Source organism: Aphelocoma coerulescens, assembly GCF_041296385.1.
Source record: "Aphelocoma coerulescens isolate FSJ_1873_10779 chromosome W unlocalized genomic scaffold, UR_Acoe_1.0 ChrW_unloc_scaf_1, whole genome shotgun sequence".
NCBI classification, from domain to species: domain Eukaryota; kingdom Metazoa; phylum Chordata; class Aves; order Passeriformes; family Corvidae; genus Aphelocoma; species Aphelocoma coerulescens.
The window spans coordinates 18,929,985-19,506,700 of record NW_027184080.1 but is presented as its reverse complement, the minus strand read 5'-3'; the positions used below and the strand labels follow the sequence as shown (position 1 = coordinate 19,506,700).

General features: G+C 46.3%; 1 protein-coding gene and 2 long non-coding RNA genes across 6 annotated transcripts; 1 reads left to right on the top strand and 2 right to left on the bottom strand.

Moving 5' to 3' along the window:
* The first annotated feature begins 208,024 nt into the window (after nucleotides 1–208,024).
* On the top strand, nucleotides 208,025–468,407 carry LOC138102783 (protein patched homolog 1-like). Of its 4 annotated transcripts, XM_069000532.1 has the most exons (23): nucleotides 208,025–209,132; nucleotides 210,731–210,923; nucleotides 273,113–273,302; nucleotides 274,097–274,166; nucleotides 274,281–274,372; nucleotides 278,752–278,950; nucleotides 279,542–279,663; nucleotides 281,330–281,477; nucleotides 282,046–282,177; nucleotides 282,458–282,613; nucleotides 283,255–283,353; nucleotides 284,626–284,751; nucleotides 359,436–359,554; nucleotides 361,456–361,855; nucleotides 362,324–362,639; nucleotides 376,064–376,206; nucleotides 378,336–378,519; nucleotides 379,465–379,745; nucleotides 381,308–381,445; nucleotides 433,251–433,393; nucleotides 439,239–439,338; nucleotides 466,642–466,890; nucleotides 467,797–468,407. In XM_069000532.1, the coding sequence occupies exons 1-23, from the start codon at nucleotides 208,932–208,934 to the stop codon at nucleotides 468,322–468,324; spliced, it is 4,329 nt and encodes a 1,442-aa protein (XP_068856633.1). In that variant the 5' UTR covers nucleotides 208,025–208,931; the 3' UTR covers nucleotides 468,325–468,407. The 4 variants fall into 4 exon arrangements, with proteins under 4 accessions (XP_068856633.1, XP_068856635.1, XP_068856634.1 ...); XM_069000534.1 differs by lacking the exons at nucleotides 466,642–466,890; nucleotides 467,797–468,407 and adding an exon at nucleotides 439,878–440,001; XM_069000533.1 differs by lacking the exons at nucleotides 466,642–466,890; nucleotides 467,797–468,407 and adding an exon at nucleotides 439,747–440,001.
* On the bottom strand, nucleotides 259,885–265,103 carry LOC138102784 (uncharacterized). Its single transcript, XR_011147541.1, has 2 exons — nucleotides 264,455–265,103; nucleotides 259,885–263,010 (listed from the first exon to the last, which is right to left on the bottom strand). It is a non-coding gene; the product is annotated as an uncharacterized lncRNA (long non-coding RNA).
* Nucleotides 468,408–499,525: 31,118 nt separating the features above from the next.
* Nucleotides 499,526–502,694, bottom strand: LOC138102738 (uncharacterized). The gene is made up of 3 exons (XR_011147503.1): nucleotides 502,529–502,694; nucleotides 501,303–501,583; nucleotides 499,526–499,740 (listed from the first exon to the last, which is right to left on the bottom strand). It is a non-coding gene; the product is annotated as an uncharacterized lncRNA (long non-coding RNA).
* Between the last annotated feature and the right edge of the window lie 74,022 nt (nucleotides 502,695–576,716).

Below are 576,716 nucleotides of genomic sequence, written 5' to 3'. Positions count from 1 at the left end.
CTGGTAAATACCAGCGGCCTTGAGAATCCTCATTGGCACCAATTAAAACTAATTTCTGTTTTTCCTGATCAGTAAAAATGGGCGTGGGTAAAATGTTAGTTTGTGGAATAGTGTCAGATGTGGTGGTGTTATTTGGAGGTTGGTTTACTTCCACCACTTTTACCTCTTCTTCCACTGCTGCTTCTTTTGCTGCCAAGTCTGCTAGGTTGTTCCCTCGAGCTTCTTTTGTGGTTCCCGATTGATGACCTGGAATATGCACCACTGAGATCACCTGAGGCAGTTGCAGTGCTTTTAGAATTTTTAGGATCAATTCCTTATGTAGGATATCTTTCCCTTTGGTGTTTAGGAACCCCCTTTCGGACCAGATTTTTCCAAAGGTGTGGACTACGCCATAAGCGTATCTGGAGTCAGTGTAAATGGTCCCGATGCTTCCTGCTAGTCGGTGGAGTGCTTTTTCTAGGGCACAGAGCTCACAGACCTGAGCTGACCAGGTTGGTGGCAATCTGCCCTTTTCTAGCACACACATTTGGTGTCCATCGACCACTGAATAGCCAGAGCATCGTTTTCCATCCACCACTCGAGATGACCTGTCAATGAAGAGGATTTCCCCTTCATTGAGGGGACAGTCCACCAGGTCCTCTCTGACTTTTGTTTGGATGTCAATTATCTCAATGCAATTGTGTTCAATTTCTTTTTCTGACGGGGTCCCATAAAGAAATTGAGCTGGATTTTGGTGTGTACACACAACTAACCTCAGGTGGTCTGAGTGCATGAGAATGGCTTCATATTTGACTATTCTTGGGTCAGTTAACCACTCTGCAGCCCTGTGAGCTAAAATGGTTTTGATTGAGTGTGGTGTATGCACTGTCAAGTCTCCACCAAAAATGAGTTTTTGACTCTCCGAGACCAGAACAGCTGCTGCGGCGATGGACTGGATGCAGACGGGCCATCCTCTGGACACTGGATCTAGTAATTTGGAAAGAAAAGCAACCGGCTTCCTGACTCCTCCCCACTCCTGGGCCAAGACGCCATAGGCAACTCCTTTCTCCACATTAACAAATAGATCGAAGGGTTTTTCTAGTGAAGGAAGGCTTAAAACAGGTGCTTTTGTTAATTTCTCTTTCAGATTTTGTAATTTTTGTGTGTCTGAATTAGTCCAATTAAAAGGTTCTTCTTCTATTAGTTTTTCATATAAAAATTTGGCAGATTGTGAATACTGATCAATCCACAGTCTGCAGTATCCAAATAGGCCTAATAATTGCCGGATTTCTCGTTTTGAAGTTGGAGGTGGTAGATTTAGGATTCCTTCTACTCTTTCAGCACTGAGTTTTTTTGTGCCATGGCCAATTAGATGTCCCAAATACTTCACCTCTTGTAGCACAAATTGTAATTTAGGTTTTGACACCCTCAGCCCGTTCCTCCCTAGAAAATTCAGTAACTGAATTGTAGCAGTTCTTACCGTAGACTCCTGTTCCCCAGAGAGGAGCAGGTCGTCTACGTACTGAATTACCTGAATCCCTTCGGGTGGAGAAAAGGAACTTAGCAAATCTTCTAGCGCTTAGCCAAAGAGTGTGGGTGCCTCGGTGTAACCTTGAGGCAGGCGAGTCCAGCGCAGCTGCTGCCTCCGTCCAGTGTCTGGATCCTCCCAGGTAAATGCAAAGATGTCTCTGCAATGAGAATCTAGAGGACATGACCAGAAAGCATCTTTAAGGTCAATAACAGAGAACCAGGCATGTGCTGGGGGTACCCGACTCAGGAGTGTATAGGGGTCCTGCACCAGTGGGTACCTGGTTTGGACTCTCTTATTGACCTCACGCAGATCTTGTACAAGCCGGAATGACTTATCTGGTTTCTGGACAGCCAAAATTGGAGTGTTGTAACTGGATTTGCAGGTCTCAAGAATTCCATCTTGTAATAAGTCCATGATAACAGGCTTCAGGCCCTTTCTTTTGTCCTTGGAGAGGGGATATTGTGGTACACGTACTGGCTGGCTATTTGGGAGCAACTCAATTGTTAGAGGTGTGATGTCCATTTTTCCCTGGTTGCCAGGTTTGGCCCACACTACCGGGTCAATGTGTTGCTCATCTACTAAAGATAAAACAAACAATTTAGTGGTCATTTTTCCACCCTGCGGTACCACCCCAACCCTCAGAGGTATTTGGAAGTCACGTCCTAAAAGATTGATCCCAGCTTGAGGTAGGTATAGCACATCCCCTGTATGGGTACGTCCTTGTATGGAAAGGGTTACATTTTTAATTACAGGAACAGCAAAGCTTTCACCATTAGCACCATATATATCTAATGTATCTTGAGAAATAAAACATCCTGGAGGTGTTTCAGTGACACAGGTTCTTTCAGCACCTGTGTCCACTAAAAACTCCACTTGTTGTCTCTGGGGTCCAGCTTCTAATTTTATCAAGGGCTCTTTAAGATGTTTTTGCCCCAGAGAATAAAGCCCCTGACCCCTTCAGTTGTTCAAAATTTGTCCCTCCATTTGAAGGACTCCTTGATCTCTCTGCTTTTTAAAACAGTACCACTGCCCGTGGCCTGGTTTATTACAGTATGTGCAAATTAACCTCTCAGGTCTTTGAACAATTGAGGTAGATTTTATATTGCAAGCACAAACTTGTGGCTGTTGCTGAGGGCAGATTTGGGTTTGCTGTTGTGGGATGCCCCTTTGGGAAGTTCTTTGTGTAGGAGGGTTGTGGATTGGAGCATTAGTACTGTTATTCATTATTCGGCTTTTAGCCTTCATCCTCTCTTCATCCCTCCTAACAAAGACTTTTTGGGCTTCCTCCAGTAATTCATCTAGTTCCCTCTCTGGCCATTTTTCCAATTTTTCCAATTTTTTCCTGATGTCAGGCCAGGAGTGAAGCACAAAATGTACTTTTAGCATAGTTTTGCCTCCCTCACTGTCTAAGTCAATGACAGAATAAAGTTGAATGTTATTCCTTAACCGAGCCATCCAAGCTGTTGGGGACTCATCCTTTTCCTGTTCCCCACAAAATGCTTTTTTCCTATTATTAACTCGAGGAACAGCTTCTCTAATCCCTTTTATAATTAAATTTCTGTAGTCTTTCATGTTCCTCCTGCCCTCTTCTGAATTTGGGTTCCATTCAGGGTCTGTCAGTGGTAATTTTTGTTCTCCAATTGGGCCCTGATTAGAATTATTTTCTCTGTCCCAGACTGTCACTCCTGCAGCTCTAATCAATTTCCTTTCCTCAATGGTGAATAAGGAGTGAAGGATGGATTGTATCTCTCCCCAATTATAAATATTAGGGCCGAGGAATTGATCAAATTGGTCAGCTAGACCAATGGGGTCAGCCATCAGACTTTTCATTTCTTTTTTAAATTCCCGTACCTCAGATGAAGCTAGAGGTACAACTACATAACCAATTCCTCCTTGAGCATTTCCCATGGGTACCTCCCTAAGAGGTAAAATTTTAGACTCATGGGGAGTGCTAAGGCAGGTGGGACAGTCAGGTGTTTTAAATGATTTCTTTCTAGTGCAAGATGCTGGGCCATCCTGGCTAGAAGAAATCCTTTGTCCGGTTGTCTTTTTGTGAGAGCAGGAAGGAACAGAATTTTCTTTTTCACTTTCATTCTCATTTTCTGAGTCCCTTTCGATTGGGTGGCTTGATGAAGGAAGGACCCTTTCTTGTTCAATTTGGACCCTCCTTTCTGGAGGAGTTACTGGAGGAAGGTAGTCTAGGGGGTCCCACTTTGGTTTATTTAATTTAGGTTTTTGCTTTTCCTTCTGTTTGTGTTCTTCTGCAATGGAAAAAATTTGGTTTGAATTTTTATTAAGTCCAATTGAATTAGATTTAGTTTCCTCTTCCAATTCTATTTTTTTGCTTTGGTCTTCATTTTGTTTTTGCCAATAATTTAACCAAATTTTAGCATAGTCTAATTCATCAGAATGTTTTGGAGTTTTGTAATGTACATAAGAATGCAAAGCCTCACAAAGCCATTTTTCAGAAGACCCATACTTGGGCCATCTGAGTCCATCTTTGTTAATTTTATGTTTTGGCCACTTAAAAACACAGTACCTAATCATTTGGCACTGGTCTTTTTCTTTAGTTAAAAGATTTTCTTCCCACTTTAGGAGCATTTGTCCTAACGGGCTCTCTGGGAAAATTTTGTATTTCTTCATTAGGTCTTTCTTTTTGCTATTCGCTTGTCCCATTTTGTTACTGGGAAGCAAACAAGTAGCTAGTGCAGAAGAAAAAAATTTTTTTTTTTTTTTTCTAATTAAATAAACCAAAGTATTGTATTATATAAAACAATTAAAATATTGCATAATGAAATAATGTTACAAAATAACCTAAATTCAATACACTATCACAATAAAAAATGATAATAAAGTTATAAGCATAAAATACAATACAACTAATGTAGAGAAGAGCAAGCAGGGTTAGTAGATATATAAGGGAATGAATGATGGCGAATCTGTGGGAAAAAAATTAAATATGGCAGGCTGGTGAGAAACAAATATGGTGCAAGAAATATTAATTTTAATTATAAAAAGAATAATTAGTGAATATTTAAATTGGTTAAAGTATAACTGAAATTTAGATAGTTTTATACATATATACTTAAAATTTAAGAAGCAAGAGTTGTCTTTATTAGCAAAGGAGAGATAAATTTAAAATATTTATAATCGAATTAAAGGAAAAAGATTATAATGAATAACACAAACAGTAATTCAAAATATCAAAGTAGTGTCTTATGATTAAAGCAGATAAAGCAAATTACAACTACAATCCAATAACCCAAACACTCCAAACTAACAGGAAGTATAAAGGTGCTAGATAGCACTGACCACAAGAGTGCAGCTAAAACAAGTTCACACATGCACTTAGGACAGCAAAGGGGTGCAGTTCAAATTAAAAGGACACAAAATGGCGGCTGCCCACGTGGCGACCCGAAATTTCAAAATGGCGGCCGACCACGTGGAAACCCGAAATTTCAAAATGGTGGCCGACCACGCGGCGGCCCGAAATTTCAAAATGGCCGCCGACCACGCGGCGAAAAGAAAAAGAGAGGGGTTTAAAATGAGGTTTCTCCTCAGTTCTAGACCCGAGGAGACTGAGACACTAATAAAAATGAATTTGGGGCTGCGCACACCCCTAAAACGTGGAAACCTCCCCCCAGAAAGGCTGATCACCACACTCGATCTTCCCCTCTGTGTCTCTAAAGGGGTGATCCCTCGTGGTGCCCTTAAAAATGAACCCTTTCAAGCACACTCACACACACACTGAGGGCGGCCAACCCCCCCACACACTCTCTCACAAAAGGAATTCCACTCGGAGGTTCCCCAAAAACTAATAGCCCTTAAAAAGGGTAAGTCCCTAACTAAGTTCCCTTTAAGAAGGGTTCAAGCCTTACCACAAGTCTTTCTCCACCGGAGGTGTCCTTTCTCTGCTGCAGTAATCCTTGTTGGAGCCCAGAAAATCCAAGGGGAAAAACCAAAAAAATCGCAAAAATTCAAAAATAGTAAAATTAACCAAAATACCTGGATTTTAGGGCAAAAATAGGATCCCGGAGAGCCCCGAAAAGAGTTGTGAGGAATGAGACAACTCTTTGTAGAAATTAAAACAATTTATTAAAACAGAAAAATTGAAAAATTGCAAAAAAAACCCTAACAAAATATAAAAATTTGGGATCCAAGTGGCTCAAGAGGTATGCCCCAGGAGCGCAGGGATTCAGGAACTTTAGGCTTAAGACAGCTCTGAACCTCAGGTAGAGAAAAAAAAAAACAAACTTGCAGTTTAGGCTGGTCAAAAAGAAATCTATTTCTAAAAGCCCCTAGAAAGGGGTAGGTTTCTCCAGCACTGCCTTAGCAAGCTGGAGAGGAAGGGAGACTGAGAGTGGGCGTGTCTTTTGGCTCCCTTTTATAGCTTTTGCTCCGCCCACAGTCCGCCCACAGCCCACCCCCCTGGTTCAAGGCGATTGGTGTTTTCCCCTTGACAGACCATCTCTGTCCACCAATGGCTCTTCCTGGTCAGAGGGGTGATATTAGTTGAGATAAGGGTCAGGTGCTTATGGGGGCTGGGCTGTTTGTTGCAACTGGGGTTTTTAAAAATCTGCCTTGAAACCAAGATACAAGTAAAACATAAAAAAATACATCCAACACATCTTAAAACACTTGTAAAAGTATACAGTAAACACAGGAAGACCATAAAAACTTGATTAGTGTACCTGGACTGATGGATTGATTTAACATTCAATTTAAAAATATTAAGCTCAAATTAATTAAAGCACTTAATATGCAAAGACCAAGCACAAATAGGGATTTCATGTATGACAGTGGCATGGCCACAGACAATGGGCAACCTGGAAAAATGTATTAAAATAAAATCAGTGTTATCCATTATTAAGCTCTATTGAAATTGATCCCATAATGAATGCCAGTGCAGATGCCATAGGAGCGCAGCAAATCAAGATTAAGAGCATCTCACAATATGCCATACAGAATAGACTTGCATTAGATTTGCTGTATGCCAAGGAAGGAGGAGTATGTAGTTATAAATACAAGCTGTTGTATCTATGTTGATTTAGACAAATGAATAGAAATAGATTTGCAGACAATTCTGGAAAAAACACGCACACTATGATGCCATGAAGATTTTTTGCCTTTTCTTTTATACCCCTGTTATACCTTTTTACAACTTCTGTATTCCTAGTGTTTTTTCCCTACATTCTTGGACTTGTTTGTCAAGCTAAGAGACTAAACATTTTAGAAGCTTCGTAGCTAGGGATCAGTGTGCCCCAGACCCCAAGGTCCTCTCCAGAACACATTCTGTAAACTAAGATAGAACCATCCAGGGGAAGGCTCCTTGGGGAGGGGGGCTCACTTGAGCCTCTCATTGGGGAATCTTTGATAGATATGCTAATTAGTAAAACCTATAATATTATACCCGATCTTTTGGGGCATATTCGGTGGGGTGCATCTCGATGCATATGACCTAGACATGTGCACCTAAGGATCCTTAAAATAAATACCAAGGTAAAATCCCTTTTCCCCTTCTAACTGTGTATGACTCTTGATTTTAAGACCAGGAAAAGGCATCAGTTGCTGGCGACCACGAAGGGACCCTGAAGACCTTGAAACTCACAGTCTTGGGTTGGAACACATCTTGCTTTGCCCCTCTCTTTACCGGCAAATTACAGAGGGGCTGGAGCCACAATCTAAGACTGTGACCAGGACTTTAGGACCCAGCCCGGAAAGGCAGAAGTGCGGAAAGGGAGGTGAGTGAAAAGGGGATCACAATTACCAAGATTGTGCTAGCACTAGGGAAGGAGATCTCCGAGGGGGTTGGAAAGGCTGGGGGCAGAGAAGCCCACAAAAGGGGAAAGCTTAAACTTTTCCCCTGCAAACTGTGTAAAGGAGGGGACGCCCTCCGTAGAGTTCACAACAGCCCAGAGGCTGCACCCTACACAGCCGCAGGAATGGCTCAGAGGTTGGTTGGTTGGGACGTCAGGAGGTTGTGGGTTCGAATCCTTTTGAGACCAGATTTTTGCGCGCGCGCATTTACTGCTTGCTAAAACTAGTTGCTTTTTAGTATTTTAAAGTGCTGTTTTGAAGTGTTTGTGTAGTAACCTAGATAAACTGCCTGGGAAGTTGGAATTCCGAGGCTGGATTGCAGGTTGAATTCCGGAGTTAAAAGCTTTTCTCTGGCAGAGTTTTTCTGTCTGTGAGCAAACATGGGTGGTGATTTTTCAGATGAAAATGAAAAAATCGCTCCTAACAGCCCATTAGAGCTGATAATAAAAAACTGGAGATGGCTGACAGGGTGAAAAACTACTTTGGACACCCGAGAATTGACCAGACTCTCCACACGGGTTTGGCAAACTTTAAAATTAAGTCAAGGAAATTGGCCTCGCTATGGGAGTTTGGAAAGTAACGTCATTAATGACCTGATGGTAGAATTGAGATCATTACGTAGGTTTGATGAATTAAGATATGCAGAACTTTTTACTATGTATCTGAACAGGGAAGAAGCATATGTAGTAGACATAAGTAATATGGAAATGACTTTGAGGAGGAGAAAGGGAAAGAAAAAGCCACAACAAGCTAGCTCGTATACTAATACGGACAGAGAAATTGATATGACAGATCTAGATATGGTGGGCCCAGCTTTGCGTGATGGGGGGGTCTCCCCACCCTGTTCAACCGCCGGGGAAGCTCGCACAGGTGGGGGCGGGGGGTGGGGGAGCGGCGGCTCCGCCGCCACCGCCGACTTCGCCGGCAGGGTAGCCCGCACAGGTGGGGGCGGGGGCAGAGGGGGGGGGGGGGGTGTGGCTCTGCTGCCTCTGCCGCCACATCCGCTGTCTCCGCCGCTGTACAAGCTGGGGCAGGGGAGGGAGCTAGCGGCCAGCTCCAAGCCAGAGGAGAGGCTCGGAGCCTCCCCGCCCCCAGCCTCGTCAGGGGCGGAGAGTGGGCATGGAGGTGGGAGAGATGCGGGTATGCCACCACCCACTGTCCGCCCCAGAGGCGAAGAAGGGGCAGGTATGCCACCGCCCCCTGACTTTTCCAGAGGCAGAGAAGGGGTGGACTGGCCACCGCCCCCGACCACCCCAGAGGTAGAGAAAGTGCAGACTGGCTGCCGCCCCCTGACTTTTTCAGAGGCAGAGATGGGGAAGGGGGAGGGGAAGGGGCGGGCTGGCCACCTTTCCCCGAGCACCCCGAACACGGAAGTGAAGGCAGAAATGGACACGGGCAATTGTGGTGGCATTCTCCAATACAGAGAACTGCAAGTTTCCGAGCCAGAGACAGGAGGAGCCGCTCGCTCTCCCCACCCTGCAGCATAGGCAGCGTTAAAGCTGAGGGCAGACGGGATGGCCCTGACCCAGGCGGCTCTTGTAGAGCTAGGGATAGGAGAAGCTGCTTGCAGCCCCTGCCTCCCTACCCCTCCACTGCCGCAAAAAGCGAGACAGCTCCTGATCAACATTCGTCTGGAACAATCTTTAAAACCAATGAAGCAATTTCAATTAAAAGCGAATGGGATGATTCCAATAAAGATGGTTCTCACGGGGAGGGTGGTAGAAGAAGGGGCAGGATAGCCCGAGAAGCTATGAGAGCAGTCAGTCCCATCGCTAAACACACAAGGTACAAAGCAGGTAAAGGGGGAGAAGAAGAACTTGCATTAGAAGCACCTCTGAGACAAGCTGTGGGAAATCAAGGAGTGATTTATATAAAGACACTGTTTTCCCTCGGAGAATTATAGCAGTGGAAAAACTCAATTGGGAAGTACAGGGACAACCCAGAGACAGTAGCTATGCATGTAGAAATGGCCATAAAATCCCAAAACCCAGATTGGGGTGATCTAAATGTTATGCTAGATGAATTATTGGATAAAACAGAGAGAGAAATAGTCAAAAAAGCTGCTATATCTGCTATAGAAACTCAAATTGCAACTGGGAGTCTCTAAGGGTCAGTTAATGACATTTATCCCCTAGCAAACCCTAGCTGGGATCCCAATGTCCCAGAACAGATGGAAAAGCTGAAGCGATACCAGAAATGGGTGGTTGTTGAGTTAATAACATATTCTGTGTTAAATACTTTAAAAGGTAAACTGAGTCAAGACACTGGATGTGATTTGAGCTACAGGGGTAAGTGAAACAAAGCCTTTTTTCCCAACCTTTAAAATTTAAATTGGGAAAACACTGGGTCACTCACCAGTTCCTGTATATGCCAAATTCCCCAATGCCATTATTGGGCAGAGATTTATTGGAAAAATTGGAAGCAGAAATTAAGTTTTCAAAGGAAGGGGGAGGGAAAGTTATAATCCCAGAATCTAAAATTATCAAAGCAGCTGCTATACTTGTACCGGAATGCCATGGAAAAATTCCCAAAGAAGTTGAAGAGGCTGTCATTCAAATAGTGTGGGCCAATGATTTTCCTGGGAGATCCAAAAAAGCTGAACCTGTGAGTATCACACTCACAGCAGGGGCTACACCAGTAAGACAAAGACAATATCCTCTGAAATCAGAAGCTCGCAAGGGATTAGTACCTGTTGCGGGTAATTCAGGATAGAGGGGGGGGAAATGTAGGTGACTAGGGACAGGCGTTCGGAAGATATCGCGTTGTACGGGACAGGTAAAACCCCTCCCCTCTACAGGTGATAGGTGAGCAGAAGGAAGTGACGTGGCAAACCCAGGTTATTTAACCCTATGTAATCCACGAATAAACGCCATTTTGCCGTCCACCACATTGGTGTCTGTGAGCTGATGGTCCGAACGACCTGAGGTGGTCGTCGTGCCGTTCCTGAACCAGGTCGCTACGCCTCCGAGAGGCAACAAGTGGTGCCGAAACCCGGGAACCAGAATCAGAATCGGGATCGGGAATTCGCCTGGACGGGTGAACGGCGGCCGGTGCGGCAGGACCAGCCCGGCGGGGAGGACGCTCCCGGACCAGCGAGGAGGATGGAAGCTCTCGCGAAGGTCGTATCTCAGATTCATAAGCAATGGGGTATTGATTGCAAACCGAAAGATTTTACACTCGCTGTTGCGAGGCTATTGGAAATTGGGGTCATAGACCGACCGGTGGATATCCTCCACCCAGAAGTATGGGACAGATGTACTAAGGCTCTAGCCGATGAAACAATGTCCTCGGGTTCGGGGAAATACCTTAAATTATGGGGAAAAGTCGTGCAGGCTTTGCGTAAGGCCCTGCAAGAGCAGGAGACCTGGAAAGCCGCACGGAACTGTTTGCTGGCCACACCGCGGTTGGGAGTTGGTGCGGCCACGCAAACTACGGATGAAAGCTGCCCTGCCGAGCGCACAGACTCGCAGGAGCAAGCACCCTCTCCACGGCCCCCCAGCCCAACCCTACCTGCAGAGGGAAAGGAGCGGGTGCAGTCATTCTGGGGAGGGCTGGTGGAGGAAGCCAGGGAGGCTGCCATTAAAGCGGAGTCCGAAACGGCGTGGGCGAGACCCCCGCCCTATGCCCCGCAGAATGGCGCCGACCCCGGAGGGGACGGGGGGGGCGCACACGTGGCCGGCGGGAGCGGCGGAGGTCCGCCGGGGTGTGCGCACGTGGCCGGCGGGAGCGGCGGAGGTCCGCCGGGGTGCGCGCACGTGGCCGGCGGGAGCGGCGGAGGTTCGCCGGGGTACGCGCACGTGGCCGGCGGGAGCGGCGGTGGTCCGCCGGGGTGCGCACACGTGGCCGGCGGGAGCGGCGGAGGTCCGCCGGGGTGCGCACATGTGGCCGGCGGGAGCGGCGGAGGTTCGCCGGGGGGCACACACGCGGCCGGCGGGAGCGGCGGAGGTCCGCCGGGGTGCACACACGCGGCCGGCGGGAGCGGGGGAGGTCCGCTGGATGCCGCAGACGCGCGTGAACGGAAAAGGGGAGGGAATCCCGGAGGGGGAGCCAAGGCCAACCAGAGCGCCCGCCCGGAAACGTGCCCTTATATAGCAAGAGCCTCCCTCAGCAGGAGGCGGGGCGAGCCCAGGGGGAAGGAGCGGCCCAATCCTAAGAGAAGGGGGCGGGGTAGAAGCCCGGGGAAAAAGCTCCGGAGCCCGGAAGTATCCAGTCAGTCGACTTCCGGCTCCGAGTCGGACTATAGCTGGAGCGAGTGGCTTGACGAACGGTCCGTAACCGACTCCGACTCTGACAAAGATGATTTCAGAATAGATAAAAGCTATAACTACGGCGCTCCTACCCGGGCCAAGGGGAAATTTGAAAAAGAACGTACTCCGCTTACAGACTGGAGAAAGATAAAAACAGCCTGTGCTGAATGGGCTCCTTCAGCCTCGCTAGCTTTCCCGGTCCGAGTAGGAGGGCAAGCCGGAAACCAGAGGATTTACTCACCGATAAATCCTAAAGATATACAAGCAATTGTTAAAGCAATTGCAGACAAAGGGATCAATTCGGCTATGGTTTCCACCCTCATTGACAGCGTTTTTGGAGGGGATGACCTGCTCCCATTTGACATTAAACAAACCTGCAGATTAATTTTTGATGGGGCAGGGATGATTGTTTTCAAACAAGAATGGGAGGACAATTGCGCAAAGCAACTAGCCCTAGTAACTGGGGCAGACCACCCCCTCCACGGGTCCAGCCTACAGCGGCTAATGGGCACGGACCCAACCATGATCACCCCTCAGGCGCAGGCCGAGGGCCTACGGGCCCACGAAGTCATGGTAACTACCCGCGCCGCTAGAGAAGCTATCCGCTCTGCTTCCAGAGTTATTGCTAGACCATCGCCATGGTCCACAATAAAGCAGAGCGAGAGTGAAAGTTTCACACAGTTTGTGGACCGCCTCCAGGCAGCGGTTGATTCCTCTAACTTGCCCTCAGAAGCGAAGGGCCCTGTGGTGGCAGAATGCTTGCGCCAACAATGCAACTCTACCACTAAGGACATTTTACGGTCATTACCAGCCGGGTCCAGTATTGCAGATATGATTAAGCATGTCGCAAAAGAAGAACATCTGGCCCCAATCCAGGCAGCTGTCCGCACTGCGATAACGAGTGTAATGGCATGCTTTAAGTGTGGCCAGGCAGGCCACGCTGTAACAAATTGCCCCCAATTGGAGCCTCCATCAACAGCAGTTCCCCCATACCAGACGCGACCTAGAGGGCCATGCTGGGCATGTGGGTAAAAGGGGCATTTTGCCAGAGAGTGCAGATCCAAGCTCCAGGGAAACGGGAGGGGGAGGGGGCATCCGGGCCGCACACAGCTCCCTCCCACTCGGGACATGAAGCGGCCCAGCTATGTCAATCCCCAATGGGCCGTGGAGCTCCCGCACCCACTGCCCCCCCGGGAAATGACCAATTCCACAGCTCAACCGATGGCTCAGTTAAACCTGTCTGCGCTCCAGGCACAGCAGGAACAACCCCCTGGGAGCGAGATCCCTGGGTGGCTTTGGCCATGAAAGTGGGCAGCCACCCGCCGATAGTGTGGGGAGTTACTCTGAGTCAGATCACAGGCCGAGGCAAGTGCTTTGGCAATGCGGCCTTAGCAAAACGAATAGGCAATGTCTGTACTGAATTTGTCAAACTTAACAAAACGATCAATAAGTGGGTGGTCCCATTCGCATCAGGGATGTTTGTTTGCCAGCGATCCGGAATAAGCCCCTGTGTGCTTCTTGATAAGTTCGATAACTCTGCTGACTTTTGTGTCCAAGTTTTAATTGTTCCTAGAGTCCTGTATCACCAAGAAGAAGAAATGTACCACCTTCTTGAAGAACCTAGCCGGCTCCACAAGAGAGAAATAATAACAGGCATAACCATCGCAATGCTGCTCGGCCTTGGAGCCACCGGCGCGGCCACAGGTGTTTCAGCCCTCGTGACCCAACACCAGGGACTTTCTCAGCTGCAGATGACTATTGATGAGGACTTACAAAGAATCAAAAAATCCATCTCCTTTCTAGAGAAATCTGTCTCCTCTCTCTCAGAAGTCGTCCTGCAGAACAGGCGAGGACTGGACCTCCTGCTCATGCAACAAGGAGGCCTGTGTGCCGCCTTGAAAGAAGAATGCTGCTTTTATGCAGACCACACCGGAGTCGTACGGGACTCAATGACTGAACTAAGGGAAAGGCTAGCCCAGAGGAAAAGAGAAAGAGAAGCCCAACAAGGATGGTTCGAGTCATGGTTTAACCAGTCTCCATGGCTGACCACCCTTATTTCCACTCTAATAGGCCCCCTCACTATGTTACTCCTAACGTTGATTTTTGGGCCTTGCATACTAAACAAATTGGTGTCATTTGTTAAAAGCCGGTTAGAAAAGGTTAACATTCTATTTGTTGACCGCCAACAATTGCTCTAGAGCGCATCTATTTTGTGAATGTTATACCACTTTTTGTAACTTGTTATGTAGGTTTTACTAGTTCTTGAAGTTTTATAGCATTTATACTTTGTATGTTTCTTAATAAATCATGGTGGGGGGGGAAATGCGGGTAATTCAGGATGGGGGGGGGAAATGTAGGTGACTAGGGACAGGCGTTCGGAAGATATCGCGTTGTACGGGACAGGTAAAACCCCTCCCCTCTACAGGTGATAGGTGAGCAGAAAGAAGTGACGTGGCAAACCCAGGTTATTTAACCCTATGTAATCCACGAATAAACGCCATTTTGCCGTCCACCACATTGGTGTCTGTGAGCTGATGGTCCGAACGACCTGAGGTGGTCGTCGTGCCGTTCCTGAACCAGGTCGCTACGCCTCCGAGAGGCAACAACCTGTGATTGAAAAGTTTCTCAAATTTGGGTTGTTAGCGGAATGTGAATCCAGGTACAACACACCAATCTTGCCAGTAAAGAAAGCTGATGGTAAAAGCTACAGGTTGGTACAGGATTTGAGGGAAATCAGCCAGATAACAGAGGACATACACCTAGTGGTAGTGAATCCTTACACACTTTTGACAACATTAACAAATGAATTAGGGTGGTTCACTGTTTTAGATCTCAAGGATGCCTTTTTCTGCATTCATGTGCATAAGAATAGCCAAGAACTTTTTGCTTTTGAGTGGGAGAATCCTGAAACAGGGAGAAAGACCCAGCTCACCTGGACAGTTTTACTACAAGGATTCAAAAACAGCCCGACTATATTCGGAAGCCAGCTGGCAAAGGAGCTTGAGGACTGGAGGAAACAAGAACCAGGAGGAGCGGTTCTCCAGTATGTTGATGACATCTTGATAGCGGCCAAGACACGAAATGACTGCATAAAGCTCACTGTAAGTCTGTTGAACTTTTTGGGCCAAAGTGGGTATTGGGTCTCGAAAGAGAAGGCACAGGTTGCCAGGGAAACAGTGGTATACCTGGGCCTGGAAATTTTCCGTGGACATCGACAACTCAGCAGAGAACGGAAGGAAGCCATCTGTCGACTTCCAGAGCCCCATACCGTAAGGGAGATGCAGGCCTTCCTGGGAATGGTAGGTTGGCGCCGCCTGTGGATATAAAAATACAATATACTGATGAGACCTTTATATGAGGTCCTTAAAGCAGCTGAAAAGGGGACAATTATGTGGACAGAGAATGCCAGGGCTGCATTTAAACAGCTGAAACATTCCTTCATGTCAGCCCCAGCTCTGGGGCTGCCGGACTTGACTAAACCTTTTGAACTCTTTACATGTGTCTCAGTTTTGAAAGACAGGTGTCTGCTAAGGAAGGCAGAAGCCTCCCTTGAAGAGGCAGATATAACCCCTTTCCCTCTGAGTTATTATAATTTTGAAATCAAGGGCCTTTCGGCAAAGATGTGGGAAAATAGGAATAACAGTTCTTTACTATATATAGAGATATAGCTATATAACCAGTCAAACAAAACAGCAACAACTATGACAGTAACAGCAAACACAAACCCAGCCCCAGCCTTCTTGGCTGTCAGGCTATTTCCCCTCGGGTGCAGTTCCGCTCGCAGCCGGCAGGGATCGCTGGCGGCTCCCGGTGAGCAGGGCAGGTGCGATGGTTCCCCCGCGGCTGCAGGGGGTGCTCCGGAGTGAGCTCGGGGAGCACGCGGCACTGGTGCCCTGGGATCCCGGGGAAGGATGGAACAAAAGCTTCACAAATCCCTGGGCAGCCGATCCCGGACTCTCGGGAACAGCGGGCTGGAACGGCAGGCTGGAGCGGCAGGCACAAACACAAATCCCAGGTGGCAGACGAGATGTATCCAAAAGGGGAACCCCCTGGAGGTCCAGGCAGGCAGGGCGAGCACGGCTACAACGCAGCGAAGGCTCGAAGCAGCAGCGGGGCAGGGTGGCCACAGCCCAGCCTCCAGCAGGGCAGGGAAAGCAGCCCTGGGATCCCGGCATTGTTTCCAGCAGAAAGAAAGACGCTGAAAACGGGAACCAGCAGCCTTCTCTGCAGCTTCTCTCTCCAGACGCTGAGAGCGAACTGAACTCACACCCAAGTGAAAACAAAAGCCTGGCCAGGCCCTTTTGTCTTCTCTTAAGTATGGCCATTTATCTCCTAGCAACATGCATATGGGAAAAAAAATTCCTTTAACGGAAAAAAACTAGGACTAAACTAAAACCCCAACAACACGTGTGACTGAATGTTGCCCTGGGGGTACCGGCACAGCACCTTGGAGACCAGCGAAGAGCTGTGGCCTATTTTTCAAAACAACTAGACAGTGTAGCCCAGGGTTGGCCAAGATGCTTGAAAGCTGTGGCAGCAACAGTCCTTCTGATACAGGAGGCCCGTAAATTCACCCTGGGGCAGCACATTGTCGTGTATGTATCCCATTGTCTTGGTTTGAAAGACAGGTGTCTGCTAAGGAAGGCAGAAGCCTCCCTTGGAATGGCAGATGCAACCCCCTTCCCTCCGAGTTATTATAATTTTGAAATCAAGGGGGCTTTTAGGCAAAGATGTGGGAAATAGGAATAACAATTCTTTACTATTATATATATAACCAGTCAAACAAAACAACAATAACTATGGCAGTAACAGCAAGCAATCACAAACCCAGTCCCAGCCTTCTCGGCTGTCAGGCCCTTTCCCTTTGGGTGCAGTTCCACTCGCAGCTGGCAGGGGTGCTGGCGGCTCCCGGTGAGCAGGGCAGGTGCGATGGTTCCCCGCTGTTGCAGGGGGCGCTCTGGAGCGAGCTCGCAGAGCACGCGGCACTGGTGCCCTAGGGTCCCGGGAAAAGGGATGGGACAAAGAAGCTTCACAAACCACTGAGCAGCTGATCCCAGTGTCCGGCCGGACCCTCGGGAACAGCAGGCTGGAACGGCAGGCTGGAACGGCAGGCTGGAGCGGCAGGGACAAGCACAAATCCCAGGTGGCCGACGAGGTATATCCAAACTGAGAACCCTCCCCCCCCGGAGATCTGGGCAGGCAGGGCAAGCATGTCTACAACGTAGCAAAGGCTCGAAGTAGCAGCGGGGCAGGGTGGCCAGGGCCCGGCTCCGAGCAGGGCAGGGAAGGAGGGCTTGGGATCTTGGAGCTTCTCCAGTAGTGATGAAAAGCAGCCAAAGTAGCAGGCTCCTTCTCTCTCTCAAACGAGGAGAGCGACTGCCTCCACACCAAGGTGAAACAAAAGAGTAGCCAGGCGCACCCCACCCCTAGTGGGTAGCTCTTTGTTTTCCTTAAGTATCAAGCAATTTGTTGTCTTAGTGACAGTATGGGGGAAAATTCCTTTCACAGAAAAAAACCTAGAATTCTTAAAACCCTAACACCCATGGAGTGATAAATGTGCTGGAGCAAAAGGGGGGACACTGGCTCTCCCCTAGCAGAATGCTCAAATACCAATCTGTGTTGTTAGAACAAGATGATGTTACCCTAAAGACAACTTCTGTGGTAAACCCTGCAATGTTTTTATCATTCACGTTACTTAATAGTGTGCCTGAGCATGATTGTTTGCAGACAATAGAGGAAACTTATTCCAGCAGACCAGACCTGAAAGATGTTCGTTTGAAAGATCCAGACTGGGAATTGTACACTGATGGGAGCAGCTTCATGAAAAACGGTAGGAGGATGACCAGTTACACCGTAACCACATCAGATAAAATCATTGAGGCAAAAGCCTTGCCTCCAGATGTATCATCACAGAAAGCTGAACTCATTGCACTAACGAGAGCTCTAGAACTGAGCGAGCGGAAGAAGGTGAACATATGGACTGATTCCAAATATGCCTTCAGTGTTGTGCATGCCCACCTAGCTATTTGGAAGGAACGTGGCCTGCTGACTGCTCAAGGTAATGAAGTTAAGCATGCTAAAGAGATTCTTGCACTTTTACAGAGCATTTGGAAACCTACAAAAGTGGCCATCATGCATTGCAAGGGTCATCAAAAAGGGAAAACAGCCCCTGAACTGGGAAATCGTTTTGCTGACAAAACATCCAGGGGGATTGCAGAAAAAGGCATTTTTGTCATAGGTTAGCAAGCATAGTCCCGGAAAGGGTGTCCTTGCTAAGGGGTGCTTACAGCTTCCTCTGGGACCTGATAGAACCTATCAGCTGGCCAGTTTGAATATGGACAATTCTTTAAGCCACTTAAAGTTGTGACTGCCTCTGTGATACACACTTAAGAATAGACAAACTCCCCCCCCCCAAGCTCTCTCTCGTTTCCGGCACTGGGACAGGTGGCTGCAGGCCCCGTGCAGGGGCCAGCGGGCCCGGCCAGGCCCTGCTTGGGCCAGGCCGGGCCGGGCCACGGCCAGCCTTGAGCCATCGGCCTGTTCCAGCCGTGGACCCCCCCCCCCGCACTGCCTTGCCGTGGGCAGCCGGAGCAGCTTGGCTTCCCCCCACTCTCCACTGCAGGAAAGATTTCAGCAAAGCGGCACCTCTGTCCGGCAGAGGTCAGGTGACCAACAGCGATAAGCCACATTCCAGCTGCAAGGCTGAGGTGAGATTAACCCTTTTATTGCTATGAAGAGCTGAAAACCTGAGGGAAGAGAGAGAGGAGATGCTTAAAGCTGAAAGTCTGTTGTGAAGCTATGATATATCAGAGTATCCTGTTGTAATTTCATGAAGATATGGGGGGTGGAGTGTTCAACTCGTAAGCAGAAGCACCTGCGCTGAGATAGGCAGATGCTGACGCAGCTGTAATTTCATGAGAAGTTTGGACAGAGAGAGATGAACCAGATGAACCAGATGAGGACTTTTGCTCCAAATGGGAAAGGAGAAAAACCTCAATTCCTAGAGATGCTCCCAGAGATAGTCTTTCTTAATGATGAAGATGAGGAAGACCCTTTGCTCCCAGGGAAGGAGAAGGGCCTGTGGTTTTTTTTGTTTCTGAACGGCTCAACCTTAAAATTGTACCCCAAAAAAAACTTCAAGAGTGGACCCTTGAAAGCAGTTGCGGGAAAAGCTGCAAGTCGGGGGAAGGCACTCACATTGCGAGCAGAGAGACTCCTCTTCCTAAATGGACTAAACAATATTTGGAAGTGGGCGGCTGTCTCGTTGTGATACTGCTTTCATAGCACGAGCAAGAAGAGACTTCTCTTTCTAAATGGACTGAACAAGGTTATCATGGAAGTGGTAAACAGACTGAACATCTTAAGGGTTGTCTTTACATTGTCAGTTGGAGAAGGGAGGAAGGTGGGGGGAGGAGGAGAGTTCTGAAGGTGGTATAATTTTTTTTTTTTTTTCCTTTTTCCTTTTCTTCTTTTAGGTCTGTTAATAAACTTCTTTATATTCTTTCAAGTTTGGTGCCTGCTTTGTGTTTCTCCTAATTCTTATCTCACAGAAGATAAACAGTAATGAGTATTTTAGCCCAAACCACTACATAGTACCACAGAAAGAGATAGATTTGTCATCATTTACCCCAAAATACGATCAGAGGGATCACAAATTGTTGCAGCGGGGATACTGCAACACGCATATATCAAACCAGGAGTCCCGTGAAAAAGAAATAAATATATACGGACGGATTCTTGCTAGATGTTTCAGAGATGTTTATTTCCCCAGCCGCATGGCCGGGCTCTGCTGAGGGACTCTTACAGTCGGGGCCCGAGCTGCTTTGCCCGCGCAGGGGAACACAAACCAACCAATGGGGAACGAGGCTGAGCAGGGACAGGGAAACCCCGTGCCTCCCTCAGGGCTACATGGCGTGGGGGAGGGACCCCAACATCTCACCCGTTTTATTTTAATAAAAGGAGAATGAAGACAATTGGATAAACATAACAAGAACAGTTTCAAAACAAAACAAGCCACCCTCCTGAGTCTTTAAATGTCCAAACAAATTCTGTGGAACATCTCAGGGCTGACAGAAGGGAGACAGAACTCTCTGGACATGCCTGTGGGGAAACTGAGGCAGGAGAGGGTTTAATTTCTTTCCTCCCCCTTTTCATCCCCCCATCGGCATCGGAAAGGGATTTTTGGGGAAACAATTGGCAAAGGCAGGGGTTTGTGAGGGAAACCATGGATGAAAAAACGGATTGGGAATAAACTGGGGATAGGGTAAACTTAGGAAAGGGTTCATATTGGGTATAGGGTAAAAGGGGAAATTAGGCTGTGGGTAGGGAAATTGCTGGAATGGATATTGTTTATAATTTTGTGCATAACGGCTGCCTTTGACGGGAATACCTCCAGGCCCAGTAACATTCGCTGCTTGTAAACCCTTCTTTCCTTGCACTATATCAAATTGAACAACTTCCCCATCTCCTACACTTTGCAGGTAATTTTTAGGGTTATTCCTTTTAATGGCAGTTCTATGGATGAATAAATCTTCCCCTGTATCATCTCGTGTTATAAATCCATAGTTGTTTTTCACATTGTACCATTTCACAGTTCCTGTGACTTTCGTTGCTAGAACGTCTCCTATCACGTGCTTGCGTGTCTGTCGTGGCTGCTGGTCCCGCGTGGCCGCCGCCTCGCCGACTCCGACGTCTCGGTCAGGCCCCCGCGCCGCGGCCGCTCTGCGCTCTCTGCACGGCCCCGCTCCAGCGCCTGTCTGGGCTCTGCACGGCTCCGCTCCGCAAACTCCACGCTGCTTTGAGAGCGGCCCCGTTTCGGCTCGGCGCTGCACTGCACAGCTTCTCGTGTCGCTGTGGAAACCGCCGCTTCTCCCTGCATAGGGCTCTCTGAGCCGTATGCACAGAGCGGGCTTCCACGCTGACCTCCGCTTCCTGGCTGCTCGTGGCCCACGGCACCCATGGCGCCTGCGGCGTCGCTCCCTCACTCGCGGCCGCGTAGCCGGGGACCCCGAGACAGGGATGGGGTCCGCGGTAAGGTGCGCGCTCCCGAGGGGGCCGGGCGCATCCAGCGCAGGCACCTCCGCTGGCACAGCTGCAGTCATACACTCCTGGGGTGGCCGCCACGCGGTCTCGGCCACGGGAGAAGTATGATCTTCTGCTTTAGGGGTAATGGGATCATACAGATGCTCCTGAAGAGCGTCACTGATTATAAAGGATCCACGGAGAGCTTCTATCGCTAGTCCATCCCTTAGCTTATCACAGATCTCGTTCCAGAAACACTCCTGAGAATATCCAGGAGGTTTGATATCAAAAAGTAAGTCTCGAGAAATATAGGGGAACTCTTTGAAAAGCCAGATAAAAAAGTGTTCAAGATCTCCCGGTTCCAATACTTTTTTGTTTTGTTGTTCAAGGATCCCTTTTACTTCTAGATACATTTTTTTCTGTGGCTCAGAGAGCCCCATTTCCCACGATTCTTCCATAGTCCAGATATGCAATAGCAAAACAAAACCAAGAAGAGGAATCCAAAGTTTCCAGGGTTTACTCACACAAATCAGTCACGGGGATCGTTCTGCTCGCAATCTTCCACCATATGTTGCAGCGGGGATACTGCAACACGCATATATCAAACCAGGAGTCCCGTGAAAAAGAAATAAATATATACGGACGGATTCTTGCTAGATGTTTCAGAGATGTTTATTTCCCCAGCCGCATGGCCGGGCTCTGCTGAGGGACTCTTACAGTCGGGGCCCGAGCTGCTTTGCCCGCGCAGGGGAACACAAACCAACCAATGGGGAACGAGGCTGAGCAGGGACAGGGAAACCCCGTGCCTCCCTCAGGGCTACATGGCGTGGGGGAGGGACCCCAACAACAAATTAATTAAGTTCTATAAGGCTGAAATCAAAGAAGGTAGGTGGGCTGTTACCCCGGTAAGACAAGTCGTAGTTCCAGCCTTGATCCTTCGGGAAATAGTCCAATGAGAGCATGAAAGTACCCACTGGGGAACAGAAAGTCTTTTAAAACATTTGAGGAAAGTAGTGATAGGGAGAGGGATGACTGATATTGTACAATCTGTAACAAGCAAGTGTGAAACCTGCTGTAAAAACAACCCTGACACAAGCAAGAGAGTTGTGTTAGGAGTGACAAAGACAGGAGATCTCCGGGGAGATTATTGGCAAATAGATTTTGCTGAGATGCCATGCAAAGAGGGATGCAGGTATATACTGGTACTAGTTGACACCTTCCGTGGATGGCCTGAGGCTTTCCCCTGTCCCACCAACACAGCAAAAGAAGTAGTGAGAGCTTTGCTCAATCATATAATACCAAGATTTGGGGTTCCTTTGGGAATGTCATCAGGTAGGGGACCACATTTTGTTGCAACAGTGGTTGGGGAAGTTAGCAGGATTTTGGGATTTACCTGGGACCTGCACACACCATACAGGCCCCAGGCAAGTGGCAAAGTTGAACGCATGAACGGGACCCTCAAAACCCAGATTTGCAAGATTTGTCAAGAGACATCCATGACATGGGTTCAAGCCCTGCCTATAGCCTTGCTGAGAGTCCGCATACAGCCAAGGTGAAGGGACAACATCAGTCCCTATGAAATATTATATGGCAGGCCATACCAGGTTCCACATATCCCAGGGGAAATTCATATGAGAGGTAAAAATGATTTGCAAAAGTATTTAATGGCTCTGAGTTCCACTTTGCAGAAGCTCCAGAGATTTGTTGCGTTATCCGAACCAATAGGATTGGACACACCTGCTCATCCATTCCAGCCTGGAGACTGGGTCTACATCAAGTGGTGGGACAGCAACCCCTTGCAAACCAAGTGGAAGGGACCATTCCAAGTTTTGCTGACCACTTTTACTGCGGTCAAGGTTGCTGGCAAGGGACTGTGGATTCATTACTCCAGGGTGAAGAAACCTTCTGCTCCCGAAATCACCAAGAAGACAGAGACTGATACAAATCAGAAAGATGCAGTTTAAACTGTTTTTTACATGTTTGCTGTTTGCCCAACTGGTAACCATGGTTCAGGGTTCACCCCATGATTTGCATAAGTCTGTGGTCCAAAATGTGTCCAAAATTCTCAATAAGAGCGATTGCTGGATCTGTACTCAGTTACCACCCCTAGATGGGAGGGGTCACTGGCCATTGATTGTCATTTTAATGGAAGAATTAAGAATGATTTAGATGAAATTTGGAAAAGAACTCAAATTCTACATAAAGTAGCTTCTAGAAATAACACCTTAAAACTTGGTCATATTTTTGATACCCTCACCTCATGGTTACCAAACTGGGTCTGGGTAAAAGAAATATTCATAATAGCTGTAATTGTAGTTATTATGGGTGTAATTGTCTGTGGAGCAGCCAGTTGTGTAAACCAGTTGTGCAGGTAAAGAATAGAGTAGAGTAGAAACCAGACAAGGTAGAGTTTTGTTAGTCTCTAAAAGGGGGAAATGATGCCATGAAGATTTTTGCCTTTTCTTTTATACCCCTGTTATACCTTTTTACAACTTCTGTATTCTTCGTGTTTTTTCCCTACATTCTTGGACTTGTTTCTCAAGCTAAGAGACTAAACATTTGTTCTGGTTTGGCCAAATTTAGAAATATATCCTCTGAGAGAAGGCACAACCACCCTCCCCCACCAGGTTCAGGAAAATAAATTTTCCTCAAAGGAAAGTGAAAGAGATCAAAGCTATTTATTTAACAAACACATGGGAAAAGGATAATAATGCTAAATAATAAAATCTCTCGCTGTGGAGAAAAAACCTGGGAAAGTGTTAGAGTCCTCTTTTTGGTCTCCTCAGAGCTGGGGCTTGGCCCAGGGCCAGGCCCTCTGTGCCTGGTGGAAAGTCCTCCCGATGTGCTCTGATGTTGCAGCAATCAAGCAGTCCAGTAGAAAAGGGAGGAAATCTGAAATTCCAGGGAAGGAAAAAGTTCAACTCTCCGTCTCTCTCCGGAGAAAAAAACAGCTGAACCACTGGCCAAAAAACTGTCCTCGGGAAACAGCAAGCCGGGTGCTTCCTCCCTCCCCTGCCAGAGCTGGGAAACAAATTGCTATCTGTGTGTGACCTTGAACAAGCTGCGAACTGCTTTGAAAAAGTTTTGCTCAGTTTTTCCTTCCCCCTCTCAGGCTCAGTGTAGAGGCATAGAAAGGCACAAAAATTAATTTCTGGGCATAGGCAGCGATATGGGATATACATCATAACGTCACCCCAAGACAACATTTTAGAAGCTTTGTAGCTAGGGATCAGTGTGCCCCAGACCCCAAGGTCCTCTCCAGAACACATTCTGTAAACTAAGATAGAACCATCCAGGGGAAGGCTCCTTGGGGAGGGGGGCTCACTTGAGCCTCTCATTGGGGAATCCTTGATAGATACTCTAATTAGTAAAACCTATAATGTTATACCCAATCTTTTGGGGCATATTCGGTGGGGTGCATTTTGATGCATATGACCTGGACGTGTGCACCTAGGGATCCTTAAAATAAATACCAAGGTAAAATCCCTTTTCCCCTTCTAACCATGTATGACTCTTGATTTTAAGACCGGGAAAAGGCATCAACTACATCAGATCACCTTGGATGACACTTCTTGGGGGTTTAAAGAGGTATGGGACAAACTTACATCATGGTTACCCATCTTATCCTGGCTTAAACAATTGTTTGTCATAGCTATTTGTGTTACTGCATTGTTATTTACTGTTTGTATTAGTAGTTACTGTTTTATGATATTATGTACTTGGAATCGCAATGCTTATGCTCAAAGGCACAAGCAAAAACTTAGAAATAAGATAGAGTAGTGTACTTACTTTAAAGACGTGAGATTTGTAACGAATTACAAATAACCAAAGAAAAGGGGGGATTGAGGAAGGGGCAGTCAATAACTAACTCATGTAAGCACAAGTTAACTATTGGGAGGCAGCAAATGTTGGTTCAGACAGCAGATGTTAATTACAAAACCTAAGAAACCGAATTTGCCCTGATCTTGTCAAGATAGAGGGGACAAGGATCATCTCAGAGACTGCTGAATCATTCCTCAAAGTACTACGCATGCCCAGGGAGAAAGGTGAAAAGTGCACTGTGAGGAAGACTACTGGTCTTCATCAGAAAGACCCCCGAGGAAGAGGAGAGGCCTTCCTCAGCGCGACCACCAGGACACACAGCGCATGTGTGACCCGTATGCTAATGATATTAATGACTTCCGAGAAATAATTTGTATAACCACACCTGTCTCAAGGAATGTGATGAATATTCATAATTTAACCCTTAATACTGTGTTGTAGGGAGCACCAGTGTGTGTGTTTGGAGGAGTGATCCCCACACACCTGGCGCGCCGAATAAAGCAAATACCCACTTCTCTGACTCTGTCTCTGAAGTGTCTCCTGGCCCAGTTTCATCGCGATTCATTATCTGATTGGAGAAAGTATGAAGCTCTGCAGTATTAGCAGTTATAATGCAGTACTTTTGAGAACAAAGGGGACCCAAGGAAGACACAGAACCTTACAAAATGGAGCTATTTGTATATGACCAAATCCATGAGATTTTTGTATGTCAGTTCTGGCTGTCCAAGCATTGGGAGGATCAGGTATAGAGGATTTCATATTGCACTCTAACCTAGGACACACTTTCACAGGCTTTTACCCACAGGGCAAGTCTGACATACAAAATCTGTGGGATCCTTTTGAGTTGTTGAAGCTAGAAAAATAAACCCTTTTATGTGGAAAAGCAGGTCTGGGTACACAGCCAGTAGTGCTTACAAATGTAAATAAGGGCAAATTGATTAGGAAAAATGTTATTGCTAGGAATGTAGCACCCAGGTATCAGCTATGAGACAAATGAGGCAGCGACAGCTCTGACTACCCAAGTGGAGACTTTTAAACTGACACTTCTTCCTTAAGGAAAAAAAGCAAAGCAACAAAAACAAGGTGTGGTGAGTTGACCCACCCCCTTGCAACCTACACCAAATAAACAAGGCAAATTAAATCCCTGCAGTAATTCATCTCTTGCATTTGCTAAAAAAAAATAAATTGAAAAATCCCTCCAGATTACAGGGAAAGAGGGGAGATTAAGATAGCACTTGTTAAATTGAGTCTTGAGATCGAGTTTTGGAAACAAGAGCCAGAATGTGTGTACTGGTTTATTCTGTGAAGCCCTGAGAAGTCAGCCTAGTGTGCAGGAGACAGGCAGAGCAGGTCTGAAGCTTCATGGTACTTGAAGAGACAGTCTTCTACTTGTGATGAATGAGTGAATGATAAATGCTGTCTGTCGCATATATGATTTTAAGATTTATAAGTGATGATGTACTATGTAAAAATAGCGTTAAGGTAAAATGTAGTTAAGTAGAAATGATATTAAGGTAAATTGTAACTTCGAAATTGTTGTAATGTGTTAAGAAATGTATTAATAAACACATGGTAATAAATGTCTTTTGAGCTGAGAAACTACAGAGCCAGGAACCAAGATATCTTAGAGAAAAAAAGAAGATAAACCGCATGCATCCCAGGAAGACTGTTATCTCATCAAAACTCACACCTCCCAAGGAAACTGTCAGCGAAAAATTAGGTTGGAGACTGGGAAGGCACCGGAGAGAGGGTGCCTGTTTTCAGTTCTGAAGCTATCCAGAGGACCTAACCAGGAACCAGGCGTTGTGCTGGCGGAAGGGGGCAGAGACCAGAGAGGGGGGGCAAGTTGAGTGAAGTGTAAATTACTTTCTGGGCTTAATGAATATGTAACAGCTTAAGAGAGTACTTAAGTCCACAGTAAAATGAATGGAGGTGCACCTCTGGCAATATTGCTAATTCTTGGGGAAGATGAAACAGGAAAGCCTTATAAATATGATTGCCTGATGTTGGAGAATAGAATTATTGGGATCTATAAAAGAACTGTGCAAGCTATTGAGCTGGAGGTTTTTGGGCCTGTGTGTGTGAGACACTTTCCGTGGGAAAGTCTCTGTATAGAGCTAAACAGTTTCAGCCTGAGAAATTTCAGGGAGTAACGAACTTGCAGGTGCTGTCCGGGACTGCGCCGAGGGAGGCAAGGACAAAATTCTTTTGATCATAACAAGACTGTGGAAAACTGCCAATGTAGTCCAATTGTGTAGAAATAGAAATGTGTCCTGATAAGCGTTAAGCCACTTAGGAGCTAACAAGCTGGTATACTATATAAGTGTCTTTAGACTGCTAATAAATCGGAGTGTATTTTTCAACCATATTGGTTTGGCTTCTGTTCTTCTCCCCCCACCGGGGATCCGGGCTCCCCGTCCCGCCGCAGCTTCCGACAGCCTGACAAAAGATTTTGGGAATATGAAAACTATAAGCGACATCGAAATGAAGGCCACCTTTGAGATACCAAGTCTTAGTTACTGAACAACTGGAAAACAATGGTATGGCCGACTGAAGGTAATCCCCTCTTGATTGAAAAATACCCTCTGCTTGCAGACAGGTCCAAGGGTCAGAGCAGACCCTACTAGCTCAGCAGAAGGGGTCCAAAGAGTAGTTTTTAGGAGTTAAAATGTAGCACTCTATGGTAATGTAATAACTCTTAAAGGCTGTATGTAAATGCTATAGAATTTGTATCTTGTACTAGATTGGCTAGTGAGAATTAGAATATTTAGTACAGAAGAGGATTTATTGTATTGTAACAAGGACTTGTCTCTCTTGCTCTTGCTCTTTTTACGCTCTCTCCCTCTTTTTACTTACTCTCGCCCCCTCTCTCGCCCTGTCTCTGACTCTCTCTTACTTACTCTGCTCTTACCTTGGGCCTGCTCCGAGCTGTGGCTGGCAGCTCTAAGCAGTGCCCCTGTACGCACGCCCTTTGCAATAAACCGCGTGTTCCAAGATCTGACTTCAGATATCTCTCGTCCCGACGGTCCAACCCACCCAAGCTCTTACAGCTAATTGCCCCAGCACTGTGATATGCTTTGTTCTGCTAATAAACGTTCAAGATTATATTGCTAAAAATTTAGCTCCTGAATTCATTTTTCTCATACTGTTTCGAAGGCTTAGCCAAATTCCCTGTCCACCAGCCCATTCCCCATCTCTCAGCCCCATCAGACCTGATTAGACTGAATAAAAGCAGGAGCAATGGCCCATTGGTTCCTAATGAGAAGTACAGTTATTTTCCCAAGCTGAAACGTGAATAGAGGTGCTTGACTGAATCTTAGGTGTGGATTTCATCCTGAAGAAAATGAATGCAAAAGCTAAATTTTTAGCAATATAGTTTTAAACATTTATTAGTAGAACAAAGGCATATCATAGCGCTGGGGCGTTTAGCAATATTGCCAGAGGTACACCTCCATTCATTTTACTGTGGACTTAAGTACTCTCTTAAGCTGTTACATATTCATTAAGCCCAGAAAGTAATTTACACTTCCCTCAACTTTCCCCCCCTCCGGTTTCTGCCCCCTTCTGCCAGCACAACGCCTGGTTCCTCGTTAGGTCCTCTGGATAGCTTCAGAATTGAAGACAGGCACCCTCTCTCCGGTGCCTTCCCAGTCTCCAACCTAATTTTTCGCTTACAGTTTCCTTGAGAGGTGTGAGTTTTAATGAGATAACAGTCTTCCTGGGATGCATGCGGTTTATCTTCTTTTTTTCTCTAAGATATCTTGGTTCCTGGCTCTGTAGTTTCCCAGCTCAAAAGACATTTATTACCATGTGTTTATTAATACATTTCTTAACACATTACAACAATTTCGAAGTTACAATTTACCTTAATATCATTTCTACTTAACTACATTTTACCTTAACGCTATTTCTACATAGTACATCATCACTTATAAATGTTAAAATCATATATGCGACAGACAGCATTTATCATTCACTCATTTATCACAATCCTCCAACTGACCAGCTTTTGGCTCCTTTTAGGTTTCTTTTTCTCATGTTTGTGTATATACACGAGTGTGCTGCTCCCAGCAGTTTTCCTGGACACAGCTCAGTAAGGAGCACAAGGCCTGGCCTTCAAAGGTACAGATTTCCCTCGCAATCGAAAGACTACAGGGAAGTGCAGGAAAAAATGGGGGAAAGGAAAGGGAATTGCCCACTGATGACAGCGACCCTGAAAACCCCCTGTCAATGGGTGCCACTTTGTAATTTTGCAAAACTACAATCTGCACTGGTGGTGAGGTGCATACGCAGCTCCTAGCGCTGGGGCTTTGTGGGTCACAGCCCTGCCAAGGGGGAGTCCTGCTGCCAGTGTGGTTCTGCAAAAGAGTCCGCCCAAGAGAGGATGGTGCTGGCAGTGCCCCGGGGCTTGGGAGTGTACGGAAAATCATGCTATGGAAAGCCAGTGTCCATAAAGGAGACGGAAGAGTGCTGCAACTTTATTCGAATGAAGGGAGAGAGTCCACTGGGGCACGTGCCCGCAGGGTTTTCTCTATAGGAGAAGTTTCACGAAGGATGTCTGAACTTCAGGCAGCTCTCTTGAAAGCTGTTTATTGCATAGGCAAAGTTACAGCAGTCCAGGGAGTGGGTATCCAGAGCCAGCTCTACAGCTGTCAGCTACAGCTTGTGGGCACACCTGAAGTTGCTTTCTGTTCAAGTTAAAAAGCATTATATACTTCTCTTTCCTGACTATCTTAATACGTAACAACCAATAAGCACCATACACAACACCTTTACATCTGCCTATAGCCTACCATAACTATTACCGCAGGCCTGGGCCCTAGGGTATATCACCGTGTCCCGCAGCCATAGGGAGGAGGAGGAGAGAAGATCCAACAGGCAGGAATTGTGCAGCAAGACTGATTTATTGAATTATTTTACAAACTCTTTTATAGACTTTTTTCTTCATAGTCTAATTGGACAAAGGATCAGCCACCCCTTGGGGGTGATTGGATAAAATCCAAAAACAATCAATTAAATCAATTATCAGGATGTCCCACCCCATAGGAATCATGGTGGGAGAGGGCATGCCAGGCTGCAATGCCCCCATACCTTCCATTACTGCATTAACTTTCCAGAGGTCCTGCAATAATCTCCATTTCCCTGATTTCTTCTTAATTATGAAAACAGGAGTGTTCCAGGGGCTAGTAGAAGGTTCAAGGTGCCCCTGTTGTAACTGTTCCTGAACCAGCTAAAGAAGGCAGTATAACTTCTCTTTTGGTAGGGGCCACTGCGGCGCAAAGATTGGTGTGTTAATCAACCACTTCAAAGGCAGTGGAGGATCCTGTGCGCCCTTACGCACGGTGACCCCTGCTAAAAATTTGTCCCAATCCATACGCCCCAAGCTGCTAACACATCCCGTCCCCAAAGGTTAAGGGAAGTGGTAGCAACATAAGGCCTAATTGTAGCTGGGTGCCCCTCTGAGTCCTTCACCACCACAGGCCGTTCGCTTAAATAGCTCTGTGTGGTTCCTCCTAATCCTGCGATGGCCGATCCCACAGGGGCTAAAGGCCATGAGGGAGGCCATGCAGAGAAGGAGATGATAGTTACATCAGCACCCGTATCAATCAAACCTCGAAGCTGAATCTGGGGTGGACAGGTGTTCGGCAGGATCAAGGTACGTCATCTGTGGCCTTTGGTCAGAGATGTCTGCAGTCCAGAAGGCCTGCGGAAGTCCCGTAGATCCACTGCCGTTATCTTCATGAGTTGTTTGTTCTATCCTGGGGACACAAGACTTAAAAGGCACTAAATAAGCAAGGCAGGTCTTTTCAGGAATAGTTACAGGGGGTTTTTGCAAATCTGACCTTTAAAGTCAGCATCAATAACTCCTGAGTGCACTAAGATTCCTTGATGGGCAACATCAGGTTTTCCCACCAGCATCACACTGGATCCCTTTGCTAAGGGTCCATATGCATCCAAGGGAACCTTATAAATACTGCTAGAGTCTAAGACGACTGCGGCTGCAGTGTGGACATCAAAACCGTCTGATCCGTGGGTGCTGTCTCTAGGGTGGCTGGGTAGGCCTGTGCCTGTACCTGTGCCACTCTCTGGGGGAGAGACTGCATCAGAGAGCAATTTCCCCTCCTTGCACCCCGGCGGAAGTTTCCCGACAACGGCCTACCATTGGCATGAGTCTGGGGTCTACAACAGTCCGAGCAATGCCCTGGCCTGCCACACCTCTTGCACTGGGGGATCGGTGTGTTCTCTTTTTGGCTCGGCTTAGGCCGCTTCCGTTTTTTCTCCTGTTTTGGTGGCTTTGGTTCATGACCAGAAGATGCGTGGACAGGCTGCAGGAACGCAGCCAAAGCAGACCTTTTCTGGTTCCCAGATCCCACCTTAGCACAGGCTTCGACCATGTCTGTCACCTCAGGATCCCCTGGTAAGGCATCTATGGTTTTTCTGCACTCCTCATTTGCATTATCTCTCACTAACTGCCTTAAGAACATCTGCCTTAACCCGTCATCCTCAACCTGCTTCTCAAGAGAAGCAGCAACTTTTTCTACAAAGGAGAGGAATGACTCTGATTTCCCTTGAACTATTTCAGTATATCACTTTCTGGGCACAGACAGCTCTATGGTTTTCAACAGGGCAGCCATGCCGACCTGTTCAGCTTGCAGCAGGACGCTAGAGGACAAAGTACCCTGTAGACTGGGATCAGAGAAGGGACCAGTCCTCATCAAAGCATCCATTCCTGCTGTCTGTCTAGGATCAGCAGCAGGGAGCTGCAAATTTGCTAATGCAGTCTTGCCGGCCAGCTTTCTCCAGGTTTTCTCAAAAACTGTAAATTGTACAGGTTGAAATAGAATTTGACCTAAGTGTCTGATATCAAATGGATCAAGCAAATCTGTATTTATCACTCTTATTATCTGCATAACCTCAGCAGAACCTAGTCCATATTGTGCCACCTTGGATTGGAGGTCCTGGGCAACTTTCCAAGCAATTACCTCATGCTTATCATGCTCGCCTGAATCCAGGAGAGCCTTATACACTGGGAAAGCTTGGATCTCTTTTGGGGAAGCACTACCATCCCGAACTTCTGGCACAGCCTGCAGATGGAGTGTAACAGCTCCCCGGTTACCCCCAGAATCCTCAGATCCATTTGGCATTCCAAGGATTTCTAATGACCTCCAGTCACCCTCCTCCAGTGCTTGCATCGTAATTGACTCTAAGAAGCGATTATAATGAGTTGGACGTACTGTTACCGTGCAGTCCTGAAAGGTCCAGGGGCGAGACCGGCGCAGCCTTTTTCTTTGCTGCGCGGCTTCATCCGCCTGATGACCTGGGGCCCAAACCTCATCTGCCTCACTGCCTGACGAGGAATCATCAGGCAAAGGCAACTCAGAGACGCTGGGATTGAACAGAAATGGGCGGGGAGGAGGGGCACTTTGGCTAAGTTCGCTAGAGCCAGAACAGACAGCACAGACGGCAGTTGGCTGTGCGGCAGTTTTTACCGCAGTTTCTTTATGGGAGGCCGTCTCGGCCAGTCCCGACCGAGCTGGTACTGAAAATGCAGCTGACTCTGGGGCTATGGCTGTCCTCCGTGCCGCGCTCAGCGCCGCGACCGTCTCTCGTACAGCAGCCGCGTTCGGCACGGTCGCCGCTTCCGCAGCTGGTTCGCGCTCCCCGGGCACGCTCGGCGCTGCGGTCTCTGGCCCGCCCTCAGCGGACGCACCTGGTGCCGCCACCCCTGCCCGCTGCTCCGCAGCCGCCGCTGCTTCCGTGTTTTCCCGAGACAGCGCTGCTTCTGGTTTCGCCGCCGGCCACGCCATTTCTTAGCTCGGAGCCACGTCTCCCGCGGCTGGCGCGGGCTGTGCTGGCGGGGGGGCGCGGGCTGGGGCATTCGCCGCTCTAACAGGCTGAGCAGGTCCTCCATCCTTCGGGATAGGCTAGGTAGCTCTGTCAGCAAAGGCAGATGCTGCATTAAAAGGTTGATGGCTCGGTTCTGCGACTGCGCAGAACGGTCCAGCGCCAAGGAGGGCAGCGGACCACAGCCAGGCAGTCCCGGGGCAGGCACGCCCGGCGCTACGCTCCCTAAAAGGTTAGATCCAGGTTCATACGGAACTGAGCTAGGAGCCGCTCTGGGCATCCAAGTGGCCAAACCGCTGATTTGCGGCCCTGGATGAGCCGTGGCCGCCGCCCAGCCGAATGGCAAGGCAGGCTGTGCACCCTGCTGCTGCCCTGACCCCCCACCTCTGGCGGCGCAGGGTTCCTGGGGGCTGCGGAGTCCTGCGATTGTGCAGGGTGAGCCAGTGCAGGCTCTGCCTGTGGAGCCGGGGGGGTTTTTCTGAATCCATTATCATCTGCCCCGGAAGCCCAGTCAACGGGGCCCCCCTCGGACATTCCTCCGTCACTCATCACCGAGATAGGTGATCCAGCCCTGCTATCACAGTCAAGGTCTGTCAGCAGGATAAATAACGAGCACCAGGTTTTGTATAATTCTAACGCTGCCGGCTCCCCAGTTGGGAGCTCGTGTCGGACAGCACATCCGAGTTCCTGCCATAAGGCAAAGTCCAGGGCAGTATCTCTGTCCATGGAAATCCCTTTTAAAGTAGCCCAGTCTAATAATTCCCAAACTGAGTTTTCAGGAATGGAGGCGTGCAATATGCTAAACCCACCTTTCCAGGCCAGTACCACCATGTCGGTTTGTGAGCCGCTGTTCGCCATTTCTCAGTTCTGTCAGACCTCCCGGTCCTGGGGGGGGAAGCAGAACAGCGTACCTCTACAGGAATTCGGCTTGGCTCGCAGCAGCAGGACACGTCAGAGAGTGCACATCACCTCGGGCAGCACCAAATATTACCGCAGGCCTGGTTCCTACGGTATACCACCGTGTCCCGCAGCCATAGGGAGGAGGAGGAGGAAGAGGAGAAGATCCAGCAGGCAGGAATTGTGCAGCAAGATTGATTTATTTAATTATTTTACAAACTCTTTTATAGACTTTTTTCTTCTTAGTCTAATTGGACAAAGGGCCAGCCACCCCTTGGGGGTGATTGGCTAAAATCCTAAAACATCCATTGTCAAAATATTTTTCTACTATACCATAAACAAGACTTTTCATGGTTGCAGGTCGCTTGGTTGTTTACATTCCCTGCTACCTCTTTTGTGAGAGAGAAAAGTCTCTCACGGACTTAGAAAATAACAAGAAAATCCTTGCTAGCAGCATTTTTGTATCTACAGTGGCCTACTTTTCCAAGCAGCTAGACAATGTTAGCCAAGGGTGCCCTGAGTGTTTGAAGACCGTGGTGGCTACTGTCATCCTGATTTAAGCGGCCCGGAAACTCACCCTTGGACAACACATTGTAGTGTATGTGCCACATGCAGTAGCACCAGGACTGGAACAGAAAGGCGGACATTGGCTGTCCAGCAATCAGATGCTTAGATATCAGTCACTGCTGTTAGAACAGGATGATGTTACCCTGAAAACAACTGTTGTTAACCCTGCCATGTTTATGTCCTCTACCTTAACTGACCATGTGCCCGAGCATGATTGTTTACAGACAATCGAGGAGGTCTATTCCAGCAGACCAGACCTGAAGAACGTGCCCGTAGAAAATCCAGATTGGGAGCTGTTTACAGATGGGAGCAGCTTCATGAGAAATGGTAAACGAATGACAGGTTATGCAGTAAAAACCCAAGGTGATCGAGGTGAAGGCCCTGCCAGCAGATGTATCATCGCAGAAAGCTGAACTGATTGCACTGAAAAGGGCCCTAGACCTGAGCGAAGGAAAGAAGCTAAATATATGGGCTGACTCTAAATATGCATTTAGTGTTGTCCACGCCCATGGAGCCATCTGGAAGGAGAGAGGACTGTTGAACGCTCAAGTTGACCAGATCAAACACGCTGAACAAATCCTTGACCTCTTAGAGAGCATCAAAAGACCCACAAAAGTAGCCATCATGCATTGTAGGGGTCACCAGAAAGGGAAAACCACTCCAGAATTGGGAAATCGCTTTGCTGATGAAACAGCAAAATGGACTGCAGAAAAAGGTATTGTTGCAGTAATTCCACAAAAAAAGATTGACTTGTCAGGTTTCACTCTAAAGTATGATCAGGCAGACCACAAGTTAATTAAGTTTCTTAAGGCTGAGATCACAGAAAATGGATGGGCTGTTACACCTGCAAATCAGGTTGTAGTCCCACCTCTAATCCTTCAAGAGCGAGCTCGAAGAGAACACGAAAGTACACATTTCAGGGTTGAAAATCTTCTGAAACATCTAAAGAAGGTAGTAATAGGAAAGGGAATGGCAGATATTGCACAATCAGTAGTGAGCAGGTGTGAAATCTGCTGCAAAGACAATCCTGATGCAAGGAAAATAGTTGTATTAGGAGTAACAAAGGCAGGGGATCTTCATGGAGATTACTGGCAAATAAACTTTGCTGAGTTACCATGCAAAGAAGGATAGAGGTACATACTGGTACTGGTTGACACCTTCAGTGGATGGCCTGAAGCTTACCCCTGTTGCACTAACACAGCCAAGGAGGTGGTGAAAGCTTTGCTTAATCATATAATACCAAGGTTTGGGGTTCCTTTAGGCATGTCCTTGGATAGGGGGCCACATTTTGTTGCAAATGTGATTCAAGAAGTTAGCCACATTTTGGGAATTGCTTGGGATCTGCACACACCATACAGACCCCAAGCAAGCGGTAAAGTGGAACTCATGAATGGGACCCTTAAGGCACAAATTAGCAAAATTTGTCAAGAGACATCCATGACATGGGTTCAGGCCTTGCCTATAGCTTTGCTGAGGATCCGTATACAACCAAGGCGGAGGGATAACATCAGTCCCTATGAAATATTGTATGGCAGGCCATATCAAATTCCACATGTTCCAGGTGAAATTCACATGAGGGAAAAACTTGATTTGCAAAGATATCTAATGGCTTTAGGTCCTACTTTGCAGAAGCTCCAGAATTACGTCATGTTATCCAGACAGATAGGACTGGACACCCCTGCACATCCCTTCCAGCCTGGAGACTGGGTCTATGTCAAGTGGTGGGACAGTGATCCTCTAAAGGCCAAGTGGAGGGGACCATTCCAGATTTTACTAACCACCCTCACGGCAGTAAAAGTTGCTGACAAAGGACCCTGGCATGCCAGTTTGGTCAAATTTAGAAATATATCCTCTGAGAGAAGACACAACCACCCCACCCCACCAGGTTCGGGAAAAATAAATTTTCCTCAAAGGAAAGTGAAAGAGATAAAAAACTATTTATTTAACAAACACACAGGAAAAGGATAATAATGCCAAATAATAAAACCCCTTGCCCTGCTGAGAGAAACCTGGGAAAATTTCAGAGTCCTTCCGTAGATCTCTCTCTCCCCCCCTCCTTGGAGCTGGGATGGGGTGGTGGGCCCACCTCCAGGGCCAAGGCCTCAGTAGAAAGTCCTCCCAATGTATTCTGATGTTGAAACTGTCCAGCAGAGAGAAAAGGGAAAAAAACCAAAGTCCCAGGAAAACAAAAGTTCAACTCTCCAAAGGAAAAAAAGAGCTGAGGGGAAAAAAAAACTGCTGAAAAGCTGGCTGGAAAGAAAAGCAAGCCGGGTGCTTCCCTTCCCTCCCGCTCTCCTACCGCAGCTGAAAAAATGTCTCTATCTCTATGTGACCTTGAACAAGTTGCAAACTGCTTTGAAAAAGTTTAGCTCAGTTTTTCCTTCCCCCTCTCAGGCTCAGTTTAAAGGCATAGAAAGGTACAACAATTATTTTCTGGGCATAGGGCAGCAATATGGGATACACATAATAAAGTCACCCCAAGACACCGGGATTCACTACTTCAGAGTTAAGAAGGCTTCTGCTCCTGAAATAACTGAGAAAACAGAGACTGATACAAATGAAGATTATGTAGTTTAAATGTTTTTTTCCTGTGCTTATTATTTACGCAGTTGGTAACCCTGACTCAGGTTTGGAACCAAATTTTGTGTATGGTTCTAGTCCAGAGTATATCCAAAGACATTCATTTGGATACAATCAACAGAATTTGTTTACAATTTGAGAATTAACTTAGATTCTGCATTGGATAACATTCAAAGCTGATTGTATCTTCCACGCCCTGGTTTCATGGTTACCAAACTGACCCTAGATCACAGATTGTTTATAATGATTGTAATTATAATTCTTGTTTATAGATATATACTGCTGTTAGGCACATATTATTGGTACATATTAGAATATTTAAAATAGAGTCCAGACAAGGTAGAGGCCTTGTCAAGCCTCTAAAGGGGGGAAATGATGCCTAGGTTTTAACTTTTATATTTTCCTGATTCTGTACTGCTTAGAGTGTAACTCTGAGGTTTCTTGTAGCTTGCTAATTTCTGCTCACTTGTGCTAGGTAGACATAACAAAGCCTCTCTGGGCCTGCTCTCCAAGGTCACCCAGACCATCCTGGGTCCAAAAAGTATAATCCAAAGAGCTTCTAAGGGGGGCCAGCAGAGGGGAAATTACATCATGGAACGGAAGCTTTAATTGGAGAATTAACCCTGATATACAAATGAACCAAACCTATAAAGGTGTGAAGAACTTGTGACCTGTCGTCCATCTTGGGGTCCATTTTTGGCAATAACCTGTGGCTCCCAGGGTGTACCTTTGAAGGCCTTTCAAATAAATACCGATTTTATTCTTTTACTCCTGTCAAGCCTCTGTGTCTAGGAGGCCTCTTAAGGCATCAATGAGAAAAACAACTTCAGGAGGTCATGAGTTAGCTCTGCAACCATTTCAAAGTATCCAAGTGGACTTTACTGAACTCCCCCAAGTGCAGAGGTGGAAATTCTTGTTAGTAATAATAGACCATCTTACCCATTGGGTGGAAGCTGTTCCCACTGTCAGAGCCACAGCCAATGTACTATGTAAAACCCTCTTAGAACAAATTATTCCCAGGTATAGAATGATTAATAGGATAGACTCAGATAGAGGGACACACTTTACATCAAAAGTTCTTGTCTTGGGGTGACGTTATGATATGTATCCCATATCGCTGCCTATGCCCAGAAATTAATTTTTGTGCCTTTCTATGCCTCTAAACTGAGCCTGAGAGGGAGAAGAAAAAACTGAGCAAAACTTTCTCAAAGCAGTTTGCAGCTTGTTCAAGGTCACATAAAGATAGGAGGTTTTTTTTCTTCCCAGCCACGGCAGGGGAGCGAGGAAGCACCCGGCTTGCTGTGTTCCAGTCAGTTTTTGGCCAGTTGTTTTCAGTTTCTGGTTCTCCTGAGAGAGACGGAGAGGTGGACTTTGCTTTTTTCTTCTCTAGAATTCCGGATTTTCTCCCTTTGCTACTGGACTGCTTTCACCCTCAGAGCACATCGGGAGGACTTTTGATCGGGCACAGAGGGCCTGGCCCTGGGCCAAGCCCCAGCTCCGAGGAGACCAAAGGGAGGACTCTAACGCTTTCCCAGGTTTTTCCTCCACAGCAAAAGATTTTACCATTTCACCTCATTTTCCTTTCCCGTGTGTTTGTTAAATAAATAGTTTTATCTTCTTCACTTTCCTTCGAGGAAAATTTATTTTTTTTCCCGAACCTGGTCGGGGAGGGGTGGTTGTGCCTTCTCTCAGAGTATATATTTCTAAATTTGGCCAAACCGGTACAGTTCTGCAGCAACTAACTCAAGCTGTGGTGTATGCCCAGCGCCTGCCCTGGAGGGATCTCTGCTGAGATAAGAGATTTCACAATTGCCCAGCAGGACTCCCTGGAAAGGCAACCACTTTGGTCACTGCGAAAAAAGACAGACCCACAATCCTTTAGGAGACCCCATGCAGATCCTCTGTAACCAATTGGCCTTTACCGATCCCCTGTATCCCTATAAAAGGAAGCCCTCTGGCCCCTGTGGGACTGAGAGAGAAGTTCTCATCCCTGGCTTTCCCCTTCGCTGGAGGGGACCAACAATAAAGCTACCTTCGTGCGGAACCAGCCACACGAGCCTCTCGTCTCTCTCTTTCTGGTCTGGCTTGGCCTGGAGGCTGCCCTGCAGAGCTGAGCTGAAATCACGAGCTGATAATCACTAAAGAGCTGACAGCCTTTGCACAGGCCCTCCTTGCCAGCAGCTGAGGGAAGACACCGGGCCTCGGGAAGGCGATTCCTTTCGGGACCATCTCCCCGGACCGGTCACCTCTTCCTGGGTCAGAGCCGCTGAGCCCATCACCAGCTGTAACTAACTCAAGCCTTGGGTATAAAGTGGGAACTACATACCCCATGGCACCCACAGAGTTCAGGACGGGTAGAGAGGATAAACCAAACTTTAAAGAGAACCTTAACTAAATTAATAATTGAAACTCAAATGTCATGGGTAAAATGCCTACCTCTGGCTTTATTGAGGGTTTGGACGCAACCCAGGTCAGACCTGGGAGTGTCACAAAATGATGTTTGGGTTACCCTTTCTGACCACCCAACATGAAACTGCTGCCTATGAAGTAGGGAAAATGAGTGTTAAAGGGTATGTCAACACAATTGCAAGGATTCTTGAAGATTTGCAGTTGAAAGGGATAATCCCTCAAACCACACCTTTAGACTTTAAAATCCATAATATACATCCAGGGGAGTTGGTACTAGTAAAAACATGGAAAGAGCAGTCTTTAACTCCACAATGGGAAGGGCCTTTTCAGGTACTACTGACGACTGAGGCAGCGATCCAGACGAAGGAGCGAGGGTGGATCCACACCAGCAGAAACAAAGGACTTGTGGAAGAACCTAAGGAGTGGACTATAACATCTAAGTCTGGTGATACCAAGTTGACTCTTAAGCAGGAACTGGGTGGTAATGCACTGGGAAGACCCAAATGATCCAAGGGATGCACCAAGAATCACACCTGATTGGGAAATAAGGCCAAGCTTATATCAGTGGTTTCAAGTGTTGCCTGGACAAGTCCTGAGACACCTCCGATACCCTCCTTGGGGAGGAATACTTCCACTCCAAACAGGAGGATCAGGGCTATTTAGGTCAGAGAGTCCTCATATTCTGGCCTTAGCCTGTGACTTATTTAAAAAGGAGGAATTGTCACTTCCAATAGTGTCCTACCATATACCCTGTCTGATTCATCCCAATACTGGACATGCTAGCTGGGTTAAATGCAAATGTCTAGACTGTAAAAATTATTGATATTGTAGTTCACTAAAACGACACTCTCACTGCATGAAGTGTCGAACACCAAATCTATTCCCCATCCAGGTAGAGCAAAGAACAGCTGAAATAGTAACCTTGTTTTGTGGATGGGAATTACTAGTGCCTGTTGAATGGGAGATACCTGAGGAATGGTGGGAAGCTATAATTAAGAAGTGTCAAAAGCAATTTACCTGGAAATTAGCAAAAAGGAAGTGACTAGGAAATAGAGGGCAAGACCGAATTGACCACTGTACTTGCCACCAAGAAGATCATATACCCCTGCTATGGGTAGCAACCCCATAGGCATGGGAGGTGGAGGTATAAGCCATATCGGACCTCTGTTATTCCTTTATCTGTCACTCCTTTTTTGTCTCTTCCCTCTGGGGATACCGACACAGCCACGCCATAGGTGTTACCAAAAGCTGTATATGGAAAAACACCGAGGTTCCTTTTTCGTTGTGCATACCCATGTCAACAGTCACTGTTACAACCCATCCAAATTAGGAAACTGTATACAGAATGGGAAAAAGTACTGGATTGTAGAAAACTTAGGAACAAGTGGTAGCATGTCGGGAAGTAAATGTCCAAAAGGGGAAAGATGGATTTGTTTCAGATATATTGTTGGGAGTGAAGTCTAAGGCTTAGTAAAAGAACAACTGGTAAACAAGAAGGCAAAGCTAGCACAGTGTACCGGTTTGGCCAAATTTAGAAATATATCCTCTGAGAGAAGGCACAACCACCCCTCCCCGACCAGGTTTGGGAAAAAAAAAACAACTTTTCCTCGAAGGAAAGTGAAGAAGATAAAACTATTTATTTAACAAACACACGGGAAAGGAAAATGAGGTGAAATGGTAAAATCTTTCGCTGTGGAGGAAAAACCTGGGAAAGCGTTAGAGTCCTCCCTTTGGTCTCCTCGGAGCTGGGGCTTGGCCCAGGGCCAGGCCCTCTGTGCCCGATCAAAAGTCCTCCCGATGTGCTCTGAGGGTGAAAGCAGTCCAGTAGCAAAGGGAGAAAATCCGGAATTCTAGAGAAGAAAAAAGCAAGGTCCAACTCTCAGTCTCTCTCCGGAGAACCAGAAACTGAAAACAACTGGCCAAAAGCTGACTGGAACACAGCAAGCCGGGTGCTTCCTCCCTCCCCTGCCGCAGCTGGGGAAAAAAAACCTGCTATCTATTACCGCAGGCCTGGTTCCTACGGTATAGCACCGTGTCCCGCAGCCATAGGGAGGAGGAGGAGGAGAAGATCCAGCAGGCAGGAGTTGTGCAGCAAGATTGATTTATTTAATTATTTTACAAACTCTTTTATAGACTTTTTTCTTCATAGCCTAATTGGACAAAGGGCCAGCCACCCCCTGGGGGTGATTGGCTAAAATCCTAAAACATCCATTGTCAAAATATTTTTCTACTATACCATAAACAAGACTTTTCAAGGTTGCAGGTGTCTGGGTTGTTTACATTCCCTGCCACCTCTTCTGTGAGAGAGAAAAGTCTCTCACGGACTTAGAAAATAGCAAGAAAATCCTCGCTAGCAGCATTTTTGTATCTACAGCTATCTTTATGTGACCATGAACAAGCTGCAAACTGCTTTGAGAAATTTTTGTTCAGTTTTTTTCTTCTCCCTCTCAGGCTCAGTTTAGAGGCATAGAAAGGCACAAAAATTAATTTCTGGGCATAGGCAGCGATATGGGATACACATCATAACGTCACCCCAAGACACACAGCAATCTAACTCTATATCGACCCCAATTCAAGACATGTATGTGAAACTCAAACAACAATTAGAAAATGAAAAAGATATCTCAAAATTTGGAAAAAACCTGCTTGTGGAATTAGGGGAAAGGATATGTCTTGGGGTGGCCTTATGATGTGTATCCCATATCGCTGCCTATGCCCAGAAATTAATTTTTGTGCCTTTCTATGCCTCTAAACTGAGCCTGAGAGGGAGAAGAAAAAAAAAAAACTGAGCAAAACTTTCTCAAAGCAGTTTTCAGCTTGTTCAAGGTCACATAAAGATAGCAGGTTTTTTTTCCCCAGCTGTGGCAGGCGAGTGAGGAAGCACCCAGCTTGCGGCTTTCCAGCCAGCTTTTGGCCAGTTTTTCCAGTTGTCTTGTTCTCCGGAGAGAGACTGAGAGTTGAACTTTTCCTTCTCTGGAATTTTGGATTTTCTCCCTTTTCTACTGGACTTCTTGATTGCTGTAACATCAGAGCACATCGGGAGGACTTTCCACCGGGCACAGAGGGCCTGGCCCCGGCCCAAACCCCAGCCCTGAGGAGACCAAAGGGAGGACTCTAACGCTTTCCCAGGTTTTTCCTCTACAGCGAAAGATTTTACCATTTAACATTATTTTCCTTTCCCGTGTGTTTGTCAAAAAAATAGTTTTATCTTCTTCACTTTCCTTTGAGGAAAATTTTTTTTTTTCCTGAACCTGGTGGGGGAGGGTGGTTGTGCCTTCTCTCAGAGGATATATTTCTAAATTTGTCCAAACCGGAACAGATAGGTAAGGCGCTTAATGTAACCAGCTGTTGGGTCTGTGGAGGGCCTCTGATGACAGAGGAATGGCCATGGAAAGGCAGTTACTTAAGCCCAATAGAACTCCTTAAGTGGAATTGGACAAGGATAAGGGGAGAAAACAGACCAGAAGGGTGGGTACTGAGTTCAACAGTGATAGGAGAGGAGTATCTCTGGCGTACCGGGAACAATTTCCTTAACGAAGTAGGAAATACTCCATGTAAGAGATATAAAGTCAGTAATGGAGCTTTTACATTGTGGGTTCCCGAGAAACCAACTCTGTATTGGACTCAGAGAAAAACAAAGGAAGAGAATTGTAAGTACAGTAATAAGATCACACTCTTTCAATGCAATGATACAAAGAAAAATCCTTATTTTGAGATCCCAGAAATATCAAAATTTTGGGAAAATATAAATCAACAAAAATTTGATTACTGGAAGGCACCAGATGGCCTATTCTGGATATGTGGAAAAAGGGCATGTGCAAAGCTCCCCTCTCAGTAGAAAGGGAGTTGTACCCTGGGAATCATACACCCAGGATTCTTTCTTTTACCAGAGCTGGATGGAGATCAACTAGGAATACCAGTGTATGAGGATCTAAAAAGAAATAAAAGAGAATTGATTGGAGGATCTCAAAAATGGGGAGACAAGGAATGGCCTGCTGAGCGCATAATTGAAACGTATGGGCCAGCCACCTGGGCACAAGAAGGGAGCTGGGTGTTAGGGTTCCTCCCCCCTGCCATGTGGTCCTGGGAGAGGGGCCCCGGGGTAGAGGCAGGGCCTACGGAGTTTCCCTACTCCCTGATCAACCTCATTCCCCATTGGTTGTTTTGTGTTCCCCTGCCTGGGAAGGACCCTCTGGTCCAGTGATTGTTCAGTTCTTGGCCAAGTCTCCAACCAGGTGGCTGGAAAAATAAACATCTCTGAAAATATCTACCAGAATCAGTCCATATATTCTTTTCCACGGGCCTCGTTGTCTGATACACGTGTTGCAAGAATCCCCACTGCAACAGTTGGGGATATCGAACCCCAATTTACATGCTGAATCGGATTATAAGACTACAAGCAGTTGTAGAACTGGTCAGGCATTGAAATTACTAGCTAGCCAACAAAGCCAAACAAGAGCTGCGGTGTATCAGAATAGGTAGGCTTTAGACTATCTATTGACTGAAGAAGGAGGTGTTTGTGGAAAATTTAATACATCAGATTGTTGTTTGAAGATAGATGACCATGGGGATGCCATACTAGATATAGCCAAAAATATCAGAAAAATAGCCCATGTACCAGTCCAAAAGTGGGAATCCGCACTAAAACTTAGCTGGTTGGATAATGTATTGGGAATAGAATGGTGGAAGAAGCTAGGTTTCTTCCCTTTATGTGCCACCACAGGCTTGATATTTCTCCCTTGGCTGATCCCCTGTTTTATTTAATTAATATCTACTGTAGTCCAAGGCATGCAAACAGTACCAATGCCTGTGGAACCAAAATTGGCTACATCTGGAACGGCACAAAAGATCATGGTGTTGAAGAAGCAAAATGATATCAAAAACCCCTTTGAAGAAGCAAGATTGATTTGTGAGAAAAATGAGCAAATAATAAAGGCTAGAAAACAAGGGATACTGCTCAAGCCAAATGATCTGTAAAAAAAGGAAAAGTGAGGTATTGTTATGAATGTATTGTGATGTTGGCTTTTCACATGTTGCATAATGTTAGAAAAACTTTACCTAGGTTCTGTAATGTAATACATTATATAGAATGTCTGTTGCAGTGGGGATTACTGCAACATGTATAAGAAAGCGAGGCCCATGGAAAAGAAATATGGACCAATTCTTGGTAGATGTTTTAGAGATGTTTATTTTTCAGCCGCATGGCCTGCGACTGCCGAGGAACTGTCGTAATCACGGGACCACCAGGGTCCTCTCCACCCAGGGGAACACAAAACAACCAATGGGGAACAAGATTGGCCAGGGAGCAGGGAAACCCCATGCCTCTACCCCAGGGCCCCTCCCTCAGGACCCCATGGCAGGGGGGAGGAACCCCAACAAATGTCTATTGTTTATGTAGTCAATTTAAAAAAGATAGGCAGAAAGTCTTCACATTCCTGGAGTATCTTATCAGAGAAGAAGAAAACCAGAAACCAGAGAGAAGAATTTATGGAGGGAGCAGAGACAGAATGGAGCCAAGGAAGAAGATAAGGCTGATGGGATGATACACAGAAACTCCAAAGAATTTATGAATCATGCATGATTGTGATGAATATGCAATAAGAGATGTACTTTTAAAGACGATCTTTTGGATGTAGAGGTGTGCCTTTGGCTCTCTGCCAAAACACCTGGCCATAATACCCTTTTTTGCTATTGTCTCCTAATTGTCCCTTTTATTAAACTTTTTTTAAATTTTACAAAAGTGAACCTCATTTTTCGCACCCACCACCTTTAATTATCTCAAACTTCTCTGATGAAAAAGACAGCACCACTTCCCCCTTCCCCCCCCCCCCCCCCCTCATCCCCCCCTCCTCCCTGGCAATGGCCTAGCCACAGGGAGCAAAGGGAGGATCCAGGCAACCTCTGGCAAAAGTACTGCTTTCTGAACATCTCCATTGACCTGTTGTCTCTTCTGAGTACCCTGCCTGATGTCCCATAACATGTATTATTTCTACCTCTTTGGTAAATTCACCACCTCCAACAGGCGAGTAATTGAGCTCTCATGAGCAAACGTTTTTCCCTGCAGGTTAACAAACCTCTCTTCCCAGTTTTCCAAGTGATCGCACCACCCCATATGCATACCTCAAATCTGTAAATATATTCACCACCTTTCCTTGATCCAGTTTATAGGCTTTTATTAATGCATACAATCCTGTGGTCTGTGCTGACCATGTGCATGGTAGTTTCCCCTCTTCTTGCAATTCCCCTCCTTTTACTATATTCAGTGACTCGTCTTCCTCCTGTTGTTGGAGATTGAAAGGAATGAGGGACTTGTCTTTACAAACAAGCTGTGGGCCTGCTGGAAGATAAAACTAGTAATGAGAGATAAAAGGAACAATGGGAAGGATTCCACTGATTGATGAATGGAAAGGAAGATATTTGTCTTTACAAATAAGCTATCGGTCTGATAGTAAATGAAATTGGACATTGAGAAATGAAAGAAACAATGGGAAGAACCATAAATTCCATAAGAATTAACATAAAGGGGGGGGGGGGTTATACATTAGAAGGGAATCCTAGGTATTAGGCATTTTGGGAAGTCTGTACCTCTCAAGTACCTCAGCCAATGGGGAGAGAGAGGGAAATGCGGTCGGGAAATTAGGATAAATAGGAGGCTGCGCCCTCCAAAAATGTGAGAGACCCCAGGGGAAATGCCCCATGGCCTCTCCCTTTATTCAAATAAAGTAACAGGACTCCTCTGTCTCCTTTTTGGACATAAACGTCTGGTGCTTGTGGATTAATTTTCCTGACAACTTGGGGGCTTTCGTCCAGGATATTTCCACTGTCCGGGGCCAGTGGGCAGCGAGCGGAGCTGAAGGCGCACCTCACCCAGTTTTGGTGATCAGCTCCTCTTGGTGGCAGCTGGCACCAGGTGATTGATAGGGTTTCTGAGACTGTGCAGGAGGCAGACAAGTGGCAAACCAGGGTGGTCCGTGAAGAGTCCACAGGGAAGGACCACTGAAAATCTCACCGGTGAGTATAATGGGATCTTCGGGGAGAACACCTGGGAGGGCACCCATGGAGGGTAGCACAGGTAAACCGGAGAGGGCACCCATGGAGGGTAGCAAAGGTAAAGCTAGGAAGGGGCCCTGGCAAAAAAGATGATGATCCCAAAATATTTCTGCAGAATCCCTTGGAAGAATGTGGAGTTGCTTTACACATTCTCCCAGAGGTAATTAAGGACATAGATGCCCAGAAGGGGCAATAAGGGGAGTTGAGTAGGGGTCCGGACAATCCATGCCCCGGGGGGGGGCCAATAAGGGAAAGTCGAGAAGGAGTCTGTCGTGGGGTGACTTTATGATGTGTATCCCATATCGCTGCCCTATGCCCAGAAATTAATTCTTGTGCCTTTCGAAGCCTTTAAACTGAGCCTGAGAGAAGGAAGGAAAAACTGAGCAAAACTTTTTCAAAGCAGTTTGCAACTTGTTCAAGGTCACACATAGTGACTTTTTTTTCCAGCAGCGGCGGGAGAGCAAGGAAGCACCTGGCTTGTAGTTTTTTTTCCAGTCAGCTCTTGGCCAGTTTTTCAGTTTCTTTTTCTCTGGAGAGAGACGGAGAGTTGAACTTTTTTTCCCTTCCCTTGAATTCCAGATATTCTCCCTTTTCTGCTGGACTGCTTCAACCTCAGAGCACATCAGGAGGACTTTCCACTGAGCACAGAGGGCCGGGCCCTGGGCCAAGTCCCAGCTCCGAGGAGACCAAAGGGAGGACTCCAACACTTTCCCAGTTTTTTTCTCCACAGAGATTTTTGTTATTTAGCATTATTATCCTTTTCCCGTGTGTTTGTTAAATAAATAGTTTTTATCTCTTTCACTTTCTTTTGAGGAAAATTTATTTTTCCCATACCTGGTGGGGGGAGGGGTGCTGACCTGCCTTCTCTCAGAGGATATATTTCTAAATTTGACCAAATAGGAACAAATTAAGTAGAGCCCAATGTGAGACTCAAAGGAAAGTGAAAAGTCTCTGCTAATTACAGTTTGGTTTGAATTCACTTATTCTGTGTTGGGGTAAAATACTCATCATGTTGGTTGAGTTCATAACGGTTCTCCGGCTTGTCTTTCTGGTCCGTAGGCTTGTTTAAGGTACTATTGCCTTTCTGGTCCCTACGCCTATTTCCCTATCCACAACTTGGTCTGATCTTATCCTTGATAAGGAATTTTTGCAGAGCAGGGACACAAATCAGGTTTTCTATTTTGCTGTGCTCGGTGATAATGATTCATAGGAAGTTGACAGAGGTAGCGGCAGCTGTTCAAAGTGTGTATGATAAGTGGTTTCTCCGTCCTAACTGCAGTCCTAGCTTCAGTAGCCTGTTTTGGGAATTTATCTTTAATTGCACCTGTGCAGATACAAAAATGCTGCTAGCAAGGATTTTCTTTCTATTTTCTAAGTCTGTGAGAGACTTTTCTCTCTCACAGAAGAGGTAGCAGGGAATGTAAACAACCCAGACACCTGCAACCTTGAAAAGTCTTGTTTATGGTATAGTAGAAAAATATTTTGACAATGGATGTTTTAGGATTTTGGCCAATCACCCCCAGGGGGTGGCTGGTCCTTTGTCCAATTAGACTATGAAGAAAAAAAGTCTATAAAAGAGTTTGTAAAATAATTAAATAAATCAATCTTGCTGCACAATTCCTGCCTGCTGGATCTTCTCTGCTCCTCATCCCTATGGCTGCGGGACACGGTGATATACCCTAGGAACCAGGCCGACGGTAATATTTGGTGCTGCCCGACGTGATCTGCACTTTCTGACGTCTCCTGCACGCTGTGAACCAAGCTGAATTCCTCTAGAGGTACGCTGTTCCCCTTCCCCCCTGGGACCGGGAGGTCTGACGGGACTGAGAAATGGCGAACAGCGGCTCACAAACCGACGTGGTGGTACTGGTCTGGAAAGGTGTGTTTAGCATATTGCACACCTCCATTCCTGAAAACTCAGTTCGGGAATTATTAGACAGGGCTACCATAAAAGGGATTTCCATGGACAGAGAGAGTGCCCTGGACTTTACCTTATGGCAGGAATTCGGCTGTGCTGTCAGACATGACCTCCCAACTGGGCATCCAGCAGCGTTAGAATTATACAAAACCTGGTGCTCAATATTTATGCTGCTCACAGACCTTGACTGTGATAGCAGGGCTGGCTCGCCTATCTCAGTGATGAGTGACGGAGGAATGTCTGAGGGGGGCCCCGTTGACTGGGCTTCCGGGGCAAATGATGGTGGATTCGGAAAAACCCCCCTGGCTCCAGAGGCAGAGCCTGCGCCGCCTCACCCTGCACAGTCGCAGTATTCTGCGGCCCCCAGGGACCCCGCGCTGGCAGAGGAGGGGGGTCAGGGCAGCGAGAGGGCGCACAGCCTGCCTTGCCGTTCAGCTCAGAGCCAGCCACGGCTTATCCAGGGCTGCAAATCAGCGGCTTAGCAACTTGGACGCCCAGAGCGGCTCCTAGCTCTGTTGCGTATGCACCTGGATCTAACTTCTTATCCGGCATAGGGCTGGGCGTGCCTGCCCCAAGACTCCTTGGGTGTGGTCCGCTGCCCTCCTTGACGCTGGACTGTTCTGCACAGTCGCAGAACCGACCCATCGACCTTTTAATACAGCATCTGCCCTTGCTGACAGAGTTACCAAACCTATCCCGAAGGATGGAGGACCTGCTCAGCTTGCTACTGCAGCGGATGCTCGAGGCACCCTGCCTTGCAGGGCACGCCGAGCCAGCACCTCCCGCACCGCCAGCACCGCCTGCGCTGCCCGCTCCAGCCGTGGGAGACGCGGCTCCAAACCAGGAAACAGCTGGGCCAGCGGCAAACCTTGAAGCAGCGCTGCCGCAGGAAAACCCAGAAGAGGCGGCGGCTGCAGGGCGGTGGCGCCGGCCACGGCTGCAGAGAACGGGCTGGCAGCGGCACCGGGCGTGGCCGCAGACCACGGGCCACCAGCGACGGCGCCAAGCGCGGCCGGGGAGCGAGAAACAGCACCGGAAGCGGCTGCTCTGCAAGAGACAAACGCGGCGACAGGAGCAGCCATAGCCCCAGAGTCGGCGGCAGCAGCTTCAGTACCGGCTCAGTAGGGACTGGCCGAGACGGCCTCCCGTAAAGAAACTGCTGTTCTAACTGCAGAGCAGGCAACTGCAGTTTGTACTGTCTGTTCTGGCTCTAGCGAACTTAGCCAAAGTGCTCCTCCCCGCCCATTTCTGTTCAATCCCAGCGTCTCTGAGTTGCCTTTGCCTGGTGACTCATCGTCAGGCAGTGAGGCAGATGAGGTTCTGGCCCCAAGAAGTCAGGCGGCTGTAGCAGCGCAGCGAAGAAAAAGGCTGCGCCGGTCTCGCCCCTGGACCTTTCAGGACGGCATGGTAACAGTATGTCCGACCCATTTCAGTCGCTTCTTAGAGTCAGTCCAGATGCGAGCATTGGAGGAGGGTGACTGGAAGTTACTAGAAACCGTTGGAATGCCAAATAGATCTGAGGATTCTGGGGGTAACCGGGGAGCTGTTACACTCCATCCACAGGCGGTGCCAGAAGTTCAGGATGGTAGTACTTCCCCTAAAGGGGAGATCCAAGCTTTCCCAGTGTATAAGGCTCTCCCAGATTCAGGGGAGCATGACAAGCATGAGGTAATTGCTTGGAAAGTTGCCCAGGACCTCCAATCCAAGGTGGCACAATATGGGCTAGGTTCTGCTGAGGTTATGCAGATAATAAGAGTGATAAATACAGATTTGCTTGATCCATTTGATATCAGACACTTAGGTCAAATTCTATTTCAACCTGTACAATTTACAGTTTTTGAGAAAACCTGGAGAAAGATGGCCGGCAAGGCAGCATTAGGGTATATGCAGCTCCCTGCTGCCGATCCAAGACGGACAGCAGGAATGGATGCTTTGATGGGGACTGGTCCCTTCTCTGATCCCAGTCTACAGGGTAACTTGTCCTCTAGTGTCCTGCAGCAAGCTCAACAGGTCGGCATGGCTGCCCTGTTGAAAACCATAGAATTGTCTGCGCCCAGAAAGTGATATACTGAAATAGTTCAAGGGAAATCAGAGTCATTCCTCTCTTTTGTAGAGAAAGTAGCTGCTTCTCTCGAGAAGCAGGTTGAGGATGACGGGTTAAGACAGATGTTGTTAAGGCAGTTAGTGAGAGATAACGCAAACGAGGAGTGCAGAAAAATCATAGATGCCTTACCAGGGGATCCTGAGGTCGAAGCCAGCGCTAAGGTGGGATCTGGGAACCAGAAAAGGTCTGCCTTGGCTGCGTTCCTGCAGCCTGTTCACGCATCTTCTGGTTGTGAACCAAAGCCACCAAAACAGGCGAAGAAATGGAAGCGGCCTAAGACGAGACAAAAAGAGAACATACCGATCCCCCAGTGCAAGAGGTGTGGCAGGCCAGGGCATTGCCCAGACTGTTGTAGACCCCAGACTCATGCCAATGGTCGACCGCTGCCAGGAAACTTCTGCCGGGATGCAAGGAGGGGGAATTGCTCTCTGATGCAGTCTCTCCCCCAGAGAGTGGCACAGGTACAGGCACAGGCCTACCCAGCCACCCTAGAGACAGCACCCAGGAATCAGACGGCACCCATGGATCAGACGGTTTTGACATCCACACCGCAGCCGCAGTCATCTTAGACTCTAGCAGTATTTATAAGGTTCCCTTGGACGCATATGGACCCTTAGCTCAGGGATCCAGTGCGATGCTGGTGGGAAAACCTGATGTTGCCCATCAAGGAATCTTAGTGCACTCAGGAGTTATTGACGCTGACTTTAAAGGTCAGATTTGCGCTATGGTCTCCACGCAAAAACCCCCTGTAACTATTCCTGAAAAGACCTGCCTTGCTTATTTAGTGCCTTTTAAGTCTTGTGTCCCCAGGATAGAACAACAACCTCACAAAGTAAACGGCAGTGGATCTACGGGACTTCCGCAGGCCTTCTGGACTGCAGACATCTCTGACCAAAGGCCACAGATGACACGTACCCTGATCATGCCGAAAGCCCATCCAGCCGGGATTCAGCTTCGAGGTTTGATTGATACGGGTGCTGATGTAACTGTCATCTCCTTCTCTGCATGGCCTCCCTCATGGCCTTTAGCCCCGGTGGGATCGGCCATCGCAGGATTAGGAGGAACCACACAGAGATATTTAAGCGAATGGCCTGTGATGGTGAAGGACTCAGAGGGACACACAGCTATGATTAGGCCTTATGTTGCTACCACTTCCTGTAACCTTTGGGGACGGGATGTGTTGGCAGCTTGGGGCGTACGGATTGGGACAAATTTTTAGCAGGGGTCACTGTGCGTAAGGGCGCACAGGATCCTACACTGCCTTTGAAGTGGTTGATTAACACACCAATCCGAGTCAGACTCTGCTCAGTTAGTTGAATTAAGGGCTGTTATCATGGCTTTTCAATGATTCTCACAGGAACCTTTGAATTTGGTTACTGAGGTTGACTAGCAAAAGCTTTGTATACAATTAATCACCTTACAGTACCACAAAATTCAAATAATCCTGTTATTATGAATCATTTTCTCTCATTGCAGTCTGCAGGCGACAGACAACTGCCCCGGGCAAAAGTCTGGGTGTGGAATTTACTCACTAACCAGTGGGAAGGCCTGCATGAGCTTATCGTTTGGGGTCGTGGGTATGCTTGCGTTTCCACAGATACTGGGGTACGGTGGCTACCTGCAAAATGCGTTCGCCCTGACCTGCGGCACCAGAGGCAGACCAGGCAACCTCCAAATGATGACCAGAATGCCAACCATCCAAATGGCGACCAGAATGTAGATCATCAGCCTAATGACTCTTCTGATGATGACCAGGATGTCAACCATCAGGCAGATGGTCCTTCTACAAGCAGAGACTGGGATGGTCCTTCCACAAGCAGAGGCTGAACTTTAAATTTCTTGTTCTGGAGTCAGATAGTTAAGGCCTTAAGGACATATTTTGAATTAATAACTGATGTAAATTTCTATTTGGCATTAATAGTAGAGTTGTTATCTTATAAAACAAAAAGGGGGAATTGTAGATACAAAAATGCTGCTAGCGAGGATTTTCTTGCTAGTTTCTAAGTCCATTAGAGACTTTTCTCTCTCACAGAAGAGGTAGTGTCATACATAAAATCCCTTTTAGTGCTAGGTCTTTGCATATTAAGTGCTTTAATTAATTTTGAGTTAAATATTTTTAAATTGAATATTAAAATTAACCCATCAGCCCAGGTACACAAATCAAGTTTTATTACTTTGGTTTTCACTCGTTCCAAGCTGTTCATTTGTGCCCTTCCCAGTAAAAATCCCCAGTTAAAAGTTCCCCAGTTAAAATCCCTTTTCAAACATTTATCACTTGTACACCATAAGAGCTATCTTTCCTATGTTTACTGTATACTTTTACAAGTGTTTTAAGATGTGTTGGATGTATTTTTTTATGTTTTACTTGTACCTTGGTTTCAAGGCAGATTTTAAAAACCCCAGTTGCAACAAACAGCCCAGCCCCCATAGCCATACCCCCGTAAGCTCCATGACTCTTATCTCAACTAATACCACCCCTCTGACAAGGAGGAGCCATTGGTGGACAGAGGTAATCTGTCAAAGGGAAAACACCAATCACCTTAAACTGTGGGCGGACTGGGGGCGGAGCAAAAGCTATAAAGGTGCAAGAGAAAGACACGCCCACTCTCATTTCCCCTTCCTCTCCAGCTCGCTAAGTTCAGTGCTGGAGAAACCTACTCCTTTTCAGGGGCCTTTAGAAATATATATTTCTTTTTGACCAGCCTAGCACTGCAAGTTTTTTTTTCTCTACCTGAGGTTCAGAGCTGCCTAAGCCTGAAGCTCCTGAATCCCTGCGCTCCTGGGGCATACCTCCTGAGCCACTAGGATCCCAAATTTTTATATTTTGTTAATTTTTGCAATTTTTCAATTTTTCTGTTTTAATAAATTGTTTTAATTTCTACAAAGAGTTGTCTCATTCCTCACAGGTAGCAGGGAATGTAAACAACCAAGACACCTGCAACCTTGAAAAGTCTTGTTTATGGTATAGTAGAAAAATATTTTGACAATGGATGTTTTAGGATTTTAGCCAATCACCCCCAAGGGGTGGCTGGCCCTTTGTCCAATTAGGCTATGAAGAAAAAAGTCTATAAAAGAGTTTGTAAAATAATTAAATCAATCAATCTTGCTGCACAACTCCTGCCTGCTGGATCTTCTCCTCCTCCTCCTCCCTATGGCTGCGGGACACGGTGATATACTGTAGGAACCAGGCCTGCGGTAATATACCTGGATTGTTTGAGGAGGAGGAGATGGGGTTTCCCTTCCCCTTAAATTTTTTAGGTTATCTTTTGAGAATGTTCAGTTTCCCCTGGATGTTAATGTGGCCACCTTCCTGGTATTTTATCTGGTAAGCTTCCTCTATATGTCTCGCAGCTCTTCTAGAATGAGAGCTCAGATTTCCAGGGTGACTGCCGAGACACCTGACCCAGAGGTGGAAAATCCTTCGTGATGTGGGGAATGGGAAGATATGGGCCAAATCCTGAAGAAATTCTCTGACCTGATAGATTGGGATTTCCTGTCTGAAGAAATTCAGAAACCAGCTGAGGTGGCAAAATATCTGAAAGAGAAATACAATGACAATTCTAATGGGGACAAGCTCCTTGCAATATGTTGGGCTTTGGCATATGCCTATGGCACACTGCAGCAGGTAAAGGTAGAGGGGCAGGAAGATAAATCAGCAAAGCCTGCAGACACCCCAGTCATTCAGACTGCAGCCAAACCAGACAGCAAGCCCAAACCAGATGGAGAGTCTAAGCCACTGACAGTGGGTCCTGTTACAAGGAAAAAACACACAACCAAAACTGATCGCCCAGTGAAAGATGATGATGATGCAGGGGAAGGGACCTCAAAAGATGCAGGGGAAGGAACCTCAAAACCACCACCCGACTCAGGCACAGAAACCATTACTGAGTCCATGTCCATAAAAGACCTTCACAGCCTAAGAAAGGATTACACCCGACGGTCCGATGAATCCATAATAAGTTGGTTGGTCTGTATTTGGGATGCTGCAGGTGATGATGTGATGCTGGACGGTGCTGAAGCGAGGCATTTGGGATCCCTGTCAAATGGTCCAGTGATCGACCAAGTGATGATAATGGGGGCTGACTCTGCCAGTCTCTGGAGACGAGTTTTGACAGGCATGATATAAAGATATATGTGCGGAGATGATCTCTACATGCAGCAAACCCAGTGGAAGACCATAGAACAAGGGATCCAGCGCCTGAGAGAGCTTGGGGTGGTAGAGATTGTCTTCACAGATGACCCAGGATTGAGGAGTCCAAACTGAAAACTCATACGACTTGGGCCACAAGAATACGCTTCTGCTTTAGCAATAATGAAACTGAACTACAGTGCCAATGAGACGGTGCAGGATATGGCAGTGAAGCTCCGAGCATATGCAGATTCTGTGCATGGCCCAACACATGCAAGAATCGCAACTGTGGAAACACGTATGCAGAGAATGGAAGATAAGATGGAGAAGAATCACCAGGAACTCAAGCAAGAACTCAAGAAGATCAAAGAGGGCCTTCTCCAAATCTCAACAGTACAGATCAGAGATTCTAATACCAAATGCGGACGTTCCCAGGAGAGAAAGTACATCCCATGAAGTGAGGCGTGGGATTTTCTGTGTGACAGTGGGGAAAACATGAAGAAGTGGGGTGGACAGTCTACTTCTGCTCTGGCAGCACGAGTGCATGAATTGAAGAAGCTCAAGTCTCAGTGTGGGAGACAGAGGAGTAGAAACTCCTGCAATTAAAGGAGGCTTTGATTTACAACCCTGGAAGAGACGAGGTCTTGCTTAATTGACAGAGATTTATAGACTTTAAGCAAAAGGATTGCAAACTTGTATTCCTCTAGTTATAAGTAAAGTTGTACACTGGGTGTTTTGGTGAAGGGTTTTAAAATATAATAGTGTGATTTTATATAGTTTAAGTTAAGAATGTAGATGGTATAAGAGAGACATCTGTGTGTACGTGACATGAGAAGTTATTGGTCAAGACATAGCTGCATTGCAGTGAGAAGTGCCACAGGTGATAGGTCATTATTCTAAAACAAAGTGTCGTTTTAAGTATCTATTGGATTAGAAAGTTATAAATTACGATGTAACCCTAAATCTTGTGACTAGTCGCCATTACTCGGAGGTGTTGTAAAATCTCACGCTTGGACTGATGCATTTGTTATTTTAAAAAATAAATTCGTGTAGTTGCATAGTCCCATCCCTTAAAGTTATTTTCCTCCAACACGTGAAAGCGTGAGAAAGTGACAAGTGGTGCCCGGTGTGCAGTGGCTTTACGGCGCAGAGGTCGGAGTAGGATGAAGAGGATTCCCCCGGTCGACGTGAGTTAGCCGAACCCTGAAACAAAGGGTCATCTGGCGGGAGCTGAAGCTGAAAGGAAGCTTAACGGAGGGTCGTGGGCCGATTTCTCCCAAGCACGCAGGTAGGAGAACTGTCTTCAACGTTGAGTGAAGGCAGGGGCCGGGGAGGTTAAGAGATGGGTGAGAATACTTCAAAAGAACAGAGGGATATTTATAATAAGTTAGATGCCTTGCTGAAGTTACATTCTGAGCCTCTTCCCAGCAAAGAAGTGAAAGATTTATTGCTTTGGGTTTTCCATAATTGCCCTGACATTGATTTTGACCTTCTTCTTCCTAAATCAGTTTGGGATGATATTGCGACTAGACTTTATGATCTCGCTTCGAAATGCGATAAGGCAGCGGCTGTGTTAATCCCTGCTTGCCGGGTGGTGATAGAATTGTTGAACAGCTCAGTGATTAATGGAGGCTCCAAAATTTTAACTGCGCCACGGGCTCCCTGGCAGTTACCCCCTCCGGTTGCTTCTGATATTGCACCCGAAAGGGGGGGGCCGTGAAGAAAAGAGGGGGGAGCCCTCAGAAGTGATGTATGGTGCCGGAGGGCTGGAGGCCCCGGAAATTACATCTCAGGAAATGACATCTTCGGAAGTGATGAGAGCAAAGATGGATGCCCCCATGACAGCTCGGACGGTTGCCGGTAGCACAGCAGATGTGCAAACTCAGGATGAGTGTTTACCATCAGTGGATGAATTTGATTTAAGCCTTCAAGATATGAATAGGCTTTCCTCTGCCGATAAACAGAGAAATAAATCTTCGAGAAAAGCCTTGTCTCCAGCCAGGAGAAAACATCTTAAAGCAAAGATTCTACATTACATGGATGATCTGTTAATCTCAGGACCAACACAGAAGGAGATGGAGGAAGCTCGTGACAGTGTTGTAACAGAGATTAAAAGGGCTGAATTTGAGATTTCTATGTCAAAAATACAGGAAACTCCACCGTAGAAATATTTGGGATGGAAAATGACAGAACAGTCAATAAGGCCACAGAAAATACAGCTTCGAATTAAAGTTCATACTTTGCAAAATTTGCAGCAGCTTTTGGGAGAGATAAATTGGATTAGAGTTACTTTAGGGATTACTAATGATGAACTTGCTTCAGTTTTTGATTTGTTAAAGGGAGATTGTGACATTACATCCCCAAGAACCCTCACACCTGGAGCTCTAAAGGCACTTGACAGAGTAACAGAGGCTTTACAGAAAAGACAAGCACATCGTTGTGTAGATTCGCAACCATTCTTCCTTGCAGTACTGGGGGGAAAATGCAATTGTATGGTCTTATATTTCAATGGGATGCTTCTGCCAAAGATCTCTTATTAATAATAGAATGGGTTTTTATTGCCTTACAGATCTCCAAAAACAATCTTCACAATGATGGAAATGTTAGCTCAGATTATAATCAGAGGCAGGTCAAGGTTGTTAACTATGGCAGGCAAGGAGTTTGCGATAATTTATTTGCCTCTGAAGAAGCAATATTTTGATTGGGCATTACTAAACTCAGAAGAACTTCAGATTGCATTACTGAATTATCCAGGTACCTGTTCTATTCATTTCCATAGTCATAAATTATTTCAGGCAAAATTAAGCTTTAGAGAAAGACCACTGTTAAGTGAAGTGCTTTTGGATGCTGTGACAATTTTTAGTGAGGATCAGGAAAGACACATTGATCGGTGGTAACGCGGCAAGACCCAGAAACTAAAACATGGAAACAGAATATTCAAATAGTAGAGGGTTCGACCCAGGTAGTAGAACTTGCAGCAGCAGTTAGAACATTTCAGCTTTTCCCGGAGCCTTTTAATTTGATTACAGATTCTGCTTATGTTGCTAATATAGTTAAGAGAATAGAAGGATCAGTTTTGAAGGATGTTAGCAATAATGCTCTGTATCATTATCTTAAATGTCTCTGTACACTTGTGCAAAATAGAACTAATCAATATTTTGTCTCCCATATTAGGGCTCATTCTTCACTCCCAGGATTCCTGTTGGAAGGCAACTCCAGGGCTGATAAGTTAACAGTTGCTATAGTGAACACCTTGCCAAATATTTTTGAACAAGCAAAGTTGAGTCATGCCTTTTTTCATCAGAATGCACAAGCTCTTATGAGAACGTTTCGTCTTTCCAAAGATCAGGCTAGAGCAATTGTAAATACCTGCCCAGATTGCCAACTGGTGCAGCCTCCTGTTTCCATGGGAGAAGTAAATCCTCAAGGGCTACAGAGTTTGCAATTGTGGCAAACGGATATTACTAAATATCCATCCTTTTGATGCCATGAAGATTTTTTCCTTTTCTTTTATACCCCTGTTACACCTTTTTACAACTTCTGTATTCCTAGTCCTTTTTCCCTACATTCTTGGACTTGTTTGTCAAGCTAAGAGACTAAACATTTTAGAAGCTTCGTAGCTAGAGATCAGTGTGCCCCAGACCCCAAGGTCCTCTCCAGAACACATTCTGTAAACCAAGATAGAACCATCCAGGGGAAGGTTCCTTGGGGAGGGGGGCTCACTTGAGCCTCTCATTGGGGAATCTTTGATAGATATGCTAATTAGTAAAACCTATAATGTTATACCCGATCTTTGGGGAGAGACTCGGCAGGGTGCATTTCAATGCATATGACCTGGACGTGTACACCTAAGGATCCTTAAAAATAAATACCAAGGTAAAATCCCTTTTCCCCTTCTAATCGTGTATGACTCTTGATTTTAAGACCAGGAAAAGGCATCACTTTGAAAAATATAAAAATATACATCTGTCAGTGGATACATTTTCCAATGCAGTTTTTGCTTCTGTACACACAGGAGAGACAGCAAATCATGTGTGTCAGCATTTTTTGCAAGCTTTCGCTTCCTTGGGGGTGCCTCAAGAAATAAAAACAGATAATGGTCCTGCCTATATATACAGCCCAGAAAGTAGCCACATTTTAGATGAATTGGGGTGTTCACCATACTTTTGGCATTCCTTATTTGCCCACGAGTCAGGAAATTGTAGAAAGGACACATCATTCCTTGAAACGTATTTTAGATCAGCAAAAGGGAGATCTAGCACAAGCAACACCACAGATGCGATTAAGTAAAGCCTTGTATGTTTATAACTTTTTGAATAGTTCTTCTGCAGAGCCTGATCCTCCAATATTTAGGCATTTCTCTAACAGCACACACGGAAGATTAAGAGAAAATCCTTTGGTTCTGATTAGAAATCCAGAAACAGGACAAATAGAAGGTCCATTCCCATTAATAACCTGGGGCAAAGGGTTTGCTTGTATTTCTACAGGTACGGGACCTAGGTGGCTTCCTGCGAAGAATGCGAAACCATATCACGTGGAGAAAGAAGCTGACAGCTCTACGAGTAGACAAGAGAGTACGCAGACGTGAACTTTGCAGAGACTACAGCCCATACCTGCAATCTTTTGTTTTATTGTTAAAGCTGTAAATTTTAGGTTTTAGATTGATGTAAGAGTGCATAAGCAAATGTGTTGTAAGGATCTTTTGGCAAATAATCCTCACTTTTTTATTTAAGGAAGGTATAAAATATTTTTGTGCCTCATCATTAGATGAACTGAAAGTAAAATTGAGAAATACAAAAATATTCTAACAAATTAGTTTAGAGATTGAGATTTGAGAAGGAGTCTTTTGCCAAAAGAACTTTCAAGAAACATGAAATCTAATCCTATGTTAAGTTTGTTTATTGCTTTGTTTGTCTTGTTTGTTTTCGGTGGAGTAGCTTTGCTGGTTGATCAACCTAAGACCAATGTTTGGGTGACTTTAGCTAATGCTACAGGGTTGGATACTCTACGTCTGTCTACCACAGCTCCAGAAAATACATTTTCAACTTGTCTAGTCAATGTTCCAATAGAGAATTGGCCAATCCCAGAGAAGATTGACAGGGCCTTACGAGGTACCTTTGCGAGATCAAAAGTTTGGGAACACTATACTCCAGTAAATACATGGGAATGGTGGACTCCCTATCTTACTAAAATCTCTGATGAACCTGAAGAATTGGAAATCCTTGGTTCTGTAAAAGTGAAATTCTGTGTTGAGTTCCATTCTCCAAACATGAATCAATCACTGATGAGAGATGTTTCTCCATATCACCCTGTGTATAAGAACCTCTCCTTTTGGTGTAATAGTACTTTTGTAGTCTCATCTGCACCTAGCTCTATTCCTCTGCAATTACCAAGAGGAATGTTTTTTGTATGTGGAGACAGAGCATGGCCAGCTATCCCTTCAAACATTAAGGGTGGTCCGTGTACTTTGGGAGAGCTTACATTATTTACTCCTAATATGAAGACAATTGCCAATGTGAGACATGGACAGAAAAGATCTGCTCCTCATCAATACGGACCAGAGGGCAAAGATGATTTTACCCCATGGGGCTATGGAAAAAGGCTTGTAACATCTCTTCTTATGCCACCAGTTGCCTCAGTAGTTGCGTTAAAGCAGTTGGATCGGTTGGGATGTTGGCTGAGTAAACAATCTAATACCATGTCCCTTGCACTAAGTGGCCTTTTAGAAGATGTCAAAGATGTGAGGCATGCCACTTTGCAAAATAGAGCAGCCATTGATTTTCTTTTGCTAGCCCATGAACATGGATGCAAAGACTTTGAGGGGATGTGCTGTATGAATCTGTCTGACCACTCAGAATCTATTCATAAGAGCATAAAACAATGTAAAGAGGGTGTGTCGAAAATAAGAATTGATGATGGAACTTGGATGGATAATTTGTTTAGTGGATGGGGTTTAGCATCGTGGGTAAAGAAGTGTCTTACAACAGGCCTATACATTTTGGCAGTCATAGTAATAGTTCTCATAATGGTGCCTTGTCTGTTTTAATGTGTACAGCAAAAGATTGATAAATCCATCAGAGGAGTTTTTTTGGTGCAGAAAGGAGGGGGAGATGTGGGAGACAGAGGAGTAGAAACTCCTGCAATTAAAGGAGGCTTTGATTTACAACCCTGGAAGAGACGAGGTCTTGCTTAATTGACAGAGATTTATAGACTTTAAGCAAAAGGATTGCAAACTTGTATTCCTCTAGTTATAAGTAAAGTTGTACACTGGGTGTTTTGGTGAAGGGTTTTAAAATATAATAGTGTGATTTTATATAGTTTAAGTTAAGAATTTAGATGGTATAAGAGAGACATCTGTGTGTACGTGACATGAGAAGTTATTGGTCAAGACATAGCTGCATTGCAGTGAGAAGTACCACAGGTGATAGGTCATTATTCTAAAACAAAGTGTCGTTTTAAGTATCTATTGGATTAGAAAGTTATAAATTACGATGTAACCCTAAATCTTGTGACTAGTCGCCATTACTCGGAGGTGTTGTAAAATCTCACGCCTGGACTGATGCATTTGTTATTTTAAAAAATAAATTCGTGTAATTGCATAGTCCCATCCCTTAAAGTTATTTTCCTCCGACATGTGAAAGCGCGAGAAACTGTCATCTAGAAAAGGAAGTTCTACCAAAAAGGAAGTAGCTCCAGTTGCCTGTAGCCAAACTGCTGGAAATGATGGAAAAGACATGTCCGATTCCCATGAAGGAACCCCTAAGATGCAGGCCCAGGGAAAGAAGGATAACCAGGCATAGAGGGGCCCTGCCTCTAGCCAGGTAGAGGCCAGGGAAAACCATGTTTTTTTTGGACTGTGTGGATTCGTTGGCCTGGTACATCAGAACCACAAAAATATGATGCCTTGGTTGACACTGGTGCACAGTGTACAATAATCCCATCACAACATGCGCGGGTAGAATCTGTTTCTATTGCTGGTGCAACAGGTGGATCACAAGATTTGACCTTGGTGGAAGCTGAGGTGAGCCTGACTGGAAATGAGTGGAAGAAGCATCTCATTGTGACTGGTCCAGAGGCCCTGTGAATTTTCGGCATAGACTTCCTCTGAAGTGGGTATTTCAGAGACCCAAAGGGACTCAAGTGGGCTTTTGGAACAGCTGCTGTGGAGACAGAGGGCATTAAGCAATTGAACACTTTGCCTGGGCTATCAGAGAACCAGTCTGCAGTCGGCCTTCTGAAGGTGGAAGAACAAAGAGTACCAATTGCCACCTCGACAGTGCATCGCCGACAGTACCGGACAACTGGAGATGCTGTGATTCCTATCCACAAGATGATCCGTGAGCTGGAGAGCCAAGGGGTGGTCAGCAAGACCCACTCACCCTTCAGTAGTCCCATTTGGCCTGTGCGCAAATCTGAAGGAGAATGGAGATTGACTGTGGACTATCGTGCCTTGAATGAAGTGACTCCACCATTGAGCGCTGCTGTGCCGGACATGTTGGAGCTCCAGTACGAGCTGGAGTCCAAAGCAGCAAAGTGGCACACCACTATTGATATTACTAAGGCGTTTTTCTCCATTCCTCTGGCACCCGAGTGCAGGCCCCAGTTTGTCTTCACCTGGAGGTGCATGCAGTACACCTGGAATCGACTGCCCCAGGGGTGGAAGCACAGTCCCACCATCTGCCATGGACTGATCCAGACTGCACTAGAAAAGGGTGAGGCTCCAGAACATCAGCAGTACATCAATGACATCATTGTGTGGGGGAACACTGCAACACAAGTGTTTGAGAAAGGAGAGAAAATCTCTGATCTCTTTTGATGAGTTGATATGTTTGTTTGTCTCCAGTTATGTAACAATGTGATATTTGGGGTAGGGGTAGAACCCTTGCCAAGGCTACAGGGGCCTCCTTGGAGGCGTGAGGGTATCCCGGCCCATGCTCTGTCACCACAGACAAGAAACACTCCTCAGGGTAACACTTTTGGGTGGAGAGTGGACACAGAGAGTACGTGAGTGGGGTAATTGCACCAATCCTGACTATTATAGGCTTTGTTAATTGGTGATATGTCTTTTCTGTATGTGTTTTTTGCCTGGTCAATTCCAGGCCAGCGTTGGCTTTGCTGTCTAAAATAAAATTTGACACAATATGTTGCTTTGGAGGACCCCAGCAGGTTTAATTCTTGGGGTTCATCTTGAGCGTTAGGCAGAATCTTTGTCCACTCATCCCAAGTGTCTACCGGATTGGGCCTCTTACCTGTAGTGCAGAGGAGCTCTGGATTAGTGATGGGCCAATCATGTGCTACTAAAGGAATTCCTACCAGACACGTGGAGAGTGGGTTGTCTAAGCTGCCTATGGACAGGCAGATTGTCTTGTTTGAGTGTCTTTGCTAGGGTCACCCAAATATTATGGCTAGGCTGTGGGACAAGCCAGCTGAAGGCATGTGGTACGGCGAAGAGCATCTAGGCAGCGATGAGGACAGCATCGACGTAGATAAATTTCATCTTTGGACAGGGATGGGGCTTCTGAGAGGGAATATCAGCAAGATTTGTTAGCTTTGTGGTGAGAGGGGATGTTTTAGTGTTTAAGGAGGTTTGACAAGGGAAGGGGATATTTTGGGGTAAAAAGGCGGTGGTGACATATAAACTAAGAATCAGTTTTTTCAGGCTGTGTCTGGCCTACAGCTTGACTTTTGCCATAGCATCTTCTTCAGCTTTCTGTTTTGTCTGCTGCCTGTGGTGGGACGATCTTTTCTCTGGATGGTGGGCATTCGGCGACATCTTCGTCTCCATGCAGAGCTGGTCTGGTTTTGGGGAGGTCCTGTATTTGATTCAGGAGAGTTCTTGTTGGTGTTTGTGGAAGTGGTGTTTGTAGGGCCTAGGTATGGTTTTATATTTTTCCCTGGGAACCACTTCGGGCCAGATGGTAGCTGGACACAGGCATAGCCTCTCCCCCAGGTAATCAATTGGAAAAGCCCAGACACCTGGTGTGATTCTGGGTCCTTCACCAGCACTGGTGGTTTCTCTATGAGCTTAGCTTGGGTTGAATTTGAGAAGTGGCAGAGTATTGGGGGGTCAGGCTCTGATGAGGTACCATTTAGGAAGTTAATGATGTAGAGAGCCTTACAGAGTCTTTCGACAGGCAAAATTTCTGTTTCTCTCTGTTGCCGCTTGAGGACTCTTTTTAGGGTTTGGTGGGTCCTTTCCACAATGGATTGTCCTGTGGGATTGCTAGGTATGCCTGTCTTGTGTTTTATCCCCCACTGGTAGAAGAAATCTTCTAACTCATGGGAGGTGTAGGAGGGCCCATTATCTGTTTTGATTTCTTCAGGGACACCCAGGGTGGGAAAGGCAAGGAGAAAATGCTTGATGACGTGGACGCATTTTCCCCTGCGTGGGCTGATGTAAACACTGCCCCAGAAAACGTGTTGACTGACACGTCCACATATTTGGACCTCCCAAAGGATGGGAAGTGGGTTGCATCAGTTTGCCACAATTGGCAGCTGTTCAGACCACGGGGGTTGACTCCAGTACTCATAGATGGTATTTGGTAGTTCTGGCAGTTCGGGCACGTTGCAATGATAGCTTTTGCTTGATCTTTTGAAAGCTTGAACATTCTGATGAGGGAAGGAATGTTTTGGTGAAAAAATGCATGTGACAACTTTGCCTGGGCAAAGATGTCAGGGACGTTTGCAGTCTCTGCTGGCATGGCCAGTGCATCTGCTCTCCTGTTCCCTTCGGCAATGGGACCAGGGAGGTCGGTGTGTGACCTCACATGCATAATGTAGTAAGGTTGTTTTCTGTGGGAGATTAAATGAATTAATGTAGAAACCAATTGGTATAATTTCTGATTTGAGACCTCTTTGAGAAAAGCATGTTCAGCCCTCATAGCTATGCCAGCAACATAAGCAGAATCTGTGACTAAATTAAAAGGTTTGTCTTTGAATTTCTCAAAGGCTCTGACAAGGGCTGCTAACTTGGCAATCTGTGGTGATCCGTCTACTATTTGAATATCAGATACCCATTTTTGAGTACTGGGTTACCTCCAAGTCATGACAGACTGATGGGATGAACCAGACCCATTTGTAAAGACGGTCAGAGCTTTGGGAGGCTTTCTAATTTGGATTAATTTTGAAATCAATTTAAAGGCTGCACCACAATAGAAAAGTCTATGTTTTGGCATGTGAATGGAAATTTGGCCTGTGAAGCTATCTTGGGCTAACTGGAGACTCTCATTGGTCTGGAGCAAATGCTTCAGATCTCCAGTGGTCAATGGCAAGTATATGCATGTGAACTCACACCCTGCAAGAGAGCGGAGACAAGTTCTGGCCTTTTTTATTAAATGTGCCATTACTTCTTGGAAGGTGGTTATTGTTTTTGTAGGTTGATTGCTTGTAAAGACCTATTCAAGTATCAGCAAAGGGTCTCTGATTTGAGGGTGTCCTTGGAAGATCAGTCCGTAGAAATGGGGAGCCTTACCCAGGACTGCAAACTGGAGAGGCAGGCTGGGTTTGACATGATGGGCTTGGCGTGAAGACAGGGCTTCCTGGACTTTGGTGATGGTACCTCAGGCTTCAGGCATGAGGGCGCATGGAGACTCCAAGTCTCTGCTGAAGCGAAGGAGGTTGAAGAGGGGGACGACGTCTTCTGTTGTGACTCCTAGTAAGGGGCGTATCCAATTTAAGGATCCGCACAAGCTGTGCAAGTCTCTTAGAGTCTTTGGATCATTTTTGATGGTGAGTTGCTGGGGTACGATGGTTCTCTCACGGATCTGGAGGCCGAGGTAAGTTCATGGGCTGGAGTGTTACACTTTGTCTTCACGAATATCAAACCCAGCTTCTTCTATGGCTTCAATTGTCTTTTTAAGAGTTCTGTCCAAGTGAGTTTTTTCTGATGCACAGATTAGGATGTCATCCATATAATGGTAGATGATTGCTTCTGGGAAAAGGCTTCTGATGGGGGACAGAATGTGGGCGAGATACCACTGGCAGATGGTTGGGATGTTCTTCATGCCTTGTGGGAGGACGAGCCAGTGGTATCTTCTGCGGGGGGCTTGTTCGTTAAGAGAGGGGACGGAGAAGGCGAACCGTGATGCGTCCTGGGGATGGAGCGGGATGTTAAAGAAACAGTCTTTTATATCTATGATGGCAAGCATCCAGTCTTGAGGCAACATCGATGGTGATGGCAGGCCGGGTTGGAGGGGGCCCATGTCTTCAATGACCTCATTGATTTTCCATAGGTCATGGAGTAGTCTCCATTTGTCTCTGCCGGGCTTTTTCAGTACAAAGACAGGGGAATTCCAGGGGCTCGTGGTCTCGGTGATATGACCTTTGGCGAGTTGCTTTTCTACCAGGGTTTCCAAGATGTGAAGTTTTTCTTCTTCAAGGGGCCACTGTCTCACCCATTTTGGGTTGTCAGTCTTCCAGGTGAGCGGGGAAGTAGATGGAAGCGCGCGTTTCTCAGTGGCTCCAGTCAGAAATCCTGGCTGGGAATGGCGAGGGTGGCACTCCACTGGGATAGAAGGTCTCTGCCCTATACTGTGATGGGGGCCCTTACCACAAATGGTTGGGTGGTTGCTATCTTGCTCTCGGGTCTTTTGATGACAACATTTCGTTTGCTTCTCATGGATACTGCAACTCCACCAATCCTGGAGATCATAACTGCCACTGGCTAGAGTTCCCAATTCCCTGGCCACTCAGAGTGGGCGATGATGGTCACGTCTGCTCCGGTATCCAGCATCCCTGTACCGTAGATCCTCTCTCCTTTACAGAACAAGCTGCACTCAATGGTTGGTTTGTTTGAGCTCACAATCTCTATCCACATTGCTGTTGGATTGAGAGGAATCTGTTCTGGGAGGTTCCATGGAACTAAAAAGGCTTGTGCAATCAGTGTTCCCTGTGGGAGAGAGAAAGGTGTGTCCGTGCAGCAAAGCTGGACAAGAATCTCTTGTCCAGGGTGCACAGTTTGAATCTCTGGTAATACAAAGAGTTGTTCTGGACCATGGATAGTATCGCTTAGGATAATAATGTCCCACGGGCCGTTCTGAGGTCCCTACTTTCCTGTGGGGATACGATAAAAACGCTTGTCAACAAAGTTAAGTGACAGTGACCTTATCAGTTGATGCCTGGTTCCCATCGTTAGTGCTCTGTGTGTTGGATCCTTCTCATGTGTTCTGGGATCGCCTGGGATGATGGTGCTGGGTGAGGTTTAGTTGTCTGCTCTCGGTGATCCGATATGGAGTTCTCAGGTGGGGTGGGGTAGTATGGCCTTTGATTTATTATCTGAGCATGGGGCCTTGATACCACTCTCCGCTAGAAGTTTTTTTAATGTTGCTGGTGCTGTTGCTGTCTCTGGTGCTTTTGGTAGGTGGCATGACAGTCCTGGGTGGGTGACCTTTGTGGGCAGTCCTTTATAAAGTGTCTAAGTTCGTCACAGTAGAAACAACGGACATTCTCCTTAGAGACTGCTGCAGCAAATGCACCAGAAACTCCCTCTGTGATGCCCTTTACAACTGCTTGGGTCATTGTGTTTTCTGTGAATGTGTGTCTGGTACAGGTCTCTATCATTTGTTCTATTGTGGGTTCTGTATCCATACGTAGGACCCTCAAGATATTCTTACATTGTTCATTAGCATTTGCCATGGCAAGTTTACCCAACAGTTCTTTACATCCATCTGAAAGCTCTATTTGTTTCTCTAAGCTCGTTTTTAAATGATCAACAAACTTAATGAAATTTTCATTTGCTGACTGTTTGATGTTAGAGAAATATTGTGTAGGAACAGAATCATCAGGAGTAAGGAGCAGCGACATCTTAGCTGCAATAGCTATGTCTTGTAATGCTACTTCAGATAAGGTTGTAGCTTGAACTGAGGGTTTCTGGAGGTCACCTTCTCCAGCCAGTTGTTCTATTGTCCAATCTGTCTGATTTGCATCTTTAGCATAAGTATCAGACAAGGTTTTTAAATGTCTCTTCCAATGCCTTTCCCATAGCATATATTCGGCAGGGGAAAGGATGCAATTAATAATTTTTTTAATATCATGTGGTACTAATGTATAGGCGGAGAAGGTGGCTTCCAATAAGTTTCTAAAGAAATGTGGCCCTCTCCCATGTTCTTTTACTGCCTTGCAAAGCTCTTTGACTTCTTTGTATGGGATAGGTTCCCATGTTTCTGTAGTTGATGGTCCACCCCTCCTCCCTTTCCCTGTAATGACTGGGAAGGCTAAGATTTTCTGGGCTAGCTCCCAATCTCCCTCCTGGTTAGCCTCCCTGTGTGTGTATGCCCAGCGGTCCTCAGATTCAGAATCAGAGATGCTGCTACTGTCATTTGAAAATGAGGAGTTGGCTGTTTCAGGGCAGGGCTGGGCTACAGGGGATGTAGTGCAGCATTTTTGAAATGCTGGCTTTGCTTTAGCCAGGGCGGGACTGGCGGGGGGTCGGAGGTGTTTTAAGGGATGGGAAGGGGGTATACTGTGGCAGGATGGGGGTGGAGAGGCTGTGCAGCAGCAGGTCGTTTTGGGGGGGGTCGGGTTTCCACTGTTGACGGCTTCGCAACTGTGTGCGGAGTCGGCATGGGCTGTAAGAGGGTGTGGTGGGGTGGTGGGCTTTAGGGCAGGAGCGGAGGAGATGGGGATTGGGCAGGAACCCATGGTTGGGGAGGGGCGGGTCTGCCAGCGTTTGTCAGGGTGGTGGGGCTATTGGTGGTGGGGGGAGGGGGTGTTGGGGTTTTAGGAGCTCTCCTGGGTTTTTTTTCTGTTAAAGGAATTTTCCCCATACGTGTTGCTACGGGGACAAATTGCTGGGTACTTAAGAAAAACAAAATACCTACCCACTGAGGCTAAGGTGCATATGGCTACGCTTTTGTTTCACCTTGGTGGCGGACAGTCGGTCCCCGACGTTTAGATGGATAGGGAGGCTGTTTTGTCGGCTGCTACTTCCTTCCTTCTGCCAGAGAAACCCCAGGATCCCAAGCCCACCTTCCCTGCCCCGCTGGGAGCTGGGCTGTGGCCGCCCGGCCCCTGCTGTTGCTTCGAGCCTTCGCTACATTGTAGCCGTGCTCACCCTGCCTTCTCAGACCTTTGGGTGGTTCTCCATTTGGATACATCTCGTCTGCCACCCAGGATTTGGGCTCGTCCCTGCCATTCCAGCCTGCCGTTCCATCCTGCTGTTCCTGAGGGTCCAGCTGGACACCGGCATCGGCTGCCCAGGCATTTGTGAAGCCTTTGTCCCATCTCTCCCCTGTATCCCAGGCCACCGGTGCCGCGTACTCCCCGAGCTCTCTTCGGAGCGCCCCCTGCAGCAGTGGGGGGACCATCGCACCTGCCCTGCTCACCGGGAGCCGTCAGCGCCCCTGCCGGCTGCGACTGGAGCTACACCAAAGGGGAAAGGACCAGACAGCCAAGAAGGCTGGGACTGGGTTTGTGATTGTTTGCTGTTACTGCCATAGTTATTGTTGTTTGTTTGTCTTTTTATATGCATATAGATATATAATAGTAAAGAACTATTATTCCTATTTCCCATACCTTTGCCTAAAAGCCCCTTGATTTCAAAATTATAATAACTCAGAGGGAAGGGGGGTTGCATCTGCCATTCCAAGGGAGGCTCCTGCCTTCCTTAGCAGACACCTGTCTTTCAAACCAAGACGGGGGGGGGGGGGGGGCTGGGGGGGGGGGGGAGGAGATTCTGCTCAATGCACGGCAGCCTGGGGCAGCAGAACAGATACTTTTTTGCACAGTAGCTGCGTCCCACCAGGGGCAAGAAGGGCAGACGCATGCGTGGGATCGCGCGGGGCTGGTGGAGTGTTGTGCGATGCCTGCTCCTCGAGTGCGGGGCAGGGCAGGAGCAGCGGAGTGGCTTTCTGGGAGGGGCCCGAAGCAGAGAGCAAGGACACTGCCGCGCCTGGCTGGAGCAGGGACACAGTGGGGGCGGGGAGCAGGGGTGGAATCAGAGGCACCGCGAGCCAGTGCGAGGTCGGGGGGAGGTGTCACGCACGAAGGATTGCGAAATACCAAGGGCACAGGGAGATTGGGCTGGGGGGGCTCAGAGACGTCTGTCCCGGGGAGGGGGCATGGGTTTTGGGTGGGTCTCTTGTGTGCTGCCTGGGGGGGGACAGCGGGACCAAGGGGGCTAGCGGGGACGGCTGGGTATGGGAGAACTGCAGGAAATAGGGGATCTGGGTAGGGTAGTGGGATGGCCGACGCCCCAGCCTGGCTACGACTGAGGGGGCAGGTGGGCTCCGCACTCTGACTGGCCATTGCCGGAGGCGGAGAGGGGGAAAGGGAGAGAGGAAGGACAGAGGACGGGTTTGGCTGAGGGGTTTTTGCTGCACGACACGTATTAACCATTAAATGAAATAACGGAATGAATATGGAAACAGAGAGGTTTCCCGTTGCCTGAAGGGAATAGAGTTTCTTCTCCACTTTGTCCCAGAACGGATCTGAGAGGACAGAGTCTGTGGTGGCATCAGGAAAATTTTGAGATATCCAATTAACAAAATATTTAAAGTTTTTCTTAGAAGAAACACCTTTAGAGAATTTAAAGTCGGATTTTAAGAGAAAGGTTAGAAGAAAGGGATATAGGTCTCTGTCAGATTGGAAAAGGCTGAGTTAAGCTTGCCTACTTCCCATTTAAGTTCCTCCCTCAGTAGAAAAAAGAGAAAAAAAAAAACAAAACAAAACCAAAAAGGATTTAAAAAATGTTGTGCTCAAGAAAGAGAGTAGAGCCCCGATTTTAAACTTACAAATCCCATCTTCTGGTGAGGCTGGCTCCTGTTGAAGTCCAAGAAAAAGTCTGCTGGGGGGGGGTTCTGGCAGTTCGATCCTCAGGGACTTCTGTCCCAGATGAGAGAGGAGGGTCTCGAACTGTCCCCTTCTAAAAGGCCCTGCTACAACATAGGTCCTTTTTTCAGAGGATCAGCACACGAACGGCTGGTTCTGTCTTGGCGTGGTCAAGAGGCAGCTCAAGCCAGGAGTCCATTGGAAGTCCGGGGTCCAATGGTTGTTCGGGCGCCGGTTATAGCAGCTGGTGTGGGGTCAGTAGCTCTGACCGAGGAATCTGTGACCGGTCTGGAGAGATGGTCCCGAAAGAGATCGTCTTCCCAAGGACCGGGGCCTTCCCTCAGCTGCTAGCTGGAGGGCCCGTGCAGAGGCTGTCAGCTCTTTAGTGATTGTCAGCTCGTGATTTCAGCTCAGCTCTGCAGGGCAGCCTCCAAGCCAGACCAGGGAGAGAGAGACAAGATGCCCGTATAGCTGTTCCGCACGAGGTAGCTTTATTAGTCCAGCGAAGGGGAGGCCAGGGACGAGCTCGCTCTGCCCTCGCAGGGGTAGGGGGCTAGCTCTTATAGGGATACAGGGATGGGTGTCCAAGGGTAAGGGCCAATGGGTTACAAAGGATCTGCATAGGGTCTCCCAGAGAATTCTGGGTTTGTCTTCTTCTTGCCGTAACTGAAAAGTGGCTCCCTTTCCAGGGGAGTTCGGCTGGGAGGTTAAGCACTCTCCTTATCTCAGCAGACGTCCCTCCAGGGCAGGGGCTAGATATACCCCACAGCAAAATAGTGACAGACAGAACAAAAATAGCAGTACGATAGTGCATGACAGCGGGGTCCAAACCCTGGGGCCTCTAACCCATTAAAGGCACCTTTCCTTTTGCCCAGGACTAATTCTGGGAGACCCAGTCTCCTCTGGACTTTCAACCCACCCTCAGGGACTCGAACCCCGGACCAGCGGGAATTTTTACTTTAACAAAAAAATAGCAAATACTTTAATTTGGTGCAGATGGTCCTTGTCTATCCCCACAATGAGCCAAAAGGACAGCTGAGCTCCCCCTGAAAATTCAGGGTCACAACTGGGTGGCCTGCTTACCCCTGGATCCAGCAGCCTGGCAGAGAGGGTCCCATCTCGGGGTGCCCGTTGAATCGCCCCAAACCGGGCCAAGAGACACTTCAGAGACAGAGTCAGAGAAGTGGATATTTGCTTTATTCGGTGTTCTGGGTGTGGGGGATCTCTCCTCCAAACACACACACCGGCACGTCCTACAACACAAAATTATGGTTTAAATTCATGAATATTCATCACATTCTTTGGGATAGGAGTGGTTATACAAATTACTTTTGGAAGTCATTAATATCATTAGCATATGTGCCATGCATGCATGGTGTATCCTGGTGGTCACACTGAGGAAGGCTCCTCTTCTTCCTCGGGGGTATTTTCTGATGAAGGCTAGTAGTCATCATGATGCACTTTTCACCTTTCTTTCTGGGGCATGCATAGCCCTCTGTAGAATGATTCAGGGGTGTCTGTGTTGGTTCAAAACAAACTTGTTCTTCTTATCTTGACAAGATTAACGTGAATCCTGCTTCTTAGGTTCTGTAACATTTGCTGTCTCTTAATAGTTAACTGTGTTTACATGAGTTAACTATTGATCAACCCCTTTTCGCATCATTCAGATGAGGAATGCAGTATTTCCACATTGGATGGTATTAGATTACCTATTAGCAGAAGAAGGGGGAGTGTGTAGAAAATTAAATGACTCAAACTGCTGTTTGCAAATAGATGACAATGGAAAAGTGGTGAAACAAATAACAAAAGGAATAAGAAAATTAACACATGTGCTGGTCCAAACGTGGAAAGGATGGGAATGGGACATGTTTTCATAGTTACCTGATGGACTATGGGTTAAATGAATGGTTTTTTTCCTCTTATGTGCTGTAGCAACTCTAATCTTTTTACCATGCATGATTCCTTCCTTAGTGCAACTTATTCAACATGTGATCAAGGGGATGCAGGTAGTAGCCATGCCTGTTGATCCAGAGATGGCTACAAAAGGACAGAAAATGAAGTCACTGCAAATAATTGCAAAACCAAAAAAGACCCAGGAACAGATAATTAAGTCAATGACAACTAAAGTTTGTAAAGACAATTACTGAGAAAATAAAAGAGGACAGACTGAAAGGAATGAGAGGGATGTGTCTTTACAAACAAACTGTGGGTCTGCTAGTAGATAAAGCTAGATACTGAGAGATGAAAGAAGCAGTGGGGGGAACCATAAATTCCATAGGAATTCCACTGATTGACACAAACTGCCACTCACCCAAGGCTGTGCTAAATCCCTGGATTTAGAGAAAAAGAACAGAGAAACAAGGAAAAGAAAAGGGAGGATGGGGCATACATTAGAAGGGAGTCTTAGGTATTAGGCATTTTGGGAAGTCTGTACATCTCAAGTACCTCAGCCAATGGGGAAAGAGAAAGGGAAATGCGACCAGGAAATTAGGATAAAAAGGAGGCTGCATCCTCTAACAATTTGAGAGACCCCATGGGAAATGCCCATTGTTGGGGTCTCCTCCCCCGCCATGTAGCCCTGAGGGAGGCACGGGGTTTCCCTGCCCCTGCTCAGCCTCGTTCCCCATTGGTTGGTTTGTGTTCCCCTGCGCAGGCAAAGCAGCTCGGGTGCTGACTGTAAGAGTCTCTCGGCAGAGCCCGGCCATGCGGCTGGGGAAATAAACATCTCTGAAACATCTAGCAAGAATCCGTCCGTATATATTTCTTTTCCACGGGACTCCTGGTTTGATATAGGCGTGTTGCAGTATCCCCACTGCAACAGCCCATGATCTCTCCCTTTATTAGAATAAAGTAACAGGACTCCTCTGTGTCATTTTGGACATAAATCTCTGGTGTTTGTGGATTAATTTTCCTGACAAGATGATACAAAATTTAGGGTTTTTTTAATGTAACTTTAGTCAGTTTTCACAGAATCACAGTGTCAGGAAACTGCAGGAAACTGCTTAACATAATGAAAACAATGACAGAGAGGATTAGCCCCCCAGTGACTGGAGATTCTAAAGGAGGGATGCCCATACAGACTATTTCAACATTCTGTGGGTAGGCACACGAGGCTTCCCCCAATGTCGACACACTGGCTACTGCTCCTACTCCGGTCCACTCCTGCGGAGTGTTAGTCGTGGCCTCCTGTCCTTTTCCTCCAGCTGAGATGTCCAAATCTTCAGGGCCTCAGAGACCTTGACCCGTGTGTGATGGGTCCACCTGTGTTCAGCTGTCTTGATGGCTGTTTCTGTGGTCAGTAACACTTGGAATGGGCCACGCCACTTTGCCACCAGTGGTGCTTCTGTTCACTCCTTAACTAGGACCCAATCTCTTAGCTGGATGTTGTGAACAGCAAAGTCCAAAGGCAGGGTCTGTGCCAGCTGAGCTTCCTGCTGAAGAGATTTCACAAGAAACAGTATCTGGGCCACATATTGTTTTAAATAAACATCACTTATTTCTACCCTCCCACTAGGCTGAGAATTACCAGGGTAAGGAATTCCAAACATCAATTCAAAGGGAGATAATTGAATGTCTCCCCTGGGTCTGGCCCTTATTCTTGCTAAAGCCAGTGGCAAGAGCTGCACCCATGGCATCTTAGTTTCTAGCACCATCTTCAGGAGGTGTTTATTTATTTTTCCATTCACCTTTTCAACCCGGCCCGAGCTCTGGGGGTGCCAGGGGTATGGAGGTTCCATTGTATTCCTAAAGCAGTGTCTTTGGGTGACCTTATGATGTGCATCCCATATCACTGCCTATGCCCAGAAATTAATTTCTGTGCCTTTCTATGCCTCTAAACTGAGCCTGAGAGGGGGAAGGAAAAAACTGAGCAAAACTTTCTCAAAGCAGTTTGCAGCTTGTTCAAGGTCACATAAAGATAGCAGGGTTTTTTTTCCCCAGCTGCGGCAGGGGAGCGAGGAAGCACCCGGTTTGCGGCTTTCCAGTCAGCTTTTGGCCAGTTGTTTTTCCAGTTTTCCTGTTCTCCGGAGAGAGACTGAGAGTTGAACTTTTCCTTCTCTGGAATTTTGGATTTTCTCCCTTTTCTACTGGACTGCTTGATTGCTGTAACATCAGAGCACATCGGGAGGACTTTCCACCAGGCACAGAGAACCTGGCCCAGGCCCAAACCCCATCCCCGAGGAGACCAAAGAGAGGACTCTAACGCTTTCCCAGGTTTTTCCTCCACAGTGAAAGATTTTACCATTTAACATTATTTTCCTTTCCCGTGTGTTTGTTAAATAAATAGTTTTATCTTCTTCACTTTCCTTCGAGGAAACCTGGTGGGGGAGGGGTGGTTGTGCCTTCTTTCAGAGGATATATTTCTAAATTTGTCCAAACCGGAACAAGCAGTCATAACCCCTTGAAGAATTTTTCCTGTTAAATGAGTTCCTCTATCTGAGTCTATTGCTTCCACAATCCCATATCTTGGAATTATTTGTTCCAAAAATACTTTAATAACCGATCCTGTAGTTGCTGAAACAGCTGGAACTGCTCCTGGCCAATTTGTTAGCTGACATACCATTACCAGAAGATATTGAAACTTTCCCACGTGGGGCATTTTGGTAAAATCCACCTGGCATCTCTGGAAGGGATGTACAGCCCAAGGCCTCCCTCCCCTGACAATTTTCTTTATAAACTTGTTATTGGTTTTAGTACAAACCAAGTAAACTTCAATAGCTTGCTTTGACAGAGTAAAAAGACCCACAGCAGCATCCATTTTGAGGAAGGCTTCTGCCAGTCCTCTGCGGAGCCCCGGTGGCTCCCTTCATGAAGTTGTTTTAATAACTGTAAGGCCAGAGCTTTTGGTATCCACTGTTTACCATCCCTTGTAAACCAATTATCCCCTCTTTCCTCTGCCCCACTCTTTTTAATTATCTCAAGCTCCTCTAGTGGAAAAGACAGTTTCTCTGGCAGCAGTGCAGTTACTGGGAGCAAGGGGAGGATCTTAGAGATTTCTGGCAACAATGCAGCTTTCTGAGCTTCTTCATCAGCCAGTCAGTTACCTATTGCGTCCTCTGAGCACCCTGCCTGATGTCCCCTGACATGTATAATTGCCACCCTTTTTGGTAAATTCACCACCACCAATAGGCTCTCATGAGCTAACGTTTTTCCCCTGCAGGTTAATAAACCTCTTTCTTCCCATAGTTTCCCAAATGCATATATCACCCAATATGCATATTGAGAATCAGTAAAAACATTCACTATCTTGTCCGGGTATAATTCACAGGCTCTCACAAGCGCACATAGCTCCGCTGTCTGAGCTGACCAGATGGGCGGTAACCTCCCCCCTTCCTTTAATTCCCTTCCATTAATGATAGAGTATGTATCCTGTAACTCGATTCTCTTCTATCACCCTTGAAAACCCATCAATAAACACATTTTCTCCCCCAGGCCAGAGACCGTCTCATGAATCTTCCCTAGCCCGGGTCTGGAGATCTATCACCTGAATGCAGTCATGGATTTCTTCCTGGCCCCCCTCTTAAGGGTCATCCAGACAAGAGGCTGGGTTAAACCCTTCCCCACTTTTCAATTCTAAATCTTCTGTTCTGTTAAACAAGATTCATACTGTAATAACTGAGTGCTGGTGATCCACTTAGAGTCTCTTTCAGTTAACAAAGCTTTAACCTGATGTGAAACTTTAACAATCAGATATCCTACCATTGTCAGCTTTCGGGCCTCTGTTACCATCAGTGCTGTGGCTGCACAGTTCCGCAGACAATGAGGCCAGCCTCTGGCCACTGGGTCTAACAGCTTAGAAAAATAAGCAACAGGCCACCATGTTCCCCCATGCTCTTATACCAAAATTCCTTAAGCATGGCCCTGTTTAACATCCACATATAGCTCAAGTTCCTTTTCTGAGTCTGGAAGAGCTAAGTCTGGGGCATTAACTAATTTGTCTATTAATTTTCTAAAGCTTTGCTCTCCTTCTCATGTCCATACCACATTAGGACTGTCTTGGGTTAAAAAGTCATATAAAGGTCTGGCTAAAACAGAAAAATCCTTAATCCATGCTCTGCAGTACCCCACCAATCCTAAAAACTGCCTTAGCTCCTTTTTTGTCTGGGGTTATGGTACTTGTAAAATTCCTTGTATTCTTTCTGGATCAATACACCCTAACCCTCCAGTCAAAATGTGTCCCAAATATTTAACCTTTTTCTCTATCAACTCACTCTCCTCACTACACACCATACACCAGAGATGGACCCTGTCCTACTCCAGTGTCCAAACGGCTCCTCCCCCCGCCGTGGCTCTCTGCAGGCACAGCCAGCAGCACTATAGCTGGCCGGGGTGTCCCGCAGCCTCATGGGGGCCGGCGGCCACTGCCACCCCTGCCTGGGGATGGTGGGGTCAGGCAGCGCATGGCTGTGAGCCCTGGCTGCCCCACAGACCCCACAGATACCCAGCCCGTGCTCCCGGTCCTGCACGTCCGTGCCCCATCCTGGCCCTCCTTGCTTCAAACATATTTCTCTGCATTCCCCTTCAACTGATTTTTTTTCTCAACATATCAACACTATTTGTCCATCTCCTGTTGTCAAGACTCCTTCTCAACTTTCCATTATTGCCCCCTCTCAGCATGGATTGTCGAGAGCCTTTCTTGACTTTCCCTTATTGCCCCATCTGGGCATCCATGCCCTTAATTACTTCTGGGAGAATGTGTAAACTAACTCAACATTTTTCCAAGGGATTCTTCAGAGATATTTTGGGATGGTCATCCTTTTTGCTGGGGCCTCTTCCTGGCTTTACCTTTGCTACCCTCCATGGGTGCCCTCTCAGGTTTGCTCCCCGAAGATCCCATTGTACTCACCGGTGAGATTTTCAGTGGTCCTTCCCTGTGGACTCTTCACGGACCCCCCTGGTCTGCCACTTGTCTGTCTCCTGCACAGTCTCGGGAACCCAAACAATCACCCGGTGCCAGCTGCCACCAAGAGGAGTTGATCACCAAAACTGGGTGAGGTGCGCCTTCAGCTCCGCTCGCTGCCCACCGGCCCCGGATGGTGGAAATATCCTGGATGAGAGCCCCCAAATTGTCAGGAAAATTAATCCACAAACACCAGAGATTTATGTCCCAAAAAGGACACAGAGGAGTCCTGTTACTTTATTCGAATAAAGGGAGAGATCATGGGCATTTCCCATGGGGTCTCTCAAATTGTTAGAGGATGCAGCCTCCTTTTTATCCTAATTTCCCGGCCGCATTTCCCTCTCTCTTTCTCCATTGGCTGAGGTACTTGAAAGGTACAGACTTACCGAATCGCCTAATACAGACTGCTTTCTAATGTATACCCCATCCCCCTGCTCTTTTCCTTGTTTCTCTGTTCTTGTTCTCTAAATCCAGGGATTTAGCACAGCCTTGGGTGAGTAACAGTCTGTGTCAATCAGTGGAATTCCTATGGAATTTATGGTTCCTCCCATTGCTGCTTTCACCTCTTGGTATCTAGCTTTATCTACCAGCAGACCAACAGTTTGTTTGTAAAGACATTCTCTCAATCCTTTCAACAGAATGAACTGGGTTGGAAAAGACCTTTGATATCATTAAGTCCAACCTGTGTTCACCTTTGCCCTGGGGGAAGGGAATTGAAGTTTCTTTCCAGGGCATTGTTCCACCAGGTGAGGCCTGATGATCTTAATAGACTGGGAGTAGCACAGAAGATACACAAGAGGTAACAACTATCAATGGCCATTAATGGACCATCAACTCCAAACATCACCCCTGGCATGGTCAGAGACACCTGGTCTGGGAAAGGAGAGATAAGAATGAGGACCTAATTAGCATTGGAGGTGAAGAAATTCATACCCAATAGGAAACCAAATACTAAGAACTGCGCAACTTGGGACCAATGAACATTGAACCAATGCATTTCTATGTTTTTTGACTGTATAAAGTTTGGGAAAAATCTAGTAAAATTCATGTGTCATGAAATGATTTTCTCTGCAAACCCAGGTGTAGCAGGTTGGGTTTGAAACCAGGCAGAAACACCAATTTAGTGTAGTGGTTTGTGTCCTGGGTTGAGGTGTATTCTATTACCATCCTCATGAGCTGTTGAAATCAGGTGGGGCAGTGTTTTCCTTGCCTCCTCCCCCCAGACTATCTTTCTGTTAATGGCCCATCATTGTCCTGCTGCATGACTCAGAGATAACTCCCTCCGGACTATCTTCTGTTAACGAGCCTAATCAACACCTGGCCTCATGACTCATTACCTCATTGTGAGATGCTCCACCCAGAGGGAGGAACCAAGCATCCCATCATGGATATAACTGGGACTCTGAGCATCAAAGGGACGGGCTCCACTGGATTTCCAGAGGACAGGAGCTACACAGCCACCGCTGGACTTTCTGAGGAAGAGCAGACCCCTTCTACTACAGGATCACCACTTCAGAGGATTGCAGCCACCATTCCACCAGACTGCTACCACTACCCTGCCTAATAGGGATTCAGGTTGTATCTTGGCTCTGTCAGTGTTTTCTTTTACTTTCTTTTCCTTTTCTTTAATTTCCATTAAATTGTTATTCTGACTTGGTGCCTCTCACTGGTTTATTTTCAAACTAGTACATAATTTGGCGCCCAACGTGGGGCCTGCTCTGAGAGAAAGTCAGAATTACAATTTTGTATTCACCATGGTGCTCAGCTTGTCTGCATGGGTACTGTATCTTGCTCTCTATATCTTTCCTCACATGGGGAACTACCTGCCTGTAGTATTACTCCTGTTAAAACCAGGGAATGGTATGAGAATTGCTTTAATGGTTTATTATGTCTATAGCATAATAACCTGCGAGGCGATGAATGCCATTCGGAAAATATACTCCATTTTGTTTGGCTGTCCTAGTCTGGGCTCCTATTTCTGGGATCTCCTCAACAATCGCACCCAGCCCCTGGTGGGAGGAGTAGAGAGTGGTTTCTTCCAGCCTTTCAGGCCAGGCACAGCAGTTTTTGAAAATATTGAACTCCCTCTGGATGTCAAAGATAGCATAAACTTGCTGTCAGTTCTGCTTTGTCTTCTCTGTACAGCCTGCACCATGTACACCATGCTCAGAATCAGAGCTATGGCACAGCATCCTCAGGATGAGGGAGGGAAGAAGAGCAGAGCAACAAACACCATGTCTGCACAGACTGTCGCAGAGAAGAAAGAAACCAAATGCAAAACAACAGCATCCATGTCTACGCAGACTGACACAAAGGAAAAAGGAACCAAACGCAAAGCAACAGTGTCCATCTCTACGCAGACTGACACAGAGGAGAAAGAAACCAAATGCAAAACGACAGCATCCATGTCTACGCAGACTGACACAGAGGAGAAAGAAGCCAGACGCAAGACAACAGCGCCCATGTCTACGCAGACTGACACAGAGGAGAAAGGAACCAAAAGCACTGTCAGCATCCCCACGCAAACCATCACTGAACCAGAACAGCCTAAACCGATTGCAGTTGCCCCCGTGCAGAAGAAGAAATCAAAAAGCAAGTCAGTCCGCATAGTGACTGACGAGGATGCAGCAGGACCTTCGCACCCAGCAGAAGAGGCAGAGCCAGAGATCATCACTCGGTCACTATCCCTGGGTGAGCTGCGTGACCTGCGGAGGGAATTCACCCGCCAGACGAATGAGTCCATCCTGACCTGGCTGCTCCGCATCTGGGACGCTGCAGCCAATGACACTATTCTAGACGGAAGTGAGGCCAGGCAACTGGGATCTCTGTCCCGGGATGTGGTCATTGACCAGGGGATCGGGAGAACCCAAGAAACCCTCAGCCTCTGGCGGCGACTGCTTACAAGTGTCAGGGACAGGTACCTTTGTAAAGAAGACCTCCAGGTACACCAAGGAAAATGGAGCACAATGGAACAAGGTATCCGGTGCCTGAGGGAATTGGCTGTGCTGGAGATCATTTTCTCAGAAGATGAGAGGTTTCCTAAGAGCCCAGATGGTGTCCAGTGCACATCACAGATGTGGTTGAGGTTCGCACGCCTTGGACCAGAGATATACTCCCGTTACCTGGCAACGCTGCAATGGAGGGAAGGCGAGGACAGGGTGGGCGTCTTGGTGAACAAGCTGAGGATTTACGAGGACACTGTCACAGCCCCATTTCGCACCCATGTCTCATCTGTGGAAACAAGTCTTTTGGCTGAGCAAGTCCGGAGCTTGGTTGAAGAAGGCCATCAGAAATTGAAAAAGGAGCTTAAGGAAGAGATTTATCACATCTCGCCAGAACCAACAAGAGTCTCTGCCATTAGGAGCCGGCGTCCCCCAACCAGGGAGACAGGATACACCCCACGAGGTAATCTCTGGTTTTTCCTTCAGGAACATGGAGAAGACATGAGTAAGTGGCATGGAAAACCCACCTCCTCCTTAGCAGCCAGGGTACGTGAACTAAAAAGAGGGACAACTACCACAAGAAGCGCATCTAGAGTCAACATTGCTCCGGTCTCTCACACACAGAACTCCAGACGATACCAGAATGATAGTATGACTGATCCTCTTGAAGGGACCTCAGGAACATACTCACCGGAAGGGAGCAACATGCACCAGAACCAGGAATAGAGGGGCCCTGCCTCTAGCCAGGTAGAGGAAAGGGATAATCGGGTCTTTTGGACTGTGTGGGTCCGATGGCCTGGCACAGCTGACCCACAAAAATACACGGCTTTGGTTGACACAGGCGCTCAATGTACTCTGATGCCATCAAGGTATGTGGGAGCAGAACCCATTTCTATTTGTGGGGTGACAGGAGGATCCCAGCAGCTGACTGTACTGGAAGCTGAAGTGAGTTTAACTGGGAACGAGTGGCAGAAACACCCCATCGTGACTGGCCCGGAGGCCCCGTGCATTCTCGGCATAGACTATCTCAGAAATGGATATTTCAAGGACCCAAAAGGACATCGTTGGGCTTTTGGGATAGCTGCTGTGGAGACAGAAGATATCAGACAACTGAGTACATTGCCTGGCCTCTCAGATGACCCGTCTGCCGTGGGACTGCTAAGAGTTGAAGAACAACAGGTACCAATCGCCACAGCAACAGTACACCGTCGGCAATACCGCACCGACAGAGACTCTGTGGTTCCCGTCCATGAGATGATTCGTAAACTGGAGAGCCAAGGGGTGGTCAGCAAGGCCCATTCACCTTTCAACAGCCCTATATGGCCAGTGCGTAAGTCCAACGGGGAATGGAGACTGACGGTGGATTACCGTGGCCTGAATGAAGTCACACCACCATTGAGCGCTGCTGTGCCGGACATGTTGGAACTTCAGTACGAGCTGGAGTCCAAAGCAGCGAAGTGGTACTCCACTATTGACATTGCCAACGCCTTCTTCTCCATTCCTTTGGCAGCAGAATGCAGGCCCCAGTTTGCTTTCACTTGGAGGGGTGTGCAATACACCTGGAACCGACTGCCCCAGGGGTGGAAGCACAGTCCCACCATTTGCCATGGACTGATCCAAACTGCACTGGAAAAGGGTGAGGCCCCAGAACATCTGCAATACATCGACGACATCATCGTGTGGGGAAACACAGCAAAGGAAGTATTTGAGAAAGGAGAGAAAATCATCCAGATTCTCCTGGAAGCTGGCTTTGCCATCAAAAGGAGCAAAGTCAAGGGACCTGCCCAAGAGATCCAGTTCCTGGGAGTAAAGTGGCAAGATGGACGACGTCAGATTCCCACCGAGGTCGTCAACAAGATCACTGCGATGTCTCCACCGACCAGTAAGAAGGAAACACAAGCTTTCCTAGGCGCCATAGGTTTTTGGAGAATGCACATTCCTGAGTACAGCCAGATTGTGAGCCCTCTCTACCTGGTTACCCGCAAGAAGAACGATTTCCACTGGGGCCCTGAACAGCAGCAAGCCTTCGCCCAGATCAAACAGGAAATCGCTCATGCGGTAGCCCTTGGCCCAGTCAGGACAGGACCAGAGGTGAAGAATGTGCTCTACTCTGCAGCCGGGAGCCATGGTCTGTCCTGGAGCCTCTGGCAGAAGGTGCCTGGTGAGACTCGTGGCCGACCACTGGGATTCTGGAGCCGAAGCTACAGAGGATCTGAAGCTAACTACACTCCCACAGAGAAGGAAATCTTGGCTGCCTATGAAGGAGTCCAAGCTGCCTCAGAGGTAATCGGCACAGAGGCACAACTCCTCCTGGCACCCCGACTACCAGTGCTGGGGTGGATGTTCAAGGGAAAGGTTCCTGCCATGCATCACGCCACCGACACCACATGGAGCAAATGGATTGCTCTCATCACACAGCGTGCCCGTATTGGAAACCCGAATCGCCCTGGGATTCTGGAAATTATAACAAACTGGCCTGAAGGTGAGACTTTTGGATTATCTTCTGAAGAAGAGGAAGAGCAAGTGACTCGTGCTGAGGAAGCCCCACCATATAATGAGCTACCGGAGACTGAAAGACGTTATGCCCTCTTCACTGATGGTTCCTGCCGAATTGTAGGCACTAACAGGAAGTGGAAAGCTGCAGTATGGAGCCCCACACGGCAAGTTGCACAAGCTACCGAGGGACAAGGTGGATCGAGTCAGGTTGCAGAGCTTAAAGCCGTCCAGCTGGCTTTGGATATTGCTGAACGAGAGAAGTGGCCGAGGCTTTATCTCTACACCGACTCGTGGATGGTAGCTAACGCTCTGTGGGGATGGCTGGTTCGCTGGAGAAAAGCCAACTGGCAGCGCAGAGGGAAACCCATCTGGGCCGCTGAGATTTGGCAGGACATCGCCGCCCGAGTAGAGAAGCTGACCGTGAAGGTTCGACACGTGGATGCGCACGTACCCAAGAGTCGGGCTAATGAAGAACATCGCAACAACGAGCAGGTGGACCGAGCTGCCAAGGTGAAAGTATCACAGGTGGATCTGGACTGGCAGCACAAGGGAGAATTATTCCTAGCTCGTTGGGCCCATGATGCCTCTGGTCATCAGGGGAGAGATGCAACATACCAATGGGCCCGTGACCGAGGGGTGGACCTTACCATGGACAGCATCTCACAGGTCATCCACAGTTGTGAGACCTGTGCTGCAATCAAACAGGCCAAGCGGGTGAAGCCTCTGTGGTACGGTGGACGATGGTCAAAGTACAGGTATGGGGAAGCCTGGCAAGTTGATTACATCACCCTTCCCCAAACTCGCCAAGGCAAGCGCTACGTGTTGACCATGGTTGAAGCAACCACTGGATGGCTGGAGACCTACCCTGTGCCTCATGCTACAGCCCGGAACACCATCTTGGGCCTGGAAAAGCAAGTCCTGTGGAGACATGGCACCCCGGACAGGATCGAGTCAGACAACGGGACTCATTTTAAGAACAGCCTCATCAACACCTGGGCCAGAGAACACGGTATCGAATGGATATATCACATTCCTTATCATGCACCAGCTGCCGGAAAAGTTGAACGCTGCAATGGACTACTTAAAACCACCCTAAAGGCACTTGGTGGGGGAACCTTCAAAAATTGGGAAGTGAACTTAGCGAAGGCCACCTGGATGGTCAATACCCGAGGGTCCATCAATCGAGCTGGTCCTGCCGAGTCTGAACCCTTGCACACAGTGGATGGAGATGGACTCCCTGGGGTACACCTGAGAGGTATTTTAGGAAAGACTGTTTGGATTAATCCTACCTCAGGCAAAGGCAAACCCATCCGTGGGATTGTCTTTGCTCAAGGACCTGGTTGCACTTGGTGGGTAATGCAAAAAGATGGGGAAACCCGTTGTGTACCACAGGGAGACCTAATCTTAGGTGAGAACGGTGTGTAGGGTTTCATTGTGTATATATATATATATATATATATGTATGTGTGTTTAGAGTTTAAGAAGGTATTGATTTGGGATGATGTAGATGGTAATAGAATAAGGGGTGGATAATGTCCTGGGTTGAGGTGTATTCTATTACCATCCTCATGAGCTGTTGAAATCAGGTGGGGCAGTGTTTTCCTTGCCTCCTCCCCCCAGACTATCTTTCTGTTAATGGCCCATCATTGTCCTGCTGCATGACTCAGAGATAACTCCCTCCGGACTATCTTCTGTTAACGAGCCTAATCAACACCTGGCCTCATGACTCATTACCTCATTGTGAGATGCTCCACCCAGAGGGAGGAACCAAGCATCCCATCATGGATATAACTGGGACTCTGAGCATCAAAGGGACGGGCTCCACTGGATTTCCAGAGGACAGGAGCTACACAGCCACCGCTGGACTTTCTGAGGAAGAGCAGACCCCTTCTACTACAGGATCACCACTTCAGAGGATTGCAGCCACCATTCCACCAGACTGCTACCACTACCCTGCCTAATAGGGATTCAGGTTGTATCTTGGCTCTGTCAGTGTTTTCTTTTACTTTCTTTTCCTTTTCTTTAATTTCCATTAAATTGTTATTCTGACTTGGTGCCTCTCACTGGTTTATTTTCAAACTAGTACAGTTTGGCCCAAAATACTCATTACTGTTTATCTTCTGTGAGATAAGAATTAGGAGAAAAGCAAAGCAGGCACCAAACTTGAAAGAATATAAAGAAGTTTATTAACAGACCTAAAAGAAGAAAGAAAGAAAAAAAAATCATACCACACCTTCAGAACTCTTCTCCTCCCCCCACCTTCCTCCCTTCTCCCACTGACAATGTAAAAAGACAACCCTTAAGATGTTCAGTCTGTTTACCACTTCCATAATAACCTTGTTCAGTCCATTTAGGAAGAGGAGTCTCTCTGCTCGCATGTGACTCCCTTCCCCCAACTTGCAGCTTTCCCACCACTGCTTTTGAGGGTCCACTCTTGAAGGTTTTTGGGGTAGAATTTTAAGGTTGAGCCGTTCAGAAACAAAAGTTCTCTTCACCCATCTCTGGGAGCATTTCATCTCTAAGAACAGAGGCCCTTCTCCTTCCCTGGGAGCAAAGGGTCTGGGTCTTCCTCATCTTCATCTTTAGGACTATCTCTGGGAGCATCTCTCAGAACAGAGGTTTTCTCCTTTCCCATTTGGAGCAAAAGTCCTCATCGCTTCTATCTCTCCCTGTCCAAACTTCTCATGAAATTACAGCTGCATCAGCATCTGCCTATCTCAGCGTGGAGGGGGGGGGAAGCCGAGCTGCTCCGGCTGCCCACAGCCCTGCTGTGAGGGGGTTCTGCAGGTGGAACAGGGCCCATCATCTCCAGGATGGCCATGGCCCGGCCCGGCCCAGCCTGAGCAGGGACTGGGCTGGGCCCGCTGGCCCCCGCATGAGGCTCGCAGCCACCTGTCCCAGCACCGGAAATGAGAAAGTCTGCCTCAGGGTTTCTATTCTTAAGTGTGTATCACAGAGGCGGTCACAATTTTAAGTGGCTTAAAGAATTGTCCATATTCAAACTGGCCAGCTGATAGGTTCTATCAGGTCTCAGAGGCAGCTGTAAGCACCCCCTTGGCAAGGACATCACTTCCGGGACTATGCTTGACAACCTATGACACCGGGCTATGGGTGGATGAAATGTTTTCTGTTGCACATCCTAGACAGAGCAACATCCTGGCCAGAATAAAGGAATACCTTGATTCTCTAACACTAGAAATGGTTTTGGAGGGATTTGTTTTTCCCGCAGTTTCAGTGACACTATTACTCTTGAAGATCCATCAATAAATGCCTTTCCCCCATTTGGCTTGGGGGTATCCTGTAAATCTTCCCCTGCTCGAGTCTGGAGATCTGTTACCTGGATACAATCACGAGCCTCCTTTAAGGCTCCTTCCTCAGGATCAGTTAAACAGGAGGCTGGGTTCTCAATTCTAAATCCTCCTGTTCCATTTAACAGGTTTCATCCATTTAGAACTTGATGCCAGACTTTAACAATCCTGCTATCAGTTACCATCAAAGCCGTGGCTGCACAATTCTGCAGACAAGAGAGCCTCAGTTACCCTAAGAGCAAACAGTGGGCTATCCCCTTACCGATGGGTCCTTTGGCACAGCCCTGTTTAACATCCACATACAATTCCAATTCCTTTTCCGAGTCTGGCTAAAGTTTTGCTGTCTTTCTGGTGTCCATACCACAACATTGAGGCTATCTGGATTTTAAAAGTCACAGAATAAAAAGTCCTTATTCCAGGTCCTGCACTACCCTATTAATCCTAAAACTTGTCACAGCTTCCCTTCAGTCCTGGGCAATGGCACCTCCAAGATTCCCTAGACACCCTCTGTGCAAACACACCCCAAGCCTTCAGTCAAAATATGCCCCAAACATTCAACCTTTCTCTCCATCACGGATGCTTTCCCTTCAGACACTCCAAGCCCCCCTCCAGCCAGAAAACTGAACAATTTAACAGTGGCTTCCCTTACCACCTCCTCCCATTCTCCCAATAGGAGCAAGTCCTTTGTAGCAGTGTAAGGAGGGAACCTGGTTCAAGATGGTATAAGGATTTGGGACCATGGAGTGCTTGGATTTAGTAGTCCCACCTACTATTCTCAGTTCCTGCACTATAACAGGCAGGATAGGGAGATGTGAAAAACGAGGTTCACTCTCCTGTTAGAATTTAAAGGTTTAATAAAGGACAATAGAGGACAAAGACAATAAAGCAAAATCACAGCGCTGGGAGCCTTGGCACTCAGCCAAGAGCACACCTGTTATTGCGGAGACACCCTTTACATACCTGTGGGATATGCCCAGCCCTTGCCCTGGAGGGATCTCTGCTGAGACAAGAGATTTCGCAATTGCCCAGCAGGACTCCCTGAAAGGGGCAGCCGCTTCTTGGGTCATGGCGAGGAAAAGTGGACCCACAATCCTTTGAGAGACACTATGCAGATCTTTCTGTAACCCATTGGTCCGTCCCAGACCCTCTGTAACCCATTGGTCCGTCCCAGACCCTCTGTAACCCATTGGTCTGTCCCAGACCCTCTGTAACCCATTGGTCCCCTGCTGATCCCCTGTATCCCTATAAAAGGGAGCCACCTAGCTCTGTGAGAGAGAGCTCGTCCCTGGCTTTCCCCTTCGCCGGAGGGAACCAACAATAAAGCTACCTCTGTGCGGAACCAGCCACACGGGCCTTCTCGTCTCTCTCTGGTCTGGTTTGGCCTGGAGGATGCCCTGCAGAGCTGAGCTGGAATCACAAGCTGAATCACTAAAGAGCTGATAGCCTCTGCAAGGGCCCTCCTTTGCCAGCAGCTGAGAGGAAGACACTGGGCCTCGGGAAGGCGATCCCTTCCGGGACCATCTCTCCGGACCAGTCACCTCTTCCTGGGTCAGAGCCACGGACCCCCCCACCAGCTGAAATAACTGGCGCCCGAACAGCCTTGGATCCCGGATCCCGGACCTGGCCTGAGCTGCGTCTTGATCACCAAGACAGAACCAGCCGTTCGTGTGCTGACCCTCTGAAGATAGGCCTACGTTTTAGCAGGACTTTTGGACGAGGACAGTTCGAGACCCTCACCTCCCACCAAGGACTGAAGTCCCTGAGGATCGAACTGCCAGACCACCCCCCCAGCAGACCTTTCCAGGAGCCAGCCCCACCAAAAAACAGGATTTGTAAGTTTAAGTTTGGGGCTCTCCTTCTTTTGCGCGCATTTTACTTTTGGTTTGGTTTTTTTTTTTTTTTTCTCTTTTTCTGCTGAGGGACGGACCAAGATGAGACAAAGGCAAGCTAAACCCAGCCTTTCCCATCCTGAGAGAGACCTATACCCCTTTCTTCTGAATCTTCTCTTAAAATCTGACTTTAAATTCTCTAAAGGTATTCTTTCTAAGAAAAAGCTTAAATCTTTCAGTAATTGGATAGCTCTAAATTTCCCTGATGCTACTACAGATTCTGTTCTTTCTGATTCATTCTGGGACAGTGTGGGAAACAAACTGTATTCTTCTCAAGCCTCGGGAAACCTCTCCGTTTCCAAATTCATTCCTTTATTTCATTTACTGGTTAAAACGTGTCGTGCGAAACCCCCCCCTCAGCCAAACCCCTTCTCTGCCCTTCCCCCCTCCCACCCCCCCTCTCCGCCTCTGGGAACGGCCAGCCAGAGCGCGGACTCGGCCGGCCGCCCCGACCCTGGCCCGGCCGGGGCGCCGGCCCCCCGGCTTCCCTTCCCCGACCCCCTGTTCCCGGCGGTCCTCCCGTGCCCGCCCCCCCCCGCTCGCCCCCTCGGTTCCGCTGCCACCCCCCAGGCAGCGCGCGCGGGATCCATCCCAGACCCATCCCCGCTCCCCGGGATGGATGCCCCTGAGCCGCCCCCAGCCCCGTCTCCCTGGGCCCCTGGTATCTCGCAGCCCTCCCCGCACGGCACCACCCTTCCCCCTCTCGCACCGGCCCGCGGTGCCTCCGACCCCCCCCACCCCACCGCGTCCCAGCCTCCTGCCGTATCCCTGCCACACGCGGCCCTGTTCTCCCCCCACCCCAGCACGGCGGCCCCGTCCCAGCGAGCCGCCCCGCCGCCGCTGCCCCCCCCGCACCCACGGAGCAGCCATGGTACAACACGGGGCCCGTCCCGCAGAGCCCCGCGCATGCACTGTGGGGCCCGGAACAGGCGTCACGCCCCCCGCCAGCATCAGCCCCTCTCGCCGCTGGCGGGACCCAGCTATCCGCGGCACCGCCCCAGGCTATCGCCCATAGACCCTGGCAGGCGCCGGCACATCCGCTCCCCCCCTCCCCAGCTGCATCTTGCGCAATCCCTGCTGATGTTCCCCCTCTCCCTGCACCCCCCCCTCCCCCTACCACGGGTTCTTGCGCAATTCCCATTCCCCCCGCTGCTGCGCTAGAGCCCACCACCCCCCCCCACCCTCCTTTCGCCCATCCCGACTCCACATGGAATTGCGAAACCGGCACTACCTGTAACCCGACCTCTCCCCAAACGACCTGCTGCTGTACAACCTCTCCACCCCCATGCTGCCATAACGGGACCCCTTCCCACCCCTCAAACCACCCCCGACCCCCCGCTATTCCCGACCTAGGTAAAGGAAAGTCGGCATTTCAAAAACGCCGCGCTACGCCCCCTGTATCCCAGCCCCGCCCTGCCACAGCTTATTCCTCCTGTTCAGATGACAGTAGCAGTGGCTCTGACTCTGAATCGGAGGACCGGTGGGCACAGACACGCAGGGAAGCGAACCGGGAGGGAGATTGGGAATTGGCTCAGAAAATTTCAGCCTTTCCAGTCATTATAGGGAGAGGGAGGAGGGGTGGTCCAACTACAAAAATATGGGAACCTATCCCATACAAAGAAATCAAAGAGCTTTGCAAGGCAGCAAAAGAACATGGGAGAGGGTCACATTTCTTTAGAAACCTCTTGGAAGCCACTTTCTCTGCCTATACATTAGTACCACATGATATTAAAAACCTTATTAATTGCATCCTTTCCCCTGCTGAATATATGTTATGGGAAAGACATGGAAAAGACATTTAAAAACACTGTCTGACACTTATGCTAAAGATGCAAATCAGACAGATTGGACAATAGAACAACTGGCTGGAGAAGGTGACCTCCAAAAACCCCTAGATCAAGCTACAACCTTACCTGAAGTAGCATTACAAGACATAGCTACTGCAGCTAAGACATCACTGTTTCTTACCCCTGATGATTCTGTTCCTACACAATATTTCTCTAACATCAAACAGTCAGCAAATGAAAGCTTCATTCAGTTTGTTGATCGTTTAAAAGCTAGCTTAGAAAAACAGATAGAAAGTCCAGATGGACGAAAGGAACTTTTGGGCAAACTTGCCATGGTAAATGCTAATGAACAATGTAAGAATATCTTGAGGGCCCTACCCATGGACACAGAACCTACAATAGAACAAATGATAGAGAGCTGTACTAGACACACATCCACAGAGAACACAATGACCCAAGCAGTTGTAAAGGGCATCAAAGAGGGAGTTTCTGGTGCATTTGCTGCAGCAGTCTCTAAGGAGAACACCCGCTGTTTCTATTGTGGTGAACTTGGACACTTTATAAAGGACTGCCCACAAAGGTCACCCACCCAGGACCGTCGTGCCGCCTACCAAAGGCACCAGAGACAGCAACAGCACCAGCAGCGTCCAAAAAACTTCTATCGGAGCGCGGTGTCAAGGCCCCGCGCCCAGACAACAAATCAAAGGCCATACTACCCCGCCCCGGCTGTGAACTCCACATCGGACCACCGAGAGCAGACAACTGGACCCCACCCGGCACCATCATCCCAGGCGATCCCAGAACACATGAGAAGGATCCAACACACGGAGCTCTACCGATCGGGACCAGACGCCAACTGGTAACATCACTGCCATTTAACTTTGTTGACAAGCGTTTTTATCGTATTCCCACAGGAAAGTATGGACCGCATGACGGCCCATGGGACATTCTTATCCTAAGCGATACCATCCATGGTCCAGAACAACTCTTTGTATTACCTGAGATACAAACAGTGCAACCTGGACAAGAGATTCTTGTCCAGCTTTGCTGCACGGACATACCTTTCTTTCTCCAACAGGGAACACCAATTGCTCAAGCCTTTTTACTTCCACAGAACCGCCCAGAACAGCTCCCTCTCAATCCTACATCAATGTGGATAGAGATTGTGAGCTCAAATAAACCAACCATCGAGTGCAGCTTGTTCTGTAAAGGAGAGAGGGTCTACCGCCCAGGGATGCTGGACACCGGAGCAGACGTGACCATCATTGCCCGCTCCGAGTGGCCAGGGAATTGGGAACTAGAGCCACTGGCAAGTATGATCTCCGGAATTGGTGGAGTTGCAGTGTCCATGAGAAGCAAACGAAATGTTGTCATTGAAGGACCTGAGGGCAAGATAGCGACCACCCGACCATTCGTGGTAAGAGCCCCCATCACCCTATGGGGCAGAGACCTTCTATCCCAATGGGGTGCCACTCTTACCATTCCCAGCCAGGATTTCTGACTAGGGCCACTGAGAAACGCGCGCTGCCATCTACTCCCCCGCTCACCTGGAAGACTGACAACCCAAAATGGACAAGGCAGTGGCCCCTTGAAAAAGAAAAACTCAGCGCGCTGGAAGCCCTAGTGGAAGAGCAACTTGCCAAAGGTCATATCACCGAGACCACCAGCCCTTGGAATTCCCCTGTCTTTGTGCTGAAAAAGCCCGGCACAAACAAATGGAGACTACTCCATGACCTACGAAAGATCAATGAGGTCATTGAAGACATGGGCCCCCTCCAACCCGGCCTGCCATCACCAGCGATGCTGCCCCGAGACTGGCTGCTTGCCATCATAGACATTAAAGACTGTTTCTTTAACATCCCGCTCCATCCCAAGGATGCACCACGGTTCGCCTTCTCCATCCCCTCTCTTAACGATGAAGCCCCACTCAGAAGATACCATTGGCTCGTCCTCCCACAAGGCATGAAAAACAGCCCGACCATCTGCCAGTGGTACGTCGCCCACATTCTGTCCCCCATCAGGAGCCTGTTCCCAGAGGCAATCATTTACCACTACATGGATGACATACTAATCTGTGCATCAGAAAAGACTTACTTGGACAGAACTCTTAAAAAGACAATTGCGGCCATAGAAAAAGCAGGATTTGAGATTCGTGAGGACAAAGTGCAGTACTCCAGCCCATAGACTTACCTCGGCCTCCAGATCCGGGAGAGAACCATCGTACCCCAGCAACTCGCCATCAAAAAGGACCCTAAAACCCTAAGGGACTTACACAGCCTGTGCGGATCCATAAATTGGATACGCCCCCTACTGGGAGTCACAACAGAAGACCTTGCTCCTCTCTTCAACCTCCTCCATGGCAGCAAAGATTTGGACTCTCCATGCGCCCTCACACCTGAAGCCCGAGGTACCATCGCCAAAGTCCAGGAAGCCCTGTCTTCACGCCAAGCCCATCGCGTTGAACCCAGCCTGCCTCTTCAGTTTGCAGTTTTGGGTAAAGCTCCCCGTTTCCATGGACTGATCTTCCAATGGGACCCTAAACTCAGAGACCCTTTGCTGATACTTGAATGGGTCTTCACAAGCCATCAACCTACAAAGACATTAACCACCTTCCAAGAAGTAATGGCACATTTAATAAAAAAGGCCAGAACTCGTCTCCGCTCTCTTGCAGGGTGTGAGTTCACATGCATATATTTGCCATTGACCACTGGAGATCTGAAGCTGTTGCTCCAGACCAATGAGAGCCTCCAGTTATCCCTAGATAGCTACACAGGCCAAATTTCCATTCACATGCCAAAACATAGACTTTTCTACCGTGATGCAGCTTTTAATTTGATTCCAAAATTAATCCAAAGTAGAAAACCTCTTAAAGCTCTGACCGTCTTTACCGATGGGTCAGGTTCGTCACATCGGTCTGTCCTGACATGGAGACAACCCAATACCCAAAAATGGGAATCTGATATCCAAATAGTAGAGGGATCTCCACAGATTGCTGAGTTAGCAGCTGTCGTCAAAGCCTTTGAGAAGTTTAAAGATGAACCTTTTAATTTGGTCACTGATTCGGCTTATGTCGCTGGTATAGCTATGAGGGCTGAACATGCTTTTCTAAAGGAGGTCTCCAACAAAAAATTATATCAATTGGTCTCTACATTAATCCATTTAATCTCACACAGAAAACAGCCTTACTACATTATGCATGTGAGGTCACACACCGACCTCCCTGGTCCCATTGCCGAAGGGAACAGGAGAGCAGATGCACTGGCCATGCCAGCAGAGACTGCAAACGTCCCTGTCATCTTTGCCCAGGCAAAGTTGTCACATGCATTTTTTCACCAAAGCATTCCTGCCCTCGTCAGAATGTTCAAGCTTTCAAAAGATCAAGCAAAAGCGATCATTGCAACGTGCCCGAACTGCCAGAACTACCAAATACCATCTATGGGTACCGGAGTCAACCCCCGTGGTCTGAACAGCTGCCAATTGTGGCAAACTGATGTAACACACTTCCCATCCTTTGGGAGATCCAAATATGTGCACGTGTCAGTTGACACATTTTCTGGGGCAGTGTTTGCATCAGCCCATGCAGGGGAAAGTGCCGTCCACGTCATCAAGCATTTCCTCCTTGCCTTCGCCACCCTGGGAGTCCCTGAAGAAGTCAAAACAGATAATGGGCCTGCCTACACCTCTCATAAGCTAAAAGATTTCTTCAACCAATGGGGAATAAAACACAAGACAGGCATACCCAGCAATCCCACAGGACAATCCATTGTAGAAAGGACCCACCAAACCCTAAAAAGAGTCCTCAACCAGCAACGGAGAGAAACAGAAATCTTGTCTCCTGTTGAAAGACTCTGTAAGGCTCTCTATGTCATTAACTTTCTAAATGGTACATCGTCAGAGCCTGACCCCCCAGTACTCCGCCACTTCTCAAACTCAACCCAAGCTAAGCTCACGGAGAAGCCTCCAGTGCTAGTAAAGGACCCTGAATCACACCAGGTCTCTGGGCCTTTCCAATTGATTACCTGGGGGAGAGGCTACGCCTGTGTCCAACTACCATCCGGCCCGAAGTGGTTCCCAGGAAAAAGTATAAAACCATACTTAGGCCCTACAAACACTGCTACCACAAACACAAAGAACTCTCCAGAGACAAATACAGGACCTCCCCAAAACCAGACCAGCTCGGCATGGAGACGAAAACGTCGCCAGATGCCCACCAACCAGGAAAAAGATCGTCCCACCACACGGCAGCAGACGAAACAGAAAGCTGAACAAGAAGCTACAGCAAAAAGTCAGGCCGTAGGCCAGACACAGCCTGAAAAAACTGATCCTTAGTTTATATGTTATCACCCCTTGTTACCCCAAAATACCCCCTTCCCTCAACCTTTGTCAAACCTCCCTAAACCCCAAAACCTCCCCTCCCTCCACAGAGCTAACAAATCTTGCTTATATTCCCTCTCAGAAGCCCCATCCCCGCCCAAAGATGAAATTTATCTACGTTGATGCTGTCCTCACCGCTGCCTCGATGTTCTTCGCCGTGCCACACGCCTTCAGCTGGCTTGTCCCACAGCCTAGCCATAATGTTTGGGTGACCTTAGCAAAGACACTCAATCAAGACAATCTGTGCCTGTCCATGGGAAGCGTAGACAACCCACTCTCTACGTGCCTAGTAGGAATTCCCTTAGTAGCAGATGATTGGCCCATCACTAACTCAGAACTCCTCCGCACCACAGGTAAGAGGCCCAACCCGGTAGATACTTGGGATGAGTGGACAAAGATTCTGCCAAATGCTCGAGATGAACCCCAAGAATTAAACCTGCTGGGGTCCTCCAAAGCAACATATTGTGTCAAATTTTACTTTAGACTACAAAGCCAACGCTGGCCAGGGATTGACCAAGCAAAAAATACATACAGAAAAGACATATCGCCATCTAACAAAGCCTATAATAGTCAAGATTGGTGCAATTACACCAGCCACGTACTCTCTGTGTCCACTCTCCACCCAAAAGTGTTGCCCCAGGGAGTCTTTCTTATCTGTGGTGACAGAGTATGGGCCGGGATCCCCTCACGCCTCCAAGGAGGCCCCTGTAGCCTTGGCAAGCTTTCTACTCTCACCCCAAATATTACATTGTTACATAATTGGAGACAAACAGACACATCAACACGTCAAAAGAGATCCTTTTCTGAGTTTGACGAAAGTTGTGACAGCCACATTTACAACTGGAATAAGGCAGGACAAGTTGCAGCTTCCGTATTCACCCCTTGGTTAGCTGCACTCAAGGCCCTTAGGGATATCAATCACCTAGGGTGTTGGCTAAGCAAACAAGCTAATGCGACATCTGCCGCCTTGAGCGATCTTTTAAGAGATGAGGAGACTACCAGACACGCAACCCTACAGAATCGAGCAGCGATAGACTACCTACTGCTTGCCCACGGACATGGCTGCCAAGACTTTGAAAGGATGTGCTGCTTCAATCTTTCTTCACACTCAACATCCATCCAGGCAAACATCCAGAAACTACAAGAACTAGTAAAGGACCTAAAAGTAGATAAGAGCCTAGACTGGGTCAAAGACCTTTTTGGACGATGGGGAATAACGGGATGGATTGCATCTTTGATTAAGGGAGTTTTGTGGGTATTCATTGTAATTATTATTGTGTTACTTATGTTCTCTTGCCTCCTACGTTGCTGCAGAAAGGCAGCTGGGAATGCCTTTTTAAATACAGAAGGGGGAGTTGTGGGATATGCTCAGCCCTTGCCCTGGAGGGATCTCTGCTGAGACAAGAGATTTCGCAATTGCCCAGCAGGACTCCCTGAAAGGGGCAGCCGCTTCTTGGGTCATGGCGAGGAAAAGTGGACCCACAATCCTTTGAGAGACACTATGCAGATCTTTCTGTAACCCATTGGTCCGTCCCAGACCCTCTGTAACCCATTGGTCCGTCCCAGACCCTCTGTAACCCATTGGTCTGTCCCAGACCCTCTGTAACCCATTGGTCCCCTGCTGATCCCCTGTATCCCTATAAAAGGGAGCCACCTAGCTCTGTGAGAGAGAGCTCGTCCCTGGCTTTCCCCTTCGCCGGAGGGAACCAACAATAAAGCTACCTCTGTGCGGAACCAGCCACACGGGCCTTCTCGTCTCTCTCTGGTCTGGTTTGGCCTGGAGGATGCCCTGCAGAGCTGAGCTGGAATCACAAGCTGAATCACTAAAGAGCTGATAGCCTCTGCAAGGGCCCTCCTTTGCCAGCAGCTGAGAGGAAGACACTGGGCCTCGGGAAGGCGATCCCTTCCGGGACCATCTCTCCGGACCAGTCACCTCTTCCTGGGTCAGAGCCACGGACCCCCCCACCAGCTGAAATAATACCTGTCCTATTGCATCAGCCTAGTGCATATTCATAATCAATTATGCATATTCAAACTTTTCCCTAAACTAGTTTACATGTTCCAGGAACTGTTTAGCATGGCTCCTCCTTGGGTCCGCCTTTTTAGAGCATGCGCATTTCTTGGCTGTGGTTTTAGTCAGTTTTTATTATCATCCTCAGAGTGGGCTTTGGTCGATGGTTTCTGCAGACTCTAGTTGCTGATAGTTGGCATGTCAGCAGCAGGGGTCTTCAACACACGTTGGTTGGATGTTATCCAACCAAGCAGACATTTCAATTACCACAAGCATAACTATATTAGCTATTTCACTATTATGTCTAAGTTTAGTTAATGACAGATATAAAGGCATTAGTTATTGTTACAAAACTACATCTTTATAACAAAGCTACTTTAACATTATACATAGAGCATCTATTTTAACATTTATAGAAAGCCAATATTATAATATGTATCTATCACAGGAGACATACGTGGCTTCAAAAGATATGCCTTTAACAGGGACTCAGCAACAAGCTGCAACCCATGCCTTCTTTCTCTTGAAAGACAGTGTTGCTTTTTAGACACCTATTACTGCAGGCCTGGGCCCTAGGGTATATCACCATGTCCCGCAGCCATAGGGAGGAGGAGGAGAGAAGATCCAGCAGGCAGGAATTGTGCCGCAAGATTGATTTTTTTAATTATTTTACAAACTCTTTTATAGACTTTTTTCTTCATAGTCTAATTGGACAAAGGATCAGCCACCCCTTGGGGGTGATTGGCTAAAATCCTAAAACATCCATTGTCAAAATATTTTTCTACTATACCATAAACAAGACTTTTCAAGGTTGCAGGTGTCTTGGTTGTTTACATTCCCTGCTACCTCTTCTGTGAGAGAGAAAAGTCTCTCACGGACTTAGAAAATAGCAAGAAAATCCTCGATAGCAACATTTTTGTATCTACAATTCCCCCCTTTTTTTTTTTATAAGATAACAACTCTACTATTAATCCTAAATAGAAATTTACATCAGTTATTAATTCTAAATATGTCCTTAAGGCTTTAACTATCTGACTCCGTAACAAGAAATTTAAAGTTCAGTCTCTGCTTGTGGAAGGACCATCCCAGTCTCTGCTTGTAGAAGTGATGCCTTTTCCTGGTCTTAAAATCAAGAGTCACACGCGGTTAGAAGGGGAAAAGGGATTTTACCTTGGTATTTATTTTAAGGATCCTTAGGTGTACACGTCCAGGTCATATGCATCGAGATGCACCCTGCCGAGTCTCTCTCTCTGTCTTCTGTCTCCACCTCTGACCCCCTCCCCAACATTGGGTATAACATTATAGGTTTTGCTAATTAGCATATCTATCAAAGATTCCCCAATGAGAGGCTCAAGTGAGCCCCCCTCCCCAAGGAACCTTCCCCTGGATGGTTCTATCTTGGTTTACAGAATGTGTTCTGGAGAGGACCTTGGGGTCTGGGGCACACTGATCTCTGGCTACGAAGCTTCTAAAATGTTTTGTCTCTTAGCTTAACAAACAAGTCCAAGAATGCAGGCAAAAAGCACTAGGAATACAGAAGTTGTAAAAAGGTATAACAGGGGTATAAAGGAAAGGGCAAAAATCTTCATGGCATCATTTCCCCCCTTTTAGAGACTAACAAAACTCTATCTTGTCTAGTCTCTACTCTACTCTACTCTACTTTACTTTACTCTATTTTTACCTGCAGAACTGGTTTGCACAACTGGCTGCCTCACAGGAAATTACAGAGATAATAACTACAATTACAACTATTATGAATATTTCTTTTACTGAGGCCCAGTTTGGTAACCATGAGGTGAGGGTATCAAAAATATGATCAAATTTTAAGGTGTTATTTCTAGAAGCCACTTCATGTAGAATTTGAGTTCTCTTTCAAATTTCATCTAAATCTTTCTTAATTTTTCTATTAAAATGCTAATTAATGGCCAGTGACCCTTCCCATCTAGGGGTGGTAACTGAGTACAGATCTAGCAATCGCTCTTATTAAGAATTTTGGACACATTTTGGACTATAGTCTTATGTAAATCATGGGGTGAACCTTGAATCATAGTTACCAGTTGGGCAAACAGCAAACATGTAAAAAACAGTTTAGACTGCATCTTTCTGATTTGCATCAGTCTCTGTCTTCTTGGTGATTTCGGGAGCAGAAGCTTTCTTCACCCTGGAGTAGTGAATCCACGGTCCCTTGCCTGCAACCTTGACCGCAGTAAAAGTGGTCAGCAAAACTTGGAATGGTCCCTTCCACTTGGCTTGCAAGGGGTCGCTGTCCTACCACTTGATGTAGACCCAGTCTCCAGGCTGGAATGGATGAGCAGGTGTGTCCAATCCTATTGGTTCAGATAACACGACGAATCTCTGGAGCTTCTGCAAAGCGGAACTTAGAGCCATTAAATACTTTTGCAAATCATTTTTACCTCTCATATGAATTTCTCCTGGGATATGTGGAGCCTGGTATGGCCTGCCATATAATATTTCATAGGGACTGATGTTGTCCCTTTGCCTTGGCTGTATGCGGACCCTCAGCAAGGCTATAGGCAGGGCTTGAACCCGTGTCATGGATGTCTCTTGACAAATCTTGCAAATCTGGGTTTTGAGGGTCCCATTCATGCATCCAACTTTGCCACTTGCCTGGGGCCTGTATGGTGTGTGCAGGTCCCAGGTAAGTCCCAAAATCCTGCTAACTTCCCCAACCACTGTTGCAACAAAATGTGGTCCCCTATCTGATGACATTACCAAAGGAACCTAAAATCTTGGTATTATATGATTGAGCAACGCTCTCACTACTTCTTTTGCTGTGTTGGTGCGACAGGGGAAAGCCTCAGGCCATCCACTGAAGGTGTCAACCAGTACTAGTATATACCTGCATCTCTCTTTGCGTGGCATCTCAGCAAAATTTATTTGCCAATAATCTCCTGGGAGATCTCCTGTCTTTGTCACTCCTAACACAACTCTCTTGCTTGTGTCAGGGTTGTTTTTACAGCAGGTTTCACACTTGCTTGTTACAGATTGTACAATATCAGTCATTCCTCTCCCTATCACTACTTTCCTCAAATGTTTTAAAAGATTTTCTGTTCCCCAGTGGGTACTTTCATGCTCTCGTTGGGCTATTTCCCGAAGGATCAGGGGAGGAACTACGACTTGTCTTACCGGGGTAACAGCCCACCCACCTTCTTTGATTTCAGCTTTAAGGAACTTAATTAATTTGTGATCCCTCTGATCGTATTTTGGGGTAAATGATGACAAATCTATCTCTTTCTGTGGTACCACTGCAAAAATGCCTTTTTCTGCAATCCCCCTGGCTGTTTCATCAGCAAAATGATTTCCCAGTTCGGGGGCTGTTTTCCCTTTTTGATGACCTTTGCAGTGCATGATAGCCACTTCCATAGGCTTCCAAATGCTCTGTAAAAGTGCAAGAATTTGTTTAGCATGCTTAACTTCATTACCTTGAGCAGTCAGCAGGCCACGTTCCTTCCAAATAGCTCCATGGGCATGAACAACACTGAAGGCATATTTGGAATCAGTCCATATGTTCACCTTCTTCTCCTCGCTCAGTTCTAGAGCTCTTGTTAGTGCAATGAGGTCAGCTTTTTGTGATGACACATCTGGAGGCAAGGCTTTTGCCTCAATGATTTTATCTGAGGTGGTTACAGCATAACCAGTCATCCTCCTACCGTTTCTCATGAAGCTGCTCCCATCAGTGTACAATTCCCAGTCTGGATCTTTCAAAGGAACATCCTTCAGATCTGGTCTGCTGGAATAAGTTTCCTCTATTGTCTGCAAACAATCATGCTCAGGCACACTGTTGAGTAACGTGGATGATAAAAACATTACAGGGTTTACCACAGAAGTTGTCTTTAGAGTAACATCGTCCTGTTCTAACAACACAGATTGGTATTTGAGCATCCTGCTAGGGGAGAGCCAGTGTCCCCCCTTTTGCTCCAGCACATTTATCACTGCATGGGGTACATACACGACAATGTGCTGCCCAAGGGTGAATTTACGGGCCTCCTGTATCAGAAGGACTGTTGCTGCCACAGCTTTCAAGCATCCTGGCCAACCCTGGGCTACATTGTCTAGTTGTTTTGAGAAATAAGCCACAGCTCTTCGCTGGTCTCCAAGGTGCTGTGCCAGTACCCCCAGAGCAACATTCAGTCGCTCATGTGTAAAGAGTTCAAAAGGTTTAGTCAAGTCTGGCAGCCCCAAAGCTGGGGCTGACATCAAGGAATGTTTCAGCTGTTTAAATGCAGCCCTGGCATTCTCTGTCCACATAATTGTCCCCTTTTCAGCTGCTTTAAGGACCTCATATAAAGGTCTCACCAGTATACTGTAGTTTGATATCCACAGGTGACACCAACCTACCATTCCCAGGAAGGCCTGCATCTCCCTTATGGTATGGGGCTCTGGAAGTCGACAGATGGCTTCCTTCCGTTCTCTGCTGAGTTGTCGATGTCCATGGAAAATTTCCAGGCCCAGGTATACTCCTGTTTCCCTGGCAACCTGTGCCTTCTCTTTCGAGACCCGATACCCACTTTGGCCCAAAAAGCTCAACAGACTTACAGTGAGCTTGATGCAGTCATCTCCTGTCTTGGCTGCTATCGAGATGTCATCAACATACTGGAGAACCGCTCCTCCTGGTTCTTGTTTCCTCCAGTCCTCAAGCTCCTTTGCCAGCTGGTTTCTGAATATGGTCGGGCTGTTTTTGAATCCTTGTAGTAAAACTGTCCAGGTGAGCTGGGTCTTTCTCCCTGTTTCAGGATTCTCCCACTCAAAAGCAAAAAGTTCTTGGCTCTTCTTATGCACAGGAATGCAGAAAAAGGCATCCTTGAGATCTAAAACAGTGAACCACCCTAATTCATTTGTTAGTGTTGTCAAAAGTGTGTAAGGATTCACTACCACTGGATGTATGTCCTCTGTTATCTGGCTGATTTCCCTCAAATCCAGTACCAACCTGTAGCTTTTACCATCAGCTTTCTTTACTGGCAAGATTGGTGTGTTGTACTTGGATTCACACTCCACTAACAACCCAAATTTGAGAAACTTTTCAATCACAGGTACTAATCCCTTACGAGCTTCTAATTTCAGAGGATACTGTCTTTGTCTTACTGGTGTAGCCCCTGCTTTGAGTGTGATACTCACAGGTTCAGCTTTTTTGGATCTCCCAGGAAAATCATTGTCCCACACTATTTGAATGCCAGCCTCTTCAACTTCTTTGGGAATTTTTCCATGGCATTCTTGTACAAATATAGCAGTTGCTTCGATAATTTTAGGTTCTGGGATTATAACTTTCACTCCCCCTTTCTTTGAAAACTTAATTTCTGCTTCTAATTTTTCCAATAAATCTCTGCCTAACAATGGCATTGGGGAATTTGGCATATACAGGAACTGGTGAGTGACCCAGTGTTTTCCCAATTTAAATTGGAAAGGTTGGGAAAAAGGCCTTGTTTCACTTACCCCTGTAGCTCCAATCACATCCACAGTGTCTTGACTCAGTTTACCTTTTAAAGTATTTAACACAGAATATGTTGCCCCTGTATCAACCAAAAATTCAACATCATCATTCCCCAGCTTAGCTACAACCGAAGGCTCTGCTGGGGTAGTTACCTTCGGTCCCCGTCAGTCCGTATTTACAGTTAGTTCTGAAACTGGGGGCTTCTTCTCTGCTCGTGATGGACACTCATTTTTCCAGTGCCCCCGTTTTTTGCAAATTGCCCATTGGTCCTCAGATAGGGGAAAAGGGGGACCCCTTTTTGATGTCTCAGATGACTTTTCTTTATCATACTTCTTCTTGTAGTGGGGTTTATGATGTTTATCTTTGTCTGCTAAGTCTCTGTTCTGGTGTACCTTCCAGGCTACATTCAACAATTTACTTATATCCGGTGGCCCATCTATCTTTTGCAGCTTTTTCTTTATGTCATTAGCAGATTGACCTATAAACAGGTAAGCCAGGTGGATCTGCTGCTCAGGTGAGTCAGGGTCTAAGGTAGTGTATTTTTGTGCAGCCTCTTTAAGCCTATTTAGAAACTCTGTGGGGGTCTCATTTGGATTTTGTTTGATCTCATACAACCTAGCCCAATTCACTGCTTTAGGAACGGCACATTTTAATGCAACAACCACCCATTTTTGGTATCGCTTCAGCTTTTCCATCTGTTCTGGGACATTAGGATCCCAGATAGGGTTCGCTAGGGGATAGATATCATTAACTGACCCTTGAAGACTCTCAGTTGCAATTTGAGTTTCTATAGCAGATATAGCAGCTTTGTTGACTATTTCTCTCTCTGTTTTATCTAATAATTCATCTAGCATAACATTTAGATCACCCTAATCTGGGTTTTGAGTTTTTATGGCTATTTCTACACGCATAGCTACTCTCTCTGGGTTGTCCCTGTACTTCCCAATTGAGTTTTTCTACTGCTGTAATTCTCCGAGAGAAAATGGTGCTTTTATATAAATAACTCCTTGATTTCCCACAGCCTGTCTCAGAGGTGCTTCTAATGCAAGTTCTTCTTCTCCCCCTTTATCTGTTTTGGACCTTGTGTGTTTAGCCACGGGACTGACTGCTCTCATAGCTTCTCGGGCTATCCTGCCCCTTCTTCTACCACCCTCCCCGTGAGAACCATCTTTATTGGAATCATCCCATTCGCTTTTAATTGAAATTGCTTCATTGGTTTTAAAGATTGTTCCAGACGAATGTTGATCAGGAGCTGTCTCGCTTTTTGCGGCAGTGGAGGGGTAGGGAGGCAGGGGCTGCAAGCAGCTTCTCCTATCCCTAGCTCTGCAAGAGCCGCCTGGGTCAGGGCCATCCCATCTGCCCTCAGCTTTAACGCTGCCTATGCTGCAGGGTGGGGAGAGCGAGCGGCTCCTCCTGTCTCTGGCTCGGAAACTTGCGGTTCTCTGTATTGGGGAATGCCGCCGCAATTGCCCGTGTCCATTTCTACCTTCACTTCTGTGTTCAGGGTACTCGGGGAAAGGCGGCCAGCTTGCCCCTTCCCCTCCCTCTTCCCCGGCTCTGCCGCTGGAAAGGTCAGGGGGCGGCGGCCAATCCACCCCTTCCCTGCCTCTGAAAAGGTCAGGGGGCGGTGGAATACCTGCCTCTTCTCTGCCTCTGGGGAGGTCAGGGGGCAGTGGCCAGTCTGCTCTTTCTCCGCCCCTGGAAAAGTCACGGGGCAGCGGCTAATCCACCCCTTCCCTGCCTCTGGAAAAGTCAGGGGGCGGTGGCATACCTGCTTCTTCTCTGCCTCTGGGGCGGTCAGGGGGCGGCGGCCAATCCGCATCTCTCCTACCTCTGCACTCGCCCTCCGCCCCTGACGATTCTGGGGGTGGGGGGGCCCCGCGCCGCTCCTCCTGCTTGGAGCCGGCCGCCTGCTCCCTCCCCTGCCCCCGCCTGGACAGGGGCGGGGACAGGGGAGGCGGCGGCGGCGGCAGTGGGGGAGCCACTGCTCCCCCATCCCCCGCCCCCACTTGTGCGGACTGCCCCGGCGGTGGAGTCGGTGGCGGCGGCAGCGGTGGTGGCGGCGGTGGTGGGGGAGCCACTGCTCCCCCATCCCCCGCATCCACTTGTGCGGGCTGCCCCGGCGGTGGAGTCGGTGGCGGCGGCAGCGGTAGTGGCGGCGGTGGTGGGGGAGCCACTGCTCCCCCATCCCCCGCCCCACCCTGTGCGGGCTGCCCTGCCGGCGGAGGCGGAGGCGGCGGCGGCGGCGGAGCCACCGCTCCCCCACCGCCCCCCCCGTGCGGGCTGCCCCGGCGGTGGAGTCGGTGGCGGCGGCGGTGGGGGAGCCACCGCTCCCCCATCCCCCGCCCCCACCTGTGCGGGCTGCCCCGGCGGTTGAACAGGGGGGGGAGACCCCCCCCCCCCCCCCCCCCCGGTGCGCAAAGCTAGTGCTACCATATCTGTATCTGTCATATCAATTTCTCTGTCCGTATTAGTATACGAGTCAGCTTGCTGCGGCTTTTTCTTTCCCTTTCTCTTCCTCAACGTCATTTCTACATTACTTTTGTCTACCACATATGCTTCTTCTCTGTTCAAATACATAGTAAAAAGTTCTGCATATCTTAGTTTATCAAACCTACGTAATGATCTCAATTCTACCATCAGGTCATTAATGATGTTATTTTCCAAACTCCCATAGCGAGGCCAATTTCCTTGACTTAGTTTTAAAGTTGGCCAAACCCGTATGGACAGTCTGATCAATTCTCGGGTATCCAAAGTAGTTTTTCGCCCTGTCAGCCATGTCCAGTGTTTTATTATCAGCTCTAATGGGCTGTTAGGAGGAATTTTTTCATTCACACCACCCATGTTTTCTCACAGACAGGAAATCTCTTCCAGAGGAAAGCTCTTAACTCTGGAATTCAGCCTGCAACCTGGCCTTGGAATTCCGATTTCCCAGGCAGTTTATCTCGGTTACTACACAAACACTTCAAAACAGCACTTTAAAACACTAAAAGCAACTAGTTTTAGCAAGCAGTAAATGCGCGCGCGCGAAAATCTGGTCTCAAAAGGATTCGAGCCCTCAACTTCCTGACGTCTCAACCAACCAACCAACCAACCTCTGAGCCACTCCTGCAGCTGCCTCGGGTGCAGCCTCTGGGCTCCTGTGGATTCAACGGAGGGCGTCCCCTCCTTTCCACAGTTCGCAAGGGAAAAGTTTAAGCTTTCCCCTTTTGTGGGCTTTTATGCCCCCAACCTTTCCAACCCCCTTGGACATCTCCTTCCCTAGGGCTAGCACCGTCTCAGTAGTACTGGTCCCCTTTTCACTCACCTCTTTCCGTGCTTCTGCCTTTCCGTGCTGGGTCCTAAAGTCCTGGTCACGGTCTTAGATTGTTGCTCCGGCCCCTCTGTAATTTGCCGGCAAAGAAAGGGGCAAAGCAAGATGTGTTCCAATCCAAGACTGCGAGTTTCAAGGTCTTCAGGGTCCCTTCGTGGTCGCCAGCAACTGATGCCTTTTCCTGGTCTTAAAATCAAGAGTCACACACGGTTAGAAGGGGAAAAGGGATTTTACCTTGGTATTTATTTTAAGGATCCTTAGGTGTACACGTCCAGGTCATATGCATCGAGATGTACCCTGCCGAGTCTCTCTCTCTTTGTCTTCTGTCTCCACCTCTGACCCCCTCCCCAACATTGGGTATAACATTATAGGTTTTACTAATTAGCATATCTATCAAAGATTCCCCAATGAGAGGCTCAAGTGAGCCCCCCTCCCCAAGGAACCTTCCCCTGGATGGTTCTATCTTGGTTTACAGAATGTGTTCTGGAGAGGACCTTGGGGTCTGGGGCACACTGATCTCTGGCTACGAAGCTTCTAAAACGTTTTGTCTCTTAGCTTAACAAACAAGTCCAAGAATGTAGGCAAAAAGCACTAGGAATACAGAAGTTGTAAAAAGGTATAACAGGGGTATAAAGGAAAGGGCAAAAATCTTCATGGCATCAGAAGGACCATCTGCCTGATGGTCGACATCCTGGTCATCATCATCAAAGTCATTAGGCTGATGATCTACATTCTGGTTGCCATTTGGATGGTCGGCGTTCTGGCCATCATTTGGAGGTTGCCTGTTCTGCTTCTGGTGCCATAGGTCAGGGCGACACATTTTGAAGGTAGACACCGTACCCCAATATCTGTGTACCGGTTTGGCCAAATTTAGAAATATATACTCTGAGAGAAGGCCCAACCACCCCTCCCCCACCAGGTTCGGGAAAAAAAAAAAAATTTTCCCCGAGGGAAAATGAAGAAGATAAAACTATTTATTTAACAAACACACGGGAAAGGAAAATGAGGTGAAATGGTAAAATCTTTCACTGTGGAGGAAAAACCTGGGAAAGCGTTAGAGTCCTCCCTTTGGTCTCCTCGGAGCTGGGGCTTGGCCCAGGGCCAGGCCCTCTGTGCCCGATGAAAAGTCCTCCCGATGTGCTCTGAGGGTGAAAGCAGTCCAGTAGCAAAGGGAGAAAATCCGGAATTCTAGAGAAGAAAAAAAAAGCAAGGTCCAACTCTCAGTGTCTCTCCGGAGAACCAGAAACTGAAAACAACTGGCCAAAAGCTGACTGGAACACAGCAAGCTGGGTGCTTCCTAGCTCCCCTGTCGCGGCTGGGGAGAAAAATAAACCTCCTATCTTTATGTGACCTTGAACAAGCTGCAAACTGCTTTGAGAAAGTTTTGCTCAGTTTCTCCTTCTCCCTCTAAGGCTCAGTTTAGAGGCATAGAAAGGCACAAAAATTACTTTCTGGGCATAAGCAGCGATATGGGATACACATCATAAGGTCACCCCAAGACATTCCACCCCTTATCCCATATTGGTGGCTCAATGCCCAAACTAAGATATTCTAATTCTACACACACACATTAATACATATATATATATATACACAGCTATATACGAACAGTGACAGTGACAATCACCAAGCAGGGGTATACAAGCATTTCACACTACAGGTGGTTTTCACACAACAATCAGATCTCCCTGCGGTACACAACGTGTTGTTCTGTCTTTCTGCATTACCCACCATGTGCAACCAGGTCCCTGAGCAAAGACAACCCCACGGATGGGTTTGTCTGTACTCGAGGCAGAATTTATCCACACAGTCTTTCCTAACACACCTCTGACATGCACTACTGGGACTTTATCTCCATCTACTGTATGCAGGGATTCAGATTGGGCTGGACCAGCTCTATTGGTGGAACCTCGGGTGTTAACTAACCAGGTGGCCTTTGCTAGATGCTGTTCCCAATTTTTGAAAGTTCCCCCACCTAGTGCCTTAAAGGTGGTTTTGAACAATCCATTGCACAGTTCCACTTTGCCTGCAGCTGGTGCATGGTAAGGGATGTGGTACAGCCACTCAATGCCATGTTCTCTAGCCCAGGTGTTAATAAGGCGATTCTTGAAATGAGTCCCATTGTCAGATTCAATTCTCTCAGGGGTACCATGCCTCCAAAGGACTTGCTTTTCAAGGCCCAGGATGGTGTTCTGGGCCGTAGCGTGAGGCACAGGGTAGGTCTCCAGCCATCCAGTGGTGGCTTCTACTATTGTGAGCACATAGCGCTTGCCTTGGCGGGCTTGAGGCAGTGTGATGTAATCAACCTGCCAAGCCTCCCCATACTTGTATTTGGACCACCGCCCACCATACCACAGGGGCTTCACCCACTTGGCCTGCTTGATCGCAGTGCATGCCTCACAGTCATGGATGACCTGGGAGATACTGTCCATGGTTAGATCCATCCCTCGATCTTGTGCCCACCTATAGGTGGCATCTCTGCCCTGATGGCCTGAGGCATCGTGGGCCCATCGAGCTAGGAACAACTGTCCCTTGTGTTTCCAGTCCAAGTGTACCTGTGACACCTCTATCTTTGCAGCCTGATCTACCTGCTTGTTGTTTTGGTGTTCTTCATTAGCCCTACTCTTGGGGACATGGGCATCTACATGGCGGACTTTCACAACCAGCTTTCTTTCTTGGGCAGCAATGTTTTTCCACTCTTCCACAGCCCAGATTGGTTTTCCCCTACGCTGCCAATTAGCTTTTTCCCACTTTTCTAACCATCCCCACAGAGTATTGGCTACCATCCATGAATCAGTGTAGAGGTAGAGCTTTGGCCACTTCTCTCTTTCAGCAATGTCCAGGGCTAGTTGAACAGCTTTGAGTTCAGCGAGTTGGCTTGATCAACCTTCTCCTTCAGTAGCTTCTGCAACCCGTCATGTGGGACTTCATACGGCTGCTTTCAACTTTCATTTCATCCCTACAATGCGACAAGAACCGTCGATGAAAACAGCTTAGCGTGTGTCTTCTGATGGCAGTTGGTTGTACGGTGGAGCTTCTTCAGCACGTGTCACTTGTTCTTCTTCATCAGCGAGACCAAAGTTTTCACCTTCAGAACAGTTTATACTTATTTCCAAAATCTCAGGGCGATTCAGTTTTCCGATACGGGCGCGCTGTGTGATGAGAGCAATCCATTTGCTCCATGTGGCATTGGTGGCGTGGTGGGTAGAGGGAACCTCTGCTTTGAACATCCACCCCAGCACCGGTAGTCGGGGTGCCAGGAGGAGTTGTGCCTCAGTGCCAATTACCTCTGAGGCGGCTTGGATTCCTTCATAGGCTGCCAAGATTTCCTTCTCTGTTGGGGTGTAGTTGGCTTCAGACCCTCTGTAGCTTCGGCTCCAAAACCCCAGTGGTCGACCTCGAGTCTCGCCAGACACCTTCTACCAAAGGCTCCAGGACAGGCCATGGCTCCTGGCTGCAGAGTAGAGCACGTTCTTCACTTTGGGTCCTGTCCTGACTGGGCCAAGGGCTACCGCATGAGCAATTTCCTGTCTGATTTGGGCAAAAGCTTGTTGCTGTTCGGGGCCCCCAATGGAAATCGTTCTTCTTGCAGGTAACCAGGTAAAGAGGACTCACAATCTGGCTGTACTCAGGAATGTGCATCCTCCAAAAGCCTATGGCACCTAGGAAAGCTTGTGTTTCCTTCTTGTTGGTTGGTGGAGACATTGCAGTGATCTTATTGATGACCTCAGCAGGAATCTGACGCCGTCCATCTTGCCACTTCACTCCCAGGAACTGGATCTCTCGGGCAGGTCCCTTGACTTTGCTCTTCTTGATGGCGAAACCAGCTTCCAAGAGAATCCGGATAACTTTCTCTCCTTTCTCAAACACTTCTGCTGCAATGTTCCCCCACACAATGATGTCATCAATGTACTGCAAATGTTCTGGAGCCTCACCCTTTTCTAGTGCAGTCTGGATTAGTCCATGGCAGATGGTGGGACTGTGCTTCCACTCCTGGGGCAGTCGGTTCCAGGTGTACTGCACACCCCTCCAGGTGAAAGCAAACTGAGGCCTGCACTCTGCTGCCAAAGGAATGGAGAAAATGCATTAGCAATATCAATAATAGTGGCATACCACTTCGCTGCTTTGGACTCCAGCTCGTACTGGAGCTCCAACATGTCCGGCACAGCAGCGCTCAGTGGTGGATTCACTTCATTCAAGGCACGATAGTCCACAGTCAATCTCCATTCTCCTTCAGATTTGCGCACAGGCCAAATGGGACTATTGAAGGGTGAGTGGGTCTTGCTGACCACCCCTTGGCTCTCCAGCTCACGGATCATCTTGTGGATGGGAATCACAGCATCTCGAGTTGTCCGGTACTGTCGGCGATGCACTGTCGAGGTAGCGATTGGTACTCTTTGTTCTTCCACCTTCAGAAGGCCGACTGCAGACGGGTTCTCTGATAGCCCAGGCAAAGTGTTCAATTGCTTAATGCCCTCTGTCTCCACAGCAGCTATTCCAAAAGCCCGCTTGAGTCCCTTTGGGTCTCTGAAATACCCGTTCCGGAGGAAGTCTATGCCCAAAATGCACGGGGCCTCTGGGCCAGTCACAACGAGATGTTTCTTCCACTCATTTCCAGTCAGGCTCACCTCAGCTTCCACCAAGGTCAAATTTTGTGATCCACCTGTTACACCAGAAATAGAAACAGATTCTACCCCCACATGCTGCGATGGAATTATTGTACACTGTGCACCAGTGTCAACCAAGGCATCATATTTTTGTGGTTCTGATGTACCAGGCCAACGAATCCACACAGTCCAAAAAACACGGTTTTCCCTAACCTCTAGCTGGCTAGAGGCAGGGCTCCTCTATGCCTGGTTATCCTTCTTTCCCTGGGCCTGTATCTTAGAGGTTCCTTCATGGGAATTGGACATGTCATCGTCTTTTCCATCATTTCCGGCAGTTTGGCTACAGGCAACTGGGGCTACTTCCTTTTTGGTAGATCCTCCTTTCTGAGACTTGCGCTCCTTCAATTCACGCACCCGTGCTGCCAAAGCAGAAGTGGGTTGTCTACCCCAGTTCCTCATGTTTTCCCCACTGTCACACAGGAAATTCCACAGCTCACTTCGTGTGATGTTCCTTCTCTGTGGGGAACGTCCGCGGAGAAGGCACTCTTTAATCTCCGGGAGATTCTTTTTTATTTCATCTTCCATTCTCTGCACATGTGTTTCCACAGCTGCGATTCTTGCATGTGTTGGGTCATGCACAGAGTCTGCATATGCTCGGAGCTTCACTGCCATATCCTTCACAGTCTCATACGCATCATAGTCCGGTTTCATTATTGCTAAAGCAGAAGCGTATTCTGGTATCCCAAGTTGTATGAGTTTTCGCCACATGTATGGAATAACTCTGGCCCGGTCTGGACTCCTCAATCCTGGGTAATTTGCGAAGACAACCTCTGCCACCCCTAGTTCTCTCAGGCGTTGGATCCCTTGCTCTATGGCCTTCCACGGGGTTTGCTGCATGAAGAGATCATCTCCACACATATATCTTTCAATCACGCCTGTCAAAACTCGTCTCCAGACACTGGTAGAGTCAGTCCCCCTTTTCATCGCTTGGTCAATCACTGGATCTGCAGATACAAAAATGCTGCTAGCAAGGATTTTCTTGCTATTTTCTACGTCCGTGAGAGACTTTTCTCTCTCACAGAAGAGGTAGCAGGGAATGTAAACAACCAAGACACCTGCAACCTTGAAAAGTCTTGTTTATGGTATAGTAGAAAAATATTTTGACAATGGATGTTTTAGGATTTTAGCCAATCCCCCCAAGGGGTGGCTGGTCCTTTGTCCAATTAGACTATGAAGAAAAAAGTCTATAAAAGAGTTTGTAAAATAATTAAATAAATCAATCTTGCTGCACAATTCCTGCCTGCTGGATCTTCTCCTCCTCCGCCTCCCTATGGCTGCGGGACACGGTGATATACCGTAGGAACCAGGCCTGCGGTAATACTGGATCATGTGACAGGGATCCCAAATGCCTCGCTTCAGCACCGTCCAGCATCACATCATCACCTGCCGCATCCCAAATACGGACCATCCAACTTATTATGGATTCATCGGACCGTCGGGTGTAATCCTTTCTTAGGCTGTGAAGGTCTTTTATGGACACGGACTCAGTAATGGTTTCTGTGCCTGAGTCAGTTGGTGGTTTTGAAGTTCCTTCCCCTGCATCTTTTGAGGTTCCTTCCCCTGCATTATCTTCCTCTTTCACTGGGCGATCAGTTTTGGTTATGTGCTTTTTCCTTGTAACAGGAGCCACTGTCAGTGGCTTAGACTCTCCATCTGGTTTGGGCTTGCTGTCTGGTTTATCTGCAGCCTGAGTGACTGGGGTATCTGCAGGCTTTGCTGATTGATCTTCCTGCCTCTCTACCCTTACCAGCTGCAGTGTGCGATAGGCATATGCCAAGACCCAACATATTGCAAGAAGCTTGTTCTCATTGGAATTGTCATTGTATTTCTCTTTCAGATTTTTCCCCACCTCAGCTGGTTTCTGAACTTGTTCAGGGGAAAAATTGCAAACCATTGGGTCAGAGAATTTCTTCAGGATTTGGCCCATATCCTCCCATTCCCCACACCACTCAGGATGCTCCACCTCTGGGTCAGGTGTCTCGGCAGTCGCCCGGGAAATCTGAGCTCTCATTCTAGACAAGCTGTGAACCACATAGAGGAAGCTTACCAGATTAAATACCAGGAGGGTGGTCTCTTTAACATCCAGGGGAAACTGAACATTCTCAAAAGAAAACCTATCAAATTTAAAGGGAAGGGAAACCCCGACTCCTCCTCCTCTAACAATCTGGGTGCAGTTACTAATAAATTCCCAAAACAGGCTACTGAAGCTAGGACTGGGGTTAGGACAGAGAAACCATTTATCATACACACTTTGAACAGCTGCCTGTACCTCTGTCAACTTCTTATAAATCATTATCACCGAGCACAGCAAAATAGAAATCCGAATTTGTGTCCCTGCTCCGCAAAAATTCCTTATCAAGGATAAGATCGGACCAAGTTGTGGATAGGCAAATAAGCCTAGGGACCAGAAAGGCACTAGTACCTTAAACAAGCCTACGGACCAGAAATACATGAATTTATCAAGCCAGAGAAATGTTATGAACTCAACCAACATGATGACTATTTTACTCCAGCACAGAATACGTAAATTCAAACCAAAATGTAATTAGCACAGGTTTTTCACTTTCCTTCGAGCCACACGGTTGGGCGCCACTAAATTTGTACCGGTTTGGCCAAATTTAGAAATATATCCTCTGAGAGAAGGCCCAACCACCCCTCCCCCACCAGGTTCGGGAAAAAAAATAAATTTTCCTCGAAGGAAAATGAAGAAGATAAAACTATTTATTTAACAAACACACGGGAAAGGAAAATGAGGTGAAATGGTAAAATCTTTTGCTGTGGAGGAAAAACCTGGGAAAGCGTTAGAGTCCTCCCTTTGGTCTCCTCGGAGCTGGGGCTTGGCCCAGGGCCAGGCCCTCTGTGCCCGATGAAAAGTCCTCCCGATGTGCTCTGAGGGTGAAAGCAGTCCAGTAAAAAAGGGAGAAAATCCGGAATTCTAGAGAAGGAAAAAAAAGCAAGGTCCAACTCTCAGTCTCTCTCCAGAGAACAAGAAACTGAAAACAACTGGCCAAAAGCTGACTGGAACACAGCAAGCCGGGTGCTTCCTCACTCCCCTGCCGCGGCTGGGGAAAAAAATAAACCTCCTATCTTTATGTGACCTTGAACAAGCTGCAAACTGCTTTGAGAAAGTTTTGCTCAATTTTTTCTTCTCCCTCTCAGGCTCAGTTTAGAGGCATAGAAAGGCACAAAAATTAATTTCTGGGCATAGGCAGCGATATGGGATACACATCATAACGTTACCCCAAGACAATCTGTGGAAACACAAGCATACCCACGACCCCAAATGATAAGCTCATGCAGGCCTTCCCACTGGTTAGTGAGTAAATTCCACACCCAGACTTTTGCCCGATGCAGTTGTCTCTCGCCTGCAGACTGCAGTGAGAGAAAATTATTCAGAATAACAGGATTTTTTGAATTTTGTGGTACTGTAAGGTGATTAATTGAATACAAAGCTTTTTTCTACTCGGCTCAGTAACCAAATTCAAAGGTTCCTGTGAGAATCATTGAAAAGCCATGATAACAGCCTTTAATTCTGCTAACTAAGCAGAGTCTGACTCAGATTGGTGCGTTAATCAACCACAGCAAAGGCAGTGTAGGATACTGTGTGCCCTTACGCACGGTGACCCCTGCTAAAAATTTGTCCCAATCCGTACGCCCCAAGCTGCCAACACATCCCGTCCCCAAAGGTTAAGGGAAGTGGTAGCAACATAAGGCCTAATCGTAGCTGGGTGCCCCTCTGAGTCCTTCATCACCACAAGCCGTTCGCTTAAATAGCTCTGTGTGGTTTCTCCTAATCCTGCAATGGCCGATCCCACCGGGGCTAAAGGCCATGAGGGAGGCCATGCAGAGAAGGAGATGACAGTTACATCAGCACCCGTATCAATCAAACCTCGAAGCTGAATCCCGGCTGGATGGGCATTCGGCATGATCAGGGTACATGTCATATGTGGCCTTTGGTCAGAGAGATCTGCAGTCCAGAAGGCCTGCGGAAATCCCGTAGATCCACTGCTGTTATTTTCGTGAGTTGTTTGTTCTATCCTGGGGACACAAGACTTAAAAGGCACTAATTTAGCAAGGCAGGTCTTTTCAGGAATAGTTACAGGGGGTTTTTGCGTGGAGACCATAGCGCAAATCTGACCTTTAAAGTCAGAATCAATAACTCCTGAGTGCACTAAGATTCCTTGATGGGCAACGTCAGGTTTTCCCACCAGCATTCCACTGGATCCCTGGGCTAAGAGTCCATATGCATCCAAGGGAAACTTACAAATACCGCTAGAGTCTAAGACGACTGCAGCTGCGGTGTGGACATCAAAACCGTCTGATCCCTGGGTGCTGTCTGATCCCTGGGTGCTGTCTCTAGGGTGGCTGGGTAGGCCTGTGCCTGTACCTGTGCCACTCTCTGGGGGACAGACTGCACCGGAGAGCAATTCCCCCTCCTTGCACCCCGGCAGAAGTTTCCCGACAATGGCCTACCATCGGCATGAGTGTGGGATCTACAATAGTCCGAGCAATGCACTGGCCTGCCACACCTCTTGCACTGGGGGATCGCTGTGTTCTCTTTATGGCTCGGCTTAGGCCGCTTCCATTTTTTCGCCTGTTTTGGTTGCTTTGGTTCATGACCAGAAGATGTGTGAACAGGCTGCAGGAAAGCAGCCAAAGCAGAGCTTTTCTGGTTCCCAGATCCCACCTTAGCGCAGGCTTCGACCATGTCTGTTACCTCAGGATCCCCTGGTAAGGCATCTATGATTTTTCTGCACTCCTCGTTTGCGTTATCTCTCACTAACTGCCTTAACAACATCTGTCTTAACCCGTCATCCTCAACCTGCTTCTCGAGAGAAGCAGCTACTTTCTCTACAAAAGAGAGGAATGACTCTGATTTCCCTTGAACTATTTCAGTATATCGCTTTCTAGGTGCAGACAATTCTATGGTTTTCAACAGGGCAGCCATGCTGACCTGTTGAGCTTGCTGCAGGACGCTAGAGGACAAGGTACCCTGTAGACTGGGATCAGAGAAGGGACCAGTCCCCATCAAAGCACGCATTCCTGCTGTGTGTCTAGGATCGGCAGCAGGGAGCTGCATATTCCCTAATGCCGCCTTGCCGGCCAGCTTTCTCCAGGTTTTCTCAAAAACTGTAAATTGTACAGGTTGAAATAGAATTTGACCTAAGTGTCTGATATCAAATGGAGCAAGCAAATCTGTATTTATCACTCTTATTATCTGCATAACCTCAGCAGAACCTAGCCCATAGTGTGCTACCTTGGATTGCAGGTCTTGGGTAACTTTCCAGGCATTCACCTCATGCTATTTGGCATTCCAAGTGTTTCCAATAACCTCCAGTCACCCTCCTCCAATGCTCCCATCTTAACTGACTCTAAGATGTGGGAGTGTGTTAGCTTAGTTCAGTCCGGGTCCCCCCCATGTTCTGTAAGTTTGGTGTACCCCAGTTGGCACCCCCCCCCGTTTTATTTAAATCACCCTGTCTGTCATTTTTATCTCCTCCCAGGACCCTGTCTGTCACTCTGCCACCCCTCCCAGGCTTCTGGAAAGTTCTAGCCAGGGGGCCAGGTGATTAGTCCTGGGAAAGGAGTCCCTCCCTTCCCCTGTTATAGTTGGTTCCCTTATGTGTCCCTCGTTCTGCTTGCCGCACCCTTCCCTTCCCTGGTTGGTTGTTCTGTACACACCCCCCCATGCCCCCCCCCCCCCCCCCCCGCCATAAAATGCCCTGGCGCGCGATCTGCAGGTGCTCTGGGTTGGGCACCCCTGGTGGTTGAGGTCCCCCCGTTCGGAGGACCAATAAACTTTCTGGATTTAACCCAACTCTGAGCCTGCCCCCTTTCCTCCGCCGTCTGCCTTTATCGCCGCGGTCCCTTGGAAAAACCCACGAGCCAGACCTCTGATCACTACGATATCAGAGGCTGGCCCCCGTTGCCTGCTGTGTCCCGAGCTGACCGGGCTGAGTGGGAACTGTTCCCAGAGGACACAACGGCACTAAGAAGCGATTGTAGTGGGTCGGACACGCTGTTACCGTGCAGCCCTGAAAGGTCCTGGGGCGAGACCGGCGCAGCCTTTTCCTTCGCCCCGTGGCTACAGCCGCCTGACGACCTGGGGCCAGAACCTCATCTGCCTCACTGCCTGATGATGAGTCATCAGGCAAAGGCAACTCAGAGACGCCGGGAGTGAACAGAGGTGGACGGGGAGGGGCACTTTGGCTAAGTTCGCTGGAGCCAGAACAGACAGCACAGACCGCAGTTGGGTGCGCTGCCGTTTGAACAGCAGCTTCTTTACGGGAAGCCGTCTTGACCGGTACTGGAGCTGCTGCCGCCGTCTCTGGGGCTACGGCCACGCCCGGCGCCGCCGCTGGCCCTTGCTCCGTGGCCGCATTCGGTGCGGCTGCCCCCGCTGCTGTTTCTCGCTTCCCGGCCGCGTTCAGCGCCGCCATACCCGGCTGACGGTCCGCAGCCGCCGCCGCTTCCGGGTTTTCCCGTGGCAGCGCTACTTCCGGGTTCGCCGCTGGCCGTGCCGCTTCCTTGTTTGGAGCCGCTGCTCCCGCGGGCGGCGCGGGCAGTGCCGGCGGCGCGGGCCCGGCGCACCCCGCACGGCAGGGTGGCTCTGGCATCTGCAGCAGTAGCAAGCTGAACAGGTCCTCCACCCTTCGGGATATGTTTGGTAACTCTGTCAGCAAAGGCAGATGCTGTAATAAAAGGTCGATGGCTCGGTTCTGCGACTGCGCAGAACAGTCCAGCGCCAAGGAGGGCAGCGGACCACACCCAGGCAGTCTCGGTGCAGTCACGCCCGGCGCTACGCTGGCTAAGAAGTTAGATCCAGGTGCATACGCAACCGGGCTAGGAGCCGCTCTGGGGGTCCAATTCACTAAGCCGCTTATTCGCAGCCCTGGATAAGCCGTGGCCACCGCCAAGCCGAACAGCAAGGCAGGCTGTGCGCCCTCCCGCTGCCTCGACCCCCCCGCCTCTGCCGGCGTGGGCTCCTGGGGGCCGCAGAGTCCTGCGACTGTGCAGGGTGAGGCGGCGCAGGCTCTGCCTGTGGAGCCGGGGGGGGTTTTCCGAATCCACCATCATTTGCCCCGGAAGCCCAGTCAGCGGGGTCCCCCTCGGACATTCCTCCTTCACTCATCACCGAAATAGGTGAGCCAGCACTGCTGCTACAGTCAAGGTCTGTCAGCAGAATAAATAACGAATGCCAGGTTTTGTATAATTCTAATGGTGTTGGGTCCCCAGACGGGAGCTCGTGTTGGACAGCACAGCCAAGTTCCTGCCATAAGGCAAAGTCCAGGGCAGTATCTCTGTCCATGGAAATCCCTTTTAAAGTAGCCCAGTCTAATAATTCCCAAACTGAGTTTTCAGGAATGGAAGTGTGCATTATACTAAACACACCTTAACAGACCAGTACCACAGTGTCAGTTTGTGAGCCGCTGTTTGCCATTTCTCAGTCACGTTGGACCTCCCGGTCCGGGGGGGGGAAGTGGAACAGCGTACCTCTAGAGGAATTCGGCTTGACTCACAGCAGCAGGACATGTCAGAGAGTTCAGATCACATCGGGCAGCAACAAATATTACTGCAGGCCTGGGCCCTAGGGTATATCACCGTGTCCCGCAGCCATAGGGAGGAGGAGGAGAGAAGATCCAGCAGGCAGGAATTGTGCCGCAATATTGATTTCTTTAGTTATTTTACAAACTCTTTTATAGACTTTTTTCTTCATAGTCTAATTGGACAAAGGATCAGCCACCCCTTGGGGGTGATTGGCTAAAATCCTAAAACATCCATTGTCAAAATATTTTTCCACTATACCATAAACAAGACTTTTCAAGGCTGCAGGTGGCTTGGTTGTTTACATTCTCTGCTACCTCTTCTGTGAGAGAGAAAAGTCTCTAATGGACTTAGAAACTAGCAAGAAAATCCTTGCTAGCAGCATTTTTGTATCTACAGACACCAGTTGTCCAGGTTACCTCAGAGTAATCTGGAGAGGCTCCATATCCAATTTTCCATATTCCCCAGGGACTGCCTACACTTCTGAGTTCAAACTGAAAGGAATGAGAAAGATTTGTCTTTACAAACAAACTGTGGGTCTGCTGCTAGTTAAAAGCTAGATACTGAGAGGTGAAAGAAACAATGGGAGGAATTCCACTGATTGATGAAAGGAGTGAGAGGCATTTGTCTTTAGAAACAAACTGTAGGTTTGCTCATATGTAAAGATAGATACTGAGAGATGAAAGAAGCAATGGAAAAAAAAATTCCATAGGATAAGAAAAAAAAGCGGGGGGTATACATTAGAAGGGGGTCTGTATAAAGCAATTCAGGAAGTCTGTAACTCTCAAGTACTTAGGCCAATGAGGAAAGACAGAGAAATGTGTCTGGGAAATGAGGATAAAAAGGAGGCTGCATGTGGTGGTACAAGTAGCTCCAACCGCTCTATCTCCTGAGGAGAACTCAGACAACCAGCTGTGGTGGTCAGCAACACGAATTTAGCATGTAACTTTACAGTCATGGGGAGAACCCATGATTCCCTTGTTCTGCCTTTTGCATGTTTTCCCCTGATTGGTTAATGTTTTCTCCTCCCTGTTTTATGTATGAAGTTATGTATTTCATTTCCCTTCTTTAATATGTATCAGTTCTAGAAAGTTCCTTGTTCCTCAACGCCCCATTGGATCCTTCCCTAAGTCCCTTTAATGTGTTGTTCCTATTGGTTCCCTTCCTGTCAACCCCACCTGCTTGTGTCCATCCCATTGGCTGAGATCCCTTTCCCCGCCTATTCTGTTACCCAGTATAAAATCCCTGGACCCTCCCACCAATTTGCCTCTTCATCCCTATCATTTCACCGGAATAAATCTGCATGGAACACAAACATAGAGTCCCTTCTCTTTACTTCTTTACCTTCGCCTGAGTGCCTGCATAACAGCTGTAATAAATAAGGGTATTTTGTTCATTGAAAAGAGCTGACACAGGCCACAACGTACATAACAGGAAATGTCTTAACAAATCCATATGTAAAGGTTGTAAGTGCTGTAAGTGTACTATTGTTTAAGCTCCAGGAAGAAAAGCAGGGGATACTAACTGACCAAATATGGAAAGGGTCACCCAGAGGGCACTTGAAGAAGACTACTTGCCTTCAGCCATCGACCACCAGAAGGCAGAAAACGACCCCCTAGCAACAAGTTCACACATGCGCAGAGTACTCCCTTAAAGACAAGTTAACAGGAAATGATCCTGCATAAAAGAAGGACTGAAATTTGCAAACCCCTGCGGCAGTCGGTGGAGCGGGGACTCCCCTGTCGCCCAGCGCTGATTTTGCTTATGCCTTGCTTGCTGTAATTAATAAATTCTCTAATTTGATTAAACCTCTTTGTCTGCCTCCATCAATCACAATTTGGTGCCGTGACTCAGATGGGAATGGTACGGTAAGACAGAGATATCGGGGAGGCGCCCCACCTCTGGTGGCCTCGGTATCCTCAGTCTTTACCTCGCTCCCACCGACGAACCTAAACTCAAGGCATTAAGCAAAGGGAACCGGTCGACCCCATAAACTTTGTGCACAGAGGTCCAGACGAAGACGCTGGAAGCGTGAGTATTTGCGGAAAAGGGATCCGTTCGGTCGGGGTTGGGTATCCTGGAGTGTGGCGAGTGTGGTGTGTGAGAGGGGGGGCCGGCAGCCGGACTCCCCAAGCGAGTGTGGACCCTCAGTAGTGCGGTTCCCATTGCCCGCGAGGGCGTGGGCCATGAACCAGGGGAAGCGAGTGATTCCATACACAGAACGCCTGAAGGCACTCCAGAGGATGGGACAGGGGAAAAGCAAGCCCTCTAGTTCCATGAGGTTTCCCCCAGTACCTGAGGATAGTCCGTTAGGGCTTTTATTGAATAATTGGAGGCATTATTCGAGTACACAGAATAAAGATAAGGCCAAGATGATTTATTATTGCATAGAGGTCTGGGGAGGAAAGCAGATATCACGAAACGTATTTTGGCCTATATTTGGGTCCTATGAGGACTGGGTGAGACAGGATTTGAATTTATGGGTAAATTCCAAAACTCCTTTTAGTCGAGAAGAGAGTGAATATGCAAAAATATGGATAGAGACCCCCGGGGTACTCCTGTTTACTCTAAAGGAAAAATCTGAAGACCCGGGGGTAAGAAGAAAAGATAAGAAAGAGGAAGTTCCGTTGATTCCATTCCCCTATATACCTCCACAGGCCCCGCAGGCACCCCCACTCCCTGAGCAGCCCCTAGAGGAAGAAGAAGGGAATCCTGAACCTGAACGGGAGGGACCAATGACAACGGGCAGAGCTAGACGTCATAACCTCTATCCATTAAGAGAAATGCCTATGGGGGGACCCCAACCAGGAATTGGCTTTATTTCAGTTCCCCTTAGCTCTGGAGATGTACGGGACTTTAAGAAGGAAATGGGGAACCTATTAGAAGACCCCCTGGGAGTTGCAGAGAAGCTAGATCAATTTTTAGGCCCTAATATATACACCTGGGATGAGTTGCAGTCAATTCTAAATATTCTTTTTACTGCAGAAGAAAAGAACATGATTAGGCGAGCGGGAATGCGAATTTGGGATGCCCAACATGCCCAGGGCCCACAGGCAGATATCAAATGGCCTTTACAAAACCCTAATTGGGATCATCAGGATCCAGCACACAGAATTCATATGCAGGACTTAAGGACAATAGTTATACAAGGGGTCCGAGAGGCAGTACCAAGAGGACAAAACATAAATAAGGCCTTTAATGAGAGGCAGAGAAAGGAGGAAACTCCAACAGATTGGCTAGAAAGGGTAAGAAAGAATCTACAGCTGTATTCAGGCCTGGACCCAGATACACAGTTGGGTCAGGCACTTCTGAAAACTCAATTTGTAGCCAAATCATGGGATGACATCAGGAAGAAGCTAGAAAAACTAGAAAATTGGCAGGAGAGAGGATTAGATGAATTGTTGAGGGAAGCGCAGAAAGTATATGTCAGGAGGGATGAAGAGAATCACAAGAGACAAGTCAGAATGATGGTGGCAGCAGTAAGGGAAAGCAGAAAACAAGACTCTCCCCGCCGAATGGGGCAAATGCCCAGAAAGGCCCCTAGGAACACAGAGGGAAATCAGAGAGTGGAAAGGAGGGAAGCAGTCGTATGTTTTTATTGTGGGGAGAAGGGACACATCAGAAGGGATTGTAGAAAGAGGATAAGAGATGAAAAGATGTTTAAAGAAGATTAGAGGGGTCAGGGGCTCTACTTACTGGGGACCAAGAAACATCCAGAGCCCTTGATAAAAATAAAAGTCGGTCCCCAGTGCCAGGAATTTGAATACCTGGTAGATACGGGAGCAGAAAGATCAACTATCCAAGTTTTACCATCTGGATGTAAAGTCTCCCAAGACACCGCCCTTGTAGTGGGCACCAAGGGTGAACCTTTTGAGGTCCTTGTTATTAAAGATGTCCTGATAGAAACTGAATCAAAAATAGGAATAGGAAGCCTTTTGTTGGCACCAGAAGCAGAGTATAACCTCATGGGTAGAGATCTCATAGTAGAATTGGGAATAAACCTAGAGGTAATTAATAAAGAATTGAGAATCAAACTATGTCCCCTTAGAGTAGAGGATGAAAAGGAAATTAACCCTGAGGTATGGTACACGCCTGACAGTGTGGGCCAACTGAACATTCCGCCCTTCTCCGTAACCCTAAAAGATCCAGAAATTCCAATAAGGATCAAGCAGTATCCCATATCCCCAGAAGGGAAACGAGGACTAAAGCCTGAAGAAGTGTGCTAGTTTGAAAACAAACCAGGGGGAGGCACCAAGTCAGAATAACAATTTAATGGAAATTAAAGAAAAGGAACAGAAAGTAAAAGAAAACACTGACAGAGTCAAGATACAACCTGAGTCCCTGTTAGGCAAGGTGGTGGTAGCAGTCCTCTGAAGTGGTGATCCTGTGGTAGAAGGGGTCTGCTCTTCCTCAGAAAGTCCAGTGGTGGCTGTGGGGCTCCTGTCCTCTGGAAATCCAGTGGGAAGAGTGTCTCTGGTGCTCAGAGTCCCAGATTATATCCACGATGGGATGCTTGGTTCCTCCCTCTGGGTGGAGCATCTCACAATAGGGTAATGAGTCATGAGGCCAAGTGTTGATTAGGCTCGTTAACAGAAGATAGTCCAGAGGGAGTTATCTCTGAGTCATGCGGCAGGACAATGATGGGCCATTAACAGCAAGATAGTCTGGGGGGAGGAGGCAAGGAAACACTGCCCCACCTGATTTCCACTGCTCATGAGGATGGTAATAGAATACACTTCAACCCAGGACAAATAGACAGACTAATAAGCAACGGACTCCTAGAGCCCTGTATGTCCCCTTTTAATACACCCATTTTACCAGTAAAGAAATCAGATGGATCCTATCAATTAGTGCATGATTTAAGAGAAATTAATAAGAGGACAGTGGCCCGGTTCCCGGTGGTTGCTAACCCATACACCCTATTAAGTAGACTAGGGCCAGAAAATCACTGGTATAGTGTAATTGATCTAAAAGATGCATTTTGGGCCTGCCCCTTAGACGAAAATTGTAGAGATTATTTTGCCTTTGAATGGGAGGACCCAGATACTCATAGGCGACAACAGTTGCAGTGGACCGTGCTGCCACAAGGGTTCACAGAATCACCAAATTTATTTGGACAAGCATTAGAACAAATCCTCCAAGAATATCAAACAAGAGAAAACATTACTTTGATTCAGTATGTGGATGACCTCCTGATTGCAGGAAGAAAAGAAGAAGAAGTTCGGGAGGAGAGCATTAAACTGTTAAACTTTTTAAGCTTGAAGGGACTAAAAGTATCAAAGGCAAAATTACAGTTTGTAGAAGAAGAAGTAAAATATTTAGGCCATTATTTGAGTAAAGGAGAGAAGAAAATAGACCCCGAAAGAGTGAAAGGAATCCTCTCACTCCCGCCACCAAGGAGCAAGAGACAAGTAAGACAATTGCTAGGATTAGTAGGCTACTGTAGACAATGGATTGATAATTATAGTACCAAGGTCAAATTTCTGTATAACAAGCTCAGTCATGACGGGTTATTGAAATGGAGCAGAGAGGATGAGCAGAGCTTAGAACAACTGCAACAGGATTTAATTAACGCTCCAGTACTAAGTTTACCTGATTTAAAAAGACCATTTTATCTATTTGTAAACATTGAAAATGGGACAGCATATGGAGTATTAACTCAAGATTGGGCTGGGAGAAAGAAACCGGTAGGATACTTGTCAAAGCTATTAGATCCAGTAAGCAAGGGATGGCCTACATGCCTACAGGCAGTGGTAGCCTGTGCTCTCTTGGTAGAAGAAGCACGTAAAATAACTTTTAATGGGGAACTCAAGGTATTATCTCCACATAATATTAGGGGAATATTGCAACAAAAAGCTGAAAAATGGATAACAGATTCGAGACTTTTAAAGTATGAAGGGATCTTATTAGATTCCCCAAAGCTAACACTAGAGGTCACTACACTACAAAATCCGGCCCAGTTCTTATACGGAGAACCAAATGAGAATAAATTAGCCCATGATTGCATGTTAACCATAGAAGAACAAACCAAAATCCGACCGGACTTGGAAGAAGAAGAATTAGAAGAAGGGGAGAGGCTGTTTGTAGACGGATCATCTCGGGTAATAGAGGGAGAGTATCTGGCTATGCAATCATTAAAGAGGAAGGGTCAGAAGTCTTAGAGTCAGGACCTCTAAGTAGATCCTGGTCAGCTCAAGCTTGTGAATTGTATGCAGTCTTACGAGCTCTGAGATTGCTGAAAAATAAAACAGGGACAATATATACAGACTCCAAATATGCATATGGAGTGGTACATACATTTGGAAAAATATGGGAAGAACGAGGGTTAATAAACTCTCAAGGGAAAGACTTAGTCCATCAGGAGCTAATAAGACAGCTACTCCAGGCCTTACGGGAGCCTAGAAGAATTGCTGTAGTACATCTTAGAGGACACCAGAAAGGATTAGATTTTAGGAGTAGAGGTAATAACGCAGCAGACCAAGAAGCAAAAAGGGCAGCACTTTTGGTTATACGACAAGTTCAGGATAAGGACCAACCAAAGGAGAAATTCCTCAATAAAACTAGAATTTATAGTTTTACAGAACAAGAAAAAGAGAAACTATCACAAATGGGGCTAAAAGAAAATTCAGAAGGAGAATGGAAACTCCCAGATGGAAGAGTAGTACTACCTAAATCAATAGCAGTAGAAATTTTACAAAGGATACATAGCCAAACTCATTGGGGAACACAAGCACTAGCAGACCAGTTTGCCGCCAAGTATATGTGTATTGGAATATATAATTTGGCAAAACAAATTGTTAAAGGCTGCATAACTTGCCTTAAAGTGAATAAGGCTTATTTAAGAGAACGCCCATTGGGAGGGAGACCACTAGCACACAGGCCCTTTGCTAACATACAACTAGATTTCACCGAATTGCCCAAAGTAGGAAGAAGTAAATACTTATTAGTTATAGTAGACCATCTAACTCATTTTGTCGAAGCATTTCCCACAGCAAGGGCAACAGCACAGACAGTGGTCAAAGTTCTATTAGAAAATATTATCCCTAGATATGGAATAATTGAGACTATTGACTCTGACCGAGGACCCCACTTTGTATCTAAAATCATCAAAGAAGTAATGGGAATTATGGGAATAAAGTGGGAATATCATACCCCCTGGCATCCCCAAAGTTCAGGACGAGTAGAAAGAATGAATGGGGAAATAAAGAAGCAATTGACAAAGCTTATGCTTGAAACCAAGTTGTCGTGGGTGAAATGTCTACCATTAGCTTTGTTAAACATACGGACTCAACCAAGATCTGACATGGGAATCTCTCCTTTTGAGATGCTGTATGGAATGCCTTATAATATGGGGGAACCTCAAGATCACCCAAATTTAAGAGACCAAAACATGAATCATTACATTATTACCTTAATGAGATATAGAGAAGAATTATGGAAAAAGGGCATGATAACTCAAAGGCCCCCGCTAGAACTTAAACTACATCGAATTCAACCAGGAGATTGGGTATTAATCAAATCATGGAAAGAAACCTCATTAACCCCACAATGGGAGGGACCTTATCTTGTTCTAATCACTACAGAAACAGCAATAAGAACAGCCGAAAGAGGATGGACCCATGCCAGCAGAATTAAAGGACCTGTGGAAAAGCCATCCCCCCAGTGGCAAGTAACCAGTCCTCCTGGAGACTTAAAACTGAAAATTCAAAGAAAAGACTGTAAATGAGCAAATACAAAATCGAGTATTTACCCAATCCACTGCATACAGATGAAGGACTAATTTTTAAAAATGATGTTAGAATAAGGTGTGGGAATTCTAATTGTAGATGTTATCCTTTTGTTTGTTATATATGTATAATATGCAGGGAAAAGTGGTGGAGTTATTGTGAAAGGGGAACTCCCCCCAGAGGAGTTTGCATCCCCTGCTGGAAACTTCAAGGTCAATTTACTAATTGGGCTCTAGCACATGCAGTATCACGAGGAATTCTAAAAAAAGGGTCAAGTGAATGGTGGGAAATAGTATTTAAGGGAATTAATCCCCATTCTTATTGTTACAACTTTAACTTACCGGCCCCCTTTGTAGCTGACATCTGTGACAGCATTTGTCGCAAACGCCTGAGGGGAGTCCAGTGTAACACTCCAGAAGTTAAGAACCGTAATTGGAACTCCTACATTAAGAGGCAAGAAACCCGACAGGCTCAATCCCAAGGATCTCCTGAAGAATACTCCTGCTGCCGAGAAGATGGTACCCCTCGTGGCCCGAAGCAACTGGGTCGACGAGCGAGGCAGAGGAGTAAAAAGCTGTGGAGGAAAGAACCCCTGTATTGGGATACTAGAGCAATGCTTGCGGAACTGCCTCAGGAGTGGGACTAGAAAGCCTCAGTGTGACCCGCGACATGTGAAAGGGGGAAAGACACCACCAAACTATAGTAACCAAATAACTGTTACCACAAATCGACTCCACCATTTAGCCCAGCGTAATATTTTTCTACTAATCATGCTTTGCTTAATTAAATTGAATGGGGTTGAGACTTTAGAAGAGACACACTTTCTGCACGAACCCTTTAAATGGTCATTAGTTAGGTTAAGTGATAATATGATACTACAAACAAATACCACTGTAGGGGCACCAAGTTTTCGAGCGGGATTATGTGATCTAACGGCTATTGAACATTGTGGAAAAGAACTAAACCTAACAGGATTTTATATGTGTCCAACCGCTAATCGAAGGAAATCATACTGTAATTATCCAGGAGAATATTTCTGTGGATATTGGGGGTGCGAGACAATAGCCTCCGACTGGATCCCGGGAAGGGGACCAGACAAATCTCTGAAAGCTGGGTTCGGGCCCGTAGGTTGCACTAAGCCACGAAGAGGACCTTCTGGAGAGACGACATATATGGGGACCTGTTCCTTTATATATATAAATATAATGCAACCCACTAATCCGGATTGGTTACTGGGGAAAATCTGGGGAATCAGACACTGGGAACCCGGGAAAGATAGAGGAAACCTAATAATGATTAAGAAAGAACACGCACCCCCTGATCCAGAACTAGTTGGACCAAACCAGGGTCTAGGGGAATTAGAGGAAATAGGCAATATAAACAAAACTCAGCAGGTTGGTAGTATAACAATCACTCCTCAGAGCGAGAATCCAACTGATGTTAAAACAAGTTTAGAATATAGTGCTCTATGGAAGATCATGCAAGCTAGTTATGGTGTAATAAATAAGACCAATCCAGAGTTAACTAAGGAATGCTGGTTATGTTACAACATCAGGCCACCCTTTTATGAAGGAATAGGTGTGACTGCAAAGGCTAGAAGAATTAACGGCACAAACCCAGCACAATGTCTTTGGAAACAGAGAAAAGAATCAATTCAAGGACTGACTTTGTCTCAAGTAACTGGGAAAGGAAGATGTATAGGAAACATTCCAAAACATAAAGAACATTTGTGTGAGGTAAAGATATCACCTAAAGAAGATGAAAAACCTGCAGATTGGTTGCTCCCAGCCGCAAATACTAAATGGGTGTGTAACAATATAGGAATCACACCCTGCCTTTCGCTCAAACTATTTAATTACACCCACGATTATTGTATTCAAGTGTCCATCATACCCCGAATCACGTATCATCCTAGTGAATACATGTACCAACAACACACCACAGCAGATCATCACCTAGTAAAAAGAGAACCTTTTACTGCATTAACCATAACAACCCTTCTCACTATAGGAGGAGTTGGGGCAGGAACTGGAGTAGCATCCTTAGTCACCCAGCAAAAAGAGTTAAGAGCACTAAGGGTCTCAGTAGATGAAGATCTAAGCCGAATAGAACAAGCAATTGATGGCCTAGTAAAATCAGTAAGATCTCTATCAGAAGTAGTCCTACAAAATAGGAGAGGATTAGACTTATTATTCCTTCAGCAGGGAGGACTGTGTGTAGCACTCAAAGAAGAATGCTCTGTTTACGCAGACCACACTGGGGTAGTGATAGACACCATGACTGAACTAAGAAAACGGCTAGAACAACGGAAAAGAGAAAGAGAGGCACAACAGAGCTGGTATGAATCCTGGTTTAATCATTCACCCTGGTTAACCACTTTGTTATCTACCATTGCAGGGCCTCTAATTCTGTTAGTCCTAGGACTCACATTTGGGCCGTGTATATTCAATAAGTTGATCTCCATAGTAAAAGGGCGCTTAGAAGTAGCACATTTAATGCTCCTTAGGGCTAAATACCAGCAGATACCAGAAAATCATGAAGAAGAAATGTTAGAATTAGCTAAACAAGAGCTAAAAAGATTCAATGAACAAAAATGAACAAGAGAAAAAGGGGGGATTGTAATAAATAAGGGTATTTTGTTCATTGAAAAGAGCTGACACAGGCCACAACGTACATAACAGGAAATGTCTTAACAAATCCATATGTAAAGGTTGTAAGTGCTGTAAGTGTACTATTGTTTAAGCTCCAGGAAGAAAAGCAGGGGATACTAACTGACCAAATATGGAAAGGGTCACCCAGAGGGCACTTGAAGAAGACTACTTGCCTTCAGCCATCGACCACCAGAAGGCAGAAAACGACCCCCTAGCAACAAGTTCACACATGCGCAGAGTACTCCCTTAAAGACAAGTTAACAGGAAATGATCCTGCATAAAAGAAGGACTGAAATTTGCAAACCCCTGCGGCAGTCGGTGGAGCGGGGACTCCCCTGTCGCCCAGCGCTGATTTTGCTTATGCCTTGCTTGCTGTAATTAATAAATTCTCTAATTTGATTAAACCTCTTTGTCTGCCTCCGTCAATCACAACAGCGACAGAAAGATACAGCCCCTTTTGGGTGAGGAGCTCTACCCCTTTTTCATTGTGTGTTGGGCACTGAGTGCCGCCTTCCAGAGGGGTTTCAGCATTGACGTCCGGGCTTCTTTGTGTTGGCATGCGAGGGGTAAACCCCCTTCTGCCAGCTCCCAGTGTCTGCAAAACCCCTCCAGCTGTGTCCTCTAACAATTTGAGAGACCCCATGGGAAATGCCCATGATCTCTCCCTTTATTCGAATAAAGTAACAGGACTCCTCTGTGTCCTTTTTGGACATAAACCTCTGGTGTTTGTTGATAAATTTTCCTGACAAAATTAACACACATTCCTTAAAAAGAATTCAAAGCACTTGAGTAAACCCTGCTACTTGAATAGCCCAGGCGGGTACACCTTGCAGGACTAAAATATGCTATTCCGTAGCTGCGATACTCACAAACGACACAAAAAGGCAATTCCACACATTAAGCAAACTCTCATGGGCATCCCCGTGTTACTTTTATACCAGCAAAGTTCAAATTAATACATACACATTCACAATAAAATGCACCTGCTCATCTTTCCCACTCTGCCACCTCTCCAACCCCTGCTCCCGCTGCCTGTGGGCTCTCACCCTCCCACAGCTGCCAAACTGTCTGCAAAATCACTTGTCTCCCAGGTGATTCAAAATCCCTTCTTATATCAGGCCAGGCTTTGGTGACACATTGTATCTTAAATCAAAGCTGGTCCCTGTATCTTACACCGTATACCAAAGCTGGTCTCCATCCTGCTGCAGTGTCCTAACACATTCCCCCCCACTCCCCCAGCACACCCCTCCAGGCCCCCGGGCCGCTCTCCCAGCACCACAAGCTCTGTAAAGCACCATGTCCTGGTGCAGCTCAGCGAGCAGGCACAGCTGACAGTGCCACAGGGACGTGCAGGCGGACAAGACATCTCGCCGCCTCATGGGGGCCGGGGCCACTGCAACCCCTGCTAGCAGGGGTGGCGGTGTCAGGCACTGCCCGACGCTGAGTCCCGGCTGTCCCACAGCCTTGGTTCGGTCCTGCACCTTCCCCACAGGCCCCCAGACTGTGCCTCTGGTCCTGTGAGTCGCTCCAAAACCAGGCCAGGAGACACTTCAGAGTCAGAGAAGTGGGTATATGCTTTATTCGGTGCACCAGGTGTGTGGGGATCGCTTCTCCAAACACACACACCGGTGCTCCCTACAACACAGTATTATGGGTTAAATTATGAATATTCATCACATTCCTTGGGACAGGTGTGGTTATACAAATTATTTCTTAAATTATTATTAGTCATTAATATCATTAGCATATGGGCCACGCATGTGCTGTGTGTCCTGGTGGTCGCGCTGAGGAAGGCCTCTCCTCTTCCTCGGGGGTCTTTCTGATGAAGGTCAGTAGTCTTCCTCACAGTGCACTTTTCACCTTTCTCCCTGGGCATGCGTAGTCCTTTGAGGGATGATTCAGCAATCTCTGAGATAATCCTTGTCCCTTCTATCTTGACAAGATGAGGGTGAATTCATCTTCTTAGGTTTTGTAATTAACATCTGCTGTCTGAACTAACATTTGCTGTCTCCCAACAGTTAACTTGTGCTTACATGAGTTAGCTATTGACTGCTGCTTCCTCACCTGCACTCTCGCTCCTTGCCTTGGCAAGCCTCACCATAGAGGAACCCCTTTTAAGTCCTGGGTAGTAAGCGGACAAACCCAAATCCTCCACCCTGACTCCATAATGACCCGGGGAGGGGTGGGGGTGTAGGAACAATACGTCCCCGTTTTCCCTATCCTGGAAGCCGGGAATACAAAAGACTTGCAGCCAGCCCTGTATTAGACTGCAGATTTTGAAGATAAGGCAGAGAACATCACAGTCCTCACTTTCTTTTTTTCTTTCCTTATCACAGTCTCCCATTGCTATTTTCCTTAACCATATTCCTTCACACTCTCCTTCAACCAATCCTTTCCCAAACCAACACAATCTGTCCCCTGTTGTCGAGACCCCTTCTCGACTCCCCTTTTTGCCCCCTCTGGACGTCCATGTCCACACTCCCCTTCAACCAATCCTTTCCCAGACTGATTCCCGAAACTGGGCTAGAAAATACAACTCTAGTGAGAGGGCTACAGAGCAGGCATTTATTTATTCAGCGCTGGGAGTGAGGGGGATCTCTGCAAAAAACTCCATCTTCTTCAGCCTTTGTGCAATAATATTGGCTTTCTACAAATGTAAAAATGAATGATGTTAAAGTAGTTTTGTTATTGTAATAGATACACATTATAATAGTGGCTTTCTACAAATAGATGCTATATGTAAAAGTAGCTTTGTTACAAATAGATGCTATATGTATAATGTTAAAATAGTTTTGTTATAAAGACATAATAGTGAAATACCTAATATAGTTATGCTTGTGTGTTGGGAAGGATGAAAGTTTGGTAAGAAAGTTTTATAGGTATGTAGGCTTGGCAGAAAGATCTCTGAATGTAGAAACTGAGGATGAGATAGAAATGAAAGCTATTTTTGACATAGAGTAAAAGATGTTTTGCTGAACCAGGGATCACTGAATAACTGAGAAGGCAAAGGTGGGAGATGAGTTGGAAGGAGATTTTTATGATTAGGGCAAAGGTATGTGACTACAAACAAAGACATGTTTTTCACCAAGTAAATGAGTCTCAAGAAGAGCATAAGTAAATAGAAAACATGTTTTTACCAAAAAGAGAGATATCGCAGGCAAACAAGACATGTCGATGTAGCAAGAAGAAGAGACGTCTGAGAATTTTCCATTATAAGCTTAAATTGTAACATACTTACTCTTGTGATTGGATAATAATGACTATAATATGGTGATGGTAGTAGTTATGTTAGGCTATAGGCAAATGTAAAGGTATTGTGTATGGTGCTTATTGGTTGTTATGTATTAAGATACTCAGCAAAGAAAAGTATATAATGCTTTGTAACTTGAACAGAAAGCGGCTTCAGGTATGCCTACAAGCTCTAGCTGACAGCTGTAGGGCTGGCTCTGAATACCCACTCCCTGAACTGCTGTAACTTCGCCTATGCAATAAACAGCTTTCAAGAGAGCTGCCTGAAGTCCAAACATCCTTCGTAGTCACTTCTCCTATAAATTGGCACCCAGCATTTTAGAGGGGCAAAAAGGGATTTTTCTGCAGATAGAAGACTTCTCAGTGAACGTGCGGTCGCTGAAACTGATATGCGGAAAAGACTCCACTACTGGAATATGTAGTAAAGTAGATATGTTTATTCCAGAGATGGGACGCATGGGGGATAATTCCTCCAAAGTCATGCGTGCCGACAGCTACATTCAGCTTGGTATATATCGGGTTACAAGTTCCATATTCATTAAGTTTTCCAATATGTCTATACATATTCATTACCTTGCCCCACCTAGCCTCGCTTCATATTACAATGACCCCAAAAGTCATTTGCATCGGTGTTGCGCTTGCGCAATGTTGTCTGGTAGTCGTGGGCAGGGGTCTCCAGGATGAAATAAGAGTCTTCGTCAGATGAAGTAAAGGGTCTTACTCATCCTGAACTTTTCACCTTGCTTCCCTGCGCATGCCCTTTATGTCCCTGGCCCAAGTCCAAACTTCAAGACTGGTTTGAGTTAGTTTTAGGTTTGAAAACAGGATCTTTGGTCAAGATTCCTTCCCTTTATAAATAGTGTTATATCTTCTGATCCTGCTTTGGTAGGCAAAATAAGTGTTGAGCAAGCTGTATGCATTGCTTCTAACAAACAACTTCTTAGCAAATCATTTAACCTCTGCTTCCCCATCCCCCCTGATTCAAAACAAAGTGACCTGAGTAGCTGCAAATGAGACGCTTGAAAAAAAGGCATGTGGAGGCCGGACTGACACTGCTACGGGTCAGCGCCTGGACTGGACCTCAACGACAGACACCTGCCGTGATGGGTCGGCAAAGGTCAGCACCGAGTAATTGAGTAATGGGTCAGCATGCATGTCTTGGGGTGACTTTATGATGTGTATCCCATATTACTGCCCTAAGCCCAGAAAATAATTGTTGTACCTTTCTATGCCTTTAAACTGAGCCTGAGAGGGGGAAGGAAAAACTGAGCAAAACTTTTTCAAAGCAGTTTGCAACTTGTTCAAGGTCACACAGAGATAGCGACTTTTTTCCAGCTGCAGCAGGGGAAGGAGGAGGCACCCGGCTTGCGGCTTTCCAGTCAGCTTTTGGCTAGTTGTTCAGTTTCTATTTCTCCGGAAAGAGACTGACAGTTGAACTTTTTTCCTTCCCTGGAATTTCTGATTTTCTCTCTTTTCTACTGGACTGCTTCAATATCAGAGCACATCAGGAGGACTTTCCACCGAGCGCAGAGGGCCTGGCCCTGGGCCAAGTCCCAGCTCTGAGGAGACCAAAGGGAGGACTCTAACACTTTCCCAGGTTTTTTCTCCACAGTGAGAGATTTTATTATTTAGCATTATTTTCCTTTTCCTGTGTGTTTGTTAAATAAATAGTTTTTCTCTCGTTCACTTTCCTTTGAGGAAAATTTTTTTTTTCCAGAACCTGGTGGGGGGAGGGGTGGTGACCTGCCTTCTCTCAGAGGATATATTTCTAAATTTGGCCAAACCGGAACAAATTTAGTGGCGCCCAATATGAGGCTTGAAGGAAAGTGAAAAACCTGTGCTAATTACATTTGGGTTTGAATTCACTTATTCAGTGTTGGGGCAAAATAGTCACCGTGTTTGTTGAGTTCATAACGTTTCTCCGGCTTGATATATTCATGTCTTTCTGGTCCGTAGGCTTGTTTAAGGTACTATTGCCTTTCTGGTCCCTACGCCTATTTGCCTATCCACAACTTGGTCTGATCTTATCCTTGATAAGGAATTTTTGTGGAGCAGGGACACGAATCAGGTTTTCTATTTTTTTGTGCTCAGTGATAATGATTTATAAGAAGTTGACAGAGGTACAGGCAGCTGTTCGAAGTGTGTATGATAAGTGATTTCTCCGTCCTAACCGCAGTCCTAGCTTCAGTAGCCTGTTTTGAGAATTTATTAGTAATTGCACCCGGATTGTTTGAGGAGGAGGAGACGGGGTTTCCCTTCCCTTTAAATTTGATAGGTTTTCTTTGATAATGTTCGGTATCCCCTGGATGTTAAGGACACCATCCTCCTGGTATTTAATCCGGTAAGCTTCCTCCATGTAATTCACAGCTTGTCTAGAATGAGAGCTCAGATTTCCCGGGCGACTGTCAAGACACCTGACCCAGAGGTGGAAAATCCTGAGTGGTGTGGGGAATGGGAGGATATGGGCCAAATCCTGAAGAAATTCTCTGACCCAATAGCGTGGAATTTCCCCACTGAACAAATTCAGAAACCAGCTGAGGTGGGGAAATATCTGAAAGAGAAACACAGTGACAATTCTAATGGGAACAAGCTCCTTGCAATATGTTGGGCTTTGGCATATGCCTATCGCACACTGCAGCAGGTAATGGTAGAGAGTCAGGAAAATAAGTCAGCAAAGCCTGCAGATGCCCCAGTTACTCAGACTGCAGCCACACCAGACAGCAAGCCCAAACCAGATGGAGAGTCTAAGCCACTGACAGTGGCTCCTGTCACGAGGAAAAAACACACAACCAAAACTGATCGCCCAGTGAAAGATGAGGATAATGCAGGGGAAGGAACCTCAAAACCACCCCCTGACTCAGGCACAGAAACCATTACTGAGTCCATGTCCATAAAGGACGCAAATATAGTGGTTTGGCCCAAAATACTCATTACTGTTTATCTTCTGTGAGATAAGAATTAGGAGAAATGCAAAGCAGGCACCAAACTTGAAAGAATATAAAGAAGTTTATTAACAGACCTAAAAGAACAAAGAAAAAATCATACCACACCTTCAGAACACTTCTCCTCCCCCCCCCACCTTTCTCCCTTCACCCACTGACAATGTAAAAAGACAACCCTTGAGATGTTCAGTCTGTTTACCACTTTCATAATACCCTTGCTCAGTCCATTCAGGAAGAGGAGTCTCTCTTGCCCATGCTATGAAAACATTATCACAACCAGACAGCCACCCAGGTTGGTTCTCTGCTCGCATGTGAGTCCCTTCCCACGACTTGCAGCTTTCCCACAACTGCTTCTGAGGGTCCACTCTTGAATTACTGGGGTACAATTTTAAGGTTGAGCCGTTCAGAAACAAAAGTTCTCTTCACCCATCTCTGGGAGCATGTCATCTCTAAGAACAAAGGCCCTTCTCCTTCCATGGGAGCAAAGGGTCCTCCTCATCTTCATCTCTAGGACTTTCTCTGGAGCATCTCTAGGAACTGAGGTCTTTTCCTTTTCCATTTGGAGCAAAAGTCCTCATTGCTTCCATCTCTCCCTGTTCAAACTTCTCATGAAATTACAGCTGCTTCAGCATCTGCCTATCTCAGCGCAGGTGATTCTGCTCACAAGTACAAGTTGAACACTCCACCCCCCATACCTTCATGAAATGACAACAGGATACTCTGATACATCATAGCTTTACAACAGAATTTCAGCTTTAAGCATCTCCTCTTTCTTCTCCCTCAGGTTTTCAGCTCTTCACAGCACTAAAAGGGTTAATCTCACCTCGGCCTTGCAGCTGGAATGTGTCTTATCGCTGCTGGTCACATGATCTTTTGCCGACAGCAGGGCAGTTTCAGCTGAATCTTGCCTGCTCAGCAGAGGGGGAGCCAAGCCTCTCCTGCTGCCCACAGCAGGGAGCTGGGGGGGTCCCATGGGTGGAACATGGCCCATCAGCTCCAGGATGGCCGTGGCCCGGCCCGGCCTGGCCCAAGCAGGGCCTGGGCCGGGCCCGCTGGCCCCCGCACAGGGCCCACAGCTACCTGTCCCAGCACCGGAAACGAGACAGATCTGTGGGGGGGTTTGTCTATTCTTCAGTGTGGATCGCATAGGCAGTCACAATTTTAAGTGGCTCAAAGAATTGTCCATATTCAAACTGGCCATCTGATAGGTTCTGTTAGGTCACAGAGGAAGCTGCAAACACCCCTTTGCAAGAACATCACTTCCGGGACTATGCTTGCTAACCCATGACAAAAGCCTAAGAAAGGACTACACCTGACAGTCTGATGAATCCATAATAAGTTGGATGGTCCGTATTTGGGATGCTGTAGGTGATGATGTAATGCTGGACGGTGCTGAAGCGAGGCATTTGGGATCCCTCTCACGTGATCCAGTTATCGACCAAGCGATGATAAGGAGGGCTGACTCTGCCAGTCTCTGGAGACGGGTTTTGACAGGCATGATTGAAAGATATATGTGCGGAGCTGATCTCTACATGCAGCAAACCTGGTGGAAGACCATAGAACAAGGGATCTATTGCCTGAGAGAACTTGGGGTGGTAGAGGTTGTCTTCAGAGATGACCCAGGATTGAAGAGTCCAGACCAGGCCAGAGTTAATCCATATATGTGGCGAAAAGTCATACGACTTGGGCCACAAGAATATGCTTCTGCTTTAGCAATAATGAAACCAAACTACGGTGCGAATGAGACGGTGCAGGATATGGCAGTGAAGCTCTGAGTATATGCAGACCCCGTACATGGCCCAACACATGCAAGAGTTGCAGCTGTGGAAACACATGTGCAGAAAATTTAAGATAAAATGGAGAAGAGTCTCCTAGAGATTAAAGACTGCCTTCTCCAAATCTCAGCGGTACAGATCAGAGATTCCGATACCAAATGAGTATGTTCCCAAGAGAGAAAGTACATCCCACAAAGTGAGCTGTGGAATTTCCTGTGTGACAGTGGGGAAAACATGAAGAAGTGGGGTGGACAATCTACTTCTGCTCTGACAGCACGAGTGCGTGAATTGAAGGAGCGCAAGTCTCTGAAAGGAAGTTCTACCAAAAAGGAAGGAGCTCCAGTTGCCTGTAGCCAAACTGCCGGAAATGAGGGAAAAGACATGTCCGATTCCCTTAAAGGAGCCCCTAAGATGTATGCCCAGGGAAAGAAGGATAACCAGGCATAGAGGGGCCCTGCCTCTAGCCAGGTAGAGGCCAGGGAAAACCGTGTTTTTTTTGGACTGTGTGGATTCGTTGGCCTGGTACATCAGAACCACAAAAATATGATGCCTTGGTTGACACTGGTGCGCAGTGTACAATAATCCCATCGCAGCATGTGGGGGTAGAATCTGTTTCTATTTCTGGTGTAACAGGTGGATCACAAAATTTGACCTTGGTGGAAGCTGAGGTGAGCCTGACTGGAAATGAGTGGAAGAAACATCTCATTGTGACTGGCCCAGAGGCCCCGTGCATTTCGGGCATAGACATCCTCCGAAGTGGGTATTTTAGACACCCAAAGGGACTCAGGTGGGCTTTTGGAATAGCTGCTGTGGAGACAGAGGGCATTAAGCAATTGAACACTTTGCCTGGGCTATCAGAGAACCAGTCTGCAGTCGGCCTTCTGAAGGCGGAAGAACAAGGAGTATCAATTGCTACCTTGACAGTGCATCGCCGACAGTACCGGACAACTCGAGATGCTGTGATTCCCATCCACAAGATGATCCGTGAGCTGGAGAGCCAAGGGGTGGTCAGCAAGACCCACTCACCCTTCAGTAGTCCCATCTGGCCTGTGCACAAACCGGAAGGAGAATGGAGATTGACTGTGGACTATCGTGGCTTGAATGAAGTGAATCCACCATTGAGTGCTGCTGTGCCGGCCATGCTGGAGCTCCAGTATGAGCTGAAGTCCAAAGCAGCAAAATGGTATGCCACTATTGATATTGCTAATGCATTTTTCTCCATTCCTTTGGCACCAGAATGCAGGCCCCAGTTTGCCTACACCTGGATGAATGTGCAGTATACCTGGAACCGACTGCCCCAGAGGTGGAAACACAGTCCCACCATCTGGCATGGACTAATCCAGATTGCACTAGAAAAGGGTGAGGCTCCAGAACATCAGCAGTACATTGATGACATCATTGTGTGGGGGAAACACTGCAACAGAAGTATTTGAGAAAGGAGAGAAAGTTATCCAGGTTCTCCTGGAAGCTGGTTTCGCCATCAAGAAGAGCAAAGTCAAGGGACCTGCTCAAGAGATCCAGTTCCTGGGAGTGAAATGGCAAGATGGACGGTGTCAGATTCCCGCTGAGGTCATCAATAAGATCACTGCAATGTCTCCACCAACCAACAAGAAGGAAACACAAGCTTTCCTAGGTGCCATAGGTTTTTGGAGGATTCATATTCCTGAGTACAGCCAGATCTTGAGCCCTCTCTACCTGGTTACCTGCAAGAAGAATGATTTCCATTGTGGCCCTGAACAGCAGCAAGCCTTCGCCCAGAGCAAGCAGGAAATCGCTCATGCGGTCGCCCTTGGCCCAGTCAGGACAGGACCTGAAGTGAAGAACGTGCTCTACTCTGCAGCCAGGGGCCGTGGTCTGTCCTGGAGCCTTTGGCAGAAGGTGTCTGGTGAGACTCGAGGTCGACCACTGGGATTTTGGAGATGAAGCTACAGCGGGTCTGAAGCACACTACACCCCAACAGAGAAGGAAATCTTGGCAACCTATGAAGGAATCCAAGCCGCCTCAGAGGTAATGGGCACTGAAGCACAACTCCTCCTGGCACCCCGACTACCAGTGCTGGGGTGGATGTTCAAAGCAGAGGTTCCCTCTACCCACCAAGCCACCAATGCCACATGGAGGAAATGGATTGCTCTCATCACACAGCACGCCTGTATCGGAAAACTGAATCACCCTGGGATTTTGGAAATAAGTACAAACTGTTCTGAAGGTGAAAACTTTGGTCTCGCTGATGAAGAAGAACAAGTGACACGTGCTGAAGAAGCTCCACCGTACAACCAACTGCTATCAGTAGACACACGTTACGCTCTTTTCACCGATGGCTCTTGTCACATCGTAGGGATGAAACGAAAGTTGAAAGCAGCCGTATGGAGTCCCACATGACGGGTTGCAGAAGCTACTGAAGGTTGATCAAGCCAACTCACTGAACTCAAAGCTATTCAACTAGCCCTGGACATTGCTGAAAGAGAGAAGTGGCCAAAGCTCTACCTCTACACTGATTCATGGATGGCTGCCAATGCTCTGTGGGGATGGCTGGAAAAGTGGGAAAAAGCTAATTGGCAGCATAGGGGAAAACCAATCTGGGCTGCTGAAGAGTGGAAAAACATCGCTGCCCGAGTAAGAAAGCTGGTTGTGAAAATCTGCCATGTAGATTCCCATGTCCCCAAGAGTAGGGCTAATGAGGAACACCAAAACAACAAACAGGTAGATCAAGCTGCAAAGATAGAAGTGTCACAGGTAGACTTAGATTGGAAAGAAAAAGGAGAGTTGTTCTTAGCTCGATGGGCCCATGATGCCTCAGGTCATCAGGGCAGAGATGCCACCTATAGGTGGAAATGAGATCCAGCGGTAGATCTAACCATGGACAGTATCTCCCCGGTAATCCATTACTGTGAGATGTGCGCTGCGATCAAGCAGGCCAAACGGGTGAAGCCCCTGTGGTATGGTGGGCGGTGGTCCAAATACAAGTATGGGGAGGCTTGGCAGATTGATTACATCACACTGCCTCAAGCCCGCCAAGGCAAGCGCTATGTGCTCACAATGGTAGAAGCCACCACAGGATGGCTGGAGACCTACCCTGTGCCTCATGCTACAGCCTGGAACACCATCCTGGGCCTTGAAAAGCAAGTCCTTTGGAGGCATGGTACCCCTGAGAGAATTGAATCTGACAGTGGGACTCATTTTAAGAATAGCCTTATTAACACCTGGGCCAGAGAACATGGCATTGAGTGGGTGTACCATATCCCTTACCATGCACCAGCTGCAGGCAAAGGGGAACTGTGCAATGGATTGTTCAAAACCACCTTTAAGGCACTAGGTGGGGGAACTTTCAAAAATTGGGAACAGCATCTAGCAAAGGCCACCTGGTTAGTTAACACCCGAGGTTCCACCAATAGAGCTGGTCCAGCCCAATCTGGACCCCTGCATACAGTAGATGGAGATAAAGTCCCAGTAGTGCATGTCAGAGGTGTGTTAGGAAAGACTGTTTGGATGAATTCTGCCTCGAGTACAGACAAACCCATCCGTGGCGTTGTTTTTGCTTAGGGACCTGGTTGCACACGGTGGGTAATGCAGAAAGATGGAACAACACATTGTGTACCACAGGGAGATCTGATTGTTGTGTGAAAACCATTGGTAATGTGGAATGCCTGTATACCCCTGCTTGCTGAGTGCCACTGTCACTGTTTGTACATAGCTGTTTATATATATGTATTAATGTGTGTGTGTAGAATTAGAATATCTTAGTTTGGGCATTGAGCCAACAATATGGGATAAGGGGTGGCATGTCTTGGGGTGACTTTATGATGTGTATCCCATATAGCTGCCCTATGCCCAGAAATTAACTTTGTGCCTTTCTATGCCTCTAAACTGAGCCTGAGAGGGGGAAGGGAAAACTGAGCAAAACTTTTTCAAAGCAGTTTGCAGCTTGTTCAAGGTCACACAGAGATAGCCACTTTTATTTTTTTTCCAGCTGCAGCAGGGGAGCAAGGAAGCACTTGGCTTGCTGCTCCCGGGTCAGTTTTTGGCCAGTTGTCCAGTTTCTTTTTTTCTGGAGAGGGACTGAGAGTTGAACTTTTTTCCTTCCCTGGAATTTCAGATCTTCTCCCTTTTCTACTGGACTGCTTCAACCTCAGAGCACATCAGGAGGACTTTCCACCGAGCGCAGAGGGCTTGGCCCTGGGCCAAGTCCCAGCTCTGAGGAGACCAAAGGGAGGACTCTAACACTTTCCCAGGCTTTTTCTCCACAGCGAGAGATTTTATTATTTAGCATTATTTTCCTTTTCCTGTGTGTTTGTTAATTAAATAGTTTTTCTCTCTTTCACTTTCCTTTGAGGAAATTTTTTCTTTTCCCGAACCTGTGGGGGCGGGGTGGTTGTGCCTTCTCTCAGAGGATATATTTCTAAATTTGGCCAAACCGGTACAGTCTGCCCAACAGATGGATGTTTATCCGCACCTAAAACCTCTAATTAATTCAGTCCAACTAAATTGCCAAAAAAAAGACCTTAAAGATCTCATAGCATGGACTGTGACCCATGTCCCAATTGCTGACTCTAAGGCAGTCTACATCAGAGATTTTTGGGACTCATTGGGAATCAAATTATTTAATGCCATATCATGCCGGGACAAGAGAACAGCAAAACTCATTCCGGCTTGTACAGTGTTAGTTGAAATAATCGTCCTGCCCCCCTGACCGCCGCGCAGCTCCACCTCCTCCCCTACCGACGACGACTTCTGCCACGCCTCAGGCAAGGTGCCAGTGCCCAGTGGCCCCACCGTAATGCAGTACTTGCGCTCGAGGCATGAGCTCTGGCAAGCCCCTGGTCAGAGAGAGTCCAGCTGCATTACTTCTGTGCATCTCTGGAGCGACTTCGGCATCAAGAAAGGTGCTGCTGGCTGAGATAGCTAGCTGGCTTCTTTGCAGAGGGAACATGGCAGGAGCCGATGGGATCGGCTCACGTTAGCTTGGAGACAAAGGAAGAGAGAGGCTGTTCTGGTCTGACTCCTAACAGATTTATTGTCAAAAGTTTCGCAATCCGAACAATTAGGGATGGAATGCAATGGGATGCTTCCCTGAGTCTTGTCCTCAGTTTTATAGGGAATTTGAAAACCGCGGTGAAAGGGGAAAACAACCAATGAGTTACAAGCCAGGGGGAGGATACAATTTAACAAGAACCACTGGGGGAAGCCGAGAGGCGGGAGTTATAACAAGGAACCAATGAACAACCCAGTAACTGGGAATTTTCCAGAACCGGGGGAGGTGTCTTGGACCAAGGCACTGCCCGGGGGGGGTGCGGCTTAGGCTTCTGAGCCGCCCATCGACCCACCCTCTGAGTCTGCCTCTTTGGGAGACTCGATCCAAGGGATGGGCTGGGATTGATTGGCATCATGCTGCCCCAGCCCCGCAGTGGGCTGGGTCACACCAACATCTCCCCCTTCTTTATTACCTTGAAATGAGGAGGAAGGCTTAAGGGATTTAAAAACTAAACACTTAAAAATGGGAAGGGCTAACAAAATTAACCACACCATAAAGAAACCCCATACAATGTCCTTGATCATGGAAGGAATCCAGCTGCTGGAGCTCCTGGTGTACAGGAGGAGCTGCAGCAGCAGGTGGGACAGCAGCAGGTAGGATATCATCACGCAGTCAAGGGTGGTAACTTTAGTGTAACACAAATATGGTTAACACAAATACAATTAACTTAAATAACAGTGGCTCCCTTAGACTCTTCCTCTTTCAAAACAAAATGAGGGGTTATTTTGAGAAGGGAGACACATTTTAAGGAGACTGGGAAGTGGAGGGTTTGTTTTTCAGGCCTGGAGGAGGAGTCTTTTTTCCAGGTGGCTTGGTTTTTCTTCTTTTCCAGGCTGTGGCAGCTTCTTTCCTTTGCTTGGCATCTGTAGGTGGTCTCAAAAAGGGTTTGATCCACTTCCCAGGGATCCATTTTGGACCTTCTGGGGTGGAAACACACCTGTAGCCTCTACCCTGGGTGACATGGGGGTACGGGCCACGTATTTGTAAAGTATCAGGGTCTTTTATTAGGACCTCAGGTCTCTCAGTTAGTTTATGTTTGGTAGAGTTTGTGAAGTGTCTCATGATGGGAGGGTTGGGTTCCTCATAGGAACAGTTTAAAAAGTTCAAAGTGAACAACGCTTTGGAAAGTCTTATGATGGGGGCAGCCATCTTTTTGTTGTTCTAACAGTCTTTTTAGTGTTTGATGTTTCCACTATAGCTTGGCCTGTGGGTGAGTGAGGGATGCTGTAAGAAGCCAGAGGTCGGAAGCCGCGGCGGGACGGGGAGCTCGGATCCCCGGCAAGGGGAGAAGAACTGACACCAGCCAATATGGTTGAAAACTAAACTCCGGTTTATTAGCAGTCTCGAGGCACTTAATTAGTATACCAGCTTGTTAGCTTCTAAGGGGCTTACTTATCAGGACATTTTTCTATTTCTACACAATCAGACTACATTGGCAGTCTTCCACAATCTTGTTATGTTCAAAGGAATCTTGCCCTTGCCTCCCTTATACTCCTAGATATCACACCTGCAAGTACGTTACTCCCTGAACTTTCTCAGGCTGGAACTGTTTTGCTTTTCACAGAGACTTTCCCACAGAAAGTGTCTCACGCACTCAGGCCCAAAAACCCTTCAGCTTAATAGCTTGCACAGCTCCTTTATTGATCCCAATAAATCCATTCTCCAACAGGATGCCAGTGATGTGATCCACACCCCACTCCCTCTTGAATCTGTTTAACTCTGCAGAGGTGTATGCTGGGCCATTGTCACTTTTATTTGGTGTCCCCAACACAGAGAAGGCCTGTACTAGGTGGTTGATGACATCTTTGGCCCTCTCCCCACGGTGGGCTGACGCAAAGGTTGCACCAGAAAAGGTATCCAAAGAAACATGAATATATTTCTGGCAGCCAAATTGGGGGAAGCTGGTGACATCTGTTTGCCATACTTCCTAGGCCTCAGGGGTTAACCCCCTGACCTAATGATGGAAGCTGATGTTTTTGGCAGTTGGGGCATGTCGCCACAATGGCTTTTGCCTGGTCTCTAGTGAGGTGGAACATTCGAATGAGAGCTGGAGCATTCTGATGGAACATTGCATGGCTCAGCTGGGCTTGCTGGAATCTGTTAGGCAGATTCGCTAACTCGATGAGCACCGCTAGGGCATCTGCTCTTCTGTTCCCTTTGGCAATAAATCCTGGCAGGTCAGTGTGTGATTTCACATGACATAGAATGGTTGCTTTCAGTGGGAGATCAGTTGAATCAGTTTCAAAAGCAAATTGTGAATTTTTGGGTTTGCAACCTCTTTTAGTAAAGGTCTCTCTGCCCTGGAAACTACACCTGCTACACAGGCCGAATCAGTTATAAAATTAAATGGTTCACTCAACCGCTCAAATGCTCTGACCACGGCTGAAAGTTCTGCCACTTGTGGGGATCCTTCAACTACCTGCACATCAGACTCCCACTTCTGAGTGCAAGAATCCCTCCAAGTGATGACAGACTTGCCGAAACTTCTGGAGCCATCTGAAAAGATTGTCAAGGCATTTAATGGTTTTCAGCTTTGAATTTCTTTTGGAATCAGTTTGAAGACTGAAGTAAACAGTCTGTGTTTTGGATGGTGTATAGAAATTGGGCCTGTCTAGCTGTCTAGGGCGTATTGGAGGTGCTCCTTGTTTTGAAGGTTATCAAGTGAATCAGTTATCAATGGTAAGTAGATGCATTTAAAGTCGCAACCTGCAAGGGTGCGGAGGCAGGATCTAGCTTTCACCACCAGCTGAGCCATGAGGTCCTGTGGCATTGTTATACTTTTGGATGGCTGGTGCGAGAGGAAAACCCACTCGATGATTAACAGGGGATCACTCTGCACCTCGTCCCATTGAAACATCAGCCCGTGAGGGTATGGCATTTCCCCTAATACAATAAATTGAAAAGGCAGACCTGGGGCACAGCGGTGTGCCTGCCGGGACGACAGCACTTCCTGTACCTTACAGATGGACTGTCTCGCCTCCTCTGTTAGATGCCTAGGTAATGTGAGGTCATCTTTCCCTCACAGGAGGTTGAACAGAGGAGCAAGATCTTCTGTCGTCAGCCCTAGGAGCGGCCTCACCCAATTTATGGTGGAGTTCCTGCAAGGTCTTAGGGTTATCATTAATTTTGACTTGCTGGGGAACCACAGTCTGTTCATGGATTTTCAGTCCAAGGTATTTAAATGGAGAGATTTTCTGGACCTTTTCAGCCTGGATCTCAAATCCATTTGCCTCTAAGGCCTCAATTACCTTCCCCAATGTCCAGTCTAAATAGGATTGGTTAGGAGCACACACTGAAACATCATCCATATAGGTGAGCACTATTGCCTTTGCTGCTAACTTTCTGATGGGGGACAGAATGCGAGCTACATACCACTGGCAGATGGTGGGTAAGTTTTTCATGCCTTGCGGCAGAACTCGCCACTGGTAGCACTGCATGGGAGCCTTTTGGTTGATGGAAGGTACCGAGAAGGCAAACTAGGGTGCATCATCTGGGTGGAGAGGGATCTGGAAGAAACAGTCCTTAATATCAATGACTGCTACCTTCCACTGCCTAGGGAGCATGGAGGGTGAAAGTGATTTACCAAAATATGAATATTGATCTAATATGGATATCCAACTAAGACAGACAAAAACTCTCTAACAGTTTAAATTTAGAAAGTGCATGTTTTATTTGGCGCCAGGCACTGCATGGGATAGTGTCCGTTTCTTGCGCTTTCTCGTGTCGGAGGAAAATAACTTTCAGGGATGGGACTATGCAACTACACGAATTTATTGTTTAAAATAACAAACGCATCAGTCGAGGCGTGAGATTTTACAACACATACGAGTAATGGCGACTAGTCACAAGATTTAGGGTTACATCGTAATTTATAACTTTCTAATCCAATAGATACTTAAAACGACACTTTGTTTTAGATTAATGACCTATCACCTGTGGCACTTCTCACTGCAATGCAGCTATATTTTGACCAATAACTTCTCATGTCACGTACACACAGATGTCTCTCTTATACCATCTAAATTCTTAACTTAAACGATATAAAATCACACTATTATATTTTAAAACCCTTCACCAAAACACCCAGTGTACAATTTTACTTATAATGATAGGAACACAAGTTTGTAATCCTGTTGCTTAAAGTCCACAAATCTCTGTCAATTAAGCTAGACCTAGTCTCTTCCAGGGTTGTAAATCAAAGCCTCCTTTAATTGCAGGAGTTTCTACTCCTCTGTCTCCCACAGGATAGCTCCCTAAGATGCAGGCCCCGATACGAGCAAACATGATACCTTTTATTTTCAAATATTATGAATATTCAAAATACGAATGCATATTCATGGCGTTAACATCTTCCATTCTCCTCTTCGTATGGAAATGAGCTTAAATGTCATTAAGCATGTGTAGTGTGTGTTCTGAATTGAGTTGGTGGTCTTGAATTGGGTCAGTGGTCCTAAGAAAGATGAAGTAACTCATCTTCCTCACTTTGACCTTTTTGCCTTTCTGAGGTTTAACAATTCTAATTACTTTAGGGACCTCTAAGTTTCTTCTTGCATGACTTTTGGACTGCTTCCCACAAAGGGAGGAAATTGGTAATTGTCCTTGTTCTATACACCAACTTATCAATGTTTCTATTCCTTGTTCTAAGCACAGCTAAGCAAATATGCAAATGACAGATCATCAGTTATTTGGTAATCAGTTACTAACATCTAAAACCCTATTTCAGGTCCAGCTCTCCTAACTATTCTAATTAACTCTCACTGGGCCCAAATTCTTTCCTATTCCACCCATTTCAACACAGCTAGCCCATAACTAAAATCTTTATGTTTCTTCTAAATCTTCTAAATCTATGTTTCAAAGGCATTCCAGGCTGCAGGGGTCCCATGTCCACAATGACTGCATTTATTTTCTGCAAGTCTTGTAGGAGGTGCCACTGGTCTTGCCCTGGCTTTTTGATTACGAATACCGGGGAATTCCAAGCGCTATTAGATGGTTCGATATTTCCTTTTTCCAATTGCTCCTCCACGACTGTGGTGAGCGCCTTTAATTTGTCTTTTTTCAAAGGCCACTGATGCATCCAGACATGATCGTCAGAGATCCAATTTAATTTCTGGAAGGGGCGCTCCGCAGTGGCCTTTACTAAAAATTTTGGGGTTGAGATGGAATTTTGACTCGAGTCCCCCAATGGGACGTGAGATCCCTGCCCCACAATGGAAATCCAGAGTCAATTACAAAAGGACGGACTGATGCTATCTGTCCCTCTGGACCCTCAATTTGGACAACTGCCTTGCTTCTCTGGGCAGATATTGATCCCCCCACACCCGTCACGATACCTTCTGCCAGCTGCAGTTCCCAGTGTGACAGCCACTTGTGGGAAGAAATGACTGTCACGTCTGCTCCCGTGTCCATCATTCCTGCCAGGCTGATGTCCAAGCCTTGGCAAGACAGTTTGCAATTAAGCATGGGTTTGTCCTTCCCAACTACCTCAGCCCAGAAGACAGAGGGGTTGTAGTCCTGTGGTGGACTACTGGGCATGAGAATAGCTTGGGCTACAACTTGGTTAGCAGCAAGAAAATAGGGAGGGTTAACACACTGAATATTGACAGTAAATAACCTTTGTGGCCCCACTTGAACAATTTCTGGTGTAACACAAATATCAGCTGGTGAATGTACAACATCTTTGAACACAAACAATATACAGTGTCTCAGATTCTCGCAACTCACGACGATTCTCTGGGGTGTCCCCGAGTCCATTTGAGTTGCAGTGGTCATGGTGAACCATTTTCCTGGTGGCAGTTTCTTGATTCATTCCCCTGTGTGGCCCTACCATTAAACGCAGTCCTGTCAGTTTTTTGGCTGCATCCCATCGGTGGCAGGCGATGACATTTGCCCTGGGGAGACAGCTCGGGAACCCTGATTAATTGGAGCTGGAGCTCTGCAGTTTCAGGCCAAGTGCACTGGTTTGCCACACCTCTGACAGACCCAATTAGCATTTCTATTGCCCTGAGATGCTGTTGCATCAGCAGCAGCTTCAGTTCCTATTAAATTCTCCCCCATTTATAAATTTGGCTGGTTAATAGGCACCAATGTCGTGCAAGCATGAATCATTTGACTTAGGGTTAGTGGAGGTTCGAATGAAAGACCCAAAATCACTCTTTTGCAAGCATCATCGGCATTAGTCTTTGCAATTTGCATTATAATATGCTCTCTTGTTGTGTTCCAATTTGGCCAAATTTAGAAATATATCCTCTGAGAGAAGGCAGGTCAGCACCCCTCCCCCACCAGGTTCGGGAAAAGAAAAAATTTCCTCAAAGGAAAGTGAAAGAGAGAAAATGTCGGGAGAGGCGCGGGAGACAGCACCATGATATCATGATCAGCTAGTCTCAACTTTATTGTCTTCTCATCTCATACTTATACAGCACTTAAACAGCTCATACATATTGTAAAAGCTGAGCTCATGATTGGTCATCTTCTCTCGTGGGAACAACACGCCTTTCCACATTCCAGTTTGCTCCTTCTGCGGGGCTGGCTGGTTTGTATCCTGTTACATATCCTGCTGATAAGAAACCGCTTTTCCTAAGATAAACTGACCTTGCATTCCGCAAGGCTCTATCTTATCATGTCCTCTACTGAGCAACCATTCCTCAGATAAGCTCTCCACAAGAAAAACTATTTATTTAACAAACACAAGGGAAAAGGAAGATAATGATAAATAATAAAATCTCTCACTGTGGAGAAAAAACCTGGGAAAGTGTTAGAGTCCTCCCTTTGGTCTCCTCAGAGCTGGGGCTTGGCCCAGGGCCAGGCCCTCTGCGCTCGGTGGAAAGTCCTCCTAATGTGCTCTGAGGTTGAAGCAGTCCAGTAGAAAAGGGAGAAGATCTGAAATTCCAGGGAAGGAAAAAAGTTCAACTCTCAGTCCCTCTCCAGAGAAAAAGAAACTGGACAACTGGCCAAAAACTGACCCGGGAGCAGCAAGCCGGATGCTTCCTTGCTCCCCTGCCGCAGCTGGAAAAAAAATAAAAGTGGCTATCTCTGTGTGACCTTGAACAAGCTGCAAACTGCTTTGAAAAAGTTTTGCTCAGTTTTTCCTTCCCCCTCTCAGGCTCAGTTTAGAGGCATAGAAAGGCACAAAGTTAATTTCTGGGCATAGGGCAGCAATATGGGATACACATCATAAAGTCACCCCAAGACACTTGTTTTCAGATCTTCCACTTGTCTTTCCACTACGAGCCTCAGTTTATCCACAAAATCAATAAATGGCTCATTTTGCAGTTGCTGAATGTCATTATAATTCAATTGCGGTGCTAATTTAGGGGGCATCATTAAGAACGCTTGCTGTGATGCTTGCTTTACAGCATTCAGGACTGGCTCTGGTGTATTTTGAGCCTTGTTCTGGGGCTTGGCTAATAACCCCTCACCAGTAAGGTGATCCATAGAAACCCCTGCGTTGTTTGGATCCTGCAGTAAAATTGGGAGGACGTCTCCCAGTTGCTTTCTCTAACTTTCTTCCCACATTTGAAATTCGGATGGGAAAAGCAAGCAGGAGAAAATGCTTTTGAGGTCATGTGGTGCAATAACTGTACCGGAACATCTTAAAAGGTTCTTAAAATACTGACTCTCCCTCCCAAATTCTTTCTGGGCTTTGCAAAGCTCTTTGAGCCCTGCAGGATGTGGGATTATTGCCAGGTCTATCATATGTTACAGGAGCAGCAAAGGGATAGGAGGGGGCTAAGGGGACTGCTGGACACGATTTCAAGATGGCATCAGTTCCCGTTTCTACCCCATAGGAACCAGAAGTGGGGGCGTGGGAACCAGGAAGTCCTCCACAGGGGGCAGGGTTGGAGGACCAGGAGGAGTGGTCACAGGATGGGTGGGGACTCCCGACGCAGGGGGCGGCACCCAACGCATGGGAGGAACCCGAAGCAGTCATGTCCAGGGGCAGAGATAGGAAAGGGTTAGAGGCAGGAGGGCGAAAGGGGCTGTGGGAAGAAGAAGGGGGGGAGGGGTGAACTGTGCCATGCGGTCAGCGCCATTATTCAGACACGTGGAGTGGGGGGGGATAATGGCAAACAGCATTTAGAACAGTTTTCTGGGCTTACAACTGGGGAAGAAGGCAAGGCATACAGGGTTTGGGAAGGGGTTGAGGCATCCTGGCTAGGGCTACCCCGACAGGGTGGCTGAAAAGACTGAGAGGGGTCAGAGAGAAGGTAGCAACTCTGTGCCTCTGGGCATATCACCCCATTCGGTTTTTCCAATGAAGGGGAATTGGGATGAGGAGCAGGAGGAGAGGAAGGAGGGATACAGGAAGAACTGCAAGGGGATTTGTGCTTTTTCTTCTACTTTCTGATCCATTTTATGCAAGTCCCGAAGGACTAGAACTATAGGAAAGAATTTTTCTCCAGAGGAGTCCCCTTTTCGCTTTAAATCAGTAATCTTATCCCCCACAGCCTGCCAGAAGGCAGGAGATTTTAAATTTGTGGGAGATACTTGAGGAAGGTAAAAGAAAAGCCAGTGAACAAACTGTTTTAACAGACCCTTTGAAAATTTAAACCCATTAACTGAAAGGAATTTTGCAACTTGGAGAAAAACCAATTGTGAAAAACGAGGTTCACTCTCCTGTGAGAATTTAAAGAGTTTAATATAAAGACAATAAGAGACACAAAAAATAAAGCAAAGGGGTAACAGCCTGGTGCCTTGGCGCTCTGCCAAGAGCATATCTGATGCTCGGGGATAGTTCTTTTTATACCATTTTTACTGTCTGTTCTTTATGCATATTCAAACTTTTCCAGGAGCTGTTCTGCATGGCCACTCCTTGGTTCCGCCTTTTTAGAGCATGCGTATTCTTCTGCCTTGCCATTTTATTTCTTTTGATTCTTGGGGTTGGGCTCGCTAGGTAAAAGTTGATGGTAGGGTGGATCTCTTAATTCTCCAGACAGTCAGGGCTGATTGTAGCTTTGGCCTCTTTGCCCCCCCCCCCCCCCCCCTCGCAATGGGAGGTTATCTTACTTGCTCACTGTAGTGGTTTGGTCTAAAATACTCATTACTGTTTATCTTCTGTGAGATAAGAATTAGGAGAAATGCAAAGCAGGCACCAACTTGAATGAATATAAAGAAGTTTATTAACAGACCTAAAAGAAGAAAAGAAAAGAAAAACAAAATTATACCACCTTCAGAACTCTCCTCCTCCCCCCACCTTCCTCCCTTCTCCCACTGACAATGTAAAGACAACCCTTAAGATGTTCAGTCTGTTTACCACTTCCATAATAACCTTGTTCAGTCCATTTAGAAAGAGAAGTCTCTTTTTGCTCGTGCTATGAAAACAGTATCACACCGAGACAGCCACCCACTTCCAAATATTGTTCAGTCCATTTAGGAAGAGGAGTCTCTCTGCTTGCGATGTGAGTCCCTTCCCCCGACTTGCAGCTTTTCCCGCAACTGCTTTCGAGGGTCCACTCTTGAAGTTTTTCGGGGTACAATTTTAAGGTTGAGCTGTTCAGAAAAAAAAACAGAGGCCCCTCTCCTTCCCTGGGAGCAAAGGGTCATCTTCATCTTTAAGACTATCTCTGGAAGCATCTCTAGGAATTGAGGTTTTTCTCCTTTCCTCTTTGGAGCAAAAGTCCTCATCTGGTTCATCTGGTTCAACTCTCTCTGTCCAAACTTCTCATGAAATTACAGCTGCGTCAGCATCTGCCTATCTCAGCGCAGGTGCTTCTGCTTATGAGTTGAACACTCCACCCCCCATATCTTCATGAAATTACAACAGGATACTCTGATATATCATAGCTTCACAACAGACTTTCAGCTTTAAGCATCTCCTCTCTCTCTTCCCTCAGGTTTTCAGCTCTTCACAGCAATAAAAGGGTTAATCTCACCTCGGCCTTACAGCTGGAATGTGGCTTATCGCAGTTGGTCACCTGACCTCTGCCGGACAGAGGTGCCGCTTTGCTGAATCTCGGCCGCAGTGGAGGGGGGGGGGTTCCGAGCCTCTCTGGCTGCCCACGGCAAGGCAGTGGGGGAGGTTCCATGGCTGGAACAGGCCCATGGCTCCAGGCTGGCCGTGGCCCGGCCCGGCCTGGCCCAAGCAGGGCCTGGCCGGGCCTGCTGGCCCCTGCACGGGGCCTGCAGCCACCTGTCCCAGCGCCGGAAACGAGAGAGAGCTTGGGGGGGAGTTTGTCTATTCTTAAGTGTGTATCACAGAGGCGGTCACAACTTTAAGTGGCTTAAAGAATTGTCCATATTCAAACTGGCCAGCTGATAGGTTCTATCAGGTCCCAGAGGAAGCTGTAAGCACCCCTTAGCAAGGATATCCCTTCCGGGACTATGCTTGCTAACCTATGACACTCACACTTGCTAACATTCTTGCTAAAAAGAGAGAAAACTACATCCACACAGCAAAAAGCATTTCTAACATTATATAATATCTACCTTTATACTTGCGAGAAGCCAATATTATAATATATGTTTATAACAATCCCCCTTTTTTCTATTTTATTAATCATTTGGCTTGAGCAATAATTCTTTTTTTCTTGGCTTCTAATGTCTGTTCGTTCTTTTCACAGATCAATTTGGCTTCTTCGAGAGGGTCTTTTATATCACTTTGTCTTTTAATACCATAATTTTTTGTGCTGTTCCAGACATAGCCAACTTTGGGTCTGTAGGCATTGCCACAACTTGCATGCCTTGAACTACACTGGTGATTAGCCAAATAAAGCAGGGGATCAAGCAAGGGAGAAATATTAGACCAGCTGTAGCACATAAGAGGAAGAAACCTATCTTCTTCCACTATTCTTTCCCCAATATGCCATCCCACCAGTTAGCAGTCATCACTGATTCCCATTTTTGGACCTGTACATGGGCTATTTTTCTGATATTGTTGGCGATATCTAAAACGGCATCGCCATTGTCATCAATTTTTAAACAACAATCCGATGTATTAAACTTCCCGCATACACTCCCTTCTTCAGCCAGTAAATAGTCTAAAGCCAGCCTATTTTGATATATTGCAGCTCTGGTTTGGCGTTGCTGGCTGACTATTAATTCCATAGCCCCAGCTGTTTCATTGGTTATGATTTCTACTAGAGCTTGGAGTCTGATGATACGATTTAGCATGTAAATTGGGGTTCGATATCCCCAACTTCCATCTTGTGCCCAGGTAGCTGGCCCATATGTTTCTAATATTCGTTCAGGGGGCCATTCCTCATCTTTTCATTTTTGGGATCCTCCAATCCAATCTCTTTTATTTCTTTTGAAGTCTTCATAGACAGGTATTCCTAATTTATCTCCCTCTGGTTCTGGTCAAAGGAAAAACCCTGGTTGAATGATTTCTAGTGTACAACTCCCTTTCCAATGTGAAGGGAGTCTTGGGTATGCCCTTTTCCCACATATCCAAAATAAGCCATCTGGTGCTTTCCAATAATCACCTTCTTGTTGACTTATATTTTCCCAAAATTTGGATATTTCTGGGATTCCAAAATAAGGATTTTTCCCTGTGTCATTACACTGAAAGAGTCCAATTTCATTATCATATACACAGTCTTTTCTTTTTTTCTGAGCCCAATACCAAGTTGGTTTTTCTGGGACCCACCACGTTGAATTTTTGTTACTCACTTTATACCTTTTACAGGGAGTGTTTCCTACTGCATTAAGAAAGTTTTTCCCAGTTCGCCAGAGGCATTCTTTCCCTATAACTGTTGAACTTGAAATCCACCCTTCAGGTCGGTTCCCCCCTCATATTTGTCCGGTTACATTCAAGGAGTTCTACCGGGCCTATGCTGCTACCTTTCCATGGCCATTCTTCTGTCATTAAAGCTCCTCCACAGACCCAACAGTTGGTTATGTTAAGTTCTTTACCTATCCTCTCCCCCAATTCCACAAACAGGTTTTTTCCTAACCTTGGGGTTTTTTCCTCTTTTAACTGTTGTTTGAGCTTTGCATACAGGTCCTGACGTGAGGTGAATATAGGGCGAGGTTGCTGTGCTGGCTTTGTATCTTTACTTACCACTTGTTCTTTTACCAAATCTTGGACTGTTCCCCTGGTGGCAGCTGTGAAGCAAATCCATTTTTCTCCTTTTGGACAATTACTTCCTAGTCTGTTTCCACTTGTTCCTAAATTTTCTGTAATGCAATATTTTTCCCCTTTATGCATGCAAATACCTAATTTGGATGAGTCATAACAGTGACTGTTGATATGGGTATGAGTAATAAGAAAGAAGCCCCAGTGTCTTTCCATGTAGAGCTTTTGATAGCATTTGTAACATGGTCTTGCCGGTGTCCCGAAAGGGACCAGGATAAGTGGCAAAAGAAGGAATAACAGAGGTCCGGCATGGCTTATACTCCCACCTCCCTTGCCTATGAGGTTGCAACCCATGGCAGGTGTATTGGATCTTCTCGGTGGCGAGTACAGTGGCCAACCTGGTCTTGCCCTCTATTTCCTTGTCACTTCCTTTGTAGCTTGTAGGCAAATTTCTTTTGGCACCTTTTTTAACTGTAGTATCTTTATGTATCTTAGGTATTTCCCATTCAACAGGCACTAGTAATTCCCATCTGCAGAGCAAAGTTATTGCTTTTGTTGCTTGTGATTTTGTCTGGATAGAGGGTCGATTTTGTGCTTGACACTGCTTACAACTAGGGCGTCGATGGTGTGAAATGCCAATTTCCCCACAGATTAAATACTTATATTTGACCTGGCTGGCATGCCCCGTTTTAGAATGATTCAAACAGGGTATATGATGTGGCACTGATGGAAGTTGTGATTCTCCCCCTTCTTAATACAAGTCACAGGCTAGAATCAGAACATGAGAGTTCCCTGTTTGATACAGTCCCAACCCTTCTTGTTTGAAGTGAGAATATTCTTCTCCAAGATGTCCCAGAATTTGTCCAGGGGGCACTTGAAACCACTGATATAAATTTGGCTTTTACGTCTCAGTTAGGTGTGATTCTTTGCATATCCCTTGGATTATTTAGATTGTTCCAGTTCATTGCCACCTGGCCTCCATTTAAGAATCAATTTGGTATCACCTGGTTTGGATATTACAGTCCATTCTTCAGGTTCTTTAACAGGTCCTTTGATTCTGCTGGCATGGATCCACCCTCGTTCCTTGGTCCGGATTGCAGCCTCAGTCGTCAGCAGTACCTGAAAAGGACCCTCCCATTGTGGAGTCAAAGATTGTTCTTTCCATGTTTTTACTAGTACCCATTCCCCTGGATGGATATTATGAATTTTGAACTCCAAAGTTGTGGTTTGAGGGATCATTCCTTTCAGCCGCAAATTTTCAAGTGCTCTGGCAATTGTGGTGACATATTTTCTGACACTTACTTCCCCTACTTCATAAGTGGATGTTTCATGTTGAGTGGTAAGGAAGGGTAATCCGAACATCATCTCATAAGGTGATACTCCCAGGTCTGACCTGGGCTGTGTTCGGACTCTCAACAGAGCCAAAGGTAAGCACTTTACCCATGACATTTGAGTTTTAATCATTAATTTTGTCAAAGTTTTTTTCAAAGTCTGGTTCATTCTTTCTACTCGGCCTGAACTTTGTGGGTGCCAGGGGGTATGTAATTCCCATTTTATCCCCAAGGCTTGAGTTATTTGTTGTAAGACTTTGGATGTAAAATGTGTTCCTCTATCTGAGTCTATTTTATTAACCATTCCATATCTGGGAATAATTTGGTCCAGAAGGGTTTTGCATACGATATTAGCTGTAGCTCTAGTAGCAGGAGCTGCTTCTACCCAATGAGTTAGGTGGTCTACTATTACTAATAGGAACTTCCATCTCTGTACTTGAGGAAGTTCAGTGAAATCTACTTGGATACTTTGGAATGGTCGCAGAGCTAACTCACGGCCTCCTAATGTTGTTTTTCTCATTATTTTCCTATTCACTCTTTGGCAAGTTATACAGTTCCCAGTTATTTGTTTTGCTACTCCAAAGATTCCAATACACCCATAATTTCTTAAAAAATGATCACACAAAGCTTGAGTACCCCAATGAGTTTTTTGATGCATATCTTCTAATATTCTCTTAGTGAGTGGCTTATTAAGTAACTATCTCCCATCAGGGAGTTTCCATTTTCCAGATTGATCTTGTTCTCCCCCTATCTTAGATAATTCCTTTTCTTCTTCTTCACTAAATTTAGGGATTTCCAGTTCTCCCCTCTCTGGGGTCAAGATTAACATAATTCGTTTAGTCCCATTTTCTGCTGCATCTTTGGCTTCTTGATCTGCTAGATTATTCATTCTTATTTCTGGGGTCATCCCTTTTTAGTGTCCTTTGATATGCACTATGGCTATTTCTTCAGGCAGTTTTAATGCCTCCAAAACTTCTGAAATCAGGCCTTCATGTATCAGTTCCTTCCCTTTGAATTTAGTAAACCTCTTTCTTCCCAGATCTTTCCAAAGGTATGTATTACCCCAAAGGCATACTTTGAATCAGTATAGATGGTACCCTTTTTGTGTGCTAAATGCTCCAGTGCTCTCTTTAGAGTGTATAATTCACAAGATTGCACCGACCAATTTGAAGGTAGTTTTCCTTTTTCGATGGTCTGCATATTTATCCCATCGACTAAGGCATATCCTGACATTCTTTTTCCTTGCAAGCATCTGGATGAACCATCCACATATATTCTTTCCCCTTCTAAGAGGGCTTGTTCTGCTAGATCTTCCCGAACTTTTGTTTGGTATTGAATAATTTCCAAGCAATCATGTGCCAGGTCATCTTTTGGTTCTCCATACAGGAATTGGGCCGGATTGAGGCTTTTGCTTGTTTCTATAGTTAGATCATTACTGTCAATTAGAATTGCTTCATATTTTAATATCCTGGAGTCTGTTAACCATTTTTCAGCTTTTTGATTTAGCACATTTCAGACCACATGGGGTGTGTATACAATCAGTTTACTTCCAAAGGTGAGCTTACGGCTCTCCTCCACTAAAATAGCAGTAGCTGCTATGGCTTGAATGCATACCGGCCAGCCACAGCTTTCTGGGTCCAATAATTTAGATAAATAAGCTGTTGGTCTTCTCACCCCTCCCCATTCCTGGACTAATACACCATGAGCTACTCCATTTTCTGCATTCACATATAAATGAAAGGACTTTTCTAGTGAGGGTAAGCTTAGGGCTGGTACCGAGGCTAGTTTCAACTTCAGTTTTTCTAATTTATCATCATCATCTTTGGTCCATTGTATATTGTCTCTCCCTGCTAATTTTTCATATAAAAATTTTACTGCTTGTGTATATCCTTCAATCCATAGTCTGCAATATCCCAGTAGCCCCAGCAGTCTTCTAACCTCCTTCTTTGAAGAGGGAGGAGGGAGGGATAAAATCCCTGTAATTCTTTCAGGATTTAGTTTTCAGCTACCTTTGCTTATCAGGTGGCAGAGATATTTTACTTCTGATTCCACAAACTGTCATTTCCCTTTTGATGCCCTTAGTCCCTTTTCCCCAAGAAAATTTAGAAGTTTTATAGTAGCTTCTTTAACTTCAACTTCTCCTGATATTAGAAGATCATCTACATATTGGATAATTTGTATTCCTGGGGGAGTGGGGAAGGTTTGTAATATTTCTCCCAAGGCTTGCCCAAATAAATTTGGGGCCTCACAATACCCCTGTGGCAGTTTAGTCCACCTCAATTGGTTTTTTTTCCCCGTGTTTGGATCTTCCCATTCAAAGGCAAAAATATTCTGGCTTTCCTCTGCCAGTGGGCAGGCCCAAAAAGCATCTTTATGATCCACCACGCTAAACCACTGATGTTGAGGTGGAATTTTGCTTAAAAGAGTGTAGGGATTAGGAACCATAGGGTTGCAGGCCCATGTTCTTTTGTTTACCTCTCTTAAATCTTGCACTAAACTATAATTTCCATCAGATTTCTTTACTGGGAGAATAGGGGTATTATGAGGGGATTTACAAGGTTCTAGTGTCCCATCCTTTATTAATTCTTCTATCATTGGTTTTAAGCCTTTTCTCCCTTCTAAAGATATAGGGTACTGACGTACACGAATGGGACATTCTTCTTTTTCAATTGTGACCCTTATGGGGTCAATATCTAGTCTACTTCTATTCCTTTCCCCAGCCCAAACATCTCTGTTAATTTTTCTTTCATCTTCTTGGCTAAGTTTTAACACTTTGGCCGTCATTTTCCCTTCTTCTGGTATGACTCCAATCCCCAGCTGGATTTGTAAATCCCTTCCCAATAAATTGCTGCCAGCCCCAGGAACTAACAAAACATCCCCTATCCCTATTTTTGTTTCCTCTTCAATGACCACATCTTTAATGACAGGGACCTTAAATCCTTCCCCCTTTGCTCCCGTTACTTTTACCATATCATTACTTACATCACACCCTTTTGGAATATTCATCACACAAGTCCTTTCTGCCTCAGTGTCAACTATAAATTCTAATACTTCCTCTTGGGGGCCTACTTTTAAAGTTATCAAAGGCTCCAGATAGTATTTATCCCCAAAAAATAGAGCCCATGACTTCCCTATTTTCTTCTCTGTGTGTTTCTTGAAATCTTTTCAGATCCCTCCTCAGGTGGGGGCATTCTCTTTTATAATGCCCCTCTTCCTTGCAATAGGAACAGGCTTCCCTGGGTTGTTCTTGGAATCTTGACTGTGCTGAGGTTTTATTTTTCTCCCTTCCCCCATTTCTGAACTCTGAATGTTTAGGAGTGGTACCTGAGGGCTTTTGATTTAGATTTTTTTGGAAGGCACTCTCTCGCATAGTGGCTATCATGATCTTTGCTTCCACTTTGGCTTTTTCTTCATCCCTCCGGACATATATATCTTTTGAGCTTCCCTTACTAGGTCTTGTAATGGTTTCTTGTACCAGTCTTCTATTTTTTCCAGTTTTTTCCTAATATCTGGCCAGGCATGAGTGACAAAGTTAACTCTTAGCAGGGCTTGCCCTGCTAGGGACTCTGGGTCTGTCCCAGAATATTGTTTCATATTCTTTCAGAGCCTCTCCAGCCACTCAGTCGGGGTTTCCTCCTTCCCTTGCTGCCCCTCAAAGGCCTTTCTGACATTTTGTCCTCGGGGTGCCCCCTCTTTTATTCCCTTGATTATCAAATTATGATAATCATTCATATGTCCCCTCCCAGCTTCATCATTTTGGTTCCAGTTAGGAGGTGTAATGGGCATTTTCTGATCCCTGGGTGGAACTTGTTGATTTTCTCTTTCCCAAATTTTTATTCCAGCAATTCTAATCATTTCTCTTTCCTCTTGGGAGAATATTATTTTCATTATTGATTACATTTCTTCCCAAGTGAAAATGTTGGGACCTAAGAACTGGTCCAACTGTTCAGCTGTACCTATGGGGTCTTCTAATAATCCTTTAATTTCCTTTTTGAAATTCCTAACCTCTGTAGATGTTAGAGGGGCATTCACAAAGCCGGTTCCCCCTCCTCCCATAGGCACTTCTCTTAATGGTAATAAATGAATTTCTCGGCTTCCCTCTGTTTGTTTAGCAATGGAGGGATTGTTGGGCTGCCTCTGAGCCTTAATGGCACCTCTTGTATTCTGGTATGGTGCTCCTTCGTTAAGAAGAGGGTTTATTTGGGAAGAAAGCACCGAACTCCCCTGGGGAGGAGGGGCAGATTCAGAGTGGCGCTGAAGCCGAATATTCTGAAGTGCAGAGGGTGGGGGCGGCGTCTGGCACTGAAGCCAAATATTCCGGAGCGCAGGAGGCGGGGTCTGGCGCTGAAGCCGGGTTTCTCAAGGCAGGAGAGGTCGGGGCTGAAGCCGGGACGTGTGACGTTTCCCTTGATTCATTTGAGGGTGCTGGGATTCCTGAGATAAATGGGAAGGGTGGGATCCCCGGCATGGGCGGGGGCAGGGCTCCCCCCCAGCTCCATTGGGGCGGGAGGGCTGCCGGGGGAAAGGCCCCCTGTGCGGGCGGAGGGATGGCTGGCGGAGGAAACCCCGGAGCCGGGGGGGAGGGGGGAGGGCAGCCTCTGGCACTGGAGGCAATACCTCTAAAGGGTCCCACCCTTTTTTCTCTTCTGTTTGCTTCTCCTCTGGGGTTTCTGATATTTTAAAGACTTTGGTTAGGTGTTAGCCTCTACCCCTCGTCACTCTTCCAGAGCTTCCCCATTGGTCCCCGTTCCCTAGTCCCGCCTTTTCCCCACCCCTGGATGAAACCTCTGAGTTCAGCATTGTTCTCGCCTTTGCCTCTAGAACCTTTCACAGTGTGGAAACAATAAACTGCTCCTGTGGAATGCCACGCAAAGACCCTTCCCATCTCTCTTGTCACCGACTTTATACAGAAGCTAGCCGTGCATTTGTGCGTGCATGTATGTGACCCCACAGAGCCGGAAGGAAACAGTAATATAAACTACTTTAAGGAAAAGTTTGAATAGGCATAATTGATTATGAATATGCATTAGGCTGATGCAATAGGACAGGTATGTAAAGGGTGTCTCCGCAATAACAGGTGTTCTCTTGGCTGAGTGCCAAGGCACCCTGCACCGTGAATTTTGCTTTATTATCTTTGTCCCTTATTGTCCTTTTAAAAACCTTTAAATCCTAACAGGAGAGTGAACCTCGTTTTTCACAATTGGGCGCTTCATCCGGGATTAACACCTTGATTCCGAGACCCTGGGAGATCCTGAGCTGGGGAGGAGCGCCCCGCCGAGTTCGGCAGCCTGCTCCGTTTCTTCTGGTGTGAATTGGAGGTTGCAGGTTGACACCCCGTGGACAAGAAAGGGACAAATCAAGCAAAAGAAAGGGAAAAAAAAGAGACTCCCAAACCGCAGCAACTAGCTCCATAATTCTCATGCACGAAGATCTGGACAAGAAAAAAAGGATTGTAAGTATTTCCCGGGGGGCGGATACAGGAGTTGACTGGTGTGTTAATGAGATGTGGGCTGGTTACCCCGCACCTGCAAAGTGAGTGTGAAGTCTCTGAGGGCTGCAGTTCTGTCTTTTTGCGAGAAAAGCGGCCATTGAGGAGACAATGCGAAAGATAAAAGGAGTAAAAGATCCCCCGAGGTAACTGGGACTGGGTCTCAGGGAGGGGTTGGACCCCTAGGAAAAGGGAGCAAAGGGTTTCCTGGCACAATCCACTAGGAAACGGGATGAAAGTGAGGGTCCCCTATCCCGGAAAAGTTGCCGGATTGAGGGTTGGAACACACAGAGGCTAGAAAAATTACTCTAGACAGGAAGTGTGGGATACTATACCCAAGAGAATCTGGGGTTGGCCAACAACATTTGGGATTTTGCCATTTTATTTGAAAATAATACCCATGGGTGAATATTAACAAGTGATTTGAAAATCAAGATACCTTATCATTGTGTTGACTGGTTGTGAGTGAGAATGAGTGAGACATATTAAAGAAATAAAAGTGAGTGAGCAAGAGTGAATGAAAGTATACGTAATATAGATTGTTGATTTAAAGTTTGACTTTAATATCTGGAGGGAGGTGGATTATATTATATTAGTATATTATTAAAGAGGAAAGGTTTTCTGTGCTGTGAGGGGAGGGTGGTGTTTAAGCTGCCAGAGGGGTGGTGCCATGAAGATTTTTTTGCCTTTTCTTTTATACCCCTGTTATACCTTTTTACAACTTCTGTATTCTTAGTGCTTTTTGCCTACATTATTGGACTTGTTTGTTCAGCTAGAAAACTAACCATTTTAGAAGCTTCATAGGTAGAGGATAGTGTGCCCCAGACCCCAAAGTCCTCTCCAGAACACATTCTGTAAACTAAGATAGAACCATCCAGGGGAAGATTCCTTGGGGAAGGGGGCTCATTCAAGCCTCTCATTGGGGAATTTTTGATAGATATGCTAATTAGTAATGAATCAGGGGGATGGGGAGCAAAAGAATTCGTTTGTTAGGAACAATGCATCTAGCTTGGTCAGCATACCAGAGCAGGAAGAAGAAGATAAGAGACTGCTGATAAAACCAGGGGGAGTCTCAGACAGGCATCCTGCTTCATCCCAAAACTAGCTCAAACCAGTGCCAAAGCTTAAACCCAGGCCAAAGGTATAAAAGAGCATGCGCAGGAGAGAAAGGTGAAAAGTTCAGACGAGGAAGACTCCCCTGACTTCGTCACAAGACCCCCGAGAGACCCCTACCACAACCACCAGACAACACTGCGCAAGCGCTATGCGGATGTAAATGACTTTTGAGTTCATTATAATACGAAGCGAGGCTGGGCGGGGCTAGGTGATGAATATGTATGAGTTTGTTAGGAAACTTAATGAATATGGAACTTGTAACCCGATAAATACCGAGCTGAAAACAGCTGTAGGCACGCATGATTTTGGAGGAGCGATCCCCCGTGCGTCCCAGCGCTGGAATAAAGCATACCTACTTTACTATTTATTCTAGTAGTGGAGTCCTTTCCTGCCTTTCATTTGGCGAGCCAGCCAGGAGAAACTCTGTCCGGCTGCAGGATCGACTGAGGAGAGGACATCCTAGGCGCGCCCCAGACCTTTCCTGGCGGATCTCCTCCCCTCGGCTCGCTCACTGCAGCGGACAGACAACGACCTGCTAAAGCTGCGGACAAACGGTATGTTTTGCATTTAAGGTGCCTGTAAGTCGTACGCGTGGCCAGGGCTGCTGGTAAGCCGTGATGAGACGTCCCACGCACAGCGTAGTCCCTGTGAGGGAAAAGGTGGGGCCGGCAAGGGGGAATCGCCGACCGATAGAGCGGCCGCTAGCAATCCTGGGGGCGGATTGGGTGATTCCAAGGGGGGGTCCCGGTGGAACTTATTACTGTGTTGGAAAAATACAAGCGGGACCCTGAAACTATTACAAGCGGGTGTTACGAACATTTTGCTACTAGTAGCTGGTTTGAATGTTGTTTATATGTCTGTGCAGACATTGGTTGTTGTCGGATTGCTTTTTATGGGTGTGGATGTGTATTAGGTCGTCGGATGTGTATTAGGTCGCGCGGATGTGTATTAGGTTGTGCAGATGTGTATTAGGTCGCGGATGTGTATTAGGTCGCGGATGTGTATTAGGTCGTCGGATGTGTATTAGGTCGTGCAGATGTGTATTAGGTCACGCGGATGTGTATTAGGTCGCTCGCGGATGTGTATTAGGTCGCTTATTCGTTTGTAAAACAGGAAGCTTGCATGTTGCCGTGTGATATTTGAGAGTGTGATATTGAGACATTTGTTAGGAAGAGTGCTTGTTCGTTGAATTTGGAATCTTGACTGGAAGAACCTCTGCAGGAATATTAGTGGCTTTTGATTGAGAGCATCCAGCAGCAGAGAATTTAAAGTTTGAAAGAGTACAAGAAATAGCTTGCTCTTGCGGATGTATCAGAACCTTTTTCAACGGGAGGGCAGCAAGTTGCATGGATATTAACGCAGTGTAAAGTTTGTATTTTGGGCCTGAGATTTTAAAGATTGTGTGTGGGAAGTCGCATTTGGTGCCTGAGGTTTGGGAGGTTCGGGAAGAAAATTGGGAAAGAATTGTGAGAAAGTGTGAAGAAAGATTTGGGTGGAAACGAGATAACGCTAGGGGACAAAACTCTCTCCATTCATGTGTCCTATCTGCTCGAGTGATAGAGAGGACTCCCTGCTTGGTGTGTGGGTGTAAGCTCAGTGTAGATTTTGTGGAAGTCGGAGAAAGAAAAAGAAAAGAAAAAAAAAAAAAAAAAAGGAAAAAAAAAGAAAAAAAAAAAAAGGGGAGATTTCAAGCAGCAAAGCAGCCTTGGCAAAAGATATAGGATACAGGTGACCCGAAGGGGGTGGCACAGTATTTGAGTAAGCTCAAATAGGATGGGAACCAGACAAAGTAAGGAAATCTCCAGAGCAAGCCCGCTCGGCTGTATTCTAGCCCATTGGAAGGAGATAGTAGGAGCTGGAGGCACAGAAAATAAAAAAACCCTTATAAAATATTGTACCCAGTGGTGGCCACCGTATAAATTAGAAAATGAAGCCAAATTGCCATCTAACGGAACTTTAGATTATAATACTTTGCTTCAGCTAATGCTGTTTCTGAGGCGGGAAGGTAAATGGGAAGAAGTTTCCTACGCTGATGCATTTTTCTCTCTCCGAAAACACCCTGAATGGCAGAGAGACTGTGGAATCAAACCCCCCAGTGATCCTATGGTGTTAGCTCTGGAAAAAGAAAATAAAAAGGGCCAAAGAAGAATTAAGCGCTGCTGTTCGTCGTGCAGCATAGGCCAGAGATGCACAAGGTCAGACAAAGTCTATCAAACAGCAGCTCAGGGACAAGATGATGACGAATTAACCGATTTGTTTAAGCCTCCCCTTAGGAGACAGGAAGAGGATGCGGACTCGGAAGGAACACCAGCGCCAACCCCCTCTCCCCCGGGCAGTCCTGTCTCGTCCCGAACCAGGAAACAGGTACTGATGGCACCCCTGAGAGAGGCTGTGGCACCTGATGGGGACACAATGTTGATTAGAGTACCTTTCTCTACTGCTGACCTAGATGCATGGTATAATATTGCCAAAAATTACCGAAATGATCCAGCAAGTACTGCTGAGCGCTTGCAACTCATTATTAAACAGCATAATCCAGATTGGTCTGATATACAATTATTATTGGGTGGACTAACAGAGACAGAAAGACAGTTAGTTTTGAAAACAGCTCGAGACTTGGCAGAGGACTATTACAAAACGCAACAATTAGATGTAAAAGATTACTTCCCACTCCAGGAACCACACTGGAATCCGAATAGAACAGCTGAATTAAAGAAATTAAAAAGTTATCAAGAATAGATAGCAAAAGGGGTGGAAAGGGCTATTCCCAAGACCCTAAACTGGTCAGCTTTGTACGCAATAAGACAGGGTCCTTCCGAGTCACCATCCGAATTCCTGGATCGTCTGAGGGATGCAATGCGCCGTAACACATCACTGGATCCTGGGACCGAGGTAGGGGTACAACAGCTGGTATCTTTGTTTATAGGGCAATCCACAGGAGATATCAGACGTAAATTACAGAAACTTCAGGGGCCAGAAGGGAGGAATTTAGAAACTCTATTAGATGCAGCTTGGAGGGTATTCAGTAATCGAGAAGAAAGTTACAAGCAAGGGATGAGGAGATTAGTAGCAGTAGTAGAAGAAGGGAATAGAGGAAAACTTAGACAAGGACCACCCAGACGAGGACCTCCCAGACAGGGCCCACCCCGGCTAGGTAGAGACCAATGCGCGATTTGTGGAAGGTCCGGCCATTGGAAAAATGAGTGCCCAGAAAGAAGACAAGAAGACCGCCAGAACAGAGGAAACCGAGGAAGGGGGAGGGTGGTTGCACATGTGAAAGAAGACTGAAGAGGACCGGGGGATTCCACCCTAGCAGATCCACTGGTTATAATGAAGCTAGGGGACAAGGAAAAAGAAATAGAATTTTTGGTGGATACAGGGGCAGCATATTCAGTTTTAAATAAAGCTTTAATGCCTGTGGAGGATGACTATATTGTGGTACACGGAGCAACTGGCCAATCTGAAAAAGCTTATTTTTGTAAGCCATTGAAATATAAAATTGGGAAACAATGGGGTATTCACAAGTTTCTATATTTACCCAATTCTCCAAAAGCACTCTTGGGAAGAGACTTATTAGAACAATTACAAGCAACCATTATTTTTAGGAATGGGGAAGTTATTCTGGAGGTAAATGACCAACAGTACATAGAGATACTGAGCCTAATATTAACAACCAAAGGCCCTGCGGAGGAAATTAGGGAAGAGATAATAAGCCAGGTGTTCCCAGGAGTCTGGGCCACAGATGTACCTGGGAGAGCCAAAAATGCAACCCCAATACAGATCAAACTCAAAGAAGGGAAACAACCAGTTAGAATTAAACAGTATCCCCTTAAAAGGGAAGACAGGGAAGGAATTGGCCCAATAATTGAAAAATTCTTACAGTTGGGATTGTTAAAAGAGTGCCAATCTGATTTTAATACTCCTATCCTGCCTGTCCGTAAACCTGATGGATCTTACCGGGTGGTCCAGGATTTACGGGCTGTTAATAAGATAACTGAGGATCTCTATCCTGTGGTGGCAAACCCTTACACTCTGTTAACATGCTTAACACCAGAACTAACCTGGTTTACTGTTTTAGATCTAAAGGATGCCTTCTTTTGCCTCCCTCTCCATGAAGCCAGCCAGAAAATTTTTGCATTCGAATGGGAAAGCCCTAAGAGTGGGCGCAAAACCCAGCTCACATGGACGGTGTTGCCTCAGGGATTTAAGAACAGTCCCACCTTGTTTGGAGAACAGCTCGCAAAAGACATAGAGTCCTGGGAAGCCCCACCAGGAGAAGGGAAGCTATTGCAGTACGTGGATGATCTCCTAATAGCTACCCGAACAGAGGAAGCTTGCACAGCCTGGACGGTAAGCCTTTTAAACTTCCTGGGACTCCAAGGGTACAGGGTATCCAAGAAAAAGGCTCAGGTGGTGAAACAGAAAGTGATCTATCTGGGCTATGAAGTCAGTGCTGGGCAACGAACTTTGGGGCAAGATCGCAAAGAAGCGATATGCCAAACCCCCAAACCCCAGACAGCGAAAGAGTTACGGACTTTTCTGGGGATGACGGGGTGGTGCAGACTGTGGATTTACAATTACGGGCTGCTCGTGAAACCATTATATGAACTCATTACAAAGGAAAGCAGAGATCTCCAGTGGACAAAGGAGGCCACGCGGGCCTTCAGCCAGCTAAAGAATGCCCTCATGTCAGCTCCAGCTCTAGGACTCCCAGACGTGAGTAAGCCATTCTTTCTATTTTCCCATGAGAAGCAAGGGATCGCCCTGGGAATACTAGCACAGGACCTGGGCCCATACCGACGGGCAGTTGCTTATTTCTCTAAACAGCTAGATGCAGCAGCCAAAGGATGGCCTGGGTGCCTCAGAGCTGTTGCAGCAGTCGTGCTAAACATCCAAGAAGCACACAAGTTCACCTTGGGTCAGAGAATGACTGTACTGGTATCCCACACGGTGTCTGCGGTGCTGGAAGTGAAAGGTGGGCACTGGCCCTCCCCACAAAGGTTCCTGAAATATCAAGCCATCATGGTAGAACAAGATGATGTAGAAATAGTGGTAACTAACATTGTCAACCCAGCTTCCTTTCTCAGTGGAAATCAGGGAGAACCAGTATGCCATGATTGCCTGGAGACCATCGAAGCCACCTACTCCAGCCGCCTGGATCTGAAGGATACCCCTTTAGACAACGCAGAGACCTGGTTTACTGATGGGAGCAGCTACGTCATCAGTGGAAAGCGACATGCTGGGTATGCAGTTACCACCTGCCGGGAGGTGATAGAATCCGGACCTCTGCCAACAAACACCTCTGCGCAGAAGGCTGAAATAATCGCCCTAACCCGTGCCTTAGAGATGGCAAAAGGAAAGAAAATAAACATCTATACAGACTCAAGGTATGCGTTTGGAGTTGTGCATGCACACGGGGCCATTTGGAAAGAAAGAGGACTATTAAATTCGCATGGAAAGAACATCAAACATGCACAAGAAATAATGCGGCTGCTGGAAGCAGTCCAGCTACCTGAGAAAGTAGCAATCATGCACATAAGGGCACATCAAAAGGTGAGCTCAGAATTGGAAGAAGGAAATGAACTGGCAGACAGAGAGGCAAAAGAAGCAGCAAAAGGTGAAGTAACAACAACTGGGGCCTTGATCCCAGATGGACAACTTTCCCTAGAGGGTAAGCCAACATATAATAAAAAAGACAAGAAATTGATTAAAGATGAAAAGGGAACATTTAACCAAGAGGGATGGGCTATCACTGCAGGAGAAAAAGTAGTTATTCCCTCTCATTTGCTATGGGCCGTAGTTAGAGAGGAACACCAGAAAACACACTGGGGAACAAATGCCTTATATAACTACTTAATTGAGAAAATTATTGCCAGAAACTTATACGAAACTGTTATGCAAGTAACCCGACAGTGCAACCTTTGCCTCCAGACTAATCCCAAAAACACCCCTAAACCAAAATTAGGCCAGACTGGGAGAGGCCATGGGCCGGGACAGCAGTGGCAGATTGATTTCACAGAACTTCCAAGAAAAGGGGGGTATCGATATTTGTTAGTGCTAACAGATACTTTTTCAGGATGGCCAGAAGCTTTTCCTACTAGGACCGCTAAGGCTCGAGAAGTAACCAAGGTGTTACTACAAGAAATAATACCGCGCTTCGGAGTTCCAGCCACAATGTCCTCAGATAGGGGACCACATTTTATTTCAAGGGTGGTACAACAAACTAGCCGACATTTAGGCATAGACTGGGAACTCCACACTCCATACCATCCCCAGTCGAGTGGCCAAGTAGAGAAAATGAACCATTTGATTAAACAGCAAATTGTGAGATTAGGGCAAGAAGCTAACCTACCCTGGCCCCAATCTCTCCCACTTGCATTGTTACAAATTCGGACCAAGCCCAGGATTAAGGAGAAGCTAAGTCCCTTTGAAATACTTTATGGGAGACCATATGGGGTACAGAAAGGAATATCTACCCAAATAGGGGAAGAAACGCTAACCACCTACATGATTGCTTTAGATAAACAGCTTAGAGAAATTGGAAAACATGTGGCTGGAACTCGAAGTCGAGGCCTGGACGGTCCTGTACATGGCATTCAGCCTGGAGATTATGTATATGTTAAGTCTCTTACAGAAAAGACTCTGGAACCACAGTGGGAAGGACCATTCCAGGTGCTCCTCACCACTTACACCGCGATTAAGATCAGAGAACAGAGCGCCTGGATTCACCATACCCGAGTAAAGAAGGCTCCAGAGACCCCTTGGAAAGTGACCCCTGGGGATGAACTGAAATTGAAGTTTACTCGAACAAAATGAAAATGTTAGGGTGGCACGCAAGTATAACCCAGAAAATTGTTTTTCTCACAGTTATAATTGTAACCATCAGCCAGGAAATTATTCCTAGGGGAGAAGACATATGGTCTCAAGCCTTTATGCGGGTTACTGGACTCATGGGGAAATATTTTGATTTAAAAAATTTAAACCTGTTGACTGTAGTCATACACGGAAACCAAGTGTATACAAAGCAAGAATGGGAAAAACAAAGAACTTGGCAGCTCCAGGGGACTGTAGAAGAAAAAATCAAGATTGGATGCCGAATGATTAACGGGACTACTCACAGAAAAGCAACCCAAATCAGTGTCTCAACTACTTCTACAGACAAACACCGTGAAATCTGTAGTTACGCAAGTGAAGCAGACTGTTGGTATAATTTTACATTAGTACAGACTGTTGAAGTGGTTTGTCTTTGGGGCCAAGGCAGTAATGGACTCTCATTCAAATTCCAGATAAATGCCATGGCTAGGTCCACTATGACCTACTCTGGCAATCAGATCCAAACCCAGGACACACCACTTAAATCTGAGCCAAAGGTTTATGAGATTGGCCCTTATGTAGTAAGGAACACAGGCCAACAATTACTGCTGTTTAACCCAGAATGGTCTCTTAAGCGTGTAGAACTACTAATGCAAATTAACATTTCTGAAATCCAACCAGCCTGCTCCCCTTTAATTCAAACATCCCTTGAAGGGTGGACAGCCTGGCTGCAAAAGCAAACCCCCCTCAAGGGCAGAATGCGGAGAGACCTGAGTGGCATGCTAGGAGCAGGACTGGGAGTTATAAATGGAATTGATTCAGAGATACTGATGAATAAACTGGCCACGGCAACCAGTGACCTGACCAAATTAAAACAGCCCCTACAATCTTCCCTATTAGCATTAGGAAACAGCCAGTGGCAAGTCTCAAAAATACTCCCAGACCTTGCAAAAATCAGCAACCTGGATCACGAACTGATATTAAACACACTTGGCACAGCTCAGGACAATGTCTCATTAGCCCTTAGCTGCATACAGGCTCAATTATGGATGCAGTCCACAGCTTCCTTAATCATAAGAGAGGGTAATGAAGGTGTATTTCCTATTGAGATCCGAGAGGCTGTTTGGAACAATGCTACTAAATTAGAAAGAAAGCTCCAATCCTGGTGGACCTTGGTAAATTTCACTTATGACCCAATGACTAACATAGCTACTGCCTTTGTGCTTACGATACGGAATGCCACAGTTTATGTAATTCATCCTATTGTTGCATTGGGACTAAACCATAAAGGGACAGTTTTCTACCCCTCTGAACATAGAGTATGGGCTTGGATGGTAAGAGAAAAATGGCAAACAGTGAATTTAGAATCTTGTATTACACGGGAACAACAAGGATTTATCTGTGAAAGTAATACACTTGATGCCAGAGACATATGTCTTGATACAGAACAAGGCATATGTCACTTTGAGATCCACCCAGACACTTCACCGAAAACTGTACTTGTATATGTTGGGCAAGGCTGTGTGTGCTTAAGAACTACCTGCACTTCAATGATAATAGATGACAATGTTATAAATGTAACTGCCAGGAATCACTCTAATTTTTGTATTTGTAATTTTGCCAAGATTGTTGGGTGTGACTTTTCGTATTTAGCACCAGTCGTATCTCATCAATTAATAAGGTCTAACTATACCGTTTACCATAAATTGCTACCCACACCTATTGGGATGGACCTAACATTAGTAAAGCAATTAGTAAAACATCAGGACCTCATGGAGATTTTGAAAGAAATCCAAAGAAACGGGGGAAAGACCTTAGTCACTGTCCATTATGACACACAAGAAATCAGCAGAATCTTGCAAAGAGTGAGACAAGACGCAAGTCATAACTGGTGGGACTCACTTTTCGGGTGGTCACCTACCGCAACTGGTATCCTAAATACGTTATGTCACCCCATCATTGTCTTATTAACCTTGGTTAGTACCTGTCTCGTGCTGTCTATCGCGTTACTTATTTGGAACTATAGAGTACTAAAAAGACTATCAGTTCTAACTACTTTGTCAAACGCACACGGAAAAACATTAAGAGATGCCTACCAAAAAATTCATTAAGAAAAGAATTTAAGTACTAGTAAAAGAATTTACTAACTCTTTAGAAAAGGGGGGACTGAATCAGGGGGATGGGGAGCAAAAGAATTCGTTTGTCAGGAACAATGCATCTAGCTTGGTCAGCATACCAGAGCAGGAAGAAGAAGATAAGAGACTGCTGATAAAACCAGGGGGAGTCTCAGACAGGCATCCTGCTTCATCCCAAAACTAGCTCAAACCAGTCCCAAAGCTTAAACCCAGGCCAAAGGTATAAAAGAGCATGCGCAGGAGAGAAAGGTGAAAAGTTCAGACGAGGAAGACTCCCCTGACTTCGTCACAAGACCCCCCAGGAGACCCCTACCACAACCACCAGACAACACTGCGCAAGCGCTATGCGGATGTAAATGACTTTTGAGTTCATTATAATACGAAGCGAGGCTGGGCGGGGCTAGGTGATGAATATGTATGAGTTTGTTAGGAAACTTAATGAATATGGAACTTGTAACCCGATAAATACCGAGCTGAAAACAGCTGTAGGCACGCATGATTTTGGAGGAGCTATCCCCCGTGCGTCCCAGCGCTGGAATAAAGCATACCTACTTTACTACTTATTCTAGTAGTGGAGTCCTTTCCTGCCTTTCAGTAAGACCTATAATGTTATACCAGATCTTTTGGTGCAGTGTGCATTTTGGCGCATTCGACCTGGACGTAGTGCACCTGAGGATCCTTAAAATAAATACCAAGGTAAAATCCCTTTTCCTTTCTAACCATGTTTGACTTTTGATTTTAAGACGAGGAAAAGACATCAGGGGTGGATTAGAACAAAAAACGGGGGCCAGGGATCGTTTTAAGATAAAATCTTGGGAAGATGGGACAAAGAAGCAGTAAGTTAGGTTCAAGGAAAAAAGGGAGTAAAAAGGTGCCAGCAGATATACCCCAAGATAGTCCTCTGGGAATTAAGTTAGCCAACTGGGATAGTGACCCTTGGACAAAGGAAAACAATAAAGATGATTCTGTATTGTATGATAGAATGGACAAAAAAAGAAATAAGACCCGATCATGTCTATTGGCCCAGGTACGGGTCCTTTGAAGCTTGGATTTGTCAAACCTTAAATACATTTGTAAATTCAAAGGAGCCGTTTGATTGGGAAGAGAAAGAATATGCCTCTTGTTGGACAGGAGACATAGACCCCTAGGATTAAAAGTTTTTAAGATATCAGAAACCCCAGAGACAGAGCGAGCAGAGGAAAAGAAAGAAAAGGGCCGGGACCCCCTAGAAGCATTGCCACCCCCATACCATACCACGCGGTGCCCCTGCCCTGTGCGCACCAGCTGCACCCACTCCCGCTGCAGCTCCAACCGACCCGGGCACGTCCACCCCAGCCCCTGCTCCGCGCACGCCAACAGCTCCTACCCCTTTGGCGGTTCCGGCCTCACTGCCAACTTCTGCCCTTACCCCTTTGGCAGTTCCAGCTTCACCGCCGACTTCCGTGGTTCTGATGTGTCCCCCTCTCAGCAAAGGGGCACTATACCAAAATACTAGGAAAAACTCAGTTAAAACTCAAAGACAGCTCGATAATTCCTCTCCTGCCACTACTCCAAAACAAAGGAAAAGGGTCTCTTCTAAAGTTATGATGGTTGAGGAACATAAAGGTTGGGATCAAGAAATCAGCTTATTCCCATTACGAGAAGTGCCGATGGGAGGGATTCAAGGGGGGACAGGATTTGTGAATGCTCCTTTGACCTCTTCAGAAGTCAGAAATTTTAAAAAGGAAATTAAAGGGTTGTTAGAAGATCCCATAGGTATAGCTGAACAATTAAACCAATTCTTAGGTCCCAGTATTTTCACTTGGGAAGACATGCAGTCAGTAATGAATATTATATTTTCCCAAGAGGAGAGGCAGATGATTAGAGATGCTGGAACGAGAATTTGGGAAAGAGAGAACCAACAAGGTCCACCTGGGGACCAGAAAATGCCAATAGCACCTCCTAACTAGAACCACAATGAAGAGGCAGGACGAGGACATATGAATGATTATCGTAATCTGATAATCAAAAGAATAAAAGAGGCAGCACCCTGAGGGAAAAATGTCAGCAAGGCTTTTGATGGGCACCAAGGGAAGGAGGAGACTCCAACTGATTGGTTAGAGAAGCTCCAAAAGAATATGAAACAATACTCCGAAATTGACCCTGAGAGCATAGCCGGGCAAGCTCTATTGAGAGTTAACTTTCTCACTCATGCCTGGTCAGATATTAGAAAAAAGCTGGAAAAGATAGAGGATTGGCTCAAGTGGGCATTAAATGAATTATTAAGGGAAGCTCAAAAGGTTTATGTACGGAGAGATGAAGAAAAAGCCAAAGTAAAAGCAAATTATGATAGCCACTATGCGGGAAAGTAACTCCCAGAGGAATCTGAAGCCCCCAAGTACCACCTCCAAAAATTCAGGTTCCAGAGACAGGGAAAAGGGAAAAAACAAAACCCCAGCATGATCGAAATCCCAGGAGCAAACAAAAAATGCTTGTTTTTATTGTGGGGAAGAAGGACACTATAAGAGGGAATGCCCTCATCTAAAAACGAACCTGAAAATATTCCAAGAGATACACCCAGAAGAAGAATAGGGAGGTCATGGGCTCTATTTTCTGGGGGATAAATACCATCTAGAGCTTTTGATAACTTTAAAAGTAGGCCCCCAAGGGGAGGTATTAGAATTTATGGTTGATACAGGGGCAGAGAGAACTTGTGTAGTAAATATTCCAAGAGGGTGTAATGTGAGTAATGACACTGTGAAGGTAACGGGAGCAAAGGGAGAAGGGTTTGAAGTTCCTGTCATTAAAAATGTGGTGATTGAAGGGGGAACCAGAATAGGGATGAGAGATGTCATATTAGTTCCTGCAGCAGGTTGCAACTTATTGGGGAGAGACTTACAGGTACAATTAGGAATAGGGGTTATACCAGAAGAAGGGAAAATGACAGCTAAAGTGTTAAAACTTGGCCAAGAAGATGAGGGAAAGATTAACAAAGAAGTTTGGGCTGGGGAAGGAAATAGGGGAGGATTGAATATTGGCCCCATAAGGGTCACAATTTCAAGAGAAGAATGTCCCATATGTGTGCATCAGTACTCCATCTCCATATCCTTAGAAGGAAGAGAAGACTTAAAGCCAGTAATAGAAGAATTGATAAAGGATGGGACATTGGAACCTTGTATGTCTCCTCATAACACCCCTATTCTCCCAGTTAAAAAGTCTAATGGGATGTATAGATTAGTACAAGACTTAAGGGAAGTTAACAAGAGAACTCGGACCCGTTACCCAGTGGTACCCAACCCCTATACCCTGTTAAGTAAAGTCCCACCTCACCATCAGTGGTTTAGTGTAGTGGATCTTAAAGATGCTTTTTGGGCTTGCCCATTGGCAGAGGATAGTGGAAATATTTTTGCCTTTGAATGGGAGGATCCAAGTACTGGGAGAAAGCAGCAATTAAGATGGACAAAATTGCCATAGGGATTTACTGAGTCTCCAAATCTATTTGGGCAAGCTTTAGAAGAAATATTGCAGACTTTTCCCACTTCTCCTGGAATACAAATTATCCAATATGTTGATGACCTTTTATTATCAGGGGAAGCTGAAGTTGAAGTTAGGGAGGCTACAATAAAACTATTGAATTTTCTTGGGGAAAAAGGATTAAAGGTATCAAAAGGGAAACTACAACTTGCAGAATCAGAAGTAAAATATCTTGGTCACTTAATAAGTAAAGGTAGCCAAAAACTTAATCCTGAGAGGGTTGCAGGGATTTTCTCTCTTCCCCCTCCTTCTTCAAAGAAGGAAGTTAGAAGACTGCTTTGATTGTTGGGATATTGTAGACTATGAATTGAAGGGTATACGCAGGCAGTAAAATTTCTATATGAAAAATTGACAGAGGGGGATAATATAAAGTGGACCAGAGAAGATGATAATAAATTAGAAGAACTGAAGTTGAAATTAGCCTCGGTACCAGCTTTAAGCTTACCCTCATTAGAAAAACCTTTTCATCTGTATGTGAATGTAGAAAATAGAGTGCCTCATAGAGTTTTAGTCCAGGAATGGGGAGGGGTGAAAAGACCAGTAGCTTATTTATGTAAATTGCTATATCCAGTGAGCCATGGCTGGCCAGTATGTATTCAAGCTATAGCAGCTACGGCTATTCTGGTAGAAAAGAGCAGTAAGCTTACTTTTGGGAGTAAACTAATTGTGTGCACACCTCACGCAGTCCGAAATGTGTTAAATCAAAAAGCTGAAAAATGGTTAACAGATTCTAGGATGTTAAAATATGAAGCAATTCTGATAGATAGTGATGACTTAACACTAGAAGTAAACAAAAGTTTGAAACCAGCTCAATTTTTATATGGAAAACCAAAGAGTGACTTAACACATAATTGTTTAGAAATTATACAATACCAAACTAAAATTTGGGAAGATCTAGCAGAACAGGCCCTCCCAGAAGGGGAAAAAATATATGTTGATGGTTCATCTGGATGGTGAATGGAGATTCATCCAGCTGGCGACCAGTCACCAGTGGTGTCCCTCGGGTCTGTCCTGGGGCCAGTTCTGTTCAATATTTTTATTGACAACATGGATGAGGGAATCGAATCCTTCATTAGTAAATTTGCAGACGACACTAAGCTGGGAGCATGTGTCAATCTGATGGAAGGTAGGAGGGCTCTGCAGAGAGACTTGGAATGGTTGGATAGATGGGCAGTGTCCCACAAGATGAAGTTTAATAAGTCCAAGTGCCGGGTACTGCATTTTGGCCACAATAATCCCCTGCAACGTTATAGGCTGGGGACAGTGTGGCTGGACAGTGCCCAGGCAGAAAGGGACCTGGGGGTACTGGTTGATAGCCAGCTGAACATGAGCCAGCAGTGTGCCCTGGTGGCCAAGAAGGCCAATGGCATCCTGGCCTGTATCAGGAATAGTGTGGCCAGCAGAAGCAGGGAGGTCATTCTTCCCCTGTACTCAGCACTGGTGAGGCCACACCTTGAGTACTGTGTCCAGTTCTGGGCCCCTCAGTTTAGGAAGGACGTTGAGGCACTTGATCGCATTCAGAGAAGGGCAAGGAGGCTGGTGAAGGGCTTGGAACACAAGCCCTGTGAGGAATGACTGAGGGAGCTGGGGTTGTTTAGCCTGGAGAAAAGGAGACTCAGAGGTGACCTTATCGCTCTCTACAACTTCCTGAAGGGTAGTTGTAGTCAGGTGGGGGTTGACCTCTTTCACCAGGCAGTATCTGACAGAACGAGAGGGCACAGTCTCAAGCTGCATCAAGGGAAATATAGGTTGGATATTAGGAAAAAGTTTTTTACTGAAGGAGTGATAAAGTGCTGGAATGGACTGCCTGGAGAGGTGGTGGAATCACCATCCCTGGATGTGTTTAAAAAAAGACTGGATATGGCACTTGATGCCATGATCTAGTTGAGGTGCTAGGACATGGGTTGGACTCGATGATCTTGAAGGTTTCTTCCAACCCAGACATTCTGTGAATTCTGTGGATGCTTACAAGGAAAAAGGATGTCAGGATATGCCTTGGTTGATGGGAAAAAAATGCAGACCATAGAAAAAGGGAAATTACCTTCAAATTAGTCAACTCAATCTTGTGAATTCTATGCTCTAAAAAGGGCACTGGAATATTTAGCACAAAAGAAAGGAACCATATATACTGATTCAAAGTATGCCTTTGGGGTAGTACACACCTTTGGAAAAATTTGGGCAGAAAGAGGGTTACTTAATTCAAAAGAAAAGGGACTGGTACATGAGGGACTCATTTTAGAGGTTTTAGAGGCATTAAAAATGCCTAAAGAAATAGCTGTAGTACATGTTAAAGGACACCAAAGGGGAATGACCTCAGAAATAAGAGGGAATAACTTGGCAGATCAAGAGGCTAGAGATGCAGCAGAAAATGGGACCAAAAAGGTTATGTTAATTTTGACCCCAGATAAGGAAGAATTAGAAGTTCCAAAATTTAGTGAAGCAGAAGAAAAAGAATTAAGTAAGATAGAGGGAGAGCAAGATCAGTCTGGGAAATGGAAACTCCATGATGGGAGGCAGTTACTTAATAAGCCACTTACTAGAAAAATATTAGAAGACATGCATCAAAAAACTCATTGGGGTACTCAAGCTTTGTGTGATCACTTTTTAAGGAATTAGGAATGCATTGGGATCTTTGGATTGGCAAAGCAAGTAACTGAGAAATGTATAACTTGCCAAAAGGTAAATAAAAAAGTAATGAGAAAAACAACACTAGGAGGCCACGAGTTAGCTCTGCCACTGTTTCAAAGTATCCAAGTGGACTTTACTGAACTTCCCCAAGAACAGAGGTGGAAGTTTTTATTAGTAATAATAGACCATTTAACTCATTGGGTAGAAGCTGTTCCCACTGTCAAAGCTACAGCTAATGTGGTATGTAAAACACTCTTGGAACAAATTATTCCCAGGTATGGAATGGTAAATAGAATAGACTCAGATAGGGAGACACATTTTATGACAAGAGTTTTACAGCAAATAACTCAAGCCTTGGGAATAAAATGGGAATTACATACCCCATGGCATCCACAAAGTTCAGGCCGGGTAGAGAGGATGAATCAGACTTTAAAGAGAACTTTAACAAAACTAATGATAGAAACACAAATGTCATGGGTAAAATGCTTACCTTTGTCTCTATCAAGGGTCCAAATACAACCCAGGTCAGACCTGGGAGTGTCACCCCATGAGATGATGTTTGGATTACCCTTTCTGACCACCTGTCATGGGTTAGCTAGCCTAGTCTCGGAAGTGATGTTCTCGCAAAGGAGTGCCTACAGCTTTCCCCATGACCTGATAGAACATATCAGCTGGCCAGTTTGAATATGGACAATTCTTTAAGCCACTTAAAATTGTGACCGCCTCTGTGATACACACTTAAGAATAGACAAAGTCCCCCCCAAGCTCTCTCTCGTTTCCAGTGCTGGGACAGGTGGCTGCGGGGCCCAAGCAGGGGCCAGTGGGCCCAGCCCCTGCTCGGGCCAGGCCGGGCCGGGCCACTGCTCCAGGATGAACCCCCCAGCACGGCTGTGGGCAGCCAGAGCGGCTCGGAACTGCCCCCGCCCCCCCTTCCGCCTCCACTGCTGCCAAGATTTCAGTAAAAGTGGCACCGCTGTCCGGCAGAGGTCAGGTGACTAACAGCGATAAGACACATTCCAGCTGCAAGGCCAAGGTGAGATTAATCCTTTTATTGCTGTGAGGAGCTGAAAACCTGAGGGAAGAGAAAGAGGAGATGCTTAAAGCTGAAAGTCTGTTGTGAAGCTATGATATATCAGAGTATCCCATTGTAATTTCATGAAGATATGGGGGGTGGAGTGTTCAACTCGTAAGCAAAAGCACCTGCGCTGAGATAGGCAGATGCTGACACAGCTGTAATTTCACGAGAAGTTTGGACAGGGAGAGATAGACCAGATGAGGACTTTTTCTCCAAATGGGAAAGGAGAAGACCTCAGTTCCTAGAGATGCTCCCAGAGATAGTTCTAAAGATGAAGATGAGGAGGACCCTTTGCTCCCAGGGAAGGAGGAGGGACTCTGTTCTTAGAGATGAAATGCTCCCAGAGATGGGTGAAGAGAACTTTTGTTTCTGAACGGCTCAACCTTAAAATTGTACCCCAAAAAACTTCAAGAGTGGACCCTCGAAAGCAGTTGCAGGAAAATCTGCAAGTCGGGGGAAGGGACTCTCACATGCGAGCAGAGAGACCTCTTCCTAAATGGACTGAACAATATTTGGAAGTGGATGGCTGTCTCGTTGTGATAATGTTTTCATAGCATGAGCAAGAAGAGACTTGTCTTTCTAAATGGACTGAACAAGGTTATTATGGAAGTGGTAAATAGACTGAACATCTTAAGGGTTGTCTTTTTCCACTGTCAGTGGGAGAAGGGAGGAAGGTGGGGGGAGGAGGAGAGTTCTGAAGGTGTGGTATAATTTTTTTTCCCTCTTTTAGGTCTGTTAATAAACTTCTTTATATTCTTTCAAGTTTGGTGCCTGCTTTGCATTTCTCCTAATTCTTATCTCACAGAAGAAAAACAGTAATGAGTATTTTGGACCAAACCACTACACTAAATTGGTGTTTCTGCCCGGTTACAAACCCAACCCGCTACATCATCCAACATGAAACTGCTACTTATGAAGTAGGGGAAATGAGCGTTAGAAAATATGTCACCACAACTGTAAGAACGCTTGAAAATTTGAGGTTTGGAGGGGTTAGCAGCCACTGGGAGCTGGCAGAAGGGGGTTTTGCCCCTTGCATGCAGACACAAAGAAGCCTGGAGGTCAACGCTGAAACCCCTCTGGAAGGTGGCACTCAGTGCCCAACACACAATGGAAAAGGGGTAGAGCTCCTCACCCAAAAGGGGCTGTATCTTTCTGTCGCTGTTATGCAGGCACGCAGGCGAAGGTAAAGAAGTAAAGAGAGGGGACTCTCTGTTTGTGCTCCACGCAGATTTATTCCGGTGAAATGACAGGGATGAAGAGGCAAATTGGTGGGAGGGTCCAGGGATCTTATACTGGGTAACAGAATAGGCGGGGAAAGGGATCTCAGCCAATGGGATAGACACAAGCAGGTGGGGTTGACAGGAAGGGAACCAATAGGAACAACACATAGGAGGGACTTAGGGAAGGATCCAATGGGGCATTGAGGAACAAGGAACTTTCTAGAACTGATACATATTAAAGAAGGGAAATGAAATACATAACTTCATACATAAAACAGGGAGGAGAAAACATTAACCAATCAGGGGAAAACATGCAAAAGGCAGAACAAGGGAATCATGGGTTCTCCCCATGACTGTAAAGTTACATGCTAAACTCGTGTTGCTGACCACCACAGCTGGTTGTCTGAGTTCTCCTCAGGAGATAGAGCGGCTGGAGCCACCTGCACTGCCACATCTCCCCTTTTTTTTGTTTTTAAAAGAGACTGGGTGGTGGCAGCAACAAGAAAGTTTTTGAAGCAATTTAACTCAAAAATTATGATGAAGAAAATTTACACAAACCAAGTGATAATTTTTACAATAGAAGCCCCCCCCACCCCAACAACCCAAAGTTTGCAAGCAAATTGTCCATCCATCCTCCGGTTTCTTGCTGGATCTTGGAAATATGATGTTGCATTTCTTGGAGTGTCATGTGAATGCTGAGGGCTGGCGCAGGCAGCGTCCCTCAGTGGCAAAATGGATCATAGTCCTCGCAGCCGTGTCTGTGGGCCAACAGGAGGAGACACGTGGTACTGGCCAATGGTTCTAGCAAGGGTGGTCCACATGTTGGTTGATGGCTGCGGGACTATCCATGCAACACTCAGGGTGGTTACAATCCATCCCCACAGCAGGAACCGAAGGAGACTATACAGGCTGGACATGTTAGGTATTGGACATTTGGGGTTAGCTTCTCTGTAACATATAAACATAAAGTTACTAAAAGGCATAGCAAAGGAACATTACGAAACTCAATATAAATTAAAATAAACTTGACACATCCCATTCTGATCCCCCCTTTTTGGAAGGAAGATTAACTAAAATAGGATAGAAAACAGGGTAAGGCTTGAGGTACCATGGTGTGCTGGTTTGGCCAAATTTAGAAATATATCCTCTGAGACAAGTCAGGGTACAACCACCCCTCCCCCACCAGGTTCGGGGAAAAAAAAAGAAATTTTCCTTGAAGGAAAGTGAAAGAGATTAAACTATTTATTTAACAAACACATGGGAAAAGGAAGATAATGCTAAATAATAAAATCTCTCACTGTGGAGAAAAAACCTGGGAAAGTGTTAGAGCCCACCCTTTGGTCTCCTTGGAGCTGGGGCTTGGCCCAGGGCCAGGCCCTCTGCACTCAGTGGAAAGTCCTCCTGATGTGCTCTGATATTGAAGCAGTCCAGTAGAAAAGGGAGAAGATCTGAAATTCCAGGGAAGGAAAAAAGTTCAACTCTCAGTCTCTCTCCGGAGAAAAAGAAGCTGAAAAACTGGCCAAAAGCTGACTGGAAAGCAGCAAGCCGGATGCTTTCTCGCTCCTCTGCCACAGCTGAAAAAAGTCACTATCTCTGTGTGACCTTGAACAAGCTGCAAACTGCTTTTGTCATACATGAAATCCCTATTTGTGCTTGGTCTTTGCATATTAAGTGCTTTAATTAATTTTGAGTTAAATATTTTTTAATTGAATGTTAAAATTAACCCATCAGCCCAGGTACACAAATCAAGTTTTATTATTATGGTTTTCGCTTGTTCAAAGCAGTTCATTTGCACCCTTCCCAGTAAAAAAATCCCCAGTTAAAAGTTCCCCAGTTAAAATCCCTTTTCAAACATTAATCACTTGTACACCATAAGAGTTATCCTTCCTGTGTTTACTGTATACTTTTACAAGTGTTTTAAGATGTGTTGGATGTATTTTTTTTTATGTTTTTACTTGTACTTTGGTTCCAAAGAAGATTTCAAAACCCCAGTTCCAACAAACAGCCCAGCCCCCACAGCCATTACCCTGTAAGTAAACTCCATAGCAACCTGAATTTTAATGACCCTTATCTCAACTAATACCACCCCTCTGACAAGGATGAGCCATTGGTGGACAGAGATAATCTGTCAAAGGGAAAACACCAATCACCTTAAACCAAAGGGGCGGACTGTGGGTGGGCTGTGGGCAGACTGTGGGCGGAGCAAAGGCTATAAAACAGGGAGCACGAGAAAGACACGCCCTTTTCTCTCCAGCCTGCTTGAGGAGTTCAGTGCTGGAAAACCCTACTCCTTTTAAGGAGCCTTTAGAAATATATTTCTTTTTGACCAGCCTAGCACTGCAAGCCCTTTTTTTTCTACCTGAGGTCCAGTGCTGTCTAAGCCTGAAGATCTCTACTCCCTGCACTCCTGGGGCATACGTCCTGAGCCACTAGGATCCCAAATTTTTATATTTTTCTAATTTCTGTAATTTTTCAATTTTTCCGTTTTTAATAAATTGTTTTAATTTCTACTAAGAGTTGTCTCATTCCTCACAACTCTGAAGAAGTTTTGCTTAGGATTTCCTCCCTCCTCTCAGGCTCAGTTTAAAGGCATAGAAAGGCACAAAATTAATTCCTGGGCATAGGGCAGCAATATGGGATACACATCATAAAGTAACCCTGTTGCAAAATGATTAGAGGATCAGGGGCATGGGTCATTGATAGAATTAAGGGATCAATAAAAGAACTGTACAAAGCAAAGGCCTGCAAGCAAAAACCTCCATGAGAAAATCCCTGTGTGAGAAACAGGCCTGAGAAACAAAAAGGGAGTTTTGAAGAGGTGCAGCTGCGCAGATAAGATGTACTGACCAGGAGAAGGGAGGGTGAACTCTGAATTCTTTTAATCATAACATAACTAGTAGAAGCTTGCCAATGTAGTCTAATTATGTAGAAGCAGAAATGCACTTGATAGGTTTAAGCCACTTAAGAGTTAACAAGCTGATATACTATATAAGTGCCTCTGGATTGCTAATAAACAGAGCTTGCTTTTATCAACCATATTGGCTGGTCTGCAATTTCTCCCCCCGCCGCAGTCCATTAACTTTTCCAACATAACCCCAAGACACGTGGGAAGAGAGTGTTTTGCTCGTTCACCACCTCGTCTTCAGATGGGTGTCTTTTCCTCTTCCATGAAGCCACTGTGATGTCTTGTGGATTGCTGTCATCGGAAGGGTCTTGATGCTTGCTGGGGCTGGCCTCGACTGCCTTTGGTGGTATGTAGGGCTTGACCCATTTCTTGGGGATCCAGTGTGGTCCGGATGGTGTACTGACACATGCGTGTACTCGTCCCCAAGTAACTAGGTCATAAGGTCCTTGTACCTCTTTGGTTTCTGGGTCCCGGACGAGCACAGGCACCTTCTCCTTTAGTCTCGCTCTCGTCTCATTGGAGAAGTGCCTCAGGACAGGCGGATCGGGCTCCTCAAAGGTGCAGTTCAGAAAGTTTAGGGTGAAGAGGGCTTGGCTCAGACGAACAACAGGTGAATTGATTTCGAAGCCCCCTTTCTGCCCCTCGAGGAGTCCCTTTAATGAATGGTGAGTCCTTTCGATGATGGCCTGTCCTGTTGGCGCGTGTGGAATGCTGATGATGTTCTCGATTCCCCAGGACTGTAGAAACCTCTGTAGCCATGCTGACACATATGCAGGCCCATTGTTGGTTTTTATCTTTTGCAGAACACCAAGTGTGGCAAAAGCCTGGACCAGGTGCCATTCCACATCAGCCACTTTCTCACCAGCATGGGCTGATGAGAACACAGCCCTGGAAAATGTGTCTACTGACACATGGAGATACTTGAGCCGGCCAAAGGCTGGGAAATGGGTGATATCGGTTTGCCACACTTCACAGCTGTTGAGTCCCCTCGGATTTACCCCACTGCCAAGAGATGGAAGTTAGTGTCTCTGGCAGTTGGGGCGAGTCACCACAATGGCTCTCACCTGGTCATGGGTGAGGTGGAACATCCAGACCAAGGCAGGCACATTCTGGTGGAACTTCTCATGGCTCAGCTTAGCCTGATGGAAAGTGTCTGGCAAGTTGACATGCCGGACAGGCATGGCCAAGGCATCTGCTCTGCGGTTGCCCTCTGCTATAGGCCCTGGAAGGCCGGTGTGCAACCTCACATGCATCACATAAAATGTCTGCTCTAGGTGGGAGATGAGACAGATTAACTTCGAGAGCAAGCCAAAGACTTTTCTGTTTGAGACTTCCTTAAGCAAGGCGTTTTCAGCTGGCATAGTTACCCCTGCAACATAGGCTGAATCTGTGTCGCGGGTTGGGTTTGTAACCAGGCAGAAACACCAATTTAATGTAGTTGTTTGGTCTAAAATACTCATTACTGTTTATCTTCTGAGATAAGAATTAGGAGAAATGCAAAGCAGGCACCAAACATGAAAGAATATAAAGAAGTTTATTAACAGACCTAAAAGAAAAGAAAAACAAAATTATACCACCTTCAGAACTCTCCTCCTCCCCCCACCTTCCTCCCTTCTCCCACTGACAATGTAAAGACAACCCTTAAGATGTTCAGTCTGTTTACCACTTCCATAATAACCTTGTTCAGTCCATTTAGAAAGAGAAGTCTCTCCTTGCTCGTGCTATGAAAACAGAATCACAACGAGACAGCCACCCACTTCCAAATATTGTTCAGTCCATTTAGGAAGAGGTCTCTCTGCTTACGATGTGAGTCCCTTCCCCCGACTTGCATCTTTTCCCGCAACTGCTTTCGAGGGTCCACTCTTGAAGTTTTTTGGGGTACAATTTTAAGGTTGAGCCGTTCAGAAACAAAAATAGAGGCCCTTCTTCCCTGGGAGCAAAGGGTATTCCTCATCCTCATTGTTAGGACTATCTTTGGGAGCATCTCTAGGAACTGAGGTTTTGTCCTTTCCCATTTGGAGCAAAAGTCTTCATCTGGGAGCATCTCTAGGGACTGAGGTTTTCTCCTTTCCCGTTTGGAACAGGTCCATCAATTCCAGGATGGCCATGGCCTGGCCCGGCCTGGCCCGAGCAGGGCCTGGCCAGGCCTGCTGGCCCCCGCACAGGACCTGCAGCCACCTGTCCCAGCGCCGGAAACGAGAGAGAGCTTGGGGGGGCAGTTTGTCTATTCTTAAGTGTGTATCACAGAGGCGGTCACAACTTTAAGTGGCTTAAAGAATTGTCCATATTCAAACTGGCCAGCTGATAGGTTCTATCAGGTCCCAGAGGAAACTGTAAGCACCCTTAGCAAGGACATCCCTTCCGGGACTATGCTTGCTAACCTATGACCATCTGTAACCAAATTAAAGGTTTCTTTGAATTTCTTGAATGCTCTGACAACAGCGGCCAATTCTGCAACTTGTGGCGACCCAGATACCACTTCGACATCGGACTCCCACTTCCGTATCTTGGGATTTTGCCAAGTCATGACTGACTTATGCAATCTCCCAGAGCCATCTGTAAGAATGGTAAAAGCATCAAGCAGTTTTCTGCTTTGAATTTCACATGGGATCAGGCTAAAGGTCGAATTGTAAATTTTGTGTTTTGGATAATGCACAGAAACCTGTCCCGGGTAACTATCAAGTATTACCGCAGGCCTGGTTCCTACAGTATATCATCGTGTCCCGCAGCCATAGGGAGGAGGAGGAGGAGAAGATCCAGCAGGCAGGAGTTGTGCAGCAAGATTGATTTATTTAATTATTTTACAAACTCTTTTATAGACTTTTTTTTTCATAGCCTAATTGGACAAAGGATCAGCCACCCCTTGGGGTGATTGGCTAAAATCCTAAAACATCCATTGTCAAAATATTTTTTCTACTATACCATAAACAAGACTTGTCAAGGTTGCAGGTGTCTTGGTTGTTTACATAACTCTGCTACCTCTTCTGTGAGAGAGAAAAGTCTCTCACGGACTTAGAAAATAGAAAGAAAATCCTTGCTAGCTGCATATTTGTATCTACAATCAAGTGCGTACTGTAAATTCACGTTGCTTTGGAGTAGGTACTCCACGGTCTCAGAAGTAATAGGTAAATAGATGCATGAAAGATCGCACCCAATGAGGGTGCGCAGGCGTATTCTGGCCTTCATGATAAGTTGAGCCATGAGCTCCGGTGGTGTGGTGAGAGTCTTAGTGGACTGGTGAGGTAGGAACACCCACTCAATGATAAGGAGGGGGTCCCCCAATTCCGAGTCCCACTGAAAAGGAATGCTATGAAGGTGTGGAACCTTTCCCAAGACTGCAAGTTGGAATGGCAGTCTCGGCTTGTACCTGTGGGCCTTCCATTCCACCAGTGCCTGCTGCACCTTTAGAAGCGATGTCTTGCCTTCTGCTGTGAGGGTCCTCGGTGACTTCAGGACTCGGTGTCCACGTAGCAGGTTGAACGAGGGAGCGAGGTCCTCAGTGGAGATCCCAAGCCAGGTCCTCACCCAGTTGATGGACCCACACAGCTGGTGCAGCTCCTGCAAAGTCTTTGGGTTGTCTATTAGTTTGATGGGCTGGGGAACGATGGTGGTCTCACAGATTCTGAGGCCAAGGTACTTCCAGGAGGAGACACGCTGGATTTTCTCCTCCTGGAGCTTGAACCCATGTACCTTTAGGGCCTCAGTCACCTTTTTGAAGACCCACTCCAGGCTGTTGTCATCAGGGGCACAAATGAGGACATAATCCATTTAGTGAAGGAGGATGGCCCCTGGGGCAGCATGGCATACAGATGTCAGGATGCGGTCGACATACCATTGGCAGATGTGGGCGAGTTCTTCATGCCCTGAGGAAGGACCTTCCAATGCTAGCACCACATGGGATCTTCTCAGTTAATCGATGGAACCAAGAAAGCAAACCAAGGTGTGTCGTCAGGGTGCAAGGGGATCTGAAAAAAGCAGTCTTTGATGTCTGTGGTAATGAGCTTCCAATGCCTTGGAAGCATTTCAGGAGAGGGCATTCCGGGTTGTAGGGGTCCCATGTCGACAATGACGTCATTGATTTTTCTCAGGTTGTGGAGGAGCCGCCATTTGTCTCTACCCGGTTTACGAATAACAAATACCGGGGAGTTCCAAGGGGAGTTGGTAGGTGCTCTGTTTCCCTTGGCCAACTGCTCGTCCACAAGCTGATTGATGAGCACCTTTAATTTTTCCTCAGATAAGGGCCACTGATCAACCCAAACAGGCAAATCAGTTTTCCAATGGAGCGCTTGGGTTGGGCGCACCACAGTGGGCCCCATTAAAAATCCTGCTGTTTTGCAGGTATCTCTACTCTTGTGCCCCATTACAACATGAGGTCCCTACCCCACAATGCAAAACCGGAATCAATAACATATGGGTATAGTTGCCAATAGCCCATCTGGTCCCTCTACTTGCACGACATCTTTGCTGACTTTTGCTGCTGTAGATCCACCTATGTCCTTGACAACTCCACCTGCGGGCTGCACCTCCCAATGTGACGGCCACTGGGTCTTAGAAATGACTGTGACCTCTGCACCTCTGTCGACCATGCCTCTCAAATCGACACTAATGTCCTTGAGATGCATTTTGCACTCCATCATGGGTCTGTCCTCCCTCACCAACTCGACCCATCCCATGGATGGAGAGCGCCCTTGAGGGGACTGTGGTAGGGCAGTGGCTCAGTGTCTTGGGGTGACGTTATGATGTGTATCCCATATCGCTGCCTATGCCCAGAAATTAATTTTTGTGCCTTTCTATGCCTCTAAACTGAGCCTGAGAGGGGGAAGAAAAAAAAAACTGAGCAAAACTTTCTCAAAGCAGTTTGCAGCTTGTTCAAGGTCACATAAAGATAGCAGGTTTATTTTCCCCAGCTGCGGCAGGGGAGCGAGGAAGCACCCGGCTTGCTGCTTTCCAGTCAGCTTTTGGCCAGTTTTTCCAGTTTCTTGTTCTCTGGAGAGAGACTGAGAGTTGAACTTTTCCTTCTCTGGAATTTCGGATTTTCTCCCTTTTCTACTGGACTGCTTGATTGCTGTAACATCAGAGCACATCGGGAGGACTTTCCACTGGGCACAGAGGGCCTGGCTGTGGGTAATTCAGGATAGGGGGGGGGAAATGTGGGTGATTAGGGACAGGCGTTCGGAAGATATCGCGTTGTATGGGACAGGTAAAACCCTTCCCCTCTACAGGTAATAGGTGAGCAGAAGGAAGTGAAGTGGCAAACCCAGGTTATTTAACCCTATGTAATCCATGAATAAACACCATTTGCCATCCACCACATTGGTGTCTGTGAGCTGATGGTCCGAACGACCTGAGGTGGTCGTCGTGCCGTTCCTGAACCAGGTCGCTATGCCTCCGAGAGGCAACACCTGGCCCTGGGCCAAGCCCCAGCTCAGAGGAGACCAAAGGGAGGACTCTAACGCTTTCCCAGGTTTTTCCTCCACAGGGAAAGATTTTACCATATAACATAATTTTCCTTTCCCGTGTGTTTCTTAAATAAATAGTTTTATCTTCTTCACTTTCCTTCCAGGAAAATTTATTTTTTCTTCCCAAACCTGGTGGGGGAGGGGTGGTTGTGCCTTCTCTCAGAGGATATATTTCTAAATTTGGCCAAACCGGTACAAATTTAGTGGCGCCCAACCGTGCGCCTCGGAGGAAAGTGAAAAAAAATCTGTGCTAATTACATTTTGGCTTGAATTTACTTATTCTGTGTTGGGGTAAAGTAGTCACCATGTTGGTTGAGTTCATAATGTCTCTCTGGCTCGATGTACTCATGTCTTTCTGGTCCTTAGGCTTCATTGAGGTACTAGTGCTTTTTTGGTCCCTAGGCTTTTTTGCCCATCCACAACTTGCTCCAATCTTGTCCCTGATATGAAAATTTTACAGAGAAGGAAGACGAATCAGGATTTCTATTTTGCTGTGCTCTGTGATAATGATTTATAAGAAGTTGATAGAGGCACAGGCAGCTGTTCGAGGTGTGTATGATAAGTGGTTTCTCCGTCCTAACCCCAGTCCTAGCTTCAGTAGCCTGTTTTGGGAATTTATTAGTAACTGCACCCAGATTGTTAGAGGAGGAGGAGACGGGGTTTCCCTTCCCTTTAAATTTGATAGGTTATCTTTTGAGAATGTTCAGTTTCCCCTGGATGTTAAAGAGACCACCTTCCTGGTATTTTATCTCGTAAGCTTCCTCCATATGTCTCGCAGCTTGTCTAGAATGAGAGCTCAGATTTCCAGGGTGACTGCCGAGACACCTGACCCACAGGTGGAACATCCTGAGTGGTGTGGGAAATGGGAGGATATGGGCCAAATCTTGAAGAAATTCTCTGACCCAATGGTTTGCAAGTTTCCCCCTGAACAAGTTCAGAAACCAGCTGAGGTGGCAAAATATCTGAAAGAGAAATACAATGACAATTCCAATGAGAACAAGCTCCTTGCAATATGTTGGGCTTTGGCATATGCCTATTGCACACTGCAGCAGGTAAAGGTAGAGAGGCAGGAAGATAAATCAGCAAAGCCTGCAGATACCCCAGTCACTCAGGCTGCAGATAAACCAGACAGCAAGCCCAAACCAGATGGAGAGTCTAAGCCATTGACAGTGGCTCCTGTCACGAGGAAGAAGCACACCACCAAAACTGATCGCCCAGTGAAAGATGAGGATAATGCAGGGGAAGGGACCTCAAAAGATGCAGGGGAAGGAACCTCAAAACCACCAACTGACTCAGGCACAGAAACCATTACTGAGTCCATGTCCATAAAGGACCTTCACAGCCTAAGAAATGATTACACTCGACGATCCGATGAATCCATAATAAGTTGGATGGCCCGTATTTGGGATGCAGCAGGTGATGATGTGATGCTGGACAGTGTTGAAGCGAGGCATTTGGGATCCCTGTCACATGATCCAGTGATCGACCAAGTGATGAAAAGGGAGGCTGACTCTGCCAGTGTCTGGAGACGAGTTTTGACAGGCGTGACTGAAAGATATATGTGTGGAGATGATCTCTACATGCAGCAAACCCCGTGGAAGACCATAGAACAAGGGATCCAACGCCTGAGAGAACTAGGGGTGGTAGAGGTTGTCTTCGCAAATGACCTAGGATTGAGAAGTCCAGACCGTGCCAAAGTTATTCCATACATGTGGCGAAAACTCATACAGCTTGGGCCACCAGAATACGCTTCTGCTTTAGCAATAATGAAACCGGACTACAGTGCGAATGAGACTGTGAAGGATATGGCAGTGAAGCTCCGAGCATATGCAGACTCTGTGCATGGCCCAACACATGCAAGAATCGCAGCTGTAGAAACATGTGTGCAGAAAATGGAAGATAAGATAGAAAGGAATCACCAGGAGATTAAAGAGTGCCTTCTCCGTGGACATTCCCCACAGAGAAGGTACGTCCCACAAAGTGAGCTGTGGAATTTCCTGTGTGACAGTGGGGAAAACATGAGGAAGTGGGGGAGACAACCCACTTCTTCTCTGGCAGCACAAGTGAATGAATTGAAGGAGCGCAAGTCTCAGAAAGGAGGATCTACCAAAAGGAAGTAGCCCCAGTTGCCTGTAGCCAAACTGCCAGAAATGATGGAAAAGACGATGGCATGTCCAATTCCCATGAAGGAACCTCTAAGATACAGGCCCAGGGAAAGAAGGATAACCAGGCATAGAGGGGCCCTGCCTCTAGCCAGGTAGAGGTCAGGGAAAACCGTGTTTTTTGGACTGTGTGGATTCATTGGCCTGGTACATCAGAACCACAAAAATATGATGCCTTGGTTGACACTGGTGCGCAGTGTACAATAATTCCATCACAGCATGTAGGGGTAGAATCTGTTTCTATTTCTGGTGTAACAGGTGGAACACAAAATTTGACCTTGGTGGAAGCTGAGGTGAGCCTGACTGGAAATGAGTGGAAGAAGCATCTCATTGTGACTGGCCCAGAGGCCCTGTGCATTTTGGGCATAGACTTCCTCCGGAACGGGTATTTTAGAGACCCAAAGGGACTCAAGTGGGCTTTTGGAATAGCTGCTGTGGAGACAGAGGGCAGTAAGCAATTGAACACTTTGCCTGGGCTATCAGAGAACCTGTCTGCAGTCGGCCTTCTGAAGGTGGAAGAACAAGGAGTATCAATCGCTACCTCGACAGTGCATCGCCGACAGTACCGGACAACTCGAGATGCTGTGATTCCCATCCACAAGATGATCCGTGAGCTGGAGAGCCAAGGGGTGGTCAGCAAGACCCACTCACCCTTCAATGGTCCCATTTGGCCTGTGCGCAAATCTGAAGGAGAATGGAGATTGACTGTGGACTATCGTGCCTTGAATGAAGTGACTCCACCGCTGAGCGCTGCTGTGCCGGACATATTGGAGCTCCAGTACGAGCTAGAGTCCAAAGCAGCGAAGTGGTATGCCACTATTGACATTGCCAAGGCATTTTTCTCCATTCCTTTGGCAGCAGAGTGCAGGACCCAGTTTGCTTTCACCTGGAGGGGTGTGCAGTACACCTGGAACCGACTGCCCCAGGAGTGGAAGTACAGTCCCACCATCTGCCATGGACTGATCCAGATTGCACTAGAAAAGGGTGAGGCTCCAGAACATTTGCAGTACATTGATGACATCATTATGTGGGGGAACATTGCAACAGAACTGTTTGAGAAAGGAGAGAAAGTTATCCAGATTCTCCTGGAAGCTGGTTTCGCCATCAAGAAGAGCAAAGTCAAGGGACCTGCTCAAGAGATCCAGTTCCTGGGAGTGAAATGGTAAGATGGACGGTGTCAGATTCTCACCGAGGTTGTCAATAAGATCACAGCAATGTCTCCACCAACCAACAAGAAGGAAACACAAGCTTTCCTAGGTGCCATAGGCTTTTGGAGGATGCATATTCCTGAGTATAGCCAGATTGTGAGTCCTCTTTACCTGGTTACCCGCAAGAAGAACGATTTCCACTGGGGCCCTGAACAGCAACAAGCTTTTGCCTAGATCAAGCAGGAAATCGCTCATGCGGTAGCCCTTGGCCAAGTCAGGACAGGACCCGAAGTGAAGAACGTGCTCTACTCTGCAGCCGGGAACAATGGCCTATCCTGGAGCCTTTGGCAGAAGGTGTCTGGTGAGACTCGAGGTCGACCACTGGGGTTTTGGAGATGAAGCTACAGAGGGTCTGAAGCCAACTACACCCCAACAGAGAAGGAAATCTTGGCAACCTATGAAGGAATCCAAGCCGCCTCAGAGGTAATTGGCACTGAGGCACAACTCCTCCTGGCACCCCGACTACCAGTGCTGGGTTGGATGTTCAAAGCAGAGGTTCCCTCTACCCACCACGCCACCAATGCCACATGGAGCAAATGGATTGCTCTCATCACACAGCGCGCCTGTATCGGAAAACTGAATCACCGTGGGATTTTGGAAATAATTACAAATTGGCCTGAAGGTGAAAACTTTGGTCTCACTGATGAAGAAGAACAAGTGACACGTGCTGAAGAAGCTCCCCCATATATCCAACAGCCATCAGAAGACACACTCTACGCTCTTTTCACCGACAGTTCCTGTCGCACCGTAGGGATGAAACGAAAGTGGAAAGCAGCCGTATGGAGTCCCACACGACAGGTTGCCGAAGCTTCTGAAGGAGAAGGTGGATCAAGCCAACTCGCTGAACTCAAAGCTGTTCAACTAGCCCTGGACATTGCTGAAAGAGAGAAGTGGCCAAAGCTCTACCTCGACACTGATTCATGCATGGCAGCCAATGCTCTGTGGGGATGGTTAGAAAAGTGGGAAAAAGCTAATTGGCAGCGTAGGGGAAAACCATTCTGGGCTGCTGAAGAGTGGATAAACATCGCTGCCCAAGTAAGAAAGCTGGTTGTGAAAGTCTGCCATGTAGATGCCCATGTCACCAAGAGTAGGGCTAATGAGGAACACCAAAACAACAAGCAGGTAGATCAGGCTGCAAAGATAGAAGTGTCACAGGTAGACTTGGACTGGAAACACAAGGGAGAGTTGTTCCTAGCTCGATGGGCCCCTGATGCCTCAGGCCATCGGGGCAGAGATGCCACCTATAAGTGGGCACGAGATCGAGGTGTGGATCTGACCATGGACAGTATCTCCCAGGTCATCCATGATTGTGAGACATGCGCTGAGATCAAGCAGGCCAAGCGGGTGAAGCCCCTGTGGTATGGTGGGCGATGGTCCAAATACAAGTATGGAGAGGCCGGACAGGTTGATTACATCACACTGCCTCAAACCCACCAAGGCAAGCGCTATGTGCTCGCAATGGTAGAAGCCAGCACAGGATGGCTGGAGACCTACCCTGTGCCTCACGCTACAGCCCGGAACACCATCCTGGGCCTTGAAAAGCAAGTCCTTTGGAGGCATGGCACCCCTGAGAGAATTGAATCTGACAATGGGACTCATTTTAAGAATAGCCTTATTAACACCTGGGCTAGAGAACATGGCATTGAGTGGGTGTACCATATCCCTTACCATGCACCAGCCGCAGGCAAAGTGGAACGGTGCAATGGATTGTTGAAAACCACTTTGAAGGCACTAGGTGGGGGAACTTTCAAAAATTGGGAACAGCATCTAGCAAAGGCCACCTGGTTAGTTAACACCCGAGGTTCCACCAATAGAGCTGGTCCAGCCCAATCTGAATGCCTGCATACAGCAGATGGAGATAAGGTCCCAGTAGTGCATGTCAGAGCTCTGTTAGGAAAGACTGTGTGGATAAATTCTGCCTCGAGTACAGACAAACCCACCTGTGGGGTTGTCTTTGCTCAGGGACCTGGTTGCACATGGTGGGTAATGCAGAAAGATGGAGCAACACGTTGTGTACCACAGGGAGATCTGATTGTTGTGTGAAAACCATCTGTAGTGTGAAATGCTTGTATACCCCTGCTTGCTGATTGTCACTGTCACTGTTTGTATATAGCTCTGTGTATATATATATGTATTAATGTGTGTGTGTAGAATTAGAATATCTTAGTTTGGGCATTGAGCCAACAATATGGGATAAGGGGTGGAATGTCTTGGGGTGACGTTATGATGTGTATCCCATATCGCTGCCTATGCCCAGAAATTAATTTTTGTGCCTTTCTATGCCTCTAAACTGAGCCTGAGAGGGGGAAGAAAAAAAAACTGAGCAAAACTTTTTCAAAGCAGTTTGCAGCTTGTTCAAGGTCACATAAAGATAGCAGGTTTATTTTCCCCAGCTGCGGCAGGGGAGCGAGGAAGTACCTGGCTTGCGGCTTTCCAGTCAGCTTTTGGCCAGTTTTTCCAGTTTCTTGTTCTCTGGAGAGAGACTGAGAGTTTAACTTTTCCTTCTCTGGAATTTCGGATTTTCTCCCTTTTCTACTGGACTGCTTGATTGCTGTAACATCAGAGCACATCGGGAGGACTTTCCACTGGGCACAGAGGGCCTGGCCCTGGGCCAAGCCCCAGCTCCGAGGAGACCAAAGGGAGGACTCTAACGCTTTCCCAGGCTTTTCCTCTACAGTGAAAGATTTTACCATTTAACATTATTTTCCTTTCCCGTGTGTTTGTTAAATAAATAGTTTTATCTTCTTCACTTTCCTTCGAGGAAAATTTATTTTTTTTCCTGAACCTGGTGGGGGAGGGGTGGTTGTACCCTGCCTTGTCTCAGAGGATATATTTCTAAATTTGGCCAAACCGGAACACTCAGGTAAGGACACAACCCGATGGTATAAAGAATGGAGGTGCAATGCATCTCACCTGGATTTGCAGTGCCCCTGTGGTGTCCGCTTTGCTGACAATGGGCATGATTTCGAGTCTGATTGGTGTGCCAGTGGTGGTCCCATGTATAAAGAGTTGCACGTCCGGTGTGTAACACTTGCAACTTACGGCTACACATGTCCAGTCTAGTAAAAGGAGATACAGGCCTTGGTTGGCAGTCAAAGGAATGTCAAGCCTGGAGATAGTTCCTGATTGGGCCAGCTCTTCGTAGTCTTCGATGGCTCTATTTGTATCGTCATGCAAAGCCATCCCCCACTGACCCTTCATTTTCCCCAAGGCTGCATGGAGTGACAGTCTGCAGAAACAGGCTTGGTGGCTTGGTTAATAGGGGCTGGTGCCCTACATTGCCTCGCTATATGGCCTCTTTTTCCACACCTATGGCAGATTACTTGTGCGCTTTGCCTTGGCACACGACCTGGTTGCACTGGCATCGCTTGGGTTGGCATCACTTCCATGGTTCTCACTGATCCTCCTATTCCCACTTTTTTTCGATGGTCATCAAATGTCACCATCTTCGTGCAGGCCTCTATCATGAGGTCTAGGGTGGGATCAGGGTGGAATGGAAGACTCAAGATGATTCGCTTACAAACCTCATTTGCATTGGTCTTTGCCAATTGGCACCTTTGGATCTCTAATTTGTTTCTCCACCACTAGCCTCAGTCTCTCCATGAAACTTATAAACGATTCAGTGGGGGCCTGTTTAATTGACATGAAGCTGGGACTAGGGGTTTCAGAAGGCATTAAAAGCCATGCCTTCTCTGCGGTTCCTTTCACAGCGGCTAGCACAAGTGCCGGAATCTGCCTAGCCTGATCTTGAGGCTTGGCCATCTCACCTTTGCTGCACAGGTGGTCGAAGGTCACCTCAGCATAATTTTCATTTAGAGCTGGGAGGAGACCTTCAAGCAACCTTTTCCACTCTTTCTCCCACAGTTTAAATTCTGTGGGGAGGAGGAGGGAGGCACAACAAGATAATCTTGATGTCGTGAGGTACTAACATATTCGTAGCAAAGGTTGCCTGAAGGAGGCTTTTAAAATAAGTGCTCTCTCTCCCAGACTCTTTTTGGGCTTTGCACAACTCTTTAATATTTTCATAAGAGAAGGCCTCCCATTGGGGATTAATCCCCGTTCTGCTGAGGTGGACTGGTGCGGCAAAGGGAGCGGCCACTGCTTCCTTGTTCCCGGGGTTATGCAGGCCACATCCAGCATGGGTGTTAAGACTGTATGCAGGCCCGTGGGAACCAGAAGATAGGCTGTGGGAACTGGATGCTAGGCCATGGGAGGAGTCACAGGGAGGAGGGGCATGGGAACCAAGAAGTGAGGCCAGATGGGAGTGGCCACAGGTGGGAGGTGTGGTGTAAGGAGGCAGGCCCGAGGTGTGGGAGGTCCCAATGCAAGGGGAGGAACATGCCCATCGACACGATAGGGGAGGGGCCCAATGCAGGGGAGGGGCCTGAGGCCGCAGGTATATCTGGGAGTGGGAGGAAAGGGTTTGGGGACTGAAAAGGATTGTGGGGAGAAGAAACAGGTGTGTGTGTGGAGGGGGTGCCATATGGCATCCACCATTTTGTGGATGCCCACCATTACATGGAATCAACTTGGGAAACTTAACTGGGAAAGAGGGAGCGGGAAATGGGGAATGGGAAAGATCCATGAGGGCATGGCCAGTGTCCCCACGGCAGGGGAGCTGGGGAGAGCTTGGAGTGCCAGGGAGACAGTGGCAGCCCTGCGCTTGGCAGCTTTCTGCACCTCCAAGCCTCTCCAGCGATGAAGGAAGAGGGTTAGGAGAACAGGTGGAGAAAGAGGGTTGAGGGGAAGGACAAATATTTTGAATTTGGGTCTGGGTCTTGCTTTCATTCCCCTTTTTCTTCTTATAAGCAGTGTAAATTGTAGGAGCTTGGGTGGGTTGGACGGTCAGGACGGACCGAGACGAGAGATCTCTGAAGTCAGATCTTGGAACATGCAGTTTATTGCAAAGGGCGTGGGTACAGGGGCACTGCTTAGAGCTGCCAGCCGCAGCTCGGAGCAGGCCCAAGAGAGCAAGAATGTAAAAGTAAGAGCAAGTAGGTAAGAGCAGAGTAAGAGTGAGCGAAGAGGAAGTAAGAGAGAGAGAGCAAGTAAAAAGGGGCTGAAGTCCTCGTTACAATACAATAAATCCTCTTCTGTACTGAATATTCTAATTCTCACTAGCCAATCTAGTACAAGATACAAATCCTACAGCATTTACATACAGCCTTTAAGAGTTATTACATTACCATAGAGTGTTACATTTTAACTCCTAAAAACTACTCTTTGGACCCATCCTGCTGAGCTAGTAGGGTCTGCTCTGACCCTTGGACCTGTCTGCAAGCAGAGGGTATTGTTCAATCAAAAGGGGATTACCTTCAGTCGGCCACACCATTGTTTTCTAGTTGTTCAGTAACTAAGACTTGATATCTCAAAGGTGGCTTTCATTTCGATGTCGCTTATAGTTTTCATATTCCCAAAATCTTTTGTCAGGCAATCATATTTATAAGGCTTTCCTGTTTCATCTTCCCCAACAGTAAATTAAAACTAACAAAGGAAAAACTGAGCCCAAAAGGCAAGTGTTTGAACTAAATGTGGGGACACCTGGGGGAAATAAAGGAAGACCCACCTAAAAAACTTTTTTAAGAACTCCTTAGAAAACTTCATCCCACCCTCCTTTTGGGAATCCCCAACTTGGACATGAACCTCCCTCTGGTGCAGTGAGAGCTTAGAGCCCATTTTTCAAAAGTGGAGCGCGTGGCTTGGTGGGTGTGAGGAATGAGACAACTCTTAGGAGAAATTAAAACAATTTATTAAAACAGAAAAATTGAAAAATTGCAAAAATTAGCAAAATATAAAAATTTGGGATCCTAGTGGCTCAGGACGTATGCCCCAGGAGCACAGGGATTCGAGATCTTCAGGCTTAGACAGCACTGCACCTCAGGTAGAGAAAAAAAAGCTTGCAGTGCTAGGCTGGTCAAAAAGAAATATATATTTCTAAAGGCCCCTGAAAAGGAGTAGGTTTCTCCAGCACTGAACCTAGCGAGCTGGAGGGGAAGAGGAAAATGAGAAGGGGCGTGTCTTTCTCTTTCACCTTTATAGCTTTTGCTCCGCCCACAGCCCGCCCCTTTGGTTTAAGGTGATTGGTGTTTTCCCTTTGACAGATTATCTCTGTCCACCAATGGCTCACCCTTGTCAGAGGGGTGGTATTAGTTGAGATAAGGGTCATTAAAATTCAGGTTGCTATGGAGCTTACAGGGTAATGGCAGTGGGGGCTGTGCTGTTTGTTGGAACTGGGGTTTTGAAATCTTCTTTGGAACCAAAGTACAAGTAAAAACATAAAAAAATACATCCAACACATCTTAAAACACTTGTAAAAGTATACAGTAAACATAGGAAAGATAACTCTTATGGTGTACAAATGATTAATGTTTGAAAAGGGATTTTAACTGGGGAACTTTTAACTGGGGATTTTTTACTGGGAAGGGCACAAATGAACAGCTTGGAACGAGTGAAAACCAAAATAATAAAACTTGATTTGTGTACCTGGGCTGATGGGTTAATTTTAACATTCAATTTAAAAATATTTAACTCAAAATTAATTAAAGCACTTAATATGCAAAGACCAAGCACTAATAGGGATTTTATGTATGACAGTGGGCGGCAGTGATTTACCAAAATATGAATATCGATCTAATATCGATATCCAACTGAGACGGACAAAAACTCTCTAACAGTTTAGAGTTAGAAAGTGTATGTTTTATTTGGCGCCAGGCACTGCATGGGATAGCTCCCTAAGATGCAGGCCCCGATACGAGCAAACATGATACCTTTTATTTTCAAATATTATGAATATCCAAAATACAAATGCATATTCATGGCGTTAACATCTTCCATTCTCCTCTTCGTATGGAAATGAGCTTAAATGTCATTAAGCATGTGTAGTGTGTGTTCTGAATTGAGTTGGTGGTCTTGAATTGGGTCAGTGGTCCTAAGAAAGATGAAGTAACTCATCTTCCTCACTTTGACCTTTTTGCCTTTCTGAGGTTTAACAATTCTAATTACTTTAGGGACCTCTAAGTTTCTTCTTGCATGACTTTTGGACTGCTTCCCACAAAGGGAGGAAATTGGTAATTGTCCTTGTTCTATACACCAACTTATCAATGTTTCTATTCCTTGTTCTAAGCACAGCTAAGCAAACATGCAAATGACAGATCATCAGTTATTTGGTAATCAGTTACTAACATCTAAAACCCTATTTCAGGTCCAGCTCTCCTAACTATTCTAATTAACTCTCACTGGGCCCAAATTCTTTCCTATTCCACCCATTTCAACACAGCTAGCCTATAACTAAAATCTTTGTGTTTCTTCTAAATCTATGTTTCAGCAGCAGCTATCGAACACGTGGCTGGGAGCACATGGCAGGATTGTGCACAGCATGACAGGGCGTGGCTGGCGAAAGTGGAGCGGCCGGGCACAGCAGAGCCGGTGAAAGCAGCGCCAGGCGGCAAAAAGCAGCACCAGGCGGTGCACGTGTGATGGTCTGCTGGAGTGCACCGGCAGCTCGCAGCGCCGGTGGCTCACGGCGACAAGTTGCTCCACACTGAAACACAAAAACTGCACCAGGCTTCACCTCCAGCAGCAGCAAAATGTAAAACTTAAAAGAAACCACCCTGGGGACCCACAGAAAATTTGCAGAAACTCACCACAAGAAAAGATAGGTCCCGGGAACTAAAAACTGCTGCTGGAGTCCTTCGCCGAATGACTGGTCCTCGAGCTGAGGTTTGGTCTCCTCCCGGAGCACCACTGCTAAAACGCAGCGTGCTGCAGCAGAAGGTGTGGCTGTCCCAAGGCACAAGATCCCTCGATGACTGAGAGCTGCCTTAGGTAGAACAGGGTCTCTCCCCCTTGAGAAGTCTCTGCTCTGCTCGGGCGCCACTTGGGGGGTTAGCAGCCACTGGGAGCTGGCAGAAGGGGGTTTTGCCCCTCGTGTGCCAACACAAAGAAGCCTGGAGGTCAATGCTGAAACCCCACTGGAAGGCGGCACTCAGTGCCCAACACACAATGAGTGTAGAGCTCCTCACCCAAAAGGGGCTGTATCTTTCTGTCGCTGTTACGCAGGCAAAGATAAAGAAGTAAAGAGAGGGGACTCTCTGTGTTCCACGCAGATTTATTCCGGTGAAATGACAGGGATGAAGAGGCAAATTGGTGGGAGGGTCCAGGGATCTTATACTGGGTACAGAATAGGCAGGGAAAGGGATCTCAACCAATGGGATAGAGACAAGCAGGTGGGGTTGACAGGAAGGGAACCAATAGGAACAACACATAGGAGGGACTTAGGGAAGGATCCAATGGGGCATTGAGGAACAAGGAACTTTCTAGAACTGATACATATTAAAGAAGGGAAATGAAATACATAACTTCATACATAAAACAGGGAGGAGAAAACATTAACCAATTGGGAGAAAACATGCAAAAGGCAGAACAAGGGAATCATGGGTTCTCCCCATGACTGTAAAGTTACATGCTAAACTTGGGTTGCTGACCACCACCGCTGGTTGTCTGAGTTCTCAGGAGACAGAGTGGCTGGAGCTACCTGCACCGCCACAGAGGTTGAAAGGGATAATCCCTCGAACCACACCTTTAGAATTTAAAATCCCTAATATCCATCCAGGGGAATGGGTACTAGTGAAAACATGGAAAGAGCAGTCTTTAACTCCACAATGGGAAGGTCCTTTTCAGGTACTACTGACAACTGAGGCAGCGGTCCAAACCAGGGAAAGAGGGTGGATCCACGCTAACAGAATTAAAGCACCTGTGGAAGAACCTAAGGAGTGGACTATAACATCTAAGCCTGGTGATACCAAGTTGACTCTTAAGTGGGAACTGGGTGGTAATGCACTGGGAAGACCCAAATGATCCAGGGAATGTACCAAGAATCACACCTAATTGGGAAATAAGGCCAAGCTTATATCAAGTGCCACCTGAACAAATTTTGAGGAACCTCCAACACCCCCTTGGGAAGGAATACTTCCACTCCAAACTGGAGGATCAGGACTGCTTCTGTCAAAGAGTCCTCATGTTTTAGCCTTAGCCTGTGATTTGTATAAAGAAGAGGGTAGACTGTATCCTAATCTCGAGATATCACAACCTCCATCAGTGCCATACCATATACCCTGTCTGATTCATCCCAATACTGAACATGCTAGCTGAGTTAAATGTAAATGCAAAAGTTGTAAAAAATTGGTACTGCAGTTCAGAAAAACAGCACCCCCATTGTATGGAGTGTCGAATGACAAATTTATTCCCTATCCAAATAGAACTAGTGATGTCTAGGTTTTAACTTTTATATTTTCCTGATTCTGTACAGCTTAGAGTGTAACTCTGAGGTTTCTTGTAGCTTGCTAATTTCTGCTCACTTGTGCTAGGTAGATATAACAAAGCCTTGCCGGGTCTGCTCTCCAAGGTCACCCAGGCTGTCCTAGGCCCAAAAAGTATAATCCAAAGACCTTCTAAGGGGGGCAAGCGGAGGGGAAATGACATCATTGAACTGAAGCTTTAATTGGAGAATTAACCCTGATATGCAAATGAACCAAACCTATAAAGGTGTGAAGAACTCGTGACCTGTCGTCCATCTTGGGGTCCATTTTTGGCAATAGCCTGTGGCTCCCAGGGTGTACCTTTGAAGGCCTTTCAAATAAATACCGATTTTATTCTTTGTGAGGAATGAGACAACTCTTTGTAGAAATTAAAACAATTTATTAAAACAGAAAAATTGAAAAATTGCAAAAAAACTAACGAAATATAAAAACTTGGGATCCTGATGGCTCAAGAGGTATGCCCCAGGAGCGCAGGGATTCAGGAGCTTTGGCTTAAGACAGCTCTGAACCTCAGGTAGAGAAAAAAAAAAACAAACTTGCAGTCTAGGCTGGTCAAAAAGAAATCTATTTCTAAAAGCCCCTAGAAAGGGGTAGGTTTCTCCAGCACTGCCTTAGCAAGCTGGAGAGGAAGGGAGACTGAGACTGGGCGTGTCTTTTGGCTCCCTTTTATAGCTTTTGCTCCGCCCACAGTCCGCCCACAGCCCACCCCCTTGGTTCAAGGTGATTGGTGCTCTCCCTTTGACAGACCATCTCCGTCCACCAATGGCTCCTCCTGGTCAGAGGGGTGATATTAGTTGAGATAAGGGTCATGTGCTTATGGGGGCTGGGCTGTTTGTTGCAACTGGGGTTTTTAAAATCTGCCTTGAAACCAAGATACAAGTAAAACATAAAAAAATACATCCTACACATCTTAAAACACTTGTAAAAGTATACAGTAAACACAGGAAGACCATAAAAACTTGATTAGTGTACCTGGACTGATGGATTGATTTTAACATTCAATTTAAAAATATTAAGCTCAAATTAATTAAGGCACTTAATATGCAAAGACCAAGCACAAATAGGGATTTCATGTATGACATTCTTTTACTCCTGTCCAGCCTCTGTGTCTAGGAGGCCTCTTAAAGCATCACTAGGAATAGCCAAGATAATAACTTCTCCCTGTGGATGGGAATTACTAGTGCCTGTTGAGTGGGAGGTACCTGAAGAATGGTGTGAAAATTACAGAGCCAAAAGCGATTTGCCTGGAAAATAGCAAAAAGAAGTGATGAAGAAACAGAGGGCAAGACTGGCTTGGCCACTATAACTCACCACCAAGAAGATCATATACAGCTGCTGTGGGCAGCAACCCCATAGGCATGGGAGGTGGGGGTATAAGCCATACTGGACCTCTATTATCCCTCCTTCTGTCACTCATTTTTTGTCTCTTCCCTTTCGGGATACCAGCAAAATCATGTCGCAAGTGCTACGAAATGCTTTACATGGAAAGAAACTGAGGTTCCTTTTTTATTACACATACCTGTGGGGTATGCCCAGCCCCTGCCCTGGAGGGATCTCTGCTGAGATAAGAGATTTCATAATCGCCCAGCAGGACTCCCTGGAAAGGCAACCACTTCTTTGGTCACGGCAAGAAAAGACAGACCCACAATCCTTTAGGAGACCCTATGCAAATCCTCTGTAACCCATTGGCCTTCACGCATCCCCTGTATCCCTAAAAAGCTAAGGCCTCTGCCCCTGTGGGAGAAAGTTCTTGTCTCCGGCTTTCCCCTTCGCCAGAGTACAGACCGACAATAAAGCTACCTTCCGTGCGGAACCAGCCACATGAGCCTCTCGTCTCTCTCTCTGGTCTGGCTTGGCCTGGAAACTGCCCTGCAGAGCTGTGCTGAAATCACGAGCTGATAATCACTAAAGAGCTGACAGCCTCTGCACAGGCCCTCCTTGCCAGCAGCTGAGGGAAGACACCGGGCCTCGGGAAGGCGATTCCTTTCGGGACCATCTCCCCGGACTGGTCACCTCTTCCTGGGTCAGAGCTACTGACCCCGTCACCAGATGCAATAACTGGCGCCCACGTCAACAGTCACCGTTGTAACCCATCCAAACTAAGAACTATTACAGTATCCCGCAGTGGTAGGGAGGAGAGGAGAAATCCAACAGGCAGGAATTGTGCAGCAAGACTGATTTATTTATTTATTTTACAAACGCTTTTATGGACTTTTTTCTTCATAGTCTAATTGGTCAAAGGATCAGCCACCCCTTGGGGTGATTGGCTAAAATCCTAAAACATCCATTGTCAAAATATTTTCCTACTGTACCATAAACAAAGCTCTACAAGGTCGCAGGTGTTCATAGTTTACAGAACTCTGCTAATATCTTCCATGAGAGAGAAAATTATCTCACAGGACTGGAAAGAAGCAAGAAAAATTCTTGCTAGCAGCCATATTGTATCCACAATTCCCCCGTTTTGTAAGATAAAAATTCCACTAGGCATTAATCTTAAAAAGAAATTTACATCAGTTATTAATTCTAAATGTTGCCTTAAGGGCTTTAACTAACTGACTGCATAATAAGAAATTTAAAGTTCAGTCTCTGCTTGTGGAAGGACCATCTGCCTGATGGTTGACATCCTGGTCATCATCAGAAGAGTCATTAGGCTGATGATCTACATTCTGGTTGCCATTTGGATGGTGTGCATTCTGGTCATCATTTGGAGGTTGCCTGTTCTGCCTCTGGTGCCGTAGGTCAGAGTGAACACATTTTGACGGTAGCCACCGTACCCCAGTATCTGTGGAAACGCAAGCATACCCACGACCCCAAACGATAAGCTCATGAGGGCCTTGCCACTGGTTAGTGAGTAAATTCCGCACCCAGACTTTTGCCCGGGGCAGTTGTCTGTCACCTGCAGACTGCAATGAGAGAAAATGATTCAGAATAACAGGATTATTTGAATTTTGTGGTACTGTAAGGTGATTGATTGTATACAAAGCTTTTTCTAGTTGGCTCCGTGGGGTTTCTCCATGCATTCCCATTTTCTGTTTTTCCAAAACACGCTTCAAAGTACCATGAGTGCGTTCAACAACGGCTTGGCCAGTAGGAGAATGTGGGATACCAAAGATATGGTCTACACCCCATAGGTGCAAGAACTGCCACGTCTTCTCTGAGGCGTAGGCAGGACCATTATCGGTTTTCACAGAAGCTGGCAAGCCCAGGACTGAGAAAGCCAATTTCCAATGGGCAATGACATCACGGCCCTTCTCTCCAGTGTGAGCAGTAGCCCACATAGCCGAGGAGAAAGTGTCAATAGACACGTGCACATATTTAAACCGGCCAAATTCGGAGATGTGCGTTACATCCGTTTGCCAAATCTGCAAGGCTTTTAGCCCTCTGGGGTTTACCCCCGCTGGCAAAGTCCGTGACAGCACAAGCGCTGACAATTTCACACACTTCGGTTGGCGTTAAATGAAACTGCTTCTGCAGGGTATGTGCACTCTGATGGAACGAAACCATGCGATGCCTTGGCTTGTGCAATTTTGTCAGGCTGAGGCCCTACCCCCGCAGGGTTGGCCAGCATGTCAGCCCTGGCATTGCCTTCTGTTAGAAACCCTGATAAATTGGTGTGGCTTCAAATGTGCAGAATGTAATACGGGTGCACTCAAGCCTGAATTGCAGGCCACAACTTTGGGAGAATATACATCAACAGAGAAATTATAATTAGAAAGCACCAGATGGCTCATTTTGGATATGTGGGAAAAGAGCATACCCAAAACTCCCCTCCTGGTGGAAAGGGAGTTGTACTCTGGGGATCATACAGCCAGGATTTTTCCTTTTACCAGGACCAGATGGGGATCAATTAGGATTACTAGTTTATGAGGACCTAAAAAGAAAAAAAGGGGAATTGATTGGGGGATTTCAAAAATGGGGAGACGAAGAATGGCCCCCTGAACGCATATTGGAAACATATGGGCCAGCCACCTGGGCACAAGATGGGAGTTGGGGATATCGAACCCCGATTTATATGCTGAATCTTATTATAAGACTCCAAGCAGTTGTGGAGATAATAATGAACAAAACTGCCCGGGCATTGGAATTGAAATCAAGTCAACAAAGCCAAACCAGAGCTGCAGTGTATCAGAACAGGTTTGCTTTAGACTATTTACTGGCTGAAAAAGGGTGTGTCTGTGGAAAATTTAATACATCAGATTGTTGTTTGAAAATAGATGACAACGGGGATGCCGTCCTAGATATAGACATGGATATCAGAAAAATAACCCATGTACCAGTGCAAAAATGGGAATCAATGTTAAAAACTATCTGGTGGGATAACGTGTTGGGAACAGAATGGTGGAAGAAGCTAGGCTTCTTCCTTTTATGTGCTACAGCTGGTTTGATATTTCTTCCTTGCTTGATCCCGTTTTATTCAGCTAATCACCAGTGTAGTCCAAGGTATGCAAGTGGTTACAATGCCTATGGACCTCAAATTGGCTACATCTGGAATGGCACAAAAGATAATGGTGTTAAAGAAACAAAATAATATGGAACGCCCCTTTGAAGAAGCAAAATTGATTTGTGAAAAAAATGAGTGAATGATGGAAGTTAGAAAACAAGAATTATTGCTCAAGCCAAATGATTTATAAAAATAAGAGGGGGGATTGTGATAGATAAATGTTATAATATTGGCTTTCTGCAAGTGTTAAAATGAGTGATGTTAAAGTAGCTTTGTTATTGTAATAGATACACATTATAATAGTGGCTTTCTACAAATAGATGCTATATGTAAAAGTAGCTTTGTTACAAATAGATGCTATATGTATAATGCTAAAGTAGCTTTGTTATAAAAACATAATAGTGAAAGAGCTAATATAGTTATGCTTGTGAACTGTCTGCTTGGTTGGATAACATCCAACCAACATGTGTTGAAGACCCCTGCTACTGACTTGCCAACTATCCAGCAACTATTGTCTGCAGAACCCATGGACCAAAGCCCACTCTGAGGATGATAATAAAAACTGACTTAAAACCACAGCCAAGAAATGTGCATGCTCTAAAAAGGCGGACCCAAGGAGGAGCCATGCTAAACAGTTCCTGGAACATGTAAGCTAGTTAAAGGAAAAGTTTGAATATTCATAATTGATTATGAATACGCACTAGGCTTGGTAGGAGCTGAGGGGTGGGTGGGTTGGACGGTCGGGACAGATGGAGACATGAGATCTCTGAAGTCAGATCTTGGAACACTCGGTTTATTGCAAAGGGCGTGGGTACAGGGGCACTGCTTAGAGCTGCCAGCTGCTGCTCGGAGCAGCCCCAAGGTAAGAGCGGAGTAAGAGAGAGAGAGGGAGGGCGAGAGGAAGAGCAAGAGCAAGACAGTAGGTAAGAAGAGAATTAAGAGCGCGACGTCCTTGTTACAATACAATAAATCCTCTTCTGTACTGAATATTCTAATTCTCACTAGCCAATCTAATACAAGGTACAAATCCTATAGCATTTACATACAGCCTTTAAGAGTTATTACATTACCATAGAGTGTTACATTTTAACTCCTAAAAACTACTCTTTGGACCCATCCTGCTGAGCTAGTAGGGTCTGCTCTGACCCTTGGACCTGTCTGCAAGCAGAGGGTATTGTTCAATCAAAAGGGGATTACCTTCAGTCGGCCACACCATTGTTTTCTAGTTGTTCAGTAACTAAGACTTGATATCTCAAAGGTGGCTTTCATTTCGATGTCGCTTATAGTTTTCATATTCCCAAAACCTTTTGTCAGGCAATCATATTTATAAGGCTTTCCTGTTTCATCTTCCCCAACAAGGCTGATGCAATAGGACAGGTATATAAAGGGTGTCTCCGAAATAACAGGTGTGCTCTTGGCTGAGTGCCATGGCACACTGCACCGTGAATTTTGCTTTATTATCTTTGTCCCTTATTGTCCTTTATTAAACTTTTAAATCCTAATTTAGTGTAGTGGTTTGGCCCAAAATACTCATTACTGTTTATCTTCTGTGAGATGAGAATTAGGAGAAATGCAAAGCAGGCACCAAACTTGAAAGAATATAAAGAAGTTTATTAACAGACCTAAAAGAAGGGAAAAAAAAAAATTATACCACCTCCAGAACTCTCCTCCTCCCCCCACCTTCCTCCCTTCTCCCACTGACAATGGAAAAAGACAACCCTTCAGATGTTCAGTCTGTTTACCACTTCCATAATAACCTTGTTCAGTCCATTTAGGAAGAGAAGTCTCTCCTTGCTCATGCTATGAAAACAGTATCACAATGAGACAGCCGCCCACTTCCAAATATTGTTCAGTCCATTTAGGAAGAGGAGTCTCTCTGCTCGCAATGTGAGTCCCTTCCCCCGACTTGCAGCTTTTCCCACAACTGCTTTCGAGGGTCCACTCTTTAAATTTTTTGGGGAACAATTTTAAGGTTGAGCCGTTCAGAAACAAAAAACAGAGGCCCTTCTTCTTCCCTGGGAGCAAAGGGTCTTCCTCATCTTCATCGTTAGGACTATTTCTAGGAGCATCTCTAGGAACTGAGGTTTTCTCCTTTCCCATTTGGAGCAAAAGTCTTCATCTGGGAGCATCTCTAGGGACTGAGGTTTTCTCCTTTCCCGTTTGGAGCAAAAGTCCTCATCTGGTCCATATCTCCCTGTCCAAGCTTCTCATGAAATTGCAGCTGCGCCAGCACCTGCCTATCTCAGCGCAGGGGCTTTTGCTTACAAGTTGAACACTCCACCCCCCCATATCTTCATGAAATTACAACGGGTACTCTGATATATCATAGCTTCACAACAGACTTTCAGCTTTAAGCATCTCCTCTTTCTCTTCCCTCAGGTTTTCAGCTCTTCACAGCAATAAAAGGGTTAATCTCACCTCAGCCTTGCAGCTTTGCAGCTGGAATGTTGAATTTTTCTTATTGCAGTGGAGAGCGGGGAGCCGAGCCGCTCCGGCTGCCCATGGCAAGGCAGTGGGGGGAGGGGGGTTCCACGGCTGGAACAGGTCTATCGGTTCCAGGATGGCCGTTGCTCGGCCTGGCCTGGCCCAAGCAGGGTCTGGCCGGGCCTGCTGGCCCCCACACGGGGCCCGCAGCCACCTGTCCCTGCACCGGAAACGAGAGAGAGCTTGGGGGGGAGTTTGTCTATTCTTAAGTGTGTATCACAGAGGCGGTCACAACTTTAAGTGGCTTAAAGAATTGTCCATATTCAAACTGGCCAGCTGATAGGTTCTATCAGGTCCCAGGGGAAACTGTAAGCACCCCTTAGCAAGGACATCCCTTCCAGGACTATGCTTGCTAACCTATGACAGAGAGTGAACCTCGTTTTTCACAGCCTTCAGTTACATTTTAAAAGTCCTTCCATGCAACATCACAATTACAACATATTAGCATACTCATATTTGCATAAAGCTGTTTCATGGTTTTACAACAGTTTGTTGCTTCCACACATGCATCAGTTCCTTCTGTGGTGGCTGTCAGTCTTCTGGTGGTCTTTTGATGAAGGCTTCTGTAGTCTTCCTCACGTTTGAACTTTTTACCTCTATTTTCAGCAGATGCCTGGTGCTTCTTGTTTTTCAGTCTAACTTGTTTTTAGCTAATTTTGCAGTTTGCAAGTTCCATTAAAACTTGCTATCTTGCTCTTGATGGCACATGTTATCTCACTGGCTTTGCTATCTTGCTTGCTTTACCTGCACATCTTGTTACAATGTTACTTGTCATTAACCTTTTGCTACATACCACTTAGGTTTCAAAACCAACACCATGTTGCCCCCTCTGGGCGTGGATTACTGAGACCTTTTCTTGGCTCATCTTATTGCCCCCTCTGGGCATCCATGTCCTTAACTACCTCTGGAAGAATGTGCAAACCATCTCAACGTTCTTCCAAAGGGCCCTTCAGAGGTATTTTGGAATCACCGGTGAGATTTGCTGAGACCCTTCTCGACTTTCCCTTACTGCCCCCTCTGGGCATTCATGTTTCCACTGGTCCTTTCCTATACACTCTTCATGGACCCTCTTGGTTCGCTTCTCATCTGTCTCCTGGACAGTCTCGGGTACCCAATCAACCACCCGGTGCCGGCCAGCGCCGGAGGGAGCTGGTCACCTAAAAACTGGGTGAGGCGCGCCTCCAGCTCCTCTTGCCATGTGCCAGACCCAGACGATGGAAGTATCACAGATGGCCCCCATTTGTACAGAAAATCACGCTATGAAAAGCCAGTGTCCATAAAGGAGACAGAGGGGTCCTGCAACTTTATTCGAATAAAGGGAGAGTCCACTGGGGCACATGCCTGCAGGGTTTTCTCTATCGAGGTTTTGCCAGGCTCAGCCTCCTTTTATGCTAAACTCCTGGCCGCATGTTGCCCTCTTCCTTTCCCCATTGGCTGAGGTACTAGGAAGGTACAGCCTTTCCAAACCACCTACCACATATCCCCCCTCGAACCTATCATTTTATCCCAAAGTTCAGAAACTCAAGCTTGTGCAGACTCATTTGTCTGTTTCAGGAGTCAAGCTGTCTGGGCTCTGTAACGAACCTGCTGCCTAAAGTTAGTAGAGCCATTTAAGACCCATTTCAAAGACGATAACACCCATACCTTCACCTATCAAATTGTTTGTAAAGACATTAGCACACATCTTGCCTATCAGGGGCTTTGTCCATGGCCTCAACCCGGGGCGTTTGACGGAAAGGTGCCCGGTGCCCGCAGGCTTGACGACCCTGGTATGGCACAGGACAGTACCGGATGAGACCTCCGAGCACGTGCCCCGGCCGCCCTGACAGCTCCTCAATGCTGCCCGCAGTGTGGAAAGATAGGGGGAAGCGCCTGTCTGCGCCGCCCGGCGAGGTTGTCCCAGGCTCTCGCTCACACATTGGGTCCGATCCTGCATCGTCCCGTACGCCCCTCGACTTTATTTTTTCTTTCCTTTATCTTTTTTCTTTTTCTTTTGTTTGGCTTTTTTTTTTTTTTTTTTTTTTTTAAAGAACACACACCGGGCGTGCCTTAAAGCCCAGGCTCATTTGCTGCCGAGCAGCCATTCCCCTGCTCGGAGGCAGCTCTCAATGAGCCTTCCCAGGCCAGACGCGGAGCCGCAGTGGGTGAATTTTTCTCTGTCCTCCGCGGGAGTGCGCTTGCAGGCCTGCCCGAGCCAGAGCCGGGCGCAATGGGGGCGGAGTGGAGCATCCTCTGTTCTGGCACCGCTTCCTGCGACTCCTCCGCGGCAAGCCGCGCTAAGGGCCGGTGCACGCAGCCCCGAGACTAGACAAAAATGCACGCAGCTGTAACGGCAGCAATTAATGGCTGGTTCGCAATGAACAGAGACGGGGAGGAGCAGTGCCAAAAAAGGTAAACACAGAATCACGGAATGGTTAAGGTTGGAAGGGACCACAGTGCAGTCATCTGGTCCAACCTCCCTGCTCAAGCAGGGTCGTCCTAACAATCACGTATAGCTTATGAAGTGTTTAGCGCAGCCAGGCAGGCTGCATTTCATTAATTTTTACACTAAGACATATTAAAATTTGCTATCCTCCTGTTTCAGTTTTAAAGAATGAGCCCTAAATTGAAACAGGCTAGATACTGTTCGGCTTTAAATCCTTCAAGTCATAAGGTTCCACTGTTTTTCTAACTGGACGGTGTTTTTATTGCAAGGAACTAAGTTCCCTCTTTAGTTAAAAAATGAGGTCAGAGAGAAATTTGGCACTTCCTACCGCAGTATTCACCACCCTATCATTATTTGGCCAACCTAGGGAATTTATCTTGGAACTCACAGTATTTGTTGAAGCTTGAGGCCAAGTTACCCCCAATAGGATTGTCTTTTAAGGGCTTTAGAAATGCTATTTTCCTCCCGTCCCGTCCCCCCCCCCCTTTTTTTTTTTTTAAATAAGAAAAATAATTATGGATCGCGAGAAAGTTCTGAGCATGTATTTTTTTTTAAGCATCCTGAACAAAAAAAAAAAAACCATCTTGAAGAGAAAATGAAGAAAGGAAAGGAGGCATTCCTTAATGGAAGTATTGCATGCAAAGAAGGCTGTATCTTTTTAAAGCTCCCCCTGAAACTGCCAATGCACACACAAGGGTTGCCTCTCTGGGTGGTCTCTCTACTTTGGTGAGCTGTTGCTAAGCAGCTAATAATAGACGTGTTTGCTGAGTAATTTCTACCCTCCTCCATCTCGTAGAAACCCAAGCCATCTGGCAGCCCCAGGGGCGGGCTTTCAGCTTTTATTTCCTTCCTCTCTCTCTCTCTTATTGCCCCCTCTTCCACCCCTCCTCTTTATCCAAATGTAGAGTCCTTCTTCACCTCTTCTTTTAAGCTGTGGGGCTCCAGCTCGATCCTGCCAGACATACGCCGAGGAAGAGTGCCAGGCAGCAGCTCGCCCGCCGCCGTAAGGCATAGCGCGGAGTCGCGGATCGCGGGTAGCACCCCGGCGCTGAGACAGCATGGTGCACCGCGGCGAGACAACTCAGCAGCCGCAGCCCACCGTGCCGTTGCCGCGCCGCTGCCGTTGAGCGCCGCCGCGGGTAGTGGCTTCCCAGGGGTAGCGGCGGCCGGAAGAAGCGGTTTTAACGGGAGCGGAGGAAAGCGCGGCGGCTTCTGGGGCGGGGGAGGGGAGTCGTGCTTGCCCACCCACTCTCCCTGGGTGTAGGGAGTAGTTGCCAGTACCCCGGGGACTGCCCGCGATGTGGCAATGGGAGGCGCAGGGTGAGACTCGTCAGGAGCGGCCGCAGTGGCAGCCACCGCCCAACGCCCCGCGTGAAGCAGCCACGCAGCGTCGGCGGCCGCAGCAGCAGTATCTTGCGGTCTGCAGCGCCGCCAGTTCCCCGCGGGCCCCGCTGGCAGCGGCGGCAACATGGCCTCAGCCGTTAACGTATTGGAGTCGGAGACGAGTAGCAGTGCAATGGGCGGCGGCCGCCCCAACCGGGCCGCGAGGAGCGAGAGCGGGAGGCGGCGAAGGACCGGAGGGAACCAGCGCGCCGCGGCGCCCGATCGGGAGTATCTGCAGCGACCAAGCTACTGTGATGCGGCTTTCGCCTTGGAGCAGATCTCAAAGGTGCTTCAGTCTCTCAGGCATTTTTTAGAAATATAGATACATACTAGCACTATTATCAGGGGGAAGGTGTTTTCTCGTGGGGGGTGCAAGGAAGAGATGGAAATAAAACAGCCACCAATAAAATGCTGGGAAAAGGAGAGAGACGTCTGTGACTCTTGAGTGCGGGAGAGAGTGCTCCCCTTCTTGCATATGCTTTGTCTGGGGTGTGTGTGTGTACTGAGGAGCACTCCTCTAGTTAAATTTCCTAGAGGCAGTTTCACCTCCCGTATAGTTTGTGTCCCGCTCTCGCTTTTCTTCTCCCCTTTCCACTTCCTTTGTTTCTCTCTATTGCTTCGTAGCACTCTGCAACTTCATTAACACCCGTCTCTAACCGGAAAAGGGGAGAAAATAAGCGACTGTTTTCTTGGCAAAAAGTTGTGCTTTTGCAAAGTTCTCCACCGAGTGCCGAAAACGCGACTATCCTCAGAGAGGGGTTCTCATAGCAGAGAAAGTTTGTAACGTTTACCCTAGCATTCGAAGGAAAACTAAAAGTTGTAAATAAATTACGACTTTAAACCTTCTGTGCAAGTTGTACTGAGTCTTCCCGGCTTGCTGGCTTTATTGTTAGCGTGGAAACACCGGAGGTGCAGGAGTGCGCTGGAAGCCCGACTCGAGGAGGGGAAGTGGAACCGTCCCAACTGCTAACTTATGCGAAACAAAAAAAGTTCAAAATAAACAACCCCGAGAGACAATGGCTTTCTACAGAGAGCATTTCATTTCGTGGAGCAAATTTCTAGGCTTTGTAAAAAGGGGCAAGGCAAAAAAAAAATCTATATGCCTGCTCTCTTCCGTTCACAAATATTGTTGTAATTTATAGATGGCTGCTCTGTTTCCTAATTAAGATCACACAGTATCTCTAGACTATGGAAATTAATTTCTTATGATCTTACAGCACTGCTCACCATGTGGATAGCGCATTTACTACAAAGTTGCGCTAAAGGCTGGGAATAGGAGAAATGCCAACTAATTCCTACAAAGTAGATTTCTTTCACTATTGACACCTCCCCCCCATCAGCCCTTTAGAGGTCTAATGAGAACAGGAAAGGGGACTTTTTTTTCCTTGACATGCCTGTTGAGATTCATTGACATAGGTTATTTCTCCCCTAGAGCCATGAATCTTGCCAGCATGAATGAGTGTGTTGCAACATGAACTGTAGTGGTGACTTGTGCAAGACAGTAATGGGCATCTTAGGCAGGGATCAGGCACACACACTGTCTCATTTATACAGATTTTCAAGCAGTGATGGAATCCCAAACCTGTGTGGTGGTTTAGCAATAGGAGGATTACCAGCAGGTACTCATCTTGGCCTCCAGGAATACTTAATGGTGATTGCAAGCTGCTCGGCTGAGATACGGGATGAAGGCCCTTCACAAAGGACAGCATTATTGTCATTACTCCAAGGGACACTGTGAAGATATGAGAATTTATGTATAAATAACTGTTCTGCTTCTGTTAGTGGTTGCAGGGGGGCTTTCCCTATATGTCCTCTTGGAATAAATGTGCCTTGCCTGTGTGTCTGCCTCAGCCTCTTAACTATTAACCTTTCCTTGCCTTATAGGGGAAAGCTACTGGAAGAAAAGCACCACTGTGGCTGAGAGCAAAGTTTCAGAGACTATTATTTAAACTGGGCTGTTACATTCAAAAAAACTGTGGAAAGTTTTTGGTTGTTGGCCTTCTCATATTTGGGGCTTTTGCTGTAGGATTAAGGGCAGCAATTCTTGAAACCAACGTGGAGGAGCTCTGGGTGGAAGGTAAGTTTGAGATCCCCTTTTTTCTGATGCCATCTCTCCCCACATTGCCCCTACTACCTCAGGAGCTGGATAAAAAGAGCTTGAATATCAGACTTTAGGAATGCGTGTGTGTGTGTATACATATGAATATAATAGGCCTTCTTCATGCTGAGGGGTGTCGGATGACTGAGGACTGGGCTGGTGGCCAGGGGAAGCCTACAGAGTGCTGCCTGTGCCCAATGCTGTGGTGTTTAGTGGGGCTCTGTTAGTCTGGTGAACAGGAGAGAGTGTGTATAGATTGGGAAGGGGTGGACAGCAGGGCATGTGGCTCTGGGCAGCACATACTACTTCACCACTCAGAGGGCTGCAGGACAGTGGCAAGTCATGAGGAGAATGTCTCTAGACATGGGTGCCTGTGTGGTCCTATTTTTTGGACAGCTTTCAATTGCGGAGGGGAAATGTTTGTCTTGAGGTTAAAAATGTTTTTAAAAGGCTGCTGAAGTGAACCCTGGCCTGGCTGGCCCAGAGGCTGTGGCTGGGCAGCCAAGTGTGGGGTGGATGTGAGCACTGTCCTAGGCCAGAGAGGATGATGTCTTCCAAAACCAGCCAAGAGGCTCACCCATGTTGTCTTTGTGTTGGTAAGCACCAATTTAGGAAGGCTGCTTTGGTAAAGGAGAAGAAATTGTATTGGGAAGCTGGGTGTTTGTGTGCTTTCTTTAGAAATAGCCCTACTCCAGCATGCAGGCCAGGGAATGTGGAGGGGTAGCTTTCCTTGATGCAGTCAGCATCATTACCCTTCTGCCCGAGGGCCTGCTCAGGGTTGCTCTAGTCTGAGAGGCATGACTCCAGGTTGTCACTTTTTCTTTTCAGGGACAAAATACTATTTATTTAGCATCAGATTGCCTCTTTAGCTGTGTTGATGTAAAACCAACTGATGTTGTTGAAAGTGGTAGTGAGTCTGTATTTATGTTCAAGTAGCGTGCAGCAGAATTTTGATTATAAGAGTTAATACAGAAAACTGCATAATTAATCGTTGGCAAATGTCTGTGTGTGTGTGTTGAGGATCCCACCCATAGGCAGAGATGTACGTTCAGAACCTGTGCTGGTCATTGGCTACTGTGCACCTTAATTACTAATGCAAACAGTTGTGAACATTCTTTTTTTCCCCAACATTTTTTCTTAATTCTTTGTGAGATTGTTGTGGCAGTTTCTTTTGTCAATTTTTGCTCTTACTTTTTTGTCTCTGATTTTTTATAAGTCTTTGGTGAATAACGTTTGATTGCAGTCCCATGTAGCACTTGTCTCTTAGGTTTATTATCCTTATATTATTTGGGTTCACTTACTTTGAAGGTGTGCTGCTTTCAGCTGGGGTAGAATTAATTTTCTTCCCAGTGGCTGGTGTGGGGCTGTGTTTTGGGTTTGTGCTGAACACAGGGTTGATAATATAGAGATGTTTTTGTTATTGCTGAGCAGGGCTTACACAGAGCCAAGACCTTTGCTGCTTTTCATACTGCCACGCTGGGGAGGGGGCTGGGGGTGTGTGGGAGGTTGGGAGGAGACAGACAGGATAGGTGACCCAAACTGACCAAAGGGATATTCCAGACTATTACTGCAACCCTAGGGTATTTTACCGTGTCCCGCATCTGTAGGGAGGAGGAAAGAAGATCCAGCAGGCAGGAATTGTGCAGCAAGATTGATTTATTTAATTATTTTACAAACTCTTTTATAGACTTTTTTCTTCATAGTCTAATTGGACAAAGGATCAGCCACCCCTTGGGGTGATTGGCTAAAATCCTAAAACATCCATTATCAAAATATTTTCCTACTGTACCATAAACAAGACTTTTCAAGGCTGCAGGTGTCTTGGTTGTTTACATAACTCTGCTACCTCTTCTGTGAGAGAGAAAAGTCTCTCATGGGCTTAGAAAATAGCAAGAAAATCCTTGCTAGCAGCATTTGAGTATCTACAATTCCCCCTTTTTGTTTTATAAGATAACAACTCTACTATTAATCCTAAATAGAAATTTACATCAGTTATTAATTCTAAATATGTCCTTAAGGCTTTAACTATCTGACTCCAGAACAAGAAATTTGAAGTTAAGTCTCTGCTTGTGGAAGGACCATCCCAGTCTCTGCTTGTAGAAGGACCATCCGCCTGATGGTTGACATCCTGGTCATCATCAGAAGAGTCATTAGGCTGATGATCTACATTCTGGTTGCCATTTGGATGGTGTGCATTCTGGTCATCATTTGGAGGTTGCCTGTTCTGCCTCTGGTGCCGTAGGTCAGAGTGAACACATTTTGACGGTAGCCACCGTACCCCAGTATCTGTGGAAACGCAAGCATACCCACGACCCCAAATGATAAGCTCATGCAGGCCTTCCCACTGGTTAGTGAGTAAATTCCGCACCCAGACTTTTGCCCGGGGCAGTTGTCTGTCGCCTGCAGACTGCAATGAGAGAAAATGATTCAGAATAACAGGATTATTTGAATTTTGTGGTACTGTAAGGTGATTAATTGTATACAAAGCTTTTTCTAGTTGGCTCTGTGGGGTTTCTCCATGCATTCCCATTTTCTGTTTTTCCAAAACACGCTTCAAAGTACCATGAGCGCGTTCAACAATGGCTTGGCCAGTAGGAGAATGTGGGATACCAAAGATATGGTCTACACCCCATAGGTGCAAGAACTGCCACGTCTTCTCTGAGGCGTAGGCAGGACCATTATCGGTTTTCACAGAAGCTGGCAAGCCCAGGACTGAGAAAGCCAATTTCCAATGGGCAATGACATCACGGCCCTTCTCTCCAGTGTGAGCAGTAGCCCACATAGCTGAGGAGAAAGTGTCAATAGACACGTGCACATATTTAAACCGGCCAAATTCGGAGATGTGCGTTACATCCGTTTGCCAAATCTGCAAGGCTTTTAGCCCTCTGGGGTTTACCCCCGCTGGCAAAGGCACAGCGAGTCCATGACAGCACAAGCGCTGGCAACGTCGCGTGTTTCAGTTGGCGTTAAATGAAACTGCTTCTGCAGTGTATGTGCACTTTGATGGAAGAAACCGTGTAATGCCTTGGCTTGTGCAATTTTGTCAGGCTGAGGCCCTACCCCTGCAGGGTTGGCCAGCATGTCAGCCCTGGCATTGCCTTCTGTTAGAAACCCTGATAAATTGGTGTGGCTTCGAATGTGCAGAATGTAATACGGATGCACTCGAGCCTGAATTGCAGACCACAAGGTTTGCAACAGTGAAAACAGAGCCGCATTGTTCACCTCCTTCAGAAGGGAACAATCTAAGTGTTGGGTGATATCTGCTACATAAGCAGAGTCAGTAACCAAATTCAAAGGTTCCTGTGAGAATCGTTGAAAAGCCATGGTAACAGTCCTTAATTCAACTAACTGAGCAGAGCCTGACTCGTGTTCCTTCAGCACCTGCCATTCCGATCCCTCCTTCCAGGTAAAGATGGCTTTCCCAGTTTTCCCAGAACCATCCGTAAAGACAGTGGGTCCTTGCACCGGCACTCGGCTATTTCTCGGCCGCAAGGAAAGTATGCTTGATTTTGCCACCTGCTGTAATTTATGGCTGGGCAAATGATAAGTGATCTGCCCTGAAAAGTTTTGCAGCATGCTTTGCAAAGGAGCACTATGGATAAGGCTCCACTCCAAGTATTCCTTTGAGATCGGAATGACAGTTACTGCAGGGTCTGCAGCCACAAGTTGCAAACACCGTTGACGGTATTTGATTATCAGAGAAGCGACCAATTCAAATACTGTGGTCACAGTCCTTTTCATCTGGTGAGGCAAAAAGACCCATTCTAGGATACGCAAAGGATCAGGCCATTGAGCATTCCACTGGCCAATGATACCTGTAGGATGGAGGTCTAGAATAGTAATGAAAACAGTGATAGCAATGGAGGGATCCACTCGATAAACCTGACGAGCGGAAACAGCCTCTTGGACCTCCTGCAGCGCTCATTGCGCTTCCAGAGTCAACTCCCAAGGTGAATTCAGATCGGGGTCCCCTTTTAATGTATTAAAAAGCGGGGAAAGTTGCTTTGTAGTTAGACCTAAATAAGGTCGTAACCAATTGATGACACCCAGCAGTTTCTGAGCATCATTCAAGGTTTTAATCGAATCTGGGAATCGCACCTCTTGGCGTTGGATAGTTTGGTCCAAAATTTTCACTCCTAAATATTTCCAAAGAGGATGCTGTTGAACTTTCTCCAGAGCTACCTCTAATCCATAGGCATGCAGAGCAGCGAGCATCTGAGGCTGTATTGTCAGCAGCTCGTCCCGGGTGGATGCTGCCACCAGGATATCGTCCATGTAATGGTAGCAGCGTGCATCAGGAAACTGCTTGCGAACTCCAGCTAAAGCTTGGGCGACATACCACTGACAGATAATTGGGCTGTTCCTCATCCCTTGAGGGAGGACCTTCCATTGGTATCTCTTAGCAGGTTCAGCATTGTTAATGGCAGGCACAGTAAAGGCAAATTTTGGTTTGTCATCAGGATGCAATGGAATTGTGAAAAAACAATCCTTCAAATCAATGATCAGGATGTCCCACCCTGTAGGAGTCATGGTGGGAGAGGGCATGCCAGGCTGCAATGCCCCCATACCTTCCATTACTGCATTAACTTTCCAGAGGTCCTGCAATAATCTCCATTTCCCTGATTTCTTCTTAATTACGAAAACAGGAGTGTTCCAGGGGCTAGTAGAAGGTTCAAGGTGCCCCTGTTGTAACTGTTCCTGAACCAGCTGATGAAGGGCGTCTAACTTCTCTTTTGGTAGGGGCCACTGCGGCTCAAAGATTGGTGTGTTAGTCAACCACTGCAAAGGCAGTGTAGGATACTGTGCGCCCTTACGCACAGTGACCCCTGCTAAAAATTTGTCCCAATCCGTATGCCCCAAGCTGCCGACACGTCCCGTGCCGAAAGGTTAAGGGAAGTAGGAGTAACATAAGGCCTAATTGTAGCTGGGTGCCCCTCTGAGTCCTTCACCATCATAGGGCGTTTGCATAAATATCTCTGTGTGGTTCCTCCTAATCCTGCAATGGCCGATCCCACTGGGGCTAAAGGCCATGAGGGAGGCCATGCAGAGAAGGAGATGATAGTTACATCAGCACCCGTATCAATCAAACCTCGAAGCTGAGTCCGGGGTGGACGGGCGTTTGGCAGGATCAGGGTACATGTCATCTGTGGCCTTTGGTCAGAGATGTCTGCAGTCCAGAAGGCCTGTGGAAGTCCCGTAGATCCACTGCCGCTATCTTCGTGAGTTGGTTGTTCTATCCTGGGGACACAAGACTTAAAAGGCACTAATTTAGCATGGCAGGTCTTTTCGGGAATAGTTACAGGGGGTTTTTGCGTGGAGACCATAGCGCAAATCTGACCTTTAAAGTCAGAATCAATAACTCCTGAGTGCACTAAGATTCCTTGATGGGCAACATCAGGTTTTCCCACCAGCATCGCACTGGATCCCTGGGCTAAGGGTCCATATGCATCCAAGGGAACTTTATAAATACCGCTAGAGTCTAAGACGACTGCGGCTGCGGTGTGGACGTCAAAACTGTCTGATATTACAGCTGGTGATGAGGTCAGCGGCTCTGACCCAGGAAGAGGTGACTGGTCCGGGGAGATGGTCCCGAAAGGAATCGCCTTCCTGAGGCCCGGTGTCTTCCCTCAGCTGCTGGCAGGAGGGCCCTTGCAGAGACTGTCTGCTCTTTAGTGATTATCAGCTTGTGATTCCAGCTCAGCTCTGCAGGGCAGCCTCCAGGCCAAGCCAGACCAGAGAGAGAGACGAGAGGCTCGTGTGGCTGGTTCCGCACGAAGGTAGCTTTATTGTTGGTCCCCTCTGGCGAAGGGGAAAGCCAGGGACGAGAACCCTCTCTCTGCACAGGGGCAGAGGGCTTGCTTTTATAGGGATACAGGGGATGCGTGAAGGCCAATGGGTTACGAAGGATCTGCATAGGGTCTCCTAAAGGACTGTGGGTCTGTCTTTTCTCGCTGTGACCAAAGAAGTGGTTGCCTTTCCAGGGAGTCCTGAGGGGCGATTGCGAAATCTCTTATCCCAGCAGAGATCCCTCCATGGCAGGGGCTGGGCATATCCCACAGTCTGATCCCTGGGTGCTGTCTCTACGGTGGCTGGGTAGGCCTGTGCCTGTACCTGTGCCACTCTCTGGGGGAGAGACTGCATCGGAGAGCAATTCCCCCTCCTTGCACCCCGGCGGAAGTTTCCTGGCAACGACCGACCATTGGCATGAGTCTGAAATCTACAATAGTCTGAGCAATGCCATGGCCTGCCACACCTCTTGCACTGGGGGATCGGTGTGTTCTCTTTTTGGTTTGGCTTAGGCTGCTTCAGTTTTTTCGCCTGTTTTGGTTGCTTTGGTTCACGACCAGAAGATACATGAACACGCTGCAGGAACGCCGCCAAAGCAGACCTTTTCTGGTTCCCAGATCCCACCTTAGCGCAGGCTTCAACCATGTCTGTTACCTCAGGTTCCTCTGGTAAGGCATCTATGATTTTTCTGCACTCCTTGTTTGCATTATCTCTCACTAACTGCCTTAACAACATCTGCCTTAACCCGTCATCCTCAACCTGCTTCTCAAGAGAAGCAGCGACTTTCTCTACAAAAGAGAGGAATGACTCTGATTTCCCTTGAACTATTTCAGTATATCGCTTTCTGGGCGCAGACAACTCTATGGTTTTCAACAGGGCAGCCATGCCGACCTGTTGAGCTTGCTGCAGGACGCTAGAGGACAAGTTACCCTGTAGACTGGGATCAGAGAAGGGACCAGTCCCCATCAAAGCATCCACTCCTGCTGTCTGTCTAGGATCATCAGCAGGGAACTGCATATTCCCTAGTGCAGTCCTGTCGGCCAGCTTTCTTCAGGTTTTCTCAAAAACTGTAAATTGTACAGGTTGAAATAGGATTTGACCTAAGTGTCTGATATCAAATGGAGATAGCAAATCTGTATTTATCACCCTTATTATCTGCATAACCTCAGCAGAACCTAGCCCATTGTTCCAGTTTGGCCAAATTTAGAAATATATCCTCTGAAAGAAGGCACAACCACCCCTCCCCCCACCAGGTTCGGGAAAAAAAAAAAAAGAAATTTTCCTCGAAGGAAAGTGAAGGAGATAAAAGTATTTAACAAACACACGGGAAAGGAAAATAATGTTAAATGGTAAAATCTTTCGCTGTAGAGGAAAAACCTGGGAAAGCGTTAGAGTCCTCCCTTTGGTCTCCTTGGAGCTGGGGCTTGGCCCAGGGCCAGGCCCTCTGTGCCCGGTGGAAAGTCCTCCCGATGTGCTCTGATGTTACAGCAATCAAGCAGTCCAGTAGAAAAGGGAGAAAATCCGAAATTCCAGAGAAGGAAAAGTTCAACTCTCAGTCTCTCTCCAGAGAACAAGAAACTGGAAAAACTGGCCAAAAGCTGACTGGAAAGCCGCAAGCCGGGTGCTTCCTCGCTCCCCTGCCACAGCTGGGGAAAAAAAACCCTGCTATCTTTATGTGACCTTGAACAAGCTGCAAACTGCTTTGAGAAAGTTTTGCTCAGTTTTTTTTTTTTCCCCCTCTCAGGCTCAGTTTAGAGGCATAAAAAGGCACAAAAATTAATTTCTGGGCATAGGCAGCGATATGGGATACACATCATAACGTCACCCAAGATACCCATATTGTGCCACCTTGGATTGGAGGTCCTGGGCAACTTTCCAAGCAATTACCTCATGCTTATTACGCTCGCCAGAAGTTGGGAGAGCCTTATACACTGGGAAAGCTTGGATCTCCCCTTTTTGGGAATCCCTACCATCCTGAACTTCTGGCACAGCCTGTGGATGAAGTTTAACAGCTTCCCGGTTACGCCCAGAATTCTCAAAGCTATTTGGCATTCCAAGTGTTTCCAATAACCTCCAGTCACCCTCCTCCAATGCTCGCATCTTAACTGACTCTAAGAAGTGACTGTAATGGGTCGGACGCACTGTTACTGTGCAGTCCTGAAAGGTCTAGTGGTGGGACCGGTGCAGCTTTTTCCTTCACCCCCGGCTACAGTCGCCTGACGACCTGGGGCCAGAACCTCATCTGCCTCACTGCCTGATGATGAATTATCAGGCAAAGGCAACTCAGAGACGCTGGGAGTGAACAGAGGTGGACGGGGAGGGGCACTTTGGCTAAGTTCGCTAGAGCCAGAACAGACAGCACAGACTGCAGTTGGCTGCGCTGCAGTTTGAACAGCAGCTTCTTTACGGGAGGCCGTCTCGGCCGGTCTCGACCAAACCGGTACTGGAGCTGCTGCCACCGTCTCTGGGGCTACGGCCGTGCCCGGCGCCGCCGCTGGCCCTTACTTCGTGGCCGCATTCGGTGCCACTGCCCCCGCTGCTGTTTCTCGCTCCCCGGCCGTGTTTGGCGCCTCCGCCCCCGGCCGCCGCTCCGCAGTCGATGCCGCTTTCGGGTTTTCCCATGGCAGAGCTACTTCCCGGTTCGCCGCTGGCCGTGCCGCTTCCTTGTTTGGAGCCGCGGCTCCCGCGGGCGGTGTGGACGGTGCTGGCAGCGCGGGCCCGGCGCACCCTGCCCGGCAGGGTGGCTCTGGCATCTGCAGCAGCCGCTCTAGCAAGCTGAGCAGATCCTCCAGCCTTCGGGATATGTTCGGTAACTCTGTCAGCAAAGGCAGATGCTGTAATAAAAGGTCGATGGCTCGGTTCTGTGACTGTGCAGAACAGTCCAGCGCCAAGGAGGGCAGCGGACCACACCCAGGCAGTCTTGGTGCACTCTCACCCGGCGCTACGCTGGCTAAGAAGGGACATCCAGGCGATTTTGGCTCTGTCGGTGCATACACAACCGGGCTAGGAGCTGCTCTGGGGGTCCAAGTAGCTAAGCCGCTTATTCGCGGCCCTGGATAAGCCATGGCCGCTGCCGAGCTGAGCGGTACGGCAGGCTGTGCGCCCTCCCGCTGCCCTGACCCCCCCACCTCTGCTGGCGTGGGGTCCCTGGGGGCCGCAGAGTCCTGCGACTGTGCAGGGTGAGGCGGCGCGGGCTCTGCCTGTGGAGCCGGGGGGGGTTTTCCGAATCCACCATCATTTGCCCTGGAAGCCCGGTCCGCGGGGTCCTCCTCGGACATTCCTCCGTCACTCATCACCGAAATAGGCGAGCCAGCTCTGCTGCTACAGTCAAGGTCTGTCAACAGCATAAATAACGAACGCCAGGTTTGATATAATTCTAATGCTGCTGGCTCCCCAGATGGGAGCTCGTGCCTGACAGCACAGCCGTGTTCCTGCCATAAGGCAAAGTCCAGGGCAGTATCTCTGTCCATGGAAATCCCTTTTAAGGTAGCCCAGTCTAATAATTCCCAAACTGAGTTTTCAGGAATGGAGGTGTGCATTATACTAAACACACCTTAACAGACCAGTACCACCACGTCGGTTTGTGAGCTGCTGTTCGCCATTTCTCAGTCACGTTGGACCTCCCGGTCCCGGGGGGGGGGAAGGGGAACAGTGTACCTCTAGAGGAATTCGGCTTGGCTCGCAGCAGCAGGACACGTCAGAGAGTTCAGATCACATCGGGCAGCACCAAATATTACCGCAGGCCTGGGCCTAGAGTATATCACCATGTCCCGCAGCCATAGGGAGGAGGAGGAGGAGAAGATCCAGTAGGCAGGAATTGTGCAGCAGGATTGATTTATTTAATTATTTTACAAACTCTTTTATAGACTTTTTTCTTCATAGTCTAATTGGACAAAGGATCAGCCACCCCTTGGGGGTGATTGGCTAAAATCCTAAAACATCCATTGTCAAAATATTTTTCTACTATACCATAAACAAGACTTTTCAAGGTTGCAGATGGCTTGGTTGTTTACATTCTCTGCTACCTCTTCTGTGAGAGAGAAAAGTCTCTCACGGACTTAGAAAATAGCAAGAAAATCCTTGCTAGCAGCATTTTTGTATCTACAGCCACCCCCTGCCTCTTCTGCCCTGCCTATCCCTTCTGAAGAGCCTGGAACTATCTAGAAGGGCACTCCAGTCACAGGACTCATCCCACCAGGTTTTGCTTATGACAATGATGTCATATCTCTGGGACTGGGTGAAAGCTTTGAGCTACTCTTGTTTGTTTCCCATGCTGCGTGCATTGGTATAGGAACATTTCAAGTGTGGTTCGTTGTAGCCGACACTTTGTGGAGCAGATTGAGGGATCCCACTAGTGCTCAGTTCCTCAAGTTTTGGCATGCCATCTCATTGCTGTTCACCAGCAAGCCTGGTTTTGTCCCTTTCCTCCTTCAAATCTAATTTAAAGCTCTATCAACAAGCCCCACTAGCTCCTGTTCTAGATCCCTTTTTCTCCTCTGAGAAAGGTGCATCCTGTCAGGTGTCAGTAGACCAGGTGTTGAATAGACCATCCTATGGTCAAAAACGCCCAAATTTTTCTGGTGACACCAGCCCTGGAGCCATGTGTTGACCTGATGGGTCTGCCTGTTCCTTTCAATATTCTTCCTTGCTACTGGAAGGCTCTAAGAAAACACTACCTGTGCTTGCGATCCTTCAACCAATCGTCCCAGGGCCCTGAAATCCCTTTTGATTGCCCTCGGACTTCTCTTTGTTATCCTGTCACTTGAAGAACCAATACCAGTTGATAATCAGAGGGCCATACTAGACTGGAGAGTTTTCCAGTAATGTCCCTTACCCAGGCCCTAGGAAGGCAACAGACTGCCCTGTGGGATGGGTCCATTCAGCATATTGGGCCTTACATTCCCCTCAAAAAGGAGTTGCCCACAATGATTACGCTACTTTTTTTTTCCTTGTGAAGCTAGTTGTAATACATGGGATTGGCTGACACACCAGACAAGTCCTCATTTGGTCCTTCTTCTACCTCATTATTTTCCTGGCCCTCAGTTTCAAGGACCTCATACCTGTTCCATAGGGGTACCTGGAAGGGAAAGGAGGCCAGGAGGGGATTCGCCTGCCACCCCAAGCAGGGACCTGCCGCCATTGCCCCTATCCCTTAGGTCCCCTCCTGCCTGTTGGAGAGATGGTATGGGATCTTCCACTCCCTGAGGTGAAGTTGGCTGGTGCACCTGCCTCAGTTGGTAGAGAGTGGCTCCGTCAGTCAATATCCTCAGATGCCCTAATACTTCTTAAGCTTTCTACCTCCTCTTTAAGTTGTACCACCAGGCTGAGCAGATCATTGACCTGCTCACACTTCACACAGGTATCATCTCTGCTACCTTCTGATACCAATGCCAGGCTCTGTGTGTTTCCCTGCACAGATGTGGAGAGAAGGAAGTGTTAGAAATAAATCAGTTTAGAGTGATGTTCTTCACAGGCTGGGGGAGCCTATGTGTGAAGCTGAGGGCTTCCATTGTGTTCTGCCCCATTCGGCCTCAAGTGAAAAGACAATGAAAGGAGGGCTCACTGTATAATGGTGACAGTAGTGCTCAGTGCTGAGAGGTGGTGTCAACTCCACAGAAACTGAGAGAAGGGAGCTGGGGTTAATATCATGCAAAAAGCTGAATGCACTGATAGAGAGCATACATTGCAAGCACTGACACTGTCTTGATGTGGATTTTAGGAGATCTTAACTAATTGTACAAAAATCAGTTTAATGAAAATCTCTGGTATTTTATATATACTTGCTACAGCAGGGGCATTATCCTCCTATTTCTAGAGATTCTAATAATTTTGGGTTTAAAGGGAGAATAGTTAATTTTTGCAATGTGGTAGGATTGGCAGTGAAGTAAAATTATCTGAATGATAAGGCTACCCAAAAGTAGAAAGTAAAGATTTTGTGGGGTTTGTTTATTCATTTGTTTAACTTTTTTTTCCAGTTCTTTGTGTTTTAGAATAAACTTAGACATACAGTCACTCTCTCTATCTGACAGGAATCTCTGATTACATTCATACAAAAGGTCAAGAGAAATGGGCCTTTTGACAGGTGCAACACTATCTTGGGAGCTGGCGGTCAGTAAGAAATATTGAGATGGGGGAAGCCATGACAGGCATCAGGTTCAGTGCTGAGGTGAGCGGTGACCTAACCTGTTTGTGTCCAACAGTGAGAGAAGTTTTGCTTCAGTGCAAAGCCATTTAGAAGGAAGCTGCTTAGGCAACAACAGATGGTACAGCAAGAAGCTGGTAGGGAATACTTGGAAGAAACTATACCCTGTTTCATAACATGTTCCTTCCTTTCATTTTTCTATATGTTTTGCTATAATATTCTATGTTGAGCTTGGATGCGATACCCTTCCTTCTTGGACCAGGGTAAGAGAGCAGAGGAGGCTGCTGTTCTGCTAAGTTCTTTATTTCATAGTCTCATAGCTTTCTTGAAGGTGGAGTTTGAAGGGGGTTACATGATAAAGCCAAGCAGCAACAGCAAACAGCAGGCAGAAAACAGCTGCTTCTTCTAATTCTATATGCTCTATATTTTTTCTTACAGAAGTGTGGATTATATTTGTTAATTGACCAATAAGATTAACACACGATTCTAGTTTTCCTTTTCTTAACTTATCCTGGTCTAATTCTAACAGTCGTAAGTCTTACACAAGTGTTACATAGGTATTACACAGATTTGCATATATAGTTTCTATCAGTTCTTATTGTTTATGTGAACACTATCTAAAAAATGTGAACAGTATAATTCTATCTATATTTTGTCTAAAGTATTCTGTGAAAAGGTAACACTGCTGCAGTAAGAACTGTGTTTAAGGTTTCTGCTGCATCTTTTTAATGTTTAAGGCACTTAGCATATATTTCTACTAAAAGTTAAAAAATCTATATTTCTATTTCACTTTGGTGTGACTTCATGTATGTCAGCTTATCCAAAAGTTTTAATTCAACCCCTGTGCTTTGGCTTCCCTCTGGGCCTGAGTCCAGAGGAGCTTTCACTCCAGCATCTCTAAAACACCATTTAGGAAAGGGTATCCCCTAAAAGGTTCTAGATAAAGAATTTGTCTTGACTGTTTTCTGTTCCTTTAAAAATCTGTATTCACACTTTGTCCTACTCCATATACAGATTAGATTTGTGCCATTACAAGAGTACAGATGAAAAGACTTAAAAATGCTGCTTTTAATCACACAGGAAAGCAATTACATATTTGGGGAAAAAGGACTGAGAAGTTGAAAAGTTAGATCTTGAGGAAAACTGATATCTATGGAACAACACAACATACTGTTTTTAATGTATTACCTAGTAGAAGCTCTTTGTCAAGTTAAAGTAAATTAAAACAATTATATGTAAAGTAAAGTAAATCAAAAGTAAGTTAATTCAGGACAAGAGGAAATGGCCTCAAGTTGCACCAGGGGAGGTTTAGTTTGAGTATTAGGAAAAATTTCTTCAATGAAAGGGTTATCAAACATTGGAACAGACTGCCCAGGGAAGTGAATGAGTCACAATCCCTGGAGGTATTTAAAAGATGTGTAGATGTGGCACTTATGGATATGGTTTAGTGGTGAACTTGATAGCTTTAGGTTAATGGTTAGGCTTGATGGTCTTTTCCAATCCAGATTATTCTATTATTCAATCGCTTTCTGTATCATTGGGGATTTTAGCCTGCTGTTAAAATGCATGAATATTTTCTTAAATTACTGAAAAGTAAAAAATTGGTCTTTGCTCCTCAGCTGGTGTAAGTAGTTATTCAATAGCACCTCACATCATTGCTGGGGGTGGGAGGAAGGGAGTCTCTTCCAAAGATAAGGGGTTCCTTTTGGTTGAGTAAGCATGACAGAGGGAGCAGTGGGGTAACCCTGGTTCTGAGCATTTTGCATGTGAATCAATCATCTCTCTCTTGTATGCTTTTGTTATTAATATTGTTGCTTTTACTGTTAGTTTTCTTCTCTGATTGCTGTTTCCAGCAAATTGTTCTTATCTCAACCTGTGGTCTTTACCTTTTGTGTCTCTAATTCTCCTCCCCAGCCTGCTACAGTGGAGCAAGTGAGAGAGCAAGTGAGCGAGCGAGTGGCAGCATGGTTTGGATAGTCTCAATGGGAGCACTAAATTGGAGAGTACCATTCTTAAACCACAACAGCCTTTTTTGGCATGAAATATGGGGCATGACGGGTTGAGATAACAACATATCTGACCACAGTGGGTTGAAAACAAATTTGATCTAAGCACTTGCTGTATTAGGTACGGACCTCCACTGGTCGCAATGTTGCTTGATCTGTTCATGTGGGTGTGGTACCTAACCCTGTATATATTCCCCTATGTGCTCCTCATGGTGCTCTTTTTTAGAGCTGGGAGAGGGATCAAGATTGCTTTGTTACTGTACTGTGTGATATCAGTTCATGACATGATAACATCAAGGGCAATGAGGGTCATTTGGGATGTGTATTCAGTGTTGGTCTCCTACCTTTACCTTGGATGCTACCTTTGGGAGTCCATTAATAATTGTACCCTGCCTGTGGGGGTTCCCTGTTCCAGGGGATGATGATTTTCCCCAGCCTTTCACCTCCTTTTCCTCCTTCAGGCCTGCTACAGCAGCTTTTGAGAATTTTGAATTCCCTTTGGATGTTAAGGAAAGCATGTTCTTGTTAGGTCTGAGATCTACACCATGTTTAAAGTCAGGACAGAGATTTTTAGGAAGGTCATTCAAAGATCTGCCCCAAGGGTGGATAGTCATGGGTGGCATGGAATGTGGGAGAAAATTAGCCACTTTTTGGAGAAATTCTCTGCTCCAATGGTTTGGAAGTTCATCCCTAAACATCTACAGGACCCTGATAAAGTGACTGAATATTTGCAAGGAGAATGCTGGGGCAACTCCAGAGAGGAACTACTTATTGCAGCATGCTGGGCCCTGGCTGCTCTTTACTGGACACAGTTCAGTACTAGACAGCACCCTCAGGGGGAGGAGGAAAGCAGGGCAACAAGCACCATGGCCACTCAAACTGCAGCTGAGCCAAAGGAACAACTCATGCCAAGAGCAGTCGCCCCTATACAGAAGAAATCCAAGACTAAATCAGTTCGTGTAGTGAGGGATGAAGAGGAAGTAGGGCCCTTACAACAGGAGGAAGAGGCAGGGCCAGAGAAAATCACATAATCCCTATCCCCGGGTGAGATGCAAGATAAGTGAAAAGATTTCAGCCAACAGTCAGGTGAGCCTCTGGTGACCCGGCTGGGACATCGTGGCCCACGATATGAAACTAGATGGGAATGAAGCCAAGCAACTGGTATCCCTGTCCTGGGATGTGTGTGGGCATTGACAAGAGGATTGGGAAGAGGACAGAAATTCTCAGCCTCTGGAGGGGACTCCTGTCAAGTGTGAGGGAAAGGTATTCTTATAAGGATGATCTAGTAGTATGCCCAAGCAGGTGGAATGCCATGGAGGAAGGTATACAGTACCTGAAAGAATTAGCTGTGCTGGAGGTACTCTATAGGGATTTAAATAATGAACTGTTGTGGGTTTGGGTTTTTCAGGGAATTTTCTCCTATCTGTTTCCTGTAAGCAAGATACTGTGAGGGGAGGGAGTTATCCAGGAGATGAATAGGGAGGCAATTAAGAAACAAAAGAAATGGCCAAGCACTCTCACATACTACTGTAATGGCTTGGCCAGGGGAAAGAGAGTTTGGGAGTCATGCCTGGGGGATGGGGGGCTGGTTGCTGCCCCCTTTTATGGCTTGGCGGTCATATGTGTAACAGAAGGTGTTTGGCTGCTTCGGGGATATTGCTACACATTAGCTTTCGGCCTGGAGTGTTACCGAGACCAGCTGCTGCCTGTGAGTTTTGCAAAGGGAGCCATCTCCCGTCCTCCCCCTCGACCGAGCTCCCAACACCACCTCAGGAGGTTCCCGAGCCCTTGTTGGAGTGCCCCTGAGGCCATGGGGGAACCATCGCAGCCTCTCTGGCTCTCCAGGAGCCAACAGTGCCCCCTGCCAGTTGTGGTCATAACTACACCAAAGGGAAAAATTCACTTAACGGGAGGGGGAGGACTTTTGTTGTTGTTTTTTTGTTGTTGTTGTTTGTTCTCTTTTATATATGCATACATATATATATATGTATTTGCGAGTAAAGAGCTGTTATTCCTTTTTCCCATATTTTTTGCCTGGAAGCCCTGTAATTTCAAAATTAAAATAATTTGGAGGGCAGGGGTAATCTTTTCCATTCCAGGAAGGTTCCCACCTTCCTTGGCAGACACCTGTCTTTTAAACCAGGACATGAGCATTCTCCTATAGATCCAAATGAGGTCCAGTGTACACAATCCATGTGGCAGAAGTTTGTCCGGAGCTTGCCATCATTGTACACCAACTCATTGGCAGTGATGCAATGGAAAGGAGAAAAAACAGTGCTTCAGGTGACTACCCGACTCTGGCAATATGAAGATCATCTCTTTCCTCCCTACTGACCTGCACCTCTGAAAAGTGGAAAGAACTCCACTACTAGAATAAGTAGTAAAGTAGGTATGCTTTATTCCAGCGCTGGGACGCACGGGGGGATCGCTCCTCCAAAATCATGCGTGCCGACAGCTGCATTCAGCTCAGTATTTATCGGGTTACAGGTTCCATATTCATTAAGTTTCCTAACAAACTTATACATATTCATCACCTAGCCCCGCCCAGCCTCGCTTTGTATTATAATGAACTCAAAAGTCATTTACATCCGCGTAGCGCTTGCGCAGTGTTGTTTGGTGGTTGTGGTAGGGGTCTTCCGAGGGTCTTGTGATGAAGTCAGGGGGAGTCTTCTTCGTCTGAACTTTTCACCTTTCTCTCCTGCGCATGCTCTTTTATACCTTTGGCCTGGGTTTAAGCTTTGGCACTGGTTTGAGCTAGTTTTGGGATGAGGCAGGATGTCTGTCTGAGACTCCCGCTGGTCTTATCAGCGGTCTCTTATCTTTTCTTCCTGCTCTGGTATGCTGACCAAGCTAGATGCATTGTTCCTGAAAATCGAATTCTTCTGCTCCCCATCCCCCTGATTCACCTCTGCTGTGGAAAGACTGTTCAAGACTGGAGATATTCAAAAGACTCAAGCAAGTTTGAGAGGAAGTGTCTCGTGCCCCACCAGTATGGACCAGAGTCTCTGCTATTGGGAGCTAGCGCCCCTCTGCTCAAGAGGGGACACACCACAAGGTAACCTGTGGTTTTACCTGCATGACCACAGAAAGGACATGAGGAAGTGGGATGGAAAACCCACCTGTGCCCTAGGAGCATGGGTACGTGAGTTAAGACGAAGAACTGATGCCTTTTCCTGGTCTTAAAATCAAGAATCAAACATGGTTAGAAGGGAAAAAGGGGTTTTACCTCAGTATTTATTTTAAGGATCCTTAGGTGCAACACGTCCAAGTGGAATGCACCGAAATGCACACCACAATGCACACACACAATAGATCGGGTATAACATTATGGGTCTTACTAATTAGCATATCTATCAAAGATTCCCCAATGAGAGGCTCGAGTGATCCCCCTTCCCCGAGGAACCTTCCCCCTGGATGGTCCTATCTTAGTTTACAAAATGTGTTCTGGAGAGGACCTTGGTGTCTGGGGGTTCTAAGATGTTTAGTCTCCTAGCTTAACAAAATAAGTCTAAGAATGTAGGCTAAAAAACACTAAGAATACAAAAAGCTATAAAAAGGTATATAAAAGCGGTATAAATGAAAAGGCAAAAAATTATCATGGCATCAGAACAACCCCCATAGGAAATTCTTCAAGGATAAATGCTGCTCCAGTTTCCAGTGGGCAAGTCCTCAGACAAAATAGAAGGGCCGATATTACTTCCAGTTTTCTTTAATGGACCTTCAATTCATATTTTCAAGAAGTGAGTAATGAGTACTATGACCAGAACTAGAGGACCCCTGCCTCCAGCTAGGTGGAAGAACGGGACAATTGGATCTATAGGACTGTGTGGATTCGATGGCCTGGCACATTAGACCCACAAGAGTACAAGGCTTTAGTTGACACCTGCACACAATGTACCCTGATGCTATTGAGATATGTAGGGGCAGAATCCATCTCTATTTCTGGGGTGACAGGGGGATCCCAACACCTGACTGTACTGGAAGCTGAAGTGAGCCTGACTAGGAACAAATGGCAAAACCCACATTGTGACTGGCCCAGAGGCCCTGTGTATCCTTGGCCTAGACTGATGCCTAAAGATTTTTGCTTTCTATACATTTTTCATATATTTGTAGCTTTGTAAACTGTTAATACGTGGTTATATAGCTCCTGGTATTTTTCCTACCCTTTTTCTTAGATTTTAGAACAATAAGATAACCCTTCTAATGTATACTTGGAATTCTGTTTAGTCTTATTCTTAAGAAGAAGCCTGAAAAGGACATTTTGTTTTCCAACAAGAATCTGAGAAGACACAACAAGAAATGGGACAAAGAAGCCCCTGGAACAACTCCAGTGGGGCAGAACCCAGGGAAAATTACCTAAGCAGCTGCTCTTCTAATTGGACAATATTTGTTAGATATGCTAATTTGTTAAACTTATAAAAATTGTAGAAATCTGATGCCAGGTGTGCCCATGACCATTAAGACACCTGGAAGCTTCCAATAAAGGCCTGCTTTTTATCTTAGTATTTTAACACTGTTGCAACAGTTTTCTCTTTTGATATTAGGCAACAAGATGGCCTCAGGAGAGGGTATTTCAAGGACCGAAAAGGGCATTGTTGGGATTTTGGGAGAGTTGCTGTAGAGACAGAGTAAATTAGACAGCTGAATACCTTTCCTGGTCTTTTAGAGGACCCTTCTGCTGTGGGACTGCTGAGGGTCGAAGAACAACAGGTATCACTTACTACCACAACAGTGCATTGTCAACAATACTGCACCAACTGGGACTTTGTGACCCCCATCCATGGGATGAGTCATGAACCGGAGAGCCAGGGAGTGGTCAGGAAGGCTCACTCCCCCTTTAATAGTCCTATATGGCCAGTGCTTAAGTCCAATGGAGAGTGGAGACTGACAGTAGAATCTCATGGTCTGAATAAAGTCACACCAGCACTGAGTGCTGCTGTGCTGGATATGCTGGAACTTCCGTATGAACTGGAGTCCAAGGCAGCAAAGTGGTCTCACCATCAACACTGCTAATGCATTCTTCTCCATTCCTCTAGCAGCAGAGTGCACGCCACAGTTTGCCTTCTGTGGATACAATATTGCTGTTAGCAAGAATTTTTCCTGCTATTTTCTAAGTCCGTGAGAGACTTTTCTCTCTCACAGAAGATATTTGCAGAGTTTTGTAAACCATGAACACCTGCAACCTTGGAAAAGCCTTGTTTATAGTACAGTAGAAAAATATTTTGACAATGGATGTTTTAGGATTTTAGCCAATCACCCCCAGGGGGTGGCTGATCCTTTGTCCAATTAGACTATGAAGAAAAGTCTATAAAAGAGTTTGTAAAATAATTAAATCAATCAATCTTGCTGCACAATTCCTGCCTGCTGGATCTTCTCTCCTCCTCCCTATGGCTGCGGGATACGGTATAATTACTACAGTAATATTTACTGCATTAATATTTGGTGTACGCCGACGTGATCTGCACGCTGAAATGTGTCCTGCACGCTGCAAGCCAAGCTGCATTTCTCCAGAGGTACGCTGTTCCTTTCCCGTCCCCGGGACCGGGATGTCCGACGGGACTGAGAAAATGGCAAACAGCGGCTTACAAACTGACGCTGTGGTAATGGTCTGGAAAGGTGTTTTCAGTATTATGCACACCTCTGTTCCTGAAAACTCACTTTTTGAGTTATTAAACTGGGCTGCCCTGCATGGCATTTTGCCAGACAGAGACACTGCCCTGGACTTGGGACTGTGGCAGGAACTCGGCTGTGCCATACGGCATGAGCTCCCATCTGGGGATCCGGCAGTGTTAGAATTATTCTGAACTTGGCGTTTGTTATTTATTCTGCTGACAGACCTTGACTGTGGCAGCAGAGCTGGCTCGCCTGTCTTGGTGGTGAGCAACAGAGAGATATCCGAAGGGGACCCCACTAACCAGGCTCCAGGGGCGTGTGGTGCTGGATCCAAAAAAACCCCCCCGGCTCCACGGGCGGAGCCTGCCCCAGAGCCTGTGCCGGGTCACTCTGCACAGTCGTAGGGCTCCGTGACCCCCAAGGACCCTGCGCCGGCAGAGGCAGGGGTGTCAGGGCAGCGGGAGGGCGCGCAGCCCACCTTGCCGTTCGTCTTGGTGGCGGCCACAGCTTTTCCAGCACCACAGTACAGCGGTCTCGCATCCTGGACCTCCATGCTGGCTCCCAGCTGGTTTGCGCATGTGCCTGCTGCGCCGAAAATGCCCGGATGGACGCCGCTGGCTGGCGCAGCGCAGGACACCGCTGCGGAAAAGCAGAAGCAAGCAATCGACCTTTTAATGCAGCATCTGCCTTTCCTGACAGAGCTTCCGAATATATCACGGCGGCTGGAGGAGCTGCTCAGCTTGCAAAAGCAGCTGTTGCAGATCCCAGAGGCACCCCACTGCGCGGGGTGCGCTGGGCCCATGCCGCCTGCACTGTCCGCGCCTGCATCGTTCGTGTCGCCTGCGCCCCCTGCGACGGAAGCAGCAAACCAGGAAGTGGCACAGCGAGCGGCTCCAAATGTGTACCCGCGGCAGCAGCTGCGGCCACGGTGTCAGCGACCGGCGCAGCACTGTTGCTCCAGCTGCCAGCGAAGCTGAGACCAGCAACAGAAGCGGTGGACGCGACGGCCACGCCTGGGCCGGTGGCAGCGCCAGGCGCTGCCAGGGCACAGGACACAGGCACAGCGCCGGGCGTGGCTGCAGTCCCAGAGATGGCCGCAGGAGTTCCAGCACCACTTCGGTCAAAACCGGCCGAGATCCCATCCCGAAAAGAGGCTGCAGTCCAAAATACAGCACAGCCGACTGCAACGTCTGCTGTCAGTTTCTCTTCTGGTCGGCTCGTTCCTCCCCGCCCACCTCTGTTTGTTCACGGCACCTCAGAGTTGCCTTTACTCGACGATTCATCGTCGGGCAGTGAGGCATAGGAGGCTTTGGCCCCAGGGCGTAAAGCGGCTATAGCCAGATGGTGAAAGAAAAGGCTGCTCTGGTCTCGCCCTTGGACCTTTTGAGACTGCACGGTGACAGTGCGTCCAACCCACTACAATCGTTTCTTGGAGTCAGTTAAGATGCGGGCTTTGGAGGAGGGTGATGGGAAGTTTTTGGAAACACTTGGCATGCCAAACAGATTTGAGGATTCTGGGAGTAATCAGGAAGCTGTTACACTACATCCTGAGGCTGTGCCAATAGTTCAGAATGGTAGTGCCTCCCCGAAAGGGGAGATCCAAGCTTTCCCAGTGTATAAGGCTCTCCCAAATTCAGCTCAGCTTCATAAGCATGAGGTGATTGCTTGGAAGGTTGCACAGGATCTGCAATCCAAGGTGGCACAACATGGGCTAGGTTCTGCTGAGGTAATGCAAATAATAAGGGTGATAAATACAGATTTACTTGCTCCATTTGATATCAGACACTTAGGTCAAATTCTATTTCAACCTATACAATTTACAGTTTTTGAGAAAACCTGGAGAAAGCTGGCCGACAAGGCTGCATTAGGGAATATGCAGTTCCCTGCTGATGATCCTAGATGTGCAGTGGGAATGGATGCTTTGATGGGGACTGGCCCCTTCTCTGATCCCAGTCTACAGGGTACCTTGTCCTCTAGCATCCTGCAGCAAGCTCAACAGGTCGGCATGGCTGCCCTGTTGAAAACCATAGAATTGTCTGCTCCTAGAAAGCGATATACTGAAATAGTTCAAGGGACATCAGAGTCATTCCTCTCTTTTGTAGAGGAAGTAGCTGCTTCTCTCGAGAAGCAGGTTGAGGATGACGGGTTAAGACAGTTGTTGTTAAGGCAGTTAGTGAGAGACAAGGCAAATGAGGAGTGCAGAAAAATCATAGATGCCTTACAAGGTGTCGCGGGTTGGGTTTGTAACGGGGCGGAAACACCAATTTAGTGTAGTGGTTTGGTCTAAAATACTCATTACTGTTTATCTTCTGTGAGAGAAGAATTAGGAGAAATGGAAAGCAGGCACCAACTTGAATGAATATAAAGAAGTTTATTAACAGACCTAAAAGAAGAAAAGAAAAAAAAAAATTATACCACCTTCAGAACTCTCCTCCTCCCCCCACATTCCTCCCTTCTCCCACTGACAGTGTAAAGACAACCCTTAAGATGTTCAGTCTGTTTACCACTTCCATAATAACCTTGTTCAGTCCATTTAGAAAGAGAAGTCTCTTTTTGCTCGTGCTATGAAAACAGTATCACAATGAGACAGCCACCCACTTCCAAATATTGTTCAGTCCATTCAGGAAGAGGAGTCTCTCTGCTTGCGATGTGAGTCCCTTCCCCCGACTTGCAGCTTTTCCCACAACTGCTTTCGAGGGTCCACTCTTGAAGTTTTTTGGGGTACAGTTTTAAGGTTGAGCCGTTCAGAAAGAAAAAAAAACAGAGGCCCTTCTCCTTCCCTGGGAGCAAAGGGTCTTTCTTATCTTCAAGACTATCTCTGGGAGCATCTCTAGGAATTGAGGTTTTTCTCCTTTCCTCTTTGGAGCAAAAGTCCTCATCTGGTTCATCTGGTTCATCTCTCTCTGTCCAAACTTGTCATGAAATTACAGCTGCGGCAGCATCTGCCTATTGCTTACGAGTTGAACACTCCACCCCCCATATCTTCATGAAATTACAACGGGATACTCTGATATATCATAGCTTCACATCAGACTTTCAGCTTTAAGCATCTCCTCTCTCTCTTCCCTCAGGTTTTCAGCTCTTCACAGCAATAAAAGGGTTAATCTCACCTCGGCCTTGCAGCTGGAATGTGGCTTATTGCTGTTGGTCACCTGACCTCTGCCGGACAGAGGTGCCACTTTGCTGAATCTCGGCCGCAGTGGAGGGGGGGTGGTTCCGAGCCGCTCCGGCTGCCCACGGCAAGGCAGTGGGGGGGGGGGTTCCATGGCTGGAACAGGCCCATGGCTCCAGGCTGGCCGTGGCCCGGCCCGGCCTGGCCCAAGCAGGGCCTGGCCGGGCCTGCTGGCCCCTGCACGGGGCCTGCAGCCACCTGTCCCAGCGCCGGAAACGAGAGAGAGCTTGGGGGGCAGTTTGTCTATTCTTAAGTGTGTATCACAGAGGCGGTCATAACTTTAAGTGGCTTAAAGAATTGTCCATATTCAAACTGGCCAGCTGATAGGTTCTATCAGGTCCCAGAGGAAGCTGTAAGCACCCCTTAGCAAGGATATCCCTTCCGGGACTATGCTTGCTAACCTATGACACAAGGAGAATCTGGTGTTGTGGACATGGTCGAGGCCTGTTCTAAGGTGGGATCTGGGAACCAGAAAAGGTCTGCTTTGGCTGCGCTTCTGCAGCGTGTTCATGCATCTTCTGATCATGAGCCAAAGCAACCCAAACGCGCGAGAAAACATAAATGGCCTAAGCCAAGCCAAAAAGAGAACACAGCGATCCCCCAGTGCATGAGGTGTGGCAGACCAGGGCATTGCTCGGACTATTGTAGATTTCAGACTCATGCCAATGGTCGGCCGTTGCCAGGAAACTTCCGCCGGGGTGCAAGGAGGGGGAATTGCTCTCCGATGCAGTCTCTCCCCCAGAGAGTGGCACAGGTACAGGCACAGGCCTACTCAGCCACCCTAGAGACGGCACCCAGGGATCAGACGGCTTTGACGTCCTCACCACAGTCGCAGTCGTCTTAGACTCTAGCAGTATTTATAAGGTTCCCTTGGATGCATATGGACCCTTAGCCCAGGGATCCAGTGCGATGCTGGTGGGAAAACCTGACGTTGCCCATCAAGGAATCTTAGTGCACTCAGGAGTTATTGACGCTGACTTTAAAGGTCAGATTTGCGCTATGGTCTCCACGCAAAAACGCCCTGTAACTATTCCTGAAAAGACCTGCCATGCTAAATTAGTGCCTTTTAAGTCTTGTGTCCCCAGGATAGAACAACCAACTCATGAAGATAGTGGTAGTGGATCTACGGGACTTCGGCAGGCCTTCTGGACTGCAGACATCTCTGACCAAAGGCCACAGATGACATGTACCCTGATCCTGCCAAACATCCGTCCGCCCTGGACTCGGCTTCGAGTCTTCAGGCGAGACACAACTGCCCCGGGCAAAAGTCTGGGTGTGGAATTTACTTACTAACCAGTGGCAAGGCCTTCATGAGCTTGTCATTTGGGGTCGTGGGTATGCTTGCATTTCTACAGATACTGGGGTATGGTGTCTACCTGCAAAATGTGTTCGCCCTGACCTGCGGCACCAGAGGCCGAACAGGCAACCTCCAAATGATGACCAGAATGTAGATCATCAGCCTAATGATTCTTCTGATAATGACCAGGATGTCAACCGTCAGGCAGATGGTCCTTCCACAAGTAGAGACTGAAATTTAAATTTCTTGTTATGGAGTCAGATAGTTAAAGCCTTAAGGCTATATTTAGAAATAATAACTGATGTAAATTTCTATTTAAGATTAATAGTAGAATTGTTATCTTATAAAACAAAAAGGGGGAATTGTAGATACAATATTGCTGTTAGCAAGAATTTTTCCAGCTATTTTCTAAGTCCGTGAGAGACTTTTCTCTCTCACAGAAGATATTCGCAGAGTTTTGTAAACCGTGAACACCTGCAACCTTGGAAAAGCCTTGTTTATAGTACAGCACAAAAATATTTTGACAATGGATGTTTTAGGATTTTAGCCAATCACCCCCAAGGGGTGGCTGATCCTTTATCCAATTAGACTATGAAGAAAAGTCTATAAAAGAGTTTGTAAAATAATTAAATCAATCAATCTTGCTGCACAATTCCTGCCTGCTGGATCTTCTCTCCTCCTCCCTATGGCTGCGGGATACAGTATAATTACTACGGTAATATTTACTGCATTAATAGCCTTCACCTGGAGGGGCATGTGCAGTACCCTTGGAACTGACTGCCCCAGGGGTGAAAACACAGCCCCACCCTTTGCCATGGTCTTATCTAGACTGCACTGGAAAAGGGTGAGGCTCCAGAACACTCGCCATTCATTGATGACATCATTGTATGGTGCGACACAGCAGAGGAAGTTTCTGCGAAAGGGGAGAAGCTAATCCAGATTCTCCTGAAGGCCTGTTTTGCCATAAAACAAAGTAAGGTCAAGGGACCTGCCCAGGAAATTCAGTTCTTAGGAGTAAAACGGCAAGATGGATGTCATCAGATTCCAATGGACGTGGTCAGCAAAATAGCAACTATGTCCCCTCCGACCACTAGGAAGGACACACAGGCTCTCCTATAACGCAACCGGGGGCTTGTAATCGCAAGCCCCGGCGTGCCCTCGGGCAGATGGGACGCAGCGTTAGCCTCCACAGCGTCCTCGCTGGACGGCTCAGTGGAATCGGCGTGAGATGGGTGCGTGCGCTGGCTCCTCCTCAGAGGAAACACGTCGGGCAGCCGATGATCAGGCTCACATTTGCCCGGAGGCAAAGAAGGCGGGAGGGGCTTCTGGTGTGAGTTCCAACAGGTTTATTTGCAGGAGAGACCAGGGACCAGCAAAAGCCTCGAGGAGACGCGGGCTAGCCCCTTTATGGGGGGGTGGAGTAAGGCAGGGAGAGAGAAAACAACCAATGGGGTACAAGCAGAGGGGAGGATACAATTTTTCAGAACAAATGGGGAAAACAGGGAGGCAGGAGTCATAACAGGGAACCAATTAATAACTAAAAAAGGGAGAACTTTCTGGAACAGGGGGAGGTAATTTAGGATTGGGAGCCACCCAGGGGGAGGTAACCTAGACCTCAGTGATCTCTTCTGGTGACTGACATTTGATGGTTTCAGCCCGAGAGCAGGCTGACCCACCCCAACATCTCCCCCTTCTTTTTTACATTGAAATGAGGGGAAAGGCTTAAGGGATTTCAAAACCAAACACTTAAAAATGGGAAGGGCTAATAAAATTAACAACTCCATAAAGAAACCCCATACAGTGTCCTTGATAATTGAAGGAATCCGGCTACTGGAGCTCCCAGTGTACAGAAGGAGCTGCAGCAGCAGGTGGGACAGCAGCATGTAGGATGTCATCACGCAGTTATGGGAGATAACTTTAGGGACAGTGTAACATAAATAAAATTAATACAAATACAATTAACTTAAATAACAATGGTTCCCTTGGACTCCCCCTCTTTCAAAACAAAGGGCCACTTAGGGGAGGGAAACACAGAGAAGGTGGGAAAGGGAATGTTTGTCTTTGCAGCCTGGGAGGAGAATTTCTTGTTTATTCAGGAGGTCTTGTTTCTCCTCCTTTTCCAGGCTGTGGCAGCTTCTTTCCTTCGCTTGGCAGCTGCAGGTGGTCTCAAAAAGGGTTTGATCCACTTCCCAGGGATCCATCTTGGACCCTCTGGGGTGGAAACACATCCATAGCCTCTACCCTGGGTGACTAGGGGGGACGGGCCACGTATCTGTAAAGTGTCAGGGTCTTTTATTAGGACCTCAGGTCTCTCAGTCAGTTTATGTTTGGCAGAGTTTGTGAAGTGTCTCAGGATGGGAGGATCAGGTTCCTCATAGGAACAGTTTGAAAAGTTCAAAGTGAACAACGCTTTGGACAGTCTTATGATGGGGGCAGCGATCTCATTGCCACCCTTTTGTTGTTCTAGCAGTCTTTTTAGTGTTTGATGTTTCTTCTCCACCATGGCTTGGCCTGTGGGCGAGTGAGGGATGCCAGTGATGTGATCCACACCCCACTCACTCATGAATGTTTTTAACTCTGCAGAGGTGTACGCAGGGCCATTGTCAGTTTTTAATTTATTTGGTGTCCCCAACACAGCAAAGGCCTGTACCAGGTGGTTGATGACATCTTTGGCCCTCTCCCCACGGTGGGCTGAGGCAAAGGTTGCACCAGAAAAGGTATCCACTGAAATGTGAATATATTTCTGGCGGCCAAATTGGGGGAAGCTGGTGACATCTGTTTGCCATACCTCACAACTGCCTAGGCCTCAGGGGTTAACCTCCTGACCTAATGATGGAAGCTGATGTTTTTGGCAGTTGGGGCATGTCGCCACAATGGCTTTCGCCTGGTCTCTAGTGAGGTGGAACATCCGGACGAGAGCTGGAGCATTTTGATGGAACATTGCATGGCTCAGCTGGGCTTGCTGGAATCTGTTAGGCAGATTCGCTAACTCGATGGGCATAGCTAGGGCATCTGCTCTCCTGTTCCCTTTGGCAATAAATCCTGGCAGGTCAGTGTGTGACCTCACATGCATTACGTAAAAGGGTTGCTTTCGGTGGGAGACAATTTGGATTAGCTTTGAAAGCAATTTATAGATTTTTGGATTTGCCACCTCTCTGAGCGATGCTCTTTCTGCTCTGGACACCACTCCTGCTACATATGCGGAATCTGTTACCAAATTAAAAGGTTCGTTGAACCGCTCAAATGCTCTGACCACTGCGGCAAGCTCTGCAACCTGCGGTGATCCTTCGACCACCTGCACATCAGACTCCCACTTCTGAGGGCAAGGATTCCTCCAAGCAATGACAGACTTGTGAGATGCCCCAGAACCATCTGTAAAGATCGTCAGGGCATTGAGGGGTTCACGACTCTGAATTTCTTTTGGAATTAATTTAAAGGCCGAATTGAACAATTTTTGTTTCGGGTTGTGAGCTGATATTTGTCCCGAATAACTATCAAAGGCAAATTGGAGATGATTGTTGTTTTGAAGGAGATGGTCCAGTGCATTGGTTGTTAGTGGCAGGTAAAGACATGTGAAATCACACCCCGCAAGGGTACAGAGGCAAGACCTAGCCTTTATCACCAACTGAGCCATGAGCTCCTGTGGCGTGGTAATACTTTTGGACGGCTGGTGCGAGAGAAAAACCCACTCAATAATCAGACAGGGATCCCTGTGCACCTTGTCCCACTGGAAAACCAGCCCATGGAGGTATGGCATTTTCCCCAACACTGTAAATTGAAAGAGCAGACCTGGGGCATAACGATGGGCTTGGAGAGATGACAGCGCCTCCTGGACTTTGATGAGGGAGTTTCTTGCCTCTTCTGTCAACTGCCTCGGGGATTTGAGATCCTCGTTCCCACAAATCAGGTTGAACAGAGGGGCAAGGTCCTCAGTCTTCAGTCCCAGGAGCTGCCTCACCCAGTTGATGGACCCGCAGAGTTGATGGAGTTCCTGCAGAGTCTTGGGGTGATCATTGATCTTTAACGGTGCGGGCACCACTGTCTGCTCCTCAATTTTGAGCCCTAGATATTTAAAAGGTGAGGTCTTCTGGACCTTTTCGGGATGGATTTCGAGTCCATCTGCCTCTAAAGCCCTGATTACCTCCCCTAAAGTCCAGTCCAGGTACTGCTGCGTGGGCGCACACACCAAAACATCGTCCATGTAGTGTAGGATCACAGCTCTAACTGCCTTTTTCCGGACAGGGGACAGAATGCGAGCCACATACCACTGGCAGATGGTGGGCGAGTTTTCATGCCTTGCAGCAGAACTCGCCAGTGGTAGCGCTGCATGGGAGCCTCTCGGTTGAAGGAAGGCACTGAGAAGGCAAACCGGGGCACGTCGTCCGGATGCAGGGGGATATGGAAGAAGCAGTCCTTGATGTCTATGACTACTAGCTTCCACTGCCTAGGGAGCATAGAGGGTGATGGCATTCCAGGCTGCAGGGGTCCCATGTCCTCAATGACCTCATTAATTTTCCGCAGGTCGTGAAGGAGTCTCCACTTGTCTGTCCCTGGCTTCCGGATCACAAAGACCGGGGAGTTCCAAGCACTCTTGGAAGGCTCAATGTTCCCCTTCCCCAGCTGCTCCTCCACGAGTGCAGTGAGCACTCTCAATTGGTGTCCTTTTAAAGGCCACTGATCCACCCAGACCCTTTTATTGGTGAGCCAATTCAATTTCTGGGTAGGGCGCTCCGCAGTGGCCCCTACTAAAAATCCCGGGGTTGAGATGGGATCTCAACCCAGGCTCCCCACTGGGACATGAGATCCCTGCCCCACAATGTAAACCCAGAGTCAATAACAAATGGACGGACTGTTGCAATCCGCCCCTCTGGACCCTCAATCTGGACAAGCGTCCTGCTTCTCTGGGCAGCCACGGATCCTCCCACACCCGTAACAATACCTTCCGCCGGTTGCAACTCCCAATGTGACAGCCAGTTGTTGGAGGCGATGACTGTCACGTCTGCCCCCGTGTCCATCATCCCTGCTAGGCTGATGTCTGAGCCCTGGCATGAAATCTTGCAGCTTAGCAACGGCTTCTCTTCCCCTACAACCTCAGCCCAGAAGACAGATGGGTTGTAGTTTTCTGGTGAACTTCTGGGCATGAGGATGGCCTGGGTGAGAACCTGGCCAGCTGCAAGGAAGAAAGGTGGATGAATACATTGGATGTTAATTGTAAAGAGTCCTTGTGATCCTACTTGGACGATCTCTGGTGTTATTGAGATCTCTGGTTGTGTATGCGTAGTGTATCCTATAACAAACAAGCAACAGTCTTTCAGTCCTTCGCAGCTCACAAGGACCCCTCGAGGTGTGATGGAGTCCATCGTGGTTGCAGTAGCGTTAGTCCCAGTCTTTCTGGTTGCGGCTTTTTTATTTATGTCGTCACGCGGGGCCATGGATCCGCGCTGGGTCCTCAGTTTCCCGGCTGTACCTTCATGGGAGTGGGCCATGCTACTTGCCCTGGGGAAACAGCTCGGGAACTTTGATTAATCGGGGCTGGAGCTCTGCAGTTCCAGGCCACATGTCCTGGCTTGCCACATCTGTGACAAGTCCAGGTTCTGTTTGTCATCCTCTTGTCCCAAGGTGCCGTTGCCTCAGCGGCACCTGCAGCTCCTACCACATTCCCCCTCATTTTTAAATTTGGTTGTCCGATTGGAACTAAGGTTGTGCAGTGCCGAATCATCTGCTTTAACATTGGTGGAGGATCAAGTGGAAGGGTCATAATCACTCTCTTACAAGGTTCATTTGCATTAGCTTTTGCTATTTGAGTGATTATGCTTTCTCTAATTCTTGTATCTTCCACTTGCTTCTCCACCACTAATTTTAATTTGTCAATAAAATCAATAAATGGTTCATTTGGGAGTTGCCGAATTTCAGTAAAATTTAGTAGAGGCACCAATTTAGGGGACATCATTAAAAATGCTTGCTCCGCCGCAAGTTTAACAGCATTTAAGACCAGCTCTGGGGTGTTTCGGGCCTGGTCTTGTGGCTTGGCAAGCAACCCCTCACCGGTAAGGTGGTCCATGGAAACCCCTGCGTTATTAGGGTCTTGCAACAGGATTGGGAGGACCTCTCTTAGTTGCTTTCTCCACTTGTCATCCCACAACTCGAATTCGGCTGGAGAAAGCAAGCAGGAAAAAATGCTTTGGAGGTCTGCTGGGACCAACACTGTATTAGTGAGGGTGGCCTGCAGGAGATTCCAGAAATAGGGACTCTCCCTCCCAAACTCCTTCTGGGCTTTACAAAGTTCTTTGAGCCCCGCAGGGTCAAAGGGTTTCCAGATGGGGTTGCCGCCAGCTCGGTTATAAGTAACTGGAGCGGCGAAGGGACAGGAGGAGGCTCCCGGTTCCGGGTTCAAGATGGCGTCGGTTCCGGTTCCCACGCTGTGGAAACCGGAAGACGAGGCGTGGGAACCAGAAGGCTCCTCCCGGTAGGCGGGGGCTGAGGACAAAGAGGAGTGGCCACGGGAAAGACGGGGACTCCCGACACAGGGGGCGGGACCTGACGCGAAGGAGGAGCTCACAGACGTCACGTTAGGAGGGGGCGGGGCCAGGACAGGGCAAGGAGGAGGGGGGGCAAGAGGATTTTGGGAAGAAGAAGGAAAAAAGGCGGGCTGAGCCATGCAGTGTCCTCCATTTTGGGGGAGTGCGGGAACAGCAGGGAAAGGGGACAAAACAGTGGACAAAGAAAAGCCTTCACCGTCATTTTCAGGGCAATAAAACTGGGAACCACTTTTTGGGAGAACAACCGGGGAAGAGGGCATAGGAGAGTGGGTTTGGGTAGAAGCCGAAACAGCCTGGCCAGAGCTACTTCGGCAGGGCGGCTGAGAGGATCAAGGAGAGTCAGGGAGACGGTGGCAGCCCTGTGCCTCTGGGCATTTTACAACTCCCGGTCTTCTCAGCAATGGGGGAGTGGGATGAGGAATCCGAGGGGACGAAAGAGGGACTTAAGAAGAACTGGGGAGAATTCGGGGCTTTTCTTTTATTTTCCGATTAGCTTTGTGTATATCTCTCAAAGCCCAGACCATGTAGAGAAACCTCTCTCCAGAGGGATCTCCCCTTTGGTTTAATTCTAATATTTTGTCCCCCACAAATTGCCAAAACGTGGCTGACTTCAAATTAGCAGAGGACATCTGGGGAAAATAAAAGAACAGCCACTTAACAAACCTTTTCAAAAACCCCTTTGATAACTTTAACCCACAATTCTTCAGGGACTCCCCAACTTGGAGATAAACCTCCCGCTGAGGCTGGGAAAGCTTAACCTCAGCCTCAACTTCACCCACCACCGGCAAAAAGGAGAAATTAAAAATAATTTCCCAGGGGCCGGGAATCACAAGAATACTCACAAGAAGACACAGGCATCCGGTCCTGGAAACAAAAAGGCACGGTGGGGTCCTCTGGCACAGGCTGCTCTCCTGGCAGGAGTTGGCAGCCTCTTCTCGGAGCACGGCTTTTAAAACAGAGCGCGCTGCCACGAGAGGCGTCGGCAGCTCTGAATCGCTCACACTCGCAGCCTCCTGGCAGCGAGGACAATGCAGGAGCGCAGGTGTGTGTCGTCCCTGTTTGGGCGCCAACCTAATGCAACCGGGGGCTTGTAATCGCAAGCCCCGGCATGCCCTCGGGCAGAGGGGACGCAGCATTAGCCTCCACAGCGTTCTAGCTGGACGGCTCAGTGGAATCGGCGTGAGATGGGTGCGTGCGCTGGCTGCTCCTCAGAGGAAGCACGTCGGGCAGCCGATGATCAGGCTCACGTTTGCCTGGAGGCAAAGAAGGCGGGAGGGGCTTCTGGTGTGAGTTCCAACAGGTTTATTTGCAGGAGAGACCAGGGACCAGCAAAAGCCTCGAGGAGACGCGGGCTAGCCCCTTTCTGGGGGGGTGGAGCAAGGCAGGGAGAGAGAAAACAACCAATGGGGTACAAGCAGAGGGGAGGATACAATTTTTCAGAACAAATGGGGAAAACAGGGAGGCAGGAGTCATAACAGGGAACCAATTAATAACTAAAAAAGGGAGAACTTTCTGGAACAGGGGGAGGTAATTTAGGATTGGGAGCCACCCAGGGGGAGGTAACCTAGACCTCAGTGATCTCTTCTGGTGACTGACATTTGATGGTTTCAGCCCGAGAGCAGGCTGACCCACCCCAACACTCCTATGCACTGTAGGTTTTTGGAGGATGAATATTCTACAGTACAGTCAGATTGTAAGCCCTCTCTATCATGTGACCTGGAAGAAGAATGATTTCAAGTGGGGTCCTGAACAACAACAAGTGTCTTGGGGTGACTTTATGATCTGTATCCCCTATCGCGGCCCTATGCCCAGAAATTAATTTTGTGCCTTTCTGTGCCTTTAAACTGAGCCTGAGAGGGAGGAGAAAAAAAACCTGAGGAGAACTTTCAAAGCAGTGTTTCAAGGACACACTGAGATAGAGACAGCTCTCTGTGTTCAGCTGCGCCAGCAGAGCGAGAGAGCGGAGAAGCACCCTGCTTGCTTTTTTTCAGCCAGTTTTTTGGTTTTTTTCCTCCGGAGAGTTGGACTTTGTTTTCCTGGGACTTCAATTTTTCCCTTCTTCTCTGCTGGACTGTTTCAACATCAGAATACATCGGGAGGACTTTCCACCGAGGCCCTGGAGGTGGGCCCCCGTCAGAGTTCCGAGGAGGAGGGGAAAGGCTACCTATGGAAGGACTCTGAAATTTTCCCAGGTTTTCTCTCCACAGCGAGAGGTTTTAATATTTAGCGTTATTATCCTTTTCCTGTGTGTTCGTTAAATAAATAGTTTTTATCTCTTTCACTTTCCTTTGAGGAAAATTTTTGTTTTCCCAAACCTGGTGGGGGAGGGCTTGTTGTAACCTGCCTTCTATCAGAGGTTATTTTCCTCTAAATTTGGCCAAACTGGCACTTTTTAACAAGTTGAGCAGGATGTTGTTCATGAAGTAGCCCTTGGGCCAGTCAGGACAGGATGTGGAAAATGTGCTCTATACTGCAGATGGGGAGGATGGTCCTTCCTGGAGTCTCTGGCAGAAAGCACCAGGGGAGACTCAAGAAGGACTCCTGGGGTTCTGGAGTCAAGGATGCAAAGGATCCAAGACCTGTTATACTCCAACTGAAAAAGAGATACTGGCAGCTTATGAAGGGATTCAATCTGCTTCAGAAGTAATTGGCACCAAAGTACAGCTTCTTCTGGCACCCCAACTGCCAGTGCTGGGCTGGATGTTGAAAAGGAAAGTCTGTGCCACAGATCATGCCACTGATGCTACGTGAAGTAAGTGGATCGCTCTGATCACACAAGCTTGAATAGGAAACTCCAATCACCCAGGGATCTTGGAAGTTTTCACAAACTGGCCCAAAGGCGCAAATTTCAGACTAACATCAGAGGAGATGGATGTGATGTGCTGAGGAGGCTCCACCATATAATCAGCTACTAGAAAATGAAAAGCTATACACTCTCTTTACTCTTGGTTCCTGCCATATTGTTGCCATACATCGAAAATGGAAAGCTGCAGTATGGTGTCCTACACAGTAAGTTGCAGAAGCTGTTGAATGACAAGGTGGATCAAGTCAGGTTGCAGAACTGAAAGATGTCCAGCTGGCTTTGGATATTGCTGAACAAGAGAAATGGCCAGCACTCCACCTTTATACTGACTCATGGATGGTGGCAAATGCTCTGTAGGGGTAGCTTGACTAACAGAGAAAGACCAATTGGCAATGCAGAGGGAAACCCATCTGGGCTGCTGAATTGTGGCAAGACATCACTGCCCAGGTAGAGAAGTTGGCTGTGAAAGTCCCTCATGTAGATGCACTCATACCCAAGGGTCAGGCTACTGAAGAGTATCACAACAATGGACATGTGGATCAGGCTGCCAAGATTAAAGTATCTCAGGTGGATCTGGACTGGCAGCATAAGGGTGAATTATTTCTGGCTTGGTGGGCCCATGACACCTCAGGTCATCAGGGAAGAGATGCAACATATAGATGGGCTCATGATCAAGGGGTAGACTTGACCATGGACACCAGCTCCCAGGTTATCCATAACTGTGAAATGTGCTGCAATCAAAGAGGCCAAGTGAGTAAAGCCCCTGTGGTATAGGGGATGATGGTCAAAATATAAATATGGGGAGGCCTGGAAGATTGATTACATCACATTCCTGCAAACTTGCCAAGGCAAGCATTACTTGCTTACAATGGTAGAAACTGGATGGCTGGAGTTGTACCCTGTGCCTCATGCCACTGCCCCGAACACCATCTTGGGCCTTGAAAAGCAAGTCCTGTGGCCACATGGCACCCCAGAAAGAATTGACTTAGTCAATGGGACTCATTTCAAAACCAGCCTCATAGACACCTGGGCCAGAGAGCATAGTATTGCGTGGGTGTATCATATTCCCTATCATGCACCAGCTGCTGGGAAAATGGAATGGTACAATAGACTGTTAAAGACAACATTGAAAGCAATGGGCAGTGGGACTGTCAAACATTGGGATCTACATTTAGCAAAGGCCATCTGGTTAGTTAACACCCAAGGCTCTACCAATGGAGCTGGCCCTGCTGAATCAAAACCTCCACGTACTGTAGAAGGGGATAAAGTCCTCATGGTACATATGAGGAATATGTTAGGGAAGACAGTTTGGATTAGTTGTGCCTCAAGCAAAGGCAAACCCATCTGTGGGATTGTTTTTGCTCAAGGACCTGTGTGCACTGTGGGTTATGCAGGGTGACAGGGAAACATGATTTGTACTGTCGCTGTTGGGGCGGTCACGACACACATGGACAGTGCCTCGGCTAAAGTGCAAAAAGCCATTTATTAAACAAAGCAGCCTCTTTTATACACCTTGTGTATGTTGTCATTTGTGTTACAGATTCATTGGCTGCTAAACTACTACAATATACTTACTGGCTACTATTAACTAAAACATATAGTCATTGGCTACCTATGGCATAAGCGCTCAAGCATTCAAAAAATAACAGGTGCAGATATGTTGCTGTTTTTCTCCTTCTATTGTTTAACTTTCAAGTTTCTGTTGATACTATATTTTCATGGATAAAAACTAACTGCTTTTCTTCTCACGGACTTTTCTCACGAATAGAAGTTAACCATGTCCAAATTAAGGTCTGTGAAGCCTGCAGACCTGCTGTCGGCCTCAACAGTGTACCTCAAGTGGATTTGATTTTGGGTGAGAACAGTCTGTAATGTTGGATTGTATTATATTGGTTGCTGAATGACACTACCACTGTGTGCCATAACTCCCAGGGCCAATGAGGATGGACTGCTCTAGATACACCTGTCATGAGCTCCTGATTCAGCACCCCGCCAACAGCACACCAGCCCTCCTGCCTTGGAAGACATCTAGGATGGATAGAACCCACAGTCATGGACCAAATGAACTCAACAGACATCTTGGAGGGATGGCCATTGACTATGGAAATGATACCTGTGCTTGTGTATAGAGATATATAGAGCTATATAGAGAGAGATATATAGAGATAGTTGGAAAGTGTGGGATCTGGGCATGACAGAGATACATAGATGGCATAGAATAAGTATCTTTGTTTAAATAGTGTCCTGGTTCTGGGCAGGACAGGGTTAATTTCTGCAGAATCCAGGAGGGGGCATGGCCAGGGCTGGAGGTTATTCTATAGCACCTCACAGTCATTGCCAGGGGTGGGGGGGAAGTGAGTCTCTTTCAGGGAGAAGGGGTTCCTTGTGGTCGAGTAAGCATGGCAGAGGGAGCAGTTGGGTAACCCCATTTCTGAGCATTTTGCATGTGAATCACTTGTCTCTCTTGTATACTTTTCTTATAAATATTGTTGCTTTTACTGTTTGCGTTTTTATCTCATTGCTCTTTCCAGTAAATTGGGATCTTTGTGCCTCCACTTCTCCTCTCCATCCCACTGCAGGGGGAGGGGTGGGAGGGAGCAAGCAAGCAACAGCATGGTTTGGATAGTCTCAGTGGGAACACTAAATTGGGGAGTACCATTCCTAAACCATGACAAACGGTCAACAAGGACAGCAATTGTGATGGTGGTTTTCTATTATGTAGACACCTGCCCATTAGGAAATAGATTGAGACTGCCAATTCATTTCACATAAGTTACTAAGTGGCTGTGAGATTGTAAGCTATTTTGCACAATTAAATAAGCAAGTAGAAAAATCAGTGCAGGTAGCAAAAATGTTGTTAGAATATAACCCTCATGGACTTGTGAGATCTCTCCTTAGCATTGTTAGAATGACAACATACGTGATAATGTCTTACAATCAGTAGTTCATAAATTCAGAGACTGACCACATAAACCAAAATCAGTTCTGACTGTACAAGCAAGCAGCATTTAACAAGTTTTAAGATGCATACATACCCATTAGTCCTCCTTCTTGTGCTGAATAACCTTAAATTTCAATGAAAGCATTTTTCAAGTCTTCCAGACTTTTTACTTCTGTATTCTGCCAATCAGACCTAGAGAAAGTATTTTTAAAAATAATTCTAAGGATGCTTCTCTCTTACCTGTTTTTCTGTTAGGAAAAATCAGGTTGCTTACTAGTGCTGCCTGTGTGCAGAAAAACTTTATTCTGTTGCTGACAAAGAACATGATGAGCAGAACACACAAGCTCAGACATTTAAAACCAGAACTCCCTTGAGAGCAGGCAGCTTTAAATCAAAGGTCCATTATTTTTACATGCCCAGTAAGAGGCAGGGTAATCTTTATAATCTGCGAGAGAACTTCAGCTCTTGTAACGATTTCTTTTTAGGAGTTTTCAGTCCTGTGTGATTAATAATTGGCCATTACATTTTATTGTCTTGAAGTATGTGCTATTTTAGCAATACAAATGGAAATTGTCATTATTGTCATTAAATATTGCCTTTTGTTATGTGACAGGTATAAACTTTTTTAATCCTGGGGTACATTTAGGACAGGGACCTGAAGCTGTGTCTGTCTGGTTAATCTGCATACCACTGCAATGGACTGAAACTAGTTTTGTTCTGCTGTTTTTGAGAAACCAGTACACACATGTAATAGAGATGGCATTTAGGAACAGTACAAGGAGAGACTAAGTGAAAAAGAGGAGTAGAAGGAAGCCTTTAATGGCAAATTTGAGAAAGACAGACTATGTATAAGGTCGTGGAGAGAGGTAGAATAAAAGAGACCCTTCGTGGTTACCATCCCAGCATGGAGAAGGTGCTGAATTGAGAGAAGGCAGGGTGTCTGTAGCTTCCCCATGGGCACTTGCCCACTGTGGAGTGCTGGAGGTGGCATGGCATAGGAGAGGTTGTGTAGTCTCCTTGCAAGTACAAATTGGTTTTTCCTTCGTCTGCACATTGCTGCTTTTGGGGTTTGATAGTTGTGTTGAGTTGACCCTGGCTAGATGCCAGGTGCCCACCAAATCTGCTCTATCACTCCCTTCTGCAAGTGGACAGAAGAGAGAAAATATAATGAAGGGCTCATGGGTTGAGATAAGGACCAGGAGAGATCACTCACCAAATACTGTCACAGGCAAAACAGACTCAGCTTGGGGAAATTAACTGAATTTATCACCAATCAAAATCAGAGCAGGAAAATGAGAAGTAAAATGAATCTTAAAAACACCTTCTCCCCACCCCTCCCTCCTCCCCCAGCGGTGCATGGAGACAGGGAATGGGGGTTACGGTCAGTTAATCTGTTGTGGTTTGATGCTGGCCCAATGCCAGACACCCACAAGAGTTGCTCATTCACCCTTCCCTGCCACAGCTGGGCAGAGGAGAGAGAAAAAAAAATTAACGAAGGGTTCATGAGTTAAGGACTGGGAGAAAAACACTTCAAGGGCAAAACAGGCTCAACTTAAAGTTGCAAAGTGAATTTATTACTAACAGAATCAGAGGAGGATAATGAGAAGTAAAATAAGCCCTTAAAACACCTTTTTCCCCCCAGCCCCTCCCTCCTTCTACCCTGACAGCACAGGGAGACAGGGTGTGGGGATTTTGGTCAGTTCATCACCTGAGATTTTCTTCCACTGCTCTGGGAGAGGAGTCCTTCCCCTGTGAGACCATGGGGTCCCTCCCATGGGAGACAGTTCTTCATGAACTTCTCCAGTGTAGGTCCACTCATGAGCAGTAGTCCTACCACACCTGCTGCAACGTGAATTCCCCCCATGGGCAAACAGTCCTCCCAAAACTGCTGCAATGTGGGTCACTCTTTCCACAGGGTGCAATCCTCCAATGACAGGCTGCTCCAGCCTGGAAGCAAAGGCCCTCTCTCTCCACTGGGTCTTCCACTGCATCACAGCCTCCTCCAGGCATCCACCTGCTCTAGCGTGAGCACCTCCCCCACGGGCTGCGGGTGGATCTCTGCATCCCTCGTGGATCCCCATGGGCTGCAGGGGGACAACCTGCTTCACCATGGTCATCACCACAGCCTGCAGAGGCATCTTGGCTCCAGTGCCTGGAGCACCTCCTCCTCTTCATTCTCCACTGACCTTGCTGTTGCCATGTTGTTTTCCCTCACATGTTCTCACCTCCTCCTCTTCTCTGACTAGAAGAAAAACTGTGTGCCCTTTGTTTTGATTTTCTTCTTAAATATGTTATCACAGAGGTGTTACCAACCTTTCTCATTGGCCCAGTTTTGGCCAGCAGCATGTTCATCTTCAGAGCCATCAGGGATTGGCTCTGCCAGACATGGTGGAAGCTTCCAGCAGCTTCTCACAGGAACCCCCTCTGTGGCCCCCCTGCTACCAAAAACCAGGCTGTGCAAAACCAATACATCATCACATGTTGTTTCTGCCACTGCTCAGAGAGAAGAGTCCTTCCCCTACTCCACCGTGAGGTCCCACCCACAGGAGACAGTTCTCCATGTACTTCTCCAGTGTGAGTCCTTCCTAAGGGCTACAGTTCTTCATGAACTGCTTCCAGCATAGATCCCTTTTGACAGGGTGCAGTCCTTCAAGAACAGCCTACTCCAGCACAGGTTTCCCACAGGGTTACAAGTCCTACTAGGAAACCTCCTCCAGCATGGGCTCCTCTGTCTATGGGTCTGCAGGTCCCTGCTAGGACCCCACTCCATCGTGGGCTTCCCACAGGGTCACAGTCTCTTTCAGGCATCCACCTGCTCCAGCATGAGGCTCCTCCACAGGCTGCAAGTGGATCTCTGCATCCCCATGTTCCTCCATGGGCCACAGAGGCACAGCTGCCTCACTATGGTCTTTACCACGGGCTGCAGGGGAATCTTAGCTCTGGTGTCTGAAGCACCTCCTCATCCTCCTTCTCCACTGACTTTTGTGTCTGCAGTTGTTCCTCTCACATATTCTCACTCATCTCTTCTCTGAGTGCAATTACATCTGGGCAATAACTTTTTTTCCTTTTTAAGTATGTTTTCAAAGAGGTGGTACCACCATCTCTGATTGGCTCAGCCTTGGGCAGCAGCAAGTCCATCCTGAAGCCAGCTGGCATTGGTTCTGTGGGACATGGAAGAAGGTTCTAGCAGCTTCTCACAGAAGCCACCCCTGTAGCCCTCCCCACTGCTATCAAATCCTTGCCATGCAAACCCAATACAATAGTAAAGGTTAAGTCTCAAGTGGCTGCATTGGGGTATATTTCTCAGGCTGTGTTTTTATACAGTTACTAAGTCATGAAGGTGATGGTGGGTATTATTTTATTCCTCGCTAGTCCAAATCTAGTGATAACAGGTGTTGCAAATTGCAGATGTTGTCTGCATTGGACATTGTTACCTGCATTGGACATTGCTCAAGTAGTAATGGAAACATTATAAGGAGCACTGATCTACACATGATTTATCAAAAAAGGTCAGTATCCTCTGGAGGTATGAAATTTATTTGAGTTGTCCATTACTATTACTGAGCATCCTGTTCCCATGCTTGACAACATTTTCCACTGAGAAATTTTTCCTAATATCCAATCTAAACCTCCTCTTGTGCAACTTGAGGCCATTTCCTCTTGTCTTATTGCTTGTTACTTGGGAAAAGAGACCAACATCCATCTTGTTACAATCTCCTTTCAGGTAGTTGTAGAGAGTGATAAGGTCTACTCTGAGTTTCCTTTTCTCCAGAATAAACAGCCCCATTTCCCTCAGCTGCTCCTCATAAGACTTGTTCTCTAGATCCTTCATCAGCTTCCTTTCCCTTCTTTGGATGTGCTCCAGCACCTCAACGTCTTCCTTGTAGGGAGAGGCCCAAAAGTGAACAAAGTATTTGAGGTGCAGCCTCACCAGTGCCGAGTACAGAGGGCAATCACTTCCCTGGTCCTGCTGGCCACACTATTTCTGATATAAGCCAGGATGCCATTGGCCTTCTTGGCCATCTGGGCACACACTGGCTCATGTTCAGCTGGCTGCTGATCAACACCCCCACGTGCTTTTCTGCCAGGCAGCTTTCCAACCACTCTGCCCCAAGCCTATAGCATTTCATGCGGTTGTTGTGACCCAAGTGCAGGACCTGGCACTGAGCCTCGTTGATTCCTTGTGAATGACTAGACAGCAAATTATTAAGTAATGACTTTTGTCTGTCACTCATTGGCTCCTTTAGGATCAAGATCTGCTGGTGTAGCAGAGGTCAAACATAATCCTACAACTACTCAGTATGAAATGGACTGAAGTTTCTAGTAGCAGGTTCCAGAATTTTTTATAAGCAGGTTAATGGAATACCAAGTAAATGTTGAACACTAATTGTGAGAAAAGTATGGGTAAGAAAACTACATTTGAGATACAACATGAACTGAAAGACTCAATGTAATGGCTTTACAGTGGGGAAAAGGTTAAGACTGCTTGACCCTCTCCCCCTCCCCTCCCCCATGACAATGGAGGGGAAAAACAAAGAAAAAAACAAACTATGAGAGGTTAAAAATGTTAGTCACAATTTATTAAAAAGATAGCAATAAACAACAAAAAAAAGAAAATTGTACAACAAAGGGAATGGTTTAACCAAAAAAGGCAAGGTGTCACTTGGCCCCCTGGAGCAAAGACAAGATTGCTGCTGTTCCTGGGCAGTCCACATGCCCCCCTGAAACAAAGGCAAGATGTTGGGGGCTTACAGAGTGTTTTTGATGGCAGATGGGGGGTGCTGGCACTGCCTTGAGCAGCCCCAGATCCGCAGTGGTAGTTTCCTGCTCCCTCTATGCAGCCGCAGAGGTGGCAATGGGTGTCTTTCCCTGACAGCAAGTGGCAGTGGCAGTGGCAGTGGGGGATGCTGGGTCTCTCAGTGGAAGCAGCAGCAAAACCATAGGCAACCTGCTGCCGGGTCCCTAGTAGGCTTTGGCTGCACTCAGCTCAACTGTACTGGGGGTTATCCCTGCTGTTCCATTTCTCAGGGCAACCTGCACAGGAGCTGTCTTTTTTTAAGGCTTGGGCTTCATGGGCTGGAGAAAATGAGTAACAGGGAACATGGAGTGACGGTGTGATCTGGGCAGCTCCTACCTCTCCCAAGCACCAGGCCAGAGAAAGACGGTCATCCTTCCATTTCCGACTGCAGATCTTAAAGAGACAGTCCACTAAAGGTGACGTAGAGGGAGTGTAGAATACGCAAGTTGGACTCTGCCTCCTATACCTGTGACTAGTGATGCCTTTTCCTGGTCTTAAAATCAAGAGTCATACACGGTTAGAAGGGGAAAAGGGATTTTACCTTGGTATTTATTTTAAGGATCCTTAGGTGTACACGTCCAGGTCATATGCATCGAGATGCACCCCGCCGAGTATCTCTGTGTCCGCCCCCCCCCAACATTGGGTATAACATTATAGGTTTTGCTAATTAGCATATCTATCAAAGATTCCCCAATGAGAGGCTCAAGTGAGCCCCCCTCCCCAAGGAACCTTCCCCTGGATGGTTCTATCTTGGTTTACAGAATGTGTTCCGGAGAGGACCTTGGGGTCTGGGGCACACTGATCCCTAGCTACAAAGCTTCTAAAATGTTTAGTCTCTTAGCTTGACAAACAAGTCCAAGAATGTAGAGAAAAAGCACTAGGAATACAGAAGTTGTAAAAAGGTGTAACAGGGGTATAAAAGAAAAGGCAAAAATCTTCATGGCATCATTTCCCCCCTTTTAGAGACTAACAAAACTCTGTCTTGTCTAGTCTCTACTCTATTTTTTAACCACAGAACCGGTTTGCACAACCGGCTGCTCCAGAGGCAATTACACAGATAATAACTACAATTACAGCTATTATGAATATTTCTTTTACCCAGGCCCAGTTTGGTAATCATGAGGTGAGGGTATCAAAAATATGATCAAATTTTAAGGTGTTATTTCTAGAAGCCACTTCATGTAGAATTTGAGTTCCCTTCCAAATTTCATCCAAATCTTTCTTAATTCTTCTATTAAAATGCTAATTAATGGCCAGTGACCCTTCCCATCTAGGGGTGGTAACTGAGTACAGATCCAGCAATCGCTCTTATTAAGAATTTTGGACACATTTTAGACCACAATCTTATGCAAATCATGGGGTGAACCCTGAACCATGGTTACCAGTTGGGCAAACAGCAAACATGTAAAAAACAGTTTAGACTGCATCTTTCTGATTTGTATCAGTCTCTGTCTTCTTGGTGATTTCGGGAGCAGAAGCTTCCTTCACCCTGGAGTAGTGAATCTACGGTCCCTTGCCTGCAACCTTGACCGCAGTAAAAGTGGTCAGCAAAACTTGGAATGGTCCCTTCCACTTGGCTTGCAAGGGGTCGCTGTCCTACCACTTGATGTAGACCCAGTCTCCAGGCTGGAACGGATGAGCAGGTGTGTCCAATCCTATTGGTTTGGATAATACGACGAATCTCTGGAGCTTCTGCAAAATGGAACTCAGAGCCATTAAATATTTCTGCAAATCATTTTTACCTCTCATATGAATTTCCCCTGGGATATGTGGAACCTGGTATGGCCTGCCATATAATATTTCATAGGGACTGATGTTGTCCCTTCACCTTGGCTGTATGTGGACTCTCAGCAAGGCTATAGGCAGGGCTTGAACCCGTGTCATGGATGTCTCTTGACAAATCTTGCAAATCTGGGTTTTGAGGGTCCCATTCATGCGTTCTACTTTGCCACTTGCCTGGGGCCTGTATGGTGTGTGCAGGTCCCAGGAAAGTCCCAAAATCCTGCTAACTTCCCCAACCACTGTTGCGACAAAATGTGGTCCCCTATCTGATGACATTCCCAAAGGACCCCCAAATCTTGGTATTATATGATTGAGCAACGCTCTCACTACTTCTTTTGCTGTGTTGGTGCGACAGGGGAAAGCCTCAGGCTATCCACTGAAGATATCAACCAGTACCAGTATATACCTGCATCCCTCTTTGCGTGGCATCTCAGCAAAATCTATTTGCCAATAATCTCCTGGGAGATCTCCTGTCTTTGTCACTCCTAACACAACTCTCTTGCTTGTGTCAGGGTTGTTTTTACAGCAGGTTTCACACCTGCTTGTTACAGATTGTACAATATCAGTCATTCCTCTCCCTATCACTAGTTTCCTCAAATGTTTTAAAAGATTTTCTGTTCCCCAGTGGGTACTTTCATGCTCTCGTTGGGCTATTTCCCGAAAGATCAGGGGTAGAACTACGACTTGTCCTACCGGGGTAACAGCCCACCCACCTTCTTTGATTTCAGCCTTAAGGAACTTAATTAATTTGTGATCCCTCTAATTGTATTTTGGGGTAAATGACGACAAATCTATCTCTTTCTGTGGTACCACTGCAAAAATGCTTTTTTCTGCAATCCCCCTGGATGTTTTGTCAGCAAAATGATTTCCCAGTTCGGGGGCTGTTTTCCCTTTTTGATGACCCTTGCAAGGCATGATAGCTACTTCCGTAGGCTTCCAAATGCTCTGTAAAAGTGCAAGAATCTGTTTAGCATGCCTAACCTCATTACCTTGAGCAGTCAACAGGTCACGTTCCTTCCAAATAGCTCCATGGGCATGCACAACACTGAAGGCATATTTGGAATCAGTCCATATGTTCACCTTCTTCCCCTCGCTCAGTTCTAGAGCTCTCGTTAGTGCAATGAGGTCAGCTTTCTGTGATGATACATCTGAAAGCAAGGCTTTTGCCTCAATGATTTCATCTGAGGTGGTTACGGCGTAACCGGTCATCCTCCTACCGTTTCTCATGAAGCTGCTCCCATCAGTGTACAATTCCCAGTCTGGATCTTTCAAAGGAACATCTTTCAGGTCTGGTCTGCTGGAATAAGTTTCCTCTATTGTCTGCAAATAATCATGTTCAGGCACACTGTCAAGTAACATGGATGATAAAAACATTGCAGGGTTTACCACAGAAGTTGTCTTTAGAGTAACATCATCCTGTTCTAACAACACAGACTGGTATTTGAGCATCCTGCTAGGGGAGAGCCAGTGTCCCCCCTTTTGCTCCAGCACATTTATCACTGCATGGGGTATACACATTACCATGTGCTGCCCAAGGGTGAATTTACGGGCCTCCTGTATCAGAAGGACTGTTGCTGCCACAGCTTTCAAGCATCCTGGCCAACCCTGGGCTACATTGTCTAGTTGTTTTGAGAAATAGGCCACAGCTCTTTGCTGGTCCAAGGTGCTGTGCCAGTACCCCCAGAGCAACATTCAGTCTCTCATGTGTAAAGAGTTCAAAAGGTTTAGTCAAGTCCAGCAGTCCCAGAGCTGGGGCTGACATCAAGGAATGTTTCAGCTGTTTAAATGCAGCCCTGGCATTCTCTGTCCACATAATTGTCCCCTTTTCAGCTGCTTTAAGGACCTCATATAAAGGTCTCACCAGTATATCGTAGTTTAACATCCACAGGTGACACCAACCTACCATTCCCAGGAAGGCCTGCATCTCCCTTACGGTATGGGGCTCTGGAAGTCGACAGATGGCTTCCTTCCGTTCTCTGCTGAGTTGTCGATGTCCACGGAAAATTTCCAGGCCCAGGTATACTACTGTTTCCCTGGCAACCTGTGCCTTCTCTTTCAAGACCCGATACCCACTTTGGCCCAAAAAGTTCAACAGACTTACAGTGAGCTGGATGCAGTCATCTTGTGTCTTGGCCGCTATCGAGATGTCATCAACATACTGGAGAACCGCTCCTCCTGGTTCTTGTTTCCTCCAGTCCTCAAGCTCCTTTGCCAGCTGGTTTCTGAATATGGTCAGGCTGTTTTTGAATCCTTGTGGTAAAACTGTCCAGGTGAGCTGGGTCTTCTTCCCTGTTTCTGGATTCTCACACTCAAAAGCAAAGAGTTCTTGGCTATTCTTATGCACATGAATGCAGAAAAAGGCATCCTTGAGATCTAAAACAGTGAACCACCCTAATTCATTTGTTAGTGTTGTCAAAAGTGTGTAAGGATTCGCTACCACTGGGTGTATGTCCTCTGTTATCTTGTTGATCTCCCTCAAATCCTGTACCAACCTGTAGCTTTTACCATCAGCTTTCTTTACTGGCAAGATTGGTGTGTTGTACCTGGATTCACATTCTACTAACAACCCAAATTTGAGAAACTTTTCAATCACAGGTACCAATCCCTTACGAGCTTCTAATTTCAGAGGATATTGTCTTTGTCTTACTGGTGTAGCCCCTGCTTTGAGTGTGATAGTCACAGGTTCAGCTTTTTTGGATCTCCCAGGAGAATCATTGGCCCACACTATTTGAATGCCAGCCTCTTCAACTTCTTTGGGAATTTTTCCATGGCATTCTTGTACAAGTATAGCAGCTGCTTCAATAATTTTAGATTCTGGGATTATAACTTTCACTTCCCTTTCCTTTGAAAACTTAATTTCTGCTTCCAATTTTTCCAATAAATCTCTGCCTAACAATGGCATTGGGGAATTTGGCATATACAGGAACTGGTGAGTGACCCAGTGTTTTCCCAATTTAAATTGGAAAGGTTGGGAAAAAGGCCTTGTTTCACTTACCCCTGTAGCTCCAATCACATCCACAGTGTCTTGACTCAGTGTACCTTTTAAAGTATTTAACACAGAATATGTTGCCCCTCTATCAACCAGAAATTCAACATCATCATTCCCCAGCTTAGCTACAACCAAAGGCTATGCTGGGGTAGTTACCTTCGGTCCTCGTCAGTCAGTATTTACAGTTAGTTTCGAAACTGGGGGCTTTATTTCTGCTCGTGATGGACACTCATTTTTCCAGTGCCCCCGTTTTTTGCAAATTGCCCATTGGTCCTCAGATAGGGGAAAAGGAGGACCCCTTTTTGATGTCTCAGATGACTTTTCCTTATCATACTTCTTCTTGTAGTGGGGTTTATGATGTTTATCTTTGTCTGCTAAGTCTCTGTTCTGGTGTACCTTCCAGGCTACATTCAACAATTTACTTATATCCGGTGGCCCATCTATCTTTTGCAGCTTTTTCTTTATGTCATTAGCAGATTGACCTATAAACAGGTAAGCCAGGTGGATCTGCTGCTCAGGTGAGTCAGGGTCTAAGGTAGTGTATTTTTGTGCAGCTTCTTTAAGCCTATTCAGAAACTCTGTGGGGGTCTCATTTGGATTTTGTTTGATCTCATATAACCTAGCCCAATTCACTGCTTTAGGAACGGCACATTTTAACCCAACAGCCACCCATTTTTGGTATCGCTTCAGCTTTTCCATCTGTTCTGGGACATTAGGATCCCAGTTAGGGTTCGCTAGGGGATAGATATCATTAACTGACCCTTGAAGACTCCCAGTTGCAATTTGAGTTTCTGTAGCAGATATAACAGCTTTGTTGACCATTTCTCTCTCTGTTTTATCCAATAATTCATCTAGCATAACATTTAGATGACCCCAATCTGGGTTTTGGGATTTTATGGCCATTTCTACACGCATAGCTACTCTCTCTGGGTTGTCTCTGTACTTCCCAATTGAGTTTTTCCACTGCTGTAATTCTCCGAGAGAAAATGGTGCCTTTATATAAATGACTCCTTGATTTCCCACAGCCTGTCTCAGAGGTGCTTCTAATACAAGTTCTTCCTCCCCCCCTTTATCTGTTTTGGACCTTGTGTGTTTAGCGACGGGACTGACTGCTCTCATTGCTTCTCGGTCTATCCTGCCCCTTCTTCTACCTCCCTCCCCGTGAGAACCATCTGTATCAAAATCATCCCGTTCGCTTTTAATTGAAATTGGTTCATTGGTTTTAAAACTTGTTCCAGGCGAATGTTCATCAGGAACTGCCTCGCTCTTTGCGGCAGTGGTGGGGTAGGGAGTCAGGGGCTGCAAGCAGGTTCTCCGGTCCCTAGCTCTGCAAGAGCCGCCTGGGTCGGGGCCATCCCATCTGCCCTCAGCTTTAACGCTGCCTATGCTGCAGGGTGGGGAGAGCGAGCGGCTCCTCCTGTCTCTGGCTCGGAAACTTGCGGTTCTCTGTATTGGGGAATGCCGCCGCAATTGCCCGTGTCCATTTCTACCTTCACTTCTGTGTTCAGGGTACTCGGGGAAAGGCGGCCAGCCTGCTCCTTCCCCTCCCCTTTCCCCGTCTCTACCTCTGGAAAAGTCAGAGGGCCGCGGCCAGTCTGCACTTTCTCTGCCTCTGGGGCGGTCGGGGGGCCGCGGCCAATCCACCCCTTCTCCGCCTCTGGGGCGGTAAGGGGGCGGTGACCAATCCGCATCTCTCCTACCTCCGCGCCCGCCCTCCGCCCCTGACGAGGCTGGGGGCGGGGGGGCTCCGCGCCGCTCCTCCGGCTCGGAGCCGGCCGCCTACCCCCTCCCCTGCCCCCGCTCGGACAGCGGCGGGGATAGCGGAGGCGGAGGCGGCGGAGGGGGTGGCGGCGGCAGCAAAGGGGGAGCCACTGCTCTCCCATCCCCCGCCCCCACCTGTGCGGGCTGCCCCGCCGGCGGAGGCGGCGGTGGAGCCACCGCTCCCCCACCCCCCACCCCCACTTGTGTGGGCTGCCTCGGCGGCGAAGTCGGTGGCGGCGGCGGCGGCGGTGGTGTGGGAGCCGCTGCTCCCCCATCCCCTGCCCCAACTTGTGCAGGCTGCCCTGCTGGCGGAGGCGGAGGCGGAGGCGGCGGCGGCGGCGGAGCCACCACTCCCCCACCCCCCCTCGTGCGGGCTGCCCCGGCGGTTGAACGGGGGGGGAGACCCCACCCCATTACGCAAAGCTGGTGCTACCATATCTGTATCTCTCATATCAATTTCTCTGTCCATATTAGTATACGAGTCAGCTTGCTGCGGCTTTGCCTTCCCTTTCTCCTCCTCAAAGTCATTTCCATATTACTTTTGTCTACCACATATGCTTCTTCCCTGTTCAAATACATAGTAAAAAGTTCTGCATATCTTAGTTCATCAAACCTACGTAATGATCTCAATTCTACCATCAGGTCAGTAATGATGTTACTTTCCAAACTCCCATAGCGAGGCCAATCTCCTTGACTTAATTTTAAAGTCGGCCAAACCCGTGTGGACAGTCTGATCAATTCTCGGGTGTCCAAAGTAGTTTTTCGCCCTGTCAGCCATCTCCAATGTTTTATTATCAGCTCTAATGGGCTGTTAGGAGGGATTTTTTCATTCACACCACCCATGTTTGCTCACAGACAGAAAAACTCTGCCAGGGGGAAGCTCTTAACTCTGGAATTCAGCCTGCAATCTGGCCTCGGAATTCCAATTTCCCAGGCAGTTTATCTAGGTTACTACACAAACACTTCAAAACAGCACTTTAAAACACTAAAAAGCAACTAGTTTTAGCAAGCAGTAAATGCGCGCGCGCGAAAATCTGGTCTCAACAGGATTTGAACCCACAACTTCCCGACATCCCAACCAACCAACCAACCTCCGAGCCACTCCTTCAGCTGTGTAGTGTGCAGCCTCTGGGCTCCTGTGGACTCCACGGAGGGCGTCCCCTCCTTTCCACAGTTTGCAGGGGAAAAGTTTAAGCTTTCCCCTTTTGTAGGCTTCTATGCCCCCAACCTTTCCAACCCCCTCGGAGATCTCCTTCCCTAGTGCTAGCACAGTCTCGATAGTGTCGGGAAAGGCGCGGGAGACGAGCTCATGATTTCATGATCGGCAAGCCTCGATTTTATTGTCCTTTCATCTCTTATTTATACAACACTTAAACAGCTCATACATATTGCAAAACCTGAGCTCATGATTGGTCATCTTCTCTCGTGGGAACAACACGCCCCACGGCGATGGTTTCCTCATTCCAGTCTGCTCTGGCTTGTGTCCTGTTGGACATCCTGTTGATAAGAAACCCCTTTTCCCACGACAGGCTGACTTCTACATCCTGCAAGGCTCTATCTTATCATGTCCTCTACTGCGCAGCCATTCCTCAGATAAGCTCACCACACTTCCCCCGTTTTCTTTATGTGCTATCATGCTCAGAGTTGTTGTTTTTAGCAGTACCCTCTTGATACAAGTTAGAGCGCAGCTGAACAGGACTAATCCTACCAAAACCATGATCAATAAGAGAAACAATGTTTTACCATGCTTCTTACCCAACCACCCAATCCCAGTTCACTGACCAGCCCATCTAGGCCAAAGAACCCTGTATCTTCCTTAATTTTTTGAGAGTGATTTATAAGCTGTTGAATCTCTGCATGAATAGAGCGAGAATGATCATTTAGATCCATGCAGCATAGTCCCTCAAATTCTTCACACCCGTGTCCATGAGCTAACAACAGAAAATCAATAGCAGCCCTATTTTGTAATACAGCATGTTGGACTGTGCTTAAATCATCTGCAAGCGCGGACAGTACTCTACTTGTTCCATTTGCTTGCTTCACTACCCAGCAGCTTAATCTCTCTATATTGCGATGAGCTCGAGCTGCTGCCCTGTTTTTCTTCCGGCGTCTGTGAATGCAGTAATGGCATTGCGGATAGGCTTATCTTCTCGCAAGGGTTTTGAAATCCAGTTCCATGCTCCTATCCACTGTAATGCCTTGGGAAACAGGGGACCGGTCTGAATTTTGGCTCCTGAGGACAACAGCGCTTCCATGAGTGATGAAGAATTTAGCAAGTACCAGTCCAAGGCAGGTTTTTCCATTGGGAGATTGATGCACTCAGGTTCTTGTCCTCCAACTTCCAAAATGCGCAAACGTCCTTTCTTAATTAAATTAGCCAAATTTTCAAGTTTTGTGGTAATAGTTTTTCGTTGCTGCAACTGTGGTGATATCCATTCTAAAACCGCCAGCTCCCCCATTTTCTTTAGCTGCGTAATTGCGCCGAGGAGGTGAGTTTCAGAATTCCAAATAGTAAGAGGGAGGGGGATGTCTGGATTAAGACGCGAAACAAAACCGTCTGTGATACAGGTGGTGATTTGTTGTAGAGCTTCTTGCTGCTGCGGCGTTAGGTGTACCGGTGCGCATGGGTCTGATCCTTTTAGTAAGGGACGGAGCTGGTCTAAAAGAACATTAGGGATTCCTACTATTGGCTTCAACCACTGCAGATCACCTAACAGTTTTTGAGCGTCATTTAAAGTGGTGATTGAGGCTTGGATATGTAGTTTTTGAGGCTTCACTCTTTGATTGGTGATGACCCATCCTAAATACTTCCACGGGGAGGATATTTGAATTTTGTTAGCAGCTATTACTAAAGACCATTCTTGAAGAGAGGAGGTAATAAGCTGAATTTCTGTTTGGTCAAAAGGCTCCTTCTGCACAAACAAAATATCATCCATATAATGATAAATGATGGTCTGAGGTAACTTTTGTCGCAGTGGCTGCAATGCTGCATCGACATACAATTGACATATGGTGGGAGAGTTGCGCATTCCCTGCGGCAATACGGTCCACTCAAAACATTTGTCTGGTTCACCACGATTAAGAGCAGGCAATGAAAAGGCAAATCGCTTTGTATCATCTGGATGTAGTGGAATTGTGAAAAAGCAATCTTTCAAGTCAATAATAAGAAGAGGCCAATCTTGTGGCAACATTGCTGGATTAGGGAGTCCTGGCTGCAGCGCTCCCATAGGCTCCATACGAGCATTGACAGTTCGAAGGTCTTGTAGCAGACGAAACGTGCCATTCTTCTTTTGGATGACAAAAATTGGGGTGTTCCATGGGCTTGTCGAAGGCTTAAGATGTCCTTGTTGAAGCTGCTCATTGACTAGAGCGTGTGCTTGAAGCAGATTTTCCCGTTTTAAAGGCCATTGCTTAACCACCACAGGGTTATTGTCAGTCCATCTTAGTGGCAGCGGGAAATTCCAAGCAACGGCCCTTAGCAGAAATGGCGATCATCGGTAAGCACAAAACTCATTTGGGCCAATACATCTCTTCCGATGAAGCAGTCAACTGTGGGGGGTAGAGGGGCGATAGAAAAAGTTGCGGTAGTTTTCTTGCCCTCAATTTCTACAGTTATCAGTGGAGATTTGTGTGCTAGTTTCATTCCTCCGACACCAGTGATGGCTGTCATTGCTGGCAGAAGAGGCCAATGTGAGGGCCATGTGTTCACATTGACAATGCTGGAGTCTGCCCCTGTGTCTAGGAGGCTCTGTAACGTGATTGTTTCTCCTTTATAGGTTAGGGCACATGGCTTCCGTGGACGGCTATTAAGATCGATGGTGAGCAAGGTTAGTTCCCCAGTTGAGCCGCAGCCTGTATGAGCGTTTGGTTGAGCCTGCAAGGGTTGCATGCCTTGTGTGGCTTGAGGCAAAGGTACAAATTGAGCTAGTCTTTGGCCTTTAGGAATCCTTACAGGTGGATGAACAGTATAAGCCAGTATGAAGATATCACCCTGTGAGTCAGCGTCCACCACGCCTGGTTGAACGAACAGTCCTCGGGCAGTGGCAGATGATCGGCCAAGAATCAAGCCTCCTACTGGTGTACCATTGAGGCAGATGGGTCCTGTTAGTCCTGTAGGAATGTTATGGATTTCAGACGTCAGGAGATCACAGTCTACTGAGGCTGCCAAGTCCAGGCCGATGCTGCCACCTGTTGCTGGCTGGAGGCAGGGCAAGGGTTTGCAGCTGCTACTTGTGTCCCTGCGCGGCTGCTGGACGCGTTGCTCCGGGAGTTTCCCTGCTTCTTGTTACGGCAGGCATTCGAGTTATGCGTGTTGGATTGGCATTTGTTGCACCAAACTCCGGATGCTGAGCACTCCCGACGAATGCGGCCCGACTGGCCACATCGATAGCATCTCATTCTGTTTCCCTCTGGAGGCAACCGGGGGCGCGTGGCTGCTGCTTGGAGGGGAGCAAGGGCTGCCATTACCTGCGTCTGAGCACTAGCTGCTTGTTCCTTCAATCCCTCCCCCAGCTTTTCTAACGCGTGGACTAAAAAGGCTTGAGCACCTGTGGGCAAGGTCGCAGCTTTATCTAGTAATGCCTGAGTGGTCCAATCACCAGGTATAGAGGTAATCAAAGATCTGGTGGTAGGGTTGCTATTTTGCAAAATGCACTGTCTTAAAATGGCATCTTGCATATGGTCGGGTGTCCCTGCCCTAGAGATAGCATCCATAACCTTATCAACAAAGGAGCCTAATGATTCATCACGACCCTGCTTGATGCTCATATATAGGGGGGTCCCCCCCGATGTCCTGACTTTATCTATTGCTCTCTTAGCTACTGCCATTGCCTCCCTAAGTTTATGTGGCCCTAGTCCAGCTTGAGCTTCAACTCTGAGATACGGGCCCTGTCCCATAAGCTCATCTACAGTAAGGTCTGTTAAGGGGTCCCCCTGGGGTCTGGGGAGATTAGCGCTACTTGCCGCTTCCTCTCTCCACCTTGCCTCAAAAAGCAATCTCTGAGAGGGGGTGTAAATGAGTTTCGTGATGGCCAGGATATCGGCAGGCAGAAGAATGTGGGCATTAAAAAGATAATCTAACATCTGCTTAGCTGGTTCACTAGACACCCCAAAGTTACTGACTGTTGCTCTCAGCTGGGACAGGAGTTTCCAGTCGAGATGGGCAAACTGCGCGTTCTGACCCCCTTGCGCATTAGTAGTGAAAACAACAGGGAAAGCCATCGCTTCTTGTGCAGCTGCTAGGAGCTCGGAATCTCCCCTTTCCATGCCGTCTCGGGCAAGCGCCTGCCACAACTCTCTCCTGCTTGCTGCCATAGCCTCCGCCGGGTCAGATTCTGCCCCAGGGACAGGCTTCGTGGCATTAGAGGGGTCGGGCGGCAGCGGCGGGCGTGAGGGGGTTAATGCAGAAGCGGCGATTGAAGCGGAAGGAGGGGGAGCAGGCAGGGGGGTAGGCAGCTCGGGGGATTGACTGTCAGTGGGGGGTGGCTCTGGCGGAATATCAATAGTGGCAAAGGCAGGGGGGTTGGGAGCGTTGGAATAGACTGAGGAGTCATTATCTTGGTTACGGGAATGTGCCGCCTTAATACCTACGACTGCTCGCTTCTCTGCCTGCACTAACAGTAGCTCATTATGAACTGCTTTCCAAAGTTTGCTTATTTTCTTGGCTGACTTATCATCGTCTAAAACAAGGCTAAAAAGTTCATCCCCGTACCTCCGCCATTCTGCTAATTCGTGAATGCTGTGAGGGTCGTTAAAGAAACCATAGGAACGCGCGTGAGTTAGTAGGGAAGGGAGGTCTTTTTCTAAGTTAAAAGCTTTAAAGTAAAGCATAAGAAGAAAGGCTTTAAATAAATCCTGTGCTGCTTGCCTATCCATACTTACGGTACCGTTGCTAGCCCTCCAGGCTTCGGCAGCACGTATCAGCGAACCCACCGGTGTGGTCGTTCGGGCACGGAGACGGGAACAAAGTTGTCCTCCGCTCTTATTGCCGTCCGTCTATCTGCGGGACCTGAACCCAACGCACCTTTCCTTGTGGAAATGGGGGTGGGGGGGGGTCAATGATGTGCCTTCTGTTCGGGCGTCAGATGTCGGGAAAGGCGCGGGAGACGAGCTCATGATTTCATGATCGGCAAGCCTCGATTTTATTGTCTTTTCATCTCTTATTTATACAACACTTAAACAGCTCATACATATTGCAAAACCTGAGCTCATGATTGGTCATCTTCTCTCGTGGGAACAACACGCCCCACGGCGATGGTTTCCTCATTCCAGTCTGCTCTGGCTTGTGTCCTGTTGGACATCCTGTTGATAAGAAACCCCTTTTCCCACGACAGGCTGACTTCTACATCCTGCAAGGCTCTATCTTATCATGTCCTCTACTGCACAGCCATTCCTCAGATAAGCTCACCACACGATAGTATTGGTCCCCTTTTCACTCACCTCTTTCTGTGCTTCTGCCCTTCTGTGTTGGGTCCTAAAGTCCTGGTCACAGTCTTAGATTGTTGCTCTGGCCCCTCTGTAATTTGCCGGCAAAGAGAGGGGAAAAGCAAGATATGTTCCAACCCAAAACTGCGATTTTCAAGGTCTTTAGGGTCCCTTCATGGTCGCCAGCAACTGATGCCTTTTCCTGGTCTTAAAATCAAGAGTCATACACGGTTAGAAGGGGAAAAGGGATTTTACCTTGGTATTTATTTTTAAGGATCCTTAGGTGTATACGTCCAGGTCATATGCGTCGAGATGCACCCCGCCGCGTCTATGTGTGTCCGCCCCCAACATGGGGTATAACATTATTGTTGGAAGCTTAACAGGACGAGGAGCCCGGGCCCCCAGCAGGGGGAGAGAGAAACAGTCCGACCAATATGGTTGATAGAGCAAACTCCGCAAAACTCCATTTATTAGCAGTCCAAAGGCACTTATATAGTATACCAGCTTGTTAACTCCTAAGTGGCTTAAAGCTTATCAAAACACATTTCTATTTCTACATAATTGGACTTACATTGGCAAGCTTCCATGAAGAAGTCAGTGTCTATCTCCCTCGTTCACTCCCAGATAGTTGTCATAGGTTAGCAAGCATAGTCCCGGAAGGGATGTCCTTGCTAAGGGGTGCTTACAGCTTCCTCTGGGACCTGATAGAACCTATCAGCTGGCCAGTTTGAATATGGACAATTCTTTAAGCCACTTAAAGTTGTGACCGCCTCTGTGATACACACTTAAGAATAGACAAACTCCTCCCCCAAGCTCTCTCTCGTTTCCGGCGCTGGGACAGGTGGCTGCGGGCCCCCTGCGGGGGCCAGCAGGCCCGGCCAGGCCCTGCTTGGGCCAGGCCAGGCCGGGCCGGGCCACGGCCATCCTGGAGCCATGGGCCTGTTCCAGCCGTGGAACTCCCCCTCACTGCCTTGAAACCCCCCCCCCCCTCACTGCGGCCAAGATTTCAGCAAAGCAGCACCTCTGTCTGGCAGAGGTCAGGTGACCAACAGCGATAAGCCACACAGCTGCAAGGCCGAGGTGAGATTAACCCTGTTATTGCTGTGAAGAGCTGAAAACCTGAGGGAAGATAGAGGAGATGCTTAAAGCTGAAAGTCTGTTGTGAAGCTATGATATATCAGAGTATCCTGTTGTAATTTCATGAAGATATGGGGGGTGGAGTGTTCAACTCGTAAGCAATAAGCAGATGCTGACGCAGCTGTAATTTCATGAGAAGTTTGGACAGGGAGAGATGAACTAGATGAGGACTTTTTCTCCAAACGGGAAAGGAGAAAACCTCAGTTCCTAGAGATGCTCCCAGAGATATTCTTAAAGATGAAGATGAGGAAGACCCTTTGCTTCCAGGGAAGGAGAAGGGCCTCTGTTTTTTTTTCTTTCTGAACGGCTCAACCTTAAAATTGTACCCCAAAAAACTTCAAGAGTGGACCCCCGAAAGCAGTTGCGAGAAAAGCTGCAAGTCGGGGGAAGGGACTCACATCGCAAGCAGAGAGACTCCTCTTCCTAAATGGACTGAACAATATTTGGAAATGGGTAGCTGTCTCGTTGTGATACTGTTTTCATAGCATGAGCAAGAAGAGACTTCTCTTTCTAAATGGACTGAACAAGGTTATTATGGAAGTGGTAAACAGACTGAACATCTGAAGGGTTGTCTTTTTCCATTGTCAGTGGGAGAAGGGAGGAAGGTGGGGGGAGGAGGAGAGTTCTGAAGGTGGTATAATTTTTTTTTTTTCTTTTCTTCTTTTAGGTCTGTTAATAAACTTCTTTATATTCTTTCAAGTTTGGTGCCTGCTTTGCATTTCTCCTAATTCTCATCTCACAGAAGATAAACAGTAATGAGTATTTTGGGCCAAACCACTACACTAAATTGGTGTTTCTGCCCGGTTCTAAACCCAACCTGCGACAATAGTACAGCTGGACCATCTCAAGACTCCCTCTTTGTTCCCAGCCCTGCTTGTTATCTTTCACACAGGGACTTTCCCATGGAAAGTTTTCTCACACACAAGCCTAAAGCTTCCAGGCCTATTGCTCGCACAGTTCTTTTCTTGATCCCAATAATTCTATTTCTCAACACATTATAGGTTTTGCTAATTAGCATATCTATCAAAGATTCCCCAATGAGAGGCTCAAGTGAGCCCCCCTCCCCAAGGAACTTTCCCCTGGATGGTTCTATCTTGGTTTACAGAATGTGTTCTGGAGAGGACCTTGGGGTCTGGGGCACACTGATCCCTAGCTACAAAGCTTCTAAAATGTTTAGTCTCTTAGCTTGACTAACAAGTCCAAGAATGTAGGCAAAAAGCACTAGGAATACAGAATTTGTAAAAAGGTATAACAGGGGTATAAAAGAATAGGCAAAAATCTTCATGGCATCACTAGGACACTCAATAAATTCAAAATTTTTAGTAAGTCACTGGAAGTTTTTCAGTCAGAAATTGTGCCAATGAAAATTATAAATAAAGTTTCACACTCGTGTCATTGGAAGTTGCATCACTTACTGCCTCAGCAAATTTGTAGATGATGCCAAGCTGAGTGGTGCAGCTGATATGCTTGAGGGAAGGGATGGCATCCAGAAGGACCTTGACAGGCTTGAGGAGTGGGCAAATGTGAACCTCATAAAGTTCAACAAGGCTAAGTGCAAGGTTCTGCCCATGGATCGGGAAAATCCCAAGCGCAAATACTGGTTGGGTGGAGAATGGATTGAGAACAGCCTTAAGGAGAAAGACTTAGCGACTCTAGTTGGCGAGAAGCTCAACATGGCCTGGCAATGTGTGCTTGCAGCCCAGAATGGATTGAGAGCAGCCCTAAGGAGGAAGACTTAGGGATGTGAGTTGATGAGAAGCTCAGCATGACCTGGCAATGTGCACTTGCAGCCCAGAAAGCCAACTGCATCATGGGCTGTATCAAAAGAAGTGTGACCAGCAGGTCAAGGGAGGGGGTTCTGCTCCTGTAATCTGCTCTGGTGAGACCCCACCTTGAGCTCTGCATCCAGCTCTGTGGCCCCCAACACAAGAAGGGTGCAGACCTGTTGGAGTAAGTCCAGATAAGGGCCACAAAGATGATCAGAGGTCTGGAGACTTCCAGTACCTAAAGGGGGCCTACAAAAAAGACAGAGGGACTTTTTACAAGGGCATGTAGTGGTAGGACAAGGTGTAATGGCTTTAAAGTGAAAGAGGGTAGATGTAGATTAAATATTAGGAAGAAATTCTGTGAAGGTGGTGAGGCCCTGACACAGGTTGCTCAGAGAGATGGTACAGGCCCAGTCCTGGAAGTGTTCAAGACCAGATTGGATGGGGCTTTGAGCAACCTGGTCTAGTGGAAGGTGTCCCTGCCCATGGTGGGGGGTTGGAACAAAATATTTAAGGTCCCTTCCAACCCAAACCATTCTATGATTCTATGTTCCCCATGCTGTGTGAATTAGTGTATATGCACTTCAGAGAGGCACCTCAGCATACTGATTTTCCAGAAAGGGTTTTGTGGATTTCTCCATAATGATGACTTGTAAGCACTGCCTTGCTTACATGCAAGATCTTTGGGCATGGTTAATACCGTCCGTGCGGTCCTGCGTGCCCCCACAGAAGCATGGGTGGGTTCAGTATTATAGTCAGTAGCAAAGAGTTGAGAAGGGCATTTGCATGCATTCCGGCAGGAGCATTTATTGCATCTACACTGTCGAAGGTTGCAGGGGCAAATGAGAACATGATCCCCAGGTTCACAGTTTTGTTTGGGGGCGGGGAAAAGGCAGGACTAGGGAACAGGGACCAATGGACAAGCTCTGGGGGAGTGACGAGGGGTAGATGCTAACAGCCAACCGGGGAATTCAAACTGGGATAGATTAACATAACAGAACAAGCATCCCGGAAGAATCCTTTCTGGTCACCCCAACATAAAGTGCTTCCTGTGGTACTAGGGACTTGTCTTACTGAAAACTCTCTCTCCCTTGTAATGTATGTTCACCGGCCACCACACATGGCAGCCTACAGTGATTTTTGGAAACTTTCAGTTGAAAGAAAACATCTAACTGGCAGAAGCCTTATAAGTTTTTTTGTCTTTCTTCTTGTTCTTTATTGCTTCTGATATATTGAAAGTTCACTGATGTATATATTTGCTTTTGGTCCATCTGTATGTTTTCACATAATCTTTTTCCCTTTGCAATCTAAGTTTGCAATCTTTTTGTACGAGTGTTGTATAAAGTATCTGCATTAAGCCTGTGGAGTTATCTTTACTCTTTTTGCAAGAAGAAATGCCCATAATGGACTTATCAAGTAAATAATTAATTGGTGCAATGCCTTATGAAGAATGCACAGCAGTTCTACTGTTGAATTCTGGAACATGTGACTGCTTTCTTGGATGTTTTCGTTCTTCCTGCTCTGAATGTAAGGGGGGAAAACTAGCTTTGCTTCTGATGACAGACTTGTGTGATTGATGCAATTCAGATTAGCTAAATTTGCATTGTTCAGTGAAATTAATGTAGTTTGACAGAATCTTGATTAGGAAGCAATAATTTCTTTTGAAAACCAACAATTGATCACTTTCAGCAGATAGGAATGGTGCCATTTGTCTTGCATAGTTTGATCTTGTTGATTCAAGTCCTAGTTAAATTCAAAAGTGGTGTGAGTGGAATGGGAGAGAGTAGAGTAGCAGGAATAGATGTTTATGGTTGACTCCAAAGTCCTCATCCAATTGGGTCTTTATTTTGGGTGGCATTTAAACAAAAAAAGAAAAAGGAGACATTTTGTCTTCTGAAGTATGGACTGCAAAAGCAAGCTTTTATTCCAAGACATATAGATTATAATCCATGTGCTTCCCTTTCCCCACTGCTTTGTCCCTGTAAAACAAAGCAAAATTTATTAGCATATTATATACTGGCTGCTGGAATAAGACTGCAGTGGACATGAATGTCAGTCTCATAAGTGAAATTGTAGTTTAATAATCATAGAATCATAGAATATCCTGAGTTGGAAGGGACCCATGAGGGTCATCTAGTCCAACTCCTGACTCCACCCAGGGCAACCTAAATGTTGAACCAAATATCTAAGAGCATTGTCCAAGTGCTTCTTGAACACCAACAGGATTGGGGCCATGACCACTTCCTTGGGGAGCTTGTTCCAATGCCTGAGCACCCTCTTTGTGAAGAACTTTTTTGCAATATCCAATCTGAACTTCTCCTCATGCAGCTTTAAGCCATTCCCTGATGTCCTACCACTGGACACCAGAGAGAAGAGATCAGCACCTCCCTCTGCTCCTCCCACAAGGAAGTTGTAGAGAGCAATGTGATCACCCCTCACTCTCTTGTCTAAGCTGAACAAATCTGCTATCCTCAGCCACTCCTCATAAGTCATGCCCTCAAGTTCTTTCACCGTCTTTGTTGCCCTCCAGTGGACATATTCTAATATTTGTATATCCTTCTTATATTGTGGAGCCCAAAACTGCATACAGTACTTGAGGCAAGGCCATACCAATGCTGAACATAGTGGGGCAATCACTTCTTTCAACACAGCAGCAGAACAAAAAATCTGATATATGGGTTTGCAAAGTAACTTTCAATCTAGAATGATAATTTGATATGGAGTATGCTATTTAATTTGAATTTGCATTTAGTTGTGCTTAATGTGTATATACTCAAACACTTGAGGCAAAGTCTAAGTGGTTTTAGGGTTTAATTATTGATAGAAATTCATGGTAGCTTTTTTGTTACCATGCATATTCAACCTTATTTTTTGTATATCCTGTCACTGTAATAAGAGGGATGTTAATAAGTTATAAGGGGAATCTAGGTGTGTAATTTATACTTTGCTTTTTATTTTTTGTAACTGTGGGATTATCATTGTTACTTGATGTGAAGGAGGTAGTGCCACATATGACAGACTGACTAAGAAAATGGTTGGAGTGTGTTGTAGAAATACTTATTTCTTTAAAGAATTCTTGAACTAAAAATTAAGTGTTGCCTTGTGCCAGAATGATTATGATTCTTGAGAGCCTTATTCTGACAGCTTTATCCATGCTGGGGCCTAGCTTCTTGCCTGATGGTCCCATTAGCTTCAGGGGGGTTGTGGGTAGAGTGAGGGTCCAACTCATTGAAAAAGTATGTCCTAGGCTTGTTCAGACTTGAGAATGTCACTGTGAGGAATGAGACAACTCTTTGTAGAAATTAAAACAATTTATTAAAACAGAAAAATTGAAAAATTGCAAAAATTAACAAAATATAAAAATTTGGGATCCTAGTGGCTCAGGAGGTATGCCCCAGGAGCGCAGGGATTCAGGAGCTTCAGGCTTAAGGCAGCTCTGAACCTCAGGTAGAGAAAAAAAAAAACTTGCAGTGCTAGGCTGGTCAAAAAGAAATATATATATTTCTAAAGGCCCCTGAAAAGGAGTAGGTTTCTCCAGCACTGAACTTAGCAAGCTGGAGGGGAAGGGGAAATGAGAGGGGGCGTGTCTTTCTCTTGCACCTTTATAGCTTTTGCTCCGCCCACAGTCCGCCCCTTTGGTTTAAGGTGATTGGTGTTTTCCCTTTGACAGATTATCTCTGTCCACCAATGGCTCCTCCTTGTCAGAGGGGTGGTATTAGTTGAGATAAGAGTCATGGAGCTTACGAGGGTATGGCTATGGGGGCTGGGCTGTTTGTTGCAACTGGGGTTTTTAAAATCTGCCTTGAAACCAAGGTACAAGTAAAACATAAAAAAAATACATCCAACACATCTTAAAACACTTGTAAAAGTATACAGTAAACACAGGAAGACCATAAAAACTTGATCTGTGTACCTGGGCTGATGGGTTAATTTTAACATTCAATTTAAAAATATTAAGCTCAAATTAATTAAAGCACTTAATATGCAAAGACCAAGCACAAATAGGGATTTCATGTATGACAGTCACCTCTCACACTACTGACTGGTTACAGAGCAGTCTTCCATTATGTGGCCTAAGAAGAAAAGGATTTACATGTATGGTTTCTATTCCCACTGTTGCAAAATTGAACTTTGACAGTAATTTAGATCACCAGTGCCAAGGTGACTAGAACTGAAGAAACTGTAACAAATTAGACCAGGTCTGTTGCTTGGACCTAGCAGAGCAATAAAGTTAATAAATTGTAAGGGACGGAAACAATGTATTGGTGGTATTCTTGTCCTCCTCATCTGCATATGGTCTTGATTCAGCTAATGGGCTGAATTTTTTGAAGCCCCTCCCACATTCATTTTCTAGAGACTACAGGGGAGGTTATATAAAGTATATATGTACTCTAGATTAATGCTTTTTTGTAAATGGAAATCATTTTTCATTCTTATGTAATTTTCTCCGTCAAGGCAAGTTGAATATGGCTCCCTCTAGAGCCCGTCTTTGCAGTCTCTCTGCCTTTTTTATTTATTTATTTTTTTAATACATGTTTTAATATGAAGCACACCAGCTCAGCTCATGTGTTGTATATGAGTTATTCCCTGCATCACACCATGTTATGCAGGTACTGAACCACTAGGGCAAATTGTAGATGGTCCTTTCTGCTACACTTTGTTGCACTCAGGACTGCACCTCTTTGTATGAATTTAATATTTTTTTACTTTATATAAGGTTGAAAGAAGTACTCAGGCTCACTTACTCTTTCCCTCTTCCCTTTTTTTAACTGAAGAGAAACATCCCCCTTCTAACTTTGCCAAATTATTTAGAAGACTGTAAATCGAAGACATTTATCTTGAAATGTGCCATTGGAGCAGACTGTTTATACAAGTGAAATAAATGGTAACATAAGAGTATTTGTTCTGGTCTGCAAGGAAAGGATTTTGGGGGTTTTTTTACATATAGAATATTGGTTATAATATAAAAAAAAAAGGTTGTTTAGAGGCTCCAATTTGCACATCAATATTTTAGTGCAGTAGGGACAATGGCATATTTTTAATGGGGAATATGTTCTTTGTTACACTGTTGCTAAAATAAATTTGGTATTAGATTTAGAGCTACGCTGTAATCAGTTTATGGTAGAATATTCCATGCACGTGGTAAAGATTTTCTGACCAGAGAGTGCTCATCATGTGAATCCAGAATAAGCTGTTAATGTTTATCCATCAGTTGGTGGACGAGTGAGTCGGGAATTAAATTATACACGGCAGAAGATTGGAGAAGAAGCCATGTTTAACCCTCAGCTCATGATTCAGACTCCACAGGAAGATGGTGCCAATGTACTTACAATAGAAGCACTCAGACAGCACCTTGATTCTGCACTTCAGGCCAGCAGAGTAGATGTTTATATGTACAACAGGTAAGGAGAAGAGCAAAACTTTTCTTGATCATCTGTAACAGTTAGAAAGTGGACAGATATTTCCTTGCGTATATTTTTAATGGATAGCACTTCAGAACCTTTCCATTAGAACTGTTTTGATTTGAATGTCACTAATTACCAATGCTTCAAATTGTGTCATGATAGCAGTGACCAGATGACTTTTTAACAAATAAAATGGTGTAAGAGGTATTGGATGAGATTCTAAAAATGTACCCTTATGAGCAGTGCTACAGTGTATAGCATTTTTCTTGGTAAAGGAGTGATAACTGTGCTCTTAAAAATGGGACCGTATTGATGGGATTTCTAGCAATGAAAAGCCTTCCAAGACCATAGTAATAGCAACATAATAATAATCTAATAATTTCTTCTCTCCTACATGCATGAGTCAGAGCTAGTCTGAGCTTGAAGCTGACTTCTCTCTTGTGTCACCAAGGGCTATCTTAATTCACAAGTGGGCTCACAGAAAGCCACATTTCTGTCCCTATTAGTTGTGTCAACTAGCTTATTAATCCAAAAGTAGCTCCATTATTTTAATGACTTTTACAGAGACTGTTTGGCATAAATTGAATAAATATTTCTAGTTATAGCTACAAAAAGAAAGACCTTTTGTATTTTGTTAAGTTGTGGTATACCTACATTGACTAAAATTTCTTTCTCAGTGATTCACTACTTGAGGCCACCATGTCTATATAAGTTCCAATTTTAATGTATGTTACATTTTAAAAATAACTTTTCAGTAATTGTTAAAGAAAAAACCTTGTTCTTTATTTCAGAAAATGGAAATTGGAACACTTATGTTATAAATCAGGAGAATTCATCACAGAAGCAGGGTACATGTACCAGGTAGGCATAACAGGCATTTGATTATAAGCACTTTATATTTTCATGATTCAGTTTGTGTTGTTTAGATTATATTGTAGTCTAATTGTGTTTTTTTCCCTTTTCTGACCTTGGCAGATCATAGAATATCTTTATCCTTGTTTAATCATCACTCCTTTGGACTGCTTCTGGGAGGGAGCAAAGCTACAGTCAGGAACTGCCTATCTATTGTAAGCATGCTGGTTTTATAACTTTCCAGTTCATAGTTTTAATAGTAAAATGATGCATGATTTTGAGTTGTATCGCAATGCTTATTCAGATTCTAGTTTAACCAAAAAATAATAATTAAAAACAATTGTATTTGGTTTGTGTGGCCAAGTGTTGGTAGTAGGGGGATTACAGGGGTGGCTTCTGTGAGAAGCTGCCAGAAGCTTCCTCCATGTACAGCAGAGCCAATCCCTGGTGGCTCCAAGACGGATGTGCCGCTGGTCAAGGCTGGGCCAATTAGAAATGGTGGTAATGCCCCTGTGATAACATATTTAAGAAGAAGAAAAATCAGTTCTTGCACAGTGGTAATTGCTGCCAGATAAGAGCGAGGTGAGAATGTGCGAAAGGAACAACCCTGCAGACACAAAAGTCAGTGGAGAAGGAGGGGCAGGAGGTGCTCCAGACACCAGAGCTAAGATTCCCCTGCAGCCCGTGGAAAAGACCATAGTGAGGCAGCTGTGCCCCTGCAGCCCATGAAGGAACACGGGGATGCAGAGATTCATCTTCAGACCCTGGAGGAGCCCACATTGGAGCAGGTTTCCTGGTAGGATTTTTGACCCTGTGGGAGACACACACTGGAACCTGAAGGACTGACCCCATGGAAGAGTGAGTGACCCACATTGCAGCAGTTCGTGGAGGCACTGTTGCCTGTGGGATGGACTCATGCTGGAGACATTCATCGAGAACTGTCTCCCGTGGGAGGGACCCCACGGTGGAGCAGGGGAATAACTCCTCTCTCTGAGCAGTGGCAGCAACGTGTGATGAACTGACCATAACCCCCATTCCCTGTCTCCCTGTGCCACTGGGGGAGGAGGAGGTAGAGCTGGGAAGGAGGGGTGGAGGGAAGGTGGTTTTAAGATCTTATTTTACTTCTCATTGACACTGAACCGTGCCATAAATCAAATCCCTCCTGATGGGAGAGAATTTTCTAAAAGTCCTTGCAAGGAGTTTCAAAGATAAACTGAGACTTTGCCTTGATTTTCAATGCTTCCAGATAGTTGTTTATTAAGTCTTATCAGAGGAACAGAGCCACTAGCGTGACCCAGGTACAGCATAGAGCACAGAAAGCAGGAGTGAAGTCTCTCTTTATCAAGATTTACACAGCCTTTTAAAGATAATTTAACCAATAGTTACTAAAAGATGATATTATTTTCACTTTCCTACCAATTATTCAGTAACACGGCCAGGAACTGCGGAATTTTCCATCCAATCATTCCAAACTACTTTTACTGCAGAATATGGAGTAGTAGAAGAAGGAGAAGAAGGTTTAGAGAACAACAAAAATCCTCCATTTTGATTTTTTTTACTCTTATCTATTTACTACAAAGAGAAACCCAAATCCTCTAAATTTTTCACCCTGTGGCAATCTTACATAGTAGTTGTAGTGGTTTGGGCTAAAATACCCATTACTGTTTACCTTCTGTGAGATAAGAATTAGGAGAAATGCAAAGCAGGCACCAACTTGAATGGATATAAAGAAGTTTATTAACAGACCTAAAAGAAGAAAAGAAAAAAAAATTATACCACCTTCAGAACTCTCCTCCTCCCCCCACCTTCCTCCCTTCTCCCACTGACAATGTAAAGACAACCCTTAAGATGTTCAGTCTGTTTACCACTTCCATAATAACCTTGTTCAGTCCATTTAGAAAGAGAAGTCTCTTTTTGCTCGTGCTATGAAAACAGTATCACACCGAGACAGCCACCCACTTCCAAATATTGTTCAGTCCATTTAGGAAGAGGAGTCTCTCTGCTTGCGATGTGAGTCCCTTCCCCCGACTTGCAGCTTTTCTCGCAACTGCTTTCGAGGGTCCACTCTTGAAGTTTTTTGGGGTACAATTTTAAGGTTGAGCCATTCAGAAACAAAAAAACCAGAGGCCCTTCTCCTTCCCTGGAAGCAAAGGGTCTTGCTTATCTTCAAGACTATCTCTGGGAGCATCTCTAGGAACTGAGGTTTTTCTCCTTTCCTCTTTGGAGCAAAAGTCCTCATCTGGTTCATCTGGTTCATCTCTCTCTGTCCAAACTTCTCATGAAATTACAGCTGCAGCAGCATCTGCCTATTGCTTACTAGTTGAACACTCCACCCCCCATATCTTCATGAAATTACAACGGGATACTCTGATATATCATAGCTTCACAACAGACTTTCAGCTTTAAGCATCTCCTCTCTCTCTTCCCTCAGGTTTTCAGCTCTTCACAGCAATAAAAGGGTTAATCTCACCTCGGCCTTGCAGCTGGAATGTGGCTTATTGCTGTTGGTCACCTGACCTCTGCCGGACAGAGGCGCTGCTTTGCTGAAATCTTGGCCGCACTGGAGGGCGGGGGGGTGGGGGGGGGTGGTTCCGAGCCGCTCTGGCTGCCCATGGCAAGGCAGTGGGGGGGGGGGGGGTTCCACGGCTGGAACAGGCCCATGGCTCCAGGCTGGCCGTGGCCCGGCCCGGCCTGGCCCAAGCAGGGCCAGGCTGGGCCTGCTGGCCCCTGCACGGGGCCTGCAGCCACCTGTCCCAGCACCGGAAACGAGAGAGAGAGCTGGGGGGGAGTTTGTCTATTCTTAAGTGTGTATCACAGAGGCGGTCACAACTTTAAGTGGCTTAAAGAATTGTCCATATTCAAACTGGCCAGCTGATAGGTTCTATCAGGTCCCAGAGGAAGCTGTAAGCACCCCTTAGCAAGGACATCCCTTCCGGGACTATGCTTGCTAACCTATGACAGTAGTCTATCACCTAATTCACACCACTGTATTTTCTAGTTCTTGTCTGATCGTTGGTAGTTTTTTCCAAGGTTGGAGGCTAAAACAGTGTTGTTCAGGGGGGTAAGAACCCTTAAAAACAGGCAGAGAAATATTCTCAGCACTCTGGGTTCCTACACTCATTTTCCTGCTCTGATTTTGTTGTTAATAAATTCAATTCATATTTCTAATTCGAGTCTGTTTTGCCCGTGGCAGTATTTGGTGAGTGATATTTCCCAGTCATCTCAACCCATGAACCCTTCATTATATTTTCTCTCCCCTGTCCAGCTGTGGAGGGGAGTGATAGGCATTGGTGTGTGTCTGGCATTCAGCCAGGGTCAACTCACTACAATAATAAAATAAATTGTAGTGTCTTTGCAGAAAATATGCATGGATTTTTTTAAATTGAACAAATATTTTTCAAAGATGATATGTATGCATCAATTTAAGTCCTGTGTCATTACTTTTCTTTGTTTTGCTGGCATGCAAAAGGAAATATAAATTCTGAATTGAAGTTTTTTTAAATGTATGCTTTTTTGGAAATAACTTTTTTCCTTCTTTTTTTTTCCCTTCCCCCCAAACTACAAAATATTGGTTTGGAATTAATTTTATTTCTAAGAAAATTTAGGCCTCTTGGTTAAATATTCAAGTCTTCCTAAGGAATAAAACTCAAATCCTTTGCTTATGAAATCATTAAAGAAAGCAAATATAAGTGTGATATTGTATTTCCTGGATCATTCAAAGAGTTAACTGTTAATCTGTGCAGGTGTTTTCTGTTATTTATGCAACAGTTAACATTTGAATTATTGTTTCTGTCCTGGTTTGCATGTCTCTGTGAAAGCAATTTGCAATGGCTATCTCCTAATGTTTAGTGTACAGTTTTAGATGGGGAAATAAAGGGGGGGTTGCATTTTCTGGTTGAGAGATTTCAAATAAAGAATTAAGCCTGTTTAAGCAATTACACTGTGGTTTGAATCACAGAATAAGGCAGCCAAAAGCCTTTGTAGTCTGTCAACGTCACAAATTCAAAAGTGGAGGGTTAGAGATGTGGCAGTGATAGTGATGACAGCCATAGTAGCAGGAAAGCTTGATGGTTGATAGTCAAGCAGCCAGGGCATTTGCAGGAGCACAGAATTGTTATAGATAAAAAACAACCAGCTATATTGATTGATTACATTTGGACAATGATTATTAGACTAGCAAAAAGTAATCTGATACTATGTGAAAGGATTTCTTTCCTCAGCCTCCTCCCTTTTTCTCCCTCCAAATTCTTTGAAGCAGCAGTTGGCTGCTTTTTTGTTATTTAGGTGCTTGATGGTTTGTTTTACTTGGTTTGTAAATGAAATTATTTTTAACAGGGGAATATTCCCTTTCATACAGTAAATTGGTATGTAAGTACTATTTTTGTTAAAATCACCACAGAGCTACAAGAAAAGTATGCATAAACAAATATAATTACAACATGCATTTCATTTTATGAAACAACCTTACCAGAAAGAGTTATAACTTGTAACAGAAAACAACTTCAGCATCTGTAAAAATACAAATTAAAAAATTATGTTTCAGTACTTATTTTGTCTCTTTTTTTTGTCATTTTCCCCTGATTTTTTTAAATAGAGGGAAACCTCCTGTGCAGTGGATCAACTTTGACCCCTTAGAATTCTTAGAAGAGTTAAAAAAAATAAATTACCAAGTGGAGACCTGGGAAGAAATGCTGAAAAAAGCAGAGGTTGGTCATGGTTATATGGATCGACCTTGTCTGAATCCTGCTGATCCTGATTGCCCAATCACAGCTCCCAACAAAAATTCCACCAAAGTAAGTTTGCTTACCTTTGTGTAAATCTTTTCAAGGGAGGCTCTGTATGTGTGGTGAGAGAAAAGGGTGCCATTCCCTTCCAAGTAATATATATTTTATGTTCTTCAGTGATTTAATTATTCGGTTTCTATTATATACCATTAGCCCAGGGTAACTAACTTTCCTTCAGACTGTGATGCAATATTAATCACACATATTTAAAGTGAAATTACAGTTCTCAGCTACTGGCTAGGTGTGGCAATGTGGACACATTATTTCAGCAGCCAACATGCCTCAGGCAGACACAGTTACTTCTGGAATACAGCTACTGCTGTACACTGACACTGTGCAGCAAGGTCTTCCTTCAAGTAGGGCCAGTTTTGTTGATCCAGCTTTATATATCCATTTCTCAGTCACTTTGGCTTTGGAGAAGTTGCTATCTGGTGAACAAGTATCAGGATAGTTTGTCTATTTCTGTTTGTTGAACACATTTCTCTTTGTAGACTTCCTAGATGATCTTCAATATCTGTTATTTCAGTGCACTAGGTGTTGATTTAGGATTTGTCTTAAGTTGTGCTACTGATGAATTGCTTCTTTAAAACTTTTTTCTAGCCTCTTGATGTGGCTCTTGTTTTGAGTGGTGGATGCTATGGACTGTCAAGAAAATACATGCATTGGCAGGAGGAATTGATTATAGGTGGTACAGTCAAGAATAGTTCTGGTAAACTTGTCAGGTAAGCAAACAAATGTTTACAGAAAATTTTAATTTTTCTTTGTTAGAGTTTGGGGTTTTTTTGGCAGGAGGACAGATCATGCAAAATCAACTGTCTTTCAAAGTCTGTGAATGATGCATATTATGAACCCTGGTGTAGGAGGACATCCCTGATAAGGACAGAGTTTAAAAGAGTGATTATTAAACAGTTGTTTAAACTTAAGGAGGTGTCATTGGTACGTACTTCAAACCTAAAAATGATAGTGTACATTTCTCAGAAATAATTTTTTTCCTGGCAACTTTGTTGTTTAGAGTGTATGTATAAAGCATTGAACAGTATTTAAAATAATGAACAACTTTGTGTTTTTGAAATATAATCAAAGGAAAAAAGGGGAAATATAACTTTGGTAATGTGTCCACTCATTTGACTTTTATCAGAAAACCAAAATCTCCATTGAACTCTGTTTAAGGTCAATACAGAGAAAAGTATATTCTTTATGTCACTGTATCTTGAATACATTTTTGACCAACAAAATAAAACCCTTTCTTTCAGACTTCTTGAAGAAGTCATGGAACACTGGACTTCGGGGGGAAACTCCTTGAAATAGAACTGTGTTTAAAAAAAGGACATATAAAAGCATTATTTAGATATATACACTGAATCCAAATTTATATTAAACTAAAAGATGTATAATTCTTGCATATTTAATACAGATAATTCTTACTAGAACTTTTTATATGGGTTTTTATGTTTTTTTTAATTGACATTAAATATTGAATATTTATTTAGTGTTTTCTAAAAAATAGCCAAAGTATTTATTCTTTGTGAAAAATGAAATAGTTCCTTAAGCTTCTAAAATTGTTGGATATAGTTACATACTGTGTAAATTTACAATGGATAATTATTGTCTTTTGTGTATTGTTTGCTGCTTGTCAGGTGTCAGGAGTTTAGTCTAGCATTTCTCTCCAAGGTATGAAAAAGACCAAGGTCTTCAAATGACAAATTGTCAACAGCATTTTCAAGATCTTATAGGAATAACTGTTCCTGTGTGTCAGCGTATGGATGCGAGACTCATAAACTGAGAGCAAAATGAATCTATTTATTGCAGAGTTAAGACAGTACTTATACACTTAGTGTGAGAATCTCTGTTCAGTCCATTGCACGCAACCCAGTTGCAGTCCTGTAATGAATCCATCGGCCTGACAGTTAGTTTCCTCAAGGTTTGCAGGCTTCGAAGAAAACAGGATGCCTTTCCTGTTCTCAGATAGTGTGTAATCTTAGTTTCTTCCATGCTTCCCAGGAATTTTCTGTAGTGTCAGGCTTGTTTCTTTCTCACACCTGTGTCCTTCTCATAGCAATCTGTCTGTCAGTAATGATCGTTATAAGTGATTTGTAGGGTTCCATTTTTTGCTCCTGAAACTGATCCTATTGAAAATAATGGCAAAATACTCACTAAATTCAGTGAAATATAGACTTAGCATCAGTACTATATAGACTAGTACAGCTTCACCAGATACATGGTAATTATACTCTGTTCAATTTTAATATCAACATGTGGCCTATAAAATCAAGAATTTGTGCAAGCTCCTATTAGGCTCTCATTTGAGCCTTTATACAGTGAAGAAACATTTCTTGAAAATGCTTATTTTAATCCATCTTTCTCCTCTCTCTTCTCTCCCTGTTACAGTGCCCAGGCTTTGCAAACCATGTTTCAGTTAATGACTCCTAAGCAAATGTATGAGCACTTCAAGGGGCATGAATATGTTTCACAAATCAACTGGAGTGAGGATAAGGCAGCAGCAATTCTGGAAGCCTGGCAGCGGATGTATGTGGAGGTAAAACAGACAATAACCTAGATGTCTTGCTATATAACTTTACTAAGATCCACTGCCTTTAGTTGTAGCTTTTTATAGTATTTTCTCAAGGAAAATCCTTAAACTAAAATTGAGTGTTTTGTCCTGGTTTTAAAGTTATCCTTATGCTGTAACAAACTATTTTAAAAGGCTGATTTCTTTTTTTTTTTTTTTAATTAAGAAGCTGCTTGCTTACTCATATATGAGAAGCTATGAAAGTTTTACTGTTTGCTTGACCTTGGATTAAAGGCAAAACTCATCTCATACAACAGCAAATCAATGACAGAGTTATGGAAAGAAGAATGTTTTGAATGAGCTGTGCATACAGTGGGCTTTAATGAAGATGCAAATTCTTGTTTGATAATCAGTAGCTTGCAGGAAATAATTACCAAAAATATTTATTTCATGTAGCCTCAGTGAAATCTCTGTTATAGAGTGTGTGCTTTAATAGGAACATTAAGACAAATGTAGTTGATTTCAGATATGTGCTGTAGAAGATGATAATGGGCTTTTTTCTTTGCCAAGCTAAGTTTTATTTTTCTTTATGTAGGTTGTTCATCAAAGTGTTGCACAAAACTCTACTCAAAAGGTGCTTTCCTTTACTACAACTACCCTGGATGATATTCTAAAGTCATTTTCTGATGTCAGTGTTATCAGAGTAGCTAGTGGCTACTTACTAATGGTAAGAAATCAAATTCTGTTTATTTAATTGACTCCAGTAGTATACCAGGGCTCAAATGGCTGCCTTCTTGTTACCAGTCAACAGTCCAGAACATTTTCATAATACTTTAAATAAAAATTGCAGTTTGTAAACATTTGCCTTGGAGTTGTCACTTATTCCTCTATGTAACATCTCTGATATGTCTGTTCTGTTTAAAAACACTTATAAGGTATGTATGCTGTTGGGGGAGATAGCCAGTAGAGAAGGATCCATTCTAATCCAATCCTTGCTTTGCTTTCAGCTTGCCTATGCCTGTTTAACAATGCTGCGGTGGGACTGTGCAAAGTCTCAGGGTGCTGTGGGGCTGGCAGGAATCTTCTTGGTTGCTCTCTCAGTGGCTGCAGGACTGGGTCTGTGCTCATTGATTGGAATTTCCTTTAATGCTGCCACAACTCAGGTATTAAGGAGCCAAAAGTCTGCTGCTAAATTACAAGAATTTTGCTAGTAAATAAACACATCTGAATTGATATTTGAAGAAAAACATAAGATGAGAAAGATACAAGTAAAAATAGAAAAATCAAAATACTTTCTCCTATCTAGTAGCTTGCTCTGAGAAATTAAGAGAACGTGCTGCCAAATGATTTTAAGAAAAAGGCAGATATCCTGCAGTTTGTTTAATTATGTAGATTCTAGGATATTTGTTTTTCTGTGTCTCAATATGAGTGCAACATCCAGTTGTACACAAAAAGCTGCAAGTTTTGCCCTTACATCCAAATATATCAGGATGTTCCACTCCCGATAATATTTTGAAAATAACTTGAAATATTATGTTATTCTTTGCCTACCAAAAACTTGAATTTGTTATAGTGAGGTTTTGTACATGTAAATGGTATACTGCAAGTTTCTCATCAATTTTTCAGGATGAAAGTTAATAGCTGTATTGCATCATATTGATTTTAATTTTAGCCTTGGAGTTCTGTTCAGAATGAAGTGTAAAGGCTATTTTGATTAACTGGCTAATGACTAGCTTAATGGTAAATCATAAGAATAATATAAAAACATTCTTGGTTTTTTTGCTTGTTTTGTTTCTTCCCCAAGGTTTTGCCTTTTCTTGCTCTTGGAGTTGGCGCAGATGATATATTCCTTCTGGTACATGCATTTAGTGAAACAGGGCAGAATAAGAGAATTCCATTTGAGGTAATGAAAAAATGGGGTGCTGGGGGACAATAAAAGAATAAAGTAAAAGAAAAAGCCTTGTAGAGGAAAATATACTTAGAATTAGTTAGTAATGATTTTTTAGAAAATCTTTTGTTCTAGAGATCTTTGTCCTAGGGCCTGGTGTTTTTTCCTTTTATTTATAATGAACCATGACATTCACATATTCACATTATGAAATCTAAGATCCTCCTCACTTTTATAATCTTTTCCTTTTATTGACATTTTTATTGTCAGTCCAGAGTTTCATATCCAAAGTACAAATCATTTAAATGCAATATATATTTGTCAGTTTTGTTTTGTACAAGCAATGTCTTCCATGTGCTCTTTCCAGTTGGTTTGGGATGCAGGCGATGAAAACTCATTGTGCTATAACCTTCATATGCTTCAAAATAACCTACTGCATTGGGAAAGGGTCCTGTGTTTAATTCTCTCTGGCTTTTGTGTGGTTCCTGGGATTTCTGTTTGCTGGTTTTTTTTCTTACATGCTTCTTTAAGACATTATGTATCTACATGGTTAATGCATGTTTATTTTCAATGAAAAATGTTAAGAACAGCAAGTGACTGCACTGGTACAAAACACATCCTACTTAATTGATGTATTTGATATAATATCAGTATCCATTTAGCTTTGACTTTTAAAGCCAGTGTCATCTTTGATAATGTTTGCTACCCTCAAAAAATGTAAGCACTTAATACGTCTTGGGGTGACTTCATGATGTGTATCCCCTATTGCTGCTCTATGCCCAGAAATTAATTTTGTGCCTTTCTGTGCCTTTAAAGTGAGCCTGAGAGGGGGGAGAGGAAAAAACCGAGCGAATTTTTCAAAGCAGTTGTTCAAGGACACAGACACACACTCCTCTGCGTCCTGCTGCAGCAGCAAGAGCGGAGGAAGCACCCTTCTTGCTTTTCAGCAAGTTTTCAGCTCCTTTTCTCCAGAGGGAGACAGAGAGTTGAACTTTGTTTTCCTAGGACTTAGTGTTTTTTTTCCCGAACCTGGTGAGGGAGGGGTCGTTGTAACCTGCCTTCTATCAGAGGATATTTTTCCTCCAAATTTGTCCAAACCAGCATAATACATTATCTGCTTTTCTCCTGGACAGTGTACTTAGTATATTTTTTACTCTTAAAAACTCTCAAATGCATACTTTTATTCAGAATTTCCTTGCAAAAGTTTTCACTGTTACCATGTTATATCTGTAGGATGATCCCTTCATTTGCAGGACATCACCTTATTCATTTGACTTTGTTTTGCAGGACAGAACAGGTGAATGCTTGAAGCGAACAGGAGCAAGTGTAGCCCTTACATCTATCAGCAATGTTACTGCTTTTTGTATGGCTGCCTTAATCCCTATTCCTGCTTTACGAGCATTTTCACTCCAAGTAAGTTTTAATGTTGTTTTGTTAGCTCTTGTAGATAGCGTCATTATGGAAATGAATGATAATATTAAAGACCATGTTCAGTGCTTCTGCAGTTCACTCAACCAATATGGGATCACTGTTTACTATAGTTCTTTGTGATAACCAACTGCTTTCTCCTCTTAATTCTACTCCTTCCATTTCTCACGCCTTGAGTCTTTCACATCCTGTTCGTGGGTGAATGAATATCTTGCCCCATCCCAACTGAGTGCAAAAACCAAGAAGTATGCAACTAAGCAGAAACAAGTCTCTGGCAAGATTTGAATTCTTCAGGCAGTCTAGACCAGTACACTGTACTCTAGTTTACACCATCACATTTCTAAGTAGACATTTAATCCTTTCATTGAGGTTTGTCCAATTTTCTGTTCTTACAAACCATAACCTAAGTTCAATGACAGCAGAAAAAATGCATTTGCCACATTAATAATTACTGCAGCAGTTTGTAATGACTTGTTCCCAATGTAATTTTAGCAGAATGTTGGAGAAAAATTCATCAAGAATTTTCTGTTCTGTTTTGAGAGAAAATGTGATTTTTCTGTGCTGAAGCATGTATTTCCTGACACAGCTGGTAAGTGAGCCTACCAGGGGAAGTGCCTCACTGGACCTGCTGTTTATAAACAGAGAAGGGCTGGTGGGAGATGTGGTGGTCAGAGGCTGTCTTGGTGTCTTGGTTTGAAAGACAGGTGTCTGCCAAGGAAGGTGGGCACCTACCTTGGAATAGGAAATGGGACCCCCCCCCCTTCCCTCACAATTATTATAACTCTGAAATGATGGGGCTTTCAGGAAAAGATATGAGGAAATGAATAACAGTTCTTTACTAGTATGTATATATATAACAAGGCAAACAAATAACAATGGCAGCAACAACAACCAAAACCAGAAACCCAGTAACAGCCTTCTCGGCTGTCAAGTACCTTCCCCTTTGGTGTAGTTACAGTCACAGCCAGCAGGGGCGCTGCTGGAGTGGGGCAGATGCGATGATTCCCTCACAGCAGCAGGGGGTGCTGTGGTGCGAGTTCAGTTGCGTCTCCTTCGTGGTGATGGCAGGTGGGCTGGATGGTGAAAAATGGGCTGCAGCAGGAACCTCAGAGCAGTGGCTGGGACGGCAGAGGCAGGCACACCCGCTGGTGTGGCAAACAAAATGTAACAGAAAACTCTGCAGCCTTAGCAGGAGCTGCAGGGGTTGGGTGGACATGGGGTGCTGGGTTAGAGTGTAGTGAAAAAGCCTGAGGCAGCGGCAGAAAGCACCAGGGCAAGGCAGCGACAGAAAGCACCAGGGCTTGGCAGAGGCAGCCGGGCTTCTCCGTAGCAGCTGCCGCATGCAGCCAGAGAGATGCGCCCTCCGGGAAGGGGGAGGGGGTTGGGGTCTCGGGTTTTCCCCTGAGGCACCCGAATAGATGGTGTGAGGAATGAGACAACTCTTAATAAAAATTACAATAATTTATTAAAAACAGAAAAATTGAAAAATTACAAAAATTAGCAAAATATAAAAAATTTGGGATCCTATGGCTCGATAGATGGTATGCCCCAGGAGCGCAGGGATTTTAGATCTTCTGGCTGAAGCAGCACTAGACCTCAGGTAGAGAAAAAGGACTTACAGTGCTAGGCTGGCTTTTGGCTGGTCCAAAAAAAAAAAAATATTTCTAAAGGCTCCTTAATAGGAGTAGGCTTTCCCAGCACTGACCTCCACCTCAGCAAGGCTGGAGAGAAAAGGGGCATGTCTCTTGCTGCCTCGTTGTTTTATAGTGCCTGTGCTCCGCCCACAGCCCACCCACAGCCCGCCCCTTCGGTTTGAAGTGATTGGTGCTTTCCCTTTGACAGATTATCTCTGTCCACCAATGGCTCATCGTTGTCAGAGGGGTGGTATTAGTTGAGCTAAGGGTCATTGAAATTCAGGTTGCCATGGAGCTTGCTTACAGGGTGGTGGCTATGGGGCTAAAAATAGCTGCTGGCTGTTAAGAACTGAGGTTTTTTGGAAATTTGCCTTGGAACCAAAGTACAAGTAAAAACACCAAAAAATACATCCAACACATCTTAAAACACTTGTAAAAGTATACAGTAAACACAGGAAAGATAACTCTTATGGTGTACAAGTGATTAATGTTTGAAAAGGGATTTTAACTGGGGAACTTTTACTGGGAAGGGTGCAAGTAAACTGCTTTGAACAAGTGAAAACCATAATAATAAAACTTGATTTGTGTACCTGGGCTGATGGGTTAATTTTAACATTCAATTTAAAAATATTTAACTCAAAATTAATTAAAGCACTTAATATGCAAAGACCAAGCACAAATAGGGATTTCATGTATGACAATGGTGAGGGTCCTTTCCAGTCAGATCAGACGTTAATAAGATCCTATTTCAGCGGCCGAAAGAGAGAGCGAGAGAGCTAGAAGCTGCACCCGGCCCCTTTCCCCCCAGCCCAAAATCTTGCGGTAACTCTGCTCTTCCCAAGAGAAAACCCTTCGGATAGGAGAGTAGCCAGCTGTACCCTTCCCCCTCCTCCTCCTCCCAGCCACATCTTTTGTTCTTTTAAGTATTGGTAGTTATCATCTCTTAGCAACATATGGGACAAAATTCCATGAGAGAAAGAAAAAGGAAAAATCCTAATCTCCAATACTTGGACATAGCTACCAGGAAATTATAGTTTTCTATTCTTGGTGAAGTAAGGAAGGGGGTCGGCAAAACCACTACTTAAGATTTATGGAGGGCAGACTTTGGCCTGCTCAGGACACTGGTTCAGAGAGTCCCTGGGGAAACAGTCCTTAAAAACTAAGGGATCCAGGAAGGCTGGACATACTTTAAAAAGGAAATCTTAAAGGCATAGGAGCAGCCCCTCCCTATGTGCCAAAAGATGAGCCAGCAGGGAAGAAGAGAGGCCTGGCGGAACAGGGCACTATTGCTGGAAGTCAGGCTAAAAAAGAGTTTATGACCTTTGGAAGAGGAGGCAGGCAACTCAGGAAGAGTACAAGGATGTCATCAGGTCAGGCGTGGAGGGAGTGTTTCCGGGAACAGCGAGGGCAATTTTAACAAGGTAAGACCAAAGCCAACAGTTGGTGAGGCAGCAGCTGCAGCAACTGAGGTAAGTCCGGGGAAGAGGATTAGATCAAGCTGTACAAGGGTGTTCCCGAGCCCAGGGACATACAAGCAGCAGTCTTGAACCCCTTCCAGACCCAAAAACAAAATCTGGTGCGGAGGGGGCATTGTTGGGAAAAGCGAGGGTGATTTAAACATCTCTAAAGGAGCGTGGCAAGGAAGTTTGAAAGGCAGGGTGACCAGGCAGAGCTCCTCTCTGACCATCTGGGAAGAGTCCATAGAGTCAGGTAAACAGACTCAGTGGCAAGTGGAGAAGATCATGAAGACATCCTTTCATTCCCAGCCTTATAAGCATACTAGCATAAGCTTCCTCAGTTATGGTGTTGATGCCTTTTCCTGCTCTTAAAATCAAGAGTCATACACAGTTAGATAGGGAAAAGGAATTTTACCTTGGTATTTATTTTAAGGATCCTTAGGTGTACACGTCCAGGTCATATGCATCGAGATGCACCCCGCCGAGTATCTCTGTGTCCGCCCCCCCCCAACATTGGGTATAACATTATAGGTTTTGCTAATTAGCATATCTATCAAAGATTCCCCAATGAGAGGCTCAAGTGAGCCCCCCTCCCCAAGGAACCTTCCCCTGGATGGTTCTATCTTGGTTTACAGAATGTGTTCTGGAGAGGACCTTGGGGTCTGGGGCACACTGATCCCTAGCTACAAAGCTTCTAAAATGTTTAGTCTCTTAGCTTGACAAACAAGTCCAAGAATGTAGGGAAAAAGCACTAGGAATACAGAAGTTGTAAAAAGGTGTAACAGGGGTATAAAAGAAAAGGCAAAAATCTTCATGGCATCATTTCCCCCCTTTTAGAGACTAACAAAACTCTGTCTTGTCTAGACTCTACTCTATTCTTTACTCGCAGAACCGGTTTACACAACCGGCTGCTCCACAGGCAATTACACAGATAATAACTACAATTACAGCTATTATGAATATTTCTTTTACCCAGGCCCAGTTTGGTAATCATGAGGTGAGGGTATCAAAAATATGATCAAATTTTAAGGTGTTATTTCTAGAAGCTACTTCATGTAGAATTTGAGTTCCCTTCCAAATTTCATCCAAATCTTTCTTAATTCTTCTATTAAAATGCCAATCAGTGGCCAGTGACCCTTCCCATCTAGGGGGGGTAACTGAGTACAGATCCAGCAATTGCCCTTATTAAGAATTTTGGACATATTTTGGACCACAGTCTTATGCAAATCATGGGGTGAATCCTGAACCATGGTTACCAGTTGGGCAAACAGCAAACATGTAAAAAACAGTTTAGACTGCATCTTTCTGATTTGTATCAGTCTCTGTCTTCTTGGTGATTTCGGGAGCAGAAGCTTTCTTCACCCTGGAGTAGTGAATCCACAGTCCCTTGCCAGCAACCTTGACCGCAGTAAAAGTGGTCAGCAAAACTTGGAATGGTCCCTTCCACTTGGCTTGCAAGGGGTTGCTGTCCCACCACTTGATGTAGACCCAGTCTCCAGGCTGGAATGGATGAGCAGGTGTGTCCAATCCTATAGGTTTGGATAACACGACGAATCTCTGGAGCTTCTGCAAAGCGGAACTCAGAGCCATTAAATACTTTTGCAAATCATTTTTACTTCTCATATGAATTTCCCCTGGGATATGTGGAACCTGGTATGGCCTGCCATGTAATATTTCATAGGGACTGATGTTGTCCCTTCACCTTGGCTGTATGTGGACTCTCAGCAAGGCTATAGGCAGGGCTTGAACCCGTGTCATGGATGTCTCTTGACAAATCTTGCAAATCTGGGTTTTGAGGGTCCCATTCATGCATCCAACTTTGCCGCTTGCCTGGGGCTTGTATGGTGTGTGCAGGTCCCAGGTAAATCCCAAAATCCTGCTAACTTCCCCAACCACTGTTGCGACAAAATGTGGTCCCCTATCTGATGACATTCCCAAAGCAACCTCAAATCTTGGTATTATATGATTGAGCAACGCTCTCACTACTTCTTTTGCTGTGTTGGTGGGACAGGGGAAAGCCTCAGGCTATCCACTGAAGATATCAACCAGTTCCACTATATACCTGCATCCCTCTTTGCATGGCATCTCAGCAAAATCTATTTGCCAATAATCTCCTGGGAGATCTCCTGTCTTTGTCACTCCTAACACAACTCTCTTGCTTGTGTCAGGGTTGTTTTTACAGCAGGTTTCACACCTGCTTGTTACAGATTGTACAATATCAGTCATTCCTCTCCCTAGCACTAGTTTCCTCAAATGTTTTAAAAGATTTTCTGTTCCCCAGTGGGTACTTTCATGCCCTCGTTGGGCTATTTCCCGAAAGATCAGGGGTAGAACTACGACTTGTCCTACCTAGGTAACAGCCCACCCACCTTTTTTGATTTCAGCCTTAAGGAACTTAATTAATTTGTGATCCCTCTGATTGTATTTTGGGGTAAATGACGTCAAATCTATCTCTTTCTGTGGTACCACTGCAAAAATGCTTTTTTCTGCAATCCCCCTGGATGTTTTGTCAGCAAAATGATTTCCCAGTTCGGGGGCTGTTTTCCCTTTTTGATGACCCTTGCAAGGCATGATAGCCACTTTTGTAGGCCACCAAATGCTCGGTAAAAGTGCAAGAATCTGTTTAGCATGCTTAACTTCATTACCTTGAGCAGTCAGCAGGCCACGTTCCTTCCAAATAACTCCGTGGGCATGAACAACACTGAAAGCATATTTGGTATCAGTCCATATGTTCACCTTCTTCCCCTCGCTCAGTTCTAGAGCTCTCGTTAGTGCAATGAGTTCAGCTTTCTGTGATGATACATCTGGAGGCAAGGCTTTTGCCTCAATGATTTTATCTGATGTGGTTACGGTGTAACCGGTCATCCTCCTACCGTTTCTCATGAAGCTGCTCCCATCAGTGTACAATTCCCAGTCTGGATCTTTCAAAGGAACATCTTTCAGGTCTGGTCTGCTGGAATAAGTTTCCTCTATTGTCTGCAAACAATCATGTTCAGGCACACTGTCAAGTAACATGGATGATAAAAACATCGCAGGGTTTACCACAGAAGTTGTCTTTAGAGTAACATTGTCCTGTTCTAATAACCCAGACTGGTATTTGAGCATCCTGCTAGGGGAGAGCCAGTGTCTCCCCTTTTGCTCCAGCACATTTATCACTGCATGGGGTATACACATTACCATGTGCTGCCCAAGGGTGAATTTACGGGCCTCCTGTATCAGAAGGACTGTTGCTGCCACAGCTTTCAAGCATCCTGGCCAACCCTGGGCTACATTGTCTAGTTGTTTTGAGAAATAGGCCACAGCTCTTTGCTGGTCCAAGGTGCTGTGCCAGTACCCCCAGAGCAACATTCAGTCTCTCATGTGTAAAGAGTTCAAAAGGTTTAGTCAAGTCCAGCAGTCCCAGAGCTGGGGCTGACATCAAGGAATGTTTCAGCTGTTTAAATGCAGCCCTGGCATTCTCTGTCCACATAATTGTCCCCTTTTCAGCTGCTTTAAGGATCTCATATAAAGGTCTCACCAGTATATCGTAGTTTAATATCCACAGGTGACACCAACCTACCATTCCCAGGAAGGCCTGCATCTCCCTTACGGTATGGGGCTCTGGAAGTCGACAGATGGCTTCCTTCCGTTCTCTGCTGAGTTGTCGATGTCCACGGAAAATTTCCAGGCCCAGGTATACTACTGTTTCCCTGGCAACCTGTGCCTTCTCTTTCAAGACCCGATACCCACTTTGGCCCAAAAAGTTCAACAGACTTACAGTGAGCTGGATGCAGTCATCTTGTGTCTTGGCCGCTATCGAGATGTCATCAACATACTGGAGAACCGCTCCTCCTGGTTCTTGTTTCCTCCAGTCCTCAAGCTCCTTTGCCAGCTGGTTTCTGAATATGGTCAGGCTGTTTTTGAATCCTTGTGGTAAAACTGTCCAGGTGAGCTGGGTCTTCTTCCCTGTTTCTGGATTCTCACACTCAAAAGCAAAGAGTTCTTGGCTATTCTTATGCACATGAATGCAGAAAAAGGCATCCTTGAGATCTAAAACAGTGAACCACCCTAATTCATTTGTTAGTGTTGTCAAAAGTGTGTAAGGATTCGCTACCACTGGGTGTATGTCCTCTGTTATCTTGTTGATCTCCCTCAAATCCTGTACCAACCTGTAGCTTTTACCATCAGCTTTCTTTACTGGCAAGATTGGTGTGTTGTACCTGGATTCACATTCTACTAACAACCCAAATTTGAGAAACTTTTCAATCACAGGTACCAATCCCTTACGAGCTTCTAATTTCAGAGGATATTGTCTTTGTCTTACTGGTGTAGCCCCTGCTTTGAGTGTGATAGTCACAGGTTCAGCTTTTTTGGATCTCCCAGGAGAATCATTGGCCCACACTATTTGAATGCCAGCCTCTTCAACTTCTTTGGGAATTTTTCCATGGCATTCTTGTACAAGTATAGCAGCTGCTTCAATAATTTTAGATTCTGGGATTATAACTTTCACTTCCCTTTCCTTTGAAAACTTAATTTCTGCTTCCAATTTTTCCAATAAATCTCTGCCTAACAATGGCATTGGGGAATTTGGCATATACAGGAACTGGTGAGTGACCCAGTGTTTTCCCAATTTAAATTGGAAAGGTTGGGAAAAAGGCCTTGTTTCACTTACCCCTGTAGCTCCAATCACATCCACAGTGTCTTGACTCAGTGTACATTTTAAAGAATTTAACACAGAATACGTTGCCCCTCTATCAACCAGAAATTCAACATCATCATTCCCCAGCTTAGCTACAACCAAAGGCTATGCTGGGGTAGTTACCTTCGGTCCCCGTCAGTCAGTATTTACAGTTAGTTTCGAAACTGGGGGCTGTGCTAGTTTGAAAACAAACCAGTGAGAGGCACCAAGTCAGAATAACAATTTAATGGAAATTAAAGAAAAGGAAAAGAAAGTAAAAAGAAAACACTGACAGAGTCAAGATACAACCTGAGTCCCTATTAGGGAGGGTAGTGGTAGCAGTCTGGTGGAATGGTGGCTGCAATCCTCTGAAGTGGTGATCCTGTAGTAGAAGGGGTCTGCTCTTCCTCAGAAAGTCCAGCGGTGGCTGTGTAGCTCCTGTCCTCTGGAAATCCAGTGGAGCCCCCGTCTCTTTGGTGCTCAGAGTCCCAGTTATATCCAGGATGGGATGCTTGGTTCCTCCCTCTGGGTGGAGCATCTCACAATGGAGTAATGAGTCATGAGGCCAAGTGTTGATTAGGCTCGTTAACAGAAGATAGTCTGGAGGGAGTTATCTCTGAGTCATGCAGCAGGACAATGATGGGCCATTAACAGAAAGATAGTCTGGGGGGAGGAGGCAAGGAAACACTGCCCCACCTGATTTCAACAGCTCATGAGGATGGTAATAGAATACACCTCAACCCAGGACATTATCCACCCCTTATTCTATTACCATCTACATCATCCCAAATCAATACCTTCTTAAACTCTAAACACACACACATATATATATATATCTATATACAATGAAACCCTACACACCGTTCTCACCTAAGATAAGGTCTCCCTGTGGTACACAACGGGTTTCCCCATCTTTTTGCATTACCCACCAAGTGCAACCAGGTCCTTGAGCAAAGACAATCCCACGGATGGGTTTGCCTTTGCCTGAGGTAGGATTAATCCAAACAGTCTTTCCTAAAATACCTCTCAGATGTACCACAGGGACTCCATCTCCATCCACTGTGTGCAAGGGTTCAGACTCGGCAGGACCAGCCAGATTGATGGACCCTCGGGTATTGACCATCCAGGTAGCCTTCGCTAAGTTCACTTCCCAATTTTTGAAGGTCCCCCCACCCAGTGCCTTTAGGGTGGTTTTAAGTAGTCCAACTTTTCCGGCAGCTGGTGCATGATAAGGAATGTGATATATTCATTCGATACCGTGTTCTCTGGCCCAGGTGTTGATGAGGCTGTTCTTAAAATGAGTCCCGTTGTCCGACTCGATCCTGTCAGGGGTGCCATGTCTCCACAGGACTTGCTTTTCCAGGCCCAAGATGGTGTTCCGGGCTGTAGCATGAGGCACAGGGTAGGTCTCCAGCCATCCAGTGGTCGCTTCAACCATGGTCAACACGTAGCGCTTGCCTTGGCAGGTTTGGGGAAGGGTGATGTAATCAACTTGCCAGGCTTCCCCATACCTGTACTTTGACCATCGTCCACCGTACCACAGAGGCTTCACCCGCTTGGCCTGTTTGCTTGCAGCACAGGTCTCACAACTGTGGATGACCTGTGAGATGCTGTCCATGGTAAGGTCCACCCCTCGGTCACGGGCCCATCGGTATGTTGCATCTCTCCCCTGATGACCAGAGGCATCATGGGCCCAACGAGCTAGGAATAGTTCTCCCTTGTGCTGCCAGTCCAGATCCACCTGTGATACTTTCACCTTGGCAGCTCGGTCCACCTGCTCGTTGTTGCGATGTTCTTCATTAGCCCGACTCTTGGGTACGTGCGCATCCACGTGTCGAACCTTCACGGTCAGCTTCTCTACTCGGGCGGCGATGTCCTGCCAAATCTCAGCGGCCCAGATGGGTTTCCCTCTGCGCTGCCAGTTGGCTTTTCTCCAGCGAACCAGCCATCCCCACAGAGCATTAGCTACCATCCACGAGTCGGTGTAGAGATTGAGCCTCGGCCACTTCTCTCGTTCAGCAATATCCAAAGTGTGAGGAATGAGACAACTCTTTGTAGAAATTAAAACAATTTATTAAAACAGAAAAATTGAAAAATTGCAAAAACTAACAAAATATAAAAATTTGGGATCCTAGTGGCTCAAGAGGTATGCCCCAGGAGCGCAGGGATTCAGGAACTTTAGGCTTAAGGCAGCTCTGAACCTCAGGTAGAGGAAAGAAAAAAACTTGCAGTTTAGGCTCGTCAAAAAGAAATCTATTTCTAAAAGCCCCTAGAAAGGGGTAGGTTTCTCCAGCACTGCCTCAGCAAGCTGGAGAGGAAGGGAGACTGAGAATGGGCGTGTCTTTTCTTACACCTTTATAGCTTTTGCTCCGCCCACAGTCTGCCCACAGCCCACCCCCCTGGTTCAAGGCGATTGGTGTTTTCCCCTTGACAGACCATCTCTGTCCACCAATGGCTCTTCCTGGTCAGAGGGGTGATATTAGTTGAGATAAGCGTCATGGAGCTTACAGGGGTATGGTTATGGGGGCTGGGCTGTTTGTTGCAACTGGGGTTTTTTTTAAAATCTGCCTTGAAACCAAGATACAAGTAAAACATAAAAAAAAATACATCCAACACATCTTAAAACACTTGTAAAGGTATACAGTAAACACAGGAAGACCATAAAAACTTGATTAGTGTACCTGGGCTGATGGGTTAATTTAACATTCCATTTTAAAATGTTAAGCTCAGAATTAATTAAAGCACTTAATATGCAAAGACCAAGCACAAATAGGGATTTCATGTATGACAAGTCCCCCCTTTTTCTCTTATGCTCACATCTTTGGTCTTTGCATTTAAGTGGAGGTGGATAACTCTTCAGGGATAGATTCAAGCTCTTTAAAACTGTCCCACACTTGCTGGGCAATTTTTCTCTCCTTTCTAGTTTTCTTATTGTTACTATTATTGATATGCATAATCTTTTGAGCGAATGGTGGACGCTGCTGTTGTCCTTGAAGATCCTGGATCAGTGGCATGCTTTGGACGACAGTGGTGATTAGACGGATGAAACAAGGGATTAAACAAGGGAGAAAAATAAGTCCTGTAAGGGAAAGTCCAACAATAATTAAAGCTTTCTTCCACCATTGTCCTTGGAAAATATTTTCCCACCATTCAGAAGTGATCAAGGGCTGCCATTTCTGCACTGGAACATGGGCTAGTTTCCTGATGTTTTGGGTAATCTTGGTGATGGCTTCACCGTGATCATTAATATGGATGCAGCAGTCTGAGGTGTTAAACTTGCCGCATACTCCACCTTCTTCAGCTAGTAAATAGTCTAATGCCAGCCTATTTTGGTACACGGCTGCTCGAGTTTGCCCTTGCTGTGTGTTAAGTAGTTCAAGAGCAAGAGAGGTCTCATTAGTGATTACCTCAATTAGTGCTTGCAGTCTGATGATCCGGTTTAGCATGTAGATGGGAGTTCGGTACCCCCAGCTCCCATCCTGTGCCCATGTTGCAGGTCCATAAGTCTCTAGGATCCTCTCGGCTGGCCACTCTTCTTCTCCCCATCTCTGGGTCCCTCCTATTACATGTCTCTTAGTACGGAAAAGTTCATCATAAAGGGAGATTCCAAGGTGGGCTCCAGCGTTTTCAGCAAGTAGGAAGAAGTTTGGTTGAATGGCTCCAAGAGTGCAGCTCCCTTTCCAGCGAGGTGGTAAGTTGGAATAAGCTCGGTTACCACAGATCCAGTAGAGGTCTTGTGGTGCTTCCCAGAAGTGGGGTTGTATACTTGCTGCTGTAATCCAGTACTTGGAAATTTGTGGCAGGACAGAATATGGATTTCCTTGATCCCAGCACTGCCAGAGTTTTTTAACAGGATTCAAAATGCAATTTTTGTTTTTAACCTTTTCTGCAGACCAGAATACATCTGGTTCTTGAGGTATCCACCAATGTTTTTGCCCATCAGTTACCAGGTACCTTTTGCATATTGTCTCACCAACTTCTTCTAAAAATTTTCTTCCTTTCCTCCAGATGCATTCTTCTCCAATAACAGTATTGCTTAGCAGCCAGGTTTCATTGTCATGTCGGGTTGTGGGGGAAAGATTACTCAGTCGGAGTAAATCGGGGGGTCCAAGACTGACTCCCCGCCAAGGCCAACTCTCCGATTCTAAAGTTCCTCCGCACACCCAGCAATTTGTTAAATTTAGCTGTTGTCCAATCCTTTCTGCCAGGTCAATAAACAAGTTTTTCCTTGACATCAAAGGATTGTTTTCTTTTTGTTTTTCCTTTTCTTCTATGACCACCTCTTGGATCAGGTCAGTGTCATAGGTCTTTCTTTTTAACAAATCTTCTGTCTTGGTTATGTATCTAAAATTGAAACAGAGCCAATCGTCTTGGGAGGGGCACTCTCCCTTCTGCTTATGTATTTGGGTGCCAATGTTTTTGCCAATCCAGTACTTGTGACCTTTTTCTGAGCAGATACTCAACCTTGTTATGTTGTAACAAGATGGATTAACATAAGTATGTGCTCGGAAAAAGTGTCGAATTTGAAATGAGCCTCCTTCTGCCTGGTACACAGTCTTGTAACATCTGTTACAGCGGCTGTCGGCTGCTTGTGTAAAGGGAGGCCAGAGGACCCAGAGACAGATGACACTCAGTAGCAGGATGTTGCTCACTTTCCCCTTTAGGCATACCCGAGAGGAGCTGTCAGCATTTGGGTTGCCTCTGCTGGTGGGGGTTGTCATCTTTGCTTCTTTCGTCCTTTCTTTAGGCATCTCACCTTCAGATGGTTCTTCAGTGACCTCAGGCTTCTGGAAACTCATGGTTATTTTAGGGTTGGCCTTGTCAAAGATTAGAGTTATCGTGCCCGTAATTTTGGAGTCTGATTGGACTGTTATTGAAAGAGAATGCTGGCTTCAAATGGAGCCTTACTATACAGTTGATGTGACAATAAGGTTGTGTGAAGGCAGAATCTGTAAAAGGGAATAACAAAGAACAGAATTAACAGCAAAATATTTTCAACTTAGTTTAACAACTTGTAGCTAGCACTTATTACTGAGGTATAACTGGGGAAGAACTGGGAGTACAGGATTTTATTAACTTGGAGTGAGGGATGCTGAGTGGAGCTTTCAAACAGGGTGTTTAGTTTGATGGTTTGTCTGGAGGTTTCTTCTCTTCAGTTGGTGGTGTTACTGGACCCTTCACCCTCTTGACATGCGTCCAGCCCTTTTCAAATGTCCGGACAGCTGTTTCAGTGGTTAGCTGGACCTGAAATGGACCTTCCCAGGATGGGGTTAATGACTTTTCTTTCCAGGATTTTATTAACACCCAGCCACCTGGATTGATGTGATGTAAATTAAAATCAAGTGGGGGAGTTTGTGGTAGAAAACCTCTTTCCCTTAGCAACTCTAGATTTTTGGCAATTATCTGTACATATTGTTGTACATTGGTGTTTCCACACTCTTTCACATTCAACTCTTGTGGTGTAGCAAGGTAGGGTAATCCATACAACATCTCATATGGTGAACAACCCAAATCAGATCTTGGCTGTGTCCTAATTCTAAGAAGAGCAAGTGGAAGGCATTTTACCCAGGTCCATTTTGTTTCCAGCATTAATTTTGTGAGGGTGTTCTTGATTGTCTGGTTCATCCGTTCCACTCTCCCAGAGCTCTGTGGATGCCACGGGGTGTGTAATCTCCAATTTGTTCCTAATTGCTGAGCCAATTGTTGTACAATTTGGGAGGTAAAATGAGTACCTCGATCTGAATCTATGCGGTGGACTATCCCATAACGGGGGATAATTTGCTCGAGGATCACCTTACTCACTGTCTGGGCTGTTGCATTGACAGTTGGAATAGCTTCCACCCAGTGGGTAAGGTGATCAACGATTACCAATAGGTATTTCCACCTCTGGACAGGAGGCATTTCTGTAAAGTCAATTTGAATGTTTTGGAAAGGCCTGATTGCTAATTCAATTCCTCCGCCCGTGTTCTTTTTCATTACCTTTTTGTTAACTTTTTGACAGATTACACAGTCCCGGGTTATTTGGTTGGCTATTTCATAAACACCAGTGCATCCAAAGGTTCTGAGATAGTGATCCGCCAGAGCCTTTGAACCCCAATGATTGCTTTGGTGGATATTTTGTAGAATTTCTCGGGTTAAATTTTTGTTTAAAATTTGGCGTTTATCTGGTAAATACCAGCGGCCTTGAGAATCCTCATTGGCACCAATTAAAACTAATTTCTGTTTTTCCTGATCAGTAAAAATGGGCGTGGGTAAAATGTTAGTTTGTGGAATAGTGTCAGATGTGGTGGTGTTAGTTGGAAGTTGGTTTACTTCCATCACTTTTACCTCTTCTTCCACTGCTGCTTCTTTTGCTGCCAAGTCTGCTAGGTTGTTCCCCCGAGCTTCTTTTGTGGTTCCCGATTGATGACCTGGAATATGCACCACTGAGATCACCTGAGGCAGTTGCAGTGCTTTTAGAATTTTTAGGATCAATTCCTTATGTAGGATATCTTTCCCTTTGGTGTTTAGGAACCCCCTTTCGGACCAGATTTTTCCAAAGGTGTGGACTACGCCATAAGCGTATCTGGAGTCAGTGTAAATGGTCCCGATGCTTCCTGCTAGTCGGTGGAGTGCTTTTTCTAGGGCATAGAGCTCACAGACCTGAGCTGACCAGGTCGGTGGCAATCTGCCCTTTTCTAGCACACACATTTGGTGTCCATCGACCACTGAATAGCCAGAGCATCGCTTTCCATCCACCACTCGAGATGACCCGTCAATGAAGAGGATTTCCCCTTCATTGAGGGGACAGTCCACCAGGTCCTCTCTGACTTTTGTTTGGATGTCAATTATCTCAATGCAATTGTGTTCAATTTCTTTTTCTGATGGGGTCCCATAAAGAAATTGAGCTGGATTTTGGTGTGTACACACAACTAACCTCAGGTGGTCTGAGTGCATGAGAATGGCTTCATATTTGACTATTCTTGGGTCAGTTAACCACTCTGCAGCCCTGTGAGCTAAAATGGTTTTGATTGAGTGTGGTGTATGCACTGTCAAGTCTCCACCAAAAATGAGTTTTTGACTCTCCGAGACCAGAACGGCTGCTGCGGCGATGGACTGGATGCAGACGGGCCATCCTCTGGACACTGGATCTAGTAATTTGGAAAGAAAAGCAACCGGCTTCCTGACTCCTCCCCACTCCTGGGTCAAGACGCCATAGGCAACTCCCTTCTCCACATTAACAAATAGATCGAAGGGTTTTTCTAGTGAAGGAAGGCTTAAAACAGGTGCTTTTGTTAATTTCTCTTTCAGATTTTGTAATTTTTGTGTGTCTGAATTAGTCCAATTAAAAGGTTCTTCTTCTATTAGTTTTTCATATAAAAATTTGGCAGATTGTGAATACTGATCAATCCACAGTCTGCAGTATCCAAATAGGCCTAATAATTGCCGGATTTCTCGTTTTGAAGTTGGAGGTGGTAGATTTAGGATTCCTTCTACTCTTTCAGCACTGCGTTTTTTTGTGCCATGGCCAATTAAATGTCCCAAATACTTCACCTCCTGTAGCACAAATTGTAATTTAGGTTTTGACACCCTCAGCCCGTTCCTCCCTAGAAAATTCAGTAACTGAATTGTAGCAGTTCTTACCGTAGACTCCTGTTCCCCAGAGAGGAGCAGGTCATCTACGTACTGAGTTACCTGAATCCCTTCGGGTGGAGAAAAGGAACTTAGCAAATCTTCTAGCGCTTAGCCAAAGAGTGTGGGTGCCTCGGTGTAACCTTGAGGCAGGCGAGTCCAGCGCAGCTGCTGCTTCCGTCCAGTGTCTGGATCCTCCCAGGTAAATGCAAAGATGTCTCTGCAATGAGAATCTAGAGGACATGACCAGAAAGCATCTTTAAGGTCAATAACAGAGAACCAGGCATGTGCTGGGGGTACCCGACTCAGGAGTGTATAGGGGTCCTGCACCAGTGGGTACCTGGTTTGGACTCTCTTATTGACCTCACGCAGATCTTGTACAAGCCGGAATGACTTATCTGGTTTCTGGACAGCCAAAATTGGAGTGTTGTAACTGGATTTGCAGGTCTCAAGAATTCCATCTTGTAATAAGTCCATGATAACAGGCTTCAGGCCCTTTCTTTTGTCCTTGGAGAGGGGATATTGTGGTACACGTACTGGCTGGCTATTTGGGAGCAACTCAATTGTTAGAGGTGTGATGTCCATTTTTCCCCGGTTGCCAGGTTTGGCCCACACTACCGGGTCAATGTGTTGCTCATCTACTAAAGATAAAACAAACAATTTAGTGGTCATTTTTCCACCCTGCGGTACCACCCCAACCCTCAGAGGTATTTGGAAGTCACGTCCTAAAAGATTGATCCCAGCTTGAGGTAGGTATAGCACATCCCCTGTATGGGTACGTCCTTGTATGGAAAGGGTTACATTTTTAATTACAGGAACAGCAAAGCTTTCACCATTAGCACCATATATATCTAATGTATCTTGAGAAATAAAACATCCTGGAGGTGTTTCAGTGACACAGGTTCTTTCAGCACCTGTGTCCACTAAAAACTCCACTTGTTGTCTCTGGGGTCCAGCTTCTAATTTTATCAAGGGCTCTTTAAGATGTTTTTGCCCCAGAGAATAAAGCCCCTGACCCCTTCAGTTGTTCAAAATTTGTCCCTCCATTTGAAGGACTCCTTGATCTCTCTGCTTTTTAAAACAGTACCACTGCCCTTGGCCTGGTTTATTACAGTATGTGCAAATTAACCTCTCAGGTCTTTGAACAATTGAGGTAGATTTTATATTGCAAGCACAAACTTGTGGCTGTTGCTGAGGGCAGATTTGGGTTTGCTGTTGTGGGATGCCCCTTTGGGAAGTTCTTTGTGTAGGAGGGTTGTGGATTGGAGCATTAGTACTGTTATTCATTATTCGGCTTTTAGCCTTCATCCTCTCTTCATCCCTCCTAACAAAGACTTTTTGGGCTTCCTCCAGTAATTCATCTAGTTCCCTCTCTGGCCATTTTTCCAATTTTTCCAATTTTTTCCTGATGTCAGGCCAGGAGTGAAGCACAAAATGTACTTTTAGCATAGTTTTGCCTCCCTCACTGTCTAAGTCAATGACAGAATAAAGTTGAATGTTATTCCTTAACCGAGCCATCCAAGCTGTTGGGGACTCATCCTTTTCCTGTTCCCCACAAAATGCTTTTTTCATATTATTAACTCGAGGAACAGCTTCTCTAATGCCTTTTATAATTAAATTTCTGTAGTCTTTCATGTTCCTCCTGCCCTCTTCTGAATTTGGGTTCCATTCAGGGTCTGTCAGTGGTAATTTTTGTTCTCCAATTGGGCCCTGATTAGAATTATTTTCTCTGTCCCAGACTGTCACTCCTGCAGCTCTAATCAATTTTCTTTCCTCAATGGTGAATAAGGAGTGAAGGATGGATTGTATCTCTCCCCAATTATAAATATTAGGGCCGAGGAATTGATCAAATTGGTCAGCTAGACCAATGGGGTCAGCCATCAGGCTTTTCATTTCTTTTTTAAATTCCCGTACCTCAGATGAAGCTAGAGGTACAACTACATAACCAATTCCTCCTTGAGCATTTCCCATGGGTACCTCCCTAAGAGGTAAAATTTTAGACTCATGAGGAGTGCTAAGGCAGGTGGGACAGTCAGGTGTTTTAAATGATTTCTTTCTAGTGCAAGATGCTGGGCCATCCTGGCTAGAAGAAATCCTTTGTCCGGTTGTCTTTTTGTGAGAGCAGGAAGGAACAGAATTTTCTTTTTCACTTTCATTCTCATTTTCTGAGTCCCTTTCGATTGGGTGGCTTGATGAAGGAAGGACCCTTTCTTGTTCAATTTGGACCCTCCTTTCTGGAGGAGTTACTGGAGGAAGGTAGTCTAGGGGGTCCCACTTTGGTTTATTTAATTTAGGTTTTTGTTTTTCTTTCTGTTTGTGTTCTTCTGCAATGGAAAAAATTTGGTTTGAATTTTTATTAAGTCCAATTGAATTAGATTTAGTTTCCTCTTCCAATTCTATTTTTTTGCTTTGGTCTTCATTTTGTTTTTGCCAATAATTTAACCAAATTTTAGCATAGTCTAATTCATCAGAATGTTTTGGAGCTTTGTAATGTACATAAGAATGCAAAGCCTCACAAAGCCATTTTTCAGAAGACCCATACTTGGGCCATTTGAGACCATCTTTGTTAATTCTATGTTTTGGCCACTTAAAAACACAGTACCTAATCATTTGGCACTGGTCTTTTTCTTTAGTTAAAAGATTTTCTTCCCACTTTAGGAGCATTTGTCCTAACGGGCTCTCTGGGAAAATTTTGTATTTCTTCATTAGGTCTTTCTTTTTGCTATTTGCTTGTCCCATTTTGTTACTGGGAAGCAAACAAGTAGCTAGTGCAGAAGAAAATTTTTTTTATTTTTTTTTATTATTTTTTTTTCTAATTAAATAAACCAAAGTATTGTATTATATAAAACAATTAAAATATTGCATAAGGAAATAATGTTACAAAATAACCTAAATTCAATACACTATCACAATAAAAAAAATGATAATAAAGTTATAAGCATAAAATACAATACAACTAATGTAGAGAAGAGCAAGCAGGGTTAGTAGATATATAAGGGAATGAATGATGGCGAATCTGTGGGAAAATTAAATATGGTAGGCTGGTGAGAAACAAATATGGTGCAAGAAATATTAATTTTAATTATAAAAAGAATAATTAGTGAATATTTAAATTGGTTAAAGTATAACTGAAATTTAGATAGCTTTATACATATGTACTTAAAATTTAAGAAACAAGAGTTGTCTTTATTAGCAAAGGAGAGATAAATTTAAAATATTTATAACCGAATTAAAGGAAAAATATTATAATGAATAACACAAACAGTAATTCAAAATATCAAAGTAGTGTCTTATGATTAAAGCAGATAAAGCAAATTACAACTACAATCCAATAACCCAAACACTCCAAACTAACAGGAAGTATAAAGGTGCTAGATAGCACTGACCACAAGAGTGCAGCTAAAACAAGTTCACACATGCACTTAGGACAGCAAAGGGGTGCAGTTCAAATTAAAAGGACACAAAATGGCGGCTGCCCCTGCCGAAACCCGAAATTTCAAAATGGCGGCCGACCACGCGGCGGCCCGAAATTTCAAAATGGCGGCCGACCACGTGGCGGCGCGAAATTTCAAAATGGCGGCCGACCACGCGGTGAAAAGAAAAGGAGAGGGGTTTAAAATGAGGTTTCTCCTCAGTTCTAGACCCGAGGAGACTGAGACACTAATAAAAATGAATTTGGGGCTGCGCACACCCCTAAAACGTGGAAACCTCCCCCCAGAAAGGCTGATCACCACACTCGATCTTCCCCTCTGTGTCTCTAAAGGGGTGATCCCTCGTGGTGCCCTTAAAAATGAACCCTTTCAAGCACACTCACACACACACTGGGGGCGGCCAACCCCCCCACACACTCTCTCACAAAAGGAATTCCACTCGGAGGTTCCCCAAAAACTAATAGCCCTTAAAAAGGGTAAGTCCCTAACTAAGTTCCCTTTAAGAAGGGTTCAAGCCTTACCACAAGTCTTTCTCCACCGGAGGTGTCCTTTCTCTGCTGCAGTAATCCTTGTGGGAGCCCAGAAAATCCAAGGAGAAAAACCAAAAAAATCGCAGAAATTCACAAATAAAATTAACCAAAATACCTGGATTTTAGGGCAAAAATAGGATCCCAGCCGAGCCCCCAAAAGAGTTGTGAGGAATGAGACAACTCTTTGTAGAAATTAAAACAATTTATTAAAACAGAAAAATTGAAAAATTGCAAAAACTAACAAAATATAAAAATTTGGGATCCTAGTGGCTCAAGAGGTATGCCCCAGGAGCGCAGGGATTCAGGAACTTTAGGCTTAAGGCAGCTCTGAACCTCAGGTAGAGGAAAGAAAAAAACTTGCAGTTTAGGCTCGTCAAAAAGAAATCTATTTCTAAAAGCCCCTAGAAAGGGGTAGGTTTCTCCAGCACTGCCTCAGCAAGCTGGAGAGGAAGGGAGACTGAGAATGGGCGTGTCTTTTCTTACACCTTTATAGCTTTTGCTCCGCCCACAGTCCGCCCACAGCCCACCCCCCTGGTTCAAGGCGATTGGTGTTTTCCCCTTGACAGACCATCTCTGTCCACCAATGGCTCTTCCTGGTCAGAGGGGTGATATTAGTTGAGATAAGGGTCATGGAGCTTACGGGGGTATGGTTATGGGGGCTGGGCTGTTTGTTGCAACTGGGGTTTTTTTTAAAATCTGCCTTGAAACCAAGATACAAGTAAAACATAAAAAAAAATACATCCAACACATCTTAAAACACTTGTAAAGGTATACAGTAAACACAGGAAGACCATAAAAACTTGATTAGTGTACCTGGGCTGATGGGTTAATTTAACATTCCATTTTAAAATGTTAAGCTCAGAATTAATTAAAGCACTTAATATGCAAAGACCAAGCACAAATAGGGATTTCATGTATGACACAAAGCCAGCTGGACAGCTTTAAGCTCTGCAACCTGACTCGATCCACCTTGTCCCTCAGTAGCTTGTGCAACTTGCCGTGTGGGGCTCCATACTGCCGCTTTCCAATTCCGGTTAGCGCCTACGATTCGGCAGGAACCATCAGTGAAGAGGGCATAACGTCTTTCAGTCTCCGGTAGCTCATTATATGGTGGGGCTTCCTCAGCACGAGTCACTTGCTCTTCCTCTTCTTCAGAAGATAATCCAAAAGTCTCACCTTCAGGCCACTTTGTTAAAATTTCCAGAATCCCAGGGCAATTCGGGTTTCCAATACGGGCACGCTGTGTGATGAGAGCAATCCATTTGCTCCATGTGGTGTCGGTGGCGTGATGCGTGGAAGGAACCTTTCCCTTGAACATCCAACCCAGCACTGGTAGTCGGGGTGCCAGGAGCAGCTGTGCCTCAGTGCCGATTACCTCTGAGGCAGCTTGGACTCCTTCATAGGCAGCCAAGATTTCCTTCTCTGTGGGAGTGTAGTTGGCTTCAGATCCTCTGTAGCTTCGGCTCCAGAATCCCAGTGGTCGACCACGAGTCTCACCAGGCACCTTCTGCCAGAGGCTCCAGGACAGACCATGGCTCCCGGCTGCAGAATAGAGCACGTTCTTCACCTCTGGTCCTGTCCTGACTGGGCCAAGGGCTACGGCGTGAGCGATTTCCTGTTTGATCTGGGCAAAGGCTTGCTGCTGTTCAGGGCCCCAGTGGAAATCGTTCTTCTTGCGGGTAACCAGGTAGAGAGGGCTCACAATCTGGCTGTACTCAGGAATGTGCATTCTCCAGAAACCTATGGCGCCTAGGAAAGCTTGTGTTTCCTTCTTGCTGGTCGGTGGAGACATCGCAGTGATCTTGTTGACGACCTCGGTGGGAATCTGAAGTCGTCCATCTTGCCACTTTACTCCCAGGAACTGGATCTCTTGGGCAGGTCCCTTGACTTTGCTCCTTTTGATGGCAAAGCCAGCTTCCAGGAGAATCTGGATGATTTTCTCTCCTTTCTCAAACACTTCTGTTGCTGTGTTTCCCCACACGATGATGTCGTCGATGTATTGCTGATGTTCTGGGGCCTCACCCTTTTCCAGTGCAGTCTGGATCAGTCCATGACAAATGGTGGGACTGTGCTTCCACCCCTGGGGCAGTCGGTTCCAGGTGTATTGCACACCCCTCCAAGTGAAAGCAAACTGGGACCTGCATTCTGCTGCCAGAGGAATGGAGAAGAAGGTGTTGGCAATGTCAATAGTGGAATACCACTTCACTGCTTTGGACTCCAGCTCGTACTGAAGTTCCAACATGTCCGGCACAGCAGCGCTCAATGGTGGAGTGACCTCATTCAGGCCACGGTAGTCCACTGTCAGTCTCCATTCTCCGCTGGACTTACGCACTGGCCATATAGGGCTGTTGAAAGGTGAATGGGCCTTGCTGACCATCCCTTGGCTCTCCAATTTGAGAATCATCTCATGGATGGGAACCACAGAGTCTCTGTCTGTGCGGTATTGCCGACGGTGCACTGTTGCTCTGGCGATTGGTACCTGTTGTTCTTCAACTCTTAGCAGTCCCACGGCAGAGGGGTCATCTGAGAGGCCAGGCAATGTACTCAGTTGTCTGATATCTTCTGTCTCCACAGCAGCTATCCCAAAAGCCCAACTATGTCCTTTTGGGTCCTTGAAATATCCATTTCTGAGATAGTCTATGCCGAGAATGCACGGGGCCTCCGGGCCAGTCACGATGGGGTGTTTCTGCCACTCGTTCCCAGTTAAACTCACTTCAGCTTCCAGTACAGTCAGCTGCTGGGATCCTCCTGTCACCCCAGAAATAGAAATGGGTCCTGTTCCCACATACCTTGATGGCATCAGAGTACATTGAGCGCCAGTGTCAACCAAAGCCGTGTATTTTTGTGGGTCAGCTGTGCCAGGCCATCGGACCCACACAGTCCAAAAGACCCGATTATCCCTTTCCTCTACCTGGCTAGAGGCAGGGCCCCTCTATTCCTGGTCATGTTGCATGTTGCTCCCATCCGGTGAATATGTTCCTGAGGTCCCTTCAAGAGGATCAGTCATACTATCATTCTGGTACCGTCTGGAGTTCTGTGTGTGAGAGACCGGAGCAATGTTGACTCTAGATGCGCTTCTTGTGGTAGTTGTCCCTCTTTTTAGTTCACGTACCCTGGCTGCTAAGGAGGAGGTGGGTTTTCCATGCCACTTACTCATGTCTTCTCCATGTTCCTGAAGGAAAAACCAGAGATTACCTCGTGGGGTGTATCCTCTCTCCCTGGTTGGGGGACGCCGGCTCCTAATGGCAGAGACTCTTGTTGGTTCTGGTGAGATCTGGTAAATCTCTTCCTTAAGTTCCTTTTTCAGTTTCTGATGGCCTTCTTCAATCAAGCCCCGGACTTGCTCAGCCAAAAAATTTGTTTCCACGGATGAGACATGGGTGCGAAACGGGGCTGTGACGGTGTCCTCGTAAATCCTCAGTTTGTTCACCAAGACTCCCACCCTGTCCTCGCCTTCCCTCCATTGCAGCGTTGCCAGGTAACGGGAGTATATCTCTGGTCCAAGGCGTGCGAACCTCAACCACATCTGTGACGTGCACTGGACACCATCTGGGCTCTTAGGAAATCTCTCGTCTTCTGAGAAAATGATCTCCAGCACAGCCAATTTCCTCAGGCACCGGATACCTTGTTCCATTGGGCTCCATTTCCCTTGGTGCACCTGGAGGTCTTCTTTACAAAGGTACCTGTCCCTTACACTTGTAAGCAGACGCCGCCAGAGGCTGAGAGTTTCTTGAGTTCTCCCGATCCCCTGGTCAATGACCACATCCTGGGACAGAGATCCCAGTTGCCTAGCCTCACTTCCGTCCAGAATGGTGTCATTGGCTGCAGCATCCCAAATGCAGAGCAGCCAGGTCAGGATGGACTCATTTGTCTGGCGTGTGAATTCCCTCCGCAGGTCACGCAGCTCACCCAGGGATAGTGACCGAGTGATGATCTCTGGCTCTGCCTCTTCTGCTGGGTGCGAAGGTCCTGCTGCATCCTCATCAGTCACTATGCGGACTGGTTTGATTTTGATTTCTTCTTCTGGACGGGGGCAACTGCAATCGGTTTAGGCTGTTCTGGTTCAGTGATGGTTTGCATGGGGATGCTGACAGTGCTTTTGGTTCCTTTTTCCTCTTAGTCAGTCTGCGTAGACATGGGTGCTGTTGTTTTGTGTTTGGTTCCTTTCTCCTCTGTGACAGTCTGCGTAGAGATGGACACTATTGCTTTGTGTTTGGTTTCTTTCTCCTCTGTGACAGTCTGCGTAGAGATGGACGCGGCTGCTTTGCTTTTGGTTCCTTTCTGTGTGGCAGTCTGTGTAGACATGTGTCGTGGTTTGGGTTTGTAACCGGGCAGAAACACCAATTTAGTGTAGTGGTTTGGGCTAAAATACTCATTATTGTTTATCTTCTGTGAGATAAGAATTAGGAGAAATGCAAAGCAGGCACCAACTTGAATGGATATAAAGAAGTTTATTAACAGACCTAAAAGAAGAAAAGAAAAAAAAATTATACCACCTTCAGAACTCTCCTCCTCCCCCCACCTTCCTCCCTTCTCCCACTGACAATGTAAAAAGACAACCCTTAAGATGTTCAGTCTGTTTACCACTTCCATAATAACCTTGTTCAGTCCATTTAGAAAGAGAAGTCTCTTTTTGCTCGTGCTATGAAAACAGTATCACACCGAGACAGCCACCCACTTCCAAATATTGTTCAGTCCATTTAGGAAGAGGAGTCTCTCTGCTTGCGATGTGAGTCCCTTCCCCCGACTTGCAGCTTTTCCCGCAACTGCTTTCGAGGGTCCACTCTTGAAGTTTTTTGGGGTACAATTTTAAGGTTGAGCCGTTCAGAAACAAAAAAAACCAGAGGCCCTTCTCCTTCCCTGGGAGCAAAGGGTCTTTCTTATCTTCAAGACTAGAATTATCTCTGGGAGCATCTCTAGGAATTGAGGTTTTTCTCCTTTCCTCTGGAGCAAAAGTCCTCATCTGGTTCATCTGGTTCATCTCTCTCTGTCCAAACTTGTCATGAAATTACAGCTGCGTCAGCATCTGCTTATTGCTTACGAGTTGAACACTCCACCCCCCATATCTTCATGAAATTACAACGGGATACTCTGATATATCATAGCTTCACAACAGACTTTCAGCTTTAAGCATCTCCTCTCTCTCTTCCCTCAGGTTTTCAGATCCTCACAGCAATAAAAGGGTTAATCTCACCTCAGCCTTGCAGCTGGAATGTGGCTTATCGCTGTTGGTCACCTGACCTCTGCCGGACAGAGGCGCTGCTTTGCTGACATCTTGGCTGCACTGGAGGGCGGGGGGGGGGGGGGGGGGTGGGGGGGTGGTTCCGAGCCTCTCTGGCTGCCCACGGCAAGGCAGTGGGGGGGGTTCCATGGCTGGAACAGGCCCATGGCTCCAGGCTGGCCGTGGCCCAGCCCGGCCTGGCCCAAGCAGGGCCTGGCCGGGCCTGCTGGCCCCTGCACGGGGCCTGCAGCCACCTGTCCCAGCGCCGGAAACGAGAGAGATCTTGGGGGAGGAGTTTGTCTATTCTTAAGTGTGTATCACAGAGGCGGTCACAACTTTAAGTGGCTTAAAGAATTGTCCATATTCAAACTGGCTAGCTGATAGGTTCTATCAGGTCCCAGAGGAAGCTGTAAGCACCCCTTAGCAAGGATATCCCTTCCAGGACTATGCTTGCTAACCTATGACAACATGGTATTTGCGGCTTTGCTCCTTTTTACCTCCTCCTCAAGCAGACGTTGCACCACACTAAGTAGCGTTCTGTTTCTAAGCATGGTGTACACAATGCAGGCCATAGAGAAAAAAGAGAATAGAACTGAGAAGAAGATTATACCATCCTTAACATCCAGAGGGAACTCAATATTTTCAAAAACTGCTGTGTCTGGCCCGAAAGGCTGGGAGAAACCACTCTCTACTCCTCCCACCAGGGGCTGGGTGCGATTGTTGAAGAGATCCCAGACATAGGAGCCCAGACTCGGACAGCCAAACAAAATTGAGTATATATTCCGAATGGTATTCATCGCCTCGCAGGTTATTATGCTATAGACATAATAAACGAATAAAGCAATTCTCATACCAGTCCCTGGTTTTAACAGGAGTAACACAACAGGTAGGTAGTTCCCCATGTGAGGAAAAATATAGAGGGCAAGATACAGAACCCATGCAGACAAGCTGAGCACCATGGTGAATAGGTTTCTGTTAATACAAGATTGTAATTCTGACTTTCTCTCAGGGCAGGCCCAACATTGGGCGCCAAATTATGTACTAGTTTGAAAACAAACCAGTGAGAGGCACCAAGTCAGAATAACAATTTAATGGAAATTAAAGAAAAGGAAAAGAAAGTAAAAGAAAACACTGACAGAGTCAAGATACAACCTGAGTCCCTGTTAGGCAGGGTAGTGGTAGCAGTCCTCTGAAGTGGTGATCCGGTGGTAGAAGGGGTCTGCTCTTCCTCAGAAAGTCCAGTGGTGGCTGTGTAGCTCATGTCCTCTGGAAATCCAGTGGAAAGAGTGTCTCTGGTGTTCACAGTCCCAGATTATATCCACGATGGGATGCTTGGTTCCTCCCTTTGGGTGGAGCATCTCACAATGGGGTAATGAGTCATGAGGCCAAGTGTTGATTAGGCTCATTAACAGAAGATAGTCCGGAGGGAGTCATCTCGGTGTCATGCGGCAGGACAATGATGGGCCATTAACAGAAAGATAGTCTGGGGGGAGGAGGCAAGGAAACACTGCCCCACCTGATTTCCACTTCTCCTGAGGGCGGTAATAGAATACACTTCAACCCAGGACACAGAAGCAAGCCTTCGCCCAGATCAAGCAGGAAATCGCTCATGCGGTAGCCCTTAGCCCAGTCAGGACAGGACCAGAGGTGAAGAACGTGCTCTACTCTGCAGCCAGGAACAATGGCCTGTCCTGGAGCCTCTGGCAGAAGGTGCCTGGTGAGACTCGGGGCCAACCACCGGGATTCTGGAGCCAAAGCTACAAAGGGTCTGAAGCCACCTACACTCCCACAGAGAAGGAAATCTTGGCAGCCTATGAAGGAGTCCAAGCCGCCTCAGAGGTAATCAGCACAGAGGCACAACTCCTCCTGGTGCCCCGACTACCGGTGCTGGGGTGGATGTTCAAGGGAAAGGTTCCTTCCATGCATCACGCCACCGACACCACATGGAGCAAATGGATTGCTCTCATCACACAGCGTGCCCGTATTGGAAACCCGAATTGCCCTGGGATTCTGGAAATTTTAACAAAGTGGCCTGAAGGTGAGACTTTTGGATTATCTTCTGAAGAAGAGGAAGAGCAAGTGACTCGTGCTGAGGAAGCCCCACCATATAATGAGCTACCGGAGACTGAAAGACATTATGCCCTCTTCACTGATGGTTCCTGCCGAATTGTAGGCGCTAACCGGAATTGGAAAGCTGCAGTGTGGAGCCCCACACGACGAGTTGCACAAGCTACCGAGGGACAAGGTGGATCGAGTCAGGTTGCAGAGCTTAAAGCTGTCCAGCTGGCTTTGGATATTGCTGAACGAGAGAAGTGGCCGAGGCTCAATCTCTACACCGACTCGTGGATGGTAGCTAATGCTCTGTGGGGATGGCTGGTTTGCTGGAGAAAAGCCAACTGGCAGCGCAGAGGGAAACCCATCTGGGCCGCTGAGATTTGGCAGGACATCGCCGCCCGAGTAGAGAAGCTGACCGTGAAGGTTCGACACGTGGATGCGCACGTACCCAAGAGTCGGGCTAATGAAGAACATCGCAACAACGAGCAGGTGGACCGAGCTGCCAAGGTGAAAGTATCACAGGTGGATCTGGACTGGCAGCACAAGGGAGAACTATTCCTAGCTCGTTGGGCCCATGATGCCTCTGGTCATCAGGGGAGAGATGCAACATACCGATGGGCCCGTGACCGAGGGGTGGACCTTACCATGGACAGCATTTCACACGTCATCCACAGTTGTGAGACCTGTGCTGCAAGCAAACAGGCCAAGCGGGTGAAGCCTCTGTGGTATGGTGGACGATGGTCAAAGTACAGGTATGGGGAAGCCTGGCAAGTTGATTACATCACCCTTCCCCAAACCCGCCAAGGCAAGCGCTACGTGTTGACCATGGTTGAAGCAACCACTGGATGGCTGGAGACCTACCCTGTGCCTCATGCTACAGCCCGGAACACCATCTTAGGCCTGGAAAAGCAAGTCCTATGGAGACATGGCACCCCTGACAGGATCGAGTCAGACCACGGGACTCATTTTAAGAACAGCCTCATCAACACCTGGGCCAGAGAACACGGTATCGAATGGATATATCACTTTCCTTATCATGCACCAGCTGCCGGAAAAGTTGAACGCTGCAATGGACTACTTAAAACTACCCTAAAGGCACTTGGTGGGGGGACCTTCAAAAATTGGGAAGTGAACTTAGCAAAGGCCACCTGGATGGTCAATACCCGAGGGTCCATCAATCGAGCTGGTCCTGCCGAGTCTGAATCCTTGCACACAGTGGATGGAGATAGAGTCCGTGTGGTACACCTGAGAGGTATTTTAGGAAAGACTGTTTGGATTAATCCCACCTCAGGCAAAGGCAAACCCATCCGTGGGATTGTCTTTGCTCAAGGACCTGGTTGCACTTGATGGATAATGCAGAAAGATGGGGAAACCCGTTGTGTACCACAAGGAGACCTAATCTTAGGTGAGAACGGTGTGTAGGGTTTCATTGTATATGTGTGTATATATATATTTGGATGTATTTATGTATGTATTTGTATATATATATATATATGTATGTGTGTTTAGAGTTTAAGAAGTTATTGATTTGGGATGATGTAGATGGTAATAGAATAAGGGGTGGATAATGTCCTGGGTTGAGGTGTATTCTATTAGCATCATCATGAGCTGTGGAAATCAGGTGGGGCAGTGTTTCCTTGCCTCCTCCCCCCAGACTATCTTTCTGTTAATGGCCAGTCATTGTCCTGCTGCATGACTCAGAGATAACTCCCTCCCGGACCATCTTCTGTTAATGAGCCTAATCAACACTTGGCCTCATGACTCATTACACCATTGTAAGATGCTCCACCCAGAGGGAGGAACCAAGCATCCCATCCTGGATATAATCTGGGACTGTGAACACCAGAGACACTCTTTCCACTGGATTTCCAGAGGACAGAAGCTACACAGCCACCACTGGACTTTCTGAGGAAGAGCAGACCCCATCTACCACAGGATCACCGCTTCAGAGGACTGCAGCCACCATTCTACCAGACTGCTACCACCACCCTGCCTAACAGGGACTCAGGTTGTATCTTGACTCTGTCAGTGTTTTCTTTTACTTTCTTTTCCTTTTCTTTAATTTCCATTAAATTGTTATTCTGACTTGGTGCCTCCCACTGGTTTGTTTTCAAACTAGCACAGTTGTCCATCTGGGATCAAGGCTCCAGTTGTTGTTACCTCACCTTTTGCGGCTTCTTTTGCCTTTCTGTCCGCCAGTTCATTCCCTTCTTCCAATTCTGAGCTCACCTTTAGATGTGCCCTTATGTGCATGATTGCTACCTTCTCAGGTAGCTGGACTGCTTCTAACAGGCACATTATTTCTTGTGCATGTTTGATGTTCTTTCCATGCGAATTTAACAGTCCTCTTTCTTTCCAAATGGCCCCGTGTGCATGCACAACTCCAAACGCATGCCTTGAGTCTGTATAGATGTTTATTTTCTTTCCTTTTGCCATCTCTAAGGCACGGGTAAGGGCGATTATTTCAGCCTTTTGTGCAGAGGTGTTTGTTGGCAGGGATCCAGATTCTATCACCTCCCGGCAGGTGGTAACTGCATGCCCAGCATGTCGCTTTCCACTGATGACGTAGCTGCTCCCATCAGTAAACCAGGTCTCTGCATTGTCTAAAGGGGTATCCTTTCGATCCGGGCGGCTGGAGTAGGTGGCTTCCATAGTCTCCAGGCAATCATGGCGTACCGGTTCTCCTTTATTTCCACTGAGAAAGGAAGCTGGGTTGACAATGTTAGTTACCACTATTTCTACATCATCTTTTTCTACCATGATGGCTTGATATTTCAGGAACCTTTGTGGGGAGAGCCAGTGCCCATCTTTCACTTCCAGCACCGCGGACACTGTGTGGGATACCAGCACAGTCATTTTCTGACCCAAGGTGAACTTGCGTGCTTCCTGGATGTTTAGCATGACTGCTGCAACAGCTCTGAGGCACCCAGGCCATCCTGTGGCTGCTGCATCTAGCTGCTTAGAGAAATAAGCAACTGCCCATCGGTATGGGCCCATGTCCTGTGCTAGTATTCCGAGGGCGATCCCTCGCTTCTCATGGGAAAATAGAAAGAATGGCTTACTCACGTCTGGGAGTCCTAGAGCTGGAGCTGACATGAGGGCATTCTTTAGCTGGCTGAAGGCCCGCGTGGCCTCCTTTGTCCACTGGAGATCTCTGCTTTCCTTTGTAATGAGTTCATATAGTGGTTTCACGAGCAGCCCGTAATTGTAAATCCACAGTCTGCACCACCCTGTCATCCCCAGAAAAGTCCGTAACTCTTTCACTGTCTGGGGTTTTGGGGTTTGGCATATCGCTTCTTTGCGATCTTGCCCCAAAGTTTGTTGCCCAGCACTGACTTCATAGCCCAGGTAGATCACTTTCTGTTTCACTACCTGAGCCTTTTTCTTGGATACCCTGTACCCTTGGAGTCCCAGGAAGTTTAAGAGGCTTACCGTCCAGGCTGTGCAAGCTTCCTCTGTTCGGGTAGCTATTAGGAGATCATCCACGTACTGCAATAGCTTCCCTTCTCCTGGTGGGGCTTCCCAGGACTCTATGTCTTTTGCGAGCTGTTCTCCAAACAAGGTGGGACTGTTCTTAAATCCCTGAGGCAACACCATCCATGTGAGCTGGGTTTTGCGCCCACTCTTAGGGCTTTCCCATTCGAATGCAAAAATTTTCTGGCTGGCTTCATGGAGAGGGAGGCAAAAGAAGGCATCTTTTAGATCTAAAACACTAAACCAAGTTAGCTCTGGTGTTAAGCATGTTAGCAGAGTGTAAGGATTTGCTACCACAGGATAGCGGTCCTCAGTTATCTTGTTAACAGCCCATAAATCCTGTACCACCCGGTAAGATCCATCAGGTTTACGGACAGGCAGGATAGTAGTATTGAAATCAGACTGGCACTCTTTTAACAATGCCAACTGTAAGAATTTTTCAATTATTGGGCCGATTCCTTCCCTGTCTTCCCTTTTAAGGGGACACTGTTTAATTCTAACTGGTTGTCTCCCTTCTTTGAGTTTGATCTGTATTGGGGTTGCATTTTTGGCTCTCCCAGGTACATCTGTGGCCCAGACTCCTGGGAACACTTGGCTCATTATCTCTTCCCTAATTTCCTCTGCAGGGTCTTTGGTTGTTAATATTAGGCTCAGTATCTCTATGTACTGTTGGTCATTTACCTCCAGAATAACTTCCCCATTCCTAAAAATAATGGTTCCTTTTAATTGTTCTAATAAATCTCTTCCCAAGAGTGCTTTTGGATAAATGGGTAAATATAAAACTTGTGAATACCCCATTGTTTCCCAATTTTATATTTCAATGGCTTGCAAAAATAAGCTTTTTCAGATTGGCCAGTTGCTCCATGCACCACAATATAGTCATCCTCCACAGGCATTAAAGCTTTATTTAAAACTGAGTATGCTGCCCCCGTATCAACCAAAAGTTCTATTTCTTTTTCCTTTTCCCCTAGCTTCATTATAACCAGTGGATCTGCTAGGGTGGAATCCCCCGGTCCTCTTCAATCTTCTTTCACATGTGCAACCACCCTTCCTCGGTTTCCTCTGTTCTGGCAGTCTTCTTGTCTTCTTTCTGGGCACTCATTTTTCCAATGGCTGGACCTTCCACAAATCGCGCATTGGTCTCTACCTAGCCGGGGTGGGCCTTGTCTGGGACCTTCTCGTCTGGGTGGTCCTTGTCTAAGTTTTTCTCTATTCCCTTCTTTTACTACTGCTACTAATTTTCTCATCCATTGCTTGTAACTTTCTTCTCGATTACTGAATACCCTCCAAGCTGCATCTAATAGAGTTTCCAGGTTCCTCCCTTCTGGCCCCTGAAGTTTCTGCAATTTACGTCTGATATCTCCTGTGGATTGTTCTAGAAACAATGATACCAGCTGTTGTACCCCTACCTCAGTCTCAGGATCCAGTGATGTGTTACGGCGCATTGCATCCCTCAGACGATCCAGGAATTCGGATGGTGACTCAGAAGGACCCTGTCTTATTGCATACAAAGCTGACCAGTTTAGGGTCTTGGGAATAGCCCTTTCCACCCCTTTTGCTATCCATTCTTGATAACCTTTTAATTTCTTTAATTCAGCTGTTCTATTCAGATTCCAGTGTGGTTCCTGGAGTGGGAAGTAATCTTTTACCTCTAATTGTTCTGTTTTGTAATAGTCCTCTGCCAAGTCTCGAGCTGTTTTCAAAACTAACTGTCTTTCTGTCTCTGTTAGTCCACCCAATAATAATTGTATATCAGCCCAATCTGGATTATGCTGTTTAATAATGAGTTGCAAGCGTTCAGCGGTACCCGCTGGATCACTTCGGTAATTTTTGGCAACGTTATACCATGCATCTAGGTCAGCAGTAGAGAAAGGTACTCTAATCAACATTGTATTCCCATCAGGTGCCACTGCCTCTCTCAGAGGTGCCATCAGTCCCTGTTTCCTGGTTCAGGACGAGACAGGACTGCCCAGGGGAGAGGGTGTTGGCATTGGTGTTCCTTCTGAGTCTGCATCCTCTTCCTGTCTCCTAAGGGGAGGCTTAAGCAAATCGGTTGGTTCATCATCATCTTGTCCCTGAGCTGCTGCTTGATAGACTTTGTCTGACCTTGTACATCTCTGGCCTATACACACGATGAACAACACTGCTTAATTCTTCCTCGGCCTTTTTAATTTTCTTTTTCCAGAGGTAACACCATAGGATCACTGTGGGGTTTAATTCCACAATCTCTCTGCCATTCAGGGTGTTTTCGGAGAGAGAAAAATGCATCAGCATAGGAAACTTCTTCCCATTTACCTTCCTGTCTCAGAAACAGCATTAACTGCAGCAAAGTATTATAATCTAAAGTTCCATTAGATGGCAATTTGGCTTCATTTTCTAATTTATACGGTGGCCACCACTGGGTACAGTATTTTATAAGGGTTCTTTTATTTTCTGTGCCTCCAGCTCCTACTATCTCTTTCCAATCTGCTAAAATACAGCCGAGCGGGCTTGCTCTGGGGATTTCCTTACTTTGTCTGGTTCCCATCCTATTCAGAGTTTGAGTTTACTCAAATACTGTACCACCCCCTTCGGGTCACCTGTATAGTGTATAAGTCACTCTTTATAAATTCTTCTATGCCTTCTGCCAAGCCTGCTTTGCTGCCACTTGAAATCTTTTTCAAAAGTCTTTACTATCTCCTCCCAATCTGTTTCTAGCACACTATTTTAGGAATGTGATGCTCCTTGCCACACAAAAGTTTCAACACAAAATGTTCCTTGCTTTCCCAACACTCTGGTCACAGATCTCTGTTTGCCAAATAAATAGAATCGTAATATCTCTGACTTCTACAAAATCCGCACTGAGCTAAAACCCACAGCTGGTGTGGGGCTGGAGTTTTCTTACACACTCACACAAAGCAGGGAGTCCTTTCTATCACTCATGCAGATAGGACACATGAACGGAAAGAGTCGAGGCTATGCTTTTACCATTATAGCTGGGGGGGGGGGGGCGCAACGACCTCCCTCCCCGCTTAGCCACTGTTGTTTCTATCTCCGTCTCCTAGTTTTATCTCGCTTCCACCCAAATGTTTCTTCACACTCTCTCACAGTTCTTTCCCAATTTTCTTCCCGAACCTCCCAAATCTCAGGTACCAAATGCAACTTTCTACACACAATCTTTAAAATCTCAGGCTCAGAATCAACTTCAGAGTACCCCTGATAGCACTGAGAACACAGGCTCTGCCTCCTGGCAGAAGAGCAGTACCACCTCCTCTTACAAACTTTACACTGTATTAATACCCATGCAACATGCCACCCTCCCATTGAATAAAAAGTTCTGATACATCCACAAAAATAAGCTATTCCACGTACTCTTTCAAACTCTAAATTCTCTGCTGCTAGTTGTTCCCAATCAAGAGCTACTAATCTTCCTGCACAGGTTCTGTATATTCCCTCTAAAAGGACTCATTCGCCTCTCCTCTCTATCCAATGTCTTATTGGATTTATAAACTCCCATAAATCCAAACTGAACCACTGAGGGGAAGGGGTTCTCCCAGCCACGATTCCAAATCCAACAGGCAAGCACCACCCCAAACAAATGCTTCAATACCACACACTCAGACAACACACGGCAACAGGCACGCCCCTGATTTACAAACGAATAGGTGAGCTAATACACATCTACATACACATAAAAGCAGTCCAACAACAACCAATATCCATACAGACATATAAGCAACACAACAACATTCAAACCAGCTACTAGTAGCAAAAATGTTTACAACACTAGCTTGTAATAGCTTCAGGGTCCGGCTTATATTTTCCCAACACGGTAACAAGTTCCGGTGGGACCCCCCCTTGGAATCACCCGATCCGCTCTCAGGATTGCTAGCAGCCGCTCTATTGGTCAGCGATTCCCCTTTATTGGCTCTGGTAGCTGGTTGCTTGCAAGCCCCACCTTTACCCTCACAGGGACTGCGCTGTGCGCGGGACATCTCCTCACGGCTTAGCAGCAGCCCTGGCCACACGTACGACTTACAGGCACCCTAAATGCAAAACAGACCGTTTATCCACAGTTTCAGCAGGTCGTTGTCTGTCTGCTGAAGTGAATGAGCCGAGGGGCGGAGATCCTCCAGGAAAGCCCTGGAGCGCGCCTAGGACGTCCGCTCCTCAGTCAATCCTGCAGCTGGACAGAGTTTCTCCTGGCTGCTCGCCAAAATGATGAGCAGAAAATACTCCACTACTAAATAAGTAGTAAAATAGGTATGTTTATTCCAGCGCTGGGACGCACGGGGGATAGCTCCTCCAAAACCATGCGTGCCGACAGCTGTATTCAGCTTGGTATATATCGGGTTACAAGTTCCATATTCATTAAGTTTCTCAATGTGCCGATACATATTCATTACCTAGCCCCGCCCAGCCTCGCTTCGTATTATAATGAACCTGAAAGTCATTTACATCTTCGTAGCGCGTGCGCAGTATTGTCTGTTGGCTTTGGTAAGGGTCTTCCGAGGGTCTTCCTTGATGAAGTCAGGAGTCTTCCTCATCCTGAACTTTTCACCTTTCCTCCCTGCGCATGCTCTTTATACCCTTGACCCGGGTTCAAGCTTTGAGACTGGTTTGAGCTAGTTTTGGGATGAGTGCAGGATGTCTGTCTGAGACCCCCCCCCGCCCTTATCAGTAGTCCCTTATCTTTTCTTCCTGCCTTGGTATGCAAACCAAGTTAGATGCATTGTTCTTAACAAACTAATTCTTCTGCTTCCCATCCCCCTGATTCAGACCTTGTGTGTTTAGCGACGGGACTGACTGCTCTCATAGCTTCTCGGGCTATCCTGCCCCTTCTTCTACCTCCCTCCCCGTGAGAACCATCTGTATCAAAGTCATCACATTCGCTTTTAAATGAAATTGGTTCATTGGTTTTAAAACTTGTTCCAGGCGAATGTTCATCAGGAACTGCCTCGCTCTTTGCGGCAGTGGAGGGGTAGGGAGTCAGGGGCTGCAAGCAGGTTCTCCCGTCCCTAGCTCTGTAAGAGCCGCCTGGGTCGGGGCCATCCTATCTGCCCTCAGCTTTAACACTGGCCGTGCCGCAGGGTGGGGAGAGCGAGCGGCTCCTCCTGTCTCTGGCTCGGAAACTTGCAGTTCTCTGTATTGGGGAATGCCGTCGCAATTGCCCGTGTCCATTTCTACCTTCACTTCTGTGTTCAGGGTACTCGGGGAAAGGCGGCCAGCCTGCCCCTTCCCCTCCCCCTTCCCCGTCTCTGCCACTGGAAAGGTCAGAGGGCGGCGGCCAGTCTGGACCTTCTCTGCCTCTGGACCGGTCAGGGGGTGGTGGCCAATCCACCCCTTCCCCGCCTCTGGAAAAGTCAAGGGGCGGTGGCACACCTGCTTCTTCTCTGCCTCTGGGGCGGTCAAGGGGCAGTGGCCAGTCTGCACTTTCTCTGCCTCTAGGGCGGTCAGGGGGCGGTGGCCAGTCTGCACTTTCTCTGCCTCTGGAGCGGTCAGGGGGAGGTGGCCAATCCGCCCCTTCTCCGCCTCTGGAAAAGTCAGGGGGCGGTGGCATGCCTGCCTCTTCCCTGCCTCTGGGGCGATCAGAGGGCAGTGGCCAATCCACCTCTTCTCTGCCTCTGGGGCGATCAGGGGGCGGCGGCCAATCCGCATCTCTCCTACCTCCGCGCCTGCCCTCCGCCCCCGACGAGCTCCTTCGGCTTCGAGCCGGCCGCCTGCCTCCTCTCCTGCCCCCGCTCGGACAGTGGCGGGGACAGCGGAGGCGGCGGTGGCGGCGGTGGCGGCGGCGGCGGTGGGGAAGCCACTGCTCCCTCATCCCCCGCCCCCACCTGTGCGGGCTGCCTCGGCGGCGAAGTCGGTGGCGGTGACGGCGGCGGCGGCGGGGGAGCCACTGCTCCTCCATCCCCCGCCCCCACTTGTGCTGAAAAGCGGAAAAGACTCCACTACTAGAATAAGTAGTAAAGTAGGTATGCTTTATTCCAGCGCTGGGACGCACGGGGGATCGCTCCTCCAAAATCATGCGTGCCGACAGCTGCATTCAGCTCGGTATTTATCGGGTTACAAGTTCCATATTCATTAAGTTTCCTAGCAAACTCATACATATCATCACCTAGCCCCGCCCAGCCTCGCTTCGTATTATAATGAACTCAAAAGTCATTTACATCCACATAGCGCTTGCGCAGTGTTGTTTGGTGGTTGTGGTAGGGGTCTCCTGGGGGGTCTTGTGATGAAGTCAGGGGAGTCTTCCTCGTCTGAACTTTTCATCTTTCTCTCCTGCGCATGCTCTTTTATACCTTTGGCCTGGGTTTAAGCTTTGGTACTGGTTTGAGCTAGTTTTGGGGAGGGCAGGATGTCTGTCTGAGGCTCCCGCTGGTCTTATCGGCAGTCTCTTATCTTTTTTCTTCCTGCTCTGGTATGCTGACCAAGCTAGATGCATTGTTCCTGACAAACGAATTCTTCTGCTCCCCATCCCCCTGATTCAGTGCGGGCTGCCCCGCCGACGGAGGCGGCGGTGGCAGTGGCGGAGCCACCGCTCCCCCACCCCCCCTCGTGCGAGCTGCCCCGGCGGTTGAACGGGGGGGGAGACTCCACCCCATTACGCAAAGCTGGTGCTACCATATCTGTATCTCTCATATCAATTTCTCTCTCCATATTAGTATACGAGTCAGCTTGCTGCGGCTTTTCCTTCCTTTTCTCCTCCTCAAAGTCATTTCCATATTACTTTTGTCTACCACATATGCTTCTTCCCTGTTCAAATACATAGTAAAAAGTCCTGCATATCTTAGTTCATCAAACCTACATAATGATCTCAATTCTACCATCAGGTCAGTAATGATGTTACTTTCCAAACTCCCATAGCGAGGCCAATTTCCTTGACTTAGTTTTAAAGTCGGCCAAACCCGTGTGGACAGTCTGATCAATTCTCGGGTGTCCAAAGTAGTTTTTCGCCCTGTCAGCCATCTCCAATGTTTTATTATCAGCTCTAATGGGCTGTTAGGAGGGATTTTTTCATTCAGACCACCCATGTTTGCTAACAGACAGGAAAACTGCTAGAGGAAAGCTCTTAACTCTGGAATTCAGCCTGCAATCTGGCCTCGGAATTCCAATTTCCCAGGCAGTTTATCTAGGTTACTACACAAACATTTCAAAACAGCACTTTAAAACACTAAAAAGCAACTAGTTTTAGCAAGCAGTAAATGCGCGCGCGCGAAAATCTGGTCTCAACAGGATTCAAACTCACAACTTCCCAACGTCCCAACACACCAACCAACCAACCAACCAACCAACCTCTGAGCAACTCCTGCGGCTGCGTGGGATGCAGGCTCTGGGCTCCTGGGGACTCTACGGAGGGCGTCCCCTCCTTTCCACAGTTTGCAGGGGAAAAGTTTAAGCTTTCCTCTTTTGTGGGCTTCTGTGCCTCCAACCTTTCCAACCCCCTCGGAGATCTCCTTCCCTAGGGCTAGCACAGTCTCAGTAGTACTGGTCCCCTTTTCACTCACCTCTTTCTGTGCTTCTGCCTTTCTGTGTTGGGTCCTAAAGTCCTGGTCACAGTCTTAGATTGTTGCTTCGGCCCCTCTGTAATTTGCCAGCAAAGAGAGGGGCAAAGCAAGATGTGTTCCAACCCAAGATTGCGATTTTCAAGGTCTTTAGGGTCCCTTCGTGGTCGCCAGCAACTGATGCCTTTTCCTGGTCTTAAAATCAAGAGTCATACACGGTTAGAAGGGGAAAAGGGATTTTACCTTGGTATTTATTTTTAAGGATCCTTAGGTGTATACGTCCAGGTCATATGCGTCGAGATGCACCCCACCGAGTATCTCTGTGTCCGCCCCCCTCCCCCCCAACATTGGGTATAACATTATAGGTTTTACTAATTAGCATATCTATCAAAGATTCCCCAATGAGAGGCTCAAGTGAGCCCCCCTCCCCAAGGAACCTTCCCCTGGATGGTTCTATCTTGGTTTACAGAATGTGTTCTGGAGAGGACCTTGGGGTCTGGGGCACACTGATCTCTAGCTACGAAGCTTCTAAAATGTTTAGTCTCTTAGCTTGACAAACAAGTCCAAGAATGTAGGCAAAAAGCACTAGGAATACAGAAGTTGTGAAAAGGTATAACAGGGGTATAAAAGAAAAGGCAAAAATCTTCATGGCATCAGTGTTGATATGCTGTAAAGCTTAATCCCCTGTAGCTGCTGGAGTCACTGACCCAGCCATGTCAGAGGCCTCCAGACAGACAGACCTGCTGATGGTAAATGCAGCTCTCCAGGTCATAGGTTGCCAGGAGTGCCTGATGCCTCTCTGTGAGGCTGGGGCAGACAAGCAGTTCTTTTGCAGAAGGTATGCTGTGGATGAGGACCTGTGTTGCCAGGTGAAGAAGTTACGGGAAGCAGTGAATAGGTTACGTAGTATTCGAGTGAACGAGCAAGAGATTGACTGGTTATTTTCAGAGATGCTGCAGTCTCAAGACTCTCAGGAGTCTCGAACCCCATTGTAGTGGAGAAGCAGGGGGACTCAGAACCCTGTAAGGTCAAGGGACTGTTAGTCAAGGGTCTGTTGAAGATGAAGGCTGGAAGCAAGTCACTGCATGTACCAGGAGGAAGGTTCCTCCTCCTTCTCAGAATTTGACAAGTAGGACTGGCACCTTCTACAACAGGTATGAGGCTCTGGGACTAGAAGGCCAGACAACTGATGAGGTGGGAAAAAGTCCTTCTGGGATAGAGGGGCCTCCTATAGCAACCCCAACTGTATGCGCATCATGACCTGTCTGTTAAGTGGAGAAGGGTAGTTGTAAAAGGAGATTCCCTTCTAAGGGGAACAGAGGGCCCAATATGCAGACCGGACCCAACTCACATGGAAGCCTGCTGTCTCCCAGGGGCTTGGATAAGGGACATTACTGGAAAACTCTCCAGTCTAGTATGCCCCTCTGATTATCAACTGGTATTGGTTCTTCAAGTGACAAGATAACAAAGAGAAGTCCGAGGGCAATCAAAAAGGATTTCAGGGCCCTGGGACGATTGGTTGAAGGATCGCAAGCACGGGTAGTGTTTTCTTAGAGCCTTCCAGTAGCAAGGAAGAATATTGAAAGGAACAGGCAGACCCATCAAGTCAACACATGGCTCTGGGGCTGGTGTCACCAGAAAAATTTGGGGGTTTTTGACCATGGGATGGTCTATTCAACACCTGGTCTACTGACACCTGACAGGATTCATTTTCTCAGAGGGGAAAAAGGGTTCTAGAACAGGAGCTAGTGGGGCTTGTTGATAGAGCTTTAAATTAGATTTGAAGGGGGAAAGGGACAAAACCAGGCTTGCTGGTGAACAGCAATGGGATGGCATGCCAAAACTTGAGGAACTGAGCACTAGTGGGATCCCTCAATCTGCTCCACGAAGTGTCAGCTACAACGAACCACACTTGAAATGTTCCTATACCAATGCACGCAGCATGAGGAACAAACAAGAGTAGCTCAAAGCTTTCACCCAGTCCCAGAGATATGACATCATTGTCATAAGCAAAACCTGGTGGGATGAGTCCTGTGACTGGAGTGCCCTTCTAGATAGTTCCAGGCTCTTCAGAAGGGATAGGCAGGGCAGAAGAGGCAGGGGGTGGCACTGTATGTAATAGAAGGACTAGAATGTATGGAGCTCACAGTTGGCAATAGTACAGTTGAGAGTCTCTGGGTAAGAATCAAGGGACAGACAAATGTCTTAGGTTACAATGTAAGATGTAACCAAAAGTATGTCTTCTAAGGTAAGACAGAGGGGCAGTGTTCTTTATCTTCTCCATGAGTCAGCCCTGATAACACCCTCTGGGGGGCTATCTCCACTAATGGGCCATCAAGGTCTCACAGAATGACTCATAGAATTACATCATCCCATCGAGAGATTCTCCGCCCAGGGGGAGGAACTAAACATTCCTACCCATATATAATCTGAGGCTTGGAACACCACAGGCAGCACTATCCACTGGATTCCCAGAGGAGGAGAGCTCCATAACTACCACAGGACCTCAAGAGAAAGACCAGACCTTTCTACAGGATCACCGCTTTGACAGAACCACATCCATTACTCCAACAGGACTGCAGCCACCATTTAATTGGACTGCTACCACCACCCTGACTGACAGGGTGTCAGGTCATATTCTGGCTCTGTCAGTTTAAGCCAGTGTTTCTGTACTATTGCCTTTATTTTAATTTTCCTATTAAATTGTATTTCTGACTTGGAATCTCCCACTGGTTTGCTTTCAAACTAGTACAACAAATAACGTGCATGTCATTGTGGGAGTCTACTATAGATCTCCTAGACAGGACGATGATGCCAATGAATTATTTTTTAGGAACTAAGGGATGCTTCCAAGTTGTTATTATATAAATAATGTTATAATCCCATTTCTTAGTTGTATTATTCCAGGTTTCTTTTTCCTCCTTTTATTTTAGTGGGCTAACTGCCCTCATCACATTCCTTTATAATTGCTACTCCAGTGAATTGCACCCACAATTTAGAAACGTGTGGTGCAGAATGTACTATAGTTATCATTGATTAGAATCGATAAAAGAAGTGAGATAAAGTTAAAATTCTTTCTTAGGATACATGGTAGGAAACCAAATAGTATGAGATGTTCAAGTGAGAATACTAGTATTTCCAAAAATGGTTACAGTCCTTGAGAGCTGGTAAAAGACTTTTCTGTATTTTATCCATGTCCCATTGCAGTCCATGGCTGCCCCTCCTTCTGGTTTAGGAAGGGGGACTCAACCATTTTCCATGTAATATTCATGTAATATTTTCTTTTGTTTTGTTAAGATCCTCTAGTTCACTCATTAATATTGCTGAAAAATTTAGCCAGATGATAATAAATTTAAAGCATTCTGAGGCAGAACTAGGGAGGTTAACACATATTTGCATGACTCCAAATATGCATGAATTTTTGTACCAACTCCCAGTTTGGTTGAATTTTCTAATTCTCAATTGGTTGAAACAAAAGTAAACATCCATAAGATAAATGTAAAAGCTTTTCGCTCATTGTTATTTCTTTTTCAGTAAAAAGACAAAATAAACTCAGCAAAAATCAAACTAACAATATATAATTTTTTTTTGTCTTATATAATCCTACTATTTGGTCTCCCAACAAGTTGCTCTCAATGAAAACACAAACAAATCACCAAAATAATTAAACTGATAATACAAGCAATTATGGGGGCAGTTAAAAGTTCCATTGGTTTCTGTTAGCAGGTTCCTATTAAAAGAAAGGTGAAAATTCAGCCTACTATAGACCAGTCATTATTAAAAAATGAAGGAATAATTCATCAAGTGTTAATTCGGTTCCTCTGTATACCACATAATTAACCAAAAGTTAAAAGATCTTAAGAGAAAAGTGATTATCACATCTTCTTGGCTGTGAGCCTTCTCATGTAAATCCACTGGCAGCTGCCCCATTTTGAACTCATTCCTTTCATTTTAGTGGGTGGGGGAGTGCTGGCATTCCCAGAAAAAGAAAACAACACAAATCTTCCCTATTTTTTCAGCGGGGGTCTCGTCTGGTTACCACAGCAGCGGTTAAAGCCAGAGCATTGTTATTCAGTTGCCTGGAATAAACTGGTCAGATAAGAGAATTAGAAGACCATCTCATCACTGCCAACTGCCGCTGTTAGTATTTTGACTGTTAGGTTTGCAATATTTAATACTGCAGTGGTTAGTAAAGCTAAATTAGCTATAACTTCAGAAATTTTATTTTGCGTTGTAGAAAAAATCCAGTATTGTGATATACTATAATTAGGGAATGCAGTCTCTGGGGGTTTTTTTAGGGTTAAGATTAACAAATTTCCTCTTCTCATCTGGGAGCCATGAACGTTATTAGTTTCATAGATAACATTTGCTCCATTTACTCCAGTGATTTTAACTCTTAGCTGTCCACCCAGCTTCTCAGCATCCCACTGCATTAATACTGACTGGATTTCAATCTTGCCTGATTTATGGCCAGACCTTTATATCGTACATGGTACCGTTTTAGTAGCAGTTTGCTGACCTTGACAATCATTTATGGTTTCAATTTTAATTAAGGATCATAATGCTTTCTTATCATCAGATGCCAATGCAAACACTACATCTTGCTCTTTATCAGAACAACAGATTTTCTCACTGTCTTCCATCTTCACTGAACACAACAAAAGGTCTGAGTTACAAGATCGTATGTCTGAGAATGTTACGGGTTCTACATCCTGCAATTCTTCCCATAAGATTCTCTCTTTCATGCACATTCCAAAGCTCTGTTTGAAGCCTCCTAACACAACCATGCTGAGCAACAAGCAGCCTCTCTGCCTGCATTTTTTTCCTTTTCCTCAGCAAGCAGCTTCTCTGCTTCCTGCTTTGTTGAACCTGATTTCCTTCTACAACAGGGTAACCCAACTAGTTGATCAAGGGAAGCCAGTTGATGGAATTTTTTTGGATTTCAGTAAAGCTTTCGATACTGTCTCTCCCAGGATTCTTCTGGACACAGCTGAATAAACACATCATGCGATGGGTGAGGAACTGGCTCACAGGTCAGGCACAAAGGGTTATAGTGAATAGGGTGACATCAGACTGGCAACCTGCCACTAGTGGAGTTCCACAGGGCTCTCCCATCAGCCCTGTGCTCTTCAACATCTTCATTAATGACTTGGACACAGGACTCGAAGGAATGCTACGTAAGTTTGCTGGCGACACTAAATTGGGAGAAGCTATCGACTACCTTGAGGGCAGAGAGGACCTGCAGACACCATGACCAATTAGAGGACCAGGCAATCACGAACCTTATGAAGTTTAACAAGGGCAAGTGCCAGATTCTTCACCTGGGACAGGGCAACCCTGGATGTGTGCATAGACTGGGGAACAAGAGGCTGGAAAGCAATGCTGCGGAAAGGGACTTGGGGGTCCTGGTTGATGGTAAGTTGAATATGAATCAACAGTGTGCCCTGGCAGCGAGGACGGCCAACTGTGTCCTGGTGTGCATCAGGCACAGCATTGCTAGCCAGTCAAGGAAGGTGATTGTCCCACTCTGCTCAGCACTGGTGCAGCCTCACCTCGAGTTCTGGGGTCAGTTTTGGGCACCATAATATGAAAAACACATTAAGCTATAAGAGAGTGTCCAAAGGAGGGCCATGAGGCTGATGAAGGGTCTGGAAATGAAACCTTCTGAGGAGCAGATGAGGTCGCTTGGTCTGCTCAGCCTGGAAGAGACTGAGGGGAGACCTGCTTGTGGTGTTCAGTGTCCTCATGAGGGGAAGTGGAGGGGCAGGTACCAATCTCTTCACTCTCATGACCAGTGACAGGACTTGAGGAAATTGCATGAGGCTAAGTCGGGGGAGGTTTAGGTTGGATATCAGGAAAAGGTTTTTCACCCAGACCGTAGCGGAGCACTGGAACAGGCTTCTCAGGGAAGTGGTCACAGCACCAAGCCTAACAGAGTTCAAGAAGTGTTTGGACAACACTCTCAGGCACATGGTGTGATTCTTGGGGTGTCCTGTGCAGGGCCAGGAGTTCGACTTGATTCTGATGGGTCCCTTTTAACTCAGCATATTCTATATGATTCTATGTAGAGAGAAAATTTGAAAGGAGAAAGGTCTGCTGCAACTCCATTTGGCTACTGTTCTGGAAGACAATAAAAAGTGTTTTTATAAATATATTAACAGGTGTCTTGGTTTTGAAAGACAGGTGTCTGCTAAGGAAGGCAGAAGCCTCCCTTGGAATAGCAGATGTAACCCCTTTCCCTCCGAGTTATTATAATTTTGAAATCAAGGGCCTTTAGGCAAAGATGTGGGAAATAGGAATAACAGTTCTTTACTATTATATATATAACCAGTGAAACAAAACAACAATAACTATGGCAGTAACAGCAAACAATCACAAACCCAGTCCCAGCCTTCTCGGCTGTCAGGCCCTTTCCCCTCGGGTGCAGTTCCGCTCACAGCAGGCAGGGGGGCTGGCGGCTCCCGGTGAGCAGGGCAGGTGCAATGGTTTCCCCGCGGCTGCAGGGGGAGCACGCGGCACCTGTGGTCTGGGGTCCCGGGGAAGGATAGAACAAGGGCTTCACAAACCGCTGGGCAGCTGGCCCCGTTGTCCGGCCGGACTCTCGGGAACAGCAGGCTGGAGCGGCAGGCTGGAAGGGCAGGCTGGAGTGGCAGGGACGAGCACAAATCCTGGAGGCCAGACGAGATGTATCCAAGCGGGGAACCCCCCGGAGGTCGGGCAGGCAGGGCGAGCACGGCTACAGCGTAGCGAAGGCTTGAAGCAGCAGCGGGGCAGGGCGGCCACAGCCTGGCCTCCAGCAGGGCAGGGAAAGCGGCTTTGGGATCCTGGCGTTGTTTCCAGCGGAAAGAAAAACGGCCGAAAAAAGAACCAGCAGAAAAGAAAAACGGACGAAAAAAAAGAACCAGCAGCTCCTTTCTCTGCAGCTTCTCTCTCCGAACGCAGAGAGCGAACTGACCCCACATCCAGGTGAAACAAAGAAGTAGCTAGGCCCACCCCACCCCCAATGGGCAGCTCTTTTGTCTTTCTTAAGTACAGCCATTTGTCCCCTAGCAACATGCATATGGGAAAAAATTCCTTTAACGGGAAAAAATTCCTTTAACAGGAAAAAAACCCTAGGACTAAACTAAAACCCCAACAACAGGAAAAAGAGGGCCAAGGAAAATTTCCATTCTTTATTGAATGCAGAGGGGAACATTGTAACCAAGGATGAGGAAAAGGTTGAGGGACTTAATGCCGCCTTTGCCTCAGTCCTCAACAGTATTATCCTCAGGGTAGCCAGCCACCTGAGCTGGCAGACAGGGATAGGGAGCAGAATAGACCCCCTACAATCCAAGACGAAGTGCTTAGTGAGCTGTTGTGCCACTTAGACACTCAGAAGTCTATGGTATCAGATGGATCCATCCAAGGGTACTGGTGGGAAGAGCTCACCAAACCACTTTCAATCATTTACCAGCAGTCCGGGCTCATTGGTGAGGTCCCAGGTGACTGGAAGTTAGGAAATGTGATACCCATCTATAAAAAGGGTTGAAAGGAACATCCAGGTATCCTGTTTAATATCTTTATCAGTGATCTAGATGAGGGGATCAAGTGTACCCTCAGTAAGTTTGCAGATGACACTAAGTTGGACAGTAGTGTTGATCTGCTGGAAGGTAGGAAGGCTTTGCAGAGGGATCTAGACAGGCTGGATCCATGGGCCAAGGCCAGTGGTATGAGGTTCAATAAAGCAAAGTGCTGAGTCCTGCCCTTGGGTTACAACAAGCCCCTGCTGCACTACAGGCTCGGGGAAGGGCAGCTTGAAAGCTGCCCAGTGGAAGAGGACCTGGGGCTGCTGGTTGACAGCTGACTGAACATGAGCCAGCCTGTGCCCAGGTAGGCAAGAAGGCCAGTGGCATCCTGGCCTGTATCAGGAATAGTGTGGCCAGCAGAATTAGGGAAGTGATTGTCCCCCTGTATTCAGCACTGCTGAGGCTGTGCCTTGAGTGCTGTGTCCAGTTCTGGGCCCCGCACTGCAGGAAAGACATTGAGGTGCTGGAACAAATCCAGAGAATGGTAAGGAAGTTGGTGTAGGGTCTAGAGAGTAAGTTATGAGGAGCAGCTGAGGGAGCTGGGGTTGTTTAGCATGGAGAAATGGAGGCTCAGGGGAGACCTTATTGGTCTCTACAACTCCCTGACAGGAGGTTGTAGCAAGATGGGGATCAGCCTCTTCTCCTAGGCAATCAGTGATAGGATGAGAGGACAGACTCAGGCTGGGCCAGGGAAGGTTCAGGTTGGACATGAGGAAGAATTGTTTCATTGAAACGCTGGTTAAGCATTTGAATGGACTGCCCATGGAGGTTGTGTAGTCACCATCCCTGGAAGTGTTCAGGAAACAACTGGACATGGCACTTAGTGCTCTGGTTTAGTTTGCATAGTGGTGTTCAGTCAAAGATTGGACTCAATGATCTTGGAAGTCTTTTCCAACCTTAATGGTTCCATGATTCTATGTATCACTTTTTCTCCCTTTCTCTTTTTGTCTTCTCATATGTTTTTTATGATATTATACCTTTAGGAAGATGAAATATTAAGGATGCTGAAGAGAGTTTCTTTTGAAAGCAAGGGCTCTTTGAAGAAAGCTCTGGGAAGTTCTCTTCTGACACATTTTTAACACATAAGGAATTTATAGCATTAGCTGACCTTAGTGCAGAGCAAACTTTTTCTGGTAGTCATTTTTTCTGTTATACCCTGGTTCTCCAAGCATTTTTAATTCTCCTTGAGCCTCTGACTTACCCAAAGGAAGTAAGAGCTGCATTTTTTCTTAATAACTGAGGTAATTATTGCTGTTTTCAGCAATTTAAGCAAGCCTGCATCAAGCCATTAAATGGTAAAGTGTTCATGATTGCAGCAACATGACCAATTGTCTTGGAGTTGTTGCCCACCGACCACAAACACAAACCAACAGAGAGTCAGTTTATGCGGTGCTTTATTCAGGGCCCGGGGACCTGGGGACTAGTGTCCCAAATCAGGCTTCCCAAAGGCCTATCGTTTCACTCAGCTCTTTATACAGTTTCAAACATTGGCACACATACAAGATTTAATCTTCAAAGTAAAACATACATCACAAGGATTAACAATTGATAATCATACCCTAAGCCATATATCTTCATGGTTGTCTAGTCTTAGATAATGCTCAACGAGCTCCTACCACTGAAATCCCCCTTGCATGCAACATATATCAACCCAGAACAATTTACTTTTAGACAGGTTCACCATGCCCAGCTAATTCACTAACAGGTTCACCATGCCCAGCTAATTCACTATTCCTAACCTCCCCACCCAGTACATTCCATTCCTGTTTCCCCAGAGAACTATTTCTACACCTGAGGCCTTACAGCCTAGCAGAGCCTTAGCCTTACTACTTCTAAAATCCAATATCCTATCCTTTTTGTAACAAGTCCCCCCTTTTGAGCATCCTTCGAGCTTCTTCTGGGTTCGCAAGGATGTTCAACAATTCATGTCGCTGTTTCGCGATAAGCAGGAGGTGGAACGGCTGGTTCTGCCAGGACTTCTCTTCGCATTATCGCCTTCATTATTCGCCGAGTATGTTGACCTTCCTTGACAATCATTCCTAAAAGACACTTATATACTATTAAGGCAACTAAAATGATTATAACAATCATGATTCCATATTGTACAATTGAGGATATCCATCCGGACATCCGAATTCCCAGGGAGCTGAACAGTTCTCCAACCCAATTGTGTTCTGCCTCTTTCTGAATATCATTCACCTTTCCTTCAATCCGTTCTAATTGACTTATATCCTTTTCTACTTCTTGTGTAACATTCGGGATGTGAATGCAGCAATGGTCGTCTCTACCATGCAGATATCCACATACGCCATGCTCCTTCAACAATATCATATCTAGAGCCATCCGATTTTGAATTGTCATTCTAGACGTAGCTTGTAACTGCAGATTTAAGTCCTTGAATCCCTTCTTGGTCACAGCCGCTAACCTTTCTGTTTGTCCCAACAATTTGTACAACATTTCCCTGTTTCGATATGACGATATTTGTGCAAAGAGAGATTCTAATACCCACCCAAATTTAATTCCTGAAGAAGGTTCATGCCAATCTTCCCCTTCTTCTAACCCTATGTCCCCAATTTCCTGACTTATATCTCGCTTATGTCTTATTTGTATTTCTGAGGCCGTCAATTTTGTCGATTTCCAAAAAGGACAAAGAGTTGGAACTCCTAAAGTAATTTGTGTAGTTGGACCATCTACCGGCATATGAGTGGTCCAATGTCCATGACCCATTACCCAAACTAAATTTCCTGGAGCTCGGATTGATGTAGTTTTACAGTTTAACTCTCCTTCTGTATTTTTGTCTTTTATCGTGTGGTTATATCCCCTACATTCACAGCCAAATCTCAAAAGTACCTTTACCGGCAGTAGACTCACAGACTCACTTGGGCTGTCACAAGTGAAGACCTCAGTGCAATTCCAATCGGTCATCCTAGGTGCATCTTTCCTCCAACTACCCTGTCCTTGATAGGTCTTTGAGTAAGTTTGATTTTTCCGTCCCTTCCAATGAATACACCATTGAACTGTTCCTATATAACTATAAGTTTCCAGCAAACTAGGTCCCCAGATTGTCTGCCATTGTTCCATGGTAGTTGTGTTTGTAACATTCTGGCATATTATTTCAAAATATTGTTCAGTTGCCGGGACTTCTCGTGTTTGCCTCTCATCGTATTCACACCATCCTACTCCATGGAATCTTCCGATTTTGGTAAATACAGCATTCGGAAGCTTGTAACAATCTGCTCGGGTCCTCGGGGTTTTCCTCCTTATCACATTTGTCCGATTAACCAATTTAGTTCGGCTCCTAATCTCCTGGGTACAACTTAAGGTAACTGTTCGATTAGATGCAGGCATGTCTGGAGCTGGTATAATTCCCCATGGTATAGGATCTCCTGCCGCATGGGGCAAAGGCAGACATGCAGTGATTGCTGATACATTTTGTGTTTGCCCAAAATCCCTAATTAAACCCACAATCAGATTCTCTGGTTTGGTTTGGATTTCATCCTCTGGTACCTGCCGAGTCACCCTTGTTCTTTCAACATAAACACTAATCATCCCGGTTGCCCACCAATCATCTCGAGCAACCCAACACCAGTATTGTCCATTATCTTGCTGTTCTAGGACCTCTTTAATTACTAACACTATTTCTTGGGGTTTTCTTCTAATTTGATATTTCCCTTGAGCCACCAAGCTTTGTCCTCCAAACCACCATTCATACTCAGTGTAGCTTTCGGTTGGTATCCTACATCTTAAAACCAAATCCTGCCCTTCCTTTGCGTTATATATTTCCTGTTCAGGCTTGATTCCTCGCTCCTGTTGTAATACCACTTCTACCTTCCTGACTCCATAACCTCCACTATCACCACAAACGATAACACAAAGGTATTTACCCTCCGATCTACCAATCTCTGAGTTCGTTATATTCAACCATCCTCTGCTCTCATTTCCCAGCGTCCACCAACTTGTCCCTTGTACCTGTGGATTCCACATTTCCTGTGTCGTGTTCCATTTCCACCATTTCATTCTAATCTGTTTCTGACACCCTGTCTTAAATCTATGAGTACATTTTATTCTGAGAGGAGGTCCGTCCCACATATCTACTTTCCCATTTGGGAGATTCACCTGGACCTTATTTTCCGATTCTGTTTGGGAGATATTTAAAATGTCAAGATTTACGAATCCATAATCATAACTCCCTTTTATCCAAACCACACAAGCGTATTTTCCTGTTCTGGCCTTTGTTATATTGGATATCTGCAGGGTAATCCTACCTTTTTGCTGCTTCTCATCCCAGACCGTTTCTACTCCTTTATCTGGAATTTGATCCTTGGTGATCCATTTCCATTGTGCCCTGACTCTGTCCCATCCAGCTCCCTGATCATCGACAAACAAACATGTAAGATTTACATTTGAATTCTCCGGTACCCACACCCTTGATTCAGGTATTGTGATTTTAACAAAGGTTTCAACAATTATTATTTTACTCAAGAGTAACAATGACAGCATTAATTTTTGGCTTTGAACACCATTCTGGTGGGAGATAGGGGTTCCACCGACCATCAGGAGGGGACCTTTTTGACCCGTGTGTAATGGATCCAGCTGTTGATCCCGTCGACCTTGACGGCGGTGTAAGTTGTCATTATCACTTGATGGGGGCCGTCCCATGTTTCCTTCAGAGGCTCCACCGACCAGTTCTTCACGTAAACTTGATCTCCTGGGTGAATATCGTGAGCAGGAGTGTCCAGAGGTAACGGTCGATTCCACTCCAGCGTGGATCTCAGTGCTGCAAGGGTCTTATTTAAAGACAAAACATAATTTACAATCATCTGATCCCCGATTACATGTGGGTCCCCTTGATAGGTTACAGCATGATATGGTTTGCCGTACAAAATTTCATACGGACTTACCCCTATCCTTTCTCGTGGCTTAATCCTAATCCTCAGAAGGGCTAGAGGCAATGCTTGGGGCCACTGTATTTTAGCTTCTTGACAAATCTTTTTAATTTGATTTTTCAGAGTTTGATTCATTCGTTCCACCTGACCACTAGATTGAGGTCTCCAGGGGGTGTGTAAGTGCCACTGAATTCCCAGAATAGTAGAAACTTCCTGCACGATCCCTGCAGTAAAATGTGGTCCTCTATCTGATGATATTCCTAAAGGAACCCCAAACCTTGGAATAATTTCCTTGAGAAGGGTTTTCACTACCTCCTTGGCCTGGTTCGTCCTGCAAGGGAAAGCTTCGGGCCATCCCGAAAAGGTGCACACATAAACTAGTAAGTACTTGTATGCCTGAGATTTTGGTAACTCGGAAAAATCTATTTGCCAATAATCCCCTGGTTGTGGCCCTACACGTATTTTCCCCATTTGGACCTGTCTTCTAACCAACGGGTTATTTTTAATGCAAATCGGGCAGGTGGCATTTATTCTTTTGGCCATTGTTATCATCGAATTAGAGAGTACTATTTTCTTTAGATATTCTACCAATGCTTCTGCACCACAGTGGAGTTTGTTATGTTCAGTTTCCATGACTACTTTCATCAATCCTACTGGCAGTATAACTTGTCCGACCGGTGTTACATACCATCCTACAACATTCCTTCTTGCTCCAGTGAATTGTGCCAACCGTTCATCCTCCGGAGAGTAGCACGGTTTCTCTTCTAAATAAGGTGCAGCGGGATTTTCTCTTGTCGGTATCAGAGCCATTTGAGTCCAGACCAATCTGGCTGCCCTTTTTGCAGCTTCATCTGCCATCCGATTCCCCTGAAATTCTTTCCCGGAGTCTGCTTGATGACCTCGGACATGCATGATCGCTACTGCTGTAGGTAAGTGTACAGCTTCCAACAACTGGATTATTACTTCCTTATGTTTGATCTGTGAGCCTTGAGAGGTCAAAAGTCCTCTTTCTTTCCACAAAGCCCCATGGATGTGAACCACACCAAATGCATACTTTGAATCAGTCCAAATGTTCACTTTCCTGTCTCTACTAAGGACCAATGCCCTTACCAACGCCCATACTTCTGCTTTTTGCGCTGAAGTTTCCGGGGGCAGTGCTTTAGCTTCCACTATTTCTTGGAGTGTCACCACAGCATACCCTGCATACCTGGTTCCATGCTCCATAAAACTGGATCCGTCCGTGAACAGCTCCACATCGGGATCTGCCATCGGGACATCTTTCAGATCTTCACGGCTGGCATACACTTGTTCGATCACCTCCACGCAGTCATGCTCCAGTTCTCCTTCCTCTTGGGTGGACCTGAGGAATTCTGCTGGATTGAGATGGTTGGTTATTTTTAATTCAACATCATCTTGTTCCCGCAACTGAGCCTGGTACTGCATCATTCTGCTGGAGGAGAGCCAATGCCCCCCTTTTTGTTCCAAGACGGCTATGACCATGTGAGGTACATATACCGTGATGTGTTTTCCCAGTGTCAGTTTCCGTGCCTCCTGAATTAGGATTACCGTAGCAGCCACTGCTCGCAAGCACCTTGGCCACCCTCCGCTCACCATGTCCAGCTGTTTCGAGAAGTACCCCACGGGCCTCTTCCATGACCCCAATCGCTGTGTGAGTACTCCTAAAGCTAATCTCTGCCTTTCATGCACATACAATTGAAAGTCTTTTGTCAGGTCTGGCAGACCCAGAGCGGGGGCCTCTTTGAGTGCTTGCTTCAATTCCTGAAAGGCCTTGTGCTGTGTCTTACCCCACTTGAATTCGGGTTCCTTGATTGTTTCGTACAGTGGTTTGGCCATGAGTCCGAAATTCGGAATCCACAGGCGACACCAGCCGACCATTCCTAGGAAAGATCTTAATTCCTGATTATTTCGTGGTACAGGGATTGCACAGATGGCTTGTATGCGATTCACCCCTATTTTCCTGACTCCTTGTGATATTTCACATCCCAGATAAATTACCTTCTGTCGCACCAGCTGCGCTTTTTCCTTGGATACTCGGTATCCTGCCTGACCCAACATGTTTAATAGTTCAATTGTTAACTTTGAGCACAGTCCCCGCTCCTCTGTTCCCAGGAGTATGTCATCCACATATTGTAAAACAACATAAGAAGAAGGAGACTCTTTTACCTTGGTAGTTTTCCATTCCTCTAACTCCTTTGCTAGCTGGTTTCCAAAAATGGTGGGTGAACACTTAAATCCTTGTGGCAACCTGGTCCATGTTAACTGTCGCTTGCGGCGAGTGTCTGGGCTTTCCCATTCAAAGGCGAAAATGTATCGACTCTCGGGGGCCAGTGGGATGCAGAAGAAGGCATCTTTTAGATCAATCACTGTGAACCACTGAAAATTCTCAGAAATCGATGTTAACAATGTATATGGATTGGCCACCACCGGGTGTATATCTTTGGCAATTGCATTTACTGCTCTCAGGTCCTGCACCAACCTGTATTTCCCATTTGGTTTCCTTACCGGAAAGATTGGAGTATTAAATTCCGATTCGCATTCTTGTAAAATCCCTAATGCTATAAATTGCGTGATCATTGGGGCAATTCCTTTCCTGGCTTCCAAACTAATAGGGTACTGTCGAACTCTTACCGGGTGTGCCCCTTCCTTTAGTTCGATTTTTACAGGAACGGCTACCCTGGATCTGCCCGGGGTCCCTGTTTCCCATACCCACGGGACTACTGCCTGCTCTATTTCCTGGGGTATCTCCTCTGTCTTTGTCTCTTTAATCACAAAAAGTTTTGCCAGATTCCCCTCCGGGATTTCTAGTTTAGCACGCCCTTTCTCGAATATGATTTTTGCATCCAGTGCCGATAATAAATCTCGCCCCAACAAGCATTCCGGGCTGCTTGGCATATATAAAAACTGGTGATCCAATTCTTTGTTTCCAAATTTGATTTCCAGTGGCCGCAAGAATGACCTCTCCACCACCTCCCCCGACACCCCTACTACTTTCACAACTGAATCACTTAACGGTCCTATTTGTTCATTGATTGCAGAGAAAGTGGCTCCTGTATCTACCCTAAATTCCCTGGGCCCCCCGTCAACTTCCAGGACCACTTTTAGATCTTTATCTAGTCAGCTCTGATTTTGATAGTTCCCCATCATAAAGGCTTGAGCGACACCTTGTGGTCCTGGCGCGAAAGGGTTTAACCCATCATTCGCATTCATTCCCTGATTCATGGGATTCCTTCCTGGAAAATTACTCATCGGTGTCCCCATCCCCAAATTGAGGGGGCACTCATTCTTCCAATGACCTTCGGCGAAGCATCGGGCGCACTGATTGGGCCCCAATTTACCTCTACCCCTACGCATCATCTGGTTCCCTACATTCTGATTCACAAAACCTCCGAAACCACCTCTTCCCATGCCCCCGTTTCCTCTGCCTCGTCCCCTCCCCCGGCCTCTCACATTCATCTGACTTGCCTGTTGTAACACTGCCAACATGCTTGCTTGTTGCTTCTTCACTGCCTCTTTCTCTCTATTATTATACACTTTCCACGCTACTTCAAGCATTTTCTCCAAGTCCCGAGTGTCATTCCCTTCTAGCTTTTGTAGCTTCCTCCTAATATCCTCCTGTGACTGTCCCATAAATATCAAGGCCATTTGTAGTTTTCCTGCCTCCGATTCCACGTCTAAGTCTGTATACCTCCGTGCTATTTCTTTCAGCCTCTCCAAGAACGCAGACGGTGACTCTGCCTTATCCTGTCTTACCGCATACAACTTAGACCAATTTAAAGTCTTTGGGATTCCCCTCTGAATTCCTTCCACCAACAGCTCCTGATAAACCTGCAACCTATGATACTCTTCTGCCAAATTAGGGTTCCATTCTGGATCTTCCCTTGGTACTATTTCATTCACATTCCCTATTCCTTGTAGTGCTGGTGCTTGCAACTGAATCATGTCCCTTGCCCGATTAGACATAGCTTTAAATACCATCTCCTTTTCCGTAGAATCCATTATCGAATCTTGCAACACCTGTAGGTCATTCCAGTCCGGATTCTGTGTCTTTATTACCATTTTCACCACCCGAGCCACCTTTTCAGGATTTTCTCTATAAGCTCCTGCAGATTGCTTCCAAATTATTAAATCATTGGGGGAAAACGGAACTTTCACTCTGACCCGATCCCCTGTTGGTCCAACTGCTTCTCGCAATGGGGCCATTAGATGTGCTCGAGAAGCGCTTTTTCCCCTGTCCAGACGCCCTCTGCGAGTACGCTGGGAGAGCGGAGTTCGGGATTGTTCCCTCCCTCTCTCCCTGGGTTCGGGAGTTCGGGATCGTTCCCTCTCTCCTTCCTCGGAGTCAGATTCCTCTTCCGAAGAATCTGAGTCCGGGAGGGGGAGGTTGATTGGGTCGGATGGTGATACCAACAAAGACACATCCTCCTCAGGCTCAGAGAACCGTACCCTTCGCTCTTTACAACCCACGCATTCTTCTGGTTCCGTTTCTAACACCATCATTCCACATTTCCTCTGCCAATCCTTTTTTCCTATTAGCTGATAGAACAAATCCAAATAGGGTATCTCATCCCACTTCTCATTTTCCCGTAGGTACCGCATCATGGGGGTTATAATTTCAGAATTAATAGTGCCATTCCACGGCCACTGCATCCCCCCAGTTTCATATTCAGGCCATACCTTATTACAATAATCAATCAATTCTCTTTTCCGCAGCTCCCGTCCCAATTTACCCTCCTTCCAATGACTTAGCAAACACCCGAGGGGAGATTCCTCCGGAATATCCTTATCTGAACTTGACAAAGCCCGAAACACCCGCAACGGCATCATTCCAGAGATATGCAACCACACAATAACACACACACACACACAGTAACACACAGATTAATACCAATACTAATTACCACAATATCCAATTCCCTCCTTGCTTATCTCGTCGCCGCGAGAAGCAAGGGCTGGCTCCGCAAAGCTTTCGCTCTGTCTGACGGCCAGCGCCTAGGCTTTATAATCCAAACCAATGCCCCAACCCTGTGAGTAGAGACTCGTCTTACCGGGCAGGCTACCACCACCGGTTTAAAAGGAATAAAGCACCTTGTGGGCTTACCTCACGGTTGTCCGTCGGACGCGGGGTCGGGCACGGGCTGATGTCTCCCCAGAAATCACCTGGTGCCGGCACGGAGCAGATCACCCCGCGAACCGCCCCTACGACCCCCGGAGTCCCATCTGGGTCGCCAGAAAACTGTTGCCCACCGACCACAAACACAAACCAACAGAGAGTCAGTTTATGCGGTGCTTTATTCAGGGCCCGGGGACCTGGGGACTAGTGTCCCAAATCAGGCTTCCCAAAGGCCTATCGTTTCACTCAGCTCTTTATACAGTTTCAAACATTGGCACACATACAAGATTTAATCTTCAAAGTAAAACATACATCACAAGGATTAACAATTGATAATCATACCCTAAGCCATATATCTTCATGGTTGTCTAGTCTTAGATAATGCTCAACGAGCTCCTACCACTGAAATCCCCCTTGCATGCAACATATATCAACCCAGAACAATTTACTTTTAGACAGGTTCACCATGCCCAGCTAATTCACTAACAGGTTCACCATGCCCAGCTAATTCACTATTCCTAACCTCCCCACCCAGTACATTCCATTCCTGTTTCCCCAGAGAACTATTTCTACACCTGAGGCCTTACAGCCTAGCAGAGCCTTAGCCTTACTACTTCTAAAATCCAATATCCTATCCTTTTTGTAACAGAGTGACCTTATGATGTGTATCCCATATCACTGCCTATGCCCAGAAATTAATTTTGTGCCTTTCTATGCCTCTAAACTGAGCCTGAGAGGGGGAAGGAAAACTGAGAAAAACTTTTTCAAAGCATCTTGCAGCTTGTTCAAGGTCACACACAGATAGCAATTTGTTTCCCAGCTGTGGCGGCGGGGGAGGAAGCACCCGGCTTGCTGCTCTTAGGACAGTTTTTTTCGGCCGGTTGTTCAGCTGCTTTTTCTCTGGAGAGAGACTGAGAGTTGAATTTTTCCTTCCCTGGAATTTCAGATTTTCTCTCTTTTCTACTGGACTGCTTGATTGCTTTAACATCAGAGCACATCGGGAGGACTTTCCCCCAGGCACAGAGGGCCTGGCCCTGGGCCAAGTCCCAGCTCCGAGGAGACCAAAGGGAGGACTCTAACACTTTCCCAGGTTTTTTCTCCATAGCGAGAGATTTTATTATTTAGCATTATTTTCCTTTTCCCGTGTGTTTGTTAAATAAATATCTTTGATCTCTTTCACTTTCCTTTGAGGAAATTTTTTTTTTCCTGAACCTGGTGGGGGAGGGGTGGTTGTGCCTTCTCTCAGAGGATATATTTCTAAATTTGGCTAATCCAGAACACCAACATTAGTAACTTTTTTACCATGTTCTTTTAAATAGGCATTTTGGTTGTGAATAACAGAAAGTAAAGGAGAATAAAGACATTAGTCTGCTGCACATTTGAGCAGATATCTGTGTGTGCTGTCTTAAAAGTAAACCAACGGGAGAAGTGAACCCCGCTCAATTACCCCAAGAGAGATTACAGGTCAGAGTTACAATTTACTAGGGATTACAACAAATATAATGATACAGAGAAAACTGGTTTTAACCCACAAAGTCTGAGTACAACCTGGCACCCTGTTGGTCAGGGTGATGGTCACAGTCCTGTTAAAGTAATGGTTGTAGTCTTGTTGGAGGGGGTGGTAAGTCTTGTTAAAGTTCTGGTCCTCCTCTGGATCCAGCGAGTGATGGTGGCCAAAACCCCCATGGCCAAAGATTATATATACTCAGGTTCTGGTCGGAATGCTCAGTACCTCCCCTGGGAGTGGGGAGTTTCACAATGGATGATGCAATACTGTGAGTCATGGGATATTTTTGGGAGTCCTTGATGGTAGTTCCAGCTGCCTATTCTGCTAGTGCTATTGAGTCTATTATGGCCCATTAGCAGAGATGACCCCTCAGGTTGGGTGTGACTGTGATGGTGCTTCCCCACAGGGAGTTATCACAGCTGAGTCATTTGTGAAGAAAAAGAAACACTACCCTGTCTCCCAGGGTTTGCCTCTTTTTCCTTATCTCATTTAACACCCAGCTTGTAGCCTGAGGTGTGGAGTGTGCACTGAGCAGCTACTGAAAACAATCCATCATTAACAATTCATCATAAATGACCTAGAGGGGACTAGAATACAGTTTGGTTACACCCACATAATGCTAAACTGGCACCCTACTCCTGTAACCAGGACACTGTGACATCCTAAACTATATCTTTAGTCCTAAATAGTTAGCAGTACTTAGTTCTGCTGATTTGCCAAAACCTAGCTCTCTCTTCTTACAGGGTGTATGACAGTGAATTCTTTTATATAATGGCAAAGACCAGTTTGAAAAAGTGAAATATTTTGAAGTGATTTATGTCATCTAAATCTTGAGGTACCCAGTCCCCTTATCTGGAGGACAGGGACAGGGAGCAGAATGAAGCCCTCATAATCTAAAAGGAAAGGGTTAATGACCTGCTACAAAACTTAGCTGCACACAAGTCTATGGGACTGGATAGGATCCACCCAAGGGAGGTGAGTGAGCTGGTAAAGTGCTCACCAAGCTACTTTTAATAATTTACCATCCATCCTGGTTAATCAGGGAGGTCCCAGTTTACTGGAGGTTAGCAAATGTGATGCCCAGCTACAGGAAGGGCCAAAGGATTCAGGGAACTACAGGCCTGTCAGTCTGACCTTGCTGCCAGGAAAGGTTATGGGACAGATCATCTTGAGTGCCATCACACAGTACATACAGGACACCAAGGTGATCAGGCTCATTCAGCACAGGTTTGTTAAAGGCAGGTCTTGCTTGACTAACCTGATCTCCTTCTTTGACAAGGTGACCCACTTAGTGGATGAGGGAAAGGTTGAGGATGTGGTTTACACAAACTTTAGTAATCTGTTTGACACCCTTTCCCACAGCATTTTCCTGGAGAAACTGGCTGCACATGGCTTGGACAAGTGTACTATTTACCAAATAAAAAAGTGCCTGGATGGGTGGGCCTCGAGAGTGGTAGTAAATGGAGTTAAATCCAGTTGGTGGCTGGTCACAAGTGGGGTCCCCCAGGGCTCAGTATTGGGGCCAGTTCTGCTTAATATCTTTATTGATGATCTAGACGAGGGGATGGAGTGCATCCACTGTAAGTTTCCAGATGACACTGTCACCAAAAATCACTGAAAACTTGGTAAATAAAACTCCTTAACACCAGTATAGCATTAAGAAGTGGCATTAATTGTTACAGGCCTGGTTGCATGTGGGATAGCTCTACCTAGCATGCATATGATCCACTGCAAGTGTGTTGCTTATATACAGTCACCACATGCATATTACATATAATTTCTCATTACCATAAAACCCTCCCCGGGTTCCCAGGTTCAGGTTTTTTACAGTCTTGTTTTGGTTGTGGCTACATTCCTAAGCCAGCTGTCTTACCCTTATCTTCCTCCTCTCCTTGCTGAGAAAGCAGATCCTGCATACCCTGTTTCTTTGCTAAAAGTACACAGGCACAGTAGAACTCCTTATTATTGGATTAACCCTTTGGTATCAACACCAAGTTGGGCTGGGGTGTTGATCTGCTGGAAGACAGGAAGGCTCTGCAGAGGCGTCTGGACAGGCTGGATTGAGGGGTTGAGGACAATTGTATGAGATTCATGAAGACTAAGTGCCAGTTACTGCAGTTAGATCACAACAACCTGTTATGACCTGCCGCAGAAGGCGAGGGTAACCCAGGTTCTTGTTAATAAATCCCTTGGGGTGAATTAGATTGGAACAATACTGAATGATCGGTGTTTGCAAATAAATATATGTGGGGTTTATTGTAGAACAATTTAGTTACACAGGAAAATAGGTATGCAGCCATTTTTGGTTGTTTTTATCTATAGTAATATGACAATATAAAAGCATAAAAATATCACTGGAGAAAATGTATAAGAAAGAGAAGGAATGGATAAGAGTAGAAAGATCTCACCACCCTTAGGCCTCATGATGAGACTTGGTTGTTGCAATTTTGATATCTGGTCAAAGGGATGGTGGCAGACTGGATCCATCAGGTGGTGGGAGAAATCCCAGGGAAATTCACAGAACACAGAATCTATTTGGTTTATATTCACTCAGGTTCTGGTAGAAATGCCCAGATATCTCCCCTGGGGCAGGGAGTTTTAACTGGATGATGTAATGTTATGTATCACAGGACACTTTGTGAGTCTTTGACACCTTCTAAGACAATACATCTGCCTATTACATCAGTGCAGTTGAGTCCATCAGGGCCCATTAAGGCTCATCAGCAGAGGTTAACACTTTCAGGCTATGCGTGAATGTTCCGGTACTTCCCAGCAGGGGAGTTATCACAGCTGAGTTCACTTGAGTAAGGACAAAGAGACAGTACCCACTTCGCCTCCCAGGGTTTGCCTCTTTCCTTATCTCATTCAACACCCAGCTGTAGCCTGTGGTGGGGTGTGCTCGCCCTCTGCACCTGGGCAGTTACTTTGCATATCGGTCACAGTCCAAATTCTGGTTAGTCGGCATATTTGGGGAGAGGGGTAGGCTTTGGTGGTCACAGATGAACAGCTGCTTCTCTGCAGTTTGCTTCAGTGGGCAAAAGTCCTCTGATGACTTCAGCAATGTTTAAGTCATTAACCATTTCAGTCTCTCACACAACCCCATGCCGTGCTACAAGCTTTGGGAAGAGTGGCTGGAAAGCTGCCCAGCAAGAAAGGACCTGGGGGTATTCGTCACAAGTGGCTAATATTGTCACCAAATGGGATGAAAGAAACTTATTCAACACCAATTTGATGTGAATAAGCAGACACTTCTTTATTCAGATGCTGGGAATATGGGGGATAGCTCCTCTGAAAATGTGTTCTACTTAACAAACAAAACTCATCCATTTCATAAACTTTTTCTGCTGAATCATCGTTACATAAGTTCTTTTACATACTATGCCTGCTTTTAAATTTAATCTTTACATTGATTGGTTCTAATAGTTAATAACTTCATCAGTATTCTTGTCCTAAAACAGTTATTGGTCATCTCTCCAGAGGTCTACTGATTGGAATTCTTAATATTCAAATCAAGATGGGAAGGGTAGTGGGTTTCCAAGCAGCATAACTAGTGAGCACCACGGTCTCCAATAGCTTCCTAACCGAAACAGAAGGGTCCAGTAACTTCTTGGTGAGGTTTCTGCAGTTGCACATTCCAAACACAGCACTCTTGATATTTCTATACCTTATACTTCACAATTTTCTACTTATAGCTAACCCTTTAATATGATTTAATTGATTATTTGATCAAAATATTCATAACAATATGAGCCAGCAGTGTGCCCAGGTGGCCAGGAAGGCCAATGGTATCCTGGCTTTATCAGAGATAGTGTGGCCAGCAGGACTAGGGAAGTTATTGTCCCTCTGTACTCAGCACTGGTGAGGCTGCAACTTGAATAATATCTTCAGTCTTGGGCCCGGTCACTACAAGAAAGACATTGAGGTGCTGGAGTGTATCTGAAGAAGAGCAAGGAAGGTGGTGAAGGGTCTGGAGTGCAAGTCTTATGAGGAGCGGTTGAGGGAGCTGGGGGTGTTTAGCCTGGAGAAAAAGAGGCTCAGAGGAGACTTTATCACCCTCTACAACTACCTGAGAGGAGGTTGTAACGAGGTGGATGTTGGTCTCTTTTCCAAAGTAGCAAGCAATAGGGTAAGAGCAAATGGCCTCAAGTTGTGCCAGGGAGGTTTAGATTGGATATTAGGAAACATTTCTTTATGTAAAGGGTTGCCAAACATTGGAACAGACTGCCCAGGGAAGTGGTTGAGTCACCTTTCCCAAAGGTATTTAAAATATATGTAAACAATGTGCTTAGGGACATGGTTTAGTGGTGGTTGAGTCACCTTTCCCAAAGGTATTTAAAATATGTGTAAACAATGTGCTTAGGGACATGGTTTAGTGGTAGACTTGGCAGTGTTAATGGTTGGACTCAATGGTCTTTTCCAACCTAAATGATTCTATGATTCTATGATTCTGTTCTATAATCTGTGGCCCAAACTCAAACATCTAACATATTTAAAGCAGCAAAAAGGATACTGAAGATCTCCACTAGGAATCAGAAGAGAGGTCCTATTTTTCAGTTGTCTGGCTTTGCAGTGACTGTGCTTTTAAAAGCTACTTCAGCTTAAATGCCACTTTCCTTATAAGAACCCAATATAGATGGGTCATTTTATACTAGTCACACTGCTGTGCTACTTTCTTTGATCAAATTTTGCTCAGCCTGTTCTCATTTCTCACAGCAGATTGTGGTAAGTTACAATTTCGAATATATGTGGAAATGACAGCTGTAACTCTTACTATAATTTGAGTATAAATTAAATTTATCCTTTTTTAAAGTATTTTTTTTTGCCTTCTGCCGTATCTTGACTTGCTGTAAACTGAATCAGCAGAAGTTCAGAAAAGGAAGCCCATGTTGTCAAATGCATAGTGCTTTCCAAAAGTAAAACAAAAGACTAAGTTTCCAATGATAATTCAATATCTTCATGCATGAAAATGTTATTATCCAGAATGACATAATGATAAAAGTTATTTTTAAGGCAGTGATTGACATGGAATTTATGTATAGGTATATTCGAGTGTCCAGAAATTAATGTTAGAATGGCTCAATCTTTTCTCAGATGCATCTGTAATCTGTCATTCCTCACACATAGTAACTGCTTATATGTATATGACATGGAGAAATGTGCAAAAGGCCAACCAGAGACCCATATTGAGGATTTATTAGTACTAGAGAAATCTGCGTATATAAGTTAGGAACCACTGAAATTACAGCCCATATTGTCAGAAAGGAACATCTATTATTGGTATTGCCTAATTTCACCAGATATTATCAACACTGGATAATGCATTCAATCATAGCATTCAGAATCAGATAACCATGACAGATTTTGGTGTGTGATCTTTATATATGGATTTCTTTATTCACAGTCTTCTTCCTCCCTCTTACTCAGACTTGTTTAAACAAGACTTCCTTGTCATGTTTGATAGCTTTCCAGAAAAACTTAAAAAGCAATGAAATACTGCAGTTTACTTCTCACAGACGCTGCCTTCTTACCTAGATAGTGAATTTTTAACAGATTTAAAAAAAAGATCATTCTTGATCTTATTTTGCTCCTAATTTGCTTTCCTCGAGATATTGCAAGATAACTGTCAAATTTCCATAACTTTTGAGGACCAGTATCTGTAGATTACCCAGCTGCTAGGGAAAATAAATGGTTTCCTGACTAGCCTTGCAGGTGGAAGCAAAATTTTTACTTAGAAACTTATGTTTTGCATATCAACGCTTTCTTTTTTCAGCTTCTGTTTTGTCAGCTAATGCAGTTCATTGATACCTGTGTTCATTCTTCTGTTTCAGTTAGCAGTTGCAGCAACAGCAATAATATTTTAGGCTGTGCATTATTATACAATGCAAAATCAGAGCATGTTTCTCAGAAAGTGATCAAGTTTTGTCTGCTTAATGGATTATTTTTTTACTTCTCTCTGATGTTCCCATTTCACTCAACTCCTTCAGTTAACACCTTTGAGTAAGCTCAATTTTTTTCCTGCTCTAGTACCAATCTTACCTTTATTGATTTTTCAACTAAAAAGCCTGAGGCCCTTTTCTTTCTTATTTGACCATTCCCCTCTGAAAGGGTGAAAGCAGATGCCCTGACTGTTAAAAAAATCCTCTACTTGCTCTCAGCTCAGCTGTTTCTAGATTGCCTGTACATTGGGAGATCTACAACTACAGACTTTTTTTGGTGCTTTTCTGATCAATGTCACCATTACAGATTGCAGGTATTGCCAAGATCACATTTCACATTTTTATCATATGTTCCTGTTCCCAGCCACCAGACTTCTAAATAGTATTGGGGAGGGAAGGTGGTGGCTGATGCATCAGGTCAGAGATTCAATCACTTCTCAACAGTTCTTCCTTCCCCCCTTGCTAATATGAATCTCAAACCACTTCTCCTCTTGTCTCACTCGCTTCCAAGTGCCCCTGAAGTTGGAGATTTATGGCAGAAACTAGAAGGCACACTGCACCTTATCAGTTCATGAGGTGTTTTTTGATGAGACAACACACTTGGATTGATATACAAACAATATTTTCTGTATTTAATTGTGAAAACTGTGAAATGATATGTCCTTGAGATATCGGGGTGGAGGGTGAGTGAGAGAAAGTATAATATATATAGGAAGTGTGGTGTTAAGCTATAGGAATCCATCAAAATACAAGTCAGGATAGAGAGGCTTGTTTAGAAATATCTGAGTTGCAGTATCAGTACATTAACACCAGTATGGCACAATGGAAAATCTAGTTGCTCTAAAAAGAGTTGCCATGTTAACGGGTAGATTTACTATGTGTTGCTGGGATACTTTTGATTCTCTTTCAGAAATCAAATGTAAACATAACTAATGACATCTCTGCCACACATCTAAGTATTAATTTTTGGGTTTAGAAGCATTTGGGATTCAAGGTCACTAGGATCTACAAAGAACTGATAAGGCAGGAAGTGTTTATAGAAGTGAACAGAAGTAGAAAACTTAAGTTAGTTTTTCAGGCATGCTGAGAGGTATAAGAATTCTTAGACCAGGTTTCAGCTGTTTTTTCCAAATCTCAGCAATTCATAGCTGATCCTTTATGAATGCTCTTGGTTAGACACAATTAATTACTCATGATTTATGGGTGATTCAGTTTTCACTGGTTTAGCAGCAATAAGAGCAGTTGTATGAACTAGGTGAAACAAACAACTTGCTTGCAACAGTGTTGTCCACAAAAATTGGATTCATTATCTGGTGTGCAACAAGCCAATAATTACATTGATTATTTATTTCAGAGTTGCACAAGCCTGGGTGCTCAGTGGTATTCCACGAATCAAGCACCCCAACTATCAAAACTTTTTCTATTTATACATTTTAGCAAACAAAGGGATTAGTGTTCATTGGCTGCAAGTTACATAGTTCTCTTAATAATTAGTATCCTATCTTCTATTGGTTAATGATTCACTTCTCATGCTAATTAATCTGCTTGCTCAGTCTATCTTCTTTTGGTGATCCTGCTTCTGACACCAATTTAATGTTAAGATACACTGGAATAATGTTAGGGTCTGCTTATTAAAAGATGCCTCTGCCCAAATTAAGGTGCAAATGAGACCATATGCCAAAGTTAATAGTATGTATTTTATTTAACAGTAAATGTGAAGTAGAGAGACAAAGTGGGGGGCAGAGGGAGAGAGAGAGACAGAGAGAAAGACAGATTAAGTAGAAAGATAGTCACCACCACATGGGTCCCTGTGGTGTCCTGTCAGCCCTTCTTCCTCTGGTCTTCTCAGTGGTGGGGGTCCCCAGAGTGTTCTTCTGGAGGTACCACTTCTATACAGTCCAAGCTTTGTTAACCTCCCCTGAGGTTTGAGTTCACTGAAGCATGTCCAGCCCTAAACCATAACAAGGCAATTCTACCAAGTGATTTTTTTCCTAACACCTGAACATCACTAACAGCTTGTTTGCTGCTCTCTGTTTCATGGATTAAATCTCCCTTCTTGTTGATTAGGCTTGAAAGTTGTCTTGGGTACAGAGACAAGGGTGTAGAGTTTTCAGTGCTGTCTGTTCAAATACTCTTAGCACCACAGCCATGGGCATGGTTTCAGCAGGGAAAAAGCTATGACCACAGCTGGAAAGGGGTCCATTTTTTCTAGCTCACTCGAGTAAAGGGATCAGCAGATAATGGCACTGCATGACCTGCGAGTCCTTTCCCATTTCTGAATCTTCCAGTATGCTTCTGCAGGACAAGGCATGGCATTGAAATGACAACTCTGGAACTGCAGCTGGGACCGGTGGGGTTGGGGCCACTGTTCTTCAGTGCCCAATGAGAACATTTATCCCCGCTTCTGCCCCTCAATGGGGCAGTGACCTGAGAGAGTGGTGCCGACACCGAGTCCAGCAGGTGGTGGGAAGAGGCAGCAAAGTGGCAGCACTGACCTCACATACACACCACTGCTGTCGCAGAGAAGGAGCAGGAAAACTGGCGCCGCAAGTCCAGAGATGCCCAGGCAACACCAGCACCCCCTATCCGCCACCAGAATTGCTTCATAATCCCCTGATCCCCTGCCTTCCTTTTTTTATTTCCCTGGGGGAAAGTGGAACCAGAGGCTTCTCTGTCGTCTTTATCCTCTGGTCCACTCTGGATGCTATGGTGGCCGCCATCTTGGGAAGAGGGGCTTGTCTTGGGGTGACGTTATGATATGTATCCCATATCGCTGCCTATGCCCAGAAATTAATTTTTGTGCCTTTCTATGCCTCTAAACTGAGCCTGAGAGGGAGAAGAAAAAAACTGAGAAAAACTTTCTCAAAGCAGTTTGCAGCTTGTTCAAGGTCACACAGAGATAGCAGGTTTTTTTTTCTTCCCAGCCGCGGCAGGGGAGCGAGGAAGCACCCGTCTTGCTGTGTTCCAGTCAGCTTTTGGCCAGTTGTTTCAGTTTCTGGTTCTCCGGAGAGAGACGGAGAGTTGGACTTTGTTTTTTCCTTCTCTAGAATTCCGGATTTTTCTCCCTTTGCTACTGGACTGCTTTTCAACCTCAGAGCACATCGGGAGGACTTTTCATCGGGCACAGAGGGCCTGGCCCTGGGCCAAGCCCCAGCTTCGAGGAGACCAAAGGGAGGACTCTAACGCTTTCCCAGGTTTTTTCCGCCACAGCAAAAGATTTTACCATTTAACCTCATTTTCCTTTCCCGTGTGTTTGTTAAATAAATAGTTTTATCTTCTTCACTTTCCTTCGAGGAAAATTTATTTTTTTTTCCCGAACCTGGTGGGGGAGGGGTGGTTGTGCCTTCTCTCAGAGTATATATTTCTAAATTTGGCCAAACCGGTACAAATTTAGTGGCGCCCAACTGTGTGGCTCGAAGGAAAGTGAAAACCTGTGCTAATTACATTTTGGTTTGAATTTACTTATTCTGTGCTGGAGTAAAATAGTCATCATGTTGGTTGAGTTCATAACATTTCTCTGGCTTGATATATTCATGTATTTCTGGTCCGTAGGCTTGTTTAAGGTACTAGTGCCTTTCTGGTCCCTAGGCTTTTTTGCCTATCCACAACTTGGTCCGATCTTATCCTTGATAAGGAATTTTTGCAGAGCAGGGACACGAATTCGGATTTCTATTTTGCTGTCCTCGGTGATAATGATTTATAAGAAGTTGACAGAGGTACAGGCATCTGTTCAAAGTGTGTATGATAAATGGTTTCTCCATCCTAACCCCAGTCCTAGCTTCAGTAGCCTGTTTTGGGAATTTATTAGTAACTGCACCCAGATTGTTAGAGGAGGAGGAGATGGGGTTTCCCTTCCCTTTAAATTTGATAGGTTTTCTTTTGAGAGTGTTCAGTTTCCCCTGGATGTTAAAGAGACCACCCTCCTGGTATTTAACCTGGTAATCTTCCTCTATATGATTCACAACTTCTCTAGAATGAGAGCTCAGATTTCCCGGGTGACTGCCGAGACACCTGACCCAGAGGTGGAACATCCTGAGTGGTGCGGGGAATGGGAGGATATAGGCCAAATCCTGAAGAAATTCTCTGACCCAATGGTTTGCAATTTTTCCCCTGAACAAGTTCAGAAACCAGCTGAGGTGGGGAAATATCTGAAAGAGAAATACAATGACAATTCCAATGAGAACAAGCTCCTTGCAATATGTTGGGCTTTGGCATATGCCTATCGCACACTGCAACCGGTAAGGGTAGAGAGGCAGGAAGATCAATCAGCAAAGCCTGCAGATATCCCAGTCACTCAGGCTGCAGATAAACCAGACAGCAAGCCCAAACCAGATGGAGAGTCTAAGCCACTGACAGTGGCTCCTGTTACAAGGAAAAAGCACATAACCAAAACTGATCGCCCAGTGAAAGATGAGGATAATGGAGGGGAAGGAACCTCAAAAGATGCAGGGGAAGGAACCTCAAAACCACCAACTGACTCAGGCACACAAACCATTACTGAGTCCATGTCCATAAAGGACCTTCACAGCCTAAGAAAGGATTGCACCCGACGGTCCGATGAATCCATAATAAGTTGGATGGCCCGTATTTGGGATGCGGCAGGTGATGATGTGATGCTGGACGCTGCTGAAGCGAGGCATTTGGGATCCCTGTCACATGATCCAGTGATCGACCAAGCGATGAAAAGGGGGACTGACTCTACCAGTGTCTGGAGACGAGTTTTGACAGGCGTGATTGAAAGATATATGTGTGGAGATGATCTCTACATGCAGCAAACCCCGTGGAAGACCATAGAACAAGGGATCCAACGCCTGAGAGAACTAGGGGTGGTAGAGGTTGTCTTCAAAAATGACCCAGGATTGAGGAGTCCAGACCGGGCCAGAGTTATTCCATACATGTGGCGAAAACTCATACAACTTGGGCCACCAGAATACGCTTCTGCTTTAGCAATAATGAAACCAGACCACGGTGCAAATGAGACTGTGAAGGATATGGCAGTGAAGCTCCGAGCATATGCAGACTCTGTGCATGGCCCAACACATGCAAGAATCGCAGCTGTGGAAACACGTATGGAGAAAATGGAAGATGAAATGAAGAAGAATCACCAGGAGATTAAAGAGTGCCTTCTCCGTGGACATTCCCCAGAGAGAAGGCACATCCCACGAAGTGAGCTGTGGGATTTCCTGTGTGACAGTGGGGAAAACACGAGGAAGTGGGGTGGACAACCCACTTCTGCTTTGGCAGCATGAGTGCGTGAATTGAAGGAGCGCAAGTCTCAGAAAGGAGGATCTACCAAAAAGGAAGTAGCACCAGTTGCCTGTAGCCAAACTGCCGGAAATGATGGAAAAGAGGATGGCATGTCCAATTCCCATGAAGGAACCTCTAAGATGCAGGCCCAGGGAAAGAAGGATAAGAAGGCATAGAGGGGCCCTGCCTCTAGCCAGGTAGAGGTCAGGGAAAACCGTGTTTTTTGGACTGTGTGGATTCCTTGGCCTGGTACATCAGAACCACAAAAATATGATGCCTTGGTTGACACTGGTGTGCAGTGTACAATAATTCCATCGCAGCATGTGGGGGTAGAATCTGTTTCTATTTCTGGTGTAACGGGTGGATCACAAAATTTGACCTTGGTGGAAGCTGAGGTGAGCCTGACTGGAACTGAGTGGAAGAAGCATCTCATTGTGACTGGCCCAGAGGCCCCGTGCATTTTGGGCATAGACTTCCTCCGGAACGGGTATTTTAGAGACCCAAAGGGACTCAAGCGGGCTTTTGGAATAGCTGCTGTGGAGACAGAGGGCAGTAAGCAATTGAACACTTTGCCTGGGCTATCAGAGAACCCGTCTGCAGTCGGCCTTCTGAAGGTGGAAGAACAAAGAGTACCAATTGCTACCTCGACAGTGCATCGCCGACAGTACCGGACAACTCGAGATGCTGTGATCCCCATCCACAAGATGATTCGTGAGCTGGAGAGCCAAGGGGTGGTCAGCAAGGCCCACTCACCCTTCAATAGTCCCATTTGGCCTGTGCGCAAATCTGAAGGAGAATGGAGATTGACTGTGGACTATCGTGCCTTGAATGAAGTGACTCCACCGCTGAGCGCTGCTGTGCCGGACATGTTGGAGCTCCAGTACGAGCTGGAGTCCAAAGCAGCGAAGTGGTATGCCACTATTGACATTGCCAATGCATTTTTCTCCATTCCTCTGGTAGCAGAGTGCAGGCCTCAGTTTGCTTTCACCTGGAGAGGTGTGCAGTACACCTGGAACCAACAGCCCCAGGGGTGGAAGCACAGTCCCACCATCTGCCATGGACTAATCCAGACTGCACTAGAAAAGGGTGAGGCTCCAGAACATCTGCAGTACATTGATGACATCATTGTGTGGGGGAACACTGCAGCAGAAGTGTTTGAAAAAGGAGAGAAAGTTATCCGGATTCTCCTGGAAGCTGGTTTTGCCATCAAGAAGAGCAAAGTCAAGGGACCTGCCCGAGAGATCCAGTTCCTGGGAGTAAAGTGGCAAGATGGACGACGTCACATTCCCATTGAGGTCATCAATAAGATCACTGCAATGTCTCCACCAACCAACAAGAAGGAAACACAAGCTTTCCTAGGTGCCATAGGCTTTTGGAGGATGCACATTCCTGAGTACAGCCAGATTGTGAGCCCTCTTTACCTGGTTACCTGCAAGAAGAACGATTTCCATTGGGGCCCCGAACAGCAACAAGCTTTCACCCAAATCAAGCAGGAAATCGCTCATGCGGTAGCCCTTGGCCCAGTTAGGACAGGACCCGAAGTGAAGAACGTGCTCTACTCTGCAGCTGGGAGCCATGGCCTGTCCTGGAGCCTCTGGCAGAAGGTGTCTGGTGAGACTCGAGGTCGACCACTGGGGTTTTGGAGCCGAAGCTACAGAGGGTCTGAAGCCAACTACACTCCAACAGAGAAGGAAATCTTGGCAGCCTATGAAGGAATCAAAGCCGCCTCAGAGGTAATTGGAACTGAGGCACAACTCCTCCTGGCACCCCGACTACCAGTGCTGGGGTGGATGTTCAAAGCAGAGGTTCCCTCTACCCACCACGCCACCAATGCCACATGGAGCAAATGGATTGCTCTCATCACACAGCGCGCCTGTATTGGAAAACTGAATCGCCCTGGGATTTTGGAAATAATCACAAACTGGCCTGAAGGTGAAAACTTTGGTCTCGCTGATGAAGAAGAACAAGTGACACGTGCTGAAGAAGCTCCACCGTACAACCAACTGCCATCAGAATACACACACTACGCTCTTTTCACTGACAGTTCTTGTCGCATCGTAGGGATGAAACAAAAGTGGAAAGCAGCCGTATGGAGTCCCACACGACCGGTTGCCGAAGCTACTGAAGGGGAAGGTGGATCAAGCCAACTCACTGAACTCAAAGCTGTTCAACTAGCCCTGGACATTGCTGAAAGAGAGAAGTGGCCAAAGCTCTACCTCTACACTGATTCATGGATGGTAGCCAATGCTCTGTGGGGATGGTTAGAAAAGTGGGAAAAAGCTAATTGGCAGCGTAGGGGAAAACCAATCTGGGCTGCTGAAGAGTGGAAAAACATTGCTGCCCGAGTAAGAAAGCTGGTTGTGAAAGTCCGCCATGTAGATGCCCATGTCCCCAAGAGTAGGGCTAATGAAGAACACCAAAACAACAAGCAGGTAGATCAGGCTGCAAAGATAGAAGTGTCACAGGTAGACTTGGACTGGAAACACAAGGGAGAGTTGTTCCTAGCTCGATGGGCCCACGATGCCTCAGGCCATCAGGGCAGAGATGCTACCTATAAGTGGGCACGAGATCGAGGGGTGGATCTAACCATGGACAGTATCTCCCAGGTCATCCATGATTGTGAGACATGCGCTGCGATCAAGCAGGCCAAGCGGGTGAAGCCCCTGTGGTATGGTGGGCGGTGGTCCAAATACAAGTATGGGGAGGCCTGGCAGATTGATTACATCACACTGCCTCAAACCCACCACGGCAAGCGCTATGTGCTCACAATGGTAGAAGCCACCACAGGATGGCTGGAGACCTACCCTGTGCCTCATGCTACAGCCCGGAACACCATCCTGGGCCTTGAATAGCAAGTCCTTTGGAGGCATGGTACCCCTGAGAGAATTGAATCTGATAATGGGACTCATTTTAAGAATTGCCTTATTAACACCTGGGCTAGTGAACATGGCATTGAGTGGGTGTACCACATCCCTTACCATGCACCAGCTGCAGGCAAAGTGGAACGGTGCAATGGATTGTTGAAAACCACTTTGAAGGCACTAGGTGGGGGAACTTTCAAAAATTGGGAACAGCATCTAGCAAAGGCCACCTGGTTAGTTAACACCCGAGGTTCCACCAATAGAGCTGGTCCAGCCCAATCTGAATCCCTGCATACAACAGATGGAGATAAGGTCCCAGTAGTGCATGTCAGAGCTCTGTTGGGAAAGACTGTGTGGATAAATTCTGCCTCGAGTACAGACAAACCCACCCGTGGGGTTGTCTTTGCTCAGGGACCTGGTTGCACATGGTGGGTAATGCAGAAAGATGGAACAACACATTGTGTACCACAGGGAGATCTGATTGTAGTGTGAAATGCTTGTATACCCCTGCTTGCTGATTGTCACTGTCACTGTTTGTATATAGCTGTGCACATATATATATATGTGTATATATATATGTATTAATGTGTGTGTAGAATTAGAATATCTCATTTTGGGCATTGAGCCAACAATATGGGATAAGGGGTGGAATGTCTTGGGGTGACGTTATGATATGTATCCCATATCGCTGCCTATGCCCAGAAATTAATTTTTGTGCCTTTCTATGCCTCTAAACTGAGCCTGAGAGGGAGAAGAAAAAAACTGAGAAAAACTTTCTCAAAGCAGTTTGCAGCTTGTTCAAGGTCACATAAAGATAGGAGGTTTTTTTCTTCCCAGCTGCGGCCGGGGAGCGAGGAAGCACCCGGCTTGCTGTGTTCCAGTCAGCTTTTGGCCAGTTGTTTCAGTTTCTGGTTCTCCGGAGAGAGACGGAGAGTTGGACTTTGTTTTTTCCTTCTCTAGAATTCCGGATTTTTCTCCCTTTGCTACTGGACTGCTTTTCAACCTCAGAGCACATCGGGAGGACTTTTCATCGGGCACAGAGGGCCTGGCCCTGGGCCAAGCCCCAGCTTCGAGGAGACCAAAGGGAGGACTCTAATGCTTTCCCAGGTTTTTTCCTCCACAGCAAAAGATTTTACCATTTAACCTCATTTTCCTTTCCCGTGTGTTTGTTAAATAAATAGTTTTATCTTCTTCACTTTCCTTCGAGGAAAATTTATTTTTTTTTCCCGAACCTGGTGGGGGAGGGGTGGTTGTGCCTTCTCTCAGAGTATATATTTCTAAATTTGGCCAAACCAGTACAGGGCTTATCCACCATCTTGTTTTTCTTTGTTCTCAGGGAGACTACAGTACCTTTGTATCTAGTGGTTATTGCTGTTATCTTGGTTGTTGCTGTTTTTCTTTTTAGTAAACGGTTGTTTTTTCACTTATATCTTCTCGCATTCATCTCTCCTTATTGGTAAAAGGGGACTTGTTAAAACTCATAAGGGAGGTAACTCATTTTAGTCTCCACCCTGTATAATTTTCTTAAACTAAGACAAAAGTATACAAAGATCAAACATCAAAGAACATCCTTTCTTAAAAAACAATTTTACATATTCCACATTTTGCAAAAACAGCAGCTGTTTGTTTTCCTGAGAGATTCAGTCTATTCTAGAGAGGATCAGAAGGAAATAACTTAATTTTAAAGTCTTGTCTATGACCTTACATAACTTTCTGTGTCAGTGTTCATAAATCATGAAATGGTCATGGGATCTTTTCTCTCAAAGATTAAAGTAATGATTAAATGCTACTTAGGCTTTAAACAATAGATAAACTTTATTTGAGGACATGCTTTAATGGTGAACATGTTGGTGGTGCTAGGTTGATGATTGGACTTGATCATCTTAAAGGTCTTTTACAAACTTAACAATTCTGTAATTCTATAATTTCAGTAGTTATGTCTTCAGCCAATCACCAGAACCAAATCTTACTTTAAGCAGGCTGGAGACAACAAAAGTGAAACATCATTAAAAACCATTTTTGTGTACTATATATATATATTTATGATTGAAATAACTATAAAATGTTTACATATATAACTGATTGTGTCATTCTCAGAAAAGTAAAAGCAAGAACTAGTCTTTAATTTTACTTTACAGCTTCAAAACCCTAAAAATCATTCAGTAGGTTACTATGATTTTGTATTGTGTTTGCGTGGCAAGGTTTTGGTAGCAGGGAGCAGGGGAAGTGTGAGAAGTCTTCCCCCTGAGGAGGAGGGAGTGGCAGACAAGGTGTGATGAGCTGAACACAACCCCCATTCCCTGTCCCCTTTTGCTGCCGAGGCCAGAGGAGGTAGAGGATTCAGGAATAAAGTTAAGCTCAGGAAGAAGGGAGGGATGTGGGGGGAAGGTGTTTAAAGATTTGGTTTTATTTCTCATTATCATACTCTGATTTGATCAGTGATAAAATAATTTCCCCAAGTCAAGTCTGTTTTGCCCATTGTGGTAATCAGTGAGTCATCTCTCTCTGTCCTTATCTCAACCCAGGAGCCTTTTGTTATATTTTCTCTTCCCTGTCCAGTCAAGGAGGGGAGTGATAGAGCAGCTTTGGCGGGTGCCTAGCATCCAGCCAGGGTCAACCCACCACAGATTTTCACAAATAAGAGACAGAAAAATGCAAAATTGCATTATTAGGGTCACATAAGTTGAGCATTTTTAAAAGATGAACTGTGGATGTGTCATCTTTTGAGTTGCCAATTTTAAGGGCTGATTTTCAACATCAAAAGCAGCCATTGATCTGTGTTGGAAAAAGGAGGGCTCATTTACATCAGGTCAGGCATTTCATTTGTGTAATCAAATTTTAGTCCTTTTTTTGTGTGTTTGAACCCGAGCATTGTTTACTTAAGAAGTTTGGAGGTGGAGGCACTTGATAATTTATATGCTTTCTTCATCCTAAAACTGGGCTAATATAGAGATGCCTACTGATTATATAATGAGTAAAATATAAGGGTTTCTTTTTCTTTTCTTTTCTTTCTCTTGATGGCTCTACTATTTTTTTCCATTTTTTGGGAGGAAAACAACCCTCAATTGCTTTTCCTTATCTCTACTGTTCTACTGCTATTTTCCAAACCCATCTGTGCCCAAGTTTTACCCTTGTAAGGCTAGTGATCTTAGCTATGTTTTATTGCAAATAAATACCATTAAGAATAATGATAGATGCTGCACCACATGTTTATAGAGATTCTCTGGGAATCTCTGTGTAAGAAAGGGCTATGGTTTGAAGGAGAGGTTGTTTTTCTTTAAATAATGATCACTTTGCAAATTGACTATTCTTGTTCCAATATAAGACTCATTTTGGTAGACTGGCTCATTAAATCAAGTTAATTACAAGCAGGACAGTTCAACAGATTATCACAAAATGTTTTGGTTTTTTTTTTTGCTAGACTTTAAGTACATCAAATGCATAGTATTTTACTAAATAGAGCAGTTTCATTAAAATTTAATTAAACCTTTATTTCATTATTGATTTAAATAATTACTGATTTTAACAATGTGCTTTAATGTTATTTTGGTACTTAAAATTACTTCAGATCCCTTAAATGTGAGAACTTCAGTCCTAGTTCCAGATTTGCTTTTGCTTTCATCTTTTTGTACTGAGAGACTCTAAATAGGGCAGAATCTCACATAAAAATGTAATTTATTGATGACTCCGTTTTTTCCACTTTAAAAATGTTGGTGCCATCACATCTCTAGATATAGAGATATTAAAATTATAGGAAAAATAATATTAAAATAAAATTAATGAACTACAGTAGGCTTACCATAATGAAACTGGAATGTAAAATATACCTCCCAGTTCCCTCAGGGAGAAGCTTGAAAGTGTCTGATGACAAAACATGAAAAATGGGTGGATGGGTGAAAATTAAAAGGCGTTTTTATGCTTTATAAAGCCATTGCCCTAAATTAAGCTTAGTAATTACTTCGCTTCTCTTGTGATTGATCTCTAGGCAGCAGTTGTGGTGGTATTCAACTTTGCTATGGTTTTGCTGATTTTTCCTGCTATCCTGAGCATGGACCTTTATCGTCGGGAAGACAGGAGATTGGATATATTCTGCTGTTTTACAAGGTGAGAATGTGTGATAGAATTACAGTATATGAAGTGCATCCTTTTTGTGTTTACCAATCAGTGCTACTATCCCTTGTCAGGAGTGGGAGTTCTTCATTGCAGTGGGACAGCAGCAGGGTCAGTATGTTATTGCCATGGTTTACTGCTGAATTACATTGCTACACTCATGCACACCCTTTTTCCTTTATTCATACCTACATCCATTTTAGTCATTGGAGGACAACTTTCTGGAAGCATGTAAAAGAGCCATGCTTTAGTAATATCTGTATTTTTTTAATTTTATGGGGTACTGCTGGTATTGGTAAACCTTGGAAGACGTAATTCCAGTCTCTTATGGAAGACTGTAAATAACTTAGGCTACTCCGAAGCCTTACTTAATCACTGTGCTAATTGTTTTGCTTTTTGTTCCTTGAAACTCAAATACATAAAAATAATGTAAAAACTATAAAACTATAAAATTACTTTTCTTCTTCTCCCTACTTCTTCATAGCAGTATGAAGAATTCAGAATGATCAGTACCATTGCAAGATAATGATTGATAATCTTTCTGTTATGGCTCCAATAGTAATTTGGAATGGTAGTATGCACACTCTTACCTAATGTACATCCAGCTCTGAGGTCATGGGTAGGCTAGGAGGAAGCTACTGTCATCAGCGGAACCACCACTTAGAGATAAAGCATATTTTCTACATTAGTTTTTACTTTTGCCTGCAATGAAGAGGATAATCTGCATTTCTATACGTGTACTCTCACACGCATGTCATAATCGGTATGTAGAGAAACCCCTTTGTGTCCTCAGCCTTTTGCACCCATGTAGGAGCAGACACAGTCTGATCTTTTTAACTTTGATGTCAGAGAGAGAAAGTGCTTTCCTAAATTTGCTTTTGAGGTAGTCATTAGAACAGGGAGTTGATCAAAGCCAGGACTCCCTGTTTCTGATTCAGCCACAGTTTCACTGGATGGTCTAATGTGCTTGAATTTTGGAGCCCTGATTCTCAGAAGTACAGGGCTGTCAGGCCTTCCATTTATTCCTACATCTAAAGTTGCACTAAATGAGAATGAAAATTTGAGCCCATGTACATATGAAGAAATTCAGTTAATAAGAGCTTGTTTGTTTATGTAGGCAACATTTTCTTCCTTTTTGTAGGATTTTTCCACTTGGTGAAAAATCTCTGATACTGTTTTCTATCAGCAATTTGCTTTTATTTACAGAAGGAAGCTTGCTTATGACTTTTCTTTAATAAACTAGGTATCGACTACAATAAATTCTTCCAAAAATGCTTCTGTAATTTTGTCTCTTCATGTCGCCTGTCCTTTCTGGCAATTAATCCTCATATATGTTTACATCAATTTTAAAATACACAGTCAGTGTATGGCAGGTGGTTTCAACCTGCCTCACAAAAGTCTGAGATCTTATTCAGAAGGTCCAAATATTATTTTAGAGTTACTTTAATAGCTCTCAAAAGAATAATTCAGCATGTCATGCATTTACATTTTGATCTCTTAAATAGTTTAATTCTCATCATGGTCATGTAGATGTAATTCACACACATATATCATGCTTTCAGACTGTGTGCAACTATCTGGTTATTGATCTGATTAGTATGTGTAATTAATAGAGTGATATAAGTGGATGCCAATGTTTTCAGACATGCTGGTTCCTTCTTTCTTGGACACAAAAGACATGGAGAAACAGGCTCAGAGGCCCACACTTTAAACCATGTCTAGGAAATATTTTCTAAAAGTGCAGAAGGAAATCCTCATAAAAACATTATGCTTAATTAACATAAACAATTTAACTGTAGTGAAAGCAGTCTTTGATGGAAGCAGATTATCCTATCTAGCCTGATTAAAATAAATACCTATCAAAATGCTAACAATGTTTTTCTCTTCTCTTGCAGTCCGTGTGCCACTAGAGTGATTCAGATTGAGCCTCAAGCATATGTAGAAAATAGTGATAATATTTACTACAGTACATCCCCATACAGCCGTCACAGTTTTGTACATGAAACTCAGATTACAATGCAGTCTACAGTGCAGTTACACACAGAATATGATCCTCATGCACAGGTGTACTACGCCACAGCAGAGCCTTGCTCAGCAATATCTGTGCAGCCAATGACAGTGACGCAAGATAATATCAGCTGCCAGAGCCCAGAAAGCACAAACTCAACAAGAGATTTGCTTTCCCAGTTCTCAGACTCCAGTATGCATTGCCTTGAGCCACCCTGTATGAAATGGACACTCTCATCTTTTTCAGAAAAGCATTATGCTCCATTCCTGCTAAAACCAAAAGCTAAGGTAATCAGAAAACTATTTACCTGTTTTTCAAAAAAAGACTTCTGCCTTGCCCAGTAGGAAAATTATCCTGACAACAGTATTAAATATCAGCAATTAATGGAATTAATTTGGGATTACAATTCTTAATAATTTTACACTTAATTTCACACTTTAAAAGTTTTATCTTGGTAGTGCTATAATGACATTTTTCAAATGTAAGTTGTTAATAAGGGTTTTGGTGACTTTTGGTAACCTAAGCTCATGAACAGTGAAACTAAATCTACTTTTTAACTTCATCACTGTATAAATTTCCTGTTCACTAAAACACAAAGTAGTTTGGCCTTGTAGTTTGTGTATGTGTGCATAAATATATAAAAGTTTAAAAGTATAGTAATGGGCATAAATTTTGAACCTGGTTCTGTGTGCTATTATGAGTTATTAATTTCTTTAGGAACATAAAACCAAAGACTTTTCCATTTTCTGTTGCAGATTGTGGTTATTTTCCTTTTTCTGGGTTTACTTGGGCTCAGCCTATATGGAACTACCCGGGCAAGAGATGGACTGAATCTCACAGACATTGTACCACGAGAAACCCAGGAATATGACTTTATTGCAGCACAGTTCAAGTATTTCTCATTTTACAACATTTATATAGTGACACAGAAAGCAGACTATCCCAGTCCCTATGTCCAGCACTTACTTTATGAACTTCACAAAAGTTTCAGTAATGTGACATACATTTTGTTGGAAGAGGATAAGCAGCTTCCCAAAATGTGGTTGCACTACTTTCGAGACTGGTTGCAAGGTAAGAGAGAATTGCATTAACTTTTATTTTTAATTCTGCAGTAGCAAGCAATTATTCACTGTAGTAATGATCTTCTCTTCCAATACAGTCACAAATAGCCAGAGATCTGCCGGGATGAACCACGCTTCTCATAGAGATATGATGGAACTCCGTTTATTCTATTGTCAGTCCCATAGTTATACCCTAATTCCCCAAGCACGCATAAGCAAGCTCCATACTATTGGGTTACAGCTACTGTTCATGTGGCCTTTAATAGCAAGCGATTGGTTACAGATTAATATGCACGCGACTAACTAAGTCTTTCTCTTTCTATGGTCAGCATCCCCCTCCGCAACATCCTGTCGCCTTGCCACATCAGCATTGCTCTTCTCTTTTTTCTCTAGTCAAGGACAGTTCACTAATATAGCTTGAATTGTGCACGTACACATGTCCCTGTTCACTCTGCCATTTCTCTACAATTCCCCCTTTTTCTTCTTGCACAAGCCAAGCCCAATGAACAACTTTCTCTAAAGCTTTCCGTATGCACCCAAAAACCACAACAAATTATTATTGCCACAATTACTAGTGTAGCTAGCAGACGTAATCCTTCTTGAACCAGGTTTCCTAACCACCCTGTCAGACTGAGCGAGGACAGCCACTCAGAGAAGCTGTCTGTATGAATCTGTATCTTTTGAAAAGCATCCTGCAGTTCTGAGAGCTGTCGATGGATACTCTGGGAATGGTCTAACATGTTCATACAACACATACCTTCAAACTCTTTGCAACCATGGCCATGAGCTAGCAATAAAAAATCAATCGCAGCTCGATTTTGTAGTACAGCATGCCTAATGCTATCTACATCAGTTAAAAGCTCATTTAATATATGGGAAGTCCTATTAAATTCCTTTTCTGACCAACAGGCCAACTTTTTCAGATTGTTATAGCCATGAGCTGCAGCACCCCCTGGGTTAAAAATAGCCAATGGTATAAACGCACTCAAACTCATAATGTTTACCTTGTCATTACAATCTTTATCAAATGTGGAAACCCTACGCTGGTATCTATTTCGCATCCTATTTTTCCAACCTTTTGATGCGGTAATGTTTTTCCATGCTCGTATAGAAGGGGCAAACATTGTTAGCTTTCCCAGGTAGCAAGGACCCCCAATCAGATTATGCGGAATCCCATTCCATGCTCTATCTCCGCATATCAAAAACACTCCAGGAGGTAAAACCTTTCCTCCGGTTGTGTCAATAGACTCAGCTCCTCCCAACGTGGCCGGCAAGTTCCAGCCTCCGATGGAGTGTCCTGATACGTTCTGTTTCCATGGAAAGGCGGCCATTCCCTGTCGTGCCTGATAGTCCTCCCAAGGATCTCCAAAGAAGAAAACCCCAGACCCATTGGCATATTGCATTGGAGGCACCACATTGGAACAGTTGGTCCATGGTGTTACATTAACAAGCGTACTGGGAAAAAGGGACCCATAAAACTGTAGCTTTTGAAGAGGCAAGGTTGCATTTTTTGTTAAATTGGCAATAATACAGGTTTGCTGCAAGGAGTGCTGATAACTAGACCAACAACCTAAGCACTCGCCCTGGTTTCTTTTGCTTTGCATTTGTTGCTCCACCTCATTAATTTTTTCTATATCTGTCACCCATTTTTGAAACGTGTCCTTGAGTGAGATCCATGGCATGCCAATTAGACATGTGCGAAATGGATCTGCTGTCGACCCCATGGCCAGACAGAAGTCCGTCTGGTTCACCTGGTGAGCCCATGTTACCCACACGTTTTCTCTTTCTGACACTGAAGTTATCACAGCTTTACTCAGGGTGAAAGTACTTGAGAGGAGGAGCCACATGTAGGGCACCATGCCTGGGTTACAGTGGTCTTTTTACTCACTTGCAGACATCTGATGGCTTCTTTTCCTGCTCACACTTCTAAGCTTAGTAAAAACTCGTGTGGATCCCTAAATGAGCTAACTCTAATCTGTTGTGGTGGAATTCCGAGCACAATGGACGCACACTGCCTAAAACTTCTTGTCTCAGGCACTTGATAACATTCTTGGCATAAACTACCTCACTCGTCTACATTCCAACTTCCCCTAGTAAGCTCTTCCCCACAGCCCCCACAGCATAAGCGCAAGCACAAGCACAAGCTATCATAACAGCATAAACAATTTCTGCGGCGATTAGCATGCACACTCGGTGACTGTTCCCAGACTCCGAGTGGTTGTCCAAATGTGAGGTCGTCAGCCACCAAGCGAAGGTTCACTTCCCAAAGGTTGGGAACATCTGCTGTATGTGCCACGTCCTGGCTCAAAGTCGGGAGGTAGAGCGGAGGGCTCGACTTGAGCCCATTCCTGTAGTTGCAGGGCCGTCTGGGCCACACCCTTTCGGGACTCAGTGGGACTCTGTTGTGGCTCCTGCTTCCGATTGAGCTTTTCTTCCATAGAAGACAGAGTACAATCAAAATGTTGTTTCATTTGATGCATTGCCTCTTCTACTTGATGAACCCATCTTTCCAAGGCTTGTGGGTTCACGCAAGATCCTGGGGGATGAGCAGGTAGCTCATTTGTTGCCTCTGTCATTGGTATGTCATCATCTGGCAGAGAAACGGTCTGTGGCTCCGGCCGAGAAACAGTCTGTGGCTCCGGCAGGGAAACAGTCTGTGGCAGAGAAACAGTCTGTGGTTCGGGATGAATCTCTGCTGGCAGCGGAGGTGGAGGGGGCGGGCAAGCAGGGTAGAGGCGCGGTTGACAAGAAGGACCGCCCGTTGCTCCGCCTATTGACTGGTCGACTGTAACTTCCGCATTTGCTTCCAGTTTGCTGTGAGGCACGGTGGCGGTAACTTCCTCTTTTGGCTCTGATTGCAAGAGCTCTTTCTCCTGCTCCCGCAGGAGCTCACTGACAGTCTCAAAGTGTTTCTCTGCTTTCTGCCCTTTTATCGCGCTCGGGCTTTTAAACTGTCCACTCAGCCCCCCGCGCTGCGTAGTTCGGGCAGGAGCGACAGCCCCAGCCGGTGTTGCAATCGCCTCCACCGCAGCCGCAGCTACTTTCGATTCAGCTTGCATATTTTTCAAGGCATTTATAACAGTTCTCCAGGTGGGCCCTAAGTTTGTAATTTCTTTCCCTTTTCCCTGGATAGTACAGTCCCACAGGTGATCCCCTACTTCCCTCCACTCAGCTGCATCAAAGAGGAGGGGGGGCACCCGCAAATGTCCATGCTCCTGCGCCCATAAAACGAGCTTATTTAGATCCTTTTCCTTGACCTCCTCCCCTCGCTTAGCGAGGATACTGAGGAACAATTTCTGTGCTGCCGCAAACTCTAAATCCATGCTAGCAGGGTATGACGGAGGGAAGGTAGCGACCCTTCTTACCGGCCTGACCGACGTCCTTCGACTCGCGGTCGACACTCTCCGCCTGCAGTATCTCTGTTGCTCGTTGTCGTCACCCTTCTTTCGGTGATCAGCGAGCGTATCTTCCTCTGAGGAACGGTGCCTGGTCGGGCGCCAGAAATAGCCAGAGATCTGCCGGGATGAACCACGCTTCTCATAGAGATATGATGGAACTCCGTTTATTCTATTGTCAGTCCCATAGTTATACCCTAATTCTCCAAGCACGCATAAGCAAGCTCCATACTATTGGGTTACAGCTACTGTTCACGCAACCTTTAATAGCAAGTGATTGGTTACAGATTAATATGTACGTGACTAACTAACATAAATCTTTCTCTTTCTATGGTCAGCATCCCCCTCCGCAACATCCTGTCGCCTTGCCACATCAGCATTGCTCTTCTCTTTTTTTCTCTAGTCAAGGACAGTTCACTAATATAGCTTGAATTGTGCACGTACACATGTCCCTGTTCACTCTGCTATTTCTCTACAGTCACATGCTTTAAAATATGCCGAGGTTCTGATCTGAACTCAGAAATCAATTCACTGTTTCTCCAACAGTTCACTTAAATTTTTTGTGGCTAACGTTACTCCCCAATAAAGCAGTTTTGGAGCTTTAAAAGATATCCATGAGGGAACATCTCATGTCATTAATTTCTAAATGGCTAATGAGGATTTCTGCTTTATAATTAATAGCCAAATATGGCCCAGTTTCTTGGGAAGATAAATGTTTGCTGAGTGTTTTGAGAACAGTAAATGAAAAGTCCTGGTCTAGCAATGTATTTTGGCACAGGCTTAACTTTCAGCACCAGTGATCCTGTTAGCTTCATCTGGGACTGCTGGCATGAAAAAAGTTCAGTGGGGTTTAGGCCTTTTATTGGATTGGGAGATTACTAAATGTTCTAGTCTTCCAATCAAGTATCCTCATTTTTCTATGATGCTGCTTTTTCTGTGCTGAACTGTAACTGAGAGGGGGGTGTTATAGGTAGCATGATGATAATTGTATTAAAGTGGGCTTATTAAAGGCATGATATTATAAGTATTTATGTTGAGGAAAATAATTTGTTTGTATTTAAAATATATAGTAATGTTACATCTCAGAAAATGTAACAGTTCTCTCTTGTGAGCAAACACATCCTGCACGGAAATACTTCTGGCCTACCTCTGTATTGGAAGAATCTTCAGGAAGCTTCTACAAACAGAAAAATAAAGTGTGCTGACCTACTGAGACTGTAAATTTGGCACTTAACTGTTTATAGATGGCCAATGCAGCCAATGATTCTTAGAAAACATGCACATAACTGCTAGTATTTGGAGTGCCTTTAGCTTAATGCACCTCTTTTTTCAGAGGCTCACTTGTATTTTGCTTCCTAGTTTTAAATCATATTAACATTTTCTATTATCTGAAAATGCAACAGAAGATAGTTAACATTAATTGTTCGTTTAAACTGGAAATGTTAACATTATTTTTGTAAGTGACTGAATGTAAATATGGTAGCTTAACTTCCCTGATGGCTCTTAATTAAGCTTGTTTTTGCAAAGGGCAGCTTTGCCCACTGTTCACGAGTTAGTAGGAATTCCTTCCTCACCCCCATTCCAGCATCAAACATATTTTTTGAGGATTTTATATTCTTCTATATAACATTTAAACAATTGCCTTAGCTTGTATAATTTCTTTTCAGAAAGGGGTCCACAAGTTACTTTTATCTTTCTGCCCAGACACATTTCATTAATTGCATCTATATTTAAAACAGACTGAAGCCCTTTTAAAATCATTAGTATGAACAATTTATAATAAAATATTGTTGCTCTGCTATTAAATTCAAAGTGTTATATGGAATTTTTATTAGTGAAATTTTGAAATCCTTCTGAAAGTAATCAAAACTGATAGTGGTTTCTTGGTATTCTTTCTGCAGACTTTCATCAGTGTACAAGGCCAGTAATAAAATGAAGCAAAGTGTAAAGTGATTAAGCCAGCTGAGAAATAAAGATATAAAAAGAGAGCTGGATTTAAGTGATGATCAAACTTGTAAGAACTGTAGCATACATTGGAGGGGAAAAAAAAGAAGTGAAAGAGCTAAGTTTCCACACAGTGTAGTAATGTAAAATGTATCTTGCAACCACAATTTGGTAATGTTGCATGCAAATGCATATATTTAATATTCTGTCTGCTTAGCTCTGTGTCAGAAGTTTGATATTAGTCTGAAAGTTCTGCCTCCATATATTGTCTAGCATAGTGTCTTGGTTTTGAAAGACAGGTGTCTGCTAAGGAAGGCAGAAGCCTCCCTTGGAGTGGCAGATGTAACCCCTTTCCCTCCGAGTTATTATAATTTTGGAATCAAGGGCTTTTAGGCAAAGATGTGGGAAAATAGGAATAACAGTTCTTTACTATTATATATATAACCAGTCAAACAAACAACAATAACTATGGCAGTAACAGCAAAACAATCACAAACCCAGTCCCAGCCTCCTCGGCTGTCGGGCCTTTTTCCCCTTGGGTGCAGTTCTGCTTGCAGCCGGCAGGGGCGCTGGCGGCTCCCGGTGAGGAGGGCAGGTGCAATGGTTTCCCCACGGCTGCAGGGGGCGCTCCGGAGCGAGCTTGGGGAGTACACGGCACTGGTGGTCTGGGGTCCCAGGAAGGGAAGGATGGAACAAAGGCTTCACAAACCCCTGGCCGGACCCTCGGGAACAGCAGGCTGGAACGGTGGGCTGGAACGGCAGGCTGGAGCGGCAGGGACGAACACAAATCCCGGGTGGCAGATGCAATGTATCCAAGCGGGGAACCCCCTGGAGGTTGGGCAGGCAGGGCGAGCACAGCTACAATGTAGCGAAAGGCTCGAAGCAGCGACGGGGCAGGTCGGCCACAGCCCGGCCTCCAGCGGGGCAGGGAAGGTGGCTTTTGGATCCCGGTGTTGTTTCCAGCAGAAAGAAAAGTAGCCGAAGCAAGCAGCCTCCTCTCTCTCTCTCTCTTGAACGCAGAGAGCGACTGACTCCACACCCAGGTGAAACAAAGGAATAGCCAGGCGCACCCCACCCCCAATGGATAGCTCTTTGTCTTTCCTTAAGTACAGAGCGATTTCTATCTTAGTAACAGTATGGGGGAAAATTCCTTTAACAGAAAAAAAACCCTAGAACTCTTAAACATAGCAACTTGTCTGTTCCTCTTAAACTGTCCTTTGAAGGTCTCTCCTTTTTTCCTACATTCTTCAAGAGTCTCCTGTTAACTCCCAGTGATCTTTTACATGATTATCATAATAGCACAAATGCTTTCACATAACCACTTTATAAGAGGCTGAAATGGAGTTAGAGATGTATTCAGGAAGGATGGATTTGTATTTATGCACTGCACAGAATCCCAGAATGGTTTAGATTGGAAATGACCTCTGGAAGTCATCTGGTCCAACCCCCGTGCTCAACCTCAAACCAGTTTCCCAGGACTATGTTCAAATGGCTTTTGAATATCTCCCAAGGAGGGAGACTCCACAACCTCCCTGGGCAACCTGTTCCAGTGGTCAGTCACCCTCACATTGAAAAAGGGTTTTCTTATGTTCAAATGGCACTCCCACATATCAGTTTGTGCCCATTGCCTCTGATCCTATCCCTGAGCACCACTGAAAAGACCCCGACTGTGTTTTTTGCATTCCCACTTGAGGTATTTATATACATTGATGAGATTCCCCCCTGAGCCTTCTCTTCTCCAGGCTAAATAGTCCCATTTTTTTCAGCCTTTCCTCATATGTGAGGTGCTCCAGTCCCTTAAACACCTTTGTGGTCCTGTGCTGTATTCTTTCCAAGTAGCTCCATGTTTTTCTTGTACTGGGGGGCCCAGAAGTGTACAAGGCATTCCAGGTGTGGTCTCACCAGGGCTGAGTAGAGGAGAAAGATCACCTCCCTCAACCTGCTGGCAATACTTTGTCTAATACAGCCCAGGATATCCTTAGACATCTTTGTTGCAAGGGCACACTGCTGGCTCATGTTCAACTTTGTGTCTTCCAGGACCTCCAGGGCCTTTCCTGCCAAGATGCTTTCCAGCATGTTGGCCCACAGCATGTACTGGTGCATGGGGTTGTTCCTTCCCAGGGGCAGGACTTTGCACTTCTTGTTGAATTGCATGAGGTTCATGTGAGCCCGTTTCTGCAGCCTGTCCAGGTCCCTCTGGATGGCAGCACAACTCTGGCGTGTCAGCCAGTCCTCCCAGTTTTGTGTAATCTGCAGAGTTGCTGAGTGTACACTCTGCCCCATCTTCCAGATCATTAATGAAGATGTTGAACAGGACTGGACTCAATAATTACTCAGGTAGTACACTGCTAGTTACTGGCCTCCAACTAGACTTCATGCCACTGATCACCACCATCTGGGCCCAGCCATTTGGCCAGTTTCCAACCCACTTTACTATCTACTCATCCAGCCCATACTTCATCAGCTTCTCTATGATGATCTTATGGGAGATAGTGTCAAAAGCCTTTCTCAAGTCAAGGTAGACAATATCTCCCCTTGTCTGAGCTGGTAATTTCATTGTGGAAGGTTTTCATGTTGATCAAGCATGACTTCCCCTTGGTCATGCTGACTGCTCCCAATTACCTTCTTGTCCTTCGCATGCCTGAAATGGTTCCCAGGATTAGCTGTTCTATCACCTTCCCAGGGAACAAGGTGAGGCTGGCTGGTCTATAGTTTCCTGGGTCCTCCTTCTTGCCTTGAAGATAGGATTGACATTTGCTTTCCTCCAGTCCTCAGACACTACTCCAAATCTCCATGAGCATTCAGTCAGGATAATAGAGAGCGGCCTCGCACTCCCTAAATAATATTTTCCACACTCCTAGGGCAGCAACAAACCGCATTTTCTTAAAGGGGACTGTTACAAATGAGAGGAGAGATCTTAGACAAGTCCCTGCCTTTGCCCAGGTTTCTGTCAGTAGACAGCAGCTTTATTGAGGTGGCCAGCACCCCAAAACCCACTCTTGCTCGCAAGTTCTTAATAATGACCAATCAGGTCTATTACAACACGGATTATTTATTGAATAGACACAAGGAAAAGACAGACATGAGACTTTAATGGGCTTACTACACAGGATAAACAAAAACTACTAGCAGGCTCATAAGACAGTGCATGATAATAAAGGTACCTATATTACAGCTAGCAAAGAAATAGCATAGATTAGGAGCCAATGTCACTTATCAACGAATGATAGTGGTGTGCAGAAGTCTCCTAATTTCTCTCAGTCTTAGGGAAGTATCTCGATACCAACATCTCAGCATTGAGGAGAACTCTCCACACACTCAGAGAGGGTATAAGAGATTTCTGATTTTATGAAAATCATAGTGGTCTTTTATAGTTTGTAAAAGTGCTTGTCTGTCAGAATTTTTGCTTATCCTTTCCCATGCATTCAAGGCAGGATGTTTATTTCTGGCTAAGGGTGTTTTCAGCCGAGATATTCATCACAAGACAAACCATCCCACTGACTTAGCCATGGAGGACATAGGTAAGTCTCAGGGGTGAAAGGTCCTGTCACAGGGACTTTGAAGTCCCTTCAAGGATGTCAGAATATCTACTGTTAAATCATCCTCTTTCTGGGCTGGTGCTGAAGGGCTGCATATAGCAAGTTTGGCAGGCTTATTTCATCCCTTTGTTCTCAACTTGTTAGCTTTACAAGTGGGTATGATTTTGTAGGATGACCTGGGAGGCAGTTTTCCAAGTGAGGAAGAAAGAATTTATAAATGGGAATGAATACTTAGGCCCTGAGGTGGTGTCAGTAAGGTTGTTTTCTCTTCCACTCTTATCTCCTTACAGCTGTGGCTAGACTATCTTATCTGTAATTATGATGTTCATTACAGCTCCTCAGTGCAGCTGTGAGGTGGGTTGGTGATTTCCACCATCATCCCATCCCCAGCCTTTTCCTTTCCTTCTTTGAACATGAAGTTTGTGATCTGTTCTCACAGAACTTCCTTTTACTGGACTGTGGCTTTCTGTTCTAAATATGATCCAAATTTGTGCTGTGAGGTATTCCCTCCCCTTTGAAGAGTGGCAAAGAGGAAAATAACAGTTGAGAGTGAATAGCTGTTGGCTGTGATCTTTACATGTGCCGGTAGCAGATCCTATGACTTGTATTTGGTACACAATTTGAACAGATGGAACAAATTGAGCACTCACACTGTGCTCAAGAAGCAGCTGAGTGTCTGTTTGAAGCTGAAAGTTTGAGTATGGTGGGCTTTTTTCCCTTGTAGTAGAATTTCTGGTTGTATCATAGAAATGATTGTCTCAGTGCTCTGCAGTAATCCCAGACAGTTAATCAGTGGGGTGTGTCCCCTTCTGTGGTTTAATGTGCTTTTGGTGAGAGAGGAGGAAGTATGGAGAGTGTATTTCTCTTCTGGATAATGGACTAAATCTCTGCCTGGTTTTAACTCCACAGTAGCCAGTGAGGTTAAATCAGGGCTGAACTCAGCCCCTTCTGTTTTGGTACCATCTATGTCAGGGTGAAATTTCAGCTTTGTTTTGAGGAGGGTGTAAATAAAAGAGTAATTAACATGGTTTAACCCCAGCTGGAAAATAAGCACCACACACCCACTCACTCCCCCCACCTCCACCACCCTGGTGGGATGGAGGAGAGAATCAGATGAGTAAAAGTGAGGAAACTCTTGGTTCGAGATTAAGACAGTTTAATAACTGAGTTTTGATCAGTCTATGGCAGATGGTCGGGCTGTGTTTCCACCCCTGAGACAGTTGGTTCCAGGTATACTGGACACTCCTCCAAGTGAAAGCAAACTGTGGCCTGCAGTCTGCTGCCAGAGGGATTGAGAAAAATGGATTAGCAATATAAATTTTGGCACTATTTGGCTGCCTTTGACTCCAGTTCATATTGAAGTTCCAGCATATCCTGTACAGCAGCACTCAGAGGTGGCATGACTTCATTCAGGCCATGATAATCTCCTGTCAGCCTCCATTCTCCATTAGGCTTTGGCACTGGCCATGCGGTGCTGTTAAAGGGTGAACGGGTCCTGCTGATCACTCCTTGGCTCTTCAGTCAACAAATTAGTTCATGGATGAGAATCAGGGAGTCTCGGCTGGTGTAGTATTGCCACTGCTGTGGTAGCAATTGGTACCTGTTGTTCTTCAACCCTCAGCAACCCCAGAAATAGAACAGTCCTCCAAGAGACAAGGCAAGGTAGACAACTGTTTAATTTCCTCCATCTCCAGGACAGCTGTACTGAAAGCCCACTGGTACTCTTTGGGGTCCTTGAAATCCCCTCTCCTGAGATAGTCTATGCCAAGGATGCACGGAGCCTCTGGCCAGTCACAATGGGGTGCTTTTGCCACTCATTCCCCGTCAGGCTAATCCAGCTTCCAATACAGTCAGCTGTTTGGATCCTCCTGTCACTCCAGAAGTACAAATGGATTCTGTCCCTACATAGCTTGATAGCATTCAGGTACACTGTGCACCAGTGTCTACTAGAGATTTGTACTCCTGTGGGTCTGACGTGCCAGGCCATTGGATTCACACCACACAGTAAACCCAGTTGTCCCTCTCTTCCATCTGGCTGGAGGCAGGGCCCCTCTGTCCTGGTCATAGGATTCTCCATTTACTTTATTTATTTTATTTTATTTTATTTTATTTTATTTTATTTTATTTTATTTTATTTTATTTTTTGTAGAAATGGATTAGAATTCCTTTCCATAGGATCAGAAGTAAGATCAGTCCTTCCACTCTGCCTGGGGAACTGCCCAATTGTGACTTGAGCAGCAACTTTCCTGGAAGAACCCCCATTTGGGACTGTTTATCTTTGCAATTCACATACCTGTGCCTCTAGGGTCGAGGTAGATTTTCCATTCCACTTCCTCATGTCCTCTCCATGGTCCTGCAGGTGAAACCACAGGGTACCCCAAGGTGTGTACCCAGTATATTCTCCCTCTTATGCAAAAGTACACTTAGCTGAGATGTGGGTCCATACAGGTGGGGAGTAGAACATATTCTCTTTGAATTTCTGTAACTCCTGGGACAGTTTTTTCACAGCCTAGACAAGGGAGGAAGAGTGATTTTCTTTGTACTCCTGGAGTTGGTGAGCAACTTCATCCACTGTTGGTGCCTCTTCGTCTCTTCAGGTCATTACTGCCAGTGAGTTGGCATGTGACAATGGTGTGCTCTGTACAAATTTCTGCCACATGGGTTGTGTGCACTCGACTTTGGATCTGTGGGTGACTGCACATTGTTTGAGTCAAATCATCTCTAGCATGACTAATTCCCCCAGGTCCTGGATACCTTTCTCCACTACAGTCTATTTGCCTGAGCAACATATAACATCTTCCTTGAAGGGTTACCTTTCCTTCACACTTGACAGGAGTCACCTCCAGAGGCCAAGGACTTGTGTCCCTTTTCCAATCACCTTCTGTAGAAAGTGATCCCAGCTGCTTGGCTTCCTTCCCTTCTAATTACAAACTGCTAGCCCCATTGTCCCAGCATTGGAGCAGCCAGGTGATAACATGCTCAGCTGGACAAGATCTGAAATCTTTTTTCATATCCTGCAGCTCACTTGGGGATAGGGATTGAGTGGTTACTTCTTGTTCTGCCTCTTCCTCCTGTTCCTGTGATGGCTCTGCTTTGTCCTCCTTTATTAAATGAGATGCCTTTTGTGTCCATTTCTTCTTGTGTATAGGGGCCAACGATACCAACATGGGTTGGTTCTCTGCTTCAGCTTCATCATTCATTGCCAGGGTCTGAGTAGCTGCAGTGCTTGTTGCAGGGTTTGGAGTAGTCACAGTGCCTGTTGTGGGGGTTGGTATAGCCACAGATAGTTGCTTAATCCTAAACAAGATCTGAAGCACATTCAGCATTCCTAGAAATAGGACCAGGACCAGAAATAGCCTTGTTTCAACATCCCAGGGATTTAAAAAAATTTCAAAATTCTCAGACAGTTCTGTAATTAGCCTGGAGGAGAAAGGGAAAATGTAGGAAGATGTCTCCCCCATAGGTCAGTTCTCTGAGGAGAAAAGGCAAAAGGTGTAGTTATTAATCATTCCCAATAGATGATTCCCAAAGTACAGAGGTGATGGCAATGCTGAGTAGACATACCAGCAATTCTATCATATCACAAGCCAGTATTACCAAGTACAACAAAACAAGAAACTTAGCCCAGGCCCCAGAGATGACAAATACCAAAAGAGCAAACACATGCTGCAAGTAAGTAGGTACATAATGTAACTCTGAGAACAAGCACAACAACTCTTTGAGAAAATAAATAAGCATTGTGACCAGTGACTATTAAACCAATACAATAAAAGCTTATAACAAATTTGTTTTAACATGCTCTGGTCAAATCTGTCATTATCTCAACCCTTTGTGCCCCACATCAGGCACCAAAAAGGCCTGTCAATTCCAGCCGGCAACTAAGTACCACAAATATGATCGCTTACTCCCCCCCACCTCTCCGGGGAGGAGAATTGGAAAAAAAGTTAAAAACTCATGTGTTGAGATAAGAACAGTTTAATAATTGAAACAAAGTAAAAAAAAAAAAAAAAAAAAAAAATTGTACTGAAAATGAGAAAGGGAGAGGAATAAAATCCAAGGAAAACAAATGATGCACGATACAGGTGTTCACCACCCGCTAACTGATGCCCAGCCCGTCCCTGAGCAGCAAACCCACCTTCTGGATAATTCCCCTCAGTTTATATACTGGGCATGACGTTCTGTGGTGTGGAATATCCCTTTGGCCAGTTCAGGTCAGCTGTCCCAGCCATGCTCCCTCCTGGCTTCTTGTGCAGCTCCTCTCTGGCAGAGCCTGAGACACTGAAAAGCCCTTGACTCAGGGTAAGCAATGCTCAGCAACAACAAAAACATCAGTGTGTTATCAGCATTAGTCTGTACTGAATCCAAACCACAGCACTGTCAGCTACTAGGAAGAAAATTAACTCTATTCCAGCTTAAACCAGGACACTGCTTCAGCCATAGTCATACTTTATATTAAAAAAATTAATTATTATTGTTTCTTCCTACTGAAATTTGTTTTAAAGACCATTTTCTCATTTGATTATTCTATCTTCCTCACACCTTCCTGAACTCTTTAGGACTTCAGCATGCATTTGACAGTGACTGGGAAGCTGGGAAAATCACTTACAACAATTATAAAAACGGATCTGATGATGCTGTTCTGGCTTACAAACTCTTGGTGCAAACAGGCAACCGAGCAAAGCCCATTGACATCAGCCAGGTACTGTATCAGAGTCCATAGTGGTTTATACAGGAATGCACAATCCCATCAGGAGTTGGGGAGATGCAAGAAAAATGCCATAGCGCCTTTTTTCATCTTGATGAATTGAAATTTCTGAGTTGTACCTAATTGCGTAGCCTCACTGACTTTGCTCGGGCTGCATGCTAGCTGCAGAATCTTGCCTGTGTTGAGAAGTATTTAAAATCAATACCAGGAATGCCTGTCCTTTGTGATTATTGGCTGGCATGGGTTAAATGCTGTTCCTGTCTTATACACACATGCACACACAGTTTCCTCTGCAATTGGTATGGAAGATGCTACTCTGCATCCTTAGGTAGGTGGAGACTGGTCCTATGCAAGACCTAAAGCCAATTTAGCCTTGTTGTCCTAAGTGGCATCATTCCTGATTTGAATCAGATTATTTTATAGGGATGACTTTTGCTCAGCCTTCTGCTGCGGCTTTGAATCTAGCATTCGCAATTATTTGGTTAGTTCCTACCAATTTATTCAAAATACACATTTTAAAGAAAGATGTTTACAAATGATAGTGAATGGAAGGGGACTGAAATAACTATATGCTGTATAATATTATTGTACTGTCATTACTAAATATAGATATACTGTAGTAGAACTGAGAATGGCAGTTGGTTGAGCTGCCTAAATAAAATGCATCTTAGCTTCTTTCACAAGGTTATCACAGCATATGACTGCTTTTTCTGCTTTTCAGTATCACATAGGTAGGTGAAATATGCTGGGTTTGACTCCTTATGCCAAAATTTTATTTTAATCCTCTTAAGAAAAAATTGTGCGGTAACCTAGTTTCTTCTCTCCTAGAATCATCGACTCAGTCCTTTCAGGCAGAAAATAGTCTCTCTAGTGAGTTTCTCAGTAGATCTGCTTATTTTCATTTTTTACTGACATTAAAGGTGACAAATTTATGGATTACACTGTTCAGTTACTATGGTGTGTAAAACACATTGCTATATGGCAGCATGCAGCATGCTGTCAGGTTTGAATGATGCTTTAGCTATGAATTCAGCAAAGGTGAGGAGCCAAAGGGAAAACCTTTAATGAGATTTTGTTTAGCAGTGTCTGCCACATACTCTGCAGAACAAATGTGATTGTACTACAGCTGTTGATACAATTTCCTGTGCCTGGGAGGAAAAAAGTGTGGTGCACCCACAAGGGCTGAGTACTGTACCATACAATTCCAAAGACAGCTTGAAGACATACAGTTGTTGCATATCCTGTGTATTAATTGAATCCAGATCCTTGGAATCTAGGTGTGGGGTTTTTTTTGGGGGGGGGGGAAAGGTTGACTTTTTATTAACTGCTGTCACTGCTGTTCTTCATTTCATTAAAAGGATCTGAAACTGGAGCCAAGTCAGTGTTTTAAATAAACAAATCAATCAAAGAAACCCCACAGTAATACCTTTAATCCAGAGTTCTCTGTCAGAGCTCTAGCTGTGCAGTATTTGGCTGAAGAACCCTAGAAGAATACTACTGCTTTTTACCCCATAGATAAATTTGCCAACAGTGACCCAAATAACACAGTGCACTTGTCTGGGTTTTTTTTTTGCACTGGGCATTTTCTGAAATACATGGATCATGGGAGACAAGTGTTAGAAAAGTTTATACAGATGTTGTTTTAATTTTTATAGCTCTCCATTTACTGGGTGGCATTTTCTTCAATGTTAATAACAGAGGTTAACTGCACACGGGCATGTATAGGCACTCTTGCCAAGTTTTTTTCCCCTTACTTTAAAATACATTTCTTCAATTCTGCTGTTTTTCACCCTCGGTTACAGACAGTTTTTTTGAATTTGTATTTAAATCATTCAGTTTGTTCTGGAACCATCTGCTGATTTAGGGGGTATTATAAAAATTATATAAATATTAGTTTATAAATAACCACTTTCCACTGTTGCTGTAGTTGTTTAGATTTTTCTTCATTCTCAAACAATAGTTTTCTGGTAAGTCACTTCAAGTGAAAGTTAATGCTATTTGTCTTTTTCTTTCCCCCCTCCTATATGTGTGTTGCATCTCCAGGCTTTTTGTATTAAGCTTTGCAGCAAGAGCCCTGAAAGCAAAACTCATTCTGAACGGCTTCTAATTTTTGCATTTTGCAGTTGACTAAACAACGTTTGGTGGATGCAGATGGAATCATTAACCCAAATGCTTTTTACATCTACCTGACAGCCTGGGTTAGTAATGACCCTGTGGCCTATGCTGCCTCACAAGCCAACATCCGGCCTCCCCACCCAGAATGGGTCCATGACAAAGCAGACTATATGCCAGAAACAAGGCTGAGAAGTAAGTAACATTTTATCTTAATGTCTTACAGTTTATATAGGTGGTCTCACCCTTCCTTTAAGACCTAGTAACTACAGTTGGGTGATGCTGTATAGGGCTCAGAAGCATAAACAGAACAATATATTGTGTTACTCTGTAGACTCAGGACACAAGTGCAGTTGTTGAATCTAGTGTAATGTGGCACCACTGAAGGGTTTTATCATGTTGAAAAATGAGTTTATAACAGTTTCCAGCAAAGTTCTACGAACTTATAAGCATTGCTCCTAATGTCACTTGATAGTTCTGTATGTGAGAGAAACCTGGAGATTGCATTAAATTCCTGAATTTCATCATGTTTATCCTCAATTTTTTATATGTAAGGAAATTTCATCTAGTTAGCTCATATGTATAAGATACCAACACCAATATGGTACAAGAGCTATTTTGGGGAAGAGTCTGTGTGAGTGGGTGCTCTCCTTCTGTCCCTCCCACTCTGTGCTGTTCACTGTTTTGCATCCTGAGCAGCAATGTTGGTTCGCCTTACTTCACTTCAGTAATTTATTGGGAGGATTGCTAGTTGGACACCAGTGGGGAATGGGAGAGTACATGTGGGGGAGGACTGGTGCTCTTGAAAATGTGATTTCGTAACAAGCTAACTGTGCTTCAATGTATCCAAACCCTAGGACAGGTATTCAGTACAAAGCTGGTGAAGATTGCATACATATATTGAAATCTGTAGTTGTTAAATGATATAGAATTGTTTGGGGACTTGATAAAGGCTGTGTTTATCACAAATATAGTAATTTCCTTTATTTAGAGTGTTTTAAGTGTCAGTTGTTCCAAAGATGCAAACATTTAAATTCAACACCTTTAAGCATTCTGCTATAGAGAACAAGTGTCTTGTTAACAATGCTGTCTGTGTATCTCCTTCCCAAACATGTTAAAACATCGCTATACTTTTCCTAGTTCCAGCAGCTGAGCCCATAGAATATGCTCAGTTTCCTTTCTACCTCAATGGATTGCGTGAAACTTCTGACTTTGTGGAAGCTATCAAGAAAGTGAGAGCTATCTGTAATAACTATGCTGGTATGGGGATTGCCAGCTACCCAAATGGTTATCCATTTCTATTTTGGGAGCAGTATATTGGACTTCGTCACTGGCTCCTTTTATCCATTAGTGTGGTTTTGGTTTGCACGTTTCTGGTGTGTGCCCTCTTCCTCCTGAACCCTTGGACATCTGGCATCATTGTAAGTTTATTATAAGGGTCGTTGTTGAAGTCAAATTCCTTTCAGCATAGCTCTTTCTATAATCAGGAAGGTTTTGTTTATGTCTGGGCATCTAATAGAGTATGTATATTGCATCATTAATTATATATTTATTCAGCTTTAGGGGGTAGAGTTCATGCTAAAGATACAAACCTTTATAACCTTTGTCCACCTTAACCTTTGTCCTTTGTCCACCTTTTTGCAACTTTAAAGGTTTTGTTATAAGGATACATGAATTTTTACCTTTGTTCAGATGCCCATTAACATGAAAAATAAAGACACTTAGGAAAATTTAGAATGTTATTAAATATTAATGTTATTTCTATTTAGTTTTTCCTTCCTTCTGTTTATCAATGTTATTTTTCAAGGCAGTTGCTTGTGACTAACTTGCCTGTAAATTTTCCCACTGGTTTCTGAATGCAGTCTTTCTGGAAAGACTGAAATGGTTAGGTTGTACAGTACACACTGAGAATAGAGTGTAACTGGGCTATTGAGGAAAAACAGTTATAAAATTATAAATTAAAGAGAATACTCCTCCAAGCTTTCTGCAAGGTACCATAAGCCTCATATTAAACATTCAAGTTAAATTGGATTATGATGTTCCTATGTTTAAATTCCATAAACTGTTATATGGTTAATGTGTATGGTTTCATAAATGTTGTGTGGCTTAGAAAAATGTAAAACAGTTGCTAGTTTTTGTATTATACATTTATATAGCAAGTATGTTAAAAGTTAAATGTTTAGTCTAGAATATTTTTCATAGCACTGAATCAAGCAATTTATGTTATTTTTCTTGATTCATTAGCTTATGAAATAATTTATAGTGCATACTTTTATCCCTTGGAAAGGTGGTTTATTTTCAGTCTGACATTGCTTTTTAAGTTTGTCTCTTTTTCCTGCTTTGCTTTAGAAACTTTGAAGTTTATTTCATGGATTTCCTCCCTTCCCTTATTATTTTTTACAAGGTAGATGAAAGAAAAAGAAAAGCTTTCCCTTGTATTTATCTATTTGCATTGTCCATATAAATCCCTTCAAGTATCTTTAATGCTCAAAGGCCCCCTGTAACCTAAGACTCATCAGCTAATTATGACATTCACCCTCTTCTGGGCTTTAAACCTATTCTGGAGTCATCCTCACTTACATTTGGAGTACTACAAAAAGAATTCCAATGCAGTTATTTGAAAATTAGTTTTTCTAAAAGGTTTTTCAGAGAAACAGGTGAAAAAGAGAAAAATTATATTCCAGTGAATATCCATGAGAAGGAAGAAAAAAATTATTTTTCAAATCACACTGATAAATTGTTACCAATAGAAAAGTGATGCTTGATCTCTTAAATGGTTCTTGGAATAATAATTTAAACTGACTCTTTAGAGGGTCATTTCCATTGAGCACAATGAAACAAAGAAAAATGGCTTGTCTTTGGGGGTAGGAGAAGGAATGATATGAGGAATATATTTTATAGTCCCCATGTTGTTTTGTAATATCCTTCTTCTTCATTTGTCTAGAGTATGAGAAGTTACTAATGGCTGTTTGAAATCATCTAGGTGGTGGTGCTGGCTCTGATGACTGTGGAGCTGTTTGGCATGATGGGTCTAATTGGAATAAAGCTGAGTGCAGTGCCTGTGGTTATCCTGGTTGCTTCTGTTGGCATTGGTGTGGAATTCACTGTTCATATTGCTTTGGTATGTAAAACTAGAAAACATTTTCAAAGTATTTTAAAATAAAATGGTAACTGTTATTATTCCAAATCCTTACTTAAACTCCGAAGTCAATGGCATGATTTTCAGAAAAGTATCAGTCATAAACTTTGCACAAAGTTTTTTGTGCCATTTGGATTGTCATAGTAGAGTACATCTGATCTGAAGAAATTGTTCCTAACTGTTGAGTCAGTCTCCTAGAAGATAAGAAGGACCAGATAACAATATTTTAATATTAATAATGCTTTTTGAAGACTGTGATTAATTAAGATCATGGGTAAATGTATCTGGTTGTGTGAGACATACAAATACATAAAGCAGAGCTCTTAAAATTTATTATTTAAGCCATACTCATTTATCATCTGCAGCCTCGCTGTTGTTCACTCTCAGTGCTATGTAGTTTTTTATGCCCATTTTGTGTGTAGATTGTGTATCTTGTGGTAAAGAAACCTTCAAAGGGAGATATTCAAAATGATATGTCATTTAATCTCTGGAACACTAAAATTTGAGTGATTTTAATTTTTCATGGGAAAAATCACCTTCTTTTCAAAACCCAGCAGCTATTAATAATGAGCTCAAATGTGCAATCTGTAGGGAAAGAGTATTCCAATGTAATAAAGAGAAGCAGAGAGGAATAAATGTTTGAATGTTTTATAGAAACATTTTCAACAGTTTCAAAGTTAGGTGTTCAAATCTAGAGCGCACCTAATCATCCAACTTAGTCAACCTGATGTACAGAAGTGCAGAAAAATGACAGTTTTCTTGCAAGGGAGCCATTTTGGATGTTCGTTATGAAAAACTCATCCTGCTTTATTTGGTGACCAAGACTGGATGGAATAAAAGGCTATTTTTCTGTATTCATATTTGACACTGGAAGTGCTGATCTATGCAATGTTAAGGATAAGTTTAGACCAAGGCCTGATTCCTATTTTCTGCCAATTAAGCAATTTTTACACTAAATTGGAGTTTTTAGATATTTTCTTAGAAATTAGGGAATTTCAGAATTTAAATATTAATATACTACAAATGAAAAGCTTCCCATGTTTTAAAACATTTTCCATTTATCTGTTCTTAGTGGTGTTATATCTCAGAATTCTCAACATTAAATAGGGAAAGGTCTCTTCACACACTCAACATAAATCATTTTTCTATAAGACTATTCTAATCCATTTTTCAGAAGAATGCTATTTTAAGAATATCATTGTCTTCATTGATTTGAATCTTACCATATTAAAAAGTAAGAATGGGTGAGTTTAGTCAATATAATATCATTTCAAGAAAAAGATGTTTGGAGCCTACTATAATCTCTGGTATATTAGTATCAGCAATCAAAAAAGAAATGAAAGGAGGGGAATTGAAAATGGGGTGAGAGATGGAGAGATTGGATGGAGATTTAACAGAACTTTTAGACTCAGCAGGAGGATGGGTAGACTATTGAGAGGATCTGGTAACAGTGAAAAGGAGCTGATAAAAGGAATCCAAGCACACTGGTGATGGCCAAATATTTGGAACATAGCAGGGGAGGGACTTGAACCCACCCCAATACTGAGTGAGACTCGAATCCACTACAGTATTTACACCAAATCTGCTCAGGGAGTTTTAACACTTACCCTTTGATGCCTCCCACCTGAAAGATGCCAGCTGAAATCACTTCCTGCTGGCAGTTGGATGTTTGAAGATGAGAGGACCCAAAAGTGGTAGCCTAGGGTCCAATCTGGGTCTCCAAACTGTTAATACTTTTCTACCCTAGGTATCTTATAGAAGTCTCTGGCTTTAAATCTGGAAAGGTAGTTTATTTTAGTGGTACAGCAGTAGAAACAGCTCAAGCTGGGTGCCTCCAGAGAGAGACCCTGAACAAAGAAATACCTGGGCTATTATACCCTTATGGTCTAAGTTTCCCAGCCCTCACATGACAGTTTGGTCCAATAATATAATTTTTAGGTCTGGGGTCTTCTTGTTCTTCATTGGTTCTCTTAATTGTTTCTAGGCGGGTTATTTCTTCTCTTATCTGTGAGGTTGCAGCTTCTGCTGAAGGGGGAGTGGCCTTCCTTACTTCCTTATCTTTCATCGTGAACTGGCTCTGTGGCCTCCTTTTACTAAACTAGGTAAAAGTTCAGGGTATCTAGGCTTCCAGCCTAAGGCTTCAGAAAATTTATCTATTAATGCTAAGCAAGTTATACTAAAAAAATCCTCTAAAGATCATTAAGTCCAACTTCCCTTCCATGGACAGAGACTTCTTTCACTAGATTAGGTTGCTAAAAGTCCATTCCAACCTGACCTTGAAAACTTCCCATGATGGGGCATGCACAACTTCTCTGAGCAACCTGTTCCAGTGTCTCATCACCCTCATCATAAAGCATTTTTCCTTATATATAATCCAGATCTACCCTCTTTCAGTTTAAAACGCTTGCCCCTTGTCCTGTCACAACAGACCTTGGTAGAAAGTCTCTCTTCATCTTGCTTATAAGCCCCCTTTATATACTGAAAGGCCACAATAAGACCTCCCTGGAAGCTTCTGTTTTCCAGGCTGAACAACCCCAACTCTCAGCCTGTCTTCATCAGAAAGGCATTTCAACCCTCAGACCATATTTGTGGTCCTCTTCTGGACCTACTTTAACGGGTCCATGACTTTCCTGTGCTGGAGACCCTAGAGCTGGATGCAATACTCCAGGTGGGGTCTATCAAGAACAGAGTAGAGAGGCAAAATCACCACCCTCGACCTGCTGGCCATGCCTCTTGATATAGCCCAGGATATGATTTGGTTTCTGGGCTGCAAGTGCACATTGCCAGTACATATCTAATTTTTCACCTACCAGTGTCCCTAAGTCCTTCTCTACAGGACTGTTCTCAATCCATTCATCCTTCGGGCTGTATCAGTATTGGGGATTACCCTAACCCAGGTGAAACACCATGCATTAATATTTAGAGGGTTTGTAGAATTTCTTTTCAAGGTTAACGGAGAAACACTCTAGATCACAAATTGTAACTAAAACACAATCCAGAATTGTATGAATAGTCACACTCTCTTTCTCTCTTAATGCTGTTTCACACTTTCTTTTCTGCCATGGAGCATTAAAGGAAAAGTATGCACTATAATCACATTTCAGCAGTGTTCTAAAACATAATGCTATCATCATTGCATATAAACTCTTTAAAAATATACTTCTGTCAAAAAGACTGATTGAATTCTATGTGCACTACAAAAATAAATTTTCACATAAATTATATGGCATAATTTTATCTTTGTAACCGAAGTGACACAAACCTACCAAAATAGACAGTTGATGAGACCCAGCTTGAATATTTTTTTCTTTTAAGTCCTTATGCTAAAAGGCATGATGAGCCTTTAATGTGTTATATACTCTTTCCTATTTAGCATTAGTAAGCATTCTATACAAATAAAAATGTCTTTAAAAGGAAAAACATAGCTGTCATAGTGTTTCCAATAGAAATAAGGTCCCTGCATTTTGTTTGGTATAAACTGCCATGACAAATACTGTAAGAAAACATTCTTATGATACAAAAATATAAATATCATTCACAATTAAAAAGGTTTTTAAAATCCCCAAAGCAAACCAAAATAAATGTTGTCAGCCACCAAGTTCTCTCTTTGTCAATGTGACTATTGAAGTGTGAAGCAGCAGACAGGTCACCTGCAGATGATATGCAGGATAAGGAATCGGGCGGGGCAGAAAAATGATGGAGAAAGATGAAGAGAGAGAGAATGAGAACTTTTGTTCTAGTATTTTAAGTTAAGGTTCTCCATCCTCATGGTTTGGTTTCAAACAGAACACAGAGATTGAAGCAATTGTTCAGGCCCTTCACTTGCAGCAATCCCTCTTTGGACTAAAACATAACCAAAAAAAGCTAAATTATTTTCACAAAGAGATCCCAATGTAGCTGTTTTAATTAAAAGTGCCAATGCAGCATGGGAAAACCAATCAAAACAACAGAGGAAAAGTGTCACTCAATAGTCCTGGATACAACAGAAAGTAATTTATATTTAATAAGTAAAAATAGAGGGGTTATTTTAAATTCTTCCATTTGATTTTTCTCACTTCCTATTAACTTCTTTCCTGCCATTAAAATAAGGTGACAAAGGTTAATGCTTTGAATGCTATAAGGAGACAGCTGAGCTGTGGCTTACCAAGAAAAAAATAGATTATTTAGCTTCTAATGCCACTCAGTTAACAGTATCAATATCAAAATAAGGCATACGCTCTTTGAATTTCTAAAACCACCAGCACCTCTCAATGTTCAGCACATTTTGAAGTGAAAAAAGAATTATTATAGTCTTTGCATACACTTGGCACCTTTTATGAAAAATGTCAAAACACTTTTGCAAACAGTAATTAAGCCTTGCAATTCTCCTGGGAAGTAGATAAGTACAATTATGCCCATTTTATTGACTGAGAAACTAAGGCACAGGGCAGCTGCATGACTTGACCAAAATCACGTGTACCAAGTCATTAATCGAGTGGGAAACTGAACCACACTCCCAAACTCAGACTTCCTGTCTTCTATTTTATCTTGGCCCTTTGATAATGGTAGTCTATGGTACATGTTAGTTAACACCAGTGCAGTTTTCACTAGTGCCTATTAACAGGGAAAGGCAGACTCACACCAGCATCAGTGGGTTCATAAGCCCATTAAGGGTTACCATACAGTAAAAGAGAAACTACAGTACACTGGGAACATACACACACTGACAGGTACACTTTGAGATGCACACATCAATACACACAGCAAAACAAAACCTGCACACAGCTAAAATTATTTAAATCTCTAAGACTGACATATTTACTTCATATCTGCTTATTTTTAAAAAATATTGTGCATAACGCATTTTAAAATTAACAGTAACATTTCATACTACCACAGTTTGTGATATGCAAATTTAAAATATTTTAAACAAAGATGTACCTTTACAGAAAAAATACTATTACATAAGCAATATTTGCATTGAATTGTGCAAGTAAATCAAACAATATTTAAGCAGCAGAAACTTAAGCTGAAATTTAGAACTAGATAAAATTGTGGCAAAGAGATGAAAGTACAATAAGTACAGAGCAAACCCAATATTGTCCTCACTCTATTAAGTGGAGGCAAATGAGTCCAGATTATACTGCTTTACAGTGTTCTTTTGTATATTGCATATGCATACCTCTTTAAATATTTATAGAAATATTTTACAAAATAATACAATAGGTTGCAGTAACACTGAATTGTTGTCCTGATGCAGCATGTCCTTTCTCACAACTTTGAGCAGTACTTCTCTTCAAGCAGTTCTGGAAATACAGCTTTCCATCTTTGGCCTCTTCTTTGCTTCAGTTATTACCCTTTACAAATACAGAGGAAAAAATAAAAACATTAATTAAAGTTCAAGAAAATGAAAGAAATCAAGCTAATCCAACACTCATTTTGTGATTCTTGTGGTCACAGTTAGCAGTGAGGCGTGATGTTTCTCTTTTTCCAGTCACTGGGGACTTTGCCTGACTGCCATGGCTTTTCAAATATGTGTGGCTTGACAACTACATCGGTTAATTCCCTAAGGACCCTGGGATGCATCTCACCGGGTCCCATGGACTTGTATATGTTCAGGTTCCTCAGGTGGTCTCGAACCTGATCCTCTCCTGCAATAGGTAGGACTTCCTTCCTTCCTTCAGTCGCTGCCTTGAGATTCAGAGACTTGAGAGATCTGGGAAGAGAGATTGCCATTGAAAACGGAAGCAAAAAAGTTGTTGAGGACCTCAGCCTCCTCCATGTAGATTGTCAGCAGATCCCCTATTTATCAGGGAGGATACAATTTATTTTTCCTTCCTTTTCTGACTAACATACCTGTAGAAGCCCTTATTATTATTCTTCACATCCCTTGCCAAATTTAGCTCCAGCTGTGCTGTATTCCTGATCCCATCCCTACATATCTGGGCAGTGTCCCTATATTCTTCCCGGGATGTGTGCCCCTGCTTCCACTGCCCGTGCATTTCCCTCTTGTGTTTCAGTTTGACGAGGAGGTCCTTACTCAGACATGCCTTACTCCTGCCTCCCTTGCCTGATTTCTTGCACGTGGGAAATGATAGTTCTTGTGTCTTTAAATAGCTTCCAGCTCTGTTCCGCTCTTTTATCCCTGAGAACAGTTTCCCAGGGGGGTCCCATCCACCAGTCCCTTGAACAACTGAAAAAAATCCAAACATTAATTAAAGTTCAAGAAAAAGAATCAAATCAAGCTAATCCAACATTCATGTCATGATTCTTGTGGTTACAGTTAGCAGTCAGGCAATGTGGACTTTTCTTCCATCAGTCATGGACTTCTTGGTAACGAAATCCTGATGCAAATCAAAAAAGATTTAGATGCCTTGATTTCCAAATGCCACAAATTCAGTCAAAACCAATGGAAACTTCAAAGAGGAAAAAGCTGTACCTGATACTGGACACAGTTAAGATTGTCTGTTGTAGTGCTAGGTTTCGTTTAGCAAGCTGCAGCTTTCCCTGAGAGCTCAGCGGAGCTGCTTGAGGCAGGACAGCCATTCTGTCCTCCTGTAGTCCTTTTCAGATGGCTCCACACTCTTGTTCTGGCAGCTATCAGCTCTACAACACAGTGACGGCAAAGGAGGCGAGAAGGGTCTCTCCATAAGGGTTTCAGAGGACCTTTAATGGTTACATCTTGTCCTGGAGACCCCCAGAGGCAGAGAGACATTGTCATCCAGGAGCAGGGGGGCTTTGTCAGATCGCAGGGGCAGTACGTGAGCAGATTTGGGGTACAGGAACCAATAGGGAGGACCCGAGGGAGTGGCCAGGACTAGGGGCAGGGGAAAGCGGGGGGGGGGGGGAACAATATGGGATCAGAAAAGCAGTGGGTAAACAGATCACCACATCTCCCCTTTTCATATCAAATTGAAAAGAGAAGGGCATAATTTTTATACAACAGAAAAAATGGCAAAACAATGCAAAATAGTTAAATTTAAAATGATGAGGCAGCTGGTTGTTGTTGACTTTGGAGATCGGTGCTGGTTGAGTTCTCACACAGCAGATGCTTTTGTAGCTTATCGTGTTCTTTCTTCTGCTGAGTCTGCTAGGATGGCATCTTTTTGGTTGCTACTCCCTCGCTTTCAGTCTAGGTGGCATGATTCATAAATTCTTTGGAGTTTCTATGTGTCATCCCATCAGCCTTATCTTCTTCCTTGGCTCCATTCCATCTCTGCTCCCTCCATAAATTCTTCTCTCTGGTTTCTGGTTTTCTTCTTCTCTGATAAGATACTCCAGGAATGTGAAGAGTTTCTCTGCCTATCTTTTCTAAATTGACTACATAAACAATAGACATTCTATATCATGTATTACATTACAGAACCTAGGTAAAGTTTTTCTAACACTGAGTAACATGCCAAAAGCCAACATCACTATACATTCATAACAGGGGTAAGGGTTTAGGGGGAGCTCCCAGGCCAGGGTGATCAGCCCTAGCTCGGTGAGGGGACAGGGGAGACACGGAATGGTCAGAACATTTTCCAATCTCTCCTGAGGGTCAGAGGGAGAGGACCGGAGGTTTCTGTTTCCAGATGACTGAGTGGAACAAAACAAAGGTTAGTTCTTTTTATCTCTCGCGCGCAAGGGCCTCCCACGCACCGCTAATCTTAAAAACTCCCAAACTGGGGGCACAGAACTTGCATCTTCTCTTGTTAGGGATGGGCTTTTCTTGCCGGGGCTTCACATGAGATGCGACCTCCTTCACCTTGACAAGAACCCACCCCTAACCCTCCACCCAAACCGAGGCAAAAGGATTAAACTAAAAAGAAAAACAACCCTCCGAACCAGGCCATTCCAAGCTCCCTTTTGAGGCTTACCATCACAAAGGGTCTCCCACTCTCTTGCCAGGCCCACCAGGCTCCTCTTCAGGGCTTTCCAGAACAGGGAATCAACTTAAAGCACTCAGTGTGGTCTGTTACTGTCCAGCCGACCCCTTTTTAAAAGCGCTACTTTTCTCAAGAGGCTCCCGGCTGTCCCGTTGGTTGTCTCGCCGAAATGCGAGCTTCGCATCAGGGAAATGGCTTCCCAAAGGCAACTGCGCTCTCCAGGGCACCTCTTCTCAGATGCCTCACTTGGGACACCATCTGTTGTAGTGCTAGGTTTCGTTTAGCAAGCTGCAGCTTTCCCTGAGAGCTCAGCGGAGCTGCTTGGGGCAGGACAGCCATTCTGTCCTCCTGTAGTCCTTTTCAGATGGCTCCACACTCTTGTTCTGGCAGCTATCAGTGACGGCAAAGGAGGCAAGAAGGGTCTCTCCATAAGAGTTTCGGAGGACCTTTAATGGTTACATCTTGTCCCGGCGACCCCCAGAGGCAGAGAGACATTGTCATCCAGGAGCAGGGGGTTTTGTCAGATCGCAGGGGCGGTACATGGGAGGAGTTGGAGTACAGGAACCAATAGGGAGGACCTGAGGGAGCGGCCAGGACTAGGGGCAGGGGAAAGTGGGGGGGGGGGGGGGAACAATATGGGATCAGAAAAGCAGTGGGTAAACAGATCGCCATAAATGTCATATTAGCCTGCTCTTCAGCTTGGAAAATCTGAGCCCAAGCATTTCCTTATTCTGAAGATACTATCACTTACTGTATTCCTAGACTTTGAGTATAAATGCATTCAGGTTTATTTGCTCTTTGAGTTGTTTGGAGAGAAGTTTTATAAATCAGAAGGTGGCTTTATCAGTAATCATCAAAAAATTTCCATCAAAATTCTGCATGTATATGCATGTGTATCTGCATATGTGTGAGTAAAATATGTCCACAATCAAAATAAAATGCCTTGCTTTGGTCAAACTACTGTCCACCACTGAAAAGTTATGAAAATCAGAGCAAGAAAATAGAGACCAAGAGCTAAGTAAGGATTCAACACTTCTGTTTTTTCCCCCCAAATGAGGAAGAAAAAAGAAGTTAATTAAATCAGTTTTCAAACACAAGCCCCAGAAAGCTTTAGTGTTAAAAAAGTCAATTTATGCCTCCCCTTCAAAGCATTCCCCATAAAATAAATTGATTTATTTTCAAAGAAAATAAACAAACAGCTTTAGTCTTCCCCAAACATCTAAAATCATAGAATCAGAACAGTTTGGGTAGGAAGGGACCATAAAGGTCATCTAGTTCCAATGCCCCTGACATGGGCAGGGATACCTTACACTAGACCGGCTTGCTCAGGACTCTATCCAACATGGCCTTGAACACTTCCAGGAATGGGGCAGCCACAACATCTCTGGGCACCCTGTGCCAGTGCCTCACCACCCTCTGAGTAAGGAATTTCTGCCTAACATCCAATCTAAACCTACTCTCGGTTTAAAGCCATTCCCCCTTGTCCTGTCACTACATGCCCTTGTAAAAAGTCCCTCTCCATCTAACTTGTAGGCTCCCTTGGGTTACCCAGAGCCTTCTCAAGGCTAAACAATATCAGTGCTCTCAGCCTTTCCTCATAGAAGATGCTCTCCATCCATCTAATCATCTTTGTGGCCCTCCTGTGCTGGGGACCTCAGAGCTGGATGCAGTATTCCAGGTGGAGTCTCACCAGAGTGGAGCAGAGGGGAGGAATCCCCTCCTTCGCCCTGCTGCCCACGCTGCTTTTGATGCAGCCAAGGATATGATTGGCTTTCTGAGCGCATGTTGCCAGCTCACGTTGAGATAAGGACCGGGAGAAAACACTCCAAGGGCAAAACAGGCTCAACTTAGAAGTACAAAGAGGATTTATTACTAACAAAGTCAGAGGAGGATAATGAGAAGTAAAATAAGCCATTAAAAACACCTTTTTTCCCCCAGCACCTCCCTCCTTCTACCCTGACAGCGCAGGGAGACAGGGCATGGGGGTTTTGGTCAATTCGTCACCCGAGATCTTCTTTCACTGCTCAGGGAGAGAAGTCCTTCCCCTGTGAGACCGTGGGGTCCCTCCCATGGGAGGCAGTTCTCTGTGAACTTTTCCGATGTGGTTCCAATCTCACAAGCATCAGTCCTCCCAAAACTGCTGTGGCGTGGGTCACTCTTCCACGGGGTGCAGCCCTACAAAGACAATCTGCTCCAGCTTGGAAGCAGGGCCCCCCTCTCTCCACCAGGTCTTCCACTGGATCACCTGCTTTGGTGTGGGCACCTCCCCCACGGGCTGCAGGTGGATCTCTGTATCCCCCGTGGATCCCCATGGGCTGCAGGGGGACAGCCTGCTTCACCATGGTCATCACCACGGCCTGCAGAGGAATCTCGGCTCCGGTGCCTGGAGCACCTCCTCCCCCTCCTTCTTCACTGACCTTGGTGTCTCCATGTTGTTTCCCTCACATGTTCTCACCTCCTCCTCTTCTCTTGCTAGAAAAAAACTGTGCTCCCACTTTGTTTTGATTTTCTTCTTAAATATGTTATCACAGAGGCATTGCCATCATGTCTAATTGGCCCAGCCTTGGCCAGCATCACATCCATCTTTGGAGCCATCAGGGATTGGCTCTGCCGGACATGGTGGAAGCTTCTAGCAGTTTCTCACAGAAGCCACCTCTGTGCCCCCCCCCCCCCCCCCCCCCCCCACTACCAAAAACCAGGCTGTGCAAAACCAACACAGGACCCCTGAGGGACACCACTGGTCACTGATGTCCATTGGAACTCTGATCTGTTGACCACTACCCTCTGGATGCGACTGTTCAACCAATTCCTTATCCACTGAACAGTCCACTCCTCAAATCCATCTCCCTCCAATTTCTATTGCTAGCCTAAGGAGAGATAATGATTTAAGTTTCAAAACATACAAATTCTTGGATGAATCAGCAGAATATTTTTTCACAGGAACATATTAAATGCCTTGTTAAGTCAGCTTTGATCTCTATGAATCTGCGATAGCCACTGCAACTGCCCCTGGCAAAACAGAGTGCTTGACCCAGGGACTCCTCCAACCTGGCAGCTTGCTGGGCAGATCTCCGAATACAGCATCGCATCCCAAAAGCACAGGGGACACCCCACAGTGCAACATCACACTAGGCAAGGTGGAGCTTTCCCATCTCTCTCACTCAGCCCATCTCCCAGAGGGATTTACTCCTCGCTATGGACTTCAAGTTCTTTTGATGAATTTTATTCAAAAAAGGACAATTCTTGAAGTAACTGGCAATTTTACACTTTCACTGTCATTGCTGTGTGATGTTTTAGAAGATAGTGATCAGTGATCAGAGCACAGGGAAACAACTGAAAGTTCACTTTCCTAAGGTTTAGGGTCTTGACTATACTATTCACCTGGCCTACATCCCTCAAGATCATGAATTCCACCAGGGCATGTTCACTGCAGCCCAGGCTACCTACCGATCTTGACCTCTCCTCTGCATTGGTGAGCAAAAGGCCCAGTAATGCATCTCTGGTTGGGCTTTCTATCACAGAATCACAGAACAGTTAGGGTTGGAAAGGACCTCTGGAGATCATTCAGTCCAACCCCCCTACCAAGGCAGGGTCACCCAGAGCAGGTGACACAGGAACATGTCCAGGTGGGTTTTGAATGTCTCCAGAGAGGGAGACTCCACAACCTCCCTGGGCAGCTGGTTCCAGTGCTCTGCTACCCTCATTGTAAAGAAGTTCTTCCTCATGTTGAGGAGCCATATCCACATGTTTCTTTAACACTTCCAGGGATGGTGACTCTACTACTTCCCTGGGCAGTCTGTTCCAATGCTTCACAACCCTTTCCATGAAGAATTTAGTATTGATCCCTGGGGAATGCCACTGACTACAGGCCTCCAACTGGATTCTACTCCTCTGATTGCGACCCTCTGAGCTCTGCCATTCAGACAGTTCTTGATTCACCTCACTGTCCATTCATCTAACCCACATTTCCAGAGCTTGCCTACGAGGATGTTATGGGAGACAGTGTCAAAAGCTTTGCTGAAGTCAAGGTAGACAACATGCCATCCGGCCTGCCATGTCATCACCCGGATTAGGAAGTTATCCTCAGTGCACTCCAAGATGCTCCTAGACTGCTTGCATCTTGCTGTGATGCTTTTCCAGTGGATGTCAGGGTGGTTGAAGTCCCCCAGCAGGATCAGAGCCTGCAATCGTGATGCTTCCTACAGTTGAAGCAAGAATGCTTCATCAACATCTTCCCCTTGATAATGTGGCCTGTAGTAAACACCAGCCACAAGGTTTCGTTTGTTGGCTTGGCCTCTAATTTTCACCCATAAGCTCTCAACCTGTGTACTGCTGGTTGTCAAAAACAGCTCTGTGCATTTAATCAACTTTTTTCACATAGAGGGCAACCCCTCCCCCCCACCCCTCCTTCCTGAATGTGAGCCAGCGTGTGGCCAGGGGTCCAAGAAGGCCAATGGCATCCCAGCTTGTATCAGAAATAGTGTGGCCAGGAGAACTAGGGAAGCGATCATTCTCCTGTACTCAGCACTGGTGAGAGCCACAGCTGAAATACTCTGTTCAGTTCTGGGCCCCTCACTACAAGAAAGACATTGAGGTTCTGGAGCAAGTCCAGAGAAGGGCAACAAAGCTGGTGAAAGGTCTGGAGCAAAAGTCTTATGAGGAGTGGCTGAGGGAACTGGGGGTGTTTAGTCTGGAGAAAAGGAGGCTCATTGAGATCTTATTGCTCTCTACAAATACCCAAAAGGAGGTTGTAATGAGATGGGAGTCAGTCTCCTCTCCCAGGTAACAAGTGACAGGACAAGAGGAAATGGCTTCAAGTTGTGCCAGGGGAGGTTTAGATTGGATATTAGGAAAAATTTCTTCATGAAAAGGGCTGTAAAGCATTGGAACAGACTGCCCAGGGAAGTGGTAGAGTCACCATCCCTGGAAGTGTTAAAAAAATATGTGGATATGGCACTTGAGGACATGGCTTAGTGGTGCACGTGGTGGTGGTTCTAGGTCAGTGGTTGGACTTGATGATCTTAGAGGTCTTTTCCGACCTTAACAAGTCTATGATTCTATGATTCCTTGCCTGGCCATCCTGAGCAGTTTATAGCCATCGATTGCAGCGCTCTAATCATGTGATTCATCCCACCAAGTTTCAGTGATAGCCATCAGATCATAGCTTTCCAGCTGCACAGTGTCTTCCAGCTCCTCCCGTTTGTTACCCATGCTGTGTGCATTGCTATAGCAACACTTCAGTTGGATTGTCGACTGTCTTGTCTTTTTGGAGGGTTGGGGAGCATTCCTTACTACTCTGGTAGGTGTGCTCATCCACCCTGTTGCTTGTGAGTACATGAATTTTACAGCTTTGAACACCCCCCCCCCCCCCCCCCAAGTTCCTTAGTTTAAAGCATGATTTACTAAGTCAACCAATCTGCCAACAAAGATTCTCCTGCCTCTTCTATATAGGTGGATCCCATCTCTCCCCAATAGACTGCATTCATTGAAGAACATCCCATGATTATAGAAGCCAAAACCCTGGCTACAACACTGGCCACCAAGCCAGGTGTTGATCTGCATGATGCGTTGACTTCTGCCCACACCCTTATCCCGGACTGGCAAGACAGAGAAGATCACTTGGGCCCCTGTCCCCTTCACTTGCACCCCCAGGGCTTTGAAGTCCTGTTTGATCTTGCCCAGTGTACCAGTTTGAAAACAAACCAGTGGGAGATCGCAAGTCAGAATTATAATTTAATAGGAAAATTAAAATAAATGCAATAGTACAAGAACACTGACAGAGTCAGGATACAACCTGACACCCTGTTAGTCAGGGTGGTGGTAGCAGTCCAGATGAAGTGGTCCTGTTGAAGCGGTGATCCTGTGGAAGGGTCTGGCCTTCACCTGAAGGTCCAATGGTAGCTCTTGTCCTCTGGGAATCCAGTAGGTAAGGGCTGAGCATGGTGTTCCAAACCTCAGATTATATCCAGGTAGGAATGCTTGGTTCCTCCCCCTGGGCGGAGCATCTCACAATGGGATGATGTAATTTTATGAGTCATGCAGTGAGGCTTGATAGCCCATTAACAGAAGATATCTTCCAGAGGGAGTTATCATGGATGGGTCATGGAAGAGATAAAGATCATTGTCCCACCTGGTTTTAACAGGTGGTGATAGAATACATACTTTTGGTTACATCTTACATTGTAACCTAAGACATTATCCACCCCTTATACGATTACCACCTGCATCATACTCAAATCAATACCCTCATTAATCTCTACTATACACAATTGTATTGGTTTGAAAGACAGGTGTCTTCTAAGGAAGGCAGAAGGCTCCCTTGGAATGGCAGATGCAACCCCTCCTTCCCTCCGAGTTATTATAATTTTGAAATCAAGGGGCTTTTAGGCAAAGATGTCGAAAATAGGAATAACAGTTCTTTACTATTATATACCTTTATGTGTATAACCAGTCAAACAAACAACAATAACTATGGCAGTAACAGCAATCACAAACCCAGTCCCAGCCTTCTCGGCTGTCAGGCTATTTCCCCTCGGGTGCAGTTCCGCTCACAGCCGGCAGGGGCACTGGCGGCTCCCGGTGAGCAGGGCAGGTGCGATGGTTTCCCTGTGGCTGCAGGGGGCGCTCCGGAGCGAGCTTGGGGAGCACGCGGCACTGGTGGCCTGGGATCCCGGGAAGGGATGGAACAGAAAAAGCTTCACAAACCCCTGGGCAGCTGATCCTGGTGTCCAGCCGGACCCTCGGGAACAGCAGGCTGGAACGGCAGGGACGAGCACAAATCCCGGGTGGCAGACGTGATGTATCCAAACGGGGAACCCCCCGGACATCTGGGCAGGCAGAGCGAGCACGGCTACAACGTAGCAAAGGCTCGAAGCAACGGCGGGGCAGGGAGGCCACAGCCCGGCACCCAGCCGGGCGGGGATGGCGGGCCTTGGGATCCAAGGGCTTCTCCAGCAGAAGGAAAAGTAGCCGAAGAAAACGGCCTCCGTCTCTGTCCAAACGCTTCTGGAGACTGACTTCCCACACACCCAGGTGAAACAAAAGGATAGCCAGCTCTTTTGTTTTTCTTAAGTACCCAGCCATTTGTTCCCCTAGCAACACGAATGAAGGAAAATTCCTTTAACAGAAAAAAAAACCAAAACCGGAAGAGCTCCTAAAACCCCAAAATTATCCACCCCGAATTTTTCCCATACTAACAGGTTACATGAAACTTAACCCTTTTAACCATATAAATACATGCAACACCTGAATTATATACGTATATACATGCTGATACTGATACAAGTACAGAGCCATGGGTAGTTCACCCTAAAACAAGGTCCCCTTGAGGTATGCATGGGGTCTCCCCATCCCTTTGCATCACCCACCATGTGCAACCTGGTCCCTGAGCGAAGACAACTCCACGGATGGGTTTGTCTTTGCTCGAGGGAGAATTAACCCAGACAGTTTTTCCAAGCATACCTCTCATGTGCACCACTGGAATCTTATCCCCATCTGTTGTTTGTAGGGGTTCGGATTGGGCAGGGCCTGCTCGGCTGGTGGAGCCTCGGGTGTTAACTAACCAGGTGGCTCTTGCTAAATGCACCTCCCAGTTTTTGAAAGCCCCCCCCACCTAGTGCCTTTAAGGTGGTTTTAAGCAATCCAATACATCGCTCAACCTTCCCAGCTGCCGGTGCATGGTAAGGGATGTGGTACACCCACTCAATGCCATGTTCTCTAGCCCAGGTGTTGATAAGGCCGTTCTTGAAATGAGTCCCACTATCAGACTCAATTCTCTCAGGGGTACCATGCCTCCAAAGGACTTGCTTTTCAAGGCCCAGGATGGTGTTCCGGGCAGTAGCGTGAGGCACAGGGTAGGTCTCCAGCCATCCTGTGGTGGCTTCTACTGCTGTGAGCACATAGTGCTTGCCTTGGCAGGTTTGAGGCAGTGTGATGTAATAAATCTGCCAGGCCTCCCCATACTTGTATTTGGACCACCGCCCACCATACCACAGGGGCTTCACCCGCTTGGCCTGCTTGATTGCAGCGCATGTCTCACAGTCATGGATAACCAGGGAGATACTGTCCAGGGTTAGATCCACCCCTGGATCTCATGCCCACTTATAGGTGGCATCTCTGCCCTGATGGCCTGAGGCATCATGGGCCCATCGAGCTAGGAACACCTCTCCCTTTATGTTGCCAATCCAAGTCTATCTGGGACACCTCTATTTTCGGAGCCTGATCTACCTGCTTGTTATTACGATGTTCTTCATTAGCCCGACTCTTGGAAACGTGAGCATCTACATGATGGACCTTCACGGATAGCTTCTCAACCCGAGTGGCAATGCCTTTCAACTCCTCAGCAGCCCAGATTGGTTTTCCTCTGCACTGCCAGTTTGCCTTATTCCACCTTTCCAGCCAACCCCACAGAGCATTGGCTACCATCCATGAATCTGTGTAGAGGTAGAGCTTTGGCCACTTCTCTCTTTCAGCTATGTCCAAAGCTAATTGAACAGCTTTGAGCTCAGCAAATTGGCTCGATGCACCTTCTCCTTCAGTAGCCTGTGCAACTTGTCGTGTGGGGCTCCATACAGCGGCTTTCCATTTGCGGCTCGTGCCTACAATACGGCAGGAACCATCGATGAAGAGGGCGTATTGTCTTTCACTCTCTGGTAGCTGTTTATATGGTGGGGCTTCTTCAGCACGTCACCTGCTACTCTTCTTCTTCAGAAGATAACCCAAAAGTCTCACCTTCCGGCCAGTTTGTGATTATTTCCAAGATCCCAGGGCGACCTGGGTTTCCAATTCGGGCGCGCTTGCATGATGAGGACGATCCATTTGCTCCAAGTAGCGTTGGTGGCCTGATGCGTGGAAGGAACCTTTCCTTTTAACGTCCACCCCAGCACCGGTAGTTGGGGCGCCAGGAGGAGTTGTGCCTCTGTGCCGATTACTTCTAAGGCAGCTTGGACTCCTTCATAAGCTGCCAAGATTTCTTTCTCTATGGGAGTATAGTTGGCTTCAGACCCTCTGTAGCTTCGGCTCCAAAATCCCAGTGGTCGGCCCCGAGTCCCACCAGACACCTTCTGCCAGAGGCTCCAGGACAGGCCGTTGTTCCCAGCTGCAGAGTAGAGCATGTTCTTTACCTCTGGTCCTGTCCTGACTGGGCCAAGGGCTACCGCATGAGTGATTTCCTGCTTGATCTGGGCGAAGGCTTGCTGCTGTTCAGGGCCCCAGTGGAAATCGTTCTTCTTGCGGGTAACCAGGTAGAGAGGGCTCACAATCTGGCTGTACTCGGGTATGTGCATTCTCCAGAAACCTATGGCACCTAGGAAAGCTTGTGTTTCCTTCTTGTTGGTCGGTGGAGTCATTGCTGTGATCTTATTGATGACTTCAGTGGGAATCTGACGTCGTCCATCTTGCCACTTTACTCCCAGGAACTGGATCTCTCGGGCAGGTCCCTTGACTTTACTCTTCTTGTTGGAGAAACCAGCTTCCAGGAGAATTTGGATTATTCTCTCTCCTTTCTCAAATATCTCCGATGCCGTGTTCCCCCACACAATGATGTCATCAATGTACTGCTGATGTTCTGGGGCCTCACCCTCTTCCAGTGCAGCCTGGATCAGTCCATGGCAGATGGTGGGACTGTGCTTCCACCCCTGGGGCAGTCAGTTCCAGGTGTACTGCTGCCCCTCCAGGTGAAAGCAAACTGAGGCCTGCACTCTGCTGCCAGAGGAATGGAGAAAAATGCATTAGCAATGTCAATAGTGGCGTACCACTTCACTGCTTTGGACTCCAGCTCGTACTGGAGCTCCAACATGTCCGGCACAGCAGCGCTCAATGGTGGAGTCACTTCATTCAAGCCACGATAGTCCACAGTTAATCTCCATTCCCCGTCAGACTTGCGCACAGGCCAAATGGGGCTGTTGAAGGGTGAGTGGGTCTTGCTGACCACCCCTTGGCTCTCAGATCATCTTGTGGATGGGGATTACAGCATCTCGATTTGTCCGATGCTGCCGGTGGTGCACTGTCGAGGTGGCAATTGGCACTCATTGCTCTTCCACTTTCAGGAGCCCAACTGCAGAAGGATTCTCTTATCGTCCAGGCAGGGTGTTCAATTGCGGAATGCCATCTGCCTCCACAGCAGCAATCCCAAATGCCCACCTGAGTCCTTTCGGGTCTTTGTAATAGCCGTTCCGGCGGAAGTCTATGCCCAGAATACACGGGGCCTCTGGGCCGGTCACAATCGGATACTTTTGCCACTCCTTCCCAGTCAGGCTCACCTCAGCTTCCAAAAGGGTCAACTGCTGCGATCCCCCGGTCACACCCGCAATAGATACAGGTTCTGCCCCCACATGTCCCGATGGCATTAAAGTACACTGTGCCCCACTATCAACCAACGCATCATATTTCTGTGGCTCTGATGTGCCAGGCCATCAGATCCACGCCGTCCAGAAAACCCGGTTCTCCTGTGCCTCTTCCTGGCTAGAGGCAGAGCCCCTCTAGCCCTGGTTATTATTCTTTCCCTGGGTGTACATTCTCGAGGTCCCTTCAAGGGGATCTGACATATCCTCCCTTCTGTAATACCTGGCAGCTCGGTCACGGGAGGCTGAGGCTACTTTCACCTTAGTGGAACCCCCTCGATTAGTGCCTCCCTCCTTGAGTTCACGCACCCGCGCTGCCAGGACAGAAGTGGGTTTCCCATCCCACCTTCTCATGTCTTCCCCATGCTCGCACAGAAAAAACCACAGCTCAGCTTATGGGGTGTACCCTCTCTCTCTAGCAGGGGGACGACGGGCTCTGACTTGTGGGCCTGTGACTCGCACTGGTGCCACACTGATCTTCCTCATCTCCTCCCTCATCTCCCCCCTCATCTCCTCCCACATCTCCTTCATCTCCTTTTTGAACTCCTGGACCACAGCAGAGACATGAGCTTTCAGTGGACCATTGACCATACTGTCATAATTCCTGAGCTTGTTGGCGTCAGAGCCCACTGTTTCTCGGGTATTGTCAGCATCAATCGTTGCAATGAAGGTGGTGTATTGTGGTAGCCCTAGCTTTGCCAGGTTCCACATCATCTGTCCTGTGCACCTGACCTTATCGGGGTCATTATCATGATGTCCATCCCTCCCAAAGAGTACCTCTAATACTGCCACCTCTCTTAGCTGTTGGATCCCTTCCTCAAGTGTCTTCCACTGCATTCTATGATGGTACTCCTGCATTCTTTCTTTATGAATGAACCTTTCTCTCACACTCATTAAGAGCCGCTCCCAGAGAGAAAGGGGCCCTGGCTTCCTCACAAATATCTGGTCCACACCTGGGTCCTGGGTCAACGATCCCAGATACCTTGCCTCACCACTATCCAGTTGCACACCTGTGCCCATAAGGTCCCAAACCCAAAGCAGCCAGGTTGTATAAGGCTCACGCCCCCTTAGCACAATGTCATCTCGCATACCACGGAGACTGTCGTACGACAGGGACTCAATGATGATTTCCGGCTCTGGCTCTCTTGTTGGTTGTGAGGGTCCTGGTTCCCCATCATCATTAACTGGTCGTACTGATTTGGTCTTATACTTCGTCCTTTGCACAGGGGCGACTGCTGCTGGCTGTGCTTGTCCTTGTGGTTCAGCTGAAACCTGGATGGTTGTAACATCTGTGGGTTCCACTGCTGCACCATCGGACTCACCCTCTTTGGGGCAGGGAGAGGGTTTTTCACTAGCTGAGGAGGTGTATTCCCTTAGCACTTGGCATATCTCCTGGCACACCTGGCCCATCTTCTGGCATATCTCCTGGTGCATCTCCTGCATCCCATTCACCAGTACCCCCACCCAGTTCGGGTAGTCCATTTCTGAGGTGGGCTGTTGGGCGGTATCAGGCTGTGGGGCAGGGTCAGGCTGTGGGGCAGGATCTCTTGTGTCTGGGGCTGTGTCAGGTTCTGGGGCTGGATCAGGCTCTGGGGTATGATCTCTAGTGTCTGGGGCCGGTGTCTGGGTAGTTATCCAAGCCAATCTCAACTTATCCCTGAGTGCTAAATAGAGTAGGCCTACCAGCAGCAGTTGGTTAGTACTCAGAGGGAATATAAACCCTTTGAAAATTGGTGGGGTGGGCCCAAAGAACTGGTTGAGGGGTTGAGAGAAAACTTCCCCTGGTGTCCTTTCCTCACAGAAGGTACCATTTTTAACATAACCCCAAAAACATGCACTTAGTGTGTGATAGCCCTTTATCCACGTGCCCAAATTCCAGAGGAGGTTAAGAACCCATGAATTCCTCACCTTCTCAACCCATAGTGCAAACTGGATAACAGCAATGGTAGCCTTAGTAAGAGGACCCATGTTTAGGTAAGGAGCTGCAGAGGGGAAGAATATAGCCGTGATCACCTGCTACCTGAACCAGGGTAAACTAGACCACATAGTACTGCCTAACCAGGTTCCTATATCCAGCACACAAAATTAAGTTATCCAGGAACTGTTATTCCTTTTTCACCTCTCTCTCTTAATGCCCTCAGGCCCCACGATTGGGCGCCAAGATCTGTCTCTGTTTGAATGACAGGTGTCTGCTAAGGAAGGCAGAAGGCTCCCTTGGAATGGCAGATGCAACCCCCCCCTTCCCTCCGAGTTATTATAATTTTGAAATCAAGGGGCTTTTAGGCAAAGATGTCGAAAATAGGAATAACAGTTCTTTACTATTATATACCTTTATGTGTATAACCAGTCAAACAAACAACAATAACTATGGCAGTAACAGCAAACAATCACAAACCCAGTCCCAGCCTTCTTGGCTGTCAGGCCCTTTCCCCTCGGGTGCAGTTCCGCTCACAGCCGGCAGGGGCACTGGCGGCTCCCGGTGAGCAGGGCAGGTGCGATGGTTTCCCTGTGGCTGCAGGGGGCGCTCCGGAGCGAGCTTGGGGAGCACGCGGCACTGGTGGCCTGGGATCCCGGGAAGGGATGGAACAAAAAAGCTTCACAAACCCCTGGGCAGCCGATCCTGGTGTCCAGCCGGACCCTCGGGAACAGCAGGCTGGAACGGCAGGCTGGAACGGCAGGGACGAGCACAAATCCCGGGTGGCAGACGTGATGTATCCAAACGGGGAACCCCCCGGACGTCTGGGCAGGCAGAGCGAGCAGGGCTGCGACGTAGCAAAGGCTCGAAGCCACGGCGGGGCAGGGAGGCCACAGCCCGGCACCCAGCTGGGTGGGGATGGCGGGCCTTGGGATCCAAGGGCTTCTCCAGCAGAAGGAAAAGTAGCCGAAGAAAACAGCCTCCATCTCTGTCCAAACGCTTCTGGAGACTGACTTCCCACGCACCCAGGTGAAACAAAAGGATAGCCAGCTCTTTTGTTTTTCTTAAGTACCCAGCCATTTGTCCCCCTAGCAACACATATGAGGGAAAACTCCTTTAAGAGAAAAAAAAAACAAAACCGGAAGAGCTCCTAAAACCCCAACAGCAATGAAACCTTACACACAGTTCTCACTTAAGATTAGGTCTCCTTGTGGTACACAATGGGTTTCCCCATCTTTCTGCATTACCCACCAAGTGTAACCAGGGCCTTGAGCAAAAACAATGCCACGGATGGGTTTGCCTGTTGGGAAGGATGAAAGTTTGGTAAGAAAGTTTCACAGGTATGTAGTCTTGGCAGAAAGATCTCTGAATGTAGAGACTGAGAATGAGAAGTGAAAGCAAGTTTTGATATAAATTAAAAGATGTTTTGCTGAACCAGTGATCACTGAGTAACTGAGAAGGCAAAGGTTGGAGATGAGTTGGAAGGAGATTTTTAGGAGCAGGACAAAGGTATGTGACCACAAACAAAGACATGTTTTTCACCAAGTAAATGAGTCTCAAGAAGAGCATAAGTAAATAAAAAACATGTTTTTACCAAATAGAGAGATATCGCAGGCAAACAAGAAATGTCGATGTAGCAAGAAGAAGAGAGGTCTGAGAATTTTCCATTGTAAGCTTAAATTGTAACATACTTACTCTTGTGATTGGATAATAGTGACTATAATATGGTGATGGTAGTAGCTATGACAGGCTATAGGCAAATGTAAAGGTATTCTGCATGGTGCTTATTAGTTGTTATGTATTAAGATACTCAGCAAAGAAAAGTATATAATGCTTTGTAACTTGAACAGAAAGGGGCTTCAGGTATGCCTACAAACTGTAGCTGACAGCTGTAGGGCTGGCTCTGGATACCCACTCCCTGAAATGCTGTAACTTCCCCTATGCAATAAACAGCTTTTTCAAGAGCCACCTGAAGTCCAGACGTCCTTTGTAGACACTTCTATATTTTCCTTTGCCTGAGGTGGGACTAATCCAAAGAGTTTTTTCTTAAAATACCTCTTGTGCACCACAGGGACTTTATCTCCATCCACTGAGTGCAAGGGTTCAGACTGGGCAGGACCAGCTCGATTGATGGACCCTCAGGTATTGACCATCCAGGTGGCCTTCGCTACGTTCACTTCCCAATTTTTGTAGGTCCCCCTGCCAAGTGCCTTCAGGGTGGACTTAAGTAGTCCATTGCACCATTCATCTTTCCCAGCAGCTGGTGCACGATAGGGGATATGATAGATCCATTCGATACCACGTTCTCTGGCCCAGGTGTTTATAAGGTTATTCCTGAAATTAGTCCCGTTGTCTGACTCGTGCCTCTCAGGGGTGTGTAGCGGGTTGGGTTTGTAACCAGGAAGAAACACCAATTTAGTGTAGAGGTTTGGCCCAAAATACTCATTACTGTTTATCTTCTGTGAGATAAGAATTAGGAGAAATGCAAAGCAGGCACCAAACTTGAAAGAATATAAAGAAGTTTATTAACAGACCTAAAAGAAGAAAAGAAAAAAAAAAAATTATACCACCTTCAGAACTCTCCTCCTCCTCCCGCCTTCCTCCCTTCTCCCACTGACAATGTAATAAGACAACCCTTAAGATGTTCAGACTGGTTACCAATTCTATAATAACCTTGTTCAGTCCATTTAGAAAGAGAAGTCTCTTCTTGCTCGTGCTATGAAAACAGTATCACAAAGAGACAGCCACCCACTTCCAAATATTGTTCAGTCCATTTAGGAAGAGGAGTCTCTCTGCTTGCGATGTGAGTCCCTTCCCCCGACTTGCAGCTTTTCCTGCAACTGCTTTCGAGGGTCCACTCTTGAAGCTTTTTGGGGTACAATTTTAAGGTTGAGCCGTTCAGAAACAAAAACAGAGGCCCTTCTCCTTCCCTGGGAGCAAAGGGTCTTCCTCATCTTAATCGTTAGGACTATCTCTGGGAGCATCTCTAGGAATTGAGGGTTTCTCCTTTCCCATTTGGAGCAAAAGTCCTCATCTGATCCATCTCTAGGGACTGAGGTTTTCTCCTTTTCCATTTGGAGAAAAAGTCCTCATCTGATCCATCTCTCCCTGTCCAAACTTCTCAGGAAATTACAGCTGCGTCAGCATCTGCCTATCTCAGTGCAGGTGCTTTTGCTTATGAGCTGAACACTCCACCCCCCATATCTTCATGAAATTACAACAGAATACTCTGATATATCATAGCTTCACAACAGAATTTCAGCTTTAAGCATCTCCTCTTTCTCTTCCCTCAGGTTTTCAGCTCTTCACAGCAATAAAAGGGTTAATCTCACCTCGGCCTTGCAGCTTTGCAGCTGGAATGTTGAATGTTGCTTATCGCAGTGGAGAGGGGGGAGAGCCGAGCTGCTCCGGCTGCCCACGGCAAAGCAGTGGGGGGGGTTCCACGGCTGGAACAGGTCCATCAATTCCAGGATGGCCATGGCCCGGCCCGGCCTGGCCCGAGCAGGGCCTGGCCGGGCCCGCTGGCCCCCGCACGGGGCCCACAGCAACCGGGCCCAGCACCGGAAATGAGAGAGAGCTTGGTGAGGAGTTTGTCTATTCTTAAGTGTGGATCACAGAGGCGGTCACAACTTTAAGTGGCTTGAAGAATTGTCCATATTCTGTTGGGGTCCCTCCCCCTGCCATGGAGCCCTGGGAGATGGGCCCTGGGGGGGAGACACGGGGTTTCCCTGCCCCTGGTCAGCCTCGTTCCCCATTGGTTGGTTTGTGGTTTCCTGCGCGGGCAAAGGACCCTCAGGTCCCGTGACTGTAGCAGTTCCTCGGCAGAGCCCCGGCCATGCGGCTGGAGAAATAAACATCTCTCTGAAACATCTATCAAGAATCTGTCCATATATATTTCTTTTCCACGGGACTCCTGGTTTGATATAGGCGTGTTACAGTAATCCCCCCTGCAACAAAATGGTGGCGAATTGTGAGCAGAACCATCCCCGATCCCTAAGCGACTGATTTGTGTGAGTAAACCCTGGAAACTTTGGATTCCTCTTCTTGGTTTTGTTTTGCTATTCCATATCTAAACTATGGAGGAACCGTGGGAAGACTCTTGGCTTTCAGAGCTGCATAGGGACATTTATCTTAAAATGATTCTTGAACAACGATTTGTAAATTTTAGCTTGATTCAAGCTCAGAAACAACTGAAACACTTCCTGGCATGGTTGTTTAAGAACTTTTTCTATGTTTCTTGGGATTTAATTCTTACCAAAGACTTTTGGAAGACCGTTTGCACACAGTTAATATGAGTCAAAATATATGCCGATGGAAGAATATTTTCGTGAATATTACTTAATTACCGAGACTGTTGAGCAATGTCAGCTGTGTCCTGGTGAAGGGAAGCTTCCTCAGGGACTGTGCGACCCAGGCCACGTGCACCGAGCGCTCTGCGAGTAGCAGCTAGGCAATTCCCGTGCGCGGGCGGAGCCACGCGAGCCGCAGTGTCAGCGACGGAGCGAGGCGCAGCGGGAGCAGCGGGACCCAGCGGTGCCCGCCCGGCCCTGGGCAGTGCTTGGTGGAGCGAGACCCGTGAACGCCCGGCCAAGAGGGGCGGCGCGCGGGCAGTGGCTGGCAGCGGTGGAGCGGAGCCGATCCCAGCCGAAATGCGCACTGGACCACGGCACGGGGGGGGTCATTGCTCGGGGACCTGGCCGAGATGCAGCGCCTGAAGCTGCAACCAGAGGAGGCGACGCACAGACAACTGAGCAGCGCGGCCCGGCCCGGCCCGCTCGGCCCCGAACGTGAGCCCGGGAAAAGCGCGCAGGCACCAGCAGCCCCGACAATTGCAACACGGGAGCGACCGAAAGAGAGAGCAAAGACACAGCGAGACAGAAAACAGCAGCCACTCGGAAAAAGGAAAAGATCATAGTTGCTAAGAACTTAGGGATAGTAAAATGGTATAATGTTAAACAAAATTATGGTTTTATAACAAGGTGTGACAACCAGCAAGACATTCGTGCATAGAACTGCTATTAAAAAGAATAACCCTGAAAAATGCATCCCAAGCTTGGGAGATGGAGAGGTGGTGGAATTCAAAATCATACAAGGCAGAAAAGGGTTACAAGCATCGCAGGTCACTGGGCCTGATGGTGTTTCTGTAAAAGGCAGTATATATGCAAAAAATCGTAGTCCTGTTAGCCATAATTCCCATTGTAAACTCCCCCTAGAGTGTCCCTTTCCTAATCCCACCTTTCCCTTTTTATCCTATGTCCTATTACCCCCAGTGTATTCCCAATCCGTTTTTTCATCCATGGTTTCCCTCACAAAACCATGCCTTTGCCAATTGTTTCCCTAAAAATCCCTTTCCAATGCCGAGTGGGGGATGAAAAGGGGGAGGGAAGAAATTAAACCCCCTCCTGCCTCAGTTTCCCCACAAAGCATGCTCAGAGAGTCCTGTCTCCCTTCTGTCAGCCCTAAGATGTTCCACAGAATCTGTTTGGACATTTAAAGACTCAGGAGAGTGGCTTGTTTTGTTTTGAAACTGTTCTTGTTATGTTTATCCAGTTGTCTTCATTCTCCTTTTATTAAAATAAAATGGGTTAGATGTTGGGGTCCCTCCCCCTGCCATGGAGCCCTGGGAGATGGGCCCTGGGGGGGAGACACGGGGTTTCCCTGCCCCTGGTCAGCCTCATTCCCCATTGGTTGGTTTGTGGTTTCCTGAGCGGACAAAGGACCCTCAGGTCCCATGACTGTAGCAGTTCCTCGGCAGAGCCCAGGCCATGCAGCTGGAGAAATAAACATCTCTCAGAAACATCTATCAAGAATCCGTCCATATATATTTCTTTTCCACGGGACTCCTGGTTTGATATAGGCGTGTTATAGTAATCCCCACTGTAGCAATATTCAAACTGGCCAGCTGATAGGTTCTATTAGGTCCCAGAGGAAGCTGTAAGCACCCCTTAGCGAGGACATCCCTTCAGGGACTATGCTTGCTGACCTATGACAGGGTGCCATGTCTCCATAGGACTTTCTTTCCCAGGCCCAAGATGGTGTTCCGGGCAGTAGTGTGAGGCACAGGGTAGGTCTTCAGCCATCCAGTGGTGGCTTCCACCATGGTCAGCACATAGCGCTTGCCTTGGCAGGTTTGGGGAAAGGTGATGTAGTCAATTTGCCAGGCTTCCCCCTGCCTATACTTCAACCATTGTCCACTGTACCACAGAAGCTTCACCCGCTTGGCCTGTTTGATCGCAGCACAGGTCTTGCAGTTGTGGATGACCTGTGAGATGCTGTCCATAGTTAGGTCACGAGCCCATCGGTACGTTGCATCTTGTCCCGGATGAGCAGAGCCATCATGGGCCCAACAAGCTAGGAATAATTCTCCCTTGTGCTGCCAGTCCAGATCCACCTGTGATACTTTCACCTTGGCAGCTCGGTCCACCTGCTCATTGTTGCAATGCTCTTCATTAGCCCGACTCTTGGGAACGTGTGCATCCACGTGTCAAACCTTCACGGTCAGCTTCTCTACCTGAGCGGCGATGTCCTGCCAAATCTCAGCGGCTCCAATGGGTTTCCCTCTTCACTGCCAGTTGGCCTTTCTCCAGCGATCCAGCCATCCCCACAGAGCATTAGCTACCATCCACAAGTCGGTGTAGAGATAGAGCCTCGGCCACTTCTCTCGTTCGGCAATATCCAAAGCCAGCTGGATGGCTTTTAGTTCTGTGACCTGACTCGGTCCACCTTGTCCCTTGGTAGCTTGTGCAACTCGTCATGTGGGGCTCCATACAGAAACTTTCCATTTCTGGTTAGCGCCTACAATTCGGCAGGAACCATCGATGAAGAGGGCATAACGTCTTTCACTCTCCGGTAGCTCGTTATATGGTGGGGCTTCCTCAGCACGTGTCACTTGCTCCTCCTCTTCTTCAGAAGATAATCCAAAAGTCTCACTTTCAGGCCAGTTTGTTATGATTTCCAGAATCCCAGGGAGATTAGGATGTCCTATCCGGGCCTGCTGTGTGATAAGTGCAATCCACTTGCTCCATGTGGCGTCGGTGGCATGATGCATGGAAGGAACCTTTCCCTTGAACATCCAACCCATCAGTGGTAGTTGGGGTGCCAGAAGCAGCTGCACTTTGGTGGCTGTCGGGGCCCTGCCGGGTCACCCCCCGTCCGTTTCTCGCGCTTCACGTGTCGGAGGAAAATAACTTTTCAGGGATGGGACTGTGCAACTACACGAATTTATTGTTTAAAATAACAAACGCATCAGTCGAGGCGTGAGCTTTTACAACACCTCCGAGTAATGGCGACTAGTCACAAGATTTAGGGTTACATCGTAATTTATAACTTCCTAATCCAATAGATACTTAAAACGACACTTTGTTTTAGATTAATGACCTATCACCTGTGGCACTTCTCACTGCAATGCAGCTTATGTTTTGACCAATAACTTCTCATGTCACGTACACACAGATGTCTCTCTTATACCATCTAAATTCTTAACTTAAACTATATAAAATCACACTATTATATTTTAAAACCCTTCACCAAAACACCCAGTGTACAATTTTACTTATAATGATAGGAACACAAGTTTGTAATCCTTTTGCTTAAAGTCCACAAATCTTTGTCAATTAAGCCAGACCTAGTCTCTTCCAAGGTTGTAAATCAAAGCCTCCTTCAATTGCAGGAGTCTCTACTCCTCTGTCTCCCACATCTCCCCCTCCTTTCTGCACCAAAAAAATTCCTTTGATGGATTTATCAATCATTCGCTGTACACATTGAAACAGACACGGCACCATTATGAGAACTATTACTATAACTGCCAAAATATATAGGCCTGTTGTAAGACACTTTTTTACCCACGATGCTAAACCCCATCCACTAAACAAATTATCCAGCCACGTTCCATCATCGATTCTTATTTTCGACACACCCTCTTTAAGTTGTTGTATGCTCTTGTAAATAGACTCTGAGTGGTCAGACAGATTCATACAGCACATCCCCTCAAAGTCTTTGCATCCATGTCCATGGGCTAGTAAAAGAAAATCAATGGCTGCTCTATTTTGCAAAGTGGCATGCCTCACATTTTTGACATCTGCTAAAAGGCCACTTAATGCAAGGGATGTAGCGTTAGATTGATTGCTCAGCCAACATCCCAACCGATCCAACTGCTTTAACGCAACTACTGAGGCAACTGGTGGTATAAGAAGAGATGTTACAAGCCTTTTTCCATAGCCCCATGGGGTGAAATCATCTTTGCACTCTGGTCCATATTGATGCGGAGTAGATCTTTTTTGTCTGTGTCGCACATTGGCAATTGTCTTCATATTAGGAGTAAATAACGTAAGCTCTCCCAAAGTACACGGACCACCCTTAATGTTTGAAGGGATAGCTGGCCATGCTCTGTCTCCACATACAAAAAACATTCCTCTTGGTAATTGCAGAGGAATAGAGCTAGGTGCAGATGAAACTACAAAAGTATTATTACACCAAAAGGAGTGGTTCTTATACACAGGGTGATATGGAGAAACATCTCTCATGAGTGATTGATTCATGTTTGTAGAATAGAACTCAACACAGAATTTCACTTTTACAGAACCAAGGATTTCCAATTCTTCAGGTTCATCAGAGATTTTAGGAAGATAGGGAGTCCACCATTCCCATGTATTTACTGGAGTATAGTGTTCCCAAACTTCTGATCCTGCAAAGATACCTCGTAAGGCCCTGTCAATTTTCTCTGGGATTGGCCAATTCTCTATTGGAACATTGACTAGACAAGTTGAAAATGGATTTTCTGGAGTTGTGGTAGACAGACATAGAGTATCCAATCCTGAAGCATTAGCTAAAGTCACCCAAACATTGGTCTTAGGTTGATCGACCGGCAAAGCTACTCCACCGAAAGTAAACAAGACAAACAAAGCAAAAAACAAACTTAACATTTGATTAGATTTCATGTTTCTTGAAAGTTCTCTTGGCAAAAGACTCCTTCTCAAATCTCAATCTCTAAACTAATTTGTAAGAATATTTTTGTATTTCCCAATTTTACTTTCACTTTATTTAATGATGAGGATTATTTGCCAAAAGATCTTTACAACACATTTGCTTATACACGCTTACATCAATCTAAAACCTAAAATTTACAGCTTTAACAATAAAACAAAAGATTGCAGGTATGGGCTGTAGTCTCTGCGAAGTTCACGTCTGCGTACTCTCTTCTGTACTCGTAGAGTTGTCAGCTTCTTTCTGCGTGTGATATGGTTTCACATTCTTCGCAGGAAGCCACCTAGGTCCCGTACCTGTAGAGACACAAGCAAACCCTTTGCCCCAGGTTATTAATGGGAACGGACCTTCTATTTGTCCTGTTTCTGGATTTCTAATCAGAACCAAAGGATTTTCTCTTAACTTTGCATGTGTGCTATTAGAGAAATGCCTAAATATTGGAGGATCAGGCTCTGTAGAAGAACTATTCAAAAAGTTGTAAACATACAAAGCTTTACTTAATCGCATCTGTGGTGTTGCTTGTGCTAGATCTCCCTTTTGCTGATCTAAAATACGTTTCAAGGAATGATGTGTCCTTTCTACAATTGCCTGACTCGTGGGCGAATAAGGAATGCCGAAAGTATGGCAAACACCCCAATTCATCAAAAATGTGGCTACTTTCTGAGCTGTATAAGCAGGACCATTATCTGTTTTTATTTCTTGAGGCACCCCCAAGGAAGCGAAAGCTTGCAAAAAATGCTGACACACATGATTTGCTGTCTCTCCTGTGTGTACAGAAGCAAAAACTGCATTGGAAAATGTATCCACTGATAGATGGATATTTTTATATTTTCCAAAGGACGGATATTTAGTGATATCCGTTTGCCACAATTGCAAACTCTGTAGCCCTCGAGGATTTACTGCTCCCATGGAGACAGGAGGCTGCACCAGTTGGCAATCTGGGCAGGTATTTACAATTGCTCTAGCCTGGTCTCTGGAAAGATGAAACATTCTCATAAGAGCTTGTGCATTCTGATGAAAAAAGGCATGACTCAACTTTGCTTGTTCAAAAGTATTTGGCAAGGTGTTCACTATAGCAACTGTTAACTTATCAGCCCTGGAGTTGCCCTCCGCCAGGAATCCTGGGAGTGAAGAATGAGCTCTAATATGGGAGACAAAATATTGATTAGTTCTATTTTGCACAAGGGTATAAAGACATTTAAGATGACGATACAGAGCATCATTGCTAACATCCTTCAGAACTGATCCTTCTATTCTCTTAACTATATTAGCAACATAAGCAGAATCTGTAATCAAATTAAAAGGCTCTGGGAAAAGCTGAAATGCCCTAACTACTGCGGCAAGTTCTACTACCTGGGTTGAACCTTCTACTATTTGAATATTCTGTTTCCATGTTTTAGTTTCTGAGTCTTGCCACGTAACGACCGAGCGATGGGTCTTCCCTGACCCATCACTAAAAATTGTCACAGCATCCAAAGGCACTTCACTTAACAGTGGTCTTTCTCTAAAGCTTAATTTTACCTGAAATAGTTTATGACTAGGGAAATGAATAGAACAAGTACCTGGATAATTCAATAACGCAATCTGAAGTTCTTCTGAGTTTAGTAATGCCCAATCAAAATATCGTTTCTTCAGAGGCAAGTAAATTATCGCAAACTCCTTGCCTGCCATAGTTAACAACCTTGACCTGCCTCTGATTACAATCTCAGCTAACATTTCCATCGTTGTGAAGATTGTTTTTGGAGATCTATAAGGCAAAAAAACCCATTCTATTATCAATAAGGGATTTTTGGCAGAAGCATCCCATTGAAATATAAGACCATACAATTGCATTTTTTCCCCCAGTACTGCAAGGAAAAATGGTTGTGAATCTACACAACGATGTGCTTGTCTTTTCTGTAAAGCCTCTGTTACTCTGTCAAGTGCCTTTAGAGCTTCAGGTGTGAGGATTCTTGGGGAAGTAATGTCACAATCTCCCTTTAATAAATCAAAAACTGGAGCAAGTTCGTCATTAGTAATCCCTAAAGTAACTCTAATCCAATTTATCTCTCCCAAAAGCTGCTGCAAATCTTGTAAAGTATGAACTTTAATTCGAAGCTGTATTTTCTGTGGCCTTATTGACTGTTCTGTCATTTTCCATCCCAAATATTGCCATGGTGGAGTTTCTTGTATTTTTGACGTAGAAATCTCAAGTCCAGCCCTTTTAATCTCTGTTACAACGCTGTCACGAGCTTCCTCCATCTCCTTCTGAGTGGGTGCTGAAATTAACAGATCATCCATGTAATGTAGAATCTTTGCTTTAGGGTGTTTTCGCCTAGCTGGAGACAAGGCTTTTGCCACAAACCATTGACATATAGTAGGTGAATTTTTCATCCCTTGGGGAAGCACAACCCAGTGGTACCTCATCAATGGTTCTTGTCGATTAACACTTGGAACGGAGAATGCGAAACGCGGGGCATCTTCTGGATGAAGTGGAATATTGAAAAAACAGTCCTTTAAATCAATGATAACTAAAGGCCAGTCTCGGGGAATCATAGAGAGCGAAGGAAGTCCAGGTTGGAGGGGTCCCATATCTTCTATTACTTCGTTGATCCTTCTAAGGTCTTGAAGCAGTCTCCAGGTATTAGAGGTCTTCTTGTGTATAACAAACACTGGTGAATTCCAAGGACTAGTTGTTTCTATGATATGTCCTTCTTGCAATTGTTCCTGCACTAATTTCTTAAGGGCACTCAATCTTTTCTCTTCTAGGGGCCATTGATTAACCCAGATGGCTTCATCGGTTTTCCATGAAAGCTTAGGGGTGATGAGTGCCTGCATGGCCCCTACTAAAAATCCACTTCCAACTTGACTCCCCACTGAGATAACAAATCTCTTCCCCAGACTGTAATAGGCTTTTTCACAATAAAAGGACGAACAATTGCTGTTTTTCCTTCAGGTCCTCTGACTGTAATCGCAGATTCACTTTGTAAGCATAAAGTGGCACCCCCTATTCCTGTGAGGGTATCCAGGGGAGTTACCAACTTCCAGTCTTTTGGCCAAAACAAGTAAGAAATAATAGTAACATCTGCTCCTGTATCTAGTAGGCCTTGAACCATGATTGTTTTATTGTTATGCATTAAACTGCAAGTCAGTAAAGGCCTGTCACGTCCAATATGCTCTGTCCAGAAAATCTCTGGTCCTAAGTTTGAATTTTCTGTTGTAGGTGGCCGCCCTTCCATCTCTATCGCTCTGCGTACAGCTGTAGTAGGCACTGCAACAGCAGTGGCTAATTGCGTTCCTGCAGGAACAACTAAAGGAGGTTGTAATGCTTGAGCCAAAATTGTAAGCTCTTCATGATAGTTTGCTGAAACAATTGTTGGATAAACCACGAGACCTATAATACGACACGCATCTTTTCCCATAATTAAAAAGTCCTGCTTTTCTTCAGATGTCCCAGTAACTCCTGTGGGTATCAGGTAGTGGGAACTATTCATAAAACATATCAATTTGGAGGCTGCCAAGGTACAGAATGCTCCAGGGGGCAAGAGGTTTGAGTCGCTTGGGAGATGTTTGACCATTCTGCTAACTGTGTGCGACTTTGGTTTCCATAGGATTGAAGCTCTGGGTAATGAACTGCTGCTATTTGTTTCGTCACGCGGCGAGGCATCGCGCTCAAAAATTCGTTTCCCGGCAAGAGATTCCCATCTACATCATATCTAGAGTGACATCTGTTAGCATAATGTCTTCCCTTTCTACATCTCGGACAACGTAATGGTTTTGTTGAAATCTCTCCAAGCCCTGGACAATTTTTCATTAAATGTCCAGGCTCACCACATCGAAAGCACACTCTTTCATCTATATTAGCTCGTGGCATTGCTCGAGAATTGCTTACAGCAAGAGCATTAAGTGCTGTTACAAGTCTTTTATCCAACATCTCAGCTTGAGCAGAAAGCCTCTTATCCATCATCTCAGCTTGACTGGTAATAGCTCTTTCCAGTTTTTCTCCTAATGAATCAGTTTGAATAACAGCCGTATGCTGTGCATTACCAACTTTACTACATGCTTCAAGCATATCTGAAATACTTGGTTGTACCCCTGGTAAAGCTCTAATAGTTCGCTGACACTCTTCATTAGCATTAACATAAGCAAGATTTCGTAATAAAATCGGACGAGCAACATCATCCTCACACTGTCTCTCCAAAGCCTGGGTCAGCCGATCAATGAAGGAAGAAAAGGTCTCGGTCGGACCCTGCTTGATTTGTGTATAGGCACCTTGTGGAGAACCCACAGGCTCGATTTGCAAAAGTGCCCTTTTAGCTGCTTCTTTGAGGTCAGCAAGGACTGCCCTTGCCAGATCTGCTTGATCTTCTGGCCTGTCATGAGGTGGATCTCCTGCCAGTTGTGCAAGTGTCAAAGCTGCATTAGGACCTCCTGCATAATTCTCTATCAGTTTTCCAAGAAGTCTACGCCACTTTAAATCCCACAACAAATACTGCGAGTCAGTCAAAAGCATGGAGGCAATGTTCTTACAGTCAAAAGGTGTTAAGTCCACATGATCTAAAGTTGCTTTTAATAGCTGCTTAAAGTAGGGAGATCCCAAACCACTCTCCTTTATAGCTCTCCTTAAATCCTTAATGTCGTCATGTGCCAGGGCTTCCCATCTCGGGTTTGCTCCTCCTCTCCCATACCTCACCGGCAATGCTAACAGTGATTTACGAGCTGGGACAAGATCATCCTCTTTAGATACCTCCCGATGTATAACATCCCAATTTGTTAAAACAGGCTTTTCCCTTAGATTTATTTCTCTCTGCTTATCGGCAGAGGAGAGCCTATTCATATCTTGAAGGCTTAAATTAGATTCATTCACCGATGGTAAACACTCATCCTGAGTTTGCACATCTGCTGTGCTACCGGCAACCCTCCGAGCTGTCATGGGGGCATCCATCTTTGCTTTCATCACTTCCGAAGATGTCATTTCCGGAGATGTAATTTCCGGGGCCTCCCGCCCTCCGGCACCATACATCACTTCCGAGGGCTCCCCCCTCTTCTCTCCACCCCCCCCCCCTTCGGGTGCAATTTTAGAAGCGGCCGGAGGGGGCGACTGCGAGGGAGCCCGTGGCGCAGTTAAAATTCCGGAGCCGCCATTAATCACTGAGCTGTTCAACAATTCTATCACCACCCGGCAAGCAGGGATTAACATAGCTGCCGTCTTATCGCGTTTTGAAGCGAGATCGTAAAGTCTAGTCGCAATATCATCCCAAACCGATTTAGTAAGAAGAAGTTCAAAGTCAACATCAGGGCAATTACGGAAAACCCAAAGCAATAAATCTTTCACTTCTTTGCTGGGAAGAGGCTCAGAATGCAACTTCAGCAAGGCATCTAACTTATTATAAACATCCCTCTGTTCTTTTGAAATATTTTCACCCATCTCTCTACCTACACGGCCCCTGCCTTCACTCAATCGTTGAAGACAGATTTCCTACCGGCGTGCTGGGGAGAAATCGACCTGCGGCTCTCCGTCAAGCTTCCTTTCAGCTTAAGCTCTCGCCGGATCACCCTTCCTTTCAGGGTACGGATAACTCACGTTGACCGAGGGAATCCTCTTCATCCTACTCCGACCTCTGCGCCGTAAATCCGCCACACACCGGGCACCACTTGTCGGGGCCCTGCCGGGTCACCCCCCGTCCGTTTCTCGCGCTTCACGTGTCGGAGGAAAATAACTTTTCAGGGATGGGACTGTGCAACTACACGAATTTATTGTTTAAAATAACAAACGCATCAGTCGAGGCGTGAGCTTTTACAACACCTCCGAGTAATGGCGACTAGTCACAAGATTTAGGGTTACATCGTAATTTATAACTTCCTAATCCAATAGATACTTAAAACGACACTTTGTTTTAGATTAATGACCTATCACCTGTGGCACTTCTCACTGCAATGCAGCTTATGTTTTGACCAATAACTTCTCATGTCACGTACACACAGATGTCTCTCTTATACCATCTAAATTCTTAACTTAAACTATATAAAATCACACTATTATATTTTAAAACCCTTCACCAAAACACCCAGTGTACAATTTTACTTATAATGATAGGAACACAAGTTTGTAATCCTTTTGCTTAAAGTCCACAAATCTTTGTCAATTAAGCCAGACCTAGTCTCTTCCAAGGTTGTAAATCAAAGCCTCCTTCAATTGCAGGAGTCTCTACTCCTCTGTCTCCCACAGGTGGCAATTACTTCTGAGGCAGCTTGAACCCCTTCATAAGCCTCAAGAATCTCCTCTGTTGGGGTGTAGCTGGCCTTGGATCCTTTGTATCGCCGACTCCAGAACCCGAGCAGTCGTCCTTGAGTCTCTCCAGGTCCCTTCTGCCACAGGCTCCAGGAGGGTCCATTCTCCCCAGCCTCGGTGTAGAGCACATTCTTCACATCCTGCCCCATTCTGACTGGCCCAAGAGCTACTGCATGGGCAATCTCCTGCTTAATTTGTTCAAACACTTGTTGTTGTTCAGGGCCCCACTGGAAATTGTTTCTCTTTTGTGTCACAAGATAAAGAGGGCTTACAATCGTGCTGTAGTCTGGGATACACATCCTCCAAAAGCCCATGACTCCTAGAAAAGCCTGGGTTTCCTTCTTGTTGGTAGGTGGGGACATAGCGGTGATTTTGTTGATTACCTCTGTCGGGATCTGGCAACGTCCATTCTGCCACTTGACTCCTAGAAACTGAATTTCTCGAGCAGGTCCCTTAACCTTACTTCACTTTATGGCAAAACCAGCTTTCAGAAGAATCTGGATAATCTTCTCTCCTTTCTTGAAGACTTCCCCTGCTGTGTTTCCCCATACGATGATGTCGTCTATGTACTGCAGATGTTCCGGAGCCTCGCCCTTTTCCAGTGCAGTCTGGATCAGTCTATGGCAGATGGTGGGACTGTGCTTCCACCCCTCGGGCAGCTGGTTTCAGGTGTACTGTATGCCCCTCCAGGTGAAAGCAAACTGGGGCCTGCACTCTGCTGCCAGAGGAATGGAGAAAAAGGCATATGCAATATCGATGGTCACGTACCACTTTGCTGCCTTGGATTCCAGCTCATACTGAAGCTCCAGCATGTCTGGTATGGCAGCACTCAGTGGTGGTGTGACTTCATTCAAGCCACGGTAATCCACCATCAGTCTCCATTACTGGACTTATGCACTGGCCATATAGGGGTGTTGAAAGGTAAACGAGCCTTGCTGACCACCCCTTGGCTCTCCAGTTCACAAATCATCTTATGGATGGGGACCACAGAGTCTCTGTCAGTGCGGTATTGCTGACAGTGCACTGTTGCTCTGGCGATTGGTACCTGTTGTTCTTCAACTCTCAGCAGTCCCACAGCAGAGGGGTCGTCTGAGAGACCAGGCAGGGTATTCAGTTGTCTGATGTCTTTGGTCTCTAGAGCAGCTATCCCAAAAACCCACCGATGTCCTTTTGGGTCTTTGAAATATCCATTTCTGAGATAGTCTATGCCGAGGATACATGGGGCCTCTGGGCCAGTCACGATGGGGTGTTTCTGCCACTCATTCCCAGTTAAACTTAGTTCAGCTTCCAGTACAGCCAGCTGCTGGGATCCTCCTGTCACCCCAGAAATAGAAATGGGTCCCACTCCCACATACCTTGATGGTATCAGAGTACATTGAGGGCCAGTGTCAACCAAAGCCGTATATCTTTGTGGATCAGACATGCCAGGCCATCGGATCCACGCAGTCCAATAGATCCGATTATCCCTCTCCTCTACCTGGCTAGAGGCAGGGCCCCTCTATTCCTTATCGTGGAACATACATACACTACATACACGTTGCTCCCCTCTGGTGAATACGTTCCTGAGGTCCCTTCAAGAGAATCAGTCATATTATCATTCCTATACCGTCTGGAGTTCTGTCCACAAGAAACCGGAGCAGTGTTGAACCTAGATGAGCTTCCTGAGGTAGATGTTTCTCTTCAATTCATGTACCCTGGCTGCTAAGGAGGAGGTGGGTTTTCTATCCCACTTCCTCATATCTTCTCCATGCTCCTGAAGGAAAAACCAGAGGTTACCTCATGGAGTGTCTTCTCTCCCTGGCTGGAGGATGTCTGCTCCTGATGGAAGAGACTCTTGTTGCTTCTGGCAAGATGTGGTAAATTCCTTCCTTAAGCTCCTTTCTCAGTTTCTGGTGGCCCTCTTCAATTTTCTCCTCCAAGCTCCAGACCTGTTCTGCCAGCTTTGTTTCCACAGATGAGACATGGGTGCGTAGCAGGGTGGTGACAGTGTCCTCGTAAATTCTCAGTTTGTTGACCAATGCGCCCACCTTGTCCTCTCCTTCCCTCCATTGCAGCGTCGCTAGGTAACGTGAGTATATCTCTGGTCCAAGCTGTGCGAATCTCAAGCACATTTGTGACGTGCACTGGACACCATCTGAGCTCTTGGGGAATCTCTTCTGAGAAAATGATCTCCAGCACAGCTAGTTCCCTTAGGCATCGGATACCTTGTTCCATTGTGCACCATTTTCCTTGGTGCACCTGGAGGTCTTCTTTACAAAGGTACCTGTCCTTTACACTTGCCAGCAGTCGCTGCCAGAGGCTGAGAGTTTCCTGGGTTCTCCCAATCCCCTGGTCAATGACCACATCTCGGGAGAGGGATCCTAGTTGTCTGGCCTCACTTCTGTCCAGAATTGTGTCATTAGCTGCGGTGTCCCAGATGCCGAGCACCCAGGTCAGGATGGACTCATTCTCCTGGTGGGTGAATGTCATAGGTTAGCAAGCATAGTCCCAGAAGGGATGTCCTTGCTAAGGGGTGCTTACAGCTTCCTCTGGGACCTGATAGAACCTATCAGTTGGCCAGTTTGAATATGGACAATTCTTTAAGCCACTTAAAGTTGTGACCGCCTCTGTGATACACACTTAAGAATAGACAAACTCCCCCCAAAGCTCTCTCTCATTTCTGGAGCTGGGACAGGTGGCTGCTGGGCCCGAGCGGGGCCAGGCCAGGCTGGGCCACAGCTCCAGGATGACCCCCCCCCCCCCCCAGCAGGGCTGTGGGCGGCCAGAGTGGCTCGGAACCACCCCCCCCCCCTCAACTGGGGCCAAGATTTCAGCAAAGCGGCACCTCTGTCCGGCAGAGGTCAGGTGACCAACAGCGATAAGCCACATTCCAGCTGCAAGGCCGAGGTGAGATTAACCCTTTTATTGCTGTGAAGAGCTGAAAACCTGAGGGAAGAGTGAGAGGAGATGCTTAAAGCTGAAAGTCTGTTGTGAAACTATGATATGTCAGAGTATCCTGTTGTAATTTCATGAAGATGGGGGAGGGGGTGGAGTGTTCAACTCGTAAGCAAAAGCACCTGCACTGAGATAGGCAGATGCTGACACAGCTGTAATTTCATGAGGAGTTTGGACAGGGAGAGATGGATCAGATGAGGACTTTTTCTCCAAATGGAAAAGGAGAAAACCTCAGTTCCTAGAGATGCTCCCAGAGATAGTCCTAACGATTAAGATGAGGAAGACCCTTTGCTCCCAGGGAAGGAGAAGGGCCTCTGTTTTATGTTTCTAAACGGCTCAACCTTAAAATTGTACCCCAAAAAACTTCAAGAATGGACCCTCGAAAGCAGTTGCAGGAAAAGCTGCAAGTCGGGGTGTTGCAGAATGATTAGAGGATCAGGGACATGGATTATTGATAAAGGGAACAAATCAATAACAGAACTGTACAAAGCAAAGGCCTGCAAGCAAAGGCCTGCATGAGAAAAAGCCTCCATGAGAAAGTGCCTGTGTGAGAAACAGGCCTGGGAACAAAAAGGGAGTTTTTTAGGAGGTACAGTGCTGTTCTGATAAAAATGTGCTGACCATGAGAAGGGAGGAAAAACTTTGATCTCTCAAGACAAAACATAAAGCTTGCCAAATGTAGTCTTTTATCTAACCCAATTATGTAGAAGTAAGAATGCGCCTTTGTAAGTTTAAACTAATTAAAGAACTGATAAGCTTGTATTCAATACTATATAAGTGCCTCTGTATTGCTAATAAACGAAGCTTGCTTACCAATCACATTGATTGTCTGCATGGCTTCCCCCACCCGACGTCGGCATCGAGGGAAGGGACTCACATGCGAGCAGAGAGACTCCTCTTCCTAAATGGACTGAACAATATTTGGAAGTGGGTGGCTGTCTCATTGTGATAATGTTTTCATAGCACAAGCAAGAAGAGACTTCTCTTTCTAAAAGGACTGAACAAGGTTATTATGGAAGTGGTAAACAGACTGAACATCTTAAGGGTTGTCTTTTTACATTGTCAGTGGGAGAAGGGAGGAAGGCGGGAGGAGGAGGAGAGTTCTGAAGGTGGTATTTTTTTTTTTTCCCCCCTCTTTTCGGTCTGTTAATAAACTTCTTTATATTCTTTCAAGTTTGGTGCCTGCTTTGCATTTCTCCTAATTCTTATCTCACAGAAGATAAACAGTAATGAGTATTTTGGACCAAACCACTACAGTGAACTCCCTCCTCAGGTCACGCAGCTCACCCAGGGATAGAGACCGAGTGATGATCTCCAGCTCCGTCTCTTCTGCTGGGTGTGAAGGTCCAGCAACATCCTCATCAGTCACTATGCGGACTGATTTGCTTTTGTATTTCTTCTTCTGGACGGGGGCAACTGCTACTGGCTTAGGAGTTCTGACTCGGTGACGGTTTGTGTGGAAGTGTTGACTGCTCTTTTGGTTCCTTTTCTCTTTTTGATGCTTTGCATGGACATGGTGCCTGTTTCTTTGCTGCTTTTTTCCCTCTCATCCTGAGGATGCAGTGCCACACCGAGCATTTTTCTGACTCTAAGCATGGTGTACATGGTGTACATGGTGCAGGTCATAGAGAAAAAAGAAAACAGAACTAACAAGAAGGTTATGCCATCCTTAACATCCAGAGGGAACTCAATATTTTCAAAAACTGCTGTGCCTGGCCTGAAAGGCTAGAAGAAACCACTCTCTACTCTTCCCACCGGGGGCTGGGTGTGATTGTTGAGGAGGTCCCAGACGTAGCAGCCCAGACTAGGACAGGCAAATGAAATTGAATATATATTCCGAATGGCATTCATTGCCTTGCAGGTTATCATGCAATAAACATAATAAACCAATAAAGCAATTCTCATACCATTCCCAGGTCTCAACAGGAGCAATACAACAGGCAGGTAGTTCCCCATGTGAGGAAAAATATAGAGGGCAAGGTACAATGCCTATATAGACAAGCTGAGCACCATGGTGAATAAGTTTCTGTTAAAACAAAATTGTAATTCTGACTTTCTCTCAGGTCGAGCCTCACTTTGGGCGCCAAAATATGTACCAGTTTGAAAACAAACCAGTGGGAGATCGCAAGTCAGAATTATAATTTAATAGGAAAATTAAAATAAATGCAATAGTACAAGAACACTGACAGAGTCAGGATACAACCTGACACCCTGTTAGTCAGGGTGGTGGTAGCAGTCCAGATGAAGTGGTCCTGTTGAAGCGGTGATCCTGTGGAAGGGTCTGGCCTTCACCTGAAGGTCCAATGGTAGCTCTTGTCCTCTGGGAATCCAGTAGGTAAGGGCTGAGCATGGTGTTCCAAACCTCAGATTATATCCAGGTAGGAATGCTTGGTTCCTCCCCCTGGGCGGAGCATCTCACAATGGGATGATGTAATTTTATGAGTCATGCAGTGAGGCTTGATAGCCCATTAACAGAAGATATCTTCCAGAGGGAGTTATCATGGATGGGTCATGGAAGAGATAAAGATCATTGTCCCACCTGGTTTTAACAGGTGGTGATAGAATACATACTTTTGGTTACATCTTACATTGTAACCTAAGGCACCCAGACTATGCTTTACCACGTCATTGGTGCCCACATGGAAGAGAAATAGTGAATAGTAGGTTGTGCTTTTAGCCAGTTGTGGCAGCCTCTCTGTGACATCCTGTATCTTGGCTCCTCACAAGCAGCAAACTTCCCTTGACTGTATATCTGCTACAGTGGGGATTCTGTAACACGATGTATCAAACAAGGAGGGCCGTACAAAGGAAATATATATGGACCAATTCTTGATAGATGTTTCAGAGATGTTTATTTTCTCCAGCCGCATGGCCGGGATCTGCTGAGGAACTGTCGCAATCACGGGACCCGAGGGTCCTTGCCTGTGCAGGGGAACACAAAACAACCAATGGGGAATGAGGTTGACCAGGGGCTAGGGAAACCCCGTGTCTCCCGCCCCAGGGCCCCTCTCCCAGGACTACATGGCGGGGGGGGAGGGACCCCGACGTTTCACCCATTTATTTTTAACAAAAGAGATTTAAAACTTAACATTGAAAACAACTGGATAAACATAACAAGAACAGTTTTAAAAGAAAACAATGTGTTTTTCAGGGTTATTCTTTTTAATATGAGTTCTATGAACGAATATGTCTTGCTGGTTGTCACATCTCATTAAAAAACCATAATTTTGTTTAACATTATACCATTTTACTATTCCTAAAACCTTAGCTACGGTGATCTTTTCCTTTTTCCGAGTGGCTGCTGTTTTCTGTCTCGCTGCGTTTTTCCTTTCTCTTTTGCTTTCGGTTCCTCCCGTGTTGAAATTGTCGGGGCTGTTCGTGCCTGCCCACTCTTCCCGGGGTCGCATTTGGGGCCGGGCAGGCTGGGCCGGGCTGTGCCGTTCAGTTCTCCGTGCGTCGCCGCTTCTGGTCGCAGCTTCACTGCCGCTGCCAGGTGCTGCACCCACGTCTTGGCCAGGTCCCTAAGCGACGACTCCCCCGCGCCCGGCTCTAGCACATGTTTCCTCTGGGTGCGGCTCTGCTCCGCCGCCACCGCTGCCAGCCGCCGCCTGCGCACCGCCCCTCTCGGTCGGGCGTTCACAGGGCTCGCTCCACCATGCACTGCGCGGGGCCAGGCGGGCTCCAGCTGCGCCTCGCTCTGCTGCCGACACTGCAGCTCTCATCACTCCCCCCGCGCTGTGGGAATTGCCTCACTGCTGCTCGCAGAGGGCTCGGTCCACGTGGCCTGGGTCGCACGGTCCCTGAACCAGGCTTCCCTTCACCAGGACACAGCTGACATTGCTCACAGTCTCAGTAATTAAACAATATTCATGAAAATATTCTTCCACTGGCATATATTTTGACTCAAAAATTAACTGTGTCCAAACAGTATTCCAAAAGTCTTTGGTAAGAATTAAATCCCAAGAATCATAGAAAAAGTTCTTAAACAACCATGCCAGGAAGTGTTTCAGTTCCTTTTGAGCTTGAATTAAGCTAAAATTTACAAATTGTTGTTAAAAAATATTTTTAAGTTTAAGATAAATGTCCATATGCAACTCTGAGAGCCAAGAGTCTTCCCACGGTTCCTCCATAGTTTAGATATGGAATAGCAAAACAAAAACAAGAAGAGAAAACCACATTTTCTAGAATTTACTCACAAATCAGTCGCTGAAGGGATTGGGGATCGTTCTGCTCCCAATTCACCACCATTTGCTACAGTGGGGATTCTGTAAAATGATGTATCAAACAAGGAGGGCCGTAGAAAGGAAATATATATGGACCGATTCTTGATAGATGTTTCAGAGATGTTTATTTTCTCCAGCTGCATGGCCGGGATCTGCCGAGGAACTGTTGCAATCACGGGACCCAAGGGTCCTTGCCTGTGCAGGGGAACACAAAACAACCAATGGGGAATGAGGTTGACCAGGGGCTAGGGAAACCCCGTGTCTCCCACCCCAGGGCCCCTCTCCCAGGACTACATGGCGGGGGGGGAGGGACCCCGACATATATCAGGTCAGCTGAAGCATGTACCTCAGTGCCTCTCATCAGAGATTCACCTGCTACTAGCACTCACTGCTTTCTTTTGCAGCTTTTAGTGTGTGCATCTGGTGCAGTTTCTCCCTGTGAGAGTTGTCCATTGGCTCCACCCACTGCCAAGACTGCGTATCTGTTGCTGGTTGGTACATACAAGGAAATGGGGGGGAGTGATAGATATCCTGATGACACAAGTCACCAGAGACCATGGCACCTCCTTCTCCAAGGTGCTGTCAACTTGCTGTTGATGCTCTTTGTCTGGTAGTCCTTGGAGGTCAGTGCCATGGGGCCCTAGTATTTCTTCTTTCAAAGTCTCGAATAATTATCTATTTCTTGTTCCCCCTCCCTAATACAGCGTAGCCTGCTGACTTCCTCCTTCAGCTCCTCCACCTGCTGCCTGAGTGACTCCACCTGAACACACTTTGCACAGGTGGAGCTTGCACCCTCCTCCACCCAGAAGTGTGGGGTACTATTACCGCAGGCCTGGTTCCTAGGGTATATCACCGTGTCCCGCAGCCATAGGGAGGAGGAGGAGGAGAAGATCCAGCAGACAGGAATTGTGCAGCAAGATTGATTTATTTAATTATTTTACAAACTCTTTTATAGACTTTTTTCTTCATAGTCTAATTGGACAAAGGATCAGCCACCCCTTGGGGTGATAAGCTAAAAATCCTAAAACATCCATTGTCAAAATATTTTTCTACTATACCATAAACAAGACTTTTCAAGGTTGCAGGTGTCTTGGTTGTTTACATACTCTGCTACCTCTTCTGTGAGAGAGAAAAGTCTCTCACAGACTTAGAAAATAACAAGAAAATCCTCGCTAGCAGCATTTTTGTACCTACAATTCCCCCTTTTTGTTTTATAAGATAACAACTCTACTATTAATGCCAAATAGAAATTTACATCAGTTATTAATTCTAAATATGTCCTTAAGGCTTTAACTATCTGACTCCATAACAAGAAATTTAAAGTTCAGTCTCTGCTTGTGGAAGGACCATCCCAGTCTCTGCTTGTAGAAGGACCATCTGCCTGATGGTTGACATCCTGGTCATCATCAGAAGAGTCATTAGGCTGATGATCTACATTCTGGTCACCATTTGGATGGTTGGTGTTCTGGCCATCATTTGGAGGTTGCCTGTTCTGCCTCTGGTGCTGTAGGTCAGGGCGAACACATTTTGAAGGTAGCCACCGTACCCCAGTATCTGTGGAAACGCAAGCATACCCACGACCCCAAACGATAAGCTCATGTGGGCCTTCCCACTGGTTAGTGAGTAAATTTCGTACCCAGACTTTTGCCCGGGGAAGTTGTTTCTCACCTGCAGACTGCAATGAGAGAAAATGATTCAGAATAACAGGATTATTTGAATTTTGTGGTACTGTACGGCGATTAATTGAATACAAAGCTTTTGCTAGTCGGGTCTGTGGGGTTTCTCCATGCATTCCCATTTTCTGTTTGTCCAAAACATGCTTCAAGGTACCATGAGTGCATTCGACAATGGCTTGGTCAGTAGGAGAATGTGGGATACAAAAGGTATGGTCTACACCCCATAGGTGTAAAAACTGCCACGTCTTCTCCAAGGCGTAGTCAGGACCATTATCGGTTTTCACAGAAGCTGGCACGCTCAGGACTGAGAAAGCCAATTTCCAATGGGCAATGACATCACAGCCCTTCTCTCCAGTGTGAGCAGTAGCCCACATAGCCGAGGAGAAAGTGTCAATAGACACGTGCACATATTTCAGCCGACCAAATTCAGGGATGTGAGTTACATCCGTTTGCCAAATCTGCAAGGCTTTTAGCCCTCTGGGGTTTACGCCCACTGGCAAAGGTGCAGCGAGTCCATGACAGTCAGCACAAGCGCTGACAATGTCGCACGCCTCGGTTGGCGTTAAATGAAACTGCTTCTGCAGGGTATGTGCACTTTGATGGAAGAAACCGTGTAATGCCTTGGCTTGTGCAATTTTGTCAGGCTGAGGCCCTACCCCCGCAGGGTTGGCCAGCATGTCAGCCCTGGCATTGCCTTCTGTTAGAAACCCTGATAAATTGGTGTGGCTTCGAATGTGCAGAATGTAATACGGATGCACTCGAGCCTGAATTGCAGACCACAAGGTTTGCAACAGTGAAAACAGAGCCGCATTGTTCACCTCCTTCAGAAGTGAACAATCTAAGTGTTGGGTGATATCTGCTACATAAGCAGAGTCAGTAACCAAATTGAAAGGTTCCTGTGAGAATCATTGAAAAGCCATGGTAACAGCCCTTAATTCAACTAAGTGAGCAGAGCCTGACTCATGTTCCTTCAGCACCTGCCTTTCCGATCCCTCCTTCCAGGCAACAACGGCTTTCCCAGTTTTCCCTGAACCATCCGTAAAGACAGTGGGTCCTTGCACTGGCACTGGGCTATTTCTTGGCCGCAAGGAAAGTACGGTCGATTTTGCCAACTGCAGTAATTTATGGCTGGGCAAATGGTAAGTGATCTGCCCTGAAAAGTTTTGCAGCGCGCTTTGCAAAGGAGCACTATGGATGAGGCTCCACTGCAAGTATTCCTTTGAGATCGGAATGACAATTACTGCAGGATCTGCAGCTATCAGTTGCAAACACCGTTGACAGCATTTGATTATCAGAGAAGCGACCAATTCAAACACTGTGGTCACAGTCCTTTTCAGCTGGTGAGGCAAAAAGACCCATTCTAGGATATGCAAAGGATCAGGCCATTGAGCATTCCACTGGCCAATGATACTTGTAGGATGGAGGTCTGGAATAGTAATGAAAACAGTGATAGCAATGGAGGGATCCACTCGATAAACCTGACGAGCGGAAACAACCCGTTGGACCTCCTGCAGCGCTTGTCGAGCTTCCGGAGTCAACTCCCGAGGTGAATTCAGATCAGGATCCCCTTTTAATGTATTAAAAAGCAGGGAAAGCTGCTTTGCAGTTAGACCTAAATAAGGTCGTAACCAATTGATGACACCCAGCAGTTTCTGAGCATCATTCAAGGTTTTAATGGAATCCGGGAATCGCACCTCTTGGCGTTGGATAGTTTGGTCCAAAATTTTCACTCCTAAATATTTCCAAGGAGGATGCTGTGGAACTTTCTCCGGAGCTACCTCTAATCCATAGGCATGCAGAGCAGCGAGCAGCTGAGGCTGTATTGTCAGCAGCTCGTCCCGGGTGGACGCTGCCACCAGGATATCATCCATGTAATGGTAGCAGCGTGCATCAGGAAACTGCTTGCAAACTCCAGCTAAAGCTTGGGCGACATACCACTGACAGATAATTGGGCTGTTCCTCATCCCTTGAGGGAGGACCTTCCATTGGTATCTCTTAGCAGGTTCAGCATTGTTAATGGCAGGCACAGTAAAGGCAAATTTTGGTTTGTCATCAGGATGCAATGGAATTGTGAAAAAACAATCCTTCAAATCAATGATCAGGATGTCCCACCCCGTAGGAATCATGGTGGGAGAGGGCATGCCAGGCTGCAATGCCCCCATACCTTCCATTACTGCATTAACTTTCTGGAGGTCCTGCAATAATCTCCATTTCCCTGATTTCTTCTTAATTAGGAAACCGGAGTATTCCAGGGGCTAGTAGAAGGTTCAAGGTGCCCCTGTTGTAACTGTTCCTGAACCAGCTGATGAAGGGCGTCTAACTTCTCTTTTGGTAGAGGCCACTGAGGCTCAAAGATTGGTGTGTTAGTCAACCACTGCAAAGGCAGTGTAGGATACTGTGTGGCCTTACGCGCAGTGACCCCTGCTAAAAATTTGTCCCAGTCCGTAGGCCCCAAGCTGCTAACACATCCCGTCCCGAAAGGTTAAGGGAAGTGGTAGCAACATAAGGCCTAATTGTAGCTAGGTGCCCCTCTGAGTCCTTCACCATCACAGGCCGTTTGCTTAAATAGCTCTGTGTGGTTCCTCCTAATCCTGCGATGGGAGATCCCACCGGGGCTAGAAGCCATGAGGGAGGCCACGCAGAGAAGATGATAGTTAATTCAGCACCTGTATCAATCAAACCTCGAAACTGAGTCCGGGGTGGACGGGCGTTCAGCAGGACCGGGGTACATGTCATCTGTGGCCTTTGGTCAGAGATGTCTGCAGTCCAGAAGGCCTGTGGAAGTCCCGTAGATCCACTACCACTATCTTCATGAGTTGGTTGTTCTATCCTGGGGACACAAGACTTAAAAGGCACTAATTTAGCAAGGCAGGTCTTTTCAGGAATAGTTACAGGGGGTTTTTGCGTGGAGACCATAGCGCAAATCTGACCTGTAAAGTCAGAATCAATAACTCCTGAGTGCACTAAGATTCCTTGATGGGCAACATCAGGTTTTCCCACCAGCATCGCACTGGATCCCTGGGCTAAGGGTCCATATGCATCCAAGGGAACCTTATAAATACAGCTAGAGTCTAAGACGACTGCGGCTGCGGTGTGGACGTCAAAACCGTCTGATCCCTGGGTGCCGTCTCTAGGGTGGCTGGGTAGGCCTGTGCCTGTACCTGTGCCACTCTCTGGGGGACAGACTGCATCAGAGAGCAATTCCCCCTCCTTGCACCCCGGCGGAAGTTTCCCGACAACGGCCGACCATCGGCATGAGCCAGGGATCTACAATAGTCCGAGCAATGCCCTGGCCTGCCACACCTCTTGCACTGGGGGATCGGTGTGTTCTCTTTATGGCTCGGCTTAGGCCACTTCCGTTTTTTCGTCTGTTTTGGTTGCTTTGGTTCATGACCAGAAGATGTGTGAACAGGCTGCAGGAACGCCGCCAAAGCAGACCTTTTCTGGTTCCCAGATCTCACCTTAGCGCAGGCTTCGACCATGTCTGTCACCTCAGGATCTCCTGGCAATGCGTCTATGATTTTTCTGCACTCCTCGTTTGCGTTATCTCTCACTAACTGCCTTAACAACATCTGCCTTAACCCATCATTCTCAACCTGCTTCTAGAGAGAAGCAGCGACTTTCTCAACAAAGGAGAGGAATGACTCTGATTTGCCTTGAACTATTTCAGTATATCGTTTTCTAGGAGCAGACAACTCTATGGTTTTCAACAGGGCAGCCATGCCAACCTGCTGAGCTTGCCACAGGACGCTAGAGGACAAGTTACCCTGTAGACTGGGATCAGAGAAGGGACCAGTCCCCATCAAAGCATCCACTCCTGCTGTCCGTCTAGGATCAGCAGCAGGGAGCTGCATATTCCCTAATGCAGCCTTGCCGGCCAGCTTTCTCCAGGTTTTCTCAAAAACTGTAAATTGTATAGGTTGAAATAGAATTTGACCTAAGTGTCTGATATCAAATGGAGAAAGCAAATCTGTATTTATCACCCTTATTATCTGCATAACCTCAGCAGAACCTAGCCCATATTGTGCCACCTTGGATTGGAGGTCCTGGGCAACCTTCCAAGCAATTACCTCATGCTTATCACGCTCCCCTGAATTTGGGAGAGCCTTATACACTGGGAAAGCTTGGATCTCCCCTTCTGGGGAGTCGGTACCATCCTGAACTTCTGGCACAGCCTGTGGATGAAGTGTAAAAGCTTCTCGGTTACCCCCAGAATCCTCAAAGCTATTTGGCATTCCAAGTGTTTCCAATAACCTCCAGTCACCCTCCTCCAATGCTCGCATCTTAACTGACTCTAAGAAGCGGTTGTAGTGGGTCGGACACACTGTTACCGTGCAGTCCTGAAAGGTCCAGGGGCGAGACGGGTGCAGCCTTTTTCTTCACCGCGCGGCTACAGCCGCCTGACAACCTGGGGCCAGAACCTCATCTGCCTCACTGCCTGACGATGAGTCATCAGGCAAAGGCAACTCAGAGATGCTGAGAGCGAACAGAGATGGACGGAGAGGGGCACTTTGGCTAAGTTCGCTAGAGGCAGAACAGACAGCACAGACTGCAGTTGGCTGCGCTGCAGTTTGAACAGCAGCTTCTTTACGGGATGCCATCTCGGCCAGTCCCGACCGAACCGGTCCTGGAGCTGCTGCTGCCGTCTCTGCGGCAACAGCCGCGCCCGGCACCGCGCTCGTCACTTGATCCGTCTCGGCGCTCGGCGCCGCTGCCGAAACCACTGCTGTTTCTCACTCCCCGGCCACGTTCAGCACCGCCTCCGCTTCCGGGTTTTCCCGCGGCAGCGCTACTTCCGGTTTCGCCGCTGGCTGCTCCGCTTCCTGGTTTGGAGCCGAGGCTCCCGTGGGCCGTGCGGGCGGTGCTGGCGGCGCAGGCCAGGCCCACCCTGCGTGGCAGGGTGCCTCTGGCATCCGAAGCAGCTGCTCTTGCAAGCTGAGAAGGTCCTCCATCTTTCAGGATATGTTCCGTAACTCTGTCAGCAAAGGCAGATGCTGTATTAAAAGATAGATGGCTCGGTTCTGCAGCGATGCAGAATAGTCCAGCGCCAAGGACGGCAGCGGACCACACCCAGGCAGTCTCGGTGCACTCACGTCCGGTGCTACGCCGGCTAAGAAGTTATATCCAGGCGATTTTGGCTCTGTTGGTGCATGCGCAAATGGGCTAGGAGCCGCTCTGGGGGTCTAAGTTGCTAAGCCGCTAATTTGCCGCCCTGGATAAACTGTGGCCACCGCGGAGCTGAGCAGCAAGGCAGGCTGCTCGCCCTGACACCCCTGCCTCTGCTGGCGCGGGGTCCCTGGGGGCCGCGGAGTCCTGCAGCTGTGCAGGGTGAGGCGGCGCAGGCTCTGCCTGAGGAGCTGGGGGGATTTTTCCGGATCCACCATCATTTGCCCCGGAAGTCCGGTCAGCGGGGTCCTCCTCGGACATTCGTCCATCACTCATCACCGAGATAGGCGAGCCAGCTCCGCTGCTACAGTCAAGGTCTGTCAGCAGAATAAATAACGAACGCCAGGTCTGGTATAATTCTAACACTGCTGGGTCCCCAGACGGGAGTTCGTGCCGGATAGCACAGCCGTGTTCCTGCCATAAGGCAAAGTCCAGGGCAGTATCTCTATCCATGGAAATCCCTTTTAAAGTAGCCCAAGCTAATAATTCCCAAACTGAGTTCTCAGGAATGGAGGTGTGCATTATACTAAACACACCTTTCCAGACCAGTACCACCGCGTCGGTTTGTGAGCCCCTGTTTGCCATTTCTCAGTCCCGTTGGACCTCCCGGTCCCGGGGGGGAAGGGGAACAGCGTAGCCCTAGAGGAATTCAGCTTGGCTCGCAGTCTGCAGGACACGTCAGAGAGTGCAGATCACGTCAGGCAGCACCAAATATTACCGCAGGCCTGGTTCCTACGGTATATCACCGTGTCCCGCAGCCATAGGGAGGAGGAGGAGGAGAAGATCCAGCAGGCAGGAATTGTGCAGCAGGATTGATTTATTTAATTATTTTACAAACTCTTTTATAGACTTTTTTCTTCATAGTCTAATTGGACAAAGGACCAGCCACCCCTTGGGGGTGATTGGCTAAAATCCTAAAACATCCATTGTCAAAATATTTTTCTACTATACCATAAACAAGACTTTTCATGGTTGCAGGTGTCTTGGTTGTTTACATTCCCTGCTACCTCTTCTGTGAGAGAGAAAAGTCTCTCACAGACTTAGAAAATAGCAAGAAAATCCTTGCTAGCATCATTTTTGCATCTACAGGGTACCGACTTTACAACCCTCCACCTGGAAGGCAGCTTCCCTGACAGGAAGCTCTGTCTGGGTGGCCACTTCCATTCATCCCAGGCTAGCCTGAGTAGGCAAATGGTCCCTGGCTGCTGCAGAACACAGCCCTCACCAGGTCTCTGCCACCATGCTTCCGACAATCCTAAAGCGCTGCCTAATAAACCCTTCTAATTTCCTGGAGTCCTCAAGCTGCCCAGTATGTTTGCATAGCCAACAGCTAGTTGGAGTGACCATCAGGGCCACAGCCTGTACCTGTGGGTGAGCAGATCAGGCAGCAGCCCGACAAGTGGTATAGTGTGCTGCCTTTCTCAGGTGCCCTTCCACACAAACTTCCACACTGTTTCTCTCAGATGACACTCCCTGTTTGCATGCCCTGCTTGCATCGCTCCTGGTTGCCAGAGCTCCCTAGGGGCTGGTTATATGTGGCTTCCCAAGGTTTGAACTGGCCGTGGGGACAGCTGGCACCACCCAGCATCTACATGTTGTAGATGAGGTACAGAGTTGGGCATATATAGCACTGCTAGTTAGTATGCTATATAGTTGGGCATAGTATAGTGCTGCTAGGTTTGAAGTAGAAAAAGTTGTAAAAGCATTCATCTTGAGTGAAATAGGAATGTAAAAAAGCAGCACATAGCTTAGCAGTGTTGCTTTATACTGGTCCTGTTGAACACACTGGCAACTTTCCATCAGTTGAGTGCCTACTGTGTATAATATCTGATAGTGCAGATCCTCAGACCTGTGAGGAGAAATGCACTGTATCACTGAACACTTCTGTGTAAAGTGACAGAAAGACCTGATCCACTAGTAAATGCTACCATGGATGTGACCGTGTGTGTGAGCAAAAGTTGCAAGTCCTTGGTCTGTTCCAAATGTATTCAGGAAAACCTGAATCAGTATCGGCTAGTTTTGCAACAAAGTTCTCATGGCAGTCATGGAAACTATGCCCTCGTGAGAAGGACAAGAAAAGCCCTATAATTTTTACACCTGAGGTACTTTTACTATAAAATGAATTCTTTGCATGTGGAAACAAGCAAACTGAGAAACAAATGAAAAGCCTGCTGATGCAGGCATGCATTGTTTCCAAAATTATTACTATGGCTCTGACTCTAATCAATGCTTACTCTGGTCATGTGACTTCAGCAGCAGCTATATGATATGACTGCATGATCAGACCTTGTCTTGAAATCCAGCCTGGTATAGAGATACTTTAATGGACTGCAAATTGAAGTAATTAACTGGTGAAAAATGGCATACTAAGAGAGAGGCTGTTTGAAAGACTGTACATGTCTCTCTAATGAAATGGATTTCATTGTTTTACAGGCATTTTTAACTGCTGTAGGAGACAAGAACCGCAGGGCTGTCCTTGCGTTGGAACATATGTTTGCACCAGTGTTGGATGGAGCTGTGTCCACTCTGTTTGGAGTGTTAATGCTTGCAGGATCGGAGTTTGATTTTATTGCCAGGTAAAGCATTTGTGTGTCTTGACTTTTTTTTTTTTTTTAATAAAAATACACACGCTTTTAATATTTAGACATTTCAGTGTATCTGTCATTTTATTACCGTGTATGGTGTGTCAAGCATGCTTTTACATCATGGTCCTGTTTTCCCAAGGAATTCTATTAATTCCTTGTCACATGCTGGACATAGTAGTATTTTCATTGCTGGTATTAAAATCTGTTCCAGGAAAATCTGACTCCCAGCATGAAAGGAAACAAAAATGGCCCTCTTTAGCAAAGTTTTCTAATCCTGAAATTAAGTCAGTTTAAAGCAGCTAGTATTGTCCAATATTAGCTGGATCTTACCTTTAACCTTCCAGATATAGGTCAGGTCTTCCAGATTTTTCATATGCACACAATGGTTTGCCTGGAAAGGACACATGAATTCAGCCCTCTCTGGGCCTTCTCTTGCTATCTTTATATGAGGTTTACAGCAACTTATAAATGGGTGAGGGGAAAAGCCCTGTTTGGGAGCTAGGGAACTATAAGTATGAACACAGAACTTCATGTTAAAATTCTGTAAAGCAAAGTCACAAAGGCTCTTCTGTTTATAACTACAGGCACAGTTTCTTGTGAATTTAATTAAGACTGTGGATTTGTCAATCATGAGAGGAGAGCAAATTTTTGAGAAGTACAATGAAACAGAACCTAAGCCATTCCAAACAACCAGTGGAGCTCTGCAAAATCACTAATCTTAGAAGTAACACAGATTCTTTGTGGCAAACTGCAGCACAAAAAACCCAATTAAATCATAGCCCTAAAACAGAACTGAGGTAGAACTGGGCCAAATTAAAATGCTTTGAAAGATGACTTAACTGCTTAGGTAAACATCAACTGGATAGGGATTTAGACTTAGCTGACATCCATTTGACAACAACTACAACAAAACATCAGAGGCAGGAAATGAGAGAATGACTGCTAAATCTCATCAGGATTTTTTGTCTATGTATGCAAGAGATTTCACAGAATCATTTAGGTTGGAAAAGACCTCCAAGATCGAGTCCAACCTTTGACCGATCACCACCTTGTCAATCAGACCAGAACACTGAGTGCAATGTCCAGTCGTTCCTTGGACACCTCCAGGGATGGGGACTCCACCCCCTCCCTGGGAAGCCCGTTCCAATGCTTAACCACCCTTTCCATGAAGAAATTCTTCTTGATGTCCAACCTGAACCTCCCCCGGTGCAGCTTGAGGCTGTGTCCTCTTGTCCTGTCACTTGTTACCTGGGAGAAGAGACCACCCCCCACCTGGCTACAGCCTCCTGTCAGGGAGTTGTAGAGAGCAATAAGGTCTCCTCCGAGCCTCCTTTTCTCCAGGCTAAACACCCCCACTCCCTCAGCTGCTCAGATTTGCAGAAAGCAGGGCTTACACTTAGGTCTAAATACATTAAACCTACATGGGGATTATTGCTATACAGATATTGCATGCCCTGAAATAGAACTTGGGGTTTTTTTTCAGATCAGTATATTTTATTTTATTTTATTTTATTTTATTTTATTTTATTTTATTTTATGTGAAGAAATAAGGTAGAATTATTATTTTAGGACCTGATCTTGTAAGGGATAAACACACTGACATATAGGTTGCTCTTAGCCTAAATTTTCAGGGGTATATGTGCTGTGCTACTTTCCTACTTAACAGATAAAAGATTCGGCAAACATGTCTTTGTATCATGGCAAATAGGAAACTGTAGCAGCCCTTCATTCAAAATTTGGAGTGGATATTCTCTTAGTATATAAAATGAGCATTTCAACTTTCCAGCTTTTATTTTACTTTTTTCCCCATCAGGTTCTTGTTTTCTAACACAGTCTGACTTTAGTTTGCATTGTTTAGAAAAAAAAATAAAATATCAGAGACTGAGCATTGTTATACTGGGTGAAGATGACCCCAAACTTCCATAAGGGATAGATTAGTCCAACAGTATAGAATATTAAGTAAATTAACAGAAATTGTATATACCATCTGGTCAGAGCTATAATGTTCTTGGTTATTCTAATGTTAGATGTTTAGAGTAGCACCTTTTTGTGAGGTTGTCTGGAAGACAATTTCTCAGCACAAGTGGATTATTGGTATGTATGGGATAATTGGGCATTTGACCACTATAAAGATGATGGTCGAAAACAAGTACGAAAACCGAGGAAGAACTTTAACTGCAGCAATTGCGAGTAATTTAACCGAGACACTTGCAGAGTTGGTCTCTGCACCACCTTATACTCCTTCCTTTGTATCGCTTGTTGCTTGCCCCCCAATTGCCTTTGCTGTTCCCACTGCTTCTGCTGAGCTTTACCCCTTGGTTTCGAATATTATCCCTAATCCTCTTGCAACGGAGCCAGTGGTGGGAGTGGGGGTGTGTATGTATGTGTGAAATGTTCCTCCTCCACCTTCAGTGTTACATGTATACATACATCTATCACCCCTGGAACCCCGGGGATTTGGTTATGTGGGGAAATCAAATGTCCAGGTTAAGGGAAGGTACAGGTTGATGTGCATCATTATTTTCCGATATTTGTTCAGAATATGATCCATCCTGGGTCAATGTTGATTTGTTGTTGAGGGAGTTGTTCCATCCAGACGAGCAGGATAAGATAGTTGTAAACAATGTGGAATTAACCCTACAGGCAGGGGGAAGTCAGACTGTCTGCCCTCGGGTTGATCCTGATTTGGCTTGTAATAATCAAACAGATAATTGCCAAACAGTGGCTGCAGATCTGATAAATGTGATTAGAGCTTGTGAGGAGATAAGAGTAAATTGAACTAAAGTACAGGAATGTAGACAGAGGCCAGAGGAACACCCCAGTGACTACTGGGGAAGATTGCAACAGGCTTTGTTGACCTACAGGGGAATGACTCTCCAGAATTTTAATAATGAATTAGCAGCGTGTTTGTGGCCCAAGCCACCTCTGACATCTGCAGATGTTTTAAGGATCACACGTTGGGATGGCAAGGAAAAAATTTGAAAGATATTATATTTCCTGGAGATTCTAGACTTGTACAATGTGTAAATGATTTATTTCTTGACAGCAAGGCATACAAAAATTGTTTGAAAGATACTATTTGCCTATGTACTGCTTTAGCAGAAAAAATGGCCACCGTGCATCTCTTTCTAAGCTTCAGTTGTGTCATCAGGAAGTAAAATATTTAGGATTTATATTAGCAAAAGGAGAAAGATTAGGAGACCCAGAATGGGTCCAGGCTATTGTAGAAATACCTAGACCGGTAACAAAGAAACAATTGTGAGGATTTTTTAGGCGCAGTAGGATATTGCAGACTCTAGTTACTGGGGCTAAGGGAGTTGAGTAAACAATTGACAGAAGCTACCAAGGCAGAGGAAGTGGAGCCTATATGTTTTCTTCCAGAGGAAGAAAAGACCTTCCATGCTATAAAAGGAGCTTTAGTTTCTGCTCCAGCGCTGGGATTGCTGGATTACTCCAAGCCCTTTGTGCATGAGAACAAAGGAGTAGCCAGCAGAGTCCTGTGAGAGACTGGAAAATTGATGTCTCGAGACATTTTGGGGTGCACGTGTGTGGGGGAAGGGGCAGGTCGAGCCTTGCCCTGGCGAGGTGATGCACTGCCCTGCACATCCCCCACCCCCCTAGAGCCAGTATCCCAGGTTGGCAGTGGCTGCCAATCACTGGCACAGTGGAGGCCATGCTCCACACCTGCCTCTGGAGCCCCTAACCCAGTTCCTGAGTGGCCAAATGACCAGAAGTCCCACCTGGGGGAAGGGCCCAGGAAGGCCAAGGAGTATTTAAGGCTGAACACAAGGCAAGCATACATCTTGACCCTACCTCCTCTTGGAATTTCTATCTGAACACCACTGGAATCCAGGAGTTGGTAGCTATATGTGTGATTTCTATATCTTTTCTGTCTTTTCTTCTTCTTCTAATCCCCTCTTCTTGGAATTTTGAGTAACTTAAAATTGAACGGGCTTAGAGTTTGCTAAGTTAAATTGGCCAAGTTAATGCTTTGAGAAGTGTTTCATGTTTATTGAATGCTGCTCTAAACCTTTTGCCAAAATTTCTTTGATTTTTTTAAAGTTGCCAGTAAAGTTCTTTTTGTTGTTTTGACCTCTTGAGAATATCTTGTCGGTATTTCTCCCATGCGTCTAACTGGGAGTACATGAACAACTGTAAGCCCTTTTAAGTGTCTTGTCGAGTGAGGTTGTTTGGGGCCTTACAAGTCCTTACTCAAAAGCTAGGTCCACACTGCTGCTCTGTGGCTTATTACTCAACTGAACTGGATCCTGTAGCAGCAGGGAATAATTCCCTTGTCAACATGACAGCAATAACAGCAACTATCACGAAAAGGAGCAAACCATTGGTTCTGGGTCACCCAACCACTGTGCGTCCCCCACATGAAATAGAACCGATTCTTAAAACACATGCTACACAAACATCGTCCCTACAAAGAGCACATCCTTATGAATCAACAGTTTTAAAAGCAGACAATATTACTTTGAAAAGATACGTTGTTTTGAATTCGGCAATTTTATTGCCTCTTCCCTCTGATGGTGAGTTGGATCATGATTATGCTGAGGTAGTGTTTCACTCCAGCCAGCTACGGGAAGATCTGTGAGATCACCCTCTAGAGAACTTGGATCTAACCCTGTTCACCAATGGATCTTCATACTAGAGGAACGAAAAATGACACACAGTGACATGCAGTGGTGAGAAACTTAGAGGTACTTGAAACAGAACCTCTACAATCCTTGGTGAGTGCCCAAGGAGCTGAATACACTGAATTAACAACATGTCCCTGATGGGGACATAATCAATGAGTGACTATTTATGCTGATTCTAAATACACTTTTGGAGAGCGTCATGCAGCATCCGTGCTATGGAAAGAATGAGAGATCATTACCTCGGCAGAAAAGAATATTTCTAGTGGAACTGAAATCTGAATGCTATTGGAAGCTATTAAACTTCCAAGGGAAATCGCTTTGGTGCACTGTCCAGCTCATACCAAAGGCTCCAATGAAATTGAAAGAAATAATAAGATTACTCAAACTTGTAGTCAGATAGGTTTAAAAAGGCCTGAAGTTTAGGAATAGTACTATAGGATATCAGGATATTGGAAATACCCCTCCCCAACCTCTAGAGTTGTCATCAACAGGAAGAATGTTTGGCAGACACTTAATTATACCTGGGACCTTTGTCCCTGCTAGGACCAGCCTCTTAGATGGAGATGAACAGGTTATCAAATTTGCATGAAAGTACAAAAGCATCTACAAGAAAATAAAGCACAAGCCCAATGACTTCAACCAGTACCAGTAGGAATGCAAGTACATGATATCCAGTCTGGGGATACAGTAATTATAAAAGTCCACTCTCGCAAAACAAAGTTGGACCATAAATGGGATAGTCCATATACTGTGCCACTAACTTCTTATTTTGTTGTAAAAGTTACGGAAAAAGACAGTTTAATTTAATTGTTTTTCTTTCTTTTATCAACTTATACTTTGAGTTGTGTGATGTTCATTATTTAATCCAAAAGGTAAAAAACCAAAGGAAAATAACCTATGTATAAAGTGCTATAATTTTTTAGTGCAATATTAGTAATATTTTATATTTAATTAATATATTCATTTTTTAATATATTTTGCAATTGTATGCAATCCCTTAATTCTTACAATATTTGTGCCTCTTCTCTTCTCTTCTCTTCTCTTCTCTTCTCTTCTCTTCTCTTCTCTTCTCTTCTCTTCTCTTCTCTTCTCTTCTCTTCTCTTCTCTTCTCTTCTCTTCTCTTCTCTTCTCTTCTCTTCTCTTCTCTTCTCTTCTCTTCCCACTCCCACCCCCTTGAACCCTACTTCAGGTATTTTTTTGCTGTTTTGACAATCTTAACCATTTTGGGAGTTCTCAATGGATTGGTGCTGCTTCCTGTTCTTCTTTCACTCTTTGGACCATACCCTGAGGTTTGTAAAATTAACAGAAGAAATAATATTATCTCTCCCCCTGCAACCAACCCCCTTCTCTAGAAACCCCTTATTTTTAAAATTTTTTTAGGTTTTAAAAAATTTAAGTTTCTTGCTTTTGTTTTAATTTAAATATTTTTTAAATGTTACGTTTGTTATTTATTTGGTATTCTTCTACCTTCTTATACTTTTCAAGTATTTTTAATAATTATTGGTTTAGAGGCTGAAATTACCATGCTAAATAAAAATGTAGATATTAGGTAAGCTTTTAAAAGCAAAATGTTATATGCCAATATAAAACCAGGCTTTCCCCCAAGACATTGCAAAAGACAGTTAATTTTGTACACATATATTCTCTTTTCTTACCCACTGCCTTTGTTGCTTTCCTCAAAATATTCAACTCACTAGACAGCCAAGGAGCCTTGTGTGGACCAACATTACACCAGTGGGGGTCTATAGACCACACCCTGATAACCATGTCCAGAAGTTAGCCAAAAGGTGCCTCTCACCACCCTATGCCTCTCTGTGGTACCCTCTAGGCTCAAGCAAGGATTTTAGTTGGTTGAAGGCTCAACCTGGATGTTGAAGACTTTACAGTACAAAGCCCAAGCCCAACCAAAAAGGATTCATAGCTATCAAATTTGTATTTGGTTATTCATTACCTTCAGATCAGTTAACACATTTGTGTTATGTATAGATATATTTATCATGTATTATTATAATCAATAATGCTACACTGCATGTTTTTATATATGTCTGTGTGTGCATCTGTATAAAAATAAAACACAAGGTACATATACAGGGCTAGTAATATTTTATAGAAAGAGCGTGCTCCACCCGTGTCTTGGTTTTGAAAGACAGGTGTCTGCTAAGGAAGGCAGAAGCCTCCCTTGGAATGGCAGATGCAACCCCCTTCCCTCTGAGTTATTATCATTTTGAAATCAAGGGGCTTTTAGGCAAAGATGTGGGAAATAGGAATAACAGTTCTTTACTATTATATATATAACCAGTCAAACAAACAACAATAACTATGGCAGTAACAGCAAACAATCACAAACCCAGTCCCAGCCTTCTCAGCTGTCAGGCCCTTTCCCCTCGGGTGCAGTTCTGCTTGCAGCCGGCAGGGGTGCTGGCAGCTCCTGGTGAGCAGGGCAGGTGCGATGGTTTCCCCGCGGCTGCAGGGGGCGCTCCGGAGCGAGCTCGGGGAGCACGCGGCACTGGTGGCCTGGGATCTTGGGAAAGGCATGGAACAAAGGCTTCACAAACCCCTGGGCAGCTGGCCCCGGTGTCCGGCAGGACCCTTGGGAACAGCAGGCTGGAACGGCAGGCTGGAGCGGTAGGGACGAGCACAAATCCCAGGTGGCAGATGCGATGTATCCAAGCGGGGAACCCCCCGGAGGTCTAGGCAGGCAGAGCGAGCACGGCTACAATGTAGCAAAGGCTCGAAGCAGCGGCAGGGCAGGGCGGCCACAGCTCGGCTCCGAGCGGGGCAGGGAAGGTGGGCTTGGTATCCCGGTGTTTTCTCCAGCAGAAGAAAAGTGGCCGTAGGAAAAACAGCCTCCTCTCTCTCTGGACGCTGAGACCCAACTGACCCCACACCCCGGTGAAACAAAAGAGTAGCCAGGCGCACCCCACCATCACTGGGTAGCTCTTTGTTTTCCTTAAGTACCCAGTGATTTGTCGTCTTAGTAACAGTATGGGGGAAATTCCTTTAACAGAAAAAAACTAGAACTCCTAAAAAACCCCAACAACTGGTCGGATTAATTAATTACGAGAGATGGTACTACGCGACTAATCGGATTTATTGCTTAAAATAACAAATTCATCAGTCTCGAAGCGTGAGATTTTACAGTACCTCAGAATAATGGCGAAAGTCACAAGATTTAAAGTTACATCATAATTTATAACTTTCTAATCCAATAGGCACTTAAAGTGACACTTTGTTTTGACTTTATGACCTATCACCTGTGGCACTTCTCACTGCAATGCAGCTGTGTCTTGACCAATAAATTCTCATGTCACGTTGTCCTGGGTTGAGGTGTATTCTATTACCATCCTCATGAGCTGTGGAAATCAGGTGGGGCAGTGTTTCCTTGCCTCCTCCCCCCAGACTATCTTGCTGTTAATGGCCCATCATTGTCCTGCCGCATGACTCAGAGATAACTCCCTCCGGACTATCTTCTGTTAATGAGCCTAATCAACACTTGGCCTCATGACTCATTACCCTATTGTGAGATGCTCCACCAAGAGGGAGGAACCAAGCATCCCATCGTGGATATAATCTGGGACTCTGAGCACCAGAGACACTCTTCCCACTGGATTTCCAGAGGACAGGAGCCCCACAGCCACCACTGGACTTTCTGAGGAAGAGCAGACCCCTTCTACCACAGGATCACCACTTCAGAGGACTGCTACCACACCCTGCCTAACAGGGACTCAGGTTGTATCTTGACTCTGTCAGTGTTTTCTTTTACTTTCTTTTCCTTTTCTTTAATTTCCATTAAATTGTTATTCTGACTTGGTGCCTCCCCCTGGTTTGTTTTCAAACTAGCACATAATTTGGCGCCCAATGTGAGGCAGAGGCTGCTGAGAAAAGTCAGAATTACAATTTTGTATTGTAGAAGCCACCTACTCACTATGATGCTCAACATGCTTACATGGGTCTTGTACCTAGCTCTCTATATTTTTCCGCACATGGGGAACTATCTGCCGATTGTAATGCTCCTGTGTAGACCAGGGTATGGTATAAAATTTGCTTTATTAGTGTATTATGCCTACTGCATGATAACCTCCGAGACAATGAACATAATTCGGAATATATACTCAGCTTTGTCTGCCTGTCCTACTTTAGGCTGCTACATCTGGGGCCTCAACAATCATACCCAGCCCCTGGGGGGAGGATTAAAGAATGTTTTTTTTCCAGCCTTTCAGACCGGACACAGCAGTTTTTGAAAATATTGAGTTCCCTGTGGATGTTAAGGATGGCATAATCTTTTTGTCAGTTCTTTTCTCTTTTTTCTCCACGACCTGCACTGTGTACACCATGCTTAGGATCAGAGCTATGGCACAGCATCCTCAGGATGAGAGGAAAAAAAGGAGCCGAGCAACAAGCACAATGTCTACACAGATTGTCTCAAAGAAGAAAGGAACCAAAAGCAAAGTGACAGCCTCCATCTCTACTCAGACTGTCACAGAGGAGAAGGAACTCAGACCCAAGACCACAGCGTCCATGTCCACGCAGACTGTCACAGAGGAGAAAGAACCCAGACCCAAGACCACAGCGTCCATGTCTACGCAGACTGTCACAGAGGAGGAAAAAACCAAAGGAGCTGTAAGCATCTCCACACAAACTGTCACTGAACCAGAACAGCCTAAACCGATTGCAGTTGCCCCCGTTCAGAAGAAGAAATCAAAAAGCAAGTCAGTCCGCATAGTGACTGACGAGGATGCAGCAGGACCTTCACACCCAGCAGAAGAGGCAGAGCCAGAGATCATCACTCGGTCACTATCCCTGGGTGAGCTGCGTGACCTGCGGAGGGAATTCACCCGCCAGACAAATGAGTCCATCCTGACCTGGCTGCTCTGCATCTGGGACGCTGCAGCCAATGACACCATTCTGGACGGAAGTGAGGCCAGGCAGCTGGGATCTCTGTCCCGGGATGTGGTCATTGACCAGGGGATCGGGAGAACCCAAGAAACTCTCAGCCTCTGGCGGTGACTGCTTACAAGTGTAAGGGACAGGTATCTTTGTAAAGAAGACCTCCAGGTGCACCACGGGTAATGGAGCCCAATGGAACAAGGTATCCGTATCCGGTGCCTGAGGGAATTGGCTGTGTTGGAGATCATTTTCTCAGAAGACGAGAGATTTCCTTAGAGCCCAGATGGTGTCCAGTGCACATCACAGATGTGGTTGAGGTTCGCACGTCTGGGACCAGAGATGTACTCCCGTTACCTGGCAATGCTGCAATGGAGGGAAGGTGAGGACAGGGTGGGCGTCTTGGTGAACAAGCTGAGGATTTACGAGGACACCGTCACAGCCCCGTTTCGCACCCATGTCTCATCGGTCGAAACAAGGCTGGCTGAACAAGTCCAGAGCTTGATTGAAGAAGGCCATCAGAGATTGAAAAAGGAACTTAAGGAAGACATTTACCAGATCTCGCCAGAACCAACAAGAGTCTCTGCCATTAGGAGCCGGCGTTCCCCAACCAGGGAGAGAGGATACACCCCACGAGGTAACCTCTGGTTTTTCCTTCAGGAACATGGAGAAGACATGAGTAAGTGGCATGGAAAACCCACCTCCTCCTTAGCAGCCAGGGTACGTGAACTAAAAAGAGGGACAACTACCACAAGAAGCGCATCTAGGGTCAACATTGCTCCGGTCTCTCGCACACAGAACTCCAGACGGTACCAGAATGATAATATGACCGATCCTCTTGAGGGGACCTCAGGAACGTACTCACCAGAAGGGAGCAACATGCAACATGACCAGGAATAGAGGGGCCCTGCCTCTAGCCAGGTAGAGGAAAGGGATAATCGGGTCTTTTGGACGGTGTGGGTCCGATGGCCTGGCACATCTGACCCACAAAAATACACGGCTTTGGTTGACACTGGTGCTCAATGTACTCTGATGCCATCAAGGTATGTGGGAACAGAACCCATTTCTATTTGTGGGGTGACAGGAGGATCCCAGCAGCTGACTGTACTGGAAGCTGAAGTGAGTTTAACTGGGAACGAGTGGCAGAAACACCCCATCGTGACTGGCCTGGAGGCCCCGTGCATTCTCGGCATAGACTATCTCAGAAATGGATATTTCAAGGACCCAAAAGGACATAGTTGGGCTTTTGGGATAGCTGCTGTGGAGACAGAAGTTATCAGACAACTGAGTACATTGCCTGGCCTCTCAGATGACCCCTCTGCCGTGGGACTGATAAGAGTTGAAGAACAACAGGTTCCAATCGCCACAGCAACAGTGCACCATCGGCAATACCGCACCGACAGAGATTCTGTGGTTCCCGTCCATGAGATGATTCGTAAACTGGAGAGCCAAGGGGTGGTCAGCAAGGCCCATTCACCTTTCAACAGCCCTATATGGCCAGTGCGTAAATCCAGCGGAGAATGGAGACTGACAGTGGACTACCGTGGCCTGAATGAGGTCACACCACCATTGAGCGCTGCTGTGCCGGACATGTTGGAACTTCCGTACGAGCTGGAGTCCAAAGCAGCTAAGTGGTACTCCACTATTGACATTGCCAACGCCTTCTTCTCCATTCCTTTGCCAGCAGAATGCAGGTCCCAGTTTGCTTTCACCTGGAAGGGTGTGCAATACACCTGGAACCGACTGCCCCAGGGGTGGAAGCACAGTCCCACCATTTGCCATGGACTGATCCAGACTGCACTGGAAAAGGGTGAGGCTCCAGAACATCTGCAATACATCGATGACATCATTGTGTGGGGAAACACAGCAAAGGAAGTATTTGAGAAAGGAGAGAGAATCATCCAAATTCTCGTGGAAGCTGGCTTTGCCATCAAAAGGAGCAAAGTCAAGGGACCTGCCCGAGAGATCCAGTTCCTGGGAGTAAAGTGGTAAGATGGACGACGTCAGATTCCCCCTTAGGTCATAAATAAGATCACTGCAATGTCTCCACCGACCAACAAGAAGGAAACACAAGCTTTCCTAGGTGCCATAGGTTTCTGGAGGATGCATATTCCTGAGTACAGCCAGATCGTGAGCCCTCTTTACCTGGTTACCCGCAAGAAGAACGATTTCCACTGGGGCCCCGAACAGCAGCAAGCCTTTGCCCAGATCAAGCAGGAAATCGCTCACGCGGTAGCCCTTGGCCCAGTCAGGACAGGACCAGAGGTGAAGAACGTGCTCTACTCTGCAGCCGGGAACAATGGTCTGTCCTGGAGCCTTTGGCAGAAGGTGTCTGGTGAGACTCGGGGCCGACCACTGGGATTCTGGAGCCGAAGCTACAAAGGATCGGAAGCCAACTACACTCCCACAGAGAAGGAAATCTTGGCCGCCTATGAAGGAGTCCAAGCTGCCTCAGAGGTAATTGGCACAGAGACACAACTCCTCCTGGCACCCCGACTACCGGTGCTGGGTTGGATGTTCAAGGGAAAGGTTCCTTCTACGCATCACGCCACCGACACCACATGGAGCAAATGGATTGCTCTCATCACACAGTGTGCCCGTATTGGAAACCCGAATCGCCCTGGGATTCTGGAAATTATAACAAACTGGCCTGAAGGTGAGACTTTTGGATTATCTTCTGAAGAAGAGGAAGAGCAAGTGACTCGTGCTGAGGAAGCCCCACCATATAATGAGCTGCCGGAGACTGAAAGACGTTATGCCCTCTTCACTGATGGTTCCTGCCGAATTGTAGGCGCTAACCGGAAGTGGAAAGCTGCAGTATGGAGCCCCACACCACAAGTGGCACAAGCTACCGAGGGACAAGGTGGATCGAGTCAGGTTGCAGAGCTTAAAGCTGTCCAGCTGGCTTTGGATATTGCTGAACGAGAGAAGTGGCCGAGGCTCTATCTCTACACCGACTAGTGGATGGTAGCTAATGCTCTGTGTGGATGGCTAGTTGGCTGGAGAAAAGCCAACTGGCAGCGCAGAGGGAAACCCATCGGAGCTGCTGAGATTTGGCAGGACATCGCCGCCCGAGTAGAGAAGCTGACCGTGAAGGTTCGACATGTGGATGCGCACGTACCCAAGAGTCGGGCTAATGAAGAACATCGCAACAACGAGCAGGTGGACCGAGCTGCCAAGGTGAAAGTATCACAGGTGGATCTGGACTGGCAGCACAAGGGAGAATTATTCCTAGCTTGTTGGGCCCATGATGCCTCTGGTCATCAGGGGAGAGATGCAACATACCGATGGGCCCGTGACCGAGGGGTGGACCTTACCATGGACAGCATTTCACAGGTCATCCACAGTTGTGAGACCTGTGCTGCAATCAAACAGGCCAAGTGGGTGAAGCCTCTGTGGTACGGTGGACGATGGTCAAAGTACAGGTATGGGGAAGCCTGGCAAGTTGATTACATCACCCTTCCCCAAACCCGCCAAGGCAAGCGCTACGTGTTGACCATGGTTGAAGCTACCACTGGATGGCTGGAGACCTACCCTGTGCCTTATGCTACAGCCCGGAACACCATCTTGGGCCTGGAAAAGCAAGTCCTGTGGAGACACGGCACCCCTGACAGGATCGAGTCAGACAACGGGACTCGTTTTAAGAACAGCCTCATCAACACCTGGGCCAGAGAACACGGTATCGAATGGATATATCACTTTCCTTATCATGCACCAGCTGCCGGAAAAGTTGAACGCTGCAATGGACTACTTAAAACTACCCTAAAGGCACTTGGTGGGGGGACCTTCAAAAATTGGGAAGTGAACTTAGCAAAGGCTACCTGGATGGTCAATACCCGAGGGTCCATCAATCGAGCTGGTCCTGCCGAGTCTTAATCCTTGCACACAGTGGATGGAGATAGAGTCCCTGTGGTACACCTGAGAGGTATTTTAGGAAAGACTGTTTGGATTAATTCCACCTCAGGCAAAGGCAAATCCATCTGTGGGATTGTCTTTGCTCAAGGACCTGGTTGCACTTGGTAGGTAATGCAGAAAGATGGGGAAACCCGTTGTGTACCACAAGGAGACCTAATCTTAGGTGAGAATGGTGTGTAGGGTTTCATTGTGTATATATATATATATGAATGTGTGTTTAGAGTTTAAGAATGTATTGATTTGGGATGATGTAGATGGTAATAGAATAAGGGGTGGATAATGTCCTGGGTTGAGGTGTATTCTATTACCATCCTCATGAGCTGTGGAAATCAGGTGGGGCAGTGTTTCCTTGCCTCCTCCCCCCAGACTATCTTGCTGTTAATGGCCCATCATTGTCCTGCTGCATGACTCAGAGATAACTCCCTCTGGACTATCTTCTGTTAATGAGCCTAATCAACACTTGGCCTCATGACTCATTACCCTATTGCGAGATGCTCCACCCAGAGGGAGGAACCAAGCATCCCATCGTGAATATAATCTGGGACTCTGAGCACCAGAGACACTCTTCCCACTGGATTTCCAGAGGACAGGAGCCCCACAGCCACCACTGGACTTTCTGAGGAAGAGCAGACCTCTTCTACTACAGGATCACCACTTCAGAGGACTGGTACCACACCCTGCCTAACAGGGACTCAGGGTGTATCTTGACTCTGTCAGTGTTTTCTTTTACTTTCTTTTCCTTTTCTTTAATTTCCATTAAATTGTTATTCTGACTTGGTGCCTCCCACTGGTTTTTTTTCAAACTAGCACACACGTACACACAGATGTTCTCTATTATACCATCTAAACTCTTAACTTAAACTATATAAAATCACATTATTATATTTAAAACCCTCCACCAACACCCATTTACTTATAACTATAGGAACACAGGCTTGTGATCCTTTTGTTTAAGATCTATAAATCTCTGTCAATTAAGCCAAACCTATTCTCTTCCAGGGTTGTAAATCAAAACCTCCTTTAATTTCAGGAGTTCCTACTCCTCTGTCTCCCCTGTCTCCCCCTCCTTTCTGCACCAAAAGAACTCCTTTGATGGATTTATCAATCATTCGCTGCACACATTGAAACAAACCATTATTAGAACGATTACTATGACTGCCAAAATGTATAGGTCTGTTGTAAGACACTTTTTTATCCACGGTGCTAAACCCCATCCACTAAACAAATTATCCAGCCAAGTTCCATCATAGATTTTTATTTTTGACACACCTTTAAGTTTTTGTATGCTCTTATGAATAGATTCTGAGTGGTCAAACAGATTCATACAGCACATCCCCTCAAAGTCTTTGCATCCATGTCCATGGGCCAACAGGAGAAAATCAATGGCTGCTCTATTTTGTAAAGTTGCATGCCTCACATCTTTGACATCTGCTAAAAGGCCACTTAGTGCAAGGGATGTGGCATTAGATTGTTTACTCAGCCAACATCCCAACTGATCCAACTGCTTTAACGCAACTACTGAGGCAACTGGTGGCATAAGAAGAGATGCTGCAATCCTTTTTCCATAACCCCATGGGGTAAAATCATCTTTGCATTCTGGTCCATATTGATGTGGAACAGATCTTTTTTGTCTGTGTCTCATGTTGGCAATTGTCTTCATATTAGGAGTAAATAGTATAAGTTCTCCCAAAGTACACGGACCACCCTTAATGTTTGAAGGGATAGCTGGCCATGCTCTGTCTCCGCATACAAAAAACATTCTTCTTGGTAATTGCAAAGGAATAGAGCTAGGTGCAGATGAGACTATATAAGTACTATGACACCAAAAGGAGTGGTTCTTATACACAGGGTGATGTGGAGAAACATCTCCCATCATTGATTGATTAGTGTTTGTAGAATGGGACTCAACACAGAATTTTACTTTAACAGAACCAAGGATTTCTAATTCTTGGGGTTCATCAGAGGTTTTAGGAAGATAGGGAGTCCACCATTCCCATGTATTTACCAGGGTATAGTGTTCCCAAACTTTTGATCTTGCAAAGGTACCTCGTAGGGCTCTGTCAATTTTCTCTGGTATTGGTCAATTCTCTATTGGAACATTGGCTAAACAAGTTGAAAATGGATTTTCTGGAGTTGTGGTAGACAAACATAGAGCATCCAACCCTGAAGCATTAGCTAAAGTCATCCAAACATTGGTCTTAGGTTGATCAACTGGCAAAGCTACACTACTAGAAGCAAACAAGACAAACAAAGCAAAAAACAAACTTAACATTTGATTAAACTTCATGTTTCTTGAAAGTTCTCTTGGCAAAAGACTCCTTCTCAAATTTCAATCTTTAAATTAATTTTTAAGAATATTTTTGTATTTTCCCAATTTTGTTTACACCTCATTTAATGATGAGGCACAAAGATATTTTGTACCTTCTTTAATATAAGAAAGTGAGGATTATTTGCCAAAAGAGCTTTGCAATATTTTTGTTTATGCACTCTTATACTGACCTAAGACCTAAAATTTACAGCTTTAACAATAAAACAAGAGATTGCAGGTATGGGCTGTAGTCTCTGCGTAGTTCACGTCTGCGTACTCTCTTCTCTACTCGTGGAGTTGCCCACGTCTTTCTGTGCATGGTATGGTTTCACATTCTTTGCAGGAAGCCACCTAGGTCCCGTACCTGTAGAAACACAAGCAAACCCTTTGCCCCAGATTATTAATGGGAATGGACCTTCTATTTGTCCTGTTTCTGGATTTCTAATCAGAACCAAAGGATTTTCTTTTAATCTTGCATGTGTGCTATTAGAGAAATGCCTAAATATTGGAGGATCAGGCTCTGCAGAAGAACTATTCAAAAAGTTATAAACATACAGGGCTTTACTTAATCACATCTATGGTGTTGTCTGTGCTACATCTCCTTTTTGCTGATCTAAAATACATTTTAAGGAATGATGTGTCCTTTCTACAATTGCCTGACTCGTGGGCAAATAAGGAATGCCAAAAGTATGGGGAATGCCCCAATTCATCAAAAATGTGGCTACCTTCTGGGCTGTATAAGCAGGACCATTATCTGTTTTTATTTCTTGAGGTACCCCCAAGGAAGCGAAAGCTTGCAAAAAATGCTGACACACATGGTTTGCTGTCTCTCCTGTGTGTACTGAAGCAAAGACTGCATTGGAAAATGTGCCTACTGACAGATGCATATTTTTATATTTTCCAAAAGATGGGTATTTGGTAATATCTGTTTGCCAGAATTGCAAACTCTGTAGTCCTAGAGGATTTACCGCTCTGGTAGAAACAGGGGGCTGCACCAGTTGACAATCTGGGCAGGTATTTACAATGGCTCTAGCCTCATCTCTGGAAAGGTGAAAGGTGAAGAGCTTGTGCATTCTGATGAAAAAAGGCAAGACACAGCTTTGCTTGTTCAAAAATATTTGGTAAGGTGTTCACTACGGCTACTGTTAATTTATCAGCCCTGGAGTTACCTTCTGCCAGAAATCCTGGAAGCGAAGAATGAGCTCTAATATGGGAGACAAAATATTGATTAGTTCTATTTTGCACAAGTGTATAAAGACATGTAAGATAATGATACAGAGCATCATTGCTAACTATTACCGCAGGCCTGGGCCCTAGGGTATATCACCGTGTCCCGCAGCCATAGGGAGGAGGAGGAGAGAAGATCCAGCAGGCAGGAATTGTGCCTCAAGATTGATTTATTTAATTATTTTACAAACTCTTTTATAGACTTTTTTCTTCATAGTCTAATTGGACAAAGGATCAGCCACCCCTTGGGGGTGATTGGCTAAAATCCTAAAACATCCATTGTCAAAATATTTTTCTACTATACCATGAACAAGACTTTTCAAGGTTGCAGGTGTCTTGGTTGTTTACATTCCCTGCTACCTCTTCTGTGAGAGAGAAAAGTCTCTCACGGACTTAGAAAATAGCAAGAAAATCCTCGCTAGCAGCATTTTTGTACCTACAATTCCCCCTTATTGTTTTATAAGATAACAACTCTACTATTAATGCCAAATAGAAATCTACATCAGTTATTAATTCTAAATATGTCCTTAAGGCTTTAACGATCTGACTCCATAAAAAGAAATTTGAAGTTCAGTCTCTGCTTGTGGAAGGACCATCTGCCTGATGGTTGACATCCTGGTCATCATCAGAAGAGTCATTAGGCTGATGATCTACATTCTGGTCGCCATTTGGATGGTTGGTGTTCTGGTCATCATTTGGAGGTTGCCTGTTCTGCCTCTGGTGCTGTAGGTCAGGGCGAACACATTTTGAAGGTAGCCACCGTACCCCAGTATCTGTGGAAACGCAAGCATACCCACGACCCCAAACGATAAGCTCATGTGGGCCTTCCCACTGGTTAGTGAGTAAATTCCTTACCCAGACCTTTGCCCGGGGCAGTTGTGTCTTGCTGCCGACTGCAATGAGAGAAAATGATTCAGAATAACAGGATTATTTGAATTTTGTGGTACTGTACGGTGATTAATTGTATACAAAGCTTTTGCTAGTCGGGTCTGTGGGGTTTCTCCATGCATTCCCCTTTTCTGTTTGTCCAAAACACGCTTCAAGGTACCATGAGTGCGTTCGACAGTGGTTTGGCCAGTAGGAGTATGTGGGATACAAAAGGTGTGGTCTACACCCCATAGGTGTAAAAACTGCCACGTCTTCTCTGAGGCGTAGGCAGGACCATTATCGGTTTTCACAGAAGCTGGCACGCTCAGGACTGAGAAAGCCAATTTCCAATGGGCAATGACATCACGGCCCTTCTCTCCAGTGTGAGCAGTAGCCCACATAGCCGAGGAGAAAGTGTCAATAGACACGTGCACATATTTCAGCCGACCAAATTCTGGGATGTGAGTTACATCCGTTTGCCAAATCTGCAAGGCTTTTAGCCCTCTGGGGTTTACCCCCACTGGCAAAGGCGCAGCGAGTCCATGACAGGCAGCACAAGCGCTGACAATGCCGCGTGCTTCGGTTGGCATTAAACGAAACTGCTTCTGCAGGGTATGTGCACTTTGATGGAAGAAACCGTGTAATGCCTTGGCTTGTGCAATTTTGTCAGGCTGAGGCCCTACCCCCGCAGGGTTGGCCAGCATGTCAGCCCTGGCATTGCCTTCTGTTAGAAAACCGGGCAAATTGGTGTGGCCGTCAAAACTGTCTGATCCCTGGGTGCCGTCTCTAGGGTGGCTGTGTAGGCCTGTGCCTGTACCTGTATCACTCTCTGGGGGGGCGACTGCATCGGAGAGCAATTCCCCCTCCTTGTACCCTGGCGGAAGTTTCCCAACAAAGGCCGACCATCGGCATGAGTCCGGGGTCTACAATAGCCCAAGCAATGCCCTGGCCTGCCACACCTCTTGCACTGGCGGATCGCTGTGTTCTCTTTATGGCTTGGCTTAGGCCGCTTCCATTTTTTCGCCTGTTTTGGTTGCTTTGGTTCACGACTAGAAGATGCGTGAACAGGCTGCAGGAACGCCGCCAAAGCAGACCTTTTCTGGTTCCCAGATCCCACCTTAGCGCAGACTTCGACCATGTCTGTTACCTCAGGATCCCCTGGCAATGCGTCTATGATTTTTCTGCACTCCTCGTTTGGGTTATCTCTCACTAACTGCCTTAACAACAACTGTCTTAACCCGTCATCCTCAACCTGCTTCTCGAGAGAAGCAGCGACTTTCTCTACAAAAGAGAGGAATGACTCTGATTTGCCTTGAACTATTTCAGTATATCGCTTTCTAGGAGCAGACAACTCTATGGTTTTCAACAGGGCAGCCATGCCGACCTGCTGAGCTTGCTGCAGGACGCTAGAGGACAAGTTGTCCTGTAGGCTGGGATCAGAGAAGAGACCAGTCCCCATCAAAGCATCCATTCCTGCTGTCCGTCTAGGATCAGCAGCAGGGAGCTGCATATTCCCTAATGCAGCCTTGCCAGCCAGCTTTCTCCAGGTTTTCTCAAAAACTGTAAATTGTACAGGTTGAAATAGAATTTGACCTAAGTGTCTGATATCAAATGGATCAAGCAAATCTGTATTTATCACTCTTATTATCTGCATAACCTCAGCAGAACCTAGCCCATATTGTGCCACCTTGGATTGGAGGTCCTGGGCAACCTTCCAAGCAATTACCTCATGCTTATCACGCTCCCCTGAATCTGGGAGAGCCTTATACACTGGGAAAGCTTGGATCTCCCCTTTTGGGGAGTCAGTACCATCCTGAACTTCTGGCACAGCCTGTGGATGGAGTGTAACAGCTTCTCGGTTACCTCCAGAATCCTCAAATCTATTTGGCATTCCAAGTGTTTCCAATGACCTCCAGTCACCCTCCTCCAATGCTCGCATCTTAACTGACTCTAAGAAGCGGTTGTAGTGGATCGGAAGCACTGTTACCGTGCAGTCCTGAAAGGTCCGGGGGAAAGACCGGCACAGCCTTTTTCTTCGCCATGTGGCTACCGCCGCCTGACAACCTGGGACCAGAACCTCATCTGCCTCACTGCCTGACGAGGAATCATCAGGCTAAGGCAACTCTGAGGTGCTGGGAGCGAACAGAAATGGATAGGGAGGGGCACTTTGGCTAAGTTCACTAGAGGCAGAACAGACAGGGCAGACTGCAGTTGGCCGTGCTGCAGTTTGGACGGCAGCTTCTTTACAGGGTGCCGTCTCGGCCAGTTCCGACTGAGCTGGTACTGGGACTGCTGCTGCCGTCTCTGGGTCTACAGCCGCACCCGGCACCGCGCTTGTCTCTTGCACCGCAGCTGTGTTCGGCATGGTCGCTGCTGAAACCGCTGCTGTTTCTCCCTCCCCGGGCATGTTAGGCGCCATTGCTCACCCGTGAGTCTCGGCCGCGTTCGGGGCCGCTGCCCCCCAGCTGCTGCCGCTTCCAGGTTTCCTGCAGTAGCGCTACTTCCGGTTTCACCGCCGGCCGCGCCGCTTCCTGGTTTGGAGCCGCGTCTCCCAAGGGCGGCGAGGCGATGCTGGCGGCGCGGGCTCGGCGCGCCCCGCAAGGCAGGGTGCCTCTGGCATCCGCTGCTCTAGCAAGCTGAACAGGTCCTCCAGCCTTTGGGATATGTTTGGTAACTCTGTCAGCAAAGGCAGATGCTGTATTAAAGGATCGATGGCTCGGTTCTGCGACTGCGCAGAACAGTCCAGCGCCAAGGAGGACAGCGGACCACTCCCAGGCAGTCTCGGCGCAGTCTCGCCCGGCGCAATGCCAGCTAAGAAGTTAGATCCAGGTGCATATGCAACCGGGCTAGGAGCCGCTCTGGGGGTCCAATTCGCTAAGCCGCTGATTTGCAGCCTTGGATAAGCCGTGGCCACCGCCGAGCTGAGCAGCAAGGCAGGCTGCGCACCCTCCTGCTGCCCTGAACCCCCGCCTCTGCTGGCGCAGGGTCCCTGGGGGCTGCGGAGTCCTGCGATTGAGCAGGGTGAGCTGGAGCAGGCTCTGCCTGAGGAGCTGGGGGGGTTTTTCCGAATCCACCATCATTTGCCCTGGAAGCCCGGTCAGCGGGGTCCCCCCTGGACATTCCTCCATCACTCATCAGCGAAATAGGCGAGCCAGCCCTGCTATCACAGTCAAGGTCTGTCAGCAGGAAAAATAACGAATGCCAGGTCTGGTATAATTCTAACGCTGCTGGGTCCCCAGTCGGGAGCTCGTGCCGGACAGCACAACCAAGTTCCTGCCATAAGGCAAAGGCCAGGGCAGTATCTCTGTCCATGGATATCCCTTTTAAAGTAGCCCAAGCTAATAATTCCCAAACTGAGTTCTCAGGAATGGAGGTGTGCATTATACTAAACACACATTTCCAGACCAGTACCACAGTGTCGGTTTGTGAGCCGCTGTTCGCCATTTCTCAGTCCTGTCGGACCTCCCGGTCCCGGGGGGGGAAGGGGAACAGCGTACTTCTAGAGGAATTCGGCATGGCTCGCAGTCTGCAGGACACGTCAGAGAGTGCAGATCACGTCGGGCAGCACCAAATATTACCGCAGGCCTGGGCCCTAGGGTATATCACCGTGTCCCGCAGCCATAGGGAGGAGGAGGAGAGTAGATCCAGCAGGCAGGAATTGTGCAGCAAGGTTGATTTTTCAAATTATTTTACAAACTCTTTTATAGACTTTTTTCTTCATAGTCTAATTGGACAAAGGATCAGCCACCCCTTGGGGGTGATTGGCTTAAATCCTAAAACATCCATTGTCAAAATATTTTTCTACTATACCATAAACAAGACTTTTCATGGTTGCAGGTGGCTTGGTTGTTTACATTCCCTGCTACCTCTTCTATGAGAGAGAAAAGTCTCTCACAGACTTAGAAACTAGCAAGAAAATCCTTGCTAGCAGCATTTTTATATCTACAGCTAACATCTTTCAAAACTGATCCTTCTATTCTCCTTGCTATATTAGTAACATAAGCAGAATCCGTAATCAAATTAAAGGGCTCTTGGAGATGTGATGTCACAGTCTCCTCTTAGCAAGTCAAAAACTGGAGCAAGTTCATCATTGGTTGTAGAGGAATTCCTTGTGGAATGGGGGCATAGGATACCCCAGGCAATCTTGGGCATCCCAGGGCTGTTGCAGAAGTACCCCTGACGGGGCGTCAGGCTGAAGATAGGCTGTTCAAGGCACCTGCTAGCTGGCAGCCTTGAACAGCCTTGGGAAAAGGTATACACTGGTCAGCTCCCCTGCTGCTTAGAGGCTTTCTCTTGGGAAAGGGCGTGAACTTTGCAAAGTATAACTTGGTGGAGGTAAACCATAAACCTGGAGCACGATACTCAAATCATATCGGTATTCGTATCGTTACTCTGGCTGGATTCCTCTGCACCCGGGACCCCCCTCCTGCTAAAATTGGTGATCCCCAAAATTGCCGATCCCCAAAATTGTCTTGATTCAATTGATTTCTCCCAAGGGCTGCTGTAGATACTGTAGATTGTTGACACGGGTTCTAAGTTGTATCTTCTGTGGCTTGATGTTGTATGTCGTTGATGTTGCTGTATCTTCTTGGGCTTGTCTGCCCAGTTGGTAAAGCTAGGCATCTCTTCTGAAGAATTATTTGGATTATTAAAATAAGGAGATCCCAAGCCACTCTCCTTTATAGCTCTCCTTAAATCCTTAATGTCATCATGTGCTAGGGCTTCCCATCTCGGGTTTGCTCCTGCTCTGCCATATTTCACCAGCAATGCTAACAACGATTTACAAGCTGGAATGACATCATCCTGTTTAGATACCCCCCGATGTATAGCATTCCAATTTGTTAAAACAGGCTTTTCTCCCAGATTTATTTCCCTCTGCTTATCGGCAGAGAAAAGCCTATTTATCTCTTGAAGGCTTAAATCGAATTCGTCCTCTGATTGTAAACACTCATCCTGAACGTGCACATCTGCTCTGCTACTAGCAACTCTCCAAGTTTTCATGGGAGCATCCATCTTTGTTTTCATCACTTCAGGAGTTGTCATTTCCAGGGATGTCACTTCCGGAGATGTAATTTCCGGGGCCTCCTGCCCTTCAGCACTATCCGTCACTTCCAAGGGCTCCCCCCTCCCTTCTTCACCACCCCCCCCTTTTGGGTGCAATATCACAAGCGTCCGGAGGGGGCGAACAACGTGCAGCGCAGTAAGAATTCCAGAGCCACCATTAATTACTGAGTTATTAAGGAGTTCAAGCCGCTGCCTTATCTTTTGCACTAGCAAGATCGCAAAATTTAGTTGCAACGTGGTCCCAGACAGATTTATGGTGGAGAAGATTACAGTCCACATCTGGGCAGTCACGGAAAACCCAAAGCAATAAATCATTAACTTCTTCGCTCAGAAGAGGCTCAGAATGTAAATTGAGCAAAACGTCTAATTTATTATAAACATCTCTCTGTTATTGGAGATACTTTTACCGACCTCCCGCCCTACGGTCCCTACCTTCACTCACTCAGAAGGCAGCGTCTTCCATAGATGTGCCAGGGAATCTATCGGCCAGCAACCATCCATTAAGCTTCCTTTCAGCTTTGGCTGTTTACATCGAATCACCCTTCCTTTCAGGGTACGAGTTTACGAGGCTCACGTTGACCGAGGGTCTCAAACCCCATCTGACGTTTCTGCAGTAAATCTGCTGCACACCGGGCACCACTTATAGAATATTCTCGTGTTCCACTCGTCGGAGGAAATAACTTCAAGAGATGGGACTATGCGATTACACGGATTTATTGCTTAAAATAACAAATGCATCAGTCTCAAAGCGTGAGATTTTACAATACCTCAGAATAATGGCGAAAGTCACAAGATTTAAAGTTACATCATAATTTATAACTTTCTAATCCAATAGGCACTTAAAGCGACACTTTGTTTTGACTTTATGACCTATCACCTGTGGCACTTCTCACTGCAATGCAGCTGTGTCTTGACCAATAAATTCTCATGTCACGTACACGCAGATGTTCTCTATTATACCATCTAAATTCTTAACTTAAACTATATAAAATCACATTATTATATTTAAAACCCTCCACCAACATCCATTTACTTATAACTATAGGAACACAGGCTTGTGATCTTTTTGTTTAAGATCTATAAATCTCTGTCAATTAAGCCAAACCTAGTCTCTTCCAGGGTTGTAAATCAAAACCTCCTTTAATTGCAGGAGTTCCTACTCCTCTGTCTTCCACAATATTTGGGATGTATTTTTTTTTTTGGGTCTTAGTATTTCTGGTGAGTTAACTTTGGGTAACAGCCAAATGCCCACTCAGCTGCTCATTCACTCCCCCTCCTCAGTGGGACAAGGGATAAAAAAGCTCATGGATCGATATAAAGACAGGGACATTGCTTACCAATTACTGTTTTGGCCAAAAGAGACTCAACTTGGGGAAAATAATTTAATTTATTGCCAATTAAAAGATATTCAGGTAGTGAGAAACAAAAACAAACACTGAAACAAACTATGCCTTTCCTACCCCCTTCCCATGCCCAACTTCTCTCCTTCATTCCAGATTCCCCTATGCCCACTCAAGCAGCACAGAGGAAGACGGGAAACGGAGATTACTCTCAGGATATAGTGGTTTCTCTCTGCTCCTTCTCCCCTCTCACACTTTTTCCCTGCTCTGGTGTGAGCTCTCCCACAGGCTACAGTTCTTCAGGAAAAAAATAACTGCTCCAGCATTGGTCTTCCATAGGCTGCAATGAATATCTGCTCCAGTACCATGAAGCAACTTCTCTTCCTTCTCTGACCTTAGTACCATGCCTAAACCACAATGTTTTCCTTTGTGTCTGATGATTTCTGCACTTTCTTGGATGTTTTCACAGAGGCACCACCAGATTCACTGATTGCCTTGGCTGTGGCCTGCAGTGGGGCTGTTTTGGAGCCAGTTGAAATTGGCTCTGTCAAACACATGGCAGCCCCTCACCTCTTCCCACAGAGGCCACCCCTGAAAACATCCTGTCCTGCTATGAAAACCTTGTCACATACACCAAATACAGTATTCACAGAATCACAGAATTTTTTGAGTTGGAAGAAGCCCACCAGGGTCATTGAGTCCAATTTATGGCCCTGCACAGCACCATCCCCAAGAGTCACACCATGTGCCTGAGAGTGTTGTCCAAACACTTCTTGAACTCTGTCAGGCTTGGTGCTGTGACCACTTCCCTGGGGAGCCTGTTTCAGTGCCCAAACACACTATGAATAAAGAACCTTTTCTGAATATCCAAACGAAATCTCCCCTGACACAGCTTCAGGTCCTTCCCTCAGGTCCTGCCACTGATCGCCACAGTGCCTGCCCCTCCACTTTCCCTCACAAGGAAGTTGTAGACTGCAATGAGGTCTCCCCTCAGTCTCCTCCAGGCTGAACAAGCCAAGTGACCTCAGCAGCTCGTCGTATGGCTTTCCCTCAAGGCCCTTCACCATCTTCATTGCCCTCCTTTGGACACTCCCTAATAGTTCAATATCCTTCTTGTATTGTGGTGACCAAAACTGCACCCAGTACTTGACGTGAGGCCACACCAGTGCAGAGCAGAATGGGACAATCACCTCCCTTGACTGGCTGGCGATGCTTTGCCTGATGCACCACAGGACACAGCTGGCCCTCCTTGCTGCCAGGGCACTGCTGACTCATATTCAACTTGCCATCGACCAGGACCCCCAGGTCCCTTTCCATGGCACTGCTTTCCAGCATCTCCTTCCCCAGTCTGTCCATACATCCAGGGTTGCCCCATCCCAGGTGCAGAATCTGGCACTTCCCCTTGTTGACCTTCATATGGTTGGCAATTGCCCAGCCCTCTAATTTATCAAGGGGTCTCTGCCTTTGAGCTAGTCAACAGCTCCTCCCAATTTTGTATCATCTGTAACCTTGCTTGGTATCCCTTCAAGTCTTGTGTCCAAGTCACTTATGAAGATGTTGAAGAGCACAGAGCCGAAGATGGAGCCTTGCAGAACCCCACTAGTGACCAGTCGCCAGTCTGATGTCACCCCATTCATTAGAACCCTTTGTGCCTGACCCATGAACCAGTTCCTCACCCATCTGTCTTGGTTTAACACAATCTAAGGGGAACACTCTAAAATGAGCTCTCCTCCTTTGTTTTAACCAATCCCTTTCCACCAATAAGGAGAAACAAAATATAAGTAAATATAAGTGAAAAAAATAACAGTTTACTAACAAGCAAAGCAGCAACAGGCAAAAAAATAACAATAAATAATCACTAGATACAAAATTGCTAAATCTCACTGCATGGAAAAATCACACTGTGAAAAGCCAGTGTCCATAAAGAGGACAGAGGAGTCCTGCAACTTTATTGAAATAAAGGGGGAAAGTCCACTGGGACATACGCCTGTGAGGTTTTCTCCCTTGAGGTTGTGGAGGACACAGCCTCCTTTTAAACTCCCGGCCAGCTGTTCCCCTCTTCCCTTCCCCATTGGCTGAGGTACTAGGAAGGTACAGCCTTCCTGAACCGCCTACCACATATTCCCCCCTTAAACATGTCATTTTCCCAAAAGTTCAGAAACTCAGGCTTGTGTGGACCCATTTGTTTATTTCAGGAGTCAAACTGTCTGGGTTCTGTAAGAAACCTGCAGCTTTAAGTTAGTAGAGACATTAAGACCTATTTCAAAGACATTAACACCCATACCCTCACCCATGGAATTGTTTGTGAAGACATTAGCACACATCTTTCCTATCATCACGAACTCCACAGAAACAAAGAGAAACTTAAAATGGCGGAATATTCCTCCCTTCCAAGATGGCAGCCCCCACGGACGCCTGCATTGCTCAAAAGACAAAGTGAAAGGGGCCTCAGCTCTTCCCCGCCTCTTATCTCTCCAGTGACAGCAGCTCCATTGAGAAAGGCAGCTGGCACTCAGTCAAGGGTAGAACTCATGGAGGGAGTTTGCCTTTTTCTTGGCAGAAGCAGCAGGCTGGGGCCACTTGGTGCCTTCTCGCTTCGTCTGGGCGTTGCTGGCAGGCTGGGGACCGCATGGAGTGGGGCTGCTCCAATCTTTCCTGGTTTGGTGTCGCAACTGCAGGCAGTCACTCCTGGAATTTGCCCCAAGGCAGTCCAAGACCACAGAACACACCTTCTCCAAAAAGGGGAAAATACCCAAAAGAGAACCCAAAACGGAAGCCTCTGCCTGCGCTTCCTCAGCTCTATGGCAAAAACCAAGAGAGAGACTCTGCCCGAGTCAAAGGCCACAGGGCTAGAAAGAGGTCTGCTATACTGCTCCGACTTTTTAAAGGGACCATGACATGCCATCCAGCCCCATTTCTGTCTTCAGTCTTAAAGAGACAGCAACCATTTTTGGGCATAGATAGATATGGAATACAATAACATTTAGGGTTACCCAGGACACCATCGCATGATGTGTTTATCCAGCTGTGTGCTGGACATTTTGTCCAGAAGGATCCTGGGAGAGACAGTATTGAAAGCTTTACTGAAATCCAAAAAGATGACATCACCTGGCTTCCCTTGATCAACCAGGTGGGTTACCTTGTCATAAAAAGTAATCAGGTTTTGTTGCAGCGGGCATTATTGCAACATGTATAAGACAGCGAGGCCTGTGGAAAAGAAATATGGACCAATTCTTGGTAGATGTTTTAGAGATGTTTATTTTTCAGCTGCATGGCCAGTGACTGCAGAAGAACTGTAGCAATCATGGGACCAGAGAGTCCTTCCCCGCGCAGGGGAACACAAAACAACCAATGGGGAATGGGATTCACCAAGAAGTAGGGAAACCCTGTGCCTTCTAGCCCAGGGTCCTCTCCCCCAGGACCCCACACCACAGGGGGGGGAACCCCAACAAGGTTTGACAATCAGAACTTTCTCCTCATGAAGCCGTGCTGGTTGTAAACAATGACTGTATTGTCCTTTAGGTATTTTTCAATACCTCCCAGGATAATCTTCTCCATAACTTTACCAGGCACTGAAGTGAGACTGACAGGCCTGTAGTTTCCAGGGTCATCCTTTTTGCCCTTTGTGAAAATCGGGACAATGTTCGCCAGCTTCAAGTCAGCCAGGAACTCTCCAAGTTCCTAAGACTGTTCAAAAATCATTGAGAGAGGCCTCGCGATGACATCAGCCAGCTCTTTTAAGTCTTCTTGGATTAATCCCATCAGGCCCTAGAGATTTATAGGTATCGAGCTGAAGCAGCAGATCCCGCACAAGTTCAGGGTCAAATGGGGGTTGATCATTCTCACAGCCTTGGGCCTCCAGCTCAGGGCACTGGGACCCCCTTTAGTCCATCATCCATGTTGAAGACAGAGGCAAAGAAAGCATTAAACATCTCTACCTTGTCCATGTCCCTGTTTGTGAGGTGACCATCCTCATCCTGGAACGGACCGATGTAATTTCTGCACTGCCTTTTGCTATTAAGGTATTTAAAGAAGCTCTATTGTCCCCCACATTACTGGCACCTCCAACTCCAGTTGAGCTTTGGCTGCATGAATTTTCTCCCTGCAGTGGCAGCAGCATCTCTGTATTCCTCCCATGTCAACTGACCTTGCTTCCACTGAGCATACACCTTCCTTTTTTGCCTTATGTCCAAGAGACAATCCCTGTTCAGCCAAGCTGGCCTTCTGCCTTGCCTGCTTGACTTCTGACATTTGGGAATTGCCTGTTCTTGTGCCCTTAGGATGTGGAGATTAAAAAGTGACCAGCACTGATGGACCTCAGCACCTGCAAAAGCATTTTCCCAGGGGACCTTACTTATTGATTGTCGCTGGCTGGGTTTTGTAACCGGGCAGAAACACCAATTTAGTGTAGTGGTTTGGTCTAAAATACTCATTACTGTTTATCTTCTGTGAGATAAGAATTAGGAGAAATGCAAAGCAGGCACCAACTTGAAAGAATATAAAGAAGTTTATTAACAGACCTAAAAGAAGGAAAGGAAAAAAAAGAAAAAAAAATTATACCACCTTCAGAACTCTCCTCCTCCCCCCCACCTTCCTCCCTTCTCCCACTGCCAATGTAAAGACAACCCTTAAGATGTTCAGTCTGTTTACCACTTCCATAATAACCTTGTTCAGTCCATTTAGAAAGAGAAGTCTCTTTTTGCTCGTGCTATGAAAACAGTATCACAATGAGACAGCCACCCACTTCCAAATATTGTTCAGTCCATTCAGGAAGAGGAGTCTCTCTGCTTGCGATGTGAGTCCCTTCCCCCGACTTGCAGCTTTTCCCACAACTGCTTTCGAGGGTCCACTCTTGAAGTTTTTTGGGGTACAGCTTTAAGGTTGAGCTGTTCAGAAACAAAGAAACAGAGGCCCTTCTCCTTCCCTGGGAGCAAAGGGTCTTCCTCATCTTCATCGTTAGGACTATCTCTGGGAGCATCTCTAGGAATTGAGGTTTTTCTCCTTTCCCATTTGGAGCAAAAGTCCTCATCTGGTCCATCTGGTTCATCTCTCTCTGTCCAAACTTGTCATGAAATTACAGCTGCGGCAGCATCTGCCTATTGCTTACTAGTTGAACACTCCACCCCCCATATCTTCATGAAATTACAACGGGATACTCTGATATATCATAGCTTCACAATCTTCTTTCAGCTTTAAGCATCTCCTCTCTCTCTTCCCTCAGGTTTTCAGCTCTTCACAGCAATAAAAGGGTTAATCTCACCTCGGCCTTGCAGCTGTGTGGCTTATCGCTGTTGGTCACCTGACCTCTGCCTCCCAGAGGTGCCGCTTTGCTGAAATCTTGGCTGCAGGGGGGGGGTCCGAGCTGCTCTGGCTGCCCACGGCAAGGCAGTGGGGGGGGGGAAGTTCCACGGCTGGAACAGGCCCATTGACTCCAGGCTGGCCATGGCCCAGCCCGGCCTGGCCCAAGCAGGGCCTGGCCGGGCCCGCTGGCCTTCGCACAGGGCCCGCAGCCACCTGTCCCAGCGCCGGAAACGAGAGAGAGCTTGGGGGGGGGGAGTTTGTCTATTCTTAAGTGTGTATCACAGAGGCGGTCACAACTTTAAGTGGCTTAAAGAATTGTCCATATTCAAACTGGCCAGCTGATAGGTTCTATCAGGTCCCAGAGGAAGCTGTAAGCACCCCTTAGCAAGGACATCCCTTCTGGGACTATGCTTGCTATCCTATGACACTGATTCTCTGAGCAGCCTGAAGTCTGCTCTTTTCATGTCCAGGGTTGAAGTTTTGCTGGCACTTTTCGTCCTGTCAATAGAGATTTTGAACTCGATTGTTTCAGGATTGCTGTGGTCATGTAAAATAAAACAGTTTTTTAATAAAACAGTTTTGACAAAAGTGCATAATCTCTTGTATTCCTAGATGTATACATGGCCTGTCCTGTCTGGGTCCCTCCCCCGCCATGTAGCCCTGGGAGCCCTGAGGGAGGCACGGGGTTTCCCTGCCCCTGGGCAGCCTCGTTCCCCATTGATTGGTTTGTGTTTCCTGCGCGGGCAAGGACCCTCGGGTCCGGTGACTGTAACAGTTCCTCGGCAGAGCCCGGCCATGCGGCTGGAGAAATAAACATCTCTGAAACATCTATCAAGAATCCGTCTATATATATATTTCTTTTCCACGGGACTCCTGGTTTGATACAGGCGTTACAGCATCCTCACTGTAACATAATGGTGGCGAATTGTGAGCAGAACGATCCCCGATCCCTAAGCGACTTATTTGTGTGAGTAAACCCTGGAAACTTTGGATTCCTCTTCTTCGTTTTGTTTTGCTATTCCATATCTAAACTATGGAGGAACCGTGGGAAGACTCTTGGCTTTCAGAGCCGCATATGGACATTTATCTTAAACTTAAAATGATTCTTGAACAACGATTTGTAAATTTTAGCTTGATTCAAGCTCAGAAAGAACTGAAACACTTCCTAGCATGGTTGTTTAAGAACTTTTTCTATGTTTCTTGGGATTTAATTCTTACCAAGGGCTTTTGGAAGACCGTTTGGACCCAGTTAATATTTGAGTCAAAATATATGCCGATGGAAGAATATTTTCGTGAATATTATTTAATTACCGAGACTGTTGAGCAATGTCAGCTGTGTCCTGGTGAAGGGAAGCCTGCCTCAGGGACCATGCAACCCAGGCCACGTGCACCGAGCGCTCTGCGAGCAGCAGCGAGACAATTCCCGCAGCGCGTGGTGGAGCGAGCCCTGTGAGCACCCGAACGAGATTGGCGGCGCGTGGGCGGCGGCTGGCAGTGGCGGAGCGGAGCCGTGCCCAGACGAAACGAGCCCTAAAGCAGGGCGCGGGGGGGTCATAGCTTGGGGGGCCCACCAAGATGCAGCGCCTGGCAGTGGCAACGCAGCTGAGAGCAGAGGAGGCGACACACGGAGAACGGAGCGGGGCGGCCCGGCCCGGCCCACGCGGCCCAGAACGCAACCTCGGGAAGAGCGCACAGGCACGAGTAGCTCTGGCACCAGCAGCCCCAACAATTGCAACACGGGAGCGACCGAAAGAGAGAGCAAAGACACAGCGAGACAGAAAGCAGCAGCCACTCGGAAAAAGAAAAAGACCATAGTAGCTAAGATCTTAGGGACAGTGAAATGGTATAATGTTAAACAAAATTATGGTTTTATAACAAGATGTGATAACCAGCAAGACATATTCGTTCATAGAACTGCTATTAAAAAGAATAACCCTGAAAAATGCATCCCAAGCTTGGGAGATGGAGAGGTGGTGGAATTCAAAATCATACAAGGCAGAAAAGGGTTACAAGCATCGCAGGTCACTGGGCCTGATGGTGCTCCTGTGAAAGGCAGTATATATGCTAAAAATCGTAGTCATGTTAGACAATACCTCCATTGTAAACCCCCCCTACAGTCTCCCTTTCCTAATCCCACCTTTCCCTTTTATCCTATGTCCTGTTACCCTCAGTGTATTCCCAATCCGTTTTTTCATCCATGGTTTTCCTCACAAAACCATGTCTTTGCCAATTGTTTCCCCAAAAATCCTTTTCCAATGCCGAGTGGGGGATGAAAAGGGGGAGGGAAGAAATTGAACCCTCTCCTGCCTCAGTTTCCCCACAAAGCATGCTCAGAGAGCTCTGTCTCCCTTCTGTCAGCCCTAAAATGTTCCACAGAATCTGTTTGGACATCTAAAGACTCAGGAGGGTGGCTTGTTTTGTTTTGAAACTGTTCTTGTTATGTTTATCCAGTTGTCTTCATTCTCCTTTTATTAAAATAAAACGGGTGAAATGTCGGGGTCCCTCCCCCGCCATGTAGCCCTGGGAGCCCTGAGGGAGGCACGGGGTTTCCCTGCCCCTGGGCAGCCTCGTTCCCCATTGGTTGGTTTGTGTTTCCTGCGCGGGCAAGGACCCTCGGGTCCGGTGACTGTAACAGTTCCTCGGCAGAGCCCGGCCATGCGGCTGGGGAAATAAACATCTCTGAAACATCTACCAAGAATCCGTCCATATATATTTCTTTTCCACGGGACTCCTGGTTACAGCATCCCCACTGTAACACTGTCCCTTATTCAAACAATATATACATATATATGTGCATATATTTCCAGTATGTGTATCCATTTCTCTTTGCAGCTAGACACTGAACCACACTATACATACACATTTGAGATCATTTATGAAATCATGCAGCTTAGGGCCATGAAGATGATCGGAAGGCTGGAGTACCTCTCCTATGAAGACAGGCTGAGAGAGTTGGGGCTGTTTAGCCTGGAGAAGAGAAGGCTCCAGAGGGGGTCTTAGAGGACCCTTCCAGTACCTAAAGGGGCCTACAAGTGAGCTGGAGAGGGACTATTTTCAAGGGCATGTAGTGATAGGACAAGGGGGAATGGCCTTAAGATAAAGGAGGGTAGGTTTAGATTAAATGTTAGGGAGAAACTCGTTACTGTGAGGGTGGTGAGGCACTGGCACAGGTTGCCCAGAGAAGCTGTGGCTGCCCCATCCCTGGAAGTGTTCAAGGACAGGTTGGATGGGGGTCTGAGCAACCTGGTCTAGTGTAAGGTGTCCCTGTGCATGGCAGGGGGGTTTGAACTAGATGATCTTTAGGTCCCTTCCAACCCAAACCATTCAATGATTCTGTGATTAATGTATGCTGAAGAGGAAGGCAAGGCCAAGAATTCTTTCTATATTTATAAGTTTGTGTGCATGTTTGTGTACAGATATGCACTTGCTGAGACAATGATACGTAGAGAAATATGTATAATCCTATTTGCATACATCTCCTGAGATGGAGATCATGTTTCTTTTTCTTTCATGCATTTTTTTCTTGTAATACAGGTGTTGATCAGAAAACTAGTGCTAATGTTCTCATGGTATGAAAAGGTGTATTTGGCTAAAGATTTTTTCTATTAAGTGCTAATAATAATAAAAGTAATGCTAATTGAATGATATCGAATACTTGTAATTATAATTATCACTGTCATTATCAGGTTTCTCCAGCCAGTAGACAAAACAAATTATCTACTCCATCTTCTGAGCCACCTCCCAGCCTTGTGAGGTTTGCACTGCCACTCGGGCACACAAATAATGGGTCAGATTCCTCTGATTCTGAGTACAGCTCTCAAAATGCAGGCATCAGTAAAGAGCTCCATCAATATGAGGCTATTCAAGGCTCTCTGCCACCAGTCAATCAAGTAATAATTGAAGCCACTGAGAATCCTGTCTTTGCAAGATCCACTGTAAGTAGCTCACATATTGACTGGAGGGAGGGCAAGAATATTTTTGTTTGGTTGGGGTTTTTTAATTTAAATCTATTTTTGAGGGAAGACTATAATATTTCTTTCATGTTGCTGGCTGATTATGCTTTGTGACTGTGTCAAAATATGGAGCACTTGTAGAGAGGATATGAAGGCTTTCCTTTAGAATCAAGTTGGGGGTAAAATTATGGTACCAAAGCTGAGGTCTTCAGCATATTTAATTGCTGCTGCATCATATTAGCACCAGCCACAAAAGAAATTTTAGTTTATTCAATGACTGCTGTGGGTGACCTCCAGGAAAGAAAGTGGGAAGAAGTTTAAAATATCCAAATCTCTTCCACATAGTCCCATGTGTGTCACCATTTCATATACCTCTTCTCTGGACAGCTCACTTGGGGAGAAAGACTTATAGAGCCCAGAAAGATAAAAAACAACAGTTTCAGGGTTATGTCAAATCTTGTATCTGTTCCATCTTGCTAATGAGTTGGCATAACTGTGATTTCAAAAGAAAATGTAAAAAGTTCCATCTCCTGCTCCCCATGATGTTGCATGTTGAATTGCAGTGTCAATTTCTTTTTGTTCATCAGAGGCCTAAAAATAGGTACAAGCACAGTCACATTTGAAGTTGGACACAGTTTATTGATTGATGTGGCCCCTGTGCTTCACACTTTTTAAAGAAATCCAGAAACAGATTCCTACAGTCTGTACAAAGTACCCCAGTAACTTACTGTATATGTATGCTGTGTGGAGCCTTTTATGAATGCCTGCAGTTCTGCTTATTGAATGAGTTAAGATATCCATCCTTTGAAAAGATGAAGCAGTATGTTGCAAGTGTAGTATATGTTTGCCTTGCTTTGTCAGAGGCATAACCATGTTTCTCCCTTTCAGGTGGTTCAGCCAGAGACAATGTATCAGTCAAGTCCCAGAATTCAGTTGAATCCAGAGGCTGGCATTCAACATTCACAGCATCAGGGCAGACAACCGAAATGGGAAACAAGGGAAGGTCTGCAATCACCTCCTTACTGCCGTTGCAGCGACACTTTTGAAATTTCTGCTGAACAACATACAGGACCTAGCAATAGGGGTTGCTTGGGTCACAAGGCTTTTTCTTATAACATAAGAAGCCCAGTGTTAGGTGCCATGAGTGGCTCAGAACCAGTCTACTGCCACCCTATTACTACTGTGACTGCCTCAGCTTCAGTGACTGTTGCTGTCCACTCTATCATCCACAACCACAACTCCTGGGGAGGGAGCTTTCCACCCTACAAGGGATACTATGAATCTGACCCTGGGCCATTTGAGGACCCCCATGTACCTTTTGATGTGTGGTATGAAAGAAGAAATTCTAAAGTGCAAATTATAGAACTGCAAGATCTCGAATGTGAAGAAAGTATACCTGATAAAAACTCAGAATAAGGTAGATCTGTCTCCTGTAGCCAGTAGATTTGCCTATCTTGGTTAATGATGTTGTTAACGACACTGCTCTACCCTAGGCATCCTGTAGCAGATTTTGCTTAAAATCTGGAAAGGTAATTTATTTGAATGGTACAGCAGTAGAGACAGCTCAAGCTGAGTGCCTCCAGAGAGGGACCCTGAACAAAGAAATACCTGGGCTATTATACCCTTACGGTCTAAGTTTCCCAACTCTCACATGATTGGTCCAATAATATAATATTTAGGTCTGGGGTCTTCTTCATTGGTTCTCTTAATTGTCTCTAGGCAGGCCATCTCTTATCTGTGAGGTTGCAGCTTCTGCTGAAGGGGGAGTGGCCTTCCTTGCTTCCCTATCTTTCATCGTGAATTGGTTCTGCAGCCTCCTTTTACTAAACTAGGTAAAAGTTCAGGGTATCTAGGCTTGCAGCCTAAGGCTTCAGAAAATTTAGCTATTAATGCTAAGCAAGTTATGCTTAACAAGTTCTTTATAAGTAGTATACAAAATCCCACAACAGTCCTCTCTTGTTTTTATAAGCATACCTGCTTTATAAGGGGTCATCAAGAAGGGTGTGTCTTGCATGCTTCTAAGTATAATGTTTCGTCAAGAAGTCTGAACAGGTTGAAAAATACAACAGAACAATAAGAGCATAGCAACTACAGGAAGTAAAATCTTAATAGGAGTGGCTAATAGGCTCGATAACCAAGAATTAATCCCCCAATTGCTGAACAGTGTTTCCCACTAATCTTTTAGGGGGCCTGGCTGTAAATGGGAGACTAATGATTGAACAGTTAGCATTTGTTAACACTTTGCCTGTGTGTCTCGGTTTTGAAAGACAGGTGTCTGCTAAGGAAGGCAGAAGCCTCCCTTGAAGTGGCAGATATAACCACTTTCCCTCTGAGTTATTATAATTTTGAAATCAAGGGCCTTTAGGCAAAGATGGGGGAAATAGGAATAACAGTTCTTTACTATATATATATATAGATATATAACCAGTCAAACAAAACAACAACAACTATGACAGTAACAGCAAACACAAACCCAGTTCCCAGCCTTCTCGGCTGTCACACTATTTCCCCTTGGGTGCAGTTCCGCTTGCAGCCAGCAGGGGCACTGGCAGCTCCCAGTGAGCAGGGCAGGTGCAATGGTTCCCCCGCGGCTGCAGGGGGCGCTCTGGAGCGAGCTCGGGGAGCACGCGGCACTGGTGCCCTGGGATCCCGGAGAAGGATGGAACAAAAAAACTTCACAAACCCCTGGGCAGCCAATCCCGGACTCTCGGGAACAGCAGGCTGGAACGGCAGGCTGGAACGGCAGGCACAAACACAAACCCCGGGTGGCAGACGAGATGTATCCAAAAGGGGAACACCCCGAAGTTCCAGGCAGGCAGGGCGAGCACGGCTACAATGCAGTGAAGGCTCGAAACAGCAGCGGGGCAGGGCGGCCACAGCCCAGCCTCCAGCAGGGCAGGGAAAGCAGCCCTGGGATCCCGGCGTTGTTTCCAGCAGAAAGAAAGATGGCCAAAAACAGGAGCCAGCAGCTCCCCCCTCTGCAGCCTCTCTCTCCGGGCGCCGAGAGCGAACTGAACTCACATCCCGTGAAACAAAAGCCTGGTCAGGCCCTTTTGTCTTCTCTTAAGTACGGCCATTTGTCCCCTAGCAACATGCATATGGGAAAAAATTCCTTTAACAGGAAAAAACTAGGACTAAACTAAAAACCCCAACATTATCCACCCCGAATTTTTTTCCATACTAACATGTTACATGAAACTTAACCTTTTTAACCATATGAATACATGCATCACCCGAATTATATACATATATACATGCTGATACTGATACACTGATACAAGTACAGAGCCATGGGTAGTTCACCCTAAAACAAGGTCCCCTTGCAGTATGCATCGGGTCTCTCCATCCCTTTGCATCACCCACCAGGTGCAACCTGGTCCCTGAGCAAAAACAACCCCACGGATGGGTTTGTCTTTGCTCAAGGCAGACTTTACCCAAAAAGTTTTTTCAAGCATACCTCTCACGTGCACCACTGGAACCTTCTCCCCGTCTGTCGTTTGTAGGGGTTCGGATTGGGCAGGGCCTGCTCGGCTGGTGGAGCCTCGAGTGTTAACTAACCAGGTGACTCTTGCTAAATGCACCTCCCAGTTTTTGAAAGTCCCCCCACCCAGTGCCTTCAAGGTTGCTTTAAGCAGTCCATTACACTGCGCAACCTTCCCAACTGCCAGTGCATGGTAACGGATGTGGTACACCCACTCAATGCCATGTTCTCTAGCCCAGGTGTTTATGAGGCTGTTCCTGAAGTGAGTCCCATGGTCAGATTCAATCCTCTCAGGGGTACCATGCCTCCAAAGGACTTGCTTTTCAAGGCCCAGGATGGTGTTCCGGGCTGTAGTGTGAGGCACAGGGTAGGTCTCCAGCCATCCTGTGGTGGCTACTACTATTGTGAGCACATAGCGCTTGCCTTGGTGGGTTTGAGGCAGTGTGATGTAATCAACCTGCCAGGCTTCCCCATACTTGTATTTGGACCACCGCCCACCATACCACAAGGGCTTCACCCGCTTGGCCTGCTTGATCGCAGCGCATGTCTCACAATCATGGATCACCTGGGAGATACTGTCCATGGTTAGATCCACCCCTCGGTCTCATGCCCACTTATAGGTGGCATCTCTGCCCTGATGGCCTCAGGCATCATGGGCCCATCGAGAAAGGAACAACTCTCCTTTATGTTGCCAATCCAGGTCTATCTGGGACCCCTCTATTTTCGGAGTCTGATCTACCTGTTTGTTGTTACGATGTTCTTCATTAGCCCGGCTCTTGGGGATGTGAGCATCTACATGACAGACCTTCACGGATGGCTTCTCTACCCGAGTGGCAATGTCTTTCCACTCCTCAGCAGCCCAGATTGGTTTTCCTCTGCGCTGCCAGTTGGCCTTTTTCCACCTTTCCAGCCAACCCCACAGAGCATTGGCTACCATCCATGAATCTGTGTAGAGGTAGAGCTTTGGCCACTTCTCTCTTTCAGCTATGTCCAGAGCTAATTGAACGGCTTTGAGTTCAGCAAATTGGCTCGATGCACCTTCTCCTTCAGTAGCCTGTGCAACTTGTCGTGTGGGGCTCCATACAGAAGCTTTCCATTTCCGGCTAGCGCCTACAATTCGGCGGGAACCATCAGTGAAGAGGGCATATTGTCTTTCACTCTCAGGTAGCTGTTTATATGGTGGGCCTTCTTCGGCACGTGTCAACTGCTTCTCTTCTTCTTCTTCAGAAGATAACCCAAAAGTGTCACCTTCCGGCCAGTTCGTAATTATTTCCAAGATCCCAGGGCGACTTGGGTTTCCAATTCGGGCACGCTGCGTGATGATGGCGATCCATTTGCTCCAAGTAGCATCGGTGGCGTGATGCGTGGAGGGAACCCTTCCTTTGAATATCCACCCCAGCACCAGTAGTCAGGGTGCCAGGAGGAGTTGTGCCTCTGTGCCGATTACTTCTGAGGCAGCTTGGACTCCTTCATAAGCTGCCAAGATTTCTTTCTCTATGGGAGTATAGTTGGCTTCAGACCCTCTGTAGCTTCGGCTCCAGAATCCCAGTGGTCGGCCCCGAGTCTCACCAGACACCTTCTGCCAGAGGCTCCAGGACAGACCATTGTTCCCAGCTGCAGAGTAGAGCACATTCTTCACCTCTGGTCCTGTCCTGACTGGGCCAAGGGCTACTGCATGAGCGATTTCCTGCTTGATCTGGGCGAAGGCTTGTTGCTGTTCAGGGCCCCAGTGGAAATCATTCTTCTTGTGGGTAACCAGGTAGAGAGGGCTCACGATCTGGCTGTACTCAGGAATATGCATCCTCCAGAAACCTATGGCGCCTAGGAAAGCTTGTGTGTCCTTCTTGCTGGTTGGTGGAGACATTGCTGTGATCTTATTGACAACCTCAGTGGGAATCTGACGCCGTCCATCTTGCCACTTTACTCACAGGAACTGGATCTCTCGGGCAGGTCCCTTGACTTTGCTCTTCTTGATGGCAAAACCAGCTTCCAGGAGAATTTGGATGATTCTCTCTCCTTTCTCAAACACTTCTGCTGCAGTGTTCCCCCACACAATGATGTCATCAATGTACTGCAGATGTTCTGGGGCCTCACCCTTTTCCAGTGCAGCCTGGATCAGTCCATGGCAGATGGTGGGACTGTGCTTCCACCCCTGGGGCAGTCGGTTCCAGGTGTATTGCACACCCCTCCAGGTGAAAGCAAATTGAGGCCTGCACTCTGCTGCCAGAGGAATGGAGAAAAATGCATTGGCAATGTCAATAGTGGCATACCACTTCGCTGCTTTGGACTCCAGCTCGTACTGGAGCTCCAACATGTCCGGCACAGCAGCGCTCAATGGTGGAGTCACTTCATTCAAGCCACGATAGTCCACAGTCAATCTCCATTCTCCTTCAGACTTGCGAACAGGCCAGATGGGACTACTGAAGGGTGAGTGGGTCTTGCTGACCACCCCTTGGCTCTCCAGCTCACGGATCATCTTGTGGATGGGGATCACAGCATCTTGATTCGTCCGATACTGCTGGCGGTGCACTGTCGAGGTGGCAATTGGCACTCGTTGCTCTTCCACTTTCAGGAGCCCAACTGCAGAAGGATTCTCAGATAGTCCAGGCAGGGTGTTCAATTGCCTAATGCCTTCTGCCTCCACAGCAGCAATCCCAAATGCCCTCCTGAGTCCTTTCAGGTCTTTGTAATAGACATTCTGGAGGAAGTCTATGCCCAGAATCCACGGGGCCTCTGGGCCGGTCACAATCAGATGCTTTTGCCACTCCTTCCCAGTCAGGCTCACCTCAGCTTCTAACAGGGTCAACTGCTGTGATCCCTCGGTCACATCCGCAATAGATACAGGTTCTGCCCCCACATGTCCTGATGGCATTAAAGTACGCTGTGCCCCAGTATCAACCAACGCATCATATTTTTGTGGCTCTGATGTGCCAGGCCATCAGATCCACACCGTCCAGAAAACGCGGTTTTCCCGTGCCTCTTCCTGACTAGAGGCAGGGCCCCTCTAGCCCTGGTTATTATTCTTTCCCTGGGCGTACATTCTCGAGGTACCTTCGAGGGGATCCAACATATCATCCTCCCTTCTGTAATACCTGGCAGCTCGGTCACGGGAGGCTGAGGCTACTTTCACCTTAGTGGAACCCCCTCGGTTAGTGCCTTCCTCCTTGAGTTCATGCACCCGCTCTGCCAGGACAGAAGTGGGTTTCCCATCCCACCTTCTCATGTCTTCCCCATGCTCACACAGGAAAAACCACAGCTCAGCTCATGGGGTGTACCCTCTCTCTCTAGCAGGGGGACAACGGGCTCTGACCTGGGGGCCTGTGACTTGCACTGGTGCCACACTGACCTTCCTCATTTCCTTCCTCATCTCCTTCATCTCTTTGTGGTCCTGGACCACAGCAGAGACATGAGCTTTCAGCGGGCCGTTGACCATACTGTCATAATTCCTGAGCTTGTTGGCGACAGAGCCCACTGTTTCTCGGGTATTGTCAGCATCAATTGTTGCAATGAAGGTGGTGTATTGCGATGGCCCTAGCTTTGCCAGGTTCCACATCATCTGTCCTGTGCACCTGACCTTATCGGGGTCATTGCCGTGCTGTCCATCCCTCCCAAAGAGTACCTCTAATACTGCCACCTCTCTTAGCTGTTGGATCCCTTCCTCAAGTGTCTTCCACTGCATTCTATGATGGTACTCCTGCATTCTTTCTTTATGAATGAACCTTTCTCTCACACTCATTAAGAGCCGCTCCCAGAGAGAAAGGGGCCCTGGCTTCCTCACAAATATCTGGTTCATACCTGGGTCCTGGGTCAACGATCCCAGATATCTTGCCTCACCACTATCCAGTTGCACACTTGTGCCCATAAGGTCCCAAACCCAAAGCAGCCAGGTGGTATAAGGCTCACGCCCCCTTCGCACAATGTCATCTCGCATACCACGGAGACTGTCGTACGACAGGGACTCAATGATGATTTCTGGCACTGACTCTCCTGCTGGTTTTGAGAGCCCTGGTTCCCCATCATCATTAACTGGTCGTACTGATTTGGTCTTACACTTCCTCCTTTGCACAGGGGCGACTGCTGCTGGCTGTGGTTGTCCTTGTGGTTCAGCTGAAACCTGGATGGTTGTAACATCTGTGGGTTCCACTGCTGCACCATCGGACTCACCCTCTTTGGGGCAGGGAGAGGGTTTTTCACTAGCTGAGGAGGTGTATTCCCTTAGCAATTGGCATATCTCCTGGCGCACCTGGCCCATCTCCTGGAACATCTCCTGCATCCCTTTCGCCAGTACCCCCACCCAGTTCGGGTAGTCCATTTCTGAGGTGGGCTGTTGGGTGGTATCGGGCTGTGGGGCAGGGTCTCTAGTTTCTGAGGCTGTGTCAGGCTCTGGAGCTGAATCAGGCTCTGGGGTAGGATCTCTAGTGTCTTGGGCCGTGTCAGGTTCTGGGGCAGGATCAGGCTCTGGAGTAGGATCTCTACTCTCTGGGGCTGGTGTCTGGGGAGTTATCCAAGCCAATCTCAACTTATCCTTGAGTGCTAAATAGAGTAGGCCTACCAGCAGCAGATGGTTAGTATACAGAGGGAATATAAGCCCTTCGAAAATTGGTGGGGTGGGTCCAAAGAACTGGTTGAGGGGTTGGGGGAAAACTTCCCCTGGTGTAATTTCCTCACAGAAGGTACCATTGTTAACGTAACCACAAAAACATGAGCTCAGTGTGTGATAGCCGTTTATCCATGTGCCCACATTCCAGAGGAAGTTAAAAACCCATGAATTCCTCACCTTCTCGACCCATAGCGCAAGCTGGATAACAGCAATGGTAGCCTTAGTCAGAGGACCCATATTCAAGTAAGGAGCTGCAAAGGGGAAGAATATAGCCACAGCCTCATGCCACCCGAACGAGGCTAAAGTAGACCACATATTGCTGCCTAACAAGGTTCCTATATCCAGCACACAAAATTAAGTTATCCAGGAACTGTTATTCCTTTTTCACCTCTCTCTCTTAATGCCCTCAGGCCCCACATTGGGCACCAAGATCTGACTTGGTTTTGAAAGACAGGTGTCTGCTAAGGAAGGCAGAAGCCTCCCTTGAAGTGGCAGATATAACCACTTTCCCTCTGAGTTATTATAATTTTGAAATCAAGGGCCTTTAGGCAAAGATGGGGGAAATAGGAATAACAGTTCTTTACTATATATATATATATATATATATATATAACCAGTCAAACAAAACAACAACAACTATGACAGTAACAGCAAACACAAACCCAGTTCCCAGCCTTCTCGGCTGTCGGGCCCTTTCCCCTTGGGTGCAGTTCTGCTTGCAGCCGGCAGGGGCACTAGCAGCTCCCAGTGAGCAGGGCAGGTGCAATGGTTCCCCCGCGGCTGCAGGGGGCGCTCTGGAGCGAGCTCGGGGAGCACGCGGCACTGGTGCCCTGGGATCCCGGAGAAGGATGGAACAAAAGCTTCACAAACCCCTGGGCAGCCAATCCCGGACTCTCGGGAACAGCAGGCTGGAACGGCAGGCTGGAGCGGCAGGCACAAACACAAACCCCGGGTGGCAGACGAGATGTATCCAAAAGGGGAACACCCCGGAGGTCCAGGCAGGCAGGGCGAGCACGGCTACAATGCAGTGAAGGCTCGAAACAGCAGCGGGGCAGGGCGGCCACAGCCCAGCCTCCAGCAGGGCAGGGAAAGCAGCCCTGGGATCCCGGCGTTGTTTCCAGCAGAAAGAAAGATGGCCAAAAACAGGAGCCAGCAGCTCCCCCCTCTGCAGCCTCTCTCTCCGGGGGGCCGAGAGCGAGCTGAACTCACATCCCGTGAAACAAAAGCCTGGTCAGGCCCTTTTGTCTTCTCTTAAGTACGGCCATTTGTCCCCTAGCAACATGCATATGGGAAAAAATTCCTTTAACAGGAAAAAACTAGGACTAAACTAAAAACCCTAACATTATCCACCCCGAATTTTTTTCCATACTAACATGTTACATGAAACTTAACCTTTTTAACCATATGAATACATGCATCACCCGAATTATATACATATATACATGCTGATACTGATACACTGATACAAGTACAGAGCCATGGGTAGTTCACCCTAAAACAAGGTCCCCTTGCGGTATGCATCGGGTCTCTCCATCCCTTTGCATCACCCACCAGTTTCTAATCCCCCAATTGCTGAACAGTGTTTCCCACTAATCTTTTAGGGGGCCTGGCTGTAAATGGGGGACTAATGATTGAACAGTTAGCATTTGTTAACACTTTGCCTGTGTTATTGAAATAGAAACATCAAGATTAATAGCTGCACAAGCACCCCCTTGACTGGCTAAAAATAAATCTAAAGCCATTCAGTTTTGAAACACCATTTTAGTTGGTCTGATATTGCTTGTATGGAGGCAATAGCCAGAGAAGAGTTAGCTGCTGTACTATTAACAAAAAGTGTCAAACAATGGAAGAAACCCAGGAAATATATTATTCTGAAATTGTGAAATCTCAGACCTATTAGGTTCGCCACCCATTCTGGATATACAAACTATTACTAAAAAAGGATCCAAGGATTGTCAAGAGTATCAATATCACAAGTTCCAACATATAATCAATATAAAGGCTATACAATTAGAGCTAAACAGGCTGAGCACAACGAATGTATTTCATCTGGATGTTATTCTCAAATTATCAATACTTTGCATTGTCACACCAGTTTATGTGTCTGGAGGCAACTTCCCTAGTTATACTTCCTTTACTCAAACCCTGTCAATATTATTCCGAAATACCTTAAAATAATTATTAGAACACCTTCTAGGATGACATGAAATGCAATTGTAACTAAATAACTGAAGCTGACCATACTGCAGGATTAATGGGGTTCTGTGTCGGTGTCAGTCATTCATTAAACTGATATTCTTAAGAAATTCATTTAACATGTGAGTGATGAATCCAACTGTCTTTTTCCGTAACTTTTACAACAAAATAAGAAGTTAGTGGCACAGTATATGGACTATCCCATTTATGGTCCAACTTTGTTTTGCGAGAGTGGACTTTTATAATTACTGTATCCCCAGACTGGATATCATGTACTTGCATTCCTACTGGTACTGGTTGAAGTCATTGGGCTTGTGCTTTATTTTCTTGTAGATGCTTTTGTACTTTCATGCAAATTTGATAACCTGTTCATCTCCATCTAAGAGGCTGGTCCTAGCAGGGACAAAGGTCCCAGGTATAATTAAGTGTCTGCCAAACATTCTTCCTGTTGATGACAACTCTAGAGGTTGGGGAGGGGTATTTCCAATATCCTGATATCCTATAGTACTGTTCCTAAACTTCAGGCCTTTTTAAACCTATCTGACTACAAGTTTGAGTAATCTTATTATTTCTTTCAATTTCATTGGAGCCTTTGGTATGAGCTGGACAGTGCACCAAAGCGATTTCCCTTGGAAGTTTAATAGCTTCCAATAGCATTCAGATTTCAGTTCCACTAGAAATATTCTTTTCTGCCGAGGTAATGATCTCTCATTCTTTCCATAGCACGGATGCTGCATGACGCTCTCCAAAAGTGTATTTAGAATCAGCATAAATAGTCACTCATTGATTATGTCCCCATCAGGGACATGTTGTTAATTCAGTGTATTCAGCTCCTTGGGCACTCACCAAGGATTGTAGAGGTTCTGTTTCAAGTACCTCTAAGTTTCTCACCACTGCATGTCACTGTGTGTCATTTTTCGTTCCTCTAGTATGAAGATCCATTGGTGAACAGGGTTAGATCCAAGTTCTCTAGAGGGTGATCTCACAGATCTTCCCGTAGCTGGCTGGAGTGAAACACTACCTCAGCATAATCATGATCCAACTCACCATCAGAGGGAAGAGGCAATAAAATTGCCGAATTCAAAACAACGTATCTTTTCAAAGTAATATTGTCTGCTTTTAAAACTGTTGATTCATAAGGATGTGCTCTTTGTAGGGACGATGTTTGTGTAGCATGTGTTTTAAGAATCGGTTCTATTTCATGTGGGGGACGCACAGTGGTTGGGTGACCCAGAACCAATGGTTTGCTCCTTTTCGTGATAGTTGCTGTTATTGCTGTCATGTTGACAAGGGAATTATTCCCTGCTGCTACAGGATCCAGTTCAGTTGAGTAATAAGCCACAGAGCAGCAGTGTGGACCTAGCTTTTGAGTAAGGACTTGTAAGGCCCCAAACAACCTCACTCGACAAGACACTTAAAAGGGCTTACAGTTGTTCATGTACTCCCAGTTAGACGCATGGGAGAAATACCGACAAGATATTCTCAAGAGGTCAAAACAACAAAAAGAACTTTACTGGCAACTTTAAAAAAATCAAAGAAATTTTGGCAAAAGGTTTAGAGCAGCATTCAATAAACATGAAACACTTCTCAAAGCATTAACTTGGCCAATTTAACTTAGCAAACTCTAAGCCCGTTCAATTTTAAGTTACTCAAAATTCCAAGAAGAGGGGATTAGAAGAAGAAGAAAAGACAGAAAAGATATAGAAATCACACATATAGCTACCAACTCCTGGATTCCAGTGGTGTTCAGATAGAAATTCCAAGAGGAGGTAGGGTCAAGATGTATGCTTGCCTTGTGTTCAGCCTTAAATACTCCTTGGCCTTCCTGGGCCCTTCCCCCAGGTGGGACTTCTGGTCATTTGGCCACTCAGGAACTGGGTTAGGGGCTCCAGAGGCAGGTGTGGAGCATGGCCTCCACTGTGCCAGTGATTGGCAGCCACTGCCAACCTGGGATACTGGCTCTAGGGGGGTGGGGGATGTGCAGGGCAGTGCATCACCTCGCCAGGGCAAGGCTCGACCTGCCCCTTCCCCCACACACGTGCACCCCAAAATGTCTCGAGACATCAATTTTCCAGTCTCTCACAGGACTCTGCTGGCTACTCCTTTGTTCTCATGCACAAAGGGCTTGGAGTAATCCAGCAATCCCAGCGCTGGAGCAGAAACTAAAGCTCCTTTTATAGCATGGAAGGTCTTTTCTTCCTCTGGAAGAAAACATATAGGCTCCACTTCCTCTGCCTTGGTAGCTTCTGTCAATTGTTTACTCAACTCCCTTAGCCCCAGTAACTAGAGTCTGCAATATCCTACTGCGCCTAAAAAATCCTCACAATTGTTTCTTTGTTACCGGTCTAGGTATTTCTACAATAGCCTGGACCCATTCTGGGTCTCCTAATCTTTCTCCTTTTGCTAATATAAATCCTAAATATTTTACTTCCTGATGACACAACTGAAGCTTAGAAAGAGATGCACGGTGGCCATTTTTTCTGCTAAAGCAGTACATAGGCAAATAGTATCTTTCAAACAATTTTTGTATGCCTTGCTGTCAAGAAATAAATCATTTACACATTGTACAAGTCTAGAATCTCCAGGAAATATAATATCTTTCAAATTTTTTCCTTGCCATCCCAACGTGTGATCCTTAAAACATCTGCAGATGTCAGAGGTGGCTTGGGCCACAAACACGCTGCTAATTCATTATTAAAATTCTGGAGAGTCATTCCCCTGTAGGTCAACAAAGCCTGTTGCAATCTTCCCCAGTAGTCACTGGGGTGTTCCTCTGGCCTCTGTCTACATTCCTGTACTTTAGTTCAATTTACTCTTATCTCCTCACAAGCTCTAATCACATTTATCAGATCTGCAGCCACTGTTTGGCAATTATCTGTTTGATTATTACAAGCCAAATCAGGATCAACCCGAGGGCAGACAGTCTGACTTCCCCCTGCCTGTAGGGTTAATTCCACATTGTTTACAACTATCTTATCCTGCTCGTCTGGATGGAACAACTCCCTCAACAACAAATCAACATTGACCCAGGATGGATCATATTCTGAACAAATATCGGAAAATAATGATGCACATCAACCTGTACCTTCCCTTAACCTGGACATTTGATTTCCCCACATAACCAAATCCCCGGGGTTCCAGGGGTGATAGATGTATGTATACATGTAACACTGAAGGTGGAGGAGGAACATTTCACACATACATACACACCCCCACTCCCACCACTGGCTCCGTTGCAAGAGGATTAGGGATAATATTCGAAACCAAGGGGTAAAGCTCAGCAGAAGCAGTGGGAACAGCAAAGGCAATTGGGGGGCAAGCAACAAGCGATACAAAGGAAGGAGTATAAGGTGGTGCAGAGACCAACTCTGCAAGTGTCTCGGTTAAATTACTCGCAATTGCTGCAGTTAAAGTTCTTCCTCGGTTTTCGTACTTGTTTTCGACCATCATCTTTATAGTGGTCAAATGCCCAATTATCCCATACATACCAATAATCCACTTGTGCTGAGAAATTGTCTTCCAGACAACCTCACAAAAAGGTGCTACTCTAAACATCTAACATTAGAATAACCAAGAACATTATAGCTCTGACCAGATGGTATATACAATTTCTGTTAATTTACTTAATATTCTATACTGTTGGACTAATCTATCCCTTATGGAAGTTTGGGGTCATCTTCACCCAGTATAACAATGCTCAGTCTCTGATATTTTATTTTTTTTTCTAAACAATGCAAACTAAAGTCAGACTGTGTTAGAAAACAAGAACCTGATGGGGAAAAAAGTAAAATAAAAGCTGGAAAGTTGAAATGCTCATTTTATATACTAAGAGAATATCCACTCCAAATTTTGAATGAAGGGCTGCTACAGTTTCCTATTTGCCATGATACAAAGACATGTTTGCCGAATCTTTTATCTGTTAAGTAGGAAAGTAGCACAGCACATATACCCCTGAAAATTTAGGCTAAGAGCAACCTATATGTCAGTGTGTTTATCCCTTACAAGATCAGGTCCTAAAATAATAATTCTACCTTATTTCTTCACATAAAATAAAATAAAATAAAATAAAATAAAATAAAATAAAATAAAATATACTGATCTGAAAAAAAACCCCAAGTTCTATTTCAGGGCATGCAATATCTGTATAGCAATAATCCCCATGTAGGTTTAATGTATTTAGACCTAAGTGTAAGCCCTGCTTTCTGCAAATCTGAGCAGCTGAGGGAGTGGGGATGTTTAGCCTGGAGAAAAGGAGGCTCGGAGGAGACCTTATTGCTCTCTACAACTCCCTGACAGGAGGCTGTAGCCAGGTGGGGGGTGGTCTCTTCTCCCAGGTAACAAGTGACAGGACAAGAGGACACAGCCTCAAGCTGCACCGGGGGAGGTTCAGGTTGGACATCAAGAAGAATTTCTTCATGGAAAGGGTGGTTAAGCATTGGAACGGGCTTCCCAGGGAGGGGGTGGAGTCCCCATCCCTGGAGGTGTCCAAGGAACGACTGGACATTGCACTCAGTGTTCTGGTCTGATTGACAAGGTGGTGATCGGTCAAAGGTTGGACTCGATCTTGGAGGTCTTTTCCAACCTAAATGATTCTGTGAAATCTCTTGCATACATAGACAAAAAATCCTGATGAGATTTAGCAGTCATTCTCTCATTTCCTGCCTCTGATGTTTTGTTGTAGTTGTTGTCAAATGGATGTCAGCTAAGTCTAAATCCCTATCCAGTTGATGTTTACCTAAGCAGTTAAGTCATCTTTCAAAGCATTTTAATTTGGCCCAGTTCTACCTCAGTTCTGTTTTAGGGCTATGATTTAATTGGGTTTTTTGTGCTGCAGTTTGCCACAAAGAATCTGTGTTACTTCTAAGATTAGTGATTTTGCAGAGCTCCACTGGTTGTTTGGAATGGCTTAGGTTCTGTTTCATTGTACTTCTCAAAAATTTGCTCTCCTCTCATGATTGACAAATCCACAGTCTTAATTAAATTCACAAGAAACTGTGCCTGTAGTTATAAACAGAAGAGCCTTTGTGACTTTGCTTTACAGAATTTTAACATGAAGTTCTGTGTTCATACTTATAGTTCCCTAGCTCCCAAACAGGGCTTTTCCCCTCACCCATTTATAAGTTGCTGTAAACCTCATATAAAGATAGCAAGAGAAGGCCCAGAGAGGGCTGAATTCATGTGTCCTTTCCAGGCAAACCATTGTGTGCATATGAAAAATCTGGAAGACCTGACCTATATCTGGAAGGTTAAAGGTAAGATCCAGCTAATATTGGACAATACTAGCTGCTTTAAACTGACTTAATTTCAGGATTAGAAAACTTTGCTAAAGAGGGCCATTTTTGTTTCCTTTCATGCTGGGAGTCAGATTTTCCTGGAACAGATTTTAATACCAGCAATGAAAATACTATGTCCAGCATGTGACAAGGAATTAATAGAATTCCTTGGGAAAACAGGACCATGATGTAAAAGCATGCTTGACACACCATACACGGTAATAAAATGACAGATACACTGAAATGTCTAAATATTAAAAGCGTGTGTATTTTTATTAAAAAAAAAAAAAAAAAGTCATTTGGAGGTTGCCTGTTCTGCCTCTGGCGCCGTAGGTCAGGGCGAGCGCATTTTGAAGGTAGCCACCGTACCCCCGTATCTGTGGAAACGCAAGCATACCCACGACCCCAAACGATGAGCTCATGCGGGGCCTTCCCACTGGTTAGTGAGTAAATTCCGTACCCAGACCTTTGCCCGGGGCAGTTGTGTCTTGCTGCCGACTGCAATGAGAGAAAATGATTCAGAATAACAGGATTATTTGAATTTTGTGGTACTGTACGGTTGTCCTGGGTTGAGGTGTATTCTATTACCATCCTCATGAGCTGTTGAAATCAGGTGGGGCAGTGTTTCCTTGCCTCCTCCCCCCAGACTATCTTTCTGTTAATGGCCCATCATTGTCCTGCTGCATGACTCAGAGATAACTCCCTCCAGACTATCTTCTGTTAACGAGCCTAATCAACACTTGGCCTCATGACTCATTACTCCATTGTGAGATGCTCCACCCAGAGGGAGGAACCAAGCATCCCATCGTGGATATAACTGGGACTCTGAGCTCGAAAGACACTGGCTCCACTGGATTTCCAGAGGACAGGAGCTACACAGCCACCGCTGGACTTTCTGAGGAAGAGCAGACCCCTTCTACTACAGGATCACCACTTCAGAGGACTGCAGCCACCATTCCACCAGACTGCTACCACTACCCTGCCTAATAGGGACTCAGGTTGTATCTTGACTCTGTCAGTGTTTTCTTTTACTTTCTGTTCCTTTTCTTTAATTTCCATTAAATTGTTATTCTGACTTGGTGCCTCTCACTGGTTTGTTTTTCAAACTAGTACAACGGTGATTAATTGTATACAAAGCTTTTGCTAGTCGGGTCTGTGGGGTTTCTCCATGCATTCCCCTTTTCTGTTTGTCCAAAACACGCTTCAAGGTACCATGAGTGCGTTCGACAGTGGTTTGGCCAGGAGGAGTATGTGGGATACAAAAGGTGTGGTCTACACCCCATAGGTGTAAAAACTGCCGCGTCTTCTCTGAGGCGTAGGCAGGACCATTATCGGTTTTCACAGAAGCTGGCACGCTCAGGACTGAGAAAGCCAATTTCCAATGGGCAATGACATCACGGCCCTTCTCTCCAGTGTGAGCAGTAGCCCACATAGCCGAGGAGAAAGTGTCAATAGACACGTGCACATATTTCAGCCGACCAAATTCTGGGATGTGAGTTACATCCGTTTGCCAAATCTGCAAGGCTTTTAGCCCTCTGGGGTTTACCCCCGCTGGCAAAGGCGCAGCGAGTCCATGACAGTCAGCACAAGCGCTGACAATGTCGCGTGCCTCGGTTGGCGTTAAATGAAACTGCTTCTGCAGGGTATGTCCACTTTGATGGAAGAAACCGTGCGATGCCTTGGCTTGTGCAATTTTGTCAGGCTGAGGCCCTACCCCCGCAGGGTTGGCCAGCATGTCAGCCCTGGCATTGCCTTCTGTTAGAAAACCTGGTAAATTGGTGTGGCTTCGAATGTGCAGAATGTAATACGGATGCACTCGAGCTTGAATTGCAGACCACAACGTTTGCAACAGCGAAAACAGAGCCGCATTGTTCACCTCCTTCAGAAGTGAACAATCTAAGTGTTGGGTGATATCTGCTACATAAGCAGAGTCAGTAACCAAATTCAAAGGTTCCTGTGAGAATCGCTGAAAAGCCATGGTAACAGCCCTTAATTCAACTAACTGAGCAGAGTCTGACTCGGATTGGTGTGTTAATCAACCACCACAAAACAGTGTCGGATACTGTGGGCTCTTACACACAGTGACCCCTGCTAAAAATTTGTCCCAATCCGTACGCCCCAAGCTGCCAACACGTCCCATCCCGAAAGGTTAAGGGAAGTGGTAGCAACATAAGGCCTAATCATAGCTGGGTGTCCCTCTGAGTCCTTCACCACCACAGGCCGTTCGCCTAAATAGCTCTGTGTGGTTCCTCCTAATCCTGCGATGGCTGATCCCACCGGGGCTAAAGGCCATGAGGGAGGCCATGCAGAGAAGGAGATGATCGTTACATTAACACCCGTATCAATCAAACCTCAAAGCTGAATCTGGCGTGGTTGGGCGCTTGGCAGGACCGGGGTACATGTCATCTGTGGCCTTTGGTCAGAGATGTCTGCAGTCCAGAAGGCCTGCGGAAGTCCCGTAGATCCACTGCCGTTATCTTCCTGAGTTTGTTCTACCCTGGAGACACAAGACTTAAAAGGCACTAATTTAGCAAGGCAGGTCTTTTCAGGAATAGTTACAGGGGGTTTTTGCGTGGAGACCATAGCGCAAATCTGACCTTTAAAGTCAGAATCAATAACTCCTGAGTGCACTAAGATTCCTTGATGGGCAACATCAGGTTTTCCCACCAGCATCGCACTGGATCCCTGGGCTAAGGGTCCATATGCGTCCAAGGGAACCTTATAAATATGACTAGAGTCTAGGACGACTGCGGCTGCGGTGTGGACGTCAAAACCGTCTGATCCGTGGGTGACGTCTGATCCCTGAGTGCTGTCTCTAGGGTGGCTGGGTAGGCCTGTGCCTGTACCTGTGCCACTCTCTGGGGGAGCGACTGCATCAGAGAGCAATTCCCCCTCCTTGCACCCTGGCGGAAGTTTCCTGACAAAGGCCGACCATCAGCATGAGTCCGGGATCTACAGTAGCCCGTACAATGGCCTGGCCTGCCACACCTCTTGCACTGGGGGATCGGTGTGTTTTCTTTTTGGCTCGGCTTAGGCCACTTCTGTTTCTTCACCTGTTTTGGTGGCTTTGGTTCACGACCAGAAGATGCATGAACAGGCTGCAGGAAAGCAGCCAAAGCAGACCTTTTCTGGTTCCCAGATCCCACCTTAGCGCAGGCCTCGACCATGTCTGTTACCTCAGGGTCCCCTGGTAAGGCATCTATGATTTTTCTGCACTCCTCGTTTGCGTTATCTCTCACTAACTGCCTTAACAACATCTGTCTTAACCCGTCATCCTCAACCTGCTTCTTGAGAGAAGCAGCGACTTTCTCTACAAAAGAGAGGAATGACTCTGATTTGCCTTGAACTATTTCAGTATATCGCTTTCTGGGCGCAGACAACTCTATGGTTTTCAACAGGGCAGCCATGCCGACCTGCTGAGCTTGCTGCAGGACGCTAGACGACAAGGTACCCTGTAGACTGGGATCAGAGAAGGGACCAGTCCCCATCAAAGCATCCATTCCGGCTGTCTTTCTAGGATCAGCAGCAGGGAGCTGCATATTCCCTAATGCAGTCTTGCCGGCCAGCTTTCTCCAGGTTTTCTCAAAAACTGTAAATTGTACAGGTTGAAATAGAATTTGACCTAGGTGTCTGATATCAAACGGAGAAAGCAAATCTGTATGTATCACCCTTATTATCTGCATAACCTCAGCAGAACCTAGTCCATATTGTGCCACCTTGGATTGGAGGTCCTGGGCAACCTTCCAAGCAATTACCTCATGCTTGTCATGCTCCCCTGAATCTGGGAGAGCCTTATACACTGGGAAAGCTTGGATCTCCCCTTCTGGGGAGTCGGTACCATCCTGAACTTCTGGCACAGCCTGTGGATGAAGTGTAAAAGCTTCTCGGTTACCCCCAGAATCCTCAGATCCATTTGGCAGTCCAAGGACTTCTAACAACCTCCAGTCACCCTCCTCCAATGCTCGCATCTTAAGGGACTCCAAGAAGCGATTATAATGCGTCGGACGCACTGTTACTGTGCAGTCCTGAAAGGTCCAGGGGCAAGACCGGCGCAGCCTTTTCCTTCGCAGAGCGGCTACAGCCGCCTGATGACCTGGGGCCCGCACCTCATCTGCCTCACTGCCTGACGAGGAATCATCAGGCAAAGGCAACTTTGGGGTGCTGGGAGTGAACAGAAATGTACGTGGAGGGGCATTTTGGCTAAGTTCGCTAGAGGCAGAACAGACAGGACAGATTGCAGCTGCTCTCGGCACCTCCGCCTATGGCACAGCAGCTGCGTTCGGCGCGGTAGCCGCTTCCGCTGCTGTTTCACGCTCCCCAGCCGCGCCCGGCGCGGCCGCCGCTGGCCCATTCTCGGGGGTCGTGCTGGGCTCTGCTGCCCCTGCCCGCTGCTCCGCAGCCGCCGTCTCTGGCCGCGTCTCCGCAGCCGCCGCTGCTTCCAGGTTTTCCCGTGGCTGCACCGCTTCCGGGTTCGCCGCCGGTAGCGCCGTTTCTCGGCTCGGAGCCGCGTCTCCCGCAGATGGCGGAGGGGGCGCGGGCGGCGGGGCCGCCGCCGGCGCGGGCTGGGACATTTGCCACTCTAACAGGCTGAGTAGGTCCTCCATTCTTCGGGATATATTCGGTAACTCTGTCGGCAAAGGCAGATGCTGTATTAAGAGGTCGATGGCTCGGTTCTGCGTCAGCGCAGAACAGTCCAGGGCCAGGGAGGGCAGCGGACCACACCCAGGGAGTCCCGGGGCAAGCACGGCCGGCGCTACGCCGGCTAAGAAGTTAGATCCAGGTCCATACGGAACCGAGCTAGGAGCCGCTCTGGGCATCTGTCATAGGTTAGCAAGCATAGTCCCGGAAGGGATATCCTTGCTAAGGGGTGCTTACAGCTTCCTCTGGGACCTGATAGAACCTATCAGCTGGCCAGTTTGAATATGGACAATTCTTTAAGCCACTTAAAGTTGTGACCGCCTCTGTGATCCACACTTAAGAACAGAAAACTCCCCCCCCAAGCTCTCTCTCGTTTCCGGCGCTGGGACAGGTGGCTGCAGGCCCCGTGCAGGGGACAGCAGGCCCAGCCAGGCCCTGCTTGGGCCAGGCCGGGCTGGGCCACGGCCAGCCTGGAGCCATGGGCCTGTTCCAGCCGTGGAACCCCCCCCCCCCCCCACTGCCTTGCCATGGGCAGCCAGAGAGGCTCGGAACCCCCCCCCCTCCACTGCGGCCGAGATTTCAGCAAAGCGGCACCTCTGGGCGGCAGAGGTCAGGTGATCAACAGCGATAAGCCACATTCCAGCTGCAAGGCCGAGGTGAGATTAACCCTTTTATTGCTGTGAAGAGCTGAAAACCTGAGGGAAGAGAGAGAGGAGAGGCTTAAAGCTGAAAGTCTGTTGTGAAGCTATGATATATCAGAGTATCCCGTTGTAATTTCATGAAGATATGGGGGGTGGAGTGTTCAACTCGTAAGCAATAGGCAGATGCTGCCGCAGCTGTAATTTCATGACAAGTTTGGACAGAGAGAGATGAACCAGATGAACCAGATGAGGACTTTTGCTCCAAAGAGGAAAGGAGAAAAACCTCAATTCCTAGAGATGCTCCCAGAGATAGTCTTGAAGATAAGAAAGACCCTTTGCTCCCAGGGAAGGAGAAGGGCCTCTGTTTTTTTGTTTCTGAACAGCTCAACCTTAAAATTGTACCCCAGAAAATTTCAAGAGTGGACCCTCGAAAGCAGTTGCGGGAAAAGCTGCAAGTCGGGGGAAGGCACTCACATTGCGAGCAGAGAGATTCCTCTTCCTAAATGGACTGAACAATATTTGGAAGTGGGTGGCTGTCTCGGTGTGATACTGTTTTCATAGCACGAGCAAAAAGAGACTTCTCTTTCTAAATGGACTGAACAAGGTTATTATGGAAGTGGTAAACAGACTGAACATCTTAAGGGTTGTCTTTACATTGTCATTGGGAGAAGGGAGGAAGGTGGGGGGAGGAGGAGAGTTCTGAAGGTGGTATAATTTTTTTTTTTTCTTTTCTTCTTTTAGGTCTGTTAATAAACTTCTTTATATCCATTCAAGTTGGTGCCTGCTTTGCATTTCTCCTAATTCTTATCTCACAGAAGATACACAGTAATGAGTATTTCGGCCCAAACCACTACACTAAATTGGTGTTTCTGCCCGGTTACAAACCCAACCCGCGACAGCATCCAAGTTGCCAAACCGCTGATTTGCGGCCCTGGATAATCCGTGGCTGCCTCCCAGCCGAACGGCAAGGCAGGCTGTGCGCCCTCTCGCTGCCCCAACCCCCTCGCCTCTGGCGGCGCGGGGTTCCTGGGAGCTGCGGAGTCCTGCGATTGTGCAGGGTGAGCCGGCGCAGGCTCTGCCTGTGGAGCCGGGAGGGATTTTCCCAATCCATTATCATTTGCCCCGGAAACCCAGTCAACGGGGCTCCCCTCGGACATTCCTCCATCACTCATCACCGAGATAGGCGATCCAGCCCTGCTGTTACAGTCAAGGTCTGTCGGCAGGATGAATAAAGAATGCCAGGTCTGGTATAATTCTAACGCTGCTGGGTCCCCAGTCGGGAGCTCGTGCCAGACAGCGCATCCGAGTTCCTGCCATCAGGCAAAGTCCAGGGCACTATCTCTGTCCATGGAAATCCCTTTTTAAGTAGCCCAGTCTAATAATTCCCGAACTGAGTTTTCAGGAATGGAGGTGTGCAATATGCTAAACACACCTTTCCAGACCATGACGGCAGCTTCGATTTGTGAGCCGCTGTTCGCCATTTCTCAGTTCTGTTGGACCTCCCGGTCCCTGGGGGGAAGGGGAACAGCGAACCTCTAGAGGAATTCGGCTTGGCTCACAGCAGCAGGACACGTCACAGAGTGCAGATCACGTCGGGCAGCACCAAATATTACCGCCGGCCTGGTTCCTACGGTATATCACTGTGTCCCGCAGCCATAGGGAGGAGGAGGAGGAGGAGGAGAAGATCCAGCAGGCAGGAATTGTGCAGCAAGATTGATCTATTTAATTATTTTACAAACTCTTTTATAGACTTTTTTCTTCTTAGTCTAATTGGACAAAGGGCCAGCCACCCCTTGGGGGTGATTGGCTAAAATCCTAAAACATCCATTGTCAAAATAATTTTCCACTATACCATAAACAAGACTTTTCAAGGTTGCAGGTGTCTTGGTTGTTTACATTCCCTGCTACCTCTTCTGTGAGAGAGAAAAGTCTCTCACGGACTTAGAAAATAGCAAGAAAATCCTTGCTAGCAGCATTTTTCTATCTACAGAAGATCTCGGGTGACGAATTGACCAAAACCCCCATGCCCTGTCTCCTTGCGCTGTCAGGGTAGAAGGAGGGAGGTGCTGGGGGAAAAAAGGTGTTTTTAATGGCTTATTTTACTTCTCATTATCCTCCTCTGACTTTGTTAGTAATAAATCCTCTTTGTACTTCTAAGTTGAGCCTGTTTTGCCCTTGGAGTGTTTTCTCCCGGTCCTTATCTCAACGTGAGCTGGCAACATGCGCTCAGAAAGCCAATCATATCCTTGGCTGCATCAAAAGCAGCGTGGGCAGCAGGGCGAGGGAGGGGATTCCTCCCCTCTGCTCCACTCTGGTGAGACTCCACCTGGAATACTGCATCCAGCTCTGAGGTCCCCAGCACAGGAGGGCCACAAAGATGATTAGATGGATGGAGAGCATCTTCTATGAGGAAAGGCTGAGAGCACTGATATTGTTTAGCCTTGAGAAGGCTCTGGGTAACCCAAGGGAGCCTACAAGTTAGATGGAGAGGGACTTTTTACAAGGGCATGTAGTGACAGGACAAGGGGGAATGGCTTTAAACCGAGAGTAGGTTTAGATTGGATGTTAGGCAGAAATTCCTTACTCAGAGGGTGGTGAGGCACTGGCACAGGGTGCCCAGAGATGTTGTGGCTGCCCCATTCCTGGAAGTGTTCAAGGCCATGTTGGATAGAGTCCTGAGCAAGCCGGTCTAGTGTAAGGTATCCCTGCCCATGTCAGGGGCATTGGAACTAGATGACCTTTATGGTCCCTTCCTACCCAAACTGTTCTGATTCTATGATTTTAGATGTTTGGGGAAGACTAAAGCTGTTTGTTTATTTTCTTTGAAAATAAATCAATTTATTTTATGGGGAATGCTTTGAAGGGGAGGCATAAATTGACTTTTTTAACACTAAAGCTTTCTGGGGCTTGTGTTTGAAAACTGATTTAATTAACTTCTTTTTTCTTCCTCATTTGGGGGGAAAAAACAGAAGTGTTGAATCCTTACTTAGCTCTTGGTCTCTATTTTCTTGCTCTGATTTTCATAACTTTTCAGTGGTGGACAGTAGTTTGACCAAAGCAAGGCATTTTATTTTGATTGTGGACATATTTTACTCACACATATGCAGATACACATGCATATACATGCAGAATTTTGATGGAAATTTTTTGATGATTACTGATAAAGCCACCTTCTGATTTATAAAACTTCTCTCCAAACAACTCAAAGAGCAAATAAACCTGAATGCATTTATACTCAAAGTCTAGGAATACAGTAAGTGATAGTATCTTCAGAATAAGGAAATGCTTGGGCTCAGATTTTCCAAGCTGAAGAGCAGGCTAATATGACATTTATGGCGATCTGTTTACCCACTGCTTTTCTGATCCCATATTGTTCCCCCCCCCCCACTTTCCCCTGCCCCTAGTCCTGGCCGCTCCCTCAGGTCCTCCCTATTGGTTCCTGTACTCCAACTCCTCCCATGTACCGCCCCTGCGATCTGACAAAACCCCCTGCTCCTGGATGACAATGTCTCTCTGCCTCTGGGGGTCGCCGGGACAAGATGTAACCATTAAAGGTCCTCCGAAACTCTTATGGAGAGACCCTTCTTGCCTCCTTTGCCGTCACTGATAGCTGCCAGAACAAGAGTGTGGAGCCATCTGAAAAGGACTACAGGAGGACAGAATGGCTGTCCTGCCCCAAGCAGCTCCGCTGAGCTCTCAGGGAAAGCTGCAGCTTGCTAAACGAAACCTAGCACTACAACAGATGGTGTCCCAAGTGAGGCATCTGAGAAGAGGTGCCCTGGAGAGCGCAGTTGCCTTTGGGAAGCCATTTCCCTGATGCGAAGCTCGCATTTCGGCGAGACAACCAACGGGACAGCCGGGAGCCTCTTGAGAAAAGTAGCGCTTTTAAAAAGGGGTCGGCTGGACAGTAACAGACCACACTGAGTGCTTTAAGTTGATTCCCCGTTCTGGAAAGCCCTGAAGAGGAGCCTGGTGGGCCTGGCAAGAGAGTGGGAGACCCTTTGTGATGGTAAGCCTCAAAAGGGAGCTTGGAATGGCCTGGTTCGGAGGGTTGTTTTTCTTTTTAGTTTAATCCTTTTGCCTCGGTTTGGGTGGAGGGTTAGGGGTGGGTTCTTGTCAAGGTGAAGGAGGTCGCATCTCATGTGAAGCCCCGGCAAGAAAAGCCCATCCCTAACAAGAGAAGATGCAAGTTCTGTGCCCCCAGTTTGGGAGTTTTTAAGATTAGCGGTGCGTGGGAGGCCCTTGCGCGCGAGAGATAAAAAGAACTAACCTTTGTTTTGTTCCACTCAGTCATCTGGAAACAGAAACCTCCGGTCCTCTCCCTCTGACCCTCAGGAGAGATTGGAAAATGTTCTGACCATTCCGTGTCTCCCCTGTCCCCTCACCGAGCTAGGGCTGATCACCCTGGCCTGGGAGCTCCCCCTAAACCCTTACCCCTGTTATGAATGTATAGTGATGTTGGCTTTTGGCATGTTACTCAGTGTTAGAAAAACTTTACCTAGGTTCTGTAATGTAATACATGATATAGAATGTCTATTGTTTATGTAGTCAATTTAGAAAAGATAGGCAGAGAAACTCTTCACATTCCTGGAGTATCTTATCAGAGAAGAAGAAAACCAGAAACCAGAGAGAAGAATTTATGGAGGGAGCAGAGATGGAATGGAGCCAAGGAAGAAGATAAGGCTGATGGGATGACACATAGAAACTCCAAAGAATTTATGAATCATGCCACCTAGACTGAAAGCGAGGGAGTAGCAACCAAAAAGATGCCATCCTAGCAGACTCAGCAGAAGAAAGAACACGATAAGCTACAAAAGCATCTGCTGTGTGAGAACTCAACCAGCACCGATCTCCAAAGTCAACAACAACCAGCTGCCTCATCATTTTAAATTTAACTATTTTGCATTGTTTTGCCATTTTTTCTGTTGTATAAAAATTATGCCCTTCTCTTTTCAATTTGATATGAAAGGGGGAGATGTGGTGATCTGTTTACCCACTGCTTTTCTGATCCCATATTGTTCCCCCCCCCCCCCACTTTCCCCTGCCCCTAGTCCTGGCCACTCCCTCGGGTCCTCCCTATTGGTTCCTGTACCCCAAATCTGCTCACGTACTGCCCCTGCGATCTGACAAAGCCCCCCTGCTCCTGGATGACAATGTCTCTCTGCCTCTGGGGGTCTCCAGGACAAGATGTAACCATTAAAGGTCCTCTGAAACCCTTATGGAGAGACCCTTCTCGCCTCCTTTGCCGTCACTGTGTTGTAGAGCTGATAGCTGCCAGAACAAGAGTGTGGAGCCATCTGAAAAGGACTACAGGAGGACAGAATGGCTGTCCTGCCTCAAGCAGCTCCGCTGAGCTCTCAGGGAAAGCTGCAGCTTGCTAAACGAAACCTAGCACTACAACAGACAATCTTAACTGTGTCCAGTATCAGGTACAGCTTTTTCCTCTTTGAAGTTTCCATTGGTTTTGACTGAATTTGTGGCATTTGGAAATCAAGGCATCTAAATCTTTTTTGATTTGCATCAGGATTTCGTTACCAAGAAGTCCATGACTGATGGAAGAAAAGTCCACATTGCCTGACTGCTAACTGTAACCACAAGAATCATGACATGAATGTTGGATTAGCTTGATTTGATTCTTTTTCTTGAACTTTAATTAATGTTTGGATTTTTTTCAGTTGTTCAAGGGACTGGTGGATGGGACCCCCCTGGGAAACTGTTCTCAGGGATAAAAGAGCGGAACAGAGCTGGAAGCTATTTAAAGACACAAGAACTATCATTTCCCACATGCAAGAAATCAGGCAAGGGAGGCAGGAGTAAGGCATGTCTGAGTAAGGACCTCCTCGTCAAACTGAAACACAAGAGGGAAATGCACGGGCAGTGGAAGCAGGGGCACACATCCCGGGAAGAATATAGGGACACTGCCCAGATATGTAGGGATGGGATCAGGAATACAGCACAGCTGGAGCTAAATTTGGCAAGGGATGTGAAGAATAATAATAAGGGCTTCTACAGGTATGTTAGTCAGAAAAGGAAGGAAAAATAAATTGTATCCTCCCTGATAAATAGGGGATCTGCTGACAATCTACATGGAGGAGGCTGAGGTCCTCAACAACTTTTTTGCTTCCGTTTTCAATGGCAATCTCTCTTCCCAGATCTCTCAAGTCTCTGAATCTCAAGGCAGCGACTGAAGGAAGGAAGGAAGTCCTACCTATTGCAGGAGAGGATCAGGTTCGAGACCACCTGAGGAACCTGAACATATACAAGTCCATGGGACCCGGTGAGATGCATCCCAGGGTCCTTAGGGAATTAACCGATGTAGTTGTCAAGCCACACATATTTGAAAAGCCATGGCAGTCAGGCAAAGTCCCCAGTGACTGGAAAAAGAGAAACATCACGCCTCACTGCTAACTGTGACCACAAGAATCACAAAATGAGTGTTGGATTAGCTTGATTTCTTTCATTTTCTTGAACTTTAATTAATGTTTTTATTTTTTCCTCTGTATTTGTAAAGGGTAATAACTGAAGCAAAGAAGAGGCCAAAGATGGAAAGCTGTATTTCCAGAACTGCTTGAAGAGAAGTACTGCTCAAAGTTGTGAGAAAGGACATGCTGCATCAGGACAACAATTCAGTGTTACTGCAACCTATTGTATTATTTTGTAAAATATTTCTATAAATATTTAAAGAGGTATGCATATGCAATATACAAAAGAACACTGTAAAGCAGTATAATCTGGACTCATTTGCCTCCACTTAATAGAGTGAGGACAATATTGGGTTTGCTCTGTACTTATTGTACTTTCATCTCTTTGCCACAATTTTATCTAGTTCTAAATTTCAGCTTAAGTTTCTGCTGCTTAAATATTGTTTGATTTACTTGCACAATTCAATGCAAATATTGCTTATGTAATAGTATTTTTTCTGTAAAGGTACATCTTTGTTTAAAATATTTTAAATTTGCATATCACAAACTGTGGTAGTATGAAATGTTACTGTTAATTTTAAAATGCGTTATGCACAATATTTTTTAAAAATAAGCAGATATGAAGTAAATATGTCAGTCTTAGAGATTTAAATAATTTTAGCTGTGTGCAGGTTTTGTTTTGCTGTGTGTATTGATGTGTGCATCTCAAAGTGTACCTGTCAGTGTGTGTATGTTCCCAGTGTACTGTAGTTTCTCTTTTACTGTATGGTAACCCTTAATGGGCTTATGAACCCACTGATGCTGGTGTGAGTCTGCCTTTCCCTGTTAATAGGCACTAGTGAAAACTGCACTGGTGTTAACTAACATGTACCATAGACTACCATTATCAAAGGGCCAAGATAAAATAGAAGACAGGAAGTCTGAGTTTGGGAGTGTGGTTCAGTTTCCCACTCGATTAATGACTTGGTACACGTGATTTTGGTCAAGTCATGCAGCTGCCCTGTGCCTTAGTTTCTCAGTCAATAAAATGGGCATAATTGTACTTATCTACTTCCCAGGAGAATTGCAAGGCTTAATTACTGTTTGCAAAAGTGTTTTGACATTTTTCATAAAAGGTGCCAAGTGTATGCAAAGACTATAATAATTCTTTTTTCACTTCAAAATGTGCTGAACATTGAGAGGTGCTGGTGGTTTTAGAAATTCAAAGAGCGTATGCCTTATTTTGATATTGATACTGTTAACTGAGTGGCATTAGAAGCTAAATAATCTATTTTTTTCTTGGTAAGCCACAGCTCAGCTGTCTCCTTATAGCATTCAAAGCATTAACCTTTGTCACCTTATTTTAATGGCAGGAAAGAAGTTAATAGGAAGTGAGAAAAATCAAATGGAAGAATTTAAAATAACCCCTCTATTTTTACTTATTAAATATAAATTACTTTCTGTTGTATCCAGGACTATTGAGTGACACTTTTCCTCTGTTGTTTTGATTGGTTTTCCCATGCTGCATTGGCACTTTTAATTAAAACAGCTACATTGGGATCTCTTTGTGAAAATAATTTAGCTTTTTTTGGTTATGTTTTAGTCCAAAGAGGGATTGCTGCAAGTGAAGGGCCTGAACAATTGCTTCAATCTCTGTGTTCTGTTTGAAACCAAACCATGAGGATGGAGAACCTTAACTTAAAATACTAGAACAAAAGTTCTCATTCTCTCTCTCTTCATCTTTCTCCATCATTTTTCTGCCCCGCCCGATTCCTTATCCTGCATATCATCTGCAGGTGACCTGTCTGCTGCTTCACACTTCAATAGTCACATTGACAAAGAGAGAACTTGGTGGCTGACAACATTTATTTTGGTTTGCTTTGGGGATTTTAAAAACCTTTTTAATTGTGAATGATATTTATATTTTTGTATCATAAGAATGTTTTCTTACAGTATTTGTCATGGCAGTTTATACCAAACAAAATGCAGGGACCTTATTTCTATTGGAAACACTATGACAGCTATGTTTTTCCTTTTAAAGACATTTTTATTTGTATAGAATGCTTACTAATGCTAAATAGGAAAGAGTATATAACACATTAAAGGCTCATCATGCCTTTTAGCATAAGGACTTAAAAGAAAAAAATATTCAAGCTGGGTCTCATCAACTGTCTATTTTGGTAGGTTTGTGTCACTTCGGTTACAAAGATAAAATTATGCCATATAATTTATGTGAAAATTTATTTTTGTAGTGCACATAGAATTCAATCAGTCTTTTTGACAGAAGTATATTTTTAAAGAGTTTATATGCAATGATGATAGCATTATGTTTTAGAACACTGCTGAAATGTGATTATAGTGCATACTTTTCCTTTAATGCTCCATGGCAGAAAAGAAAGTGTGAAACAGCATTAAGAGAGAAAGAGAGTGTGACTATTCATACAATTCTGGATTGTGTTTTAGTTACAATTTGTGATCTAGAGTGTTTCTCCGTTAACCTTGAAAAGAAATTCTACAAACCCTCTAAATATTAATGCATGGTGTTTCACCTGGGTTAGGGTAATCCCCAATACTGATACAGCCCGAAGGATGAATGGATTGAGAACAGTCCTGTAGAGAAGGACTTAGGGACACTGGTAGGTGAAAAATTAGATATGTACTGGCAATGTGCACTTGCAGCCCAGAAACCAAATCATATCCTGGGCTATATCAAGAGGCATGGCCAGCAGGTCGAGGGTGGTGATTTTGCCTCTCTACTCTGTTCTTGATAGACCCCACCTGGAGTATTGCATCCAGCTCTAGGGTCTCCAGCACAGGAAAGTCATGGACCCGTTAAAGTAGGTCCAGAAGAGGACCACAAATATGGTCTGAGGGTTGAAATGCCTTTCTGATGAAGACAGGCTGAGAGTTGGGGTTGTTCAGCCTGGAAAACAGAAGCTTCCAGGGAGGTCTTATTGTGGCCTTTCAGTATATAAAGGGGGCTTATAAGCAAGATGAAGAGAGACTTTCTACCAAGGTCTGTTGTGACAGGACAAGGGGCAAGCGTTTTAAACTGAAAGAGGGTAGATCTGGATTATATATAAGGAAAAATGCTTTATGATGAGGGTGATGAGACACTGGAACAGGTTGCTCAGAGAAGTTGTGCATGCCCCATCATGGGAAGTTTTCAAGGTCAGGTTGGAATGGACTTTTAGCAACCTAATCTAGTGAAAGAAGTCTCTGTCCATGGAAGGGAAGTTGGACTTAATGATCTTTAGAGGATTTTTTTAGTATAACTTGCTTAGCATTAATAGATAAATTTTCTGAAGCCTTAGGCTGGAAGCCTAGATACCCTGAACTTTTACCTAGTTTAGTAAAAGGAGGCCACAGAGCCAGTTCACGATGAAAGATAAGGAAGTAAGGAAGGCCACTCCCCCTTCAGCAGAAGCTGCAACCTCACAGATAAGAGAAGAAATAACCCGCCTAGAAACAATTAAGAGAACCAATGAAGAACAAGAAGACCCCAGACCTAAAAATTATATTATTGGACCAAACTGTCATGTGAGGGCTGGGAAACTTAGACCATAAGGGTATAATAGCCCAGGTATTTCTTTGTTCAGGGTCTCTCTCTGGAGGCACCCAGCTTGAGCTGTTTCTACTGCTGTACCACTAAAATAAACTACCTTTCCAGATTTAAAGCCAGAGACTTCTATAAGATACCTAGGGTAGAAAAGTATTAACAGTTTGGAGACCCAGATTGGACCCTAGGCTACCACTTTTGGGTCCTCTCATCTTCAAACATCCAACTGCCAGCAGGAAGTGATTTCAGCTGGCATCTTTCAGGTGGGAGGCATCAAAGGGTAAGTGTTAAAACTCCCTGAGCAGATTTGGTGTAAATACTGTAGTGGATTCGAGTCTCACTCAGTATTGGGGTGGGTTCAAGTCCCTCCCCTGCTATGTTCCAAATATTTGGCCATCACTAGTGTGCTTGGATTCCTTTTATCAGCTCCTTTTCACTGTTACCAGATCCTCTCAATAGTCTACCCATCCTCCTGCTGAGTCTAAAAGTTCTGTTAAATCTCCATCCAATCTCTCCATCTCTCACCCCATTTTCAATTCCCCTCCTTTCATTTCTTTTTTGATTGCTGATACTAATATACCAGAGATTATAGTAGGCTCCAAACATCTTTTTCTTGAAATGATATTATATTGACTAAACTCACCCATTCTTACTTTTTAATATGGTAAGATTCAAATCAATGAAGACAATGATATTCTTAAAATAGCATTCTTCTGAAAAATGGATTAGAATAGTCTTATAGAAAAATGATTTATGTTGAGTGTGTGAAGAGACCTTTCCCTATTTAATGTTGAGAATTCTGAGATATAACACCACTAAGAACAGATAAATGGAAAATGTTTTAAAACATGGGAAGCTTTTCATTTGTAGTATATTAATATTTAAATTCTGAAATTCCCTAATTTCTAAGAAAATATCTAAAAACTCCAATTTAGTGTAAAAATTGCTTAATTGGCAGAAAATAGGAATCAGGCCTTGGTCTAAACTTATCCTTAACATTGCATAGATCAGCACTTCCAGTGTCAAATATGAATACAGAAAAATAGCCTTTTATTCCATCCAGTCTTGGTCACCAAATAAAGCAGGATGAGTTTTTCATAACGAACATCCAAAATGGCTCCCTTGCAAGAAAACTGTCATTTTTCTGCACTTCTGTACATCAGGTTGACTAAGTTGGATGATTAGGTGCGCTCTAGATTTGAACACCTAACTTTGAAACTGTTGAAAATGTTTCTATAAAACATTCAAACATTTATTCCTCTCTGCTTCTCTTTATTACATTGGAATACTCTTTCCCTACAGATTGCACATTTGAGCTCATTATTAATAGCTGCTGGGTTTTGAAAAGAAGGTGATTTTTCCCATGAAAAATTAAAATCACTCAAATTTTAGTGTTCCAGAGATTAAATGACATATCATTTTGAATATCTCCCTTTGAAGGTTTCTTTACCACAAGATACACAATCTACACACAAAATGGGCATAAAAAACTACATAGCACTGAGAGTGAACAACAGCGAGGCTGCAGATGATAAATGAGTATGGCTTAAATAATAAATTTTAAGAGCTCTGCTTTATGTATTTGTATGTCTCACACAACCAGATACATTTACCCATGATCTTAATTAATCACAGTCTTCAAAAAGCATTATTAATATTAAAATATTGTTATCTGGTCCTTCTTATCTTCTAGGAGACTGACTCAACAGTTAGGAACAATTTCTTCAGATCAGATGTACTCTACTATGACAATCCAAATGGCACAAAAAACTTTGTGCAAAGTTTATGACCGATACTTTTCTGAAAATCATGCCATTGACTTCGGAGTTTAAGTAAGGATTTGGAATAATAACAGTTACCATTTTATTTTAAAATACTTTGAAAATGTTTTCTAGTTTTACATACCAAAGCAATATGAACAGTGAATTCCACACCAATGCCAACAGAAGCAACCAGGATAACCACAGGCACTGCACTCAGCTTTATTCCAATTAGACCCATCATGCCAAACAGCTCCACAGTCATCAGAGCCAGCACCACCACCTAGATGATTTCAAACAGCCATTAGTAACTTCTCATACTCTAGACAAATGAAGAAGAAGGATATTACAAAACAACATGGGGACTATAAAATATATTCCTCATATCATTCCTTCTCCTACCCCCAAAGACAAGCCATTTTTCTTTGTTTCATTGTGCTCAATGGAAATGACCCTCTAAAGAGTCAGTTTAAATTATTATTCCAAGAACCATTTAAGAGATCAAGCATCACTTTTCTATTGGTAACAATTTATCAGTGTGATTTGAAAAATAATTTTTTTCTTCCTTCTCATGGATATTCACTGGAATATAATTTTTCTCTTTTTCACCTGTTTCTCTGAAAAACCTTTTAGAAAAACTAATTTTCAAATAACTGCATTGGAATTCTTTTTGTAGTACTCCAAATGTAAGTGAGGATGACTCCAGAATAGGTTTAAAGCCCAGAAGAGGGTGAATGTCATAATTAGCTGATGAGTCTTAGGTTACAGGGGGCCTTTGAGCATTAAAGATACTTGAAGGGATTTATATGGACAATGCAAATAGATAAATACAAGGGAAAGCTTTTATTTTTCTTTCATCTACCTTGTAAAAAATAATAAGGGAAGGGAGGAAATCCATGAAATAAACTTCAAAGTTTCTAAAGCAAAGCAGGAAAAAGAGACAAACTTAAAAAGCAATGTCAGACTGAAAATAAACCACCTTTCCAAGGGATAAAAGTATGCACTATAAATTATTTCATAAGCTAATGAATCAAGAAAAATAACATAAATTGCTTGATTCAGTGCTATGAAAAATATTCTAGACTAAACATTTAACTTTTAACATACTTGCTATATAAATGTATAATACAAAAACTAGCAACTGTTTTACATTTTTCTAAGCCACACAACATTTATGAAACCATACACATTAACCATATAACAGTTTATGGAATTTAAACATAGGAACATCATAATCCAATTTAACTTGAATGTTTAATATGAGGCTTATGGTACCTTGCAGAAAGCTTGGAGGAGTATTCTCTTTAATTTATAATTTTATAACTGTTTTTCCTCAATAGCCCAGTTACACTCTATTCTCAGTGTGTACTGTACAACCTAACCATTTCAGTCTTTCCAGAAAGACTGCATTCAGAAACCAGTGGGAAAATTTACAGGCAAGTTAGTCACAAGCAACTGCCTTGAAAAATAACATTGATAAACAGAAGGAAGGAAAAACTAAATAGAAATAACATTAATATTTAATAACATTCTAAATTTTCCTAAGTGTCTTTATTTTTCATGTTAATGGGCATCTGAACAAAGGTAAAAATTCATGTATCCTTATAACAAAACCTTTAAAGTTGCAAAAAGGTGGACAAAGGACAAAGGTTAAGGTGGACAAAGGTTATAAAGGTTTGTATCTTTAGCATGAACTCTACCCCCTAAAGCTGAATAAATATATAATTAATGATGCAATATACATACTCTATTAGATGCCCAGACATAAACAAAACCTTCCTGATTATAGAAAGAGCTATGCTGAAAGGAATTTGACTTCAACAACGACCCTTATAATAAACTTACAATGATGCCAGATGTCCAAGGGTTCAGGAGGAAGAGGGCACACACCAGAAACGTGCAAACCAAAACCACACTAATGGATAAAAGGAGCCAGTGACGAAGTCCAATATACTGCTCCCAAAATAGAAATGGATAACCATTTGGGTAGCTGGCAATCCCCATACCAGCATAGTTATTACAGATAGCTCTCACTTTCTTGATAGCTTCCACAAAGTCAGAAGTTTCACGCAATCCATTGAGGTAGAAAGGAAACTGAGCATATTCTATGGGCTCAGCTGCTGGAACTAGGAAAAGTATAGCGATGTTTTAACATGTTTGGGAAGGAGATACACAGACAGCATTGTTAACAAGACACTTGTTCTCTATAGCAGAATGCTTAAAGGTGTTGAATTTAAATGTTTGCATCTTTGGAACAACTGACACTTAAAACACTCTAAATAAAGGAAATTACTATATTTGTGATAAACACAGCCTTTATCAAGTCCCCAAACAATTCTATATCATTTAACAACTACAGATTTCAATATATGTATGCAATCTTCACCAGCTTTGTACTGAATACCTGTCCTAGGGTTTGGATACATTGAAGCACAGTTAGCTTGTTACGAAATCACATTTTCAAGAGCACCAGTCCTCCCCCACATGTACTCTCCCATTCCCCACTGGTGTCCAACTAGCAATCCTCCCAATAAATTACTGAAGTGAAGTAAGGCGAACCAACATTGCTGCTCAGGATGCAAAACAGTGAACAGCACAGAGTGGGAGGGACAGAAGGAGAGCACCCACTCACACAGACTCTTCCCCAAAATAGCTCTTGTACCATATTGGTGTTGGTATCTTATACATATGAGCTAACTAGATGAAATTTCCTTACATATAAAAAATTGAGGATAAACATGATGAAATTCAGGAATTTAATGCAATCTCCAGGTTTCTCTCACATACAGAACTATCAAGTGACATTAGGAGCAATGCTTATAAGTTCGTAGAACTTTGCTGGAAACTGTTATAAACTCATTTTTCAACATGATAAAACCCTTCAGTGGTGCCACATTACACTAGATTCAACAACTGCACTTGTGTCCCGAGTCTACAGAGTAACACAATATATTGTTCTGTTTATGCTTCTGAGCCCTATACAGCATCACCCAACTGTAGTTACTAGGTCTTAAAGGAAGGGTGAGACCACCTATATAAACTGTAAGACATTAAGATAAAATGTTACTTACTTCTCAGCCTTGTTTCTGGCATATAGTCTGCTTTGTCATGGACCCATTCTGGGTGGGGAGGCCGGATGTTGGCTTGTGAGGCAGCATAGGCCACAGGGTCATTACTAACCCAGGCTGTCAGGTAGATGTAAAAAGCATTTGGGTTAATGATTCCATCTGCATCCACCAAACGTTGTTTAGTCAACTGCAAAATGCAAAAATTAGAAGCCGTTCAGAATGAGTTTTGCTTTCAGGGCTCTTGCTGCAAAGCTTAATACAAAAAGCCTGGAGATGCAACACACATATAGGAGGGGGGAAAGAAAAAGACAAATAGCATTAACTTTCACTTGAAGTGACTTACCAGAAAACTATTGTTTGAGAATGAAGAAAAATCTAAACAACTACAGCAACAGTGGAAAGTGGTTATTTATAAACTAATATTTATATAATTTTTATAATACCCCCTAAATCAGCAGATGGTTCCAGAACAAACTGAATGATTTAAATACAAATTCAAAAAAACTGTCTGTAACCGAGGGTGAAAAACAGCAGAATTGAAGAAATGTATTTTAAAGTAAGGGGAAAAAAACTTGGCAAGAGTGCCTATACATGCCCGTGTGCAGTTAACCTCTGTTATTAACATTGAAGAAAATGCCACCCAGTAAATGGAGTGGTTTGGTCCAAAATACTCATTGCTTACTTATTTACCTTCTGTGAGATAAGAATTAGGAGAAAGCATAGCAGACACAAAATTTAAAAGAATATAAAGAAGTTTATTAACAGACCTAAAAGGAAGAAAAATTAAAAAAAAACAGCCCACACCTTCAGAACACCTCTCCTCCCCCCACCTTTCTCCCTTCACCGACTGACAATGCAAAAAGACAACCCTTGAGATTTTCAGTCAGTTTACCACTTCTATAATAACCTTGTTCAGTGCACTTAGGGAGAGGAATCTGTCTTGCTCATGCTATGGAGACATCTCCACAAGAAGTTCTCTCATGGCTTCAATATCACAACGAGACAGCCGCCTGTGTTGGTTTCTGCTCGCATGTGAGAGTCCCTTCCCCCGACTTACAGCTTTTCCCAAAACTGCTTTCGAGGGTCCAATCTTGAGCTACTGGGGTACCATTTTAAGGCTGAGCTGTTCAGAAACAAAGGTTCTCTTCACCTATCTCTGGGAGCATTTCATCTCTAGAAATAGAGGCCCTCCCCCTTCCCTGGGAGCAAAAGGGTCCTCATCATCTTTATCTCTAGGACTATCTCTGGGACCATCTCTAGGAACAGAGGTCTTTCTCCTCCTGATTTGGAGCAAGAGTCCTCATCACTTCCATCTCTCCCTGTTCAAACTTCTCATCAAATTACAGCTCTTTCAGCATTTGCTTATTTCAGCACAGGTACTTTTGCTCACAAGTACAGTTTGAAAGCGCTACCCTCCATGCTTTCATGAAATTACAACGGGTACTCTGATATATCATAGTCTATCACCACCATAGCTTTACAACAGAATTTCAGCTTCTAAGCATCTCCTCTTTCTCCTCTCTCAGGGTTTCAGCTCTTCCTTCTTTACTTAATGTCTGCAGGCTTCATCTGTTCTGGAGGAAACTTACAGCACTAAAAGGGTTATTCTCACCCTGGCCTTGCAGCTGGAATTCGCTTATCACTGTTGGTCACATGATCTTTCCCAGGCAGCGGGCAGCTTCAGCTGAATCTTCGGCTGCACTGGAGGGGGAGGGGGGTGTAGAGTCGGGCCGTGCTGTCTGCACGTAACAAGGCTGTGGGGGGGCCGTGGATGGAACAGGGCCACACAGCTCCAGGATGGCTGTGTCCTGGCCCAGCCGGGGCCGAGCAGGGCTTGGCCACGCTGGGCCTCACGGACCCTGCCCACTTACCTATCCCAAGGCCGGAAGCAAGAGAGAGCTTTCCCAGGGTTTGTCCATTCTTAAATGTGGACCACAAAGGTGTGTCAAGCTTTTTAAGCGGCTTAAAAAATTGTCAATATTCAAACTAGCCAGTTGGTAGGTTCTGTCAGGTCATAGAAGAAGGTGTAAGCACCTCTTTGCAAGAAAATCACTTCCAGAGCTATGATAACCCATGACACCTCCCCCCCACCCCCCCACCCCCCGCCTCCACATACATAATTTTGGGTTTATTGTGGTTTGGTTTGATTTATTTTGGATTTCTGTTTGCTTTTCTTCTGTGTGCTTCAGCCATCTAGTAAGTAGTAGAGTGAACCTTACCAACAAACTTTGTCATCCTTTTGCTTTTATATTAAACCTGTTTTTGTCAATACCTTTGTCAGTGATTCCTTAAGCATCCTTAAAACACTAATTCAGGACAATGGGGAATCCACAACTTCTCTGGGCAACCTGTGCCAGTGCCTCACCACCCTCTGAGTAAAGAATTTCTTCCTAATATCTAATCTAAACCTACCATCTTTCAGTTTGAAGCCATTCCCCCTTGTCCTGTCACTACATGCCCTTGTAAAAAGTCCCTCTCCAGCTTTCTTGTAGGTCCCTTTAGGTACTGGAAGGCTGCTATAAAGTCTCCCTGGAGCCTTTTCACCAGGCTGGACAGTCCAATCTTTCAGCCTGTCTTCATAGGAGAGGTGCTCCAGCCCTGTGATCATCTTGGTGGTCCTCCTCTGGGCTCGTTCCAACAGGTCAATGTCTTTCTTCTGTTGGGGGCCCCAGAGCTGGATGCAGTACTCCAGGTGGGGTCTCAGAAGAGCAGAGTAGAGGGGAAGAATCATCTCCCTCAACCTGCTGGCCACGCCTCTTTTGATGAAGCCCAGCCTATGGTTGGCTTTCTGGGCTGCAAGCACACATTGCTGAGACATGTTGATCTTCTTGCCAACCAACACCCCCAAGTCCTTCTCCCAAGGGTGGTTCTCAATCCATTCTCCGCCCAGCCTATACTTGTTGGGGTCCCTCCCCCGCACCCTGTAGCCCTGGGAGAGGGGCCCTGGGGGGGAGGCACGGGGTTTCCCTGCCCCTGGTCAGCCTCGTTCCCCATTGGTTGGTTTGTGTTCCCCTGCGCGGGCAAAGCAGCTCGGGCCCCGACTGTAAGAGTCTCTCGGGAGAGCCCGGCCATGCAGCTGGGGAAATAAACATCTCTGAAACATCTAGCAAGAGTCTGTCCATAGATATATTTCTTTTCCACGGGACTCCTGGTTTGATATATGCGAGTTACAGTAATCCCCGCTGTAACATATGGTGGAAGATTGCGAGCAGAACGATCCCCGCGACTGATTTGTGTGAGTAAACCCTGGAAACTTTGGATTCCTCTTCTTGGTTTTGTTTTGCTATTGCATATCTGGACTATGGAAGAATTGTGGGAAATGGGGCTCTCTGAGCCACAGAAAAAAATGTATCTAGAAGTAAAAGGAATCCTTGAACAACAAAACAAAAAAGTATTTGAACCGGGAGATCTTGAACACTTCTTTATGTGGCTTTTCAAAGAGTTCCCCTATATTTCCCGAGACTTACTTTTTGATATCAAACCTTCTGGATATCATCAGGAGTGTTTCTGGAACGAGATCTGCGATAAGCTAAGGGATGGACGAGCAATAGAAGCTGTCCGTGGATCCTTTATAATCACTGACGCTCTTGAGGAGCATTTGTATGGTCCCATTACCCCTAAAGCAGAAGATCATACTTCTCCCGTGGCCGAGACCGCGCGGCCGCCATCCTGGGAGCGCATGACTGCAGCTGTGCCGATGGAGGTGCCTGCGCTGGATGCGCCCGGCCCCCTCGGGAGCGCGCGCCTTACCGCAGACCCCATCACTGTCTCGGGGTCCCCGGCTACGCGGCCGCGAGTGAGGGAGCGACGCCGCAGGCGCCATGGGTGCCGTGGGCCACGAGCAGCCAGGAACCGGAGGTCAGCGTGGAAGCCCGCTCTGAGCACACGGCTCGGAGAGCCCTATGCAGGGAGAAGCGGCGGTTTCCACAGCGACACGAGAAGCCGCGCAGTGCAGCGCCGAGCCGAAACGAGGCCGCTCTCAAAGCAGCGTGGAGTTTGCAGAGCGGAACCGCTCACAGGCCACGGAGCCAGCGGCGATGGCAGCGCGGGGCCGTGCAGAGCCCAGACACGCGCCGGAGCAGCGTCGTGCAGAGAGCGCAGAGCGGCCGCGGCGCGGGGGCCTGACCGAGACGTCGGAGTCGGCGAGGCGGCGGCCACGCGGGACCGGCACCCACGACAGACACGCAAGCACGTGATAGGAGACGTTCTAGCAACGAAAGTCACAGGAACTGTGAAATGGTACAATGTCAAAAACAACTATGGATTTATAACACGAGATGATACAGGGGAAGATTTATTCATCCATAGAACTGCCATTAAAAGGAATAACCCTAAAAATTACCTGCAAAGTGTAGGAGATGGGGAAGTTGTTCAATTTGATGTAGTGCAAGGAAAGAAGGGTTTACAAGCAGCGAATGTTACTGGGCCTGGAGGTATTCCCGTCAAAGGCAGCCGTTATGCACAAAATTATAAACAATATCCATTCCAGCAATTTCCCTACCCACAGCCTAATTTCCCCTTTTACCCTATACCCAATATGAACCCTTTCCTAAGTTTACCCTATCCCCAGTTTATTCCCAATCCGTTTTTTCATCCATGGTTTCCCTCACAAAACCCTGCCTTTGCCAATTGTTTCCCCTACAATTCCTCTCCGATGCCGATGGGGGGATGAAAAGGGGGAGGGAAGAGATTGAACCCTCTCCTGCCTCAGTTTCCCCACAGGCATGTCCAGAGAGTTCTGTCTCCCTTCTGTCAGCCCTAAGATGTTCCGCAGAATCTGTTTGGACATTTAAAGACTCAGGAGGGTGGCTTGTTTTGTTTTGAAACTGTTCTTGTTATGTTTATCCAGTTGTCTTCATTCTCCTTTTATTAAAATAAAATGGGTGAGATGTTGGGGTCCCTCCCCCGCGCCCTGTAGCCCTGGGAGAGGGGCCCTGGGGGGGAGGCACGGGGTTTCCCTGCCCCTGGTCAGCCTCGTTCCCCATTGGTTGGTTTGTGTTCCCCTGCGCGGGCAAAGCAGCTCGGGCCCCGACTGTAAGAGTCTCTCGGGAGAGCCCGGCCATGCGGCTGGGGAAATAAACATCTCTGAAACATCTAGCAAGAGTCTGTCCATAGATATATTTCTTTTCCACGGGACTCCTGGTTTGATATATGCGAGTTACAGTAATCCCCGCTGTAACATATACTTGTCCTTGGGATTGCCCTGACAGAGGATTGGGACCTTGCACTTGGCCTTGTTGAACTTCATGAGGTTTGCACAGGCCCACCTGTCAAGTGAAAGAGATATATTGTATTTAGTCAAGAAATTCAGTGATTTTGAATTTTGTAAGGAGCTGTATTGAAATTAGTTAAGAAATCTATAGGTTTCTGACTTTGTCATAATTTTGTTATTTTAGCTGGTTTTAGTTTTAATCAATGGTTAACTTTGTTTTAATAAAATAAGATGGATATCATGGGAACAGGAGGAAGTAACTTAGGCCTAACTCTGATAAATGTACTGTACCTGTATTAAGGGGGTTGCTACACCCCAGAAGTTTTAGTCAAAGGGTATTGTTTTAGTTAGAGGAGCCTTGGAGTTATTTTATAACTAGAGATGAATAGATGTCTAAGTAAGCAATTAGAACAATAAGATAATAAATGGGACACCCTAAGAAGGGAAGGTGCATGCGTGATGATGCCTAAAATCACAAGCCAAACAATATTAAGATGATTAAAAGTGGTTACCTTTAATGAAGGTCCTTCATGGTGCAAATATGGCAAAAAAGGACATGTGATACAGGACTCTGATAATTTTATGTTTAACAAATTGGCATACTTAACAGAAATCATTCAGTTAGAGGAACAGTTAATTAGGTAATCCCCCCCTTTTGGTTCTGACCCTACTGAAGCCCCCCCCCCCCCCCCCCCCGGCTTCTAGCCCCTCATTTATTATGTCTATGATATATGGAGAAAATAAGACGTCCTTGGTTCACTATAGTGGCAAGACTAAATAAGATTCCGGGAAGGTTAGCTTATTGTTCTGAAATCTAAGAGAAGGGGTAGGAAAAGTACTTGAGTTAGTTAAGGAGCTATATAATTATATAATAGTAGTCAACAGAGCTACGAATATATGGAAGATGTATAAAAATCAAAAATCTTTTTGGCATCACTAAGACTTAAAAGGTCATCCAAAGGACAGCAAAAAAAGATGAAAATACAAGAATTTTTGAGACCACCACCCAGAATTAACAGAAAAGAACACTAGATGGCAGTATCGCTCCACAGAAGAACAGCAAGAAGACATGCTACACCTTGTCATGGTTTAGCATAGTTTGGGTTTTTTGTTAAAGAGGGCTCCATCAGCCACGGAAGTGATTCTTTGCAAAGAGGTGCTTACAGCTTCCTCTCGACACAATAGAACCAATCAATTGGCTAGTTTGGATATTGGCAACTTTTTTAAGCCACTTAAGAAGATTTTGAGCCAAACCACTACACTTAATTGGTGTTTCTGCCCGGTTTACAAACTGAACCCGCTACACACCTGTACCTGATGAAATAAGGGGCTGAACTCAGAAGAGGGGGGCTAAAATTTGTAGTGTAGTGACCTTTGAAAGTCTTTGTTTCATCAGACATTCTTGGCAAATAAATGACTGTCTGTCTCCGACTTTGGCCAGAATTGTTATTGTGAATGTTCATTCAATAGCTCCTGGCTATTGGATTTAAACCTCTTTGGCTTAAGCCCTTTGTTTCAGCAGCCTATCAAGGTCCCTCTGGATGGTATCCCTTTACTCCAGTGTTTCGACCGCACCACACAGCTCAGTCTCATTGCCAAACTTATTGTGTGCACTCAATCCCACTGTCTATGTCACTGACAAAGATATTAAATAATGCTGGTCCCAATACCGACCCCTGAGGAATGCCACTTGTCACTGGTCTTTACTTGGACATCGAGCCATTGACAGCAACTCTTTGAGTGAGACCACCCAGCCAATTCCTTATCCACTGAATGGTCCATCTGTCAGATCCACATCTCTAAAATTTAGAGAAAAAGATGCCATGCGGGACAGCGTCAAATGCTTTGCACAAGTCCAGATAGATGGCACCAGTGTTCTACCTGCTATTTCTTCATTCATTTAATAGTGAATCAATAGCATATACTGGGTCTGGTTGGGATGGAGTTCCCTAATGTCCTGGGTTGCAGTGTATTCTATTACCATCCTCATGAGCTGTTGAAATCAGGTGGGGCAGTGTTTCCTTGCCTCCTCCCCCCAGATTATCTTGCTGTTAATGGCCCATCAACGCCCGGCTGCATGACTCAGAGATAACTCCCTCCGGACTATCTTCTGTTAATGAGCCTAATCAACACTTGGCCTCATGACTCATTACCCCATTGTGAGATGCTCCACCCAGAGGGAGGAACCAAGCATTCCATGCTGGATATAGTCTGAGATTCACAACACCAAAGACAACCTTTCCACTGGATTTCCAGAGGACAGGAGCTACACAGCCACCACTGGACCTTCTGAGGAAGAGCAGACCCTTTTTCTACAGGATCACTGCTTCAGGAAGACTGCAGCCACCATTCCATAGGACTGCTACCACCACCCTGATTAACAGGGTGTCTGGTTGCATCCTGACTCTGTCAGTTTAACCCAGTGTTTTCTGCCTTTATTTATGTTTTTTCCCCCCTTATTTTATTTCCCTATTAAATTGTTATTCTGACTTGGTGTCTCCCACTAGTTTGTTTTCAAACTAGTACACCTAACTTTGTCCCTAGCTTCCTGTGTAATTCCCTTTTATTCTCCCAGGCCGCCTGTCCTTGTTTCCACTTACTGAACGCTTTTTTTGCTCTGAGTTTGCTCAGGAGCTTCTTATCCATTCACGGAGGCCGCCTGGCATTTTTGCCCAATTTCCTCCTTGCTGAGATGAATTGCTCCTGAGCTTGGAGGAGGTGATCCTTGAAATTCAGCCAGCATTCTTGGGCCCCTCTGTCCTCCAGGGCTCTATGCCATGGGACTCTACCCAGTAGGTCCTTGAAGAGGCCAAAGTCTACTCTCCTGAAGTCCAGGGCAGTGAGCTGGCTGCGAGCCCTCCTCACTGCCCTGAAGATCTCCAGCTCTGCCATCTCATGGTCACTTCAACCAAGGCTGCCTTGAAGCATCAGATTCCCTACCAGCTCCTCCCTGTTGGTGAGCACAGGGTCCAGCACAGCACCTCTCTTTGTTGGGTCCTCAATCCCTTGTGTAAGGAAGTTGTCACTGACACATTTTAGGAACCTCCAGGATTGCTCTTGTCTTGACATGTTGTCCCTCCAACAGATATTGGGGGTGGTTGATATCACCCATGAGGACCAGGGCTTGCGAGTGTGAGGCCGCTCCTATCTGCCTATAGAGGGCTTCATCCACACCATCCTCCTGGTCAAGTGGTCTGTAGCAGGCCTCCATGCCCCCTCACGGCTTCTTGTGCAGCTGCCCCTATTAAATTTTCTGTTGTTCTTTTCTTTCTCTGCCTCTGTCTTATGGTTCTTTTACTCAGAGTTCAGATTGAAACGCAGTAGACCCGGAGTTTTTCTTTGGACTCAGGTGTTTATTATTTCTTATCTATAGTACAGCTGCACAGTATGTGCCACTAAGTTCACAAGGTGAAAATGGCCCCCGAGTTCTACCTTCCAAGGTCTACCTTCCAAGGTCTTTTAAAGCCCAAACTACCCAATTATGGAATGCCAACTAATTTATTTTTACTTATAATCCAATAACTAATCATTCATGTTCCACACTGCGGGTTTTTTGAACCAATACCAGATCACCCAGGCTTGTGAAGAAGAAGGAAGAATAAAGAAGAACTAACCTATGACAGCTGCTGTGGGGTCAGCGGCTCTGACCCAGGAAGAGGTGACCGGTCCGGAGAGATGGTCCCGAAAGAGATCATCTTCCAGAAGCCCGGTGTCTTCCCTCAGCTGCTAGCTAGGAAGGCCTGTGCAGAAGCTGTCAGCTCTTTAGTGATTATCAGCTCGTGATTTCAGCTTAGCTCTGCAGGGCAGCCTCCAGGCCAGACCAGGGAGAGAGACTAGAGGCCCGTATAGCTGTTCCGCACGAGGTAGCTTTATTAGTTCAGCGAAGGGGAGCAGGGGACGAGCATCTCTCTGCCCTCGCAGGGACAGGGGGCTAGCTCTTATAGGGATACAGGGGGTGTGTATCAGAAGGTAAGGGCCAATGGGTTACAAAAGATCTGCATAGGGTCTCCCAGAGGATTCTGGGTTTGCCTTCTTCTCACTGTAACTGAAGAGTAGGTCCCTTTCCAGGGGAGTTCTGCTGGGAGGTTTAGGCACTCTCCTTATCTCAGCAGACATCCCTCCAGGGCAGGGGCTGGGCATACCCCACACTAACCTACACCCAAAATCCTCCATCTTGTTACATGTATATTACTATATCCCAGAAACCTAAATTTTCTACATCACTACATATTCCACCCAGTGATATAACAAACTTCTTTTTAATTACACAGCAACAATCTCAGTGCTATCACATAATTTGGGAAGCCTTTCCCAAGGCCTCAGGTCAAATGCAGTGTGCTTTTGAGGATCACTGCCTGTCAGCACTGAAAGACTGAAATGCTCTGAACGCAGGGTTCCAACATCTCCCCCTCCTATTTGAACCATGAACACTGCTTTCACTGCTTTGTTAAACCACTGTCGGATACACTGAAGTAGACAAGGTACAAATACCATGATGACTATAATGACAATCAAAACGTACATTCCCACTTTCAAAAGCTCTCTCCACAATGGAGAGAGGCTCAACCAATCAAACAGATTTTCCAACCATGGTCCTCTTTCAACTTTGAGTTTGGTGAAACCTTCTTCTAATTGTTGAATGCTCTTGTGTATTGATACCGAATGGTCAGAAAGGTTCATGCAACACATTCCATCAAAGTGCATCCATGTCCGTGCACTAACAAAAGGAAATCTATCGCTGCTCTCTTTTGCAGGGTTGCATGTCTTACACTTTGAACATCTGTTAACAAATTGCTCAATGCTAGAGAAATAGCATGAGAGTTCTTACTTAGCCAACAGCCTAATTGATCCAATTGATTCAAGGCTGCTCCTGCAGCAAGTTGAGGTACACAGAGAGCTGCAGCAAACCGTCTTCCAAAATCCCAAGCTCTAAAATTATCATTACAATCAGATGTATATTGATTGACTGTAGATACAAAAATGCTGCTAGCAAGGATTTTCTTGCTAGTTTCTAAGTCCGTGAGAGACTTTTCTCTCTCACAGAAGAGGTGGCAGGAAATGTAAACAACCAAGCCACCTGCAACCTTGAAAAGTCTTGTTTATGGTATAGTAGAATGTGGGAGTGTGTTTGCTTTGGTTCTGTCCGGGTCTCCCCTCTAAGTTCTTTAAGTTTGGTGTACCCCAGTTGGCGCCCCCCCTGTTTTATTTAAATCACCCTATGTGTCATTTTTGTCTCCTCCCAGGGCCCTGTCTGTCACTCTGCCACCCCTCCCAGGCTTCTGGAAAGTTCTAGCCAGGGGGCCAGGTGATTGGTCCTGGGAAAGGAGTCCCTCCCTTCCCCTGTTACAGTTGGTTCCCTTATGTGTCCCTCGTTCTGTTTGCCACACCCTTCCCTTCCCTGGTTGGTTGATCTGTACTCCCCCCCCTTGTCTCCCCCCCCCCCCCCCCATAAAATCCCTTGCACGAGATCTGCAGGTGCGCAGAATTGGGCACCCCCTGGTGGTTGAGGTCCCCCCGTTCGGAGGGCCAATAAACTTTCTGGATTTAACCCAACTCTGAGCCTGCCTCCTTTCCTCCGCCGTCTGCCTTTATCGCCGCGGTCCCTTGGAAGGACCCACGAGCCAGACCTCTGATCACTCCGATATCAGAGGCTGGCCCCCACAGCCTGCTGTGTCCCGAGCTGACCGGGCTGAGTGGGAACTGTTCCTAGAGGACACAAAGGCAGCTTGGCGCCCAAGCGTGGGGCCACCCGCTTCCATCGGACCCCATGGAAGGGACTGATTGCTTCGGCAAGCGCGTCCTTGGGATGTCAAGCTACCCCAGTTGAAGCATGCTCCGTTTTAGTGAGCTGCGCTCCTGTGGGTGAGGACAGTAGCGGAGTCGTCCTCGGTGGAGGAACCGGTCGCCTGGAGCTTGCCTGCACGCCAGTCAGGTAAGTATTTTTCCCCAGGGGGGGAAAAACTTACCTTGAAGCCGGTAAAGGCTTTCGGAGGGACCGGTACGGTCCCCAGCTCTCGAAGAGCCGAACGTAGGCTGCGCAGCCCCACGACAAGTGCGGTTAGCTTGTCTCCGGTTGGTTTCTGGGAAACCGGCGTTCTAGGCTTGAAGTTTTTAGCTCCAGACGCTGTGCTGTCGGTGCTATGGGCGCTAAACTCTCCACAGCACAGAAGGGGGTATTTCTCCAAGTTGTGGGATTCCTTGAGGGTGGGGGGATAAGTTTTTCAAAGGCACGTTTAAAAAGGTTTATTCGGTGGTTGTTTCTGCACTTCCCTCAGTGCGCCCAGAATTCGGTTTTGAGCGTTCCCTGTTGGAACGCCGTGGGAGAAAAATTGGTGCGATCTAATTCTGTCAAAGAGAAAGATTTGGAAAAATTCTCCTTTCTGTACTTGCAAATTAGATCGGCGTTAAATAAAAAAAGGGAGAGGGAAGGACAAAAAACCCCGAATTCCCCAGTTGTTACCCCTAAGCCGTCTCCCAAACCCGTGTCCCCCAAACCCCTGTCCCCTAAATCGGGCATCCTGAAGAGAGCAAACCGCGATGCGCAGGGCTGCTGCCGACTCCCTGGCTCTCCTCGGGATTCCCGAAGTCCCCGCCCGGACAGTCCTGGCCAGACTGCCCAGGGCTCATCCCAGTTGTTAGACCCCGAGTTCGGTTTAGCTATCCAAAGAGTTGAGAAAATGCCCTCCCTGCCCAAGGAGGACAAGATGGCGGGCGCCAAGTGGCAGAGACCCCCTCTTTCCCTCCCCCCCATTCTTCACCCCGAAATCCCTTTTTCCCAAGTTCCAACCCCTTTCGTCTTGACCCCTCCTACTCCCAAGTTGGGTCCACCCCTCTTGCCCCTCCCACGTGCCACCAGTGCACGCCCCGTGCCCCGCCCCCAGAAATCACGGTTCCATGTCCGGTTGCCACCCACTTCCTGCTTCCGGTTCCCACGCTTGTCCTTCCGGTTCCCACGGTGTCTGGCCGGAAGGGGGAGGGCTGGAGGACTGGAACCCGGAACTGGATCCCATTCCCTCAGCCGCTCCGGTTTTTTATCAGAGGTCCCGGAGAGGAGGAACAACCCATGTCAACTGGGAACCCCTCTCCCACCAAACAACAAAGGAACTCTGCAAGGCGCAGAAGGAGTTTGGGAGAGAAAGCGAATATTTTCGTGGCCTCTTAAAGGGAAATCTCTCCGGAGCACTAATGACACCCTTCGATCTGCGTCAGGTTTTCTCATGCATGCTTTCCTCAGCAGAGTTTCTGCTCTGGAAGGCGGCGTGGGAAAGGGAGCTCCGCAGACTCCTTCCAGCGCTCTTGCAAGGTTCTGATACGGCCGTTGATGCCGACAATCAGGAACTTACATTGGACCATCTGAGCGGCGAAGGAGATTGGGCTTTGGTGCCGAAGCAGGCTCAAGGCCTGCCTTTGGAGGTTCTGCAACAGATCAAGGAAGCAGCCAGTAAGGCATTCCTTGGTCTGAGGCCTGATGCGCCCGTAGAATCCTACTCGCAGGTCCGGCAGCAACCCACTGAGTCATTCCTAAAGTTTGTGGAGAGACTAACCCGAGCTGTAGAGTTGCAGGTTAAGCAGCCGGCGGCCAGGGAAGAGGTCATTGCAGAAATGGCTATGGTGAATGCCAATCCTCAATGCAAGGCAGCCATCCTGAGCCTCCCCTTGGACCCCCCGCCAACCATACAGGCTATGTTAGAAGTTTGCGCTGCGAAGGCACCACACCTGCAACCTACCAGCTCGGAGAGACAGCGGCCCAGAGGAATGGCTTCAGTGGGAACAGCAATGCATCGCCCTGCAGCGGACCAGAGGAAGACCACGGGCCCGAACACCAAACCACCGCCAACTGCGAACGGCCAAAAGCGAGCCCCGCAGGCCTGGAACACCTGCTTCCTATGTGACCAGCCTGGACATTGGACAAGGGACTGCCCGCTCAAGCGGCAGTTCCAGCAATTTAAAAAGGAACATGGACCTGGGGGACAGGAGGGCCAACAGCAACAAAAAAACTGAATGGGGAGCGCGCGTCCGCCCTGCATGAAGACAAAAAAGGGACGGGACGCGAGGGGGAAGGGGAACTCAAAGAGGCAAAACTACCAGACACGATTTTACAACCGGATTTGACTTCCTTTTCTGATTGTTCTTTCAGGTTGCAGCTGTTGACACCACTCCACCTAAAGACCAAAGAGTGGCATACCGCACCGGTAAGCGCTGGTGGTGAGCTGTGGGCAAAAGACCAAGGCCCTGACAGGTATGTCATAGTCGGAAGTGTTACCTACACACCACAAGAGATCGAAGTCGCTCCGGGACTAATGACATCTAGTCCCGAAGGACCCGTTCTCTGGCTGCACTGTGTCCACCCACCTCTGTTCCTGCCCAGAGGGCAGACAGTCGCCCAGGCTATCCCTGTAGAAAGGCCACCCCCAACGGTGTGTGCCACACATGTTATAGGGACAGAGAAGCCTCGGGTAGGCTGCAAGGTCAACAGAGGGGAGGAAGTCCTACACCTCAGAGGGCTTCTAGACACAGGGGCAGATGTGACAATCATTCCCACATGGGAATGGCTGGCACATTGGGAATTGCAGAATGTGGCTGGACACGTGCAAGGTGGTGGAGGCATTCAACTGGCCAAACAATCAAAGAGCATCGTGCAAATTAAAGGACCGAGCGGACAATTGGCAAACATACGTCCGTTCGTATGAGACTACAAGGAACCCCTCTTGGGGAGAGACCTCATGCAGCAGTGGGGAGTCACAATTGACCTACCTGACCCCCTGAAAAATTTTTGGGTTGCGGCCACTGAAGAGCGCCCTACTCAAAAACTGAATTGGAAAACTGATCAGCCCGTTTGGGTAGAACAGTGGTCGCTCTATGGTGAGAAGTTGAAGGTGCTCGAGAAGCTCGTTGAGGAGCAACTTGAAAAGGGGAATATCGTGGAATCCAACAGCCCCTGGAATTCCCCTGTCTTTGTTATCAAAAAGCCTAACAAAGACAAATGGCGGCTCCTCCAGGACCTTCGTCAAATTAACAATGTTATTGAGGACATGGGCTCTCTCCAACCAGGGATGCCATCCCCAACGATGCTCCCTCAAAATTGGAATCTGGCAGTAATTGATATTAAAGACTGCTTTTTCCAAATTCCCCTGCACCCTGACGATGCCCCGTGTTTTGCCTTCTCGATTCCTGTTATCAATCGAGAAGCCCCAAGGAAAAGATACCATTGGAAGGTGTTGCCACAGGGTATGAAGAACAGCCCGACCATCTGCCAATGGTATGTCTCTTCCTTGCTTGCCCCAGTTCGTGCAGCGGCAAAAGAGGCCATCATCTTCCATTATATGGATGATGTCCTCGTGTGTGCCCCCGACAATGACATGCTTGCCAGTGTGCTCGACCTGACAGTCAGTGCATTGGTTGCTGCAGGGTTCAAGCTCCAAGAGGAAAAGATTCAACGGATGCCACCTTGGAAGTACCTGGGCCTGGAAATAACAAAGCGGTCCATTGTGCCGCAAAAATTGGCTATTAATACCAACATCAAGACTCTGGCAGATGTCCACCAGCTGTGTGGGTCTTTAAATTGGGTGAGGCTGTGGCTGGGTCTGTCCACCGAAGACGTAGCCCCCCTTTTTGATTTACTAAAAGGGGGAGAGGAGCTTAGTTCTCCCTGGACACTCACCCCAGAGGCGCAAACAGCTCTGGAGAGGGTGCAACATCTAATGTCCACCAGGCAGGCAAGCAGGTATAGGCCTGACTTGCCATTCAAGTTCATCATCCTGGGTAATCTGCCACACTTGCATGGGGTTGTCTTCCAATGGGAAGACAAGAAGAAGAAGAGCAAAGAGGACCAGGACCGGAGGGATCCCCTCTTAATCATAGAGTGGGTATTTTTCAGCCATCATCGATCCAAGAGGATGACACAGCCACAAGAGCTGATGGCTGAACTGATCTGGAAGGCTAGGATTCGGATCAGAGAGTTATCAGGATGTGACTTCGACTGCATCCAAGTGCCAATTAGGACAAAAACGGGCCAAATTACTAAGGCAATGTTGGAGAGTCTGCTTCAAGATTGTGAAGCATTGCAGTTTGCTCTGGAGGGCTACACAGGCCAAATTTCTTTGCATAGGCCAGCCTGCAAAATTTTCAATTCGGAAATTCAATTCGAGTTAAATATAATAAGTGTTCAGAGCAAGGAACCTCTAAAGGCCTTGACAGTTTTTACTGACGTGTCCGGGGCGTCCCATAAGTCCGTGGTGACTTGGAAAAATGCCCAAACTCAGCGGTGGGAGACTGACATCAAAGAGGTAGAAGGATCGCCTCAGGTTGCTGAGTTGGACGCAGTCGTCAGGGCTTTCGAAAGGTTCCCCGAACCCCTAAATTGGGTAACAGACTCTGCATATGTTGCAGGGGTAGTCTCCAGAGCCGAGCACGCCATTTTGAGTGAAGTCTCCAACATGGCCTTGTATGAGTTGCTCTCAAAGTTAATAAACCTGGTCTCCCACCGAGAGCAACCATTTTACGTGATGCACGTCAGGTCACACACGGACCTGCCCGGGTTCATCGCAGAAGGCAACAGGAGGGCAGATGCCCTCGCTGCACCAGCTGTGATGGCCCCGACTCCAAACGTGTTTGAGCAGGCCCAAATCAGCCATCAGCTGTTCCATCAGAACGCTCCTGCCCTAGTTCGTCAATTCGATCTAAAGCACGACCAGGCCAGGGCAATTGTGGCTGCATGTCCAGAATGCCACCAGCTAGCTCTTCCTGCCATTGGTACTGGCGCAAACCCCCGTGGACTTAACAGCTGCGAAGTGTGGCAGATGGACGTGACACATGTTGCTTCATTCGGCAGAATGAAGTTTGTACATGTGTCGGTTGATACCTTCTCGGGAGCAGTTTTTGCCTCAGCCCACACAGGGGAAAAGGCTAGCGATGTCCAAAAGCACTTATTGCAGGCATTCGCTACCCTGGGCATCCCCAAAGTCATCAAAACGGACAATGGCCCAGCGTATACCTCCAAGGAGTTCAGGAGCTTCCTGCAGCAATGGGGAATAGAACACAAGACTGGCATCCCCTATTCCCCGACAGGTCAAGCCATTGTAGAGAGGGCCCACCAAAACATCAAAAGAATGCTCCAGCGCCAGTGCTCCTCCAAAAAGCTAGAGTCACCTGCTGTCAGGCTCTCAAAGGCATTGTTCACCCTAAATTTCCTCAACTGTGCCTTTGAGAACCTAAACCCACCAATCGTGCGGCACTTTGGGCGGTCTCAGCGGTTGCAAATGAAGGAATGGCCTCCGGTGTTGGTTAAGGACCCGGAGACTATGGAGATACAAGGGCCTTATGAACTAGTTACCTGGGGGAAAGGGTACGCATGTGTATCCACCCCCGAGGGCCCTAGGTGGATCCCATCAAAGTGGGTGAAACCCTGTATCTCCCAGACCGTCAGGAAGGGAAATCAAATACCCCCAGAGACCGGGGTAGGCTAGTCGTGTGCCGCTCTGAACCCCAGGCCCCCAGTTTATCCCAATTACTATCCCCAGTTTCAACCTTATTTTTCTAAGTTTTGTTTTAGTTTGGAGACATCGGAGATGGGTCCTGTGCCGTCAATCCGAGCCGTCGCCGAGGTTCTGCAGATCGTCATCACCCCGCAGATGCTCCCATGGCTTGTGTCTTCGTGGATAGTTCCTCAACCAGCAGCCAATGTATGGTCAGTTCTAGCGCGTACCATGGGTCAGGACCACATATGCCTATCCACCGCTGCGGCCCAAAACCCCATGGCTACGTGTCTAGTGGGGATCCCTCTCGAGCAAGAAGAATTTACTTCTCTTCCCGAAAAGCTCGAGCCCATGCAAGCTTCGATGACGCCTTCCCAGACCACCAAATCATCAAATACGGGTAGGGCCTCTGTTGCCAAGCCGCCTGTCAACTTGCACCGTCCCCGGGTACCTTATTGGAGACGGCCCCCATTCAGCTGGCACCGCAGGGGAAAGCGTGACACCGACAACCCCCTTGAAAAATGGCTGCCCCGGCTCCCAAGGGCCAGTAGAGAGCCCCAGGAATTAGACCTCCTGGGGTCATACCCGGCTCGCTACTGCGTCCAGTTTCAGTTCGGGCTGTCCCCAGACCTGGAGGCTTTTAAGATCATTGCCCCAAATCACCGGGAGTACAAAGCAGCCAAATGGTGCCTGGCCGTCAGTAAAGTGACCACTGAAAATCCTCACCAGTCACGCCTGAAAAGGTTACCCCGGGGACTGTTCCTCATTTGGGGCGACAGGGTGTGGGCAGGCATCTCCTCTCGCCTATTAGGAGGCCCATGCACAATAGGCCGTTTGACGCTGCTGACACCCAACCAAACAGTAGTCAGTAATTGGGAGAAGAAAACATACCAAACCTCCGAATTGGCAATCAAAAAACGTGAATTGGCCGAACTGGACCAGAATTGTGATTCAGAAGTAATCCATTGGTCCAGACCAAAAGGGGTTGCAATCACCGTGCTCTTGCCATGGGTGGCTGCAGCCAAAGCTTTAGGGGAATTAGGCCACTTAGAATGTTGGGTCGCCAAGCAAGCAAACCTTACTTCAAGTGCCCTAAGTGACCTCTTAAAAGAGGAGGAACTGACCAGACAAGCCACCCTACAAAAACGGGTGGCCATTGACTTCCTACTCCTCCTCCATGATCACCGGTGTGAGGAATTCGAAGTGATGCCTTTTCCTGGTCTTAAAATCAGGAGTCACACACGGTTAGAAGGGGAAAAGGGATTTTACCTTGCTATTTATTTTAAGGATCCTTAGGTGTACACGTCCAGGTCATATACATCGAGATGTACCCCATCGAGTCTATCTCTGTCTTCGTCTTGTCTCCACACCTCTCTCTCTCCCCCCAACATTGGGTATAGCATTATAGGTTTTACTAATTAGCATATCTATCAAAGATTCCCCAATAAGAGGCTCAAGTGAGCCCCCTTCCCCAAGGAACTCTCCCCTGGATGGTTCTATCTTGGTTTACAGAATGTGTTCTGGAGAGGACCTTGGGGTCTGGGGCACACTGATCTCTGGCTACAAAGCTTCTAAAATGTTTTGTCTCTTAGCTTAACAAACAAGTCCAAGAATGTAGGCAAAAAGCACTAGGAATACAGAAGTTGCAAAAAGGTATAACAGGGGTATAAAGGAAAGGGCAAAAATCTTCATGGCATCATTTCCCCCCTTTTAGAGACTAACAAAACTTTATCTTGTCTAGTCTCTACTCTACTCTACTTTACTCTATTCTATTTTTACCCGCAGAACCGGTTTACACAACCGGCTGCTCCACAGGAAATTACATAGATAATAACTACAATTACAACTATTATGAATATTTCTTTTACCCAGGCCCAGTTTGGTAACCATGAGGTGAGGGTATCAAAAATATGATCAAATTTTAAAGTGTTATTTTTAGAAGCCACTTCATGTAGAATTTGAGTTCCCTTCCAAATTTCATCCAAATCTTTCTTAATTCTTCCACTTTGGTCCACATAAGAACAACAAGAGGTATTGACAATAGCACATACACCTCCTTGTGCAGCAAGTATGAAATTGAGAGCTATCCTGTTTTGCATAACTGCATGGGACAGACTGTCAACTTCCTCCTGTAAGGCTGAAATTGCATCTGCAGTATGCTGCTCAATACGTTCAATGACAGCCGAGATGTTTACAATTGCTCTCTCCAGTTCAACGACTCCATAAGCGGGTATAAGGGCTCTGATTATGCTATGGAAAAGTGTGGGACGTTCAATGAGGGGATTAAGAGATCTTTTCCTCCTCTCATGTGGTTTTTCAAGGTGGTCAAATATTGTTATATTTGGGACCACAGCCCCAATAGCACAAGCCTGGTCTTTGTTCACAGGCATAACTTTCCAGGCCTTATTACCACATATCCAATACAACCCCATCCCAAATGGCTGAGCCAGTCTCCACCCTGTCAATTTCATCTTTGCTGCAATTCTTGGGTCTATTATTTCCCTGAAATAGGTCTGATGACAATATGAAGGAAGAACAGCTTTTCCTGTGGCATTTACAATTGCACAAGGAACCTTATAGTTTGCACGCTCTACCAGGCCACTCAGGGTAATGGGAGGCAGAAGGGTGCTATTAATTGGTTCCCACGTTTCAGTGCCGTTTTCTTCCATTAAAATGCCAATCAATGGCCAGTGACCCTTCCCATCTAGGGGTGGTAACTGAGTACAGATCCAGCAATCGCTCTTATTAAGAATTTTGGACACATTTTGGACCACAGTCTTATGCAAATCATGGGGTGAACCCTGAATCATAGTTACCAGTTGGGCAAACAGCAAACATGTAAAAAACAGTTTAGACTGCATCTTTCTGATTTGTATCAGTCTCTGTCTTCTTGGTGATTTCGGGAGCAGAAGCTTTCTTCACCCTGGAGTAGTGGATCCACGGTCCCTTGCCTGCAACCTTGACTGCAGTAAAAGTGGTCAGCAAAACTTGGAATGGTCCCTTCCACTTGGCTTGCAAGGGGTCGCTGTCCCACCACTTGATGTAGACCCAGTCTCCAGGCTGGAATGGATGAGCAGGTGTGTCCAATCCTATTGGTTTGGATAACACGACGAATCTCTGGAGCTTCTGCAAAGCGGAACTCAGAGCCATTAAATATTTCTGCAAATCATTTTTACCTCTCATATGAATTTCCCCTGGGATATGTGGAACCTGGTATGGCCTGCCATATAATATTTCATAGGGACTGATGTTGTCCCTTCTCCTTGGCTGTATGCGGACTCTTAGCAAGGCTATAGGCAGGGCTTGAACCCATGTCATGGATGTCTCTTGACAAATCTTGCAAATCTGGGTTTTGAGGGTCCCATTCATGCGTTCAACTTTGCCACTTGCCTGGGGCCTGTATGGTGTGTGCAGGTCCCAGGTAAGTCCCAAAATCCTGCTAACTTCCCCAACCACTGTTGCAACAAAATGTGGTCCCCTATCTGATGACATTCCCAATGGAAGCCCAAATCTTGGTATTATATGATTGAGCAAAGCTCTCACTACTTCTTTTGCTGTGTTGGTGCGACAGGGGAAAGCCTCAGGCCATCCACTGAAGGTGTCAACCAGCACCAGTATATACCTGCATCCCTCTTTGCGTGGCATCTCAGCAAAATCTATTTGCCAATAATCTCCCGGGAGATCTCCTGTCTTTGTCACTCCTAACACAACTCTCTTGCTTGTGTCAGGGTTGTTTTTACAGCAGGTTTCACACTTGCTTGTTACAGATTGTACAATATCAGTCATTCCTCTCCCTATCACTACTTTCCTCAAATGTTTTAAAAGATTTTCTGTTCCCCAGTGGGTGCTTTCATGCTCTTGTTGGGCTATTTCCCGAAGGATCAGGGGTGGAACTACGACTTGTCCTACTGGGGTAACAGCCCACCCACCTTCTTTAATTTCAGCTTTAAGGAACTTAATTAATTTGTGATCCCTCTGATCGTATTTTGGGGTAAATGATGACAAATCTATCTCTTTCTGTGGTACCACTGCAAAAATGCCTTTTTCTGCAATCCCCCTGGCTGTTTCGTCAGCAAAACGATTTCCCAGTTCAGGGGCAGTTTTCCCTTTTTGATGACCCTTGCAGTGCATGATAGCCACTTCCATAGGCTTCCAAATGCTCTGTAAAAGTGCAAGAATTTGTTTAGCATGCTTAACTTCATTACCTTGAGCAGTCAGCAGGCCACGTTCCTTCCAAATAGCTCCATGGGCATGAACAACACTGAAGGCATATTTGGAATCAGTCCATATGTTCACCTTCTTCCCCTCACTCAGTTCTAGAGCTCTTGTTAGTGCAATGAGTTCAGCTTTCTGTGATGATACATCTGGAGGCAAGGCTTTTGCCTCAATGATTTTATCTGAGGTGGTTACAGCATAACCAGTCATCCTCCTACCGTTTCTCATGAAGCGGCTCCCATCAGTGTACAATTCCCAATCTGGATCTTTCAAAGGAACATCTTTCAGGTCTGGTCTGCTGGAATAAGTTTCCTCTATTGTCTGCAAACAATCATGCTCAGGCACACTGTCGAGTAACGTGGATGATAAAAATATTGCAGGGTTTACCACAGAAGTTGTCTTTAGAGTAACATCGTCCTGTTCTAACAACACAGATTGGTATTTGAGCATCCTGCTAGGGGAGAGCCAGTGTCCCCCCTTTTGCTCCAGCACATTTATCACTGCATGGGGTACATACACGACAATGTGCTGCCCAAGGGTGAATTTACGGGCCTCCTGTATCAGAAGGACTGTTGCTGCCACAGCTTTCAAGCATCCTGGCCAACCCTGGGCTACATTGTCTAGTTGTTTTGAGAAATAAGCCACAGCTCTTCGCTGGTCTCCAAGGTGCTGTGCCAGTACCCCCAGAGCAACATTCAGTCGCTCATGAGTAAAGAGTTCAAAAGGTTTAGTCAAGTCCGGCAGCCCCAAAGCTGGGGCTGACATCAAGGAATGTTTCAGCTGTTTAAATGCAGCCCTGGCATTCTCTGTCCACATAATTGTCCCCTTTTCAGCTGCTTTAAGGACCTCATATAAAGGTCTCACCAGTATACCGTAGTTTGATATCCACAGGCGACGCCAACCTACCATGCCCAGGAAGGCCTGTATCTCCCTTACGGTATGGGGCTCTGGAAGTCGACAGATGGCTTCCTTCCGTTCTCTGCTGAGTTGTCGATGTCCACGGAAAATTTCTAGGCCCAGGTATACTACTGTTTCTCTGGCAACCTGTGCCTTCTCTTTCGAGACCCGATACCCACTTTGGCCCAAAAAGTTCAACAGACTTACAGTGAGCTTGATGCAGTCATCTCGTGTCTTGGCTGCTATTAAGATGTCATCAACATACTGGAGAACCGCTCCTCCTGGTTCATGTTTCCTCCAGTCCTCAAGCTCCTTTGCCAGCTGGTTTCCGAATATGGTCGGGCTGTTTTTGAATCCTTGTGGTAAAACTGTCCAGGTGAGCTGGGTCTTCCTCCCTGTTTCTGGATTCTCCCACTCAAAAGCAAAGAGTTCTTGGCTATTCTTATGCACAGGAATGCAGAAAAAGGCATCCTTGAGATCTAAAACAGTGAACTACCCTAATTCATTTGTTAGTGTTGTCAAAAGTGTGTAAGGATTCGCTACCACTGGGTGTATGTCCTCTGTTATCTTGTTGATTTCCCTCAAATCCTGTACCAACCTGTTGCTTTTACCATCAGCTTTCTTTACTGGCAAGATTGGTGTATTGTATCTGGATTCACACTCCACTAACAACCCATATTTGAGAAATTTTTCGATCACAGGTACTAATCCCTTGCGAGCTTCTAATTTCAGAGGATATTGTCTTTGCCTTACTGGTGTAGCCCCTGCTTTGAGTGTGATACTCACAGGTTCAGCTTTTTTAGATCTCCCAGGACAATCATTGGCCCACACTATTTGAATGACAGCCTCTTCAACTTCTTTGGGAATTTTTCCATGGCATTCCTGTACAAGTATAGCAGCTGCTTCAATAATTTTAGATTCTGGGATTATAACTTTCACTCCCCCTTCTTTTGAAAACTTAATTTCTGCTTCCAATTTTTCCAATAAATCTCTGCCCAATAATGGCATTGGGGAATTTGGCATATACAGGAACTGGTGAGTGACCCAGTGTTTTCCCAATTTAAATTGGAAAGGTTGGGAAAAAGGCCTTGTTTCACTTACCCCTGTAGCTCCAATCACATCCACAGTGTCTTGACTCAGTTTACCTTTTAAAGTATTTAACACAGAATATGTTGCCCCTGTATCAACCAAAAATTCAACATCATCATTCCCCAGCTTAGCTACAACCGAAGGCTCTGCTGGGGTAGTCACCTTCGGTCCCCGTCAGTCCGTATTTACAGTTAGTTCCGAAACTGGGGGCTTCTTCTCTGCTCGTGATGGACACTCATTTTTCTAGTGCCCCCGCTTTTTGCAAACTGCACACTGGTCCTCAGATAGGGGAAAAGAGGGACCCCTTTTTGACGTGTCAGATGACTTTTCCTTATCATACTTCTTCTTGAAGTGGGGTTTATGATGTTTATCTTTGTCTGCTAAGTCTCTGTTCTGGTATACCTTCCAGGCTACAGTCAACAATTTACCTATATCCGGTGGCCCATCTATCTTTTGCAGCTTTCTCTTTATGTCATTAGCAGATTGACCTATAAACAGGTAAGCCAGGTGGATCTGCTGCTCAGGTGAGTCAGGGTCTAAGGTAGTGTATTTTTGTGCAGCCTCTTTAAGCCTATTCAGAAACTCTGTGGGGGTCTCATTTGGATTTTGTTTGATCTCATACAACCTAGCCCAATTCACTGCTTTAGGAACGGCACATTTTAATGCAACAACCACCCATTTTTGGTATCGCTTCAGCTTTTCCATCTGTTCTGGGACATTAGGATCCCAGTTAGGGTTCGATAAGGGATAGATATCATTAACTGACCCTTGAAGACTCCCAGTTGCAATTTGAGTGTCTATAGCAGATATAGCAGCTTTGTTGACCATTTCTCTTTCTGTTTTATCCAATAATTCATCTAGCATAACATTTAGATCACCCCAATCTGGGTTTTGAGTTTTTATGGCCATTTCTACACGCATAGCTACTTTCTCTGGGTTGTCCCTGTACTTCCCAATTGAGTTTTTCCACTGCTGTAATTCTCCGAGAGAAAATGGTGCTTTTATATAAATAACTCCTTGATTTCCCACAGCCTGTCTCAGAGGTGCTTCTAACACAAGTTCTTCTTCCCCCCCTTTATCTGTTTTGGACCTTGTGTGTTTAGCGACGGGACTGACTGCTCTCATAGCTTCTCGGGCTATCCTGCCCCTTCTCCTACCACCCTCCCCGTGAGAACCATCTGTATCAAAATCATCCCATTCGCTTTTAATTGAAATTGGTTCATTGGTTTTAAAACCTGTTCCAGGCAAATTTTGATCAGGAACTGTCTCGCTCTTTGCGGCAGTGGAGGGGTAGGGAGGCAGGGGCTGCAAGCAGGTTCTCCCGTCCCTAGCTCTGTAAGAGCCGCCTGGGTCGGGGCCATCCCAGCTGCCCTCAGCTTTAACACTGCCTGTGCCGCAGGGTGGGGAGAGCGACCGGCTCCTCCTGCCTCTGGCTCGGAAACTTGCGGTTCTTTGTATTGGGGAATGCCGCCGCAATTGCCCGTGTCCATTTCTACCTTCACTTCTGTGTTCAGGGTATTCGGGGAAAGGCGGCCAGCCTGCCCCTTCCCCTCCCTCTTCCCCGGCTCTGCCTCTGGAAAGGTCAGGGGGCGGCGGCCAATCCACCCCTTCCCTGCCTCTGGAAAGGTCAGGGGGCGGTGGCATACCTGCTTCTTCTCTGCCTCTGGGGCGGTCAGAGGGCGGCGGCCAATCCGCATCTCTCCTACCTCTGCACTCGCCCTCCGCCCCTGACGAGTCTGGGGGTGGGGGGCCCCGCGCCGCTCTTCCTGCTTGGAGCCGGCCGCCTGCCCCCTCCCCTGCCCCCGCCCTGACAGGGGCGGGGACAGGGGAGGCGGCGGCGGAGGCGGCGGCGGCGGCAGTGGCAGTAGTGGGGGAGCCACTGCTCCCCCATCCCCCGCCCCCACTTGTGCGGACTGTCCCGGCGGCGGTGGCGGCGGCAGCGGTGGGGGAGCCACTGCTCCCCCATCCCCCGCCCCCACCTGTGCGGGCTGTCCCGGAGGCGGTGGCGGCGGCGGTGGTGGGGGAGCCACTGCTCCCCCATCCCCCGCCCCCACCTGTGCGGACTGCCCCGGAGGGGGCAACGGCGGCAGCGGTGGGGGCAGCGGTGGTGGGGGCGGCGGCGGCGGCGGAGCCACCGCTCCCCCACCCCCCCCGTGCGGGCTGCCCCGGCGGTTGAACAGGGTGGGGAGACCCCCCCATCACGCAAAGCTGGTGCTACCATATCTGTATCTGTCATATCAATTTCTCTGTCCGTATTAGTATACGAGTCAGCTTGCTGCGGCTTTTTCTTTCCCTTTCTCTTTCTCAAAGTCATTTCCATATTACTTTTGCCTACCACATATGCTTCTTCCCTGTTCAAATACATAGTAAAAAGTTCTGCATATCTTAGTTCATCAAACCTACGTAATGATCTCAATTCTACCATCAGGTCATTAATGATGTTATTTTCCAAACTCCCATAGCGAGGCCAATTTCCTTGACTTAGTTTTAAAGTTGGCCAAACCCGTGTGGACAGTCTAATCAATTCTCGGGTATCCAAAGTAGTTTTTCGCCCTGTCAGCCATTTCCAGTGTTTTATTATCAGCTCTAATGGGCTGTTAGGAGGGATTTTTTCATTCACACCACCCATGTTTTCTCACAGACAGGAAAACTCTGCCAGAGGAAAGCTCTCAACTCCGGAATTCAACCTGCAGTCTTGCCTTGGAATTCCGATTTCCCAGGCAGTTTATCTCGGTTACTACACAAACACTTCAAAACAGCACTTTAAAACACTAAAAAGCAACTAGTTTTAGCAAGCAGTAAATGCGCGCGCGCGAAAATCTGGTCTCAAAAGGATTCGAACCCTCAACTTCCTGACGCCTCAACCAACCAACCAACCAACCAACCAACCTCTGAGCCACTCCTGCGGCTGCCTTGGGTGCAGCCTCTGGGCTCCTGTGGATTCAACGGAGGGCGTCCCCTCCTTTCCACAGTTCGCAGGGGAAAAGTTTAAGCTTTCCCCTTTTGTGGGCTTTTATACCCCCAACATTTCCAACCCCCTTGGAGATCTCCTTCCCTAGTGCTAGCACAGTTTCAGTAAGTACTGATCCCCTTTTCACTCACCTCTTTCCGTGCTGGGTCCTAAAGTCCTGGTCACAGTCTTAGATTGTTGCTCCGGCCCCTCTGTAATTTGCCGGCAAAGAAAGGGGCAAAGCAAGATGTGTTCCAACCCAAGACTGCGAGTTTCAAGGTCTTCAGGGTCCCTTCGTGGTCGCCAGCAACTGATGCCTTTTCCTGGTCTTAAAATCAGGAGTCACACACGGTTAGAAGGGGAAAAGGGATTTTACCTTGGTATTTATTTTAAGGATCCTTAGGTGTACACGTCCAGGTCATATACATCGAGATGTACCCCACCGAGTCTATCTCTGTCTTCGTCTTCTGTCTCCACACCTCTCTCTCTCCCCCCAACATTGGGTATAGCATTATAGGTTTTACTAATTAGCATATCTATCAAAGATTCCCCAATAAGAGGCTCAAGTGAGCCCCCTTCCCCAAGGAACTCTCCCCTGGATGGTTCTATCTTGGTTTACAGAATGTGTTCTGGAGAGGACCTTGGGGTCTGGGGCACACTGATCTCTGGCTACGAATCTTCTAAAATGTTTTGTCTCTTAGCTTAACAAACAAGTCCAAGAATGTAGGCAAAAAGCACTAGGAATACAGAAGTTGCAAAAAGGTATAACAGGGGTATAAAGGAAAGGGCAAAAATCTTCATGGCATCAGAAGGACTATGCTGCCTCAATCTATCATCGAGAGCTGAGAAAGTCCACAAGACCATCGATAAGATGCAGGCCATGGTGAAGCAGATTCAAAGAGAAACTGGCAACTGGCTCGGCAACATCTTCAGCGGATGGGGTTTATCCGGGTGGACTAGATCCATTCTCCGAACCGGACTGATCTTGTTTTTTATTCTCTTAGTTGTCATAATTATGTTCGGGCTGCTGAAAAGACTGCTAACCAACATGATTATGAGCTTATCCTCCCCTGCAGAAATCAACCAAGCAGAGCTCCCCAAAGACTTTGAACTCGAGCCTATGGCCCCGGAGATGACATGGTTCGGGGACCTGTACCCAGACTCAGAGTACTGTCCCCAACCTGAATTCATGTCATCTTGAAAAAACAAAAAAGGAGGAGGAGATGTGGGAGTGTGTTTGCTTTGGTTCTGTCCGGGTCTCCCCTCTAAGTTCTTTAAGTTTGGTGTACCCCAGTTGGCGCCCCCCCTGTTTTATTTAAATCACCCTATGTGTCATTTTTGTCTCCTCCCAGGGCCCTGTCTGTCACTCTGCCACCCCTCCCAGGCTTCTGGAAAGTTCTAGCCAGGGGGCCAGGTGATTGGTCCTGGGAAAGGAGTCCCTCCCTTCCCCTGTTACAGTTGGTTCCCTTATGTGTCCCTCGTTCTGTTTGCCACACCCTTCCCTTCCCTGGTTGGTTGATCTGTACTCCCCCCCCTTGTCTCCCCCCCCCCCATAAAATCCCTTGCACGAGATCTGCAGGTGCGCAGAATTGGGCACCCCCTGGTGGTTGAGGTCCCCCCGTTCGGAGGGCCAATAAACTTTCTGGATTTAACCCAACTCTGAGCCTGCCTCCTTTCCTCCGCCGTCTGCCTTTATCGCCGCGGTCCCTTGGAAGGACCCACGAGCCAGACCTCTGATCACTCCGATATCAGAGGCTGGCCCCCACAGCCTGCTGTGTCCCGAGCTGACCGGGCTGAGTGGGAACTGTTCCTAGAGGACACAAAGGCAGTAGAAAATATTTTGACAATGGATGTTTTAGGATTTTAGCCAATCACCCCCAAGGGGTGGCTGGTCCTTTGTCCAATTAGACTAAGAAGAAAAATGTCTATAAAAGAGTTTGTAAAATAATTAAATAGATCAATCTTGCTGCACAATTCCTGCCTGCTGGATCTTCTCCTCCTCCTCCTCCCTATGGCTGCGGGACACGGTGATATACCGTAGGAACCAGGCCGGCGATAGTATTTGGTGCTGCCCGACGTTATCTGCACTCTCTGACGTGTCCTGCTGCTGCGAGCCAAGCCGAATTCCTCTAGAGGTTCGCTGTTCCCCTCCCCCCCGGGACCGGGAGGGCCAACAGGACTGAGAAATGGCGAACAGCGGCTCACAGAACAACGCTGTCGTACTGGTCTGGAAAGGTGTGTTTAGCATATTGCGCATCTCCATTCCTGAAAACTCAGTTCGCGAATTATTGGACTGGGCTGCTTTAAAAGGGATTTCCATGGACAGAGATAGTGCCCTGGACTTTGCCTTATGGCAGGAACTAGGATGCGCTGTCCGACAGGAGCTCCCAACTGGGAACCCAACAGCGTTAGAATTATACAAAACCTGGCGCTCGTTATTTATCCTGCGGACAGACCTTGACTGTGACAGCAGGGCTGGATCGCCTATTTTGGCGATGAGTGTCAGAGGAATGTCCGAGGGGGACCCCGTTGACTGGGCTTCCGGGGCAAATGATGGTGGATTCAGAAAAACTCCCCCGGCTCAACAGGTAGAGCCTGCGCCGGCTCACCCTGCACAATCGCAGGACTCCACAGCCCCCAGAGACCCCGCGCCGCCAGAGGCGGGAGGGGTCAAGGCAGCAGGAGGGCGCACAGCCTGCCTTGCCGTTCGGCTGGGTGGCGGCCACGGCTTATCCAGGGCCTCAGATCAGCAGCTTAGCCACTTGGAAACCCAGAGAGGCTCCTAGCTCGGTTCCACATGGACCTGGATCTAACTTCTTAGCCTGGGTAGTGCCAGGCAAACCTGCACCGAGGCTCCATGGGTGTGGTCCGCTGCCCTCCCTGGCGCTGGACTATTCTGCGCAGTCACAGAACCGAGACATCCACCTTTTAATGCAGCATCTGCCTTTGCTGACAGAGCTGGCGAACCTATCCCGAAGGATGGAGGAACTGCTCAGCCTGCTGGAACGGCAGATGCCTGAGCCTGCGCCGCCTGCGGGCCCCCCGCCAGCACAGCCAGCACCACCCGCGCCGCCAGCAAACCTGCTCCGCCAGCACAGCCCGGGCCGCCTGCTCCCCCCCCCTCCTCCCCCATCTGTGGGAGACGTGGCTCTGAGCCAAGAAACGGCACGGCCGGCGGTGAACCCGGAAGCGGTGATGCAGCGGGAAAACCCGGAAGCAGCGGCAGCTGCGGAGCAGCGGGCAGGGGCGGCAGTGCCCAGACCGACTGCCGAGAACGGGCCAGCGGCGGCAGCGCCGAGCGCGGCTGGGGAGCGCGAAACAGCAGCGGAAGCAGCGACCGCGCCAAACACACCTGCTGTGCCAGAGGCGACGGCGCCGAGAGCAGCTGCAATCTGTCCTGTCTGTTCTGCCTCTAGCGAACTTAGCCAAAGTGCCCCTCCACGTACATTTCTGTTCACTCCCAGCATCCCAAAGTTGCCTTTGCCTGATGATTCCTCGTCAGGCAGTGAGGCAGATGAGGTGCTGGCTCCAGGGAATTGCTCTCCGATGCAGTCGCTCCCCCAGAGAGTGGCACAGGTACAGGCACAGGCCTACCCAGACACCCTAGAGACAGCACCCAGGGATCAGACGGCACCCAGGGTTCAGACGGTTTTGACGTCCACACCACAGCCGCAGTCGTCTTAGACTCTAGCGGTATTTATAAGGTTCCCTTGGACGCATATGGACCCTTAGCCCAGGGATCCAGTGCGATGCTGGTGGGAAAACCTGATGTTGCCCATCAAGGAATCTTACTGCACTCAGGAGTTATTGATTCTGACTTTAAAGGTCAGATTTGCGCTATGGTCTCCACGCAAAAACCCCCTGTAACTATTCCTGAAAAGACCTGCCTTGCTAAATTAGTGCCTTTTAAGTCTTGTGTCTCCAGGGTAGAACAAACTCAGGAAGATAACGGCAGTGGATCTACGGGACTTCCGCAGGCCTTCTGGACTGCAGACATCTCTGACCAAAGGCCACAGATGACATGTACCCTGGTCCTGCCGAACGCCCGTCCACCCCAGATTCCGCTTCAAGGTTTGATTGATATGGGTGCTGATGTAACGATCATCTCCTTCTCTGCATGGCCTCCCTCATGGCCTTTAGCCCCGGTGGGATCGGCCATCGCAGGATTAGGAGGAACCACACAGAGCTATTTAGGCGAACGGCCTGTGGGGGTGAAGGACTCAGAGCGACACACAGCTACGATTAGGCCTTATGTTGCTACCACTTCCTGTAACCTTTGGGGACAGGATGTGTTGGCAGCTTGGGGCGTACGGATTGGGACAAATTTTAGCAGGGGTCACTGTGTATAAGAGCGCACAGTATCCTTCACTGCCTTTGAGGTGGTTGATTAACACACCAATCCGAGTCAGACTCTGCTCAGTTAGTTGAATTAAGGGCTGTTACCATGGCTTTTCAGCGATTCTCACAGGAACCTTTGAATTTGGTTACTGACTCTGCTTATGTAGCAGATATCCCCCAACGCTTAGATTGTTCCCTTCGGAAGGAGGTGAACAATGCGGCTCTGTTTTCTCTGTTGCAAACCTTGTGGTCTGCAATTCAGGCTCGAGTGCATCCGTATTACATTCTGCACATTCGAAGCCACACCAATTTACCAGGGTTTCTAACAGAAGGCAATGCCAGGGCTGACATGCTGGACAACCCTGCGTGGGTAGGGCCTCAGCCTGACAAAATTGCACAAGCCAAGGCATCGCACGGTTTCTTCCATCAAAGTGGACATACCCTGCAGAAGCAGTTTAGTTTAACGCCAACTGAGGCGCGCGACATTGTCAGCGCTTGTGCTGACTGTCATGGACTCGCTGCGCCTTTGCCAGCGGGGGTAAACCCCAGAGGGCTAAAAGCCTTGCAGATTTGGCAAACGGATGTAACTCACATCCCAGAATTTGGTCGGCTGAAATATGTGCACGTGTCTATTGACACTTTCTCCTCGGCTATGTGGGCTACTGCTCACACTGGAGAGAAGGGCCGTGATGTCATTGCCCATTGGAAATTGGCTTTCTCAGTCCTGGGCGTGCCAGCTTCTGTGAAAACCGATAATGGTCCTGCCTATGCCTTGGAGAAGACGCGGCAGTTTTTACATCTATGGGGTATAGACCATACCTTTGGTATCCCACATTCTCCTACTGGCCAAGCCATTGTTGAACGCGCTCATGGTACCTTGAAGCATGTTTTGGGCAAGCAGAAAAGGGGAATGCATGGAGAAACCCCACAGAGCCGACTAGCAAAAGCTTTGTATACAATTAATCGCCGTACAGTACCACAAAATTCAAATAATCCTGTTATTCTGAATCATTTTCTCTCATTGCAGTCTGCAGGAGACAGACAACTGCCCCGGGCAAAAGTCTGGGTAAGGAATTTACTCACTAACCAGTGGGAAGGCCCACATGAGCTTATCGTTTGGGGTCGTGGGTATGCTTGCGTTTCCACAGATACTGGGATATGGTGGCTACCTTCAAAATGCGTTCGCCCTGACCTACAGCACCAGAGGCAGAACAGGCAACCTCCAAATGATGGCCAGAACGCCAATCATCCAAATGGTGACCAGAATGTAGATCATCAGCCTAATGACTCTTCTGATGATGACCAGGATGTCAACCATCAGGCAGATGGTCCTTCCACAAGCAGAGACTGGGATGGTCCTTCCACAAGCAGAGACTGAACTTTAAATTTCTTGTTATGCAGTCAGATAGTTAAAGCCTTAAGGACATATTTAGAATTAATAACTGATGTAGATTTCTATTTGGCATTAATAGTAGAGTTGTTATCTTATAAAACAAAAAGGGGGAATTGTAGATACAAAAATGCTGCTCGCAAGGATTTTCTTGCTATTTTCTAAGTCCGTGAGAGACTTTTCTCTCTCACAGAAGAGGTAGCAGGGAATGTAAACAACCAAGACACCTGCAACCTTGAAAAGTCTTGTTTATGGTATAGTAGAAAAATATTTTGATAATGGATGTTTTAGGATTTTAGCCAATCACCCCAAGGGGTGGCTGATTCTTTGTCCAATTAGACTAAGAAGAAAAAAGTCTATAAAAGAGTTTGTAAAATAATTAAATAGATCAATCTTGCTGCACAATTCCTGCCTGCTGGATCTTCTCCTCCTCCTCCTCCCTATGGCTGCGGGACACGGTGATATACCGTAGGAACAAGGCCAGCGGTAATAATTGACAAATCTTTTTTCTCTATGCTTATGTTCTATTATCATTTTTATGTTAGGTGCTAGTAAAGTAAGTCTCCCAATGCTACATGGTCCACCTTTGGGACTTGATGGGATGGCAGGCCAAACTCTTATCTCCACAAATGAAAAAGTCTCCTTGTGGTAATTTTAAAGGGACATGGCTGGGTGCTGTGTGCAAGATTGAGGTGAAGTTGCACCAAGATGTCGCATTTTTGTACAATGTATGATTTGGAGTGACATCTGTGATTTTGTTTTTATTTTGTTTTGGCTCAGGAGAATCAAATATTATGCAAGAATCCATTTTTACTGAGCCATGGATTTCAAATTGTGAGGTTAATAGGGTGTCTCAGGGAGAAATTTAGTCCAGACACCCCATTCCTCTGTGGGATTCATGATGAATCATGAAAGATCTGAAGAGACATTATTTGGTATTGATGCCTTTTCCTGGTCTTAAAATCGAGTCAAACATGGTTAGAAGGGGAAAAAGGGATTTTACCTTGGTATTTATTTTAAGGATCCTTAGGTGTACTATGTCCAGGTCGACTGCACCTCCATGCACACCACAATGCACACCCCCAAAAGATCTGGCATAACATTATAGGTCTTACTAATTAGCATATCTATCAAAGATTCCCCAATGAGAGGCTCAAGTGAGCCCCCCTCCCCAAGGAACCTTCCCCTGGATGGTTCTATCTTAGTTTACAGAATGTTTTCTGGAGAGGACCTTGTGGTCTGGGGCATACTAATCCCTACCTATGAAGCTTCTAAAATGTTGAGTCTCTCAGCTTGACAAACAAGCCCAGGAATGTAGGCAAAAAGCACTAAGAATACAGAAGTTTTAAAAAAAGTATAATAGGGGTATAAAAGAAAAGGCAAAAAATCATAATGGCATCAGGTAAACCAACCAAGCAGGTTGAGAATGGCTTTTCTGGACTTGAATAAGTCAAACAAATGGTATCCAAGCCTGAAGCATTGGCTAAGGTCACCCAAACATTTGTTTTTGGTTGACTCACAGGCAGGATCATGTTACTTAAGTCAAACAATGAAATAATAAGGCACAAGTATGATATCTGATTTAGTTTCATGCTTCTTTTTGGTTTTTTTTCTCAGTCTCGTTCTGGGACAAGCCAAGCGTAAGGCACAAAAGTTATTTCTTTTGCATTCAGTTCCGCAAATTTGGACCTCATTGGATTCTCTCTAAAGTTCTCTCCAATTACTGTGGAGATGTGGACTATTTCCTTCCTCGTGACCTAATATAATTAAAATTTCAATGGCCTTACGCTTTGGATGTAATTCTGAATCATAACACGATCCACACCACGCACTAGTCAACAAGGCTTTACAATACCGACAATTCCCGCACTATTATGCTGGCACAAACCCCAAGGTTCACAGCTTCTGCATGTGGGATAAAAGGTGTTTATCATCAGCTGCTGTGGGAGTGTGTTTGTTTAGTTCAGTCTGGGTCTCCCCCCTATGTTCTGTAAGTTTGGTGTACCCCAGTTGGCACCCCCCCCCCCCGTTTTATTTAAATCACCCTGTCTGTCATTTTTATCTCCTCCCAGGACCCTGTCTGTCACTCTGCCACCCCTCCCAGGCTTCTGGAAAGTTCTAGCCAGGGGGCCAGGTGATTAGTCCTGGGAAAGGAGTCCCTCCCTTCCCCTGTTATAGTTGGTTCCCTTATGTGTCCCTCGTTCTGTATGCCATACCCTTCCCTTCCCTGGTTGGTTGATCTGTACACACCCCCCCCCCCCCCCCCATGTCCCCCCCGCCATAAAATGCCCTGGCGCGCGATCTGCAGGTGCTCTGGGTTGGGCACCCCTGGTGGTTGAGGTCCCCTCGTTCGGAGGACCAATAAACTTTCTGGATTTAACCCAACTCTGAGCCTGCCCCCTTTCCTCCGCCGTCTGCCTTTATCGCCGTGGTCCCTTGGAAGGACCCACGAGCCAGACCTTTGATCCCTCCGATATCAGAGGCTGGCCCCCGTTGCCTGCTGTGTCCCGAGCTGACCGGGCTGAGTGGGAACTGTTCCCAGAGGACACAACAGCAATTTGGCGCCCAAGCGTGGGGCTGCCTTTCCATCGGACCGCAAAGACAGCGTGGCGCCCGAGCATGGGGTTCCTCATTCTATCGGACCCCACGGAAGGGGGGTCCTCGGCAAAGGCAGCTTGGCACCCAAGCGTGGGGCCCCGCTTCCATCGAACCCCACGGAAGGGACTGATTGCTTTGGCAAGTGTGTCCTCGGGACGTCAAGCTAGCCCAGTGGAAGCACGCTCCGTTTTAACAAGCTGCGTTCCTGGGATTGAGGACGGTAGCTTCGCCCGCGCCGCGAAGTTGTCCTCGGCGGAGGAATCGGACGCCTGGAGCTAGCCTGGAAGCCAGTCAGGTAAGTATTTTTCCCCGGGGAAGAAAAAACCTGCCTCAAAGCTGGTAAAGGCTTTTCTTTCGGACCAGTACGGTCCCCGGCTCTCGAAGAGCCGAACAGAGGCTGCGCAGCCCCGGAACAAGCGCGGTTCGCTTGTCTCCAGTTGGTTTTTGGGAGACCGGTGTTCTAGGCTTTAAAGATTCAGCTCCAGACGCTGTGCTGTCGGCTATGGGCGTCAGACTCTCCACAGCACAGAAGGAGGCATTTCTCCAAGTTGCGGGACTCCTTCAGGGTGGGGGGATAAGTTTTTCAAAGGGATGTTTAAAACGGTTTGTTCAGTCGTTGTTTCTGCACTTCCCTCAGTGCTCTCAGGATACGGTTTTGACCGTTCCTTTTTGGAATGCCGTGGGAGAGAAGCTGGTGCGATCTAGTTCTGCCAAAGAGAAAGATTTCTCCTTTCTGTACTTGCAAATTAGATTGGCGTTAGCTAAAAAAAGGGAAAGGGAAGGACGAACAACCCCGAATTCCCCAGTTGTTACCCCTAAGCCGTCTCCCGAACCCGTGTCCCCTCAAACGGGCATCCTGAGGAGAGCAACCCGCAATGCACAGGGCTGCTACCGTCTCCCTGGCTCTCCTCGGGGTTCTCGGAGCCCTCGCTCGGACAGTCCCGGCCAGACTGCCCAAGGTTTATCCCGTTCCCCGACTTCCCCAGTTATCAGACCCCGAGTTCGGTTTAGTGATCCAGACAGTTTAGAAAATGCCCTCCCTGCCCGAGGAGGACAAGATGGCGGGCGCCACATGGAAGGGACCCCCTCTTGCCTTCCCCCTCGCTTTTCCACCCAAAATCCCTTTCTCCCGAGTCCCAACCCCTTTCGCCCCGACCCCTCCTACTCCCAAGTTGGATCCACCCCTCTTACCCCTCCTACCTGCCACCAGTGCACTCCCCCAAGCTCCAACCACAGAAATCGCGGCTGCATGCCCGGCTGCCACCCACTTCCTGCTTCCGGTTCTCACGCCTGTCCTTCCGGTTCCCACGCCTGTCCTTCTGGTTCCCACGGTGTCTGGCTGGAAGGGGGAAGGCTGGAGGACCGGAACCCGGAACTGGATCCCATTCCCTCAGCCGCTCCAGTTTATTATCAGAGGTCCTGGAGAGGAGGAACAACCCATGTCAGCTGGGAACCCCTCTCGCACCAAACAATAAAGGAACTCTGCAAAGCGCAGAAGGAGTTTGGGAGAGAAAGCGGATATTTCCGTGGCCTTTTAAAGGCAAGTCTCTCTGGAGCAGTCATGACACCTTTTGATCTATGTCAGCTTTTCTCATGCATGCTTTCCTCAGCAGAGTTTCTGCTCTGGAAAGCAGCATGGGAAAGGGAGCTCCGCAGACTCCTTCCAGCGCTCTTGCAAGGTTCTGATACGGCCGTTGATGCCGGCAATCAGGAATTTACATTGGACCATCTGAGCGGCGAAGGGGATTGGGCTCTGGCACCAAAGCAGGCTCAAGGGTTGCCTTTGGAGGTTCTGCAACAGATCAAGGAAGCAGCCAGTAAGGCATTCCTTGGTCTGAGGCCTGATGTGCCCGTAGAATCTTACTCGCAAGTCCAGCAGCAACCCACTGAGTCATTCCTGAAGTTTGTGGAGAGACTAACCCGAGCTGTAGAGTTGCAGGTTAAGCAGCCGGCGGCCAGGGAAGAGGTCATTGCAGAAATGGCTATGGTGAATGCCAATCCTCAATGCAAGGCAGCCATCCTGAGCCTCCCCCTGGACCCCCTGCCAACCGTACAGGACATGTTAGAAGTTTGTGCTGCGAAGGCACCACACCTGCAACCTACCAGCTCGGAGAGACAGCGGCCCAGAGGAATGGCTTCAGTGGGAACAGCAACGCATCGCCCTGCAGCGGACCAGAGGAGGACTACGGGCCCGAACACCAAACCACCTCCAACCATGAACAGCCACAGGCGAACCCCGCAGGCCAGAAACACCTGCTTCTTATGTGACCAGCCTGGACATTGGACAAGGGACTGCCCGCTAGAGTGGCAGTTCCAGCAATTTAAAAAAGAACATGAACCTGGGGGACAGGAGGGCCAACTGCAAAAAAAAAACTGAATGGGGAGCGCACGCCCGCCCCACGTGAAGACAAAAAAGGGATGGGACGCGAGGGGGAGGGGAAACTCAGAGAGGAAAAAATACCGGACACGACCTTAAAACTGGATTTGACTTCTTTTTCTGATGGTTCTTTCAGGTTGCAGCTGTTGACACCACTCCACCTAAAAACCAACGAGTGGCATACCGCACCGGTGAGCACTGGTAGTGAGCTGTGGGCAGGAGACCAAGGCCCTGACAGGTATGTAATTGTCGGAAATGTTACCTGCACACCACAAGAGATAGAAGTCGCTCCGGGACTAATGACATCTAGTCCTGAAGGACCCGTTCTCTGGCTGCACTGTGTCCACCCACCTCTGTTCCTGCCCAGAGGGCAGACAGTCGCCCAGGCTATCCCTGTAGAAAGGCCACCCCCAACGGTGTGTGCCACACATGTAATAGGGACAGAGAAGCCTCGGGTAGGCTGCAAGGTCAACAGAGGGGAGGAAGTCCTGCACCTCAGGGGGCTTCTAGACACAGGGGCAGATGTGACGATCATTCCCACACGGGAATGACTGGAACATTGGGAATTGCAGAACGTGGCTGGACACGTGCAAGGTGTTGGGGGCATTCAATTGGCCAAACAGTCAAAGAGCATCGTGCAAATCAAGGGACCGAGCGGACAATTGGCAAACATACGTCCGTTCATATTAGACTACAAGGAACCCCTCTTGGGGAGAGACCTCATGCAGCAGTGGGGAGCCACAATTGACCTACCTGACCCCCTGAAAAATTTTTGGGTTGCGGCCACTGAAGAGCGCCCTATTCAAAAACTGAATTGGAAAACTGATCAGCCCGTTTGGGTAGAACAGTGGTCGCTCTATGGTGAGAAGTTGAAGGTGCTCGAGAAGCTCGTTGAGGAGCAACTTGAAAAGGGGAATATCGTGGAATCCAACAGCCCCTGGAATTCCCCTGTCTTTGTTATCAAAAAGCCTAACAAAGACAAATGGCGGCTCCTCCAGGACCTTCGTCAAATTAACAATGTTATTGAGGACATGGGCTCTCTCCAACCAGGGATGCCATCCCCAACGATGCTCCCTCAAAATTGGAATCTGGCAGTAATTGATATTAAAGACTGCTTTTTCCAAATTCCCCTGCACCCTGACGATGCCCCGTGTTTTGCCTTCTCGATTCCTGTTATCAATCGAGAAGCCCCAAGGAAAAGATACCATTGGAAGGTGTTGCCACAGGGTATGAAGAACAGCCCGACCATCTGCCAATGGTATGTCTCTTCCTTGCTTGCCCCAGTTCGTGCAGCGGCAAAAGAGGCCATCATCTTCCATTATATGGATGATGTCCTCGTGTGTGCCCCCGACAATGACATGCTTGCCAGTGTGCTCGACCTGACAATCAGTGCATTGGTTGCTGCAGGGTTCAAGCTCCAAGAGGAAAAGATTCAACGGATGCCACCTTGGAAGTACCTGGGCCTGGAAATAACAAAGCGGTCCATTGTGCCGCAAAAATTGGCTATTAATACTAACATCAAGACTCTGGCAGATGTCCACCAGCTGTGTGGGTCTTTAAATTGGGTGAGGCCGTGGCTGGGTCTGTCCACCGAGGACGTAGCCCCCCTTTTTGATTTACTAAAAGGGGGAGAGGAGCTTAGTTCTCCCCGGACACTCACCCCAGAGGCGCAAACAGCTCTGGAGAGGGTGCAACATCTAATGTCCACCAGGCAGGCAAGCAGGTATAGGCCTGACTTGCCATTCAAATTCATCATCCTGGGTAATCTGCCACACTTGCACGGGGTTGTCTTCCAATGGGAAGACAACAAAAAGAAGAGCAAAAAGGACCAGGACCAGAGGGATCCCCTCTTAATCATAGAGTGGGTATTTTTCAGCCATCATCGATCCAAGAGGATGACACAGCCACAAGAGCTGATGGCTGAACTGATCTGGAAGGCTAGGATCCGGATCAGAGAGTTATCAGGATGTGACTTCGACTGCATCCACGTGCCAATTAGGACAAAAACGGGCCAAATTACTAAGGCAATGTTGGAGAGTCTGCTTCAAGATTGTGAAGCATTGCAGTTTGCTCTGGAGGGCTACACAGGCCAAATTTCCTTGCATAGGCCAGCCCACAAAATTTTCAATTCGGAAATTCAATTCGAATTAAATACAAAAACTGTTCGGAGCAAAGAACCTTTAAAGGCCTTGACAGTTTTTACTGACGCGTCCGGGTCCCATAAGTCCGTGGTAGCTTGGAAAAACGCCCAAACTCGGCGGTGGGAGGCTGACATCAAAGAGGTAGAAGGATCGCCTCAGGTTGCTGAGTTGGACGCAGTCGTCAGGGCTTTCGAAAGGTTCCCCGAACCTCTAAATTTGGTAACAGACTCTGCATATGTTGCAGGGGTAGTCTCCAGAGCCGAGCACGCCATTTTGAGTGAAGTCTCCAACATGGCCTTGTATGAGTTGCTCTCAAAGTTAATAAACCTGGTCTCCCACCGAGAGCAACCATTTTACGTGATGCACGTCAGGTCACACACGGACCTGCCCGGGTTCATCGCAGAAGGCAACAGGAGGGCAGATGCCCTCGCTGCACCAGCTGTGATGGCCCCGACTCCAAACGTGTTTGAGCAGGCCCAAATCAGCCATCAGCTGTTCCATCAGAACGCTCCTGCCCTAGTTCGTCAATTCGATCTAAAGCACGACCAGGCCAGGGCAATTGTGGCTGCATGTCCAGAATGCCACCAGCTAGCTCTTCCTGCCATTGGTACTGGCGCAAACCCCCGTGGACTTAACAGCTGCGAAGTGTGGCAGATGGACGTGACACATGTTGCTTCATTCGGCAGAATGAAGTTTGTACATGTGTCGGTTGATACCTTCTCGGGAGCAGTTTTTGCCTCAGCCCACACAGGGGAAAAGGCTAGCGATGTCCAAAAGCACTTATTGCAGGCATTCGCTACCCTGGGCATCCCCAAAGTCATCAAAACGGACAATGGCCCAGCGTATACCTCCAAGGAGTTCAGGAGCTTCCTGCAGCAATGGGGAATAGAACACAAGACTGGCATCCCCTATTCCCCGACAGGTCAAGCCATTGTAGAGAGGGCCCACCAAAACATCAAAAGAATGCTCCAGCGCCAGTGCTCCTCCAAAAAGCTAGAGTCACCTGCTGTCAGGCTCTCAAAGGCATTGTTCACCCTAAATTTCCTCAACTGTGCCTTTGAGAACCTAAACCCACCAATCGTGCGGCACTTTGGGCAGTCTCAGCAGTTGCAAGTGAAAGAAAGGCCGCCGGTGTGGGTTAAGGACCCGGAGACTATGGAGATACAAGGACCTTATGAACTAGTTACCCGGGGGAAAGGGTACGCATGTGTATCCACCCCCGAGGGCCCTAGGTGGATCCCATCAAAGTGGGTGAAACCCTGTATCTCCCAGACCATCAGGAAGGGAGATCAAATACCCCCCAAGACCAGGGTAGGCTAGTCGTGTGCCTCTCTGACCCCTAAGCCCCCAGTTTATCCCAATTACTATCCCCAGTTTTAACCTTATTTTTCTAAGTTTTGTTTTAGTTTGGAGACACTGGAGATGACGTGGTTCGGGGGCCTGTACCCAGACTCAGAGTACTGTCCCCAACCCGGATTCATGTCATCTTAAAAAAAACAAAAAAGGAGGAGATGTGGGAGTGTGTTTGTTTAGTTCAGTCCGGGTCTCCCCCCTATGTTCTGTAAGTTTGGTGTACCCCAGTTGGCACCCCCCCCCCGTTTTATTTAAATCACCTGGTCTGTCATTTTTATCTCCTCCCAGGACCCTGTCTGTCACTCTGCCACCCCTCCCAGGCTTCTGGAAAGTTCTAGCCAGGGGGCCAGGTGATTAGTCCTGGGAAAGGAGTCCCTCCCTTCCCCTGTTATAGTTGGTTCCCTTATGTGTCCCTCGTTCTGTATGCCATACCCTTCCCTTCCCTGGTTGGTTGATCTGTACACACCCCCCCCCCCCCCCCCATGTCCCCCCCGCCATAAAATGCCCTGGCGCGCGATCTGCAGGTGCTCTGGGTTGGGCACCCCTGGTGGTTGAGGTCCCCTCGTTCGGAGGACCAATAAACTTTCTGGATTTAACCCAACTCTGAGCCTGCCCCCTTTCCTCCGCCGTCTGCCTTTATCGCCGCGGTCCCTTGGAAGGACCCACGAGCCAGACCTTTGATCCCTCCGATATCAGAGGCTGGCCCCCGTTGCCTGCTGTGTCCCGAGCTGACCGGGCTGAGTGGGAACTGTTCCCAGAGGACACAACAGCAAGCTGCGGTCTTTAGCAGTTCACATCTGCATGCTCGCGTCTCTGCTTCCGGGGGCGTCTGCATATTCCTGTGGTTTGTAGGGCTTCACGTTTTTTGAAGGAATCCACTTTGGACCAACATCTGTAGAGAGACAAGCGTACCCTTTTCCCCAGGTTATTAGGGGGAATAGGCCTTCAATTTTCCTTGTCTCTGGATTTCTGATCTAAACCAAAGGGTTTTCCCTTAACTTTGCTTGCGTGGTATTGGAAAAATGTCTGATTATTGGTGGATTTGGTTCTGCAAAAGAGCTGTTTAAAAATTTTAAAAGGTACAGCACTTTATTCAAGCACATTTGAGGCATAGCCTATGCCTCCCCCCTTTTATTGTTTATCCAAAAGGGATTTTAAAGTGTGGTGTGTTCTTTCAATGATTGCTTGCCCTGTAGGAGAAAGGAATACCGAAGGAGTGACCCACACCCCAATTAATTAAGAATTTATGTAGCTCTTTTGCCATGTAAGCTGGACCATTGTCTGTTTTTATTTCCTGAGGCACACCTAATGATGCAAATGCTTGCAGAAAATGCTGACGTGCATGTTTCGCTGTTTCTCCTGTGTGCAAGGAGGCAAAAACTGCACCTGAAAAGGTGTCTACTGATACATGGATATTTTTGAGTTTCCTGAAAGATGAGTATTTTGTGATATCTACTTGCCATAATTGCACTCTGCAATCCTCTTGGATTGACTGCTCCTGTGGATACAGGATGTTGCACAAGCCAACAATCAGGACAAATGCTTATGATTGCTTTTGCCTGATCTTTGCTAATCTGAAATATTCGCCTAAGTGCTTGTGTATTTTGATGAAAAAATGCGTGGGTCAGTTTTGCCTGTTCAAAAATGTTTGGCAAGGTGTTTGCAATAGGCATTGTTAATTTATCTGCTTCTGCATTTCCTTCCACCAAGAATCCTGGAAGTGAAGAATGTGCTCTGATGTGAGAGATAAAGTATTTGTTTTTTCTGTTTGGTATAACCTGCTGCATGCATGCAAGATCATGATACAGATCATCATTATCAACATTTTTTAAGAGTGATCCTTCTATTCTTTTGACCACATTAGCTACATAGGCTTAATCTGTTATTAGATTGAGGGGTTCCTGAAATAACTGAAATGCTCTAATTACTGCTGCCAATTCCACAATTTGAGGAGAACCTTCTACTATCTTAATGTCTGATTCCCATGTTTTTGTTGTTGGGTTTTGCCATGTTATCACTGATTTACATGTTTTCCCTGAACCATCCATGAATAGTGTTATTGCATCTAAACGCACTTCACTTAGCACGGGTTTTTTCCCTGAAAATTAAGTTTGTCTGCAACAGCTTATGCTTTGGGAAGTGAACTGAACAGGCACCTGAATAATCTAGTAATGCAATTTGCAACAGTTCTGATTTTTGCAATGCCCAATCAAAATATTCTTTTTTCAATGGCAGATAAATTATTGCAAAATATTTGCCTGCTATTGACAGCAACCTTGATCTGGCACTGATTATGATCTGAGCTATCATTTCAAGTGTTGTGAAAATTGTTTTTGGAGATATGTAGGGTAAGAAAACCCATATGATTATCAGAAAAGGATCTTTCTTTGAGGTATCCCATTGAAACATGAGACCATACAATTGCATTTTTTCTCCTAATACTGCAATGTAGTAACCCAGAGTGCAGAGAATATTTTTCTGCCTGTTTTGAAGGGTTCTACCCCCCTGGACAGCACCGTTTTTGACCTTCGTCCTTGGAGAAAACTGCCCACTATCTGGGAAGAATTAGAATCTACACTGGTGTGAACTAGGTGATAGAATACTATGTAAGATTTTCACGGTAAAAAATTTAGAGGATTTGGGTTTGTTAATGTAGTAAATAGATGAAAGCAAAAACCTTCAAAATGGAGGATTGTTGTTGTTCTCCAGACCTTCTTCTTCTTCTACTACTACTCCATATTCTGCAGTAGAAGTAGTTTGGGATGATTGGATAAATAATTCTGCAGTTCTTGTCTACGTGACTAGATGATTTATTATACATTGGTGGAAAGGTAAAAATAATGTACGCTTTTAGTGACCATTGGTTAATTTACCTTTAAAAAGGCTGTGTAATCTTGATAATTTGGCATTCTGCTGCATTCTCTGCTGTGTGCTATGTCTGGGTCACGTTAGTGGCTCTATTTCTCTGATAAGACTTAATAAACAACTATCTGAAAGCAGAGAAGGCTGAAGGTCCCGTTCGTCTCTCAGGCTCCTGGCAAAGTGTCCTGGGTTGAGGTGTATTCTATTACCATCCTCATGAGCTGTGGAAATCAGGTGGGGCAGTGTTTCCTTGCCTCCTCCCCCCAGACTATCTTGCTGTTAATGGCCCATCATTGTCCTGCTGCATGACTCAGTGATAACTCCCTCTGGACTATCTTCTGTTAATGAGCCTAATGACACTTGGCCTCATGACTAATTACCCTATTGTGAGATGCTCCACCCAGAGGGAGGAACCAAGCATCCCATCGTGGATATAATCTGGGACTCTGAACACCAGAGACACTCTTTCCACTGGATTTCCAGAGGACAGGAGCTACACAGCCACCACTGGACTTTTCTGAGGAAGAGAAGACCCCTTCTACTACAGGATCACCACTTCAGAGGATTGCAGCCATCATTCTACCAGACTGCTACCACCACCCTGCCTAACAGGGACTCAGGTTGTATCTTGACTCTGTCAGTGTTTTCTTTTACTTTCTTTTCCTTTTCTTTAATTTCCATTAAATTGTTATTCTGACTTGGTGCCTCCCACTGGTTTGTTTTCAAACTAGCACACAAAGACTTTAAAAACTCTCCCCTATCAGGGGAGGCATAATTATGGCACGGTCAGTGTAACTGCAAGAAATGGCTGTGACGTCACACAGCGATGTGCCTGTCTTTGCTGAAAGGCCTCAGTGACTCTCTCAAGGGCTTTTTGAGCCTCAGGTGTAAGGGTTCTGGGAGATTTAATGTTGCAGTCTCCTCTCAGTAAGTTGAAAAGGGTTGCAAGTTCATCATTGGTGATCCCCAAAATTGGCCTGATCCAATTGATTTCTCCCAAGAGCTGCTGTAGATCCTGCAGATTGTTGACACAGGTTCTAAGTTGTATCCTCTGTGGCTTGCTTGTTTTCTCTGTGATTCTCCATCCTAAATATTTCCATGGAGACACTTCCTGGATTTTCCATGTAGAGACTTCCAGCCCTGTTTTCTGGACTTCTGCAATCACTCTGCAACAAGCCTTGTGCATTTCTCTGAGTGTTGGTGCTGTAACAAGAAAGCCATCCATATAATGCACAATTATACCTTGAGGGTGTTCCTTTCGTGCTGGAGACAAGGCTCGAGCCATGAACCATTCACAAATCGTTGGCGAGTTTTTAAGTCCTTGAGGAAGGACCACCCAATGATATCTTTGCAAAGGTTCTTGTCTGTTGATGCTTGGGACAGAGAATGCAAATTGAGGAGCGTCTTTTGGATGAAGTGGAATATTGAAAAAACAATCTTTCAGATCTATAACTACAAGTGGCCATTCTCTCCAGATCATTGAGAGGGAAGGAAGTCCCAGTTGAAGTGGTCCCATTTCTTCAATGACCTCATTGATTTTCCTGAGGTCATGGAGCAATCTCCATGAATTGGAAGTTTTCTTGTGAATAACAAACACTGGAGAATTCCAGGGACTATTTGTCGGCTTAATATGGCCTTTCTGCAATTGTTCCTTCACAAAATTTTGAGAGCACTCAATTTTGTTCTTTCTCGGGGCCACTGGTCCACCCAAATGGGGTTATCTGTCTTCCAGGTCAGTTTTAGGGTGGTGAGTGCCTCAGTGATCCTCATTAAAAATCCACAGCTATTCTTGTTCCCCATTGTGACAGGACGTCTCTTCCCCATACCGTGATGGGTTTTTTCACGACAAATGGACAAATGATTGCTGCCTTTCCATCTGGCCCTGTAACGATGAGTGGGTTTTTACTTTGCAGACATATCGTGGTCCCACTAATTCCTGTGACAGAGTTCAAAGGTGTAACCAAGTTCCACTCTCTGGGCCAAAAATTATGAGAGATGACTGTGACATCTGCACCAGTGTCCAACATGCCTGTTATTACGGTAGTTTTGCTGTTATATGTCACGCTGCAAGTTATTAGCGGTTGATGGCGGCTTATTTGTTTTATCCAGAAAACGTCAGTCTTCATGTCTCCACTTTCAGGTGGTGTCTGCTGACTCACTATTGGCATGACTTATTGTTTTATTGCATTGGATGGTAAAGCAATGGCTTTAGCTATCGGAGCATTTTCTGGAAGAATCAATGGAGGTTTCAAAGCCTGAGCCAAAACTGTCAACTCCTCATTATGGTTTGCTGAAATAACAGATGGATAAATGATGACCCCTAAAGTGCTGTTCCTGTCTTTGCCTATAATCAAAAAAAATCTTGCCTTTTCCATGAAGTTCCCGTGACTTCTGTGGGTATTACTGCATGACTATCATTCGTGAAGTATATTAATTTGGAAGCTGCCAATTCACATTGTGCCCCTGGGGGTAGCAATTCTGAGTCACTGGGGAAACAGCAGATGGTCTTGCGTAGGGAGTCTGATTGGGGTTCCTGACATATTGTGTGTCTTGAGGGATCGCGAGCTGAGGAGTCACCGCCATGGCTTGTGTCTTTACGCATTGGCATCTCGCACTCCTTCTGGAGTTTCCCAGAATCAGTAGGGGTCTTCTGTCCACATCCACTTTCGAACGATGCTGATTTGCAAAGTGTCTCCCTTTTCTGCATCTTCGGCAGTGATTCGGTGCTCTTGCACTCTCCACAGACTCTGGGCAAGACCTTTTGATGTGTCCAAATTTTCCACACTTGAAACATAGCCTTTTGGTGAGTTCTGCTGCCATTACTTCTGCAGAATCGTCTTGATAAGGAGTTACATGGAGAGCAGCAAGGGTTTTTGCGAGCCTTTGGTCTGCTGCTTGGAGGACTTTCCCAAATTGTTCCCCTAAGACGTTTGTTTGTATTACTGCTATATGTTGAGGAGTGCCTATCTTGCTGCAGGCCTCTACCATTTGAGGCAAGGTTGGCTGTGGATTGGCAGTAATTAAATGCTTGCATTCTTCATTGGCATTAGCAAAAGCGAGACTTCGAAGCAGATGGGGATGTGCCACTTCATCACTGCATTGTCTTTCTACTACTTGAGTAAGGCGGTCTATAAAAGAAGTGAATGATTCAGATACTCCTTGTTTTACTTCTGTATAAACACCCTCTGGGTTTCCAGTAGGTTGAATTTGCAGATTTGCCTCCCGAGCTGTTTCTTTGATGTCTGAAATCACTTCTGGAGGCAAATCTGCTTGATCTTCTGGTTTGTCATGGGGAGCATCACCTGCTATTTCTGCTAATGTAAGAGCTGCATTTATGCCTCCAGCATAAGTCTCTATCAGCTTGGTGAGAGTTCTTCTTCATTTGACTTCCCGCAGCATGTATTGTGAGTATGTCAGGACCATAGATGCTATGTATTTACAACCGTAAGGCACCAAATTGTAGTTATTGAAGGTACCTTTCAACAGCTGTTTGAAATATGGAGAGCCTAAGCCGCTGTCTTTAATTGCCTGTCTCAAGTCTTTGATGATGTCGTGTGTCAGTGGTATCCATCTAGGATTTGCATTTCTTTTACCATATCTTATTGGCATTGCTATCATTTCTGTTGTTGCCATATCAAAAGCTCCTTCCTTTAATGCCTTTCGTCTAATCTCTGCCCAGTTGGTAAAGTTAGGTGTATCTTCTGAAAAATTACTCCGATTATTGTTTGAAAATACTCCTATATTAGAAGAAAATGTAACTAATTCTCTATTTGCATTCTGTAGATTGTTGATATTTTGTAGATTTATGCCTTGTAAAGATGCTTTTCCTTCTGGCTTCAAAGCTGCATTCATGCCTCCTTCCCTTGTGCAGAAATTTGGTTGTATTTGTGTCTGTGTATTGTATTTGAGGGTGCAATAACAGAAGCGGCCATAGGTGGTGTTGCAGCTGGAGGATGAGCAACTTGTTGGTCACAAGATGGCCCAGGCAGAAGTACGTAGGCATTGTTTACGGAAGTGACTAGGGCGCCACCATGTTGTACAGTGGAAGTAAGTTGCGTGCCGCCATCTTCTTGTATGGCAGAGGTAAGCTGCGCTCTGCCATTTTGCGAGAAGCACAAGTTCTGTGCATAGTCTCGCAACTGCAGTAAGAAGTCTCGGAGCAAGTCCCCAGGGAACACACTAGCCTGGATTCTGCTGGGGTTTAACCAGGGAGCCGCAGGGTTTGCTGCCGTGGTGAGGGATTCTGTAGGATTTTGCATAAAAGCAGGCAACCGAGAGGGACCCCGTGCAGCAGCGACGGGCAATGAGGAACTGCAGCTTGTTATTTTTGGTTCCGCGTTTAAAACTGCCGTTCTGGTATCGCGTCCTGCTTCTCTCTTGCTTGTCTGGGGTGGCTTCTGCTGTTCTGCCACCTCCCCCCGCCCCGGGTCGGTCTGTGCCGCGGTTTGCAGATCGGCTGGGGATGAACCTGTGCTTTCCTCGCTCGAAACCTCTGAATCTGCCATTTCTCTGAAAGAAGCGGTGGAACTGCTTCCCTGCACCTCCTCAGAGGTTATTTGTTTCCCTTTTGCTGTGTCTGCTGCGCCGGCATCTGTGTTTGGCATTTCAGCTGGCTTGCGATCTATTACAAATCCCTTCTGTTCCATTTGAGTTTTAACTCCTGCCATCTGAGAAGGAGGCCGGGCCCCATCCCCCTCCTGTTTGGTTTGCATAGGCTGGGCAAGATTTTTGTTGCTCTGAGATGCTGCTATTAGTTCTCTTTTCTGTTCTATTTGATTTTGTGTGGGGGATCTGCTTGCTGTAACTTCGTACACAACTCTGCAAACGGGAAGAAGCTTAGCAGCGGGACCATTTCCAAGAATGGCTGCCTTATATAGTCTTAGATGTATAGAGTCCCAGAGATACGGTGTAAAAAGAGAATTTGGGTCAGCATTTGGAAACTGCTCATTGGCCCAAAACACGAGATCTCTTAAGTGTTCTTTCGGGACAGCTATACAGTATTTTTTTATCATAGATTCTAGCTTATTAAGTGCGCCTCTCTGCAATTTTGACATAATATTTCCCATTATGAATTAAGTATTAACCCTGAAGCATATAATTCATACCTGACTTTGTTGTCAGAAGTTCTCCTCAGTCCCCTGTTCCGCGACTGTCCAGCAGTTTTTGGTTCTGGTTCCTTTCACCAGCCCGTGGGGATTTCCGAGCTCCTTCTTCTCAGGGGAATATTTCTTTTCCAACTCTGCGCTGCTTTTTCTTCTTTTTCCTCTTTTTCTTCAGGGAAGTCCAAACTCTGACTCCTCACACGCGGGAGCGTCAGTTATTAAATTTTCTGTTGTTCTTTCCTTTCTCTACGTCTGCCTCGTGGTTCTTTTACTCATAGTTCGGATTGAAACGCAGGAGATGAGGAGTTTTTCTTCGGACTCAGGTGTTTATTATTTCTTATCTATAGTACAGCTGCACAGTATATGCCTCTAAGTTAACAAGGTGAAAATGGCCCCCGAGTTCTACCTTCCAAGGTCTTTTAAAGCCCAAACTACCCAATTATGGAATGCCAACTAATTTATTTTTACTTATAATCCAATAACTAATCATTCATGTTCCGCACTGCGGGTCTTTTGAACCAATACCAGATCACCCAGGCTTGTGAAGAAGAAGGAAGAAGAAAGAAGAAGAACTAACCTACACCTAAAATCCTCCATCTTGTTACATGTATACTACTATATCCCAGAAACCTAAATTTTCTACATCTCTACATATTCCACCCAGTGATATAACAAACTTCTTTTTAATTACACAGCAACAATCTCAGTGCTATTGATGAGCGGGAAAGACTCCACTGCTAGAATAAGTAGTAAATAGGTATGTTTATTCCAGCCCTGGGATGCATGGGGGATAGCTCCTCCAAAGTCATGTGTACCGACAGCTGCATTCGGCTTGGTATATATCGGGTTACAAGTTCCATATTCATTGAGTTTCCCAATACGCCTATACATATTCATCGCCTAGCCCTGCCTAGCCTCGCTTCGTATTACAATGAGCCCAAAAGTCATTTACATCCGCGTTGCACTTGTGCAGTGTTGTCTGGTGGTCATGGGCAGGGGTCTCTGAGATGAAATAAGAGTCTTCCACAGATGAAGTAAAGGGTATTCCTCATCCTGAACTTTTCACCTTTCGTCCCTGCGCATGGTCTTTATGCCCCTGGGCTAAGTCTAAACTTCAAGACTGGTTTCAGTTAGTTTTAGGTTAAAAACAGGATCTTTGTTCAAGATTCCTTCCCTTTATCAATAGTCTCATATCTTCTCATCCTGCTTTGGTAGGCACAATAAGTGTTGGGCAAGCGGTATGCATTAACAAACTACTTCTTAGTAAATCATTTAATCTCTGCTTCCCCATCCCCCTGATTCACTATCACATAATTTGGGAAGTCTTTCCCAAGGCCTCAGGTCAAATGCAGTATGCTTTTGAGGATCACTGCCTGTCAGCACTGAAAGACTGAAATTCTCTGAACCCAGGATTCCAAAATCCCTCGTCAGAGCCTGAGACACTGGAAAGCCCTTGACTCAGGGTAAGCCCTGCTCAGAACTGACACTGACCGTGCCGTAATTATGCCTCCCCTGATGGGGGTGAATTTTAGAGTCTTTGCCAGGAGCCTGAGAGACGAACGGGACCTTCAGCCTTCTCTGCTTTCAGATAGTTGTTTATTAAGTCTTATCAGAGAAATAGAGCCACTAACGTGACCCAGACATAGCACACAGCAGAGAATGCAGCAGAATGCCAAATTATCAAGATTACACAGCCTTTTTAAAGGTAAATTAACCAATGGCCACTAAAAGTGTTCATTATTTTTACTTTTCTTCCAATGTCTAGTAAATTGTCTGGTCACGTAGACAGGAACGGCGGAATTATTTATCCAATCATCCCAAACTACTTCTACTGCAGAATATGGAGTAGCAGAAGAAGAAGAAGGAGGTCTGGAGAACAACAACAATCCTCCATTTTGAAGTTTTTTGCTTTCATCTATTTACTGCATTAACAAACCCAAATCCTCTAAATTTTTCACCCTGTGGCAATCTTACATAATATTCTATCACGTAGTTCACACCAGTGTAGATTCTAATTCTTCCCAGATAGTGGGCAGTTTTCTCCAAGGACGAAGGTCAAAAACGGTGCTGTCCAGGGGGGTAGAACCCTTCAAAACAGGCAGAGAAATATTCTCTGCACTCTGGGTTCCTACACACCGCCATCTTGCTGTACAGCAGAAAGAAGCACACGTCCTGTGCGCAGCTTTGTACCTGTATTAAAAAGTTTCAGAGCAAGTCTCCAGGGCTGGACTGACTCTGCAGAATTTTGCGTAAAAGCAGGCAACTGAGGGGGACCACACGCCACAGCAAAGTATCACATTCTGCTTCTCTCTCACTTGTTTGGGGTGGCTCCCATTGTTTTAACTGCTTCAGCCCCAGGTCGGTCCACACCGTGGTTCGCGAACCGACCAGGGACAAACCTGGGCTTCCCTGCACCTCCTCCGTTATCTGCTTTGCTTTTGCCGAATCTGCTGTGCTAGCAATTGCGTTTAGCCTTTTGGGCAGCTCGCAATCTGTTACGAATGCCTTCTGTTCCAGAGTTTTAGCTCCCACCAGCTGAGGAGGAGGCGGGACACCCTCTCCCTCCTGTGCAGGCTGCATAGGTTGCATGCAAGCCGTGTCACTGTGAGAAGCTTCAGGCCTCTCGCTGCACTGCTCTATCTGATTTTTGCTTAGTATTACTTTATATACAACTCTGCAACCGGGAAAAAGCTGTGCAGCTAGACCATTTCCACGGATGCTGCTTATTAACTTATTAAAAGCATCTCTCTGCGATTTTGACATAACACTTCCCATTTTTGAATCTAGGATTCTAGGATTAACCCTGAAGCATAAAAATCATACCTGATTCGCCATCAGAAGTTTTCCTCAGGCCCCTCTGTTCCATAACTGTTCAGAAGTACTGTTCTGCTTCCTTTCACCAGCACTCTAGGGATTCTGAACACCTTTTTCTTTTTCCCTGGGGAATATATTTCTTCTTTTTTCTTTTCCTTTTCCAGCTTGAAGCTGCTTTTTCTTCTTTTTCTTCTTGTTTTCCTCAGGGAGTCCAAACACTGAGTCCTCACACAGGGGGCACCAGATATTAGTTTTCTCTGGTTTTGTATTTCGAGTTCTTTTACTCAGAGTTTGGATTATCACGCAGGAGATGCCAGGCTTTTCTTCTAATTTATGTTTATTATTTTCTTATCTATAGTATAGCTGCGTGGTATGTGCCTCTTAGTTGGCAGGATAGAAAATGGCCATGAGTTTTAACTTTCAAGGCTTTTTAAAGTCTAAATTGACCATTTATGAAATACCAAGTAATATGTTTTTACTTACAACCCAATTACTAACTTTTCATGTCCTGCAGTGTGAAACTTTTCACCCAATGACAGAGCACTCAGATTTGTGAAGAAGAAGGAGAAATGAAGAAGAGCTACTCCACACCCAAAATCCTCCATATTGTTACACATATATATAATTATATCCCAGAAACCTAAATTCTCTAAACCCAGGGTTCCAACAAATAGTTTTTCATCGTGCCTGGTGCTTAACCGGCGTCAAACCATGACACAGCAATAACAACTAGATACAAAGGTGCTGAATCCTGTGGACTCCCTGGGAACAAAGAAACCAGGATGGCAGAGAAGCCCCTCCCCCAAGATGGTGGCCTCCATAGAAGACCGTGTGGACCAGAAGACACAGACAATATAGCAGAGAAGCCCCTCTCTGCTCAACCTTGTCCTGGAACAAAAAACCTGGAAGGTAGAAGCTTACAAAGCAGTTCTGGTAGCAGATGGGGAGTGTCTGGGACAGCTCTGAACCTGTGGTGTCAGTTTCCCTGCTTCCTTTTGGCCAACTGGACCCAGTTGGTGTCAGAACTGCAGTTCCAAGTTACTGCTACGTTGCAGGGGGAAGAAATGGTCCTGCTAAGCATTGAAGAATGGTGGCCCTGGCCCTTGCCTGTCCCAGTTTGATGCTGTGGCTGCAGACAGATTTTTGCAAAATTTGCTCTGAAACAGTTTAGGGTTGTGAAATGCAGCGTCTCCAAGACTTGTGCCAGGCAACTCCCCCTCTGGAGCTCAGAGAGAAACAAAAGAAGGCTTCTGCCTCATGCTGCCTTAGCTCAGAGAACCTATCCCAGGTAACTCGCTTGGCAGCCCAGTTCTCACTTCAACAAAAGAGAGCTCTGTGTGCTGGTTTCCTCTCTTTTAAAGGGAGCCCTAGACCTCCCTACCTTTGCAAACCAGGGTAAAACACTCTGGCTCAGCTTCCAGCCCCCAGCTTTTAAAAAAATAGTAATAATCTTGGGCACCTTGGTGTAGAGAAGATATGGAATACAATACACAGTTTTTGGGTTACACAGGTCACCCAGGTGCAGCACCTTGCACTTAGCCTTGTTGAACCTCATGAGATTGCCATGGGCCTACTTCTCGAGGTTGTCCAGGTCCCTCTGGATGGCATCCCATCCTCCAGGTGTGTCAGCTGCATCATTCAGCTTGGTGTCATCTGCAAACTTGCTGAAGGTGCACTTGATCCCACTGTCTTTGTCATTGATGAAGATATTAAGCAGCACTGGTCCCAATATGGATGCCTGAGGGACACCACTCATCACTGATCTCCATCCAGACATGGAGCCATTGACCACTACTCTCTGGATGTGGCCATCTGGCCAATTCATTATCTGTGGGGTATGCCCAGCCCCTGCCCTGGAGGGATCTCTGCTGAGATAAGAGATTTCGCAATTGCCCAGCAGGACTCCCTGGAAAGGCAACCACTTCTTTGGTCACAGCGAGAAAAGACAGACACACAATCCTTTAGGAGACCCTATGCAGATCCTTCGTAACCCATTGGTCCTCACCCATCCCAGATTCTCTGTAACCCATTGGTCTTCATCCATCCCCTGTATCCCTATAAAAGCAAGCCCTCTGGCCCCTGTGGCTCTCAGAGGAGAGTTCTCGTCCCTGGCTTTCCCCTTCGCTGGAGGGGACCAACAAAAAAGCTACCTTCGTACGGAACCAGCCACACGAGCCTCTCGTCTCTCTCTCTGGTCTGGCTTGGCCTGGAGGCTGCCCTGCAGAGCTGAGCTGGAATCACAAGCTGATAATCACTAAAGAGCTGACAGCCTCTGCAAGGGCCCTCCTGCTAGCAGCTGAGGGAAGACACCAGGCCTCGGGAAGGCGATTCCTTTCAGGACCATCTCCCCGACCGGTCACCTCTTCCTGGGTCAGAGCCGCTGACCCCATCACCAGCTGTAATAACTGGCGCCCGAACAGCCATTGGACCCTGGACCCTGGACCTTGCCTGAGCTGCGTCTTGACCACGCCAAGACAGAACCAGCCATTCGTGTGCTGATCCTCTGAAGATAGACCTAGGTTTTAGCAGGCGTTTTGGACGGGGACAGTTCAAGACCCTCGCCTCCCACCTAGGACTGAAGGCCCTGAGGATCAAACTGCCAGACCATCCCCCCAGCAGACCTTTCTAGGAGCCAGCCCCACCAGAAAACGGGATTTGTAAGTTTAAACTTGGGGCTCTCCTCCTCTTTTTGCATGCAACTTTAAGTAATTTTGGGTTTTTATCTCTTTTTTCTGCTGAGGGAGGAACTAAGATGGGACATAGGCAAGCTAAACCCAGTCTTTCCCAATCTGAGAGAGACCTATACCCCTTTCATCTAACCCTTCTCTTAAAATCTGACTTTAAATTCTGTAAAGGTATTCTTTCTAAGAAAAATCTTAAATCTTTCAGTAATTGGATATCTCAAAATTTTCCTGACGCTACCACAGACTCTGTCCTTTCGGATCCGTTCTGGGACAAAGTCGGGAAGACACTGTATACCTCTCAAGTCTCGGGAAACCTCTCTGTTTCCAAATTCATTCCTTTTTTTGATTTATTAGTTAAAATGTGCCGTGTGACCCCCCCCCCCTCACCTAAACCCGTTCTCTGCCCTTCCCCCCTCCCACTCCCCCTCTCCGCCTCTGGCAATGGCCAGCCAGAGTGCGTACTCCACCAGCCGCCCTGGCCCTGGCCCGGCTGGGGCGCCGGCCACCCCACTTCCCTACCCCGATCCCTTATTCCCAGCAGTCCTCCCATACCCAACTCCCCCCCCCCTCACCCCCTCGGTTCCGCTGCCACCCCCCAGGCAGCGCACATGGCACCCATCCCAGACCCATCCCCATTCCCCAGGATGGATGCCTCTGAGCCGCCCCCAGCCCCATCTCCCTGTGCCCCTGGTATTTCGCAACCCTTCGCGCACAACACCACCCTTCCCCCTCTCGCACCAGCTCACGGTGCCTCTGATCCCCCCCCACCCCACCACCTCCCACCCCACCGCGTCCCATGCCTGCCCTGGCTAAAGGAAAGCCAGCATTTCAAAAATGCCGTGCTACACCCCCTGTATCCTGGCCCCGCCCTGCCACAGCTTATCCCTCCTGTTCAGATGACAGTAGCAGCAGCTCTGACTCTGAATCTGAGGATCGATGGGCACAGACACGCAGGGAAGCGAACCGGGAGGGAGATTGGGAGTTAGCCCAGAAAATCTCAGCCTTTCCAGTCCTTATAGGGAAAGGGAGGAGGGGTGGTCCAACTACAAAAACATGGGAACCTATCCCATACAAAGAAGTCAAAGAGCTTTGCAAGGCAGCAAAAGAACATGGGAGAGGGTCACATTTCTTTAGAAACTTATTGGAAGCCACTTTCTCTGCCTATACATTAGTACCACATGATATTAAAAACATTATTAATTGCATCCTTTCCCCTGCCGAATATATGTTATGGGAAAGGCATTGGAAAAGACATTTAAAAACATTGTCTGATACTTATGCTAAAGATGCAAATCAGACAGAGTGGACAATAGAACAACTGGCTGGAGAAGGTGACCTCCAAAAACCCTCAGTTCAAGCCACAACCTTATCTGAAGTAGCATTACAAGACATAGGTATTGCAACAAAGATGTCGCTGCTCCTTACTCCTGATGATACTGTTCCTACACAATATTTCTCTAACATCAAACAGTCAGCAAATGAAAGCTTCATTCAGTTTGTTGATTGTTTAAAAGCTAGCTTAGAGAAACAGATAGAGTCCGGATGGATGAAAGGAACTTTTGGGTAAACTTGCCATGGCAAATGCTAACGAACAATGTAAGAATATCTTGAGGGCCCTACCCATGGACACAGAACCCACAATAGAACAAATGATAGAGAGCTGTACACGACACACATCTGCAGAACACACAGTAACCCAAGCAGTTGTAAAGGGCATCACAGAGGGAGTTTCCGGTGCATTTGCTGCAGCAGTCTCTAAGGAGAAGGCCCACTGTTTCTATTGTGGCGAACTTGGACACTTTATAAAGGACTGACCACAAAGGTCACCCACCCAGGACCGTCGTGCCGCCTACCAAAGGCACCAGAGACAGCAACAGCACCAGCAGCGTCCAAAAAACTTCTATCGGAGCACGGTGTCAAGGCCCCGTGCCCAGACAACAAATCAAAGGCCATACTACCCCGCCACGGCTGAAAACTCCACATCGGACCACTGAGAGCAAACTGGACCTTACCCGGCACCATCATCCCAGGCGATCCCAGAACACATGAGAAGGATCCAACACACGGAGTGCTACCGATAGGAACCAGACACCAACTGGTGACATCACTGCCATTTAACTTTGTTGACAAGCGTTTTTATCATATCCCCACAGGAAAGTATGGACCGCAGAACGGCCCATGGGACATTCTTATCCTAAGCGATACCATCCATGGTCCAGAACAACTCTTTGTATTACCTGAGATACAAACAGTGCACCCTGGACAAGAGATTCTTGTCCAGCTTTGCTGCATGGACACACCTTTCTTTCTCCCACAGGGAACACCGATTGCTCAAGCTTTTTTGCTTCCACAGAATGGCCCAGAACAGCTTCTTCTCAATCCTACAGCAATGTGGATAGAGATTGTGGGCTCAAACAAACTGACCATCGAGTGCAGCTTGTTCTGTAAAAGAGAGAGGGTCTACCCTACAGGGATGCTGGACACTGGAGCAGATGTGACCATCATCACCCGCTCCGAGTGGCCAGGTGTTGGGGTGGGTCAGCCTGCTCTCGGGCTGAAACCATCAAATGTCAGTCACCAGAAGAGATCACTGAGGTCTAGGTTACCTCCCCCTGGGTGGCTCCCAATCCTAAATTGCCTCCCCCTGTTCCAGAAAGTTCTCCCTTTTTTAGTTATTAATTGGTTCCCTGTTATGACTCCTGCCTCCCTGTTTTCCCCATTTGTTCTGAAAAATTGTATCCTCCCCTCTGCTTGTACCCCATTGGTTGTTTTCTCTTTCCCTGCCTTACTCCACCCCCCATAAAGGGGCTAGCCCGCATCTCCTCGAGGCTTCGCTGGTCCCTGGACCCTCCTGCAAATAAACCTGTTGGAACTCACACCAGAAGCCCCTCCCGCCTTTTTTGCCTCTGGGCTAACGCGAGCCTATTCCACCGGCTGCCCGACGTGCTTCCTCTGAGGAGGAGCCAGCGCACGCACCCATCTCAAGCCTATTCCACTGAGCTGTGCAGCGAGGATGTTGTGGAGGCTAACACTGCATCCCCTCTGCCCGAGGGCACGCCGGGGCTTGTGGTTACAAGCCCCCAGTTGCGTTAGGTTGGCGCCCAAACAGGGACGACACACACGTGCATTCCTGCATCGTCCTCGTGCCAGGAGGCTACGAGTGTCAGCGATTCGGAGCCGCTGACGCCTCTCATGGCGGTGCGCTCTGTTTTAAAAGCCGCGCTCCGAGAGGAGGTGTCGCGGGTTGGGTTTGTAACCGGGCGGAAACACCAATTTAGTGTAGTGGTTTGGTCTAAAATACTCATTACTGTTTATCTTCTGTGAGATAAGAATTAGGAGAAATGCAAAGCAGGCACCAACTTGAATGAATATAAAGAAGTTTATTAACAGACCTAAAAGAAGAAAAGAAAAAAAAAAAAATTATACCACCTTCAGAACTCTCCTCCTCCCCCCACCTTCCTCCCTTCTCCCACTGACAATGCAAAAAGACAACCATTAAGATGTTCAGTCTGTTTACCACTTCCATAATAACCTTGTTCAGTCCATTTAGAAAGAGAAGTCTCTTTTTGCTCATGCTATGAAAACAGTATCACACCGAGACAGCCACCCACTTCCAAATATTGTTCAGTCCATTCAGGAAGAGGAGTCTCTCTGCTTACGATGTGAGTCCCTTCCCCCGACTTGCAGCTTTTCCCGCAACTGCTTTCGAGGGTCCACTCTTGAAAGTTTTCTGGGGTACAATTTTAAGTTTGAGCTGTTCAGAAACAAAAAAAACCGAGGCCCTTCTCCTTCCCTGGGAGCAAAGGGTCATCTTCATCTTTAAGACTATCTCTGGAAGCATCTCTAGGAATTGAGGTTTTTCTCCTTTCCTCTTTGGAGCAAAAGTCCTCATCTGGTTCATCTGGTTCATCTCTCTCTGTCCAAACTTCTCATGAAATTACAGCTGCGTCAGCATCTGCCTATCTCAGCGCAGGTGCTTCTGCTTACGAGTTGAACACTCCACCCCCCATATCTTCATGAAATTGCAATGGGATACTCTGATATATCATAGCTTCACAACAGACTTTCAGCTTTAAGCATCTCCTCTCTCTCTTCCCTCAGGTTTTCAGCTCTTCACAGCAATAAAATGGTTAATCTCACCTCGGCCTTGCAGCTGGAATGTGGCTTATCGCAGTTGGTCACCTGACCTCTGCCGGACAGAGGTGCCGCTTTGCTGAATCTCGGCCGCAGTGGAGAGGCGGGGGGTTCCGAGCCGCTCCGGCTGCCCACGGCAAGGCAGTGGGGGGGGGTTCCACAGCTGGAACAGGCCCATGGCTCCAGGCTGGCCGTGGCCCGGCCCGGCCTGGCCCAAGCAGGGCCTGGCCGGGCCTGCTGGCCCCTGCACGGGGCCTGCAGCCACCTGTCCCAGCGCCGGAAATGAGAGAGAGCTGGGGTGGGAGTTTGTCTATTCTTAAGTGTGTATCACAGAGGCGGTCACAACTTTAAGTGGCTTAAAGAATTGTCCATATTCAAACTGGCCAGCTGATAGGTTCTATCAGGTCCCAGAGGAAGCTGTAAGCACCCCTTAGCAAGGATATCCCTTCCGGGACTATGCTTGCTAACCTATGACAGGAGGTTGCCAACTCCTGCCAGGAGAGCAGCCTGTCTGGAGGACCCCACCGTGCCTTTTTGTTTCCAGGACCGGACTCCTGTGTCTTCCTGTGAGTATTCTTGTGATTCCCAGCCCCTGGGAAATTGTTTTTAATTTCTCCTTTTTGCTGGTGGTGGGTGAAGTTGAGGCTGAGGTTAAGATGGGAGCTAAGCTTTCCCAGCCTCAGCGGGAGGTTTATCTCCAAGTTGGGGAGTCCCTGAAGAATTGTGGGTTAAAGTTATCAAAGGGGTTTTTGAAAAGGTTTGTTAAGTGGCTGTTCTTTTATTTTCCCCAGACGTCCCCTGCTAATTTGAAGTCAGCCACGTTTTGGCAATTTGTGGGGGACAAAATATTAGAATTAAACCAAAGGGGAGATCCCTCTGGAGAGAGGTTTCTCTACATGGTCTGGGCTTTGAGAGATATATACAAAGCTAATCTGAAAATAAAAGAAAAGCCCCGAATTCTCCTCAGTTGTTCCCAAGTCCCTCCTCCCCCCCCTCACGTTCCTCATCCCACTACCCCTTCGCTGAGAAGACCGGAAGGTGTCCAATGCCCAGAGGCACAGGGGTGCCACCATCTCCCTGACTCTCCTCGATCCTCTCAGCCCCCCTGCCGCAGTAGCCCTGGCCAAGCTGTTTCGGCTTCTACCCAACCCCCTCTCCTATGCCCTCTTCCCCAGTTGTTCTCCCAAAAAGTGGTTCCCAGTTTTTTTGCCCTGAAAATGACAGTGAAGGCTTTTCTTCATCCACTGTTTTGTCCCCTTTCCCTGCTGTTCCTGCACTCCCCCAAAATGGAGGAGATCGCATGGCACAGCCCGCCTTTTTTCCTTCTTCTTCCCAAAATGCTCTTCTCCCCCCTCCTCCTCGCCCTGTCCTGGCCCCGCCCCCTCCTATTGTGACGTCTGTGAGCTCCTCCTTCGCGTCGGGTACCGCCCCCTGCGTCGGGAGTCCCAGCCTTTCCCGTGGCCACTCCTCTTTGTCCTCAGCCCCCGCATACTGGGAGGAGCCTTCTGGTTCCCACGCCTTGTCTTCTGGTTCCCACGCTGTGGAAACCGGAATGGACGCCATCTTGAACCCTGAACCGGGAGCCTCCTCCGGTCCCTTTGCCACTCCGGTTACTTATAACTGAGCTGGCGGCAACCCCACCTGGAAACCCTTTGATCCTGCTGGGCTCAAAGAACTTTGTAAAGCCCAGAAGGAGTTTGGGAGGGAGAGTCCCTATTTCTGGAATCTCCTGCGAGCCACCCTCACTAATACAGTGTTGGTCCTGGCAGACCTCCAAAGCATTTTTTCCTGCTTGCTTTCTTCAGCCGAATTTGAGTTGTGGGATGACGGGTGGAGAAAGCAACTAAGAGAGGTCCTCCCAATCCTGTTGCAAGACCCTAATAACGCAGGGGTTTCCATGGACCACCTTACCGGTGAGGGGTTGCTTGCCAAGCCACAAGACCAGGCCCGAAACACCCCAGAGCCGGTCTTAAATGCTGTAAAACATGCGGCGGAGCAAGCATTTTTAATGATGTCCCCTAAATTGGTGCCTCTACTAAATTTTACTGAAATTCGGCAACTCCCAAATGAACCATTTATTGACTTTATTGACAAATTAAAATTAGTGGTGGAGAAGCAAGTGGAAGATACAAGAATTAGAGAAAGCATAATCACTCAAATAGCAAAAGCTAATGCAAATGAACCTTGTAAGAGAGTGATTATGACCCTTCCACTTGATCCTCCACCAACGTTAAAGCAGATGATTCGACACTGCACAACCTTAGTTCCAATTGGCCAACCAAATTTAAAAACGAGGGGGAATGTGGTAGGAGCTGCGGGTGCCGCTGAGGCAACAGCACCTCAGGACAAGAGGATGACAAACAGAACCTGGACTTGTCAGAGATGTGGCAAGCCAGGACATGTGGCCTGGAACTGCAGAGCTCCACCCCCAATTAATGAAAGTTCCCGAGCTGTTTCCCCAGGGCAAGTAGCATGGCCCACTCCCATGGAGGTACAGCCAGGAAACTGAGGACCCAGCACGGATCCATGGCCCCGCGTGACGACATAAATAAAGAGGCCGCAACCAGAAAGACTGGGACTAACGCTACTGCAACCACGATGGACTCTATCACACCTCAACGGGTCCTCGTGAGCTGCAAAGAACTGAAAGACTGCTGCTTGTTTGTTATAGGAGACACCACGCGTACACCACCAGAGATCTCAATAACACCAGAGATCGTCCAAGTAGGATCACAAGGACTCTTTACAATTAACATCCAATGTATTCATCCACCTTTCTTCCTTGCAGCTGGCCAGGTTCTCACCCAGGCCATCCTCATGCCCAGAAGTTCACCAGAAAACCACAACCCATCTGTCTTCTGGGCTGAGGTGGTAGGGGAAGATAAGCCGATGCGAAGCTACAAGATTTCATGCCAGGGCTCAGACATCAGCCTAGCAGGGTTGATGGACACAGGGGCAGAAGTGACGGTCATCGCCTCCAACAACTGGCTGTCACATTGAGGGTTGCAGCCAGCAGAAGGTATTGTTACAGGTGTGGGAGGATCCGTGGCTGCCCAGAGAAGCAGGACGCTTGTCCAGATTGAGGGTCCAGAGGGGCGGATTGCAACAGTCCGTCCATTTGTTATTGACTCTGGGTTTACATTGTGGGGCAGGGATCTCATGTCCCAGTGGGGAGCCTGGGTTGAGATCCTATCTCAACCCCGGGATTTTTAGTAGGGGCCACTGCAGAGCGCCCCACCCAGAAATTGAATTGGCTCACTAATAAAAGGGTCTGGGTGGATCAGTGGCCTTTAAAAACACCAATTGAGAGCACTCACTGCACTCGTGGAGGAGCAGCTGGGGAAGGGGAACATTGAGCCTTCCAAGAGTGCTTGGAACTCCCCGGTCTTTGTGATCCGGAAGCCAGGGACAGACAAGTGGAGACTCCTTCACGACCTGTGGAAAATTAATGAGGTCATTGAGGACATGGGACCCCTGCAGCCCGGAATGCCATCACCCTCTATGCTCCCTAGGCAGTGGAAGCTAGCAGTCATAGACATCAAGGACTGCTTCTTCCAGATCTCCCTGCATCCGGACGACGTGCCCCGGTTTGCCTTCTCAGTGCCTTCCCTCAACCGAGAGGCTCCCATGCAGCGCTACCACTGGCGAGTTCTGCTGCAAGGCATGAAAAACTCGCCCACCCTCTGCCAGTGGTATGTGGCTCGCATTCTGTCCCCTGTCCGGAAAAAGGCAGTTAGAGCTGTGATCCTACACTACATGGACGATGTTTTGGTGTGTGCGCCCACGCAGCAGTACCTGGACTGGACTCTGGGGGAGGTAATCAGGGCTTTAGAGGCAGATGGATTCGAAATCCATCCCGAAAAGGTCCAGAAGACCTCACCTTTTAAATATTTAGGACAAAAAATAGAGGAGCAGATGGTGGTGCCCCAATCATTAAAGATCAATGATAACTCCAAGACTCTGCAGGAACTCCATCAACTCTGCGAGTCCATCAACTGGGTGAGGCAGCTCCTGGGACTGAAGACTGAGGACCTTGCCCCTCTGTTCAACCTGATTTGTGGGAACGAGGATCTCAAATCCCCGAGGCAGTTGACAGAAGAGGCAAGAAACTCCCTCATCAAAGTCCAGGAGGCGCTGTCATCTCGCCAAGCCCATCGTTATGCCCCAGGTCTGCCCTTTCAATTTACAGTGTTGGGGAAAATGCCATACCTCCATGGGCTGGTTTTCCAGTGGGACAAGGTGCAGAGGGATCCCTGTCTGATTATTGAGTGGGTTTTCCTCTCGCACCGGCCGCCCAATAGTATTACCACGCCACAGAAGCTCATGGCTCAGTTGGTGATAAAGGCTAGGTCTCGCCTCCGTACCCTTGCAGGGTGTGATTTCATGTGTTTACCTGCCACTAACAACCAATGCACTGGACCATCTCCTTCAAAATAACAATCATCTCCAATTTGCCTTTGATAGTTATTCGGGACAAATATCAGCTCACAACCCAAAACAAAAATTGTTCAATTCGGCCTTTAAATTAATTCCAAAAGAAATTCAGAGTCGTGAACCCCTCAATGCCCTGACGATCTTTACGGATGGTTCTGGGGCATCTCACAGGTCTGTCATTGCTTGGAGGAATCCTTGCACTCAGAAGTGGGAGTCTGATGTGCAGGTGGTCAAAGGATCACCGCAGGTTGCAGAGCTTGCCGCAGTGGTCAGAGCATTTGAGCAGTTCAACGAACCTTTTAATTTGGTAACAGATTCCGCATATGTAGCAGGAGTGGTATCCAGAGCAGAAAGAGCATCGCTCAGAGAGGTGGCAAATCCAAAAATCTATAAATTGCTTTCAAAGCTAATCCAAATTGTCTCCCACAGAAAGCAACCCTTTTACGTAATGCATGTGAGGTCACACACTGACCTGCCAGGATTTATTGCCAAAGGGAACAGGAGAGCAGATGCCCTAGCTATGCCCATCGAGTTAGCGAATCTGCCTAACAGATTCCAGCAAGCCCATCTGAGCCATGCAATGTTCCATCAAAATGCTCCAGCTCTCGTCCGGATGTTCCACCTCACTAGAGACCAGGCGAAAGCCATTGTGGAGACATGCCCCAACTGCCAAAAACATCAGCTTCCATCATTAGGTCAGGGGGTTAACCCCTGAGGCCTAGGCAGTTGTGAGGTATGGCAAACAGATGTCACCAGCTTCCCCCAATTTGGCCGCCAGAAATATATTCATGTTTCTGTGGATATCTTTTCTGGTGCAACCTTTGCCTCAGCTCACCATGGGGAGAGGGCCAAAGATGTCATCAACCACCTGGTACAGGCCTTTGCTGTGTTGGGGACACCAAATAAATTAAAAACTGACAATGGCCCTGGGTATACCTCTGCAGAGTTAAACAGATTCATGAGTGAGTGGGGTGTGGATCACATCACTGGCATCCCTCACTCGCCCACAGGCCAAGCTATCGTGGAGAGGAAACATTAGACACTAAAAAGACTGCTAGAACAACAAAAGGGTGGCAATGAGATGGCTGCCCCCACCATAGGACTGTCCAAAGCGTTGTTCACTTTGAACTTTTTAAACTGTTCCTATGAGGAACCTGATCCTCCCATCCTGAGACACTTCACTAACTCTGCCAAACATAAACTGACTGAGAGACCTGAGGTCCTAATAAAGGACCCTGACACTTTACAGATACGTGGCCGTACCCCCTAGTCACCCAGGGTAGAGGCTATGGGTGTGTTTCCACCCCGGAGGGTCCAAGATGGATCCCTGGGAAGTGGATCAAACCCTTTTTGAGACCACCTGAGGATGCCAAACAGAGGAAAGAAGCTGCCACAGCCTGGAAAAGAAGAAAAACCAAGCCACGTGGAAAAAAGACTCCTCCTCCAGGGCTGAAAAACAAACATTCCCTTTCCCACCTTCTCTGTGTTTCCCTCCCCTAAGTGGCCCTTTGTTTTGAAAGAGGGGGAGTCCAAGGGTGCCATTGTTATTTAAGTTAATTGTATTTGTATTAATTTTATTTATGTTACACTGTCCCTAAAGTTATCTCCCATAACTGTGTGACGACATCCTACCTGCTGCTGTCCCACCTGCTGCTGCAGCTCCTCCTGTACACTGGGAGCTCCAGTAGCCAGATTCCTTCAATTATCAAGGACACTGTATGGGGTTTCTTTATGGAGTTGCTAATTTTATTAGCCCTTCCCATTTTTAAGTGTTTGGTTTTGAAATCCCTTAAGCCTTTCCCCTCATTTCAATGTAATAAAGAAGGGGGAGATGTTGGGGTGGGTCAGCCTGCTCTCGGGCTGAAACCATCAAATGTCAGTCACCAGAAGAGATCACTGAGGTCTAGGTTACCTCCCCCTGGGTGGCTCCCAATCCTAAATTACCTCCCCCTGTTCCAGAAAGTTCTCCCTTTTTTAGTTATTAATTGGTTCCCTGTTATGACTCCTGCCTCCCTGTTTTCCCCATTTGTTCTGAAAAATTGTATCCTCCCCTCTGCTTGTACCCCATTGGTTGTTTTCTCTTTCCCTGCCTTACTCCACCCCCCCATAAAGGGGCTAGCCTGCATCTCCTCGAGGCTTCGCTGGTCCCTGGTCTCTCCTGCAAATAAACCTGTTGGAACTCACACCAGAAGCCCCTCCTGCCTTCTTTGTCTCTGGGCTAACGCGAGCCTATTCCACCGGCTGCCCAACGTGTTTCCTCTGAGGAGGAGCCAGCGCACGCAGACATCTCATGCCTATTCCACTGAGCCGTGCAGCGAGGATGTTGTGGAGGCTAACGCTGCTTCCCCTCTTCCCGAGGGCACGCCGGGGCTTGTGGTTACAAGCCCCCGCTTGCGTTAGCCAGGGAATTGGGAACTGGAGCCAGTGGCAGGTATGATCTCCGGGATTGGTGGAGTTGCAGTATCCATGAGAAGCAAACGAAATGTTGTCATTGAATGTTGGGGTCTCCCCCCCTGCCATGTAGCCCTGGAAGATGGGCCCTGGGGGGAAGACACAGGGTTTCCCTGCCCCTGGTCAGCCTCATTCCTGATTGGTTGGTGTGTGTTCCCCGGTGGGGGAAGGACGCTCAGGTCCCGTGACTGGGGGAGTTCCTGAGCAGAGCCCCAGCCATGCGGCTGGAGAAATAAACATCTCTCTGAAACATCTATCAAGAATCTGTCCATATGTATTTCTTTTCCACGGGACTCCTGGTTTGATATATGCATGTTACAGTAATCCCCGCTGTAACAAACTGGTGGAAGAATGCGGGCAAGACACCGATCCCTGAGGAAATTCGTGAGTAAAAAACCACTCTAGGCCTCTCTCTTCTCATCTTGGTTTGGATATTCTCTCTGGACTATGGAAGAATCGTGGGAAATGGGGCTCTCTGAGCCACAGAAAAAAATGTATCTAGAAGTAAAAGGAATCCTTGAACAACAAAACAAAAAAGTAATGCAACCGGGAGATCTAGAACACTTCTTTATGTGGCTTTTCAAAAGGTTCCCCTATATTTCTCGACACTTACTTTTTGATATCGAACCTCCTGAATCTTGTGAGAGGTGTTTCTGTAACGAGATCTGGGATAAGGTATGGGATCAAAGTGAAGCTTTCCGTGCATACCTTATAATCAGGGACGCTCTTGAAGAGCATTTGTATGGTCCCATTACCCCTAAAGCAGAGGATCATACTTATCCCGTGGCCGAGACCGCGCGGCCGCCACCCTAGGAGCGCATGACTGCAGCCGTGCCGGTGGAGGTGTCTGCGCTGGATTCGCCTGGCCCCCTCGGGAGAGCGCGCCTTATCGCAGACCCCATCCCTGTCTCTGGGTGCCCGGCCAAGCGGCCGCGAGTGAGGGAGCAATGCCGCAGGCCCCGCGGGTGCCGTGGGCCACGAGCAGCCAGGAACCGGGGCTCGGCATGGCAGGCCACTCTGAGCGACCGGCTCAGAGAGCCCTGTGGAGGGGGAAGCGGCGGTTTCCACAGCGACACAAGAAGCCGCGCAGCGCAGGGCCGAGCCGAAAGGGGGCCGCTCTCAAAGCAGCATGGAGTTTGCGGAGCGGAACCACTCACAGGCCACGGAGCCAGTGGCGATGGCAGCGGGGGGCTGCGCAGAGCCCAGACACGCGGCGGAGCGGGGCCGCGCAGAGCCCAGAGACGCGCCGGAGCAGCGCCCCTCGGACGACATAGAGCAGCCGCAACGCGAGGCCCTGGCCAAGGCATCTGAGTCGGCGAGGCGGCAGCCACGTGGGACCGGCACCCACCACAAACACGCAAGCACGTGATAGGAGAAGTTTTAGCAACGAAAATCACAGGAACTGTGAAATGGTACAATGTAAAAAACAACTATGGATTTATAACACGAGATGATACAGGGGAAGACTTATTCATCCATAGGACTGCCATTAAAAGGAATAACCCTAAAAATTACCTGCAAAGTGTAGGAGATGGGGAAGTTGTACAGTTTGATATAGTACAAGGAAAGAAGGGTTTACAAGCAGCGAATGTTACTGGGCCTGAGGGTATTCCAGTCAAAGGCAGCCGTTATGCACAAAATTATAAACAACATCCATCGCAGCAATCTCCCTACCCACAGCCGAATTTCCCCTTTTACCCTATACCCAATATGAACCCTTTCCTAAGTTTACCCTATCCCCAGTTTATTCCTAATCCGTTTTTCACCCCATGGCTTCCTTATACAGTTTCATTTCCTTACAATTCCTCTCCGATGCCGATGGGGGGATGAAAAGGGGGAGGGAAGAAATTAAACCCTCTCCTGCCTCAGTTTCCCCACAAAGCATGCTCAGAGAGTTCTGTCTCCTTTCTATCAGCCCTAAGATGTTCCACAGAATTTGTTTGGACATCTAAAGACTCAGGAGAGTGGCTTGTTTTGTCTTGAAACTGTTCTTGTTATGTTTATCCAGTTGTTTTCATTCTCCTTTTATTAAAATAAAACGGGTGAGATGTTGGAGTCTCCCCCCCTGCCATGTAGCCCTGGGAGATGGGCCCTGGGGGGAAGACACAGGGTTTCCCTGCCCCTGGTCAGCCTCATTCCTGATTGGTTGGTTTGTGTTCCCCGGTGGGGGAAGGACGCTCAGGTCCCGTGACTGGGGGAGTTCCTGAGCAGAGCCCCAGCCATGCGGCTGGAGAAATAAACATCTCTCTGAAACATCTATCAAGAATCTGTCCATATGTATTTCTTTTCCACGGGACTCCTGGTTTGATATATGCGTGTTACAGTAATCCCCTCTGTAACAATTGAAGAACCCGAGGGCAAGATAGCGACCACCCGACCATTCGTGGTAAGAGCCCCCATCACCCTATGGGGAAGAGACCTTCTATCCCAGTGGGGTGCCACCCTTACCATTCTCAGCCAGGATTTCTGATTGGGGCTACTGAGAAACGTGCACTGCCATCTACTCCCCCGCTCACCTGGAAGACTGACAACCCAAAGTGGACAAGGCAGTGGCCCCTTGAAAAACTCAGTGCGCTGGAAGACCTGGTGGAAGAGCAACTCGCCAAAGGTCATATCACCAAAACCACAAGCCCTTGGAATTCCCCTGTCTTTGTACTGAAAAAGCCCAGCAAGGACAAATGGAGACTACTCCGGGACCTACGAAAGATCAATGAGGTCATTGAAGACATGGGCCCCCTCCAACCCGGCCTGCCATCACCATCCATGTTGCCCCAAGACTTGCTGCTTGCCATCATAGACATTAAAGACTGTTTCTTTAACATCCCGCTCCATCCTCAGGATGCACCACGGTTCGCCTTCTCCATCCCCTCTCTTAACGAACAAGCCCCACTCAGAAGATACCATTGGCTCGTCCTCCCACAAGGCGTGAAGAACAGCCCGACCATCTGCCAGTGGTATGTCGCCCACATTCTGTCCCCCATCAGGAGCCTATTCCCAGAAGCAATCATCTACCACTATATGGATGACATACTAATCTGTGCATCAGAAAAAACTCACTTGGACAGAACTCTTAAAAAGACAATTGAAGCCATAGAAGAAGCAGGGTTCGAGATTTGTGAGGACAAAGTGCAGCACTCCAGCCCATGGACTTACCTCGGCCTCCAGATCCGTGAGACAACCATCGTACCCCAGCAACTCACCATCAAAAAGGATCCCAAAACCCTGAGGGACTTACACAGCCTGTGAGGATCCATAAATTGGATACGCCCCCTACTGGGAGTCACAACAGAAGACCTCACTCCCCTCTTCAACCTCCTCCATGGCAGGGAAGACTTGGACTCTCCATGTGCCCTCACACCTGAAGCCCGAGATACCATCACCAAAATCCAGGAAGCCCTGTCTTCATGCCAAGCCCATCGTGTTGAACCCAGCCTGCCTCTCCAGTTTGCAGTTCTGGGTAAGGCTCCCCGTTTACACGGACTGATCTTCCAATGGGACCCTAAATCAGAGACCCTTTGCTGATGCTTGAATGGGTCTTCACAAGCCATCAACCTACAAAAACATTAACCACCTTCCAAGAAGTAATGGCACGTTTAATAAAAAAGGCCAGAACTCGTCTCCGCTCTCTTGCAGGGTGTGAGTTCACATGCATATACTTGCCATTGACCACTGAAGAGCTAAAGCAGTTGCTCCAGACCAATGAGAGCCTCCAGTTAGCCGTAGATAGCTACACAGGCCAAATTTCCATTCACATGCCAAAACATAGATTTTTCTACCATGATGCGGCTTTTAAATTGATTCCAAAATTAATCCAAAGTAGAAAACCTCTCAAAGCTCTGACCGTCTTTACCGATGGGTGTGTCTCATCCCAACGGTCTGTCATGACATGGAGGCAACCCAATGCCCAAAGATGGGAATCTGATATCCAAATAGTAGAGGGATCTCCACAGATTGCTGAGTTAGCAGCTGTTGTCAGAGCCTTTGAGAAGTTTAAAGATGAACCTTTTAATTTGGTCACAGATTCGGCTTATGTCGCTAGCATAGCTATGAGGGCTGAACATGCTTTTCTAAAGGAGATCTCCAACCAAAAATTATACCAATTGGTTTCTACATTAATTCATTTAATCTCCCACAGAAAACAGCCTTACTACATTATGCATGTGAGGTCACACACTGACCTCCCTGGTCCCATTGCCGAAGGGAACAGGAGAGCAGATGCACTGGCCATGCCAGCAGAGACTGCAAACGTCCCTGTCATCTTTGCCCAGGCAAAGTTGTCACATGCATTTTTTCACCAAAGCATTCCTGCCCTCGTCAGAATGTTCAAGCTTTCAAAAGATCAAGCAAAAGCTATCATCGCCAAGTTGCAGAACTGCCAGAACTACCAAATACCATCTATGGGTACTGGAGTCAACCCTCGTGGTCTGAACAGCTGCCAATTGTGTTAAACTGATGTAACCCACTTCCCATCCTTTGGGAGATCAAAATATGTGCAAGTGTCAGTTGACACATTTTCTGGGGCAGTGTTTGCGTCAGCCCATGCAGGGGAAAATGCCGTCCTCGTCATCAAGCATTTTCTCCTTGCCTTCGCCACCCTGGGAGTCCCTGAAGAAATCAAAACAGATAATGGGCCTGCCTACACCTCTCGTAAGTTAAAAGATTTCTTCAACCAATGGGGAATAAAACACAAGACAGGCATACCTAGCAATCCCACAGGACAATCCATCATAGAAAGGACCCACCAAACCCTCAAAAGAGTCCTCAATCAGCAACCGAGAGAAACAGAAATCTTGTCTCCTGTTGAAAGACTCTGTAAGGCTCTCTATGTCATTAACTTCCTAAATGGTACCTCATCAGAGCCTGACCCCCCAGTACTCTGCCACTTCTCAAATTCAACCCAAGCTAAGCTCACAGAGAAACCACCAGTGCTGGTGAAGGACCCAGTATCACACCAGGTCTCTGGGCCTTTCCAATTGATTACCTGGGGGAGAGGCTACGCCTGTGTCCAGCTACCATCTGGTCTGAAGTGGTTCCCAGGAAAAAGTATAAAACCATACCTAGGCCCTACAAACACTGCTTCCACAAACACCAACAAGAACTCTCCTGAGTCAAATACAGGACCTCCCCAAAACCAGACCAGCTCTGCATGGAGACGAAAACGTCGCCGAATGCCCACCAACCAGGAAAAAGATCGTCCCACCACACAGCAGCAGACGAAACAGAAAGCTGAACAAGAAGCTATGGCAAAAGTCAAGCCGTAGGGCAGACACAGCCTGAAGAAACTGATCCTTAGTTTATATGTTATCACTCCTTGTTATCCCAAAATATCCCCTTCCCTCAACCCTTGTAAAACCTCCCTAAACCCCAAAACTTCCCCTCTCACCACAAAGCTCACTGATCTCGCTTATATTCCCTCTCAGAAGCCCCATCCCTGTCCAAAGATGAAATGTATCTACGTTAATGCTGTCCTCACCGCTGCCTCGATGACCTAAAAGTAGATAAGAGCCTAGACTGGGTCAAAGACCTTTTTGGATGATGGGAAATAACGGGATGGATTGCATCTTTGATTAAGGGAGCTTTGTGGGTATTCATTGTAATTATTACTGTGTTACTTATGTTCTCTTGCCTCCTAAGTTGCTGCAGAAAGGCTGCTGGGAATGCCTTTTTAATAAATACAGAAGGGGGAGTTGTGGGATATGCCCAGCCCTTGCCCTGGAGGGATTTCTGCTGAGACAAGAGATTTCGCAATCGCCCAGCAGGACTCCCTGGAAATGCAACCACTTCTTTGGTCACGGCGAGAAAAGACAGACCCACAATCCTTTAGGAGACCCTATGCAGATCCTTTGTAACCCATTGGTCTTCACCCATCCTCTGTATCCCTATAAAAGCAAGCCCTCTGGCCCTGTGGGAGTCAGAGAGAGTTCTCGTCCCTGGCTTTCCCCTTTGCTGGAGGGGACCAACAATAAAGCTACCTTCATGCGGAACCAGCCACACGAGCCTCTCGTCTCTCTCTCTGGTCTGGCTCGGCCTGGAGGCTGCTCTGCAGAGCTGAGCTGGAATCACAAGCTGATAATCACTAAAGAGCTGACAGCCTCTGCAAGGGCCCTCGTGCCAGCAGCTGAGGGAAGACACCGGGCCTCGGGAAGGCGATTCCTTTCAGGACCATCTCCCCGGACCGGTCACCTCTTCCTGGGTCAGAGCCGCTGACCCCATCACCAGCTGTAATAGCCTCAGATGAATTTTGGCCACACTAGGCGAGGGCTGGCCTGGCCTGGCCGTGCCGCTGGGCCGCCTGCATGGAGTAGGGCTGCAGGGGCTGGCCCGCACGGAGCAGGGCCACGGATGGAACAGGGCCGCTAGGCTCCAGGGTGGCTGTCTCCTGGCTGGCCCGGCCTGCACTGAAGGGCTGCACTGGGTGTCCAGTGAGCAGAAGCAGCTGAGATCTTAGCCAAGCTGCACTGCGGCCGACCCGGCCAGGCTGCACCTTAGGAGAGCCCGGCCCGGCCCCGCCGGGCTTCACCGCAAGCCCCCCCAGTTACCTGTCCCAAAGCCAGAAGCAAGAGAGCTTTCCTGGTGTTTGTTCATTCTTAAATGTGGTATAAGGAGTAGTTAGTCTTTATCAATTGATGAGGCAACTGGTGCTGAGTACGAAAAGTCACACCCATTAATCTTAGTAAAATTACAAATAAAAAAATTAGAGTAATTCCTGGCAGCTACATTTATATCATTATCTACTATCATAAAAGCACAAATAGTCCTTAAACATACACAACCCTGATCAATAGATACAAGTATAGTTTTAGGTGTAGTGTCTGGGTGAACCTCAAAATGACAAATGCCTTGCTCCGTGTCAAGACATATATCTTTGGCATCAAGTGTATTACTTTCACAAATGAATCCTTGTGATACAAGATTCTAAATTTATCATTTGCTATTTTTCTTCTAACATCCAAGCCCATACTCTATGTTCAGAGGGATAAAAAACTGTTCCTTCATGGTTTAGTTCTAATGCGACAATAGGGTGGATTACGTAAACTGTGGCATTTTGTATAGTGAGAACAAAGGCTGTGGCTACATTAGTAATTGGATCATAAGTGAAATTTACTAAGGTCCACCAGGACTGGAGTTTCTTTTCTAGCTTAGTGGCATTATTCCAAACATCTTCTTGGATCTCAATAGGGAAAACACCCTCATTTCCTTCTCTTATAATTAAGGAGGCCATTGACCGCATCCATAATTATGCTTGTATACAGCTAAGGGCTAGTGATACATTGTCCTGGACCACATCAAGTGTACTCAGTATTTGTTTGTGGTCCTGGTTGTTGGCCTTAGCGAAATCTGGGAGTATTTTTGAAACTTGCCACTGGCTGTTTCCTAATGCTAATAAGGAAGACTGTAAGGGTTATTTTAACTTGGTCAGGTCACTGGTTGCTGTGGCCAATTTGTTCATCAGTATCTCTGAATCAATTCCATTTAGGACTCTCAGTCCTGTTTCCAGCATGCCAGTCAGATCTCTTCATATTCTACTTTTGAGCGGTGTTTGTTTTTGTAGCCAGGCTGTCCACCCTTCAAAGGATGTTTTTATTAAAGGGGAGCAGGCTGGTTGGATCTCAGAAATATTAATTTGCATTAGTAATTCTACACGATTAAGAGACCATTCTGGATTAAACAGTAATAATTGCTGGCCTGTGTTTCTCACTACATAAGGGCCAATTTCATAAATTCTTTGTTCAGGTTTGACTGGTGTGACTTGGGTTTGGGCTTGAGTGCTAGTGTAAGTGGTAACAGGCCTAGCCATAGCATTTATCTTAAATCTAAATGAGAGCCCATTAGGATCCTGGGCCCAAAGACAAACTACTTCAACGGCCTGTACTAATGTAAAATTATACAAACAATCTAGTTCACTTGAATGACTACAAATTTCATCGTGTCTATTTGCAGGAGTGGTTGAGACACTAATTTGGGTTGCCTTTTTATGAGTAGTTCCGTTAATCATTCGGCATCCTATTTTGATTTTTTTGCCTACAGTTCCCTGAAGTTGCCAAATTTTCTTCCTTTCCCATTCTTGCCTTGTATATACTTGGTTTCCGTGCATGATCACAGTTAATAGATTTAAGTCTTTTAGACCAGAATATTTCCCCATGAGGCCAGTAAACTGCATAAAGGCTTGGGACCAAATGTCTTCTTCCCCATAAGCAACTTCCCACCTTAAGGCTATAATTATGACTGTAAAAAGAACAATTTTCTGGGTTATACTTGTGTGCCACCATAACATTTTCATTTTATTCGGGTAAACTTCAATTTCAGTTCATCATCACCAGGAGTCACTTTCCAAGGGGCTTCTGGAGCCTTCTTTAGTCGAGTATGATAAATCCAGGCACTCTGCTCTCTGATCTTAATTGCGATGTAAGTGGTGAGAAGTACATGGAATGGTCCTTCCCACTGTGGTTCCAAAGTCTTTTCTGTAAAAGACTTAACATATACATAATCTCCAGGTTGGATATCATGTACAGGACCATCTAAACCTCGACTTCAGGTTCTAGCCACGTTTTTCAATTTCTCTAAGTTGTTTTCTCGGGGCGCCCATATAGGTAGTCAGCGTTTCTTCTCCAGTTTGGGTAGATATTCCCTTTTGTACTCCATATTTTAGCAGGCAGGGGGGTCCCGGGTGCAGGAGAGCCAGCCGGAGTCACGACACGAAAACCTATACAATTTGAGCATTGTGCTCCCGTTTTATTGTTTAACTTCACCAAGTTATACTTTGCAAAGTTCACGCCCCTTTCCCACGAGAAAGCCTCTATGCAGTGGGGGAGCTGACCAGTGTATACCTTTTCCCAAGGCTGTTCAAGGCTGCCAGCTAGCAGGTGCCTTGCAAGCCTATCTTCAGCCTGAGGCCCTGTCAGGGGTACTGCTGCAACAACCCTGGGATGCCCAGGCTCTCCTGGGGTATCTCATGCCCCTGTTCCACAAGGAATTCCTCTACATATCCCCTGTTTTCTTTTTGGGCAACCAAGGCCTGGTCAATGATTTTTCGCAGCCCCGCTTTAAGGCAAGAAAAAATACACCCAAGTATTATTAAGCCTAATATAACTACAAATAGCAATTGGCAGCCTTCTACTACCAAGGTACACAGCCATCCAGTGATACCCAGACCCTTAAGCCAATCTCCAATAGAGTCGCCTGTCTCCCCAAGGTTGTGTAGACCCCTCTGGAGGTCAGAGAGGTGCTTGTGAATTAAGACAGAGTGGTCAGAAAGATTCATACAGCACATACCCTGGAACTCTTCACAGCTGTGGCCGTGAGCTAGTAGTAGAAAATCAATGGCTACTCGATTTTGGAATACTGCATGTCTAACACTAGTAACATCTGCACTTAGCTCGTCAAGCATCTGCGAAGTTATGTTTAACTTATCCCTTGCCCAGCAAGCAAGTTTATGCAAAATAGCGTGAGCCCTGGCTGCTGAAGCACCAGGTAAAAACATAGATGCTAGCCAAATTAACTGCCTTCACTCAATCTAAATGGGTAGACAGCTGATTGAAAATGTCTGCTAATGCTCCTGTCTCAAGACAGTCAAAAAACAATTTCTCACTCTACCTCTGTGTCTGGTGCTATACCCAAAAATTTATGCAATTCTCCTTCTTATTTTTGTCTTTGGAGAGGGTTCCCCGACACCCAC

Bases quoted from the DNA above. Each gene is read 5' to 3' on its own strand.
- LOC138102783 (XM_069000532.1), top strand. From the start codon at position 208,932: ATGGCCTCAGCCGTTAACGTATTGGAGTCGGAGACGAGTAGCAGTGCA. The intron at 359,555-361,455 runs GTGAGAATGTGT...CTTCTCTTGCAG, and splicing joins ATATTCTGCTGTTTTACAAG to TCCGTGTGCCACTAGAGTGA. The intron at 439,339-466,641 runs GTTTGTAAAATT...TGTCATTATCAG, and splicing joins TCTTTGGACCATACCCTGAG to GTTTCTCCAGCCAGTAGACA.